We start from the raw sequence: 484,037 nt of genomic DNA on the forward strand, positions 1-484,037 counted from the left end.
TACTCCCTAGGAAAATATTGGGTTTTCTGTGAACTTCCAGCTTAAAACAAAAAAAAGGAGGCTCATAGTTCTCTTTCCCCCAATTAGCTATAGCAAGAAAAAAAATCCCTTACTCCATTCCAAACATGTGACAGCAAGGCCAAAGCCTCCTAAATCCTGACAGAGAAAGTCTCCAGTTTTATATATATACTCCTCTCAGCTTATATATTGATAATTGAGGCTGGGTCCTACCTGGAAAACGAAAATAAAAATGCTGAGTCCATCCTGACCTGTGGTGGCACGGTGGATAACATGTCAACCTAGAACACTGAGGTCACCAGTTCAAAACCCTGGGCTTGCCTGGTCAAGGCACATACGGGAGTTGATGCTTCCTGCTCCCCCTCCTTCTCTATCTCTCCCCTCAAACAAACAAACAAATAAATAAATGCTGAATCCTTTAGGTACTATACAAATTGGGAGCCGCTGAACCCAACCATCCAAAAGGGGGCGCAGATATTTAGGCTGCAAAAGAAAACCAGCTCAAAAACGCAAACCTTCCCTCAGGCCAAGCTGTCCTACAGTTGCAGGGTCAGTGCAAAGTGTTGTAAAATACTAAGAGGCTGGCTATTCCTGGGCGAGTTTGTACTCAGGCTGCTAAGAATTTCCACTAACTATTACATTATGTTATTCATCACTGAGCAAAGTAAGGCCATCTACCCTCAGGTCTCTCCCACACTTCTTCTCCGGTGTCTCTGCAAATAAAAGAGAGACTTTAACCACCACCACGTGAGCTAAAGACAGGCTTCCACAGTCTAACCATGAGAAGTTGTTTCCAAGTTACTCTGCATTTTCTCATGTGGCTCCAGCTGCATATTTTCGATGCTGAGGTGGGTTCTTATAAACCTGTAAGGTTCTTGTAAACTTTCTTATCGTGGCACACAAAATAGTTTCATAACCTGAATTCTTGCAGCTCCTAATGTTTTCCTTTAGGCATGTACACATCTATCTAGGTTGAAAAATCAGTTCAGATTCTTCTGTGCTCAGGTTGTCATTAAAATAAAAAGGCAGATAACCCCTCCCCCATCCCTAGGCTCTTTACCTCCTGCCTTTCAGTTTTATTTTGGTATTAAGAAAACCAGACAAGCCTGACCAGGTGGTGGCGCAGTGGATAGAGCATTGGACTGGGATGCCGAGGACCCAGGTTCGAGACCCCGAGGTCGCCAGCTTGAGCGCGGGCTCATCTGGTTTGAGCAAAAGCTCACCAGCTTGGACCCAAGATCGTTGGCTCGAGCAAGGGGTTACTTGGTCAGCTGAAGGCCCGTGGTCAAGGCACATATGAGAAAGCAATCAATGAACAACTAAGGTGTCGCAATGTGCAAAGAAAAACTAATGATTGATGCTTCTCATCTCTCCGTTCCTGTCTGTCTGTCCCTGTCTATCCTTCTCTCTGACTCTCTCTGTCTCTGAAAATAAATAAATAAATAAAAGAAAACCAGACAATTCCAGTTCAGAATTCAAGGTGCTACTGCTTGGTAAACTATTAACTACATAGTGAGCCCAATGCAGCTACAGACCCTACCTAGTCTGTAGAAGGCCAAAAAGACTTTTTTCCCTGAAGAAGTGCCATTAGCTGTCTTTTCCATGTTCTCCACCGAGGTTGAACAGGAAAAGAAAGAAAACACTGCATGTTTGCATCACCAGAACAAGAATCAGGTGGGTTTCCCCTGGGAATCCAGTGATCAGGCCCCCAAAAAACCAGTGCCTAGAGCTATGCAACAAGCAGAGTTCACAGTTGAGTGAACATCAATGCATAATGAGTGGAGGCATTTCAATGCAAATAAAAGCTGAATATGAAGGATTAAAGAAAGGGGAAATTAATCTTTTTCATAACATAGTGCACTTTTTTTTTCTCCCTTTCGCTCTCTTTTTCAAGTCATGCACACAACTGCTGGAGGGAATCCAACTTCCCCAGTGTGGTGGTGCTGCTTTATAAAAAGCAGAACATACACATTTAAGACTATGAATTTCCTGAGGATGCCAGCAACTGAGATTCTGACAGCTCTTCTGAACAGCCTCAGAAGAAAGAGCTTCACTAAGTGGGACCAGACTGACTAGTAAAAATCTCATTTCAAACCAAACTCCTATTTTTCCAAAGCGCATAGCTTCCTGGGGTGTGGATGGTTTAAAGGGTTTGGTTTCAGCATCTGGGGGTATTTGGATGCAATTACTGAAGGGATTTTATTTTTCAGTTTGTTTCTAATTGCCCCATCCAAGTGATGCTTTTGCAATAGCAACAAAATAAATAGGGCAGTTTCATGTTGCTTTAACAGGTGGCTTCATCTCCTCCCAGTCTGGTCCTCTTATGCCTAATGTCTCAAACCAAAGAACGAAGTGGCAGCACCTCTTCAGGTCATCTCTTCAAAACAAAATAAGAAAAAATCTGCCAATGAAGGTTACTCAGCTTTTGAAGACTATTCACTTTAAGAGATGTTGGACTGGCCCTGGCCAGGTAGTTCAGTTGGTTAGAGGATCATCCCAATATGCCAAAGTTGCAGGTTCTATCCCCAGTCAGGGCACATACAAGAATCAACCAATGAATACATAAATAGGTGAAACAATAAGTCAATGTTTCTCTCTCTAAAAGCATTAAATAAAAATAAAGAAAAAAGATGTTGAAATGGAGCAGAAAACATGCTAAAAAGCTCTTTGTTCCATCACAGGTTTATATCAAACATGGGATTCCTCAGACATCTAAATTCTCTATCAGGCTATCATTTAAAAAAAAAACCCACTTTAAAATTCAAGTGGTCCTCCCAAAACTTGTTGGCCTAGGTTAAGAATTTTCCTAACTACAAACCCAAGCCTCAGAGAGGAAATTAATTTCTAACTTGTTTCTTGCTCTTCTAATACCATTCTGAGAAAAATGTCAAAGACCGAGAATTTTTAAAATAAGTTTTTATAAATAATTATTCAAAGATTTTGACCCAGTACATAAAGTAAGAATCCCACTCTTTAAGAAAAATATACAAGTTTTGGTAAGAGTTTAAATCCTCAGAGAGTCAAGCCTGATGCCAAGCCTTGAGATTTCTACTGCTTCAGTTCCAAAGGACCAGAGGATAAAATTTTAGTACACAAAACTCCACTATGCTGTATAGTTCCTTTTCTCCTGGGTCAGACAGCTTTATTCTGCTTCATTAACCCCTTCTTTGCGCCTTGATGGATCTTGGAATCCAGTTTCCCTGTAAGGGAGAAAAAGAAGCCTCATTATTTATTTTTTATATTTGCAATGCAAATCTTTTGTGGCCTCCCAGGTCTTCTGGTTACTGTGTTCCTGTCACATTCAATTATCTTGCTTCAGGACTCAGACTTTCAAACTTTTGAGTTTCATTCTGTAAGAATGAGGAAGCAGTGGGAACACCATATAGAAACACAAAAGCATACACACAAACACAATGAGTATTCACCTAAAGAATCTAAGTTAATATTTCTAATTTTGTAGCTACTAGAAAAGAAACACCATCTTTTCTAGGGTATCTAAAGCTAAGGCAAGTTTTTAAAGACTATAAACATATATAATAAAAGGCAGTGTGAAAACCATTCCTCTGACCTGTTAACTGGCTAAGCATAATGCATGAACCTCTCTCACAATGAGAAAAGCAGTTCAACTCACCCCTTTCCTGCCTCAGATTTAATAGGGGGAGTGACCTGAAACAATGGAGTAGAATCCACATGAATGCTGTACCTACAAAGGGCCCCTATCACCAGCAAAGAAGGGCAAAGGTCATAGGCCGTTTGACTCTTCCAAGTGTTCAAGTTGGAAAACAAGCAACCTTCCTGTCCCAGGTTACCCTAATGAGAGGTTCTTCACTGCTGTGGTCTCTGACCTCTGACTCTTCAGATCTACCAGGATAGAGTTTGGTTCAGTGGTAGCAGCCTTAGAGCTATCCATCTCAAGAAGAGAATCTTAATAGAGTGCCTTCCTATCTATCTGGCCTGAGAACAGAGCTTGCAGGTTGCTTTCTCCCCTCAAAAACGTCTCATTTAAGTCCATAGCAATTCTGCTGTTTCTGTAAACAGAAACAATTAACTGGACCATCAGCCTCAGCATTTAAAAAAACAAATAAAATAAAACAAGGAGCATCCTGGCCTGACCTGTGGTGGCGCAATGGATAAAGCAGAATGCTGGGGTCCTCGGTTCAAAACCCTGGGCTTGCTTCGTCAAGGCACATATGGGAGCTGATACTTTCTGCTTCCCCCCTCCTTTTCTTCCCTCCCCCCTCCCCTAAAATGAATAAAGTCTTTCTTTTTTAAATTTATTCATTTTAGAGAGGAGAGAGAAAGAGAAAAGGGGTGGGGGAAGAAGCAGAAAGCATCAACTCCTATATTGACCAGGACGCCCAGGGTTTCAAACCAGCGACCTCAGCGTTCCAGGTTGATGTTTTTACCCACTGCACTACCACAGGTCAGGCATGAATAAAGTCTTTAAAAAAATTTTAAAAAAGGAAAGAAAAGGAGCTTCCCTGTTTCTACAGGCCCATACCCCCAACCAGTGTCCCTCATATGCTGTCATTTTAATTTGTTGCAGCAATCAGATGCAAGAGAGAACTAAACTAGGACTCAGGAGAATCAGGATCTAGTCCACCCTTGTCAGATACTAACTGTATGACCTGGGGCAAGTCATTGTCTCTCTGGACTTCTATATCCTCATTTGTCAAATTAAGAATATATGACTACTACACAGAGAGATTGTGAGAAAAATAACCTCAAACTAACAAGTTTCCCTGTTTCCTAAATATCTTTTTTTCTTCCTCCTCATCTCTCTAGAGCTACACCTGCCTCTGGAATAATATTATTTTCTTTCCTAGGTTTCCTCAGAAATCATCACTAAATGATAAACTAAATGAAAAAAAAAAAAAAAAAAAAGATACCCTAAATGCCATTCACAATAGTCACAATGCTGTTGATTTTAATTTGGGCTTTAGAGCACAGAGTATTCCCAAGGATTTAGAAGTTCTTTCATCTCCCAGGCTGCCTGGTTGGAAATCCAAACATGTGCCAGCAATCTGGCAAAGAGCCCTGTTACAAGGCAAATTTGCCTTTGTGTCCCTAACACTACCATAGTGACTGCCAAATGGTAGGTACTCAATAGATATTGTCACCAAATGAATTAAACAAAGTAGACACTATCAATTTCAAAAGCTTTACATTATAGGGACTACTAAGTAACCAAAAATGGGTATCAGATAAACATAAGAGTAAAGGTGGTGGTACCCAGAGGTACAAAGAAGTATTATGTCTCATTCAGCTTTTTAAAACAGGCCAGGACAGAATTTAGAATTCTATCAAGGACTCCAGACTTCTAGTTCTCTTTATTGAATAAATTAGAAGGACCAGGTTCCAGTTTTAGTCCTGAGACTATCTAGCTGTATAACCTGGAGAAAGTCACTTGGTCACTCTTGTCCTCAACTTTTCAATGCTAAGAAACTGGACTACATAGTACTGAAGGCCCTTTCCAGCTCTATGGTATTGTGTCCTAAAAATGAAATATAAATTGGAATGATCTGTTTCTCAGGCAATATGAAAAAAAAAGCAGGAAACCTAGAAAAGAATAGAAAACCTAGAAGCAGAAAGATCGTAAGCAAAATTGTCTGACTAGTGATGGTGCCAACCCACAATGCTGAAGTCCTATTTCAAAAACCTAAGGTCACCAGCTTGAACATGGGCATGCCAGCTTGAGCACAGGGTCACTGGCTTGAGACCGAGATCACTGATGTGATACCAAGGTCACTGGCTTGAGGCCCCCCCCCCATCAAGGCACGTATGAGAAGCAATCAATGAACAACTAAAAGTGCCACAACTACAAGTTGATGCTTCTCATCTTTATCCCTTCCTGTCTGTGTCTCTCTCAAAAAATAAAAAGAAAAAGAAAAAAAAAAAGGCCAGCTCAGTAAAAAAAAAAATAGAGGACTGGATGAAGAAGATGGGGCACATATATACCATGGTATACTATTCAGCTAGGAGAAATGATGACATCGGATCACTTATAGCGGAATGGTGGAGTCTTGGTAGCATTGTGCGGGGTGAAATAAGCAAATCAGAAAAAAACAGGAACTGCAGGATTCCATACATTGGTGGGACATAAAAGTGAGACTAAGAGGCATGGACAGGAGTATGGTGGTTACGGGGGGTGGGGGGAGGGAAGGAGGGAGAGGGGGAGGGGGAGGGGTACAGAGAGAACTGGATGGAGGGTGGTGGAGGACGATCTCTCTTCGGGTGATGAGTATGCAACAGAACTAAATGACAAGATAATCTGGAAATGTTTTCTTTGAATGTATGTACCCTGATTTATTGATGTCACCCCATTAAAATAAAAATTTATTTATAAAAAAAACAAACAAAAAAACAAAAAACAAAAAAGACCAGCTCAGATATATCAACCCATCTGCACTCAGTGGTAGGCAGACTAATCTCTGGCTTCAATGATGATGTCACAAAATGGAAAGATAATAGGAGGAAGAAGATATAAAAGAATAAGGATTTCCAGGTCATTCCCAGAGATTCAGAAATTCTTTCATCCCCTAGGCTGCCTTGAAAAAAGAAAAAAACATACATGTGCCAGCAATCTGTGAGCTCCTTACAAATAAGGACTTCTTTGCATTTCCTAATATCCACCACAGTAACATCCAATAGTGGCAATTCTTGGGTCAGCTCTGGGTAATGAGGGCAAAGAAGTGGGGCTTCTTCTTCTTCTTTTTTTTTTTTTTTTTTTTTTTGTATTTTTCTGAAGCTGGAAACAGGGAGGCAGTCAGACAGACTCCCACATGCGCCCAACTGGGATCCACCAGGCACGCCCACCAGGGGGCGATGCTCTGCCCATCCGGGGCGTCGCTCTGTTGCAACCATAGCCACTCTAGCGCCTGAGGCAGAGGCCATGGAGCCACCCCCAGCGCCCGGGCCATCTTTGCTCCAATGAAGCCTTGGCTGCGGGAGGGGAAGAGAGAAACAGAGAGAAGGAGAGGGGGGGGGGTGGAGAAGCAGATGGGCGCTTCTCCTGTGTGCCCCGGCCGGGAATCGAACCCGGGACTTCCTCATGCAAGGCCAACGCTCTACCACTGAGCAAACCGGCAGGGCCAAGAAGTGGGGCTTCTTGCATAAAGAAGCGCCCTTATGGCTGCCTTTGGATTATATAAACTAGGGGTCGGGAACCTACGGCTTGCGAGCCAGATGTGGCTCTTTTGATGGCTGCATCTGGCTCGCAGACAAAATCCATAATAAAAAAAATAATAACGTTAAAAATATAAAACATTCTCATGTATTACAATCCATTCATTTCCTAGCCTGACCTGTGGTGGCGCAGTGGATAAGGCGTCAGCCTGGAATGCTGAGGTTGCCGGTTCAAAACCCTGGGCTTGCCTGGTCAAGGCACGTATGGGAGTTGATGCTTCCTGCTCCTCCCCCCTTCTCTCTAAAATGAATAAATAAAATCCTTTTAAAAAAAAACAAAAAACCCTTAACTACAATCCATTCATTTCCTATCGCTCATGTTCATGGTTGCGGGTGGCTGGAGCCAATCACAGCTGTCCTCCGGGACAACACCAAATTTTTACTGGATAATGCATAAGGTACATGGGTTGTCGTATGGCTCTCACAAAATTACATTTTAAAATATGTGGCATTCATGGCTCTCTCAGCCAAAAAGCTTCCCTATCCTTGGTATAAACTCTGAACTCTGAGTTCTAGTTCAACCTAGTCTTTCAAGACTTGGGATCTGGACAGTAAACTATAGTAACACAGAGTATATATACTCTCTTAAAAGGAAAGTGATAATGCTTAATTTCTGTATTTCCCCAGTACTTTTACATTTAGTACCTGCCACATTTCAGCGTTAAACCACATCTTCAATCATGATACCTAAAAGAAAATCAAATGCATGTGCAGCAGATGGGCAAGAAGTTTGAAGGGGAAATGTATTTGTCATCAATTGATATAACTCTTGTAGGGATTTTCACATGCTTTGCATAAGATTCGAAACAGTATTTGCATGAGTTTATAGAACATGTAGTCCATTTAAAGCAGTGGTTCTCAACCTGTGGGTCGATGGCTTTAGGCGACCCCTGTGTTTTGGTCGTTCGACCCCTGCCGGGGTCGCAACCCACAGGTTGAGAACCGCTGATTTAAAGTAAAAAGATTCCTTTATCTCTTTGAACATTCAACCTATATATTTTACTATACTTAACTTTTTTGCATTTCCTAATTGGAGCATACAGACAGCCAAATGATATGTTGTACATTGCTCTTTTCTGAATTATTTCAATTTCAAGAAACATAATTATTCCCAGGTCAAGCAAGCTCAAGTTTACATGCACAAAACAAAATATATACCTTTACTTGAAGGCATATATACATATATATACATGCTACAACCAGTAAATAAGTTGTATTCTTTTTTTTTAAAGATTTTATTTATTCATTATAGAGGGGGGGAGAGAGAGAGAGAGAGAGAGAGAGAGAGAGAGAGAGAGAAGGAGGTTGGAGCAGGAAGCATCAACTCCCATATGTGCCTTGACCAGGCAAGCCCAGGGTTTTGAACCGGCAACCTCAGCGTTTCCAGGTTGACGCTTTATCCACTGCGCCACCACAGGTCAGGCTGTAAATGGGTTGTATTCTAAAAGTCCATTTGCAAGTCAGAAGTTTAGAACTTGGAATATATTTCTTATAGAACTAATCTATAAAAGGTGGCTAGTTTCCTAGAGTAGTAATATTATTAATACTATGGAACTTAACCACTTCAATAACAACATATCTAGAATAAACTATGAAACATTCCAAAGTAAGAGCCAACTATGTATTTTTCCCCTATGGCAGTGGAATTAAAGACTTTGCCAGCTGTAAACTACTGGAGGTGGTCCCTATATCCTAAGGCAAAGAAGTTATGGCAGAGGGTAAGGTTTTTAGAGATGGTAAGATTGAAGGCAGGATAAAAGAATGGGGAATTACAGAGAAAAAAACTTTAGACCAGACTAAATCCTCACACTGGCTCCCACCCAATAGAATTCTTTTCCTGGGACACACAGGGATTGGTGAGCCTATCCTTTCCTTTATTTTTGTAAGTAAAGTTTCTCTACCTATTGTTTCTGACCAATGTTTTTTCACCTTGTCTGGTCTACCATGGAAGAAGCTGTTGGCTCATAATTTCTATATAGCCCTGTTGTCCCTGAACAAGCATACAGCCCAATTTGGCTTTTTAACACTTAGCCAACAGAAACAATGGTGAAAGACAGGAGATTATTAAAGCTTGCTCCCTAAGATTATGACTCCCCCACCCTTACAAACCTTATGGAAAAAAGCTAAGGCCATATATGTGCTGTGATGACTCTCTACTGAGATAGAGAAAGTACTGAGGTAAAACATTTCAGAGAAGTATCTAAATTCAGTTTACACAGAACATTTTCTCACAGGAGCTTAAACATCAGATAAAGGCCAACAATCAGGTGGGCCTGACAGAGGAGACCTTGCACATTTTCCTCTTACCACCAGTGTTGTTATCAGTGCCTGGGTAGGGTGAGAATGGAATAAAAAAGGCGAAGGGGATATGCTACCACCAAAACGGAGAGGAAAAGAGAAATTTAAATCCTATGGAGAAAAAGAAAAAGAATTTCCAGGGCCCCTTGACTACCAGCTGGGATATAGTCTGAAATAAACAATTTGTCCAAGTTAAAGGCAAATTATGCTCAGATTTTCTGATTTGTAGGAAACTCAGGAACATATATCATTTAAATCATGGGAGTTCCCTGAATTTTGTAGTGAATATTCATTCATCTAAACTCATACTCAAAACATTTCATTTTATGATTGAAAGCAGTATTACTCAAAGTATACTCAGTTGACCAATGGCATCAGTATCACTTGGGAGAAGACCTAGGAACCTGGTTTGTTTGTTTTTTCTAGGAACCTGTTTTAACAGCTCTATAGGTAATTTTTATTTACATTATAGTTTGAGAAGTACTTCTCTTATAAAATGGCTAGTCTCCAAGGTACCAGGTGAGGCAGAGTTATACAGAGGAAGACATGCATGCCCCAAATCATCCAGTTAACACAATAGGAAAGCAATATCACAAAGGCACAAAACAGTAACTGATATGAGCAAATGGGAGTTGTTGATACTGTTTTGAAAAATAAGTTAGGCAGGGAGGACATTACTATATGTTTCTTGAGATTGCTTTAAAATAGAAGAGGCTGCTATAGGACCAGACAGAGGAAGAGAAGGTGGAAATTGAAGTTGAAAGAGTAGTCAACAAACATTTCCTAAGAAGTGAATATATAAAGGGTACTATAATCACAAATACAAAAAAAAGTTATAGAAAAATAAATCAAGAGATTTTAAAAAGAGATAAAAATAGGGCTAGGGCAAAGATCAAGGGAATAGTGGAAGTAATGCCTCCAAAACAGACACTCATGAACATACACTTAAAAAATTATCTTTCCCTTGCATGACCACGTAGTGGCTCAGTGGATAGAGCATCAGACTGGAATGCAGAGGAGCCAGGTTCAAAACCCCAAGGTCACCGGCTTGAGTGTGGGCTCACCAGCTTGAGTGCAGGGTTGCTGGCTTGAGTGTGGGAATCATAGACATGACCCCATGGTCACTGGTTAGGGCCCAAAGGTCGCTTGCTTGAAGCTCAAGGTCACTGGCTTGAGCAAGGGGTCACTTGCTCTGCTATAGCCCCCAGGGCAAGGCACATATGAGAAAGTAAACAATGAACAACTAAGGTGCCACAACGAAGAATTAATGCTTCTCATCTTTCTCCCTTCCTGTCTGTCCTTATCTATCCCTCTCTCTGTCTCTGTCACTGACTAGGTTGCTCAGTGGGTAGAGTGTTGTCCCAGTGTGCTGAGGTCGTGGGTTCAGTCCCTGGTCAGGGCACATATGAGAAGTAACTAATGAGTGTACAACTAAGTGGAACAACAAGTTGATGCTTCTCTTTCTCTCTCACTCTCTCTTTTGCTCTTTCTCTCTTTTTTTTTTTTTAATTTTATTTATTCATTTTTAGAGAGGAGAGAGAGGGAGAGAGAGAAACAGAGAGAGAGAAGGGGGGAGGAGCTGGAAGCATCAACTCCCACATGTGCCTTGACCAGGCAAGCCCAGGGTTTCGAACCGGCAACCTTAGCATTTCCAGGTCTACGCTTTATCCACTGCGCCACCACAGGTCAGGCTGCTCTTTCTCTCTTTACTTCTCCCTGCCCTCAAATCAATGGGGGGAAAATTTTGTCTTTTTTTTTTTTTTTTTTTTTTTATTGATTGATTTTACAGAGAGAGGAGAGGAAAGAACAAGAAGTATCAAGTCATAGTTGCTTCACTTTAGTTGTTCATTGATTGCTTGTCGTATGTGCCTTGACTGGGCAAGCCTAGGGTTTCGAACCAGCAACCTCAGCATTCCAAGTCAACGCCCTATCCACCGCGCCACCACAGGTCAGGCTTGTCTTATTCTTGAATTGAAAACTGAGGAACAATGGATAAATGACAATGTTGCCATTGGCATTGGCTTACTACTTCCTTTCATGAGCAGTACAGGAAAACAAAGAACACCCTATCGGCTGACAAACAGCACTTAAATGTATTGGGTTCCTAAATTGAAGTTTAGAGTGATTCACTAGCAAGCCAATAACTGTGGATCAAGGTACACTTTGGAAAGGCTATACTGTAGTTAACCTAGCATTACAGTTATCAATAAATATAATTTAATCCTCCAACACTTTAGATGCTATAGAACAGGGTAGAAAGAGAAAATTGTTTAAAAAAAGTTAAACATGTAAGATACAAGATAAAAAAAGAAAATCAGACCATCAAAGCTTGTGACTTACAGATTTTTGGATTTCCTTTAATAGGAAACTTCACAATCATTTCCTGGGGATTTGTGCAGATGAAAACAAATGGAGAGTCAGATTCTTGACTCATGTCTGGATACTGCAAAATATAAAAATAAAACGTTCAGTTTAGTCAGGAAAAATTTAGAATTTCAAGAAGATCAAAGGATGTCCCAAATTTCACCTCAACGCACTTCATTTCACACTTAGGCAAAGAGGATTATACTTAACAAACAAGAACAAATTACCTTTCCTAGGCCTTATCACAGTATTCTTTTTTATTGATTTTAGAGAGAAGAAGAGAGAGAGAGAGAGAAATATTGATTTCTTGTTCTACTTGTATTCATTGGTTGAGTCTTGTATGTGCCTTGACCAGGAATCAAACCTACAATCTTGGTGTACTGGGATGGCACTCCAACCAACTGAGCTACCTGACCAGTGTGGCACAGTACTCTTAGTCTATTGCCTACTATTTCTGACTTCCTATAATAGGAATAATTTCTTTAAAAATAATGGATGCCTGATGTCCTGGCCAGATAGCTTGGTTGGCTAGAGCTTCTTCCTGAAGTGCAGATGTTGCTGGTTCGATCCTCAGTCAGGGCATGTACAGGAAAAGATCAATGTTCCTGTCTCTCTGTCTCTCCCTCTCCTTTCCTCTCTTTCCAAAATCTATAAAAATTAAAATTAAAAAAAAAAAAGATGCCTGATTCCCAGAATAAGAACTAGCTGTTCCTTTAACATAAGTGACTGTGAGTTGGGAGATTCAGAGGTCTCCTTCAGGAACACTGGGAAGCCCCTAGGTTCAACTCAAGTGAAACACTGGAAGATTTAAGAAAACTCAAGTATTTGTAAAAATTCTGCTAGAAACAGTAAACAGAACCCTTCTCTCAGTAAAAGGAAGGAAGATGATTCATTCTGAAAGGTATGACCATGAAAAAGCTATTTTGCTGGATGTATTCCAGACTTACTTAGGGCGTAAAGGTAACCGGTAGAGTAATTCTGATACATAATATAAAACAAATCTCTTTGGAGATTTGGATCTCTTAATATAAAACAAATCTGTGTGAATACTTTGGACTTTTATTCCTTCTGCAAAGCAGACATACCACCTAAAGTAGATTATGCTGACTACGTAATCACAATTTAAGGAACAACTGGAAATCGGCAGACAGTGCTCTCCAGCAATGTCCAATTGACCTGGTGTTTCATTATTTCCCATCTTGGGATGTCTTGTGTTTAGCATGTTCGACAAATATGACTCATAAGTTAGCTGCAACTATGGGTCAGACTTCATTACTAGAGGAGTCTTTCTCCCAGTAATTACCATGAAAAGTACGAAATTATTTTCTACTCTTATTCACCTGCTAAGATGTGTACTCTAAAGATCTAAGACTCTAAAGCAGAAATGGAAGACTTGGTAAGAAAATTCAAATTTATCTGTAACAAGTGGAAGCATGAACAGTTAAACTTTTTTAATTTTTTTTTTTTTAATTTTTATTTTATTTATTCATTTTAGAGAGGAGAGAGAGAGGGAGAGAGAGAGAGAGAGAGAGAGGAGAGAGACAGGGGGGAGGAGCTGGAAGCATCAACTCCCATATGTGCCTTGACCAGGCAAGCCCAGGGTTTCGAACCGGCGACCTCAGCATTTCCAGGTCGACGCTTTATCCACTGCGCCACCACAGGTCAGGCCCAGTTAAACTTTTTTATTGGCCACTCTGTGCAAGGTGTTAAATAATGCTGTGGAGAAAGCAAAGGATTTTTTTTTTTTAATTTTTTTATTTATTCATTTTTAGAGAGGAGAGAGAGAGAGAAGGGGGGAGGAGCTGGAACCATCAACTCCCATATGTGCCTTGACCAGGCAAGCCCAGGATTTCGAACCAGCGACCTCAGCATTTCCAGGTCAATGCTTTATCCACTGCGCCACCACAGGTCAGGCGAAAGCAAAGGATTTTAAGCAGGTTTTGGTACTGCCCACATACCACGGCTTTCAGTGGGGACAGTTGTAACATGTATGTTGATAAAACATAGCTTATTAACAAGTATCAGCCACAATTACATTCACAGCCAAGGTCAAAATGTTCATGGTAGAAAAGAAAGTCTAAAGATGACAGGGTAAGCCCTCTTCTTTCTTCCCCCCCAGATCTTTAGAACTCAAAGAAAAGTAGGGCCCAGCTGTTACCGCTGAGGTGTTTCAGCACAAATAAAACCAGAGGCTGCTAGCAAGATGTTAAAACCTAATTCTATTCAGAGGCCAAAGCAATAGTAGTCACAATTAACATCTCTGCACTTTTCCTGCTCTCTCTTCTCTGTGTCTTACAGAGTGTCAAGGCAGAGGACAGGACTTCACTGCTCTGCTTTTCCAAAACTAAAACAACAACAAAAAACACCCTGCAAGCCATTTCAGCCACTGACTCCTTTTTCATCCACATCCATAAATGTTCTCCCGCTACTCGATTACTCTCATTAACAAACATACTTTCTGCCTGACCTGTGGTGGCGCAGTGGATAAAGCATCGACCTGAAAATGCTGAGGTTGCCTGTTCAAGGCCCTGGGCTTACCGGGTCAAGGCACATATGGGAGTTGATGCTTCCTGCTCTTTCCCCCTTGTGTCTCCCTTCTCTCTCTCTCTCCTCTCTCAAATGAATAAATAAAATCTTAAAAAAAAAAATAAAAATAAAAAACCAAACACACTTTCTATAATGCCTGTCATAAAACAAAAACTCTCCAGATCCCACATTCTCTTCCAGCTATTGCCCCATTTCTCAGATTCCCTTCAATAAAATTCATTAAAGATTATCTATACTCCCTGCTCAAATCCCTCCATTTTTTCCTGAATTCACTATAAATATGCTTTCACTCCCATTCCTTCACCAAAATAATTCTTATAGTCATGGTTCATTTCCAAGTTGCTAAGTTAAATGGTCAATTTTCAGTTCTCATTTTAATTTTCTTTTTTAATTTTAGAGAGGAAGGAAGGGAGCAAGGGAGACAGACAGATAGAGAAACATCGAGATGTTGTTTAAACCATTTATGCATTCATTGGTGGACTCTTATGTATGCCCTGACCAGGGATTGAACCCCAGCCTTATCAGGACAACATTCCAATCAACAGAGCTAACTAGCCAGGGCCTCATTTTTTGTTTGTTTGTTTTTTCTTTTTTTATATATATTTTTTATTGATTGATTTTCAGATAGAAAGAGGAGAAAGAAAGAGAGGAGGGAGAGAGAGAGAGAGAGAGAGAGAGAGAAGGGGGAGGAGCAGAAGCATCAACTCCCATATGTGCCTTGACCAGGCAAGCCCAAGGTTTTGAACCGGCAACCTCAGTGTTCCAGGTCGACGCTTTATCCCTCTGTGCCACCACAGGTCAGGCTCAGGCCCTCATTTTAATGCTCTATTTATACACCTGACAAAATTATTCTCTCCCAAATTCTTCTTCCTTCTTTTTAGTGATAGAGAGAGGGAGACAGGAAGGGAGAGAGATAAGAAGCATCAACTTGTAATTGCAGCAATTTAGTTGTTCATTGATTGCTTCTCTTATGTGCCAAGACTGGAGACTCAAGTTGAACCAGTGACCCCTTGCCCAAGCCAACGACCTTGGGCTTCAAGCCAGCAACCTTTGGGCTCAAGCCAGATACCATGGGATCATGTTAATGATCCCATGCTTAAGGTGGCAACCCTGACTCAAGTTGGTGAGCCTGCGTTCAAGCCGAATGAGCCCATGCTTAAGCTGGCAACCTTGGTGTTTCAAACCTGGGACCTCAGCATCCCAGGTCAATGCTCTATCCACTGTACTACCACCAGTCAGGCCTCTCCCTCCTTGAGAACATTCCTCTCTTGGCTTCCAGAACACCATTATCTTCCTGGTTTTGCTGCTTTACTGACTGCTCCTTATCTCACCATCTTTTAAATGTTGGCGTGCTTAAGGGGTCAGGACTCATACCTCTTCTATCCTGGATTTGTAACTATGAGAAGTGATGGATGTTAATGAAACTTACGGTAGTAATAATTTTTCAATTTATACTTATATCAAATCATTATGTTATACATCTTAAAATAATACAATGTTATATGTCAATTATATCTCAATAAAACTGGAAAAAAATAGGGTCCTGAAAATGTATATTGAAATGAGATATCACTTCACACTCAATAGGATGGCTATTATAAAACAAAACAAAAAACATGGGCAATAACAAGTGTTAGAATAAAAATTAGAAGCCTCATGCATTGTTGACATGAATGTAAAATGGTGCAATGTTTCTTCAAAAAGTTAAACACAGGCCCTGGCCGATTTGCTCAGTGGTAGAGCGTCGGCCTGGCGTGCAGGGGTCCCAGGTTTGATTCCTGGACAGGGCACACAGGAGAAGCGCTCATCTGCTTCTCCACCCCTCCCCCTCTCCTTCCTCTCTGTTTCTCTCTTCCCCTCCCGCAGCCAAGGCTCCACTGGAGCAAAGTTTGCCTGGGCGCTGGGGATGGCTCTGTGGCCTCTGCCTCAGGCGCTAGAATGGCAGAGCGACGCCCCAAGATGGGCAGAGCATCGCCCCCTGGTGGGCATGCCGGGTGGATCCCGGTCGGGCGCATGCGGGAATCTGTCTGACTGCCTCCCCGTTTCCAGCTTCGGAAAAATACAAAAAAAAAAGTTAAACACAGAATTACCATATGATCCAGCAATTCCATTTCCAGGTATATTCCCAAAAGAACTGAAAGGGACTCAAACAGATAGATGTTCATAGCAGCATTATTCACAACAGCCACCAGTTTCCACAATCAAAATGTCCATCAGCCTGACCTGTGGTGGCGATAAAGTGTTGACCTCGAATGTTGAGGTTGCCAGTTCAAAACCCCAGGCTTGCCTGGTCAAGGCACATACGAGAAACAACTATGAGTTAGTGCTTTCCACTCCCTCCATCTTTATCTCTCTCTCCTTTCTCTAAAAATCAATAAATAAAATCTTTAAAAAAAATGTTCACCAGCAGATAAATGAATAAACAAAATGTAGTATACAGGTAGAATTAATATTATTTAGCCTTATAAGGAAATGGGATTCTGATACATGCTACAAAATGGATGTCTTCTTTCTTTCTTTCTTTCTTTATCAGAGACAGACAGACAGAAAGGGGGAGAGATGAGAAGCATCAACTTGCAGTTGAGTCACTTTGATTGTTCATCGATTCCTTTTCATACGTGCCTTGCCCGAGGTGCTCCCGCCAAGCCAGTGATTCCTTGCTCAAGTCAGTGACTTTTGAGCTTCAGCCAGTGACCATGGGGTCATATCTATGAACCCATGCTCAAATTGGCAACCTTGGGGTTTTGAACCTGGGTCCTCAGCATCCCAGGTTGAAGCTCTATCCACTGTGCCACCACTGGTCAGGCAAGATGGATGAATCTTGAAAAATTATGCTAAGTAAAATAAACCAGACACAAAAGGGCAAATATTGTATGATTCTACTTATATGTGGTACTTAGAATAAGCAAATTCATAAAAACAGAAAGTAGAATAGAGGTTACCAGGGGCTGGGTGGGGTAGAGAAAGAAGGAATTATTATTTAATGGGTACAGAGTTTCTGTTTGGAATGATAAAAAAAAGTCCTGGAGATGGGTAGTGGTGATAATTGCACAACATGTGGATCAACTTAACACCACTGAATTGTACTCTTTAAATGGTTAAAATGGTATATTTTATGTTATATATACTTTACTGCAATAAAAAAAACATTAAGGTCTTTGATTACCTTCCAAACCTGCTCCTTTGTTACTCATACTCCTTCACAGTAAATAAACAACTATTCCATACATCCAGTTGTTCAGGCCAAAAACTTCACAACTGACCCACTGGGAAATCCTGTCAACTCTACCTTTAAATGATACCACACTAACCTTCTAATTGGTCTCTCTGTTTCAACCCTTAATCCCCTTTTATTATTACTTTTTTTTTTTAATTTAGCCTCCCCTTACTAGAATGAAAGCTCCACGAAGGCAGAGATTTTTGTCAAAATTTACTTCTCATCACCTAGAATCATACCTTGCACATAGTAGGTAAAGCAATAAATACTTGTTGAATGAAAGAATATGAAATTTACCAATTTGTACATTAAGGTTAATTTAATAATGCTGAATACACACATGCTGGAAACTGGACACTCCTCAGACTGTAACTCTAGGTAAAAGCAGATGCTACTCTGTAATCTGTTATCCTTCACGTCAAATTAAAACATTTGTGTCTTGGCAGGTGTCCAATAAGCCCTGGCCGGTTGGCTCAGTGGTAGAGCGTCAGCCTGGCATGCAGGAGTTCCGGGTTCGATTTCCGGCCAGGGCACACAGGAGAAGCACCCATCTGCTTCTCCACCCCTCCCCCTCTCCTTCCTCCTGTCTATCTCTTCCCCTCCTGCAGCCAAGGCTCCATTGGAGCAAAGTTGGCCCGGGCACTGAGGATGGCTCCATGGCCTCTGCCTCAGGTGCTAGAATTGCCCTGGTTGCAACAGAGCAACGCCCCAGATGGGCAGAGCATCACCCCCTAGTGGGCATGCCGGGTGGATCCCGTTCGGGCACATACGGGAGTCTGTCTGACTGCCTCCCCGTTTCCAACTTCAGAAAAATACAAAAAAAAAAAATCCTTATGTTTAATAAAAACTACCCTGACATATATTAACACAGTAAGCAAATGTCAAATAAAGGGGAAAAGTATAGATAAATGAAATTATAGAACCGAGGTTCCTTGGACCCACTCATGCCTCACAATAAAGATAAACCCTAAAATCAACTTTCCCTTGTGAACCAATGTTACCCCAATAAATTCAATTAAAAAAAAGAAAACTTTCACAACTAAATCCAGATTTCATGTGAATATCCCATTTCTCAAGCTTTATCACGAACTTCAGGAGGCTTGTAAGAAACAGAGCCGAAGAACAAAGCAGCCTACAAGGAATAAAGAAAAGTAAGGCTTATGCATTAGGAAGAGAGGTTATTCTTCATGGCAAAATGCATTACAGCAATGTCAGTTTGGCAGAACCTCTGTACCTCCATAAAAGCAAAATCTCTACAACTGCAGCCTGGGCCCTACGAACCTCAACACAGTAACAAGTCAGAGGCAAAAGAGGGATTTTTGGTCTGAGAGTCAAGACTAAAGTGCAGCTGACTCAAAGAGTAAATTAAGAAAGGATTCATATTTGTGAAGAATGTGGATAAACTCTGATATCATATACAGTTTAGAGAGAATGCTACATTAAGGATCATGGACACAGCACACTAGACAATATGGATTATAAGATCAAGCAAACAACTCAAAGCCACAATTCAGATTCAGTAAAAGATTCCTCAGGCCTGAGCAGGCAGTGGCACAGTGAATAGAGCATCGGACTGGGATGTGGAAGACTTAAGTTCAAAACCCCGAGGTCGCAGGCTTGAGTGTGGGCTCATCCAACTTGAGCGGGAGCTCACCAGCTTGAGCATGAGGTCACCAGCTTGAGCATGAGGTTGCCAGCTTGAGCATGGGATCACAAACATGAGCCTATGGTCGCTGGCTTGAGCCCAAGGTTGCTGGCTTGAAGCCCAGGTCACTGGCTTGAGCCCAAGGTCGCTAGCTTGAGCAAGGAGTCATTCACTTTGCTGTAGCCCCCCTGCCCCCAGGACAAGGCACATATGAGAAAGCAATCAATGAACAACTAAGGAGACTAAGGAGCCACAACGAAGAATTGATGCTTCTCATCTCTCTCCCTTCCTGCCTGTCTGTCCCCATCTGTCCCTCTCTCTGTCTCTCTCTGTCTTTGGTCACACACACACACACAAAAAGACTCCTCAGGAAGTTGCTACTGTTCTTACCTAAGACAACATGACTCCCATCACCTGGTTTCTAGCCCAACCACCAGGGGAGCTGGGGGGACTCCTCTTCCATGCCTCATAAGTTTCACAGCTAACATAACAGGTAATTAACTACTAAACAGACATTTTCTTCTCTCCTCCAGAGGAAAATTGTTCTCCAGCCATGTAGAAAATATTTCTTATGCCATTTTCGTAAAAGGAAAAAAAAAGTTTAGTAGTTTTGGGCAACAACTATTAATCAGAACCAAGTGGGCATTTTCACCAACTCTGTAAGTGTGCCTCCATTTAGTTGTACTGAAATGATCAGTAATTCCTCAATGATGTCACTCTCCACAAATCCCCAGATGACCTATAAATCTTATAAATGTCTCCAGAGAACAAAATCAAAAGCTAAAGCAGTCAAGAAAAAAGTCATGGACAAGGAACATATATTTGCTGTAGGTGTTCTTGGTTTAAACTTTGAGGAACTACTAGATAGGACACAAAATCAGGCCCTGAAATCTAGTTAGCTGAAAACCAACTCCAAGTAGATTGTGGTGATAATACTCAGAAAGAGAGAAGGAAATGAGTCAGATAAAAAGGCCACAAGCACAATAGATCCAAAGAAGCAGATCCTGAAAGCAACCGTGTTCTCTGATAAATAGTTCTTGTTTACATTTTCCTTCAAAGCAATTCAAGGTGTTCAAAGGATAACTAGCACCCTGGGCCCCACTCTATTGGAGGACAAAAGTTTTCTCACATCAGAGTAACACTGATCATGATACTCTGACTACTGTATATTTGATTGAGGTTGGATAAAGATCATGCCAGCTGGCCCAAAGTGGGATAGCTGAACTCCCATGTATCAGTAATCAATTCAAATCATGTATCAAAAACAAGTGGTTCCAACTCAATGATACAAAGACAATTCAAATTTGCTTCAGGTAAAAAGAATAAGGGATAAGTGGTATGTAGTTTATGGGTCTTATAGTCACTTGAGGAAGATGATCTGGTTGAAGCCACACAGCATCGATCTCCTGGTCCCATCCTACTCAATGTAAAATTTCCACTGTGGTTTTCTGTGTCTTTTGAAATCCTATGCTGGAACCTCCACATGGAATAGAACCCAATCAAGTATGTTTCTCTAAAATTAACCTCATAGTTTTTCTGTCCTGACTTTTTAAGGCCTAAATGAGAATCACCCATTCATGACAATTATTTTTGGTCTTTTCTTTTTTCTCTCATTTTCTTTTTTAATTTAGTGAGAGGAGGGGAGGCAGAGACAGACTACTACATGCGCCCCAACTGAGATCCACCCGTCAAGCCCACTAGGGGGTGATGCTCTACCCATTTGGGGCATTGCTCCATTGCTCAGCAACGAAGCTTTTCTTAGCACCTGAGGCAGGAGGCCATGGAGCCATCCTCAGTGCCCAGGGCCTACTTACTCCAACTGAGTTATGGCTTTAGGAGGGAAAGAGACAGAAAGAGAGAGAGAGAGAGAGAGAGAGAGAGAGAAGCGAGAGGAGGAGGTAGGAGAAGCAGATGAGTGTTTCTCCTGTGTGCCCTGACCGGGAATCAAACCCGGGATATCCACATGCCAGGCCAATGCTCTACCCCTGAGCCAACCAGCCAGGGTCTTAATTTTCCTATAACAGGTTTTCACTCCAACTTAAACTAGTGAGAACCGAAAGGAAATTGCTCTTAATTAAAGATACTATATTATAAGGTTCTTAACCACTGAAGTCTACCCTGGGGCTAATACTTCAGAATGCTAAGACTTCCCCTGAGTTAGGGACTCTGCCAATTTTAGATTTTATCTCTCAAAGTTTGGTTTGACTCACCTGAAAACTATTCTGAAGCAGAGCTCAAAGAATCCTTTGACCTTAGTTGACACATCAAGGTAAAATCATTATCAAGTAATCTGGAATTATTAACATTAACGATACCCCTTTATCACATATTTGTCTTTTAGAACAACACAGATTAAAAGACTTTAAACTATGCAAATAAAATATTACAGAAAAATTGAATTTAGTATGATCACACACTAGAGTATACCTCTCCTTCACTGCTACAATACAGTAAATATAGGTTTCCTTTGCCAGAGCTCATTTATTATTAGTAGCAGTATTTTAGAAAGAGAGAGAGAGAAAGACAGGAAGGGAGAGAGATGAGAAGCATCAACATAATTAGATATTCATTGACTGCTTCTCATGTGCCTTGACCAGGAGGCTCAAGCTGAGCCAGTGATCCCTTGCTCAAGCCAGCAACCTTGGGTTCAAGCCAATGACCTTGGGTTTAAGCCAGCGACCATGGGCTCAAGCCAGTGACCATGGGATCATTTTGATGATCCCATGCTTAAGCCAGTGACCCCATGCTCAAGCTGGCTACCTTGGGGTTTCAAACCTGGGACTTCAGCATCCCAGGTCAATGCTCTATCTGCTGTACCACCACCAGTCAAGCCATAGCTCATTTATTTTAAAAAGTAATTTACCTTAAAAGAAAATTCTCTTCTTTTGTACACCCCATTTGGACTAATGGTACTACCATTCACCCACCTACCACAGCCAGAAATCCAAGTTTGTCCTAGACTTCTTTCTTTCTCTCATTCTTCATAGTCAATGAAATCACCAAATCCTATAGACTTTACTTCCTAAACATTTCAGTCATTTGTTCTTCTGCCCAACTCCACTGCCAGAGGATTGTTGCAGGCCTTCGTCATGCCTCACCTCAACAATCACATTCTTGTTTTCAGGCTTGCCCTCTCCAGTCCATCCTTCCTATTGCTGCCAGTACACATCTCATTATATCACTTACATCGTTGCCTTTAGAATACAATTCAAATTCCTTCACAAAGCATTGAAGGCTTTTCATATACTGACCATTGCCTGCCTCTCAATATAGTTACCACCTTCACTGAGCACCTTCTATGTGTCAGGCTACATACTAGGACATTGGAGATAAAAAGGTGAATAAGACATATATATAGATGGTGACCACCTAAAGAAATTACATGTGAACAATTTTTTGTAATTACCAAAAAAAAAAAAGTTAAAAAATGCAAAAATATATCAATACAGTGGCCTAGAAGAAGGAAGCAATTTACTGCTAAGCAGGAAATGGGCTGAGGTCAAGAAAGACTGACATCTGAGCAGTTTTAAAGAACGAACAGCGCCTGACCGGGAGGTGGCGCAGTGGATATAGCGTCGGACCGGGATGCCGAGGACCCAGGTTCGAGACCTCGAGGTCACCAGCTTGAGCACAGGCTCATCTGGTTTGAGCAAAAGTTCACCACCTTGGACCCAAGGTCGCTGACTCGAGCAAGAGGTTACTCAGTCTGCTGAAGGCCCGTGGTCAAGGCACATCCGAGAGGGCAATCAATGAACAACTAAGGTGTCGCAATGCGCAACAAAAAACTAATAATTGATGCTTCTCATCTCTCCGTTCCTATCTGTTTGTCTGTGTCTGTCTATCCCTCTCTCTGACTCTCTGTCTCTGTAAAAAACAAAACAAAACAAAAAAAAAAAAACAGCAGGAGCCGAGGATGGCTTGGTTGGTCTGAGCACTGGCCTCAGTCACTGAAGATGGCTAGGTTGATATGAGCATTGGTCCCAGACAGGGATTGCCAGTTGGATCCTGCTTGGGGTGCATGTGTGAGTCTGTTTCACTTTCTCCCCTCCTCTCACTAAAAATAAATAAATAAAAATAAAGAATGAACAGGAGCCAGACTGGTGGCAGTGCAGTGGATAAGGTATCAACCTAGAATGCTGGGGTTGCTAGTTGGAAACCCCAAGGTCGCCAGCTCTGAGCTTGGGCTTCTCAGTGCAGGGTTACTGGCTTGAGTGGCAGGATCCTCCACACGATCCCAAAGCTTGCCAGCTTGAGCCCAAAAGTTGCTGGCATGGAAAGCCCAAGGTCACTAGCTTAAACAAGGGGACACTAGGTTGGCCCTGATAAAGGCACGTATGAGAAGCAATCAATGTGCACATAAAGTGAAAGCAATGAGTTGATGGTCCTCACTCTCTCCATTCCTTTGTCTCTCACTCTCTCAAAAGTAAAAAAAGTAGAAATAAATAAAAAAGAAAGAAGAAAAAAGAATGAGTAGGAACACTCTTGGTGGACAAGAATGTAGCTTGGTATATTGAGAAAGACATTTTTATTTTTTTATTCTTTTTTTTTTTTTTAGAGAGGAGAGAGAAAGGGAGAGAGAGGAGAGAGAGACAGAGAGAAAGAAGGGGAGAGGAGCTGGAAGCATCAACTCCCATATGTGCCTTGACTGGCAAGCCCAGGGTTTCGAACCGGTGATCTCAGCATTTCCAGGTCGATGCTTTATCCACTGCGCCACCACAGGTCAGGCCAGGACTCACCTTTTCTAGAAACTTCCTTAACCCCCCACCCTACCTCCAGCTGAATTAGAAGTTAGATCCCCTCTATTGCGCATTACTTTGTTCATATGATAATTATTATGGTTGGGTTTTCTTGTCTCAGTCTCTTCTAGTAGACTTAAAGAACTAGAGGGAATGAAATGCCTTGTTAAAACTCTGGATCCTGCCTGACCAAACAGTGGAGCAGTGGATAGGGCGTTGGACTGGGACGTGGAGGACCCAGGTTCAAGACCCCGAGATCGCCAGCTTGAGCATGAGCTCATCTGGTTTGAGCAAGGCTCACCAGCTTGAGCCCAAGGTCGCTGGCTTGAGCAAGGGGTTACTCGGTCTGCTGAAGGCCCACGGTCAAGGCACATATGAGAAAGCAATCAATGAACAACTAAGGTGTCCAATGAAAAAATTGATGATTGATGCTTCTCATCTCTCTCTGTTCCTGTCTGTCTGTCCCTATCTGTACCTCTCTCTGACTCTCTCTGTCATCTGCCACAAAAAAACCCACAAAACACAAAAACTCTGGATCCTTATTCTTTAGCATAGTGCCTAGTACATGACACATGGTCAACACTTCATGAATGTATGATTATATAATAGTCTGAGCAATAAAACCTTAACTTAGGAGATGATTAGCCACATGGTTTCATACAGTAGAGTGTATGCCAAATCAAGAAGTCTTGGAGAGATTGTAGTAAGATAGCAAGACTACAGCGGATTCCTTCTATATCCAGCAGACCACTTTCTCTCTAGCCTGGGTTTATTTACAGGTAAAATGAAGGTGTCACATTAAGTGATTCAGTCTCCCTCGTCTAAGTCCACTGGCATTATCCTAGAACAAATATTTTAAAATATCTGGGCCCTGGCCGGTGGTTCAGCGAATAGAGCATTAACCTGGCATATGGAAGTCCCGGGTTCAATTCCCAGTCAGGGCACTTCAAAGAAGCAACCATCTGTTTCTCTCCCCGGCCCCCTGCTCTCCTCTTCCCCTCCCACAGCCAGTGGCTCAACTGGTTCGAGCATTAGCCCCAGGTGGGGGTTGCCAGGTGGATCCTGGTCAGGGCCCATGCAGAAGTCTGTCTCACTATCTCTTCTCCTCTCACTAAAAACAAACAAATAAGCAAAAAACTCTACTTTAGATGATAACACTAGTCTTTCTACCTTCATTTTTTTCACTACAATCCATCTTCCACATTGCTGCCAGATTCTCCTCAAACAAGGCTCTGATCAGTTCAAAACACCTACCCCATCCCATAACTGACTACAGAAAAAAGTCTTTCATTCAAGGGTATCTACCTCTGACCAAAACATACAGTAACTTTCCATTTTTGTATGCTGCTTGTTCCTCTTCACTCATATTTTTCCCTTAACAAACTGGTTTGCTATTACTTTCCATACAAGCCCATAATTTTCTATCTCCCTTACTCCTTCTCCTTGGAATATGCTTTTCTACTATCTATACAAGTAGGAAAACTTAAACAGCAATCCCAATTATACTACTGACTAACAGTACACAAGTTATTTTAACTCTTAAAGTTATTTCATTTCTAAAAAAGTGGCAATAATAGCTTGCTTGGAGTTGTTGTGAGGATTATAAAATAATATACATAATGTCTGGCACATAATAACTGATCAAAAAGTGATAGATTTTATTATCACTATCCTTCAAGGTTAATTCAAAAGCCATCTTTTCCATAAAGTCTATTGTGATCCCTGCTAGCTGGAAGCAACCTTTCCTCCCTTTAAATTCCTCAGAGGCAGTCTTTACTTCTTTTGAAACAGTTGTCTTTACTTTTTATTTTGTATTTGGTTATTTACATACATATCTTATTTACCTAGTGGTCTTTCATTCTGAAGACAGAACCCATGGCTAATTCAACTTTCTTTTTCCTTTAGTGTCTAAAAAAAGTATATGATTTGTGGCAGACATTCAAGTATTTATTGATGAATAAATACTTAAGAGCTTGACCTGTGGTGGCACAGTGGATAAAGCGTTGACCTGGAAATGCTGAGGTCGCTGGTTCGAAACCCTGGGCTTGCCTGGTCAAGGCACATATGGGAGTTGATGCTTCCAGCTCCTCTCCCCCCTCTCTCTGTCTCTTCTCTCTCTTTCTGTTTCTCCCTCTCCTCTCTCTAAAAAAAAAAAAAAAAAGAATAAATTTTAAAAAATTAAAAAAAATACTTAAGAAAATCTTAATAATTATATGTTCATTTTCAGATGAAAAGCTGAACATTTAAAAATGTACATAACTAAATATAAACGTGTTACCATTCTCCTCCTCACTTCAGAATAAACACAAACAGAAAGTATTGCTGCCTAGATTATTCTTTTTTAAAAATGTGCATAGCTGTCCTTAACTCATTAAGTGAATACTTGATATCCAGGTTGTTGCAAAAAACTCAAGACAGTCTATTCTGATTGTTAGAAACTATAGTAGATGTTCCAGTTGTCATCAGAACTATGAAAATGCATTCCCTGTCTCACTCAAGTGAGCTGTGTTTTTATTTTTATTATATCTTTTAAAAATTTTATTGATTAATTTTAGAGAAAGAGTAAGGGATGGAGACAGAAAGAGAGAAGCATCAATTTGTTGTTCCACTTATTTATTCACTCATTGGTTGATTTTTGTATGTGCCTTGCCCAGTGATGGAACCCACAACCGTGGCATGTTGGGGTGACACTCTAACCAGCTGTGCTACCCAGCCAGGGCATGAGCTGTGATTTCAAAGGACTGCTTAGGTTAGGTTAATTGTGGCAGATGTTCAATTCCCCTTTGTTGGTTCTCAGATACAGACCTCAAGATCCCTTAGATACATACATTTTAGATCTATAAATTGGCAGGTTTTCTCAATACAATGGAGAAGACCTTTTCACCTATTTTAAAAGAGAATCTGGGGTCTCTGCATTATTTAAGGCCAATATTGCCTGGTTTAAACACTATTAATTACTGCCTTCATTTTCTAATTTCTCACCTCTCGGACTAGACAATCCATTAGTGATAGAAGCTGATGATTTCCACATAGGAAGTGGTATCTGCAATCTCCCTGGAGTTCTTTATCGCTTGGATAATCTTATAGAAGTCTTCCCCATTGGAAGAATGTAATTCTATTGCTAATGTCAATTATATAGGCACCCAGCAGTAGACCTGCTTCAACATAATTCCTTGAAGATAGGCTCTTGGTTATTAGAAAAACAGTAAGATCAAATGAACTAAAAGGTCAGTAAACTGGCAAGAGAAAACTGGATCCAGACAGAAGAAACTGAATAATCATTGACCTTGGAGATTTCAGACAAATCAGATTTTCTATTGAAGGCAGAGCTATAAATAGCACAACATAACACTGACTGGAACAAAAGCCACCAACTCAACTTTTTGTTTGAAAACTTGTTAGGTCTAAAGAACTGTTTAAACCACAGCTGTTAATGATTATGGATTTGGCAATCAAAATGTCTTTGTTTAAAAAAAAAAAAAAGTTTTAACTGCCTTACTATTGAGGTTACAAACCACAGCCTTGATGCATAGTTGCAGTCAACATCCTCCCTGCTGTTTTTGAGAGCTTACATCTGCTCCTGGCCGATAAAGCGCTGGCAACTGGCAAGGGCTCCTTCCAGGGGAATACGGAAGTTTTAACTAGATGGCTCTCATCTACTTCTCTCCTGAGTTGAGCCTACAGCGCTTTCTTTAGCTCTCCTACCTTGTCTAGGTTAATCTCCTGCTATTACTCAGGAGGGTTGAAGGTCTAGTGGGATTTTTCTTCTGGCACATATCAGCCGTGCCAGCCATACTATTCTTAGAAGATAAAAGGAAGACAAAGTCTTAGCTCAAGGGAAAGCACTTTAAGCACACATTTTAAAGCCACTTATAGTAGTGCACTTGATTTTAAACAACCACTAATAAAACCTTTTCAGTTATTTTTAAAAAAAAAACTAAATGATCACACTATGCTGAAAATAGTGAAGGCTTAGTGCATTTTAACTTATCAAAGAAAGGCCAAGAATGGAAGGTTAGAAATTAAGTTACTGAGTTTTTTCGGGGAAGAAAAAAGTTAGAAACAAGATGGAGAAGTAAAATATGGTCCAAATCACATAGGAGATTAGTTTCAGTTGAAAATTTCTATATCCATACGGGTTTTCAACGAAAATGCAATTCAGCTTGGTGATGAGACAGACATGCATATGGGAATGCAGAAAGAAAACACAGGTCAGGAAAGTGTCTCCTGAATGATTCTCCCTCAGTGAGCTGACCTATGAGGATAAAAGAAAACCAAACATACCCAGAGTAGCACTGCCTAAGCTACACATGACACAAATATGAGTTCTGCAGTGTGCAAGTAGGTAGTGTTGGTGTGTGTAGGGGGAGACTGTGGTCAAAAAGTTTTGTGGAAAAAAAAAAAAAAGTTTTGTGAGCCCTGGCTAGTTGGCTCAGTGGTAGAGCGTCGGCCTGGCGTGTGGGAGTCCCGGGTTTGATTCCCGGCCAGGGCACACAGGAGAGGCGCCCATCTGCTTCTTCACCCCTCCCCATCTCCTTCCTCTCTGTCTCTCTCTTCCCCTCCCGCAGCCGAGGCTCCATTGGAGCAAAAGATGGCCCGGGCACTGGGGATGGCTCCATGGCCTCTGCCCCAGGCGCTAGAGTGGCTCTGGTCGCAACAGAGCGACACCCTGGAGGGGCAGAGCATCGCCCCCTGGTGGGCAGAGCATTGCAAAAAAAAAAAAAAAAGTTTTGTGAACAGTGCAAATTATGTCCACCACATATATCAGAGTTGTATCAGAATCATAATACACACTAGCATATTGAAGGCTCTGAGAAGTTCTTCAGTAAATATATTTATTTAATACAAATACATTTTCCAAATGTATGTATTCACAAAAATCTCACAATACCCTCCCTTGTTTTGGGGGATTTTTTTTTTTTCAGAGAACACCTATGTCATGGAATAGTTTGCGAAATGCTAGTCTAGGGTTATTATTTCTAAATTTTCAACTCATTCTTGCAGAAATGAGAATAAGTTTGCTAAAACAGACTAGGCAATCACATTTTGTACATCATAGTACCTTAGCTCAAAGAGAGACAGGTAGTTTACAAAGAGTGCTTGAGACATTTTTCAAACGCAGCCAAATACCAAAGCTACAATTTTAAGTAAGATCCTTACCTGATTAACAATCACCAAATAAGGCTAATATAAATTCTGAATACATTCAAACACAGAATAGAGACAATGAGGAAAAGCCACAGAAAAACTGACCATAGAGAAAATAAGCATAGGATTCTTTTTTTTTTTTAATTTTTTTTTTTTTTAGATTTTATTCATTTTTATTAGAGAGATAGATAGATAGAGATAGAGATAGAGAGAGAGAGAGAGAGAGAGAGAGAGAAGGGAGGGAGGAGCTGGAAGCATCAACTCCCATATGTGCCTTGACCAGGCAAGCCCAGGGTTTTGAACCGGCGACCTCAGCATTCCAGGTCGATGCTTTATCCACTGCGCCACCACAGGTCAGGCAGGATTCTTATATTTAATGAAGCTTAGAGGCTTCTGGCATTTTGGGATATTTTAATGTCCTATATCAGGGAAATTCATAAGGAGAGTTGCTATGACCACCATTTGGAAACATATGAGAAGATTCATACACTGCTATGTGCCCTCAACATCCTCAGGATAAAAGACCATAAACTCAAGGAGTAGTATCAAACTACCCTGAAAGACAGGTAACCTTGGAGAAACCAAAAAGATCTATTTTGTTAATAAGATTTCTAGTTTCTGTAAGATTTGTGGTACTCCACAGACTAGGATTACAGCTTCCCAACTTTCTCTACATAAATTATGGCAAAAGAAGACTGGACATTTAGCAATAAAAATAGTTTGATCTTGTATCAGGTGGTGGTTTGCTTGACAAATGAGAAAGTAAAAGAAGGTCCCTTGTTCAAAACCCAAAAACCACCACCCATACTACCAGATGACCCTGGGTTCTCTTTTATTTTTATTTTTAATTTTTAAAATTTATTTGAGAGAGAGAGAAAGAAACATCAATTTGTTGTTTCATTTATGCATTCATTGGTTGATACTCATATGTGCCCTGACCGGGGACTGAACCACAACTCTGGCATATTAGGATGATGCTCTAACCAATTAAGCTACTGGCCAGGGCCTCCTGGGTTCTCTTTTGAAATGCAAATATCTTAAGAAGAAAACATAGTAAGTTACATTATGTCCATTATGTCATTAATAACTGTGAGAGTCTCTAAAACTGTAAAGCCTAAACCATGCAAGGAATTCTTATATTACTTCTAGACTAAAAAAAAGGAAAAAAGAGTAGAAGAAAAAGATACAAAACAAAAAAATGGGCAAAAGGGCCATAAGAAAGATAGAACAGGCACAAGGGTGTGGAAAATAAAGAGCTTCCATATGTCTATGGTTTTGCCTAGGTCTGGATCAGATGCTAAGAGCAGAAGAAAGGCTAGGAATAAAATTTCATGCCAAATTGCATTCAATGGACTCATAAAGTAATCAAAGAAGGGCTGAGAAGGTGAGTCACAAGAAAATTAAAGACAAAAACTGACCAGGCAGTGGATAAAGCATTGGCCTGGGACACAAAGAACCCAGGTTTGAAACCCAGAGGTTGCCACCTTGAGCATGGGATCATAGACATGACTGCATGGTTGCTGGCTTGAAGCCCAAGGTCACTGGCTTGAGCCTAAGGTCTCTAGCTTGAGCAAGGGGTCACTTGCTCAGCTAAAGCATGCCCAGTCAAGGCATGCTTGAGAATGCAATTAATAAACAATTAGGGTGCCACAATTATGAGTTGATGGTTCTCACCTCTCTCCCTTCCTGTCTGTCTGTATCTGTCCCTCACTCTGTCTCTCTCACTAAAAAAAAAAAAAAGATAAGAAAAGAAAATCAGACTCCCACATGTGCCAGGACCAGGATCTACCCAGCAACCCCATCTGGGGCCAATGCTCAAGGTACTAAGCTATTATTAGTGCTAGAGGCTAATATGCTGGGACCAACCCAGCCATCCTCAGCACCCGGGGCCAATGCTCAAACCAATCGAGCCACTGGCTGTGGGAGGAGAAGAGGGAGAAGGGAAGAAGCAGATCATAATTTCTCCTGTGTGCCCTGACTGGGAATCAAATCCAGAATGTCCATATGCTGGGCTGATGCTCTATCCACTGACCCACCAGCCAGGGCCTAATTTCATTTTAAAAAGCATACAGTAATAACACTAATGAAAGGCAAATGAGTCTGAAAAATAAAAGAATTTACTAAGAAAAATTAAGCTGAAAAACATTTTTTTTTATTTTAAGATTTTTATTTACTCACTTTAGGGGGATAAAGAAAGGGGGGAGGAGCAGGAAGCTTCAACTTCTATATGTGCCTTGACCAGGCAAGCCCAGGGTTTTGAACCTGCGACCTCAGCATTCCAGGTCAACAGTTTATCCACTGTGTCACCACGGTCAGCGTGAAGAACATTTTTTTAAGCACAGTGGTGGAAAACCTGCTGCTTAAAGTAATTATTCAAAGAACAGGAAAACCATAATGTTATGTAAAACTTTTCATGCTTCCAGGATGGACCTTCTCATTTTGGATTTCTCTAGTCTGAATCTTAAAGACTCTAAATTTCAAGTTTTCCAATTAAGCTAAAGTCCTTCAGCTCCCTCTGCTGTTCAAAAATGTACTTTAGTTATGTCAGTTCAATCTTTAATGATCAAAATACAAATATGTTAAATGCACACATATGTACAAACACCACACCCCAAAATTTGGCACAGTCCCAGCAATCAGAGTTCAAACATTTGCTTATCATGACTCCTCTGGCCTAGACCAAATATTCCAGAATAAGTAATAACAAATTCTACCAATCCCACCCGTAATTGAAATAATTCAGTGGATAATGGAGGGTTTCTTCACCAAAAGCAGCAAACATAAGAAACATCAATTCTTCGTTGCGGTTCCTTAGTTGTTCATTGATTGCTTTCTCATATGTGCCTTGACCATGGGGCTACAGCAAAGCAGCGACCTTGAGCTTAAGCTGGTGAGCCTTGCTCAAACCAGATGAGCCTGCGCTCAAGCTGGCGACCTCGGGGTCTCGAACCTGGGTCCTCCACATCCCAGTCCAACGCTCTATCCATTGCGCAACGACCTGCTCAGGCAGCAGCAAACTTTTAAGGGATGAAGATCCTATATGTATTAGCTGACTTGTGGCAAACGCTTTTTATGCAGAAATGTGTATGTATGCCTGACCAGGTGGTGGCACAGTGGATAGAGCATCGGACTGGGATGCGGAAGGACCCAGGTTCGAGACCCCGAGGTCGCCAGCTTGAGCGCGGGCTCATCTGGCTTGAGCAAAGAGCTCACCAGCTTGGACCCAAGGTCGCTGGCTCCAGCAGGGGGTTACTCGGTCTGCTGAAGGCCCACAGTCAAGGCACATGTGAGAAAGCAATCAATGAACAACTAAGAAGTCGCAACACGCAACAAGAAACTGATGATTGATGCTTCTCATCTCTCTCTCTGTTCCTGTCTGTCTGTCCCTGTCTATCTCTGCCTCTGTAAAAAAAAAAAAAAAAAAAAAAAAAGAAATGTGTATGTATTCATCTTCCAAATACCAGAACCCAAACAATCACTATATTTTTTCTGTTTCTACCCTGGTCTTTTCTATCCCCAATGTTCCCTAATTAAGAGATTCTTTTCACAGCCTGACTTGTGGTGGTGCAGTAAACAGTGTCAACCTGGAACATTGAGGTTGCCAGTATGAACCACAGGCACATATAAGAAATAATCACTGAGCAACTAAAGTGATGCTCCTCTCTCTCTCTCTGCCCTAAAAAAAATTAAAAAATCAGTAAATAAAAAGGTACTTTCACATCTAAATTCAGTTGCTAGCACCTGACCAGGAGGTGGCGCAGTGGATAGAGCGTCAGATTGGGATGCGGAGGACCCAGGTTCGAGACCCCAAGGTCGCCAGCTTGAGCGCAGGCTCATCTGGTTTGAGCAAATCTCACCAGCTTGGACCCAAGGTCGCTGGCTCGAGCAAGGGGTCACTCAGTCTGCTGTAGCCCCATGGTCAAGGCACATATTAGAAAGCAATCAATGAACAACTAAGGTGTTGCAACGAAAATCTAATGATTGATGCTTCTCATCTCTCTCCATTCCTGTCTGTCCCTATCTATCCCTCTCTCTGACTCTCTCTCTGTCACTGTAAAAAATAAAATAAATTCAGTTGCTAGCACCTTACTATCTTCAGGATATTCTGTTTTGAAGGATCTATATGTCAGCTATGATGGTGAACCAAGCATTTGTCCAAGAGAAGTACTCCTACTCACCTGATCCTTAAATTGATTCTGGGACAAGCAGTCAATTAGGTCCACACAGCCCAGTAGACAACCTGATGGATATTCGTTGGGAAATTCCACATCTGAAACAAGAATAACAGAAAAATTAAATTACCTTCTTTGTGACCCTGGAACTTATGAATCTGTTTCAATTCTGAACAAATCACTTTCTCTATTATCTATTTGTAGACATAATGAAAACAGTAAGGTTTTTATTTGGCTCAAATGTTGATATTTTATCAAAAGAATTTTGAGCACTGGCTTAGTCCGCTCACACCATCGAGGTTCAAGGACCTCACAACTTCACTCCAAAAGTACCAATTCCACTACACTCAACTGTATTAGACTGAAGTTTGGTGGTGATAGGTTTTGGAAACAAGCTATGGGTGGCAAGAGAAAACAAACAAAAAAAGTAATGAAAAGAAACATTAAAAGTGTCAGAACACAAACTTAAAGTCAGTTGTATCAGTCAAAACAGAAATACATTTTTATAGAAACACATACTTTTTTGTGTGTGGCAGAGACAGAGAGAGTCAGAGAGAGAGACAGACAGACAGGAAGGGAGAGAGATGAGAAACATCAATTCTTCATTGCAGCTCCTTAGTTGTTCATTGATTGACTTCTCATATGTGCCTTGACCAGGGGGCTACAGCAAACCGAGTGACCCCTTGCTCAAGCCAGCGACCTTGGGCTCAAGCTGGTGAGCCTTGCTCAAATCCAATGAACCTGCGCTCAAGCTGGCGACCTCGGGGTCTCGAACATGGGTCCTCCACATCTCAGTCCGACGCTCTATCCACTGCACCACCGCCTGATCAGGCTAGAAACACATACTTTTGATTCTTAAAGTTTGGCTTAAAAACTTTTATAGGTTTTCTGTAATTATCCTCTCATTCTACCTTAAAATGAACTGTGTGATCTGAGTAAAAGGAAGGAAAATAAGACACTCAAAGGTCACAAGTGATTTTAGGATCCAAATTTAGGGTGCTTGGCTGAGTCCCAAAATACATTCCTTAAGTCAACCAACGTTGGTCTGTCCAAATCTAGTAGAAGACGTCTATTTGGGTTATTCCCAATAAAAATTCTTTTTTTTTAAGATTTATTCATTTTAGAGAGAGAGAGAGAAAGAGAGAAAGACAAGGGGAAAAGCAGGCAGCATCAACTCCCATGTGTGCCTTGACAAGACAAGACAAGGGTTTCAAACCAGCATCCTCAAATAAAAATTCTTATTTGTGCCCTGATGAGGTGGTGGCGCAGTGGATAGAGCGTTGGATTGGGACGCAGAAGACCTAGTTTCGAAACCCCGAGGTCGTCGGCTTGAGCATGGGCTCACCAGCTTGAGCAAAGGGTCACTGGCTTGAGCGCAGGGTTGCTGGCTTGAGCGTGGGATTACAGATATGACACCATGGTCATTGGCTTGAACCCAAAAGTTGCTGGCTTGAAGCCCAAGGTCACTTGCCTGAGTACAGGGTTACTACTTGAGCAAGGGGTCACTCTGCTGTAGTCCCCCTCATCAAGACATATATGATAAAGCAGTCAATGAACAACTAAGGTGCTGCAACGAAGAATTGATGTTTCTCATCTCTCTCCCTTCCTGTCTGTCTGTCCTTATCTCTGATTCTCTTTGTCTCTGTCAAATAAAAAAAATTTCTTATTTCTGGTGTTCTTCCCAATAAAGAATTTAGGATTTATAGTAGTCATAGTAAAGAAAAAGAAAAAAAAAAAAAAAAAAAGGAGAAAATTTTCTCAGATAAAACTAAGACTAGGCCCTGGCCGGTTGGCTCAGTGGTACAGCGTAGGCCTGGCGTGCGAGAGTCCTGGGTTCAATTTCCGGCCAGGGTACACAGAAGAAGTGCCCATCTGCTTCTCCACCCCTCCCCCTCTTCTTCCTCTCTGTCTCTCTCTTCCCCTCCCGCAGCCAAGGCTCCATTGGAGCAGGGTTGGCCTGGGCGCTGAGGATGGCTCCATGGCCTCTGCCTCAGGCGCTAGAATGGCTCTGGTTGCAGCAGAGTGATGCCCCGGATGGGCAGAGCATTGCCCCCTGGTGGGCATGCCGGGTGGATCCTGTCGGGTGCATGCGGGAGTCTGACTGCCTCCCCATTTCCAGCTTCAGAAAAATACAAAAAACAAAACAAAACAAAAAGAAAACTAAGACTAACTGGTTTATTTCTGGTGTTGGGACTCTGATATTCGTATTCGCACTATTTGGCAAATTAATGGTTTTGACAGCTGTCTATGATCTGCCACTAAACAAACAAACACACACACATACAAAATTTAAAGTCACTTTCAGCTACACACACAAAGACATAGGAAGAAAGAAATGAAAAAATCTGAATGTTAATAACTTCTCTCCACAAAGTAACACTAAAAGGAGAATGCACGGTGGTTACCTTTCCCACGAAGAAAACGATATGTAGTCTGGAGTTCTGAGACTTCTTGAGGGGAGGGTCTTTTGGCTGTAGCTGCAATCCAAAGGCGTCCTCTGTGAGGGGTGTACCAGCTTCTGCCTTCCACCCTTAAACAAGTATAAAGTTAGTGAGAAGAATTTAAATTCTAGCGTCTTGGATGACCTTACAGCAAATTATCCAGTTGAACAGAGATCTATAGATCAGTGACTTTCAACCACCAGTCTGCCAGAAATTTCGTGCCGGTCTGCAAAAGAGTTAACCACCCAGCCTGATCAGGTGATAGTGTAGTGAATAGAACATCAACCTGGGATGCTAAGGACTCAGGTTTTGAAAGCCCAAAGTCGCTAGCTTGAGCATGAGTTCACCTGGCTTGAGTGCGGGCTCACTAGTTTGAGTGTGAGATCACTGGCTTGAGCAAGGGCTCACCGGCTTGGCTAGAGCCCCCTGGTCAAGTCACATATGAGAGAGCTATCAATGAACAACTAAGGTGCCACAACTATGAGTTGATGCTTCTCATTTCTCTCCCTTCCTGTCTGTCTGTCCCTCTCTCTCTTGCAAAAAAAAAAAAAAGTTAACCACCCTAACATTGTATGGCGATTATAGACCTAAAATTTCTGGCAGATCAGCGGCTGTAAAACATTGTTGTAGATGATAACTCAGCAAGAGGGGTATTTTTTGTGACAATTTTTCCACAAAACCCTTCACTTGAGTATGAACCGCATTTCTCTACTTTTTTTCTATCATCAGAACAAAGACCATTTATCTCACTCAACTCTTTTTTTTTTTAAATCAGATCTCTGTAACTCATATTGGGAGCTTTCACTAGTGCTGGGACTTTTACAATATAAATCTTCTATTTTCAAGGCATCCAAGTGATCCTGCAAAAACGAAAATCCTTGCATTCTTTGAATCAAAGGCGAACCTTTTCCTGAAAGATTTGTTAATTGTTCTTCAACCTAACAGAAAAGTTCTCACCCATACATATTTCAAGAAAGTTACTTTTATAATTATTATTTGAGTCTAAGTAAATAAAAAAGCTTATCATCTTTACTGTTTAAATTGAAACCACATTCATTTATATTGTCTAAGTATTTTATAAAGGGTTGTGTTCTTTGTAGAAAATTAAACAATCTATTGACTAGTTTGAATTCAATCTTCAAATGAAATAGCAGAATGCATTCAAAATAATTCAATTACTCCAAGAATTACAATAATATGTTTCTCATCAATAAACTAAAGTACCTTTGATAATATACCCTTATGATACTATTCTTTTTTTTTTTTTAATTTTATTTTATTTATTCATTTTAGAAAGGGGAGAGAGAGAGAGAGAGAGAGAGAGAGAGAAGAGAGAGAGACAGAGAGAGAGAAGGGGGGAGAAGCTGGAAGCATCAACTCCCATATGTGCCTTGACCAGGTAAGCCCAGGGTTTCGAACCAGCGACCTCAGCATTCCAGGTTGACGCTTTATCCACTGCGCCACCACAGGTCAGGCTATGATACTATTCTTATACTGGAAATAGGGAATGTGTCATATCCTTAGTTTTCCAATACAGTGAATCAGAAGAGTGCTAGGCACATAGTAGGTACTCAGTAAACGAGGAATAAATCCATATATTTCTTCCCCCTACACCAAATAACCTGAAAGGTTACTGGGAAAATAATCTCACAAGTGTGGCAGAACCACCCACTTTATTTCAGTGTATTTAGTGATTGTGGGTTAGATGCTGTTCATCCTGTTCTCTTCAGTGAGAAAATCTGAACTGTACAGATCCAAAGTAGGATGAGAGAGATGTAAACATTCTGATTCCCACAGCAGAGAACAAGTTATGTAGTTTTCTACTTTAAAAAGGGAAGACACTTAAATTGCAGAGAACTGAATGAGAAAACAGACATCTGAGGACCTAGTTGCCCTGGAGTAGAAGCAGATTCAAGTGCACTTGCTCTAACAGCACTACACACATGGACTATGATACAATTAGAAGCTAAAGCAAGAAAGCTTGACCTTCAAGAGGGTGAAAAACAGTAATGCACCTTAATGAAGAAAGGAAATCACAACTAATCATGAAAACCTCAAAGCACAAATGATTGTTCCTAAATAATGATAATAAATTTTCTTTCAGGAAACTAGAGAAATGACTGAAGCTTATAATGAGAATGGAACACACACTTTGAAACCTGAACTCTAGTTCTATCTCTGCCACTAACTAACTCTGTAATTCATAGCAAGCTACTTTACCTTTGCCTGCCTAAGTACCCTCTTTGTCCAAGATTGTAATGTTACTGGCATGATCTATTTCATAGAGCTACTGCTTTGAAATCTGTAAAATTCTATTTAAATATAAGGTATTATTACTGTTATGAGTTAGGACACTGCCAGACATTTAAAATTCTAGCTGATAAAATAAGAAAGAAGAAAGTAATATCTGTACTCCCATATTTGTTGCAGCATTATTCACAATAGCCAAAACAACCTAAGTGTCCACTGACAAATAAATGAATAAAGAAAATTTGATATAAATAGTGAAATATTATTCACAGTCATAAAAACAAAGGAGTCCCACCTGACCAGGCAGAGGCGCAGTGGATAGAGCGTCAAAGTTAGACGTAGAGGACCCAGGTTTGAAACCCTGAGGTCACCAGCTTGAGCGTGGGCTCATCTGGTTTGATCACACAGCTCACCAGCTTGAACTCAAGGTTGCTGGCTTGAGCAAGGGTTCACTTGCTTTGCTGTAGCACCCCAGTCAAGGCATATAGGAGAAAGCAATCAATGAACAACTAAGGTGTCACACAAAGAATAGATACTCATCTCTCTCCCTTCCCATCTGTCCTTCTCTGTCTCTCTCTCAAAAAAAATAAAAAATAAATAAATGAAGGAGTCCTCTATTTGCAACAATATGGGTAGGGCATTTTGCTAAGTGAAGTAAGTCAGACACCTAGAGAAAGGCAAATTATTGTATGATCTCACTTTTATGTAGAATGTGAAAAAACCAAACTCACAAATACAGAAGTAGAAATACAGAAATGGAGGAAGTAGTCAAAAGTTACAAACTTCCATTATAAATAAGTCCTGTGGATGTATAGCATGGTGAATACAGCTAACAATACGTTTTGTATATATTTGAAAGCCGCTAAGAAAGCTGATCTTAAAAGTTGTCATCACAGCCTGACCAGGCGGTGGCGCAGTGGATAGAGCGTCGGACTGGGATGCGGAAGGACCCAGGTTCGAGACCCCGAGGTCGCCAGCTTGAGTGCGGGCTCATCTGGCTTGAGCAAAGAGCTCACCAGCTTAGACCCAAGGTCCCTGACTCCAGCAGGGGGTTACTCGGTCTGCTGAAGGCCCGCGGTCAAGGCACATGTGAGAAAGCAATCAATGAACAACTAAGAAGTCGCAATGCGCAACGAGAAACTGATGATTGATGCTTCTCATCTCTCTCCATTCCTGTCTGTCTGTCCCTGTCTATCTCTGCCTCTGTAAAAAAAAAAAAAAAAAAAAAAAAAAAAGTTGTCATCACAAAACCAAAAAATGTATTAACTATGTATGGTGATAGATGTTAACTAAACTCATTGCAATAATCATTTTGTAATACATACTTATGTTAAATCATTATGCTGTATACCTAACGCAAATACAAAGTTATATGTCAATTTTCTTTTTTTTCCTTTTTTAGTGAGAGAGACAGAGAGGAACAGACAGGCGGGAAGGGAGGGAGATGAGAAGTATCAATTCTTTGTTGCGGCACCTTAGTTGTTCACTGACTGCTTTCTCATATGTGCCTTGATGGGGGTTTGGGGGAAGGCTGCAGCAGAGTGAGTGACCCCTTGCTCAAGCCAGTGACCTTGGGCTTCAAGCCAGTGACTTTGGGACTCAAGCCAGTGACCATGGGGTCATGTCTATGATCCCACACTGAAGCCAGTGACCTTGTGCTCAAGCCAGCAAGCCCACACTCAAGCTGGATAAGCCGGCGCTCAAGTCAGCAACCTTGGGGTTTCGAACCTGGGTCCTTTGCGATTCAGGCTGATGTTCTATTCACTGCACCACCACCTGGTCAGGCTATGTCAATTTTATAGTAATAAAACTGTATAAAAAGGAAAAATAAATGTAATGATAAGTGAAAGAAGAAAACACAAACATAGTATTTATTATGACCTCACTATATAGTCTGCAGCCCTGGCCAGGTAGAAAGTTCGTTAGACTGTCATCTCATCATGTCAAGGTTGCAGGCTCAATCCCCAGTCAGGACACATTCAAGAATCAACCAGCCTGACCAGGCAGTGGCGCAGTAGATAGAGCGTCAGACTGGGACACAGAGGACCCAGATTTGAAACTCCGACATTGCTGGCTTAAGCATGGGCTCATCTGGTTTGAGAAAGGCTCACCAGCTTGAGCCCAAGGTCACTGGCTGAAGCAAGAGGTCACTCGGTCTGCTGTAGCCCCCTGGTCAGGGCACATATGAGAAAGCAATCAATGAGAGTAAACTTAGGTGCTGCAACAAAGAATTGATGCTTCTTGTCTCTTTCCCTTCCGGTCTGTCCCTATCTGTCCTTCTCACTGTCTCTGACATACAAAAGAATCAACCAATAAATGCATAAGTGGGACAACAGCCTGATGGGTGGTGGTGCATCAACTTGGGAAGCTCAGGTCCTAGGTTTGAGACCCTGACGTCACCAGCTTGAATATGGGTTTATCTGGCTTGAGCACAGGCTCACCAGCTTGAGCATGGAATCACTGGCTTGAGCGTAGGATCAACATAATCCTATGGTCACTGGCTTGAGCCCAAGGCCATTCATTGGCTTGAGCAAGAGGTCACTGGTTTGGCTTGAGACACTAGTCAAGGTATGTGTGAGAAGCAATCAATGAACAACTACAGTGACACTACTGTGAGCTGATGCTTCTCATCTCTCTCCCTTCCTTTCTCTCTTTCTCACTCAAAAAATAAGTGGAACAACAAATCAATGTTTCTCTCTCACACCGTTCCTCTTTCTAACATCAATAAATAAAACAAAAACAATTTGCAATTGGCAAAAGAATATAAACAGTCCAAAATGCTAAAAGTAGCTGTTTCTAGGGGATGGGATTATAGGTCATCTTTCTTTTTCTAGCTACTTTTCTGTATTTTCCAATTTTCTCTTTACATTTATAAAAGCAAAGAGAAAATAAAGAAATTGAATTGTAAAGAAACATATGAAACCATAGAATTGTAACTATTACTACCATTATCACTACTTCCCCGACAGACAGACAGACAGACAGGTCGATCGATCGATAGATAGATAGATGAGAGAGAGAAAGAAAGAAGAAAGGAAGGGAGGGAGGAAAAAAAGAAAGAAAGAGAAACAAGCCTGACCTGTGGTGGCGCAGTGGATAAAGCGTCGACCTGGAAATACTGAGGTCACCGGTTCGAAACCCTGGGCTTGCCTGGTCAAGGCACATATGGGAGTTGATGTTTCCAGCTCCTCCCCACCTTCTCTCTCTGTCTCTCTCTCTGTCTCTCTCTCCTCTCTCCCTCCCTCTCTGTCTATCTCTCTCCCTTTCTCTCTCCTCTCTAAAATGAATAAATAAAATTAAAAAAAAAAGAAAAACAAAACCACAGTTAGGCTAGTGTCTTTTTTTTTAAAGATTTTATTTATTGATTTTAGAGTGAGGGTAGACAGAAAGGTTGGGGAGGGGAACAGGAAGCATCAACTTCCCATAGTAGTTAGTTCTCATATGTGCCTTGACCAGGCAAGCCCAGAAATTTTTTTTTAGATTTTATTTATTCATTTTTAGAGAGAGAGAGGGGATATATATATATAGAGAGAGAGAGAGAGAAAGAAAGAAAGGGGGGAGGAGCAGAAAGGATCAACTCCCATATGTGCCTTGACTAGGCAAGCCAGGGTTTTGAACTGGCGACCTCAGCATTCCAGGTCGACACTTTATCTACTGCACCACCACAGGTCAGGCTAGGCTAGTGTCTTAAAATTAATATATAAATAGGCATTAAAAACTTTGAACTTCAACTAAGATCAAACCATTAAAGTTGTTGAGTGCTATATCACAAAGGCAATGACAAGAGAAGTTTTATCGATAGATTTACCTCCAAAGATTAAAAATTGGTATTGTATTCTTTGTTAGGACTTTGTAATAAAGGTAAATTAGCTTGCTCTGAATCACAAAGTTAGTGGCAGAGATGGAGCTAGAGTTCAGGTTTCAAAATCCTTAGCCATTTTAACCTCCATTTTTAAAGCTATTTAGTAAAAAAACAAAAAACTATAACCAAATCAGTAACATGAATATATTGCTTAAAATTCTATGTACTAATGAGTATTACAAATCATCATTAGCTTGGGGAAAATAAATTCCAACCCATATTCTAAAGCAACTTTATGTCACTGTAAAATCTTTCACTGCCAAGATTCATACCTATTCTTACCTTTTAATCCCTCTGACAAGCAGAGAAGCCCAGGGCTGATGCATAGAGAGGCACCAGCCACCATCAAAGCCTTCTTGAAATTCATTATCCTGGATTCGCAACTGGTGCCGATTTAAGTTGAACTCTAGATCTGATTTTCCTGAATGGAAAGCCTTCTTCTGTGAGGCTGTCACTGTCTGGTCTATCCACTACACAGGAAAGAAATCAAACATAACAGTTCTGAAAATGGGAAAATCTGGAGTAGATATAAAAAATGAGATGAATACTAATAAAGAAATCATAGTGGTAACATACTCTTAGAAAATTTTATCCCATCATTGTCTGAAAAAGGGCCAAAAAAGCTGGAGAAGATATAAATTCAGCCTGAACAGGCGGTGGCACAATGGATAGAGCAGGGGTCCCCAAACTACGGCCCGCGGGCCGCATGCGGCCCCCTGAGGCCATTCATCCGGCCTCCGCTGCACTTCCGGAAGGGGCACCTCTTTCATTGGTGGTCAGTGAGAGGAGCATATTGACCATCTCATTAGCCAAAAGCAGGCCCATAGTTCCCATTGAAATACTGGTCAGTTTGTTGATTTAAATTTACTTGTTCTTTATTTTAAATATTGTATTTGTTACCGTTTTGTATTTTTACTTTAAAATAAGATATGTGCAGTGTGCATAGGGATTTTTTTATAGTTTTTTTTATAGTCCGGCCCTCCAACGGTCTGAGGGACAGTGAACTGGCCCCCTGTGTAAAAAGTTTGGGGACCCCTGGGATAGAGCGTCGAACTGGGATGTGGAGGACCCAGGTTCAAGACCCTGAGGTCGCCAGCTTGAGTGCAGGCTCATCTGGTTTGAGCAAAGTTCACCAGCTTGGACCCAAGGTCACTGGCTTGAGCAAGGGGTTACTTGGTCTGCTGAAGGCCCATGGTCAAGGCACATATGAAAAAGCAATCAATGAACAACTAAGGTGTCGCAACGAAAAACTAATAATTAATGCTCCTCATCTCTCTTAGTACCTGTCTGTCTGTCCTTATCTATCCCTCTCTCTGATTCTCTCTCTGTCTCTGTAAAAAAACAACAACAAAAACTTATATATAAACTCCGTGGGAGTCCCATTTATGGTAACAAGGTCCCATCTCTTTTTTTTTTAATTTTATTTTTTTTGTATTTTTCTGAAGCTGGAAACGTGGAGGCAGTCAGATTCCCGCATGCACCTGACCGGGATCCACCCGGCATGCCCACCAGGGGGCGATGCTCTGCCCATCTGGGGCGTCGCTCTGTTGGGAACAGAGCCATTCTAGCGCCTGAGGCAGAGGCCACGGAGCCATCCTCAGCATCCGGGCCATCTTTGCTCCAGTGGAGCCTTGGCTGCGGGAGAGGAAGAGGGAGACAGAGAGGAAGTAAAGGGGGAGGGGTGGAGAAGCAGATGGGCGCTTCTCCTGTGTGCCCTGGCCGGGAATCAAACCTGGGACTCCTGCACGCCAGGCCGACGCTCTACCACTGAGCCAACCGGCCAGGGCCCAAGGTCCCATCTTAAAGGATAATTAGACTTAAAATCTCCATAGAAAGCTTCCTGATTCCAGCATCAGCATAACTATCAGATCAAATAATTGGTCTGCAATTATTTCCACTCTATGCCTATTAATAATCCATACTGGATTCTGGACAATTTCCCAACATAAATCTATCAGCCAAATGAAGGGTCAACATTTTGGTCTGTACATTCTTCATGTGTTTAGGGGCAGGATGACATCCTGGTACCATAATAAAGCCACACAGATGTTGTTAGGGCCTACAGTTCTGACTATTGGATGCATGAAGCATTTTCTTACCCTGAATTAAACAACTCGTCCCCTAAAAAGAGGATGGAGCACTACAGAAACGAGGCTTCCATCATGTAAAGAGAAGAGAAAATTACAGGTACAGGTAATTAATTACAGGAAACTAAAGAGTCCCAACAGTAGTTCAGTAGAGAATGACAAGGGTTAATGTTTCTTCCACCCAGAGCAAGAAGACTGAACGCTCTGAAATTTAAGGGGAAAAAAGGAGACTTTATTAGAATGAAGTTAGGGTTAGTTGTCTTAATTTTTCTCACTTTTTTTTTTTTTTTGTATTTTTTCTGAAGTTGGAAATGGGGAGGCAGTCAGACAGACTCCCGTATGCGCCCGACAGGGATCCACCCGCATGCCCACCAGGGAGTGTCGCTCTGCCTCAATCAGAGCCATTCTAGCGCCTGAGGCAGAGGCCACAGAGCCATCCCCAGCGCCCGGGCCATCTTTGCTCCAATGGAGCCTCGGCTGCGGGAGGGGAAGAGAGAGACAGAGAGGAAGGAGAGGGGGAGGGGTGGAGAAGCAGATGGGCGCTTCTCCTGTGTGCCCTGGCCGGGAATCGAACCCGGGACTTCTGCATGCCAGGCCGACACTCTACCACTGAACCAACCGGCCAGGGCCGGTCAAATATTATTTCTTTTGTGACTCCTTTAGTGGGCCTCTGAACTCTCTCCTAAATTCATATTATACTTATGACATGTATCTATCAGAGCAATTACCTTAATGAATTGTAATATTTGTATTCAAACACATCTTCCCACTAAACTTGAAGTCCTTAAGGACAGGAACTGGGCCTTTATCTTTTAATTTCCCAGAACCTAGCAATGAAACTAGCTGATGAACAAATATTTCCAGTTAAACTGTCTATAGCACTGCTCTGATTGCAACTCTCTGTTTAAGAACTGTCCATAGCTCACATTTATTAACACAATAAAAATGTAAAAACTTCCACCTGACCTGTGGTGGCGCAGTGGATAAGGCACCAACCTGGAACGCTGAAGTTGCTGGTTTGAAACTTCAGCAAGGCACATATGACAAGCAACCAATAAACAGCTAGAGTGAAACAACTACTTCTTATTCTCCCACCCCTATGTAAAATCAATAAATAAAATATTTTTTAAAAAATGTGAAACTGCCTGTCCAGGCAGTGGCACAGTGGATAGAGTGTCAGCCTGGGATGCAGAGGACCCAGGTTCAAAACCTCCAGGTCACTGGCTTGAGCACAGGGCTGCTGGCTGGAGCATGGGATCATAGTCATGACCCCATGCTGGCTTGAGCAAGGGGTCACTGGCTTAGCTGGAGGCCCCTCTGTCAAGGTACGTATGAGAAAGCAATCAATGAACAACTAAGGTGCTACAATGAAGAATTGATGCTTCTCATCTCTCCCTATCTGTCCCCATCTGTCCCCCACGTATACCCCCACCCGCTAAAAAAAAACAAACAACTTCCTAGATAAACATTAAACTCTGGTATCTACCTACCTAACTCTATTTCTCATGATAATCCCTTTTATGAGTACTATCTGGATTGCCTAAATTCACTGTTCCATACACATATCTCCTGTGTTTTTGTGTAGCCATGCCTTATTCCTACAGTTCATTTAGCCTGGAATTTTTTTTCCCCATCATCCCCAAACATCTTTTATCTTGGACATTTACTTTTAATGCAGAGGTCTCAAACTTGCGGCCCGCCGAACAATTTTTTGTGGCCCGCAGACTAATCCACGAACTACAGTTTCTGGTCGTTTTGTGACACTGAAAAGTGTTGCGTAACAGTTGCCTTTTGTAGACCTAGTGCGGCCCGCCAAACGGCTGTGATCTTGCTCTGCGGCCCACATGCTGAGTTGAGTTTGAGACCCCTGTTTTAATGAATGCAAGCTTCCCTTATAAAAGCCTCTTTTACTCTCCTTAACTGAAAGTAGTCTTTCCCTCCTCCAGGTTTCTACCATACTTTATTTATATTTCCTTTAAGCTTGGAGTTACTTATCTAATCTTTTCCCCTACTAGTCTATGATTTCTTTGAAGATAGAAGTAATGTCTGGTTGATCCCTTTCTACTATGCTTATACATAGTAGATACTCAATGTACCTGAGTGGAAAATAAATGACAACAATGAATATCTGTATTAACGTATTAATTTAAGACATCGCTCTGCGGGACTACCCATATTCTATAAAATATACAGAAAAAAACATTAACAAAAGGACCATGGAGCCCTGGCTGGTTACCTCAGTCAGTTAAGAGCACACACAAGAAGGAACCAAAAAATACACAACTGAGTGGAATAACAAATGAATGCTCCTTCCCCCTCCTCTCTCTTCCTGTCTCTCTAAAAAAAAAAAAAAAAAAAAAAAAAAAAAAAAAAAAAAAATCAATAAAAATTAAGCTCTGGCTAGATAGCTCAGTTGGTTGGCATGCTGTTCCGGAGCACAAAGGTTGCTGGTTTGATTCTCAGAGCAGGGCACATACAGGAACAGTTCAATGTTCCTGACTCTCTTTCAAAAAAGGACCATGGAATTATTGTCTAAATCTCTACAGTACTAAACAAAACCTTCTTTTTGGAAATACTCAGATAATAATATAGGTCAATTTGTCAGAAGTGCTGCAAAAAATCTGGAATAAACTGAGCCAGAAAATAAGATCGGTGGGCGCGTTGAGAAAGCATAGCAGATTGGTATTTAAAGCGCATTAAAGAGGCACACTTAAAAGGAGAAATGCCTAGGACCAAACTTCTTTCATTATCAATTAAAGCAAAGATCCACTAACCTGGGGAGGGGGCTGGTACAGGTTGGGATTCACAAGAATTCCGAAAGGCTCTTCAGAAGATCTATCCAATTGGGTCAGTGGTTGGTTCAAGGTTCCACTGGCAATGGCCTGTATTGTCTCATCTAGTCTGTGATAACAAACCAAAGGATGCAATAATTGGTAATGTTCTATGCTCGAAATATCCTTACTTACCACCAATAAAAAACAAGCTTCTATAGTAATAAAGAGTAAAATTCAAAGAGAGGCTCATAGATGACCTCCTCCTTGTCCCTCCCCAACTTCCTGCTCTTCACTCCAAGACCCTAAGGAATATGAATTAGTAAAAGTTCCAGAATGCTAAGAAAGTAGGTAGGGCACACTACAATCATTTAACCTGATTATTTAAACTGCCAGGATTTGAAAAGTTGCCTAGAAATAGTCTGACCCACAGAAAAGTATTCTACGGCAGCCCATTTACTCAACATACTCGATTATTCCTTTGCCCACTCAGGAGTCCCTCTCTCCACTCCTCCATGCTGATCTGAATTCTAGCCTTGCTTCAAGGCCCAGAAGTTCTAACAATGCTCTCTACTGGCCCTACACAAAAGTGCTTCCTCCTTTCTCTGAAGTCCTATAGCACCTACTATTTAGTAATTGGATACATCGTATGGTTCTGTTTGCTATGACTATTTGGCTCTAATCCTATGTGATAATTTTCATTAGTGGAACTAATTCTACTGGATAGTAAGAGATCATAGGTCCTGCGGGAACCACATCTTATTCTACTCTATAGCACTACATTTCTTGCTGCTTTACTCCATGCCACTGCTGAATGCTTGACAAATGTAGATGATTAATTCTGAGGCACAATGTAATGAAAAGCTTCTTCCAGTAGCAAAAGCTGAACCTGATCTTGAATGCAATTAAAGAGATACTTATTAGGAACTTCTGATATGTAAGGCAACTCAAAAGTTTTAGAGCGTGTTTTTCTAAAGATTAAAATTTTTTTTTCAAGGAATTTGTCCACTTCACCTAGGTTGTCTAATTTTTGGCATACAGTTCTTCATAGTATTTTCTTACAATCCTTTGTATTTCTGCTGTGTCCATTGTTACTTCTCCATCCTCATTTCTAATTTTATTTGAGTCCTTTCTCTTTTTAACTTGGTGAGTCTGGCTAAGGGTTCATGGATCTTGTTTATTTTTTCAAAGAATCAGCTCTTGGTTTCACTGATCCTCTATTGCTTTTTTAGCCCCTATGTCATTTATTTCTGCTCTTATCTTTATTATTTCCTTCCTTCTACTTCCTCTAGGCCAGGGGTCCCCAAACTACGGTCCACGGGCCGCATGCGGCCCCCTGAGGCCATTTATCCAGCCCTGCTGCACTTCCAGAAGGGGTACCTCTTTCATTGGTGATCAGTGAGAGGAGTATAGTTCCCACTTGAAATACTGGTCAGTTTGTTGATTTAAATTTACTTGTTCTTTATTTTAAATATTGTATTTGTTCCTGTTTTGTTTTTTTACTTTAAAATAAGATATGTTCATAGTGATAGGGATTTGTTCATAGTTTTTTTATAGTCCGGCCCTCCAATGGTCTGAGGGACAGTGAACTGGCCCCCTGTGTAAAAAGTTTGGGGACCCCTGTTTTAGGCTTTACTTGCTGTTCTTTTTGTTGCAGGATTAAGGTTTTTTTTGAGCTTTTTCTAGCTTCTTAAGGTATGCCTGTAATGCTATGAACTTTCCTCTCAGAACTGCTTTTGCTGTGTCCTACAGATTTTGAGTTGTTTTATGCTCATTTTCATTTGTTTCAAGAAAATTTTTTATTTCTTCCTTGATCTCATTGTTGACCCAGTCGTCGTTTAATAACATGCTGTTTAGTTTCCAAGTGTTTGAGTGTTTTTCAGTTTTCCTATTGTAGTTGATTTCTAGTTTCATGCCAATGTGGTCAGAGAAGATGCTTGATATAGTTTCAATCTTAAATTTGTTGAGACTCATTTTATGCTCTAATATGTGGTCTATCCTAGAGAATGTACCATGAGCACTTGAAAAGAATGTATATTCTGCTGCTTTAGGGTGGAAGGTTCTAAAGATATCTATTAAATCCAGTTGATCTAGTGTATCCCTTAATTCTGTTGTTTCTTTGTTAATTTTCTTTCTTGAGGATCTATCCACTGATGTTAGTGGGGTATTGAAATCCCCTACTATTATAGTATTGCTGTTGATCTCTCCTTTTATGTCCATCAAAATCTGCTTTATATATTTAGGTGCTCCTATATTAGGTGCATATATATATTTATAATGGTTATCTCTTCCTGTTGGATTGCTACCTTTATCATTACGTAGTGACCTTCTTTATCCCTTACTATAGTCTTTGTTTTAAAGTCTATTTTGTCAGATAAGTATTGTTACCCCAACTTTTTTTCATTTCCACTTGCATGAAATATTTTTTTCCATCCTTTTACTTTCAGTCTATGTGTATCTTTCGTTTTGAGGTGCGTCTCCTGTAGACAGTATATGTACAGGTCCTGTTTTCTTATCCATTCAGCTACCCTATGTCTTTTGATTGGAGCACTTAATCCATTTACATTTAAGGTTATTACTGACAAGTAGTTGTTTATGGTCATTTTGTTCTTTAAAGTTATATTCTTCCTTTACTATATTCTTTTCCCCCTTTGTTCTGTTTACAACAGGCTCCTTAACATTTCTTACAGCATTGGTTTTGCTGTAATGAATTCCTTGAGTTTTTTTTATCTGAGCTTTTTATTTCTCCTTCGATTTTAAACGATAACCTTGCTGGATAAAGAAGTCTTGGTTGTAGGCCGGTAATGGCGAACCGTTTTATAAAAACCACCCACTTTTGCAGTGCTGGTCAACCTGGTCCTTCTCGCCCACTAGTGGGCGTTCCAGCTTTCCTGGTGGACCAATCGTGGCACCGTTTGGTTGCTCCGCTACTGGCCCACCATGAAAGCTGGAATGCCCACTAGTGGGCGAGAGGGACCAGGTTGACCAGCACTGCAAAAGTGGGTAGTTTTTATAAAAAGGTTTGCCATCACGGTTGTAGGCTCTTGTTCTGCATTACTTTGAATATGTCTTGCCATTCCCTTCTGACCTCAAGTGTTTCTGTTGAGAAGTCGGATGTCATCCTTATGGGGGCTCCTTTGTAGGTGATAGCCTTTTTTTCTCTAGCAGCTTTTAATATTTTCTCTTTTTCTCTCTGCTTTGGTATTTTAATGATGATGTGTCTTGGTGTAGATTTTTTTTGGGTTTCTCTTTAATGGAATTCTCTGTGCTTCTTGAACTTGTGTGACTTTTTTCCTGCATCAATTTAGGGAAGTTTTCAGCTATGATTTCATTGAATAAGGTCTCTAACCCTTGTTCTTTCTCTTCTTCTTCAGGAACCCCTATGATGCAGATGTTGTTTCTCTTTAGATTGTCACAGAGCTCTCTTAGAGTTTCCTCAGGTTTTTTTTAGTCTCTTTTCTTTATGCTGCTCTGCTTTCGTGCTTTCACTTATCTTGTCCTCTAAGTTGCTGATTTGATCCTCTACTTCATCCAGCCTGCTTTTAATTCCTTCCAGTATAGTCTTCATTTCTGATATTGTGTTTGTCATTTCTGTCTGGTTCTTCTTTATGATTTCCATGCCTTTTTTATCCTTTTAATTTCTTTATTGAAGTGTTCATTAAGTCCATCCATTGTAGCTTTGAGATCTTAAAGCATCCTAAAAATGACTATTTTATACTCTGCATCTGGTTATTTAATTACTTTCAATTTGTCCAAGACTTTATCAGAGGATTTATCTTGTTGAAGCATATGACTTATGCTTCTCTGCCTACCCATTATTCTCTATGACTTGTATGCTTCTTCCAGCTGTGATCTTCTTACCTAGTAGAGCCTCTTTGAAGTCTTTTTTTTTTTTTTTGGTGGGAGAGACAGAGAGAGTCAGAGAGAGGGACAGACAGGAAGGGAGAGAGATGAGAAACCTCAATTCTTCATTGCGGTTCCTTAATTGTTCATTGATTGATTTCTCATATGTGCCTTGACCAGGGGGCTACAGCAGAGTGAGTGACCCCTTGCTCGAGCCAGTGACTTTGGGCTCAAGCTGGTGAGCCTTGCTCAAACCAGATGAGCTCACGCTCAAGCTGGGTACCTCAGGGTTTCAAACCTGGGTCCTCCACATCCCAGTCCAATGCTCTATCCACTGCACCATTGCCTGGTCAAGTTGAAGTCTTGATTTGTTTGTTTTCTTCTCAGTTTTCTGAACTCAGTGGTAATCTTGTTTACTGATCTCAGCAGGGGGCTTATTTGGAGCTGTATTCAAAAATACAGTGGGTATAACCTGAAACTCTGAAGGCCTGATCTGCACCAGTTTCTCTCTGGGGCAGGGTGCTTTCTCAGTTTCAGTAGGGGGAGGTTATCTCAGATCTCCATGGAGACCTGAGTTATTGCCTGTTTTCAGCTGTCTTGTTGCTCTGATTGGAGCTGGAGAGTTTTCTGGAGGTGGGTCACCCGGAACCAGTTTAGGCTTGTGCTTTGTTGATGGTTCAACCCCTCCCCCACCTATGGCTGCCTCCAGACTGAATGAGTCACCTTCTCAGGTCATTCCATGCATTCCTCTGCCCATCACTGTCTGTCTCTCTTTCCCCAGTTTCCTTTTGGAAGACAAGCCAGCCTTCTCAGCTTACCTTGTTCCCAGGTCCCCAGGCAAGTGGCTGTGAGCAATATTCTCTGCTCTACTCCTTGTAATGAGAGACCTTCTGTACTCTCAGTCTCACCCCACCTTTGCTCCTGGAAGCAGGGGAAACCCTCCGCACCTCAGCGCTCCCTACTAGGCTCAGTGTGGCTTCTTCTTTGCTCCTTAGTTTTTTAGACCTGTTCTTTTAATCCAAAGTTGGTTTTTCACACTGATTGTTCCTAAATTAATTTGTAATCCAGTTTGGTGGTGTGAGCTGGGAGTCTGTGCGTCTGCCTACTCTGCTGTCATCTTGGTTCTCCCTAGAGCAGTGTTTTTCAATCACTGGTCCATGGACTGGCCCACCAGAAATTTTGTGCTGGTCCGCAAAAGAGTTAAGTACCCTGATGTTGTTTGAAGATTACAGACCCAATGGTGTTGATCGAATTCACTTATGCTCAAGGTGATTTCTGCCTTAATGGTTTCCAAAATAATTCTCTTATTTTCACCAATCCTCAAGTGTCAAAAGGTTAAAAAAAAACCCACTGGTTTAGAGGACATGATTCCTGCCTTCAAGAAGCTTTGATTCTAAGTGGTAGGTTTAAGACAGCTAAAAAGATGATGAACATGACAGGATATATATTTTTTTTTTTCATTTTTCTGAAGCTGGAAACAGGGAGAGACAGTCAGACAGACTCCCGCATGCGCCCGACCGGGATCCACCCGGCACGCCCACCAGGGGGTGACGCTCTGCCCACCAGGGGGCGATGCTCTGCCCATCCTGGGCGTCGCCATGTTGCGACCCTCCTGGGTGTCGCCATATTGCGACCAGAGCCACTCTAGCGCCTGGGGCAGAGGCCACAGAGCCATCTCCAGCGCCCGGGCCATCTTTTGCTCCAATGGAGCCTTGGCTGCGGGAGGGGAAGAGAGAGACAGAGAGGAAGGCGCGGCGGAGGGGTAGAGATGCAAATGGGCGCTTCTCCTATGTGCCCTGGCCGGAAATCGAACCCGGGTCCTCCGCACGCTAGGCCGACGCTCTACCGCTGAGCCAACCGGCCAGGGCCAACAGGATATTATTAATACTATTAGGCACCACCTATCTGGCAGTTTTCATTCTATCATCACATTTGCTGTACTAAGTAGGTTCAAGAGAGAGGCAGATATTTGAGAGGCATAGATTGAGGAAGGGATTTCCAAATCAAAGGAAAAGCAAACACAAGGGCATGAAGCTTTAAAAAAAAAAAAAAAAGAAAGAGTATGAGAATTTGAAGGAAGAGAAAGTCTTTTTTTTTTTTTTTTTTGCATTTTTCTGAAGCTGGAAACAGGGAGAGACAGTCAGACAGACTCCCGCATGCGCCCGACCGGGATCCACCCGGCACGCCCACCATGGGGCGATGCTCTGCTCATCCTGGGCGTCGCCATGTTGCGACCAGAGCCACTCTAGCGCCTGAGGCAGAGGCCACAGAGCCATCCCCAGCGCCCGGGCCATCTTTGCTCCAATGGAGCCTTGGGTGCGGGAGGGGAAGAGAGAGACAGAGAGGAAAGCGCGGCGGAGGGGTGGAGAAGCAAATGGGCGCTTCTCCTGTGTGCCCTGGCCGGGAATCGAACCCGGGTCCTCCGCACGCTAGGCCGACGCTCTACCGCTGAGCCAACCGGCCAGGGCGAGGAAGAGAAAGTCTAAAATGGTGGTGGGGAAGGAAAATCTGAAGGAAGGAAATAGATGTAAGACATAGTACAGTGGTAGGTATGTCCAAAAGTCCATAATGTATAAAAGAAATAATACAAAAAGCTAACCAATACATTTTCAGAATGTTCAGATTTACTAGTATACAACCAAAGCATAGAAACATAAATAAAAATTATGATAAAATATCATTTTCCATGTGTTACAATGGGAAATATTTTTTAAAACTATTGAGAAGGAAATAAAGAAACTAGCATTTGAAAACTGGTGTATAGCTGATAAGCTAAAAAGTATGCACAATTTAAATTTTGAGATACTGCCCAATTTCAGTCCTAAAAAAAGGCTGCACCCTTTTGTTTTTTTTTATTCGCTCTATAGTGATTGTTCTTGTAAAAGCAATCCATTTTTATTATGCATAAACTGGAAAATACAAATTAATCAAAACAAAATTAAAAATTCCTAAACCCATCATCCAAAAATAATTTTATTTTTTATTTATATCTTTATTTTTTATTATATCTTTTATATATATACAGAAGAGGTGAGAACAAATTAATTACATTGAAGCTAGTGGTAGAATTTCTTGTAGGAAGAGAATGACCTTTGTTTAGGAAAATTCTATGATGGATTTTCCAGGTACGAAAGAGAAAAGCCAAAAATTAAGCCTTGTAGAAAACACTACTCTGTTCACTAATATCCAGTTGTGTGTGTGTGTGTGTGTGTGTGAGAGAGAGAGAGAGCGAGAGAGAGCGAGCGAGAGAGAGAGATACGTATCATTTTCAAAACAGAAAACAGAGCAAGATTTCTGTGTTTTCTTTTCAGTACTGTGCTGGAGCCAATATGCATATCTATTCTCAACTCTAAGTTACCATAATGGCAATTTTATTCAACAGACTATTTTTTAGAGCAGTTTTAAGTTCACGGTACAACTGAATGTAAAGTTGAGATTTCTCATATACTCCTGTTCCCTCACATGCAGAGCTTCCCCCATTATCAAACATTCCTTATTAGAGCGGTACATTTGTAACAACTAATTAACTTATAGTGACACATCATTATGACACAAAATCCATAGTATACATTAGAGTTCACTCTTGGTGTTAAGGCTGTACCATTTTTTAAATTTATTTGTTTTACTGCAGGGGGGCTCCCTATGTGATTTTAAACACACATCCATATATACTTAGTGCAGAATTGGGGACAGGCCCTCTGCTGTGTAGTTCACACTAATCATTGTTTATGTTCACATGAACACATGGGACAGAACTCATAGTCTAGTCTTGCTTGTGCTTGTTTACCTCCTAAAAAGGCATCCAACTGTAGGATATATGATTATCACCAAGCTATATACCTTAAAGAAGCTGTACCATTTTAACACTCCCATCCACAGTAAAAGAGCATACTCATTTTTCTACACTCACAGATTATGCAATATTATATATATATATTTTATTGCAGCCAATTTAATGATAGACTGTTTAAAAGTCTGCACTTCTTTGATAACTAGTTGAGCATTTTTCAAATGTTTAATAATTACTTGTATTTCCTCATCTGTAAATTGTCTATTTTTAGCCTTTGTCCATTTTTCTACTGAATTTCTTTTGTCTTTTTCTTTTAATTTGCAGAAAGTGTTTATGTTTTTATATAGAATGAATATTACTCTTTAACTGTTAAAAATGTTAAAATTATTTCCTCTCAATATAGTAATTTTTTACTTTATTGTATGTCTTTTTGACTTCTGTGATTTATATCCTGCTTAGAAAGAGATTTATCACACCAAGACTATTCTCCTATATTTCTATATTTCTTTCACTTCTTTTAAACGGAACTCTTTAATCAAGTTTATTATCATAGCTTGATTTAAGGTAGAGAGCTACTGCAGTTTTTTTAAGCTATTGGTCAATTGTCTCATCATATATTTAATCTTTTTCTTACTGTTTAGAAATACTACCTCATCAACTACAAAATTTACACACATATAGACACATACTCATGCACACATACATAAACAATGCAGACACACAGAGGTCTCTTTCTGGATTCTGTTATATTTCATTGATCTATTTCTATGCCCAAACTGTACCTCATTGTGTTAAAAAGTTTTTTATAAAACTACACTAATTACCCAGTAGGACCAGTTCCCCTCCCTGTTGATTTTAAAAATATTCTTCACTACTCTTATGTTTCTATTCCAAATGAATATATATATTTTTTTAATCAACAAAAATAACAGATCTATTAGAGGGGGCAAATCTTTATATTCAAATCACCCTCTTCTTTCGGACCCTTTCTGCTGCTACCCACTTACTTGCTATGATACTCAGCTAGTGGATTTTCATCTTCCACAATCTTCCTTCCTGCAAAGTCAATGGTGATCTTCTTAGAGAGCCGAGAAGCATGTCGAAATTCTCTCAGTTCCTCCTCTCGCTTCTGCAGAGTTTCCCGCTCAATTTTGGACAACCACTGGTTAGAATCACTGGCAAAGTAATCTGATTCATCATCAATTACCTGGGTCCTTCGAATGCTAAGAAAAGAAAAAAAGAACGTGTAATGAGATCATCTATTGACAAATAGGGTCTTAATTACTGGGAAATTTTTTTTAAAAATTGATTTGAAAGAGAAAGAGAGAAAGAGAAAGACAGAAAGAGCGATCTGTTACTGTATGGGCTGTGAATGGAGATCGAACCAGCAACCTTTGCATGTCAGCATGATGCTTTTATCAACCAAGCTATCTAGCCAAGACTCCTGGGAAATTTTCAAGGCAACTCACTATTAAGCTGACCTAAAGGTTATTATTATCTCAGGTATGGATGCCCAAGAATGTTATAAAACCAGGTCAAGCTCTGCCTAGTTCCCATCTTCTACATATATCTTATCCCCACTGCAGGCTTGGCTCAGCTTCTAAAACAAATCTCATCCTCAGGCAGGAAAAGACAGCACCATAACCCACTGTCCTTCTAGCTTTACTCCTGCGCTATTCTTAATCTTCTGAAAACTGGGCTTATGCCTGCTTTGCTGCATCTGAGTTCATATCTTGGCAGCTTACTTAATATTGTAGTCTCTCAAAAATTGGGACCCAGTCTATTCTTATTAGGCCCAATTGCTATCCTTTCCCTTAGAAACTAATGTTCTAATCTGGACTCTCAGTCCTATGGCTTACTATCAGGACACTCCACTACTCTACTACTGTATGTCAGCCACTTTCCCCCAAATCTCCAGTCCCTCACTAATACACTGGCCAAATTCCGTGATATGATAATCAGGCCTATTTCTAAGATTATACCAATGAAGAAAATGTGAACTAGAAGAAATCTTGATCCACCCTCTCATTCTACAGATAATAAACCCAGGGCTCACAGAAGTTAAGTGGCTACTCTAAAGTCACAAATCAACAAGATTTGTGCATAACTACAAATGTGTAATATACATGGGCATATGGAAACACTAAAATCATACTCATATATTGATTTCAATTATTCAGGACTCAGCTTTAAAGTAGAGAGAGTGGGATGTTTAAGAGGACTCAGAAGAAAACTAGTCATATATGTGAACCTAAATAATAAAAGTGGTGGCCCTGGCCAGGTAGTTCAGTCGATAGCACACAGTCCCAGAGCGCCATGGTTGCAGGATTGATCCTCAGTCAGGGCACATACGAGAAGCAACTAGTGAGGGCACAACTAAGTAGAATAACAAGTTGATGCTTCTCTCACTCCCTCTCTTTTCCCCTCAAATCAATGAAAAAAAAATTTTTTTTAAATAATGAAAAAGTAGTGCCTTTGAACACAACAGCAAAAGGGCAACATTAATAGGGACACTTTTCCAGTTTTTATTTATTAAGAAATGTATTCCATGTCTAATTCTAGTTCTAATGTTAAGTTTTACTGAGTAGGGCTACAGATGATATTTAAAGTATTTTTTATTTATTTATTCATTTTAGAGAGGAGAGGGAGAGACACAGAGAGAGAGAGACAGAGAGACAGAGGGAGAGAGAAGGGGGGGAGGAGCTGGAAGCATCAACTCCCATATGTGCCTTGACCAGGCAAGCCCAGGGTTTTGAACCGGCAACCTCAGCATTTCCAGGTCGACGCTTTATCCACTGTGCCACCACAGGTCAGGCCGATATTTAAAGTATTAAAAGTAAATAAGGCCTGGCCAGTGGTGGTTCAGTGGATGAAGTGTCAATGAGGAACACTGAGGTTGCAGGTTTGAAACTCTGGGTTTGCCTGGATAAGGCGCATATGACAACCAATCAATGAAAAACTAATGTAAAGCAGCTATGAGTTAATACTTCTCTCTCTATCACCCCCTACCCTCATATCCTCTTTCTGTAAAAGCAATAAATAAAATCTTAAAAGAGTAAATATGGAGTTATAAATCTTCTGATGGGCTTACTTAAAAAAGTTTTCAAAATTTTATCTCATATATTCATAGCAAACAGTTTGGTAGTAGTAGGTATGTCTAACCAAAGGATGTGAGGGATATACTACCAGATCAGTTGCAGTAAGTAAAAGATTTAGGATCTCTCTAAGAACCCTCATATTCTCTTTTTTTTTTAATTTGGTGGGTATTTTGTGTTTTTTGGGGTTTTTTTTTTTTTTTTGTATTTTTCCAAAGCTGGAAATGGGGAGAGACAGTCAGACTCCCGCATGCGCCTGACCGGGATCCACCCGGCACGCCCACCAGGGGGCGACGCTCTGCCCGCCAGGGGGCGATGCTCTGCCCCTCGAGGGCGTCGCTATGTTGCGACCAGAGCCACTCTAGCGCCTGGAGCAGAGGCCGAGGAGCCATCCCCAGCACCCGGGCCATCTTAGCTCCAATGGAGCCTCGCTGCGGGAGGGGAAGACAGAGACAGAGAGGAAGGAGAGGGGGAGGGGTGGAGAAGCAGATGGGCACTTCTCCTGTATGCCCTGGCTGGGAATCGAACCCGGGACCCCTTGCACGCCAGGCCGACGCTCTACCACTGAGCCAACCGGCCAGGGCCAGAACCCTCACATTCACACGCCATTAGAGAAGTGAGAATTTAAGTTCTATTTAAATAATTGTTTGTTTGTTTGTTTACCATTAACTGGTTTTCAATATATGAATTTGGTCCAAAAGAAGAAAAAAATGAGAGAAATAAAAAATAGAACAAATTCTGTCTTCCAAAGAAAAGATAGTAAAGGAGTGTAAAAGCCAAATTAGGTACATTTTAATATACTGATCATTGACTCAGAAAACATTGTCAAAGGGAAGGAGAAGGGTAAATCATGCCTTCCCATGATATGACATTATCTACACACTCAAAGAGGCAACTTCTCATAGATTCTCCAGAGTGCAGCACAACAATTTGCCATGGTAATAAGCACTCTAATGCGCCAAAAATCAACAAATGTTTCAGTATAGGAGCCTCTTGGTGGGAGCCTATCTCATTCAAACATAGATTCAAAAACAAGATGTAGGCCTCCTATGTTATTTTCCTATAAACTTTTCCATATTCCACCACTAAGAATGTTTTAATGGGGAGAATCTGGGGACTAATTTACTTCTTAGCATTTGGTATTTTAGCCACATCATACCTAGTTCTGTCAAATTCTAACAGTTTGTCTTTATGCTTGATAGCCTTTTCTAGACCAGACTTAAATCGCAATTCTTGATGAGGAAGAAGGTCCTTGGTAGAGATGTCCACCTTTCCAGAATTTTCTGTCCCTGAAATTCAATAAGGAAATCAAACGGTGTCAGCCTATAATTCAAATTAGTTGTATCACTGTGCAGCAAAAAATGAAATATAAGAGAATCTGGTTCTGCCCAATAATTAACAATCTTCATTTCAACAGAAAGCTAACAATTGCCAAGACAGTGCTTGATGCTATAATCAGTTCTAAATAAACATTAAGCTCTATTTCCTCCCTTATGGAAATTTAGATCACCAAGAGTATCAAACTGCTTAACAACACAATGTAAAATGCCTTATAAATTAAAAACTTTATCGAGTAGGACTGAATATCACCTGTAAACACACTTTGCATAACAAAACTACAAACTAAATAATGGGGAAAAAGAAATTGCAAAAAGGAGATAGAAATAATGAAAACTTATTATATGCTAAGGCACTCAATATATATATTATATACTGCTTCAAAAAGTTCATATGAAGCAATAAAATATCCCCTAATTTTTCTGAGCAGTATATTATTTAATCCTCACAATAATCTTGTTAGAAAGGTGGTATTATTTTTGTTTTACAATAAGAAACTAAAGTTCAAAAACGATCAACTGAGTACACTCAGAAATCAGAAAGTAGAAGCAAGCCTGACCAGGTGGTGGCACAGTGGATAGAGCGTTGGCCTGGGATGCAGAGGACTCAAGTTCGAAACCCCAAGGTTGCCGACTTGAGTGCGGGCTCATCTGGTTTGAGCACAGTCTCACTAGCTTGAGTGCAAGGTCACTGGCTTGAGCCAGTGGGATCACAGACATGACCTCCTGGTCTCTGGCTTGAGCCCCCTGGTGGCTGGCTTGAACAAGGGGTCAAAGGCTCAGCTGGAGCCCTGCCTCCTGTCAAGGCACAAATATTAGAAAGCAATGAATAACAAAGATGCTGCAATGAAAAGCTGATGCTTCTTATCTCTCCCTTCCTGTTTGTCTTTCCCTGTCTGTCCCACCCCCCCCACTAAAAAAAAAAATACATTTTTTAAAAAGGTAGGAACAGGCTCTGGCCGGTTGGCTCAGCGGTAGAGCGACGGCCTGGCGTGTGGGGGACCCAGGTTCGATTCCCGGCTAGGGCACATAGGAGAAGCGCCCATTTGCTTCTCTACCCCCCCCCTCCTTCCTCTCTGTCTCTCTCTTCCCCTCCCGCAGCCGAGGCTCCATTGGAGCAAAGATGGCCCGGGTGCTGGGGATGGCTCCTTGGCCTCTGCCCCAGGCGCTAGAGTGGCTCTGGTCGCGGCAGAGCATCGCCCCCTGGTGGACAGAGCGTAGCCCCTGGTGGGCGTGCCGGGTGGATCCCGGTCGGGCGCATGCGGGAGTCTGTCTGACTGTCTCTCCCCATTTCCAGCTTCAGAAAAATACAAAAAAAGAAAAAGAAAAATTTGAAGAAAAAAAAAAAAAAGGTAGGAACAAAATGTAAATTTAAGTCTAAGTCTACAGCCCATATTCATTCCTCAGCCTGTGTGTTATCTCCTTCGTGACAGCATACTATAAATCCATGTGTCCCGGAAAAGAGCCATCATAACCCAACCAACCAATATCTACATTAAAAAAACAAAGTATTTTCGTAAGTGGAAAGTAATGAATACATTTTTTCCTTTTAAAGATGTCCTTAACTCTTTTTATCATTAGTTTTTCAACTATTGAAGACTTAGGAAAGAATTGCAAAAAAAGCAGAGTTTCTGAATAATTTTCATTCAGCTTCTCTTAATGTTAGTATCTTATCTTATATAACCCTAGTACAATTATCAAAAGAAATTAACATTAGTACGCCACCATTAACTAAATTATAGACTTTATTTGGATTTCAACAGTTTTTGCAATTCAGGATCCTACTAAGAATTCAGGATTGTTAGTTTCATGTCTTAGTCCTCTCCAATCTGTGACAATTTATGTCTTTCCTTGTCTTTCATGACCTTGCAAATCTATTCTTAAATGTTCATCCAACAATTTTAGCATACATTGGTGGGTCTTAACTGTAGCAATTACTACTGGTATCATAATGGTAATTTACTATTGCCCTTATTCCTTCACTTTAATTTTTTAAATCATTTTTTTTTTATTTTTCAATGACAGTTGACATACATTATTATAATAGTTTCAGGTATACACCCCAGTGATTACACATTACATAACTAAGTGATTATCCTAAGTTATTAGAATATTATTGATTATATCGACTGTTGTACTTTACATCCCCATTTCTATACTGTTTAATTCCCAATTTGAACTGCTTAATCCCTTCACCTTTTCTACCCAATTCTCCCAAACCCTCCTTCCCATCCAGCAACTGTCAAAATGTTCTCTGTATCCATGAGTGTTTCTGTTCTGTTTGTTTATATTCAATTGTTGATAGATAGATATATTATTGTCACTTTATTGTCCATCTATTTTATCGTTTTTTCCCTACTTCTTAAAGGAGATCCTTTACCATTTCATATAATAATGGTTTGGTGGTAATGAACCCTTTTATCTTTTTCTTGTCTGGGAGTTCTTTATCTGTCCTTTGATTCTAAATATACTGTTCAAAACATTTAGGGGATATTTTATTGCTTCATATCCCTTAATCCTTTTGAGCAGTATAAAATCTTTGCTGGGTAGAGTAATCTTGGTTGTGTCCTTGCTTTTCATCACATTGATTATTTCTTGCCAATCCTTCTGGCCTCCAAAGTTTTTGTTGAGAAACCAGCAGTCTTATGAGAGCTCCCTTGTAGGTAATTAATGGCTTTTCTCTTTCTGCTTTTAAAGTTCTCTTAAAAAAAAGAAAGTTTTTATTTATTGATTTTAGAGAGAGAAGAAACAAAGGAAGGGGAGAAGAGAAAGGGGAAGGGGAGGAGGGAGGGGAGATGGGAAGGGGGAAGGGAACAAGAAAGGGGGGAAGGGGAGAGGGGAAGGGAAAAAGGGATAGAGGAAGGGGGAAGAGAAGAGAGGAAGAGGGAAGGGGAGAGAGGAGGGGGGAGGGGAGAGAGAAAGGTGAAAGGAGAAAGGAAGTGAGGGAAAGGACAGGGGGAGGGGAGAGGGAGAGAGAATGGGTAAAAGGGGAGAGAAAGGAAAGAGAGAGGGGAAAGGGAGGGAAGAAGGTGGGAAGAGGGGAAGATTGGGAGGGGGGTGGGAGAGGGGAGGATGGGGAGAGCAAGACCGTGAAGAGGGGGCAGGGGGCATGGGGTGGGGAAGAAGGTAAGAGGGAGGGGTGGGGGAGAGAGGGGGAGGGAAAGAGGGAGAAGGGGATTGGGAAAGACAAAGAGGGGAAGAAAAAGAGGGAAGAGGTGGGGGAAGGGAGAAGGGAAGACGGGGGGGAGGGAGAAGGGGAAAGGGAAAGGAGGAGTGGAGGGGGAAGGGGAGGGGGGAAAGGGGAGAGGGCATGAAGGAGAAGTGGAGAGGGAGAGAGGGGGAAGGAGACTCACTTCCACCCATTCATTCATTCATTGGTTGACTCCTGCATGTGCCCTGACTAAGAATCCAACCTGCAACCCTGGCACATTGGGACAATGCTCCATCCAACTGAGCTACCTGGCCACCGCAAGATTCTCTGTCTTTAACCTTTGGTATTTTAATTGTGATGTGTCTTGGGGTGAGCCTCTTTGGGTTCATCTTCTTTGGAATTCTCTGTGCTTCCTGGACTTATATGTCTATTTCCTTGACCCAGTGTGAGAAATTTTCTGTCACTATGTTTTCAAATAGGTTTTCTATTTCCTGCTCTGTCTTCTCCTTTTGGCACCCCCATGATGCGAATGTTGGTCCACTTGAAGCTGTACCAGAGGCAACTATCCTCAATTTTGTGGTTTCTTTATCCTTTTTGCTGTTCTGATTAGGTATTTTTTGCTTCCTTATATTCCAAATCATTCATTTAATTCTTTTTTATTATTATTATTTTAGAGAGGAGAGAGAGAGAGAGAGACAGAGAAGGGAGACAGAAGGAGGGAGGAGCAGGAAGCATCAACTCCCATATATGCTTTGACCAGACAAGCCTAGGGTTTCAAACCAGCAACCTCAGCGTTCCAGGTCAATGCTTTATCCATTGCACCACCACAGGTCGCTCATTTGATTCTTTTTTTTTTTTAATTTATTTATTGATTTTTAGAGAGAGAGGAGTGAGAGAGAGAGAGAGAGAGAGAAGGGGGAGGAGCTGGAAGCATCAACTCCCATATGTGCCTTGACCAGGAAAGCCTAAGGTTTCGAACCGGCAACCTCAGTGTTCCAGGTCGACGCTTTATCCCACTGTGCCACCACAGGTCAGGCGCTCATTTGATTCTTGGCTTCATTTATTCTACTGTTGGGTCCCTGTAAATTCTTCTTCATTTAAATTAGTGTAAACTTCATTTCTGATTGGTCCTTTTTTGTGCTATTGAAGTTCACTAAGTTCATTGAGCATTCTTTTGTGTGTGTGTGTGTGTGTGTGTGTGTGTGTGTGTGTGTGTGTGTCAGAAACAGAGAGAGAGAGACAGAGAGAAGGACAGATAGGGACAGACAGAAAGGAAGGGAGAGAGATGAGAAGCATCAATTCTTCATTGCAGCACCTTAGTTGTTCATTGATTGCTTTTCCATATGTGCCTTGACCGTGGGGCTACAGCAGACTGAGTGACCCCTTGCTCAAGCCAGAGACCTTGGGCTCAAGCTGGTGACCTTGGAGTTTTAAACCTGGGTCCTCCACATCCCAGTCTGACACTCTATCCACTGCATCACCACCTGGTCAGGCTCATTGAGCAAACTCTGCATCTAAGAGTTTGCTAGTCTCCATTTTGTTTAGTTGTTTTTTTCTAGAGTTTTGTTCTGTTCTTTCATTTAAGACATGTTTCTTTGTCTCCTCCTTTTGGCAGCCTCCCTATGTTTGTTTTTATGTTATTAGATGGAGCTGCTATGTGTCTCAGGCTTGATAGAGTGGCCTAATATAGTAGGGTCCAGTGGCACAAACTCTCCAATCATTCAATCTAGACACTCAAGGCTCTGGTGGACAGCAGGGCTCCAGTGCCTGCTGAGTCCTCCCCTTGAGTGTGTCACTTGAGGTGTTCAGGTGGTGGTGCTTTGACATGGTCTGAAGCTGTCCACTAGGTGTATTAATTTTGGGGCCTCTCAGGAGGTGCAAGCCAAGATCAGCTGCTGCCTGCATTCTGCTTGGGGCCATGTGGCATTAGCTACAAAGTGCTCTGGAGATGGCTGCTGCTAGTGCTGGGCTTGGGGCCACTTAACAAAAGAGGTAGAAGCATGCCTAAGCCCAGGTGCTCCTTGTTTGAGAGATTTCAGGAAAATCTGAAGGATGAGCCAAAACAGACCATTTGTCTGGAGAAGCTACTGGAAACTCTTTGGTGGGTCCAAAAGTTGTATGAGAAAGGACCTCAGGGAATCACATGAGCAGGGAAAACAGTGTGAGCCAGGCTGATGGAGTCTCAAATATGGCACCTGCCTGCCAGCTCTTTGAGGGAGGGATCATCAAAGGAACAATGGCCTCTGGCAGCACTTCTGTCTAGCAGAAAACTGCCCTCCCAGTTCTCATCCTGATACTGGATAATTCAGTTCCTCTATGTTTGACTCTGGTGCATTTCTTTTTTCTGAAGCTGGAATCAGGGAGAGACAGTCAGACAGACTCCCGCATGCGCCCGACCGGGATCCACCCGGCACTCCCACCATGGGGCGACGCTCTGCCCACCAGGGGGCAATGCTCTGCCCATCCTGGGCATCGCCATGTTGCGACCAGAGCCACTCTAGCGCCTGAGGCAGAGGCCACAGAGCCATCCCCAGCGTCCGGGCCATCTTTGCTCCAATGCAGCCTTGGCTGCGGGAGGGGAAGAGAGAGACAGAGAGGAAGGCGCGGCGGAGGGGTGGAGAAGCAAATGGGCGCTTCTCCTGTGTGCCCTGGCCGGGAATCGAACCCGGGTCCTCCGCACGCTAGGCCCACGCTCTACCGCTGAGCCAACTGGCCAGGGCGACTCTGGTGCATTTCAACCTGCTGTCCCAGTGCTGGAGCTCAGAGGAAATGAGTCCGAGAAGTTCTGTGCATGGGCACTTGAAGTAGAACTGCCTGGAACTCCAGCAACCCTCCATTTTCCTCAGCCTCAATCTCCCCCAGAAGTTATAGGGACTTTTCTGCCCAGCACTAGAATCCTGGGCTGGGGTTGGGTCTGGTATGGGGCTGGAATTCCTCACTGCTCAAGGGGACCTCTGCAGCCAAGATATCCCTCCTAATTTTTATCCACCACATGTGGGTGTGGGACCAGTCCATTCCATGTCTCTATTCCTGCTACCAGTATTGATAGGGCTTCCTCTTTAATTCCCTAATTGTAGAACTTCCATTCATCCAGATTTCAGGCAATTCTAAATGATGGTTGTTCTGTAGTCTCTAGTTGTAATTTCGATGGGGTGGTGGTACGAGGTGAGTACCATGTTTACCTAAACCAGTGGTAGTCAACCTGGTCCCTACCGCCCACTAGTGGGCGTTCCAGCTTTCATGGTGGGTGGTAGTGGAGCAACCAAAGTATAAATAAAAAGATAGATTTAACTATAGTAAATTGTTTTATAAAGATTTATTCTGCCAAACAGCGAAAATACGACATAAAGTACTTGGTAAGTAATTAATATTATTATTATGTGCTTTAACTTGCTGTAATTCTGCTTTATAAATTTTATAAAGTAAAGTTACTTCCCTACTTTATAAATCACCATTACTGTGGAACCAGTGGGCAGTTAGAAAATTTTACTACTAATAGAGATACAAAAGTGGGCGGTAGGTATAAAAAGGTTGACTACCCCTGACCTAAACTGTCATTTTGACTTGGAGACTCATTTCATTTTATAAATTAGAATCCTCTATAAGAAAGAGCTGTCCTTTCCCCCTCATTTAGTTAATTCAGGATACTAATTTTACTAAATGGGTTATAATATATTACTATTATTTGGTTTTATTTTTTGTTCAATGTTATGTGGTTTTCATAACAATTTAAAAAAAATAATAATAAATGCTTAGCCCTGGCTGGATGGCTCGGTTGGTTAGAGCATCATTCCAAAGCCCAGAGGCTGCCCATTCAATCTCCAGTCAGGGCACATACAGGAACAGATCGATGTTCCTGTCTTACATTCTCTCCCCATTCCTTTCTCTCTAAAGTCAATAAAAATAAATTTTTAAAAAATAATTATAGAGCCTGACCTGTGGTGGCGCAGTGGATAAAGTGTCGACCTGGAAATGCTGAGGTCGCCAGTTCGAAACCCTGGGCTTGTCTGGTCAAGGCACATATGGGAGTTGATGCTTCCAGCTCCTCCCCCCCCCTTCTCTCTCTCTGTCTCTCTTCTCTCTCTCTCCCTCTGTCTCTCCCTCTCCTCTCCAAAAATGAATAAAAAAAAAAAAAAACTTAAAAAAAAAAAATAATTATAGAATTAATGAGTGAATAAACTGCATGGTGCAAACCAGGATATGAGAAAGAGAAACTGACATAAATACAACAAAATGCATCCACCACCACAGTAATCCAATCAGAAGATTGCTGCCTACCTGACATTAGCTTCTTGAGCAATTTCTGGCTCTTGTTTGAGTCACGCTGTAAAATATCCTGTTCTTCACGAGTACATACCTATAAGGTAATAAAAGTCACATGATCTAAGTTATGTAAATTGTTTGCTTGATATACCTACAAGGTAACATTAAATTATACATAAGCTATGTCAAAAAAAATTGAGACTGTTGCTGATTTTTATCCAGACAAGCATACCAAAAAATATACATTCAAATGAGTTTTACCCTATTCTTTCCATTTCTCCCTTCTTACAAAAACTCACTTCACTGAAAGTGACCCTGAAAGAATGATTGTTGGGGGAGGAAAAAAAACAACCTGACCCTGGTCAGGTTGCTCAGTGGATAAAGCGTTGACCCAGCATGCTGGAGCTTGTGGGTTTAACCCCGGGTCAGGGCCATACAAGAAGCAGTTAATGAGTATACAACTAAATGGAACTAAGTGAAAAAATGAGTTGATACTTCTCTCTTTCTCCCCCTTCCCTCTTCTCTCTATCCCTCTCTTTCTCTTTCTCTGTTTCAAATCAATGGAAAAATGAATTTTAAAAAAGTCGCCTGACCAGGCAGTGGCGCAGTGGATAGAGTGACGGACTGGGATGCGGAAGGACCCAGGTTCGAGACCCCAGGGTTGCCAGCTTGAGTGCAGGCTCATCTGGCTTGAGCAAAAAGCTCACTAGCATGGACCCAAGGTCACTGGCTCAAGCAGGGGGTTGCTCAGTCTGCTGAAGGCCCGCGGTCATGGCACATATGAGAAAGCAATCAATGAACAACTACGGTGTCGCAACGAAAAACTGATGATTGATGCTTCTCATCTCTCTCCGTTCCTGTCTGTCTGTCCCTATCTATCCCTCTATCTGACTCTCTCTCTGTCCCTGTAAAAAAAATTTCTTAAAAAAAAAGTCAAGCCTATTTTCAAAGGACAAAGATTTTGCATCATTGAGAATATTAGAAAATAAATTCAATACTTTCTTTTAAAGCCTTCTAGTTCTAATCATGAAATTCAAATATTACAGAAGTTATAGATATTATTAAAAAGTAGAAAAATAAATTACAGAACCACCAATAAAATCTAGTCTAACTTTCATACTATATATATTTTTCTTTGCCTTTGAACATTATAAGACAATAAATATATTAAGAAAAAAAAGTTCTGTTTATTATAAAATCACTGCAATTATAAGAAGGCAGGCAAAGCAAGGGTTACTTAAAAACAGATTCACATTAAGCTTATAAAATCGAAAGGCTTCAAGGCCATGCTGATTTACATTACTGTTTCTTGAACCATTAGAGCTCCAAGGGATCTAATAGAAAACTCTGTACTGCCTCACAGTTGCCTTGGTGGCACACAGAGTTCCTGCCAGCAGCAGTAGGCTATTTCTCTAGAGAAAACCCCAGATGGGGAAACCATTTACTGCCGTTTTCTGAACATTTCTGATGGTAGACATTATAGGGTATTTTTCAGGTCATCCATATTCTATCAGCTTGTTCTCTGAGAATACTGAAAAATTAAGGGCTCTACACAAAGCAATTAAAGAGAAGGTAAAATAAAACAATATAAAATAGATGCCTTCACAAACACCAAATACCACTGCTTCAGCCAGCCAGTTCAAATGGCACAGTAAGATTTCTAGAAACTCACAAGGGTGTCTGTAAGAGAGTCATTACTGCTACACTCTTGAGGTCATTCTCTCAGACAACACAGAGGTATACAGAGGAGGTGTCCTTGAAACAAAAGCTTTAATGACCAGAGGATTATGTCAGTGGTTCTGTTCCCTTGGGGATATGAACCACATCAGAAGACTGACAAAACATGTTGATATTTTAGGGCCTAAAGTTTTCTTGAATTGAACTTAATCTGACAGAAGACTAGGGTCTGTCAACGATGTATATTCTCAATACCCTCCTCACTTAACAGGCCTTGTTATTAGGATACAATATTGAGGTTTTAACTAAAAAATTCCTGCTACTGCAGTTTACTGGACATCGTAGGGAAGAAATTTACTATGAAAAAGAGAGCATACTAGAAATGTGACTGCCCCTATTTCTTCGACCAAAGCATCGTAAAATAAAATTAAAATGAAACAATTACCAGAGTACCACAGAATAAGCAAGGGCCAGAACCCTCCTGTTCACAGACTATACGCCCACAGACCAGACAGTTATTGATCAGCTTGTGCTTCTGGCCCAGGCAATCACAAGGGTGGCGACCTGGGATCAGGACTGCAAGCTTGTCTTGTCCCTCTTTTGTGTATAAACTGACAAACTTCGTCTTCTTTTTTAAGGAGTTGCTGTTCTCTTGTGCCTAATTGTACAAAAATAACATTAAATAATTAATTACACTGAAAATAGTTAAGGAGAAAAAAACCTCAGTTTTGTTCAATAACAACTAAACACTACCCAGGAGCAAGGAAAAAAGGGAGTAAGAGAAATACAAATTAGTCATAATCAGGAGTCTAAGGAAAGATTATGCTCTAAAAAAACTAGCTAATATACCCTGCCTTTTCAGCCCTCTATTAAAGCTGATGGGAAGTAGATGTAGCAGTAAAAACTGATTATATGACATAGTTAAGCATAGCTAAAGTGAAGATCATAACAAAAATGTGCCTAAAAGCAGATGTTATTCACAGATTTGTTAATATGAATAAAATAAGAAAAATCAGTAAAAATAGACTTAGTAAGAAGATGCCAGATAACACAATAGAATACTGGGCAAAACACCTAAATAGGAATATCATACAAGAAGATATCCAAATGGCCAACAGTCACATGAAAAGGTGCTTAACTTCATTAGTCATCAAGATAATGCAAAATAAAACCATTGTGCATACAACTACATACCAACCAAAATGGTTAAATTGAAAAAGTCAGAAAATACAGAGTTGGCAAGAGCCAAATACAGAGCAATTAGAGCTCTCATACACTGATGGAATATAAATTAGTATCTACTAAAGCTGAACATATGCATTATCCTGTCACCCAGCAATTCAACTCTTGAATATATACTCAACAGAAATGTGTAAATATGTCACTAAAGATATGCAAAAAATGTTCATTGTAGGATTGGAATTGGAAATTACCCAAATGTTGAACAGTAGATTGGTATATTCACTTAGCAGAATCCTGTGTAGCAAGAAAATTAAAAAGTATAAGCTATACAAAACAATATGGATGATTCCCATAAAGCACATAATTTGAAAGGAGCCAAAACCAAAAAAGTAAATATTAATTAGCTCCATTTATATAAAGTTCATAAGCAGGCAAAACTAATCCATGCTGTTGGAAGTCAAGAAGGTATTTCCCTTGGGACTGTCATTTTGGGGCACACTGGGGGTCTTCTAGAGGAATGGGAATGTTTTGTTTCTGACTATACAGATATGGTCAGTTTGTGAAAATTCATCTATTTAATTCTGTGTGATAAAAATAAATTTAAAGAGAAAACTATATTCATAAGCCTCTGTCTTTTTTGGGGGGGGGTATTTTTCTGAAGTGAGAAGTGGGGAGGCAGAGAGACAGACTACAGCATATGCCCCACCAGGATCATCCTGACATGCCCACTAGGGGTCGATGCTCTGCCCATCTAGGGCGTTGCTCTGTTGCAACTGGAGCATTCTAGCACCTGTGGCGAAGGCCACAGAAGCCATCCTCAGCCCCTGGGCCAACTTTGCTCCAAAGGAGCCTTGGCTGCAAGAGAGGAAGAGAGAGACAGAGAGAAAAGGGAGGGGGAAGGGTGGAGAACCAGATGGGCGCTTCTCCTGTGTGCCCTGGCCAGAATCAGACACAGGACTTCCACATGCTGGGCCGACACTCTACCACTGAGCCAACTGGCCAGGGCCCATAGCCTCTGTCTTAATCCATTCAGGCTGTTATAACAAAATACCCTAGACTGGGTAGCTTATAAACAATAGAAATTTATTTCTTACAGGGATGGAAGCTGGAACCCTAAGATCAGGGTGTCTGCATGGTTGGATGAGGATCTTCTTACAGGTTACAGAAATGACATCAAGGTCATTGTGTCCTTGTGTGGTGAAAGAGAACTCTGTAGGGTCCCTTTTATAAGAGCCTTAATTCCATTCAAGAGAGTTCCAACCTCATGGTCTAAGAACTACCCAAAGGCCCTACCTCCTAATATTATCACATTGGGCATTAGCTTCAATATATGAATTTTTCAGGGAGGGGTGATACAAACATGTAAACCATGGCAGTCTCTGACACATAGTGTATAGATACCTCTCCTATGTTGGGGTCTTACTTCCCTTTAAATTGAAAGTTTCTGGTCCTGGCTGGGTTGCTCAGTTGGTTAGAGCATTGGTTAGACATGCCAAAGTTGCAGGTTCAATCCTGATTAGGGCACATACAAGAATCAACCAATGATGGCATGAATAAGTGGAACAACAAATTGATGTTTCTTTCTCTTTCTGTCTCTCTCCTTTTCTCTCTCTCTAAAACTCAATAAATTAAAATAAATAAATAGAGTTTTTCAATCATTTCTAGAGACTGAAGTTTCACAGTGGAAAAATCTCAGCAGCTGGGAAAAAACTATAAGGAAGAGAACAATTCTTTGGTAAGTATAGAGAGATGTGACATGTCCTAATGTCCAAAGTCAAAATTTAAGATATAGAGACAATATTAAATAAGTCAACATAGATAAAACTTAAAATATAAGAGTTTTGTAAAAATTTTATCTAATTTAGTAGGTTGCACTTTTTCAAACAAGTCAATTATAGCTTTGGCTCAAAGGGGTGGTGGTGGAGGTTAGTGCAGCGGATACAGCATCAACCTGGGATGCTGAGGACCCAGGTTAAAAACCAGGGTTGCCAGCTTGAGTGAGGGGTTGCTGGCTGAGCATGGGGATCACAGACATGACCCTAAGGTCGCTGGCTTGAGCAAGGGGTCACTGGCTCGGCGGGAGCCCCCCAGTCAAGGCACGTATGAGAAAGCAATCAATGAACAACTAAGGAGCCACAATGAAGACTTGATGCTTCTCATCTCTCTCCCTTCCTGTCTGTCTGTCCTTATCTATCCCTCTCTCTGTCTCTGTCAAAAAAAAAAATTCTTATCATCCCACTGCTTAAAATAATCACTGGCTTCCTACTGTGTGTAGAATAAAATCTAGGTTATTTTCTAATTACCTAAAAGCCTTACATATGACTTCTAGGGACTCTCCAACTTCAGCTACACATCACTTTTCCGGCTCACTATGCTCCTGGCACACAGGACTTCCAATACTTCCCAGAACACTTCTCTCCATCTCCCCTTTGCTCTTGTTACTCCTCTGACTGCATCGTTCCTAGCCCACCTCCTTAAATACTGGTCCCTTTTCATATTCAGGTCTTTGCTATAATTTCAGTCCTTCAGAGAGGCTTTACCTGAATACCCTACCTAAACTGACATCTGTCTTATCAATTACTGCCTATCATGCTGTTCTTTTTCTTTCATGGAAGTGTTTCACAATCTATTAATTACTTGAAAATTCTTTTCTTTGACTGTCTTTTCCACTTTTCCTCTGAATCACTAAAATGTAAACTCTACCCTGACCAGGCGGTGGCGCAGTGGATAGAGCTTCGGACTGGGATGCAGAAGACCCAGGTCTGAGACCCCGAGGTCACCAGCTTGAGCCCAAGGTCAATGGCTCGAGCAAGGAGTTACTCGGTCTGCTGAAGGCCCGCGGTCAAGGCACGTATGAGAAAGCAATCAATGAACAACTAAGGTGTCGCAATGCGCAACAAGAAAACTACTGATTGATGCTTCTCATCTCTCCGTTCCTGTCTGTCTGTCCCTGTCTATCCCTCTCTCTGTCTCTGTAAAAAAAAAAAAAGTAAACTCTAGGAAAGCAAGAAAACCTAGTATGTCTTATTTATTGCTATATTTCTAATGCCTAAATCAGCTGACATACAGCACACATGCCATAAAAATTTCTGAGTAACTACCTGACCAGGCAGAGCACAGTGGATAGAGGGTCAATCTGGGACTGAGACTCAGGTTTGAAACCCTGAGGTTGACGGCTTGAGCATGGACTCAACTAGCTTAAGTGCAGGGTTGTTGGCTTGAGAAGGAAATCATAGACATGACCCCATGGTTGCTGGCTTGAGCCCAAGGATGCTGGCTTGAGCCCAAGGATGCTGGCTTGAGCAAGCACCCCCCCCACATCAAAGCATGTATAAGTAATCAATGAACAATTAAAGCACTGCAACAAGTTGATGCTTTTCATCTCTCTTCCTTCCTATCTGTCTGTCCCTGTCTCCCTCTCTTAAAAAAATTTTTTTTTGAATAACCAAATGAATTGCTGTGGAAGCTGAAGATAGATTTACCTATAGGTCCATTTATAGGTACAGTTTGATAATCATTACTCATGCCTCCAGATCTGTGATTGCCTGCTAGCCAAAATATATTTATAACCCCCAAATCAGTACTCCAGGGGCTTTCACAATCATTCGTGGACACACACAGAGTAGCAATAAGTTTGAGTCACCAAATCACATATTTCCAGCTAAGGTCAAGGAAGGAAATGACTTGCTTTCTTGTTTCAGCTCTTGTACAGTAAACAAGTATCTTTTTTAGTCTATTTAGTACCACTTTTTTGCATTTTTCTGCTTTTTGTTGGTGATCTCACCATTTAAAATGGCCCCCATCATAGTGCTGAAGTGCTGTTTAGTGTTCCCAAGCATAAGAAGGCTGTACCTTACATACCAAACAGGTGTCTTATAAGTAACCTTTTTTTTTCAAATTATAAGAGAAAGTTTATTTATTTTTATTGATTTTGAGAGAGAGAAAGGGAGGGAGAGAGAGGAAGGGAAGGAAAGAGAAAGAGAGAGAGGACAGTGAGAAGCATCACTTGTCGTTGCATCACTTTAGTTGTTCACTGATTGCTTCTTTTATGTGCCTTGATGTGGTGGTGGGGGGTAAAGGCTCAAGCCAAGCCAGTGATTCCTTGCTCAAGCTAGCATCCTTGAGCTCAAGCCACTGACCTTGGACTTCAAGCCAGCAACCTTCAGTTCATGTCGATGATCCCAGGCTCAAGCTGGTGAGCCCATGCTCAAGCCAGCAATCTCAGGGTTTTGAACCTGGGACCTCAGCCTTCCAAGTTGATACTCTATCCACTATGCCACCACTGATCAGGTGAAAAAGTTTATTTAGAAAGTTACAGAGGTAGAAGAAATGGCTCAGGAAACAAGTCCCAGCAAAAGAAGGGCCCTTGGGGCTTAGGGGAGAAAGGGGAAGAGAGGAGGGGCAAAGAGGAAAAGAGGGGAAAAGAGGTTTGGGGGTAGAGATAAGCTTTCTTCAGGCATGAGTTATAATGCTGTTGGCTATGAGTCAACATTAATTAATCAACAACATATATTAAATAAAGTGTCTTTAAACCGGAACACACATAAAATAAGGTTATGTATTGACTGGATGATGAAACTGTTGTGACCAGAGGCTCCCAGGAATCTAAGCCTATATTTCCCCTAGGAAGTTCAGTATTCACTAATCTGGTATACACTACAGCTTTAATGAGAAATTACTGCATAGGGGATAAACTATTTTTTCAAACTTATTTTTCAAGTTTGCTTAATGAGTACAAAACACTTAAGGACAAAGCACAGACTCAGAAACAGGTTGTTGAAAGACAAACTGCTCTGAAAACATTAAGAAATATAAAATTAAGTATTAAATCATCATTTATTTGAAGATTTTCCCTACCTAAGTCTAGAAACTTGAGAGTGATGCCCCAGCTCTGCCCAGATAGCTCAGTTCATTAGAGCATCTTCCCAATACATCAAGGTCTCAGGTTTGATCCCGTCAAGGCACATAAAAGAATCAACTAATGAACGCATAAATAAGCAGAACAACAAATCAATGTTTCTCTTTCTCCTTTCCTCGCTAAAATCAATAAATAAATTTTAAAAATAAGAGAGAGAGAATGACCCTCCCCCCAGTTTACTTTATGAAACCTACTTAATAGCAAGCAAGCATCAAGGCATCTTGATCCATTATAGGCCATTAATATAAATAGGTAAATTCCTTATCAAACTATGATTGGCGCCTGACCAGGTGGTGGCGCAGTGGATAGAGCGTCGGACTGGGATGCGGAAGGACCCAGGTTCGAGACCCCGTGGTCGCCAGCTTGAGCGCAGGCTCATCTGGCTTGAGCAAAAAAGCTCACCAGCTTGGACCCAAGGTCTCTGGCTCCAGCAAGGGGTTACTTGGTCTGCTGACGGCCCGCGGTCAAGGCACATATGAGAAAGCAATCAATGAACAACTAAGAAGTAAACCAATGATTGATGCTTCTCATCTCTCTTTCCGTTCCTGTCTGTCTGTCCCTATCTATCTCTGCCTATGTAAAAAAAGACAAAACAAACAAACAAAAAAACTATGATTGGCATTCATCTTGATCCATTATAGGCCATTAATATAAATAGGTAAATTCTTTATCAAACTATGATTGGCATTAACTGCACTAAAAATGTACTTTATAGGCCCCCCGGTTGGCTCAGAGGTAGAGCGTCGGCCTGGCGTGTAGGAGTCCTGGGTTTGATTCCCGGCCTGGGCACACAGGAGAAGCACCCATCTGCTTCTCCACCCCTCCCCCTCTCCCTCCTCTCTGTCTCTCTCTTCCCCTCCTCTTCCCCTCCTGCAGCCGAGGCTCCATTAGAGCAAAGATGGCCTGGGCACTGAGGATGGCTCTGTGGCTTCTGCCTCAGGCGCTAGAATGGCTCTGGTTGCAACAGAGCGACGCCCCAGAGGGGCAGAGCATCGCCCCCTGGTGGGCATGCTGGGTGGATCCCAGTGGGGCGCATGCGGGAGTCTATCTGACTGCCTCCCTGTTTCCAGCTTCAGAAAAATGAAAAAAAAAAAAAAAAGTACTTTATAGCACCAGGAATACCACACAACTAGTGCAGGCTTCCTTAATGTGGATTGGTAAATGAATGATTTACCAAACAAATTAGAGCAACATAGGATCAAATAAATTAAAATATTAAAGAATTAAAAAATAAAAAATTTTTCCAGGTAAGAGAAGGAGAGATAGAGAGGCAGACTCCCGTGTACACTGTAACCAGGATCCACCCAGCAACCCCATCTGGGGCTGATGCTTGAGCTATTTTTAGCACCTGAGGCTGATGTGCTCCAACTGGAGCCATCCTCAGCACCTGGAGCCACACTTGAACCAATTGGGCCACTGGCTGTGGGAGAGAAAGAGAAAGAGGTGGGGATGAGGAAGGGGAGAAGCAGATGGTTGCTTCTCCTGTGTGTCCTGACCAAGAATCAAATCCAAGACGTCCACTTGCCAGGCCAATGCTCTATCCACTGAACCATCGGCCAGGCCCTAGTCACAACCATATATAAAATACATCTGCCTGACCTGTAGTGGCGCAGTGGATAAAGCGTCAACTTGGAATGCTGAGGTCGCCGGTTCAAAACCCACACAAGTAGCAACTACTATGAGTTGATGCTTCCCGCTCCTCCCTCCCTTTCTCTCTCTCTTCTCACTAAATCTTTAAAAAAATACATCTTCTACTTTAAAAACAAGTATTTTATTGGTAAGAGCATATAAAAATTACTCAAAATAATGTTCAGATGGATTACAAACCTAAATGTGATGAACATTTTCCCAAATTCTATATTTTCAAGAATTATGTTTTTAATTGCTTGATTTTAGAGAGATGGAGAGAGAAGGAGAAGGGGAGAGGGGAAGAGAGAGAGAATAAGGTGGGAGGAGAGAGAAAGAGAGATTGTTGCTCCACTTAATCATGCATTCATTGGTCACTTCCTGTATGTAACCTGACCAGCGATTAAAACCACAACCTTGGTGTTTTGGGATGATACTATAACCAACTGAGCTAATCAACCAAAGCCTGGAGATTTTTTTTTTTTTTTTTTTTTCCCTGAAGCTGGAAATGGGGAGAGATAGACAGGCTCCCGCATGTGCCCGACCCGGATCCACCCAGCAAGCCCACCAGGGGGCAATGCTCTGCCCCTCCGGGCGTCGCTCTGTTGCGACCAGAGCCACTCCAGCGCCTGGGGCAGAGGTCAAGGAGCCATCCCCAGCTCCCCGGCCATCTTTGCTCCAATGGAGCCTCGCTGCAGGAGGGGAAGAGAGAGACAGAGAGGAAGGAGAGGGGGAGGGGTGGAGAAGCAGATGGGTGCTTCTCCTGTGTGCCCTGGCCGGGAATCGAACCCGGGACTTCTGCACGCCAGGCCGACGCTCTACCACTGAGCCAACCGGCCAGGGCCGGAGAATAATTTTTATTAGCTGCATGGTATTATATCAAATGAAGGAACTGTAATTTAATCTTTCCCTTACGGCTAAACAAGCAGGTCATTTCAAATTTTAATATTATAAATAACATTGTACAGAACACAAGTTTTTCATGTATTTCTAATTACTTTCTTAAGCTACATTAATAAGTCAAAAGTATATGAACAATTTCCTTTTTTTTTCTTAGAGAGAGACAGAAAGTGGAGGGTGGGGAGGAGCGGGAAGCATCAACTCAAAGTAGTTGCTTCTCGTATATGCCTTGACTGGGTAAACCTGGGGTTTCAAACCAGCAACCTCAGCATTCCAGGTCAATGATTTATCCACTGTGCCACCACAGGTCAGGCTTCCACGATTCTTTTTTTTTTTTTTTTTTTAGTGAGGGGGGGGGAGAGATGGGAAGCATCAACTCATAGCTGTGGCATCTTAGTTGTTCATTGATTGCTTTCTCATATGTGCCTTGACCAGGGGCTCCAGCCAAGCCAGTTACCCCTTTCTCAAGCCAGCGAGCCCATCCTCAAGCTGGTGAGCCTGTGCTCAAGCCAGATGAGCCCGCGCTCAAGCCAGCAACATCAGGGTTTTGAATTTGGGTCTTCAGCATTCCAAGTCGACGCTCTATCCACTACACCACCACATGGTCAGGATCCACTGTTCTTGGTATATGCTGCCAAATTGTCCCCAAAGCTTAAGCCAATATACATTGCCATTTGCAATGTCTAGAGGTTCTTGATTTAATACTTCATCATCACTAAGTATTCTACTTTTAAAATCTTTGAAAATTTGATAGACAGTATCTCAGGGATTAACATGTATTTATTTGATTACAGTAGAGTAACCAGCCATCTTGGTTTGTCTTAGACTCAGGAGAATCCCACAACACAAGACTTTCAATGCTAAAACTGGGAAAGTACCAGGAAATTAGTGTGAAAAATTGGTCACCTTAATTACTAGTAAGGTTAGAGATCTTTTTATATTTACTAGTCATTTGTTTTTTCTTTTGCTTGTGGTCTTAGCTAATTTTATTCTGACCAACAAAATGCTTAAATATCTATTATTTTCCTTTAACTTAACATCAGTTTGTAAACATTTTGCCCTTTTTTTGCATAATCATCACACTCAGAATTTTCTTACCACTACTCTTCCATTTTAGCATAATTAACTTTTCCCTTCTGTTTGGAAATTTAGTTGGTCATTCTTTCCTGATTATAAATATTTCTGCTTACCTCACAGGGACATTTTGATTGTCAAGAGAGACTACAAAAAAGCTCCAAATGCGAAATGATGATGAGGGTGTTGGTGGTGGTGGTATTGGTGGTGGTGGTAGAGAAGGAGGAGGAGGTGAAGGAGGTGGAGGAGGAGGAGGATGGTCCAAAAGAGGAACACTGTTGCGTGGCCGGTGGTAGCACAGCGGATAGAGCACTGACCTGGGACACTGAGCTCCCAGGTTCAAAAACCCACGGTCACTGGCTTGAGCACAGGTTCACTGGCTTGAGCGCAGGCTCACCAGCTAGAGCACAGGATCATAAACATGACCCCATGGTCACTGGCTTGAGCAAGGGGTCATTGGCTCAGCTGGACCCCCCTGGTCAAGGCACGTATGAGAAAGCAATCAATGAATAACTAAAGTGGTGCAACTATGAGTCGATGCTTCTCATCTCTTTACCTTCCTATTTCTATCTCTGTTCCCCCACCCGTCTCCCATTAAAAAAAAGAAAGGAGAGAAACACTGTTAGGACAGCTAGAATTGTTCATTCTTTTAGTATAAACCGACACACATACAAAAAGTTGAAATTCAAGCCCTGGTTCACTTCATTAAATATTTTACATCATATATATATAATCTCAATTTCATCTCTAAGTGAAGATGTTCTTACAATAATTACTTAATCAGACTGCCTAAAAAAACTACCATATAGAAAATAATTATCACTTTCTCTTCATACAAGTCATGCATTTACTGAAATATTACAATTCTACACCAATTTGTACACTCTTCCTATCAGTCATTTTCTCTTCCCCATATAGCCAGAAAAAAATTCATTCTGCATGCGCTTACCTTGGCCAAATCAAAAGGGGTTTTGACCTCTACGGTTGTATCAGGTTCAGCAAATGCAGGAACTTCCTGTCTGTTTCTCCCTTTCCGCCTGCTCCTCTTTAGCTGGTCTCCTGATCGCTGCCCATCTAAAATTTCTTTACAGAAAAAAAAAGTATATACACAGTTTAATAATAGTTGAATTATTGTTAAACTCATTGCTAATAAAGAGAAAGTGATGTTAAATATTTAAAGTCAAGATAGGAAATAGGCAGGATTTTAAGTTATCTTTTCCTTTCAAACAAGAATTAAACCATCATTTTCAAGACTGTAGTCAATATAAAGACTACTGGCTAGGATTAAGAAGTTAAATTAAAATCTGCTATTTTAGGTTGTATAAAAATAATAACTTATTTAGTTTAGTGTTCATATTTTGTACTGTTCAACTAAATAGTTACTTCTAAATATTTTTTATACTGCTTGACCTGCAGTGGCACAGTGGGTGGCGTCAACCTGGAATACTGAGGTTGCTGGTTCGAAACCTCAGGCTTGCCTGGTCAGAGCACATATGGGAGTTGGGAGTTGATGCTTTCTGTTCCTCCCCCCCTTCTCCTTCTGTGTCTCTCTCTCTCTGTCCCTTCTCTCTAAAATGAATAAAATCTAAAATCAAATAAATAATTAAGTAAAATAAAATTTTAAAAAACTAAATACTTTTTATACTAAAATTGCTCAACATTTACATTCATCCAGGTATGCACATAACTGAAAAGTATTTATGTCTTTCTTATTATTTTTTTTTAATTTATTCATTTTAGAGAGGAGAGAGAGAGGGAGAGAGAGAGACAGGCAGACAGAGAGAGAGAGAAGAGAAAGAGACAGAGGGGAGGAGCTGGAAGCATCAACTCCCATATGTGCCTTGACCAGGCAAGCCCAGGGTTTCGAACCGGCGACCTCAGCATTTCCAGATCGACGCTTTATCCACTGCGCCACCACAGGTCTATGTCTTTCTTATTTTTAAACTGAATTTTATTGGGGTGCAATTGGTTAACATAATTATACTGCTTTCAGGTGCTCAATTCTACAACACATCTCTGTAAACTGTAGTGTGTGTTTACTCTCTCTAAATCAAGTCTTTGTTCATCATCATTTATCCCTTATACCCTCCTCCACCTCCCCACCCCTCCCTCAGTCATCAACATACTGTTGTCCACCTCTGGTTTTCTCTTTTATCTTTTTCTCTATCTGAAAACTGTTTCTTTTCTTTTTTTTTTTTTTTGGAAACTGTTTCTTAATCCATGTATAAATTCTTCAAATTATTCTGAAGCTAAATTTATATCCGCAAATAGCATTTCTGTGATATTATCTTTTTTTTTTTCAGGTACAGAGAGTCAGAGAGAGGAATAGATAGGGATAGACAGACAGGAACAGAGAGTGATGAGAAGCATCAATCATCAGTTTTTTGTTGCGACACCTTAGTTGTTCATTGATTGCTTTCTCATATGTGCCTTGACCGTGGGCCTTCAGCAGACCAAGTAACCCCTTGCTTGAGCCAGAGACCTTGGGTCCAAGCTGATCTTTTTTTTTTTTTTTTGCTCAAGCCAGATGAGCCCATGCTCAAGCCGGCGACCTCAGGGTCTCAAACCTGGGTCCTTAGCATCCTAGTCCGATGCTCTATCCACTGCGCCACCGCCCGGTCAGGCGATATTTTCTAAGTTGAAAAAGTCTGAACTACAACAATATTAACAATATTCATCAAAAGTTGAGAAGAACTGAATTAAAAATATGTATACAGCCTGACCAGGTGGTGGCGCAGTGGATAGAGCAGGGGTCGGGAACCTATGGCTCATGAGCCAGATGTGGCTCTTTTGATGGCTGCATCTGGCTCGCAGACAAATCTTTAATAAAAAATAATAATGTTAAAAATATAAAACATTCTCATGTGTTACAATCCATTCATTTCCTACCGCTCATGTTCATGGTTGCGGGTGGCTGGAGCCAATCATAGCTGTCCTCCCGGACAACACCAAATTTTTATTGAATAATGCGTAACTTACACAGGTCGTTGTGAGGTCAGGAAGTAAACTTCCCTCCTTTTAATCAAGTAGTCAGCTAGCTAATTGAAGAAACCCTTTTGACAAATAAGATGGCTAGAAGAAAAAAAGATGAGGAGTATCGTACTTTTCAGCAGACAGAGGAATTCACCTTTGTGGAGAGAGCGGGTTCTGCAGTGTGTCTAATATGCAGTGATAAAATTGCATTGATGAAATGGTCAAATACAAAGCTGTACTTTGACACACGCCATACTACATTTGCATCGAAATATCCAACGGGGGACAACAGGAAGAAAGCATGTCAAGAGCTACTGTGCAGAGTGCAAGCTAGTCAGCAGCAACTCCATGTTTGGACCCAACAAGGTGACTGGAATTCGGCTAACTTTGCTGGTGTTTAAGCAATTGTGAGAAATGGAAAGCCATTCACAGATGGGGAGTATGCCAAAACATTCACGCTTGATGTTGCCAATGAACTTTTTGACGACTTTTCGGATAAAGACAAGATAATCAAACGAATAAAAGACATGCCTCCGTCGGCAAGAACTGTTCACGATAGTATCATCGTGATGGCAAATCAAATTGAGGCAACACAAGTGAAGGACATAAATGCAGCACCATTCTTTTCTCTCGCTTTGGATGAGTCAACAGATGTAAGCCATTTATCCCAGTTCAGCGTGATTGCAAGGAATGCTGTCGGTGACACACTACGTGAGGAAAGTCTTGCTGTTTTGCCTATGAATGAGACAGCAAGAGGGGAGGCTTTATTCAAGTCTTTCACTGAGTTCGCTAAAGAAAAAAATCTACCTATGAATAAACTTATTTTGGTGTGTACTGATGTTGCTCCGTGCATGATGGGGAAAAACAAGAGTATTCGTAGAGCTTCTTCATGAACATGAAAAGAGACCCATCCTAAGTTTCACTGCATCCTACATCAGGAGGCGCTTTGTGCTCAGATGTGTGGTGAGCAGCTTGATGAGGTGATGTCGCTGGTCATTCGGGTGGTCAACTTCATTGTTGCCCAAGCTTTAAATGATCGCCAGTTTAAAACACTGCTGGATGAAGCTGGGAATAATTATCCTGGTCGGCTTCTGCACAGCAATGTGCGTTGGTTGTCAAGAGGGAAGGTGCTCAGCCATTTCGTGGCTTGTCTGAGCGAAATCCGGACTTTTCTTGAAATGAAAAACGTTGAGCACCTTGAGTTAGCTAACACTGAGTGGCTCCTGAAGTTCTATCTCGTGGACATGACTGAATATCTGAACCAGCTCAATGTGAAAATGCAAGGTGTTGGAAATACAGTCTTATCCCTTCAACAAGCAGTGTTTGCATTTGAAAACAAGCTGGAACTATTCATTGCCGACATTGAAACAGGTCGTTTACTACACTTTGAAAAACTGGGAGAGTTTAAAGATGCATGCACAGCAAGTGACCCTGCTCAACATCTTGATCTCCAGCAGCTAGCGGGCTTCACATCTAATCTCCTGCAGTCACTCAAAGTGCGCCTTGGAGAATTTCGTGAGCACACTTGTCTTTTTAAGTTCATCACCCATCCACACGAGTGTGCAGTGGACAGCGCCGACCTGAGTTACATCCCCGGTGACTCTGTCAGAGATTTTGAGCTACAAGCTGCTGACCTGAAGGCCTCAGACATGTGGGTGACTAAGTTCAAGTCACTGAATGAAGATTTGGAAAGACTTGCACGACACTAAGCGGAGTTGGTGAGCAAACACAAGTGGGAAGAAATGAAAAAACTTCAACCCGCGGACCAGCTGATTGTCAAAACTTGGAATGCGCTTCCTGTCACATACCACACACTGCAGCGTGTGAGTATTGCTGTACTGACAATGTTTGGCTCTACGGATGCATGTGAGCAGTCTTTTTCACATCTAAAGAACGTTAAGACCAACCTACTATCACATTTAACGGGTGGAAGTCTCAACGCCTGCACGAAGCTTAACCTCACCACGTATCAACCAGACTACAAAGCCATCAGCAAAACCATGCAGCACGAGAAGTTGCATTAATGGTAAGAAGTACTTTATTCATCATTGGTTAGCAACAGCATAACAATGTTATTAAAAAGAATTCAGAGACTTATTGTACTTTAAAAGTGTTGGTCTTACATAAAATGCACATTTACTTGTATTTAGTGTTAAACATACTGTATGGCTCTCACGGAATTACATTTTAAAATATGTGGCGTTCATGGCTCTCTCAACCCAAAAGGTTCCTGACCCCTGGGATAGAGCATCAAACTAGGACCCAGAGGACCAGGTTCGAAACCTCAAGGTCACCGGCTTGAGCATGGGCTCATCCAGCTTGAACACAGGCTCACCAGCTTAAGCACAGGGTTGCTGGCTTAAGCGTGGAATCATAGACATGACCGCAAAGTTGCTGGCTTGAGCCCAAGGGTTGCTAGCTTGAAGCCCAAGGTCACTAGCTTGAGCAAGGGGTCACTTACTCTGCTGTAGCCCTCTGGTCAAGGCACATATGAGAAAGTAATCAATGAACAAGTCAGGAGTTGCAACAAAGAACTGATGCTTCTCATCTCTCTTCCTTCCTGTCTGTCCCTCTCATTAACTCTGTCTCTGTCCAAAAAAAAAAAAAAAATAATGTATACATATGATTCTGCTGAAGTTACAGTAGCTATGAGGAAATAGAAAGTGAAAGAAAATACCAAAAGTCCTATAAACCAGTCTCTTTGCTTAATTACATTAAATTAACTCACCATCTTTTTTGAAGGACTGCTGCAGAGCACCAGAAATCAACTCCTGATCATTCTTTTGCCATTTGTTTATAAGCTCTTCTATGAATTGACCTTTTTTGCCCTCACTTCCCTGAAGGAGATCAGTAACGTATTCTCGTATCTCTTCAGCACTCTCAATTGACAAAACATACCTTGGGAAGTAAAGATATAAGTTGTTGAAACAAACCTAGGTTACACTATATTATTTCAATGATCATAACAGAGATCAAGGTAGTAAAAAACATTAATTAATCCATTCGAGTGTTTACTTTGAGATAAGTTCTACCCTAGATGCTAGGGATATAAATTTGATTAGGACAAAGACCCTGATCTCAAGCAGTTCATAATCTAATCTCTCTACCACCTTCTTGTATTTCTAAAATCAAATCAGTGTTTTGAAGATAGGCTTGTGAGGCTACACTTAACACAGGAATACTCTTTATTTTTATTAAAGTACTATTGGCAGAATACTTTCTATAACTACATATCTACAGTCATTATATTTTCCTAGGAATACAAATCACTTCATCTCTATTGGAAAATCTAAAATTTCTCTTCATTTTTGCTAAAAATATGAATATATACTAAAATCTAACCGGTTATTGATTTAACATTCTTAAAAATTATTAATCAAGATTAGCATCACATCGCCTGACCAGACGGTGGCGCAGTGGATAGAGCATTGGACTGGGATGTGGAGGACCCAGGTTCAAGACCCTGAGGTCGCCAGGTTGAGCGTGGGCTCATCTGGTTAGAGCAAAGCTCACCAGCTTTGACCCAAGGTCGCTGGCTTGAGCAAGGGATTACTCGGTCTGCTGAAGGCCCGCGGTCAAGGCACAGGTGAGAAAGCAATCAATGAACAACTAAGGTGTTGCAACATGCAACAAAAAATTAATGATTGATGCTTCTCATCTCTCCATTCCTGTCTGTCTATCCCTCTCTCTGACTCTTTCTCTCTCTGTAAAAAAAAAAAAAAAAAAGATTAGCATCACATAAAAATAAGCAGATCTACAGGCATACATCATTTTATTGTGCTTCTCAGGTGTTGGGTGTTTAAAAACTGAAGGTAAGACCCTTCACAAGTAAAACGATTATGACTTCCTTTACTGCAATAGTTGCTTTATTATAGTGGTCTGTAACCAAACCTGCAATATCCCAAAGGTATGTCTGTATTTAGGGAAATGTTATAAAGGGATCCTAAAAGTGAAATGGGGTGGGAGTAAAAGTCAATACAACTTTTCTAGAAATCAACTGGTCAATATATTTGAAGTAACTTAAAATAATCCAATAATTCCCCTTTTAGGACTCTATATGAAAGAGACACAGAAATTTTATGCAAAAACATTAAGTACATCACTGTTTAAGTTAGTGAAAAACTGGACCCTGGCCAGTTGGCTCAGTGGTAGAAAGTCGGCCAGGTGTGTGGATGTTCTGGGTTTGATTCCAGGTCAGGGCACACAGGAGAAGCGTCTATCTGTTTCTCCGCCCCTTCCCTCTTTCCTCTCCCCCTCCTGCAGCCACAGCTTGATTGGAGTGAGTTGGCCATGGATGCTGAGGATGGCTCCATGGCCTCCACCTCAAGTGCAAAGAAGAACTCAGCTGCTGCCTGACCTGTGGTGGTGCAGTGGATAAAGCATTGACCTGGAACGCTGAGGTCACCGGTTTGAAACCCTGGGCTTGCCTGGTCAAGGCACATATGGGAGTTGATGCTTCCTGCTCCTCCCTCCTTCTCTCTCCCTCCCTTTCTCTTTCTCCTCTCTAAAATGAATAAAGTCTTAAAAAAAAAAAGAAGAACTCAGCTGCTGAGCAATGCCCCAGATGGACAAAGCATCACCCCGTAGTGGGCTTGCCTGGTAGATCCTGGTTGAGGTGAATGCAGGAGTCTGTCTCTCTGCCTTCCCTCCTCTCACTGAATAAAAAAAATAAATTAGCCCTGGCTGGTTGGCTCAGCGGTAGAGCGTCGGCCTAGCGTGCGGAGGACCCGGGTTCGATTCCCGGCCAGGGCACACAGGAGAAGCGCACATTTGCTTCTCCACCCCTCCGCCGCGCTTTCCTCTCTGTCTCTCTCTTCCCCTCCCGCAGCCAAGGCTCCATTGGAGCAAAGATGGCCCGGGCGCTGGGGATGGCCCAGGCGCTAGAGTGGCTCTGGTCGCAACATGGCGACGCCCAGGATGGGCAGAGCATCGCCCCCTGGTGGGCAGAGCGTCGCCCCTGGTGGGCGTGCCGGGTGGATCCCGGTCGGGCGCATGCGGGAGTCTGTCTGACTGTCTCTCCCTGTTTCCAGCTTCAGAAAAATGAAAAAAAAAAATAAATAAAATAAATAAATAAATAAATTAAAAATTTAAAAATGAACAACTGGAAGCTACTGAAAATGGAGTAGGGACAAATGAATTCAAATTTTTGGACTTTACATAACGTAATATGCTACCACTAAAAGTGAAAGTTTTGAATAATTATTATTGACCTAAGAAAATGCTCTCATATAATGGTAAGTGAAATAGTACGACAGATTGTCTAGCATATGATCCAAATTGCTATAAAAAGAAATCTGTATTTCCATACACTTATGTGTAGAAGAAAGGCTACAAAGTTGACACCAAAATGACTATAACCCAGTGGTACAATTAAAAAGAGTTTTGGGCCCTGGCCGGTTCGCTCAGTGGTAGAGCGTCAGCCTGGCGTGCGGAAGTCCCAGGTTCGATTCCCAGCCAAGGCACACAGGAGAAGCGCCCATCTGCTTCTCCACCCCTCCCCCTCTCCTTCTTCTCTGTCTCTCTCTTCCCCTCCTGCAGCCAAGGCTCCATTGGAGCAAAGATGGCCCGGGCGCTGGGGATGGCTCCATGGCCTCTGCCTCAGGCGCTAGAGTAGCTCTGGTTGCAACAGAGCGACGCCCCGATGGGCAGAGCATCGCCCCCTGGTGGGCGTGCCGGGTGGATCCCGGTCGGGAGCATGTAGGAGTCTGTCTGACTGCCTCCGCGTTTCCAGCTTCAGAAAAAAAAAAAAAAAAAGTTTTGGCTTATTTTTGTTTTCTTTTTTCCCCTACAATGAGTATTTTTTGAAAATGTATTACAATGTGCATAGAAAACAAACCCTAAAAGAGAAATGATGGTTATCTCCAGGTTATAGCATTATGGTAATTTTAGTTTCCTTCTTTAAAATATTTTTTAATTTTCTAAAGTAAATATGCACAATAAAGAAGTGGGAAAAATACTTATAAATTAAGATAATGGACCATGAAAATATAACATTTGGAGAAATTGTAATTCAGATACCTGTATGGTATACAAAAAAATAATGCTATATCCTTTAAATTTAAAACATCATGTAATTGTCCTATTGGTAGATAATCATTTCCAGGACTTTTATAGTTTAACCAACTTGAGCCCCAAATTTAACAACTTCCATCAAAAAAATATCAATTGCGCCTGACCTGTGGTGGCGCAGTGGATAAAGCGTCGACCTGGAAATGCTGAGGTCTCTGGTTCGAAACCCTGGGCTTGCCTGGTCAAGGCACATATGGGAGTTGATGCTTCCAGCTCCTCCCCCTTCTCTCTGTCTCTCTCTCCTCTCTCTCCTCCCTCCCCCCTCTCTAAAAATGAATAAATAAAAAAAATTAAAAAGGAAAAAAATATTTAAAAAAGAATTTAAAAAAATATATCAATTGCTAGCTAGGACTCATAGAGCTGCAAGGGACCTCAAGGGACCATTTAACTCACCACTAGGGAAGCATTTAAAGAGCTCCAGAAACATTTGAATAAGTGTCATTTTAACTAAGTATAATAAAGAACAATGTATGCCCAAATATGTAATATTCTCAATTTTGTCAAAATAGAGTCAATCAAAACATGAATTAATGTGGTGTGGAACAATATTTACTTTGCTAAATCTGTGTACAAAACAAATTTTTTTTAAGAAAGGGAGGAAGGGATAGAGATAGTGAGACAGAAGCATTGCTTTATTCTTGTATGTGCCCTGACCTGGGATCGAACCTGCAACCTTTGCATATAGGGACAACGCTCTAACCAACCAAGCTATCTATCCAGCAAGGTCTACAGACCCTTTTTTTTTATTTATTTTTTTTATTTATTTATTTCTCTGAAGCTGGAAACGGGGAGAGACAGTCAGACAGACTCCCGCATGCGCCCGACTGGGATCCACCCGGCACGCCCACCAGGGGCGATGCCCTGCCCACCAGGGGACGATGCTCTGCCCCTCTGGGGCGTCGCTCTGCCGCGACCAGAGCCACTCTAGCGCCTGGGGCAGAGGCCAAGGAGCCATCCCCAGCGCCAGGGCCATCCCTGCTCCAATGGAGCCTTGGCTGCGGGAGGGGAAGAGAGAGACAGAGAGGAAGGGGGGGGTGGAGAAGCAAATGGGTGCTTCTCCTATGTGCCCTGGCCGGGAATCGAACCTGGGTGCCCCGCACGCCAGGCCGACGATCTACCGCTGAGCCAACCAGCCAGGGCCCAGGGCCGAGATCTTAACGTCTCATAAAGGTGTCACTGATTAGGAAGGTAAGAGCTCTGCGCTGTCTTCTTAAAATATTCAGGCCACTCAAGTCAAATTATTCAAGTTACCAGGCTATTATAGTACACTTGGATAATTCTTAAACTCTAAGCAAGACACAGCAAATTTATGCGGCAAATGCTTTCATCATGGCATCACAGTCTGTCTGCAGTATCTAATAAAAACCTAATAAGTGGTCCAAATAGCATTATATTGTAGGCAGCTTTAGTGCTTAAATTTTAAATAATTCTTTTCTAACTTATATTTAAGAATGTTTAAAAATGCAAGGAGGGCCCTGGCCGGTTTGCTTAGTGGATAGGCATCTGCCTGGTGTTAGGATTTCCCGGATTCCATCCCAGGTCAGGGCACACATGAGAAGTGACCATCCCTCTCTTCCCCTCCCTCTCCCCCTTCTCTTCCTCTTCCCCTTTTCAGCAGATTGGTTCAAGCATCGGCCTGGGCATGCGGGAGTCTCTCTATCTCCCCTCCTCTCACTTAAAAAAAAAAAAGAAAATGCAAGCAGGTGTTCAACCATATTTAATGCTTCAACCTTAAAACAAATTTCTCATCATTCCTCTTTTAAGGGTGTATACGAGTAACAAAGGAAAATCTAAGGCTGCAAAATACACTCTTAAACCACAATCTATGAGATTGGAATTTTCCAGAAATTGTGTAAACTGAAAACATACAATTGGATTTGGAGACTGATAAAACTGCACCAATCCACACTCCATTGTTGATTCATCAAGAATAGCCTCAATTTTTAAAAATTGAATTTTTTTTAGTTCGGTATATAGCAAAAAAAAAAAAAATCTCATTTTATTTAACAGCATTCTACTGCTTTAAAATATATATATTTGAAAAGCTACTTAACCTGGTCTTGTCTTCAAATAAGGGTAAAACCAAGCCATACAACTTGGCTGGGAGTTTTTGATAAGTCTATTCCAGTGTTAAAAAAAAAAAATCCTTTAACACAGGCTCACAGGCTCTCTCCTTTTCAACAAGTCTATTTTCTCTCAAACCCTGAAACTCACCTTCTTACAAAAGTCCTAGAATTGCTATTCTGGTTTCAGAATCAATAAACAAGGAATCAAATCAAGAAACATGGGATCCTTGACCAAAGGCAATTTTTGAGTGTTTTCCCTCCCACGTGAATACTGCACCTCCACCTAGCCATTCCTTAGTTCTCAGGTGAAAGTCATCCCTCGCAGTAAACCTTACCATTCTCAAATCATAAAGAGAGTCCTTTACTCCGTGCTCCCACAATAGCCTGCACCTACCCTACCTCAGGAATCACCAACCAAGCAGAACCCAACTGTATCTATTGTTCTTGTTGCTCCAGCACCTGGCTGGTAGCAGCGCAACAAATGTTTGTTAAACAAACCAACTGAGCCTGACCTGTGGTGGCGCAGAGAGTCGACCCGGCATGCTGTGGTCCCCAGGTCAAGATCCTGGGCTTGCCTGGTCAAGGCACATATGCGAGTTAATGCTTCCTACTCCCTCCCCCTTTTCTTTCTTTCTTTTCTTTCTTTTCTTTCTTTCTTTCTTTCTTTTCTTTCTTTCTTTCTTTCTTTCTTTCTTTTTCTCTCTCTTTCTTTTCTTTCTCTCTCTCTTTCTCTCTCTCTCTCTCTCTCCCCCCTCTAAAGTAAATAAATAAAATCTTAAAAACCTGTATAAAAAAACCAAGTGAAAGATATTAAATCATGTCACCATCTCCACTTTAAAAGAATCAAAGTATCAATAAGGTAAGCTCCATTAGTTAGTCAATTTATAGGTAAGTAAGCTAAGGTACCAGAAAGGAAAATTAAGCTGCCCAAGGTTCTGAAACTAGTAAATGGCAATAGAAAATAGAACCTGAGACTTCTGAGACAGGAGCTATCTGCACCATACCACGACGCCCCATTTAAATTTTAGGTCCTATTTGACTCAACCTATATCGGGCAAACTAAAATGTTAAGAGTAAGAAATTTCTGGAACGACAATTTGATTCTCCCCTTTTCTCCAGAATCTATAAGGAAACTGGCGTCCGGGACAGTCTTAAAAGTTCTAATTACAGAGATTTCGCGTTTTCCTAGGGAAAAAACGCCCCATTGGCCAATTGTGGAGCTGGACACCCTATTCAAGAAACCAAACTATAAAGCCAAAGGTAAAAAATTCGAAGTCCAAAGACCAACAGCAGCCCTTATATCACATTATTTTATTCTCATCAACTTTTTAGTCCTCCCTGCTTCCCCGTTCGCTCAGGCAGTTCGCATCTCAGAGCTCCTTCCCGCCCTGGCCCCGAATCGGTCTTACTGCATGATTTCCTCACTGACATCCAGGCCAAAAGTTTTCCGCAACTGCTGGGTGCACCACCCCACCAGCTGCTCCCGAGACGCCGCCCCAGCCACCGCCATTTTCCTCAGCCGGAACCAGCTGGGCTGAGAAAGCCTCGAGTCCTGCGCCGGACTAGTCCCTTCGCAACACCGACTTCGCTTGCGCGGGTTCCGCCAGGCTGCACCGCCTCGCGCAGTCGCGACGTCCCCAGCTCAGATCCCTCCCACTTGTGCCGGCTCCTTCTACTTACCCTCCGTGATGTACATATTTGCCCTTGTATCAGAGCGTCTGCACCTGATTCTTCCGCATCGTCAGATATAGGACTCGAAAATTAGGAATTTTGTTGAGAAGACAGTATAAATACCTATAAAAACTACAGTTTAGGAAAAGCAAAACTATAATCTGTAACCTGAGAGGCCAATTTTAAATTATCTGGTTTTATGTAAAGCATTTAAAATAATAATTGGAAGCTAGAGTAAAGCACTATAAGGATTTGGTCTAGTAGGGGTTTTGTTAACACCGCCCTCCTTTTCATTCTCGCCCTCACCGTGGGCTAATACTAGATTAACGATGCTAAACCTCTAATTTTTTTGAGGCAGATCTTTTTTTAGGAGGGCCAAGACAAATCAGCTAGCTCGAAGTGGAGAAAACCTTTTAGTAAAACAGATGTTGGACCTGATCAAGCGGTGGTGCAGTGGATAGAGTCTCGGACTGGGATGTGTAGGACCCAGGTTCGAGACCCCTAGGTCACCAGGTTGAGCGCGAGCTCATCTGGTTTGAGCAAGGCTCACCAGCTTGAGTACAAGGTCACTGGCCCGAGCAAGGGGGCACTCCGTCTGCTGTAGCCCCCCGGGTCAAGGCACATATGAGAAATCAATCAATGAACAACTAAGGAGCGGCAATGAAGAATTGATGCTTCTCATCTCTTTCCCTTCCTGTCTGTCTGTCCCTATCTGACTCTGTCTCTGCCACAATAAATAAATAAGTAAATATTTAGATCAATCAATAAATAAAAACAGGTGTTGGGATTCGGCTTTGAAGATCCTCCACGTGAATTCTCTGTAGTGATTTTTAAGAAATGAAAGGTATGTATTTCAACCCAAGATGACCAGATTTAAAGGTATTTTGCTACTGTGGACTGGGGAAATTTTAGCCAGACTTTGAAAAGCATACTGTCTTTTAATATATATATATTATATACTATATATTATATATATTATATATTATATATATAATATATATATTTAATCAAGAAATTTAATTGGGCCTGACCAGGCGGTGGCGCAGTGGATAGAGCGTGGGACTGGGACGCGGACCCAGGTTTGTAAACCCGGAGGTCGCCAGCTAGAGAGCAGGTTCATCTGGTTTGAGCAAGGCTCAATCAGCTTGAGCCCTAGGTCGCTGGCTTGAGCAAGGGGTTACTCGGTCTGCTGAAGGCCCATGGTCAAGGCACATATGAGAAAACAATCAGTGAACAACTAAAAAGTGCTGCAATTAAAAATTGATGCTTCTCATCTCTCTCCCTTCCTGTTTGTTCCTATCTATCCCTCTCTCTGACTCTGTTTCTGTCAAAAATAATAATTGGCTGGCTTTGTTTTACTTTTACATTAATGGGTTCTTCATTCTCATTAGGCTATTTAGAAAAAGTTATAACATTAATTGGATGCTGCTTCATCTTTTTTTTTGTATTTTTCTGAAGCTGGAAATGGAGAGAGACAGTCGGACAGACTCCCGCATGCGCCCGACGGGATCCACCCAGCACGCCCACCAGGGGGCGACGCTCTGCCCACCAGGGACGATGCTCTGCCCCTCCGGGCCGTCGCTCTGTTGCGACCAGAGCCACTCTAGCGCCTGGGGCAGAGGCCAAGGAGCCATCCCCAGCTCCCGGGCCATCCTTGCTCCAATGGAGCCTCAGCTGTGGGAGGGGAAGAGAGAGACAGAGAGGAAGGAGAGGGGGAGGGGTGGAGAAGCAGATGGGCGCTTCTCCTGTGTGCCCTGGCCAGGAATCGAACCGGGACTTCCGCACGCCAGGCCGACGCTCTACCACTGAGCCAACCGGCCAGGGCCTGCTTCATCTTTTTATACCTGTTTTTATTGACACAAATTATCAAAATCATAAGTGCATTGTTATTAATTTTGAAAACATGATTTTCTTTTTTCATTGTTTTCGCTGATTTATTTTATTTTATTTTTTTGTGATAGAGAGGGACAGATAGGAACAGACAGACAGGAAGGGAGAGAGATGAGAAGCATCAATTCTTCGTTGTGGCACCTTACTTGTTCATTAATTGCTTCCTCATATGTACCATAACCAGGGGGCTACAGCAGACTGAGTGACTCCTTGCTCAAGTCATCGACCTTGGGCTCAAGCTGGTGAGCCTTGCTCAAACCAGATGAGCCTGCTGCTCAAGCTGGAGACCTTGGGGTTTCGAACTGGGGTCCTCTGCATCCCAGTCCGACGCTTTATCTACTGCGTCACCGCCTGGTCAGGCTGAAAACATTTTCTAGCTTAATAAATAGTCTGTGAATATTTATTAATAGTGAGCAAAAGTTACATTTCTTCGTAAAAATTCTCTACATTTCATACAAATTATAAATATCCAAATAGTTTACCTGTTTATCTGTTCAGTCCCTATAACTAAAATGTAACTTCTTTAAGACAGAGACTATGACTTCAGTTTGTTTGTTTTACTGATTTTAGAGAGAGTGCTGGGAGAGAGAGGAAGGCTGTGGGGGAGGAGAGGATAGGTGACTTGACCCGGCAAGCCTTGGGTTTCAAACTCGACTTCAAACACTGTGTCATGATAGGTCAGGTTCAGTTGTCTTTTTTTTTTTTTTTTTTTACAATAAGACTTAATACATCATACATATTGTGATGAAATGACTAGATCCTCGAGAATAAAAGTGTTCTTTTTTCATAAGGCATCTTAAGGATTGTAAGCTCTGGTTTCTAATAACTGAAATAATGTAATGCCATTTACAATCATTATGATTATTAAAATACATTTCTACCTGAGCAAAGCAAGCACACTTATTTAACGTGACTCAAAGATATTCTTTCATATAATCTGAGGCAGAAATTTTATTCATACATACTATGATTTTTCTTAATGCCCTAGCCTTTGAAAATTTCAGATTCACACCACAGAACTCTGTTTTATTTAACTGACAGGGAGAAGCACCTCCTCAAAGCAAACATTTAAATTAAAGAATTTTTGCTAGGCATCACTGTGTTTTTCCTATTTTTTTTACTCTACCATGCATTTTCCCTATCAAAATGGTATTAAAAAGACAAACTTACAAACAAACATAGTTATAATAATATGTAGACTGTCCTTGTCTACAAAGGTATATTTGCAATTCTTTCTAGCAATTTACTTGGCATGTGGATTAGGAGAAAAAAACACCCCAGAATATTCTCCATGCAGTTCTAATTTCTGCAGGGATCTGCAATTAAGTAATTTAGGTCTTTGCAGAAGCCACTTTAACTAAAAAGAAAATAATGTGTATTGAAGAACCACTGTGTATTGAGAGGAGCATGATGACAAATAACAAAGGAATATACCCTGGGGATTGTTGATTTTTCTAATAGGAATTTGGCTGTAATCTTAGACTCCAAGGTTTATACAAAGCTACTAGCTATAATACATTTCCTGCTATTATAACGCTATTTTAAGCTGTTGTCTTTCATTTTAAAGCACAAAGTAGTTGTTGATTCTGTTAAAATACTAAAAAAGTTTCGAAAGCTAAAACATAATTTATTGTAGAAAATCAATGCCGCGCTTACACTTTCAGGGTTACTTTTCAAATGAGCATTTAACAAAATCCCAAGGCAAGCTCTTCTGATGTTTTATGCATGGTATTCAGAGTGAAAATCCCTCCCCGGGGGTTTTGTGAGTAATTAGAAGATAGGCATAGGGATAGAGAATAGTTATGAGTTCCTATTTTAGAGCTATCCTTACTGTCTGCCAGAGATGTGCCCTTAGTACATTTGACATATTTTTAAAACAATTTTGAGACTATATATGTCTTGAGAAGACGTTTTATTAACTTGTTTATTTTATGGTATGTGATTTTGTATATACAATTCACCTGGTTTTTTAACCTTAGTTTCACACCATTCTAAAAACGTTAAAAAAAAAAAAAAGCCCCATTAATTAAAAGTATTCGCTTCCTTTTCTCCCTTTCCTTAGAATTGTTTTAGTTAGGGACGCCAAGGATAGAGTTCCGGCGGTATTAAAGGAAAGTTCTTTTTATTTTGATTTGCATGAAAAAGTCCGCTTAATTTCGCTTCTAAGAGTCAATCACTATAGATTTAACCCTGAGGTAACTTTTGAACAAATGGTAGAATTCTCTCTTTTCTGAGCAGGCCCATTTCCCTAGTTCCCACACACCAGGCACCCCAGGAAACCACGCCGGCACCGCCCATCTGGGGAGGGTACGAATCCCAATCTTCTGCGAATTGATGGACTGATCAGTACTGCACCAAGGCCCGCTGCTGTCATCACTGAACATTGGCAATTGGTTGTGGGGGACGGCGCGGAACCAATGGGGAAAGGGCGCGGAGCCAATGGGGAGAGTTCGTGGAGCGCGCGGGAAAGAAACCAGTATAAACTGGCGGGAGATTCGTTTTCGGGGACCTGTCTAGGGAAACACCCTTCGCTGGGAAATCCGTTGGTTACTCTCCTTTCCTGGCGTTCAACATGGTGCGGACTAAAGCAGACAGTGTTCCAGGCACTTACAGAAAAGGTGAGGCAGTTGAGTATGGTAGTGGAAGGCTGGGGGTGCTCCGAACAGCCCCCGCTGCGGGCGGAAGAGGCCGCGGGTGGAGGGGAGCCCACAGCTCTGTGAGCAAACTGGTCCAGCCCGTCCGGAAGCAGCGGCCCAACCCCTTAAACTGGAAGAATAAGCGGAGAGGGCAGGGAAGGGTTATCCTGCTGTTCTGGATCGTGGGGCTCTCCAAGAGCTTGGGTGGGGAGCTGTGGTGAGAACGTGGCTCCGAGACGTGGTGTCCAAACCTTACTGTCCCCTTCTGAACTCCCTCCTTTGCCTCTCTCCGCAGTGGTGGCTTCTCGAGCCCCCAGGAAGGTGCTTGGTTCCTCTGCCTCTGCCACTAATTCCATGTCGCCTTCGTCGAGGAAAGGTAAAAAAAAAAAAGTCCCTGCAAGCTCGTGGAGGAACCCTCTCAAAAGAGGGTCGGGCCTGGCTCCACAATTCTCCCCTTGGCACATTTCTCCTGACCTGCAAGCCCCTGTGACCCGTCGTGTAATTTATTTTCCTGAGATCCTCATGCCCAAATTTCTTCCTTGCATTATAATGAGGGGACCTTGGCCTCTCGGCAAGCAGGTGTATAAGCAGGGTCACATGTGAAAAGAATGTTGAGCCTCAGTGTTAGAGGAAAACACAATTTATCTTCAAACCTATTTGTTCTGGCTTAACGTTTCTATTTTTATTTTTTTAAATTGTGTTTATTAATTTTAGCCAGTGAGGAAGAGAGAGAGAAAGCAAGACAGGAACATCTATCCATTCCTGTATGTGCCCTGACTGGGATTGAACCCACAACCTTTGTACTTTAGGCTGATGCTAACCAACTGAGCTATCCAGCCAGGGATAGCGGTTTTGTTTTGTTTTGTTTTGCTTTTACAGAGTCAGAGAGAGGGACAGATAGGGACAGACAGGAAGGGAGAGAGATGAGAAGCATCAATTCTTCGTTGCGGCTCCTTAGTTGTTCATTGATTACTTTCTCATGTGCCTTGACTGGGGGGCTACAGCAGAGTGAGTGACCCCTTGCTCAAGCCAGCGACCTTGGTCTCAAGCCAGCAACTTTGGGCTCAAGCCAGTGACCATGGGGTCATGTCTATGATATCACACGCAAGCCAGCAACCCCAAGCTCAAGCCAGCAACCTTGGGGTTTCGAACCTGGGTCCTCTGCATTCCAGTCCAACGCTGTATCCACTGTGCCACCAGTTTTTATTTTTAATGTTGACAAGTAGATTTTTCTTTTTTTTTTTTTTTTTTTTTTTGCATTTTTCTGAAGCTGGAAACAGGGAGAGACAGTCAGACAGACTCCCGCATGCGCCCCACCGGGATCCACCCGGCACGCCCACCAGGGGCGACGCTCTGCCCACCAGGGGGCGATGCTCTGCCCATCCTGGGCGTCGCCATGTTGCGACCAGAGCCACTCTAGCGCCTGGGGCAGAGGCCACAGAGCCATCCCCAGCGCCCGGGCCATCTTTGCTCCAATGGAGCCTTGGCTGCGGGAGGGGAAGAGAGAGACAGAGAGGAAGGCGCGGCGGAGGGGTGGAGAAGCAAATGGGCGCTTCTCCTATGTGCCCTGGCCGGGAATCGAACCCAGGTCCTCCGCACGCTAGGCCGACGCTCTACCGCTGAGCCAACCGGCCAGGGCCAAGTAGATTTTTCTTGCAAGAGATTATGTGAGCATCCCTTTACTAGATTAAGAATTAGGGTAGTTGACTTTTTTTGGGGGGGAGGGGAGAGAGAGAGGGAGAGAGAGAAAGACAGGAACATCCAGATGCTCCTGTATGTGCCTTGATCAGGGAATCAAACGGGCAATCTCTATGCTCCAGGATGACACTAACCAACTGAGCTATTTGGCCAGGACTTAATTTTGATTGATTTAGAGAGGGAGAGAGAGGAGAAGGGAAAGGGAAGCATTTGTTGTTCCACTCAGTCGTACATTTTTTTATTGCTTCCTGTGTGTGCTCTGACCAGGGATCAAATCCACAACCTTGATTTTTTGCGATGACGCTCTTAACCAACTGAACTAACATGCCAGGTCCTCATTGTCTTGTTAGTGTAAAAGTTTTGTTTTAATTTTTGCATGTTTTTTTCCCTTTAAAAATTTTGAGTGGGGCCTGACCACGTGGTAGTGCAGTTGGACTGGGACACAGAGGACCCAGGTTCAAGACCCCGAAGTCACCAGCTTGAACGCAGGCTCATCTGGCTTGAGCATGGGCTCACCAGCTTGATTGCAGAGTCGCTGGCTTGAGCAAGGGATCACTCACTCTGGTGTAGCCCCCAGATCAAGGCACATATGAGAAAGCAATCAATGAACAACGAAGGTGCTACAAAGAATTGATGCTTCTCATCTCTCTCCCTTCCTGCCTGCCTGTCCCTACTTGTCCCTCTCTCTGTCTCTGTCATACAGAAAAAAGTTTTTGAGTGGCGTTCTGTGTGTTTTCCAACTTTGCAACTCCTGATATACTGCTTTTGGGTCATAGTAATGAAAACCTGGCCAGGAAAATAGCTTCACACTGCTCCTTTGTGAAGATAAGTTGAGAAAATACAATGCCATCTGGTGTCTCATTCCTTTCAGTAGGAAAATTGAGCAGTAAGAAAGATTAATTCACAAGGTCTAGTTAAGAACATACAAGGAAGCACTATTAAGTACTTCATGTGTTTTTCATGTTAACTCAAAACTTCCTCCTTTTTTTTTTTTTTTTTTTTTTCCATTTTTCTGAAGCTGGAAACAGGGAGAGACAGTCAGACAGACTCCCGCATGCGCCCGACCGGGATCCACCTGGCACGCCCACCAGGGGGCGATGCTCTGCCCATCCTGGGTGTCGCCATGTTGCGACCAGAGCTACTCTAGCGCCTGGGGCAGAGGCCACAGAGCCGTCCTCATTGCCCGGGCCATCTTTGCTCCAATGGAGCCTCGGCTGCGGGAGGGGAAGAGAGAGACAGAGAGGAAGGAGAGGGGTAGGGGTGGAGAAGCAGAAAAGTCAAATGCGCCCTGGCCGGTTGGCTCAGTGGTAGAGCATCGGCCTGGCGTGCAGGAGTCCCGGGTTCGATTCCAGCCAGGGCACACAGGAGAAGCACCCATTTGCTTCTCCACCCCTCCCCCTCTCCTTCCTCTCTGTCTCTCTCTTCCCCTCCCGCAGCCGAGGCTCCATTGGATCAAAGATGGCCCGGGCACTTAGGACGGCTCTGTGGCCTCTGCCCCAGGCGCTAGAGTGGCTCTGGTGGCGGCAGAGCATCGCCCCCTGGTGGGCGTGCCGGGTGGATCCCGGTGGGGCACATGCGGGAGTCTGTCTGACTGTCTCTCCTGGTTTCTAGCTTCAGAAAAAAATAAAAGAGAGAGAACAAAAGTCAAATGCTTTTTTTTATTGCTTCATATTCATTTTGAAATATCCTCTAATTTTTTTTGTGTGTATTTTTCTTAAGTTGGAAACGGGGAGGCAGACAGACTCACGCATGCGCCCGACCGGGATCCACCCGGCATGCCCACCAGGGGGCGATGCTCTGCCCATCTGGGGCATTGCTCTGTTGCAACCAGAGCCATTCTAGCGCCGGAGGCAGAGGCCATAGAGCCACCCCCAGCGGCCGGGTCAACTTTGCTCCAATGGAGCCCTGGCTGCGGGAGAGGAAGAGAGAGACAGAAAGGAAGGAGAGGGGGAGGGGTGGAAAAGCAGATGGGCGCTTCTCCTGTATGTCCTGGCCGGGAATTGAACCCGGGACTCCTGCACGCCAGGCTGACGCTCTATCACTGAGCCAACCGGCCGGGGCCTCCTCTAATTTTTGTAAGCAATATATATAGATAAAAAGAAATAGGTCAAAAGTTTTGAAAATATATGAATTTATTGAGAATATCTTATATCCTGTATCACTAGATGAAATTCTAGTTTAGGAGCACATTGCCTGCCCCACTGTTGAAACAAAATTGAATAGGCTCTTAATGAACTTGTATTGGAGAAATGCACCTATTTAGGCATTTTACAGATCTCTTTCTCACCAATAATCAACTATATGAAATTGGTAATATTCTTATTTTACTTTATTTTTTAAAACTTATTTATTGATTTTAGAGAGACAAACATCTATTGGTTGATTCCCATACATGCCCAGACTAGGATCAAACAACAACCTTGGTTTGTATAAGGACAACGCTCTAAACAATGGAGCTATCCCGCCAGGGCAATATCCTTATGTCTAAGATGAGGAAATTTGGACCTGGCCGGTTGGTTCAGTGGATAGGGTGTCAGCCCAGCATGTGGACATCCTTGGTTCAATCACCATTCAGGGCACACATGAGAAGGAACCATCTACTTCCCTTCCCTCTCCCCTTCTTTCTTTTCCTCCCTTGCAGCCAGTGGCTCAATTGGTTTGAGCATCAGCCCTGGGCACTGAGGAGAGCTTGGCTGATTCGAGCATTAGCCCCTGACAGGGTTGCCATGTGGATTGCTGTCGGGGCATACAGGAGTCTATCTCCCCTCCTCTTTAAGAAAAAATGACAGCTTATCCTGTGGTGATGCAGTGGATGGGGCATTGACCTGGAGGACTGGGGTCACTGGTTTGAGCCCCCAGGCTTGCCTGGTAGGGGCACAGGTGAGAGGCAACTACTGCAGGTTGATGTTTCCACTCCTATGCCCCTTTTTCTCTCTTTCTCTCCCCTCTAAAATCAATAATAAAAATTTTTTTTTTAATGATAAGCACTTGTCATCCTGTAAGTAACTCTTTGAGCACACTTTTAAATTTTGGATATAGTATTACCCTTCCTTTGTGAAACTGTAAGTACAAAATATGTATGATCCTCACAACCTTAGTGTATCTGGAGGACACTATAACCAACTGAGCTACCTGGTCAGGGCAGGATCACTATTTGGTAAAGGCCATTTGTACTTTTTATAAAGTACCAGCCATATTGCCCTGGCTGGATGGCATGGTTGGCTAGAGCATTGTCCCAAAGCACAGAGGTTGCCGGTTTGATCCCTGGTCAGGGCACACACAGAAACAGATGTTCCTGTCTCTTTCCTGCTCTCTCCTTTCCCCTCTCTAAAATCAATAAAATACACATTTTTAAAAATAAAATAAATAAAAAGTACAAGCAGTATAACTTCACACAGTATATATTGAAGTACTTTTATCAGTCTTTTTAACAGCTAGTTTTTGTGACAAATATGTTTAAAGCAAAAGATATATATGGTAACTTAATCCTGTTGGTATTCTAATCACTACTTTATAAAAAGGTCAGGAATTTCCCTCAAAATTTCCTTTAAATTACTGTTTTAAAATAATCAGGAATTGGATTTACTGTTTGAACTGAAAAGGAGCCAAATGTTTTGAAAAATGGAACCTATTTATGTGGAAATGTTATCTGCTGTACACTACTTTTTTAGCCTTCTATATGTGCTTTAACTAAATAACCTTATTAAGTAAAAAGTTGGCAGTTTATACTACATGGTGCTACTTTATATTAGAAAAAAGTGTGTCAAACTTTATTTTGACGATATATAAGGCTATTCGAATAACAGTTTGTAGACAAAATAAAAATATTTTCAGTTGTAAAAATTCTGTTATACTGTTTTTCTAGGCTAAAGGATAACTATAATAAAGTATTATACTGTAATACTGTATAATGTACTATTGACTGAATGCAGCTTTATTTTGTCACATTTTCAGTTCTTTAAAATGGATGTAAGACTATTGAATGCCCTTTAGATTTTATGTTAAAATACTAAGTTTCCCTTTAAGGAATGGCTATTGTATGCTTGTTCTTATTTAGTTCCATATATTTATATTTTATAGCTGAAAATAAGTATGCAAGAGGGAATCCAGTTTGTGTGCGCCCAACTCCCAAATGGCAAAAAGGAATTGGAGAATTCTTCAGACAGTCCTCTAAAGATTCTGAAAAAGAGAATTGGATTCCTGAAGAGGCAGGAAGCAGTGGCTTAGGAAAAGGAAAGAGAAAGTAAGTTTTTATATTCTAGAATATAAGAAAATATTTATATTGTTGAATATAAGAAAATCTTTATACTGTTGGAAATAAAAGACAACAGGATATTCAGGAACTTTAAAGTTTCTCCTTGAAAAGATAAAATACAACCCAAAAGGTTTTCAAAACTTGTGTTAATCTCTCATTAAAAGTCACTTGCAGCCCTGGCCAGTTGGCTCAGCGGTAGAGCGTCGGCCTGGCGTGCGGGGGACCTGGGTTCGATTCCCGGCCAGGGCACATAGGAGAAGCACCCATTTGCTTCTCCACCCCCCACCCCCTCCTTCCTCTCTGTCTCTCTCTTCCCCTCCTGCAGCCAAGGCTCCATTGGAGCAGAGATGGCCCGGGCGCTGGGGATGGCTCCTTGGCCTCTGCCCCAGGCGCTGGAGTGGCTCTGGTCGCAGCAGAGCAACGCCACAGAGGGGCAGAGCGTCGCCCCCTGGTGGGCGGAGCGTTGCCCCTGGTGGGTGTGCCGGGTGGATCCCGGTCGGGCGCATGCGGGAGTCTGTCTGACTGTCTCTCCCCGTTTCCAGCTTCAGAAAAAGAAAAAAAACAAAACAAAACAAAACAAAAGTCACTTGCAGCCTGACCTGTGGTGGTGCAGTGGATAAAGCGTCGCTCGGAATGCTGAGGTCGCCAGTTCAAAACCCTGGGCCTGCCTGGTCAAGGCACATATGGGAGTTGATGCTTCCTGCTCCTCCCCCCTTCTCTCTCTCTCTCTCTCTCTTCTCTAAAATGAATAAATTAAAAAATTAAAAAAAAAGTCACTTGCATATTTCAAATATCAATGAAGAGTATTTTTACTCATTCCAATCACTTAAAGAGGTTTATTTCCCATCAAGACAAGTGCTATGTTATTAACCATGACCTAACTTTTTTTAGTCTTTTAATTTTCGCTATTTTCTATAGTCTTTATCAAAAAGCAATTTCCATGTTGATTAATTTAGTTTGAATTCCATAACCCCACCTCTTAAAAAACTATTAGTTTAACCTCCAGAAGAAATATATAACCAATGGAGAAAAGTTGGAAAGTATAGAAAACCTCATCATTTAAAAACAACCAAAATTAACTCCATGGTGTATTTTCTTTACAACTTCTCTACAAGTACAAAAGAGTACTTCAAAAACAAAGTGGGGATAAAACTGCACATCTACAGAATTCAGTGTGCAAACTTCTTAGGAAGATAACTCATGTTTTTTAAGCTTTTAATGTGAGGGAAATGCTCATAAGTGTTTGTTAAGAAAAAAATTCTGGATGCAAAAGCACCAAATACTTTTATACAAATATATTTATACCAAATATTTGTATAAAATATACCAAATAATAATATTAAATGAAAATATACCAAATATCAGTAAAGATCATCTCTGGACAAAACCTCTCCTCATACTTACTAAGGGCTGCCAATTTTCTTTCTTTCTTTTTGTTTCTTTTTAAAATCCCTCAAAGCAGCAATTATTTACCCATTGCATTCCAAAACATTTAATTTAGAAGTCTGGCATTTCAGTAATCATCTTGATTGACATGGACTGACACACATGGTGTTGTCAGGATACACAGAATAGCCAAAGAGTTACAAAAAAAATAAGTACATGTTTCTTAAACAATCACAACCTTCCCAAAGAAAGTTACAGATATCAAAATTTTAGATGCATTTCATTTAAAATAAAAGAATATTTGTGGGAAGCATTTTAGATCTTGTTCCCTGGCATATGTTATCAGTTTGGCTCAGATACTCTAATATATATTTAAAAAAAGAAAAACCTTGCCTAGTAGCTCAGTTGATTGGCGTGTTATCCTGATACACCAAGGTTGCAGGTTCAGTCCCTAGTCAGGGCACATACAAGAAGAAACCAATGAATGCATAAATTCGTGGAACAACAAATCTATGTTTCTGTCTCTCCCCCTTCCCCTCTCTCTAAAAATCAATCAATCAATAAAAAAATAAAAGGTTTGTGCAATCATAATTCAAAGAAGCAAAACAAGGCACTACTGAAACCTCATGTTAACATAAAGCTGATGGAAAGGAGCGCATGTTCTCTGTATCAGCTTCCCTTAACAGTTTTCCATTTGCTAAAGGAAGGTAGGATGAATTCATTTTTGTATGTACAGGATGTACATTGCTTATTAAGAAAACACTATACCAAAAAAAAAAAAAAAGCACCATTTAAATATTGTAGCCTGTTTTGGCTAATTCTCCTTTCTAAACTTCCCCATTGCTTTCGCCTGGTTTCACAACTATCAAGAGGAATAGTAAAATGCCTCATTCAGAATGTATTTGTCTGCACAATTTGAAAAGAAAGCTCCTGTAGATTCAAAGTAACCATCAATCTAGCAATGCCCATTAAGATTTATCTGAAACTACTTCCTGGGGCCAAGGGAGTGGATCTGAGTAGCTGTGCTGCCAGTACAGATAGATTACTACTGTAATAGTTTAGCTCTATTACTACTGACTGTGGCAAGGAAGAATCATGATGATGGGGGTTGTGGGTGATGGAAGGGCCAAGTATCTGAAAGCTCTTCAGTCACCTTCTGCTTCATCGTGCTGGTCGTTTGTCCAGAGGGTGAGGTTGTCTCAAAAGTGCTCCCAGGCCCTGGCCGGTTGGCTCAGTGGTGGAGCGTCGGCCTGGCGTGCAGGAGTCCCATGTTTGATTCCCGGCCAGGGCACACAGGAGAAGCGCCCATCTGCTTCTCCACCCCTCCGCCGCACCTTCCTCTCTGTCTCTCTCTTCCCCTCCCGCAGCCAAGGCTCCACTGGAGCAAAGTTTGCCCAGGCGCTGAGGATGGCTCTGTGGCCTCTGCCTCAGGTGCTAGAATGGCTCTGACTGCGGCAGAGCGATGCCCCAGATGGGCAGAGCATCACCCCCTGGTGGGCATGCTGGGCGGATCCCGGTCGGGCGCATGCGGGAGTCTGTCTGACTGCTTCCCCGTTTCCAGCTTCAGAAAAATACCAAAAAAACAAAAACAAAAAAGTGCTCCCAATTTTTAACAATAAACATAATTTTAAGAATGAAGGGGAGCCTGACCAGGCAGTGCACAGTGGATAGAGCATCTGACTGGGACATAGAGGATCCAGGTTCAAAACTCTGAGTTCGCCAGCTTGAATGTGGGCTCATCCAGTTTGAGCATGGGCTCACCAGCTTGAGTGCGGGTTGCTGGCTTGGACGTGGGATCATTGACATGACCCCATAGTTGTTGGCTTGAGCCCAAAGGTTGCTGGTTTGAAGCCCAAGGTTGCTGGCTTGAGCAAGGGGTCACTTGCTCTGCTCTAGCCCCCCAGTCAAAGCACATAGGAGAAAGCAATCAATGAACAACTAAGGTGTCACAACAAAGAATTGATGCTTCTCATCTCTCTCCCTTCCTGTCTGTCTGTCCCTGTGTGTGTGTCTCTCTCTGACTCTCTGTCAAAAAAAAAAAAAAAAAAAAAAAATGAGGGGCCTGACCAGGCGGTGGCACAGTGGATAGAGCGTCAGACTGGGATGCGGAAAGACCCAGGTTTGAGACCTCGAGGTCGCCAGTTTGAGTGCGGGCTCATCTGGTTAGAGCAAAAGCTCACAAGCGTGGACCCAAGGTCTCTGGCTTGAGCAAGGGGTTACTCGGTCTGCTGAAGGCCCACGGTCAAGGCACATATGAGAAAGCAATCAATGAACAACTAAGGTGTCACAGTGTGCAACGAAAAACTAATGATTGATGCTTCTCATCTCTCTCCGTTCCTGTCTTTCTGTCCCTATCTATCCCTCTCTCTGACTCTCTGTCTCTGTAAAAAAAAAAAAAAAAAAAAAAAAAATGAGGGAAAAAAATAATGCTGTTTGGAAAAAAAGACAATGGAAACCTTTTTTATTTTATTTGTATTCATTTATTCATTTTCGAGAGGAGAGGGAGAGACAGAGAGAGAGAAGGGGGGGAGGAGCTGGAAGCATCAACTCCCATATGTGCCTTGACCAGGCAAACCCAGGGTTTCGAACCGGCGACCTCAGCATTTCTAGGTTAATGCTTTATCCACTGCGCCACCATAGGTCAGGCCCGAAAACCTTCTTCAATATAGATGTATAAGTGGTAGGATCCAGGCTCTCTAAACAACTTTCAAAAATTTTGTTTTGAAAAGAAATTATTTGGTTGGGGAGGTGTAGGCAGTGGTGAATGCAAGTGGGTGGGTCATGCCACATCACTGCCATTATGATGCCTCCTGACTTAAGACCCCTCCCCTGCACCATGCAGAAGCCCAAGATCCTCCAGTGTACCAAGTGGTGGGCTGGATCCAAGGTACAGTGATCAACATGGGCAAGGAGATAGTAGTGGCCAGGCTCAGTCTGGGGCTGCTGCTTCTGGCACTGCTTCTACCCATGCAGGTGTATCCATTTGTTCCTTTGAGCAGCACGCCAGAACCTCTTGAAACCACAACGTCCAAATGTGCTCTGCAGCTATCAGCCAGTCTTCTTGTGATCTTGTTCACCCTTCTACATCTCTACCTTTAAGAGACTAAGGCCAAGGAATACCTACAGTTCACCAAACCATACTCTGCAGCCCAATCCATATGGCATCTTGAAGTTGTGTGGCAAGGAAAAAACAAGGTTTCATCAATTCTAATTACAAATCTATCAATACAGAAAATGTTGAGAATTTCACATTGGATTGGTTTAAAGAACATCTGGGGGGGACATCTGAAGGTTTGACTATGTAACGAATGCCAATATTAAATCTGCTGGAGTTTCATGGGCAAGAACGAAGAGAAAAATTAATGATGTGATTAAAGGAAGCTTAAAAATTTAAGTATGGACACTTAAAACTTTACCTTGAAAATAAGAATAATTTCACCTGAATCTAAAGAAAAAGGATGAGCTGTGGAATAGAGTCGGTTTTTACTCTGCTTCATTAAATCTAGAAGGGAGTAAAATGATTAGATAATAAAAAAGCTTCTGTGATTCCATTTATATGTGCATTGGAAGGAATCACCAGGTGTTACTATAAATCCTCCGTGTATTTCAGCTGTCCTAAGTTTTCACTATTTTCTTAGGAACTTAACTCTTCCCTCTGGGGCTTTGTATTTGAAATTGCATTTGACTTTAGTAATTTACTTGTACTGGGGCAATGATGGATTGGGATTTACTACAAACCCAATGATGAGTAATTCTTGCATATATACTAAAAGTCAAATAACAGGTATTTCCTACCACACATTCCCATCCAGTAGGAGTGTCAGATTCATTTAGCTAACTTGGATCACTTGAGTTGATTCCAAAGATTAGTAGTGCAATGACATCAATCACTCTTAAGATACTGCTTTTTATTTCTGCATATGTTGAATAAGTTTTACAACTTAAAAATTTATCTGTTTTGAAGGCATATTTGACAAAACTTAAAATTAAGAGGAAAATATGTGAAGGAAACAAATAATTTATATTAGGTATTTGGGAAGTGAAAATTGGAAACTTGCTTCCATTAAATTCAAAACTTGATTGTGCTCTTTCTTTAAATATATATTTTTAAAAAACTTTATGAATCAGAATAACTACATTGGAAATAACTTACTCTATCAGTCAATGTTTGTAGATTATTGGTCCGCCCTGTACAGGTAGCTATTCAGTTAGACCATTGTCCTAAACCTAAATGTACTTGATTCTAGAAATTAAAGCTTTTACAACTGCTTTGATATACAAAAGCCTTTATAAAAATAGACACTCCATGAAAGCTCTCGTTCACACGTTTACAAACCAATGCTTAGAGTACAATATCCAGCATGGCCATAGTACTCTTAAGACTTAAACCAATATTTTCCATCTTTTATTCATATTTCTAAATTGAATTTGTTGGGGTAACGTTGGTTTTTAAAATTAAATTGGTTTCAGGTGTACAATTCGATAATGCAACATCTAGATATTGTATTATATGTTCACCACCCCAAGTCAAGTCTCCTTCCATCACCATATATCCCCCATACCCTCTTCTAACTACTCCTCAATATTTGCCATCTTTAAAACCTACACAGAAACAAAATCCAACAGATCTCAAGCTATATGAGATCTATGTATAATATATGAATGAACACTCTCTTTTGCTTCATATCTGAACACTGTACATCTGTTTTGGATTGTATATTGTGTTTGGAACTGGTTTTCAATGAGCACAACCTAAATATAAATAAATGGCTGGAAGAGCATTTAAAACAAAGTATTTGACATATAAAGTGATGTTTATGCATATACAATTTTAAGAATTCAATACTTTTCATAAGGTCATTTAGTAAATGGTTACAGAGTGCTTACTATCTTATGAGAAAATTAAAAGGAATGTCAAACTCTGGAGCAGTAACTAGATTTTAGACTTTGTTGCTATATCACTATTATTATTTTCAGTTTTTAAAAAAATCAACCAAAGGGATATACATTTTTGAATAGAGCCTTTTTGAAAATTTTTTTATTGATTTTTTTTTCAGAGAGAGGAAAGGAGAGAAACAAAAATTTGTTGTTCCCCTTATTTATGCATTTATTAATTGATTCTTGTATGTCCCCTGACCAGAGATCAAACCCACAACCTTGATATATTAGGACAATGGTCTAACTGAATAGCTACCTGTACAGGGGGATCAAGCCTTTTAATAGACTTGCTTTAATGATTTTATACGTCTCTTCTAGTTCCCTCTCATTGTCTAGCACCATTCTTCTTTCCTCTTTCTTATTCTAATATGAACAAGCTAATAGTTAATATTAGCTCTAGAGGCCTTGGCCGGTAGGCTCGGTGGTAGAGCGTCGGCCTGGCGTGCAGAAGTCCCGGGTTCGATTTCCGGCCAGGGCACACAGGAGAAGCGCCCATCTGCTTCTCCACCCCTCCTCCTCTCCTTCCCCTCTGTCTTTATCTTCCCTTCCCGGAGCCGAGGCTCCATTAGAGCAAAGATGGCCCCGGGCGCTAGAGTGGCTCTGGTCGCAACAGAGCGATGGCCTGGTGGGGCAGAGCATCGCCCCCTGGTGGGCAGAGTGTTGTCCCCTGGTGGGCGTGCCGGGTGGATCCCGGTCGGGCGCATGCGGGAGTCTGTCTGACTGTCTCTCCCCGTTTCCAGCTTCAGAAAAAAAAAAAAATACAATATTAGCTCTAGATTATATTACAATCCTTTTGAATTATTTGTGACTTCCATTAACAAGACAAAATATTTGTCAGTATAGCCAAATATGGATATACCATTGATTGTTATAGCAGTGAGACCTATATTCCATCATTTGGAGAAAGATCACACATGTATTCTCATAAAGAAGTTTGATCTAGCCTGACCAGGTGGTGGCACGGTGGATAGAGCATCAGACTGGGACGTGGAGGACCCAGGCTCGAGACCCCGAGGTTGCCAGCTTGAGCACGGGCTCATCTGGTTTGAGCAAAGCTCACCAGCTTGGACCCAAGGTCACTGGATTAAGCAAAGGGTTACTCGATCTGCTGACGGCCCACGGTCAAGGCACATATGAGAAAGCAATCAATGAACAACTAAGATGTCACAATGTGCAACGAAAAACTAATGATTGATGCTTCTCATCTCTCTCCGTTCCTGTCTATCCCTATCTATCCCTCTCTCTGATTCTCACTCTGTCTCTGTTAAAAAAAAAAGTTTGATCTATGGTATAATAAAGTTTATATTAGTCTTGTAGCCCCTTTCTTAGATTGGTCCTTGTTTAGGAGATTTGTAATTACTTCTTTGTTGATACTAAACCAATAGAGTAACTAGTAACTTTTTTTTTTTTAACATTTTTTTTTAAAGATTTTATTTATTTATTTTAGAGAAGGGGGGAGAGAGGGAGGGGAGGAGCAGGAAGCTTCAACTCCCATATGTGCCTTGACTGGGCAAGCCCAGGGTTTCGAATCGGTGACCTCAGCGTTCCAGGTCGACGCTTTATCCACTGCGCCACCACAGGTCAGGCCGTAACTTTTTTTTTAAATGATATGAAAGATTTTTTTTTGAGGGAGAGGGAGAAGACAGACGGGAAAGGAGAGAGATGAGAAGCATCAACTCCTAGTTGCATCACTTTCGTTCATTGATTGCTTCTGAGACTAACTATAATAAACTATCGGTTTATCAGAAGGGCTTCTGCTATTAACTCAGTTCATAATCTGGAATATGACAACTCCTATGGCTTTATTTTCTTTTTTTTTTTTCTTTTTGCATTTTTCTGAAGCTGGAAACAGGGAGAGACAGTCAGACAGACTCCCGCATGCGCCCGACCGGGATCCACCCGGCACGCCCACCAGGGGCGATGCTCTGCCCACCAGGGGGCGATGCTCTGCCCATCCTGGGCGTCGCCATGCTGCGACCAGAGCCACTCCAGCGCCTGAGGCAGAGGCCAAGGAGCCATCCCCAGCGCCCGGGCCATCCCCGCTCCAATGGAGCCTTGGCTGCGGGAGGGGAAGAGAGAGACAGAGAGGAAAGCGCGGCGGAGGGGTGGAGAAGCAAATGGGCGCTTCTCCTGTGTGCCCTGGCCGGGAATTGAACCCGGGTCCTCCGCACGCTAGGCCGACGCTCTACCGCTGAGCCAACCAGCCAGGGCCTTTATTTTCTGAAAAAGGCAGGGTAAACCCCATCAGTTGCATGGGGGAGAGTCACAATGAAGAAAGACTAGCTAGCCTGACCAGCTGGTTGCGCAGTGGTTAGAGCGTCGGATTGGGACATAGAGGACCCAGGTTCAAAACCCCAAGGTTGCCAGTTTGAGCATGGGCTCATCCAGCTTGAGCATGGGCTCATCAGCTTGAGTGTGAGGTTGCTGGCTTGAGCATGGGATCATTGACATGACCCCATGGTTGCTGGCTTGAGCCTAAAGGTTGCTGGCTTGAAGTCCAAGGTTGCTGGCTTGAGCAAGGGGTCACTCGGTCTGCTGTAGCCCCTCGGCCAAGGCACATATAAGAAAGCTATCAATGAACAACTAAAGTGCTGTAACGAAGAATTGATGCTTCTCATCTCTCTCTCTTCCTGTCTCTCTGTCCCTATCTGTCCTTCTCTCTGTCTCTGTTCAAAAAAAATAAAGAAAGACTAGTTATTTGAAACCTTAACTGAACCATGACACCTGCAGTAAATCAAGTCCTTGTAAAAAGGAACTTTTGTTCATGATAGTGTTCATTTGGTTTAATTTCTTTTTTATTTATTTCAGAGAGAGAGGGAGGAAGAAAGAGAGAAACATTAATTTGTTGTTCTACTTATTTATGTATTTATCTATTGATGCTTGTATGTGCTCTGACCACAGATCAACCCACAACCTCGGCATGTCATGTAATTCTTTAACCAACTAAGAAACCTGGTCAAGGCTGTTCATTTGTTAACTGGATTTAATTTCCAGGAAAATAAAGTGAATTCCTCTCGGTAATTTAGTAGGCAAGTGCCTGACCAGGTGGTGGCGCAGTGGAAGGAGTGCCGACCTGGGACACTGAGGACCCAGGTTCAAGGCCCCAAGGTCGTTGCCAGCTTGGGTGCAGGCTCATCCAGCTTGAGCAGGGGCTCACCAGCTTGAATACAGGGTCATAAATGTGACCCCATTGTCACTGGCTTGAGCAAGGGATTACTGGTTGAGCTGAGCCCCTGGTTCAGGGTACATGTGGGAAGGCAGTTGATGAATAGCTAAAGTGCCTCAAGTGTGAGTTGCTGCTTCTCCTCTCCCTTTATGTCTCTGTGTCTCTCTCATGCTGAAAAGAAAAAAAAAAGGTGAGTCAATGGTAATCTCATACCAGATCAAAATGCCTTTGTTTTAGCTTCCTTCTTTCACTAACTATTAGCTCTATGACCATTTAGCTTATGGATCCAATTTGAAAACTGATTATTTTAGGATAGAGCTTACAAATTTGCATCACCTATAAAATTCTGAAATTTTTTTTTTTTTTGTATTTTTCTGGAGCTGGAAACGGGGAGAGACAGTCAGACAGACTCCCGCATGCGCCCGACCAGAATCCACCCGGCACGCCCACCAGGGGCGAAGCTCTGCCCACCAGGGGGCGATGCTCTGCCCCTCCGGGCTTCGCTCTGTTGCGACTAGAGCCACTCTAGCGCCTGGGGCAGAGGCCAAGGAGCCATCCCCAGCACCCGGGCCATCTTTGCTCCAATGGAGCCTCACTGCGGGAGGGGAGGAGAGAGACAGAAAAGAAGGAGAGGGGCAGGGGTGGAGAGGCAAATGGGCGCCTCTCCTGTGTGCCCTGCCCGGGAATCGAACCCGGGACTTCTGCACGCCAGGCCGACGCTCTACCACTGAGCCAACTGGCCAGAGCTGTAAAATTCTGATTTATGATTACATTTTTATTTGACTTTTTCTCTACAAAAAGTGTAGAGCATCGCCAATCGTGTGGCTGTCCCGCGTTTGATTCCTGGTCAGGGCACACAGGAGAAGTACTCATCTGTTTCTCTACTCCTCCCCCTCTCTTTTCTATCTCTCTCTTCCCCTCCTGCAGCCAAGGCTCCATTGGAGTAAAGTTGGACTGGGCGCTGAGGATGGCTCCATGGCCTCCACCTCAGGTGCTAGAATGTCTCTGGTTGCAACGGAACAACGCCCTAGATGGACAGAGCATCGCCCCCTAGTGGGCATGCAAGGTGGGCCCTGGTTGGGCGCATGCGCGAGTCTATCTGACTGTCTCTCCACTTCTCACTTCAGAAAAATACAATAAAAAAAATATAATGAATACAAATGGCTTTACGATAGTGTCAATTATTTTTATTTATTTACTTTTAGATTTTATTTTTTCATTTTAGAGAGAGGAGACAGAGAGACAGAGAGAGAAGGGAGGGAGGAGCAGAAAGCATCAACTCCCATATGTGCCTTGACCAGGAAAGCTCGGGGTTTTGAACCGGTGACCTCAGTGTTCCAGGTCAATGCTTTTACCCACTGCGCCACCGCAGGTCAGGCAGTGTAAATTATTTTTTAAAAGTTACAGTTAACCATTTGCCTGTTTAAATAATTGTGGTTTGTTTGTTTGTTTGTTTGTTTTGGTAATACATTCATATGGTTCAAAAGGGTGTACAGTCAAATAAGACAATTGGCCATTTTCTCTGCTCAAGCGGATTGTTAATTTTTTTGCTTTTTATCACAGAGTTCTTCTGAGGAATTATATTCTACTTTTATTATCCACTTAACATGTTGAAAGAAGATGCTATAGAAATATTTCCATTTTGATAAAATTGGCAACGTATTCTAAAATAGAAACACTGATTCTATAGATTAACAGACAAATTTAATAATGAAAAGATTTGTTGCTCTAGCACTTGGAATTTGTAGGTGTTTGTCTATTTACAGTTTTTTTTTCATTTCAAGTCACTTAAAACATATTTTTAATTTATTGACTTGAGAGAGAAAGGAATGGGGAGAGAGAGAGAGAGAGGAACGTCGATTTGTTCTACTTTTTTATGCATTTATTGGTTGATTCTTGTATGAGCCCTGGCTAGGGATTGAACCAGAAACCTTGGCATATTGGGATGACAAATGAACTGCCCTGCCAGTCCTCATTTCCAGTCACTTGATCAGACCCACTGCACCATTAATTAATACTCCTGATTTATATGCTTTGTAACTATTTTTTGTTTTTTTTAAACAGTTGATACTATTGAAGTTCTCTGTTCTTTCCACAGAGTATGTCCTTTGCCACCTGATCACACAGATGACGAAAAAGAATAGAACTTTCTTATTCACCCTTGACTAATGTTTCCTGTTTACTCTGGTATTCTAGGATGTAAATTTGCATAAATGTATTTGTTCCATTTAGTTTTGCTGAATAGGCATTTAATTTAAAAAATGAGGGTTAAATATGGTTTTTCAAAAACAAGTAGTTATAATATTGGGAGATTTATGAGATAATTATGGTTACTTACCTTAGTATTCAGTATAATGCAGTAAGTTGTTCTTAACATAAATCATTGCATGTTGTATACAACAAACCTGCTGTAGTTGAGATTTGCTTAGATCTTTGTACTGTTGCCATTTTTATTGGCATTAGACTTTTGGAATGGTGCCATATTTTTGTTCCTTTTATTTGATTTAAAATGCAGAGTTAGATTTTCACGGTTTAAAAATAATTCAGTATTAATTAAACTGCACCTATATTTTTTTAAGAATTGGGGCCAAAGATGCAATGTTAAAAAATTTGATCATTATCTGTCTTCTTAGAAAAATGTAAAGGCAAATGGTCCTGAGAGTTTCAAGCAAGAAGATTTCATAGACTACATTAAGAGAGAAGAATTTCCTTAGAATATGCATTTGATTTGGTATCATAAAACACTACCCTCTGGAAATCAATAAAACATGAAAGACAAACTATGCCATAAACCAGAGTGTGTCTAAAGTTCTTAGAGCTATCATTATATTTTTCAAGATAACTGGGGTATAATTGAAGAGGTGGGTATAATACATATTACTGTAATTCTTGCTTCCTCATCACACTTTTTTGCTCATTGACATCTGTTGTCAAAATTAACCATGTTTTAACATACATGTTTTTCTGAAGTTCGTTTTTAATTAATACTTATTTTCACAATTGTCTATATTCATTTGTGTGCTGCCTAAGATTATATTCTACTAGATATTTCTATTTTATTCCTTTGAAATATAACTCAGTGAATTGATCTCATTTTATCAACTTCCAAACTGAGTCCTGATGACTGTAGATTACATTTTTGCTTTTTCTTTTAGAGGTCAGTATTAAACAAAATGTTACTGAATTGCTAATAAAGTTTTAATCTTAAGTACTTTCTTGATAATTAGGCTTCTTATTAAGTAATAGCTCAAATCAACTATTAAAGTCAAGTTTTGATGGGTCTAAAACCTGTTTTGTTATTTTTTCCAGTGATGGAAAGAGAAACTTTTTGGTGGTGTGCTTCAAGAGGTCTAATTTTGATATGTAATTATATCTAAAAAAATTTGATCTAAAGAAACTACAGTATTTCCAAATATACAACATTTGATGATATTTCACTTTTATTAGATAGAGGTCCCTTGTAATCTGTTTTCTTGTCAAAGTTTTCTTAAAATATAGGTTGGCAACTTAGCCTCTTCTAAGCATAAGAGAAGTACAGACTTCTTGTTTCCATTGAAACTGAATCAAAAAATAAAACATACATTAAAAAGATAATTAAACTAAGTTTGTAATTTTGTGTTCTTCTTTAAACGCTAATCTGGTTTTCCTTTTTGATTAGATTGTTTAAATTGTTAATACTTAAATACCTGCCCAAACTTTTCTGAAATTTTATTTTATTTTTAGCAAGAGAGAGAAAAACAGAGTGACAAGAGAGATAGGAAGGGAGAGAGATGAGAAGCATCAACTTCTCAACTAGTTGCGGTATTTAGTTATTAGTTGATTGCTTCTCATAAGTGTCTTGACAGGGGCGGAGGGGGGGGTCCACCCAAGCCAGTGACCTTTGGGCTCAATGTAGAGACCATGGGGTCATGTCGATGATCCCACGCTCAAATCAGCAACCTCAGGGTTTTGAACCTGGGTCATCAGTGTTTCAGGTTGGTGCGCTATCCACTGTGTCACCACTGATCAAGCATTTTCTGGAATTTTTTAATGTGAGGATCATATATATATTTTGTGTTTACATAGTTTCACAAAGGAAGGGCAACACTATATCCAAAATTTAAGTGTGCTCAGAGTTATTTATAAGATGACAAGTGCTTATCATGAATTTTTAAAAAATTATTGATTTTAGATAGAGGGGAGAGAGAAAGGGGCATAGGAGTGGAAGCATCAACCCACAGTAGTTGCCTCTCACCTGTGCCCCTACCAGGCAAACCTGGGGTCTCAAACTGGTGACCCCAGCACCCCAGGTCAGTGCCTCATTCACTGCATCACCACAGGCCAGGCTATCATTTATTTTTAAAGTGAGAGGAGGGGAGATAGAGAGACAGACATCCTCATACACCCCTACAGGGATTCACCTCTCAACCCCTGTGTGGGTCTGATGCTGGAATTAACTGACCTATCCTCGGTGCCTGGGGATAACGCTTGGACCAGTCGAGCCATTGGCTGTGAGAGGGGGAGAGGGAAGGAAAGAGAGGCAGATGGTCACTTCTCATGTGTGCCCTGACCTGCAATTGAACCTAGGTATGTCCACACGCCGGGCTGATGCTCTAACCACCGAGCAACTGGCCCTGGCAATTTCTTCTTCTTTTTTTAGATTTTATTCATTTTAGAGAGGAGAGAGAGAGAAGGGGGGCAGGAGCAGGAAGTATCAACTCCCAAATGTGCCTTGACCAGGCGAGCCCATAGTTTTCAAATCGGCAACCTCAGTGTTCCAGATCAATGCTTTACCCACTGTGTCACCACAGGTCAGGCCAAGGGTCATTTATTAAAAATCAGAAAATAAAGTGTAAACTAACTGAACCTTTCCTATATGTATATGTACACTGCTTACAAATCCGTTTTTAGAATCCTTCAAGCTAACTTACTTTTGAAAAAATAGAAGATTCAGCTAGGCCAGGGGTCGGGAACCTTTTTGGCTGAGAAAGCCATGAATGCCACATATTTTAAAATGTAATTCTGTGAGAGCCATACAATGACCTGTGTACTTGATGCATTATCCAATAAAAATTTGGTGTTGTCCCGGAGGACAGCTGTGATTGGCTCCAGCCACCCGCAACCATGAACATGAGCAGCAGGAAATGAATGGATTGTAATACATGAGAATGTTTTATATTTTTAACATTTTTTTGTGTGTATTTTTCTGAAGCTGGATATGGGGAGACAGTCAGACAGACTCCTGCATGTGCCCAACCAGGATCCACCCGGCATACCCACCAGGGGGCGATGCTCTGCCCATCCTGGGCGGCGCTCTGTTGCCACCAGAGCCGCTCTAGCGCCTGAGGCAGAGGCCATAGAGCCATCCCCAGCGCCTGGGCCATCTTTGCTCCAATGGAGCCTCAGCTGTGGGAGGGGAAGAGAGAGACAGAGAGGAAGGAGAGGGGGAGGGGTGGAGAAGCAGATGGGCGCTTCTCCTGTGTGCCCTGGCCGGGAATCGAACCCAGGACTTCTGCACGCCAGGCTGACGCTCTACCACTGAGCCAACCAGCCAGGGCCAACATTTTTTTATTAAAAATTTGTCTGCGAGCCAGATGCAGCTATCAAAAGAGCCACATCTGGCTTGCAAGCCATAGGTTCCCGATCCCTGAGCTAGGCCTTGGTCCAAACAACATTGTTACAATGGTTCTTTTTACCTTTGAGGATAGCATATGGAGGTGGCCATAATTTTTGCTGACTCAAAACTGGGAGGAATATTAGAAGTCATGTTCAACCCCAGTTACAGCTGTTCAGTAGGGGGACTGTTTTATGGTTGGCGACTCTCAACTGAAAAACGAGTTAAAAGTTTGAATTTTTCTAACTTTCCTCTTCCTATGCTTGGTTCTATCCTTGACATAACACAAAACAAGTTATTCCTTCCATGTGACAACCTTCAAGTATTTAAGGACAGCTGTTACATCTTTAGGTTTCTCTTCCTAAGGCTAAACATTCCATTGTATATGTCACATGTATCCTGAGTTAGTTTCTCTAAGTTCCTGGTATAGGGAACAATGTCTTTTGCATATTGCTTAGGCAAATAATAAATTTGGCTACATTTCTTGTAACTGATCTCAAGTAGTCATTAATGGTTAGACTTTAGTTTTAGCATCTTTTATATTTAGAGATGCCAATTTGAATATTTGAATTTTCATTATCATGTAACAGTTGTTTTTCCCAAAAATAAACATTAGATGCCCTAATTATTTCCTGAATGATTACAAGGAGCAATAAAAAATGCAAAGTTCTTAAGAACTGAGTAAAAAGGCTACAGGTCAATTGATCTTCAGGATGAAGGCTATATTGAGATCTAACCTAGATCTGAGAGCACTGTCTTAGTTATAGTGCATATTAAGAATATGGATTCATGTCTGACCCGTGATGGTGCAGTGGATAAAGCACTGACTTGGAATGCTGAGGTAGCCAGTTCAAAATCCTAGACTTTCCTGGTCAAGGCAGATATGGGAGTTGATGCTTCCTGCTCCTCCCCTCCCCATTCTCTTTCTCTCTCTCCTCCCTAAAATGAATAAATAAAATCTTTTTAAAAAAAGAATATGGATTCCTCTAGTACAGGTGACAAAATCCTGTGTGTATGTGTAGTTAAAACCCACATAGCTAGTTTTAGATGTGGATTGTGCTCTACATTTTGAGAGGTCTCCAAATATGACTATGTTAAAAATGATAGAATAATAGAAGTCATGTGATCATTAAGGAGTCAAGCTAGTTATTCATATATAAAAATCACTACTACTACTACTACTACTACTAATAATAATAAAACTGATCCTGGCCAGGTATTCGGTTGGAGCATCGTCCAGACATGTCAAGGTTATAGGTTTGATCCACAGTCAGGACACATAGGGTAGTCAACCAACAAATGCATAAATGGGTGGAACAACAAACTGATGTCTCTCTCTCTTTCTCCCCCCTCTTCCTTTCTCTCTAGAATCAATAAAATAAATTAATAAAAATAAACTGTAGGAAGAGAGGATCTAAATGAATACTATTCAAGTCATATTTCTTCAGGCAATGGGAAAAATGGATGGTGATAAGAATTTGCATTTCTATATTTGCCTAAACTACCACATTTAATCCTTTTTTAAAAAGATTTTATTTATTGCCTGACAGGCGGTAGCGCAGTGGATAGAGCGTCGGACTGGGATGCGGAGGACCCAGGTTCGAGACCCTGAGGTTGCCAGCTTGAGTACGGGCTCATCTGGTTTGAGAAAAAAAAAAAAAACAACTCACCAGCTTGGACCCAAGGTCGCTGGCTTGAGAAAGGAGTTACTCGGTTTGCTGAAGGCCCACGGTCAAGGCACATATGGGAAAGCAATCAATGAACAACTAAGGTGTCACAATGCACAACGAAAAACTAATGATTGATGCTTCTCATCTCTCCGTCCCTATCTATCCCTCTCTCTGTCTCTGTAAAAAAAAAAAAGAAAAAAGAAAAAAAGATTTTATTTATTGCCTGACCTGTGGTGGTGCAGTGGTAAAGTGTTGACCTGGAAGGCTGAGGTCATCAGTTTGAAACCCTGGGCTTGCCTGGTCAAGGCACATATAGGAGTTGATGCTTACTGCTCCTCCCTCCTCTCTCTCTCTCTAAAAAGAAATGAATAAAAAATATTTATTGATTTTTAGAAAGAGAGAGAGAAAGATTGGGGGGGGGTACAGGAGGAACAGGAAGCATCAACTAGTACTTGATCCTTGTATGTGCCTTGACTGGGCAAGCCCAGGAATTCAAACTAGCGATCTCAGCATTCCAGGTTGATGCTTTATCAACTGTGCCACCACAGGTCAGGCCACATTTAATCTTAACTGTTAATTTTACCCAAGAAAACCTTTCTATAGAATAAATTTGCCATAATCATGTTTAGAAATTTTTTAGAGACCTCCAAGTCCACAATATTTTTAGATAAGTCATTGTTCATTAGGCTCATAGTTTTACTTTTCTAATTTAAACTTTTCTTTTTATTAAGTGGGAGGTAGGGAGGTAGAGAGACAGACTCCTGTATGTGCCCGGGACCAGGATCCACCCAGCAAGCCCTCTGTGGAGCAATGCTCTGCCCATCTGGACATTGCTCTGTTGCTATGCAACTGAGCTACTTAAGCACCTGAGGCAAGGCCCTGGAGCCATCCTCAGCACCAGTGGTGGGGCAACTTGCTAGAACCATTTGAGCCTTGTCTGTGGGAAAGGAAAAAAGGGGGGATAGAGAAGATAAACAAACAGTCGCTTCTCCTGTGTGCCCTGACTGGATATTGAACCCGAGACATCTACACACTGGGCCAACACTTGGCCACTGAGCAAACTGGCCAGGGCCTAATTTAAACTTTTTTGATAAACCTGTTTACAATTAAAATACCAAGCTCTATTTTGTCATGGTAATGTTTATTGCTTGCCATAGCCAGGTTTTTAAAAGAAACATTAATTACTGAATGTGCTCAGATTCCTTTTTAATTGTGCATGTGTATGTACTTCCACATATACACAGGTCCATGAGAGGGGTTGTAACATGTGTTAGCCTTATTAAACAACCCACTACTGACATTTTTATCTGAAGTGATTTCCTAAAGGTTTTGCTTAACTGTCTAGGGTAAGTCAATCTAATGCTGTTCCATGTGTACAGGAAACCAACAGACTTGCTGTTTCTTTTAAGTTACAAAAGTTCATTTCCTCTGTACCAGCTAGGCAGAGAACAGTCTATTATTGGTGACTAAGAATTTATCATGCCCAGTAAAATTAGAGCTGCAGTTGCAAGTACATTCACTGCCATGGAATAGAGAACAAATTCAGGAGCTACTCTTAAGCTTTACTGCTTTTAAGCAGACCTACTTAAGATAGGAAAGTAAAGCCAAGATTTTTACTCGTTTTTCTCTGAATGCCTAACTATATATTAATATATATCTGAATAGTTAACTGCCACAATGATATGCGTTATTTTTCTAAAGAGTATTAATTCTATTGCTGTCTTTCACCCCAACCAGTAGTTTTCCCCAAATCTTCAAAGCCCAGATCACCCCGACATAAGAATAAATGAAATCTCTTAGCAACACTTTTCTTGTCCACAGTGTAGGTATGAAAAATTTTTTCTGAGTGGAGGATTAAATTTCTTCCTCCTTCCCAAGCTTGATAAGTGCTGCTTCTGGCCTTTTCTTATTGTTTTTCTTTTAAGGATTAAAATCACTCTACTTGATTTACAGCGAATCTTTGTTTTTCCCTTTCATTTAACTAGGTTACTTCTAGATCATACATACACAAACATGTACAAACCCTACAAAAGATAGCAAAGACAAAACTTTCCTTACCATTCCCTCTCAAGGGTTGTAAAAGGAGAACAGAGTTCATGAGAAAGCTTTCATAACATTGAAGATTTAAAAAAACCAATTGAAACACAACTGAAAATCCACAAGAGGGAGATGCTTGCTAAACTCAGAAAGATAACTCCCACGAGGGACTAGAGGGAGAGAGCCCTAAGAGGAGCCAATGGGTCGGCCTGGGACTCAGGGCGGGAGGAAGCAGTTGTATACTGTATAGTGGCCAAGGACTGGGGGGAGGACGGGGAGAGGAGTACAGCTGAAGGGAAAAGCAGGATGGGCTTTGTGACTCTGGCTGTGAAACGTGTGCTACGTCCAAGACCAGAAGCAGAAGGCAGAAAGTTATTATTACCAAAGAAGAGCACACGCTTCGAGCTACCTCCTGATAGTCCCAGAAGAATTGGGGGTGTTGTCTTTGAGGCACTTCCGCTTAGCAACCCCACGCGGTTGCTAAGGAGGGGCTGTAGAGGGATGACCCGGAAGTGGTGGTGTCCGTTTCTCGCGGCCTGCTTTAAGCTTGTCCTATCCAGAGCTCCCCGGTGCTGTGCGACAAGCCGAGGGTGGGGCCAGTGCTAGTAGTTCCGGTTCGGCTCCTGCCTCCCCCCCTCCGCTCCTCGCCTTCCCCCTCCCCTCCCACACCTCTCCTCCCTCAGGTTCCTGGTAAAGAGAGCAGCCACCACTGCGGGTGGGTAAGAGAAGCGCTCGGAGCTTCTGAAAGAGGACCGCGCCCGCCCCTTCTCAGCCACCGAGCACCGCCAGATTAGGTACTCGTTCCGGCTTCGACGGGATCCAGGAGGTTGGAGCTTGAGGGTGTGTGTGTGTGTGTGTGTGTGTGTCTGTGGGGTCCTGTAAGGGGGCCCTTCTCCGGGTCGGGGAAGGGGTCGCGGAGATCCTGGGTGGGGCGCAGGACGGCGAGTGTTTCTGGGGAGGTTTGCGGGGGTGGAGAGAGGGGACCCGTGGACTCCGCCGGCACAGAGTTTCGGGTGTCGAAGGGAAGGTTGCAGACGAGGCGCCCCCTTGGATGCAAAAGACTTCAGCGGGTGTGGATGGGGAGTTTTCCACCTGGAGGGCTCGCTGTGAAATGGGAGCATCCTCCGGGGCCAATAGGAGAGCACGGACCTCGGCAGAGTGGTTGGAGGCAAAGCTTCCATTGCCTGCTTACCTTGTCGCTTCTGCTGGGACATAGCCGGGTTTCGAGGTTTGTGGGGGTTGTGAGTCTGCTGGGCACTGTGGGGAGCCGCCCTTGGCAGAGCTAGGGCAGAAGAGTGGGCAAGGAAACCTCCCTTCACCCAACTTCCGTGCGCTTCCCCCACTTCTTCCTTTACTGGTCTTGCCCAGCGTGGTACGCGAGAGGTACCCCCCAAGTGGGCATGCATCACAGCGTGAGAGGATGATGGAACCGGGTTTGTTGCCTCTGAAGGATACTTCAGATGTTTGGAAAGTGGAAGAGTAGCATGTTCAACAACACCTCCCAGTTTTATATTAAATCATATTATCTTAGGAAATGCAGTTCTGAAAAGCAACAAACTATAGGCTAGTTTGGCATAGCCTTGTCTGGTAGATTTGCGTGTTTATTAAAAAAGTAGCCTAGGAGAACTGTATAGATATAGTGGTCTAGGGGAGACATGTCGAGGCAAGCCTTTTCCAACCTCTTTTTTACCTGCCAGTAAGCCTGCCCTAATTTAAATGAAACAGAAAGATGCTCTCCATTTTTATTTCAATCAGTGACTGAATTGTAAGTACTGTGGGGTGATGTCTTAGAATAGATATTTTCAGAGAGACAGGATTATCTGCTTTTCAGCCTGTCTCTTAATCTTTTAAGGAGATAATTGTGGCCAGGGGAAGTTTTGGCTTTGAGGTAGGTAAATCGGGGATTGAACCCAGACTGCCACTGACTAGTTGGTGACCTTGAGCAAGTCATGGAACTTACCAAAGATTAATTTTCTTCATAAGTAAAATGAGTTAAAATTCTCACCAGTATTGAAAAGTGGGTAATATGTTTAAATAACAGCCCACTTGAGATGGAATCACCTTCTAATTGAAAGATGAATTACCATTAATCTTACACAGCCAAGATAGCCCAGTTTTGTGGAATGAGGTTTGCATTAGGAAGGTAATTGGATAATATTCCAAAACATGTGTACTACAGGACTTTCAGTGATTTATAGAAATTGATCATAAGTGGTTTGAAATTAAGTTATCACTAGTTTCTTAAAACTCTTAAAATTAAAGCAGAATATGTGCATTTATTCAAAAGACTAATGTTTCAAATGTTTTCTCAGATTTGTGATCTGTATAGTAGGATCGATAAGAAAACATTTAAAAAGTAATTTATGTAAATTTTAATTAATGTCCCATGTCTCTGAAGAGAATTGAAATTGGGGCATAAAATAGAAAGTAGTTATAATTTAAGATTAAAATCAACATCAGTGGCATGATTTATCTTAATTAGATTTAAACTATTAGTAAAACTTACAGAATTTTTATGTACAATCTGTAAAATAAATGACTATGGAATGAATTTCTCCTTTTAAATCATTCATGATGGGAGAATAGAATAAATCTCAGGAACATAAAGTCTTTATAATTTGGTTTTTTTTTATAGTTTAAAAATGATAGTTATGTGTAACATTATGTCAGATTTTCAACTAATATAGTTTGCTTTCTGATGAAACTTGTAGTTGGTACTTTTTAATTTTTAAATGTGCTTTATATTCAAAGGATAAGAACCAAACATCTTGCTTTAATAATAGTTTCTTGTGTATAAAAAGTAGGAACTAAATTTGTAACAAAAATATCAGTTTTTAGAGAGGTTTATAGATCTGAACTCATTTAGAGAAACAATTTCAAATATATTTTTCTCCGTGTCTCTACAGGATAGAAATTTTAAAAATATTAAAATTCTGGCCCTAGCTGGATATCTCAGTTGTATAGATTGTCCAGAAGCACAGCAGTTACTGGTTGGATCCTCAGTCAGGGCACATACAGGAACAGATCAATGTTCCTGTCTCTCGCTCACTCTCTCCCTTCCTCTTTCTCTAAAATCAATCAATAATAAAAACCCCATAAAACCTCTGATAAAAGTCTCTAACTGTAGCATGCTTCTTGAGATAGAAATAATATTTTAAGTTTTATCCGTCATTGTAGCTATATACTAAATAATATTGGTCAAATTGATACATGGATGGATATACAGGTATTTAAAATGATTAATGAAGTATCTGTACTTTTTTAAGTTGAAATTATGCTTTGGAAGTTGTAGCTTTTTGTAGGGTTATTCACCTTTCTAAATGGCTTTTTAAAAAGGTGTGAAGTCTTTAGTGTATCTTTAAGCTTTTTTTTTTTTTTTTTTTTTTTTTACAGAGACAGAGTAAGAGAGACCGATAGATAGGGACAGACAGGAACGGAGAGAGATGAGAAGCATCAATCATCAGTTTTTCGTTGCAACACCTTAGTTGTTAATTGATTGCTTTCTCATATGTGCCTTGACTGTGGGCCCTCAGCAGACCGAGTAACCCCTTGCTCGAGCCAGCGACCTTGGATCCAAGCTGGTGAGCTTTTGCTCAAACCAGATGTGCCCGCGCTTAAGCTGGCAACCTCGGGGTCTTGAACCTGGGTCTTCCGCATCCCATTCCGACGCTCTATCCACTGCGCCACCGCCTGGTCAGGCTAAGCTTTTTTTTTTTATTTTTAAATGAATGTAAGAGTCTTTTATTAATTAATTAATTTATTTATTTATTTACAGAGACAGAGAGTGAGTCAGAGAGAGGGGTAGACAGGGACAGACAGACAGAAATGGAGAGAGATGAGAAGCATCAGTCATTAGTTTTTAATTGCCCGTTGCAACACCTTAGTTGTTCATTGATTGCTTTCTCATATGTGCCTTGACCGCGGGTCTTCAGCAGACCGAGTAACCCCTTACTTGAGCCAGCGACCTTGGGTTCAAGCTGGTGGGCTCTTGCTCAAACCAGATGAGCCTGTGCTCAAGCTCATCGCGACCTCGGGGTCTCTAACCTGGGTCCTCTGCCTCCCAGTCCGACACTGTATCCACTGCGCCACCGCCTGGTCAGGCATTTTTTTTTTTAAGAGAGAGAGAAAGAGGGACAGACAGGAAGGAAGGGTGAGAGATGAGAAGCATCAATTCATAGTTGTAGCACCTTAGTTGTTCATTGATTGTTTTCTCATATATGCCTTGACCCAGGGGGCTCCATCTGAGCCAGTGACCCCTTGTTCAAGCCAGTGACCTTGGGGCTCAAGTTGGCAACCATGGGGTCATATCTATTATCCCAGGCTCAAATCAGCACCCCTGCGTTAAAGCTGGTGAGCCTGTGCTCAAGCCAGATGAGCCCACACTCAAGCGAACAACCTTGGGGTTTCACACCTGGGTCCTCTGCCTCCCAGACTGACACTCTATCCACTGCGCCACTGCCTGGTCAGGCTCTTTAAGCTTTTAGCTGTGTTTTCATGGATCATTTTTTTCAACACCTTCAAATCTAAAATTTGAGGGCGTATTATCTTGCTTTGGTGGTAAAGCTATCAGAAACTCCCATTTTTCCACTGTCTTCTCATAAAACTTTAATAAACCATGTGTTTTGGTATAGGATACTAGCTGTTAGAGTAACAATAGAGATTGTTAGAGATGACACTTTTCTTAGTGACCTTTTCCACTCAGTGTATGTGACTGTTCTAAAGATCTTTGCAGTTGGCAGTTATGGAATTTGCTTGTCAGGAAATCTAAAAATGACTAAACCTTCCTTTAATATCCATCTCTTGGATGAACTCAGAAAGTTTAAGGAGAGATTGGGAAGGTTTATATACCATTTACTAGAATCAAATAAGGAACAAAGAACAGTTAATTTTACTGGTGCTCCTAAATCAGGAGTGAAAGTTACTGTGGAAATGTTTTTAAAATGCCTGGCAGTGCTTTACTTTACTCCAACCAAATAAGTATTCTTCCAAAGCTTATTTCTTTTTTAATTTTTTTTAATTTTTATTTTTTTATTTTACAGAGATAGAGGAATAGATAGGGACAGACAGGAACGGAGAGAGATGAGAAGCATCAATCATCAGTTTTTTGTTGCGACACCTTAGTTGTTCATCAATTGCCCTCTCATATGTGCCTTGACTGTGGGGCTACAGCAGACCGAGTAACCCCCTTGCTCGAGCCAGCGACTTTAGATCAAAGCTGGTGAGCTTTTGCTCAAACCAGATGAGTCTGCGCTCAAGTTGGCGACCTCGGGGTCTCGAACCTGGGTCTTCTGCATCCCAATCCGACGCTCTGTCCACTGCGCCACCGCCCGGTTAGGCCCAAAGCTTATTTCAATTTAAAGCAATTTTAAAAAAGTAATTTTCTGTAATATGGGGAAATAATCATTGTATACAGAAAAAAAGGCTTATATCATAGATATTTAAAAATTTTTTTATTTATTTACTTTTTTTTTTCTTTTGCATTTTTCTGAAGCTGGAAACGGGGAGGCCGCCAGACAGACTCCCGCATGCGCCTGACCAGGATACACCCGGCATGCCCACCAGGGGGCGATGCTCTGCCCCTCTGAGGCGTTGCTCTGTTGTATCCAGAGCCATCCTAGTGCCTGAGGCAGAGGCCACAGAGCCATCCTCATCGCCTGGGCCAACTTTGCTCCAGTGGAGCCTCGGCTGTGGGAGGGGAAGAGAGAGACAGAGAGGAAGGAGAGGGGGAGGGGTGGAGAAGCAGATGGGCGCTTCTCCTGTGTGCCCTGGCCGGGAATCGAACCCTAGACTCCTACATGCCAGGCCAACACTCTACCACTGAGCCAACTGGCCAGAGCCTTATTTAATTTTAAGGAGAGAGGAAGGGAGATAGAGATAGAAACACATTGATTTGTTGTTCCATGTATTTATGCATTCTTGGTTGACTTTTGAATGTGCCCTGACTGAGGATCGAATCCGCAACCTTGGTGTGTCAAGACGATTCTTTAACCAATTGAACTACCCAGTCAGAGCCATGGACAGATTTAAATATCACCAATCTTGACAGAAAGTCTTTCAATGACTTTAGGTAAGTGGAAGTAGAGTGTCATGAAAGAATTTTACAATTTGTGGAACAATATTTTTTTTAAATTTTTTTTATTTTATTTTATTTATTCATTTTTAGAGAGGACAGAGAGAGGGAGAGAGACAGAGAGAGAGAGAAGGGGGGAGGAGCTGGAAGCATCAACTCCCATATGTGCCTTGACCAGGCAAGCCCAGGGTTTCGAACCGGTGACCTCAGCATTTCCAGGTCGACGCTTTATCCACTGTACCACTACAGGTCAGGCGAACAATATTTTTTTAAACATCTAATTTCTCTCTCTGCTCATTTCTGTCACATATAAAAACTTTGAGAAGTTGAGGGAAAAAAATAAGGAATTTATTTCAGAATCACCATTTTCAATTTGGGAGATTACTTATTTGGAGAGCTAAATTGGATTTTGACATTATTAGGATTGTATTCAGGTTGGATGTGGGGAAAAATATTAGGCACCATCTGTTTCAGATTTCTTAGTCTCTCACCCCTTCATGTTTTGTGGCTTTGAATTTATCAGATTATTTTTCAAAAATAAAAATCCTCAGATTTAGGTTATATAATTTCAGCTATGTCAGTAAACGTAACTAAAAATACTTGTATTTTTAGACTGAGTTACACAGAAACATCACACACATTGGTTAAAAGCAATTGTTTTCTCAGATATAAACCATTAGGTAGCTTAATGTACCTTTGTCCTTCGTCATCATTCACTTAGTAAACCATTCTTTTTTTTAATGAAATTTTTTAAAAGACTTTATTCATTAGAGAGAGAGAGAAAAAAAAAAGGGCAGAAGAGCAGGAAGCATCAACTTTCATATGTACCTTGACTGAGCAAACCCAGGGTTTGGAACCAGCAACCTCAGCATTCCAGGTCAACGCTTTATCCACTGTGCCACCACAGGTTAGGCCTTTTTTTTTAATAGAAATTTTGAGTTTATGTAGCGAAACTGAAGACATAATGTCAGGGAGCAAGATTTCAAATGCTCCTTAATAAACCATTATTTTTTCTTCTTTAATTTTATTTAGAATATTAAATTTAACAGGGTGATATTGATCAATAAGAGTACAGCCTGACCAAGTGGTGGTGCAGTGGATAGAGCGTTGAAATGGGAAACGGAGGATCCAGGTTCAAACCCCAAGGTCACCGGCTTGAATGTAATAGGTTCATCTGGCTTGAGCACGGGCTCATTACCTTAAGAGAGTGTCCCCGCTTGAACCCAAAGGTCACTGATTTGAAGCCCAAAATCTCTGGCTTGAGCTCAAGGTTGCTGGCTTAAGCAAGGGGTCACTTCCTCTGCTGTAGCCCCCCTAGTCAAGGCACATGAGAAAGCAATCAATGAACAACTAAGGAGCCACAATGAAGAATTGATGCTTCTCATCTCTCTCCCTTCCTGCCTGTCTGTCCCTATCTGTTCCTCTCTCTGATTCTCTGTATTTTTCTGTCAGGAAAAAAAAAAGAGTACATAGGTTTTTTTTTTTTTTTTTAATATTTATTTATTTATTTCAGAGAAAGCGGGAGAATCAGAGAGAGGAATAGATAGGGACAGACAGACAGATAGGAACGGAGAGAGATGAGAAGCATCAATCATCAGTTTTTCATTGCAACACCTTAGTTGTTCATTAATTGCTTTCTCATATGTGCCTTGACCACGGGCCCTCAGCAGACTAAGTAACCCCTTGCTGGAGTCAGCGACCTTGGATCCAAGCTGGTGAGCTTTTTGCCCACACCAGATGAGCCCGCGCTCAAGCCGGCGACCTCGGGGTCTCGAACCTGGGTCCTTCCGCATCCCAGTCCAACACTCTATCCACTGCGCCACCGCCTGGTCAGGCAAGAGTACATAGGTTTTAGGTAAACATTTTTTATAGCATTTGAACTGTTGATTATGTTGTGTACCCATCACCCAGAGTCAAATCATTTTCCATCATCATATATTTGTCCTTCTTTACTCCCTCCCACCAATAAATCATTCTTATCATTACTGTTTCACTATAGTTCACTCCTGGTGGAAGTTGTTAAGAAAATAGATTGTGGAGATGTAGAATCAAATTTTTTTCCCCTTTGATGTCACAACCAGAAGAGAAGCTGCTGGAGATTTTTTGTTTAGTGATAAGTTCACCTAAATTTAGTGTTTCGGTAGTGAGTTTTACTTGACCTCATGCCAGTTAATGTAGTTTTCAGCTAAATTGTACTACTGTACGGTTCATAGGGCACATACTTGTCACTTTTCAGTTTGTATCTTAATAAATCCTGATGCCAGGCTTTTGGGTTTACTGAGCTGGAAAATACCATAACTTGTTCAGGTTACAGTAGTTGACATGTGACATGGACCAGAAAGACCCAGGCATCTTTGAGAAACTGTAAGTAGAACTGGTGTGATATCCCAGAAATGGAATGAAGAGAGAGCCATCTGGATAGAAGGGAGCCATACTTTGTTTTCAGCAGGAGAGTTCTGGTGATGTAGGTAAACAGATGGACTGCCCCTACACTACTGTAGTCTGTTAGTTACCAGCAGTGCTGAGTGTGTAGTGTAGTTATGATAGGGCCTGGGGTATCAGGGATGGGAATTGTTCTTCATTAACAGCTTACGCATCACAATGGAGGCATTAATATACCAGGGAAAGGGGTATTCTCTTGTTTTTTCCTTTACCAGAGAAACTGAGTGAACAGGTAGCCATTTCCCTGGCCATTAAAAAAAACTTGGTGCTACACCTTTGAGTGCTGGATAAGCCTGTCACAGTGCTACAGTTTGATGTGTCCATCAAAATGCCACATAATTTCTAGGGATCACCAGCATTGGGCCCACTTTGCTTTCTGTAGCTTATGCATTCTGACTCTTCAAACTACAAAAAGAGGTGTAGAGTACTTGAGCCTGTATAAGAAAATATACATTACAGCCCCCTTGAATTTATAAATACACTTATTTATTGGCATTAATGAATGATGTGAAAATGTTTTAAATTTTTGGGGGTGTGTGCACACATATGCTTAAGTGTCCATGATAATTACCAGATCTCATTTTAGTTCTTCAGGCTAAATTGCTAACCATAATGGATCCAGCAGCCTCCCAGATGGATATCTCTCCCATTTCCTAGCTGTCACTCTCTGATCTACCGTATTTCCCCGTGTATAAGACGCTTCCATGTATAAGATGCACCTTACATTTTGGGGCTTGAAATTTGAAAAAAGAAATATTACATAAAGTTATTGAACTCAAGTTTTATTTATCATACAACCCCTCATCATTGTCAGAACTCCCATCCATTAGTGTATCCTCATCTGTGTCTGATGACGAATCACTGTCTTCAATAGTGAGCACAAAAACAAGCATGCAAAAACGGGAAATGCAAGTAAAAAAATCTGCAACCACTGTATTAGATGCACCCAGTTTTTAGACCGCAAATTTTCCCCCCAAAATGTGCGTTTTATACATGGGGAAATACTGTAGGTGCTAGAGAGCCGGGGTGTGAGCAGTGTGACCAATGCCAGGAAAAAGGCAAGGAGAGCCTGACCAGGCGGTGGCACAGTGGATAGAGTGTCGGACTGGATGCAGAAGACCCAGGTTTGAGACCCCGAGGTCGCCAGCTTGAGCATGGGCTCATCTGGTTTGAGCAAAAGCTTACCAGCTTGAGCCCAAGGTTGCTGGCTCAAGGAAGGGGTTACTTGGTCTGCTGAAGGCCTGCGGTCAAGACACACATGAGAAAGCAATCAATGAACAACTAAGGTGTTGCAACGCGCAACGAAAAACTAATGATTGATGCTTCTCATCTCTCTCTGTTCCTGTCTGTCCTTGTCTATCCCTCTCTGACTCTCTGTCTCTGTAAAAAAGAAACAAGAAAAAAAGGAGATTAAAGTTAAATTTTTATTTAAATTTAACTTTGATTTTATTTAATTTCTTAATAGAATTTCTGTAAAGTAGCAATAGTGCATCTACTTTTAAGAATTGTGAATTCCCAATTTTTAAAAGATTGACTTATTTTGAACAGTTTTAGATTTACAGAATAATTGAGCAGCTAGAATTTCATGTCTCTCATATTCACATAATCCCCCAAACTCATTTCCCCATTAGTAAAAACTTATATTAGTGTAGTATATTACAATTAATAAACCAATATTGCCTATATTGTATGTCATTAACTATGATCCATAGTTTTCATTAAGGTTCACTCTGTGTTGTATAGTTCTGTGGGGTTTTTTTTTGTTTTGTTTTGTTTGTTTTTTTGTATTTTTCTGAAGTTGGAAGTGGGGAGGCAGTCAGACTCCCGCATGTGCCTGACCGGGATCCACCCAGCATGCCCACCAGGGGGCGATGCTCTGCCCATCTGGGGCATTGCTCTGTTGCAACCAGAGCCATTCTAGCGCCTGAGGCAGAGGCCATAGAGCCATCCTCAGCGCCTGGGCCAACTTTGCTCCAATGAAGCCTTGGCTGCGGGAGGGTAAGAGAGAGACGGAGAGGGGGAGAGGTGGAGAAGCAGATGGGCGCTTCTCCTATGTGCCCTGGCCGGGAATCAAACCCGGGACTCCTGCACGCCAGGCCGACACTCCACCACTGAGCCAACCGGCCGGGGCCTAGTTCTGTGGGTTTTAACAAATGCATAATTACAATTATCATTACAGTTTCATACAGAATAGATTTACCACCCTAAAAATTTTGTTTTAACTATTCAGTCCTCTTCTTTCTCCCCCAGAACCTCTGGAAACCTTTTTACTGTCTCTGTATAGTTTTGTCTTTTCCAAAATTTCATGTAGTTGGAGTCACATAGTATGTAGCCTTTTTATTTTTTTTATTTTATTTTATTTTTTTTGTATTTCTGAAGCTGGAAACAGGGAGAGACAGTCAGACAGACTCCCGCATGCGCCCGACTGGGATCCACCCGGCACGCCCACCATGGGGCGACGCTCTGCCCACCAGGGGGCGATGCTCTGCCCATCCTGGGCATCGCCATGTTGCAACCAGAGCCACTCTAGCGCCTGGGGCGGAGGCCACAGAGCCATCCCCAGCGCCCGGGCCATCTTTGCTCCAATGGAGCCTTGGCTGCGGGAGGGGAAGAGAGAGACAGAGAGGAAGGCGCGGCGGAGGGGTGGAGAAGCAAATGGGCGCTTCTCCTGTGTGCCCGGGTCCTCCGCACGCTAGGCCGACGCTCTATCGCTGAGCCAACCGGCCAGGGCCTTAGTATATAGCCTTTTTAGACTGGTTTCTTTCACTTGGCAATATGCATTTAAGTTTTCTCTATGTGTTTTTTGTGGCTTGATAGCTCTTTTCCTTTTATTGCTCAGTAATTTTCCATTATATGGATATGCCACCATTGTTTATCCCTTTACCTATTGAAGGACATCTTGGCTACTTCCATTTTTTGGAAATTATGAATAAAGCTGCTATAAACGGGCATTTGCAAGGTTATGTGTAGATATAGGCTTTTAACATTTTTGGTAAATATCTAGGAACATGATTGCAGGATGTTATAATAAGACATTAATTTTAGAAACTGCCAAACTGTCTTCCAAAGTTTGGCAGTTTATACCATTTTGCATTCCCATCAGCAATGAATAAGCATTTGTGTTGCTCCACAGCATGGCCAGTATTTGGTATTACCAGTTTTTTTTTGTATTTTAGCCATTCTGATAGGTGGTTTAATTTGCAATACCATAATTACTTAACAGTGTTGAGCACCTTTTCATATTCTTTTTTTTTTTCCCCCTGAAGTTGGGAACGGGGAGGCAGCCAGACAGACTCCCGCATGCGCCCGACTGGGATCCACCCGGCATGCCCACCAGGGGGCGATGCTCTGCCAGGACCAGAGCCACTTTATCGCCTGAGGCAGAGGCCACAGAGCCATCCTCAGCGCCCGGGCAAACTTTGCTCCATTGGAGCCTTGGCTGCGCGAGGGGAAGAGAGAGACAGAGAGGAAGGAGAGGGGGAGGGGTGGAGAAGCAGATGGGCACTTCTCCTGTGTGCCTTGGCTGTGAAACAAACCCGGGACTCCTGCACGCCAGGCTGATGCTCTACCACTGAGCCAACCAGCCAGGGCCTCATATTCTTATTTACCAATCTATATATCTTCTTTGATGAGGTTCGTTCAGATCTTTCGCTCGTTATTAGATTGGGTTGTTTCTTATTGTTGAGTTTTAAATGGTTTTTTTTGGTATGTTTTGGATACAAATCCTTTATCAGATATGTGTTTTGCAAATATTTTTTTTTCCAGTTTGTGGCTTATGTCTTTATTCTCTTAACAGTGTCTTCTATACTGTAGTATAGAAGTGTCTTCTAATCTATAGTACAATGTTTCTAAGTTTACCAAAGTCCAGCTTAGCAAGTATAAAATTTGTGTTATTTGATTTTGCTCACTTTTATTGTTAAAAATGGCTGTGTTGCCTTACCTGTGGTGGCGCAGTGGATAAAGCATCGACCTGGAAATGCTGAGGTCGCCGGTTCGAAACCCTGCACTTGTCTGGTCAAGGCACATATGGGAGTTGATGCTTCCAGCTCCTCCCCACCTTCTCTCTCTGTCTCTCTCTCCTCTCTCTCTCCCTCTCTGTCTCTCTCTCCTCTCTAAAATGAATAAATAAAAAAAAAAATATTAAAAAAAAAAAAAAATGGCTGTGTTATAATGGGTGAATCTGCATTGATGCATAATCACCCAGAGTTCATAATCTAACTTAGGTTTCTGTCTTTGTGTTATTATACATTCTGTGGGTTTGAAAAACATGTGTAATAACATTTATCCATTAATATATGTCATATAGAGTATTTTCACTCTTTTAAAAATCCTCTGGGCTCTGCCAGTTAATCCCTTCCTCTCACTTCAACCCAGGCATGATTTGTTTTGTTTATTTAAAAAAATTTTTAAACATTTTATTGACCTGCGGTGGCACAGTGGGTAAAACATGAACCTGGAACACTTAGGTCGCCAGTTCAAAACCCTGGGCTTGCCTGGTCAAGGCACATATGGGAGTTGATGCTTCCTGCTCCTTCCCTCTTTCTCTCTCTCACTCTCAAAAAAAAAAAAAAAAAAAAAAAAAAAATCTAAAAAACAGTGTATTGTTACAGCTTTCCAAATTTATCAAATAAAAAATATATAAAAAATATATTTTATTTATTGGTTTTACAGGGAGGAGGAGTGAGAGGTATCAACTCATAGTTGCCTCACTTTTGTTGTATGTGCCTTGACTGGGTAAGCCCAGGATTGTGAACTGGTGACCTCAGTGTTCCAGGTCCATGCTCTTTCCACAGCATGACTTTTTTTTTTTTTTTTAAAGATTTTAATTTATTCATTTCTAGAGGAGAGAGAGGGAGGGAGGAAGAGAGGGAGAGGTGGGTTAGAGGAGTAGGAAGCATCAACTCATAGTTGCTTCCTGTATGTATGTGCCCTGACCAGGCAAGCCCAGGGCCTTGAACCGGGGTCCTCAGCATTCCAGGTCGACGTTCTATCCACTGCGCCACCACAGGTCAGGCCACAGCATGACTTTTTAAAGGAAACTGAAATGAATAAAATAATTTGTGGAGGTAGTTTAGAAAAGAGATTTCCCTAACATCTTCAGATATAATTAGAAGCATTATTCAGAGTCTTGAGTTTCCCTTTCAAAAAGATTGATATTTTAAAAAGAATATTGATATTAAGTCACTAGGTGTTAACTGACAGGTGCGTAGTTCTTTGAGATTAGGAAATGTGAACTAAATGTGGTACTGGCCATACAGTTACAAGTGGTAAAAGAGATCTAAATTCAGAATTTTTGAACCATCACTAGAGTTAAGGTTCTTTGCTATTTGTATTTTATTACTGCTCAGGGTTTCTTGATTTCAGTACAGATTTCTTGGCCAGAGCTGCAGTGTTTGTTTCTTATTATGCTTGTTGAAGACTGTCCAGAAGTTTGAGCTGGCAAAGATTGAGTAGAAAGAGTACATGGGTACTGCTGTAGTTGCCTGATGATTTCCAATTCTGACTCAGAGTGGAATTATGTATTCTAAAAGCAATAAAGTGCTATCCTGATACACTGTTTCTTACATAGCCTAAGTAGTAATTGGTAGCTAGAATCCTCTTTCAGTTGGCTTTATAGCTGTCCTGTTCTGGACTCTAGGACACCCTTTGTTATTCCAGACTATCTTAACCTTAGGTGGTATTGTGACACCAGATTTTCTAGTCATCTAGGGTATGATGTAAAAATTGTTTAGTAACTCTATGTTTAGTGGATTATGTTTGCTTTTTCACCTAGTTAAAATAACAGACACAAGGAACAATCTGTTTGTGTGAAAGCCCTTGGGTTTTTCCAAAGATAGATGTTCTCCAAATCAATCAATACATAAGCTCACTTTGTCTTTAATGGGATCCATCTGGTTAATGCCTATGTTTAAGTTTCGTGGTTTATGGAATTATAAAGCTAAAAGAAAATATGGAGATGGTCTAGTTAGAGTCTTTCATTTGATAGCTGAGACTACTTAAATTTAGAGGCTGACTTGATTAAGATTGTACGACTAATGAGTCAAATTGAAACCCACGTCTCCTGAATCCCAGTTCAGCCCTATTTTTAATTAATTAATTAATTAATTAATTAAGACAATTAAATTTAACAGGGTGACATTGGTCAATTAGAGTACATAAATTTAGAGAAAACATCTCCACATCATTTAGACATTGGTTATGCTGTATACATACATATCACCCAAAGTCAAGTAATCTTCTGTCACCCTATATTTTGTTTCTCTTTAAGCCCCTCCCCTTCCCCATATTTCTTATATAATACACTAATTGGTTAATTTTAGTTAATGAAGAAATTATAATTTTATAAGAAGTAAATTTTCCAGGAAATTTAAGTGTGTTAAACTACCAGTCTTAGAATTCAAATATTTGGTTGAATTTTCTAATTGATTTCTAAAGTGTCGAGTGAGTTGTGTTTTTCTTTAAGTACCAGGTGTCAGTGGATCTTTTGTTAAGAGCATATTTTTATTTTATTTATTTATTTATTTATTTATTTATATGTGAGAGAGAGAGAGAGAGAAACATTGACTTCTTGTTCCACTTATTTATGCATTCATTGGTCGATTCTTGTATGTGCCCTAACAAGGGATAGAACCTGCAACCTTGGAATATTGGGATGACACTCTAACCGACTGAGCTATCCTACCTGGCCAGGACTAGTTAAAAGCAGATTTATTTTTCATATTCTAGATAGAAATCCACCAATTTAAAAATAATGAAGATATTCCAGCCTATATTTAGCAAGTACACATGTGGCTGCATTAAAATGAATCATGCCTGACCTGTGGTGGCGCAGTGGGATAAAGCCTCGACTTGGAACACTGAGGTTGCCGGTTCGAAACCTTGGGCTTGCCTGGTCAAGGCACATATGGGAGTTGATGCTTCCTGCTCCTTCCCCTTCTCTCTCTCTCTCTCTCTCTCTCTCTCTCTCACTCCTCTCTCTCTAAAAAAAAATCAATAAATAAAATGTTTAAAAAAAAAAAAATGAATCATAATGGGGGTTTTTTGCACAGTGGAGATAATCTGTTAATATTTAATATCATAAAGCAACAATGGATTCTGCTTCTTGGGGTGGTGTATTTATAAAACTAGAATGGAGTGTTATGTATAAACTAAAGTGCAGATTAATGTGCATCTGGTGAATTCAGGGCTTGAAGGATGCACATCTGTTGAGAAAACAAATCATAAAACTATTCAGATCTTCAGCATCTTTAAATATGTGCGCTTTGATTCTCTTTAACTGTTTTTGAAACAGTCTTAATAGATTTAGAAAAGGTCATTTGCTCTATCTAAGGAAGCAACTGTGAAGCCATTTATGATGCTATTAATAATTTTATTATTATTCACAGCATTTTGATACATTTGTATCTTTCTTTCCAATTTATTTATTGGGGCAGAAAGGAGTTAAATGACCCACCATAAAAAAATTAGTTTGTTGCAAAATTGTATTTTAAAAGAGGAGTATAGTTTCCTGAATTGGATAGATTAGAAATATTTTAAAAATTAATTTACTAATTTTAATGAGAGAATAAGGGAGAGAGAAAACATAGATTTGTTGTTTCACATATTTATGCATTTATTGGTTGATTCTTGTATGTGCCCTGTCTGAGGATCAAACCCACAACACTTGGTGTATCAGAATAATGTTCCAACCAACTAAACTACCCAGTCAGGACCTTAGATTAGAAATATTTTAAAGCTCTGAATTCTGTTTTTTGTTTGTTTGTTTGTTTTACAGGGACAGACAGAGAGAGAGAGAGAGAGTCAGAGAGAGGGATAGATAGGGACAGAGACAGGAATGGAGAGAGATGAGAAGCATCAGTCATCAGTTTTTCGTTGCGACACCTTAGTTGTTCATTGATTGCTTTCTCATATGTGCCTTGACCGCGGGCCTTCAGCAGACTAAGTAACCCCTTGCTTGAGCCAGTGACCTTGGGTCCAAGCTGGTTGCTCAAGCCAGATGAGCCCACGCTCAAGCTGGCAACCTTGGGGTCTCGAACCTGGGTCCTCTGCATCCCAGTCCGACGCTCTATCCACTGCGCCACCGCCTGGTCAGGCTGAATTCTGTTTTGAATTCACAATCAATGAAAATATAACCACAGAGCTCCTATTATATATTCATCACCATACTCGTGCTCTAGGAATATAAAAATTGAAGATATGACCACATACCAAATTGGAGAAACAAGACTTAAAATGAAAGGTACAGAGAATATAGTTTGTTATGTAACTAAGTGCAAACTTGGTGATATAAGCTGGGAACACTATAGGAGTTTAGAGGGGAGAAAATTCAGTGAGTGTTCATAATTCTTCTGGGAAGGAGATTGAAGGTAAAGTGATTGATCTCAATTCTGGCTGCTTATCAAAATCAAATGGGGAAACTTTTCCCAGGATCAGTTGAATTAGAATCTGATGGGTGGTGCATTTATAGTTTGTACAGGCAGTGTTGAGAACAACAGCCTTAAAATGATGGATATAGCCCTGGCCTGGTAGCTCTGTTGGTTAGAGCATTCTCCCAATGTGCTGAGGTTGTGGGTTTGATCCCGGGTCAGAGCACATACAATAGTGAATGCATGAATAAGTAGAACAACAAATTGATGTTTCTCTCTCTCTCTTCTTCTCTCCCTCCTTCCCTTTTCCTTTCTCCCTCCTCCCCCTTCCTCTCTCCCTACCTCCCCCTTCCTCCCTCTCTCCATGCCCCCCTTCCGCTCTGCCTCCTTCCCCCTTCCTTTCTCCCTAAAATCAGTTTTTAATGAAAGAATGGGTATGATTTGGGTAGACGAGAAAGTGTTTAGGGGCAACATGGTTAAACAGGGAGAGAATTGAGCACAGCTTGTGAAAAGACTAATACATCAAAGCAGTGTGTGCTGGTTAGTGAAGTGGGAGAATAGGGTCATTTTGGAGCAATACTTCTCCAAGTGTGGTTCCTCAACCGGCATCACCTGGAAACATATTCTTTTTTAATTTTTAATAATTATTTTTATTTATTTAGAAAATTAAATTTAACAGGGTTACGTTGATCAACTAGAGTATATAGATTTTGGGTAAACCTCTCCACATCATTTGAACAGTTGATTATGTTTTATACCCATCACCCAAAGTCAAATCATCCTCCATCACCTTATATTTCTCCCTCTTTATACCCTTCCCTCAACCCCCTTCCCCTCTCCTATATGCCTCTCCCCCTCTCCCCTCTCCTACATACCCCTCCCCGTTGTAACCACTGCACAAAAATATGGATCGCTTCACGAATTTGCATGTCATCCTTGTGCAGGGGCCATGTTCTCTGTATCGTTTCAATTTTAGTGTATGTGCTGCCAAAGCGAACACAGAAATGTATTATTAATGTAGATTTTGAGGCTGTGCTTCAGACTTAGGGAATTGGAAACTCTAGAGGTGGGATACAACAATCTTTTAACAGGCATTCCAGGTGATTCCAATGTACACTAAAGTCTTTTTGTTTGTTTGTTTTTTCTTTTTACAGAGACAGAGTCAGAAAGAGGGATAGATAGGGACAGACAGACAGGAACGGAGAGAGATGAGAAGCATCAATCATTAGTTTTTCATTGTGGCACTTAGTTGTTCATTGATTGCTTTCTCATATGTGCCTTGACCATGGGCCTTCAGCAGACCAAGTAACCCCTTGCTCAAGCCAGTGACCTTGGGTCCAAGCTGGTGAGCTTTGCTCAAACCAGATGAGCCCGCGCTCAAGCTGGCAACCTCGGGGTCTCGAACCTGGGTCCTCCGCATCCTAGTCCGACGCTCCATCCACTGTGCCACCGCCTGGTCAGGCCACTAAAGTTTGAGAATAGCTCTTACTAGAGGATATTGAAAGTCCAGCAAAGGAAATTAGATTTGATGTTACAGTAAGTAAGTAGGGACCCATTGAAGGTTTTTAAGCTGGGGAGTAACAGAAGTATTTGTAATATGTGAAAGGTAAATCTGATTGCGATGTGCAGAATCCTTTGGACCACTAAAAGATAGAAATGAAGGAAACCAGTTGAAGAGGTACAGACATGACCTAGTAGCAGTAAGGGCCTATTCTAAGGAATTATGGCAGTGTATTGAGTATTTATGTAATGGGCAGTAGGCTCAATTCTTTATTTCATTCTCTTAGCAAGCCACTGAGGTGGGGCTATTATTCCCATTTTACAGATCAGATAATGATGTAGAAAAAGGAAGATTACCTCCAAAGTTCATATGCCTCTTTAAGTGGTAGGCATAGGATGTCAAGTCAAGTAGCTTCAACTCGAAAACTTCTTTGAAGAAACAGCTAATGATATCTGGAGACCAACAGATAAAGGAGAAGACTGACTCAGATAACTTTTTTATGTTTTTGTATTTTGTATTTTTCCGAAATTAGAAATGGGGAGGCAAACAGACTCCCGCATGCTCCCGACTGGGATCCACCTAGCATGCCCACCAAGAGGCATTGCTCTGCCCATCTGGGTCATTGCTCCTTTGGGCTAGAGCCATTCTAGTGCCGGAGGCGAAGGCCATGGAGCCATTCTCAGTGCCTGGGCCAACCTTGCTCCAATGGAGCCTTGGCTGTGGGAGGGGAAGAGAGAGACAGAGAGGAAGGAGCAGGGGAGGGGTGGAGAAGCAGATGGGCGCTTCCCCTGTGTGCCCTGACCGGGAGTTGAACCCAGGACTTCCACACGCCGGGCCAACACTCTACCGCTGAGCCAGCCAGCCAAGGCTCAGAGAACTTTTAATTCTAGGTGACATAGGTAGAGGAAGTCACTGTTAGAAAGGAAATAGTGCTTACAGTGAGTAACTGGGCAATTCACTTAGTCCATTTGAAACTTTCTTATAAAATGATTGTGTGAAATAGCCAAAGGAAATTTTTGTATTGTGTTTTTTAAATGTAAAGCCCTGTGATACCATGTTTAAGAAGTGATTTGTGATAGTTGTTTCTGTATTTTTTTCTTTCGATCACAGTGACTAAATTAGAAGAATCACCTCATCCAGCTTTTAAAAAATTATCTTTTAGATTTTAGAATAAATAAGTCCATGAATAAATTGTGCCTGAGAAGCTTTCCATAATATCAGTCTTTGCTGGTATTATAGGAAATGTCTTAATTTTTTTTTAAAAAGTTTTTTAAAATTTATTATTTTTTTTACAGAGACAGAGAGAGAACTAGAGAGAGGGATAGATAGGGACAGACAAGAACGGAGAGAGATGAGAAGCATCAATCATCAGTTTTTTGTTGTGACACCTTAGTTGTTCATTGATTGCTTTCTCATATGTTCTTTGACTGGGAGACCCCAGCCAAGCCAGTGATTCCTTGCTCTAGCCAGCGACCTTGGGCTTCAGGCCAGTGACCTTTGGGCTCAAGCCAGTGACCATGGGGTTATGTCCATGATCCCATGTTCACACCAGTAACCTCATACTCAAGCTGGTGAGTCCTTGCTCAAGCTGGATAAACCGGCACTCAGGCTGGTGACCTTGGGATTTCTAACCTGGTTGGTTCCTCAGCGTCCGTGGTTGACGCTCTGTCTACTGTACCACTGCGTGGTCAGGCAGCATAATTTTTTTCTAAGTCCGTTTATATAACATGTATCAGTACTTTATTTTTATGGCTGAATAACATTCTGTTGTACGGCTGTACCTACCACGTTTGTTGATTTATTCATTAGTTGATGGATGTTTAGGGTTAGTTCCACCTTATGGTTATTGTGAATAGTGCTTCTGTGAATGCTGATGTACAAATTTTTGTTTGAATGCCTGTTTTCAAGCCTTTTGGGGTATGTACCTAGGAGTGGAATTGCTTGGTCATATGGTAGTTCTGTTTGAGGAACTGCCAACTCTTTTCTACAGAGGCTGCAACATTTTACATTTTACATTCTCAGCAGCAGTGTTCAGTGGTTCTAATTTATGTCCTCACTAATATTTGTTATTTTGTGCTTTTAATTTTTTTTTAATTATAGTCATCCTAGTGGGTGTATTTGGTATCTTCTGATTTTTTTTTCTTTTTAAAAATACTATACTAAGAAGTATAGTATTTTCTTTTTTCTTTTTAAGATTTTTTATTTATTCATTATAGGGAGGGGGGAGAGAGAGAGAGAGAGAGAGAGAGAGAAGGGGGAGGAGCTGGAAGCATCAACTCCCATATGTGCCTTGACCAGGCAAGCCCAGGGTTTTGAACCGGCAACCTCAGCATTTCCAGGTTGACGCTTTATCCACTGCGCCACCACAGGTCAGACAGTGTCTTCTGATTTTGTCTTGCATTTCCATAATGAGTAAATGTTGTGGAGCCTCTTGGGCTTTTTGGTCAGTTGATATATATATATATTTTTTTCATTTCTCTGAAGCTGGAAACAGGGAGAGACAGTCAGACAGACTCCCGCATGCGCCCGACCGGGATCCACCCGGCACACCCACCAGGGGCGATGCTCCGCCCACCAGGGGGCGATGCTCTGCCCATCCTGGGCGTCGCCATGCTGCGACCAGAGCCACTCTAGCGCCTGAGGCAGAGGCCACAGAGCCATCCCCAGCGCCTGGGCCATCCTAGCTCCAATGGAGCCCTGGCTGTGGGAGGGGAAGAGAGAGACAGAGAGGAAAGCTCAGCGGAGGGGTGGAGAAGCAAATGGGCGCTTCTCCTATGTGCCCTGGCCGGGAATCGAACCCGGGTCCTCTGCACGCTAGGCCGACGCTCTACCGCTGAGCCAACCGGCCAGGGAGTTGTTATCTTTTTTGATGAAATGTTTATTCAAGTCATTTGCCAATTTTTAGGTAGACGTTTTTCACTTTATATGTTTATAATTAGTCCAACTACACATTTTAAGTAGATATTCATTAAATGTAGCTCTCTACCTCAAGCTGCTACATTTCCTAAGTGATTACTGCACACATTCACACAATGGTTCTTTCTCTTTCTATACAATTGTGGCAAAATATAAATAACATAAAATTCACCCTTTTAATATTCTAAGTGTATATTTCTGTGACATTATGTACATTCACATTGTGCAACTGTCACAACTATCTCCAGACTTTTTCATTTTTTCCTGCTGAAATGCTATTGAATATTGATATACAAACATCTATCCTTGCTTTTGATTGTTTTGGCTGTACATATACCCAGAAGTAGAATTGCTGGATTATATGGTAATTCTATGTTTAACTCTTTCGATGAATCAACCATACTGTTTTCTATCTGCTACATCAGGGGTTGGGAACTTTTTTGGCTGAGAGAGCCATGAACACCACATATTTTAAAATGTAATTCTGTGACAGCCATACAACGACCCTTGTACATTAGGCATTATCCAATAAAAATTTGGTGTTGTCCCGGAAGACAGCTGTGATTGGCTTCAGCCACCTGCAACTCTGAACATGAGCTGTAGGAAATGAATTGATTGTAATACATGAGAATGTTTTATATTTTTAACATTATTATTTTTTTATTAATTATTTGTCTGCGAGCCAGATGCAGCCATCAGAAGAGCCACATCTGGCTCACAAGCCATAGGTTCCCGACCCCTGTGCTATATCATTTAGCATCCCCATCAGCAGTGCACAAGGATTCCAGATTTCTCCACAACCTCACCAACACTTGTTTTTTATTTTCTGATTATATTCATGCTAGTAGATGTAAAATGATATCTCATTGTTTTGATTTGCATTTCCTGAGTCACTAGTGGTATTGAGAATCTGTGTGTTTATTTGCCATGTGTATATCTTCTAAGAGTTTTATAATTTTAGCATTTATATTTAGGTCTTTGATCCATTTTGAATTATAGTATAAAGTTAATGTCCAAACTCATTTTTTTGCAAGTGGGTATCCAGTTGTGCCATTACCATTGTTGAAGAGATTATTCTTTCCCCATTGAAAGGTCTTGGCGTTCTTGTTGAAAATCAGTTGGTCGTAGATGTATGGGTTTATTTCTGGACTCTTAGTTTTGTTCCATTTACATATATGCTTATCTTTATGCCAATATCACACTGTTTTGATTACTATAGATTTATGGTAATTTTGAAATCATGAAGTGTCTCCACCAATTTTGTTTTCAAGATTTTCAAGATTGTATTTTGGCTATCTTTTCCCTTGCAATTGCATATGAATTTTTAAAAAATATTTATTGGCTGCCTTATGTCTTGCATTACGCATTTACAATTAATCTAATTCCACTACCAAATAACACTATACTGCTTCACGGTTTTTGCAGGTACCTTATTATAGAATTTCCAAGTCCTTTCTCCTGTTTTTTATAACATTTTTGTGATTCATGTCACTTATCCATAAGCCATAAGCACCTAAAACCCTGCTTGGCAAACTGCGGCTCGCAAGGCACATGCAGCTCTTTGGCCGCTTGAGTGTGGCTCTTCCACAAAATACCACGTTCAGGCGCTACCTCGATAAGGAATGTACCTATCTATATAGTTTAAGTTTAAAAAATTTGGCTCTCAAAAGAAATTTCGTTGTATTGTTGATATTTGGCTCTGTTGTCTAATGAGTTTGCTGACAGACAGGAAGGGAGAGAGATGAGAAGCATCAACTCCCTGCTGGAGCTCCTTAGTTGTTCATTGACTGCTTTCTCATATGTGCCATGATTGACAGGGGTTGGGGGAGGTTATAGCAGAGTGAGTGACCCCTTGCTCAAGCCAGCAAACCTGGGCTCAAGTCAGCGACCTTGGGCTTCAAGCCGGCAACCTTTGGGCTCATGACAGCGACCATAGGGTCTTGTCTATGATCCCACGCTCAAGCCAGTGACCCTGCGCTCAAGCCGATGACCCCATGCTCAAGCTGGCGACCTTGGGGTTTGTTTTGTGTGTGTGTGTGTGTGTCAGAGACAGAGTCAGAGAGAGGAACAGATAGGGACAGACAGACAGGAAGGGAGAGAGATGAGAAACATCAATTCTTTGTTGCAGTTCCTTAGTTGTTCATTGATTGCTTTCTCATATGTTCCTTGACTGGGGGGCTACAGCAGACCGAGTGACCCCTTGCTTGAGCCAGCGACCTAGGGCTCAAGCTGTTGAGCCTTGCTCAAACCAGATGAGCCTGCGCTCAAGCTGGCGATCTCAGGGTCTCAAACCTGGGTCCTCTATATCCCAGTCCGACGCTCTATCCACTGTGCCACTGCCTGGTCAGGAGACCTTGGGGTTTTGATTCTGGGTTCTCTGTTTCCCAATCCGATGCTTTATCTACTGTGCAACTGCCTGGTCAGGTAGAATTGTTTTCTTAACTTTGTTTTCAGATTGTTCATTGCTAATGTATAGGAATACAACTGATTTTGGTGCTGAATTTTTTTTTTTTTTTTTTTTTTTTTTGGTGGGCCATCATCTTTAATCCTAGCTTGCACCCGGCGGGCAAGTAAAAACACACACACTGGGCTCCAAAACCCACTCACATTCAGTGCTCCCAAAGCTACTGACTTATCTGAGTTTCCTAGAATCAAAGGTTTCTAGCTCACCAGACTTATTCACCTCTGTTCCCCATCTCCTTCCTTCTCCTTGTACAAACTCTGCACAAACTGGCTTCTCACTCAACACTCCACCATCTTGGCTGCTTCTCCTGGCCTCCTTCATGTGGCCTTTCTCTGCTCTCCTCTCTAATGCTAATCTCAGGAACCAAGAGAGCTTGGTGCTGAATTTATTAGTTCTAATAATTTTTGTATATTCTTTTGGTTTTCCATATATAGGATCATGTCATCTGTGAATAGGTAATTTTACTCTCTCCAATTTGGATGGCTTTTATTTTTTATTTTTACCTAATTTCTCTGGCTAAAACTTCTAGTACAGTATTGAATTGAAGTGGCATATGAAAACACCTATTTTGTTTGATCTCAGCAGGGGGAAAGTGTTTAGTCTTTCACTATTGAGTATTTGAACTATGAGTTTTTCATAAAATCCCTTTTCATGTTGAAGAAGTTTTATACTATTCCTAGTTTGAATGTTTTTATCATGATAGTGTTAGATTTTGTCAAATGCTTTCTTTGTGTTAAAAATGATCATACTATTTTTCTCTTCATTCTGTGTATTTTCTTTCTTTTTTAAAATTTTTTTATTTTTTCACTTATTATTTACATAGATTCTAGTGTCTCCCTGAATGCATCCCCCCTCCCCCGTATTACCCTCAACATCTCCCTTATCCCCCTCCCATCAGCTCCCTCCCCCCTTCCCTTCAGGTTTATCCCATCCTATCATCCCCTTTCCCTCAGTTCTCTTTTCCTCTGGTCCCTTTGATCTCTCCTCTGTCTCAATTCCGTTCCTCAGTTCACACTGTTCATTGGATTCCTCAAATGAGTGAGGTCATATGATATTTTTCTTTCTCTGCCTGGATTATTTCACTTAACATAATAGTTTCCAGGTCCATTCATGTTGTTGCAAAAGGTATGATTTTCTTCTTTTTCATGGCCCCATAGTATTCCATTGTATATATGTACCACAGCTTTTTAATCCACTTGTCCACTGACGGACACTTGGGCTGTTTTCAGATCTTTGCTATTGTGAACAATGCTGCCATAAACATAGGGGTGCATTTTTTTTTTGAGTCAGTGATATGGTGTTCTTGGGATATATTCCTAAAAGTGGGATGGCTGGGTCAAAAGGCAGTTCCATTTTTAGTTTTTTGAGGAATCTTCATACTGTTTTCCACAGTGGCTGCACCAGTCTGCATTCCCAGCAGCAGTGCAGGAGGGTTCCCCTTTCTCCACGTCCTCGCCAGCACCATTCATGTGTTGTTTTGTTAATGAGAGCCATTCTGACTGGTGTGAGGTGATATCTCATTGTGTTTTTGTTTTTTTTTCATTTTTCCGAAGCTGGAAACGGGGAGGCAGTCAGACAGACGCCCGCATGCGCCCGACCGGGATCCACCCGGCGTGCCCACCAGGGGGTGATGCTCTGCCCATCTGGGGCATCGCTCTGCCGCAGTCAGAGCCATTCTAGCACCTGAGGCAGAGGCCACAGAGCCATCCTCAGTGCCCAGGCCATCTTTGCTCCAATGGAGCCTCGGCTGTGGGAGGAGAAGAGAGAGACAGAGAGGAAGGAGAGGGGGGAGGGGTGGAGAAGCAGATGGGCGCTTCTCCTGTGTGCCCTGGCCGGGAATCGAACCCGGGAATCCTGCACACCAGGCTGACGCTCTACCACTGAGCCAAGCAGCCAGGGCCTCATTGTGGTTTTAATTTGCATTTCTCTAATGATTAGTGATGTTGAACATTTTTTGAAATGTCTTCTTTGGAGAAGTGTCTACTTCCTGGTATTCAGTTTTACAAGTTCTTTATAAATTTTGGTTATTAACCCCTTATTAGACGTACTGTCGATTATGTTCTCCCATTATGTGGTTTGTCTTTTTATTTTGTTCATATTGTCTTTAGGTGTAAAAAAGCTTTTTAGTTTGATATAGTCCCATTTTTTATCCTGTCTTTTATTTCACTTGCCTGTGGAAATATATCAGCAAATATATTACTGTGAGAGATGTTGGAGAGCTTACTGCCCATGTTTTCTTCTAAGATGCATATGGTTTCACAACTTATATTTAAGTCTTCTATTCATTTTGAGTTTATTTTTGTGAATGGTGTAAGTTGGTGTTCTAGTTTCATTTTTTTACAGGTAGCTGTCCAAGTTTCCCAACACCATTTGTTAGAGACTGTCTTTACTCCATTGTATGCTCTTTCCTCCTTGTAAAATATCAGTTGTTGATAAAAGCGTGGGTTTATTTCTGGGTTCTCAGTTCTGTTCCATTGATCTATATGCCTGTTCTTATGCCAGTACCATGCTGTTTTGAGTACAATGACCTTATAATATAACTTGATATCCGGAAGTGTGATACCTCCCGCTTTATTCTTTCTTTTCTTTTTTTTTTTTAAAATTATTTTTATTTATTTATTCATTTTAGAGGAGAGAGAGAGAGAGAGAGAGAAAGAGAGAGAGAAAGGGGAGGAGCCGGAAGCTTCAACTCCCATATGTGCCTTGACTGGGCAAGTCCAGGGTTTTGAACCGGCAACCTCAGCATTCCAGGTCGACGCTTTATCCACTGCGCCACCCCAGGTCAGGCTATTCTTTCTTTTCAAGATTGCTGAGGCTATTCGTGTTCTCTTTTGGTTCCATATAAATTTTTGAAATATGTGTTCTATATCTTTGAAGTAAGTCATTGGTATTTTAATCGATATTGCATTGAATTTAGAAATTGCTTTGGGTAATATAGACATTTTAATGATGTTTATTCTTCCTAACCATGAGCATGGTATATGCCTCCACTTGTTCGTTTCTTCCCTGATTTCTTTTATCAATGTTTTATATTTTTCCGAGTACAAGTCTTTAATCTCCCTGGTTAAATTTATTCCTAGATACTTTATTTTTTGGTTGCAATGGTAAAGGGGATTGATTCCTTGATTTCTCTTTCTGACAGTTCATTGTTAGTGTATAAAAATGCCTTTGATTTCTGAGTATTAATTTTATATCCTGTCACCTTGCCGAATTCATTTATCAGGTCCAGTAGTTTTTTGTTTTTTTTTAATGTTTCCTTTATTTATTTACAGAGACAGACAGAGAGTCAGAGAGGGATAGACAGGGACAGACAGACAGGAATGGAGAGATGAGAAACATCAATCAATTTTTTCATTGCGACACCTTAGTTCATCGATTGCTTTCTCATATGTGCCTTTACTGCGGGCCTTCAGCAGACTGAGTAACCCCTTGCTTGAGCCAGCGACCTTGGGTCCAAGTTGGTGAGCTTTTTGCTCAAACCAGTGAGCCTGTGCTCAAGCTGGTGACCTCGGGGTCTCGAGCCTGGGTCCTTGGCATCCCAGTCCGATGCTCTATCCACTGAGCCAGTGCCTGGTCAGGCGGTCCAGTAGTTTTTTGACTGAGACTTTAGGCTTTTCTATATACAATATTATATCATCTGCAAATAATGATAGTTTTACTTCTTCTTTTCCTATTTGGATGCCTTTTATTTCTTTTTCTTGTCTGAGTGCTGTGGCTAGGACTTCCAGAACTATGTTGAATAAGAGTGGTGAAAGGGGCACCCCTGCCTTATTCCTGATCTTAAGGGTATTGCTTTTAATTTTTGCCCATTGAGTATTATATTGGCTGTGGGTTTGTCATAGATGGCTTTTATCATGTTGAGGTATGTTCTCTGTATTCCCACTTTGCTGAGAGTTTTGATCATGAATGGGTGCTGGATTTTATCAAATGCTTTTTCTGCATCTATTGAAATTATCATGTGGTTTTTCTCCTTCCTTTTGTTTATGTGATGAATCACATTGATTAATTTGCAAATATTGTACCAGCCTTGCCTCCCCAGAATAAATCCCACTTGATCATGATGTATGATTTTTTTCATGTATTGCTAGATCCAGTTTGCTAATATTTTGTTGAGGATTTTAGCATCTAAATTCATCAGGGATATTGGCCTATAATTTTCTTTCTTTGTGTTGTCTTTGCCTGTCTTTGTAATCAGAATTATGTGCGCCTCATAAAAGGAGCTTGGCAGTCTCCCTTCCTCTTGAATATTTTGGAATAGCTTGAGAAGTATAGGAGTTAGTTCTTTGAATATTTGGTAGAATTCACTTGTGACTCCATCTGGCCCAGGGCTTTTGTTTGTTGGGAATTTTTTGATAACTGTTTCGATCTCATTTGGTGTAATTGGTCTGTTTAGGTTTTCTGATTCTTCCTGATAGATTTTTGGAAGTTTATGTTTCAAGGAATTTGTCCATTTCACCTAGGATTAATTTTTTGGCATACAGTTCTTTGTGGTATTTTCTTACAATATTTTGTATTTCTGTTGTGTCAGTTGTTATTTCTCCACTCTCGTTTCTAATTTTATTTATTTGAGTCCTCTCTCTTTTTTTCTTGGTGAGTCTGGTTAAAGATTCATCGATCTTGTTTACATTTTCAAAGAACCATCTCCTGGTTTCATTGATCCTCTGTATTGTTTCTTTAGCCTCTATGTCATTTATTTCCGCTCTGATCTTTATTATTTCCTTCCTTCTGCTACCTCTGGGCTTTACTTGCTGTTCTTTTTCTAGCTCTTTTAGATGCAGGGTTAGGTTGTTTATTTGAGCTTCTTCTAGCTTCTTAAGGTATGCCTGTGTGCTATGAACTACCCTCTCTGTACTGCTTTTGCTGTGTCCATAAATTTTGAGTTATTGTATGCTCATTATCATTCGTTTCTAGGAATTTTTTTATTCCTTCTTTGATCTCATTGTTAACCCATTTATTATTTAATAACATGCTATTTAGTTTCCATGTGTTTGTGTATTTTTCAGTTTTTCTGTTGTAGTTAATTTCCAGTTTCATGCCATTGTGATCAGAGAAGATGCTTGATATGATTTCAATCTTCTTAAATTTGTTGAGACCACATTTGTGCCCTAACATGTGATCTATCCTAGAGAATATATACCATGAGCACTTGAAACGAATGTATAACTGCTACTTTACAGTGAAAGGTTCTAAAGATATCTATTAAATCGAGTTGATCTAGTGTGTCCTTTAAGTCTACTGTTTCTTTGTTAATTTCCTTTCCTGAGGATCTATCTAGTGATGCTAGTGGGGTATTTAAATTCTCTACTATTATAGTATTGCTGTTGATCTCACCCTTTATATGCATCAAAGTCTGCTTTATGTATTTAGGTGCTCCTATATTAGGTGCGTAGATATTTATAATGGTTATATTTTCCTGTTGGATTGCTCCCTTAATCATTATGTAGTGACCTTCTTTATCTCTTACTAAAGCCTTTGTTTTAAAGTCCATTTTGTCTGATATAACTATTGCTACCTCAGCTTTTTATTCATTTGCATTTGCATGAAATATTTTTTCCATCCTTTTACCTTCAGTCTATGTATCTTTTGTTTTGAGGTGTGTGTCTTGTAGACAGCATATGTATACGTTCTGTTTTTTTATCCACACAGCTACCCTATGTCTTTTGATTGGATCATTTAATCCATTAACATTTAAGGTTATTGTTGATATGTAGTTGTTTATTGCCATTTTATTCATTAAAGCTATCTTCCTCTTTTAATATATTCTTTTCCTCCTTTGTTCTGTTTACAACAGGCCCCTTAACATTTCTTGCAGCACTGGTTTGGTTGTAATTAATTCCTTGAGGGTTTTTTTTTTTTATCTGAGAAGCTTTTTATTTCTCCTTCCATTTTTTTTTTAAATATTTATTTATTTATTTACAGAGACAGAGAGTAAGTCAGAAAGAAGGATAGACAGGGACAGACAGACAGGAACAGAGAGAGATGAGAAGCATCAATTATCAGTTTTTCATTGCTCATTGCAACACCTTAGTTGTTCATTGATTGCTCTCCCACATGTGCCTTGACCGCGGCCCTTCAGCAGACCGAGCAACCCCTTGGAGGAGCCAGCGACCTTGGGTTCAAGCTGGTGGGGCCCCCCTCAAAGGAGATGAGCCCGCACTCAAGCTGGCGACCTTTGGGTCTCAAACCTGGGTCCTCTGCATCCCAGTCCAACGCTCCATCCATTGTGCCACCGCCTGGTCAGGCTCTCCTTCAATTTTAAACTGTAGCCTTGCTGGATAAAGTAGTCTTGATTGTAATCTCTTGTTCTGCATTACTTTGAATATTTCTTGCCATTGCCATCTGGCCTCAGGTGTTTTTGTGGAGAAGTTGGATGTCATACTTATGGGGGCTCCTTTGTAGGTGATAGCCTTTTTTTCTCTAGCAGCTTTTAATGTTTTCTCTTTTATCTCTTAGCTTTGGTATTTTAATTATGATGATTCTTGGTGTGGATTTCTTTGGGTTTCTCTTTAATTGAATTCTCTGTGCCTTTTTTTTTTTTTTTTTAATTCTCTGTGCTTTTTGAATTTGTGTCTCACGCATCAGTTTAGGGAAGTTTTCAGCTATGATTTGATTGAACAAGGTCTCTATCCTTGTTCTTTCTCTTCTTTAGGGACCCCTATAATGTGGATGTTATTTCTCTTTAGGTTGTCACAGGGCTATCTTAATTTTTTCAGTTTCTTTTCTTTTTGCTGCTCTGCTTCCGTGTTTTCGTTTATCTTGTCTTCTAAATCACTGATTCGATCCTCTGCTTCATCCAGCCTGCTTGTAATTGCTTCTAATGTAGTCTTCATTTCTAATATTATAATTGTCATTTTTGACTGGTTCTTCTTTATTATTGCAATGTCCTTTTTGATGCTTGTTATCTCTTTATGTTCTCACTGTGTCGATCCACTGTTGTTCTAAGATCTTTCAGCATTCTAATCATTATTTTAAACTCTGCATTTGGTAATTTGCTTATTTCCATCTCACTTAGTTCATTTTCTGGGGGTTTCTCTTGTTAATTCATTTGGATTGCACTTCTCTGTCTTCCCATTTTGTCTGTGTTGCCCTGGACTTTCCTGGCCATGGCCTGGCTCAGATCATTGGGGGTCACTGCCTATGACTGGTTCTTATCCACCTTTTGGGTGCTACAGGTTATCCAGATCTTTTGGCTTTCTGTGCTGGGTCCAGGTGCCGTTGTAAATATCAGCTACACTCCTAGGCTTGCTTTTATCTACTCTTGGCCTAGGAGAAGTTCCTTTAAAAGTTTAAGTTCCCCTAAAATCTGCTTTCTGTTGCCTCTTATTGCTGGCTACTTGTTGGGCTTAGTACTGTAATTTAGTGATTAGGCATGGTAGCACTCAGTAGGGTGTAATCTCAAGGGTTCAGTGGGTGTGGCCCCAGTGCTCCCTTGTGTGGTATGTCTACCAGGCCACCGCCACTGTTGCTGCCTGGGACTTTTAGGCGCAGGTGTTGCTGGCGTCTGCCCACTTCCGCGACTGTTGCTGCCCTGGTTCGACTTGCGCTGCCCTTTTGGACTGCTTCCATGGCCACTTCAGCCTCTGCTGCCCCCGAGAGCCAGTGTGCGCTGTGGGCTTGAGCGTCTGCTTCTGGCCTCATCCCCACGGTTAGGGCCGCAGCCTGCTTGGACCACTTCCTGGGCTGCCTCCTCCCCGGAGGTCTGTCAGTGGGCTCAGACTTTAGTAGCCACAGTGGAGGGGCTGCTTGGATTACCAGAGAGGGCGCACCCCACCCCAGGCAGGTTTGCGCGCAGGCCTGGATCCCAACTGGGACAGGCCCACTGGCAGGCTTGCGGGTACACCCACACGTACCCCTTCCTGCTATGCTCGGGCCTCTGTCCCAACCGAGGGCGTGCCTACTCAGTGAGCCAGACTGTGTTTGAGCCTGGACTTCTGGCGGCAGCGGCGGGCGGCTGCGGTGGGGGTTTTGCGCTGCCTTTGGCCTGCCTGCCCTGGGGGAGCATTCAGCATTGCGATTGGTGGTGTACCTTAGACTTCTGCACTATTTGTGTCCCTAACATGGCACCTGACTCTAAGCGCCTTTGTTCTAGCTAGGGTAGGGGAGCCCCTGGTGGATGAGGCACTTTCTTTTCTTTGCTGTTGATGCTGTTCCCAGGAAAAATGTTCATTTTAAATTTGTGGAGTGACTCAGCCCAGTGTTTAGGGTGTCCTCCTGGAGCTCAGGGAAAGTGGCTGTGAGTGAGGCTCTCGGTGCAGTTCCTATATTATGGAGCCTGGATCTGAGACTCCTACCTCCTTCTCTCAAACCATGTCTAGGCTTTTTTCTCAGCCAAATATAGTCTGTAAGCCCCTTCCAGGCTCCAGGGCTTTTGGCTGGGATTCTGGTTTTGGGGATAAGGACCTACAACTCGCTGGATAGCCCTCCCTGTTCCAAAAGTCCCTCCTGGGCACCATTCATTTGCGGCGCAGCCTTTTCTGCATCTCCACCTTTCCTACCAGACTCAGTGTGGGTTCTTTGGTGGTCCTTGGCTGTAGAATCCTCTTAGTTTAGTCCAAAGTTTGTCGTTCATAATGAGTGTTCTCAGATTTAAGTTGTAATCCACCTTGGTTCTGGGAAGTGGGAGTTGGAGCATCTGCTTACTCTGTCCATCTTGAATTCCTCCCATTCTGTGTATTGTGTTGACTGATTTATATGAAATAAATCTCAATTTGTCATAATGTGAAATCCTTTTACTATGCTGTTGGATAAGGTCTGCTAGTACTGTATTTTATTGTATTAAAGGTTATTCATCTGTATTTGTAGGGGATGTTGGTCTGTAATTTTCTTTTTTTAAGATTTTATTTTATTGATTTAGAGTTGAGGGGGAGAGAGATTATAGTTGCTTCACTTGATTTATTGATTGATTGCTTCTTATATGTGTCTTTTTTTTTTTTACAGAGACAGAGAGTGAGTCAGAGAGAGGGATAGACAGGGACAGACAGACAGGAACGGAGAGAGATGAGAAGCATCAATCATTAGTTTTTCATTGCACATTGCAACACCTTAGTGATTCATTGATTGCTTTCTCATAAGTGCCTTGACTTGGGCCTTCAGCGGACTGAGCGACCTTGGGTTCAAGCTGGTGGGATTTTTGCTCAAACCAGATGAGCCCGTGTTCAAGCTGGCGACCTTGGGGTCTCGAACCTGGGTCCTCTGCATCCCTGTCCGACGCTCTATCCACTGCGCCACCGCCTGGTCAGGCCTTATATGTGTCTTGACTGGACAAGCCCAGTGTTTTGAACTGGCAACTTCAGCATTCCAAGTTGATGCTCTATCCATTGTCTCACCACAAGTCAGGCTATGATTTTTTTTTTTTTTTGACAGAGTCAGAGAGAGGGACAAATAGGGACAGACAGACAGGAAGGGAGAGAGATGAGCATCAGTTCTTCGTTGCAGCTCCTTAGTTGTCATTGATTTCTTTCTCATATGTGCCTTGACCGGGGAGGGGGGCTGTAGCAGAGCGAGTGACCTTTTGCTCAAACCAGTGACGTTGGGCTCAAGCCAGTAACCGTGGGATCATGATCCCATGCTCAAGCCAGTGACACTTCGTGCTCAAGCTAAATGAGCCCGCGCTTAAGCCGGTGACCTTGGTGTTTCAAACCTAGGGCCTCTGCGTCCCAGTCTAACTGTATCCACTGCGCCACTGTGCCACTACCTGGTGAGGTTATGATTTTTTTTCTTGTTTTATTTTTGTTTCTTATTTGTTTGTTTTACCTAGTTTTGATATCAAGGTAATTCTGGTTTCATAGAAAGAGTTAGAATGTATTCTGTTCTTTTCTGCATGTTGAGAGAGTTTGAGAAGGATTGTTTTTGTTTTTTTTGTTTTTTGTTTTTTTAAATTTATTTATTTTTTACAGAGACAGAGAGAGTCAGAGAGAGGGATAGACAGGGACAGACAGACGGGAACAGAGAGAGATGAGAAGCATCAATCATTAGTTTTTCATTGTGCCTTGCAGCACCTTAATTGTTCATTGATTGCTTTCTCATATGTGCCTTGACCACGGGCCTTCAGCAGACCGAGTAACCCCTTGCTGGAGCCAGCGACCTTGGGTTCAAACTGGTGGGCTTTTGCTCAAACCAGATGAGCCTGCACTCAAGCTGGCGACCTCGGGGTCTTGAACCTGGGTTCTCTGCATCCCAGTCCGACGCTCTATCCACTGCGCCACCATCTGGTCAGGCGAGAAGGATTGTTAATTATTCTTTGTTTGGTAGAATTTACCAGTAAAGCCATATGGTCCTGAACTTTTCTTTTGGGAGAACCTCTTTTTGTTTTAGCATCAACAGTGCACTTTATTATACAGCTTAGATTTAACTTTTCATATATGCTTTTAAAGCTTCAATCAGTAATTCAATACAAAATAGAAATACACATATGCAGCAGTGGTTCTCAGGCACAGAACTGAGGAGGAGGCTGGAGCTTTTCCCCAGCCCTAGAATATGGTGAGCAGCATGAACCATGACCATAAGATGTCTCCTGCTGACCTAGCTGCCTTTCCGATTGATTCCTTTTACAGTAGACAGCTTCAGTAAGTATATTGACAACTGGAAACGACGAGATTTAAAATATTTTGCTAAAGTCTTTAAGACCTAATGAGTCCTTTTCTCTAACAGCGCTAAGTCATTCAATGAAAATAATCTTGTCCGTATTTGGAGCATTGGCCTAAGAACCACTGCATGTGACTACTCAACATCTTCTGGTCTCACCGAGTGGGATAGTGGTATGATGGACTTCTCAGTGTCCCTGGAAAGGGCTTTTCTCATATCATAGGTGTCATCGTCTGGCTCCCCGTTGCTGGCCAAGTAGTACTCTATGTCTATCCTGTACACACTGTAGTCCAGCTTCTTGTACATGTTGACTGCAACATGGTTAGACACTCTTACAAAGATATAGACAAAAAAACCAACCTTTTCTTTCTGAAATCCCCTCTAATAACCATTAGTTTAGCAGCCAAATGAAGGCGTTAAAATTCTGGAGCAACAGACAGAGCTGTGACCTGCCCATACCATTCTTCCCTAATGACTGAGCGTTCTGCTTTACCCCTAATGTAACCCATTAACTCTCCACCAGACAACTCTGCAATGATGAAATCTTTAATGAAGTGAGCATAAAATATCTGCTCAACAAAGTGAAATATTGATTTGTTGCTTTACTTATTTATGCATTCATTGGTTGATTCTTTTATGTGCCCTGATCCAGGACGTAACCTGCAACCTTGCCGTATGGAAATGACTCTGTAACCCACCAAGCTACCTGGCCAGGCTTACTTAAATCCTCTAGTTGTAAGACTTAACATTCAGACAGATATCAGATGGTTGTTTTGTAGTTTAGTTGTAATTCTGATGTGGTTATGTGAGTATAGCATTGACCTATGCCACCATCTTGACTGGAAGTTTTATAATATATATTTCTTTATTGATATGCTCTACTTGGTGTGATACTGTTTTCTTTAGTTCTTTGTGGTTTCCTTTGCCTGAGCTACAGGCACAGTTTCTATACTAATGTCTCTCCTGTAAATGGGCCCTAGGTTCTTATTTTTTTGCATGCCTCATACTTTTATGTTGAAAATGGGACATTTTGAATATTACTATGTGTCATTGCTAGACATCAGATTTCTCCCTCCACAGGGTTTTTTGTTATTGTTTGTTGTTTGTTTAGTGTCTTTTCTAAACTATTTTTGTGAAGTATGTTTTGTCATGTGTAGTTATTGAAGTCTTTATACTATTAGCTTAGTGATCAACTAGTGTTTGACCAACTTTCTTGTATCCCTCAAACCCAGAAAAGGAAAATGAAGAAAAACAAAAGAAAATACTCTCCTAATTTTGGCTGGAGGTTCTCTGTTCTGATACTCTTTTAACACTAAACCAGGCCATTTAAAATGCTGCTTTGGTTTTCACTTCCTGTTTGTGTGGATCCTGAAGGTCAAACAGAGGTGAAAGCTTAGGGTTTTCTAAGGCCTTTTCTGTGTGTCAGCCCTGGACATATGTGTGTCCTTCTAGATTCCTTGTTACGTATGAGAATTTAGCAATCTCATTTCACCCCACATATCTTATTTTCTCTCATCCTCTCATCTCAGGCTTTTATTTCTGTCTTTTGTCCTATCCTGTTCCTTTTTCTTTAACCTCAGGCTGCTTGTCCTGGGAATAGTCCAAGTCAAGCAGAACAAAGACAAAGTCCTTGTGCCAGTATTTGAGGAAGCTGTCAGGCCATAATTTTTAACCACAGGTCTTTTATTATTATTATTTTAATTTTATTTTAGTAAGAGGAAGGGAGGCAGAGGGAGACTCTTGTATGCACCTGGACTGGGGTCCACCCGGCAAGCCCACTAGTGAGCGAGGCTTTGCCCATCTGGAGCCCTTGCTCCATTGCAACCAGAGCCATTTTTTAGCGCCTGAGACGGAGGCCATGGAGCTGTCCTCAGCACCTGGGGCTGACTTGAACCTTGGCTGCTGGAAGGCAAGAGAAAAAAAGAGAGGGAGAGCCTGACCTGTGGTGGCGCAGTGGATAAAGCGTCGACCTGGAATGCTGAGGTCGCCGGTTCAAAACCCTGGGCTTGCCTGGTCAAGGCACATATGGGAGTTGATGCTTCCTGCTCCTCCCCCTGTTCTCTCTCTATCTCTCCCTCTCTCTCTCTCCCCTCTCTCTCTAATAAAAATGAATAAATAAAATCTAAAAAAGTAAATAAATAAATAAATTAAAAAAAAAGAGAGGGAGAGAGAGAGAAATGAGAGGAGGAGGGGTGGAGGAGCAGGTGGATGCTTCTCCTGTGTGCCGACCGGGAATTTAACCCGGGACATCCACACGCCAGGCTGGCACTCTACCATTGAGCCAACCGACCAGGGCTCAACCGCAATACTTTGAGAAAGATTTGCATTGCTTCCTTGGCACTATCAGCCTGCACCAGGATTAAAGCTGCCATTTTTACTGCCTCTGGTGAACTGGGAGCTGGGGACTGGGAGATGGTAGACAGTCAATTTAAACCCCATAGTACTTACTCTTCTATTGAAATGCTTCTTTGCTAAACCTTTCCTTGGTTGCTTTAAGTTTTTGCTTAGATTCCACAGTTCTGCAGAAGTTGACTCTGACCATTGCCAACTAGTGTGTGTGTGTCTGTGTGTCTGTGTGTGTGTAGGAGATGGAGCCCTTTGGTACTCTGATATTTTTGGTGATGTCTTTCCCCTGCACCCTTCCCCTTTTCTTAAGTTTTCCTACTGAATCTTTTGTGAGAGTGTCAATTTAATTTTTATTGTAGTTTTTCAAGAACTACAGTATATGTATAGTCATATATAGTTTAAAGAATAAAGGTAAATACTGTATACCTATCACTCAAGAAATAGAACATTCTATGTGCACTTTTGTTTTTCTGACCTCATAGAAGGAAACACTGTCTTGAATTTTGTGTGAACTAGATATGCAAATAAGTAGGAAAATGTCATTTATAACTGGAAGAAATCATTCAATAGAAATAGAGCTAAGAACTTTCAATGTGCACTTTTGTTTTTCTGACCTTATAGAAGGAAACACTGTCCTGAATTTTGTGTGAACTAGATATACAAATAAGTAGAAAAATGTCATTTATTTTATTTTTTAAAATTATTTTTATTTATTCATTTTAGAGAAGAAAGACAGAGAGAGATAGAGAGAAAAAGAAGAGAGGGAGGAGTAGAAAGCATCAACTCCCATATGTGCCTTGATTGGGCAAGCCCAGAATTTTGGTTTTGTTTTTTTTTTGTATTTTTCTGAAGCTGGAAACGGGGAGAGACGGTCAGACAGACTCCCACATGCGCCCGGCTGAGATCCACCCGGCACGCCCACCAGGGGGCGAGGCTCTGCCCCTCTGGGGCGTCGCTCTGTTGCGACCAGAGCCACTCCAGCGCCTGGGGCGGAGGCCAAGGAGCCATCCCCAGCGCCCGGGCCATCTTTGCTCCAATGAAGCCTTGCTGCTGAAGGGGAAGAGAGAGACAGAGAGGAAGGAGAGGGGGAGGGTTGGAGAAGCAGATGGGCGCTTGTCCTGTGTGCCCTGGCCGGGAATCGAACCCGGGACTTCTGCACACCAGGCTGACGCTCTACCACTGAGCCAACCTGCCAGGGCCAAGCTCAGAGTTTTGAACCGGCGACCTCAGCATTCCAGGGCGACGCTTGATCCACTGCGCCACCACAGGTCAGGTGGAAAATGTCATTTATAACTGGAAGAAAAATCATTCAATAGAAATAGAGCTAAAAATGCTGAGATGATAGAATTAGTACACAAGGACTTTAAAAACAATTATTAAAAAAAGATTGAAGACTTAACGGTAAATATGAAAATAGTGGAGAAATAAATTTGAGATATAAAAAGAAATACAGCCTGACCAGGTGGTGGCGCAGTGGATGGAGTGTCGCACTGGGACGTGGAGGACCCAGGTTCGAGACCCCGAGGTCGCCAGCTTGAACGCGGTCTCATCTTGTTTGAGCAAAGTTCACCAGTTTGGGCCCAAGGTCGCTGGCTTGAGCAAGGGGTTACTCAGTCTGCTGTAGCCCCACGGTCAAGGCACATATGAGAAAGCAATCCATGAACAACTAAGGTGTCGCAACAAAAAACTGATGATTGATGCTTCTCATCTCTATTCATTCCTGTCCGTTTCTAACTATCCTCTCTCTTACTCTCTCTCTGTCTCTGTAAAAAACAACAACAACAAAAAGAAATACAATTTTTCAAGTTGAAAAACACCTGAATCGTTGCTTTTAATTCTGCATTTTCAGATTTTAGTGGGCAGGTAGTTTTTTTTTTTTGTTTTTTTTTTTTCATTTTTCTGAAGCTGGAAACAGGGAGAGACAGTCAGACAGACTCCCGCATGCGCCCGACCGGGATCCACCCGGCACGCCCACCAGGGGCGACGCTCTGCCCACTAGGGAGCGATGCTCTGCCCATCCTGGGCATCGCCATGTTGCGACCAGAGCCACTCTAGCACCTGGGGCAGAGGCCACAGAGCCATCCCCAGCGCCCGGGCCATCTTTGCTCCAATGGAGCCTTGGCTGCGGGAGGGGAAGAGAGAGACAGAGAGGAAAGCGCGGCGGAGGGGTGGAGAAGCAAATGGGCGCTTCTCCTGTGTGCCCTGGCCGGGAATCGAACCCGGGTCCTCCGCACTGTGGGCAGGTAGTTTAAGTAATCTTCTGTATTTGCAAAAATTGAAGCATAGTTCCTTTCTATCTTCTGCAAACCTTTTTTTCCCCATTATAATTTCCAAATCTTGCTGTTTACTGGTTTCATCATTTTTCTTATTTATTTAACCTAATATTATAAGTTTTAAAATTTTAAAACAGCCTTATCAGGTGGTGGTACAGTGGATAGAGCTTCGACCTGAGATGCTGAGGACCTAGGTTCAAAACTCCAAGGTTGCTGGCTTCAGTGTGTGCTCTTTTGGCCTGAGCGCAGGCTCACCAGTTTGAGCACGGGGTTGCCAGCCTGAGTGTGGGATTGTAGACATGACCCCATGGTTGGTTGCTGGCTTGAGCAAGGGGTAACTGGCTCGGCTGGAACTCTCCCCACCCCCGTCAAGGCATGTATGAGAAATAATCAATGAAGAACTAAAACACCGCAAGTACAGGTTGATGCTTCTTATCCCTCTCTTTGTCTGTCTGGCCTCTGTCTCTCTTTGTCTCCCTTGCTCTCACTTAAAACTTTATTTGAAACACAAATTATGTTTAGTTTTAGCTTACCAAATGAATAATGTCAGTAACATTGCTTTTTTTGATAATAAAAGATAAAAATGCTAAGATCCAAAAAACAGGCGTGTGATCAAGATGACTGTTGAATGAATGATGTAAGGACTAATATGGTTCAAGTAGAAGCTAAGTATTTACTGTAGATATTTTTGAGAATGATTAAACACATTTCATGAAGTATGTTTACATATTTCATGACATTCACATTTTTACTGTATATATTTAATATAAGTTAAATATATTTTTATTTAATACATTTTAATTAACATATGGTAATAGTAAATTACTTATATTTTATTTATTAACTTTTTTAGAAAGAGGGGAGAAAGAGAAAGGGGTTGAGGAGTGGGAAGCATCAACTTGTAGTAGTTGCTTGTCATATATGTGCCTTGACCGGGCAAGCCTGGGGTTTTGAACCAGCAACCCCAGCGTTCCACATCCACGCTTTATCCACTGCATCATAACAGGCCAGGCAAATTACTTACATTTTATATTTTATAGTTAATCATTATCTTTTTTTTCTTGAACTGCACACTTTTAATCATTTTGTAGGCAAGAATGTGCTATATCCTTGTAATTGAACAGTACTGACAAAATAAAGCTCTGTATGTGCTCAGCTATGATTAAATTAAGGTTTACATCCTTGGCATTAAAATGCCACCTTCTACTTACTAAACCTACTTTAAATCTTTCTGAATTTCCACAACTGTATTGTTATCAGGACCTTTGGGATTTTTCTTTATGTGGGGTAAAGGTGGGGACAATTATTTTTCTTTGGTCAAAAAATCTGTTTTCTTCTTTTTGAAACATTCATTTTATGACTTATGTTTGAATAAGTTAAATTTATAGTTGAAAAAGTTGAGTAAGTGTTAATTTGTTCAATGGCTTGTCTGTGATAAGAATTCAGAATTTTTAGCTCTTGGTTCACTTCTTACAATCAATTTCTCTAAATGAGACATTCTTCCTTCTTTTTTTTTTTTTTTTTTATTTATTTTTAATTTTATTTATTAATTTTAGAGGAGAGAGAGAGAGAGAGAGAGAGAGAAGGAGGGAGGAGCAGGAAGCTTCAACTCCCATATGTGCCTTGACCAAGCAAGCCCAGGGTTTTGAACCGGCAACCTCAGCATTCCAGGTCGAGGTTTTATCCACTGCGCCACCACAGGTCAGGCCGACATTCTTCCTTCTTCACAAGATTATGTGCCTTTGGTTTTCTTTAGGTACTAAAGTATATTAAGATGTTGAGTTGGTTATTTGGAATCACCAAATGTGTTTTTTTTTTATATGTAGGGGACTAAATATTGTGTTCACTTAATTTTTTTCCACTTAGTTTTTATATTAAAATTATATTGATTCTTAATGCTGTTATAAAATCTTGAATCTAGGATGATGAATTACAGGGTTGGGAATTTTTAATTTTGTCTTTGATTAGAGCGACTGGAGAGTTCAGACCTCTGACTTGAGAATGAGTAGTCTCTGTGTGCCAAGAAAGAAGTAATGTATGCTATGCACAAAAGTTTAGGTGTTTATATTTTATTATTATTTTAAAAAGATTTTATTTGGCCCTGGCCGGTTGGCTCAGCGGTGGAGCGTCGGCCTGGCGTGCAGGGGACTCGGGTTCGATTCCCGGCCAGGGCACATAGGAGAGGTGCCCATTTGCTTCTCCACCCCGCCCCTCCTTCCTCTCTGTCTCTCTCTTCCCCTCCCGTAGCCGGGACTCCATTGGAGCAAGGATGGCCCGGGCGCTGGGGATGGCTCCTTGGCCGCTGCCCTCGGTGGAGGGGCTCTGGTCGCGGCGGAGCGACGCCCCGGAGAGGCAGAGCATCGCCCCCTGGTGGGCGGAGCCTCGCCCCTGGTGGGCGTGCCGGGTGGATCCCGGTCGGAGGCATGTGGGAGTCTGTCTGACTGTCCCCATTTCCAACTTCAGAAAAATACAAACACACACACACACACAAAACAAAAAAAAAGATTTTATTTATTCATTTTAGTAAGAGAGAGAGAGAAAGGGTTGAGGAGCAGGAGCATCAGTTCATGGTTGCTTCCTGTATGTGCCTTAACCAGACAAGCCAGGATTTTGAATCAGTGACCTCAGTACTCCACAACGCTTTATCTACTTTACCACCACAGGTCAGGCAAAAGTTTGGGTTTTTTCTTTTTTCTTTAATTATTTATTTATTTATTTATTTTTTTACAAAGACAGAGAGTGGGATAGACAGGGACAGACAGACAGGAATGGAGAGAGATGAGAAGCATCAATCATTAGTTTTTCATTTCGCTTGCAACACCTTAGTTGTTCATTGATTGCTTTCTCATACGTGCCTTGACCTCGGGCCTCCATCAAACTGAGTAACCCCTTGCTGGAGCTAGCGACCTTGGGTTCAAGCCGGAGGGCTTTTTGCTCAAACCAGATGAGCCCATGCTCAAGCTGGCAACCTTGGGGTTTCGAACCTGGTTCCTCTGCATCCCAGTCCGACGCTCTATCCACTGCGCCATCGCCTGGTCAGGCAAAACTTTGGGTTTTTAAATAATCAAATACTTCTTGGAAGTAGGTCACTGTGTTACTTGATCTATAAGTAAGTATGTTTAAGATCAGCAATATACATAACTTTATCATATCTATGGTTTTTAGTTTTATAACATCCTGATTTAATGTAATTTAATTTCAAAATAATAAAATATTGTTTAACTTTAACCAATAACTTCTTGTTTTTGTGGCTTCAGTTTCATTAAACTCTGGGATTGTTTCTTTGCAAATGTCATTTTTAATTTAAATACTATTAGTAAGACTTTCTACAGTAAGTTGTTCACACAGTTAAAACATTTCATTAGTAAAAGTTATAGCGTTTTGCAAATTTTTAAAAGTGTAAGTGCTTGTAAATTATTTTCATTTAGAAATTTGGCAGTTTTGTGTGTATTTATTTAAATTCTATTTCTTATATGTGCTAATGTGTAGATATTTTCAGTGCTCTTGTAAAATACACTATGTACTATTTATTTTCTTATTTTTTATATATATATATTTTTGTATTTTTCTGAAGCTGGAAACGAGGAGAGACAGTCAGACAGACTCCCGCATGCGCCCGACCAGGATCCACCCGGCACGCCCACCATGGGCGAAGCTCTGCCCACCAGGGTGCGATGCTCTGCCCCTCTCGGGCGTAGCTCTGCCGCGACCAGAGCCACTCTAGCGCCTGGGGCAGAGGCCAAGGAGCCATCCCCAGCGCCCGGGCCATCTTTGCTCCAATGGAGCCTTGGCTGCGGGAGGGGAAGAGAGAGACAGAGAGGAAGGAGGGGGGGGATGGAGAAGCAAATGGGCGCTTCTCCTATGTGCCCTGGCCGGGAATCGAACCCGGGTCCCCGCACGCCAGGCCGACGCTCTACCTCTGAGCCAACCGGCCAGGGCCTATTATTTTCTTATTTTAAAAACTTGTTTTCTTAGCAGTATCTCAGTATTTTGTTACCATTTTGAGGATATGGACAAAGTGTTTACTTTTTCAAATTTATATGATTATTTCATACTAGAAAGCCTGGCGGTCATACGAAATAACCGCTGTTCTAGATATTATAAATTGTAATTAAAATGATTTGTGCAAAGGTGTCTGCTAATTCAAACTGAATTACCCAGGGCAGGTGGCGAGGACACCCCTTTGCTTAGTGCTCCATGGGGTTTCCCCCTTCTACTTGCTTAATTGCTTAAAGTAGAGTGCAATGAAGGAAACCACTGGCGGTACATTTCTTAAGAGCCACCGCTAGCTCAGTAAGTAAAGGTGATTTAAATAATAAAATGTTAATTCACATGTCAAAGATCTCTTTGAACACATTACTTGTGTAGATCTTTCCATCATTTTTAAGCTGGCCTTGCAGAGGACCATCAATTATTTTTAATTTTACATCTGTTGTTTCACGAACTTTTGAACAGGCAACATAAAGTTGACCATGTCCAAATGCAGGCTCAGGTAAAAAAATGCCAACACGCTTAAGCGTTTGGCCCTGAGACTTATTGATGGTCATAGCAAACGCAAGTTTTACAAGAAATCATCTACGTCTCAATTGAAACGGCAACCCTGTTTGAGATGGAGCCAAATCAATTCTTGGAATGACATGTATTTCACCTTTAGAGGAGCCAGTCAAAGACTTAGCAATTATGACATTATTTTTCAATTGGAGAACCTTCTAGTCTTGTACCATTGCAAAGACCCCTTCTGGTGTTAAGATTTCTTAACAGCTTAATAATTGCTCCAATCTTTAACCTCAGTTTGTGAGGTGGCATGCCAGAAGGTGACAGACTATTTAAAAATTCCGTTGGAAAGTTGTTGGCACTCACTTTATTATCAGCTACAACAGAATCAACACTTAAATATGTTGTGTCGTTCCCTTCTATGATATTTAAGACATCATCATTTAGTTTGTCTACATCAGAATTTTTAGGACACAATATTGCCCTTTCACTAATTTCACTGATGTTTCCAGGCTAGATTTTATTACCAAAAACCCAATCCACTAAACTATCTTTGCATATCATTGACAAAGGAATCTCGACAACAATGTCTTCACTCAATCCATTATCATTAGAAAGAGCTCCATTTCCAAGTTTTAAAAGCCGCTCACTATATTCCTGGTCATTTGACCTCATGTTCATTGTCAGTGGGAGTTTCTTAAATAAATCCCATGATTTTGCAAATTTTATGCTATTTTGTATTATTGTGGCTTGTGGAGCATGAGGCAATACTTATAGACATTGTCTAAAGTCACCTCCAAATGGATAAAACTTTTCCTCCAAATGGATAATCATTTTTCATGATTTCTTTTAACAACCTGTCAGTTGTATTCAAAGCATGGTTTGAAGCCATGGTACATTCGTCAATTAGTGGAACTACAATGTTTCCGTACTTGCAACATTGAGAAAATCCTTTCTTGCCACGGTCAAATCGATTAGTTTCTAACTTGAAGTTTAAGGACTGACAGTGTTCACATTTAATAGTCATGTCACCAGAGGAATGCTCAAAAATTAAAGTTTCTCCGTTTGAAACTGTTTTAATCCTTTTTGCGTTTCGGTCAGCATTACTCTGTCGTTTTTTTGCATTTCTCTCCTGCCTTTGTTCAAGGGACTCATTTTGTTGAGACAGGCTTTTTTTTCTTGCATCTGAGGCAAGCCTTGTTTCTCTATGCTCATCAGTCTCATTTTGCCGAGAAAGACGCATTTGCTCTGCAACTGAAGCAAGCCTTGTCTTTCTCTGCTCAGTGGTTTCTTTTTGTCGAGAAAGCCGTTTTTGTGCAGCTTTAGCTCCTTTTCTCTCTTCAGTGCTGTATTTTCTAGGAGGCATTCTTTTTTTTTTTTTTTTTTTTTTTTTTTTTTTTGTATTTTTCTGAAGCTGGAAACAGGGAGAGATAGACAGCCTCCCGCATGCGCCCGACTGGGATCCACCCGGCACGCCCACCAGGGGGCGACGCTCTGCCTACCAGGGGGCGATGTTCTGCCCCTCCAGGGTGTCGCTCTGTTGCGACCAGAGCCACTCTAGCACCTGGGGCAGAGGCCAAGGAGCCATCCCCAGCGCCCGGGCCACCTTTGCTCCAATGGAGCCTTGGCTGCAGGAGGGGAAGAGAGAGACAGAGAGGAAGGAGAGGGGGAGGGGTGGAGAAGCAGATGGGCACTTCTCCTGTGTGCTCTACCACTGAGCCAAACAGCCTAGGCCCTAGGAGGCATTCTTTAAAGAAATTACGTTAAGACGTAGTTTTTATGTAAAACAGATGATTGCCAATGCAAACAAATGTTCACCTTCCCCTTGACCCGCTCAATTTGCGTTCAGCCGTGTCAACTTCACCCCATTGGTTAGTACAGTTACGCAAGCAACCAATAAGCTATCGGCAACAAACAGACACTTAAGCCGCATATAATAAAGATGTGAGCGTGGTAGAAAAATTTGAACAGAGGAAAGTTACAAAGCACAAAATAAAACCACGTATAACACTTCCTAGAGAGCAATCTTTTTTTTTTTTTTTTTTTACAGAGACAGCAAGAGTCCGAGAGGGATAGATAGAGACAGACAGACTGGAATGGAAGAGAGATGAGAAGCATCAATCATCAGTTTTTTGTTGTGACATCTTAGTTGTTCATTGATTGCTTTCTTATATATGTCTTGACCGTGGGCCTTCAGCAGACCGAGTAACCCCTTGCTCAAGCCAGCGACCTTGGGTCCAACCTGGTGAGCTTTGCTCAAACCAGATGAGCCGCGTTCAATCTGGCGACCTTGGGGTCTCGAACCTGGGTCCTCCACATTCCAGTCTGACGCTCTATCCACTGTGCCACCGCCTGGTCAGGCGAGAGCAATCGTTATTTATTAATTTTTTTATTCTATTATTATATGAGATATATTTTTAAAATATTTTAAATCTAAATAATGAAATTTAGTATCTTTTTTGGGGAAAATACTTCATATCATCAGATAGTTATTTAATGGCCATATAAGAAATTATTTAACTACACCTTTATTGTTGGTTTTTCAGTTATTTCAGATATTTGCTGGTATATGTCCTAAAATAAACATTTTGACTACTTCTTTAGGAAACTATTTCCTTAGGTCATAATAGATGAACATTATTATATATTCCTTAAGGCTCAATTACTGGACATTTTGTTAGAGAGTATTCCGGAGTGTGTTTCTCTAGAATTAGCCAACATTGGGTATCCATTATTTTCTTAATCTTTATCAGTTTTATAGATGAGGACGTTATTTTTATATCATTTTTAACCCTTTGAGTAGTGAGGTTTTTTTTCAAAAAGTGAAATTAGTTTCAGTTACAGTTTTCCTAACTTAAAATCATGTTTGTTTGATAACCAATTTATGGAAACAAGAAGAACATTTGTCTTTTTTTAATGTTGCTTTACACATTTTTAAAAAATTTGATCATACTCTGGATGGTCAGGAGGCACGAGGATGTATGTGAACATTCATACTACTCAAAGGGTTAATGTGTATTTCATGTGTATAATACAACACAGTGCTGTGTGGTCTTTGGATATCATAGATTTGACAACTAACTAAAAAGTAAAATTAAATAAAATTTATGTAAAAATCAATTAGTACAGTTTGAGCCACATCAAATTGTATTAATTCCTGACATATTAGATGATAATGAAAATTGCAAAAGAACTGCTTTTCCTAGTTTACATTATCATATGTTTAAGACTTTGTAGAGCCTGACCAGGCAGTTGCACAGTGGATAGAGTATTGGACTGGAATTCAGAGGACCCACGTTTGAAACCCGGAGGTTACTGACTTGAGTACTCATTGGGCTTGAGCATGGGCTCACCAGCTTTAGTGCAGGGTCACCTGCTTGAGCGGGGGATCATAAAGGACCCCATGGTTGCTAGCGTGAGCCCAAAGGTCACTGACTTGAAGCCCAAAGTCACTGGCTTTAGCTCAAGATCGCTGGCTTGAGCAAGATGTCACTCACTCTACTGTAGCCCCCTCCCCGGGTCATGGCACATATGAGAAAGCAATCAGTAAACAAGTAAGGAGCTGCAATGAAGAATCGATGCTTTTCTTCTCTCTCTCTTCCCGTCTTTCTGACACACACACACACACACCTTAGTAGAGTCTGCCAATGAGTCCACCATGACTTTTGATGAAGTGTAACTATTATGTGGCCCTGAAGGTTGTTAGGTTATAGCTACTAAGAATCATTTCCATCATCTCCACCCTTTGCAGGAAAAGACCTATAGAAAAGATGGTTTGCTAAGAAAATTATTGGTGAAATTAGAATAATAGAGGCAATGGCTAACCTAAAAGAGAACAAATTGCCTTAGAGGCATTTATTTACATTTGAAATTTTAATAATAGACTCTTCCTATTTATTTGTATTAAGGATGTCAGTAGACCCCAAATTAGAAATTATTTTTATTAACTTGCTTTATTTTTTGTATTTGCACACATAACATAGCATTTCTTTCTTTAATATTTTTAATTTATTACAATTTATAAGTTAGGAAAGACATTATTGGGCTGATGTTGAAACTAATTTGCCCTTTCTAAAATACTATAAGGCTATCTCTTACGAATTAAAGCTTTGTTTTCTTTGCCCTAATTAGTAAGTGAAGTGACCTTTCTTTATCCAGTAATAGTTTACATCCATATGCACTGTTGTAGTTTTATTTTTCTAGAACCTTTACATGTATACACACACACACACACACACACAGCTGGAAACTCAAGTGTAGGCTAGAAAGTTTGTATTCTAAAAGTCTGAGTCCTAAAACTCATGTACTTCATTCAGGGTATACTTCTGAAGCTTCCAGGAGAATAGTCACCTGACTTTACTATAGTCACCTAACCTTACTAAAAGGTTTGATTATAGCTCACAGCAAGGTAAAGAAGACAGATTACAAACCACGGAAGGGATATACTGCTAGAACTGAACACACCAGCTCTAAGAAGTAAATCTGATACATAAGAAAAAAATATAGTCTTAAAACTATAAAAATATCATAACTTGGGGCCATATAGTATACTCATTAGGGCTAAATGACACAATTTTTCAAAGGAATATACACTGGTTGTTCTTGGTCATCAAAAAGGTTAAATTCACATAATGTCATGTGTCTGGCTGCCTAAGCATCCATGTGTGAGAATATGCCCTAAAATTATTATCTCTTCAATATTTAAATCTCATTTCTTTTTCTTACTGAATTGGCTAAGACCATTGGTATTTTTACAGTGGCTTCTATTTAAGAATAAAAGTTGATATATCTTAAATTAGTTTTAGGATTTAGAAGTTTAAACTTAAATTTAGTAAATTCATCTGTTTAATAAATAATATCCTAATGATTATACTAATAAAAGAGTATAAAGACATTTATGTCTTATATTCACAGGTACAGTTTGACATACTAACTCACATATACATTTTTTAGAAGTATTTGGTTGGACAATATTGTGGTTGGTAGATTGGAAGGTGGGACAAGATAAAGGCTAATTATGGAAAACAGTGCCAAGGTTAGATAGGTATGAGTGATAGTTGGGGAATAGAAAATGATTAATCTGAAGATTAATATACTAATAGTGTTTCAGAGTGAAAAGTATGGAACTGATTTAAATGATTTATGATTATTAACAAGTGGTATAAAAGGAAAAAGGACACATGAAACCCAGTTAGTTATCTTTTGTTTCTTTTCTCTTTTTTTAAGAGAGAGGAGGAGAGATAGTGAGACCAGACTCTTGCTATGCGCCCTGACTGGGATCCATCTGGCAACCTCGTCTGTGGCCGATGCTCAAATCAACCAAGCTATTTTTAGCACTTGAGGCTGATATGCTCGGACCAACCAAGCCATCCTCAGTACCTGGGGCAAACACTCAAACCAATTGAGCCACTGGCTGTGGGAGGGTAAGAGGTAGAGAAAAGGAAAAGGAGGAGGGGAGAAGCAGATGGTTGCCTCTCCTTTGTGCCCTGACTGTGAATTGAACCCTGGAGGTCCATATTCTGGGCAGACACTCTTATCTCCTGAGCCACTGGCCAAGGCTCCATTACCTTTTGAGTAATAGAATTTTTCTGTCTACAATTATGAAGCATTGTTTTAGACACAGACTTTTATGCAGCCACATGTACAAAATTGTGTGTTTCACTACACTGTCTTGATAATTGAATTTGGCTCTGGCTCATGGGAATCCTGTGAGCATGGGTATGTTTGATCTCTGAGCAAGGTACTAGAGAATGATTGGATTTAATTGACGCTTCACAAAGCAGTGCTAAAATATGGACTTTTGGATTTTTTGTTGTTGTTTGCTGCTTTGTAGTGGACATACTACTGTTTTTTTTCACCTTGTTGTACCTTTCTTGGCTTTAAAGAAGAAACACCCTTCTTACTCATTCCCTTTAATATTTCAAAGTGAAACCAATATGTATAACTCTTAGTGTAATGGTATTGACTACAGGGTTAGTGGTGCTTTTCTCATTTGAGGTGATTGATGATGGGAGTCTGTTTCCTCTTTTACTTCTCTCTATCATTTTTTTGTATCTTCCCTGAGTTTTCCATTGAGGGGTTATTTGCCAGTCAGAGACTACTACTATGCAGATAGATCCAGATACTTAATGGATTTTTGTGAATTCAGTATGGAGTCAGGAATGAAAGAAGAAATTTCTGGGTCTATCTGCCATTATAATAAATATAAACTGTCAAACAAGCTAGAACAAATTCAAGTTCTTCTCAGGGATTCTGTTTGGTGTGGAGGTGCAAGAACAGGAGAAACTTCTTGGCCCTCTGTGTGGATATGAGGAAAGCGCCCTCTGCAGGTTATGGTTGTCTTGTACCTGTTCGTTTTTTTTACCTACATACTTCCTCCTATTGCTTTGAAGCTGTTTATGGGAAGAACAGGGAAGAAGGGAAAGAACACTCTTGGTGGTCTGCCCACATCTCTGATCAATTTTGTTGTTTTTCCTTGGTGGTCATAATTATTTTACCAATAAAGAAATTGAGGCATAATCAAAGGTTACCATTTCCCTGGACTATGTTCATTGCTTTACCCTTGAACCCTTTCCGAGTCCACATGTTTTTAAGAGAATGAGGGAGAGAGTGAGAGAAGCATCAGCTCATTGTTTTATTTATTTATTTATATTTTCTGAAGCTGAAAATGGGGAGACCGTCAGACAGACTCCCACATGCGCCCAACTGGAATCCACACAATACGCCCACCAGGGGGCGACACTCTGCCCACCAGGGGGCGATGCTCTGCCCATCCAGGGCGTCACTCTGTTGCGACCAGAGCCACTCTAGCGCCTGAGGCAGAGGCCATAGAGCCATCCCCAGTGCCCGGGCCATCTTTGCTCCAATGGAGCTTCAGCTGTGGGAGGGGAAGAGAGAGACAGAGAGGAAGGAGAGGGGGAGGGGTGGAGAAGCAGATGGGCGCTTCTCCTGTGTGCCCTGGCCGGGAATTGAACCCGGGACTTCTGCACGCCAGGCCGACACTCTACCACTGAGCCAACCGGCCAGGGCTCATTGTTTTATTTAGTTGTGCACTCACTGATTGCTCCTCATATGAACCCTGACTGAGGCAGAAACCTGCGGCCATGGGATTGAGTGACACTGCATTGGTTTTTATTATAAAATAAACCTGTGGCTGATTTCTGACAGCCACAAAGAGTGAGATGTCTTCGTATAATTTCTAGTTAAAAAATGCAACATGGTAGACTTTACAGTGACTATTTTTTAAATTTAGCAACCCATAGACATTTGCCAGCATTCTGAAACAGCTACATGAGAGAATGGTGAATAGGGTTAAGAAACATGATCGCATGAAGAATTTTTCAGCCTAGGGTGGAAAAGGGAAGCTAGCCAGTTTAAAATGGTGGTGGAATTCATTTTGTTGCAAACTAATGCAATGAAATAATTAAAAGTGAAAATAAAATGAGAATTTCATTATGCTAACAAATTGTAGTTTCCATTCTTATATTTATGTTGTCTATAAATATGTTTAGTTGTTACTTTGGTAATATTATAAATATTTATGTTCTATAAAGCCATATTAAAATTTGGGATATTGGGGAAATTTTAAAGGTTTTAGAAATGGGTGGCAAAGACTGAAGAGTAGTACAGTTGATTCTTGACCAGCATGAGAGTTAGGGGCACTGACAGACACCCCCACCTCCTCAGTTGAAGACCCACATAAGAATTTTGATTCCCCAAGTGTAACTGTGTAATTGCGTTTGTTGACCGGAAGCCTTATTAATAACATAAACAGTTGATTAACTTGGTATGTATGTTATACGTATTATATACGGTATTATTACAATAAAGTAAGCCACAAAAAAGAACACGTTATTAAGGACATTTAAGGAGAAATATGTTTACAATATTTATTGAAAAAAATTTACAAATAAGTGGACCCATGTAGTTCAAACCTGTGTTGTTCAAAGGATCAGCTGTACTTCCTTATAGTTATTTGATTAAGGACACTCCTTAGAAAGGACCTGTTAAGGGGTGAAAGAGAAGAATAAGGAAATGAAATGTTCAAGGATATAATTTCAGAACCTTTGATGTAACATAATCTTACATTTATTACCAGTTAAAAATAGGTGTGTACCATTACTTCATTTCCAGTGATACAGAAACGTTATCTTTAAAAGAAAAAAAAATTTTCCCACTATTAAATACCTAAAAATAATGGATTTTTTATTTTTTAAAAAGGTTAAAATATCACCCTGAGCTGGCAAAAAAGGAAAAGGAAAAAAAGTCAAATTCAGAACGGTTTGCAAGCACCTAATGACTGCTGCCCTAAGGGCGTCTGCTCATTATGGATGACTTGTATTTTCAGTTTTTAAGAGGTTCATGTGGGACTTGGGAGATAAAAATTGGAAGCATGCATTATAGGGAGTCAGGCCAGAGATCTACCATCCCGGAATCAGAAATCACAAAAGGATATATACCCACTGGAAAAGAAAGAAACAACAACAAAAACCACCCTAGAAAAGAGACAAAGTTTGAAAACTTATCCTTCTGAACTGTGGCCATGAATAGAGGGAGAAAGAAGTTTTTCCTGAATATTTATAATTATAAACATGCTGCATAGAGGTCTGGGACCCTACTATCTTTGAGTTTCAAAAAACTCTTTAAGCTGAGACTTGTTTTGAGTAATTATAGCTTGGTATTGTACTCAGGCAAAGAGAGAAGTGAACCCAAATCTTTTCTGGAGGAAGATCCTCTCAAAGACCTTAAAGAATTACCAAAGATGGTCTTACAGAAAGCTTGAGCTCCTTGTAGGAACCATAAAGCTCATGAGGAAATAGGTCACCAGGGGCAAAACAAACATAAAAATCAGACCCACAGAGACACAAGTATTGTCATTACTGGATATAAATATAAAAATAAATGTGCTATTGAATATAAACTGTAACTGAAAAATAAAATTAAAAAGGTAGACAGATGTGCTTAATATATCTGAAGAAACAAATGGGAGAATTGAAAGTATAACTCATTAATAAGGGATTGTCTAAAATAACAGAATCCAAAACCAAAAAAATACGGTTATTAAAATCATAAATTTAAGGGCAAGTTTAACAGCATATTAGAGGCTTAGTGAAGTAGTAGATAGATCTGAAGAAAAAAGTAGGAATGCTGTAATATGAGATCAAGGATATCCTAATTAATCCCTAGAACCTGTAAATGTTACCTTCGATAGCAAAGGGACTTAGCAAATGTGATTAAATGATTTTGAGGTTGGGAGAGTATTATGGATTATCCAGTGAGCCCCATGTGATCACAAGGGTCCTTATAAGGGTAGGAGAAGCAGAGAGAAAGACAGGAAGATGCTACATTTCTGGCTCTGAAAATGGAAAAAGGAGCCATGAGCTGAGGAATATAGGAAGTCTTCAGAAGCTGCAAAAGACAATGGATTCTCCTTATGAACCTCCACAAGGAATGCAGTCCTGTCAACACCTTGGGTTTAGTTTAGTGAGACCCAGTTTGGACTTCTGGCCTCTGGAACTGTAAGATAACAAACTTGTGTTGTTTTGACTATTAAGTTTGTGGTAATTTGTTACAGTAGCGAACTAATATATCTAATCAGAATTCTACAGGGAGACAGGCTAGTGATGGGTAAGAGATATACTAATTTTAGATTTTATTTATTCATTTTTAGAGAGATAGGAGAGAGAGAGTAAGAGAGAGAAAAAGGGAGGAGCAGGAAGCATCAACTCCCTTCCATATGTGCTTTGACCAGGCAAGCCCAGGGTTTCGAACCGGCAACCTCAACATTCCAGGTTGATGCTTTATCCACTGCGCCACCACAGGTCAGAAGAGACATACTAATTTTAAACTTTAAATGTGTTTTTAAAAATTTCTGGAGTAGCCCCTGAAAGAAGAAGACAAGTATAGGACAAATGGAATAAGAGAGAGGAACTTCAAATAGAGAAGAGAAGAGAAACAAAAAGATGGGACAAATATATGGTAGAAATAAGCCAAATATATCAGTAATTGTAACAACTATAAATGGATTAAATGCTTACTTAAAAGACAAAGATTGCCTGACCTGTAGTGGCGCAGTGGATGAAACGTCAACCTGGAAACACTGAGGTTGCCAGTTCAAAACCCTGGCTTGCCTGGTCAAGGCACATATGGGAGTTGATGCTTCCAGCTCCTCCCCCTTCTCTCTCTCTCTCTCCCCCCTCTCTAAAATGAATAAATAAATTAATTAACTAAAAAAATAAAAATAAAAACATAAGGATTTGTCTTCAGTAGCAAATATGTATTCCTCAAAAAAAAACCAACCCCCCCCCAAAAAAAAGACAAAGATTGTCAGACTTATGTAAAATCGTAAGCCAACTGTGGGGTTTTTTTGTTTATTATTGTGGTATTTTTGTTTGTTTGTTTTCTTTTAGCCAGAGACAGAGGGACAGGCAGGAACAGAAAGATAGGAAGGGAGACTGATGAAAAGAATCAACTTGTTGGTGGCACTTTTAGTTGTTTATTGATTGCTTTTTCATATGTGCCTTAATGTGTAGGGAGGCTTCAGCTGAGCCAGTAACTCCTTGCTCAAGCCAGTGACCATGGAGTCATGTCTGCAATTCCCCGCTCAAGCTGGTGACTCCATGCTCAAGCCAGATTAGCCCGCGCTCAAGCTGGTGACCTTGGGGTTTCAAACCTGGGTCCTCAGTGTCCCAAGTTGACACTTTATTCACTGCACCACCGCCTGATCAGGCAAGTGGGTGGTTTTTTTTTAAGAGATTAAAATATTGAGATACAGGCATGTCGAAGGTAAAAGGATGGAAAATGTTATACCTGGCAAAATATTAACCAAAAGAAATTTATTATTTTAATATACTAAAATAGACTTTGCCCTGGCTAGATAGCTTGGTTGGTTAGAGTGTCATTCTGATGCACAGAGGTTGCTGATTCTATCCCTGGTCAGGGGACATAAGAAACAGATTGATGTTTCTGTTTCTCTCTCTCTCAAATCAATAAATTAAAAAAAAAATTAAATAGACTTCAAAGCAAACTACCACACTACGTAGTGTCAGTGTTTCAGATGAGAATTGCTTTTTGCTGCTAGGTAGAGATTAAAATAATAGTGACTTAAAGAAGACACATTTATTTTTTCCTGCATAATGGAGTCTAAAGATTAACATACTAGGGCTGATTATAGAGGTTTCATTTTATCATCAAATGAAATGAGAAACTACTCAGGATATCTCTGAGTAGTTTCTGTACCACCATCTTTTAGCATGTGGCTTACCTTATGGTCCAAGATGGCTTTGGAGCACCAATTCTCATAAATTGCATATAGGAGAAAGGATGAGGGTTGGCTATGGAGTTCTTGTAAGCTATTAGGCCATTACTCAAAGAGGTTCATAGAAGTTTCACCTACCAACTTCACTGGCTCTTAACTGCAAGGCAGTTATGAAATGTATTTTAGAGGACCACATTACTGCCCAGAATAAAATTGTACTTTTTCTTAGAGCCCAAGTGTCCATCAGTGGACGAGTGGATAAAAAAAGTTGTGGTACATATACATGATGGAATACTACGCTGCTGTTAAAAAGAAGGAAATCTTACCTTTTGCAATGGCATAGATGGACCTAGAGATTATTATGCTAAGTGAAATAAGCCAGGCAGAGAAAAATATCATATGATCTCACTTACATGTGGAATCTAATGAATATAGTGAACTGAGGAATGGAATAGAGGCAGAGGTGCAGTCACAGAGCAGAGGGACAGCTGTCAGAGGGAAAGAAGATGAGGGGATGGGATCAGAGAGGATAAAGAGATTAATGAAATTATATATACATGGATACAGATAGATAACAGGGCAGCAAATCCCAGTAGGAAGAGGGGTAGGGAGTCAGGGGGAGGGGGGCAAAGGGGGTATTATGAGGGCATGTTGTTGGGGGTTGAAGGTGTTATATTGAATGGGACACTTGAATTTATGTTAACACAGTATTTTAAAATTTTAATTAAAAAATGTGTTGTCGGAGCACACCTGCTCCACTAGGGATGATTTAGGGGTGAGACCCCCAACCTGAAGAAAAGCATGAGGAGCCAAAGGCAGGGTGGTACATTTTCTAATGTTTTATTGCGGCTTCATCTCCTCTGCTTCTGATGCTCCTGTTGCTGCTGCTGTTATTTCTGCCTTGTATTCCCCCTGGTCTCTTCAGTGTTCAAGTCTCAAGTCTCCTGAATTCTGATGTCTCTCATCTCCCCTAGCAGTGCCGGCACAGGTAGATACAGGCCTTGGGCTTGGGGACAATAGCAGCATGTGGCCAATATCACATCAACCAATTCATCAGTGTGATGATGTCAACTTGCTGTGTTAGCTAGACCATGCCCTACACTGCAATCTTCCAGGAGCCTAGGAACCAAGGCTAAACAAGCCCAAATATGCAGGAGAGCTAGCACCCACACAGGCTGTCCAGGACAGGGCAGCTAGTGCTGCTTGCAGTTTCTCATGAGAACCAGAGCTCAAATCCTGGTCTTCACTATTAGGGTCCCCACATATGTGGTAGAATTAAAAATAAATAAAATTGGAGTTTCTTTACTGAGGAAAGAGAAAAGCATCTATATGGGGCAGGCCACCAGCTGCCTTTGCTATATCATATAATAATAAAAGGTTCTTTTTATCAGGAAGCTACTAGAATTCTAACATTATTTATACCAAATAATACAGGTTCAGCATGCATAAACCAAAATAACAACTACAAGGAGAAATTTACAAATTCACCATCATAATAGTTCTTAACACAGAAACCAAAAATTCAGTAAGGACATGGAAGACTTGAATGACACAGTGAACACACGTGGGCTCCTGGATAATAGAAAACATTCAAGTTTTAAAGCAGCGGTCGGGAACCTATGGCTCGTGAGCCAGATGTGACTCTTTTGATGGCTGCATCTGCTCGCAGACAAATCTTTAATAAAAAAAATAATGTTAAAAATAGAAAACATTCTCATGTATTACAATCCATTCATTTCCTACCACTCATGTTCATGGTTGTGGGTGGCTGGAGCCAATCACAGCTGTCCTGCAGGACAACACCAAATTTTTATAGGATAATGCATAACATACATGGGTCGTTGTATGGCTCTCATGGAATTACATTTTAAAATATGTGGCGTTCATGGCTCTCTCAGCCAAAAAGTTTCCCGACCCTTGTTTTAAAGAGTCAGTACTATCGAGTTACTACTATATTCATTTATAGTACTTTGTGGAATCCAAAATTTCTGATAATGCAACAAAATATTATTCAACATTAAATTGTGCTCCTGCAAAATCTCAACAAATTGCAAAGATTATGTGCCATATAGACTACCTTCTCTGATGACAGTGCAAGCTAAATTTTTAAAAAGGTAACTTTAAAAAAGAAAATTGAAAATATACTTCTAAATAACTAAGGTTGCAGAAGAAATTATGATAGAGGATTAAAAATACTTAAAAACTCAATGAAAATATAACATCAGAATTTGTGGCTGAAGCTTGGCAATTCTTGGGCATAGCACATAATCAAGTTTCATTAATATTCTGTGAGAACTTGAATGTATTTTCTAGTTGTTGAGGGCAGTGTTAATTGAGAGAGGAAATGAGCCTCAAAAGTTGAGAACTGTTTGTTCTAGGACTTAATATTAGCATAAAACCTTGTGTAGTTTGGCCTCTGACAGTTGTCAGCAGGCCCTATTGCCTCCTTATGCTCTCTCTCTCTTTTAGGAGAGAGGAGGGGAGATAGTGAGCCAGACTCCCACGTGTGCCCTGACCGGGATCTACCTGGCAACCTTGTCTAGGGCCAATGCTAGAGTATCAAGTTATTTTTTAGCATCTGAGGCTGTTGCACTCCAACAGGGCTGTCCTCAGAACCCAGGGCCATGCTTGAACTGAACTACTGGCTGCAGGAGGGGGAAAGGTAGAGGTAAGGGAGAAAAAGTAGATGATTGCTTCTTCTTTGTGCCCTGACCAAGGATTGATCCCAGGACATCCATCTGCTGGTCCAACACTCTGTCCACTGAGCTACCAGCCAAGGCCTCCTCATGCTCTCTTTTAATGACACAATTACAGTTCCCTGGTCTTACTAGATCAGTAGTTATACAACTTGGATATATATCAGAATCATCTAGAGGGTTTGTTTTATATCACATATTGCTGGGCCTCAAAAGTTTCTAATTCAGTGGATTTGGACTTGGGTCCCAAGTGATGTTAATGCTTCTGACCTAGGGACCATGTTTGGAAAACTACTGTACCAGAGGCCTCTTGAAAGTATTTTCAACCACCAAATTGTTAGATGTTTCTTGTTTATGGCTTTTTTATACTTGCAGATAACTCCTTTACATCTGTAAGAACCATAAGCATATTCTTTTTTTTTAAGATTTATTGATTTTTAGAGTGAGAAGAGAGAGAAGGAGGTTTGGAGGGAGAAGTTTCAACTCATTGCTTCACTTTAATTATTCATTGATTCCTTCTTGCACATGCTCCAACAGTTCAAGCCCGGGGTTTCGAACTGGTGACCCCAGCATTCCAGGTTGATGCTCTGTCCTCCACTGTGCCACCACAGGTCAGGCAATCATATTTTGTGTGTGTGTGTGTGTGTGTGTATTTTTCTGAAGTGAGAAGCAGGGAGGCACAGACACAGACTCCTGAAAGCATGTGTGTGTGTATTTTTCTGAAGTGAGAAGAGGGGAGGCAGAGTGATAGACTCCCAAAGGCATGCCCACTATGGGGCGATGCTCTGCTCATCTGAGTCGTTGCGGTGTTGCAACTGGAGCCATTCTAGTGCCTAAGGTGGAGGCCACAGAGCCATCCTCAGTGCCCAGGCCAATTTTGCTTCAATGGAGCCTTGACTGTGGGAGGAGAAGAAAGAGAGAGAAAGGAGAGGGGGGAGGGATGGAGAAGCAAATGAGTGCTTCTCTTGTGTGCCCTCGCTGGGAATTAAACCGAGGACTTCCACATGCCAGGCCAATGCTCTACCACTGAGCCAGCTGGCCAGGAGCAGGCAATCATATTCTTTGAAAACCATTAAAAGCTATGTGTTATGTTTGTATTTCTAGGATCTCTTAGTGCTTAGTACGTAGAAACCAGTCAGTAATAACTTGTTAATAAATAAATGTGCTCTTTCTGTCCATGTTTTGATTGTGTTGTGTAGGAAGAAATATTTATGGAAATTTATACAAGACTTTTAAAGCACTGTATTAAAAAATTCTACATTGTACATTCAGAATTATATGGTTAAAATACTCTTTCAGAAGGTCTCTTGGTTTGGAAAAGTTTCTTGTGTTTTCCTGCCATTTCCTATTGGCTGGAGCATAGGAGTAAAGGAATAAAGATGGGGAAGTGAGAAATGGACTACTACAATGGATTAAATAAGGATAAAATAAGAGGTAAGCCAGTAATTTTTCTGTAACTTATTGTATCAGAGTTCAATCAAAAAGCAGCATCAACAGGATATATGTATTATTATGAAGGCCTTTGGCTAGCATTTGTGAGAGCTGGTTAAACAGACTGTAAGACTTTGTTTTTATTTTTTTATTTTTTATTCATTTTAGAAAGGAGAGAGAGAGAGGAGAGAGAGAGAAAGAGAGAAGGGGGAGGAGCAGGAAGCATCAACTCCCATATGTGCCTTGACCAGGCAAGCCCAGGGTTTCAAACCGGCGACCTCAGCATTTCCAGATCGACACTTTATCCACTGCGCCACCACAGGTCAGGCCGACTGTAAGACATTGAATCTATTGCCTTGATCTTAAACTTCACAGGGAGGTAATTGATAAGATAAAAACTGGAATACATGAGCACACACTAGAATCATCAAAGACAGACTGGAATATTTATTAGTTGCCACTACCTTCAAGCTTGCTTGTAAGTGTCTTGCAGGAGAAGCTGGGCCTTCTTACTGAAGGAGCCCAGGAGGAGAAACTGAAGGTAGATCCAAGGGAAGGTGAAATTATTTGTTGCAGGCCTGTATACTTCTACACACTGAGAAAGTAAAGTAACAGCTAAAACGTGTGTAAGTTTTGAAAGCACCTACCCCAGCCCTCTGAGTGTTAAAATTTAAACTGCTGGCCCTGGCCATTTGGCTGAGTGGTAGAGCATCAGCCTGGTGTGTGGATGTCCTGGGTTTGATTCTTAGAGCACATAGGAGAAGCACCCATCTGCTTCTCTATCACTCCTCCATCACTGCCCCCCCCCCCCCCCCCCCCCCCCCCCCCGCTTTTCTCTCTCTCTTTCTTTTTTCTCTCGTCCTGCTCTCTCCTTTTTCTCCCGTCCTGCAGCCATGGCTCGATTTGAGTGAGTTGGCCCCGGGTACAGAAGATGGCTCCTTGGCCTTTTCCTCAGGTGCTAAAAAATGGCTCCAGTTGCAATGGAGCAAGTGCCCCAGATGGGCAGAGTGTCGCCCCCTAGTGGGCTTGCCCTGTGGATTTTGATCAGGGCGTATGCAGGAGTCTGTCTCTGCCTCTCCTCCTCTCACAAAGAAAAGAAAAGAAAGAAAAGAAAAGAAAAGTATATATAATTTTACAAAAAATTGAATATGACAAATTTTATGAGGTAGCAAGAAGTCAAAACAAAGACTAATGGATGAGAATTTGAATAACCCTAAATTTTTATCCAGCTGCACAGTAAATTTTAACATTTGTTCAAATTAAATCGTTCTCCAGGAAGGAAGATATTGTAAGTACAGGTTTATTATACCTAAATAATAATAAATTTTTAGGTATAAAAATTTATACCTAAATTTTTATTAGGTATAAATTTAGGTATTTATATTATACCTAATATAATACCTATATTAGGTATAATGAATTAATATTAAAGGGAATGAGTAAGAAGGGTGTTTCTTCTTTAAAGCCAAGAAAGGTACAACAAGGTGAAAAAAAACAGTAGTATGTCCACTACAAAGCAGCAAACAACAACAAAAAATCCAAAAGTCCATATTTTAGCACTGCTTTGTGAAGCGTCAATTAAATCCAATCATTCTCTAGTACCTTGCTCAGAGATCAAACATACCCATGCTCACAGGATTCCCATGAGCCAGAGCCAAATTCAATTATCAAGACAGTGTAGTGAAACACACAATTTTGTACATGTGGCTGCATAAAAGTCTGTGTCTAAAACAATGCTTCATAATTGTAGACAGAAAAATTCTATTACTCAAAAGGTAATGGAGCCTTGGCCAGTGGCTCAGGAGATAAGAGTGTCTGCCCAGAATATGGACCTCCAGGGTTCAATTCACAGTCAGGGCACAAAGGAGAGGCAACCATCTGCTTCTCCCCTCCTCCTTTTCCTTTTCTCTACCTCTTACCCTCCCACAGCCAGTGGCTCAATTGGTTTGAGTGTTTGCCCCAGGTACTGAGGATGGCTTGGTTGGTCCGAGCATATCAGCCTCAAGTGCTAAAAATAGCTTGGTTGATTTGAGCATCGGCCACAGACGAGGTTGCCAGATGGATCCCAGTCAGGGCGCATAGCAAGAGTCTGGTCTCACTATCTCTCCTCCTCTCTCTTAAAAAAAGAGAAAAGAAACAAAAGATAACTAACTGGGTTTCATGTGTCCTTTTTCCTTTTATACCACTTGTTAATAATCATAAATCATTTAAATCAGTTCCATACTTTTCACTCTGAAACACTATTAGTATATTAATGACAACAAAAAAAATAACACTAAAGCAAAAATAATGTAGAAAACTTCCACCACAATGATAAAAACAGCCTGACCAGGTGGTGGCACAGTGGATAGAACGTTGGACTGGGATGCGGAAGGACCCAGGTTCGAGACCCCGAGGTCATCAGCTTGAGTGCTGGCTCATCTGGCTTGAGCAAAAAGCTCACCAGCTTGGGCACAAAATCACTGGCTCCAGCGGGGGGTTGCTCGGTCTGCTGAAGGCCTGCAGTCAAGGCACATATGGGAAAGCAATCAATGAACAACTAAGTAGTCACAACGCGCAACGAAAAACTAATGATAGATGCTTCTCATCTCTCTCCATTCCTGTCTGTCTGTCCCTGTCTATCTCTGCCTCTGTAAAAAAAAAAAAAAAGATAAAAACAGATAACACTAATTCAATGACATATATTTCAAGGAATGTCTTCCAGGAGTAGTATACTTTGGACCAGAAAGAAAATAGATACACGGTTCAGTTGTGTCTTGAGGGTACAATAGCCGAGTCCTGAGAAAACTACATATGATTTATTTTATATATAAAAATGTTTATATAAATATATTTTTTCTCTTCTTTCTTCAGTGTACATTGTTGTAAATTCTTTGTTGGGGATCTAAGATCCACAGGAACTATCTTTTTTTTTTTTTTGTATTTTCTGAAGCTGGAAACGGGGAGAGACAGTCAGACAGACTCCCGCATGCGCCCAACCGGGATCCACTCGGCACGCCCACCAGGGGGCGACGCTCTGCCCACCAGGGGGCGATGCTCTGCCCCTCTGGGGCATCGCTCTGTTACGACCAGAGCCACTCTAGCGCCTGGGGCAGAGGCCAAGGAGCCATCCCCAGCGCCCGGGCCATCTTTGCTCCAATGGAGCCTCGCTGTGGGAGGGGAAGAGAGAGACAGGGAGGAGAGGGGGGAGGGGTGGAGAAGCAGATGGGCGCTTCTCCTGTGTGCCCTGGCCGGGAATCGAACCCGGGACTCCCGCATGCCAGGCTGACGCTCTACCACTGAGCCAACTGGCCAGGGCCACACAGGAACTATCTTAACAGTATTAAGTGCCACTGCTACTTGAGGAAAAGCTTTCTATGACAATGTGGAACTAGCCTATTCCTGTCTTTGGTTTAATGATGTTAAAGCATGGATAAGTTTTATTTCTTCCATCAATTTAATGCTAGAGAGACCCCTTTGTTCTAGATCAGGGGTCCCCAAACTACGGCCCACGGGCTGCATGCAGCCCCCTGAGGCCATTTATCCGGCCCCTGCTGCACTTCTGGAAGGGGCACCTCTTTCATTGGTGGTCAGTGAAAGGAGCATAGATAGTTCCCATTGAAATATACTGGTCAGTTTGTTGATTTAAATTTACTTGTTCTTTATTTTAAATACTGTATTTGTTCCCATTTTGTTTTTTTACTTTAAAATAAGATATGTGCAGCATGCATAGGAATTTGTTCATAGTTCTTTTTATAGTTCGACCCTCTAACGGTCTGAGGGACAGTGAACTGGCCCCTTGTGTAAAAAGTTTGGGGACCCCTGTTCTAGATCAATGAAACCAAAAACAGATTTGAAAGTCAAAGTATTGAGTTCTTGGTTCTATACTTTCTCCATTTTAAACACCCACTTTTAAAATTTTTATTATATATTATAAATTTTTTTCATTGGTTTGAGAAGGGGGGTAGAAAGAAGAGGGGAAAGAGAAAGAAGCATCAACTCACTGTTTCACCTAGTTGTTCCATTTAGTTGTGCACTCATTGGTATCCTCTCATACGTGCCCTGACCATAGTAGATTTACTTCAATGCAGTATATGTGTTTCTTAAAAGTACATCTGACTATACAAGATATTAACCTCATATATTAACTTTAGAATCAAACCATGGACCCTGGCTGGTGGTTCAGTGGATAAAGCGTTGTCCCAGCCTATGTATGTCTTTAGAATCAAACCCTGGGCCCTGGCTGGTGGTTCAGTGGATAGAGCGTTGGCTCAGCATATGTTTGTCCCTGGTTCAATTCATGTTCAGGGTACATAGGCGAGGCGACCATCTACTTCCTCCCTGCTCCCTCTTTGTCTTTCCTTCCTGCAGCTAGTGGCTCGATTGGTCTGAGCATAGCCCTGGGCACTGAGGATAGCTCAGTTGGTCCAAGCGTTGGCCTCAGGTGCTAAAAATAGCTCAGTACTTGAGCATTGGCCACAGACTGGTTGCCATGTGGATCCTGGTTGGGGCACATATGGGAGTCTGCCTCACTATCTCCCCTCCTCTTACCTAAAAACAAAAAAAAGGAAGAAGAATCAAACCTTGAGTCCCTACTACTTTGATAAGGACATCAACAGAGTGTTATTATTTTTTTGTTACAAGACACAGAGAGGGACAGAGATAGACAGGAGGGGAGAGAGATGAGAAGCATCAATTTTTCGTTGCAACACCTTTGTTGTTCATTGATTGCTCTCTCATATGTGCCCTGACCAGAGGCCACAGCAGAGCGAGTGGCCCCTTGCTCAAGCCAGCGACCTTTGGGCTCAAGCCAGTGACCTTGCGCTCAAGCTGGTGAGTCCATGCTCAAGCCAGTGACTTTGGGGCCTCGAGTCTGGGTCCTCTGTGTCCCAGTCCAATACTCTCTCCACTGCGCCACTGTCTGGTCAGGCCTGCATGTTATTTTTAATAGTAAGAAACTAGAGTCAACTTACATATCTATGCCTATGAAAATGATTAAATTATAACATATATATACCAGTGGTAGTATATAGCTATTGAAAAGATAAACAAGTAGATCTACATGCACTGGTTTTAGAAAGAGAGCCAAATATATTATTAGGCTGAAAATATGCTTGTGCAACCTGACCATTGGTGGCACAGTGGATGGAGTGTCGACCAGGAACACTGAGATCTCTTGTTCGAAACCCCAAGGTTGCTGGCTTGAGTGCAGGTGTTCATGTGCTCCAGCACCATTTGTCAAAAAGACATCTTCCACTGAATTGTTTTTGCTTCCTTGTCAAAGATAATAGTTTGACTACATTTGTGTGGGTCCATTTCTCCATGTGTTGGCTTTCTGTTCTGTTTCATTAATCCACTTGTGTATTCTTTTGCCAGGACCACACTCTATCTTTTTTTTTTTTTACAGAGACAGAGAGAGAGTCAGAGAGAGGGATAGATAGGGACAGACGGGAACAGAGAGAGATGAGAAGCATCAATCATCAGTTTTTCGTTGCGACACCTTAGTTGTTTATTGATTGCTTTCTCGAACCTAGGTCCTTTTGCATCCCAGTCCAACGCTCTATGCATTATGCCACCAACTGGTCAGGCACACTCTATCTTGATTACTATAATTTATGTTTTCTTTTTAAGGAGAGGAAGGGAGAGAGATGAGAAGCATCAGCTTGTAGTTGTTATACTTTAGTTGTTCATTGATTGCTTCTTATATGTGCTTTGACCAGGTTTTTCAGCTGAGCCAGTGACCCCATGCTTAAGCCAGTGACCTTGGGCTTCAAGCCAGTGACAATGGGTTCATGTCTGTAATCCTACACTTGAACTGCCAACCGCATGCTTAAGCTGATGAGCCTGTGCTCAAGCCAGTGATCTCAGGATTTTGAACCTGGAACCTCAGTGTCCCAGATTGATGCTCTATCCACTGCACCACGACTGATCAGGCTACTATAGTTTCATAGTAAGTCTTGAAGTTGAATAGTGTCAGTCGTTCAACTAGGGTTTTTTCTCTTTCAGTTGTAGGTTGGCTATTCTGGGTCTTTGGCCTTTCCATGTAAACTTTAGAATCAATTTGTCAATGTTTATAGAATAACTTGCTGAGAGTATTGTTTTTTAAATGGTACTAAACTTTTGCTATAAGTGGGAGATGTGAAAGAATGTGAAATGCTAAAGGAATAAAAATTGTCGGATGGGTTTAGTTTGGTTCCAGTTGAAGATGGTAACATAGGAAGCTCTTGAACTCACCTCCTTCCTTAGATTCACCAAAGCTACAGCTACACATAAAAGAGTTTCCTCTGAAAGGAATCTGAACAACTTTCAAACATTGGGCAAACAAGAAAAAAAAAAACCCACATCAAAATGAATAGGAAAGGCTGAGACACACTTTTCACAAACCTCATCATGGCACAACCACATATAGTCAGGAGGGAACTCACAGTTTCCAGCTTCTTCCTCAGGAATGAAGGGTTTGGACACAGCATCTAGTACCTCAGCATTTGAGACTTCCTCCTGAGGGACAATCCCCAGTACAACTCCCAATTCTGAAAGCCAGTAGGACTTGCGTCTACAGAACCCTGGTGACTAACAAAGAAACAGTTAACAGGCTCTCAGTGACTTGCTATGGCTATTTCTGCCCCCTGTCCCAGGTCTCAGTGCAGAAGCAGAAGACAGAATTGCCCATGTCCCCATCTTTCCCTGAAAGGACTATTTGCATATTTTAAAAACTGCTGCCTGCAGGTCAAGTTTCTACATCCATGTACAGTCTACAGTCTTCCCCAGAAACCCAGGAGGCCGGCAAGTGCCATCTCCACATTCTCCCTCTTGCCCACTGCATACCTATGTCTCCCTGGAATGAGCTTATACACTCATCTGGTGACCCTGCTTTTGTGGGTACCTCCCAGACAGTACACTTTTTGATTGCCTGGCAATGGTGGCTAGCAGGGTTGTGTTAGTGGGTCCCACAGGACTGTAACAAAGAAACTTCTTAACTGATGAACCCAGTCCTGTATCCTTTGCCCCCCAGGGCTCAGCACAGAGGGGGCCAACTATAAAGCCCAGCTCTCAATCTCTGTCTGAATGAGATCTACTTGCATACTTTAAAAGCTGCTACTTGAGGGCCCCACCGTGGTTAGCCTGGATATAGGTGCTGGCCTGAGGTTCTCCTCTTTGGAACATTGACTGGACTTGGAGCACCCTCATCTATTGAGAGCCACTAAGAACAAAGAAGGAAGCTTGAACAATAACAAAGATTTGAGTGACAATTAAGAGCTAGGGTCTGGCTGAATCCTAAGTTTCATCTACAGACTACTTTATCAAGACTGGAAGAGGTGGCTGTTTTATCCAGTGCACAGAAACCAACCCAGAGAGTGAAAGAAAATGAAGAAAGGAATATTTTCCAAATAAAATAACAATATATAACTTCAGAAATAGACCTTATCTAAACAGAGATTAGTGTTTTACCTGATAAAGATATCTAATGGCCATAAAAATCCTCACCAAAGTTAAATATCCTTTATGTTTGAAGAAGAGATAAAGAATTTTTTAGACATGCAAAGACTTAAGGAGTTCACTACCACTAAACCAGCCTTACACGAAATTCTACAAGGACTTCTTCAACCTAAAACAAAAACATACTATTTAGTAAGAGGAAAACGTATGAATGTATACATCTATTGAGATGTATGTATTATGTATATCATATATGATATTTTAATATTGTGGTTGCAATAAGGTAAAATGCATACTAAAGCTCTATATTTTTACTTGCTCCCTGCACATTTTATATTTTTGATACAATTTCTATCATTTTTTAAAATTTTTCCTTTTTTAGATTTTATTTAATGATAATTATATAGTTAAATTCAGAATGCTCTAGTGCAGTGGTAGTCAACCTGGTCCCTACCACCCACTAGTGGGCGTTCAGCTTTCATGGTGGGTGGTAGCGGAGCAACCAAAGTATAAATAAAAAGATAGATTTAACTATAGTGAGTTATTTTATAAAGATTTATTCTGCCAAACTTAGTGAAAATCCGACATAAAGTACTTGGTAAATAATTATTATTATATGCTTTAACTTGCGGTAACTCTACTTTATAAATTTTATAAAGTAAAGTTACTTCCCTAGTTTATTAATCACCATTACTGTGGAACCGGTGGGCGGTTAGAAAATTTTACTACTAACAGATATATAAGAGGGCGGTAGGTATAAAAAGGTTGACTAACCCTACTCTAGTGTAATGATAGTGGCTAAATTATTTATAAATCTTGTACAAAGTATAAAAGAGAAAATAGTAAAAATAAGTTAACTATAGGTATGCACAAGGTAAAAAGATAGAAATTGTGCCTGACCTGTAGTGGTGCAGTGGATAAAGCGTTGACCTGGAACGCTGAGGTCACCGGTTCAAAACCCTGGGTTTGCCTGGTCAAGGCACATATGGGAGTTGATACTTCCTGCTCCTTTCCCCTTTCTCTCTCTCTCTCTCTCTCTCTTACTCTCTCTCCTGTCTCTCTAAAAAAAAAAATGAATAAATAAAATCTAAAAAAGAAAATTTTTTAAAAAATGATAGAAATTGTATCAAAAATATAAAATGTGGAGGGAGCAAGTAAAAATATAGAGCTTTAGTATGCATTTTACCTTACTGCAACCACAAAATTAAAATATCATATATGATTGATACACAAAAACCAAAGAGAAAGGAATGTAAGCATACATTAAAGAAAATCATTAAGTCACAAAGGAAGGGACAAAGAGAACAAGAACGGGACAAAGGAATTACAAAACAGCCAGCAAATTGTAACAGTAAGTTTATATCTATCAATAATTTAAATATAAATAGATTAAAATTTCCAATCAAAAGACATAGAGTAGCTTAATGAATGAAAAGACAAGACTCAGCTCTGTGCTGCCTACGAGAGACACTTCTGCTTACGAACACATACTGGAAGTGAAGAAATGGAAACCAGAAAGAATGGTAGCTATACTTAAATCAGACTAATAAACTGTAAGGCAAAAAGACTATACTACGAAACAAGGTTATTATATAATGGTGATATTGTCAGTCGAACAAGAGGATATAGCTTTTGTGAGTGTTTTTATGCACCCTACATGGGAACACCTAAATATACTGTTTACAAAAATTAAGGGATATTTTATCACTTCATATTTGTTTTGAAATATTCCCTAATTTTTGTGAGCAATATATATAAATATCAATAGACTTATAGAGAGAAATAGTAACACAGTACAATAGCAGGGGACTTCTGTACCTCACTTTCAATAATGGATAGAACACCCAGACAAAAAAATCACTAAAAAACGTTGGAGTTAAAGTACATGTTAGCCCAGATGGACTTAATAGACATTTACACAACATTTTTTCCAACATCAGCAGAAAACATGTTTTTCTTTACCACACACAGAACATTCTCCATGATAACTCATATGTTGGGCCATGAAACACATTTTAATAAATTTGTGAAGATTGTAATCATATCAAGCATCTTTTCCAACCACAGTGGTATGAAACTAGAAATCAACTACAAGAAGAAAGTTGGAAAATTCAGAAATGTGTGCATATTAAACAACACACTACTTTCAAAGAAGAAATTAAAAGAGAAATCAACATAGTTTTGGAAAGTCCAGCCAGAGAAATTGGGTAACTAACGCATCAAAATTGGAAAGGACAAAGTAAAAATGTCATTGTTTTTGGCCCTGGCTAGTTGGCTCAGCAGTAGAGCATCGGCCTGGTGTGTGGAAGTCCCAGGTTCGATTCCCAGTCAGGGCACACGGGAGAAATTACCATCTGCTTCTCTACGGCTCCCCCTCTCCTTTCTTTCTCTTCTCTTTTTTCTTCTCTTCTTTCCTTTCTTCTCTCTCTCTCTCTCTCTCTCTCTCTCTCTCTCCTCCCACATCCATGGCTTGAATGGTTTGAACAAGTTGGCTCTGCCTCTCAATAAAAAAGAAAGAAAGAAAATGGGGGGGGAAATGTCACTGTTCACAGATGATATATTATATATAGGAAACCCTAAAGACTCCACCAAAAAACTAAACAAATTCAGTAAAGTTGCAGGTTAAAAAATCAATATACAAAAATCTGTTGCATTTCTACACCCTAATAACTATCAGGAAGAAGAATTAGCTGACCTGTGGTGGTGCAGTGGATAAAGCGTTTACCTTGAACACTGAGGTTACCTGTTCAAAACCACTGGCTTGCCTGGTCAAGGCACATATGGGAATTGATGCTTCCTGCTCCTCCCCTCCTTTCTTTCTCTCTCTCTGTCTCTCTCTCTCCCTCTCCCTCTCCCTCTTTCTCTGTCTTCCCCCTCTCTAAATAAACAAATTTAGAAAAAGAAGAATTAAGAAAACTGTTTCATTTACAGTTGCATCAAAAAGAATTAAATATTTCGCCCTGGCCAGATACCTCAGTTGATTAAGCATCATCCTGAAGCACAGAGGTTGCCAGTTTGATCCCCGGTCAGGGTATATACAGGAACAGATTAATGTTCCTGTCTCTCACTCTCCTCCATTTCTGTTTCATTAAGTCAATTTAAAAAAATAAAAGAAAAAAGAATAATATGTCTGGGAATAAATTTAATCAAATAAGTGAAAGGTCTATACACTAAAAACTATAAGATGATAAAAGAAATTGAAGAAGGCCCTGGCCGGTTGGCTCAGTGGTAGAGCGTCGTCCTGGCGTGCGGGGGACCCGGGTTCGATTCCTGGCCAGGGCACATAGGAGAGGCACCCATTTGCTTCTCCACCGTCCCCCTCCTTCCTCTCTGTCTCTCTCTTCCCCTCCCGCAGCCAAGGCTCCATTGGAGCAGGGATGGCCCGGGCGCTGGGGATGGCTCCTTGGCCGTTGCCCCAGGTGCTGGAGTGGCTCTGGTTGCCGCAGAGCGACGCCCCGGAGGGGCAGAGCGTCGCCCCTGGTGGGCATGCCGGGTGGATCCCGGTCGGGCGCATGCGGGAGTCTGTCTGACTGTCTCTCCCTGGCCAAATAGATCGATTGATTAGAGAATCTTTCTGAAGTACAGAGGTTGCGAGTTTGGTCCTGGTCAGGGAACGGCTTGATGTTTCTGTCTGTCTCCCTCCCTTCCTCTCTGGCTAAAATCAATCAATAAAAAAATTAAAAAAATTCTACTTCTGGGTATTTATCCAATAGAAAGAAAATCACTATTCAAAGAGATAGCTGCAGCCTCATAGTTTTGCAGCATTATTTACTATAGCCAAGATTTGGAAACAGTTCAAGTGCCCAACAATGGATAAATGAATACATAAGGCATGGTGCCTGAGGAGGTGGTGGAGCAGCAGATAGTGTCAGCCTGGGACACAGAGGACCCATTTCAAAACCCTGAGGTCACAGGCTTGAGGGCAGGCTCATCCAGCTTGAGCATGGGGGTCATCAACATGATGTCATGGTTTGAGCCTTAAGGTCTCTGGCTTGAGCAAGGGGTCACTGACTCAGCAGGAGTCCCTCAGTCAAGGCATGTATGAGAAGCAATCAATGAACAACTAAAAAGTGCTGCAACTATGAGTTGATGGTTCTTGTCTCTCCCTTCCTGTCTATCTTTTTTTTTCTCTCTCTCTAAAAAATAAAAAGAAAAGAATTAGACATTAATAATCAAAATTTTTGTAAAACAGAAACAGTAATAGTATTTGAATCTATAAATATCATTCGCCTTAATAATAGCACTCCCATAATGTATCTTGGCTACAATCCATCAATATTTGTCAATAGTGAGGTTTTCCTATTGTGTCCCTTTTTATTATTATTTTTTTATTTTTTTTACAGAGACAGAGAGAGAGTCAGAGAGAGGGATAGTCAAGGACAGAGAGACAGGAATGAAGAGAGATGAGAAGCATCAATCATTAGTTTTTCGTTGCGACACCTTAGTTGTTCATTGATTGCTTTCTCATATGTGCCTTGACCGTGGGTGTTCAGCAGACCGAGTAACCCCTTGCTCAAGCCAGCGACCTTGGGTTCAAGCTGGTGAGCTTCTTGCTTAAACCAGATGAGCCCGCGCTCAAGCTAGCGACCTTGGGGTCTCGAAGCTGGGTCCTCCGCATCCCAGACCGACGCTCTAACCACTGCGCCACTGCCTGGTCAGGCGTGTCCCTTTTAAAAAAGCTAAAACGCATTATGTGCCTTCTTTTTGTACTTAAGTTGTCTTATAATTTTTTTTTTTTGTATTTTTCTGAAGCTGGAAACGGGGAGAGACAGTCAGATAGACCCCCGCATGCATCCGACCGGGATCCACCTGGCACGCCCACCAGAGGGCGATGCTCTGCCCCTCCAGGGTGTCACTCTGTTACGACCAGAGCCACTCTAGCGCCTGGGGCAGAGGCCAAGGAGCCATCCCCAGCGCCCGGGCCATCTTTGCTCCAGTGGAGCCTCGGCTGCAGGAGGGGAAGAGAGAGACAGAGAGGAAGGAGAGGGGGAGGGGTGGAGAAGCAGATGGGCGCTTCTCCTGTGTGCCCTGGCCGGGAATCGAACCTGGGACTTCTGCACGCCAGGCCGATGCTCTACCACTGAGCCAACCGTCCAGGGCCTAAGTTGTCTTATAATTTTTTATTGTCCTATGATTTTTGATAGTTTTTGGTGCACATACATCACATGCATACCTGCAGATGTCATTTTTCTAAATATTCACTGACTACGTTCTTTGGGTGTTATATACTGCTCTTAAAGTTTATCCTGTGTTCAGGCCCTGGCTGGTTGGCTCAACAGTAGAGCGTCAGCCTTGCGTGTGGACGTCTGTCTGTCCCTATCTGTCCCTGTCTATGTCTCTGTCAGAAAAAAAAAAGTTTATTCTGTGTTCTAAACGTCAAGTTGGTCTCTGATCCCATTCTTTGAGAAGCCTACAGTGGAAATTTTATATATTGTTGCAGGCACTGTTTGTTGACAACTCAGCATAAGGAGAATTTTCTTGGGAGCTCTGGGGAGAACTTTTATTCTTACCGAAAAATAGATGCTTTTTTGCTATTGCCTTTCATTTCTGTTTTGTACACTGGTGTAGGAAATGATACCTGAAGCTGAAGCTTGTGACTAAAAGACTGCAAGCATTATAATCAAAGTGAACCTGTGGTAGATGAAGAAATAGAAGAAATAAAGGGTGATCACTTTGGAGGTTCTTTAAAGTTAAACATATGCCCTGGCCGGATGATTCAGTTGGTTGGAGGATTGTTGCAAAGCACAGAGGTTGCCAGTTCGATCCCGGGTCAAGGCACATAGAAGAATGGATTGATCTTCCTGTCTGTCCTTCTCCCTTCCTGTTTCTCTAAAATCAGTAAAATAAACATTAAAAAAATAGAAAAAAAATAAAGTTAAACATACACTTATCATATGATCCAGCATTCCTATACCAATAAACAATTTCATTATCTTTATTATATGTGGCTTAAGTGTCTGTTTGTCGCCGGTAGCTTATTGGTTGCTTGCGTAACTGTACTAGCCAATGGGGTGAAGTTGCCACGGCTGAACACAAATTGAGCGGGTTGGGGGAAGGTGAACATTTGTTTGCATTGGCAATCATCTGCTTTTGAAACAATTTAAGGCTGAACGCAAATTGAGCGTGTCAGGGGGAAAGTGAACATTTGTTTGCATTGGCAATCATCTGTTTTACATAAAAACTATGTCTTAACGTAATTTCTTTTAAGAATGCCTCCTAGAAAATACAGCACTGAAGAGAAGAGAAAAGGAGCTAAAGCTGCACAAAAACGACTTTCTCGACAAAAAGAAACCACTGAGCAGAGAAAGACAAGGCTTGCTTCAGTTGCAGAGCAAATGCGTCTTTCTTGGCAAAATGAGACTGATGAGCATAGAGAAACAAGGCTTGCCTCAGATGCAAGACAAAAAAGCCTGTCTCGACAAAATGAGTCCCTTGAACAAAGGCAGGAGAGAAATGCAAAAAAACGACAGAGTAATGCTGACTGAAACGCAAAAAGGATTAAAAGTTTCAAACGGAGAAACTTTAATTTTTGAACATTCCTCTGGTGACATGAATATTAAATGTGAACACTGTCAGTCTTTAAACTTCAAGTTAGAAACTAATCGATTTGACTGTGGCAAGAAAGGATTTTCTCAATGTTGCAACTATGATCATCAATAAGTCTCAGGGCCAAACGCTTAAGAGTGTTGGCATTTTTTTTACCTGAGCCTGCATTTGGACACTGTCAACTTTATGTTGCCTGTTCAAGAGTTTGTGACAGAACGGACGTAAAATGAAAAATAATTGATGGTCCTCTGCAAGGCGAGCTTAAAAATGATGGAAAGATCTACACAAGAAATGTTGTGTACAAAGAAATCTTTGACATGTGAATTAACATTTTATTATTTAAATCACCTTTATTTATTGAGTTAGCGGTGGCTCTTAAGAAATGTACCATCAGTGGTTTCCTTCATTGCACTCTAAGCAATTAAGCAAGTAGAAGGGGGAAACCCTGTGGGGCACTAAGCAAAGGGGTGTCCTCGCCACCTGCCCTGGGTAATTCAGTTTGAATTAGCAGACACCTTTGCACAAATCATTTTAATTACAATTTATAATATCTAGAACAGCGGTCATTTCGTGTGACCGCCGGGCTTTCTAGTAAGTTACATCAGAAAAGAAAGATTTAGCCTGACCAGGTAGTGGCGCAGTGGATAGAGTGTGGGCCTGAGATGCTGAGCACAGGCTGGCCAGCCTGAGCATGGGATTATAGACATAATCCCGTTGTCGCTGGCTTGCCTCCAAAGGTCTGTGGCTCTAGCAAAGGGTCACTGGCTCTGCTTGAGCTTCCCCCACAACCCCCTACTGGTCAAGAAATGTGTGAGAAGCAATCAGTGAACAACTAAAGTGGCACAACTAAAAGTTGATGTTTCTCATCTCTCTCCCTTCCTGTCTCTCTCCAGAAAAAAACAAAAAAGAGGTATATTTTTCTGGTGAATAAACTGTTTACAGTTACTTGTTACTTATTTATTGAATGTGTTAATGTTATGATGAATACATATTTGAAATTTAGAATCAGACCAGTAAGTTTCTTAAAGCTAATTCTAGTATTTCTGTCAATTTAGGAAAGCCTAACTTAAAGGAAAAAATATATATATTTTTTTAAATGTTGGTTAGCACAGTCAGCCCTGTGATATTCTTCAATAAGAGCTGCTCTCTCCAACCCTTTTTTCTAGGAGGATTGTATCAGCAGAGTCTTGCTTCATCAGACTCAGCCTTCTTAGTCCTCCAGAGGAAAAAATATTTTTAAACTATGAAACTTGCCTGACCTGTGGTGGCACAGTGGATAAAGCGTCGACCTGGAATGCTGAGGTCACCAGTTCAAAACCCTAGGCTTGCCCAATCAAGGCAAATATGGGAAGCAACTACTACGAGTTGATGCTTCCTGCCCTACAACTCCTTTCTCTCTCTCAAATCAATAAAGTTAAAAAGCCTGACCAGGCAGTGGCGCAGTGGATAGAGCGTCGGACTGGGATGCGGAGGACGGTTTGAGACCCTGAGGTCGCCAGCTTGAGCGTGGGCTAATCTGGTTTGAGCAAAGCTCACCAGCTTGGATCCAAGGTCGCTGGCTTGAGCAAGGGGTTACTCAGTCTGCTGAAGGCCCTCAGTCAAGGCACATATGAGAAAGCAGTCAATGAACAACTAAAGTGTCGCAACGAAAAACTAATAATTGATGCTTCTCATCTCTCTTCGTTCCTGTCTGTCTGTCCCTATTTATCCCTCTCTCTGACTCGCTCTCTGTCTCAGTAAAAAATAAAAATAAATAAATAAAATGAGCCATATATATATAAATATATGTATTTCCTTATTTCCCCAGGTATAAGATGCTTCCATGTATAAGATGCACCTTAATTTTGAAAAAAAAAAGTTAAATAAAATGTATGAGACCTTACATATTTTTTATAATCAAGTTGTAATTTATTTCAGAAACTTATTTTTACCCTTCCCAGAAAGTATCACTCCATCAATAAATCCCACATAATTACTGAATAAAAACAGATTTGGACACATGGCTTTCTTCACTGGGAAATGATAAGAGCTCTCTAGCAGATTAGATAATTGCAATCTATAGTAAAATCAACAAATCCAAATTTGTCGGTTTACATTAGAGGTGAGAAATATGGCTACCTTCAGAATTGGTTGGTGAAAAGTTACTTCACGGATTGCTCTATAAGATATGCTATAACACTGCATCAAACTGAAATGGGAGAAATTTATGCTTCTAGTAACTACCACCCTGAGCCAACATATTAGATATAGGTCAAAACCAAGAGTAACTTTGGCACAAAGTCATTCTCTATAAGGCAGCAAATAGATGCTTTGTGGGAGTTGTTTCATGGTCTTTTATCCTGAATGAAATAACTAAAGTAAATGTAATACTTTGTGCCATAGTATTTTGAGAAGTTGCATGAAGTTTAAAAACGTAAGTCATTATAAAAGCAACAAAGAAAATATTAAAGAATTATAGCTCTAAAATTTTTTTGTGTGTGTATTTTTCTGAAGTTAGAAGCGTGGAGGCAGTCAGACTCCCACATGCGCCTGACCAGGATCCACCCAGCATACCAACCAGGGGATGATACTCTGCCCATCTGGGGCATTGCGCCGTTGTGGCCGGAGCCATTCTAGCACCTGAGGTGGAGGCCATAGAGGCATCCTCAGTGCTCAGGCCAAGTTTGCTCCAATGGAGCCTTGGCTGCAGGAGGGGAAGAGACAGAGAGAGAAAGAAGAGGGAAAAGGGTGGGGAAACAGGTAGGTGCTTCTCCTGTGTGCCCTGACTGGGAATCAAACCTGGGACTTCCACACACCGGGCCGATGCTCTACCACTGATAGCTATGAATCTCTTAAAAATAAATCACTGATTTACAGATTATTTCAAATTCTCATATACTGGTGTTGTCAAAAATGAGACACATAAATATTTAAATTTTAAAGCCTACATTCTCTTTGCCTTTTTTTGATAGACAAGACAAGGCTGCCAGGCTTCTAAATCTTTTTTTTTTTTTTAAGAGGGGGAGTAGGGGGAGGAGAGAAAGGGACAGATGGACAGAAAGGGAGAGAGATGGGAAGCATCAGTTCTTTGTTGTGGCTCCTTAGTTGTTCATTGACTGCTTTCCTATACTGGAGGCTCCAGTGACCCCTTGCTCAAGCCAGTTACCTTGAGCTTTAAGCCAGAGACCTTTGGGCTCAAACCAGTAACCATGGGGTCATGTCTATGATCCTGCACTCAAGCTGGTGACCTCAAGGTTTTGAACCTGGGTCCTCAGTGTCCCAGCTTAATGCTCTATCTACCGCACTACCACTGGTCAGGCATAAACATCAATTTATTGACATAATTTCTCTCCTTTACTCCCCTTATTTTATTATTAGAAGCATACAGTTTGTCTTTTACTGATGTCCTTGAATGCCATTTTTTAAAAATAAGGTTAAGATATGACTTACCTTAGATATTCTATTTGACCTGGTTCTTGAGTTGTTTTTGATATATGTTACTGCTTGTAACTGTAAATAAACTATTTAATATTCTTGTAAAATAGAAATCCTAACTAGCCTGTCTTCACACTATTGAATTTAAGTGAAATAATACTAGCTTTTTGTTGGAGGAATTGTAGGAGTTCTTAAAGTAAATTGGGGTTCTCTTTACTTTTATTATCTGGTATAAAATACTGTATTTGGTTATGTCACTGGGAACCTTTTCTGTTAAGCAAGAATATCATAATTATTACTCAGTATTTGATCCCAATTATATGTAGGAAAGTTAAGAGATATGATAAGATCTTTAACTTCAAAGGCTTAAATTAAATCAACACTTAGAGTATATATCAATAAGATGTGGTACATGGTTGGTGGCAGATGAGGTATAGAAAGTGGTGCTACAAGTATGAAGTGGTTAGTAAAGGTTTCACAAAGGGAGTGAGTCAAGCCTTAAAATAGAAGAGTTAGTACGTTTGAGGTGTAAGGGCTAAGAATGGATGTTTCTTGTGTTTATTTACTAGCTTTTTAAGACAAATTTAAATGAGGAGTTGACACTGAAGGGATTTAAATGACAAGCTGAAAAGTTTGTAACTGGAAAGTACAAAGTAGTTTTGAGCAATTTGTGGTGATCAAGAAATGTTCAATTTGCCTTCTTAAATGAAAGGCACCACATAAAGTGATATTGACTAAAATTCATCTTTTATTAATGGATTAGAGCAGGGGTAGTCAACCTTTTCATACCTACTGCTCACTTTTGAATCTCCGTTGGTAGTAAAATTTTCTAACCACCCACTGGTTCCACAGTAATGGTGATTTATAAAGTAGGGAAGTAACTTTACTTTATAAAATTTATAAAGCAGAGTTACAGCAAGTTAAAGCATATAATAATAATTACTTACCAAGTACTTTATGTCAGATTTTCGCTGTTTGGCAGAATAAATCTTTATAAAACAACTTACTATAGTTAAATTTATCTTTTTATTTATACTTTGGTTGCTTTTTATTTATACATGAAAGCTGGAATGTCCACTAGTGAGCGGTAGGGACCAGGTTGACTGCCACTGGATTAGACTGTGCTAATGTCCCATGCATAGATTAGAAAATTGATATCTTTTTTTTTTTTTTTTTGACAGAGTCAGGGAGAGGGACAGATAGGGACAGACAGAAAAGGAGAAAGATGAGAAGCATCAATTCTTCGTTGTGGCACCATAGTTATTCACTGATTGCTTTCTCCTATGTGCCTTGATCTGGGGGGTGGGGGGGAGTTACAGCAGAGCGAGTGACCCCTTGCTCAAGCTAGCGATTTTGCGTTCAAGCTGGTGACCTCGGGGTTTTGAACCTGGGTCCTCTGTGTCCCAGTTCAGTGCTCTATCCACTGTGGCACTGCCTGGTCAGGCAGAAAATTGATATCTTAAATGAGAGTTTATGTCATTTGTGAGAAGGAAAGTTACTGTTCTGGTCTACAAGCAGGTGTTAAAATCATCCTTTTCTCTGCTGAAGGCAATTTTTAACTATGCAGTTTTCTCATCTTGCAAGTACTGTTTTTCTATTGCATGCATGCAAGTATACATGGGAAAGTAGAGTTGTGTGTGATTACTCCATCTTAATATTACATGAGTCTCAGTGCATGGAGAATGACAAGCATTTTTAAAATAATCTCCATCTGTTAGAAAAACAGAATGAACACAAAAATATGAAGAGCAACAACAGATAAGGTAGTACAGTTTTCTAAATCTTATAAATGAGACTACTATATGAGTGATAATTTATGAAAATTTGGAAGTTAGTTGAATACTCAAAATTGTTTAGATAGGCTAAGATACATACTTTTTCTGTCTTCAAAAATTCTTGTAATGTGAGGGAAGAAAGTAAAGCGTGCCAGTTTCTCATACAGAACACATTTCCACCAGTTAAGATGGGACTCTCTAAATAAAACATCTTAAATTATATTCCCATTTTCTTCCTAATATTGTTTGAGGAACTTTAGGTAAACAAAGATTATTGGAGCATATTAGCCACAATTGGAAATATAAAAAAAGAATAAGGAGCCTGACCAGGCGGTGGCGCAATGGATAGAGTGTCGGACTGGGATGCAGAGGACCCAGGTTCGAGACCCCAAGGTCGCCAGCTTAAGCGCGGGCTCATCTGGTTTGAGCAAAAATCCCACTAGCTTGAACCCAAGGTCATTGGCTCCAGGAAGGGGTTACTCAGTCTGCTGAAGGCCCGCGGTCAAGGCACATATGAGAAAGCAATCAATGAACAACTAAGGTGTTGTAATGCACAATGAAAAACTAATGATTGATGCTTCTCATCTCTCTCCGTTCCTGTCTGTCTGTCTGTCCCTGTCTATCCCTCTCTCTGACTCACTCTCTGTCTCTATAAAAAAAAAAAAAAGGAAAATATGCATAATGTTGTTAATGTAGGAAGTGCAGTAATTGCTGACCTTGTCTTAATCACCTTTACTTTTTTCCTTAATAGAATATACATTATGAATGTAGATGGCCTGACCTGTGGTGGCGCAGTGGATAAAGCGTCGACCTGGAAATGCTGAGGTTGCCGGTTCAAAACCCTGGGCTTGCCTGGTCAAGGCACATATGGGAGTTGATGCTTCTAGCTCCTCCTTACCTTCTCTCTCTGTCTCTCTCTCCTCTTTCTCTCCCTCTCTGTCTCTCTTTCTCCCTTTCTCTGTCCTCTCTAAAATAAATAAATAAAATAAAATAAAAAATTAAAAAAAAAAAAAAGCAGGACATTATGAATGTAGATGTATTTTTTGAATTCGGAAATGTGTATTTTGTTAATGATTAGCTGTGTGAAAGTCTAAAGTCATTGTGCAGTTTTATCAATGCAAAGAAAACAGGCAGAAAATATGAAAATAAACAATTTTAGCTACTGTAGTAAAGCAAATGGGTTATATTCTTGGATCATTTACCCATTTGTATGGTCAGCTCACAGGTGTCCATAGGAAGCCTACAGTCTAGACATTTTTGCTTTATTGTATACATATAGTAATAACCAAGCAGTTCAAATTCTCTTTTTTCTTAAAGTTTTAAGGAAAATAATTACTAAAAGTGGAAACAGCCCTAGCCAGGTGACTCAGTTGGTTGGAGTGTTGTCCTGATACTCCAAGGTTGGAGGATCAGTCCCTGGTCCAGGCACATACAAAAATCAACCAGTGGATGGGTGGAACAGCGAATCAATGTTTCTCTCTTCCTTTCTTCTTCCCCCTTTCTCTCTAAAGTCAATAAATAAAAAATTTTAAAATGAAACATAAGTATGTGTTTAGTGATAAGAATTTTTGTTGTTAAGGATACTCACCTGGGTTATCAAAAATAGCCTTGAAATTTATCTCATTGTAAACTTGTCTTGGGCTAGTCCTGACCTGAACACTGGAGAATTTTCACTCGGATGAGGATTGTTTCAGCTTTTTTGTTTCTGAGCTTTATTTTCTGTTTGGATTTGTGCACAGAATCAGCTTCAGGCACTCTGTATACTCAGTCCACAGTGAAGACGAGGCCAAAAGTTCAGCTTTTCAAAGCTTTAGTCTAGGATGGCTTACTACCACTAGAGTTTTGGAAAGACCTTTGTAAAGTAGTCTTGGTCATTCAGGGACTTGTCTTGGATTTTGTGATTGCTGTCAGTGCTTGATAAATGATAGGATTGGAGGAGAAAGAGAGTGAGTAATATCATTTCTGATAGGTCCTATCTAAATTAAAAGGAAGAACATTTCATTGTTCTCATAATTAATGAGGTTGAGCCCTACTGTATCCTTCTGTTGGCCTGTGATAAAAAAGTCTACCAATAACTTTCTTCTGGGTCACAGGTACAGTACTGAAAGAGAGAATTTTATTTTAAAGATTTGTGTGTTCCCTTAGCTGCCATGGTCTAACAGCCTAATGAGGTTATGTTACCTGATGAATAACTAGTCCAGATGGCTAAATGGTTGGAGGATATAAAACCAAAACCCATTTCAGGAAACTATCTACTTTGCTAATTTTTGAATAGAAGCCATTCTACTTAGTGATAACTTTATCAATTTGTTTTAAAATTTAATTTTTAACTCTGTGTTTTTTTTTTTATTTTTACCTAGGTTACAAAATACCCTCCTATGCTTGAAACCTACAGACTACATGTCCTACAAGAACGACCCAATGGTTTTTTATCCCCTGGAGATACATTAGAAACATAACTATGGTGCCAAAAGAACTGCTTACCTTTCTCTGACTACGGTTTATTTGGACATACTTTTGAATTGAAGAAAGGTATACAGCCTGAGGCTACTCATTGTGGAGAGACTCTGTCGTGTAGGATCATGGACCATCCTAGTAGGGAGAAGGATGAAAGACAACGGACCACTAAACCCATGGCACAAAGGAGTGCACACTGTTCCCGACCGTCTGGCTCTTCAACATCCTCTGGGGTTCTTATGGTGGGACCCAACTTCAGGGTTGGCAAGAAGATAGGGTGTGGGAACTTCGGAGAACTCAGATTAGGTAAGAACTTAGTTATTACCAGTGGCTTCCCTAACAACAGCAGCAGCAATAGTATGTTGTGGTGTGTTTCAAGATAAGAGGTTTCTAATTTTATGGCAAATTCTCTTAAGGAAGACCTATTGTTATAAGAACTGAACAATTTGTGAATGGGATAGTCATTATCAGTTATAATTGTTATTCAGGGTTCACCTCTGGGTCTATAGGCTTTTAAATTTTCCATAGGGAGATCTGTAAATATCAATAAAATGAAGATTCTGATTTAGTTGGTCCGAGCTCTAAATTCTCTCTTTTTAATAGACTCTCAGGTACTCTAAATGCTGTTGGCCCTTGAACCCTACACTTCAAGAAGGGAGTATGGTCTTGTTTTCATTCAAACCATGCCCCTAATGAGGCAATCATACCCTAATTTAATCTGCAAGCATATACAGTGGTCACTTGTCTATCATGGGGGTTAGGTTCCACAACCCCTTGCAATAGGGGAAAATCCATGAAGTAATGACCTTATATTTATTTTATTATTTATATACATTTTAACGCTTTATAAACTTTCCCCACACTCTTATAAATCTTTCCTACACTGTTATTAACCTTTGTCAGATTCTTATAAACACTTCCTATGCTCTTAAACACTTTCTACACTCTTAAACCTACATAATTTTAGGAAATAAAATTCTATATGGGTACTCACCAGTGAATATACTACAACTTGAATGATGAAGATGATGGTGAGTTAGCTGTGCAGTACCGATAATGATGAAGGTGGTGATGATGAGATGAATGTACTGCATAGCCAAGAAGAGCATTACAGCTCATCTGCTGTACACTACGTATTTTATTTTGATTTAATATTCTTTTAATATATTTTAATATTTTATATTGTTTTCAATTTTTTAGGCTAGAAAATGCTTATTTTACCACAAAAGTAATTAAAACAATAAATATATAAAAATACTTATACACTGCAAAATCCTGCAATTTAGTGAAAAATCCACAACACCAAATTAGATATATACAATTTAAAAATCTACGATACAGTGAGACCACAAAAAGTGAGCTGTGATGTGGTAAGAGAGGCATTTCAGCTGATACTATGTTTACATTTCTTCCTGGAAGTCCCATCATTAGGACTTCTGGGAGAGATTAGGCAATTTTATTTCCCAGCCAAAGAAATGGATTTTTAAAATTTCAAGCACAAATTTATGAGTGAGAGGATGAGTAATGACAAAATTGGCCAGTTTGAAGATGTGAAATTGGAAAAGAGGTACACTGGGTATTTATTTATATATTGGGTATTTATAAACTTTTTTTTATAACCCTCCTAGACATCAGCTTGGATAATATGAGGTCTCCTTTTAAGTTAAAGTGTTTGCTTTGCTTTGCTTTACTTTCCCTCCCTCCTTCCTTCCCTCCCTCTCTTCCTCCTTCCTTCCCACCCTCCCTTCACTCCTTCCTTCCTTCCTTCCCTCCCTCCCTTCCTCTCCTTCCTCTCCTTCCTTCCTTCCTTCCCTCCCTCTCTTCACTCCTTCCTTCCTTCCCACCCTCCCTCCCTCCCTTCCTTTTCTTTCTTTCTGAGAGAGAGAGACAGGAAGGGAGAGAGATTGAAAAGCATCAACTCATCATTGCAGCACTTTAGTTGTTCATTGATTGCTTTCTTAATATGTGCCTTGACTGAGGAGCTCCAGCAGAGCCATGACCCCTGCTCAAGCCAGCGACCTCAGGGTTCTGAACCTGGGACTTCAGCATCCCAGGTTCACGCCCTATATACTGTGCCACCACCTGTCAGGTTAAATGTTTTCTTTTTCTTCATAAACATTGAGGCTGTGGATTGTTATAAGACCCTTTGTTAGGACACTTGGGCCTTTGGGGGAATGGGAGTGTAGAAGCATAAGATAATTTTGCTTGTTACTTCTCTACCTCTGATGATTCTGCAAAAGAAGATGGAAAAAGTTTTTTGTACCTTCATAGAGATTCAGGGAAACATCAGTATATTAGCCAGGGATCACTGGATGCGGTTTTGAATTTAGGAGTGCTGAGAATGAATTTATTTTTACTGGTAGGAAGCTGTCAGCCTAGAATTTTAAGACCTGGCTAGGATAATGCAAGGCTTTTCACATTTAGTGATATGTTCATGTTGAGATTAGGAAAGCCAGCAGATGCTACTGAGCATAGGAGTAAGATGGGTAATTTCACAATGCTTGAGTTCCTAGCAACTACTAAGTTGTTTTAGCAGCTAGTTTCATGAACATTCATTTATGTAATGTATTGACTTTGCTCTAATATAATGGTAGTACTTGAATTAAATAGATTCTGACATAAACATCCACAAAATTACTGCTGAGCGGCAGTTTATAATGTGAAACCCTGGGCTTGCCTGGTCAAGGCACATATGGGAGTTGATGCTTCCAGCTCCTCCCCCCCTTCTCTCTCTCTGTCTCTCCTCTCTCTCTCTCTCTCTCTCCCCCTCTCCTCTCTAAAATGAATAAATAAAAAAAACTATAATGCATATAAATTCACGTATTCTCAAAATATTATAAAATAGTTTAATTTCTATAAAGTTGACAAAAAACCTTGATCAGTGAAAACTGAAACTGTTTTATTCACTTAAATCTAGATTTGTATTACATGATCTTTACATTTACATGGGAATGGAAAACTCCATTCAGTTTAAAAGGATAAATGTGTAGCCCATGTATATTTTCAGAGTAATAAGGTGTTGTGTTTTATTTCCTCTCATGAAATAGGATAATTTTGTTAGTTCTCATTTTGAACTGCCTTGTAGTCAGTAGAAAGCATTTGTCTGTCTTTTCAAGTGGTTTTATTCTTGTGTGTTTATCAGGTTTTCATGAGCCCTGGGACCATATTATTACAGCATTACAGCATTGTATCTAGGAATACTTTTTATTAACAGAAACCAGAAAAGGTACTTTCAGATCATTTGACATCTTTCTAACAAGAATGTTTTGCTGAATACCCCATTCCAGCATTCTTTTGTTCTGATATTTGTAAATAGAAGATTGTGCAGACAACAGAAAGATGTAAACTAGGAAATTCCAAACACAAGGCAGGTACAGATAGTCCTTCACCTGGGTTTCTGTTTACAGTGTCGTGATTCTTCTTCAAACTTATTTCTTGAAATTTCTAGTGACACTGTCTCTTTTGTCCTTCAAATAGCCAAGTTCATTTGCATTTCTACTTTAAAACTTTTATACTTAACAGTTCCTTCTGCCTGCAGAATTTCCCCCCCAAATTGTGCTTATCTGGTTACGTCTCATTCTTCAGTTCTCAGCTTTATTTATTCATTCATTCATTTGAGAGAGAGAGGGAGAGAAACATCAATTTGTTATTTTACTTATTTATGCATTCATTGGCTGATTCTTGTATGTGCCCTGACAAGGAATAGAACCTGCAACTTTGGTGTATTGGACAATGCTCTACTGAGCTACCCGGTTTGGCCAGTCCTCGCTTTTATGTTACTGTCTCAGGGAAACTTTCTTGACTTCTCCCCTACCTCCATTGAAATTAGCACGTTTCTCCTCTAGCCACATTCTGTCCCATGAAACTGCTTTATTTTATGCATTACATTTTCACTATCTGAATTGAATTTCTGTGTTTGTTTACCTATTAATTGCCTTTTCTTACTTGAATATAAGCCCCATGGAAGGTAGCAGTTCCACCTGTATTATTTACTGTAGTTATTTGTGGGATGAATGGATAGATATCCAGATGAATAGGAAGAAGGGGAAAAAATTATGGGTTCCTTTAGGCTACTGGTATATGGGGATGTGGTAGATAATGGCCTTAATGTGTTTAGGCAGACTCCTGGATTCCAGGCAGAACCAAAAAAGTAATGTATGTTAATGATTAATACATTTTGGTTCTCTGCCAATCTGTTTATATCTCATCATTCACTTAACAAACAGTTCTTAAATATTTACTATCTTGGCCTTGACCTATGGTCATGCAGTGGATAGAGCATCCACCTAGAATGCTGAGGTTGCTGGTTCAAATCCCTGGGGCTTGCCCAGTTAAGTCACATACAGGAAACAACTACTACAAGTTGGTGCTTCCTGCTTCTCTCTCCTTTCTCACTCTTTCTTTTTCTTTCTCCCTCTCCCCCCACTCTCTAAAAATCAATAAAAAATTTTTAAAAAATCTTTAAATATTTACTATCTTGCTAGACTTTGGGAAAGATACAAAGAATAACAAGATAAACTTTATGTCCCTGGCCAGATAGCTTGGTTGGTTAGAGCATCATCTGAAGCTCAGAGGTTGCTGGTTCGATCCCCAGTCAGGGCACAACAGGAACAAATTGTTGTTCCTCTTTCTCTCTCTCTTTCCCCCTTCTCCCTTCCTCTTCCCTCCCTTGCCCTCTCTAAAATCAATAAAACAGTTTTAAAAAAAAGCTCTGTCTGTTGATAGAGAAAACAAATTATAAAGTGATAAGCATAATATTAGATTGTGTAAAAACTGCATTGGCAAAGAAGATTGATGAGGGTTTCAGAGACTGAGAGTAGGGCAGGCCTCAGCGGGGATTGGGGTTAGGGGACTGGGTGAAAAAGATGAAGGGATTAAGTAAAGAAAATAAATTTATAGACCCAGACAATAATGTGGTGATTGCAGGAGGGACAGATGGGTAGTGGGAGGTGGAAGAAGGTAGGGGGGGGATAGATGGTGATATAGGGGGACTTGACGTGGAGTGGTAAACGCACAATGTAATATACAGATGATGTGTTGTAGAACTGTGCACCTGAAACCTGTATAATTTTATTAACCATTGTCAGCCCCAAGAAATTCAATAAAAAATTTAGAGTGAGAGGAGGACAGGACTTCCACTGGTCAGTACAAGAAAGAAGGGCATTCAAGCAGCAGGATGCACATATACTAAGTGTTAGGAAGTTGGTTAGCATACTACTAGAGCAGCAACTATATACTTATATGTGGCTGGGGAAGGGGTGTGAAGTGAAAGAAAAGTAATAGATGAGGCTATAGGTTGGGACCAGATTGTCAAGTGTTTGTATTGTATTAAAGCATTTGGACTTTATAGGCAGCGTAGAGTAGAATCATCAGGATTATACAACAGATAAGTGACATGATCTGGTTGTATTGTAGAAACATAATTCAGATAGTTATAAGATTATATCAGTTAAGAAAGAGATTGACAGATTATGGATTTTGCTGTAATTGCAGTACTTGTCACATTGTGTTATTTTCTTTCGTCTAGCTACAGATATGTTTGATGATAGTACTTTGCTTTGTTAAATTTCGTAGTTGCAACTTCTTTTACTGTGTATGGCATATAATGGTTATTTAAGAATGTTTGTTTGGCTTTATAGTCCAGGTAAGAAATGGCCAGGCCTGCCTTAGCTCTGAAAATGACAGTGAGGTGGAGAAGATGGGTTGAATTAGGAGGAATTTCAAAAGTAGATTATAGGCATGATTTGAGGGAAAGGGGTTAAGGATGACTGAGTTTGTCAGTTTGGGGAGACCAAGTGACTGGGGAAACCTTTATTTTTATTTTTTAAATTTTTTGCTGCTGTAATGTTTTTTTAAATTTATTGCTTTGAGATATATATAGGGGAGGGGGAGAGAAAGAAACATCAATTTGTTGTTCTATTTATTTATACATTCATTGATTGATTCTTTGTGTGCCTTGACCAAGGATCAAACCTGCAGCCTTGGTGTATTGAGATGATACACTAACCAACTGAGTTACCTGGCCAGGGCTGAGGAACCTTTAATGGAGAAAAGAAATATAGGATTAGAGTAGTGGCGGAGAAGATAAGTAGAGTTTGAATATATTGACTTTTAGTAGTGTGCAGCACGTAATACAGAAATGTGAATCTGCAGTTTAGAGAAGTTTAGGATTGAGACTAGGGATTAAGAATTTATCACCATGTAGGTGTTAATAAACATGCAATCCTGGATGGTGAGATGATGCTTTGTGGAATTTGAATGAGTGGGAGAAAGAAAGTGCATTTAAGGGATACTGAAGAGAAAGAGCCTGAAGAGAAATTGAAGATTAAAAAGAGAAGAGTTTCTAGAGGTAGGGGGTGTTAAGCAAACCTTTGTGCCCTAAGGTTAAGCAGGAGAGAACTAATTAATTATTGCTTCTGGTCTTTCACTTCTGTTTATTTCTGAGATTTTCCCCCTCCTTTTGTTCTTTTTTAAATGAGTACACATATTTTGTAATCATAAAAAAGCAAAATAATATCCTTTATAGGAAGCATTTTTTAGATTTAATGGGGTGACATTGATCAATAAGAGTACATAGGTTTCAGGTAAACATTTCTATAGCATTTGAACTATTGATTGTGTTGTGTGCCTATCACCCAAAGTCAAATCATTTTCTGTCACCTTGTATTTGTCCATATTTACTCCCGTCCCCCCAGCACCTCTCTCTGGTACCACTTCACTTTTTTTTTTTTTAAAGATTTTATTTATTGATCTTTAGAGAGAGACCAGGGCCCCAGGGGAAAGGAGTGGGAAACATCAACTCATAGTAGCTTCTCTTATGTGCCTTGACCAGGCAAGCCTAGAGTGTTGAATCAGCAACCTCAGCATTCCAGGTCAATGCTTTATTTATTTATTTATTTATATTTTATTTATTGATTTTTAGAGAGAGAGGGGAGAGAGAGAGAAAGAGAGAGAGAGAGAAGGGGGAGGAGCAGGAAGCATCAACTCCCATATGTATGTGCCTTGACCAGGCAAGCCCAAGGTTTCGAACCGGCAACCTCAGTGTTCCAGGTCGACGCTTTATCCCACTGCGCCACCACAGGTCAGGCCTATTTATTTATTTTTATTTACAGAGACAGATTCAGAGAGAGGGATAGATAGGGACAGACAGATAGGAATGGAGAGAGATGAGAAGCATCAGTCATTAGTTTTTCATTGCGACACCTTAGTTGTTCATTGATTGCTTTCTCATATGTGCCTTGACTGTGGGGCTACAGCAGACCAAGTAACCCCTTGCTCAAGCCAGCGACCTTGGGTCCAAGCTGGTGAGCTTTGCTCAAACCAGATGAGCTCGTGCTCAAGCTGGCAACCTCGGGGTCTCGAACCTGGTTCCTCTGCATCCCAGTCCGACGCTCTATCCACTGCACCACCGCCTGGTTAGGCTGGGTTAATGCTCTATCCACTGCACCACCACAAGTCAGACAATACTTAACTTTTATCTGTGTCCATGAGTCTCAGTTGTATATTCCACCTGTGTGCAAAATCATATAGTTCTTAACTTTTTCTGATTACTTATTTCATTTAGTATAATGTTCTCAAGGTCCATTCATGTTGTTGTACATGGCAATATGTCATCATTTCTTTTGGCTGGATAGTATGTCACTGTATATATAATATATATGTACTACATCTTCTGTATCTAATTATCTATTGAGGGACAGTTTGGATTTCCCATGACTTGGCCACTATGAATAATGCTCCAGTGAGCAATGGAGTGCATGTGTCTTTGCATACCAATGTTTTTTAGTTTTTTGGGGTAGATACCCAGTAGAGGAATTACTGAGTATATGGTAATTCTATTCTTAATTTTTTGAGGAACCATCATACTGTCTTCCATAATGGCTATACCAGTTTACATCCCCACCAGCAGTGAATTAGGGTTCCTTTTTCTCCACAACCTTTCCAACACTTGTTATTACCTGTCTTGTTAATAACAGCCAGTCTAACAGGTGTGAGGTGGTATCTCATTGTAGTTTGTTTGTGTGGGTTTTTTTAAATGTCCTCTTCTTTTTTTTTTTTTTACAGAGACAGAGAGAGTCAGAGAGAGGGATAGACAGGCAGGAACGGAGAGATGAGAAGCATCAATCATTAGTTTTTCCTTGAGCGTTGCGACACCTTAGTTGTTCATTGACTGCTCTCCCACATGTGCCTTGACCGCGGGCCTTCAGCAGAGAGTAACCGCTTGCTAGAGCCAGCGACCTTGGGTCCAAGCTGGTGAGCTTTGCTCAAACCAGATGAGCCTGCGCTCAAGCTGGCGACCTCGGGGTCTCGAACCTGGGTCCTTCCACATCCCAGTCCGATGCTCTATCCACTGCACCACCGCCTGGTCCGGCTCATTGTAGTTTTGATTTGCATTTCTCTAATACTAGTAAAGATGAGCATCTTTCCATATGTCTATTTGTTGTTTATATGTCTTCATGGAAGAAGTGTTTGTTCAGCTCCTCTCCCCATTTTTTTAAGTGAGAGGAGGGGTGATAGACTCTCCCATGTACCCCAATCAGGATTCATCTGGCAACCCCTGTCTGGGGTTGACGCTCGGACCAACCAAGCTATCCTTATCTCCCAGGGTCAACACTCAAACCAGTCGAGCCACTCACTGGCTGTGAGAGAGGAGGAGAGAGAGAAGTGGAAGAGGGAGGGGAAGAGAAGCAGATGGTCACTTCTCATGTGTGCCTGACCAGGAATTGAACCCAGGATGTCTGCACGACGGGCCGACACTCTATCCATTGAGCCAACTGGCCAGAGATCCTCTCCCATTTTTTAATTAGAATGTTTGCTTTTTTGTTGTTGAGCTTTTTGAGTTCTTTCTATATTTTGATATTAACCTTTATCAGAGTTGTTTGTGAATATCATCTCTCATTTGGCTCCCATTTTGTTTTGTCAGTATCTTTTGCTGTGCAGAAGCTGTTTAGTTTAATATAGTCCCATTCATTTATTTTTGCCTTTACTTCCCTTGCCTTTGAGGTCAAATTCATAAAATGTTTTCTATGTCCAAGGTCCATAAGTTTAGTACTTACGTTTTCTTCTATGTAATTTATTTTTTCCAATCTTATATTTAGGTCTTTGATCCATTTTGAATTAATTTCTGTGCATGGGGACATTGTAGTCATGTTTCACTCTTTTGAATGTGGCTTTCCAGTTTTCCCAGCATCATTCATTAAAGAAGCCTTCTTTTCTCCATTGTGTGTGTTTTACTTCTTTGTCAAAGACTATTTGTTCGTATATATAAGGTCTTATTTCTGGGCTCTCAGTTCTGTTCCATTGGTCTGTGTGTCTGTTTTTCTGCCAATGCTATGCTGTTTTGATTATCATGCCTCCATGGTATAATTTGAAGTCAGATATGTTATATCTCTGGCTTCATTCTTTTTTTCTCAGGATTGCTTTGGCTATTCGGTATTTTTAGTGGTTCCATACAAATGTAGTGATTTTTTTGTTCCATTTTTTTAATGACATTGGGATTTTAATGAGGATTGCATTAAATTGGTATATTGCTTTGAGTAATTTGGCCATTTTAACTATGTTGATTCTTACATGGAATATTTTTCTTTTTTTTATTTTTATTTTATATTATTATTATTATTATTATTATTTTTGTATTTTTCTGAAGCTAGAAACGGGGAGAGACAGTCAGACAGACTCCCGCATGCGCCCGACTGGGATCCACCCGGCACGCCCACCAGGGGGCGACGTTCTGCCCACCAGGGGGCAATGCTCTGCCTCTCCTGGGCTTCGCTCTGCGGCAACCAGAGCCACTTTAGTGCCTGGGGTAGAGGACAAGGAGCCATCCCCAGCGCCCGGTCCATCTTTGCTCCAATGGAGCCTCGGCTGCGGGAGGGGAAGAGAGAGACAGACAGGAAGGAGATGGGGAGGGGTGGAGAAGCAGATGGGCGCTTCTCCTGTGTGCCCTGGCTGGGAATCGAACCCGGGACTTCTGCACGCCAGGCCAACGCTCTACCACTGAGCCAACCGGCCAGGGCGAATTTTTTTATTTTTTACAATTTATTTTTTTCATTTTTTAAAATAACAGTTTTATTGAGATAGAATTAAAATATGATAAAATTTACTCATTTAAAGTATACAATTCATTGGTGTTTATATGTTCACAAAGTTGCGCAACCATCACTAGAATCACTTTTAGAACATTTCATCTCTCTGTAAAGAAACCCGATACTCATTAGCAGTTACTCCCCATTTTCCCTTGACTCCTTCCCCCGACTGTCAGGCCAGGCAGCCACAGCCTACATTCTGTCTACCGATTTGCCTGTTTCATATATATGGAATCGTATAATATGTTATAACTGGTTTTTTTCACTTAGCATGTTTTCAAGGTTCATCCATGTTGTAGTCTTTATCATTGTACTTTATTTTTTTAATCTTATTTTTATTAATTTTAATGCAGTGACATTGATAAATCAAGGTACATATGTTCCGAGAAAACATCTCCAGATTATTTTGACCTTTGATTATGCTGCATACCCTTCACTCAAAGTCAAATCGTCCTCTGTCACCTTCTATCTGGTTTTCTTTGTGCCCCTACCCTCCCCCCACTCCCTCCCTCTCCTTCCTCGCCCCTTCCCCACCCCTCCACCCCACTCCCTGTTACTATTACATTCTTGTCCGTGTCTCTGAGTCTCATTTTTATGTCCCATCTATGCATTGGTTCATATAGTTCTTAGTTTTTTTCTGATTTACTCATTTCACTCCGTATAATGTTATCAACGTCCATCCATGTTAATTGTAAATGATCCGATGTCATCATTTCTTATGGCTGATTAGTATTCCATAGTATATATGTACCAAAGCTTTTTTTTTTTTTTTTTTTGCATTTTTTTTTGCATTTTTTTTCTGAAGCTGGAAACAGGGAGAGACAGTCAGACAGACTCCCGCATGTACCCTACCGGGATCCACCCGGCACGCCCACCAGGGGTGATGCTCTGCCCACCAGGGGGCGATGCTCTGCCCATCCTGGGCGTCGCCATGTTGCAACCAGAGCCACTCTAGCGCCTGAGGCAGAGGCCACAGAGCCATCCCCAGCGCCCGGGCCATCTTTGCTCCAATGGAGCCTTGGCTGCGGGAGGGGAAGAGAGAGACAGAGAGGAAGGCGCGGCGGAGGGGTTGAGAAGCAAATGGGTGCTTCTCCCGTGTGCCCTGGCCAGGAATCGAACCCGAGTCCTCCGCACGCTAGGCCGACCCTCTACCGCTGAGCCAACCGGCCAGGGCTGTACCAAAGCTTTTTAATCCACTCGTCCTCTGATGGACACTTGGGCTGTTTCCAGATCTTCGCTATTGTGAACAATGCTGCTATAAACATGGGGGTGCATTTCTCCTTCTGGAACTGTTCTATGGTGTCCTTGGGGTATATTCCTAAAAGTGGGATGGCTGGGTCAAAAGGCAGTTTGATTTTCAATTTTTTGAGGAATCTCCATACTGTTTTCCACAGAGGCTGCACCAGTCTACAATTTATTTTTTACATTTTTTTATTTATTCATTTTTTTTAGAGAGAGGAGACACAGAGAGAGGAAAGAGATAGAAAGAACAGAGGGAGGAGCAGGAAGCATCAACTCCCTTATGTGCCTTGACCAGGCAAGCCTGGGGTTTCGAACCGGCAACCTCAGCGTTCCAGATTGACACTTTTATACCCACACTGCGCCACCACAGGTCAGGCGAACATGGAATATTTTTCCATTTCATAGTGCCTTTTCAATTTCTAAGTTCATTTTCTGAAGTTTTATTGTTGGCATATAGATAAGCAGTAGACCTTTGTATATTGATTTTGTATCCTGCAACTTTACTTGTTTTTTTTATTGTTTCTAATAATTTTTCAGGGTTTTCTATATACAGGATCATGTCATCTGTAAAAAGTAATACCTTTACTACTACTTTCCCAATATGGATGTCTTTTCTTTTTGACAGAGACATAGAGAGTCAGATTTATTTATTTATTTCACAGGCCATAATGGATTATGTTCTGCAGTTTAGAAAACATTTTAGCATTGTTGAAAACAGACATATTTTAGCATGTTAATAGTAAATGTTCTATACCATTACAGTGGTTTTAAGCAAGATTTAATAATATTTTAAACAATAATCTGCTTACTAATATTGGTAAGTAACCAAAACATTTGGCACAAGAAGAAATTATTCTTGCTTTTAAGTACTAACCATTGGGAAATGTTTTTGCATAGTATACTAATATGCTAGTAGAATTAAGCCAGTAAAAATGAGAAAGATCTCTTTTTTCTTTAAAGTTGTAGTGCCCTAATCATTCTGCCCACTTAGAGAGATGCTCTCTGGGTAGTGGAGGCAATAGGCTAGCTTGTCATTTGCCCTAGAATGGGCTAGAAGCCAATATGAGTTAACATATGAGTGGTTTCTTGTTTAACTGCTAATTGCCTCAAGATCTTTAGCTGAATTTTGCTTATTTTCTACAGGTAACTTAGAAATGCACTACTTTCACTTCAGGGGAAAAAATGTGACAGCTGGAGATCTACCTAAAACTGAGAACCCAAGATTCTGTTCCTTTTTCAGTGTGACTGAGAGCTGAGACCTGTTGGTTCTTGGAAATAATGTTGTGTTTGATAAAGCTTATGGCAAATGTTGTTTCTGTAGGTGACTTACTGAAACAGGAAGTCTCCATATAGTAGGTTTTATGAGCAGCATCACATCCAGGACTGCTGCTTCTGGAATGGGCTTTTACATATAAAGCTTCTAAAACTACTATGCAATGCAGTCCCCCCCCCCCCCCCATTAACAATAAAAGAATCCATAGCCAGGAAGTGAACTTGGGAAGCATTGTAGATTTTGTACAAAAGATACTAAAAGTTTTGAGTGCTTAAGATTGGCCATCTCATCAGTGATATTTTTCTACCCATTAAACTGCTTGCCTTTCTCACAGTTATTGATATATTACATATATCAATATATATTCATATATATCAATATTTAGCTGAAGCAGTCATTAGTTTTAAGTGGGCAGGATTTTAACTGTATGTAATTGAATTTTTTTAGAGCCAAATTTCTGAGTACTGTCTATCAGTGAGAATAGTGGTTGAGTGAGTGTCTAGCTTTCCTCATGGCAGCATTTTGTATTGGCCTGTTCAGTCTTAATGATGCCGCCTGGCAAAGGAATTTATTTGAATGATGCATAGCTCAAGAGAAGTATCCAGCACCTCCAGTGTCTCTTAGGTGTAAGGATAATTAATTGCTTTGTAAGAGGGTGAGTGTTCGGTTCTTTTGCTGTAACACAGCAGGCTAGCATGTTGTGTTGTTACACAGGCTTGTGATTTGGTGTTACACAGGCTGTCTCATTTATTATACTTCTGTGATTATATTCTTTTATACAGATATTAAAATTGAGGGTGAAGGACATTTCATATTTTATCTATTACTTTTAGGTTTAGTGAGAACTAGATGAAGGCATCACAGTGGAGTGGAATGATCATTGCCTATTCTCATGGTTCTCTTTCTGTTCTCTGCTAATGGAGCATCATATTTGACCCTTCTCTTTCCCTTATCCCTCATGTTTACATGTAAAAAGTGGCTAGATTTTTCTTCAAAATGCCCTAATTATAAATCCTATTTTTAAGTCATTCTCTTCTAGAAATTACTGCTTCATACCAGAAATAATAATAGAAGTAATAAAGTTAGATTTATCTAGAACCTTGCAGTTTACAAAGTACTCTAATATAGTCTTAACTCATCTAATCTTCATAATCACACATGTTCTGCTATAAAACTTCCTATTTATCTTACTTCTAGGTATCCTCTCTTTTATCTTACACATTGGGACCAGATTGGTATTTTAAAAATACAACTTTCACTATTAAAGATTTTTGGTGGTTTCACAGCAGCTGATTAATGAAGTCGAAACTCCTATATTTGCATTTAGGATTATCCATAATCTGATTCTGTGCTAGCTTTCTTTTTTTATTGCCCCTAGAACTTTCTCAGAAAAACTGTCTCCGAGTATCAAGTCAATTTGGTTCACTTCAGTAAACATCTGTTACCTATTGTATATCAGATACTCTGTTTGTTGCTAGGTATAACTCGATGAGTTGAATATTCTTCTTTTCCTCAGGAAATTTATGCCTAATGGAGGTAAGAAGATTTATGTTAGCTAGTTTTAATAGATATGGAAGTTTATGAACTGGGTGTTGCCTCAGTTTTATAAAGTATATTTAGAAAAGGTTTTTTTTAAAGGAACCAAATAAGTGGGAGAGCCTTGGCCGGTGGTGGTGTAGTGGATAGAGCATCGACCTAAGACCCTGAGGTCCCAGATTTGAAACCCCAAGGTTGCCAGCTTGAGCGCATGCTCACCAGCTTGAGGCTACCACAGGGTCGCCAGCTTGAGCGTGGGATCATCAACAGGTTCCCAGGTTGCTGGCTTGAGCCCTTCTGGCCAGGCACATATGAGAAGCTATCAATAAATAGCGAAAATGCCACAATAAAAAAAAACGGGAAAGAAGATAAAAACAGATAAGAAATGTTAACAGATTTTGGAAGCTAGAAAGCAGATAGTTAAGTGGTAACTGACTTAGCAGTCCATAGAAAGCTGAATCATTGAAATGGTAGGCCAGAACTCTTTTTTTAGGGAATGTGTACTGAATACATAAATACCACAGCAACAGCTTCTGTTGGTTTTATTCAACAATAGTGGGTCATACTTAATATATAAAAGGAAGAGGGCAGAATCAAAAATTTTACTAAGAGACTCAGAGACATGGACAAGAGTGTGGGGGTTATGGGGTGGGGGGAAGGAGAGGGAGGGGGTTGGGGGAGGGGAGGGGCACAAAGAAAACCAGTTAGAAAGTGACAGAAGACAATTGGACTTTGGGTGATGGGAATGCAGCATAATCAAATGTCAAAATAACCTAGAGATGTTTTCTCTGAACATATGTACCCTGATTTATCAATGTCACCCCATTAAAAATAATTAAAAATTTTTTTTTGTTTGTATTTTTCTGAAGCTGGAAACGGGGAGAGACAGTCAGACAGATCCCGCATGTGCTGACTGGGATCCACCTGGCACGCCCACCAGGCAGTGACGCTCTGCCCACCAGGGGGCGATGCTCAACCCCTCCGGGGCGACGCTCTGTTGTGACCAGAGCCACTCTAGCACCTGGGGCAGAGGCCAAGGAGCCATCCCCAGCGCCCGGGCCATCTTTGCTCCAATGGAGCCTCAGCTGCGGGAGGGGAAGAGAGAGACAGACAGGAAGGAGATGGGGAGGGGTGGAGAAGCAGATGGGCGCTTCTCCTGTGTGCCCTGGCCGGGAATCGAACCTGGGACTTCTGCACGCAGGCCGACGCTCTACCGCTGAGCCAAATGGCCAGGGCCTTAAAATTTTTTTTTATTAAAATAGTCTACACTTTAAGAAATGGGGAAGTGTTATTTTGTATAGCAACTCATTAATGTTTTAGTATTTGTGGTGTATTACTTTAGAATACTGAAATATTTTTATTGTTAATAAAATTACTTTTCTATGGAAAAAAAAAGAAAGTTGGGGTTCTCAAGGATCCAAGAACAGGAAACCTAGCTTCAAATCTATATGTGAAGCAGTTGGATCACTAAACCCTTTCCTCCCCGGTATCATCTCACCTGGCATTTAGCCCCTGCCACTCTCATGGGTGATGGACATGAACTACACAGAAAATTGGACTTCCCAGCTGAATGTGGGGAAAATGAAAAAAAAGGTTACCTACTGATTAATGAGACCCTTCTTACTCCCAAGTTCTTAGCTCTAGATGTTTAGGAGAATATTGACTTTATTTATACAAGTAGAGAACTTGAGAGGAAAAATTGATATTACTTCAAGGAGAACTATGAGATAGTTAAGTTTTGTCCAAGTAGAGCACTTTTTCCTGCACATAGAGAAAAACAGCTAGAGTTTCTGGTGAGTCAAAACAGATTTGAGAACCGTCTTCTTATATACAGTAGGTAAGTTTTCCAAAAGATGAGTAGGACAATAATGGGTTTTATTTCACACCGTCCTTTATACCAACTAAAGACACTAAATACTGTGACAAAAAATATAAAATCCCCATTTGTCAGTGAGTTAGAAAAATGAGGATTTGTGCTTCTTATGCCAAGAGTTAAAATCTCTGTATCTTTTAAATTCTGGCATTTTTTTCTTGGTTTGCCTCATGACTTAATGGTTGTATAATATTAAATAGCAAAACGTGTATATGTGAGAGAGAAAAAGAGATTTGTCTTCCTTTTAAAAAAATATCTCATGTCTAACTTAAATTCTCAAGCTGTTTTATTTCTTGTCTTGCTGGGTCTTAGGCTGGGTCTCATCATCTCTATTTAGCTTTTCACTTAAAAATTATGTTTCATATATGTGAATAGCATTGGGAATGTGACCTTTCTCATGACCCTGTAAGCTAATAATTTGCTTTGAATTTCCCAGAATAAATGTCACTAAAACATACACATTTTGCTTCTCCCCCAGGTAAAAATCTCTACACCAATGAATATGTAGCTATCAAACTGGTGAGTAAAATCTCTATTAGTGTTAAGTATATTTTGGTGCTTTCATTCCTCACATATCTTTTTACAGGAAATTGTTGTGAGCATTTACAAAAATACTAATTTTTTTTCTCTTGTATATCATCCCACATATTTTCCTTCAACTATATATAGTGTTCCAGCCATAAATCACTGTATACTATATAATATTAGATGATGCTAAATAATAGTGTTATCCATGATCAATAAAAAATAGTTAAGGAAAAAAAAATCACTGGAAAACTAGTAAATAGCACTTTCACAGTGCTTTTTTTAAAGGTAAAATCAACCCTGGTTGGATATAGCTCAGTTGGTTAGATTAGAGCATCATCCCAAGGCACAGAGGTTGCTGGTTGGATCCCTGCTCAGGGCACATCTAAGAATAGCTTGATGTTTCTGTCTGTCTGCCCCCCACCCCTCTTTCCCTCTCTTTCTATCTTGATGAAATCAATAAATAAAAAAAAATTTTTAAGGTAAAATCATTTGAAAATGTTATAATTTTCTTGAATATGACTTGATTCATTTTAAATGTATTTATTAACATACTTAGTACAATACAGAAATTTGATCATCTAATCATTGTCTTAAAAAACTGCCAAACAGCCTGACCAGGCGGTGGCGCAGTGGATAGAGCATCAGACTGGGATGCAGAGGACCCAGGTTCGGGACCCTGAGGTCGCCAGCTTGAGCGCGGGCTCATCTGGTTTGAGCAAAAAGCCCACCAGCTTGAACCCGAGGTTGCTGGCTCCAGCAAGGGGTTACTCGGTCTGCTGAAGGACCGCGGTCAAGGCACATATGAGAAAGCAATCAGTGAACAACTAAGATGTTGCAATGCGCAATGAAAAACTAATGATTGATGCTTCTCATCTCTCTGTTCCCATCTGTCTGTCCCTGTCTATCCCTCTCTCTGACTCTCTGTCTCTGTAAAAAATAAATAAATAAAATTATTTAAAAAACAAAAAAACAAACAAACTGCCAAACATGAAACTCACATCATATAGTTAAATTTGAAGTAAAGAGTTTAGTTTGTCAAATCTAATCTTACAAATAGCTAGTCATTGAAAATAGCATCCTATTAAAAAAGAATAATTACATTATTTTGAAGGATTAAGTATTTTAATTTTTTTATTGATTTAAATTTATTAGTGTAAGGTATTTTTCCCCGCCTAGGATTAACAGTTTTAGAAGAAACAGTTCTTTATCTTACATTTATGGTTGATACAAAATTATTTCTAATTATATAAAATGTTTCATATGACTAGTTTCTATGAAAGTTGTAGGCCCTGGCCAGGCGGCTCAGTGGATGAAGCATCGACCCAGTGCACCAGAGGTCATGAATCAATTCCCAGTCAGGGCATGTACAGGAAGCAATCAATGAATACACAGATGGATGGAACCACTAAGTGAAACAGTGTGTTGATGCTTTTCTCTCTTTCTCTCTCTCAAAAAAAAAAAAAAAAAAAAAATCAGTAAATTTAAAAAAATGAGAGAGAAGATTTCTTTTGAGGCTTTCTGTTAGGGGTAGTTCTTTATATTTCTCCTTCCAGATTTGTACCAGCCAACCTATTTAGATAAACTTGCATAACATATTGTTGACATAACTAATGATTGCATTTCACTTTTCAATTTTATTAAATTTTTATTCTCTTTTGTATGGCCAAGAGTTAAAGCTAAAGATAGACTATGTTATCTAGTATCTTAGGAGGTCTTAGTACTTCATTTCTCTTCCAAATAAATCTTAATGGCTTTATAGAGGACAACAATCTTATCTATGAGCCCCTTCTGTATCCTTGTGGAAGATATAAGGGTAGTAATGGAGCTTTTCTCATTGTAACAGCAAAATTGGCCTTAGGCGTTAAGTCCTACAAGGTAAGCCGTCTGCTGTTGGTTTAGGATTTCTGACAGGCATGTGTATTCCAGAATAACTGTGATTCTGCCATATAGCCTGCCCTCTATGGAAATGTAATCAGCATCTGGCGCTGAAATACAAGGAAGCTCTCCTGTTATTATTTCAGTTCTACTTTTTTTGAATTTTCATTGTGGGCTCTTGTTTCTTGGATATCTAGGAACCTTTTAAAAAATCATATACACTTTAAATGAAATAATGGAATAATAAGTCCTTCCTTAACCCACATTGAGATTTCGAGGGTATTTTTTCCTTTTCTTCTTTTTTTCTTTTTTTGTGACAGAGACAGAGAGAGGAACAGACAGGAAGGGAGAGAGATGAGAAGTATCAGTTCTTCATTGTTGTTCATTGATTGCTTTTTTATATGTGCCTTGACTGGGGGGATACAGCAGAGTGATTGACCACTTGCTCAAGCCAGCGACCTTGGGCTTCAAGCCAGCCACCTTTGGGCTTAAGCCAGTGACCAAGGAGTCATGGGATCATAGGATCCCACGCTCAAGCCAGTGTCCCCGTGCTCAAGCTGGCGACCTTGGGGTTTTGAACCTGGGTCCTCTGCATGTCAGTCTGACACTGTATCCACTGTGCCATCGCCTGGTCAGGTTCTAGGGCAGGGGTCAGGAACGTTTTTGGCTGAGAGAGCCATGAACACCACATATTTTAAAATGTAACTCTGTGAGAGCCATACAATATGTTTAACACTAAATACAAGTAAATGCGTGCATTTTATGTAAGACCAACACTTTTACAGTACAGTAAGTCTCTGAATTCTTTTTAATAACGTTGTTATGCTGTTGCTAACCAATGATGAATAAAGTACTTCTTACCATTAATGCAACTTCTGGTGCTGCATGGTTTTGCTGATGGTTTTGTAGTCTGGTTGATATGTGGTGAGGTTAAATTTTGTGCAGGTTGGTCTTAACGTTCTTTAGATGTGAGAAAGACTGCTCACATGCATACTTAGAGCCAAACATTGTCAGTACAGCAATGCTCACACGTTGCAGTGTGTGGTATGTGACGGGAAGTGCATACCACAAGTTTTGACAATCAGGTGGTCTGCGGGTTGAAGTTTTTTCATTTCCCCCCACTTGTGTTTGCTTGCCAACTCTGCTTGCTGTCATGCAAGTCTTTCCAAATCTTCATTCAGTGACTTGAACTTAGTCACCCACATGTCTGAGGCCTTCAGGTCAGCAGCTTGTAGCTCAAAATCTCTGATGGAGACACCGGGGATGTAACTCAGGTCAGCGCTGTCCACTGCACACTCGTTTGGATGGGTGATGAACTTAAAAAGACAAGTGCGCTCACAAAATTCTCCAAAGCGCACTTTGAATGACTGTTTGAAGCCCGCTAGCTGCTGGAGATCAAGATGTTGAGCATGGTCACTTGCTGTGCATGCATCTTTAAACTCTCCCAGTTTTTCAAAGTGTAATAAAAATGACATGTTTCAATGTCGGCGATGAAGAGTTCCACCTTGTTTTCAAATGCAAACACTGCTTGTTGAAGTTGGATAAGACTGTATTTCCAACACCTTGCATTTTCACATTGAGCTGGTTCAGATGTTCAGTCATGTTTATGACATAGTAGAACTTCAGGAGCCACTCAGTGTTAGCTAACTCAGGATGCTCGACGTTTTTCATTTCAAGAAAAGTCCGGATTTCGCTGAGACAAGCCACGAAATGACTGAGCACCTTCCCTCTTGACAACCAACGCACATTGCTGTGCAGAAGCAGACCAGGATAATTATTCCCAACTTCATCCAGCAGTGTTTTAAACTGGCGATCATTTAAAGCTCGGGCAACAATAAAGTTGACCACCCGAATGACCAGCGGCATCACGTCACCAAGCTGCTCGCCACACATCTGAGCACAAAGCGCCTCCTGATGTAGGATGCAGTGAAAATTTAGGATGGGTCTCTTTTCATGTTCACGAAGAAACTCTACGAATCCTCTGTTTTTCCCCATCAAGCATGGAGCACCATCAGTACACCCCAAAATAAGTTGATCCATCGGTAGATTTTTTTCTTTAGCGAACTCAGAGAAAGACTTGAATACAATCCTCCCCTCTTGTTGTCTCTTTTGTAGGCAAAACAGCAAGACTTTCCTCACGTAGTGTGTCACCGACAGCATACCTTGCAATCACACTGAACTGGGATAAATGGCTTATGTCTGTTGACTCATCCAAAGCGAGAGAAAAGAATGGTGCTGCATTTATGTCCTTCACTTGTGTTGCCTCAATTTGATTTGCCATCATGATGGTATGATCATGAACAGTTCTTGCCGTCAGAGGCATGTCTTTTATTCGTTTGATATCTTGTCTTTATCTGAAAAGTCGTCAAAAAGTTCATTGGCAACATCAAGCATGAATGTTTTGGCATACTCCCCATCTGTGAATGGCTTTCCGTTTCTCACAGTTGCTAAAGTACCAGCAAAGCTAGCCGAATTCCAGTCACCTTGTTGGGTCCAAACATGGAGCTGCTGCTGACTAGCTTGCACTCTGCACAGTAGCTCTTGACATGCTTTCTTCCTGCCGTCCCCCGCTGGATATTTCGATGCAATGTAGTATGGCGTGTTTCGAAGTGCCGCTTTATATTTGACCATTTCATCGATGCAATTTTATCATTGCATATTAGACACACTGCAGAACCTGCCCTCTCCACAAAGGCGAATTCCTCTGTCCATTCCTGTTGAAAAGTACGATACTCCTCATCCTTTTTTCTTTTAGCCATCTTCTTCGTCAGAAGGGTTTCTGCAATTAGCTAGCTGACTACTTGATTAAAAGGAGGGAAGTTTACTTCCTGACCTCACAACGACCCATGTATATTACACATTATCCAATAAAAATTTGGTGTTGTCCCAGAGGACAGCTGTGATTGGCTCCAGCCACCCGCAACCATGAACATAAGCGGTAGGATATTAATGAATAGTAATACATGAGAATGTTTTATATTTTTAACGTTATTAATTTTTTATTAAAGATTTATCTGCGAACCAGATGCAGCCATCAAAAGAGCTACATCTGGCTCACAAGCCATAGGTTCCCGACCCCTGTACTAGGGTGCTTTTTAACAGAGGTGTTATAACAACTGTTTAAAAAAAAAAAATCTCTCTCTCTCTCTCTCTCTCTCTCTCTCTCTCTCTCTCTCTTCACCCTACTAATCTTACTGCCTTCCACAAGCTGTAGACAGGTTGTTTCCTTTACGCATAGTGCTTCCAGAAGAGCACCTTGAAGCTCCAATTGACTGAGCAGGCTACACCTATACGCTGAAGGGATTGGGTAAAGGATGTAAGTCCTTCCATTTGACATAAGGACCCCTCAGTTTTGAACATATGTGATGAGTACTCCCACTTTCAGCCATATAACTCTAAAGAGTTTTTGTTTTCTTTATCTGCTTAGTTATCCAAGATCAGATTGAATACTTCTTATAAATATTTCCAGTATAAAGTTTTGAGACCATTATGTTTAAAGAAGGATCTGTTGCTCTTTGTGGTTTGTCATAACCTAAGATTGTTTCTTCAGAAAGAACAATCCTCTTTTTGATGTTTAGATCGACCTTTGTCAGGTTTCATATTAATATGTCATATTGTTTCTGTTTGATTACTTGTAATTTTGCTGATGAGACAAATTCTATAATTACCTGATTTGATAGTGATGGAGTGGGAGATCTAAAACCAAATGGAAGCCCTGGTTGGTTTCCTCAATGGGTAGAGCATTGGCCCGGTATATGGACATCCTGGTTTGATCCCTGGTCAGGGCACACATGAGAAGCAAACATCTGCATCCCCTCTCCCCCTATCCCCTGCACTTCATCTCCTCTCACAGCCAGTGGCTCGGTTGGTCTGAGCATTGGCCTCAGGCGCTGAGGATGGCTTGATTGATTTGCACATTGGCCCCAGACAGGCATTGCCAGATAGATCTTGATCAAGGCACATGCGGGAGTCTGTGTCTTTATCTCCCTTCCTCTCACTTAAAAAAGAAAAAAAAAAAACCCAAATGGAAACTCAACAGTGATTACTCTCTATCTGAAGGGCTAAACAAATGAAGAAGTGACTCTACAGTATAATTAATAAAATGTATTTTTCTTTTCACCACAAGAATCTTGAGAAGCTTGAAGTCTAATGATTGCTGATTTTACAGAGAAGGGTATGAGTTCTTTAAAGTTTTGACTTATTTATTTATTTATTTATTATTAGAGAGAGAAGGAAGGAAGGAGCAGGAAGCATCAACTTCCATGTGTGCCTTGACCAGGCAAGCCTGGGGTTTCAAACTGGTGACCTTAGCATTCCAGGTTGATGCTTTATCCACTGTGCCACCACAGGTCAGGCCAAGAGTTCTTTAGGGATGTAATACTACAGGTCCTTTAATAATGATTTATTCAATATCATTTCATTACAATCTTGATCGCTTGCCCTAGGAATTTACCTCTTGTTTATATCAGTTTTACCAGTTAGCCTATGGTATAATTGGTTTCATTGTACATTGTTTTGCCACAGTTACAAGAACCTATACTGAGATTAAATGAGGATTTAACGTCTTCTAGTCTGCATAAATTGATTTGAGATAAAACCTTCCAAGAAGCAAAAAGATAGACTGGATAAGTTCAAGGGAACTTATGAATTCTGTAATTTATGGATTCTGTATCTTAACAAGAAAGCAGAAAACTTCAAGTGGGTTCAGAAAGAGCTTTCAAAGGTGACCAAAGAGCTTAAAAAAATAGGACCAGTGAGGAGAGGTTAAAGGAATTGAAATTACTTTGCCTGAATAAAAGGATGTTTAAGAAATGATTGGTTTTATTATTTTAAGACAGCTATTATAGTATTTACAGGTTATTGTGGAACTTTTTATCTGTTACTGAGGACAGAGGAGCTTAAGTTTTTGTAGTGGGGATTTAAATTATTATCTTTTTTATTTTAATAATTTTATTTTTTTAATGGGGTGACATCAATAAATCAGGATAAATATATTCAAAGATAACATGTCCAGGTTATCTTGTTGTTCAATTATGTTGAATACCCATCACCCAAAGTCAGATTGTCCTCTGTCACCTTCTATCTAGTTTTCTTTGTGCCCCTCCCCCTCCCCCTTTTCCTCTCCCCCTCCCTCCTCCCCCCCATAACCACCACACTCTTATCAATGTCTCTTAGTCTCTCTTTTATGTCCCACCTACGTATGGAATAATGCAGTTCCTGTTTTTTTCTGATTTACTTATTTCACTTTGTATAATGTTATCAAGATCCCACCATTTTGCTGTAAATGATTCGATGTTGTCATTTCTTATGGCTGAGTAGTATTCCATAGTGTATATGTGCCACATCTTCTTTATCCAGTCATCTACTGATGGGCTTTTTGGTTGTTTCCATGTCCTGGCCGCTGTGAACAATGCTGCAATGAACATGGGGCTGCGTGTATCTTTACGTATCAATGTTTCTGAGTTTTTGGGGTATATACCCAGTAGAGGGATTGCTGGGTCATAAGGTAGTTCTATTTTCAGTTTTTTGAGGAACCACCATACTTTCTTCCATAATGGTTGTACTACTTTACATTCCCACCAACAGTGAATAAGGGTTCCTTTTTCTCCACAGCCTTTCCAACATTTGCTATTACCTGTCTTGTTAATAATAGCTAATCTAACAGGTGTGAGGTGGTATCTCATTGCAGTTTTGATTTGCATTTCTCTAATAACTAAAGAAGATGAGCATCTTTTCATATATCTGTTGGCCATTTGTATTTCTTCCTGGGAGAAGTGTCTGTTCATGTCCTCTTCCCATTTTTTTATTGGATTGTTTGTTTGTTTGTTGTTGAGTTTTGAGTTCTTTGTATATTTTGGATATTAGGCCCTTATCTGAGCTGTTGTTTGAAAATATCATTTCCCATTTAGTTGGCTGTCTGTTTATTTTGTTATCAGTTTCTCTTGCTGAGCAAAAACTTCTTAGTCTGATGTAGTCCCATTCATTAATTTTTGCCTTCACTTCTCTTGCCTTTGGAGTCAAATTCATAAAATGCCCTTTAAAACCCAGGTCCATGAGTTTAGTACCTATGTCTTCTTCTATGTACTTAATTGTTTCAGGTCTTATGTTTAGATCTTTGATCCATTTTGAGTTCATTTAAGTACAGGGGGACAAACTGTAGTCCAGTTTCATTCTTTTGCATGTGGCTTTCCAGTTTTCCCAGCACCATTTATTGAAGAGGCTTTCTTTTCTCCATTGTGTGTTGTTGGCCCCTTTATCAAAAATTATTTGACTATATATATGTGGTTTTATTTCTGGGTTTTCTATTCTGTTTCATTGGTCTGAGTGTCTATTTTTCTGCCAATACCATGCTGTTTTGATTGTCGTGGCCCTATAATAGAGTTTGAAGTCAGGTATTGTAATGCCCCCAGCTTCATTCTTTTTCTTTAGGATTGCTTTGGCTATTCGGGGTTTTTTATAGTTCCATATAAATCTGATGATTTTTTGCTCCATTTCTTTAAAAAATGTCATTGGAATTTTGATGGGAATTGCATTAAATTTGTATATTGCTTTGGGTAATATGGCCATCTTGATTATATTTATTCTTCCTAACCAAGAACAAAGAATATTCTTCTATCTTATTATATCTTTTTCGATTTCCCTTAAGAATGGTTTATAGTTTTCATTATATAAGTCCTTTACATTCTTTGTTATGTTTATTCGTAGGTATTTTTTTGTTGTTGTTGCAATTGTGAAGGGGATTATTCTTTTGAGTTTGTTCTCAAAGGTTTCAATGTTGGCATATAGAAAGGCTATTGACTTCTGTATGTTAATTTTGTATCCTGCGACCTTACTGTATTGGCTTATTGTTCCTAGTAGTCTTTTTGTGGATTCTTTGGGGTTTTCGATGTATAGAATCATATCATCTGCAAAAAGTGATACCTTTACTTCTTCTTTTCTGATATGGATGCCTTTTATTTCTTTGTCTTGTCTGATTGCTCTAGCTAGAACCTCTAGTACCACATTAAATAAGAGTGGAGAGAGTGGACAACCCTGTCTTCTTCCTGATTTAAGGGGGAAAGCCTTCAGTTTTGTGCCATTTAATAAGATGTTAGCTGATGGTTTATCATATATAGCCTTTATCATGTTGAGATATTTTCCTTCTGTACCCATTTTGTTGAGAGTCTTAAACATAAAATTGTGTTGTATTTTAGCGAAAGCCTTTTCTGCGTCTATTGATAAGATCATGTGGTTTTTGTTCTTTGTTTTGTTGATATGGTATATTACGTTAATCGTTTTACGTATGTTGAACCATCCTTGAGATTCTGGGATGAATCCCACTTGATCATGATGTATTATTTTTTTAATATGTTGTTGTATTCGATTTGCTAGTATTTTGTTTAGTATTTTAGCATCTGTATTCATTAGAGATATTGGTCTGTAGTTTTCTTTTTTTGTGCCATCCTTGCCTGGTTTTGGTATGAGGGTTATGTTGGCCTCATAAAATGTGTTTGGAAAAGTATTGCTTCTTCAATTTTTTGGAAGACTTTCAGTAGAATAGGAACCAAGTCTTCTTTGAATGTCTGATAAAATTTGCTGGTATAGCCGTCTGGGCCTGGATTTTTATTTTTGGGGAGGTTTTTAATGGTTTTTTCTATTTCTTCTCTACTAATAGGCCTGTTTAGGCTTTCTGCTTCTTCTTGACTCAGTCTAGGAAGGTTGTATTGTTCTAGGAATTTACCCATTTCTTCTAGGTTGTTGAATTTAGTGGCATAAAGTTTTTCATAGTATTCTACGATAATTCTTTGTATATCTACAGTGTTCATGGTGATTTCTCCTATTTCATTTTGGATTTTGTTTATATGAGTTCTTTCTCTTTTTTCCTTGGTAAGTCTTGCCAAGGGTTTGTCAATTTTGTTAATCTTTTCAAAGAACTAGCTCCTTGTTCTATTAATTTTTTCTATAGTTTTTCTGTTCTCTATTTCATTTATTTCTGCTTATTTTTATTATCTCCTTTCTTCGGCTGGTTTTGGGTTGTCTTTGTTCTTCTTTTTCTAGTTCCTTAAGATGTGAAGTTAAGTGGTTCACTTGGGCTCTCTCTTGTTTGTTCATATATTCCTGAAGTGATATGAACTTCCCTCTTATCACTGCTTTTGCTGCATCCCATAGATTCTGATATGTCGTATTGTCATTTTCATTTGTCTGTATATATCTTTTGATCTCTGCACTTATTTCTTCTTTGACCCATTCATTTTTTAAAGTATGTTGTTTAGTTTCCACATTTTTGTGGGATTTTTTTCCTCTTTTTTGCAGTTGAATTCTAGTTTCAAGGCTTTATGATCAGAAAATATGCTTGGTACAACTTCGATTTTTCTGAATTTGCTAATGTTGTTTTTATGGACCAACATATGGTCAGTTCTTGAGAATGATCCATGTACACTGGAGAAAAATGTATACTCAGTCACTTTGGGATGAAATGTCCTGTAGATGTCTATCATATCCAGGTGCTCTAGTGTTTTGTTTAAGGCCACTATATCTTTGTTGATTCTCTGTTTGGATGACCAATCTAGAGCCGTCAGCGGTGTATTGAGGTCTCCAAGTATGATTGTATTTTTGTCAGTTTTTGTTTTAAGGTCAATAAGTAGCTGTCTTATATATTTTGATGCTCCTTGGTTTGGTGCATATATATTAAGAATTGTTATGTCTTCTTGATTCAGTGTCCCCTTAGCCATTATGAAATGGCCATTTTTGTCTCTGAGTACTTTTGCTGTCTTGTAATCAGCATTATCAGATATGAGTATTGCTACGCCTGCTTTTTTTGGATGTTATTTGCTTGGAGTATTGTTTTCCAGCCTTTCACTTTGAATTTGTTTTTATCCTTCTTACTTAGATGAGTTTCTTGTAGGCAGCATACAGTTGGATTTTCTTTTTTAATCCATTCTGCTACTCTGTGCCTTTTTATTGGTGAGTTTAATCCGTTTACATTTAGTGTAATTATTGACACTTGTGAGTTCCCTATTGCCAGTTTATAGATTGTTTTCTGTTAGTTTTGTGTCTTGTTTAATCCTTCTCTTTCATTTTTCTATCTTTTGTTTTTATTTGGTTGTATTCCATACATCTTTCCTCTGTTGCTATCTTTTTTAAATCATGTGCTTCTGTGGTGGTTTTTTCAATGGTGGTTACCTTTAAGTAATGAAAAAGGTTCCTACCCTGTTCATTGTAGTGCACTATTTTGTGAATACTTTTTGCACTCCATCATCCTTTGCTACTGTTAATCTCCATCCTCTCCTTTCCCTTTCTTTTTTTTTTCCAGTTTTTTAAAATTTATTTATTAAATTTAATACAGTGACATTGATAAATCAGAGTACATATGTTGAGAGAATACATCTCTAGATCATTTTGACATTCGATTGTGCTGTATACCCCTCCCCGAAAGTCAAATTGTCTTCTGTCACCATCTATCTGGTTTCCCGAAAGTCAAATTGTCTTCTGTCACCATCTATCTGGTTTTCTTTGTGCCCCTCCCCTCCCCCAACCCCTTTCTCCTTCTTTGCCCCATCCCCCCTCCCCACCCACCCCCACCTCTGTTGCCATCACATTCTTGTTCATGTCTCTGAGTCTCATTTTTATGTCCCTTCTATGTATGGATTCATATAGTTCTTAGTTTTTTTCTGATTTACTTATTTCACTCCGTATAATGTTATCAAGGTCCATCCATGTTATTGTAAATGATCCGATGTCATCATTTCTTATGGCTGAGTAGTATTTCATAGTATATATGTACCAAAGCTTTTTAATCCACTCGTCCTCTGACGGACACTTGGGCTGTTTCCAGATCTTCGCTATTGTGAACAATGTTGCCACAAACATGGGGGTGCATTTCCCCTTTTGGAGTCGTTCTATGGTGTTCTCTGGATATATTCCTAAAAGTGGGATAGCTGGGTCAAAAGGCAGTTCGATTTTCAGTTTTTTGAGGAATCTCCATACTGTTTTCCACAGTGGCTGCACCAGTCTGCATTCCCACCAGCAGTGCAGGAGGGTTCCCTTTTCTCCACATCCTCACCAGCATTTATTCTATGTTGTTTTGTTGATGAGCGCCATTCTGGCTGGTGTGAGGTGATATCTCATTGTGGTTTTAATTGGCATTTCTCTAATGATTAGTGATGTTGAGCATTTTTTCATATGCCTATTGGCCATCAGTATGTCCTCTTTGGAGAAGTGTCTATTCATCTCTTTTGCCCATTTTTGGATTGGATTGTTTGTCTTCCTGGTGTTGAGATTTACAAGTTCTTTATAAATTTTGGTTATTAACCCCTTATCAGACGTATTGTCAAATATGTTCTCCCATTGTGTAGTTTGTCTTTTTATTCTGTTCTTGTTGTCTTTAGCTGTGCAAAAGCTTTTAGTTTGATATAGTCCCATTTGTTTATCCTGTCTTTTATTTCCCTTGCCCGTGGAGATAAATCAGCAAATATATTGCTCCGAGAGATGTCGGAGAGCTTACTGCCTATGTTTTCTTCTAAGATGTTTATGGTTTCACGGCCTACATTTAAGTCTTTTATCCATTTTGATTTTTTTTTTTGAGTGGTGTAAGCTGGTGATCTAGTTTCATTTTTTTGGAGGTAGCTGTCCAATTTTCCCAACACCATTTGTTAAAGAGGCTGTTTTTACTCCATTGTATTTTCTTACCTCCTTTGTCAGATATTAGTTGTCCATAGAACTGTGGGTTTATTTCTGGGTTCTCTGTTCTGTTCCATTGATCTATATGCCTGTTCTTATGCCAGTACGAGGCTGTTTTGAGTACAATGGCCTTGTAGTATAACTTGATATCAGGAAGTATGATACCTCCCACTTTATTCTTCTTTTTTAAGATTGCTGAGGCTATTCATGTTCTTATTTGGTTCCATATAAATTTTTGGAATATGTGGTCTAGATCTTTGAAGTATGTCATTGGTATTTTAATTGGTATTGCATTGAATTTATAGATTGCTTTGGGTAAAATAGACATTTTAATGATGTTTATTCTTCCTAACCATGAGCACGGTATATGCTGCCACTTGTTTGTATCTTCCTTGATTTCTTTTATCAATGCTTTATAATTTTCCGAGTACAAGTCTTTAGTCTCCTTGGTTAAGTTTACTCCTAGATACTTAATTGTTTTGGTTGTAATTGTGAAAGGGATTGTTTCCTTAATTTCTCTTTCTGACTGTTCATTGTTGGCGTATAAAAATACCTCTGATTTTGAGTATTGATTTTATATCCTGCCACTTTGCTGAATTCATTTATCAGGTCCAGTAGTTTTTTCAAGCTGCCCGCGGCCCCTCCCCCAACGCTTGATTGTTAGCTTGAATGGCTGGGTGAGGTGCCCCGCCCACGGAGAGAAGCTCCGGAGTAGGGAAGATAGCTTTGGCGCCCTTCCCGCTTGCCTTTCCGCTGGCGGCTGGGGTGCACTGGGCGTGCAGGAAAATGGGGCACTCTGGGTGTGCGGGCGAGTGGGGTGCTCTGGGCGCATGGGCGAGTGGGACGTTCAGGGCACTCGAGCGAATGGGGTGCTCTGGGCATGCCGGTGACTGGGGACGCTCGCTCGCAGTGTGTGGGCTACTGGGGACGCTTGCGGCGCAAGGGAGCTCGCTCTGCGACTGGACCACGGCACTGGATGCACGCGTGTGCGGGCGGTTTCTTACGGCACTGGGGTGGCTGCTCGCAGCGCTCAGGCTGTTCCTCCCCGAGTGTGGGTGGGCAGTTGCACGCGTGGGTTGACTCACCACGGGCTCACTCCCTCCTCGGCTTGAATGAAGTCCGTGTTGTAGTTAGCTTCCTCCACACCCTCAGCTCCGTCCGTCTCTCAGATTCAAGTGATAACAGCCCTTTCGCCTTCATTGTGTGTGGAACTCCGGAATGCTCCGAGGATAAATTTGTCTGTTTCTAGTTGATAAATTTGTTGAGATTTTGGGGAGATCTGTCGTACGCGCTGCTCACGGTGCCATTTCCATCAGATCCAGTAGTTTTTTGACTGAGACTTTAGGGTTTTCTATATACAATATCATATCATCTGCAAATAATGATAGTTTTACTACTTCTTTTCCAACTTGAATGCCTCCCCCTTTCTTTTTGTTGTTGTCACAGTTTAAATTTGGTTTTATTGTGTTCTTCTTGGAGATTTTACTTGTGGCTTTGTTTTTTTTTTGTTCTTTTTATCTGATTGGAGAACCCCCTTTAGTAATTCCTGGAGTGGGGGTTTTCTGATGATAAATTCCCTCATCTTTTCTGTATCTGTGAATGTTTTTATTTCTCCTTCATATTTGAAGGATAGCTTTGATTGGTATAGTATTTGTGGCTGAAAGTTCCTCTCTTTCAGGACTTTAAATATTGGGGTCCACTCTCTTATAGCTTGTAGAGTTTCTGTTGAGAAATCTGATGATAATCTAATGGGCCTTCCTTTATATATTGTATTCTTCTTTTCCCTGGCTGCCTTAAGAATTTTTTTTTGCCCTTGGTTTGTGCCAATTTCATTATGATGTGCCTTGGAGTAGGTTTGTTGGGGTTAAGAAAACTCGTAGTTCTGTTTGTTTCTTGAATTTGAGGCTTTAGCTCTTTCCACAGGCTTGGGAAGTTCTCATCTATTATTTGTTCGAGTATGTTCTCCATTCCATTTTCTCTCTCTTCTCCCTCTGATATACCTATTATTCTTATGTTGTTCTTTTTGATGGAGTCAGATAATTCCTGTAGGGCTATCTCATTTTTTTAAATTTTTGAGTCTCTTTCTTCTTCTCTCTGTTGTGCCTCAAGTTGCTTGTCTTCTATTTCGATTTTCTCTTCCTTAATGGCATCTGAGGGTGGTTTTGTTGATAATATTAATGAGATTTAATAAAGAATCAAAAGTTAAAAAAATAAAAATAAAAAATAAAAAAGTTTTTTTTTTTAATTAATAATTAAATAAAGAAAAATAAAATTAGCCTGACCTGTGGTGGCGCAGTGGATAAAGTGTCAACCTGGAAACGCTGAGGTTGCTGGTTCAAAACCCTGGGCTTGCCTGGTCAAGGCACATATGGGAGTTGATGCTTTCTGCTCCTCCCCCCTTCTCTCTCTCTCTCTCTCTCCCCTCTCTATAATGAATAAATAAAATCTTTTAAAAAAATTAAAATTAAAAAAAAGAAATTATTCCCCCCCTTCTTTTTTCCTCTCCTCCCCTCTCCCCTCTTTCTTGAGAATATCTTGTGGTGAACTGTGAATTATATTGTACTAAATAGAACAAACAATGCCTGTAATGGAGTGCCTGAATTGGGGAGAAGTAATAAAGGGGCAAAAAAAAATAAGGAAAAAAGGGGTATGGGCCCACAAAAAGCTAATAAGGAAAAAATTTGGGTCAAGAATAAAATGATTTGCTTTTACGTGTTGGTTGACTAAGAGTTATGATGGGAGGAATAAGAGGGAAACAGGAAAATGGGGGGACAAATTAAAAAGTTACTATTGTATTTAGTGGAACAAGAACTAAATAAAATGGATAGCCAGGGATGGGAGCACTGCTAGTGAGTTAAAAAGATGCAGTAAAAAGCCCCCAAAATGCCACAAACATAAGTTTGAGCCCCAGATAAGATAATTTGTTTGTTATTGAGGTTTGAATGAGAGGAGACGTAAAGGAGAAAGGAAGAAACTAATATAGAGGGAGAAAACAAAGAGAGAGAGAGAAAAAAAAGAGGGAACCACTAAAAGAAGAAAGAAGAAAAAAGAAAAAAGAGGAGAGAGAGAGAGAGAGTTAAGGGTTTTGGAGTGCAACCCTTATAGAGAGAAAGGAAGAGGAAAGAAAAGATAATGGGAGCTGTAACACTTATGGGTAGTGTAGTTCAAGGAGAGGAGAGAGTAAGACCGGCAGAGAGTTAAACGACCAAATTGGAGGAGGAAAAAAAAAGAAATCAAGAATGAAGATAAGAGAAACAAACAAACAAATATAATAAAATGGGATAGGTTATAAAGTCTGCGGATTATTCTTGATTTGGAGAGGTTATCTTCTTGCTTTTTCTTTTCTCTCCCTCTTCCTGGTCGGTGACTCTGTACCCCGGGTTCTGCCCCTTTGGCACGCTCAGGTAGAGGTTTGCAGTTGATAAGTCTCTATGGCGATGTCATGTATTGTGCTTCAGTCTCGTTGGCAGTTGAGGCTCATAAGCATTTATAGGCTCCGACAGCGAGAGAGTCCATGTTCCTGGAGCCTCTCTCCTAGTCTTTCCTTCCTCAGTTAGTAGCCTGATAAACCAGCTCTGGGGTTGCTGCTGCCTCTGCCTGGATAGTAAGAGGCTCAAAGAGCTGGCAACTCCCCACTCTATTCCCACTCAGTACAGGGCTCTGGGTAAGGCTCAGTCAGTCAGAGCTGCTAGCATAATCAGGCGGGGCTTCCGCCCACTCAAAGACCTCGGGCTCTGCCACTCTGTCTAGTAATTCGGGCGGGCGCCCACTCCTGAGGTGCTCGGAGGAATCTCTCGCCTACTCTCTGTGCGCAATGACCAGGATATCAGGCCAGCCGCCTCACCCTGTGAGTGAAAGTCCCGCCCGCTCGGAAAAGTTGCAGCGTTGGAATTGGCTCTCACTCCCTCCCCGTGCGCAGCTTTTTCAGGGCGCAGGGGCAGCCCGGAGATTCCGCTTTCGGCCCACACATAGGCCCCTGACTCTGCCTATCTGTGGGGTAACACAAGCGCCCACTGCTGAGGCACTCAGAGGAATCTCTCGCCCACTATCTGCGCACTCTGACCAGGAGATCGGGGAAAATGGCTGCCCCACTTGTCTTTCTTTGTCTGGGTTTGTTGCGAGTTTTAGCTTGTATTGACTGGGTTGCCAGAGGCACAATTTTTCCTCAGCTTGGATCTCCATGCCACAGCCTGGTTCGGCCGTTTGTGCCACAGCCTGTATCTATTCACCCCCTTTGCCCACCTCAGTTTCTATATTTTCAGTTCCCAGTGAAAGCAGCCCCGTTTAGGTTAGTGAGGAAAGCGGAGCATTTCTTACTCCCTATTTCCATCGGGGTTTGATTATATATTTAGCCAATTTTTCGCTCGCCCATACCTTCGGGTGTATTGCAAAACATCTGGAGGCTCCAAGGATAGGTTTTTCTGTTTCTGGTTGAAGATCTTGTTGAGTTTTGGGGGAGATTTATCGGTATCGCTTCCTACCGCGCCATTACTCTGATGTCATCCCTACATATCTTTTTATATATATTCCCTACCATGAAGCCAGCATTAATTATCAAGGGAAGCTGTGGAATCTCCTTCCTTTCAGCCTTCCTTTCTTTTTTAAAAGATTTTATTTGTTGATTTTAAAGAGAGGAGAGGCCCTGGCCGGTTGGCTCAGCGGTAGAGCGTTGGCCTGGCGTGCAGGAGTCCTGGGTTCAATTCCCATCCAGGGCACACAGGAGAGGTGCCCATTTGCTTCTCCACCCCTTCCCCTCTCCTTCTTCTCTGTCTCTCTCTTCCCCTCCCGCAGCGAGGCTCCATTGGATCAAAGATGGCTTGGGTGCTGGGGATGGCTCTGTGGCCTCTGCCTCAGGCGCTAGAATGGCTCTGGACGCAACAGCGATGCCCCAGAGGGGCAAAGCATCGCCCCCTGGTGGGCGTGCCGGGTGGATCCCAGTCGTGCGCATGCAGGAGTCTGTCTGACTGCCTCCCTGTTTCCAGCTTCGGAAAAATGAAAAAAAAAAAAAAGGAGAAAGCGATAGAGAAAAGGAGGGGAAGAGTGGGAAGCATAGTACTTGCTTCTTATATGTGCCTTGACTGGGCAAGCCCAATTTTCCAACCAGCAACCTCAGTGTACCAAGTCCACTGTGCTACCACAGGTCAGGCCCTTTGATACTATCTTAAAAATAGGTTAAGTGCCTGACCAGTGGTGGCGCAGTGAATAGAGCATCGACTTGGGACGCTGAGGACCCAGGATTGAAACCCCAGGTCGTTGGCTTGAGCACAGACCTACCAGCTTGAGCATGGGGTCGCCAGCTTGAGCATAGGATCAGAGACATGATACCAAGGTCACTGGCTTGAGCAAGGGGTCACTGGCCCAACTGGAGCCCACCCAGTCAAGGCACATATGGGATGCAATCAATGAACAACGAAAAGTGACACAACTACGAGTTGATGCTTCTCATCTCTCTCTTCAGGTCTGTCTCTCTCTAAAAAGTAAATAAAAAGGTTAAGTAACCATTTAACGGGGAAAGGACAGTTTTTCAAAAATTATGTGGGAAAACTGGATATCCACATGTAGTGAAGTTGGATCCTTACCTTCCTTACCCTTAGACCATCTACAAAAATTAGCTCAAATTGAATGAAAGACCTAAACATAAGAGCTAAAACTACATTTAAACCTCCTAAAAGAAAACTTCAGGGAAAAACTTCATGACATTGGATTTGGGAATGATTTCTTGGTTATCACACAGAAAGGACAACAAGACAAGATATACAGATAAGTTGGACTTGATAAAATTAATATTTTTTTGTACCTCAGGTCTCTGAACAGAGTGAAAAGGCAACCTGTAAAGTGGGAGAAAATAGTTGAAAATCTTATAAACGATAAGGAATTAGTATCTAGATTTACCTTTTTAACCATTTTTAAGGGTACAGTTCAGTGGTATTAAATACATTCACATTGTTAGCACCCATCTCTAGAACTTTTTTATCTTCCTCAGCTAAAATCCTGTACCCATTAAACACTAACTCCCCATTTCCTCTGCCACCAGTTCCTGGAAGCCACCTCAACTTTCTGTCTCTATGAATTTGACTACTCCATAAGTGTGACTAACTTATTTCATTTTGTATGATGTCCTTAAGGTTCGTCCAAGTTATAGCATGTGTCAGAATGTCCTTGTTACAACTAAATCGTATTTCATCTTTCACTTGAAACCAAATATACACACCTTTTAAAATTTTTATTTATTGATTTTAGGGAGAGAGAGAAAAGCATCAATTTATTGTTCCACTTAGTTGTACATTTGTTGGTTGTTTCTTGTATGTGCCTTAACAGGGATCGAACCTGCAATTTTCATTATGTTGTTTCAACCAACTGAGCTACCTGGCCAGGGCTACTTGCATTTTGTTTATCCATTCATTCGCTGATAGATACTTGGGTTGCTTCTACCTTTTGACTATTATAAATAATGCTGCTATGAATTTGGGTGTAGAAATATCAATTTGAGTCCTGATTTTTTTGGTAAATATATAGAACTGAGATTGTGGATCATATGGTAATTCCATGTTTAATTTTTTTGAGAAGTTGCCACACTGTTTTCCACAGTAGCTGCACCATATTATATTCACACCAGCAATGCACAAGGATTCCGGTTTCTCCATATTATTACCAATACTTGTTATTTTCTGTGGTTTTGATAATAGCCATTCTAATGGGTATGCAGATATATCCTTTAGGGTAATGTTTGATTTCTTTTTACCTAGTTGCCTGGTATACTTCAATTCAGAATAATTAACCAGGTAATTCTTGAAGTTTGGTATAGAGCAAAATGTGGTAGTTTGTCTACTTTATCTTCTCTTCAGGATCTTTAGAAAACTCAATCTTTGAAAACTTGAACACCGTATTGATTATGTATTTTAATTACATTTATAATCTAATTCTCTTAAATGTAAAATGAAATAAACAATTTTTTTTCTTCAGCATTATGTATAATATTGAAACTGAAAGCAATCTAAGTGTCCAAAAGTTATTGTTTGTGTGTGTGTATGTGTACATACAGACAGACAGAGGAGTATTGTAGCCATTAAAAATAATATATTCCCTGACCAGTTGGCTCAATGGTAGAGCATTAACTCAGCATGTGGAAGACCCAGGTTCGATTCCCAGTCAGGGCACACAGGAGAAGTGCCCATCTACTTCTCCACCCTTCTCCTTCTCCTTTCTCTCTCTCTTCTCTTCCTGTAGCCAAGGCTCCATTGGCCCGGGCACTGAGAATGGCTCCATGGCTTCCACCTCAAGTGCTAGAATAGCTCTGGTTGCAATGGAGCAATGCCCCAAATGGGCAGAGCATCGCCCCCTAGTGGGTTTGTCAGGTGGATCTTGGTCGGGCACATGTGGGAGTCTGTCTCTCTGCCTCCTCACTTCTCCCTACAGAAAAAAACCCAAGTAATTAAAAAAAAAAAAAAAAAAAGAATACACAGCCTGACTGGTGTTGGTGTAGTGGATATAGCATCAACCTGTCAACCTAGGGTTGTAGATTTGAAGACCTGAGCTCACTGGCTTGAGCACGGGCTCATGGAGCATGAGGTCAGGCTCACCAGTTTGAGCATGGGTTCCTAGCTAAAGCGTGGGGTCATTAACATGATCCCAAGGTCACTAGCTTGAGCCCAAAGATCACTGGCTTGAGCAAGGGGTCACTGGCTTGGCTGGAGCCCCCAGTCAAGGTACATATGAGAAGCAATCAGTGAACAACTAAAGTGCCACACTATGAGTTGATATTTTTTATCTCTCCCTTTCTGTCTCTCTCAAATAAATAAATAAATAATGTACAGCTTTACTTACTGCATGGAAAGATGTCATTCTCACATTGCTGAATTTAAGGGCACATTACAAAATAACACACATAGCATGATTTTATTTATTTAAAAAGTGTTTTAGTCTATTTATATATTAAGTATATATAAATAAATATTTGGAAAGACATTCACCAAAATCTTAATAGTGCTTCTCTATAAAGTGTTAGATGCTCATTTTTAGCCTCTTCCTAATTTTTCTGTACTTGGAATATTTTTTCTGAACAAATATAATTTTTTAAAAAAATAATAAAACTATTTATTACCCCAAATTTATAATAAAACAATCAGGAAATACATGCTGGCAGTTAATTAAAAGGTTTGACGTCGATGTTCCAGGAGAATACATATCAGAGAACACTTTATGATGAGGGAGAGCTATCTTTGAAAGATAGCACATACAGAGTATATTTATTTATTTTAATTTATTTACTGATTTTAGAGAGAAGAAGGGGGAGAGAGAGACAAAAATATTGATCTGTTCTTGTATGTGCTCTAACCAGGGATTGAACCTGCAACCTTGATATATCAGGACTATGCTCTAACCAACCAAGTTACAGTATTTGGCCAGAGCTAAGAGTAGTTTTATTTAAATATCTATGGAAAGAATTATATGTAAATCAGTTTCATCTCCCTCCTACTATGATTTCAGAGAGAAATTGTGGAAAGAAAATGATATCTTATATGGATATCATCTCTAAAATATTAAGTAGTCTTCTAAGTGAAAAAGGTGAAGGATTAAGAAGTACAAATTGGTAGTTACAAAATAGTCACTGGGATGTCAAGTACAGCATAGGGAATATAGTCAGTAATACAGTAATAACTATATGGTGTCAGGTGGGTACAAGATTTAGCAGGATAATCATTTAGTTATATAATGTCTAATCACTGGGTTGTACACCTGAAACTAACATAACGTATGTCAGCTGTAATGGAAAAATAAAAAATTACTTAGAGTCAAAAAAATAAAAATAAATATTAAGTGGTCTTAGCTCTGGTTTATGCTTAAAACCTAGAAGTAGAAAAATTCTACTTGTCCACATCTAATCACAATATCTCTTTTTGGCTTTCAGGAACCAATAAAATCACGAGCTCCACAGCTTCATTTAGAGTACAGATTTTATAAACAGCTTGGCAGTGCAGGTAAGTCAAATCTATTTTCTTTATTTTCTAACATACAGCTTAATAGAAGCCCTAAAAATACACACGTTTTCTTGATTACTTTACTCATACCAGACCATATATCTCCTCTTCTTGCTAGGCAGATAAGTAAACATAGTCAACTAAAAAGCTACTTGCTTTTTGGCTCCTGGAGGAGTAGTTGTGTTAATTGGGGACATGTGGTATTATTACTGTGCCTGTAAACCAACTTTTGAATGCTTTCACCTGCCTGAAATACACATGGTATGGAGTTTTGTTTTTTGGTAGTTTACTCATTCTCTTTCTATTTCTTTATGTATACCAAATGAAAGGAGTAGTGGTTGGTGATTTGCAAGCTATATTTTGCCATATTAAGACTAGTATATTTAAGTTTTAAAGATATATTATAAATACACATTCTAAAATACTGTAATGCTGTCATTTAATTCATTGTTCTCATTAATTTGTAAGAGTTATCTGTATAATTGTGATAATTTATGGCCTTTGAGGATTTTTTTTTTTAAGTGAGAGGAGGAGAGATAGTGAGACACACTCCCACATGTGCGCTGACAGGGATCTACCTGGCAGCCCCCATCTGGGGCTGATGCTCAAATCCACCAAGCTCTCTTCAGCACCCAGTATCTCTTCTGACAATCATCTAAGAGTCATAAAACCTTTTAGGTCTTATGTGAAGGTCAGTGGTGATTTCTGACATCTTTTCTGCTTTGTGAGGTGGTCCACTAAGACTTTTAATATTCTTGCTGCAGCTAACGTGGTAGCCACAAGATTTTCCAACCTAGGAAGAGCTTAAGATCTCCGTTCTTCCCAGTGTTAGAGTTGCTTAACAATTGATCATACATCTCTGCTTAACTACTTCTACCTATAGAGTTTATTGTTCTTTAAGGTCATTCATTGTTGGAAATCCCAAGGCATCAGAAGTTCTTCAGATTTGGGCCAAAATTTGCCTTTTTAAAATTTTCATGGAGCACTGTTGAACCCTGTGTTACCAACTGAGAGGCATTTGTCAAAATTATTATATACTCTCTCCTCTACCACTCACCTCCAGGTCTTGTTTTAAGCCACGTGCCTTCACTTCTTCAGTCTTTTTGCAAAATGTGATTTATAAATACGTGCTATCGTTGCTCCTCTAGCAAGCATGAATATGTGTGTGCGCGTGTGAAAGCAAACGCACTGTATACACAATCACTTCTAGTTTCGTTATGTCCTCCTTAAATGAGCTTCATAAAACAGCACCAGTAACTCTGAATATGGAGACAATGGGATTATCATCCTTGATCTGGACACAATATTTCTTTTAATTTAGAGTAGTTGTTTTAACAGCCATTCCACATAATTGACTTTTATGATTATATAGAGTTTTACTTAGCTGAAACCTTTACATATTTTTTATATAAGCTTCCATCAACCAAGGCTTTCTGCATTTTATGGTTAAAAATTGATTTTGAGCACCTAAACCTCTTGTTAGATGCCATGTTATTTTATCCCATTATTACTAATACTGGGATATTTTTCAATCCTGATTCTGTTACTAATTATTATGTATTGACTAGTTTTATTTATTTATTTAATTTTTTTTTTAAGCAAGAGAGAGACAGAGGGACAAATAGAGACAGATAGGCAGGAAGAGAGATGAGAAGCATTAATTCTTTGTTGTAGCACCTTAGTTGTTCACTGATTGCTTTCTCATATGTGCCTTGACGGGGAAGCTACAGCTGAGCCAGTGACCTCTTGTTCAAGCCAGTGACCTTGCACTTCAATCCAGAGACTGTGGGGTCACGTCTGTGATCCACTCTCAAGCCAGTGACCCTGCGCTCAAGCTGGTGAGCCCATGCTCAAGCCAGATGAACCTGCTCTCAAGCCAGATGAGCCTGCACTCAAGCCGGTGACCTCTGCGTCCCAGGCAAATGCTTTATTCACTGCGCTGCTGCCTGGTCAGGCTGACTGGTTTTTAATTGTAATTGCATACTCTCTCACCCATAAGACTATAAGCTCCTTAAGAACAGGGCTTGTACCTTCTTCACCCTTGTGTCTCAGTTGTCAAGGTCCAACATTGTTCTTTCACATAGTAGGCAGTTTGAAATTATTTTGGTGACAGAAGTTAGGATGATTTGTAAGCATACCTTTTTCGATTTTTGCCAAGTTATTAATAAAAATAGTTTCTAGAAAAAAGGAAATTTATTTTCAAAGTAGTTAAGTTGACAAGAAAGTAGACAAGATTTCAGCATGTCTCATAAATGTGATCACAAACACTAGAACTTCTTTTTTTTTTGTATTTTTCCGAAGCTGGAAACGGGGAGGCAGTCAGACAGACTCCCGCATGCGCCTGACTGGGATCCACACAATACGCCCACCAGGGGGCAATGCTCTGCCCATCCGAGGCGTTGCTCTGTTGCGACCAGAGCCACTCTAGCGCCTGGGGCAGAGGCCATGGAGCCATCCTCAGTGCCTGGGCTGTCTTTTGCTCCAATGGAGCCTCGGCTGCATGAGGGGAAGAGAGAGACAGAGAGGAAGGAGAGGGGGAGGGGTGGAGAAGCAGATGGGCACCTCTCCTGTGTGCCCTGGCCGGGAATCGAACCCGGGACTTCCGCACGCCAGGCCAATGCTCTACCACTGAGCAAACCGGCCAAGACCTAACACTAGAACTTCTAACATAAAATCACAAGGATTTCTCTCCCCATTTTTCTAGAGTGAGTTCTCAGCTGCGAATGTGACTTATCTCATCAGTAGTTAATGCTTGAGCAGCCAGAACACATACCATATTTTCTCATGTATAAGACATACTGATTTCAAAAAATTGGGGATCTAAAAACTGGGTGTGTCTTATACAGTGGTTGTAGATTTTTTACTTGCATTTCCCACTTTTTCACGCTTGTTTTGCGCTCATTGTTGTAGATGAACAAAACTTGAGTTCAGTAACTTTATGTAATACTTTCCCCCACCAAATTTTGGGCCCCAAAATTAAGGTGCCTCCTATACATGGGAATATCTTATACTTGGGAAAATAGAACCAAGGTGATATTGTGGCATTGTAAATAAATGGCACACAGTTAATCAAAATAATATGATTGTTGTTTTTACTCATTAGTGCTTTGTCATTATTCAGTACAGCCCAGTGATTCGCAAAATATTGGGTATTATAACATGGAATATTTAAAGGAAAAAGCTTATTGTGACTTAGGTTCATTGAAGAAATTAATCATTTTTCCTTCAACAATAAATGGATGGAAATTTTGGAGAAATGAATGAGGAAATTTTGGAAAAATGAGTGATTATGAATTTGAAGAATCCTGCTGTTGCTATTGTGACCTGAGTTTGAGACTTGACATTCCTGTGTTTGCTTGGAAAGATGACCATTTCTTCCTGAAGTACTTAGATCTTAACTATTATGTTGGTGTTTTGACCCCTTAATTCCCTAACCAAGTGATCTGGAAATTCATATCAGTTTTCTACTCATGTGGAGCTAGAACAAAAGTGGTAGCACTGGATGTTTATGAACATGGTTTAAGTTGGAGATCTTGCTGATTGCCTCTTTTCCTTGTTTGATCTCTAACTCCTTCCATTCTATTCCCTTCTATCCCCTTCCATCCCATCCCATCCCATTCCATTCTATCCACACTATTCTATAGTGGGCAGTGATACTTGAAGCTTTGTTTGCTGATTATAGCTTTGCCATCAAGAGTTTTATGGCCAGTGGCTCAGTGGATAGAGTATCAGCCCGGCATATGGATATCCTGGGTTCAATTCCTGGTCAGGGAACACAGAAGTAGTGACCATATGCTCCTCCCCTCCTTCTCTTCTTGCAGCCAGTGGCTCAGTAGGATTGAGTGTAGTCCCGGTTGCTGACAATAGCTCTAATCCATTGGTGCTAAAAATAGCTCTGTACTCAAGCATCAGCCTCAGATGGGGTTGCTGGGTGGATCCAAGATGGGGTGCTTGTGGGACTCTGCCTCACTCACTATGTCCCCTCTTCTTGCCTGAAAAAAAAAGAAGAGTTTTAAGACCTGATTATTTACTATGAAGGTTATATCTCAAGATAATCAAGAAAGTAAAGGGGGACTTGAGGGCCTTGAAACTGAGAATGAAGATCTTGATCTTCTTAATAGCTATCATTTTTTTCTTTTCTTGATTTATTGTAGAAACAAATTATAAAATATTAAAGATATTTTGAAAGGAAATGATCCATGCCTCTTACCATCCTAATGCAGCTACACTTTATTTGACTATTTCTCTCCTTTTCATATGCAGATATAGTTAATCTCACTCAGTTCACATGCAGCAGCATGTTATTTTTTCACTTAGCATTGTAACATTTGTTATGATGCAGGAGAATCTCCATGTTTCTAATCATTGTATAATATCCCATTAGCTTCAAAGATCTTAATTTAGGCACCCATTTTCTGTTGTTAAATATTTAGATTACTTTTATTTGAGGTCATTCTTTTTCCTTTTTGATTTCTGATACTTGAATATTATGACTCAAAACTTTTCATTCATGTGTTCTCTCATTTATTCCCACTTATATTATATAGTGGTGATCTTTCAGATGTTCAGAGAACTATTAAATGATAGAGTCAGTTTATTCCATATGATTCTAGAGCAAAAATTATTGAAATAAATCACAAAAGATAAATTTTGGCTTTGTATAACAATTAGAACAGTGTGAAACTAATCTAGATATCATCACTGTGGATCTGGATAAATAAATGATAATATATTTATACCATGGAATTAACTGTTAAAAAGAAGGTAGAATGCTATATACTTACGGAAAGATACCTCAACACATTTTTAAGTGAAAAAGTTTACAAAACAGTATAGCATGATTGTAATCGTATAGCATAAGAAATATATATATAATATATAATACAGATGTGCCTGCATGAGCATAGAAAATATCTGAGTGGATATACCTAAAATTTAGTAATGATTACCTCGGAAGAGTGTGAGTAGAAATGGGAAGCAGTGTCACTCTTACATTTGACTTTAATTCTTTAGTATTTTGCCTTTTTTTTTTGCCCTGACCATTATTATTATAACTAATTTTATTTATTTATTTATTTATGTATTTTTCTGAAGCTGGAAACAGGGAGAGACAGTCAGACAGACTCCCGCATGCGCCCGACCGGGATCCACCCGGCACGCCCACCAGGGGCGATGCTCTGCCCCCGGGGTGTCGCTCTGACGCGACCAGAGCCACTCTAGCACCTGGGGCAGAGGCCAAGGAGCCATCCTCAGCGCCCGGGCCATCTTTGCTCCAATGGAGCCTTGGCTGCGGGAGGGGAAGAGAGAGACAGAGAGGAAGGAGGGGCGGGGGTGGAGAAGCAAATGGGCACTTCTCCTATGTGCCCTGGCTGGGAATCGAACCCGGGTCCCCCGCACGCCAGGGCGACGCTCTACTGCTGAGCCAACCGGCCAGGGCCTAACTAATTTTATTTTTTAAAAATACAGATTACTTGTTTTGTTTTTAATTCATTGTTGTGCAATATCTACTTATTTTTTTTAAAAGACTGCAGCAGTGACTATGGTTTTCTCTTACCTGTTCCATCACCAAGCAACCTGTTTCTGTCCCCATTTCTCTTGAGCTGTGTGTTAAGTTTCAGGGGTAAATTCAACAAGTGGTAATAAAGTGATACAAAACCTTGTTTCCTGTCTTTCCAAATACCTTCTTATAGGTTTTAAAAAACAAATTGTGAACTGTAATAAGTTGTCTTATGCAATAGGATTTCCTGTCCTTTAAAGGGAGGGCAGTTTTTAGGCAAAAGCTGAACAGTGATGCATTTTGGGTGTCGTAAGGGCACTTATGCACTGGGTAAAAAGTCAGATTACATGAATGTTTAAGACCTGTTGGAACTCTGAGATTATATTAAAAATAAAAACTTGTAAAGACTACATTACTATAAAAGAAACATCCTGATACACGTATTATACTTGGTATCTTCCTTAGTTTTAGAAAACATAAACTTATTTTTTAATAATTTAATTTTATAAATATAACCCTGGCAAAATGAACCATGAATCAAAATGGTAACATTATCTAGTGTTTCATATAATTGGATAGCTAGGGGAGGGGTAGGTGTTTATTTGCAAATTATGGTTGAAACCTGAGGTTGCTGAAGTATTTCTAAATTTATTACAAAGAAAAACTTTTTAAACATGAAACTCGTAACTATATGTAATGACTATGAAAAATTATTTTATTATTCCTTCCTTAGTGTTGAAGAGTCAAAGTTTTAGATTTTCTCTGTGACTAAATCAAATATATTCTTGTTTTGTCATATTTTTGCTTCATTCCAACCTATGTGATCATGTTTTCATTTTACAAGGCACAAAGAGCTTTGGTATTGAGCACAGTTACACTTTTCATCTGTAGTTTCTATAGGTTATTCTGTGTACACAGATTAGGAGTCAGGGACTTAAAGATTGTCTGAAGATTCCCTGGAATTTGCTTGCCCTTCTGGTAGCTTCAGTATTGGTTTGGTACAATGATCCAGCTTCACAGGAAAAAAACCAGTAGGTTTTTTTTTTGTTTTGTATTTTTCTGAAGCTGGAAACGGGGAGAGACAGTCAGACAGACTCCCGCATGCGCCCAACCGGGATCCACCCAGCACGCCCACCAGGGGCGATGCTCTGCCCCTCCGGGGCGTCGCTCTGTTGCGACCAGAGCCACTCTAGCGCCTGGGGCAGAGGCCAAGGAGCCATCCCCAGTGCCCGGGCCATCTTTGCTCCAATGGAGCCTCGCTGCGGGAGGGGAAGAGAGAGACAGAGAGGAAGGAGAGGGGGAGGGGTGGAGAAGCAGATGGGCGCTTCTCCTGTGTGCCCTGGCCGGGAATCGAACCCGGGACTTCTGCACACCAGGCCGACGCTCTACCACTGAGCCAACCGGCCAGGGCAAACCAGCAGTTTTTAATCATGGTAATGAAAAGCTGTAAGCCTTGGAATCAGCAGATGAAAGCACCCTTTTAGTTTTAACCATTTTTCTTATTTTATTATATTTTTAAACTTTTTCAGTGATTTGAAATAGAGAGGAAGGGAAAAAGAGAGCGACAGGGGAAGGAAGACAGGTAGAAGCATCTGCTCGTTCCATTTAGTTCCATTTAGTTATGCCCTCATTGGTTGCTTCTCCGTGTGCCATGACCAGGGATCGAACACGCGACCTCGGTGTACCAGAACAACACTGTATTCCCAGCAACCCAGCCAGGACCTCTTATTTTCTTATCATTTTCTTCAGTCATCAGTGATGTGTTAATTGTATGATAGTCACCATAGGTAAGCCCCAAACTTATTTTCATGTTATAGGAATGTTTTTAGGTTTCCCTGTGTTCTCAGAGTTCTTCTACTTAGGAGAGTACATACATTGTCGATTTAAAAATTTCCCAGCCCACAACCCTTTTATCCCATATACCTCCCACTTTTGCTTATATCCAAACACACAAGAATGGGACTTGACGGATGATAGGTTTGGGACAGAGATAGGCAAAACCAGTGGCCTAAACACATAGGAAGTCTAAACGTGGAAGAGAGACAGTATGAGCATGAAGATTCATAGCTAGATATGGGCTGGCCATATGATAAGGGCATAGTATAATATATGTTTGGTAATTAAATGAAAGATGAACAAACCAGATCCAAGCATGCAGCAGAAATGGCAGAAAAAGGGAGAGAGAGAGAGGGAATGAGTCAGAAAGGGCAGAAACAAATAAAAGAAAATGGAGATAGAGGCAAATGGTAAGAAAACAGAACTCTAGATACAGTAATGAGCATGCACGTATATAACATATGGCGGAGCCTGACCAGGCATTGGCGCAGTGGATAGAGCGTAGGACTGGGACACAGAGGACCCAGGTTCGAAACCCCGAGGTCGCTGGCTTGAGCACAGGCTTACCAGCTTGAGCGTAGGATCATAGACATGACCCCATGGTTGCTGGCTTGAACACAAAGGTTGATGGCTTGAGCAATGGGTCACTGGCTCTGATGGAGACCCCCCAGTCAAGGTACATATGAGAAAGCAATCAGTGAACAACTAAGGAGCCACAACAAAGAACTGATGCTTCTCATCTCCCTTTCTGTTCTTCTGTCTCTCTCTTTCTCTGTCTGTCTCTCTCACTAATAACGAAAAAGAAAAAACACTCTGGATCATTTCTAACCTATAAGATATTATAATTGAAGTTTTGCTGTCTGTCCCACTTCTTTGTATTTTGCATCTAGTGTAATATGTACTTATAGTTTGAGAGCAACTACACACCTCTCTGGTTTTCATAATCTGATCATGAGATGAGTTCCCATTTACTATGGCCCATCTGCTTTCTATTAGATACCCTAAGTGTTGTTATTAATCTGATTCCCACTGGTTGTAGCTGTAACCTTAAGGTTTAATCAGGGCCAAAGCTGTAAAAATAAATGATTACTGTCTAAAAATTCCGGCGACTAGCCTGACCTGTGGTGGGGCAGTGGTTAAGGTGTCGACCTGGAGCGCTGAGGTCGCCGGTTTGAAACACCAGGCTTGCCTGGTCAAGGCACATATGGGAGTTGATGCTTCCTGCTCCTCCCCCACTTCTCTCTCTCATTTTCTCTCGCTCTCTCTCAAAAAAAAAAAAAAAAAAAAAAAAGATAAATAAAATTAATTTAAAAATTCAAAGACCAAGAGGACAGTAAGAGTTTCCTAAGTACCTTTCCTGTGCCTCAGCAGTAGTTACAGAGGGCCATGTTTTTATAGCCACTTCACCTTCCATCTGAATTAGTATAGTTAATAGTCTTTGTTGGGTCAGGTGGTAAAGTACATTCCCTTAATCTGGTTCTAGCATTTTACGTAGGTAAAATTCCTTTCTCAATATTCCTTTTCTACTAACCTTCTACAACTTGCTTATTCTTTTTAATTTGTCTCTTTTTACTCATTCCAACATAACCAACTTATTAGGACAAACTTCTTTCTATTAACTTCTCTTGAAAACATACACATCCCTTTCTTTCTTTTTGCAATAGCATTTTTTCTAAATTTCAAAATGAAACCATAAAGGGAAAATTACTGAAAATACAAAAGTTATCTTATACTAGTGTAATTTAGCAATTACAGTATTTACAGTTGGGCTATATATGCAAAGTTTAAGAAAAGCTCAAAGAACAAGTTTAACTATTATTAATATTAGCAGACAGGTAAAGACGAATTAATGAACTTCAACATAATTGTAGGTATATACGCCTTGTTGATGTGTTGGGATAGCAATCACTGATGTCACCAGCTTCTTATCCTTGAGAAGTCTTTGATCTCTGCTGTAGGTGGAGGCTAGTGTCAGACCGGCAGATGTCCATTCATGGTTAGGCATCTGATAAGGTACCTTCCAACAGTGTTGGAGAGTCTTTAATTAATGTCTTTACCGGTGGTGTAAAAAAATCTCCTGGTTATAAGTCATGGTCTTTGAAGTCTTTGTCTCCCAGGAGTATGCTGTGAAATGAATGTTACTAATTTATCAGTTCCTGTAAGCTGGTTAATGAGCCCTTAATAATAATGCAGAATGTCTCCTTTTTGTAAAGTTGACTCATGTGCCCCTTTATCTAGATTCATAGGGTGGCTGGTGACTATTTCATAAGGAGGAAGGCTATGTTTACCAAAAGAAGTAGATTTCAAATTGAGAAGCATTACAGAGAGAGCTTTTGGCCAAGGGAGATTAAAATTTCTGAAAATTTACCTAAATTGAGTTTTAAAGACTTTATTTATTTATTCATTTTAGAGAGGAGAGAGAGAGAGAGAGAAGGGAGGAGCAGGAAGCATCAACTCCCATATGTGCCTTGACCAGTTAAGCCCAGGGTTTTGAACCAGTGACCTCAGCATTCCAGGTTGACGTTTTATCCACTGTGCCACCACAGGTCAGGCCCTAAATTGAGTTTTAATTGTGCCATCAATCCAGAGAACTGGGGTTAATAGGCACAGTGAAAATACTATAGAATAGGCCAAATATTACAAATGGATTGCATTATTTGCCCAGTAAAATGAATCCCTCAACCACTTACTTAAAGGGAATTTCCCAATTGGGAATTGATTTTCTTCCCCAATAATTATTTACCTACCATTAAGGCTGTTGCTCTTTTGCAAGGCAATGCCTCAGCACAGTCCAAAAAGAAAACACCAAAACATCAAATTATACCTAACATGTGTTTGTGTCCCTGCAATGGTGGCATTTGGATAAAATCAAATTGCCATACTTCAAATGGATCTAAAGGGAGTGGGAATTGTTCTTAGGATCTATGGAATACTTTTTAGGGTTATATTTTGGACAGATAGGATATCTTCTGTACACTTTTTCAGCTACAGTAGCAAAAATATTGTTTACTTCATGAAGTCATCTTTTTAGGACCCAAATGTGTTAGCTTATATACATATAAAGCATAGGTCATTAAGCCTCTATAGATAAGATTGGATTCTATTGAGTCCAAGTCATATCTGTCTGCCTAGTACCCCTTTTTGTTGCCATATCCTCTTTTCTTCTGTAGCTGTTTGTTAGAACTATAAAAGAGAGCCTTTTATTAGTTTAATAGGAAGCAAGAAGCATTCTCAGATTTGGATAATTTGGCTAGTTAATGCTGCCTGTCTTAGCTGCAGCATCAGCTAAATAATTTCCTTTTGCCTCCATGGTGGCAGCTTTAGAATGTTTTGGAATTTTGGTAATTGCCAGTTGTCTCAATTTTTTTTTAATATTATATTTAATAATTCTGCAACCTATTTTCCATTCTTTATGGGCTGCCCTGAGAAAGTTAAGAAGCCTCACTGCTTCCACAACATTATATTATAGTTGTGAGCTACATCAAGGGCATAGCTACCATCTGTGTAAATATTGGCTATTTGATTTTTGGCCAGTTGACAAGCTTCAGTTAGAACAGTTAATTCAGCTTGTTGGGCAGTTCTTATTGAAGTAAATAAAAACCTTCAATAATGTGCACCATGAAAGTTATTGCATATTTAGCTCAGCAACATCTCTGTTCATCTTTCAAAGATTCATCTTAAAACATGTAGGTCCAGATTTTCAAGCGAAGCTCACCCAAGTTCACCTGATGCAAAATGAGGAGGAGCCTGTGTGGCACTATGGGCCCCTGCTAGTGCCAAGCATAGGTCCAGGCCTGCATGGAGGTCCCTGGTGGGCTTCTTTGGAATCCTGTCAGACTACATCAAGTAAATGTCAACATAAGAAACGTCCAGACCTATAAGAATTGTTAGGAGTTTATTTGAGCCAAACTGATGACAGTTGCTGGGAAACAAAATCTTAACGGATTGAAAAAAAAAAAAGCTCCCTCTGCTTTGGCTCTCTTTGAGATGCTAATCCTCAATTAAAAAAAAGACAGCAAGGGCCCTGGCCGGTTGGCTCAGTGGTAGAGTGTTGGCCCAGCGTGTGGAAGTTCTGGGTTTGATTCCCTGCCAAGGCACACAGGAGAAGTGCCCATCTGCTTTTCCACCCTTCCCTCTCTCCTTCCTCTCTTTCTCTCTCTTCCCCTCCTGCAGCCAAGGCTCTATTGGAGCAAAGTTGGCCCAAGCGCTGGAGGACGGCTCCATGGCCTCCGCCTCAGGAGCTAGAATGGCTCTGAAAAAAAAAAAAAAGACAGCTAGATACTTACTGAAATTTCACAATGTAACAAAACCCAGGCAAAATCCCATTAGGCAGAGAATGTGTGTGAAATTAAATACCCAGTAGTTACATGTTATGTCATTTTTTCCATTTTTGAGCACAGGGATGTTTAGTAACTTACTTAGGGTCACACAGTAGACAAAACTGAGCTAGGAATGTTTTCGCCTATGTTTTTTTTTTTTTACAATAGATTCAATACAATTCCTATCAAAATATCAATGGCTTATTTCACAGAACTAGAACAAATATTACAGATTTTTGTCTTGTGTGTATATACATATATACATATACTTTTCAGATTCCTGGGGTCTTTAACCCATTACTCCTTACCTAATTATAAGAGATTTCTGGAAGATAGCCATAAAAATATTTAATTGAAACAAACGCTCAGAACTTTCCCCCAGTGAAAGAATAACATATTCTGTTTCACAGGGTGCTTCCAAATTTTATGCCTTTAGAAAACTGCTGTTGTTACCTCCAAAACCTTTCATGGCCTTTGGTGGTTTAGGTTCTGAAACGTTTCTTTTCAAAACAAATATGTCATTTATATTGAATACGTGTGCCTGTATACAACTGAGAAGCTCAGAGCTACCCTGTGCAAGCTGTTTTCACCCACTAAAACCTTTATGCTGTAAATAAAGAAAGTGTTCGTAGAGCTGATCAGGTTTTGCAATTTTGAAGTTTCTAGGACGGAATAGTTTTATATATCATCAAAAAAGATAGGAGGTTTTTGTGCCAGCTGGTACTGGAAGAAGAGCTTCAAATCTGGGCAACTGTTAAATTGAAAAGAACATGGTGCTCACTTCAGCAACACATATATTGAAATTGGACCGATACAGAGATTAGCATGGCCCCTGCATAAGGATGATGCACATATTTGTGAAGTGTTTTATATTTTTTAAAAATTAAAAAGAACATGGTTCTGCTTCAACAGAAGAATAAAGCATAAATCTGAAGAAAATCATAAGAATGTGTGAGATTGACAAAACCCTTTGATAATGTTGTGAACTTCCTAAAGAGTGCATTGTAAACAAGTTGGACAAACATAGGAAGCACTACACAGGAAATAAAAATAAGAATATCTGAAGAGATACTGAAGAGATGGGAATTTTGCTTAAAATAGAAGTGAATCATGTAACAAGCAACATGCCTCAACTTAGATGTTCAGTAGTTAGGAATATTTAAAGAATTTAGAAAAAACATTTTGTATACAGTTGGGCAGAAATTTTTTATAATGAGAAGAAAGGATGAAATGGTAATTTTTATTTATTATTTTATTTTATTTTATTTTTTAATTTTATTTATTCATTTTAGAGGGAGGGGAGAGAAGGGGAGGGGGAGGAGCAGAAAGCATCAACTCCCATATGTGCCTTGACCAGGCAAGCCCAGGGTTTCGAACCGGCAACCTCAGGGTTCCAGGTTGACGTTTTATCCACTGCGCCATCGCAGGTCAGGCTATACATGTGGGTTTTTTTTTTAAATTTTTTTTTTAAATTCATTTTAGAGAGGAGAGGGGGAGAGAGAGAATGAGAGAGAGAAGGGGGAGGAGCAGGAAGCATCAACTCCCATATGTGCTTTGACCAGGCAAGCCAGGGTTTTGAACCGGCAACCTCAGTGTTTCCAGGTTGACGCTTTATCCACTGCGCCACCACAGGTCAGGCTATTATTTTATTTTTTTAGAAAAAGACAGGAAGGGAGAGAGATGAGAAATATCAATTCATAATTGTGACACTTTAGTTGTTCATTGATTGTTTCTCCTACGTGCCTTGACTGAGGAGCTTCAGCCAAGCCAGGGACTCCTTACTTAAGCCAATGACCTTTGGGCTCAAGCTAGCAACTATGGGATCATGATGATGATCCCACACGCAAGGTGGTGAGCCTGTGCTCAAGCCAGATGAGCCCAGGCTTAAACCAGCAACCTTGGGGTTTCAAACCTGGAACAGGGTCCCAGGTCGATGCTCTATCCACTATGCCACCACCAGTGAGGCTGAAACAGTGATCTTGGTAAAAGAAAGTGAAATCTGGATCCTTTCTTGCCATGTATAAGTTTTCCGAAATCTCTCTACCCAGGATTATTATAGAGGAAGGCATAAGGTATTTTTCCCCACCAAGGAAGAAGGAAGGGGCATAGTCATGAAGTGTGGAATAATAAAAGCTTTATTGAGTACAGAGCGCATCCCGCCTGATGAGGTTCCCTGGTCCCCGGGACAGAGGCCAGGGAAGTCGCATAGGGTGAGCCACGTTGAGCTAATATGATGTGATGAAATCTCACTGGCTGGCATACAGTCACTTTTTTCCAAAGGGCCCTGGGAAGTTTCTTTTGGCACACATGGTTGTGGGTGGCTCTAGCCAAAGTTCCCAGGTCCAGGTTCCTCACGTGACCTTCCCCCATTGCTGACCACCTTACATTTCGATCTTTTGTGTTAATGAGGGGCGCTGCTTATTTGTCTGGCTACTTCCTGCTGATTGGGGGCATCGTGGGAAGGGGAGATTGGAAGGTAGTGGCTTTGAGGGGAGTCAGGAGGAACATCTGTTAGACCGTGACTGGAGAAACTTCGTGGATGCGGTCCTGTAAGGATTTTTTTTAAAAAGAGGAGTAATAGGGGTTTTGCAGGGTCCAGCCTCTTGGTGAGCTGGAGATGGGTCGGAGCCAGCAAACTTGAGGCAAAACTGTATGCCAGGAGTGGCATACAAAGGGGGAAAACTGCATATGTCAGGAGTGGCATACGAAGAGGAAAAGAAGGGGTCCCATCCACTCCCATAACCGAGGCCCATGAGGGAACTAGAGGTCCAGAGTGTGATGGCAAAACAGAGAAGGCAGCTCCTGTGTCCACAAGAAATGAGATGGACTTACCCGTTCCTGCAGCATTACCCTGGGTTTAGCGTGGGTGAGGATGATGGGGGTCTCCTAGTCCAGGCTGTGTCAGTCGTCCATGATGTCTAGGAGTTCGAGCAGTGGTCCCACCTGGCTGGCCTGGCGTCCCATTTGGGTGGCCTCTCCTCCACGTAAAGGCGCTGAGGAAAAGCCTGTAGCCCAAAGGGGGCAATCACTCTGCCAGTGACTGGGCTGCTTGCAGTTAGGGCAGGGCTCAGTGGGCAGCTGCAGGCAGGGGCCCTGCCGGGACCAGTGATGGGGTTCCTCTTTGTGGCCTGGTTTTGGGTTGGGCACCTCCTGTGCCTTGCCCCTGTTGCTCTGGTGGCCTCAGGGCTGCCATAAGAGTCTGGGTTTGGAGAGTTACCTTCTGCTGCATGCGGGCCTGGCCAACAGCCTCGGCCGTTTCCTACTAGCTGTGACCATTAAAAACTTGAAATGCCATCTTCACAGGTCTCAGATAGGGATTTGGGGGTTGAGAATAAGAGGAGGTGGGTTCCTGGGGAGCCCGGCACCCAGATCCAGCCAGAAAGGCTGGAGCCAGAGGCAGGACAGGGCTAGAACCTCCTGCAAGAAAATTGGGGTTGGGCGTCCTGCAAACTGGTATAAGGGCCAATGGCAGGCTGAGAATGGCCTGATGGAGGAGGGGCTTAAGAACACAGTGAAGAAGGGAGGGACCCCTGGCCAGCAGGGGAGGAGAAAGAGAGACTGGTATTTGCAGGTGAATGAGAAACAGGATTTTGCAAAGGGAGGGGAGGAGGTTCTTGGAGGGGAGAGACTGGAGTGAAAGAGGTCCGCAGGGGGACAAGGGTCTTGAGAGAGGGGCGCCCCTGGGGGTCAGGCAGGAGGGGGAGAGAGCTGGGGGTTGGGTGAAGGAGGAAGGATTAGGAGTGGAGAGTTTAGGTGAGGTTTCTCTGGCCAAAAAAGGACCTGCGTGTAGAACAGGCGGCACAGAGATTAGGATGGGAGCACGAATAACTAGAAGCCCTGAATGTAAGGGATCTCCAACCAGTTCCCAGTTTTTTTGGTGATAAATTGGTGAAGGTGTTAAAACCAAAAGTCCCTTCAGGAGGCTACCTGGTTTGATTATCCAGTGATTCTGTGGCCTGGCCACAGTGGAGAAGAAGAACAGTTTCTTCTTCTTTAGGGAGGGAGAGATTTCAGATAAAGCAATTTTGGATTAGGTTTAGATTCCTGTGCCCCCACAGCTGCCCTCAGTCCTTGTAGTGGTCAGAGATGAGAATTGGCGTCCCACAATTCATGCTCTGCCACCAGACAGATAAGTAAAGTGGATGTGCTTGGGACGTCTCCATGGGCACACGAGCACTCAGAACGGAACGGAAATGAGGTCCCTGACGCAGCTGCGTTTTTGGACAGGGAGTCTCAGCAGAAAGAACTGAGGGGAGGTTGGAGGCAGGGGACTTACTGCACTTGTGTGCCGAAGTGGGTGGAAGGTTGGAAGTCCTGGTTCTTTCTCGGAGGGGAAGGGGAGAGGAGCGGTCTTTGCAGACTTCTGACTCCTCCTGGGTTTCAGCACCAAATGTAAGGTATTTTTTCCTGCTGAGGAAGAAGGAAGGGCATAGCCACGAAGTGTGGAATAGTAAAAGCTTTATTTAGTAGAGCGCTTCCCAATGATGTTCTCTGGTCCCGGGGACAGAGGGCAGGGAAGTTGCATAGGATGAACTGCGTGAAGGATATTTAAAGAGTCTCTAGGGTGGTCAAGCTAATATAACATGGTGAAATCTCACTGGCTGGCAGACAGTCGCTCTTTTCCCAAGGACTCCTGGGAAGTTTCTTTTGGCGCACATGGTTGTGGGCAGCTCTAGCCAAAGTTCCCGGGTCTGGGTTCCTCACGTGACCTTCCCTCATTGCTGACCACCTTACAGAGGGGACATATCCCACTTAATTCAGGGGGAAATTATCTTAATTAGTATAAAAGGGAAACCTTGAAATTAAATTTTGAGTACTGTGGAGATTTAGACATTTGCCATCTCTAATTACAGGCATTGTGAATAAGGGGAGACAGCCAATTATTGAACCTAGGAGAAAAGTTCAGCCCAATTTTTCCAGCTGTTTCTCTGTGACTCAGTGTTAACCATGTACCCAGGCTGTGCCTCAGTTTTGTATTTATAAAACAGGAAAACCTGTTTCTTATTGAGTTTGCAGACCTGGTGGGGTTGAATGAGGTAATGTCTGTAAAAGCCTTGAATTCTTAAGGTAAAAGTGCTATAAAAACACAAGGCAGTGTTGTTTAACATTTAAACTGAAAATCGAACTTTCCTGTAGAAATGGAAATATCCTATTTACATTTTGCATAGCTTTAAAAAATATTGGAATGAAGAGATAACAGTCTCATTTGTTGAAATTTTCTGATGGATTCTTAGGCAATAGTCACTTGATACTTCCCAGTCTTTTTTCTGACTCAACAGGGCAGAATTCCGGCTACTGTGAACCCATCACATCTATGATTTTGAGGGAGGTGTTTGTTTCTTTCTGAGGAGCTGAGTATGGTCAGGTTGAAATAGTTCTTCTCATTTGAGCCCCTTGGTGAGAAGAAAGACTTCTGTTTCCACAGCTCCACAGCCTTTCATGTCAGTTTGGAGGAAACACTCGGCCACAGCCCTCTTGTAATACCCGGGAAAAGTATCCCAGAAAAAAAGGTCAAATTGCCATACCTACTTTTTTGTTCTGTAAAATCGAGTTGAAACCATTGCGTAAGGACCAGGCCAACTGGTTCAGTTAATGTTTGGTCCTTACCATAATTGAATTCATTTATAAATCCTCAAAGGAAGCGGTGTTAATGCTAAACTACTAAAACATCACAAGTAAGGTTTATTGTTCAGTGGGAATATGTTCCTGAACAGTTGTTCAGTGTTCTATGGTGATGCTAGTGACTGTCAGTGCCCTCAAAAACGAAGGATACAGCCTGACCAGGCGGTGGCGCAGTGGATAGAGCGTTGGACTGGGATGTTGAAGGACCCAGGTTCGAGACCCCGAGGTCGCCAGCTTGAGCATGGGCTCATCTGGCTTGAGCAAAAACTCACCAGCTTGGACCCAGTGTTGCTGGCTCCAGCAAGGGGTTACTCAGTCTGCTGAAGGCCCGCAGTCAAGGCACATATGAGAAAGCAATCAATGAACAACTAAGAAGTCGCAACACGCAACGAAAAACTAATAATTGATGCTTCTCATCTGTCTCCATTCCTGTCTGTCTGTCCCTGTCTATCCCTCTGACTCTCTCTCTGTCTCTGTAAAAAAATAAAAATTAAAAAAAAAAAAAATTAAAAAAAAAAACACACAAAAAAAACGAAGGATACATATACTGCACAACCCCTACCTCTGGTGTGGAAAATGAGATTTCTTATGAAGCCAGATACCGTGAAGGAACAGGTAATAAATAGTTTAGGCTGTGAGGACCAGACCATCTGTCTCTGTTGTAACTATTCAGCTCTGTCCTTGTAGCACAAAACTAGCCGTGAACAATATGTAGACAAATGAACTATACCCTAAGAAAACTTTATTCATGGCCACTGAAATTTGAATTTTATGTAATTTTTATGTACTATGAAATTCTCTAATATTTGTTCAAATATTTTAAAATGTAGAAACCATTCTTAGTTTTCTAATTATACCAAATTAGGTGGGTCAGATTTGACCTATGGGCTGAACTTTGCTTACCCCTGCTCTAGCATGGCAGTGACCAAAACTCTTACTCCTTTTTGTTTGTTTGCGACAGAAACAGAGAGATGGATAGGGACAGGCAAGCAGAAAGGGAGAAAGATGAGAAGCATCAATTGTTTGTTGTGGCACCTTAGTTGTCCATTGATTGCTTTCTCATATGTGCCTTGACCAGGAGGCTACAGCAGAGCAAATGACCCCTTGCTCAAGCCAGCAACCTCAGGCTTCAAGCCAGTGACCATGGGGTCATGTCTATGATCCCACACTCAGGCTGGTGAGCCTGCACTTAAGCCAGATGAGCCTGCGCTCAACCCATTGACCTCAGGGTTTCGAACCTGGGTCCTATGCGTACCAGTCCAATGTTCTATGAACCACTGCACCACCGCCTGGTCACGCTCTTACTCCTTTTTATCACGCCATTTAATTTGCAGAGTACAGAAATTACCTCAAAGAAATATATTCCATGCAGGCACTATAATGAGAATACTCACAGAGAGCCATATCACTCTTACTTCGTAGACTTTAAGCTTTTTATGGGCAAGAAGCATATTTTATTTATTATAGTATAAGCTTGCATCTCACTTGATCCAAAGAAGAGACTCAACAAATGTCTGTTAAATTGATGAAATCTCAGCATGTAAACTCTTCAAGTAGAATTTTGCTGGCACATTAAGCTGCAGCTTCTTTCTTTTGTGCATATCCTCTTTTCTCCAAACTCTCATCCACTTCTTTATTTGCTTATGCCACAATCCTTGATTACCTGTGTTAAGCAGAATAGAGATATGAATGAATAATTTGAGATATTAGGATAAAGTCCTCTAAATTATTTCTATAAGACTTTGGTATATAGTTACAGACATGTATATTTACTAGAACCTACGAACTTGGAGCATCCCAAAATTCCATGGTGAAAGTTCTAGAATTTAAGCCCTTGAAGGTCAGAATTATGTGTGGTTCTTATCAATATAGCGGCCATGGCATTGCAGATCTTCAGTCATGAATAGCCCATTAGTAGCTAGAGAATTATTTGGACACAGCCAAATCAAACTGAGGGTCACAGCTTGTCAATGTTTTGCTTGGCTCCACTCTTAACAGTTATAGTTCAGAAAAGATAACACTCTAAATTTCATACTCTGCTCTGTAAAAAATAGAAAATTTCATAGAAGGAATTTGTAATTATCTATGTGCAGCTTGCCCAAAGGAAAAAAAAAAGCTTTTTCAATTTAAAAATTTAGTAAGTTCTGGAGAAAACTAATATCATTCAAGATTTGAATAAATATATAAAAGAAAGATTTAATTTATCCACTTAGTTACTATTACCATATGTATTTCCTTAGTCTTCTTTATTTCTATATTTTTTATTAAAAATTCTCTGATTTAAAAATTAAACTGGGCATCTGTTTATCAAATAGGAAGGTATAAATTGCAAACAGTCATGAGGTTCTTTTAGCTTTATTATCCAATATGGAGTTGAGAGATGAGATACTAAAGGAATAAGATGAGTTAATTGTCAAGCTGAATATTAAAATTGAAATATAATTGAAATAGTGAAAATATTCTAGGAAGATAAGAGAATGTTAGAGAATCAGTTGCTGGGGCCTGTGTGATGGTTTGTCATATTGAGGCACTGACACTTGAGTGACTTGGCAATTTAGTTTGACTTTAGAGGCTTTGTTCAGAATCCTAACATGCCTCTCAGAACACCATATACCTCTCAGAATACCGTACTTCAGTTAATTTGGCTGCTGGGATAACCTAATAATCAGGCAAATAACTAGACCACTATCAGCTGTCAGAGATCACACCTATGTACTAGTTTAAAGGTATCATTTAGAATGCTAGGATTTTAAGTATGTCAGTTTTCTAAGGACTGTGACATATGAGATCAGGAGCCAAAGTTAGCACACAGGTGAAAATCATGCATAAACAGAATTAGCCTTGAAAAATCCCTTAAATTGCCCGTAGAGTATGGAGTATAGCAGGGGTCACCAAACTTTTTAAACAGGGGGCCAGTTCACTGTCCCTCAGACCATTGGAGGGCTGGACTATAAAAAAAACTATGAACAAATCCCTATGCACACTGTACATATCTTATTTTAAAGTAAAAAAACAAAACAAGAACAAATACAATATTTAAAATAAAGAACAAGTAAATTTAAATCAACAAACTGACCAGTATTTCAATGAGAACTATGGGCCTGCTTTTGGCTACTGAGATGGTCAATGTGCTCCTCTCACTGACCACCAATGAAAGAGGTGCCTCTTCCGGAAGCGTGATGGGGGCCGAATAAATGGCCTCAGGGGGCCGCATGTGGCCCGCGGGCCGTAGTTTGGGGACCCCTGGAGTATAGTCTAATTGGATTTGTGTATTATGATCAGATTCAGCAAATAAGTACTGCATAGCATGGATGTACAATGTATACACTGATACAGAGTTGATGTCATAAGGCATACATCTACAAAACATTTTATGGTAGTTTTTTATTTTCTTAAACTTTTTAGTTAAGCATATAGTGTGAAATTTGAGTAAGTAAATTTGGTTCTTATGCCATTTCATACCACATTCTTCCTTCATTTTACTAATTTTTTTTTTTTTTTCATTTTTCTGAAGCTGGAAACAGGGAGAGACAGTCAGACAGACTCCCGCATGCGCCCGACCGGGATCCACCCGGCACGCCCACCATGGGGCGACGCTCTGCCCACCAGGGGGCGATGCTCTGCTCATCCTGGACGTCGCCATATTGCGACCAGAGCCACTCCAGCGCCTGAGGCAGAGGCCACAGAGCCATCCCCAGCGCCCGGGCCATCTTTGCTCCAATGGAGCCTTGGCTGCGGGAGGGGAAGAGAGAGACAGAGAGGAAAGCGCGGCGGAGGGGTGGAGAAGCAAATGGGTGCTTCTCCTGTGTGCCCTGGCCGGGAATCGAACCCGGGTCCTCCGCTCGCTAGGCCGACGCTCTACCGCTGAGCAAACCGGCCAGGGCCCATTTTACTAATTTTAATGAAAGACTTAACCTAATACCAGGTTAGCTGTTCACCTTTCTGTTTTCTTCCTGTAGGCACTCTGAGACAGAATCTATATCTTATTTATCTTTTGTTGTTTTTCCCCCCTAAAGTATCTAGAATAGTGTTTTGCACATAATCTTTGTTTAGGAAATGATGGTTCAAGTAGAGGAAGATGAGCAGTTATATTTGTATGTTATTCAACACTATTTTAATGACAAATAACCATCTATTCCAATAAGCTTAGACCCGAAAGGAGGATTTACTGGAAGATCACAGGCGTGTATCGTGCAAACAAGAAAGGGAATATGCAGGTCTCACTGGAGATTAGAACAAAGCACTTAAAAAGCCTGTAGGAACCAGGACAACTATCCTTTGTCCCTGACTTCCTGTTGAACTGTTCTGGACTCTGACACTTTATTCGACTCTTCTTTGCCTTGGGTCATAAAATCTCTTGCCTCAGCTTCTCTTAGCCCTGTTCTTTTTTTCCACATCACCAGCCTTCTCTGCTTTTCCTTACATTTGATAGTAAATGGCCTTTCGTGTAGCCCCTCTCAATTTAAGCACCAGCAGAGATTGACTTGAGCCCTGTGTCCAAATTGCCAGTTCCTAAAAAAGACTGGCTGTTTCAGCTTGGAATAACTTTTCAGTCCTGATCCAGGTCCTTTATTCAGGAGGTGCAGAATCACATAGATTCCACCATTCAGCAGAGAGCAGGTTTTCTAAGAATGTGGCATTAAGAACTGGGAGAAAACAGTCAATAGTGTGAAAAGAGAATGGTAGCTTCCAAATGTTACTTTTCTTTCTCTTCATGTAATACTTGCTAAAAAGCAAAACATTTTTCCTTAAGTGAATTCAACATCTTGAGATTCTCAAAGTGGGGAGTAGAGCCTGAAAACAACTCTGTGGTGTCCTGGCATAGGGCAGTGAGTAATCCCAAAAATAAAACTGCCCCTTTAACAACTAATTGTGCCTATGTTTATTGTACTTAACCATTAAAAATCTTAGGAAACTGGTTGGATCAGTGGTAGAGTCTCGACTCAGCGTGTGGAAGTTCCGGGTTTGATTTCTGGCCAGGGCACACAGGAGAAGCACCCGTCTGCTTCTCCACCCTTTCGCCTCTCCTTCCCCTCTGTCTCTCTCTTCCCCTCCCACAGCCAAGGCTCCATTGGAGCAAAGTTGGCCCGGGCGCTGAGGATGCTCTATGGCCTCTGCCTCAGGCACTAGAATGGCTCTGGTTGCAACGGAGCAATGCCCCAGAGGGGGCTGAGCATCGCCACCTAGTCGGCTTGCCAGGTGGATCCCACTTGGGCACATGTGGGAGTCTGTCTCTCTGCCTCCCTGCTTTTTACTTCAGAAAAAAATACAAAAAAAAATATTTAAATTTTAGGAGATGCCTGACCAGGCAGTGGCGCAGTAGATAAGGTTCCCAGGGGTCGGGAACCTTATTGGCTGAGAGAGCCATGAACGCTACGTATTTTAAAATATAATTCTGTGAGAGCCGTACAGCTACCCGTGTACCTTATTCATTATTCAATAAAAATTTGATGTCCTGGAGGACAGCTGTGATTGGCTCCAGCCACCCACAACCATGAACATGAGTGGTAAGAAATGAATGGATTGTAATACATGAGAATGTTTTATATATTTTTTTGAGAATGTTTTATATTTTTAATGTTATTATTATTTTTATTAAAGATTTATCGTGAGCCAGATGCAGCCATCAAAAAAGCCACATCTGGCTCACGAGCCATAGGTTCCCAACCCCTGGGATAGAGTGTTGGACTGGGATGCAGAGGACCCAGGTTTGAAACCCTGAGGTCGCTGGCCTGAGCACAGGCTTACCGACTTGAGCGTGGGATCGTAGGCATGACCCCATGGTGGCTGGTTTGCTAGCTTGAGCAAGGGGTTGCTCACTCTGCTGTAGACCCCCAAATCAAGGCACATATGAGAAAGCAATCGGTGAACAACTGAGTTGCTACAACAAAGAACTGGTGCTTCTCATCTTTCTCCCTTCCTGTCTATTCCTATCTGTCCTTCTCTCTGACTCTCTCTCTCTCTCTCTCTCTCTCTCTCTCTCTCTCTCTCTCACACACACACACACACACACACACACACACACACAGTCTTAGAAAGAAAAGAAAAGAATAATCTTAAAATAAAAACCTGCTTTGGGGCCTGTATTAAGAGAGACAGATCTTCTCATACTTTGAGGGTTTCTGGAATGATGAATTAAGATTTAAAGCTTACATCTGGCAAATTTCACCCTGGGAACGACCTGCTCTCAGTGTGAGTGGCCTATTTGAAATTAGTAAACATTAAAGGAACAGCAGAAACCTCATACTCAAAAGAGGTAAAGTTCTGTCTTCTGGGTAAAGGGGGAGCAGGATGTTTGAAAATATCTCAGCCTTTGTGTGCATTCTTTGCAGAAAGAGTGGCATCAGTGTCACTGTTGTTCCTCTTAGGGAGCAGAACCTAAATATAAAAGTGCTTGAGTAAGAACCTGAGAATATATGAATAGCATCTCTGCCTGACAGTATATGAAACAAACGTCAGACAATGAAAAGTATGGTGTGCTCACCATCTTTTCCTTTTAAAGAGTGTGTGCAAGTGTTTGTTTCCAAATCCACATACATTGTCCAGAAAACATTTTAATAGAACATTTAAATGCTTCCTTTGACATTACAATATAAATCTAATTTGCAACTAATGCTTAATTTTGCAAGGAAAAAGTAGAAATATTTGTTTCATTTTGTGGGCTTGGAAAGGTGTGATTCAACCACTCAGTATTGCTAGTCATTAATGGAGCTAATTTAGCGATGATGGTACCATGAATTTCTGTTTATTCTTCTAAGGATGAACCATGACCTTAGCCTTTATTAAATAGCTACACTAGTTACCCCAAAACGGAACTAATATTTCTGAATTGGAAAACTTCTGGACTAGGATAAATTCTATGGTTGTGTGTCCTTTATATGTATTTTCCATAATTTAGAGCAGTGAGACATTTCTCATATTATACCTAATAAGCTACTCTGTGGTACAGTGAAATATAGGTAAAAAAGTTGATCTCTAGGAGACTTGCTTACCTTTTAGAGCCAAACCCCTGTGGCCCTTCTCTGCCCCTTTAAGCTTTCAAATAGTTATAAGTCACAAGAGGCATATAGAGTAATCACCTGTAATCACATACATAATATTTATCCCTTTCCCTTCTGATGGGGGAGGGGAAATCTATTTTAAAGATTTTGCTGGTGAAGAGTTTTGGGGCCAGTAATACTTCTTTAATTGCAAGTAGAGTGTTGAGTTTATTATAGAAATTGGCCTATATACACCTCACAGTAACACAAAGTACTAACACCTTTTCAGTGTATTGTTTTGCAAAGTGCAAAACTGCTAGAGAAATTTGCTCAGTGTGAAAGCAGAATATGTTACTTGGATTTTGTCGTCTTTTAAGGAACTTCATGAGCAATGGAAGATAAGATTCCAAAATTAGGCCCAAGTAACTTAACTTATATGTAAGTGGGCTGGGCTGGAGAGTTGTACTTGTGTTAGGCAGATAAAATGTATTATGCTCACTTTGTTAAAGAGTCCGTTGCCCAGGTGATATTAATGTGTGTTGAGAATCGTTGTAGCCTGAGGCTTGGTTTTGGGATTAAGCCTTTCCCACCCTTTTTGATGTGGGGCGGTTCAATCCAATCATGCCTCAGAGAAGTGACTTTGTATTAGAGACTTCCCTATTATGTATATTGGATTAGAGGTTGTGAAGCTACAATATAAAATGGGGGCAAAACGGAGTTTGCCCTCTCTTGGTTCCTGAGGTTAGCATGAGAGAGCAGAGAGAATAGAGCCAGCAGCGGGAGAAGGCCACATGGAGAAGGCCAGGAAAAGCAGCCAAGATGGAGGAGTCCTGAGTGAGATGCCAGTTTGTATAGAGTTTGTATCTGGGATAAGGAAGGAGATGGGGAACTGAGGAGAATAAGGCTGGTGAGCTAGAAACCTTTGATTCTAGGAAACTCGGATAAGTCAGTGGCTTTGTGAGCACTGAATGTGAGTGGGTTTCGGAGCCCAGTGTGTATTTTTACTTGCCCGCCGGGTGCAAGCTAGGATTAAAGACTATAGCCCACCAGTTTGTGGCTCCATTGTTTCTTTACCGACTGTCCGAATCCAATGCGAACCTGCATGGGCCAGGCTGCTCTGATGGTGGCCCTGGCCGTGGCTCCTGGCTTTACAACTTGGTTACAGAAAACTGCTACTGGTGCTATTCTTTAGACACTAAGAATGACTTTGTGCCCTGGCTAGTTCACTCAGTGGTAGAGTGTTGGCCCGACGTGTGGAAGTCCCGGGTTCAATTCAATTCCCGCCCAGGGCACACAGGAGAAGCGCCCATCTGCTTCTCCACCCCTCCCCCTCGCCTTTCTCCCTCCCCCCTCCCCTCCCACAGCCAAGGCTCCATTAGAGCAAAGTTGGCCCAGGCGCTAAGGATGGCTCCATGGCCTCCACCTCAGGCACTAGAATGGCTCAGTTGCAGCACCCCAGATGGGCAGAGCATCACCCCCTAGTGGTGGGTTTGCCAGGTGGATCCCGGTCAGGCGCATGTGGAGTCTGTCTCTCTGCCTCCCTGCTTCTCACTTCAGAAAAATACAAAAAGAAAAAAGAAAAAAAAGACTTTGTTACTACTCTTAGAGAATGCTTATTTAAGGAGATCGAAGACCCAAGTTTTAGTCTAAACAAAGGACTAGAGAGTAAGCTCAGTGACTGCTCTAAGGCTGACCATCCCCCTCAATCATTATGTTCCTAACTGACAGTTTATTGAGGATAAAAATTAAGAAGAAAAGTAGCCTGACCAGGCGGTGGCACAGTGGATAGAGCGTCGGACTGGGACGCAGAGGACCCAGGCTCGAGACCCCGAGGTCGCCAGCTTGAGCGTGGGCTAATCTGGCTTGAGAAAAAAGCTCACCAGCTTGGACCCAAGGTCGCTGGCTCTAGCAAGGGGTTACTCTGTCTGCTGAAGGCCCATGGTCAAGGCACATATGAGAAAGCAATCAATGAACAACTAAGGTGTCGCAACGAAAAACTGAAGATTGATGCTTCTCATCTCTCTCTGTTCCTGTCTGTCCCTATCTGTCCCTCTCTCTGACTCTCTCTGTCCCTGTAAAAAAAATAAAAATTAAATTAAAAAAAAAGAAAGGTAATATTTATTTAGCTTCCCCAAAGCTTTGGAGTATTGTGAAATAAAAAAGATGTCATTGAAGTGAATTATTCCTATGGGTTATGAGAAGGTGGAAGCATGTATCCACTGTCTTCTATTTAAACTTAAATACTGTATCTTTCTGAAGTCTCTCACTGTCATTGACGAGAGGGTATATTTTCTTCAAGTTCCAGTAACAACTACATTAAGATAAATAACTCCATGCACCTACTATTAAAATAGTAATCTAGTTGCAGGCTAAGCCCTTCTTTTTTGTAGCATATAACTTATCTATAAACGTGTAAGACAGAGACCAACAAAAAGGTGAATTTTTAACATTTACAACAAGCTATATTATCATCATCTTTCCACAGCTCCTAAGCAAGTAATTTATATTCCACCCACTTAAAAGAAGAGTTCGTCATCTCTGTACACCTCTGCAGTCTTTTATGCTTTCAACAGAGTACATTTTCTTCTTTATATTTCATATTGCTTTAATTCACCATTTCTTACTAATAATAATTCCTATAGTCATAATGCTAGGAGATGGAGTTTTCACTAACAGAAACATGGTGAGCATCATCTGTGTTCATAGCACTGTGCTGATTAATAAGATAGTCTCTGCCCCTCAGGAGACCAAAGCCTTATGAGAAGGAGAATTTAATGTTTACTGATTGTAAGATATTGTTTTACTACTCTCAAGGAGCTCACTGGTGCATCTAAGTAACTATAATGCAAACTAAAACAGTAGAATGGTATTTTTTAAGGTAAATATAAAATGATTTGAAGCTTTGAAGGGAAAAGGGTTTATAATTATTCAGAATAGGGAATGAGGCTGAACTTTCAAAAAGGGATATGGTTTGCCTGACTAGGTGGTGGTGCAGTGGATAGAGCATCGGACTGGGACACATAGGACCCAGGTTTGAAACCCCAAGGTCGCCAGCTTGAGTGTGGGTTTACTAGCTTGAACACAGGCTTGCCGGCTTGAGTGCGGCTCACTGGTTTGAGCCCAAAGGTCACTGTCTTGAGCCTAGAGGTCACTAGCTTGAGCCCAAGGTTGCTGGCTTGAGCAAGGGGTCACTCGCTCTGCTGTAGCTCCCCCAGTCAAAACATATGAGAGAACAATCAATGAACAACTAAGGAGCCGCAATGAAAAATTGATGCTTACCTCTCTCCCTTCATGTTTGTCTGTCCTTATCTGTTCCTCTCTCTTACTCTCTCCCTGTCTCTATCAAAAAAAAAAAGGGAGGGGGGGATATGGTTTGCTTGCACATTTTTAAATAGAAGAGTAAGAAAGCCTTCCAAGTACAAAATAAGGTAAGGTCCAGAGACAAGTATGTGTCTGTTATGCCCTTATTAAAGAGGTAGCCTGACCAGGCGGTGGCGCAGTGGATAGAGCGTTGGACTGGGATGCAGAGGACCCAGGTTCGAGACCCCGAGGTCGCCAGCTTGAGCGCGGGCTCATCTGGCTTGAGCAGAAAGCTCACCAGCTTGAACCCAAGGTTGCTGGCTCCAGCAAGGGGTTACTCGGTCTGCTAAAGGCCCCCGGTCAAGGCACATATGAGAAAGCAATCAATGAACAACTAAGGTGTCACAACGAAAAACTGATGATTGATGCTTCTCATCTCTCTCCATTCCTGTCTGTCTGTCCCTATCTATCACTCTCTCTGACTCTCTCTCTCTGTCCCTGTTAAAAAATAATAATAATAATTAAAAAAAAAAAGAGGTATTTACTGAGCATCCCAATTGGGTTAAGTACTTTTTCTTTTTTTTTTTTGAGGGCAGGAAGGACAGACAGGGACAGACAGAGAAGAAGGAAGAGAGATGAGAAGCTTCAACTCATAGTTGGGTCATCTTTGTTGTTCATTGATTGTTTTCTCATATGTGCCTTGATGGGGGCGGGGAATGGCTCCAGCCAAGCCAGTGACCCCTTGCTCAAGCCAGCAACCTTGGGCTTCAAGCCTGCAGCCTTTGGGCTCAAACCAGAGACCATGGGGTAATGTTTGTGAACCTGCGTGCAAGCTGGAAACCTCAGGGTTTCAAACCTAGGTCCTCAGCATCCCAGACTGTCACCCTATCCACTGCGCCACCACCTGGTCAGGCATGTGTAGTTCTATTTTAAGCGAAGCCCTGAGATATACTGGTAAACAAGAATAGACACTAGTGCAAATTTATATTCTGAAAGGGAGACAAGCTGTGCTCCAGATGAGCAGAATTAGCAGTCTGGATAGTTTAGAGGAAGGAGAGAATTGTGGGCTGGAGAAGGATTCTTGGTCATGGTCATACAGATTACCAAGTACAGAGGCTCTTTCTACTACAGTTTTGTGCTCAGACAACCTCACATATCTTTCATAACCCCTTACAGAGTTGAGCTACAGCCACATATACCTATTGAGCACCTGAAATGTGGCTGATCTTAATGTGTTTTAAGTATAAAATACAAATTGAATTTCAAAGATTTAGTACCTTTCATAAAGGATATAAAATATCACAATAATTTTTAAATTCATTACATGTTGAGATAGTGATTTTTTTAGATATGAGTTAAATAAAATATATTATTAAACTTAACTTCACCTGGATTTTTTGTTGTTGTTTGTTTGCTTTTACTTTTAAAAAGTGGTTTCTTGAAAATTTAAAATTACATTTATGGTTTTCATTTGTGGCTTGCTTTGTATTTCTGCTAGATAGTGCTGCCTGCTTTAATGCAATAGTGTGTTCCTAGTGTGTGCTTAGAAGAAAATACTTCCTGTGAAACTATTATTGAAGATGTACTAAGGCAATGTGGGTATATAATACTCGGACAAATCTTTATTTTTCCTCTTTATTCTTTTGATCTTTTTATTTACTCAGATATCTTTGCCTTTTCAACTTTATTAATGACTGACACATTTTTGAGAGACATTTGCTTAACCAACCGGTGGTTCAGAATTGAAAGAAGCTCCAGGTGAGAGCAAAATAGTCTTAGTTTTTCCAATTTTAGAGAGCTGTTACCCTGCTTTTGCCTCTGTGCATTTAGCTTTCTATATACTTGCTGCTCCCTCAGCCTGCAAGATCTCCACCCCACCCCCACTCCAGCCTAATCAGCTCTTAATCATCCTTCAAGAGTCAGCCATGGTCCCTGTTCTGGGAAGCTTTCTGCAGCTCCTTTAGTCAAAGTTAGATTCCCCTCTTTACTGTTACCATAGCATCCTATTCTCACTTGTGATGTTTGATGAATGGAGAAACTGACCACCAGACACTTTGAACTTAATTGAATTTGAAACTGAGAAGCAGAGACATTGCAGCACTTATTTCTCAAATTAACTGAAAATCAGGAAGATAAATGAATTCATTTTGCTTCCTTGCAAGTCTTCATGCCTCCTCAAGTGATCAGAATTACTTAAGGTCATCTTGAATGTTTTATCAGGTCACATCTATTCTGACTGGAGAGACATTTGGGTGAAAACTCAAATGAAAAAAACACACAATAGGACAGGCTATCTAGCAACTGCTCCATTGACTGGAGGTTGTTCTGTGGCAAGTCACTTAACCTCTACTTTTCCTATTCAGAAAATGAGGGGGACACTTGGTACTTTATTCTCCAAGGGCTATTTTCATGATTAAGGAAGGACATTACAATATTAAGATAGTTTGATAATAGGGGACATTCTGCTTCTGTGCTATGATTAAACTGTGCCTTAGTGGGTTTGATTTTGTTTTTCTCAGGACACTTCTGGGAACAATTTGTTAAATGGACCCAAAGTTAATGAAAACATGCTTATCTGCTTTTTATACTTTATTAATTTAAGCATATGCCAAGTTGCCTTCTGAATTCCTAAATGATTAATTTATTAGGCATCATTTGACACAATTGACTTCTTGGGAGTTGTATGAGAAAAATAGCACTAATGCACTCCTGATGTACTCTTACCTGTGCTTTCATAAGGGAAATATAATATCACTCTTTATTTTTTGAATTCATAATTTGTCAACATTATCAATATGTTGGATGGTCTGTTAGGTTCATGTTATAGACCATGTTTTATGGGATCTTTACAAAATCACTTAATCTTATCCAAGTAATGTGGCTCAGTAGTGCTTGCTGTCACTCTAGATGTCCTTGAATATAGGATACAGATAGATAGGTACATGTGATATAGAAAAAAAAAGCCTGAGACTTAGATGCAAAAGTTGGGGTTTTAGATCTTAGCTGTACCACTCACTGTATAATATGAGCCAGTCACTTCAGATCAATACCTATAGGTACTTGTTAGTCTTAAATGGGAGAATCTATATAAAAAGTGTGGAACAGTTTATGGCCAAAAACTTTTGTGATAGAGTATTCTTTGAGTGAAATTTTCTAATTGTAGCATTGAACAAATAATGGGATAGGAAGGGTTCTCCTGACTTTGAAATATCAATGATAATTTGGATAAAAAGCTAGGAGATAACTTTGTGCTGGGGCTTTGGAAATAATGGGTTATGGCAGGTTTTGAGTGTTTTAAAATACTCTGTGGGCCTGGATACTTTAGAAATAGGACTATCGGCCCTGACCAGGTAGCTCAGTTGGTTATAGCATTGACCTGTTACACCAAGTTTGTGGGTTTGATCCCCAGGTAGGGCACATACAAGATTCAACCAATGAATGTGTAAATAAGTGGAACGACAAATCGATGTTCTCCCCCCCCCCAACTCCAAAGTCAATAAATAAATTTTTTGAAAACGAAATAAGACTATAGTACTAACTGTTGGAAATAGGTCTAGGGCCCTGGTCGAACAGCTCGGGTGGTTAGAACATCATCCTGAAGTGTGGAGGTTGCCAGGTCGATCCCCGGTCAGAACACATACAGAAACAGACGTTCCTGAAGAAGAATGCAGGCCTGCTCTCTTCTTTCCTCCTCTAAAATCAATAACATAATCATTAAGATAAATAGAAGGAGTTCTTTAAAAAAAAGAGAGAGAGAAAGAAATAGATCTAGGACTTGAGACAGACCAAGGACCAAAGAGGATTTAGAACTGTGACAATTTAGCAATATATACTAAAAAGTTAAATATGCATGCCCCTTGCCTGACCTGTGGTGGTGCAGTGGATAAAGTGTCAACCTGGAACGCTGAGGTCGCTGGTACAAAACCCTAGGTTTGCCTGGTCAGATACATTTGCACATTTGTCCAGAAATGTGGGCACAGGATTCTTTGCAGTATTATATGTACATTTGTCTAAACACTATCATTTTCAAGTGATAGTTCAAGCTCACTTAAGAGAGAGCGGGTGGGTGGGTGAAGAATTTCTTGGCTCATAGGACTGAGAAGTCCAGCAATAGTCTCAACTCAGGCCAGCCAGATTCAGGACCAACACTCTCCTTGGTCCTCAGGTGAGGTGGTGTATTTTTCGGTCTCTCTGTTGCTCACAGATTTCCTTTCTCAAAGTGTTATTTTCATTCTCAGATTGGTAGCCCACCTATTTTCACATAGTAGTCTCTGGCAGCTCCTTCCAGTTTAGCAGTCACAGAGGTGCTGGGAGGAGATCGCTGCTCCTCTCTAGTTCCACAGAAGTCCTAGAGTTTACTGTCATTGTACTGACATAGCTCAAGCATCGATTCTTGACCCAGTTTCCTAGGGTAGGGGAATAGAGTACTCTGATTAACCTGGCTTGAATTATATCCTTGGGGTGACAGCATTGAGGAAATGGTGCTTTTCCACTGGAAGAGTAAGGTAGTGTTATCAGAAGAAGAAAGAAAAAATGCAGGCCAAGCAGAAGCAATAGTTTTTCACTATAATGTCTATTTCTAATAACTGATGTTTAGAAACAACCTGACTGTCTATCAGTACAGGAAAACAAACATATGATTCATTATAGGGTGGGATATTATGTAGCTATTAAAATGAGTGAGGTAGCCTGACCTGTTGTAACAACAAATTGATGTTACTCTCTCCTTTCCCCTCTCTCTAAAAAAAAATAAAATTACAGAAAACTGTTCTTAATTGTGCATGTGTGTATTATCTGTTACAGATGTGAATACTTTTCTTATATTTCTATACTGCTTTTGGTTTGCTGTTATGTTTATTTGAAATGCATATATATCACTTTCATACTTTAAAAAAGTAATATTTCAGGTGGGCCTTGTTCTGGACCAGGGTCTGGAATTGACAGAGCTCAAGAACTATATAGAGAGATGGACATATTATAGGAAAGCTGAAAAGATAGTATTGGTGGAGCTGACATATAAATAATGGGAACCAAGGAGTGGATAGGACAGATTCAGCTGCCTGTGTAGCATGGGCAGGGGATTTATATTCTGGAAGAGTGACAAAGAGAATTGCTCGAAAAAGTAAATGTTAACCAAAAAGGCACATGTTTTGGAAGAGGTGGGGAAGGGAGCATGAAAGGGAACAACAGTCAGAAGATGTAGACAGCTCAGAGTAACGAAGAGAGCAGTGAATCTGAAGTTGAGAGTCTGATTATATTTCCTTGAGTAACCCTTTTACCCAGGAAAGGTGACACAGCATCTCTCACAGGCCCTATCTCCTGTGTGAAACGGATTTAGTATTTTCCTGGTTTTCTTCACCAGATGACTGTGAGATTTAAGTGAGAAAAGGGCTATTTATGTAAAGGAAAAAACACACATAATTCTAAGTTAGTCAGGACCAAAATAAAGAATTTGTCTCTGAATGAAGTGGAAGATGAAAAGGGTATGGAATGCCATCAGACTTCCTTTGCGCATTAGACAGGGACTAATTTTGTTGGTCATTTAATCTATTCAGATGAGCAGGTAGTTTTTTGCTGAGGGAACAAATATTTGTTTGTGTGTAGCTTTTGCTGTTGTTAATTAAAATGAATTATTCTACGTATTTCACCTACATGTGGGAACAGCAAGATAAAACTGCACTTGTCATATACAACCATCATTGAAGGAGATACACAGAAGAAAGTCAGTGTAGAACTACAACTCTGAATTAATCATCCCAAGGAATTCAAACAAGAACTACTTGGAAATATCAATTGTGTTAGCAATTCCACGCATATTAAAAATCTAATTAATTTGTTTTGTCCTGTATATATGTGTATTTTACCATTTTGAGGCAAGCATTGTGCAGTCCAAATAGAAAACTCAAGTGGTGTTTCATTGACCTGTATTTATTTATTTATTTATTTATTTATTTACTTACTTAGTACTTTTTCTACCCTTATCTATCATATGCTTGATCAGTGCTAGGCTGGTCCACTGACATACAAGCATAATTAACACTTAGTAGTCACTGCCTTCAAACAACCTTCTGGTAGTAGGGAAGATAGCCACATGGACAAAGAATGTGTAATGAGAGTGGAGTAGGATAGTCAGTAAGGGGTGCATAGTACTTTGGAGTAACTTCTTTCTTTTTCTTCTGATTCCTTTTAAATGCTTGCTAGAACTTTCCTGACTTTTGGTCAACTTATTGTTCAGATGTGTGTTAAGAATTCGGCATCTTGCCCTAGCCAGTTGGCTCAGTGGTAGAGCATTGGCCTGGTGTGGAAGTCCCAGGTTCGATTCCCGGCCAGGGCACACAGGAGAAGCACCCATCTGCTTCTCGACCCCTCCCCCTCTCTTTTCTCTCTGTCTCTCTCTTCCCCTCCTGCAGCCATGGCTCCATTGGAACAAAAAAGTTAACTCAGGCACTGAGGATGGCTCCATGGCCTCCGCCTCAGGTACTAAAATGGCTTCAGTTGCAACGGAGCAGCGCCCCAGATGGGCAGAGCATCACCCCCTGGTGGGCTTGCCGGGTGGATCCTGGTCAGGCGCATGCGGCAGTCTGTCTTTCTGCCTCCCCAGTTCTCACTTCAGAAAAATACCAAAAAAAAAAGAATTTGGCATCTCATTTGACCAGGCGGTGGCACAGTGCATAGAGAGTCAGACTAGGATGCAGAGGACCCAGGTTTGAAACCCCAAGGTCACCAACTTGAGTGAGGGCTCATCTGGTTTGAGTACAGCTCCCCAGCTTGAACCCAAGGTCGCTGGCTTGAGCAAGAAAGAGGTCATTCAGTCTGTTGTTGAGCTCCCTCCCCAAGGACATATGAGAAAGCAGTCAATGAACAACTAAGGTGCCACAACGAAGAATTGATGCTTCTCATCTCTCTCTCTCTTCCTGTCTCTCTGGCGCGCGCGCTCTCTCTCTCTCTCTCTCTCTCTCTCTCTCTCACACACACACACACACACACACACACAAAGAAGAAGAATTAGCTATCTCTTCTTAGCTTTTAAAATTCTGTCTTCATACCTTAAGTCACAGGAACTGCAATGCTAAGGAAAGTGTAAAGTTTTCAGAGACTGGGTTTTTAACTCTTAAATTTACCAGTTCTGAGCTGAATTGGTCTTTTTGGAAAGAGAAAGAATTTCCAACCCCAAAACACAAAATAATTTTTAAATGGTTTTTTATCTTAGATGCTGTCTACCACAGAAGGAATCCATCTGCCTATAGTGGGCTTTCTTTCCTGACTCCTGGATAAAGAAAACTTTGAACCTGCTTTGAGGTTCAAGGCCCTTGTAATTGTGTGTGTGTGACAGAGAAATGGTAAAAGCTCTATTTCTGTGGCCACTGCTCTTGCCTTTCCTCACCTTTTCCCCTCCCCCCATACACATTTGAGCTCATGTTAGCAGCATATGTCTAGCGATATTCTAGCTTCCAAGAGGGCTATGAACAAAACGATTGAAAAACATTTTTTATTATAGGACACAAAAAGTAATCCCGATCCCTTAATTCTAGATCTAGCTGTTCTTTTTATTAAGCCAGCATTCTTAGTAGATTCATATGTTGAACTGCTTCATATTGTAAAGAGGCATTTTTCAGAGTCAGAAAAATGAGAAGGATTCTGTTCTTAAAAGAGAACACATGTATTGTCTCAGATCTTTGTAATAATGCATTGTTTTTATAGAGTTACTTCCTGAGTTTTAAAGGCTATGCTTTCATTTTCCCCTTTCACTTCTTCCTGTGTTTATCTGCTTGTTTTTTCTGCTTTCTTGTGAAGTGGGTTTGTTTAATATTATTGATGATAATTCTCCATGTATTAGTAATTCCTTGACTCTCTCAAACACTAAAGAACATTTAGTAGTTGTACTATTTAGAAGCCACTACCACTGATGGGATCAAGGATAGTTTAATTTTGGAGAAAAAAATACCCTTTTTCCTTTTTTTTTTTTTAATTTTTTAAATTTATCCATTTTGGGGGGGGGGAGCAGGAAGCATCAACTCCCATATGTGCCTTGACTAGGCTAACCCAGGGTTTCGAACCGGCGACCTCAGCATTCCAGGTAGACATTTTTTTATCCACTGCACTACCACAGGTCAGGCCTATCCTATTTTCTTTAAAAATTAAAAAATAGTGCCTGACCTGTGCTGTCACAGTGGGTAAAGCATTGACCTGGAACGCTGAGATTGCCGGTTCAAAACCCTGGACCTGCCTGGTCAAGGCACATATGGGAGTTAATGCTTCCTGCTCCCCCCTCCATAAATGAATAAATAAATTAATTAATTAAAAATAAACTATAAACAAAACAAAGGAAAGGAATTGCTAAGATCATTATGCCCTTAAAGGTTTTCTCCAGCGCTGACTTTAGAAGACAGTTATCTTCAACATATATTTATTATTTTTTCATAGAATATTAATATAGAAGTTATTTTTTTTATATCCAGATATTAATGTAGGTATGGGACTTTGAAATTGCTTCATAGCTAGATAATTTAGTTTTTCAAAAAGATGAAAGGCTAATTGTTAGGCAGTAATGTGATCAAATTATCAAAAGCTTCAAGGTAGTTCTGTTTCAATTCTCAGCCTGATGTGCATTTAAAAATGTCTCTACTTAGAGTAGTTACTGTTCATAATGCATTATGGGATCTTTTTAGTTAACAGCTTGAATGATAAGCCATTATCCTTGATTTGGTATGTTTAACCCAATTTAAATTTATGACAGACTGAAAATTAGCTGTAGTGTTGTATACCTCATTTCCTGTTTTATATGTGTGAGCCATATGTCCACACATATTATAAGGATATGTTACTGATGGATGGAAAAACTGTTTACTAGTACCGTGTGAAAATATACAAGATAACATGGGCATTGTATATATATAACCTTGCAGTTTGGGTTTGTAAGAAATTTAATCTCTTGTTAAAGGAAGTACAGCAAAATCTATTGTAAATCCTTTAGAAGAGGAAATTCAGAATTTGCTTTTTTAATTTAGAAGCTGGACTTTATTAGTGTTTTATTTCTAGAACAGATGAAAGATTATAAAAGTAATTTGGCCTGACCGGGCAGCGGCACAGTGGATCAAGCGTTGGACTAGGATGCAGAGGACCCAGGTTCGAGGTTCTGAGGTCGCCAGCTTGAGCGTGGGCTTATCTGGTTTGAGCAAAGCTCACCAGCTTGGATCCAAGGTCGCTGGCTTGAGCAAGGGATTATTTGGTCTGCTGAAGGCCCGTGGTCAAGACACATATGAGAAAGCAGTCAATGAACAACTAAGGTGTCACAACGAAAAACTGATGATTGATGCTTCTCATCTCTCCCTGTTTCTGTCTGTCTGTCCCTATCTATCCCTCTCTCTGACTCTCTGTCTTTGTAAAAATAATAATAATAATAATAATAATAATAATAATATAATTTGGTTTCTGAAATAACATGGGTTGAAGAATTTAATGCATATCTACCTTGTCTACCTCTTTCCCTTCAGTTTTATTACCTCATAATTATTTGCAGGAAGAACCTTGTTTACCACATGTATACTGTAATTTGTGTTGCATTTAAGGCTTTGCCTTCATACCCAATCATTTTTTTTTACTTTAATGGGGTGACATTGATAAATCAGGGTACATATGTTCAGAAAAAACATCTCCAGGTTATTTTGACATTTGATTATGTTGCATACCCCTCACCCAAAGTCAAATTGTCTTCCGTCACCTTCTATCTGGTTTTCTTTGGGTCTCTCTCCTCCCCCTATCCCCTCCCTGTTCTCCCCCACCCCCAACCCCCGTAACCACTTCACTCTTGTCCATGTCTCAGAGTCTCATTTTTATGTCCTGTGTATGGAATCATATAGTTCTTAGTTTTTCTGATTTACTTATTTTACTCAGTATAGTATATCAGGGTCCATCCGTGTTGTTGTAAATGATCCGATGTCATCATTTCTTATGGCTGATTAGTATTCCATAGTATATATCAGTGGTCCCCAACCCTGGGCCACGGACCGGTACCAGTTTATGGGCCATTTGGTACCGGTCCACAGAGAAAGAATAAATAACTTACATTATTTTCATTTTATTTATATTTAAGTTTGAACGGTGTTTTATTTTTTAAAAATAACCAGATTCTCTCTGTTACATCCGTCGAAGGCTCACTCATGATGCTTGTCTTGTAAGTTCAATAATTATATTTAAAAATACCACAGTTTTTACACTGGTCGCATAATTTTATTTTGTGCATGTATCCGTCCCACTTAAAGGCCAGTCCGTGAAAATATTTTCTGACATTAAGCCGGTCCATGGCCCAAAAAAGGTTGGGGACCACTGGTATATATGTATCAAAGTTTTTTAATCCACTCGTCCACTGACGGACACTTGGGCTGTTTCCAGATCTTCGCTATTGTGAACAATGCTGCCATAAACATGGGGGTGCATTTTTTCTTTTGGAACAGTGCTAATGGCGTTCTTAGGGTATATTGCTAAAAGTGGGATAGCTGGATCAAAAAGCAGTTCGATTTTTAATTTTTTGAGGAATCTCCATACTGTTTTCCACAGTGGTTGCACCAGTCTACATTCCCACCAGCAGTGCAGGAGGGTTTGCTTTTCTCCACATCCTCGCCAGCACTTATTCTGTGTTGTTTTGTTGATGAGCGCCATTCTGGCTGGTGTGAGGTGATACCTCATTGTGGTTTTAATTGGCATTTCTCTAATGATTAGTGATGTTGAGCATTTTTTCATATGCCTATTGGCCATCTGTATGTCCTCTTTGGAGAAGTGTCTATTCATTTCTTTTGCCCATTTTTTGATTGGATTGTTTGTCTTTCTGGTGTTCAGTTTTACAAGTTCTTTATAAATTTTGGTTATTAACCCCTTATCAGACGTATTGTCGAATATGTTCTCCCATTGTGTAGTTTGTCTTTTTATTCTGTTTTTATTGTCTTTAGCTGTGCAAAAGCTTTTTAGTTTGATATAATCCCATTTGTTTATCCTGTCTTTTATTTCCCTTGCCCATGGAGATACATCAGCAAATATCGCTGTGAGAGATGTCAGAGAGCTTACTGCCTATGTTTTCTTCTAAGATGCTTATGGTTTCATAGCTTACATTTAAGATTTTTATCTATTTTGCGTTTATTTTTGTGAATGGTGTAAGTTGGTGGTCTAGTTTCATTTTTTTGCAGGTAGATGTCCAATTTTCCCAACACCATTTGTTAAAGAGGCTGTCTTTACTCCATTGTATGCTCTTACCTCCTTTGTCAAATATCAGTTGCCCATTAAGTTGTGGGTTTATTTCTGGGTTCTCTGTTCTGTTCCATTGATCTATATGCCTGTTCTTATGCCAATACAGGCTGTTTTGAGTGCAGTGGCGATGTAGTATAGCTTGATATCAGGAAGTGTAATACCTCCCGCTTTATTCTTCCTTTTCAAGATTTCTGAATCTATTTGTGTTCTTTTTTGGTTCCATATAAATTTTTTGAATATGTGTTCTATATCTTTGAAGTATGTCATTGGTATTTTAATTGGTATTGCATTGAATTTATAAATAGCTTTGGGTAATATAGACATTTTAGTGATGTTTATTCTTCCTAACCAGAGCATGGTATATGCTTCCACTTGTTTGTATCTTCCTTGATTTCTTTTATCAATGTTTTATAATTTCCAAGTACAAGTCTTTAATCTCCTTGGTTAAATGTACTCCTAGGCACTTTATTTTTTTGGTTGCAATAGTGAAGGGAATTGTTTCCTTAATTTCTCTTTCTGACAGTTCATTGTTGGTGTATAAAAATGCCTCTGATTTCTGAGTATTAATTTTATATCCTGCCACCTTGCTGAATTCATTTATCAGGTCCAGTAGTTTTTTGACTGAGACTTTAGGATTTTCTATATACAATATCATATCATCTGCAAATAATGATAGTTTTACTTCTTCTTTTCCAATTTGGATGCCTTTTATTTCTTCTTCTTGTATCTGATTGCTATGGCTAGGACTTCCAGAACTATGTTGAATAAGAGTGGTGAAAGGGGACACCCCTGCCTTGTTCCTGATCTTAAGGGGATTGCTTTTAATTTTTGCCCATTGAGTATGATGTTGGCTGTGGGCTTGTCATAGATGGCCTTTATCATGTTGAGGTATGTTCCCTGTATTCCCACTTTGCTGAGAGTTTTGATCATGAATGGTTGCTGGATTTTATCAAATGCTTTTTCTGCATCTATTGAAATTATCATGTGATTTTTGTCCTTCCTTTTGTTTATGTGATGAATCACATTGATTGATTTGTGAATATTTTACCAGCTTTGCCTCCCCAGAATAAATTCCATTTGATCATGGTGTATGATTTTTACATATATTACTGGATCCGGTGTTCTAATATTTTGTTGAGGATTTTAGCATCTATATTCATCAAGGACATTGGCCTATAATTTTCTTTCTTTGTGTTGTCTCTGCCTGGTTTTGGACCATACCCAATCTTATTAAAGGACTTTGCAACATAATGTTAATTAATTAAAATTTTTGTAAACAATAGATTAGCGATGGCTCTGCAAAAGAAGAATAAAGTATAAAATATAAGATTTCTCATTTAAATGCAGCCCAGGTAATAAGTATGTGGTAATAACTATGTGGTAATCTCTGACCAAAGAGACAGACTTCCTTAGTGGGCCTGTACCTGTGTTTCACCACCAGCACTGGCCACTTTATGGACAGCCATGCAAGGAACTAGGCACAGACTGGAACTTGCGTGGGCGTCTTTCTGTACAAGTAGTTCTAATAAATTATAGCTACATCTCCCAAAGAGACTTTTATACTCAGCAGCACATTTTCTGTAATATCTAAGAAACTCTAAAGGAGTTTTAAATAGTCTTAAAGTGATTCCCTTCAAAAGGTATTGAGTCTAATTGTTTTGATGGGAAAAAACCTCTGAAAGAGACTGATCTGTCAGTGCTGAGTCCTCATAATACACTGCTCACAAAAATTAGGGGATATTTTATTGCCTCATATTCATTTTCAAATATCCCCTAATATTTGTGGGCAGTATATATTAGTTAGAAAACAGAACAATGCCCTTTACTCTTACCCTCTAATGCAGAGTTTGCCAGCTGAAGTTATACTTCAAGAATCACTTGTGGAGCTGTGCTTCCATCCACTACTAAAAATTCTGTTTTAGCCTGAGCAGGCAGTGGTGCAGTGGATAGAGCTTCAGATTGGGTTGCAGAGGACCCAGGTTCGAAACTCTGAGGTTGCCAGCTTGAGTGCGGGCTCATCGGCTTGAGTGTAGGGGTTGAGTACGGGGTTGCTGGCTTGAGCATGGGATCATAGGCATGAATGACCTCATCGTCACTGGCTTGATGCCCAAGGTTGCTGGCCTGAGCAAGGGGTTACTCACTCTGCTGCAGCCCCCAAGTTAAGGCACTTATGAGAAAGCAATCAATGAACAACTAAGGTGCCGCAATGAAGAATTGATGCTTTTTATCTTCCTTCCTGTCTTCCGTGTCTGTTCCTCTCTGTGTCTCTCTGTCTCTGTCACACAAAAAAAAGAAAGAAAAATTCTGTTTTAGTAGGCTAGAAATGAAGTCACTACATCTGTTTTTAAAGTTTTTAGAGATGTTTCTAATAGACACACTTCTAGTTGAGTACTACTACCGGTTTATAGTTGAATTTCTACCACACATATTTTATATCACATGGAAGCAGCTTTCATTCATATGGCTTTATGCTTGACAAAGAGGAACTTAAAGGGCACTTCTAGTTATAGTCAGAATTTTGGGCTTAAAAGGGAATCATTTAAGCCCCTTCTCTTTACACAGTTTGCAGCAGAACCAAATATGAGATCCAAGACTCTGACTTGAGCTCTTTCTACACTGGCATCTTGGACCTAATTCATCTTTGTGAAAAGCTTTAAAGTCACTCAGTAATCTAGAAGTTGTTTTGAACAGCCCAGAGCTTTCCAGGGTATTGTGAAGTCTCAGGATTTTTAATAAAAGGAACAATAATGAAGCCATCAGGAACTTCTCACATCTTTGAAGTTACTAAGCAGGAGTCATGAGTGATAGAATTCCTAGTTAGAAATTATAGCCAGCACAAGGATGGTTTTGTGACTTCTTTGTAAACATGGAAATTTCTGATTAGGAGATGCCTAGATTTGGTACTAAAGATTGTCGGGAACAAGATGATCATTTTCATTTAAACTGATCCTTATGCATTGGCAGCAAGTCTGGGAAATTATGCCAGTGTTACATTTCTAACAGGCCTGACTTTTAGCTTGTCCTTCAGAAGGATATTGTACCTACATAATGCAGTTTAACCAACTATAAGAATAACATGTTGATTAATTATGAATAAATTTGGCTTTAAAACATTCAGTCAACAGTAGTTCGGTCAAGGTGTAGAGATTGATTTTTCTTTAGGATAAACAAAGTCCAGCCCTGGAGGGATATAGCTCAATTGGTGAGCATTGTTCTGAGGCTCAAAGGTTGCAGGTATAATCCCCAGTCAGGCCACAAACAGAAACTGCTTAGTGTTTCTCTCTCCTCCCCCAAAACCTATCAATAAATTTTAAAAATGGTAAGTCCAGAGGGAGCCCTGCTGGGTTGCTCAGTTAGAACTAGAGCATCATCCAATATGCCAAGGATGCAGGTTCAGTCCCCAGTCAGGGCACACACAAGAATCAACTAATGAATGTATAAATAAGTGAAACAACAAATTGATATTTCTCTCTCTCTCTTGTCAATGAATAAATTAAAAAAACTAAAAAAGTATAAATAATGAGCTTGTAGGAGGAAGCTAACAAACCAGCCTGCCATAGAGTGGGTAGGGACTCAGAAAATTTTATTTTTTCTCTTGATCCCTTTTCCCATGAGTTTACTACCAGTCTCCCATGGAGTCTATATTATGCAACTTGCAGATAAACCTGTCATGTACAAAGAAAAATATCAAAAGGGATAGGCTAGTGAACCCTGGAGCAGAGCTACGGGCTGTGCAGGTGAGTGGGAAAGCACAGGCTTTGGAAGTAGGCTGGGTTTTGAATCCAGAAGGTCTAGGGAAAATTACTTAACATCCCCGAGTCGTTTTTCTCATCTCTACAATGAGAAAAACATTCTTGCTATTTATGGTTGTTGTGAGTGTTAATTGAAGTACTGTATATAAGTATATATATAAGGAATGTATAAGGAAGCTGACCCAAGAGGTCTTCAATGTCTTACTTCTGTTTTCAAAAGTAATTAATACCTCAATGCAATGTATGAATGATGTTTTATAGAATTGCACAACTGAAACCTGTATAATTTTTTTAACCAGTGTCACCCCAATAAATTTAATTTAAAATGTTTTTTTGGGTTTTGTTTTGTTTTTTTTTTTGTATTTTTCTGAAGCTGGAAACGAGGAGAGACAGTCAGACAGACTCCCGCATGCGCCCGACCGGGATCCACCCCGGCACGCCCACCACGGGCGGGCGAAGCTCTGCCCACCAGGGGGCGATGCTCTGCCCCTCCGGGGCGTCGCTCTGCCGTGACCAGAGCCACTCTAGCGCCTGGGGCAGAGGCCAAGGAGCCATCCTCAGCACCCGGACCATCTTTGCTCCAATGGAGCCTTGGCTGTGGGAGGGGAAGAGAGAGACAGAGAGGAGGGGGGGGGAGGGGTGGAGAAGCAAATGGGCGCTTCTCCTGTGTGCCCTGGCCAGGAATCGAACCCGGGTCCCCCGCTCGCCAGGCCAACGCTCTACCGCTAAGCCAACCGGCCAGGGCCTAATTAAAAATGTTTTAAGTAAAAAAAATCCAGAGGGAAGGGAAGTCTAGCATTGGTATGGTTACTTCACAGCCACCAGGGACTCGGATTCTTCTCTTTTTTTGCTCCATTCATTCTTGGCACTAACTTATATCATCAGTGTCTGATAGCTCTAGATGGCTTCTGGAGCTTCAGCCATCATCAACGAGGCATAACCTCAACTTGAGTCATCTCCCTTGAAAGAGCTTTTCTAGAACCACCTTATTTAACAGTTTCTGCTTCCACCTCACTGGTTGTTTCTGTTATCAAGGAAGGCTGGAAAGTTATAACTGGGAAGGTTGCTATTATTGAAGTTCTGTTATTAAGAAAAAAGAAGAGAGTGGATATTGGGCAGGCAACCAACAGATGTGCTACAACCTGTTTTGAAGAATATAATAATACTTACATTAGGAAAACCAAATTTTAGTGACATCATAAACTATTATTTAAAATATAAGTTTAAAAGATCCCAAACAACCATCTACCATGTGTCTGATTAATAAAAGCAATAAATCTCTATGATAGTGTTCTGCTTTGGATTTCTCAGCAGAACTCATTGTGAACAGCTGTTAGGCTTTATATATTTTAAATAAACTGAAGATTGAGTTCTTCAAAACAACAAGAGTAAAAGACATTTCAGATTAAATTCTGTTTCCTTTTGAAGATAAAAACAACCACAAGGACAATTCAGTGGATATTTATGGAATTAGCAGGGGCAGAGTATTCTATATAAGATGACTTGAGCTACAAATGAGCTTATTAAAATACTCAAATTATTTAGTATTTAGATGGAACAAGATAAACTGATGCAGCACATGAAATAGTAAGACATACCATAGCGATAAATCAAACTAACTCCAGATGTACAAGACCTATCCTGGAGAGAATGATGAGCGCAATAGACTAAAGTTTTAAGTAGTAGATATTGTCTTCGTCCATTTGGGCTGTTATATCAAAATACCACACATGCTGGATGGCCTATAAACACAGAAATTTATTTCTCACAGTTCCAGCACTGGAACTCCGGGATCAGGATGCCAGCATGGTTAGTTAGGCCCTGGTGAAGACCCTCTTCTGGTTTGCAGACTGCTGACTGCCTGTGGTGTCCTTACCCTGTGAAAGCTCTGGGCAGGGTCTCTTTCTTAAAGGCACTAATCTCATTCGTGAGGGCTTTGTCCTCGTGATCTAATCACTTAATCATTAGGTTTCAACATTAATTGTGAGGTGTGGGACACAACATTCAGATCATAGCAGATATAATCACTTCTGCCTGAAAAAAATAAAATACAACAGGAAGAAGGAGAGAATTTTGTTGTCTAAAAAACTTGTAGGCAAAAACAAGCAGTAGCTTAACCAAGCAGTGGCGCAGTGGATAGCGCGTTGGACTGGGATGCGGAGGACCCATGTTTGAGAGCCCGAGGTGGCCAGCTTGAGCACGGGCTCTTCGGGTTTGAGCAAGGCTCACCATCTTGAGCCCAAGGTCGCTGGCTCAAGCAAGGGGTCATTTAGTCTGCTGTAGCTCCGTTGGTCAAGGCATATATGAGAAATCAATCAATGAACAACTAAGGAACTGCAACAAAGAATTGATATTTCTCATCTCTCTCCCTTCCTATTGTTTGTCCCTATCTGTCCCTCTCTGTGCCTCTGTCTCTGCCACAAAAAAAGAAAACAAGCAGTAATATGGAGCATATACAACTATAGACCACGGTATACATAACTGTGTAACACGGAAGTATTTCTGTTCTATGAGACCAGATTTTTAAAATGTTCTGAACCGTCATTCATAATCACTGTGCACATGGTGTTAACACATAATTTACTTAATACTTTATATTAACAATACACTTTAAGGAGAAAATTTATTCACAAGTTGCCATTTAAGTAAGAAAGTCTAGATTTTGGCTTTTTCTTTTGTGGCAGAGAGAGAGAGAGTCAGAGAGAGGGACAGATAGGGACAGACAGACAGGAAGGGAGAGAGATGAGAAACATCAATTCTTCGTTGAGGTTCCTTAGTTGTCCATTGATTGATTTCTCATATGTGCCTTGACCGGGGGTGGGGGGGGCTACAGCAAACCGAGTGACCCCTTGCTCGAGCCAGCGACCTTGGTCTCAAGCTGGTGAGCCTTGCTCAAACTCGATGAGCCTGTGCTCAAGCTGGCGACCTCGGGGTCTCAAACCCAGGTCCTCCGCATCATAGTCTGATGCTCTATCCACTGCGCCACTGCCTGGTCAGACTAGACTTTTGGCTTCTTATAGCTATAAATTTCAAATCTGGGGAAAGCCCAGTCTTGTATTTTTTTTTCTTTTCCTTTCATAATTACTTATCAGTAACTAGTCTGGCCTGTCGGTTGACTTTGCTCCAGTTAATAGAAAACAGGAAACTACAGAGCCTCCCTGTGAGAAAAGGGCCAGACTGAACCCTCTGTGACCTCATTCCTTCAGTTTGATTTGTCCTTGGGGCAACATTTGCAAATAGCTCCATATGTGGCTTTGGCAGTAAGCATAGGAAATGCAAATGAACAGCTAATGCAACAGGGTCTGTTAGCCTGGCCTTTGAACTCAGCAAGCCATCTTTTGAACCTATTATGATAGTGTATTTTTGGGCATCCTTGGGGAATTTTTTTTTTTTTTAGTATTTTATTTTATTTAGACAATTAATTTTAACGGGATGACATTGGTCAACTAGAGTACATAGATTTAGAGAAAACATGTCCACATCATTTTTACATTCAATTATGTTGTATACCCTGTCACCCAAAGTCAAATCATTCTCCGTCACCTTTTATTTGTTTCTCTTTATGCCCCTCCCCTTCCCCCACCCCCTTCCGTCTCCTCCCTTCTCCTCCCTCTGGTAACCACTGCACTCTTATCTATGTCCAGGAGTCTCAATTTTGTGTCCCACCTATGTATGGAATCATACAGTTTTTTGTTTTTGCTAATTTACTTATTTCACTCAGTATAATGTTATCAAGGTCCATCCATGTTGTCATAAATGATACTATGTCATCATTTCTTATGGCTGAGTAGTATTCTATAGTATATATGTACCACATCTTCTTTATCCAATCATCTATTGAAGGGCATTTTGGTTTTTTCCATCTCTTGGCCACCATAAGCAATGCTACAATGAACATGGGGCTGCACGTGTCTTTATGTACCAATGTTTTTATTAAACCATCAGCTAACGGAAGAATATTTTTAATTCTGATCAAGTAATGGGTCCAGGGACCCTTCTTGGTCTTATATAGCAATGGAAATACCTTTGGCACTCTGGTATTAAAAACTGCTTATTTGAATGTATTGTACAATGATAGCCTTTCCCATCCTTTATTAGTTCCCTTTGACACTATTGTACCAGTTTAGTTCTCCAGTAGGGATTGTGAAAGAAATAGAAATCTCACAAGTTGTGCTTTCTTTATATCTACCAGTACTGATGCAGCTATCTCATATTTTTATTTTTGTGTCCCCCATTCTGTACCTCATTTCCCCTCTGCTTTCAGGTGAAGGTCTCCCACAGGTGTATTACTTTGGACCATGTGGGAAATACAATGCCATGGTGCTGGAGCTCCTCGGCCCTAGCTTGGAGGACTTGTTTGACCTTTGTGACCGAACTTTTACTTTGAAGACTGTGTTAATGATAGCCATCCAGTTGGTAAGTTGGCATTGCTGTTCTGCAAAAGGATAGTCACATTGTTCCCTCCCCCTACACACACACACACACACACACACACACAAACACACACACACACCCTTTTGTCCCTTCTGGCGATTTACCAGGTGTAGTGACACCTAGTGAATGCACACTCATAGGCTTGATCATTCTAGGAAGCTGGCTGGGGCTAAAAGGGCTAACCCAAAGAAGTTGCGTTCCATTGGCCCTTTGCTCTATTTTAAGAATTTGTATCTCAAAACAATACCCTATCCTTATCTGAAATGGAAACATATAATTATGTTAGGGAGAAAGACAAAGATTAGGTGAAATACAAGTGCAAATAATTTCTTAAATGTTTTATTTTTAGGTTTTAAGCACATGACTTTAAGGTTTTATCATATCCTGTGTCTTCCCTTAGTGTTACATCCAAGAAGAGATTGGATATGTAACCTACTGCCCTAATAATCAGATTCTGAAATTATATGACCATGAACCTGCCATAGTTCTCTGACCTTCAGTTTTCACAGATATGGACACAGCTGAAGAGGCGTCTCTCTTGGCTCCTACCAAGTTACATACCACTACCAGTTTAAGGAATAGTTAAGATGGTTCCTTTGAGAAGTTTGGGCCCTTGGCCAGTGGCTTAGTGCATAGAGTATCAGCCTGGAGTATGGACATCCCAAGTTCAATTCCCAGTTAGGCCACACAGGAGAAGCAACCATCTGCTTCTTCTCCGCCTTCTCTGCCTCTTCCCCTCCTGCAGCCAGTGGCTTGATTGGTTCGATCATGGCCTTGGGCACTGAGGATAGCTCTGTTGGAGCCCATTAGTTTCAGGCACTAATAATAGCTTGGTACTTGAGCATCAGCCCCTGATGAGGTTGTTGGGTGGATCTCGGTCAGAGCACATGCAGGAGTCTGCCTCACTGTTTCCCCTCCTCTCTCCTAAAAAAATAAAAATAAAGAAGTTTGTCAGCCCCTCAGGGGAACATGCAAATTCATCTTTATTGATTGAGATGGTGATGGTCTCCTCCACTTTACAGCAAAAATTTGGAAATGTTGGAAAATTGACTTTGAGTCCAAAATTCAAATGTCTAAGCTTCCCTTTCTATACTAAGTAGAAGAGCTTTGTAGATAGAAATGAACTTAATGAAATTTCAAATAATTTTATTATTGTTTTGGGCTATTTTTATTTTTACATATAAACTGCACCTTTACCTTTCTACTAATTAGCTCTGTGATTCCAGTCCAGTAGTAACTTCTCTGGGCCTCACTTCCTTTATTTCTGCAACTAAGAGAGCTAGGTTGGGAGTCCTGTTCAACTGATAGGAAGGTCTGTGCAGGAGGTGAATGTGGCAGTGGCACTGTCTTCAGTGGCTGCCAATATATTTTGATATTCTGGGAAAACATACTTTTTTTTTAAGATTTTATTTATTGATTTTACAGAGAGAGGAGGGGAGAGAGCAAGAAGTATCAAGTCATAAGTTGCTTCACTTTAGTTGTACATTGATTGCTTGTTGTATGTGCCTTGACCGGGCAAGCCCAGGGTTTTGAACCGGAGACCTCAGCATTCTAAGTCAATGCTTAATCCACCATGCCACCACAGGTCATGCTGGAAAAAAATACTTCTTGCCTCTCAAATGCTTGCTTTCTGAAACAGCATAAAAACACCTAACTCTACTCATCATTTGCTAATTTTAACATTATGAGGTTTAGCTGAACTGTATTATCCCACTAATTTATCTTGTTACTTGTTATGTGTATATCATACTGATCACAAAAATTAGGGGATATTTCAAAATGAATATGAAGCAAAAAGTATCCCCTAATTTTTGTGAGCAGTATAGTATCAGAAAACATTTTCTAGTGTGCAAGAGTAAAGTGACTCTGGGTAGTGAAGAAGAAATGTTTTATTTTCATTTCAGCAATTAAAACCTTGGTCTGATTAAGAAAAAAATATTGGTGTATTTTTTCAGTAACTTTCTTTAGAGTATTTCCATCATTGTGTTTTCTCTTTTAGCTTTCTCGAATGGAACATGTACACTCAAAGAATCTCATTTACCGAGATGTCAAGCCAGAGAACTTCCTGATTGGCCGACAGGGCAATAAGAAAGAGCATGTTATACACATTATAGACTTTGGACTGGCCAAGGAATACATTGACCCTGAAACCAAAAAACATATACCTTATAGGGAACACAAAAGTTTAACTGGAACTGCAAGATATATGTCTATCAACACGCATCTTGGCAAAGGTGTGTTTATTTTCTACTCCATGAGAAGGGCAGGTTTTTAAAACGTTTTATTCCAATAACACTTTGTCACCATTGTGCATTTTAACTTGTGATTTTTTTTTATTGCTTTACAAGGTAAGTGATTTTTATACTTGAGAACTTAAGATGGTACATTAGTGACTTTCCTGAGTTCCTGTTGACAACTTAAGGATTTTAATTCTTTATATAATCGCCCCTAAAGAACATGGGTTTAACTTCACAGATCCACTTATATCAGTTTTTTTCTTTTTCTTTTTCTTTTTTTTGACAGAGGCAGAGAAAGAGAGAGAAAGGGACAAATAGGGACAGACAGACAGAAAGGGAGAGAGATGAGAAGCATCAATTCTTTGTTGCAGCATCTTAGTTGTTCATTGATTGCTTTCTCATATGTGCCTAGACCAGTGGGGGGGGGGGGCTACAGCAGAGCGAGTGACCCCTGCTCAAGCCAGTGATCTTGGGCTTCAAGCCAGCAAACCTTTGGGCTCAATCAAGCCAGCAGCCCCATGCTCAAGCTGAATGAGCCTAAACTCAAACCAGCAACCTCAGGGTTTTGAACCTGGGTCCATCACTATCCACTACGCCACTGCCTGTTCAGGCTTGGTTTTTCTTTTTTTAGGATGAATACTACAGTGTGTCCGTAAAGTCATGGTGCACTTTTGACCGGTCACAGGAAAGCAATAAAAGACGACAAAAATGTAAAATCTGCACCAAATAAAAGGAAAACCCTCCCAGTTTCTGTAGGATGATGTGGCAGCATGTGCGCATGCGCAGATGATGATGTAACACCGTGTATACAGCGGAGCAGCCCACGGCCATGCCAGTCGAGATGTGGACAGTACAGAGGAAAGTTCAGTGTGTTCTATGACTTGCTAAATTCAAATCCGTGACCAAAGTGCAACGTGAATATTGGCGCGTTTATAAGGAAGCGCCACCACATAGGAATAACATTACTCAGTGGGATAAGTAGTTGAAGGAAACCGGCAGTTTGGTGATGAAACCCCGTTCTGGTAGACCATCAGTCAGTGACAAATCTGTAGAGGCTATACGGGATAGCTACCTAAGGAGCCCTAAAAAATCTGTGTGAGCCCACATCGAACTGCACTGAATAGGTATGAAACTGGGAGAGTTTTCCTTTTATTTGGTGCAGATTTCACATTTCTATCTTTTGTTGCTTTCCTGTGACTGGTCAAAAGTGCACCATGACTTTACGAACACACTGTATAAATGTGTTTTCTTGATGATTTTCTTTTCTGTAGCTTACTTTATTAAGAATACAGTATATAATACATATAACATAAATACTTGTTAATCAACTATTTATGTTATCAGTAACGCTTCCAGTCAACAGTAGACTAGTAGTTAAATTTTTAGGACTGAAAAGTTCTGTAGATTTTTTACTGCAGGCAGTCAGCGCCCCTAAGCCCCATCTTGTTCTAGAATCAACTGTATTGTTTCCAAATGCTTAGTTTCTTAGCAATATGAATAATTGAATTAGTGTATTAGGGTGATAGCATTTGAGTAGGTGTAATGATGAGTTTGATCCAGATGATCTTATATATGACATCAGGCTGGTATCTGCTTTGGGGTAAAGTGCTTCATTAAACATGAACTAGGCTTTTGTTCACTGTGCATAATTCCATGAATAATTCTTTATGGAAGAGCCTATGTCTTATTCAGTGAAAATATATTTGCTTTTCCATGAGCCTGGCATTTTATTCAGGATAGACAGTTTTCAGAAATATTGCAAAAAGCTTCAATCAAGGTAAAAGACCTTTATTGTGAGAGGAACTAGTCCATGGGAAAGTATATGTGAGAGAAGCCTAAAGAACAGTAAAAGGCCAAATAGAGCCCAAGGCCTCTCTTAGGCTTCTCCTAAAAGCTTCCATTTTTATCTGTTTTATTTATTGATCTTTCATGGAAGATTCTATTTGAAGAAAAAGTTTCAAGGTGATTGAAAAAATATGTTTGAAAATAACTGCCATAGACTATAGGCATATAAATGGAATATTATCAAGTTTCATAATCTTAGACATAGCTAATTAATCAGGTATTTAAATAGTAATGAACTCTTGTACACTAATAAGTATTTTAAAGACTAAGATAAATAACTACAAAGTTGCCTCATTGAGTAAACTGCAAGATACTCAGATGGATGAATTAGTATTAGTGAAGAGTAAACATGACATTACAAAGTAGTGTGATACAATTTGAGTTGAAGTCATGAATGCTGTCAGAATTTTTCAGTAGCCTCATGGAAATCCTTACTTAACTAAATGTATTACTTTAAAATTGAAGTAGAAGGTTCTCTGCTATTTTTTTTTTTTTTTTGTATTTTTCTGAAGCTGGAAACGGGGAGAGACAGTCAGACAGACTCCCGCATGTGCCCGACCGGGATCCACCCAGCACGCCCACCAGGGGCCACGCTATGCCCACCAGGGGGCGATGCTCTGCCCCTCCGGGGCGTCGCTCTGCCACGACCAGAGCCACTCTAGCGCCTGGGGCAGAGGCCAAGGAGCCATCCCCAGCACCCAGGCCATCTTTGCTCCAATGGAGCCTTGGCTGCGGGAGGGGAAGAGAGAGACAGAGAGGAAGGAGGGGCAGGTGGAGAAGCAAATGGGCGCTTCTCCTATGTGCCCTGGCCGGGAATCAAACCCGGGCCCCCCCCGCACGCCAGGCCGACGCTCTACCGCTGAGCCAACCGGCCAGGGCCTCTGCTACTTATTGGTGTCACTTTGAATAAGTTACTTAGTCTCCCTGAAATTTATCTGTAAAGTAATAATATTTCACAAGAATGTTTTGAAGATTGAACAGGTAATACATATAACACAGGTCTCTCACATAGTACTCAATATTCTCTTCTTCCTTCTTTTTACAAGGAGGCAAGACTGTGTTGTAAATAGTAAAGTCATAACTGCTTGGTTTAACTGACAGATTATAGAAATTGTTGTTCTAGTGCCTGCTTCAGCAATTTGAGTTCAGACTCTTTTTCTTCTTGTCAGAAAAGGCAAGAACAGACAAGGGGCTGGAGTGGCCATGTGTTATGTTTGTATATAAGGTACTGTATAATGGTTAAGAAAAAGAGATAAAATCTTGGCTCTTTCATTTAAATCTATGTAATTTTAGTCCAATCTTTCTTCCTTAGCCTGTTATCTGATCTTTGAAGTGGGTATGATAATAGTGCTTTGTATCATAGGGTTCTGTGAAATAATGCATATAAAGTGTTTAGCATAGTGCCTGATATAATGGTTCTTGTCACTTAACAAAATATTTTAAATATCTACTTTTGTCCGACTGGGTTTCTTCATCTCTTGGTGTAGCCATTTCCACTGGAACTTTTAGTTTATCACCTAACTTGAACTTCCTAGTTCCATAGTTTTTCAGGTCAGATCTAACCTGCCATCAAATTTTGTCCAGGTAGTTGAGAGATACACTTTAAACTCTGGCCAGGGTCTCAAACCAAAGAGGTTTCCATAGGAACTCTCTCGTCCTATTAATTTTTAAGTATGTATCATCTTTTATATTGTAATGAGGAAAAAGGAAACTGTATCTTCAAATGACTTAAGAGAGAATTGCCTATTAATTTTGTGAGGGAAGAGAATAAGAGAAGATGCTTCCTAAACCTGACATTATCGCACAAGATTAGCCACCTTCCCCACTAAGCCCTGTTTAAAGTAGCCATTAAGTATTCTTTAACGGTTGATGTTAAAGTAAGAACACTGGATCACTCAGCTCCTTTTGCTACAACAAGATGTATTTGACCTAAAATCGGGCTCTGGCGCATGTAAACCAGCACATCTTTCTGATTGGTTGAAAGCAAACCTTTATGGTATGGAAGAACTGTGTGTCCTACTGGTCTCATTGGTATTGAAACCTTTCTTCTTTAAAAATGAAAATATCTTGCATGAATAAACAAAGGAGTGTGCAAATACTGACTTGAATGAATATACAATGTATAATGTTCAAAGAAATACAGAAATAAAGCATGGCTCTGGTTTTCACTATATTTTTCATGAAAGGTCCTAATGGCTTAAATTATAGATTATTTTAGAGCTGGAAAAGGATTTTTCAGAATATATAAATCAGCCACTTACTTTTCAGATGAGGAAATTTTGGCCCAAAGTAGATGATGAATGTGGTCATGCTGAATTTCACATGGATTAAGTTGATGGAAAGAATGGGTCAAGATCTATTATGACTTGATTCTAGAACCATTGTTTTTCCTTTATCCCATGTTCCACAGCTATTTTTCATGGTTCTGAGTTTAAGAAAGTTATATTATTATTCCAGTGGGCTTAAATGTTTGGTTTGTTTGTTTTTAACCTCGTTTTATAATAAATAGGCTTTGCTGTGAGGAGAAAGAAGTTGGCCTTTTTTTCTTGTAAAGCTGAATAATATTGAAAATGTGGAGAGTTTCGTCCTCTAGTGCTCAACTAACTAAAGTGCAACCATTTGTCTAGTGAATTTTTTTATTAGCAAAGGGCCTCTTGTTACAGGAAGTGGATATTAAAATGGAGAGCTGCTGAGTAGGTGTGAGGTAGTGTGAGAAACTGCAGTGTGGTTTCTTTATCTGCTCTGATTTATGGGAGGCCTCAATTCACTCTGCTCTTCTTTTTAAATTTGTTTATCTTTAGATTCTGTTAACAAGCTCTGTTTTTTTGTCTAATAGCTTTTGTTTTCAATTATATATAAAATGTATTGCAAACGTAAGGCAAGCCAAGTAGATAAATGCTCCTAGTCTTGCTGTTTTATTTTATTCTTTTTAAGATCATTTCAATTGACGTGCATCAACTCAAATTTATTATCATATCAGGGTGCCTTTAGACGACCTTTGCAAAAACTTTCATACAGCAAATTAGAAAATTGCCTCTTTTTCTGTTTTTCTATCCTGTAGAGTCCTATTCACTCTTTTTCATGTAAATTGCCCATAATTGGTGGCAGCAGTTAGACACCTTGTGCTTTGGTATTTTGAGTTAGCTAACTAGCTTTCCCTGCCTCCCTGACTCTGTTGGGTTTTACTTCCTGCACAATGAAAACAGTCAAATTTAAGGTAACCCCTTAGTCTTGCTTCTGTAATTTGTTTTGATAAAGCCCTAAACTTGATTCTGAAAAATAAACACATAAAATGTCTGAGATAAATCATAATTGGCAATTATTGGAATCATAATTGGCAAATTGGCATGTACTAAATTAAGTCTGACAACCAGAGGTGGTATAGTATGTTTTCTGAGATGAAGTTACAATTTTTTATGAACTATTCTTCAGTTCTTTGCCATTTTAATCATTTCAGTTAAGAGAAAGAAAAATCTAAGAACTTGTTTTATAAGTTTCCAGAATGTAGCAATCCTGTTTTACATAAAGCGTACCTTAAAATTTTTAGGAAAAATAAATTTTTAAGGTGGTTATGAAGCATGGTACAAATGGAATGAAGCTCAGAGATTATCGCTGATGTTCAATTATATCAAATTAAAATTTGATGTTAATTTTTTATTTTTATGATGAATAAAAAGCAGTAGGCATGTATGTCAGGCATTCTGCAGCTTGTGTCTTTGCAGGCCTTGCCAGAGTGGACAGTTTTAACAGCTTCAGCTGCTAATCTGCTGCTCAATTCTCTGATGGTAACCAAGGATATTTGTAGCCCATATACTGAAAATAACATTTCATTTTAATTATCTTATTTTCAGGAAGGTGACAGCATTGAGTGAGGGGTGGTTACTTACTGTTGAGTGATTTGAACTTTGTTTTAATTTAGGATTAGCTCTTTTCACTTGAAATTTACTTGCCAGTGACAGATCTAGGCAAAGGGAGGCACACATTGGTTGTTTTTTGTTGTTTTATTTTTTTGGTTTTTGTCTTGATAAAACACTATCCCTGGTTTAGAGATACAAAGAATTAGTAAGCAGAACTTATCCAGAGCAGAAGAATTTCCGAATGGACTGCTTGGTTTTGAGCCCCTTTCTGCTTTAATAACTGCAAATGTCATGTGTGATTTGTCTTCCCTTTTAGAGCAAAGCCGGCGGGATGATTTGGAAGCCCTAGGCCATATGTTCATGTATTTCCTTCGAGGCAGCCTGCCCTGGCAAGGACTCAAGGTATCCTTGAAAGTGCTCAGTGGAGGGCTTTGTTTCAGTACTCAGCTGTTAACGAAGGGGTTGCCGACTTGATGTTTGCAAGAACAAAGGGGAAGATTGGCACAGAGGAGAAGCGAGGACCAGTTATATTAGTCTACATTGTAAATGGTCACCTGGGCTTCAGAAGCTCTGTCTTGCTCACATTTGTCTCCTTCCCCTTCTGAATCCTTCTTCCTTGTTTTTGGATTTTCCATAATCTCTTCGCTCCTTCCCTCCCAGCCTTGGCATTGCTGCTTTTCTCTCTGTCAGTACGCCTCCTCCACTACCATTATGTAGCAAGATGAATGTTCCTCGTGTTATTGGGGACTTTCTGGAACAAATTGATGATAGCAGCTGCTATACTTTTACCAGCAAGGCCAGCAGGGCTGGTGTGTCCCTAAGGGGAACTGGGAAATATTTGTTCATCCTATATAGGCTGAGTGCTCACCTGAACAAAAATAAAAGTCCAGGTTTAACATTGTTGTTTGAGTGTCTTATTGAATTAATGCCTATGCAGACAATATCCTTTCCTTGTGAAACACATACTTTAGATAGTCTTCATTTGGTAGGTGTCAGTACAGTACATTTGTTAATAATTACAGAGTCAGTACAGAGTTAATTGTTAATTATGAGTATAACCGTTGTAATTATGTTGTGCCTCTGGCTACAGACTAGAAAATAGCAAGCTTCTAACCCATGCTAAGTCCCATTTGATGGTTAAATGCTATATATATTTTTGAGTAGTAATTAATATCAGCATGTTAGTATGGAAAGAAGCAATCAGTACCGTTGGGTAAACCTACACTCTCTACTCCCTCCAAAAGGGCAGAAGATTGATTTTGCTATGCTCTCTAGAACATTGTCACTTTGGGAAGATTTTCTTTCCCCTAAACTTCCTCTCTCAACATTTCCCCTATGGTCTTCTCCTAGTCATACATATCTTCTGATTGATATTGACAGTTGTCAAGTGGAGTTTCTATTTGCTCATTATATAGCCAAACAATACATTCATATATATATATTATTAATTGCTTGAAATTTTCTCATGGTCCATGAAATACTTTAGTGATGATTGTGGATCTAAAATTTCTCCATCTTACTTTGGAACATTACTGCTTAAAGTTGGGTACAACAGGCTAACTAGAGCCTCAGGAGACTCCCTTGATACCACATTGTTGATCCAAGCTCCAGGAGCCCTCTGTCCATAGTTCTGAGCAAACCAGACTTGGCTGCTTTGAGCCACTGACATATATCAAACCAATCTATTAGTCATACCTGTATCATAGATAACATTTTCTGCTCTGGAACCACATTGTGGAAGGCATTTTTTCTACTTCTGTTCTTTCTAGTCAAAATCACAATAAATATTATAAAAAGCCATTTTTCTATCTGCCCCTAATTGGATTAGCAATATTTTTAAGCTTATCATAGAGCTAAGAAAGGGAAAGGCTGAATCACTTTTGAACACCAGTGGCCATGGGAAATTACCTAAGTTGCTATAATTTTGAAAATATTGTGACATAATATTTTTATATTTTTATCCTACCCACTTGTCTCATTACATTTGATGGTGTTTATCTGAGACTACTAAATAATATTTTCAAGTAAATGTTCTAGAATAGAGCAGATGTTTTGTGCATATCTAAATACATAATTTCTACTACATTTCTTATTTGTTAGTGTTATAAAAAAAATTGAGACTATAACAAATTCTGCCAGTTTGAGCACCTCTTTTCAAATAACTTTCTTTACTTTCTACAGGCTGATACATTAAAAGAAAGATATCAAAAAATTGGTGACACCAAAAGGAATACTCCCATTGAAGCTCTCTGTGAAAATTTTCCAGGTAAGATGCTAAAAGGACACTCCAGCAAATGTGACTAAAGGTTTTAAGGTAGGTGAAGATTATGACTTGGGATCTCTAAATAAAGGTGCTTTCCAGAAAACGTACGTTTTCTTCTATTGTTATTTAGACCAAGATAGGTTGTGTCACTTTTATTTATTCCATAAAGAATGCACCAGTGTCAAATAGCCTGTATAGGTAGGTATCCTTGCCTGAACCAGAGCTTCTCCCCCATGAGAGGCATTCAGTTAATGAACATGGCCTTTCACCTCTTTCCTGACAGAGGAGATGGCAACCTACCTGCGATATGTCAGGAGATTAGACTTCTTTGAAAAACCTGACTATGAGTATTTACGGACCCTCTTCACAGACCTCTTTGAAAGGAAAGGCTACACCTTTGACTACACCTACGATTGGGTTGGGAGGCCTATTGTGAGTATCTTCTTTTTACTTATAACCTCTGACCAGCATTACCTCACCCCAGACTTTCTGCTCAAATCTGTAAGGGAAAAAGTTTCCTTTGACTGTAGAATTTACATTTACCAAACCTTTTCAGGCTGATGCCATAGATTGATCTTACTAGAGTTAAGAAGTAGGAGTAACTTCATTTATATGGGTTTTTTGTTTGTTTTAAAGATTTTATTTATTTTAGAGAGGGGAGAGAGAGAGACAAGGGGGAAGGAGGTGGAAGTATCAACTCCCATATGTGCCTCGATCAGGCAAGCCCAGGGTTTTGAACAGGCAACCTCAGTGTTTCCAGGTTGACACTTATCCATTGCACCACCACTAGTCAGGCCGTTTATATGTTTTTAAGATTATGACCAATATGTTCAAAGATACCGGAATTTATTTATTTATGTATGTATGTATGTATGTATTTTGCAAGAAACAGACAAACCAAGATAGGAAAGGAGAGAGATGAAAAGAATCAACTCAGAGTTGTAGCACTTTAGTTGTTCATTGATTACTTCTCATATGTGCCTTGACCAGGGGGGCTCCAGCCAAGCCAGTGACCCTGTGCTCAAGCCGGCAAACTCAAGGTTTCAAACCTGGGCCCTCAGTGCCCTGGGTTAATGCTGTACCATCCACTGCCATCCACTGTATCACCACCTGGTCAAGCAGATACCAGAAAATTTAAGCCAGGTTTTTTTTGTTTTTTTTTTTACAGGGACAGAGAGAGAGAGAGAGTCAGAGAGAGGGATAGATAGGGACAGACAGACAGGAATGGAGAGAGATGAGAAGCATCAATTATCAGTTTTTTGTTGCAACGCCTTAGTTGTTCATTGACTGCTTTCTCATATGTGCTTTGACCGGGGGCCTTCAGCAGACCGAGTAACTCCTTGCTGGAGCCAGGGACCTTGGGTCCAAGCTGGTGAGCTTTTTGCTCAAGCCAGATGAGCCCGCGCTCAAGCTGGCAACCTCAGGGTCTCAAACCTGGGTCCTTCCGCATCCCATTCCGACGCTCTATCCACTGCACCACCGCCTGGTCAGGCTAAGCCAGTTTTTAAAAAGAATTTTCATTTGAATGATCCAGAAGCTGTTGCTATATAAGCTGTTAAGGTGTTGACTTCTATAGGACTGTAACCCAGCACCATAGGACATTTTTAAATTTGCTCTTTTGACCAGGGGTCACAGAGCCTGAGAGTATGCTAACAGACATCATTACAGGATGTTATTTTTATTTTCAAAGGTAAGCTACTCTTTAATGAATTGTTGAGTACGAAACTGCATCCTTTTTGCAGATAAGCAAACTAAGAAGACTTGAAACTGCCCTTGGTGGCTTAAAATAATACTACAGTTGTATGAATTTAAATGATGCTGTACTTTGCAGAGGCATTAAGTTGGACCTGTCCTCCCCATTTGACTTTTTGTTATATTTTTTCAGCCTACTCCAGTAGGGTCAGTTCACGTAGATTCTGGTGCATCTGCAATTACTCGAGAAAGCCACACACATAGGGATCGGCCATCACAACAGCAGCCTCTACGAAATCAGGTATGTGCAGGGACCTCCATTGTTTCAGACATTACCTTTATTTGTGGCTAATGTTAACACTCAAGTTCTTCAGCTTCTCAGTTTAAATTTATATATTGAAATTAAACACAAACACCTTGCCAGTTTTAACTGGTTTAGTGTGGCATTCTGGCATCCATAGGGTTTGGTAATGGCACTGAGATGTAGCCAGCCTACATGAAGCAGGTGCCTTACATGAAGCATCCACTCTTAAGACTCTGGGCTTGTTGTAATCTATTGACTGAAAAGACCTGCTGGACGTACAGGATGTATAGGCTAGCCCACTTTGGGTCCCATGGGAACTCCAGTATGCAGCTCTTGCCAGTCCTGGTTTTTCCTTGCTGATTAGAAAGGATGGGCAGTTTGGACTTCCAGCTGACCTGGGAATGAACTAGCACTACCACTCCACCGGTTAACTCCAGAGTTATGAATGAAAACTCAGCTTTGCTTTAGGCCATTCCAGAGAAAGTCATGTGTGATGATTATCTTTATGCCATAATATAGGGGTCAGAACCTATGGCTCACGAGCCAGAGGTGACTCTTTTGATGGCTGCATCTGGCTCACAGACAAATCTTTAATAAAAATAATAATGTTAAAAATATAAAACATTCTCAAAATATATATATAAAACATTCTCATGTATTACAATCCATTCATTTCCTACCGCTCATGTTCATGGTTGCGGGTGGCTGGAGCCAATCACAGCTGTCCTCCGGGACAACACCAAATTTTTATTGGATAATGTGTAACGTACACGGGTCATTGTATGGCTCTCATGGAATTACATTTTAAAATATGTGGCGTTCATGGTTCTCTCAGCCAGAAAGGTTCCCGACCCCTGCCATAATATATTGCTAAAAGAGAAATGAGGATCCCAGCAGATAAATCAGCAAATAATAATAATAAAGATACACTCGTGCTTGCACATGCACACACACATAATCATCATCACCTATCAAATGAGCTTGTTTCCCCTCACTCCTGATCTCACTCTTTTATATTCACAGACATTTTTACAGTAAAATGCCACAACATTTATCATCTCACAGATGTACATGTGAAATTGCATAGGTTAAAAATACTATATAGAAATACATACACAGCCCTGACTGGGTAGCTCAGTTGGTTAGAGCAGTGGTCCCCAACCTTTTTTGGACCACAGACCGGTTTAATGTCAGAAAATATTTTCTCGGACTAGCCTTTAGGGTGGGACGGATAAATGTATCACATGACCGAGACAAGCATCAAGAGTAAGTCTTAGACAGATGTAACAGAGAGAATCTGGTCATTTTTAAAAAATAAAACATCATTCAGACTTAAATATTAATAAAACGGAAATAATGTAAGTTATTTATTCTTTCTCTGCGGACCAGTACCAAATGGCCCACGGACCAGTACCAGTCCGCAGCCCAGGGGTTGGGGACCACTGGGCTAGAGCGTCATCCTGATATGCCAAGGTGTTGTGGGTTCATTCCCCAGTCAGGTCACATATAAGAAATCAACCAATGAATGGATAAAAAGGTAGAACAATAGATCAATATTTTTCTCTCTCTCTCTTTCTTTCTCTTTCTCTTCCTCTTCTTCCCTCTCTTTAAATAAATAAATATGCCTGCCTTGTGGGGTGGTGGCACAGTGGATAAACCATTGACCTAGAATGCTGAGGTTACCAATTCAAAACCACAGGCGTGCCCAGTCAAGGCACATAGGAGAAGCAACTATGAGTTTGATGCTTCCAGCTTCCCCCACACACATACACACACCCACAACTTTCTCCCTCTCCTCTCTCTAAAATAAATAAAATCTTTTTTAAAAAAAAAAAAGATTTTATTTATTCATTATAGAGCGAGGAGAGAGAGAGAGAGAGAGAGAGAGAGAGAGAAGGGGGGGAGGAGCAGGAAGCATCAACTCCCGTATGTGCCTTGACCAGGCAAGCCCAGGGTTTTGAACCAGCAACCTCAGCATTTCCAGGTTGATGCTTTATCCACTGCGCCACCACAGGACAGGCTAAATAAAATCTTTTTTAAAAATTAAGTTAAAATACATTTACATGTATGCACAAAATATAGACTCACCAATAAGTACATACTCTTAGCAAAATGTGTGGCTGGGTGGTTAAGAAAAAAATGTGTAAAGAAATTAGACAGTAAATAAAAGAGAAAATAGGCAGAAAGATGGGGTTTAATAAACTATCCTAATTGGGTCCATAGTTACATGCTTTCATCAAATAGTTGGCAAAGAATTATAATTTGACTTCTGATTGGACAACAGAATACTGTTGTTCTCTTTCCTACCCCCTTTTTTAAAAGCATAGATGAGTACACATTTAAACTGACACTCATACATTGCTCTTGACTTTGCAAATTGTTACAAGTGCTCTCAAAAGTAATTTGATATAAGTTACTGTCCTCTCTAATAGAATAATCTTACTTCTTTGAATCAATCATAGTAAAACAACCCAAGATACAGATTAAGGTTTGTGTATTAGACTGTCACAGGGTCATTTGTAGCAAAGCTTTAGACATGACCCACCTGTTCAGTTACAAGGGAATGATTATGGATCCAGCTCACAATCTTTTATCAAATAAACGGGGTTTACAATAAAGTGACTTGTAAATATTATATAGCCACTTAAAAGAATATTTGGAAAACTTGTAGCAATGTGAAAATATTTATGGTTTATAGTAACAAAATCAGAATACAAAATTACAGGTGCCTCAAAATTTCCTTTCAGGGGAAGGGAAGATAAGAGAATCAGTGCAAAGAGATAATGCCATAGTATTAACAGAATTTGCATTGGAAGAGGTAGTGTTGTGGGTAATATTTTCTCAACTGTTATGTAATGAAGTTATATTAACTTGTAATGAAAATGTATTTATTGAAACCTGGCTTAAAAAAGAAAAAGAAAATACATTTGCATAGAAAAGAGAAGAAGCCTGACCTGTGGTGGTGCAGTGGATAAAACGTCGACCTGGAAATGCTGAGGTCACCGGTTCGAAACCCTGGGCTTGCCTGGTCAAGGCACATATGGGAGTTGATGCTTCCAGCTCCTCCCCCCTTCTCTCTCTCTGTCTCTCCTCTCTCTCTCTGTCTCTTCCTCTCCTCTCTAAAAAAATGAATAAATAAAAAAAATTTAAAAAAAAAAAAGAGAGAGAAGAAAAAATAAACAATTTAAGTAGTCAGTGAGCTCTAATTATGTGTCTGCCTGCTCATGTTTTTGGGAATATGTGAAAACTAAAACATATGTTTCCTATGGTTCCCTGTTCTTTTCTGCTTCAGTGAGTTCATAACCAGTGCTGCTGTTTTGATTGGATTTTAAAAGTATAGAAACAAGCGATGGTTGAAAACTTAAATTGCTAGAGTAGAAAATGAGGTCATACCTAGTAACTGAGAAAGTACAGTGATTTTCAGTGTACTTTTAGATGAAAAGTCATTAAACCAGTGTATGCAGTTAGGAAATCTCACCTGAAAGGGGATAAGCTTTGTTTTGAAGAATTGAATTGGGTCATCTCTGGGTTTTGTTTTTGTTTTTCTCATTCTTCTTTCTTTCAGGATTTTTAGTATCTCATGGCTGCTGAGGGATTGAAATCCTCCATATTAATGCAAATTTTATACCTTCCTCCCAGCAGGATTCTGAATCCTTGTTGGGTCGAATTCATTCTGCCCTGTGCACTGTGGGTAAATGGATTTGTAGTGTCTGTTAAGCCTTTATACTGTGTTTAGTCTGTGGTCTCATTTTTTATATTCCATCTTTAGGGTTGTTTCTTAGGTTTTTATTCATTTTAGAAAGGAGAGAGAGAGGGAGAGAGAGAGAAGGGGGGAGGAGCAGGAAGCATCAACTCTCATATGTGCCTTGACCAGGCAAGCCCAGGGTTTCGAACCGTGTGTCTTAGGTTTAAAAAAAAAATTACAGCTAAATATGTCCCTTTTATGACTCTAGGGATTGAAAGCAGTATGATTTTTAAAACTAATTCAAGCAAATCAGCAAAAGAAGAGAATAAACTATCTCTTTGAGAGATTGCAAGATATTAACTTTAGTGACAATGACTATTTCTTCAGCAACTTTTGACTCAGTAAATCTAGCTGAGGACCTACTATGTGAAAGTATGTCCTGAGGAAACCAAGATAGTGGAGAGTCCTTGTTCTCAAAAATCTGACAAGCAGATAAGTAAGTAGCCAGATACCTATAACACAAGGCAGAGCAGATAAGCTTCCCAAGTCTCAAATTATTATCATTAGAGATTACAAGGAGATATTTCATATAGTCTGAACATGACAAGGAGTTTCATGAAGAAAGCTGCATTTGAAATGCTCTTAGAAGAATTAAGTAGAAATGAGTCATTTCAAGCAAAAAGGAAATATGAGCAACAGCAAATTATTAATTCCATTTGCTAAAATATATGATGTGAATAAAGGAAACAGGTTAGAAAATAGGTTGGAGCCATTTAATGAAGCTTCTGGAATGCTGGGCCAGAGAATCAATACTTAATTTCAGTAGGGATTAAGTACTAAAGGTTTTGAAACAGAGGAATGATCAAAACTTTGCTTTGGCCTGACCTGTGGTGGCTCAGTGGATAAAGCGTTGACCTAGAAATGTTGAGGTCGCCGGTTCGAAACCCTGGGCTTGCCTGGTCAAGGCACATATGGGAGTTGATGCTTCCAGCTCCTTCCCCCTGTCTCTCTCTCCTCTTTCTCTCTTTCTCTCTTTCTCTCTCTCCCCCTCTCTCTCCTCTCTAAAATGAATAAATTAAAAAAAACAAAAACAAACAAACAAACAAAAAAAAACTTTGCTTTGGAAATCTTTTGGCCTCGAAGGTGGTAATAGCTTGGCAGCCAGCATGCTGACCGATACGACAGTTTGTTCCCTTAAGAGCAAAAGCAGGCCTTCATGGGCTTTAGTAGTGAAAATTAAATAGAATTTAAAAATAACACAGAGATATAATCTACCAGAATTAGCAGCCCATATATATATATGTTAGGATTGAGGGAGATGGATGAGTCAAGCTGTTGCTGAGGGGTTTTTTGTTGTTTTTAAGTTATTTTTGTTTGTTGTTGTTTTAATATTTATTTGTCAAAATTTTAGCCAGAGAGGAAGGGAGAGACAGGAACATTGATCCGTTTCTGTATATACCCTGACTGGGGATCGAACCAGCAACGTCAGCACTTCAGGCCAATGCTCTAACCAACTGAACTATCCATGTCATGTTGCTGAGGGTTTTTTTTTGTTTTGTTTTTTTGTTGTTGCTGAGGTTTTAAGCCTGGATAAATTAGGAGGCTGGTGGTACTATTGTTACTAGAAATGGGAAAGTTAACCCTGGTCATATATATAGCTCACAAAAACTAGGGGGTATTTTATAGCTTCATAACCATTTTGAAATATCCCCTGATTTTTGTGAGCAGTATGATTCAGTTGGTTAGCACGTCATTGCGATATGACAAGAATGCAGGTTTGATTCCTGGTCAGAGCACATACAAGAATCAACCAGTGAATGCATAAATAAGTGGAACAACAAATCGATTTCTCGAAAAACAAAAACAAATCAATCTCTCTATCCCTCTCCATCTCCCCCCACTAAAATCAATAAATTTAAAAAAAATTAGGAAAGTTGGGGAAGAAACCTATTTGGAGTTTCAATTTAGGCAACTTGAATTTGAAATACTAGCAGTGTATTTCAGCTAAATATAATTGGTTAGTACACAGAGGATGGCTCTCAAAGAAAATTTGAGCCTGACCAGGCGGTGGTGCAGTGGATAGAACGTCGGACTGGAACACAGAGGACCCACATTCAAAACCCTGACTAAGGTCGCCAGCTTGAGCGCGGAGTCGCTGGCTAGAGCATGAGGTCATAAATATGACCGCATGGTTGCTGGCTTGAAGCCCAGGGTTGCTGAATGGAGCAGAGAGTCAGTCACTGTGCTGTAGCCCCCCTGTCAAGGCACATATGAGAAAGCAATCATTGAACAACTAAGGTGCCACAACAAAGAATTGATGCTTCTCATCTCTCTCCTTTCCTATCTGTCTGTACCTATCTATCCCTCTCTCTGTCTCTGTCACACACAAAAAAAGAAAGAAAGAAAAGAAAACTTGAGAGCTATTTGGAGATCAATACATGGACATGACATTGATGATAATGCCTAAGAGCCTCCTGTTTCTGGGTGAATCTGCCCATCAGTTGTGTGGTAGAGGAGTGAGTGTGGAGATTAACAGGCTCTGTTTAGTCCTGAGGAGAAAAGAGAAAGAGCTCAGAATTTGATTTTAGCTTATCCCAAGACTTTGGCCAAAGAACACGTAACTTTTGAGGGGCCTTTCCCAAGTAAAAGTTTTGTGTTTTGTTCACTGCTATATCTCTAACACCTAAAACAATGTCTGGAATAGTAGGCACTTGATAAATACCATGTTTTTCACTCCATAAGATGCACCTGACCATAAGACACACCTAGGGTTTTAAGGAGGAAAATAAGAAAAAAAACATTCTGAACCAAATGGTGTGTTAAAATATTTTTAAAAATACGATAATTGAGTGAATAAATGAATCTGTCACAAGAGGAGCATGAATGAAATAGATATTTGTTTAAAATATAACCTCCCATGAAAAATAAATTTGAAACTTTTCTTCCTACTTCTTTTCTCTTTCTGCAAACGGCCATTCTGCCTCACTTGGCAGCCAGAATAGGGCTGAATTGTCTGCTCAAGGAAAAGAGTATAAAAAACCCACAGCAGGCTCTTGCTGCGAAGTAAGTTCAGGCAATTGTATTAGTTCTCCATCACAATGAGAATTTTAAGGGAAAAGTTGCTTGCTGGTATAGGTTGTAGGTATTTTGAATTGAGTACTGTTTGGTTCCTAAGTGCAGTAATAGATCCCAATAGAACTGCATTTAAACTCACCTATGTTGGATCTTTTAAAACTATTTTAATATCAGATGCTTAAGAACAATTTTTTGAACATTAATTTTACTCAGCTAGAAAACTATAATTTGGTCATGAGGCTAGATAGAATAAATATTCTTTTTTTGAGAGAGAGAGAGGGAGAGAAAGGGGGGGGTGTAGGAAAGAAGCATCAACTTATAGTAGTTGCTTCTCATATGGGCATTGACCAGGCAAGCCCAGGGTTTGAAACTGGTAACCTCAGCATTCCAGGTCCACGTTTTATCTACTGTGCCACCACAAATAAATATTCTTAAAAGCTAGATCCATTCAGAAAGATCCCAGTGGGTTAGTCTTTTCTGTAATTTTACCCTTGCTATTTATGGTTTTTTTCCAGTTCCAAATGGTTGTCTTTTTTTTTCTTTTTTCTTTTCTTTCTTTCTTTTTTTTTTTTTTCTTAAGTGAGAAGTAGGGAGGTAGAGAGACTCCCGCATGCACCCAACTGGGATCCACCCAGCAAGCCCACTAGGGAGCAATGCTCTCCCCATCTGGGGCCGTTGCTCTGTTGCAACCAGAGCCATTTTTGCACATGGGGTGAGACCTTGGTGCCATACTCAGCACCCAGGCCAACTTGCTCCAGTGGAGCCTTGGCTGCAGGAGAGGAAGAGAGAGATAGAAGGGAGAGCAGGAAGGGTGGAGAAGCAGATGGTCACTTCTCCTGTGTGCCCTGACCAGGAATCAAACCCAGACATCCACATGCCAGGCCAGCGTTCTACCACTGGGCCCACTGGCCAGGGCCTAAATGGTTAAGTCTGAACTTTGTTCTCTCTCTAAAGAACTCTGTATCCCTCAGGAAAGGGGTGAAGACATTAATACTTATGCCTGTTTGTACCTGGCAGAGCTTCCCTTGCATTTTCTGATCAACTTCAATCAAGAAGTAAGACCTGGCCTTGGCCAGTTGGCTCAGCATGTGTCATCCAGCATGCAGACATCCTGAGTTCGATCCCTGGTCAGGGCACACATGAGAGGCAACCGTCTGCTTCTCTTCCCCTCCCTCTCCCCCTTCTCTCCCTCTTCTCCTCCCACAGCCAGTGGCTCAATTGGTTCTAGTGTCAGCCCCAGGCACCGAGGATAGCTTTATTGATTCAAGCATCGGCTATAGACTGGGGTTGCCGGGTGGATCTCAGTCAGGGTACATTGGGAGTCTGTCTCACTATCTCCCTTCTCTCACTTACAAAAAAAGGAAGAAGTAAGACCTGCCAGTATCCAGAGATCTAACATTATAGTATAGTATATTGTACTGTTGAAGGTCTTACTCACTGTGGTTGTTCAACAAGCTAAATGTAGACGATTGAAATAACTACTAGGATGTGCATGCCTCTTGTTCTTGCAGAACTTTAAGTCTAAGCTTGTAAAAATCCTTACTCAAATAAGTGCTACACAGACATACACTACCATGCTTCAGCAATTTTGATCATTTAATTTTTTTCTCCCGGTGACTCCTTTTATTTGGTAGGTTTTCTGTAGGCACATGAAGAAAGGGTACTTGCCCTAGAACATTAGGGAGAACAAATCTGTTTTGAGGGTAGAAAGAGTTCTGTTGGCCATCGAGAATGATTAAACATGGTATCCTACCCATGCTAATACTGGATCCCAAAATATTTATTTATTTACTTACTTATTTAGAGAGATGGAGGGACAGACAAAAAGGGAGACAGATGAGCCAACTACCTTGGGGTTTCGAACCTGGGTCCTCTGTGCCCCAGTCTGATGCTCTATCCACTGCACCACCACCTGGTCAGGTGAGGTCTCTGGCTTGAGCATGGGATCAAAGACGTGACCCCATGATTGCTGGCTTGAGCCCAAAGGTCACTGGCTCAGCTGGAGCCCCTCATGTTCCATCCCCCTCCTTCTGTCAAGGCACATATGAGAAAGCAATTGATGAACAACTAAGGTGCCACAATGAAGAATTTATGTTTTCATCTCTCTTCCTTTCTCTCTTTCTCCCCCATGCTAAAATATATATATATTTTTTTTTGGGGGGGGGGAGTAATAAAGTGAAATGGATAAACTTCTTTGTGAATGTAATCAAAATTAATTTTTCAGAATAACTACAGTTGTCTCTTGCCATATTGCTGTCCGCTTTTCACGGTCTCACTGTATTGAGGATTTTAAAATTGTATATATCTAATTTTATATCGCGAATCTTTCACTATATTGTGGGATTTTGCAGTATATAGGTATTTTTATATATTTATTATTTTCATTATTTTTGAGGTGAAATAAGCATGGGAAATGTTTATCAGAGTGTGGGAAAGGTTTATAAGTGTGTAGGGAGGGTTTATAAAGCCTTAAAAAACATATAAATAATAAAATAAATATAAGGTTGCTAGTTCGCGGATTTTTGCCTATCACGGGGGTTTCTGGAACCTAACCCCCACGATAGATGAGGGACCACTTGTATATAAAAATAGTATTGGGTGATTTGTTAGCTACACAGGAGAAAGATGTTCTGCCGGCCTTTTGCTTCAGAACAGTATCTTTGTCTCCAGTAAAAATTTGAAATAATTTTTAAGCCATAGATGAGGTTGATATCTGAGCTGTTTTCATACTGTGTTTTTTCTGCTCTTTTGTTAGTGTCTTCTCATTGTTTGTCCATTAATTTCTACCAAGTGACTTACTTCTAGGAGAGGTTTGTTTTCTTTGCCCTAGGCACAAGTAGCGGTTTTGACTTTTACATCAGGCTTCTCTGTTTTCCCTGAACTATTTTTTGTTTTGCCTTTGCTTGATGCTGTGCTGGATTGCTGCTCTCATTTCCACACTCACCTGCCGGTTAGTACCAGTCAGTTCTACACAGGCAATACAGCCACAACTGAAGGTTTTAAAAGATTCCTCCAAGGAATTCCCATTGCCTGAGATCCATGCTCCTGCCTTTAGGGATTCACACTTCATGTGGACCTTTGTATTTCCAATAATGTGAAGACATGGATTTTGCTGAATGACTTCTTCTATCCATAGAGCTCCTGATTGCCTTTAGACACATGTACCTGAATGACCTTTAAGAGGGAAAGTTTTTGGCCCTGGCCGGTTGGCTCAGCGGTAGAGCGTCGGCCTGGCGTGCGGGGGACCCGGGTTCGATTCCCGGCCAGGGCGCATAGGAGAAGCGCCCATTTGCTTCTCCACCCCCACCCCCTCCTTCCTCTCTGTCTCTCTCTTCCCCTCCCGCAGCCAAGGCTCCATTGGAGCAAAGATGGCCCGGGTGCTGGGGTTGGCTCCCTGGCCTCTGCCCCAGGCGCTAGAGTGGCTCTGGTCGCAGCAGAGCGACGCCCCAGAGGGGCAGAGCACCACCCCCTGGTGGGCAGAGCGTCGCCCCTGGTGGGCGTGCCGGGTGCATCCCGGTCAGGCGCGTGCGGGAGTCTGTCTGACTGTCTCTCCCCGTTTCCAGCTTCAGAAAAATACAAAAAAAATAAAAATAAAAAAAATAATTAAAAAATAAAAAAAAGAGGGAAGGTTTTAGGCCCTGGCCGGTTGGCTCAGCGGTAGAGCATCGGCCTGGCGTGCGGGGAACCCGGGTTCGATTCCCGGCCAGGGCACATAGGAGAAGCGCCCATTTACTTCTCCACCCCACCCCCTCCCCTTCCCCTCTGTCTCTCTCTTCCCCTCCCACAGCTGAGGCTCCATGGGAGCAAAGATGGCCCGGGCGCTGGGGATGGCTCCTTGGCCTCTGCCCCAGGCGCTAGAGTGACTCTAGTCCCAACAGAGCGATGCCCCCGGAGGGGCAGAGCATCGCCCCCTGGTGGGCAGAGCTTTGCCCCTGGTGGGTGTGTCAGGTGGATCCCGGTCGGGCGCATGCGGGAGTCTGTCTGACTGTCTCTCCCCGTTTCCGGCTTCAGAAAAATACAAAAAAAAAAGAAAGAGAAGAGGGAAGGTTTTACATGCCAATTTTCTCTTTTGATTTTCTTAGCATATTTGGTTCCTGTGCTGATTATGCCTAATCATAACTCCTATATATACAGCATTGCCTAGAATTCCTTTCTGTAGTTGTTGACATTCCTAGTTGTTTCCTCTAACTCTGAGGCACTCAGTTGCTTTCTCAAACTGGCAAATGACCCTTTCTACTACATCAACTTTTAGATACCACTGCAGGCCCTTAAACTCCAGAAAAGAATACCCATAGAGTTTAACATTATGATGAAAGATAATTTCCAAAGTAACTAACCCAACAACCCTAGGTTCATGTCTTTCATGGTTTTGTTGCTTTGGGAGGATATAGAAGGCATTGGAAAGCAATAAATAGCATGGTGCAGTGTGTTCTCCCTTCATCACAGTGGAAACATTTATGAAGCAATTGGGAACGCTAACATTGTCCTCTCTTTAAAAGATAAGTAGCACATTGCTTTTAGGATGAAAATGGAGTGTGATTTTTAGCCCTTTGAAAAATGTCTTGCTATTTTCATCCAGACAAAAAATCTTAATTCTTCCAATATCTTACTTATTTAGCTAAAGTTAATATAAAGGAGTACATAGCCCTATGAACCAGGCAGTAATATCAAACCATGCTTCTGATGTATTTCAGTAAAAATTTAAATAATAGTTGATCAGGAATTTCTTTCAGTATGCTTGATTCACATGAAACAGAATATCATTCTTACTGCTTTTGAGCACACACATTTTATTTTTATAGAATGAAAGATCTCCCACTTTATCAGACATGACTTGAAAGGACTCTTGGCTGTTAGACACATAAAACAAAGCCCATTGCAGAAAAAAAAACATATGGGTGTTTAAAGTACATTTCTTGGCATTTTTTATTTTATCTGCTTTAAATAAAGGCAAAACAGAAAGAATTCATGGAAGAAGTAATTACATTGAATACATATCACAGAACTCAAAACAATACCCAGTGGCTTATAAATGTCTGGACATTTCTTACGCATTCAAATACTTTGAAAACTGATAGTTCTGTATAGTAGTTTAGGAGCTTAAATATTCTACTTCACTATTACAAAAAATAAAAAAGCCCTGGAGAGCACTAAAGAGGCTATCACTAATAGATATTTGTTATAGATATATTATTTATGATATTAGAAGATCAGATTCGCAAATCTCTAGGAGTAAGAATAAATGAGATTAAGTGTTTGGAGGATATGGATGCTGCCAATAAGTTATATAAAATAGTTATGATTATGTTATAAACCAGTCTTATTTTGGAAAATGAAACAGCTGAACCTCTATTGACAGAAATAATTGGAGGGGGGTATATTTTGGGTAGCTTTGATTCTCTCAAATGCGACAGTATAAAACCAACCTCCCCTTTTGTAAGCATATAAAGCAAGCAAATTAATAGAGCTGCCTTCTTACAGAATATGCTCATTCCCTGAGGAACATCAGAAAACATGGCCAAGATCCTTTATAGTGCTGTTACCCATATGACTTCATATTCCATTATCCAAGAAGATGAGTAAGTTGTGGCTGTCATATGAGGCTTTTAAAAAACAAACAAACAAGTGAAGAAAGCCCTTTTGGTGTTTTATAAGTGAGTTTTAAACAGCTCTTGTGAACAGAAACGGAAGAGTGAACATGGAGCCTTACACCAACCATTGCATCATCACTCTTCTTTTGCCTTTTTTATAGAACATAACATTTATAACTGAACATTTCTGAGATTTACAGAATTCTTACTGGTTTCATGCAGAGTAGTAGTAATATATCTCAACTCCTGCTGCTGTTTATATCAGCAGCAATTAAAATTTGATTTTCTAATACCTCATTGCTGCTTCTCCAGCTCCTCGTTTTTCATTTTTGTTGAGGTTGTAGAGCCTTACTGTTAGGAGCATCATGGTGTTAACAACCTCCTCGGCCATCTGGCACTGGGGCAGAAGCACCTAAACAGATTCTTCGGAATAAAAATCACACACGAGCAGTATCAGAATAATGTGAGATCTCAAAATCAGGTAAAGAGAGCCTGCATGATAGCAAAGGTGAATGCAGAACCAAAAAGGGTTTCAATTGGAAGCCTTCCTTTTGTTGGGAAAAGTTCTGCCTTTTGCTTTCTAGAAGAAAATAATTCATAGTGGTCATATCTAAACTGATTAGAGACTGTTAGCTAAAGGAATCAGGAAAAGACTGGAGCTTTATTATTTTCCTCCATCTTTTTATATTCTTGACCTGAGAATCTGCTTTTGAAGAGATGCTTTATTCATTCTTTTAGCTAAGAAAGGATATTCCAGCCACTACCACTGCTCATTTTGTCTGGAATGAAGTCTCATGGAAGCTTATGTTGACAGTAGTGGCTCCCTATTTAAGGAAAAGGCATATTATCTTGATTCCTAATACTAGAAATGTTCTGTATAGACTGCTGTCTATTTAGATTGACCTTTAGTCAATGAAATGATTTGTAAGTGTGATTGTTCCTTTTTTAAACAGTCTTATTCTGAATTTGGTCTACTTAAATTCTACTAATACGGAAGCTAAAGGGTGGTGATTCCAGCTTTTGGTGTCTTTTTTTTCTGTGTCTGGGTGAGAATGGTGTACTGTAGAACATTAAATTAGGCTGAAAGGAATATAGCCAAGCTACCTTTTCTCCAGTGCTTTGCAGCAGTTGTTAATTTAAAATCCGAAACAACAATCGCTTTTCGGCCTTTTGGCTAAGATCAAGTGTAAAATCCAAAACAAAAACAAAACCCTCCCCTGTACTTGATTTTGTTACTGCTTGCTGTTGCTTCACCTTTACTTCCGTATCTTGCTCTCATGCTTCCTAATGCCTGAGCAGACTGCATCGTCAGAGCGCCGAGGAGAGTGGGAAATCCAGCCCAGCCGGCAGACCAATACCTCGTACCTGACGTCTCACTTGGCTGCAGACCGCCATGGGGGATCAGTACAGGTACTTACTTGCCTTTATTGCCTTTTCCTGGCCTTCCCAGCTTGGCTGGTAGGGTAGAATGTTCACTTGCTTCTGAATCTCAGGTTCCTTTAAAATGGAAATTTATAGCAAGGTTGAGGTGCTTCTATATGTAACTGAATGTCAGTGTGCTGATTTCTGCCTAAGTGGACTTGTAAGAGTCACTTGTTGAGATGATTGCTGGTAATTGTTGACTAAGAAACGTCTATATGATTTCTGATACTGATTTCTGCTTAAACTAGTTCTACAGTCATGATCTACTCATGATAAACCATAAAAATAACTTGAAGGTAGAATTGTAGTGTCAAGTCTGTGAATTAATTGTAAAGACCTGAAATGTATAAACGGAAGTAATTTTTGGATAGAAGACTGTATATGTAGCTCATTTCATGATGATATGTGCCTTAGTGCAGTGGTCCCCAACCTTTTTTGGACCACGGACTGGTTTAATGTCAGAAAATATTTTCATGGACCAGTGTTTAGGGTGGGATGGATAAATGTATCACGTGACCGAGACAGCGTCAAGAGTGAGTCTTAGACGAATGTAACAGAGGGAATCTGGTCATTTTTTTAAAATAAAACGTTGCCTGACCAGGCAGTGGCGCAGTGGATAGAGCATCGGACTGGGATGCGGAAGGACCCAGGTTCGAGACCCCTAGGTTGCCAACTTGAGCACAGGCTCATCTGGCTTGAACAAAAAAAAAAAAGCTCACCAGCTTGGACCCAAGGTCGCTGGCTCGAGCAAGGGGTTACTCAGTCTATTGAAGGCCCGTGGTCAAGGCACATATGAGAAAGCAATCAATGAACAACTAAGGTGTTGCGATGAAAAACTGATGATTGCCCTGGCCGGTTGGCTCAGCGGTAGAGCGTTGGCCTGGCGTGCGGAGGACCCGGGTTCGATTCCTGACCAGGGCACGCAGGAGAAGCGCCCATTTGCTTCTCCACCCCACCCCCCTCCTTCCTCTCTGTCTCTCTCTTCCGCTCCCACAGCCAAGGCTCCATTGGAGCAAAGATGGCCTGGGCGCTGGGGATGGCTCCTTGGCCTCTGCCCCAGGCGCTAGAGTGGCTCTGGTCGCGGCAGAGCGACCCCCCGGAGGGGCAGAGCATCGCCCCCCTGGCAGCCCCTGGTGGCGTGCCGGGTGGATCCCGGTCGGGCGCATGCGGGAGTCTGTCTGACTGTCTCTCCCCGATTCCAGCTTCAGAAAAATATAAAAAAAAAACCCAAAAAACTGATGATTGATGCTTCTCATCTCTCTCTGTTCCTGTCTGTCCCTATCTATCCCTCTCTCTGACTCTCTCTCTGTCCCTGTATAAATAAATAAATAAATAAATAAATAAATAAATAAATAATAAAAAAAAATAAAACCTTGTTCAGACTTAAATTTAAATAAAACGGAAATAATGTAAGTTATTTATTCTTTCTCTGCGGGCCGGTACCAAATGGCCCACGGACCGCGGCCCGGGGGTTGGGGACCACTGCCTTAGTGCTTAAGGTGAGACTGTTAGTTAGCCCAAGTCAACTGTTTCTGAGTAGGTACCCAAGTAATTGGGCTATTTCTTTTTTCTTCTGGATAAATGTGGTCTTGGAGAATTATTTCTGATTTTATTTGGACTGATTTGAATCTATTTTTTCTCTAGTACTTGAGAAATACTTGTATCTCTTTACTTTTCTTATGTCACTCTCTTAATAGTCAACCAAAACGCTTTTTTCATATTAAATTACACCACCAATTGAGCCATGCAAGTGAACCCAGAGCTACCAAATAGATACTCTTTTAAAGGGGTAGACAAACCTTTTGCACATATAAGTGCATCTTTTTTTTTTTTTATTAAATATAATGCAGTGACATTGATAAATCAGGGTACATATGTTGAAAGAAAACATCTCTAGATTATTTTGACATTTGATTGTGCTGTGAACCCCTCCCCCAAAGTTAAATTGTCTTCTGTCACCTTCTATCTGGTTTTCTTGTGCCCCTCCCCTCCCCCATCCCCTCTCTCCTTATTCGCCCCATCCCCCTTTCCCCCAAACCCCACACTTGTTGCCATTCTTGTTCATGTCTCTGAGTCTCATTTTTATGTCCCTTCTATGTATGGATTCATATAGTTCTTAGTTTTTTTCTGATTTACTTATTTCACTCCGTATAATGTTATCAAGGTCCATCCATGTTATTGTAAATGACGTGATGTCATCATTTCTTTTTTTTTTTTTCATTTTTCTGAAGCTGGAAACAGGGAGAGACAGTCAGACAGACTCCTGCATGCGCCCGACCGGGATCCACCCGGCACGCCCACCATGGGCGACGCTCTGCCCACCAGGGGGCGACGCTCTGCCCACCAGGGGGCGATGCTCTGCCCATCCTGGGCGTCGCCATGTTGCGACCCTCCTGGGTGTCGCCATATTGCGACCAGAGCCACTCTAGCGCCTGGGGCAGAGGCCACAGAGCCATCCCCAGCGCCCGGGCCATCTTTTGCTCCAATGGAGCCTTGGCTGCGGGAGGGGAAGAGAGAGACAGAGAGGAAGGCGCGGCGGAGGGGTGGAGAAGCAAATGGGCGCTTCTCCTATGTGCCCTGGCCAGGAATCGAACCCGGGTCCTCCGCACGCTAGGCCGACGCTCTACCGCTGAGCCAACCGGCCAGGGCTCATCATTTCTTATGGTTGAGTAGTATTCCATAGTATATATGTACCAAAGCTTTTTAATCCACTCATCCTCTGATGGACAGACACTTGGGCTGTTTCCAGATCTTTGCTTTTGTGAACAATGCTGCCACAAACATGGGGGTGCATTTCTCCTTTTGGAGCCGTTCTATGGTGTCCTTGGGGTATATTCCTAACAGTGGGATAGCTGGGTCAAAAGGCAGTTCGATTTTCAGTTTTTTGAGGAATCTCCATACTGTTTTCCACAGTGGCTGCACCAGTCTGCATTCCCACCAGCAGTGCAGGAGGGTTCCCTTTTCTCCACATCCTCACCAGCATTTATTCTGTGTTGTTTTGTTGATGAGCGCCATTCTGGCTGGTGTGAGGTGATATCTCATTGTGGTTTTAATTGGCATTTCTCTAATGATTAGTGATGTTGAGCATTTTTTCATATGCCTATTGGCCATCAGTATGTCCTCTTTGGAGAAGTGTCTATTCATCTCTTTTGCCCATTTTTGGATTGGATTGTTTGTCTTCCTGGTGTTGAGATTTACAAGTTCTTTATAAATTTTGGTTATTAACCCCTTATCAGACGTATTGTCAATTATGTTCTCCCATTGTGTAGTTTGTCTTTTTATTCTGTTCTTGTTGTCTTTAGCTGTGCAAAAGCTTTTAGTTTGATATAGTCCCATTTGTTTATCCTGTCTTTTATTTCCCTTGCCCGTGGAGATAAATCAGCAAATATACTGCTCTGAGAGATGTTGGAGAGTTTACTGCCTATGTTTTCTTCTAAGATGCTTATGGTTTCACGGCCTACATTTAAGTCTTTTATTCATTTTGAGTTTATTTTTGTGAGTGGTGTAAGCTGGTGATCTAGTTTCATTTTTTTGGAGGTAGCTGTCCAATTTTCCCAACACCATTTGTTAAAGAGGCTGTCTTTACTCCATTGTATTTCCTTACCTCCTTTGTCAAATATCAGTTGTCCGTAGAGCTGTGGGTTTATTTCTGGGTTCTCTGTTCTGTTCCATTGATCAATATGCCTGTTCTTATGCCAGTACCAGGCTGTTTTGAGTACAATGGCCTTGTAGTATAACTTGATATCAGGAAGTGTGATACCTCCCACTTCATTCTTCTTTTTTAAGATTGCTGAGGCTATTCGTGTCCTCTTTTGGTTCCATATAAATTTTTGGAATATGTGGTCTAGATCTTTGAAGTATGTCATTGGTATTTTAATTGGTATTGCATTGAATATATAGATTGCTTTGGGTAAAATATACATTTTAATGATGTTTATTCTTCCTAACCATGAGCGCGGTATATGCTTCCACTTGTTTGTATCTTCCTTGATTTCTTTTATCAATGCTTTGTAATTTTCCGAGTACAAGTCTTTAGTCTCCTTGGTTAAGTTTACTCCTAGGTATTTTATTTTTTTGGTTGTAGTAGTGAAGGGGATTGTTTCCTTAATTTCTCTTTCTGACTGTTCATTGTTGGTGTATAAAAATGCCTCTGATTTCTGAGGATTGATTTTATATCCTGCCACTTTGCTGAATTCATTTATCAGGTTCAGTAGCTTTTTCACTGAGACTTTAGGGTTTTCTATATACAATATCATATCATCTGCAAATAATGATAGTTTTACTTCTTCTTTTCCAACTTGGATGCATTTTATTTCTTCTTCTTGTCTGATTTCTGTGGCTAGGACTTCCAGGACTATGTTAAATAAGAGTGGTGACAGGCCCTGGCTGGTTGGCTCAGTGGTAGAGCGTCGGCCTGGCATGCAGAAGTCCCGGGTTCGATTCCCGGCCAGGGCACACAGGAGAAGCGCCCATCTGCTTCTCCACCCCTCCCCCTCTCCTTCCTCTCTGTCTCTCTCTTCCCCTCCCGCAGCCAAGGCTCCATTGGAGCAAAGATGGTCCGGGCGCTGGGGATGGCTCCTTGGCCTCTGCCCCAGGCGCTAGAGTGGCTCTGGTTGCACTAGAGTGGCTCTGGTCACAACAGAGTGACGCCCCGGAGGGGCAGAGCATCGCCCCCTGGTGGGCAGAGCTTTGCCCCTGGTGGGTGTGCCGGGTGGATCCCGGTCGGGTGGATCCTGGTCGGGCGCATGTGGGAGTCCGTCTGACTGTCTCTCCCCGTTTCCAGCTTCAGAAAAATACAAAAAACAAACAAACAAACGAATATGAAAAAAATAAATAAATAAGAGTGGTGAAAGGGGGCACCCCTGCCTTGTTCCTGATCTTAAGGGTATTGCTTTTAATTTTTGCCCATTGAGTATGATGTTGGCTGTGGGTTTCTCATAGATGGCTTTTATCATGTTGAGGTATGTTCCCTGTATTCCCACTTTGCTGAGAGTTTTGATCATGAATGGGTACTGGATTTTATTAAATGCTTTTTCTGCATCTATTGAAATTATCATATAGTTTTTCTCCTTTTTGTTTATGTGATGAATCACATTGATTGATTTACGAATATTGTACCATCCTTGCCTCCCCAGAATAAATTTCATTTGATCATGGTTTATGATTTTTTCCATATATTGTTAGATCCGGTTTGCTAATATTTTGTTGAGGATTTTAGCATCTATATTCATCACAGATATTGGCCTATAATTTTCTTTCTTTGTGTTGTCTTTGCCTGGTTTTAGAATCAGAATTATTCTAACCTCATAAAAGGAGCTTGGAAGTCTTCCTTCCTCTTGAATTTTTTGAAATAGTTTGAGAAGGATAGGAGTTAGTTCTTCTTTGAATATTTGGTAGAATTCCGTTGTGAAGCCATCGGGCCCCGGACTTTTCTTTGTTGGGGTTTTTTTTGTTTGTTTGTTTGTTTGTTTGTTTTGTATTTTTCTGAAGCTGGAAATGGGGAGAGACAGTCAGACAGACTCCCGCATGCGCCCGACCGGGATCCACCTGGCACGCCCACCAGGGGCGACACTCTGCCCACCAGGGGGCGATGCTCTGCCCCTCCGGGGCGTTGCTCTGCCGCAACCAGAGCCACTCTAGCACCTGGGGCAGAGGCCAAGGAGCCATCCCCAGCGCCCAGGCCATCTTTGCTCCAATGGAGCCTTGGCTGCGGGAGGGGAAGAGAGAGACAGAGAGGAAGGAGGGGGGGGTGGAGAAGCAAATGGGCGCTTCTCCTATGTGCCCTGGCCGGGAATCGAACCCGGGTCCCCCGCACGCCAGGCTGACGCTCCACCGCTGAGCCAACCGGCCAGGGCCTGTTGGGAGTTTTTTGATAACTGTTTCAATCTCATTTGTTGTAATCGGTCTGTTTAGGTTTTCTGATTCTTCCAGATTGATTTTTGGAAGATTGTATGTTTCAAGGAATTTGTCCATTTCATCTAGGTTGTCTAGTTTTTTGGCATACAGTTCTTCGTAGTATTTTCTTACAATATTTTGTATTTCTGTTGTGTCAGTTATTATTTCTCCTCTCTCATTTCTAATTTTATTTATTTGAGTCCTCTCTCTCTTTTTCTTGGTGAGTCTAGTTAAAGATTCATCAATTTTGTTTACCTTTTCAAAGAACCAGCTCCTAGTTTCATTGATCCTCTGTATTGTTTCTTTAGCCTCTATGTCATTTATTTCTGCTCTGACCTTTATTATTTCCTTCCTTCTACTACATTTGGGCTTTACTTGCTGTTCTTTTTCTAATTCTTTTAGATGCAGGGTTAAGTTGTTTATTTGAGCTTTTTCTAGCTTCTGAAAGTGTGCCTGTAGTGCTATGAACTTCCATTTCAGTACTGCTTTTGCTGTGTCCCATAAATTTTGAGTTGTTATATGCTCATTGTCATTCGTTTCTAGGAATTTTTTTATTTCTCCTTTGATCTCATTCTTAATCCATTCATTATTTAACAACCTGCTATTTAGTTTCCATGTGTTTGAGAATTTTTGAGCTTTCCTGTTGTGGTTCATTTCTAGTTTCATGCCATTGTGATCGGAGAAAGTGCTTGATATGATTTTAGTCTTCTTAAATTTGTTGAGAGCACTTTTGTGCCCTAACATGTGGTCTGTCCTAGAGAATGTACCATGAGCACTTGAAAAGAATGTATATTCTTCTGCTTTAGGGTGAAAGGTTCTGAAGATATCTATTAAATCGAGTTGATCTAGTGTTTCCAATAAGTCTGCTGTTTCTTTGTTAATTTTCTTTCTTGAGGATCTATCTAGTGATGTTAGTGGGGTATTGAAATCCCCTACTATTATAGTATTGCTGTTGATCTCGCCCTTTAAATCCATCAAAGTCTGCTTTATATATTTGGGTGCTCCTATATTAGGTGCATAGATATTTATAATAGTTATATCTTCCTGTTGTATTACTCCCTTTATCATTATGTAGTGGCCTTCTTTATCTCTTACTATATCCTTTGTTTTAAAGTCCAATTTGTCTGATATAAGTATTGCTACCCCAGCTTTTTTTTCATTTCCATTTGCATGAAATGTTTTTTCCATCCTTTTACCTTCAGTTTATGTGTATCTTTTGTTCTAAGGTGTGTCTCTTGTAGACAGCATATGTATGGGTCCTGTTTTCTTATCCACGCAGCTACCCTATGTCTTTTGATTGGATCATTTAATCCATTTACATTTAAGGTTATTATTGATATGTAGTTGTTTATTGCCATTTTGTTCTTTAAAGGTGTATTCCTTTTTTGTTATATTCTTTTCCCACTTTGATCTGTTTACAACAGGCCCCTTAACATTTCCTGCAGCATTGGTTTGGTTGTAATGAATTCCTTGAGTTGTTTTTTGTCTGAGAAGCTTTTTATTTCTCCTTCGATTTTAAACGATAGCCTTGCTGGATAAAGTAGTCTTGGTTGTAGGTTCTTGTTCTGCATTACTTTGAATATTTCTTGCCATTCCCTTCTGGCCTCAAGTGTTTCTGTTGAGAAGTCGGATGTCATCCTTATGGGGGCTCCTTTGTAGGTGATAACTTTTTTTTCTCTTGCAGCTTTTAATATTTTCTCTTTATCGCTTAGCTTTGATATTTTAATTATGATGTGTCTTGGTGTAGGTTTCTTTGGGTTTCTCTTTAATGGAGTCCTCTGTGCTTCTTGGACTTGTGAGAGTTTCTCTTGCATTAATTTAGGGAAGTTTTCAGCTATGATATGATTGAACAAAGTCTATCCCTTGTTCTTTTTCTTCTTCTTCAGGAACCTCTATGATGCGGATGTTATTTCTCTTCATGTTGTCACAGAGCTCTCTAAGGGTTTCCTCTGACTTTTTGAGTCTCTTTTCTCTTCTCTGCTTTCATGCCTTCATTCCGGTTGTCCTCCAACTCGCTGATTCAATCCTTAGCTCTATCTATCCTGTTTTTAATTCCTTCCATTGTGGTCTTTATTTCTGATATTGTATTTGTCATCTCCGACTGATTCTTTTTTATACTTGCTATTTCTTTATTTAGGTGTTCATAATGACCATCCATTGTTGTTCTAAGATCCCTAAGCATCCTTACAATCATTATTTTGAACTCTGCATCTGGAAGTTTGATTATTTCCATATCACTCAGTTCATCTCCTGAAGGTGTCTCTTGTGGTTTCATTTGGATTGTGCTTCTTTGTCTTCTCATTGTCTGTTTTGGGGTTTTTTATTTGTAGAGTTGGTTGAGTCTAGGCTTGGTGTTGTCTGCCTCCAGTTTTCAGTTATTTCTAGGTCTTCTTGGGTTGGTAACAGCTGTTATCTGTAATCCACTTTCGGATTTGGGCAGCTTTGAAGTCTTGATTTGTTTGTTTTCTTAACAGGTGATAGTCTTGTTTACTGATCTCAGCAGGGGGCTTCCTTGAAACTGTATCCAGGAATGTGGTGGGTGTAACCTGAGACTCTGAAGGCCTCTTTAGCCAATTAATCTCTCTGGGGGCAGGGTGTTTTCTCAGCTTCAGTAGGGGGAGGTGTATCTCAGATCTCCATGGAGACCTGAGTTACTGCCCCTCCTCCCCACTTCTTGTTTTCAGCTGTGTCTTGTTGCGCTGATTGGAGCTGGATAGATGTCTGGAGATCTCTGATCCGGAAGCAATTCAGCTCTGTTTTGTGAAAGGTTCAATCGCTCCCCCAGCTATGTCCGCCTCCAGCACAGATGAGTCAGCTTTTTTAGGTCGTCTCCTTCATTCCTTAGCCCCTCACAGTCTGTCCCTCTCTCTTTCCTTTCCACTTGGGAGATAAGCTGGTCTTTTCAACACACCTCGCTTTCTGGTCGCCAGGCAAGTGACTGTGAGCAGTAGTTTCTGCCCTTTTCCCTTGTGTGAGATCCCCTCTGGGCTCTCAGCCTCACCCCCCCATTCCTGTAAGCAGGGGAGATTCAGGCGCTCCCTACCAGGTTTGTTGTGGCTTCTTCTTTGCTCCTTGGTTTTTGAGAACTGTTCTTGTAGTTCAGAGTTGGTTTTTCATGCTGATTTTTCCTAAATTGATTTGTATTCCAGTTTGGTGGTGAGAGCTGGGCGTCTGTGCATCTGCCTACTCCGCTGCCATCTCTTCAGTCCTATAAGTGCATCTTGATAGGTTATTATCTAGGGTGTACTTCTATATGGAGTGATTCACTGAAGATCATGTTAGTCACAGGAAGTTAAACAGCTTTGGCCCTAACCCCATAGGAACATCTAGGTAAAAATTATGAATTATACACACAGATCTACTCTCACTCTCTCCTGAAACAATACTAAAAAATGATAAAGGGATTTTTAAAGGCATAAATCCACATACCAATGGAGAAAACAGAAGAGGAGGCAACAGCAACAAAATGTTAGAAGCTAGAAAGCAGATGGGCAGTTATTAAATGACAGGGTTCTCAATAAAACTGAATTCTGTGCCAGAAGAGGGGACAGCTGAGAGTCTGTTTACGCTGGAGAATCCTCAGAAGACTCAAGTTGGCCTTCTATAAGGGGGAGGTGTTTGGGGAAGGGCACGTGCTAAAATAATAAAGATTGGTTACAGGCCTGTTTAAGGAGCCAAATATCCCACCCTAGCTGGATAGCTCAGTTGGTTAGAGCATCGTCCCTAAGCGCAGAGGTTGATGGTTTGTTTGGTCCTTGTTCAGGGCACATATGGGAACAGGTCAATGTTCCTGTCTCTCTCTCCCTTCCTCTCTCTCTAATCAATAAAGTAAACCTTAAAAAAGAAGTCAGAGATCCCTAGGTGCTCTTCTACCTCCTCAGCAAAAGCCAAAGATGTATTCCTTTTTTTTCCCCATTGATTTGAAAGAGAGAAGCATCAGCTTATTGTTTCTACGTATTTGTTCCATTTAGCTGTATAGTAATTGTTTCTTGTATGTGCAAGGAAGGGTCAAACTGCGACCTTTGGTACACCAGGATGACACTTCATTCACTGAGCCACTCAGCAAAGGCCCAAAGATTTACTCTTTAAAAAGGCATAATAGAGGGTCTCTTGATTAGGGGAGATGAGGCACATTTAGGGGCAGAGTACTAGCCTGATAAAAAATGGAGATTAAATGAATGCTTGCTTTCCCCATATAGTCCTTCAGAATGCTGATAGCCAGGCAGAATATTGAGTTGACTCTGGGGAATCTGATCCGCTCTCCCACCCCCCAAAAATCTGAGCATACTGACAAAGGCTTTCCCTAATGAAATAGTGTAGCCAGATCATTCTGCTATGAGATCTGTACTTTAAAAGTTCCACCCCTCCCTGACCTGTGGTGGTGCAGTGAATAAAGCATCAACCTGGAATGCCAAGGTCACCAGTTTGAACCCCTGGGCTTGCCTGGCCAAGTCACATATGAGAAGCAACTACTACAGGTTGATGCTTCCTGCCCCCCCCACACCTCCAAGATAGACAGTTGCCTCAAAGATGGCAATTAACTTTGTCACCTCCTACTCATCTACTTTTGCATATGAGAAGACAATCAAGAATTATCAGCCTGACCTGTGGTGGCGCAGTGGATAAAGCGTCGATCTGGAAATGTTGAGGTTGCCGGTTCGAAACCCTGGGCTTGCCTGGTCAAGGCACATATGGAAGTTGATGCTTCCAGCTCCTCCCCCCCCCTTCTTTCTCCTCTCTCTCTCTCTGTCTCTCCCTCTCCTCTCTAAAAATGAATAAATTAAAAAAATATTTTTTTAAATGTGGCTTTAAAAAATAAAAAAATAATAAAAAAAGAATTATCAGACTTCTGAGGAAAGGCCTTTATTCTGACAGAGACCAAAGCAAACAACAACAGCAGCAAAAAAATAATCTTAATATCCTCAGAAACTGAAAATACTGCAACAGCGAAGCAAGGACAGGATGCTCTTTTTAGAAGGTACAGTCTCAGAACAAACAAAAAAAGAGCTCTTGGAAAGTAGAAACTTAGTAAACAAAAAAATTTAAACTGAATAGTTTGGAAGACAAAGTTGTGAGGAAGACTCCCAGAAAGTAGAGCAAAGAGACAGGGAGATGAAAATAGTAGAAAACAATACAAGATTTGCCCTGGCCAGATAGCTTGGCTGCTTAGAGCATTGTCCCAAAGCCCAGAGGTTGCCGGTTTGATCCCCAGTCAGAGCACATACAGGAATGGATCATGTTTCTGTCTCTCAGTCTCTCCCCTTCCTCTCTCTCAAAAAATCAATTTTTTTTAAAAAAAAAAGAAAGAAAGAAAATTGGCCCTGGCCGGTTGGCTCAGTGATAGAGCGTCGGCCTGGCGTGCAGAAGTCCCAGGTTCGATTCCTGGCCAGGGCACACAGGAGAAGCGCCTATCTGCTTCTCCACCCCTCCCCCTCTCCTTCCTCTCTGTCTCTCTCTTCCCCTCCCGCAGCCGAGGCTCCACTGGAGCAAAGATGGCCCGGGCGCTGGGGATGGCTCCTTGACCTCTGCCCCAGGTGCTAGAGTGGCTCTGGTCGCAACATAGTGACGCCCCCGAGGGGCAGAGCATCGCCCCCTGGTGGGCAGAGCGTCGCCCCCTGGTGGGCGTGCCGGGTGGATCCGGCCGGTAGGGCGCATGCGGGAGTCTGTCTGACTGTCTCTCCCTGTTTCCGCCTTCAGAAAAATACAGAAAGAAAAAAAAAAAAAAGAAAATCTATGCCAGTAAAATTACACACACACACACACACACACACACACACACACACACACACGAATGATTTAAGGAGAGTCCAGGAGGTCCAACTTCTAAATAATGAGAGTTCCAGAGTGAGAACAGAGAAAGTGCAAGGGAGGAAATCATTAACAAAATAATTTCAGAATTCATAAAAGACTTGTTTCCAGATCAGAGGGGCCCACTGAGTGCCCACCATAATAGATGATAGAGCCATACGAGGCACATCATTGTGAAATATCAGAACATCGAGGGAAAGAGAAAATGCTTCAAGCTTCCAGAAAGAGAAGCCAGTCATATGCAAAGGAAGGACCAGGATTTAGTATAGCTTCAAATTTCTGAATGGCAATACTAGAAGCTAGAAACCAATGAACAATATCTTCAAAATTCCAATGGAAAAATTATTTTCAACATAGAATTCTATACTCATACAAATTGTTAATGTGATTGGAATGTAGAATAAAGATGTTTTCAGAAATCTTTGGTCTCAAAAATTTTACTTTTCATGCACCCTTGTTTATGAAACTACAAAAGGATGTACGCTATGAAAATGAGTGAAAAAAGCAAGAAGGGAATAAATATATGGGATCTAGGAAACAAGATTCAACACAGAAGAGAAGTAAAGGGATTCCCTAGTACAGCGGTTGGGAACCTATGGCTCACGAGCCAGATGTGGCTCTTTTGATGGCTGCATCTGGCTCGCAGACACATCTTTAATAAAAAAAAATAATATCGTTAAAAATATAAAATATTCTCATGTATTATAATCCATTCATTTCCTACTGCTCATGTTCATGGTTGCGGGTGGCTGGAGCCAATCACAGCTGCCCTCCAGGACAACACCAAACTTTTATTGGATAATGCATAATATACACGGGTCAGTGTATGGCTCTCATGGAATTACATTTTAAAATATGTGGCGTTCATGGCTCTCTCAACCAAAAAGTTTCCCGACCCCTGCCCTAGTAAAATGGTAAAGTCAGGAGATCCCGGAATGACAGATGTATGCCAGCAGATCTGTGAGTATAGCCTGTCTCAGAGAGAGGTGGTCACAGTGACTAGGATACCAATATGTCAGAATTTTTTTTAACAAATAAGTATTTTTTGATATATTTATTTCATTTTAGACTAGAGAGAGAGAGAAGGAGCAGGGGGAGCAGGAAGCATCAACTCAAATTTGATTCCTCTGTGCCTTGACCAGGCAAGCCCAGGGTTTCGAACCAGGGACCTCAGCGTTCCAGGTTGGTGCTTTCTCCACTGCTCTACCACAGGTCAGACTGTCAGAATATCTTGAAACTGTTTAGATAAATGACAGAGTTTGGCTAGAATTAGTAATTAGCAACTAATGTATAAAAAGCTAAGTAAAAATAAAATTTAAAAGATAACTCCAAGGAAAGCTGTAAATAGCTTTTAATAGTCATAATGCAAACACTAACAATGATGGATATAGTCAAAATTATAGGATAGGCCCTGGCTTGTTGGTTAGAGCATCATCCCAGTGTGCCAAGGTTGCTTTGTTGTGTTGTTTTTTGTTTGTTTGTTTGTTTGCTTGCTTTCTTTGACAGAGACAGTGTCAGAGAGAGGGACAGCCAGACAGGAAGGGAGAGAGATGAGAAGCAACAATTCTTCGTTGCAGCACCTTAGTTGTTCATTGATTGCTTTCTCATATGTGCCTTGACGGGTGGGGGGGGGCTATAGCAGAGCAAATGACCTCTTGCTCAAGCCAGCAACCTTTGGACTCAAGCCAGTGATCATGAGGTCATGTCTATGATCCCACGCTCAAGCCAGCAACCCTGTGCTCAAGCTGGATGATCCAGCGCCCGCGACCTCAGACCTTGAGGTTTGAAACGTGGGTCCTCCACGTCGCAGTCCGAAGCTCTCTATTTCTTGTGCCACTGCCTGGTCAGGTCAGGTCAGGTTGCGGTTTTGATCCCTGGTCAGGGCACATACAAGATGGAACCAGTGAATGCATAAATTAGTGGGACAACAAATCAGTGTTATCAATGTCTCCCCCTTCTAAAATCAATCAATAAAAAATTTTAAATTACAGGATAAATTATAACGGGAAAATAGATGAATGGAAAAGGTGACTATAATGTCAAAAATGTTGAATTAAGATGCATGTTATTCATAGAAAAAAAAGATGCATGTTATTCAGAGATACGTAGATAGAAAACAAGAGTCAGCTTTCATGGAAGGAAATAGAGGAATGGGGGAAAGAGACCGTTGTGTTTTCTAATCCTTGTAGAAATAATTTGATTCTTCAGACAGTGTATATATATAACTGATAAAAATAAAACCTAACAATTAAATATATACACATATGTATACATTAGTTTTTGTCCATCACATTTGCAGAAATGTGTGAGTTTAATACCAGCCTCTCCTTCTGTTGAAATGTGAATTATAACTATTTGGGAGGATAAATTGGCAATATCTATTAAAATCTTAAACATGTACACTGTGATCCAGTTAGTCCAGTTTAAGATAAATAGCCTTCAGAAATGCACAGTTATGCCTGACCAGGCGGTGGTGCAGTGGATAGAGCATCGGACTGGGATGCGGAAAGACCCAGGTTCCAACCCCGAGGTCGCCAGTTTGAGCGTGGGCTCATCTGGTTTGAGCAAAAGCTCACCAGCTTGGACCCAAGGTCGCTGGCTCCAGCAAGGGGTTACTCAGTCTGCTGAAGGCTCGTGGTCAAGGCACATATGAGAAAGCAATCAATGAACAACTAAGGTGTCGCAACGAAAAACTGATGGTTGATGCTTCTCATCTCTCTCCGTTCCTGTCTGTCTGTCCTATCTATCCCTCTCTCTAACTTTATCTGTCTCTGTAAAAAAAAAAGAAAAAGAAATGCACAATTACCAAAGATACATGTTCTAGAACATGGCTGTTAAAAGAAATATGAGTTATATTTGTAATTTAAAACTTTCTAGTAGTCACATTAAAAAAAGAAACAGGTGAAACTAACTTTGATAATATATTTAACCCAGGATATCTAAAATAGTTCAACATGTAGTCAATATTTAAAATATTAGAAATATTTTACCTTTTTTAAACTTTATTTGAAATCTAGCCTGTGCTTTACTTATAGAACAAATGTCTCCATACGGACTAGCCACATTTTAAGTCCTCAGTAGCCACATGTGGCTAGTAGCTACTGTATTAATGCAGTTCTAAAATATTTATTGCTGGCTTGTTTATAATACCAGAAAATCAGAGGCAACTTACTGTTCATCAGTTCAGCATTAACTAAATAAATAGAATACTGGCATATAGTGGAGTGAGAGAGATTTCTGGGTGTTGTGGAAATGTCTAAGATGTGGGAAAAGCAAATTGTAAAATTTGGCACTTTTATTTACTTTTACATATCTATAAAAATATGTGTAAAAGAGAATACACACAAACAAATGTATATTAGTGTATGCAGAATAAAAAAAAAAATAACATAGAGTAGAGGTGAAAACACAACCAAATGGGCCAAATCCCACTCTGTGCCTGTTTTTTGTTTTGTTTTGGGGTTTTTTGTTTGGTTTTTGTTGTTGTTTATTTTTTACAGGGACAGAGAGAGAGTTAGAGAGAGGGATAGATTGGGGAGACAGACAGGAATGGAGAGAAATGAGAAGCATCAATCAGCAGTTTTTCGTTGTGACACCTTAGTTGTTCATTGATTGCTTTCTCATATGTGCCTTGACCACGAGCCTTCAGCAGACCGAGTAACCCCTTGCTAGAGCCAGCGACCTTGGGTCCAAGCTGGTGAACTTTTTTGTTTGTTTGTTTTTGCTCAAGCCAGATGAGCCTGCATTTAAGCTGGCAACCTCGAGGTCTCGAACCTGAGTCCTCGGCATCCCAGTCCGACACTCTATCCATTGCACCACCGCCTGGTCAGGCTGTACCTGTTTTTATACATAAAGTTTTATTAGAATACAACCACACTCATTTATTTACATATTGTCTGTGGCTGCTTTCATGATACTATGGCAAAGTTGAGTAGATTTGATACAGACTCTGTAGCCCACAAAGCATTTACTACTTGTCCTTTTTTTTATTATTTCTTAATGTTTACTTTATTGATTTTAGAGAGAGGAGAAGGGAAAGAGAGACAGAGACAGACAGGAACATTATTCCGTTCCCGTATGTGCCCTGACCCGGGATTGAACTGGCAACCTCTGTGCTTCGGTACAATGCTCTAACCCAGTGGTCCCCAACCTTTTTTGGGCCACAGACCGGTTTAATGTCAGAAAATATTTTCACGGACCGGCCTTTAGAGTGGGATGGATAAATGTATCATGTGACCGAGACAAGCATCAAGAGTGTCTTAGACGGATGTAACAGAGGGAATCTGGTCATTTTAAAAAAATAAAACATCGTTCAGACTAAAATATAAATAAAACGGAAATAATGTAAATTATTTATTCTTTCTCTGCAGACTGGTACCAAATGGCCCACGGACCAGTACCAGTCCGCGGCCCAGGGGTTGGGCCCCACGGCTCTAGCCAACTGAGCTATTTGCTCAGGGCTACTACTTGTCTCTTTAAGTAAATACTTTGCAAACCCTTGTTCTTGAGGAACGTATACCAAATTTTTCACTAGTCACTTCCATGTGATGTCACTGGAAACTTGCACTTTTTATGTTGGTCTTTTTTAATATTCTAGTTGTTTGGGGGGTTCTTTTTTTCATGATGCACAGGCTTACTTTGAAACAAAGCTAAATAATAATTTTATTATTCATAGTCAGGCATATGTGGACAATTTAGTTTACTAGATTTGTATTTTTAAATCACGAGGATGCTTATTTGGATAGTGTTTTCTACTGTCCACTCTGAGGGTTTGTCTTTAGATTAGAATTGCAGTTAGTTATAGTATCCAGTGGCACTTTTGACAAATGCAGCCTCTTCCAACTCCCTGTAAACTAAGTTCTACCAGCTTCTTTGATATTTGGATAGGTGACAGGTAGTTGTGCTATTTTCCTAATATTAATTCTGCTGCTCGTCACTGTACCTATCTCTGATTTTAACCCCAACTTTTTTATTTATTGATTGATTTTTAGAGAGAGAGGAGTGAGAGAGAGAGAGAGAGAGAGAGAGAGAGAGAGAGAGAGAAGGGAAAGGAGCAGGAAGCATCAACTCCCATATGTGCCTTGACCAGGCAAGCCCAAGGTTTTGAACCGGCAACCTCAGTGTTCCAGGTCGACGCTTTATCCCACTGCGCCACCACAGGTCAGGCTTAGCCCCAACTTTTACAAGCTCATAAAGCTTGTGCTTTTTGCAAACCAAATCAGTAGTACCTTTTCTAACACAAAGAAGCCCACGTATTTCTGAGTTGTCTCACTTCCCAAAGCTAATATGGTCAAATCATGCTTGGCGGCCCTGGCCGGTTGGCTCAGAGGTAGAGCATCGGCCCGGCGTGCAGGAGTCCCGGGTTCAATTCCCGGCCAGGGCACACAGGAGAGGCGTCCATTTGCTTCTCCTCCCCTCCCCCTCTCCTTCCTCTCTGTTTCTCTCTTTCCCTCCTGCAGCAAGGCTCCATTGGAGCAAAGATGGCCCAGGCGCTGGAGATGGCTCTGTGGCCTCTGCCTCAGGCGCTAAAATGGCTCTGGATGCAACAGAGCGATGCCCCAGAGGGGCAAAACATCGCCCCCTGGTGGGCATGCTGGGTGGATCCCGGTCGGGCGCATGCGGGAGTCTGTCTGACTGCCTCCCCGTTTCCAGCTTCGGAAAACTGGAAAAAAAAAAATCATGCTTGGCCTAACCTTGCTGACTGCAGATACTGTGACCTGGTGTGGGGAATGCAGAACTTCACCTAGCCTCTTTACTGGATAATCACATAAGATATTAATTTCTATGTTCTTATGTGATATAGGCAGAATGTAGGATTAATTTTCTAATAGTGATTACAGCAAAATAAATTTCAGATATACAAATAAAATTTTTAAAAAATGAAATTATACTTTAAAAAGTCATTAGAAAAAAATTATAAAAATGATATTGTTTAAAATACTAATAGTTCATAATATTCATAAGGTTCTTTCAAATGTTTCAAATGGCTTTCCTAGACATCATTGTACTTAGTAATTTTGAGGTTGGTAGGACCAAGGTTATTGGCATAATTTAACAGAACTAGAAACCAGGGCTCACAGGGGATGTTGTGATAGAGCTAGGCTTGGAGTGCAGCTTTTTAGCTACCTTCACTAGTGTTTTTTCCACTGCACATGTAAGTAGTTCAGTGGTTTGATAAAATGGACCTCCAGCCTGAAATTATTAAGTGGATGTTCTGAAGGCCCAGATTGATTCCCAAAGTGCAGTTAAGGTTAAACAATTTGTGTTAAGGTTCCCATTTGTGCCAGAGTTCATTTGAGACCAGATTCTCATTGATAATAGATAAGATGTCTAGTCTCTAAAGTGAGGATAACCTCTTCCTTCAATTGCCCAACAGCATTGCTGTGGGCCTTTATAGCAAGGAATATGAGATTTGCCATGAGCAAGCACCATGACCCAAAGTCACCAGGCAACTCACAGTGTTGGTACTTACTCCTACTTCGTTTGTGTCAGTAGAGGCCAAAACATTTTATTTAACATCTTATCTAGTGGCTGAATTGTTCATTAAAAAACTTACTATGGCCCTGTCCCTTTGGCTCAGTGGTAGAGCGTCGGCCTGGCGTGTGGGGGACCCAGGTTCGATTCCCGGCCAGGGCACACAGGAGAAGCGCCCATTTGCTTCTCCACCCCCCCCCCTCCTTCCTCTCTGTCTCTCTCTTCCCCTCCCGCAGCCAAGGCTCCATTGGAGCAAAGATGGCCCGGGCGCTGGGGATGGCTCCTTGGCCTCTGCCCCAGGTGCTAGAGTGGCTCTGGTTGCGGCAGAGCGACGCCCTGGAGGGGCAGAGCATCGCCCCCTGGTGGGCAGAGCGTCGCCCCTGGTGGGCGTGCCAGGTGGATCCCGGTTGGCGCATGTGGGAGTCTGTCTGACTGTCTCTCCCCATTTCCAGCTTCAGAAAAATGCAAAAAAAAAAAAAAAAAAAAACTTACTATGATTTCTCCTTTAACCCTTGTTCTCATAGAATGAACTTACAGCACCATCACTAGTGTGCAGCCAGCATGTGCCCACAAGAAGCAAATGTAGGGTGAGAAAATTAACCAGACAACATAGGTGTGAGGAGCTGTGGTTCTCCAGTCTGTAAAAACCTCTCTCCTCAACCTTTTGTTTTTGCAGGTTTTTCCTCAACTTTTTATTTTGAAATTTTCAAATCCACAGAAAAGCTGTGGAGATACAATAAATTTATATATATATCTTTAACCTAGATTAACAAATTACTAAGATTTTGCCGGCCCTGGTCTGTTGGCTCAGCGGTAGAGCGTCAGCCCAGCGTTTGGAGGTCCCAGGTTCGATTCCCAGCCAGGGCATGTAGGAGAGGCACCCATCTGCTTCTCCACCCTTCCCCCTCTCCTTTTTCTATCTTTCTCATCCCCTCCACAGCCAAGGCTCCACTGGATCAAAGTTGGCCAGGGCGCTGAGGATGCCTCTGTGGCCTCCACCTCAGGCACTAGAATGGCTCTGATCGTAGTGGACCAACGCCCCAGAGGGGCCAAGCATTGCCACCTGGTGGACATGCCGGGTGGATCCCGGTCGGGCACATGCGGGAGTCTGTCTGTCTGCCTCACCCCCACTCTTCACCCTTCGGAAAAATACAAAAAAAATAAAAAAAGATGTTACCATATTTGCTTTAACTCTGCATGTGAGGGGTTGAGGTGCAGGGGGAGTGTTCACTAAACTATTTGAACATAAGTTGTAGTCATCATTACATTTTATCTCAAAATACTTCAGCCTGCATCTCCTAAGAACAGAAACATTCTCTCATGTAATCAGCATCATTTTCATAGCCAGGAAATTAATAATTCCATAATATCTAATATACAGTCCATATCACATTTCCCCTAGTTGTCTCCAAAATTAATTTTCTGGTGTACCAGATTTAGTCAAGGTTCATACATTGCATTTGGTTATGCCTCTTCAGTGTCCTTCAGTCTCTTAGTCTCTGAATTCTTAATATTTTAATCTATAATAGTCACCCTTCTCTTAAAAGAAAAAAAAAGATTTTTAAGACATATCTTTTTGAAGAGTCCAGGTTGTTGTATTGTAGAATGTCCCACATTTTAGATTTTTCCATTTGTCTCCATCGTACTAGACTTAAATAAAGCATTTTTGGCCTGGCCTGTGGTGGTGCAGTGGATATGGCATCCACCTGGAACGCTGAGGTCGTTGGTTCAAAACCCTGGGCTTGCCTGGTCAAGGCACATATGGGAGTTGATGCTGCCTGCTCCTCCCCTCTTCTCCATCTCCCCCCTCCCCTCTCTAAAATGAATAAATTTTTAAAAATTAAAAAAAAATTTTTTGGCAAGAATACTATATAGATGCCTGACCAGGCAGTGGCGCAGTGGATAGAGTGTCAGACTGGGACGTGGAGGACTCAGGTTTGAAACCCCGAGGTTGCTGGCTTGAGCGCAAGCTCATCCAACTTGAGCACGGGGTCAGTCGCTGGCTTGAGCGTGGGATCATAGACATGACCCCATGGTCACTGGTTTGAGCCCAAAGGTCGCTGGCTTGAGCAGGGGGTCACTTGTTCTGCTGTAGCACCCCAGTCAAGGCACTTATGAGAAAGCAATAAATAACAACTAAGGTGCTGCAATGAAGAATTGATGCTTCTCATATCTGTCCCTTCTTGTCTGTCCCCTGTTTCTGTCAAAAAAAAAAAAAGAATACAATATAGATAAGTTATATAGTATTTATTATATCATGTCAGGACATAAATAAAATCAGATGGCTCCATTAATCAGAGCTGCTAAATTGGATCACTAGCGAAATTTGGGTCTTCTTTGGGTAAGTCCAAATTTAATGTTGTATTTTTCTTTAGCTGTACAGCTTTGGTTTCATTTTTTTAAAGCATGCATTATTAATACAGACAACAAATAGTTCTGGTTTAGTAATAATGTTGGGTACAGACTGCTAATAAGTAGTATTCACCTTCTCTGCCCTTTCTTCTTTGAATAAATACTCTAAAGACTCTTCATACTGCCTGACCTGTGGTGGTGCAGTGGATAAAGCCTCGACCTGAATGCTGAGGTCGCCAGTTTGAAACCCTGGGCTTGCCTGGTCAAGGCACATATGGGAGTTGATGCTTCCAGCTCCTATCCCCCTTCTCTCTCTCTGTCTCTCCCTCTCCTCTCTAAAAAAATGAATAAAATAAAAAAAAAAGACTCTTCATAGTAATCATATCCTCCCACCTTCCTCTTTATAACTATGCAGGAAATGTTTATGAATTAACTACTAGTAAGAACCCCAGATCTAGAGGGAGATAAGAATAAACATTTTATAGAGGAATAATAACAGTAATATGGGTATTTATTGAGCCCTTGCTATGTTCCATGACGCTGGACTAAGCACTTTCTGTGGATTGTCTGCACAATAACCCAGTTAGGTAAGCAGCATTGTATCCCCATTTTACAGATTAGGAAGTTCAGGCACAGAAAGATTGAGGATCTTGCCCAGGGACCCACAGCAAGTAAGTGGGGGAGCTAGGGTTCAAACACTTGGCTAAGTCTAGAGCCCATTTCTTATTTACTGTGCTGTGCTGCCTCCGGTATTGTGCACCAGGTATTGTACAGACACTGCCTTATACATTTTCTCTTATAATTCTCACATCAATCTGTTAGAAACAGTCTCAAATAAATGAAGTTACTTACCCACGGCATATGATATCCGAACTATTTATTCTATTTTGTGGTTCTCTCCCATGTTTCAGCCAAGATCTTTAACAGCAAAGAGGTTTGTGCAGCGGGGTCCCTTTTCCCACTCCCCAGCACCCACATAAACAGGAGTCATGTGCTGGAAATGAAACCAGGTGGCAGAAGCAGCTGCACACGCAAGGAAGCCTGATCGGGTCCACATTAACCAGATGACAGGAGTGAGAGCCTTCAGTTACAATTCGGGGACCATCAGTGAGACATGGGGTGACACTGAACCTGAAATAAAGGTTGTTGAAATGAGACTGGTCTTCCAAGGGAAAGCATTTCCTTACCATCTGCCTCTCACCAGAGAGGACGTGGCAGTCTTGTTATTTGAGTACCTTCAAACCGATGGTCAAAGCCATGAAGACATTTCTGAAGGAAAGTGTGATTGCTTATAGTTTCTAATTCCCACTATTGATTTCCTTTGTAGAATTATTTTAAACATCATCACTGAGTCTATATATAATTACAGCATAATAAATTAAGAGGAGTAGAATTAAAGAGGATAGTATGACCTATTGCATAGGATTTTTGTGAGGATTAAATTTACACATACACAGTATACACAATGTAGTGCCGTGCCTGACAGAGAGTAGGCATTCAGGTTCGGTGTGGATGTTATTATATGATTACGATTGGATTTTGTGTTCTCGCACATAATATCTGGAAACTTTTCCTAAATTAGGACAGTTGGCCCCTCAATCCAGGAAAACACACATTCCAGACACTACCTGAGTAGGACCTACTAAGCTAGAGACCAGATCTCCCATAGTGACCCTCTCTGGCACTGGCAGGAGGCTCCTATTGTCATAATGTCTGTCACATTCTGTCTTTCTGTTTCAGGTGGTTAGCTCAACCAATGGAGAGCTGAATGTTGATGATCCCACGGGAGCCCACTCCAATGCACCAATCACAGCTCATGCTGAAGTGGAGGTAGTGGAGGAAGCTAAGTACGTTCTTCTTTCAAGGGGGCTCTTGAGTCATAGGTTAAAAAATATTTTATCTGTTTCTCTCAGTGTGCCGCTCATCTCAGACTGAATTCCTCATGCTTGTGTCCACAGCTTTCTTCTTTTGACCATTTTGCTTTTGCATGGTATTATAAGGCTGCTGCTGCCCTTCTTTACTTGTGTTTTCTGGAAGACAGTCACATTTTTCTAGTCCACATGAGCAAAAGACATAGTGAACTAAAGGAACTGTGATAATAGACTTACAATAGATAGTCGTCAGGAGCTTCTTGGTGCCCTGAAGCTTCTTGCTCCCTATGGAACACAGAAAAACCTGTTTATCTCAACCATGTGCTATGCTGAACAAAATGGCATTTCTGGTTTTTAGCTATCTATTCTGCACACATATAGTTCCTGCAGAAAGGTTTTCAGGGCTATTTTGTTCTCACTTAAATGATTCTGGATTCAGAGAGACTCTCGTAAGTCAGACAAGAAAAACAGTCTCTGTCCCTATGAGTGAGAGGGTCTTGGGAAGGCAAGGAAATCACACTAATCCCAGGAAAGTGAGGAGGTCACCCCACTCCCTTGTCTGCTGCTCTTGCATGTGAATGTCTTGCCCTGTCCATACCACCAGCCCCTGGTGCTCTCTGCATGGTATGTGTTTGAACTCTTAGAATATGGGGTGGAAGGTGAAATAACTGCTAATTCTACAACAAAAGCAGCATTTCTATCACTTCTTTCCCTTTTTACCCCATCCCAAATTTAGATCCAGGTTTAACCTCCAAGAAGACACGAGATAGGAAGAAAGAAGGCCTTTACAAATCAGTAACTGCTGCCAAGCCTGATATGATCGATTTTTCTTATAAACCCTTTGAGAACATGCAGGCTATCCCAATACCCTGTTCTCAAAAGCAGACAACAATTTTATAGTGAATTGTGTCCTAAGTGGTCTCTTGAATCCCCAAATACAAGCCAGAACATGCTTATACTTGTAAATATCAGGTAGTGGGAGGGCGATCAGGATCTGCATTCTTCTTCCTTCCAGATGCACTTTGCATGGTTGTCCCTCCTGCTCATTTCTCTGCTGCCCAGCTGGATGTTGGGCTCACTTTGCTCTCAAGAGGTCTTTTTCTTAGAAAGCCAGGGCTTGAGGATTCCTACCCAGTACATAATAAGCAAGTGAGGACAAACTGAGCTGTTCCCTGTCGAGTCCCTGCTGACCGTAGGCTGCTTTAGCTGCTCCACTCCTGGTTTATAGGAGGCCCTGATTCATAAGGAGGGCCAGGGGAGTTTTTAATGCCACAAAGATAATATTTTTAATAAGGAAACATGCTTGCTTTTCTCAGGAACTTTGGGGATTTCAATGGTATTCACAATTTTTCAGTTTTCAAGACAAAACTTTATTCCCCCAAGTATAAACAGTGTGGTACTCCTTCCCTATGGGTTTTCAGCCTTGGCTGCACTTTGGAGTCACCTGGAGCTTGTTAGAAAATACAAGTATCTGAGTCCTGGCCTCAAAGATTCTGATTTAATTCTTCTAAAATATGGTCGCAGCATCAGGGATTTGTGAAGTTGAGGTGATTCGAATGTATAGCTAGGGTTGGGAACCACTGCAGTAGGCGTGGTCTGATCCAAACATTGTCTGGGCTTGAAAGATGGCTGTACCCATTCCCACCCCACATTACTTCCAGTTCACCATCGTGGCTATTACTTTGAAGGCTAGAAGTTTAGCTCTGGTTTTAATAATATACTTTGAATACCAAGATTGAATGGGCTTTAATCTTACACTGTGCCCTATACAGACTTATTTTTCTAATCCATACAGACTTATCTTTTTAATCCATCCGTTTCATTTCATTTCAGTAAATGTGTACTCTAATTGTGTATGTAAGTGTGGTATTTGTGTCCTGTGTGTAAGATAATGGGTCATTGACACAAAGAGATTCCAATCTGGTATATTCTGTTCTGGTATAAACTAAACTCTGGGATGTAAAGAGAGTTTAATATCTCCCCATTTAGCAAAAAGGGACCACTGTGCCTCTTTGCCACCAGTCTCAGGTTTGGGCCTTTTCAAGACATGGAAACTAGAGGGCATCAATTATATTTGACCAAATATCCTTTAAAAGCTTATAGCTTAGGGCACTTTGTGTACTGATTCCCTTAGTGATCATGAGCTACCAATCTATCTTGGCCAGGGAACTTGCACGGCACAGCCATGTTTTTCTTCTTGGCCTTTATGTGCATGGGCGGGGGTGGGTGGGTACTAAGGCAGAGCCATGTGTTCACCTGCTTGATCATTTTCATGGCTAGAGAAGCACAAGGTATCCCAAATAACCCCTCATTACACGCAATTGTGATGCCATTTTCCCCTCAGCCTGCCTCTGAAAAAGAGGGGGCTGTTGCCCTATTCTAGGATATTGGGGTAACTACGTGAAACCTTCACTACCAAGCTTTTAATTTAGGGTTCCTCACCTGGCTTGCTTTGTGTAAAGGAGGAGAGAAATCACAGGACCTCAGTTTTTGTTCCATATACAACGTGAACATCAAACTTCCCTTTTTCTCTAGTTGCGGAATGCATGTCCTTGTTTCGTATGATTAGAAAGGTATTGAGGCAAGGCAGCTTTTTAGTCGACTTTTGTTAAGAACTCGGGAATTTTTGGTTATCCACTGACTTTTGCTATAAATTGGCAAATACAGTGCTCATTCCCCCTGAAAATGAACAAGAATGGAATTAGGCCTTTCTCTGGCAGTTATACCTTAACCCAGAGCAGTGACCCTCCTCAGTCTGAGTCCTCTCCTAATAAGAGAAAGTGTCTCTTAAGCCTTTTTCCCCTTTAGAACAGCTAACTGCTGACTGCATGTGTGATGTATGGAAGGCTTAGGGACTTCTCTTTTTCTCAGAACAGTTGGGAGGTTAGCTTAACGAATTGCACACTAAGACTTCATATAGGAACCAAAACGGCTTGGCTTTGGTGCTTGATTGAATTCTTACAGGCCAGATGATTTGCTCTTTCTGTTACCTTCCTGGAATGTGCCTAGGAAAGCCTACACAGGGGCACCCATCAACTCACTTTCTGGTTTGCCTTACCCCTTACTGAGATCCAGCTCCTATCATGATGCTTCTATCGGGCACCTGCCCCTCCACAATAGTGTGGGGACCAAGTGGCCTGGGCCTACTCACCCTGCCTTGACAGAGGAAGAAACTAAACACAGACACAACATACTGCATGTTTGCATGGCTCACAGGGAGTCGCTTCCATCTCACGTCTGTGGACTAATATCTCTTTCTCTCTCTCTTCCTTTCTGTCTTTTTCTCTTTACACACTCTGTAGCTGCCTGAAAATGCTCAACCTGTGGTGAGTCCCTCTCTCCAGTTCACATGCTAGGGGAGTGGACCAGACTAGGCTGGGATTGGCAAAGCCAAACAAAATGCCTTAGAACACTGAACAGCTTCTTGCCACCTTTGCCGTAACCACCCAGATTGGGGAACTAGATCCACAAGGTGGGACGGGCAGGCCTGTGCGTAGGAATTAATCTGTTCCTTCTTTCCTTTCAAACCTACCTCATTGCTGCCTCCTCCTGTCAAATCAGTACCTGTCCCACAGTATTCAGAATTATCTTTATTTTTAGTGAGTGAATTTTTTTCTCATATTACTACAACCAGATGTTACCAGAGGGAGAGGGACAGAGGTCGGAGGACAGAATTACTATATCAGTTGTTAAGATTATTCCTCACAATCTCAAGGACAACTGTTGCTACGTTATGTCATATTCTGCAGCTTGGTCTCTACCTGGAAATCAGCTGCTTTGGAAAAATCTGTGACTTTTCTTTTTGATTCAGCTGGGTCTTCCATCTGTAGACTATGAGTCTCTCTCAAAAAAAGGTCCTTCTTGGGGGAGAGATGGATATTTTGTTGTCGTTGTTGTTGTTGTTGTTTTCAGTTTTTTGTTTGTTTTCCGTTTCTTGTCTTTTTATTTCCTTCTTGTAAGAGAATGTAGTGGGCCAAGGGCTAACTTTGCCAATGAAATACTGGAGCCTCTCTTTTCCAGGTTCCTCGAATGCATTCTTAGGAACAATATGAGGTATATCAAAGGGGAACCCTAAAGAATCCATGTTTGGTGAGGTAATACTCGCTATAAAGCAGAGCTGCCTTCCCAGCTCTCTTCCCGAACACTGCCTGGACCTTCCAGGTGCTCCTTAACTACATAGTTGGTCTGTCACAGTCTGGAATTATAACTCCCACATTGTCTGCATGCATGGGGTCATATTCTGTGTGGTGGACTCTATGACTACCTTGTTTCTATTTGTCTCAGTGACTACTTTGGGCACTGGTTTCCAAACCCTAAGCCAAGTTGCCTATGGGGTTTCCCAGGGACAAGGATGTATTGAAGGTAACAGTTGGGTTTTATGGAGATAGAATTTGTAGTCTTACAGTATTGAGGAGTGCATTGGACCTGTTTATTAAGCAAACATGAGCCTGTATAATCTGACAGTGTTATGGTTGTTGTTTTTTCCTGTGAGATGTCAGTTGTATAATTCTGACTGCAAATACAGAGCCTACTCTGTGCTCACTCAACTCAGTGCTTGGAACTCTAGGAGGTCCCAGGGCCTTCCCCCAAATAGCTTAGGTACCATCTTACTAGAGAAACAAAACATACATACTTGAGGACAAGTGGTCCTCCAGGGTACTTACGTCATTGTCCCTTGATAGGTCATTGTGGACAAGATGGTCAAGGAAGACTTCATGGAGACCATGAGACTTGAGCCAGGTACCAGGGCAAAGGAAGAATATACAAGTACAGCAAAGAAGTGAAGTTAGCAAAGGAAAAGCTGAGGGGGGAGAGCCAGGACATAGGGAAAGGACATATCTTTTGCACTAACCATGCCACAGCCCTCATCACTGTCTTCTGGACTAGTCACTGCCCAAGCAAGAGGTGCGTCCTGTTCCACAGGTGGGAGTGAGGAGGGGATGCTCAGGCTCAGGGATGTGCCAGAGCTATGGCTGTTGCCCAGGAGGCAGCACTTGGAGGGCTCATGACTGGTTGAGGCCTGGGGGAAGAGCACTTAGTGGCTTGTGAATAAAGACAATGCGTAGATCAGTGTTCACTCCAGCATGTAAGAGCTTCTGGTTATCCAGTTAAAGAATCAACTCGACCTGGCCTGTGGTGGCACAGTGAATAGATAGTAGAACTGGAACACTGAGGTCACCAGTTCTAAACCTCGGGCTTGCCTGGTCAAGGCACACACAATAAGCAGCCAATGAACAACTAAAGTGGAGCAACTATATATGAGTTGATACTTCTTTCCCCCCACCCCACCTCTCTCTGTAAAATCAACAAACATTTATTTTTTTTTAAATCAGGTTAGAAAACCTAAGACCCTAAAGGGTTCATCACTTGCCTTCATTCTCTTCTGACAGTAAGGTATTTGTATGGAGTAAGTCTGGGTTTGATCTGGATTTGACCGAGTTTAATGGATCTTGTTGCTGGTAACCACCACAGAAATCAGAGTTGAAGAGCAAATTGTGGGGTCTGTTTCCTTGTGGGTAGAATTATTTAAAAAGCTCCTGCTACTACCAAAGCTTTAACTATAGTAACCAACACAAATTATTCTGAGGCTCTAAACCACAGCTCACACTCTCCTCCGATTGGGTGAACTCAGCATTGCATTTCAGGTTATGATATGCTTGTAAGAAGATATTAATTTTTATGACTTGCCTCGGAAGAGTTAAAAGAGAAGTTGTGTCATTTGAAATGGATTAGAACAGTATTTCAAACTTTTTTTTTATTGCTGTTATAAAAACACAAAATCATCATCTTAGCAACCTCTAAAAAGAATAAGAACAGAAATTGGCTTAAATGTTAGTGATCCATTAGAAAGTCATGGTTAATAGGGAACTGGTAACTACTGAAATATAGGTGCTCCCGTGAGATTTAATTTACCTTGTTTAATATTAATTTCAAGACATTCAACTTGGAAAATATCTGTTTTCTACAGCTACAGAAAAATATTTTTTTTTAATTGAATACTTCCCCAAGGAATCCTTTGAGGACTGTTTTAAACAATCAAAAGTGTTGCTCATTTTTATTTAAAAGAATGTATCCAGTCTCCAAATATATATGATACTTTGTTTAATAACTGTATTCATGCCCATTAGTAGTATTTACAAATGTCATTAATATTGTTATAAAATTTTAAGACCTTCTTAAGAAGCTCCTATTTCCAAAACCTATATTTGATTCATATAGATATGGTTAAAGCCCATTATTGTCTTCAAAATTTTAATAACTAGTCTAATGGGTATAGGAAATACCAAGGGGTCTGACCAAAAAAGGAGGGAATGTTAGCTACAGTGGAGAATTTGGGGGTACAGGAAGTAAGCTGAATAGTTCCTTATTTCCATGTGAATATTGCTGGCATTAAACCTGGAAGGATTAGACAAGCAACTCAAAGACAGTTTTCACAGAAAAGCTTTTCTTTCAGGGGTTCAGCAAATCTCAGTTAGACTTCCAACTTTCCTCCCCTCCATCATCAGGCATCTTGGACTCATTCACCACCTCTGCCCCTCACATTCCATTTCCCATGTGTCATTGGCCTGGAAAGGACATAGCTTTTGCACCAGCCATGCTACAGCATCATCACCCCCTTGTAGACTAGTCACTGCCTGAGCAAGAGGTGCGTCCTGTTGCAAAGGCGGGAGTGAGGAGGGATACTCAGGCTCAGGGATGTGCCAGAGCTATGGCTGTTGCCCAGGAGACAGCACTTGGAGGGCTCATGAAAGGAACGGGCCCAAACCACCGCTCTACCAGGGTCAGTCCTAGAGCCCAGTCTGGCACAGCCGCAGCAGTGTCTGGAAGCCAAGTTGAGGCAAACCGTGCCACCAGATGCCTCCTCAGCTCCAGGGCTGTGGCATTGATCCTCTCCAAATGAAGAGTGGACTCTGCTAATTTCAGTCAGGATATCTGAGCTCGCAGTTCTGTTAAGAGTTAGGGCTTCTCCTGCCTACTCCAAGTAAGTGGTGGGGGACAGGGGCGGGGATAGAGAGAATCCTTATTCCTTCATTGGTAGCATTGTGAGATCCTCCTAGAGTTCCAAACATTGTATTTTTCATGGGGTTTGTTTGCCTTAGCTTAGCCTCATACCTGCTGACTACTGTAGTTTTATTAAATAATTTTGCCCTGTATTTCAAGGAGCAGACAATGCAGGCTGTTCTCTTGCAGCCCTGAGGACCCCAGCCTTGGTTCTACATAAAGATGAGGGATCTGGATTGGGTGTTAGATTAGAAAATAAGCCTTCATCCTCCCTCCAAAAATGCTTGTTTCAGCCCTATCTAGCCTGCAGCATTTTGATAATTAGGTTTGGTAGCTACAGATTGAAATGAAGCAGCTATTTCCCTTGGCTTTCCTGGCAGACACTGCCTGTTGCTTCCTGGATGTGCACTGTAGAAGGTGGGCGGCCCTGGGGGGGGGGGGTCCACCCCCTGCAGCAAGGAGAAGCAGGCAGGCAGAAATCTCTTGGAAGCTGTGCACCTCTCACACTGACATGTAATGTTCCTTGTGCTCCAGGTGCTGCTGTTTCTTTAAGAGGAAAAGGAAGAAGACTGTTCAGCGCCACAAGTGACCAGTGCCTCCCAGGAGTCCTCAGTCCCTGGGGACTCTGACTCGATTGCACCTGCATCTCCTGCCATTTCTCATTGGAAAGGACTCCTCTGTGGGGGAGGGTAGAGATCCAAACCAAAAAGAAGAAAACAGATGCCCCAGAAGGAGCCAGTGTGGGCAGCCAGGGCCCAGCGGGTCATTGGCTGTTCCCACCTGCCTAAGGCTCTGAGCAGGTCCCAGAGCTGCTGCCCCTCCACTGCTTGCCCTTGGGGCCACCTGGTTGACTCTCCTTCCTATTGTTTACAGTGAAGGTGTCATTCACAAAAACTCAAGGACTACTATTCTCTTTCCTCCCCTTAGTTTACTCCTGGTTTCTGCCCTGCCCTTAGCCCTCTCCAGCACTAAAGCTAGGGAGTTGAAGGCTGTCTGCTGAAGAAGCTCAAGAGGCTGAGGGTGCGGCCAAGAAGGTAGGAGATGGCAGGCCTGAGTTGGAGAGGAACCTTCTCCACCTACCAGGTGTATGTACCTGGCAGTGCGGCTCCCTTCCTCTGTGCCTGCGCAGCCTGCATCCCCAGCTGGCCGGGGGGTGCAGGTCCCTCCCTCCCTCCCTCCCTCCCGTGAAGTTACACTGTAGGACACAAGCTGTGAGAAATCTGCAGTCTACTGTCCCCACCTGTTGGCGTTCTTAGCTTTCTTGACAAGCGAACTCGATTCTGCAGTCAGTAGTGGAACAATGCAAATTGTTCTGAGCAAAGGAAAAAAAAACTGACTTTATTGCACTTTTAGTTTTTTGTTTTTGTTTTTTTAACAAAAAACATGGCAGATGCATATTGTGTCTGGTTATATTGGGAGTTTTACTTTTTTTTTTCTGTTTTGAGGGGGATGGGGCCAGCCAAGCCATTCAGAGAGAACATGGGTCCAGAGGACATTCTCAATGGAAAGTTGGGTCGGCAGCACCCAGAAGAGAAGAAGCCAAACTCTATGTCATTCTGAGTAAACACTCAGGTTGGCAAGGAAACATACTTGAATTTTCATTCATCTTCTCAGCTACTGAAGAATGTCGCTACCAGAGCCTCTTGACCTCATCAGGCGGCAGTTTGGACCCCCTAGCTCTCCAGCACATGGGGTGAGCCAGCCAAGCCAGACTGTGACCAGGAGACAGTTTACCCCAGAGAACGAAATAACTTTTTTTAAAAAATCTGAAACATCTGTTTCCTCCACTGCCAGGGACTTCCAACTATATAGATAGCCATGTGACTTCCTTAGTGACTTGGGGGACAAAATTAGTGATGAAACAACCACCATCATATTGTCACCAAAGGACAAAAAGAGGAGGAAAGTGGATCTCTGCCTTCCAGCTGCCAAAGGAAACTCAGGACTTGACATCATAGGGCCAGGAAATAAAATTGGTATGTACTGTCTGCCCCAGTAGCTGAATTACAGCATTTGGGCTGGCCTGCCTTATCAGAAACCAAGCACCTGCAGCTTTTCTCCTAGCAGGTCAGGTCCACAGAAGCAGGCTGTAGTGAACAGGAGGGGAAGATTAGTTGGTGCTGGAAAATTCCAGGGGAAAGGAGACTGAAATGAAAGCTCTGAAATTATCTTCTCAGTTGGACATGGACTCCATCCAAATAAGATGGCCATGCACATAGAGCACGTTCTCCCCAGTATACTCTCTGTCTCCCACCATGGTGTGGTCACATGACATACTACCAGGAAAGGTCTTGGTTCCTCATTCACTGCTTAAAAAATTAATGTATGGAGTTAATCTTCTCATGCTCGATTTTCATTTGAATTCAGTAGCTTATCCGTAGAGGGACCTCTCATTCCAAATGTGATAGAGGAGAAATGATTATTTACACCAGGGAACAAGGTCTTGTATCTGGGAGTAGAGCGATGTAAGCATGCAGGACAGTGGTTGGTGACTTACTTTGATGGTTTTGGGAACACAGAAATCATTGCCCCTGACTTGAGGTGTAGGGCTATCTTTTGGACTAGAGGTTGTGGGGATACTTTCTGGTAGTTGGCATTTCCTGACAAGTCCTTTGATGTATGGAGCAGAAATAGTAGTAGCATAAAACAGTTAGTGGGCTACCCCTGTTCCATCACACCTTGGCCAGGAAGTATTTCCCTGGCTTCAAACAGGCCTAGCTTATATAAAAATTGTCATCTTCCATTTCTTTAAAAGAGATTTTTCTCTATACAAAACTGAGTGGCTGGGAGACATGTCACACCCCTTCCCCACAAGAATTTTGAATATTGGGATTTGTTTCCTTGATATTGTCTAGTGGTTAAGGCATAATCACTGCAACTCACACAGTTTCTCAGTTGGTATTTGGGTAACTCTAACTTCCTGTATAGAAACTTTCTCATACCTTTATAGAAAAAGCCTTGCCTCTCAAGGGAGGGCAAGGGGAAATGGTGGCAGAGCCTGGAGCCTCTTGCACTCCGTACCCCACTAAGTGCCTCCCTACCCCCCACTTCCACAGAAAAAGCTAAGGCATTGACCAGCGTGGCTGCAGGGCAAGCCCCCTTGCAGCTGGGTTTATGATTTTTTTCTCTTGAATTGTTTTTAAAAGCTAGCTCTTGAAGGGTTGAACCTGAGCAGTTTTGAGGGAAAGGCCCTTCCTAATCCACTGTTTTCACTCTGCCCCCCTTAAATCTCTTATATATTTGGTTTTCTAGTGAAGGTGAAGAGCCCCAGGTCCCTCTGGCATGCAGGACAGTGGTGATCCTTCCAGAGCTATTGGCACCTGAAGGTGCTCCCAAATGCCTAAAAAATCCTATTGTGATTTTTATAATTAAAAAAAAAAAATGAGTACCTAAGTAATTTAGCCATCAGTTCCATCCCCACCAGCACATTAGGGCTCCTTCCTCTGCTGTTGCTACAATTGCTTTAGCTGTATGCCTCAGCCAGGTCCTTGGGGTTGGGTACTCTCTCCACCCAAACCTACTTGCTCTGTAGTCTTTGAACTTTCTTCATTTCACAACCATGATGCCCAGGGATCTTTTTCTTTAGGATTGATGCATTTGTTTCTGAGTTAGCATCAGGCACTAATAGCATCTGTTCAAAATCCATAATATACCACTGGGAGTTCTCCAGACTCCTGCTGTTCTTCAGGCACTGCATCCCGAGCAGACTGTAACAGCAAGCCAGGAACCCGCCAAGGCATAAAGGGTTCTTCTCCTGTCAGCAGACCATGACTTGTGCCTGTGAAGTCCAGCATGTAAGGGTTGGTCACTTGCTGTGCACACCTTGGTGTTTTGCAGTGATCTCACTCCAGACTGCTCTGCAAAGGTGGGCAGAGTGTGCCAGCAGGCATTGTGCTTTCATGACTGCCTTAACTAACACTCTCCTGCTGGTTTGGGTCTGTCTAGGAGTAAACAGGGTCTAGAAAGGTACAAGTTAGGTGACAAGGTTGGCCTTCAGTTAAAGCTCCATTTCACTTTGGAATTCAGGGGCAACAGGAGACAGCAGGATCCTGGGGTTTACTGGGGAAGTGTTGAGCCTGTCAATTCTTAGTGAACTCTAGATACATATAAATAGCCCCTGCCATTAGCCAGAAAGGTGTCCATTGCCTCTAAAGTAACTTCCAACTTCAGTTCACTGGAAATGTATACTGGTGGTACATACTCAGTGTTGATTCTCAGTGTTAGTAACCACTTTTAATGTTAGAAATATGCAGTAATAGTAAAGTTATGTCAGAGTGGTTACTAAAGATCATAGCCTTAACTTTTTATGCAAAAGATTTAACTTCCCCCTCCCAGTGAGCACGCATGGCCTGCATTTTTTCAAAAATAAGCACTTCCATGGCAGCCTAGAAAGCATCTTCTCAAAAGAACTTGATCATTCTGATGCATCTCTTCCTAGTCCATGTGCCTCCTGTGTCCCAGTTACCTCCTCAGTGTCCATATTTAAACCCATTTTGCATTCCCAGTGAATTGCCCTAACATTATCTCTAGTGTCAGAGCCACTGTGTTAGGGCTAGAGCTTCTCAGACTGGGAGCTTGCAGCACCATATAGCCAGCATTGCCTTCACCAGTTCACTGCCGCCATCCCCACCACTGCTCCACGGTGGGCAGATGAATTCCAGAAACCCTTAGGGAGCCAGGATAACTAGGCACACCATCTGAATTTGCGTGTAAGTAGCAGGCACTTATCTCTGAGGTGCTTGCTTTTGCTGACTCCAGGGCTCAAGGCAAGTCCCATCTAGAGGCTGGTGGACAGTGACTCAGTCTTTCCCATAACAGGTTGATAGAAATCAAAATGGGATTCCTATGGGGTTTTTTTGTAGGGGAGGGCATGATTTTGTATCTGAATAGGAAAGGAAACCTTGGCCCTTCCAAGGGCTTGCAGACTGAGCAGTTTTTTAGTCACAGATAAGTTCTGGAAGTCTGATCAATCAAGCAGTCTTAAAAACATGGTTTCCCTAACTCCTCTGCAGGTGACTTGAGTGCAGAAGAATAGGTTTCTTCATTGTATTCAACATAGTAAATAGGTTCCCTAGATATAGACAGTAGTAATTGACATATTCCCTCAAAAAGCAACCAGGAATTCCCCTCCAGTATTCGTAGATCAGCTTACAAAGGAAAAAGTGAACGTGTACTTCATATAGTTCTAGTTTGATTACCAAACTTGATGTTATTGAGAAACCTGTTTGGTGGGCAATTTCTTTTATTAGTTTTCTTTACTCCTCACAATCATCTTTCCGGTGCCATCACCACCTTCAAGTCTCAGCGCAGAGGGTTATCCATAGTAATAAAGAGGGGTTCAGTGCAGTCATCCCAGTAACACACAAGAGGACGGTTGCCCTGACTGCCCCTTCCCTGCAAATCCCCTCTTTCAGGGCAGGTGAGACATTTTCAGTGTTCCTCTTCATGAGCTCCAGACCAAATCCCAGGCCAGTCCTTGCACCGAAAGCTTTCTTAAGAGGCTTATCAGTCTGTTAGGAATGTCTCAGGAAAGATGAGCCATTTCTTTGGGGGGATATATTTACAGATGGTTGTGTGTAGTTGTATTTGTATGCTTGTGTGTGCTCATTTGTGTGCGTTTCACTTCCATAAAAACTAAGTGTCACAGCAAGCTGGCTCTGGGAATGAGCCCCATTTATGAAGCAGAAGAGTAAAGAGCAGAAAAGATAGAGATGAAACCAAAAATATTATAAACCCCCAATGGAAAATAATGTTGACTCATCAATTCCCATTGGATATATTACATGCTCTAATTTATTATATTATTATTTTGTTTGTTTCTTTAATCTTTGCCCATTGTACTTTTAAAAAGATGGGATGTTGATTGCAATTTTCTAAGACTAGATAATGTATAAATCAGCTGTGGAAATCAGTTTTCATTGATGTGTCAGATCATTGTTAAATGCCTTTTTATATATATATGTGTGTATGTACATACATATATATATACACCTTTTGTTTTAGATGTGTAACATTGTTTCATAAACCCTGGCACTGGTCACAAAGCTCAGCTGTGAAAATGAAACTTGTAGTATTTTAAACATGAATGTCAATTTCAAGTGTATATGAAATGATTCCTCCAGGAGAGAGATTTGTAACATCAGGAAAAACTCCTGCAGAGGAACTGGCCTTCTTTGGAGAAAATGGAAAATGGGTCTTGATATGTTATTTCAGAGTAGCCCATTTCCTAGGGCACCATGGAAAACACAAATGTGATCTTTAAGTATATATACCTCTTCCCAATTTGGGGAGGAAAAAACTCAGTTTGCACCCTTTTTGTATGTAAAATAAAATGTCTTACCTTTCTTGGCTAATTTTGCTTGTTTGATTGATTTGTCTGGTTTTTATCTCCCCTGGCTCATTTGTAACTAAGAATCCAGCTTGCACTAACTGATAGGATTCAAGCCTCCAGTAACTGAAAATAATATCTGATACTTTTGACATTCTTCATTCCTTTAGGTAGAACATTTCTCTCTCTTGTGGGTCACCTTAAAAATAAATATGGATAAAATGCTCTCAAACGTGAAGTTTTGTAATTCATCACTGACATACTAGTTCCAGGATCCCTGTGGTTCTTAAGTGGTAGAACACCAGGAAATTACAGTCTGCTCTGTGGAACAACTTTGAAATAATAGTTTTATAATTCAGCTCTACTAATGAACATCTGTACAAACAAAAGGTGCAGTATAAATTCACAAAGGCATGTATTGGCCACAAAAACAACACTCAGCTGGGCATGAATGGCTGGTTGCAGTCAAGTTTTCTGTCACTATGCAATTAATACCTAATGATTTATTTTTCACTGGTAGGCAAGTAAGAGCAGAAAAGAATGTTTCAAGATCTTTTTCTGTGTGTAACAAGAGAGAGGGGCAGGCAGGAAGGGAGAGAGATGAGAAGCATCAATTCTTCATTGTGGCTCCTTAGTCTCCTTAGTTGTTCATTGATTGCTTTCTCATATGTACCTTGATGGGGGGGGGGGACTACAACAAAGCTAGTGACCCCCTGCTCAAGCCAGTGACCATGAGTCATGTCTATGATCCCATGCTCAAGCCAGCGACCCCGCACTCAAGCTAGTGAGCCTGCACTCAAGCCGGCAACCTCAGGGTTTCAAACCTGGGTCCTCTGCATCCCAGTCCACTGCACCACTGCCTGGTCAGGCTGTTTTAAGATATTTATGAGAGAAAACTTCACCTATTAAAAAATAATAATAATGTTGATTTTAGTGAGAGAGGAAGGGAGAGAGAGAGGAACATTGATCTGTTCCTGTATGTGCCCCGACCAGGGATCAAACCAGCAACGTCGGCGCTTTGGCAGGATGCTCTAATGAACTGAGCCATCCAGTCAGGGAAAAAACTTCACATTTGAGAGCATTTTATCCATCAAACTTTTCTTTTTTCTTTCAGAATGGCTATTTTAATGCCATTTTAGCATTTGCTTCTCAGTGTGAGGTTACTTTGAAAACATGGTTTGGTAAACATTTTTTCTTCGGTAGTGTAAGACCTGTTAGTGGGGGGGAAAAGCTCGACAGATCCAAAAATTAAGAAGAGTGGAGCTGTTTGGAAGATGACCTTTGTCAGCACAACGATTTTATCTAGAAGTTCCTCCACCTGATTGAGGTGGTCTGGATTAAGCTATTAAGATTAGAAATAGCAGCCTGACCTGTGGTGGCACAGTGGATAAAGCGTTCACCTGGAAATGCTGAGATCGCCGGTTCGAAACCCTAGGCTTGCCTGGTCAAGGCACAGATGGGAGTTGATGCTTCCAGCTCCTCCCCCCTTCTCTCTCCCTGTCTCTCTCTCCTCTGTCTCCATCTCTCTCTCTCCTCTCTAAAATGAATAAATTAAAAAAAAAAATTTTTTTTAAAAAGAAAGATTAGAAATAGCAAATGTCATTTGTGTTCATGTGAAAACTGTTGAAGCTCTGTAGCTAGTGTGCAGTGACTTCAGTTTAAGGACAAGTTAATGCCAGTAGCTATTACATAACCTGAAACTTAAGTCAGTAGTACTTCATATAGAGACCAAACTGCAGTTTAGCTATAGAAACAGCCATGCGTACCTACTAGCTGGGCTATGAAGACCAAGAATTCCTGTTACTCTCTGAAAGATAGTTTTAAAGGTGTTTAATGACATCATAGGTCCACGTTTTGGAAAGCTGTCTTTTGGGGTATAAAATTTCCAATACCGAAGTATGTATGTGTTGTAGACTAGAATATCAAGTGTGTCTAAAGACGTCAAATAGTGCTGTGATGGCATCTAATAACTATTCCTGACTTAAACCTCAGGCTGTTGTTTATTTCCCACCTCGGTGATCATGTGACATTATTGCAATCATTATTGAGCACTTAGCCCCGCAAGTGTTGGGGGAGCTATGTACAAAATAAGTGCAACTCTTTCCACTGCTCACAAAGAAATGCAGTCCCCTCTCTAAAGAAAGAAATATATTTGAGAAAATAGATATTTTTTAAAAAAGTTGAGTTGCAAAAAAAAAAGCTGAGTTGCCTGACCAGGCGGTGGCGCAGTACATAGATAGTAGGACTGGGACGAGGAGGACCCAGGTTTGAACCCCGAAGTCTCAAACTTGAGCGCGGGATCGCTGGCTTGAGCGTGGGATCATAGACATGACCCGGTCCTCGCTGGATAGAGCCCAAAGGTCGTTGGCTTCAGTAAGGGGTCACTCGCTCTGCTGTAGCCCCTCCCCACCCCACCACCCCCATCAAAAGCAATCAATGAGAAAGCAATCAATGAACTAAGGTGCCCAACGAACTGATGCTTATCTCTTTCCCTTCCTATTTGTCCCTATCCGTCCCTCTGTCCCTCCGTCTCTGTCACACACAAAAAGATAGTTGAAAACCAAAGTATACATGACTGTGCATTGACTCATACAGCGGTAAATACAGTAAGATTATTGAAAGAAGAGAAAAGTGAGTAGTAAAGTAAGAGGAACCAAGTCAGAAAGTGGATTTTGAAGCAAGTTATACAAGATAAGTACAAGGAGCTATATAAGGTCATACTCTGGGTAAGCATAAACGTACCCTGAGTTCTTGGAAACTACCACAGTTAAGTCCAATTTGGTGGTTGACTGACCCAATACGACAATCGTGAGTACCTCGGGCCACAGAGGCCACCCATATACTTCAGAACAAAAAGCGTCCGCACCACCTTCCAAAGGACTCCCACTTCCTCAAAGACAGCGTGAGACATGTGACGTGCCGCTCTGCATGCCTGGTTTTGTAGTTTCTTCAGAAACCCAATCCTGTACTCTTCGAGGAGGCACCACATTCCGCTAATCCTTTTCCTGTGGGTGGGGATTAGAGAGCTGGAGAGCCAATGAGGCCGTAGTAACGTGGCAGCCACCCACGAGCCCGCGTCTTTGCCCGCCCCATTAGGAGCCAGGCTCCGCCCCCAGGGGGACCTACTATCAGCGCCGATCCAGAGGGGGGAAATGAGGCCCGCCCTCTTCTAGGAGGCCTGCAGGAGGACCGATCCCCCCCGTAACCGAACTCGGTTGGCGGCGCCGGTGTCCACGCCGCCGTACCCCCACCTTCTTCCGGCCCTGGGCTACCGGGGCCGCGTTCGCTTTTCCCGGTGGATGCTGCGCCTCTCTCAGCGGAACATGAAGGTTCTCTTCGCCGCCGCCCTGATCGCGGGCTCCGTCTTCTTCCTGCTGTTGCCGGGACCCTCCACGGCCGATGAGAAGAAGAAGGGGCCCAAAGTCACCGTCAAGGTCCGGCCTCCCTTCTCCAGACCTGCTTGGCGAGGCCTGCCCTCCGCTGCCTGGGTTGGCCTGGGTGCCGCTGGTTACTGGTGACCGAGGCATTTGGGGTCCCTGAGCTTGGGCCTGAGCGTCCTCAGCTTTGGCTCAGCCTCTTCCTAGTTTCCCGGCTGTGGCCTCGTGGTTCCTGGACGGCCCTCCCCGGTTCAGAGTAGAGAATGACCTGGACCCTCCTCGAAGTCCCTGCCCTGACCCAGGAGTTGGCCCCTGGGATGCCCAGGTGGGGCAGGCACCGTCAGCTGCAGAGAAGTCTGTTTGCAAATATCCCGCAGTGTGGCGAAATGGTGACAGAGCACATCTGCCAAATTGTAAATCCTTTCTCTATCTACTTGGGTCAAATTTTAGCCACTTCCAGTTACAAAGCACAGCAAAGTAATACTGCTCTTAAAAATCAGACTGTTTCTCTGCCATCCGCAGGGAGGCTTCTTGGGCCCTCCTTTCCCTAGCAAAGCCCCTTTAAAGTGACTAAGTTTATCTGTTTTTATGGGGTTTTGTGTGTGTGTATTTTTAAATTGATTTTAGAGAGAAAGACAAACATCAGTCTGTTCCTGTGTGTGCCCTGACCAGGGATTGAACCTGCAACCTTTGTGTATCAGGACGATGCTCTAACCAACTTTACTACCTGGCCAGAGCAAAGAGGCCAGGTTTAAAATGCCCTTTTTCCTCAGGTATACTTCGACCTGCGAATTGGAGATGAAGATATAGGCCGGGTGGTCATAGGTCTCTTTGGAAAGACTGTTCCAAAAACAGTGGATAATTTTGTGGCCTTAGCTACAGGAGAGGTAAGTGGCCAGAGCAAAGGTGGTCATGTTCATACCAAGTGAAGTTGGCAAGTATAGCTGGCAGCAAACTGAACGTAGAGCAGGGCCCATCTGTAGCGGTAGCCCTCAGTACCAGCTAACTGTTGCCCTGTTGGCCAGAGGAACCAGTTATCATCTTGAATTTTTAAAACTGATTCCAGAAACCTGGGTTTTTCTTCTTGAGAATACTTAAGACTGCAATAACCAAAGAAAGCATGTCTGAGGAAACAAGTTTGTGGCTTCTGCACTAGTGCATTCTCTCAAGAGCAAGGAGTCCAGAGTTTCCCAGGTTTAAAGAAAACAAGAGTTTTCTTTAAGAAAGTTTATATTCCAACTTTATTTGGGGTCAGCAGGTAACCTTTTTTTTGGTCAGTTTTCTTGCATGTGTTCTTACAGTTAGGAAAAATGAGAAGGGAAAAGCAGAGGCATTGTGTGAAATAGAATTATATAAAATTTGGGGACTGTATAAATGCAGAAGAATGCAATCTAGTCTTTCCTGGATCTGCACGGCAAGCCTGGCCAGTGGTCACTGCTTACTCAGAGCACATTGAACAGTGATGACTCTGGCCAGCAGTGATGTCTCTTCTGTGAGCAGGAGTTGTGGGCTGGGTTCCTGCAGGGCCTGTTTAATGCCTGCCTGGTGCCTCATGCCACCTCCTCACCTTCCCCATCCCTTTTTCTAGAAAGGATTTGGCTACAAAGACAGCAAATTCCATCGTGTGATCAAGGACTTCATGATTCAGGGTGGAGACTTCACTCGGGGAGATGGCACTGGAGGTAACTCAGGTCCTCTCTGGGAAGAGGGTTTATCAGTACAGCCTCCCAGGCTGGGCCATGTTGAGTAAACAAGGCCTCTTCCTTCCATAGTTGCAGAGGCAGGCCTGTCACCTGCATTGAGACCAGCTGCACCCTTCTTAGGGAACCCAGTACAAAGAAGAGGGAGTAATGGGGGGTCTGGTGGACATAAGAGGATCTCACCCAGTTGGCAGACTTGCTAGTCCAGGCCTGCAGCCTTGGTGAAGTGCATGGGTTGCCTGACCAGGCGGTGGCATAGTGGATAGAGCACAGGACTGAGACATGGAGGACTCAGGTTCAAAACCCCAAGGTCCCCAGCTTGAGTGTGGGCTCACCAGTTTGAGCCTGGGGTCACTGACCTGAGCATACGATCATAGACATGACCCCATGGTCGCTGGCTTGAGCCCAAGGTTGCTGGCTTGAGGCCACTCACTCTGCTGTAGCCCCCAGGTCAAAGCATATGTTGAGAAAGCAATCAATGAACAACTAAGGAGCCGCAACGAAGAGTTGATGCTTCTCATCTCTCTCCATTCCTGCCTGTCTCAATCTGTCCCTCTCTCTGACTCTCTGGCTCTGTCACAAAAAAAAGAAAGAAAAGAAAGAAAGAAATGCATGGGTTATTCTAGGTCAGGCATACACAGCCTGTGTGGACAGCCTCGGAAGCTTCAGCAGGGTTGGGAGAAGTTGCTTTGCTTGGAAGTGTCCCACCAGAGCCCACTTGGCAAGAGCAGACTGAGTCTCCCTTCTACGACACTTGTGAACATAGGACAGACAGACAGATACCCTACTAACCTACAGGTCTCACCATACTCGGGTGCATAGCCTGCTGTTCCTTCAGACATCTTCAGCTCACCCCATGAGTGAGAATTTACTGGGCCAGGCTCAGCTGGGTGCTAAGGATGCAAAAATCAGTGGGGCAGTAACTCCCTTTCTGTTCCGGTTCCTGAAAACTAATAAATTAGCCGTAGTTTAGCTCTTAGGACTCAGGCTCTGTCCTCAGGTTATCATCTAGGTGGGAAGAAATAGGAGAAAATACTAGGCACGCTACCTAACAATACAAGATACAAGCAGTAGCTAGCAGCAGGCCGCAGTGGAGAAGGACAAAGCAGACGTCATCCAAAATGCTCATTTCATGGAGTCAGACACAGTTGGGTGTGACCAGGTGTCTGTCACCTTATTTTGTGCCTTACAAGTGAGTCCTCTGAGCGTCAGTTTCTTCTTGTGTAAAGAGTGGTAAGAGTTCTCTGGGTGAGATCTTGAATGTACGTTCCCAAGACATGGTAAGTAGAGTCAGCTGTTGCCAAAGCGCTGACAAGCAAAGGTGATCAAAAATGCCCTTGAGTGTGAGGAGAGATTTGAGCAGGGTCCTGGCTGGGGAGGAAATGAATGGGCAAAGAAGAGGCACGATGAAGCTGTGAGCCCAGCTGTGTTCTGGGGCAGGAACTTGGCCACAGATGGAGCCGGGAATGGAAGCATACTGCTTTGTCCTACATAGAGTGAGGATCTGCTGAAGACCTGAATGTGGGGAAGACCCAGTCATAAAGGAGTTTGAAGGAAAATCATATGGCAGCAGGATTTGGATGTGGAACCGGGGGCAGACTGGTGAGAGGATTGGTGTAGCTCTCCCTGAGATGGAGCAGTGTGGGCTGGAGCCCCGGGAAGGGATGGCCTAGTGGGTAAGAGCAGGGATTTGAGAGCCAGACCCTCTTGGTTTGAATTGCAGCTCTGCTACTTTCTAGCTGGGGTACCTTTAACCTCTCTGAACATCCATTTCTTCATCTTTGAAATAGGGTTATTAGATCCTGCCTCATCAGGTGGGGCTTTTTTTTCTATGTAAAATGCTTACAACAGTTCTCCGGCATGCACTGTTACCACAGTAGGCAGTTGCCATTATTGCCATGGAGACAGCAGCAGGAAAGGCCAGAAAGGAATAGATGACAGGGATGGGGACAACAGTGTACGGAGGAAAAGTTGGCAAAGAAATAGCAGATGTCCAGAGGGAGAGATTACGAAGTATGTTGAGTTTAACATGAAGAACTATCCCTTTAATTTTGGAACTTGTATCTTGGGAAAGGGATTGGATCAAAGGATGTGGATTTGGGGATTGTCTGGAAAGCAGCAGGACTTGAAATCCTGCAGCTGGTTGAGATTTATAAAGAGGATTCTCACATGGGGAGGCTTTTAGCTGACCCCATCCAGGAGTCAGTGCACAGCCGTGGAGAGACCAGTTTCTTCCCAGTGTGGGACTGAGCAGCAGGGCACAGCCCCCACCAGTCAGTCTAGAAATTTTGGGGTTTTAGTCTTTTTTTTTTGAGAGAAACATCAGTTTGTTGTTCCACTTATTTATGCATTCATTGGTTGATTCTTTTATTTTTTGCATTTTTCTGAAGCTGGAAACGGAGAGGCAGTCAGACAGACTCCCGCATGCACCTGACCGGGATCCACCCGGCATGCCCACCAGGGGGCGATGCTCTGCCCCTCTGGGGAATTGCTCTGTTGCGAACAGAGCCATTCTAGCGCCTGAGGCAGAGGCCACAGAACCATCCTCAGCGCCTGGGCCATCTTTGCTCCAATGGAGCCTCAGCTGCGGGAGGGGAAGAGAGAGACAGAGAGGAAGGAGAGGGGGAGGGGTGGAGAAGCAGATGGGCACTTCTTCTGTGTGCCCTGGCCGGGAATCGAACCTGGGACTCCTGCACGCCAGGCCCTGACGCTCTACCACTGAGCAAACCAGCCAGGGCTCATTGGTTGATTCTTATATGTACTCTTACCAGGGATTGAACCTGCAACTTTGGCATGTCTGACTGACACGCTAACCAACTGACCAACCTGGTCAGGGCCTAGAAATTCTTGGTTTTGTCTTTTCCCATTTGCTACATAGCCAGAAATATCTCCCTGATTAATGTCAGCCTAGGAAATTTCCCAACCTGGTTCCATTCTGGAACCACAGGGTGAAAACAGGTGTATTAAAGAGGAAAAAGGAGCTTTGAAAGCTGTTGGATAAAACAAAATGAAATTGCCCTAGCTAGCTGCTTTAGTGGTAGAGCGTTGGCCAGGCATGTGGATGTCCCTGGTTCCATGTCCCGGGTTCAGCTCCCCACCAGGGCACACAGGAGAAGTGCCCATCTGCTTCTCCACCCTTCCCCTTCTCCTTCCTCTCTCTTCCCCTCCCACAGCCAAGGCTCCACTGAAGCAAAGTTGTCCCAGGCAACTGAAGATGGCTCCATGGCCTCAGCCTCAGGCACTAGAATGGCTCCAGTTACAATGGAGCATCGCCCCCTAGTGGGCTTGCTGGGTGGATCCCGGTTGGTGCATGCAGGAATCTGTCCCTCTGCTGCCCCACTTCTCACTTCAGAAAAATACAAAAAGAAAAAAAATTACTGTATCACTGAGTCACAGTGAATCTTTAGAAGACAAAAAAGGCAGAATTTCTCCTGTTATCTTGGGATCTCTGAAACTCTGCTCTAGGCCCCCTTTGTCATGTCCCCTGGCCCCAGGCTCCTTATGAAGAGACATTTACACACTCATTGCCACCTTTTATTTTTTTGTTCATCCATTGATAAGAGGCTTTTGACTTTCCAGAACCCAATGGCAGCTACCTCAGTGTCTCTCATGTTCTTAGGAAGACAGGCTAGTTGGCTACAACATTCCTCCTCTTCAGAGGGTTCTCACCTCCTCCCCTGCCCTGCATCCTGTACAGCCATTCTCCACCAAAATCCTCCATTGTAGGCCTCTCGGGCCAGAGCCTGGGTTAATTGTTAATGCGTGCTTTATGTAAAAGCCATACACTGCATTTTCAGAGATCCATCATGCGAGTTGTTCCCTGATCACCCTGGCCTCGTGACTCACTAGATCTGTCCGCGTGGTTTCGCTTCAAAGGCCAGAGGACAGGAAGGAGACAGCTCTCAGACTCCTGTACTCCACTTCAGCCTGACTGCATAGGACAGGTTAACACCCTGGGATCCTCACTCCAAAGATCTGCTTGGTTTGTGCCAGGCTAGCTCCCCTGATCTCTTTCTTTCCAGGTAAGAGCATCTATGGTGAACGCTTCCCCGATGAGAACTTCAAGCTGAAGCACTATGGGCCCGGCTGGGTGAGCATGGCTAATGCTGGCAAAGACACCAACGGCTCCCAGTTCTTTATCACGACAGTCAAGACATCCTGGTTGGATGGCAAACATGTAGTGTTTGGCAAAGTCCTAGAGGGCATGGTAAGTTTCAGAAGAGGGCTAACCCTGGGTCACCCTTACCAGGGATGTGACAGACCTTGGGGTCAGGGCTTCATATATTTTATCCCTTTCCCTAAAGGGAACCCACAGATTCAGACCAGTGTTCATGTCTGCAAACATAGGGGCATTTAGTAATAATAAGTAGCCTACCTCTGTATGCCCCCATGTCCTGAATCCTTCAGGCGGCTAGGCCTTGTTGAAGTTGTACCACTGCAGGGACCTCGCTCCATCACTGTGTGTGCTGGCTAAGTAGCACCAACTCCCAAGCCACCCTCTTCCCCCTCCCTACCCTTTGCCCAAACTGGGTGATACTTTAGAGGCGCAAACTGCCACATCCTCTTATCAGAGCTGAGAGTTCTCCCTGCCCTGGGCTGGCAGCTGGCCGGGATTCCATTGGGATGTTGGTGCCTTCAGGCTGGTGGGCTGGTCATCACATGGGAGTCTCAGTTCTCTCCAGCTATACACTAGGACCTGCCTCCCTTGAGTGGCGAACCTCCTGATCCACCTGCCTTCTTGCTCCGCCTCTCCCTCCCAGGAGGTAGTACAGAAGGTGGAAAGCACCAAGACAGACGGTCGGGACAAGCCCCTGAAGGATGTGGTCATCGCAGACTGTGGCAAGATTGAGGTGGAAAAGCCCTTTGCCATTGCCAAGGAGTAGGGTCGCAGGGACCTTTTCCTTTTGAGTGACTGTTTGGCCCTGTTGCCCTCTGGCAGGGGTGAAGACAGCACACCCTGGGGCTCCGTGCCACACTGGCGCTAGTGCTGACATCTGACAGAGTGGACCCCTCCCCTCACATTCCGCCTGCCCAGTTTTGTAACAACCTCCTACCAATGCTAACCAATTAAAAAAAAATGGTGGGTTTTTTATAACCTGTGTGTAGGCTGGGTTCTTGAGTCTATAGCACCTCTGCCCATCTGTGTCCCAGCCTGTCTGGGAGTCCTGAGGCAGTGGGGGCTCACCCCTTCCTTGGGCTCAGGCCTAAACCCTTTCCCCACAAACTGTTGAGTTTTTGCTCCTTGTTTCTAAACTTTGCCAGCTATTGTGCCTCAACCTTTGCTTGCCCCCTCCTAAACTGACCTCTCCCTTTATCCTTATCGTCTGTTGTCCCTGCCTGGGCCCCAGGGCTATAGGGTGCACAAGTTCTGGCACACCCAGTCACTAGTGCAGTTGAGTTTTGAGCCTGCTGTGGTAAGTCCTGGGCCCAAGCCAAGAGGGAGCTAGCCCATGTCTCTTCTGTGGGGCTCACAGGAGGCACATGACTGTCCTGGCAGGTGGTCCAAAGGCCTGTAGGCTGGTCAGGGCATCAGTGGCAAAGGTGCAGGGTGATAGGGAGCCTCTGGCTGGGTGTCAGCTGTGCTGGTGCGAAAGCCGTAGAAGCCCTGGAGCACGCCGTTGACCACCACATTGGGCAGAGGCTCTGGGACAAGGGAAACAGGAGGAAGGGGAAGAGGAGGTGTGGGACAGTCCTAGCCTCGGGCCTGCAGCTCCCTGAGCCCCTGCCGATAGCTAGTGGCTGATCTCCTGAAATGAGGCCTCGGCATTCCCAGTTCACATTCCATTTACATTAGCTTGGTAAAGCCAGGCAGGGGAGGAATGCGGACCACGGGAGCCAAGCTCATTTCACCATGTCTGCTCCCCAGAGAAGACAAAGCAGGCAGGTGACAAGTAGAGGAGCAGCAGTGGTCCCAGAAGGCAGCAGAAGGGAGATGCTGCCAGGGGTCCTGGGAGCTGAGAAATGGCAAGTTCACCTCCACTCCCACCCTGCTTCCTGGGCCCTAAATAGGGGCTATAGGTGAGAGGCATCCCTCACCTGGGGATGAGATGCAAACATAGGGATCCTTGTAGAAGGTGATGACAGGCCTGTGGTGCAGCTGTGAGCTAAGAGGAAAAAGGATTAATGAGCAGTGGAGGGTGAGGTGGGGCAGTTTCCTATTGGATACAGACTAGGAATTGAGATCACCAACGACCCACAGGGAAGAGGTAAGAGGGCAGAAGTCTCAGGAGGCACCAACAGGAAAACCTGGACCAACAGGATGGGCAGGACCAGCCTCCTGGCTTATGGCCACCAGGGGGCAGCGGGTGCAGGAAAGGGCTTCAACTTGCCAGCTGTGGCTAGGCAGGAACTCCCCGAGGGCTCTGAAAAGAAGAGAGCGAACTGCCTGCAGATGCTCAGGGGAGCATGAGGAAGGGGTGGAGAAACAAGACCAGAACTTGACCTCCCAGGGGGCCACTGCTTCTATTTGTAACCAGCTCAGTTCCGGAGGCCGCTGGGGTAACCAAGGCTATGCAGAAAACAGCCCCAACCAGGGGGGTCAGGAAAGCTGACAAGAGTGCTCCTGTCTCAAGGTGAAAGAACCAGGCTTGGGCCTGGCAGATGTGAGGAGGAATGGGATTTGGCCTCTAAAACCTTCACCTGCTTGCTGCAGAGAGCCCCTCTTCCCCCGACACCGGGGCCCCTCACATGCTAAGCCATGGCCCCTAGATGTGCTCACCCCCAGCTATTAGCCTTGGCATCTGTAGGGAAGTGCTGAAGACTCAGGAATTCCAGTAGCTCCTTGGGCACATCCCAGTTCAGGTGCAAGATGCCCTGGAGAGGAGGACAGAGGAAACCTGTGACCCAGCTGTGTGATAGCCCAGTGCCAAGTAAAACACGGGTCCTGCCAGGATGGTTACAAAGTTCAAGACAGCCAGAATTAAACCAAGCTAGGCCCCTTCTGAGCATCAGGCCTGGGTGATTACACAGGTATGCCCAGGAAGCTACCTAGCCTGTAATTGGCATCCCTGTGTGGGGAGGAAGGAAGGTGTCACTGACCAACATTCTCTTCATGAGGGCAGTGCAGGGTCTGCATGAGGGGAAAAGAACTAGCTTTCATTTAACTTCCTGAAGCAGGTGGTCCCAGTTCAATGAAAATTCAGATTTAACTGAATTCAATTAATTCTGAAATTACTGTTAAGGAAATTGAGGCTCAGGGTAGGAAAAAATACAAAATGCCTGTCTCAACCATGCCTCCACACCCTCTGGGTCACACCTGTCGTCCAGCAGGCTGGGAGGATAACAGACCCCTGCCCACCTGGATATAGGCCTCCAAGCCCTGCCGCCGCTGCTCCAATCCTCTGGTCCTCCAGTTGGGCAGGCGTTTCGAGGGAAATTCCGGCACTTTGTACAGTTTCTTGATCTGCCAGGAGGTTACCGCGGTGCGATCAGTGTCCCTACTGAGCTCTTCAGCTCCCTTCATCCTATCAAGATCCTCCCAAGTCTCCCCACCCCGAAAATTTAAGGCTCTACCCTAGGACAGACTCGGGTAAGTGTGGTTGGGACATGGGCAAGAGAGGCCCCAACACCCACAGACTCCTGAGGGTGGGCCGGCTGCGCAGGGGCATGGGCAGTACCGGCTGAGACCTGCCTCTCTGTGTCCACCTCGCGGCCCGCAGGGAGGTCAGTGCCCAGGATCTGACCCTCCAGGGGCTTAGGCAGTAATGGGGGTGGAGGAGCAGGGGCCGCAACTCGTCTGCCCGCCCCCCGGGGCTGGACAGAAGCCGGGCTGGGGTCGGTCGGTTGCTCGGCGGCGCCGCCTCACCCTCTTGTGCAGCGCGTGGAACTCGCTGTAGCGCCTCGGCACCGTGTGTCTGCGCCCGCGGTACCGCACCTCCACTCGGAACACCTGCCGGGCGGGCGCGAGCAGGCGGGTGCGCGTGAGGCCCCGCGCAGGGTGACCACCCACCCTCCAGTGCTTAAAGGCACAAAGCAGCCTTGGAGAGCCGCGGCTTCCCGGGAACCCTCCCACGCTCCCCACACTCTCCGGAAAAGGGGCAAGCGGACCCGCCTTCCGCTCGCTACAGTCCGTCGTGAGCCCACTCCGCGGTCCGCCGGGATGGCACATCCAAACGCCCCGTGACCCTCGGCAGACTGTCCGCAGAGAGCGTGGACCGCCTCACTCGGACGCCCCAGCCCGGGGCGCGGGATCGCCATTGCGCTCGGCACGAAGAAGTCCGACGGGTCTCTGCGCCCCTTTCCCATCCATTGCCCCCGCTCACCATGTGGCCTTTCTCTGGGCTCTGCCTGGGCGCCTCGGCCTCCGGCCCCACGGACGGGATGTGAACTTCCAGCATCTGCGCCTGGGCCCCTGCCCCTCCTGGCGTGAAGCTGGAAGCAGGAGCTCTCCCAGCGCAGCTCCGAGACCTTGGTGGGGCGGGGGGCCGACCCCGCCCCCAGATGGGCCCGCCCCGGGCGTGCCTTTGCGCCGCCGGGTCTGGCGAAGGCCAGATTAGTCCGCGAGCCGGGTGGCGGGAGCGGAGAACCTCCATCTGAGCATGATGGGGCTGCAGAGCGGGTGAGGACACTTTGACGGAGATGCATCCGTTTGTCAACATTCACTGAGCGCCCACTGTCAGAAACGTGAACGAGTGAAAATTTCACCTGCTCTTTGTTGAGCACCTACTAACGACCAGAGCCTGTGGGCGAGAGGCATGGAGGGAGCGGGGCGCCTACCTCAGGAGCCAACAAGGGATGTTTCTTTGGTTCTTCACACCTATCCCCGGCCACCCCAATCCTTGTCTCTTCTCCTTCAGCCTGGACCCTGTGAGAGCAGCCACCATGGGTAAGGCTTGGACCCTATCTAGTTTTGATGTCTCCTTCCCTCAGCATCCACAAACCCCTTCATTCATCCGGTTGGTTGGTTGGTTTGTTTATACATTCATGTGCCCTGCAAGAGGCAGTTGCGCACTAGTCCTAGGCTCTGCTTTACGGGTCAGACAGCTTGGATTTTCCAAATTGTGTAGACTTGTGCTCAGTGGTGGGATTCAAAAAATTTAACAATCAGTTCTCTGCCCTAACGACTGTTTTACGTATTAAACATATACCAAAGGTAGTTTATTATTTCATGTATTTAATAATTAAATAAGAGTAAAACAGGTACACAAGACTAGATTATAAGAGTTTTCAAATGTTAATGAAAAATATTAATACCTAAAAAAAAAAACCAGTAATCTTTTTTAAGATTCTTCCATTTTGCTTCTTGATGTCCTTACTTGCAATTAGTTTTCACCTGTGGATGGGATGAACATTACTACGAGCGAGTGCTTAGAATACACTGTTGCGCAGATGAATGTTAAAAAAAATAAGGAATATAAATTTGTGATTTCTACACTGGGCGGCTGCCCAGGGGCCCACCTTAGAACCCTGATTACAAGTGCCATTTTAACAACCGGTTTGCCAAACTTAACAAAAATCAGGTATTGGTTCTACCGAACTAGAGTGAACTGGATGAATCCCACTACTGCCTGTACTCATCTGCAGAATTGGGATAATATGCCTCTTCCAGGACAGTGTGAAAATTGAGTGAGGTGATTCCTGTTAATCCCTGTTGGGCAGATAAAATATATTATGCTCACTTTGTTAAAGATGGTGCTGCCCACGTGGAAGCCGTCTCCCAGGTGATATTAATGTGTGTTGGGGGCGGGCTGTGGGCAGGCAAGATCCTTTTAGCCTGGGGCTTGGTTTTAGGACTTAGCCTTTCCCCCCCTTTGTGGGGTGGTACAATCTAATCATGCCTCAGAAAGTGACTGTATTAGAGACTTCCCTATTTTGTATATTGGATTAAAGGTTTGGATTTCTACACTATAAAATAGGGGCAGAACGAAAGCTTGCTCTCTCTTGGTTCCTGGGATGATTAGCATGAGAGAGCAGAGAGATCACAGCAGAGAGCAGAGAAAGACCACGTGAAGGAGGCCAGAAGAAGCAGCCAAGATGGCAGAGTGTTGAGTGAGAAGCCAGTTAGTGCAGAGTTTGTGCAGGGAGAAGGAAGGAGATGGGGAACAGAGGTGAATAAAGTCTGGTGAGCTAGAAACCTTTGATTCTAGGAAACTCGGATAAGTCAGTAGCTTTGTGAGCACTGAATGTGAGTGGATTTTGGAGCCCAGTGTGTGTTTTTGCTTGCCCGCCATGTACAAGCTAGAATTAAAAACTATGGCCCACCAGTTTTTGGCTCCGTTGTTTCTTTACCGACTGTCCGAATCCAATGCGAACCTGCATGGGCCAGGGCTGCTGTGATAGTAGCCATGACTACTGGCTTTACAATCCCTCAGCAGAGTGGGTGTGTTAAGAAAATGGCAGCTTACAGGCTTGTCCTGGAGGCAGAGATGGGTGGCGTTGGTGTTCAAGGCAACAGATGGAGAAAAGGGACTGTAGAAGGTGGCACTAGGCTGCTCTTGCCCACCCCTCTGGCAGGGTCTTCCTGGGTATGTGACAGAATTTAATCTATAACTCTCACCTCCTGTGCGAGAAAGGGTCTCTGCTCCTACCTCTTGGCTCCTACCCCTCAGCCAAAAGGGAGCTGTTCTATTCAGCAGAGTCTACTCCACTGACTCCCCTACAAAGACTGGGGTGGGTGATGGGGAGAGGAAAGGCCCTGCCTGCAAGAACGCACACCTAGTGGGAGGCCTCATGGTGGGAAGCAGGAAGCAGAGTACCTGGTTTGGGGGGTGAGGTTGCAGACCACTGACTCACTCCATGCCCTGCTAGTGCAGAGGTACTTCTGAGCTGGAGCAGAAACCCTCTGTTTTCAGCTCTGCCCCCAACAGAAGCTGAGAAGACCTCAAAAGGGAAAAAGCAAGTCTCACCCATACTATGTCTCACACTTTCTTCCCCCAAATTCTATCCTCACAGGGGCCCTAGAATCAGGAAGGTGAAACTGTCTGGAAGGGAAATGACCCACCTTGAGGAGAAGTGCTAGAGTTTCATTTCCTTCCTTACACTAGGGCCCCCATCATTCAGGGACCCTTCTCGGCTTTTCCTACTGCCCAGGAGGATTCTCCTTGGACCCCAGAACTCTAAACTTCTTAGTCATCTATCCTAATGACTGTTTGCCCCTCTGCCTCTATTTCTACCACCTAGAAAACGGCTGTCTCCAAATGGATATCCCTGTTTTCTGTGCCTCCCCCAAAGTCCATTTACCTAGAGGCACAAATTGTCCTCAAGGCATCTGCTTAAAACATTCCAAAGGCTTCCCACTGCACGTAGAACAAACCCAGTCTCCTCCCACCACAATCTCCAGAGCTATAAAAGACCTAATCCAGCCTGTTCTCTCCTCTGCTCCTGTCTTCCTTGCACCAGGCTCCAGATAGTGACCTTCCAATTGTTCAAACCTAATGAGCTCTTTCCTGCCTCAGGGCCTTTGTACCTGCTGATTCCTCTCCCTGGAACACTTTTCTTTAACTCTTTACCTGATGGGTTTTCTTAAAACTTCCTCAAAGAGGCCGTCCTTCCTGATCACTTTATCATATCACCTTGTCTATGCAGTCATTCCAAAATGTGGCTACTGTTTATTTTGTGTCTTCCTGATTTCCTAGACTCTGCCCCAGACTCTGAGTGTAATCAGGCCAGGGACCTAGTCTGTCTTGTCAGTGTTTGCCAGCATGATGCCAAGCATGTAGTAGACACTCAAAAAACATTTGTTAACAGAAAGACTATATGAATGGGGGAGAGGGGTGTTGGGGAAGGGCAGGGGCAGGGAGAGGCCTGAGATAGAGGTAGGAAGGAAGAAGGGCTTGCCAAAGGGTTCAGAGGAAGGTGAGCATGGGGTAACAACAGGAATGCTCTTTACACCTTCAGACTTAGACTTCTCTCTTTCTCTCTATCCCACTCTCTCTCTCTTCCTCCCACTCTCTCTCTTTCTCTTCACATTGTTGTCCACCTTGATATTTGCTTAGTTTCCCAGTATTTCTGAGAAGCCTCAACTCAATGGATATTCATCACTAGTTACACAGGGAGTTTCTTCTTTTCTTTTCTAAGTGAGAGGAGGGGAGATAGATTCCCATATGCGCCCTGACCAGGATTCACCTTGCAACTCCTGTCTTGGGCTGATGCTCTGCCTATCTTGGGCCATGCTCACAACTGAACTATTTTTAGTGCCTGAGGCAGAGGCTTCATGAAGCCATCCTAAGCACCTGGGACGATGTGCTTGAACTAATCGAGCTGTGACTGTAAGAGAGGAAGAGAGAGAGAAAAAGGGGGTGGGAGGGAAAAGCAGATGGTTACTTCTTCTGTGTGCCCTGACCAGGAATCAAATCCGGGATGTAGCCTGACCAGGCGGTGGCACAGTGGATAGAGCATCAGACTGGGATGCGGAAGACCCAGGTTCGAGACCCCGAGGTCGCCAGCTTGAGCGGGGGCTCATCTGGTTTGAGCAAAAATTCACCAGCTTGGACCCAAGGTTGCTGGCTCAAGCAAGGCTTACTCGGTCTGCTGAAGGCCCATGGTCAAGGCACATATGAGAAAGCAATCAATGAACAACTAAGGTGTTGCAATGCGCAACGAAAAACTAATGATTGATGCTTCTCATCTCTCCATTCCTGTCTGTCCCTGTCTATCCCTCACTCTGACTCTTTCTCTGTCTCTGTAAAAAAAAAAAAACCCAAAAAACAAAACAACAACAAAAAATCTGGGATGTACACTGGGCGAATGTTCCACCACTAAGCAAACCAGCCAGGGCTTACACAGAGAGATTTGATATGACTGATTTGTAAAATTCCATAGCATTCCATGGCGCTCCAGTAAAGATGAATGAGGAAAAACCAGATCCATTTAAGGTGTGTCTGGGAGAGAAGACAAGTTATAGGAAATACTTTCCTGAAAGGAGATGATATAAACCCCAAAGTAAATATTACAATCAAAGGAAAAGTTTGTTTTCTGTATACATCAAGCATTGGCCAGCTCAGTATATGAACACTGAGCTGAGTTCCAGACTCTGTATGATGGGTGGGGACCCTTTAAAGTGACTTCCATTTTTAGAAAGAGTTGTTATACTGAACAATCCTTGTCTTTTCACTATCATTTTTTTCCTGCCAGGGACAGAGAGTTGGAGAGAGGGATAGATAGGGACAGACAGACAGGAACGGAGAGAGATGAGAAGCATCAATCATCAGTTTTTCGTTGTGACACCTTAGTTCATTGATTGCTTTCTCATACGTGCCTTGACTGTGGGCCTTCAGCAGACTGAGTAACCCTTGCTCGAGCCAGCAACCTTGGGTCCAAGCTGGTGAGCTTCTGCTCAAACCAGATGAGCCCGCGCTCAAGCTGGCGACCTTGGGGTCTCAAACCTGGGTCATTCCGCATCCCAGTTCGACGCTCTATCCACTGCGCCACTGCCTGGTCAGGCTCTATTTTTTTTTTTTTTTTTTTTACAGAGGCAAAGAGAGAGTCAGAGAGAGGGATAGACAGGGACAGACAGACAGGAAATGGAGAGATGAGAAGCATCAATCATTAGTTTTTCTTTGCACGTTGCAACACCTTAATTTTTCATTGATTGCTTTCTCATACATGCCTTGACCGTGGGCCTTCAGCAGACTGAGTGGCCCCTTGCTCGAGCCAGCGACCTTGGGTCCAAGCTGGTGAGCTTTGCTCAAACCAGATGAACCCTCGCTCAAGCTGGCAACCTCGGGGTCTCGAACCTCGGTCTTCCGCATCCCAGTCCGATGCTCTATCCACTGCGCCACCGCTCGGTCAGGCGCTGTCATTTTTTAACACATGAATTTAATATCCAAGTTTCTGGGTGAAAGTTGGTTAAAAGTACTGGTTGGTTACATCTTCTTGGCCAGAGTATTTCCAGATCAGATAATAGAGCAGTGGTTCTCCGACTTCAACAAGCATCATCATCAACACTGTGGTCTGTCAGATGTCAGAGGGCCCTGACCTGTTTTCTGAATGAGTAGGCCTGGCATGGAACCTCACAAGTGCCCTGGCGATGCTGTCTGTTCTGGTTGGGGACCACATTGTAGACACTGGCCTCAACTCCCACAGCAGCCCTGTCAAGGAGCGGGGCCACTCTTGCCCCACTATGCAGACTATGCAGACTTGGAGCCTGGAGATGAGGATCAAGGCCAAGCAGAGAGCAGGAGGAAGAGTGTTGCCCTCAACAGGCCCCTAAGTGTGTGTGGGGGGGGCAGGTTGGGTCAAAGGTGGGATAGATCTCTGTTCCTGGACCCAGCTGGGGCTCTCGCCCTCCTATCGCATCACACAGAGTCCCTTTCACTGGCACTACTTTTGCTGGGCTGCGACTCTGGTAGGGAAGTTTGGCTAATTCTGTTAAGAAAACAAACAGCTCCTGGGCCTTGGGCTGCAGGCGCTGCTGGGCACAGAGGCTGGATTCTTTTCTCTAGGCAGGTGGCCAGAGGCACATGGCCAGAGGCAGACTGGCCCAGAGGGGACCCAGCACCCAGGGGCTGCTTAAATAAGGCTGGGCCTGGACTGCTCCACCCAGGCCGGCTATGGTCACCTGAGCAAGCTTGGACAACTCCCTATGCGTCAGGGTCCTTATCTGTATAGGCAGAGCTGTGTGGATTCACTGACATCATGCTTTTCAAGTGTTAAGCGTGGGGCTTGGCAAACAGTAAATGCATGTTATTATTTGACTGAATTATATGAATTTGCTGTTTTATAGGCCAGAACTGTGAGATATTGACAATTATATGATTCATCCTATATACTGTCACTGATTCAACTTGAAACAATAAAAAAAAAACTACTATTCCTCTTTCAGTATCCTGAAATTGCAAGGCTACTTAAAAAAAAAATCTAATTATTTTAACTACTAAGTCCGTGATCAGGATTTTCCTGATTTTCTCAATATTATGCAACCAAAATAAGGTAAAAGAATAAATTGGAAGCAGAGATTGGTGTAAATTAGCAACTATCCTGTTCATTCTAACAGCCTCAGAATATTTACTGCTTGCCTTTTAAATATAGTACACTTTTAAGTTTGATATAATAATAAAAGAGCCTGACCAGGCAGTGGCGCAGTGGATAGAGCATTGGACTGGGATGTGGAAGGACCCAGGTTCGAGACCCCGAGGTCACCAGCTTGAGCGCGGGCTCATCTGGTTTGAGCAAAAGCTCACCAGCTTGGACTCAGGGTTGCTGGCTTGAGCAAGGGGTTACTTGGTCTGCTGAAGGCCCACGGTCAAGGCACATATGAGAAAGCAATCAATGAACAACTAAGGTATCGCAACGCGCAATGAAAAGTTGATGATTGATGCTTCTCATCTCATCTCCGTTCCTGTCTGTCTGTCCCTGTCTATCCCTCTCTCTGACTCTCTGTCTCTGTAAAAAAAATAAATAAAATTAAAAAAAAAAAAAGAGCCTGATCAGGCAGTGGCGCACTGGATAGAGTGTCGGACTGGGACACAGAAGACCCAGGTTCGAAACCCCGATGTCGCCGGCTTGAGCACAGGCTCATCGGCTTAAGCGGGGGCTCACCAGCTTGAGTGTGGGGTCTCTGGCTAGAGCCCAAAGCTCGCTGGCTTGACTCAAGGTTGCTGGCTTGAGCAAGGGGTCACTTGCTCTACTGTAGCCCCCCCCAGATCAAGGCACATATGAGAAAGCAATCAATGAACAACTAAGGTCCTGCAACGAAGAATTGATGCTTCTCATCTCTCTCCTTTCATGTGTTTCCCTCTCTCTGACTCTGTCTCTGTAAAAGAAATATAATACAGTAAAGAATGTTTTTGTTTTTAATACTGTAATTTAGTGTAGATGTCTAAAAAATAGTTCTGCTCCCTGGCCAGTTGGCTCAGCGATAGTGCGTCGGCCTGGCATGCAGGAGTCCCGGGTTCGATTCCCGGCCAGGGCACACAGGAGAAGCGCCCATCTGCTTCTCCACCCCTCCCCCTCTCCTTCCTCTCTGTCTCTCTCTTCCCCTCCCGCAGCCGAGGCTCCATTGGAGCAAAGTTGGCCCGGGCGCTGAGGATGTCTCCTTGGCCTCTGCCCCAGGCGCTAGAGTGCCTCTGGTTGCAACAGAGCATCGCCCCCTGGTGGGCAGAGCGTCGCCCCTGGTGGGCGTGCCAGGTGGATCCCGGTCGGGCGCATGCGGGAGTCTGTCTGACTGCCTCCCCGTTTCCAACTTCAGAAAAATACAAAAAAAAAAAAATGTTCTGCTGCTGAAACATATTAAATTATTGAGCTAGTCTAAATTCTTTATTTTATAAATGAGGAAACTGAAGTGTGAGGTGAAGTGGGCCCTGGAGAGGCACCTCTGACAGACATGTCCTGCCTGAGCCCAACCATGAAAGCGAAGTTGGGCTCAGGGTAGGCTGGTGGCCTTCCTCTCAGGGCCAGGTAGGCTCCAGCCCCTGGGCTTCAGCCAGCAGGGTTCCTCCCAGGAGTCACATGCCCCTTCCCAGGCTACAGAGGCAGCTCAGCTGCTTCAGACGACATGAGCTAGGACTGGAGCAGGGGAGCTGGCAGTGACCCCGGCCACCTGACATCCAAAGCAGTACAGCTTCTGGGGCAGGGGGTGGGGTTCTGGGGTTACAAAAACTCTGAGCACCCCTTGGAATATGTCAGTGGACCAACCGATCAGCCCCTCCTAGGGTTCAAGGAGCAATGCACTGGGGTTCAAGGAAAAAAGATGCATGTCACCCTCAAGTCAGGAGGGTTTACTGTGAAGAGATTTGTGGGACTGAAGACCTGAGGGTGACAGGAAAGCCAGGCCAGTGGCCAGGAGGAGCTCCAGCCCTTAGCCTCAAAGTCCAGAATGGAAGTGCCCTAGTCTCCCACCCTAGCCCTAGGTGCTCTGAGATTTCTTGGCAAGAGGAGTGTTTTTCCTCTGCTGTTAATGATCCCAGCTACTCACCCACTGCTGCTCTGTCTTCCAGCGTCTGCTCCTGGGCCACACACTGGATGTCTAGGAGGGAGTATCTCACAGGTGTCAGAAGAGCTCAGATGCCTGCAAGGTCAGGTGGGTAACACCCTTAACAGTCCTAACCTACGGATTTTTATTTATTTATTTATTATTATTTTTTAATAAGCTGGAAACAGGGAGAGACAGACTCCCGCATGCGCCCGACCAGGATCCACCCGGCTCGCCCACCAGGAGCGACGCTCTGCCCACCAGGGGGCGATGCTGTGCTCCTCCGGGGCGTCGCTCTGCCGCGACCAGAGCCACTCTAGCCTGGGGCAGAGGCCAAGGAGCCATCCCCAGCACCCGGGCCATCTTTGCTCCAATGGAGCCTTGGCTCCGGGAGGGGAAGAGAGAGACAGAGGGGAAGGAGGGGTGGGGGGTGGAGAAGCAAATGGGCGCTTCTCCTGTGTGCCCTGGCCAGGAATCGAACCCGGGTCCCCCACACGCCAGGCCGACGCTCTACCGCTAAGCCAACCGGCCAGGGCTAACCTACGGATTTATTAAGGTCTATAAGAAAACAATTTAGAGGGTTGATGGCCGGGTTCCTCTTGTCCCTTCCTATGGACCCTGTGGGATATGGTATAGAAGACAAGCTGCCAAGCAGATTGGGTGCAGATCAGCCTGGGGCGTGACCTCGGGCAAGCTTCTTCAGGTCTCGGGGCCTCAGTCTTTGAATGGAGATGATGACGCCCACCTGGCAGAGCACATAGGTACCGAGTAGATGTTTGACACAGGGCAGCTTTTACTACTAGGCTCCGGGTGGGAAGGGAACATCGGGGCATTCTGCATACCACCCTGCACACCTTCCTGGCTGCCAGGCCTCATAATGTTCTGCTGCTGATGTTCTCATGAAGTGAACTGCTGGTTGGGCCCCTTGGTCATTACTGCTGTCACTCAGAACGGAAGAGGAAGCTGAGAGCTCTGAAGCTAGGAGGAGACAGTCATTTGGAAACAATTGTCACATCCCTTTAGAGAAAGGGCCTATCTTAGATTGAAGAGGGTTTTTGTGGACCCAGACAAAGTACACCCTCTGCATGTGAGCAGTGGCTTCCTCTGAACAGTCTTGTGGGGGAGGGGCTTTCTGCCCCAAAGGTCTGGTCATCACAACCAGAGGGGCATTCATTTCCCTGAGGGGGGGGAGCGGCACGCCCAAAAAGAAGCAAGCCCTGGGGCAGGTGGCTGTCACCTCCCAGACTTCAGGCCCCACCTAGGGCACCTGAGCACGGATCCTGCCAACCATAGCAAGGCCTACTGAAACCCAAATCAGGCCTGATTTCTGAATCTCTTAAAAAAAAACCCAAGATTAAGGCCCCTAGGCTCATAAAACAACTACCAGAGCCTAAGGTAGCCATTGCCTTCAAAGGCTGCCTTTGGCGGTGGGGTGAAGGCACCCACAAGGGTAAGAACTACCAGGTAGTCCCTGATATAAGGAGTTCAGCACCCAGGAGGTTCATCGAGGACATCACATTGCACAAGTGTGGGGAAGAGCAAAGGTTGAAGTGGAAGACAGACACAGCTCCTCGCCAAGAGCTATAAGGAGGTTGGCCCCATTCCAGCCTTGGGGTAGGATGAAAAGTGAATCAAAGAAAGCTTCCCTGAGAATAAACTTAGATGAAATAAGTAAATCAGAAAAAAAAACAGGAACTGCATTATTCCATATGTAGGTGGGACATAAAAGTGAGACTAAGAGACATTGATAAGAGTGTGGTGGTTACGGGGGGGAGGGGGGAAGAGGGAGAGAGAAAGGGGGAGGGGGAGGGGCACAAAGAAAACTAGATAGAAGGTGACAGAGGACAATCTGACTTTGGGTGATGGGTATGCAACATAATTGAATGACAAGATAACCTGGACATGTTATCTTTGAATATATGTATCCTGATTTATTGATGTCGCCCCATTAAAAAAATAAAATTATTAAAAAAAAAGAAACTTAGAAAGGAGGCCTCAAAAGATGCACTGCATTATTTTCCCATAATAAAAATAGCTTTATTTAATTTTTATGATTATAAAATAGAGAAATTACAAGCAACATAAAATGGTATAAAAATGTTAAATCATGCAAAATTCTATCCTTAGAAGCAAGCATAATTAACAATTCAATCAACATCTTTCATATATATATATATATAATTTTATATAAATTTGGACAGTATCATACATGCAATTTATTTTATTTTATTTTTTGTGTCAGACAGAAGGATAGGGACAGCCAGCCAGGAAGGGAGAGAGATGAGAATCATCAATTCTTTTTTGCGGCACCTTAGTTGTTCATTGATTGCTTTCTCATATGTGCCTTGATGGGGGAAGGGCTACAGCAGACCGAGTGACCCCTTGCTTGAGTTAGCAATCTTGGGCTCAAGCTGGTGAGCTTTTGCTCAAACCAGATGAGCCTGTGCTCAAGCTGGTGACTTTGGGGTCTCGAATCTGGGTCCTCTGCATCTCAGTCCGACACTCTATCCACTGTGCCACCGCTTGGTCAGGCTATATGCAATTCTATAAGCTACTTTTTTCACTCAAAAGTATCTTTCATTGTCAATGACTATAGTTGTAAATCATTTCCAATGACTATAATATCCAGTTGTATTATGTACCATAATTCATTTACTCCCTCCGTGCCATACATTTAGACTTGTTCCAATTTTTACAACTGTAAACAATGCTATGGGCATCTTTGCATAGTCATATTTATTCTGTCACTGTGGAGAGTAGTCCTGAATGTTGGGGTTCTTCCAGCTCTGAGTCCTCATCTTCAGGACTCAGCGCCCAGAGATTCTTCGGGGAAGCAGAAGTGTAGCTTCATCTCCATACCTCTTCTCTAAACCACATAACTCAAAATAGGTACACAAGGGTCCTGAGGACGATTAAGAGCAGGAGAGCATTCCTCTCCGCCCCTCATCTCTTTCCTGTTCCCTACTCTGTGCATTTGTTCCCACTCATGGCGTTGATGGCTATTCCCTTCTCTCCTCTGAATTTTATTAACATGTCAAGTCTGACCCACCTTTAAATAAAAAATAAAGCCTTCTTTCACTCTGTATCTCCCACCTCTCAGCATTTGGCCTCCTGTGTTACCTGTGTCTTGAAGGGCTTCAGTCTACCCTGAAATCCAAGCCAGAAACCTGCCCCTGTGGGTCATGCTAGTTTGCACTTTCTCCTCCCTTAGGAGACCAGATCCCAGTGGTTCCATCTCTACTTCCTGAACCTCTCCCCTGAGCACCAGCCAGCCCTATTACCACTGCGCTCTCCACCTCCCAGCTGGCTGGGATGAGTCTCACTGCTCTCCTCGTCCGTCTTAGACCTTCTGATATGTCTAAATCATACATGACCACGTTACTTCCTGCTTAAGTCACTTCAGTAGCTCCCCACACTTCCAGGGTAATGTTCAAAAGTCACACCAGGCAGTGTGTGTGTGACCTGGCTCCTGCTTACCCCTCTCGGTGGGCCACGCAGTGACCTGACTGGCCACCCTGCGCCACTTCTATTTCCCTAGATGTGCTACCTCCTGCTGCCAGGACCAGGAAGGCAAAGTGGTCCCAGTAGAAGAAACAAACACCTCTTCACCTTTTTTTTTCTTTTTTGACAGAGACAGAGAGAGGGACAGATAGGGACAGATAGACAAGAAGGAAGAGAGATGAGAAGCATCAATTCGTTGCGGCTCCTTAATTGTTGATTGCTTTTTCATATGTGCCTTGACCAAGGGGCTACAGCAGAGCAAGTGACCCCTTGCTTAAGCCAGCGACCTTTGGGCTCAAGCCAGCGACCATGGGGTCATGTCTGTGATCTCACACTCAAGCCAGTGACCCTGCACTCAAGCTGGCGACCTTGGGGTTTTGAACCTGGGTCCTCTGCATCCCAGTCCAACACTCCAACTACGGCTCCACCGCCTGGCCAGGCCACCTCTTCACCTTTAAGGCACAGTTCAAGCATCCCCTTCTCTACAAATCTCTTCTTCCTAAGTCCCCAGTGAGATAACTCCTTCTTTTGTACCACTATTCAGTGTACAGGTCTCTGACTCATACTCATACCCCAACTGGCTTCCTTGATTTCCATGTCTACAGCTGCACAGAAGTGCACAGCTCTGCAGACATCTGGCTGTCAGCCTCAGGACGCAGGGGGCTGAGGAGGAAGTTCTGAAACCAGAGGACAGCCCCACCCAAGGAAATAAAAACAGACTTATATTAAGACAATCAATGGATGGAACATAAATCATAACAGAGCAAAGAAAGAGTTTTAAAATTAAGTGTCGGCCCTGGCCGGTTGGCTCAGTGGTAGAGCGTCGGCCTGGCGTGCAGAGGTCCCAGGTTCGATTTCCGGCCAGGGCACACAGGAGAAGCACCCATCTGCTTCTCCACCCTCCCCCTCCTCTCTGTCTCTCTCTTCCCCTCCCGCAGCGAGGCTCCATTGGAGCAAAGAAGGCTCCGGGCGCTGGGGGGGCGCTGGGGCTGGCTCCTTGGCCTCTGCCCCAGGCGCTAGAGTGGCTCTGGTCGCAGCAAAGCGACCCCCCAGAGGGGCAGAGCATCGCCCCCTGGTGGGCGTGCTGGGTGGATCCCGGTCGGGCACATGCGGGAGTCTGTCTGTCTCTCCCCGTTTCCAGCTTCAGAAAAATACAAAAAAATAAAATAAATAAAATAAAATTAAGTGTCTTTGGAGAAGAGAGTTACAAATGTGGAAAAGGGAGAAAACTAGAATAAGCCCTATGGCCTAGACTAGAATCATCAGTCTGAATTCATAATTTTTAATATCTAACTCTTCTTTTTTCTTTTTCTTTTTTTTTTTACAGAGACAGAGAGAGAGTCAGAGAGGGATAGACAGGGACAGACAGACAGGAACGGAGAGATGAGAAGCCTCAATCATTAGTTTTTCATTGCGCGTTGCAACACCTTAGTTGTTCATTGATTGCTTTCTCATATGTTGTCTTGACCGCGGGCCTTCAGCAGACCGAGTAACTCCTTGCTCAAGCCAGTGACCTTGGGTTCAAGCTGGTGAGCTTTTTGCTCAAACCAGATGAGCCCACACTCAAGTTGGCGACCTCGGGGTCTCGAACCTGGGTCTTCTGCATCCCAGTCCAACGCTCTATCCACTAAGCCACCGCCTGGTCAGGCAATATCTAATTCTTTAGGTTATCTCTTTCGATATTTTTTTTATTGATTCTAGAGAAACAGAGAAAGGAAGAAAGAGAGAGCATTCATTTATTGTTCCACTTAGCTGTGCATTCATTGGCAGCTTCTTGTATGTGCCCTGATCAGAGATGAACCCATGACCCTGGCATTTTGGGATGATGCTCTAATCAACTGAGCTAAGGGGCCAGGGCCTCTCTCAACATTTCCATATAGATTTATATTTACTTCCTCTCTCTCTCAGCCACACCTAGAAGCAATGACACTCCAGTAGCAATCAGCGCACTCAGCACCCATATTTTGGTTTCTTTATTTTTTTTTCATCTATTTTAGTGGGGTGGGGGGAGAGAATGAGAAGCATCAACTTGTAGTTGCGTCACTTTAGTTGTTCATTGATTGCTTCTCATACATGCCTTGACTGGGGGGCTCCAGCTGAGCCAGTGACCCCTTGCTCAAGCCAGCAACCTGGGGCTCTAGCCAGTGACCTTGGGCTTCAAGCCAGCAACCTTTGGGCTCAAGCCAATAAACTTGGGATTGTGTCAACGATCCCGCACTCAAGCTGGTGACTTTAGGGTTTTAAACTGGGAATCTCAGCATTCCGGGTCGATGCTCTATCCACTGCACCACCATCAGTCAGACTAGATCTTGGTTTCTAAATAAAATTACCCATTAAAAGAACGGAAGCCTTGGCTGGGTACCTCCACTGGTTACAGCATCATCCTGATATGCCAAGGAAGTGGGTTCTATCACCGGTCAGGGCACATAGAATTAACCACTGAATACATAAATAATAGAACAACAAATAAATGTTTCTCTCAAATTACTTTTTCAAAAAATTAAATAAGGACTCAAGATTCCCTAGTGAAATGGCTGATTCCAGAGCTGGGGCAGAGAAGATACAAGATAAGTTTGAAACATCTTGTTAAGCCAGAAAAGAAAGTGTTAAAAAAAAAAAATTGGCCCTGGCTGGGTAGCTTGGCTGGTTGGAGCATGCAAGCTCGCAGGTTTGACCCCCAGTCGGGGACATTCAAGAAACAACCAATGACAGCATGAATGAGTGGAATAGCAGGTTAATGTTTCTTTGTCTCTCTCCCTTCTTCTTTCTCTAAAACTCAATGAATAAAAAATTTTTTAAAAAAAGTTAGGAAGCCCTGGCTAGTTCACTCAGCGGTAGAGCATCGGCCCAGTGTGTGGCTGTCCCAGATTTGATTCCCAGTCAGGACACACAGGAGAAACATCCATCTGCTTATCCACCCTTCACCCTCCCTCTTCTCTCTCTCCTGCTCTCTCCCCCTCCTGCGTCTATGGCTCATTTGGTTTGAGCACATTGGCCCAGGCACTGGGGATGGCTGCATGGAGCCTCTGTACCTCAGGTACTAAAAATAGCTTGGTTGAGAGCATGGCCCCAGATGGCAGAGCATGGACCCCACACAGGGATCGCTGGGTGGATCCTTGTCAGGGTGCACGTGACTGTCTCTCTATCTCCCCTCCTCTCACTTGGAAAAAGAATTTTCAAGAAATGAAGGGAACATGTTAAAAAGATACAGGAGCCTGCTAGAAATCTGGGATGGATTAAAAATAAAAACAGCCTGACCAGTGGTGGTGCAATGGATAGTGTTGACCTGGAACACTGAGGTCACCAGTTCAAAATCCTGGGTTTGCCTGATCAAGGCACATACAGGAGTTGATGCTTCCTATTCCTCTCCCCCTTCTCTCTCTCTTTCTCCTCTCTCTAAAATGAATAAAATCTAAAAAAACCCCAAAACAATGACTTGCAGCTTTGAGTAAAATAGAATCCATTCATACATATTGATAAACATGCACGTTAATAAAAAGGGAAAATGGCCTGACCAGGCGGTGGCGCAGTGGATAGAGTGTCAGACCCAGGTTGGAATGCGGAGGACCCAGGTTCGAGACCCCCAGGTCGCCAGCTTGAGCACTGGCTCATCTGGTTTGAGCAAAGCTCACCAGCTTGGATCCAAGGTCACTGGCTCAAGCAAGGGGTTACTTGGTCTGCTGTAGCCCCACGGTCAAGACACATATGAGAAAGCAATCAATGAACAACTAAGGTTTAGCAATGAAAAAAACTAATGATTGATGCTTCTCATCTCTCTCTGTTCCTGTCTATCCCTACCTATCCCTCTCTCTGACTCTCTTTGTCACTGTAAAAAAAATAAATAAATAAAATAGAGAAAATAGGTATTTCTTTTTTTTAAGCAAGCGAAAGAGAGAGGGAGGGACAGACAGGAAGGGAGAGAGATAAGCAGCATCAACTCATAGTTGTGGCACTTTAGTTGTTCATTGGTTTCTTCTCATATGTGCCTTGACTGGGGGCTCCATTTGAGCCACTGACCCCTTGCTTAAGCCAGCGACCTTGGGCTTCAAGCCAGTGACCATGGGGTCATGTTTATAATCCCACGCTCAAGCCGGCAACCTCACACTCAAGTTGGTGAGCCTGCACTCAAGTTGGATGAGCCCACTTCAAGCCAATGACCTTGGGTTTTTGAACCTGGGTCCTCAGTGTCCCAAGTCGATGCTTTTTATTTTTAATTTTTTTATTTTTCTGAAGTTGGAAATGGAGAGGCAGTCAGACAGACTCCTGCATGCGCCTGACCGGGCCTTTTTTTTTTTTTTTGGTGGGCTTTTTGCTCAAACCAGATGAGCCCGTGCCCAAGTCAATGCTTTATCTGCTGTGCTAGCACCTGGTCAGGTAGTAAAGATACTTTTCTTTAGAAGTAGAATGCCAACCAATAAATGTAGAAGAAATTACAGAATTAGACAATCACATTGGATGAGGAGTAAAATAATGTACATGATCTCAAAGTATCTCCCCACAGATTATTTGTTAATTACCAAGTGGAAAATAGTAAATTTAAAATGGAGAAACCTAGGCCCTGGCCTGTTGGCTCAGTGGTAGAGTGTCGGCCTGGTGTGCGGGAGTCCTGGGTTCGACTCCCAGCCAGGGCACACAGGAGAAGCGCCCATCTGCTTCTCCACCCCTCCCTTTCTCCTTCCTCTCTGTCTTTCTCTTTCCCTCCCACAGCCAAGGCTCCATTGGCGCAGGGATGGCCCAGGCGCTGAGGATGGCTCCGTGGCCTCTGCCTCACGCGCTTGAATGGCTCTGGTTGCAACAGAGTGACACCCCAGATGGGCAGAGCATCGCCCCCTGGTGGGCATGCTGGGTGGATCCCGGTCAGGCACGTGCGGGAGTCTGTCTGACTGCCTCCCCGTTTCCAAATTCATAAATAAAGAGTTAAAATGGAAAAACCTGGCAAACATCAACAACTAAAGGATCAGACTTGACTTTAGCATTAATGAGACCAACTGACATCATTTCTGTGATGTTCCTGCCCAATGTGCAGAACTCTAATCTAGTCATGTGGAACCATTCAGCCTTTAATCCGAATTGAAAAACATCCTACAAAATACTTGGCCTGTATTCTTCAAAAATGCCAAGGCAATGAAAGGCCAAGGAACTCTTCTAGAGTAAAAAAGACGCATGTAATTATCTGTTACAACTAAATATATATAACATACGGTCCTGCACCAAGAAAAAGGGAGTTGCTATAAAGGACATTACTAGGACAAATGACAAAATTTAAAAATGGACCATGGGTGAGATAACAGTATTTATTATATCAGTGTTAAATGTCCTGATTTTGACAACTGTACTATGGTTATGAGAGACCGTCCTTGTTCTTAAGGAAATGCACACTGAAATTTTCGAGGAAAGGGATACAACATGTGCAACTTACTCTCAAATGACTCCGAAAATACACGTAAAAATAGATATAGCAGCCCTGGCCAGTTGGCTCAGTGGTAGAGCGTCGGCCTAGCGTGCGGAGGACCCGGGTTCGATTCCCGGCCAGGGCACACAGGAGAAGTGCCCATTTGCTTCTCCACCCCTCTGCCGCGCTTTCCTCCCTGTCTCTCTCTTCCCCTCCCGCAGCCAAGGCTCCATTGGAGCAAAGATGGCCCGGGCGCTGGGGATGGCTCTGTGGCCTCTGCCTCAGGCGCTAGAGTGGCTCTGGTCGCAACATGGCGATGTCCCGGAGGGGGAGGGGCAGAGCGTCGCCCCTGGTGGGCGTGCCGGGTGGATCCTGGTCGGGCGCATGCGGGAGTCTGTCTGACTGTCTCTTCCTGTTTCCAGCTTCAGAAAAATGAAAAAAAAAACAAACAAAAACAAGCAAACAAAAAAAAAATAGATATAGCAAATTGTTACGTCATAAAGCATCTGGTAAAGTGTAAATACTTGGGAAATCTGGGTAAAGAATATATTCAAGTTCTTTGGGATAGTCTTGTAACTTTTCTATAAGTTTGAAATTATATTAAAATGTAAAAATTTACCAAACAAACCAAGAATCCAACAACAAGGGATGAGTCAGAATTATGATACAGTCACTCTGACTTACAATGACATAACTTTACAGATAAAGTTTGTGGAGATACATAACAACATAGAAGAAAACCCTAATACTATATACAGTGTTGAATGATAAAGGCAGGAAGGAAGGATAAAAAATATTTTATATTATTACAGCTGTGCCAAAGCAAGCATGTAAGAAAGACTGAAAGGATCAAATCAAAGGTGCTAAGCATATTGGGGGTAAGGGGTAGAAAGAGACTGAGTGACTTAAAAACAACCAACGTGTTGACAAAAATTACTGACACTCCCCCTAACCCCTAGGCAGTGCACTGGAAATCAGGGCCAGGTACTGGATTCTCTTGCCTCAGGCTGCCCCTCCCCAAACTTGAACCACCCACAAAAATAAATGACAGCAGGTCTGGAGCGCCTCAGGCAGAGGCATCTTTGGTGGTGGGGGGAGGCAGGAGTGGCGAGGTTCACAGGGCAGGCAGTGAGCCAGCCCCGCAGAGCAGCTCAGTGGTCCCTCTGATCAGCGAGCTCAAGCAGAGGTGGACATAGCTGAGGGCAAGTCCAGCAGCAGCACATCTGAGCCGCAGCCCCTCTGGCCCGGCCAGTACAGAGGCCTCTTTGAAGGCCTTCAGCTTGTGCTGACAACACTGGACCTGTTGATGGCACGCCCCATTCTGGACACAGACAGTAAAGCTTCTTGGAACCTGAAATGGTTTAGGAACTCTTGGACGAACTTATCTAGAAGCAGAGTGCGTAGCTCTTGTCTACGGGGATAGAGAACTAACTACTTATCACTCCTCTACACTTTTCAGGATGAGTTCTGAAGTGTGGCAAAAAGCAGTTCAGAACCCAAGACTCTGCTCTCAGAAGGCAAGACTCAGCACCCTGGGCAGCTCAGGGAACAGGGTAGGTATGAAAGAGAAAGTCGGCCTCCTTTGCAGGAGAACTGGTTTTGCCCTCTTACTGTAAGAGACATCTTTAAAACTCCTTCTCTAAAGAAGTGGGAATCAGAATTAAACAGATTAAAGACCCGCAGACATGCAGCTGCTGCAGACAGAGGAAAAGACACCCCGGTGCCACAGAGCAGCAGCAGCAATGGTCATGAACCCTGTGGACAGAGACCCACTCTGCCTGGCAGCATCAGACCTGCTTCCCAACGCACCCCAGTCTAAAGGAAAAAGCACCACCATTCTGAGTCATGTGGCCTGATTTTAAAATATTTTATTACATAATCTTTTCATGGCACCATCAGGAGTAACAGAAAACGTTATCCCCAGTTCCTAACCACATCCTGAAAAATATACATTTGTATTTATATATTTATATCAATACTCCACCCCTATCCCATAATTCCACCACCTATTATAGGTCTTTTGCTTAAAGCAAGAAACTATTCTCTCAGGTAAGAAAATATATATAGAAGCTAAATGAAGTAACGATTAGAATGACTGGGGACAGCTTGGTTGTGGGTAGGGAGGGAGGGTGAAGTCCAGGTTAGGCAGGATGCATCACTGGGCTCAGCAGAGGTGGAAGAGGGCAGTGTATAAAAAGGCAGCGTCAGGCAGGTGGGCTCTGGTGTCCTTGGTCCATTAGGAGATGGCCTTTGCCTCAGGAAGGAAGGCTTCCCAGTACTTTGCCAGCTGCAAGGAAGCGGGGACAGTAAGCAAGTGCCCCATCTAGTGGCAGAGCCTGAGCTTGGGAGGGGAGCAAGCACAGTGCCACCCAAGTGGAGGCCCAAGGTGAGGCCAAGCTGAGGATGTGGCTAGGCTAAGAACGGACCATGGGACAGACTGGCTAGTCAGCCACACAGCCCCTGTCTCTCTCGACTTAGAAGAATCTCTGAAGACAGTCCTGATTCTGCCCCGGAGGAAATACCCGTGGGGGCCGCAGCTTTGTCTAGCTCAGTTCACTCCCCACAATGGGGGCCTATAACTCATTTTAGGGCTAGGGCAACCCTGATTAGCAAAATTTCCTAATGGACGCTCCATGTTAGAGCAACGGTGCTTACATTTATTACTGATTATAACAGGGCACAGCAGCCTCCAGCACGGGGCCAGCCCAGCCTGTCCAAAGCCACATGCAGACAGCTCACCTTCCGAGCATGCAGTAGAGGATTGAAGTCACACGTAACTCACATACCTGCTGCTGTGAGTACAGGAGTGTCTCCAGGTACTTGATCACATGGTTTTTGAAGTCCTTGGATTTCTCTTTCTATAGGAGACAGGATTCTACACTGACCACCCAGACAGCTGCTTCTTCCCCTCTTGACAGGATGGTGATTACTGATGACCAAGGCCAAACACAGCCTCAGGAAGCAGAGGCAGCAGCTGAAATAGCTATTAATTTCCAGTCAAACAGCCTCTGCCACATGGTCCTGTGAGGCTTTCTAGCATGGCGGGGTGTGGGGAAGGGGAGAAGACAGGGCAGGGGACCGAAGGGTATATGACAGCTGTAAGCTTTGTGTTTTACTGTTCTAGTTCAGCATCGAGTATGGGACACCCACTTTGCCTTAGGAACAGACACACAAACATGAACACAACGACACACACACACAACCACACCTCTTCACAACAACTGCCAGGTCACTGGCAGCTCCATCTGTCTCTCTATTTAATAGACTTGGACAAAACCACCACTACTAAAGCAGGCACTGCACTCTCGTGAGAAGTAAGATCTTCTCTCTCACCTCAAATCGTATAACTTCTTTTCGGACCACAGCTGAAATCCTTTCAAAGTCCCTTTCATACTGAGTCACTCGAGACTCCCACTGGAGAGAAAAAGGAAAAAAAGGATCACTTAATGTTATAATATCATTATTAGTCTTTGCCTTTGGACAGCAATTCTATATATGAGACCTCAGTTGGTCATGTCTGTCTGTCCCTCTGGGTAAGATCAGACACCACATGGGGATTCAGCATGTAAGTCAGCGGCCAGCAGAAGGCCACCTCTGGGGCTGGCTGGAAGAGATGCCTGGCCCCTGGCCAATCCTGGTGCTCAGGACAGCTCTGCGATGCCAGGGCCTCTGGATTTGGCACTCACCAGCAAGGATGGGAGCCCCAAGAGCTGAATTTAGTTGTCATCAGGGGTGCATATCTGAATTACCTTGGATTTCAAAGATCCAGCCAGGACCTCCCAGCAGAGATTCTGATTTGGCAAGTGTGGGTGAAACAGGAAGAGGACGGGCAGGCCTCAAGGCAAGCCGGGACTCCAGGACTCATTCTCAGAGGCTTCCCCAGCGCTGCTGTCCTTGACACCCGGCCAACTCTCTAGCCTGCTGTGGAGTTCCAAGCCTCTGGGTGGGACAGCACCCAGGCTCAGGCAGGAGCCTGTAGAACACCCCTGCAGGGCTGCCTTGGGGCCTCACCTCTACGATCTCATCCTTGGCCTGCTGCAGCTTGTCGGGCTTGTTGGCCCACAGCAGCCGGGCCTCGGCCTCCCGCTTCTTCTGCAGTGTGGCCTGAGCATCCTGCCAGCGCTGCCATGTCTTCATGCGCTGGTCGAAGGCAGCCTATGGGGGAGGTGTTGGGAAAGAGCACAACCAGCCCTGCAGGAGCTCCAAGGCTCGGCCTGGGGCTCTCCCAGCAAGTGGGCTAGGGAAGGATGAGCAAGGGCAGATTTTGCAGGCGAGAGTTAGTGCCCAGGTGCAGTTTAACGTCAAAAAGCACAAGCCTGGGTAAGAATCCTGTCCAAGCCTCCAGTGGGCCAGCGCCATGCTGCTTCATTCCACGCCTGAGGCTGGACAGATGGCTGGGAACACAGTAGGTGGCCCGATGCTGTGCCTGGTACTACAGCTTCCAAATGGCCTCCCTCAGATCCGTCAGTCCATAAACCTACACACTTTCCTTGACTGCCTGCCACACCAGAAACTACAGTGGGAATGAAACACATGGGTCTGCTCTCATAGAGCTTATAATCTAATAGAAAAGACCGACATTCCATTAATAATTATCAACAGTAATTACAAATATGCCGAGTACAGACAAAAACAAGCAGGATACGATAATAAAGCTGCGGACGTAGCCTAGCCTGGGAGACAATCGGAGAAGGCCAATGTATGAAAGCAGCCTTTAACTGACACCCAGAGAGCCTACAGGGTTAACCTGACAGGCCTTGACACACTTAAAGCCACCGCAGGGACACGCTTTTATTCCATCCACACACTCAATTGCTCTAGGCTATACCAAGGCCCCCAAGCTCCCTAAAATCCTCTTGCTGGTTTTCTTGGTTCCAGTCCCCTGAACACAATCAACATTTCCAGAGGACAAATGTCGGACCAACCAAACTATCCCACATGCCCACTGGCTCTGCAGCTTCAAGAGACAGGCTGGGCAAAAGATCTACGCTCCCTGGATGTTTTCTAGGCATTCTTGGTACAGAGCTTTGCCAAAACTTGAACCTGAGGGAGTGAAATGCCACCAAATTCACTTTCTCCGGCAGTGTCACTGGGGCTCACTTGAAATTTTTTAACAGTTCAAAGTCAAAAGATTAAGTAAAGGGTGACGTCATTTCCAGGTAAGACTCAAAAGAAACCCCTGGGCTCACAGTGGTGCAGCTCCAGGTTCAGGCAAAGACACATCTGCCCATCTCTCTTATCTCCCCACCAGCTCCTGACTGTGAGGAGGGCAGGTAAAAAGTCTCAGAGAAAAGTCCAGCTTCCAGATGCTGCCCCAGCACCTGGAGCTCTAGGCCAGGCCCCCCTTACTCGTCCTCAGGGGCACCCGGCCTACGCGTCATATCCAAGCACTACGTTCTCCAGAGATCCCAAACACTGCTCCTCTCTGAAAGTCCCCCAGACAGCACTCTTCCCTGGGATGGCTCTCCAGTCTAAGTAGTCTGACCAGTTCTAAGAATTCCAAAGCAGGGTATTTTTCCAGCTTCTTAGCACTCTGCAGTTTGCAAACCAAATAGAAACGGGAGAGGACAATGAACAACCCCACAGGCTCTATTAAGCCACTCTCCCACTGAGGGAAGGAGAGCCCAGGAGCAGCTCGGCTCTGACTACACAGGAGCTCCCGTCGGGGAGATGGATGGCGGATGGAGGTGGCTCTGTTCCAACTCAGAGGCTCATACATCCTGGTCCAGGGAGGCCATGTGAGAGCGAACACCGCTGGCTTCCTGGGTTGCTCTGAAAGGTCATGGGAAACCAGACTGTCCAGGTCCCAGGAGAAAAGGTGAGGTGTTGACCTGAGGGGCAGGCTGAAGTGTTGTTACCAGGGGGTCAGCACAGCACACAGCAGGCTCTGTGAGAAGCTCTCTCCTCCGTGCATGCCGAGCTGATCTGTGCAGTTACCTGACTGCTCACACTGAAGGACAAGTGGAAGCCAGCAAGAGCTCCTACCCGGGCAAAGCCACCGCTTACTGTGAAGGAGGCAAAGACCAAGGGCTGAGGGAACCACCGCTCCGGGCCAGGGCGGCAGGTCTGTGAGAACCTGGCTTGAAGAGGGAACGTGGAGGGTGCTGCCTGCTGTCAGCAATAACAAGGGGGCCTACTTGGAAATTCAAGAGTGGGCTTTTCTCCTAATGCATTTAAAAAACTCACTGTAGGCCTCAAAATGACGGAGTGATAACTAGCTAACAGTTAAATGGACTTCTTGGTTCACAGGATACCTTCTCTCTTGAGAATATAAAAAAGTAACACCTATTTTGAGGTATAATGAAATTTTTTTGGGAAGGGCAAGAGTAAAGGTAAGACAAGTTAAATGAAGGAAAGGAGGAGGAGGAAAGGAAACAGAAGCTTACTCGGACTATGGCCAGGAGGCGAATGTAGTCGCTCAGGAGCTCGGCAAGGAGGAAGAAGTCATTGTTGGCCTGTTCCTGGTGGAGCTGCTCAATTTTTTCTTCCACCTCAGCCAGCTGAGAGAGTGCCCGTGACAAAGCCGTGTTGTCCTCTGAACTCCCGAGCATAGCTAGACTCTTTGCAAACTGGGCTGTGTTCAGTGCTAGCTCTGGAAGGAGGAAGACAGCAGACACCTCATCTCACAAGGAAAAGGGACAAGTCAGCTGGCACTGAATGGCATGTCTCAGCTGTGCTGCCCCTGCATACCGGGCACCTGTGGGCTTTGTAACCCAGTCACTTACAGCACAGTCGACTGTATTCAGAGAGTGAGGGTCACACAAGCGTGGTCACACAAGCAGGGAGAGGCACCTGCTTTGCAGGCCACATATGGTGTTACATGCTCTCTTTTTTTTTTTTAACTCATCCCTTTAAAAATGTAAAAACTGTTCCTAGCTGGCCCTGGTTGGTTAGCTCAGTCGGTAAGTGTTGTCCCAAAACAAGGTTGTGGATTTGATCTCCACTCAGGGCACACTTGGGAAGCGATCAGTGAATGTACAACTAAGTGGAACAACAAATGAATGCTTCCCTTCCTCTCTCTCTCTAAAATCAATCAGTAAAAACAAAACAAAAAACTGGTCTAGCTCACAGCAAAAAGCACTGGGCCATATTTTGCCAACCCTTACACTGGTCTCATTCTAATGTGTTTTTTGCCCGTTTAGATTTCCAATGATTAGCATGCTTAAGACAGAGAAGGAACCCATTCAAACTTGGAAAAATTCACTAGCTCTTAAGCAAATCCCACAAAGTAAAGTGAGGAAGGGTTAGGAGACATATCTGGTTTCCCTTACATTTACAAGTTGTTCATGTGGCCATGTAGCTAAAGTGTGTGACATCTTTTTGTGGATAATAAGCCCCTAACTCAAATCATACCCACAGTAGCCTGTGTCCCAGGCCCAGCTATACCTGGATGGCCTCCCGCACCTCCCGGGTAGAAAGTACAACCCCCATAGTGGCTGAATCATGGTTCTTGCCCAGAGATGCAGAGCATATCTTTTCAATCAGAACATCAAGGACCGAGTGGGCTGAGAATTTCAAGCTGAGTGGCTGAGAGGCTTGGAAGCAGCATGCCTTCCCATCTCCAGCTCCCTGGAAACATCGACCTCCCCAGCTCCAAGTGCACTGCAGAGGCAGAGGTCATTACCTTTCCTATGGTTGACTAGAGTTTCCACAACAGCATGCAGTTTCCGTAAGCGCTGCTCCTCACACTCTACCTCCTGGAGCTTCTCCTCAAACCACTGAAACACACAAGCCCAGAGCTTTAATGGAGGCTACTCACATAGGTACAGACCACAGTCTTTAGCAGTTTTTTTTTTAAAAAGGACTGAGTTATCTTAAAAAGAAATTTAATTTCAGAAATGTCAGGATTCCTTAGGGCTTCTGACCCATAAGCCTGAGGGAGCAGGGAAGCTGAGAGGTACAGGGCTACTCACTATGTCTGATTCATTCATCTTGATGGTCATTTTGCTGACTGCATCTGTGGCTTTGTTGAACATCTTGAGGAGACCAGCGCCACTCAATGTCTGGGTACTCACAGCGCGTGGCAGCTACAAGACCAAGAAGGCAGGGTTGGCAAGTTATCTGCTGTCCCTATTTTAGGTTCAGAAGAATTAGTATCCATCAGATGGTATGCCCAAACAAATTATTTGAACTGTAGATTGTTGTTTTCAAAAGTAGACAAATCTCTCACCAGCATGTACAGAAAGAAAATCAAAGAATCATGCTAAACAGAATCAGCAGAATTTTCTGCTTTTGATATTGTATGCAGAAAGTACAGTGTAAATGTTATGTGGCAGGTGACCTAATATTGAGATAGTCTCAACATGAAGTACATAAATACCAAGTATGCCTTTGTTAAAAGTTAGAAGTTCTTTTGGATTAGCATACTCTGCACACAGCTGGACTTCAGGTTTTCAAAGACTTTGAAGCTGTGCTGTGATTTCATTTGGATTTCCCCCAGTGATTAAAGATCCAAGGATAGGAGCATTATTTATTCAGATCAAGGCTGCATTTAGTGATGATGTAATTAAGCCAAGCATGCCAACTATTTATACATTTTGATTGTTTCAGTCTTTTACTACTTTCCTAAGGCATGGGAGGGATGCTGACGAATCTATATATATGTATATAGCACATGCTGAAAAATTAAACTTAGTGTTTAGGACACTAGGGCAGTAGGTCTCAACTTGGTGCATTTTGCCCCGAGGGGACATCTGGCTATGCTGGAGATAATTTTTGTTGTTAAAACTGAGAGGGGGGTTGCCTGACTAGGTGGTGACTCAGTGGATAGAGCATTGAACTGGGACGCAGAGGACCCAGGTTCAAGGCCCCGAGGTCGCCAGCATGAGCGCAGGCTCACCAGCTTGAGCGCAGGGTCCCTTACTTGAGCGTGGGATCATAGACATGACCCCACGGTTGCTGGCTTGAGCCCAACGGTCACTGGCTTGAGCAAGGGGTCACTAGCTCTGCTGGAGTCCCCCAGTCAAGGCACATATGAGAAAGCAATCAATGAACAACTAAGGTGCCGCAATGAAGAGTTGATGCTTCTCATCTCTGTCTTTTCCTGTCTTCTCTGTCCCTATCTGTCCCTCTCTCTGTCTCTCTCTCTGTCTTTGTCACAAAAACAAAACAAAAAAACCAGGAGGAGGTAGCTACTAGCATCCAGTGGACAGAGCCAGGGATGCTGCTAAACTTACAATGCACAGGACAGCTCCTATAACAAAGAAGGATCCAAACTAAAGTGTCAATAGTGCCACTGTACACAGCCCTGTTCTAGGGGAGACAAAGTGGGAATAAGTGGGTAAAATGGAAGAATGGATTTAGGAAGCCCAGAGGAGGAAGAAAAAGATTTAAAGCATTAGACAGAATTTTTAATTAAAAGTTCCATTTAGGGGGGAAAACACCCACATACTTAGTAGCATTTTCTTCACTAGATTACTATATATACAAATAAAGAAAAATTTAACAAAAACAAAATGAAAAATACAAAATGATAGTCCTACCCTTTCATTTATTTCCTTCTAGTTTTCTTTCCTATGATACTGTTTTATTCTAGCATTTCTTTTCATTCTTATTGACTAACATCTTTCTACAGCTATATTTTCATGCTATTACATGTTTTACTTTTATAATTCTTTTAATATATGCTTCCTGCAAGTATATATAAACATTCTTGTATACTTTCTGTTATGATGAGAATCAAGTATTTGTTGTATTAATGTTTTACCTAATCCTTCAATTGACAGCAGTTGGGCTGTCTCCATTTCTCACAGTCATGAATAGCTTACACATAGCCTGCGAGAAAAGACTATCCACTTGAATCAACACTTTTGCTACATGGCAGTTCTGTGGTTTGTGGTAACTGATTTTGAACCAATGCCCCTCAGCTCCTGGCACAAAAAAACGTATCCAGTTTGAGCCAAGTAGTAACCTATGAAAGATATGCCAAGGACTTGCCAAGTAGATCGCTGAGCTGATCCAATAAGAAAAATAGCCCTGGCCGGTTGGCTCAGTGGTAGAGCGTCGGCCTGGCGTATGGAAGTCCCGGGTTTGATTCCCGGCCAGGGCACACAGGAGAAGCGCCCATCTGCTTCTCCACCCCTCCCCCTCTCCTTCCTCTCTGTCTCTCTCTTCCCCTCCTGCAGCCAAGGCTCCACTGGAGCAAAGATGACCCGGGCGCTGGGGATGGCTCTGTGGCCTCTGCCTCAGGCACTAGCGTAGCTCTGGTCACAACAGAGCAACGCCCCGGATGGGCAGAGCATCGCCCCGTGGTGGGCGTGCCGGGTGGATCCCGGTCGGGCGCATGCGGGAGTCTGTCTAACTGCCTCCTCGTTTCCAGCTTCAGAAAAATACAAAAAAAAAAAAATAAAAAAAAAAAGAAAAATAAGTTGTGGGAGTAAAAAGGGACAAATATACAGGGTCAGAAAATGATTGACTTTGGGTGACAGGCACACAACACAACCAACAGTTCAAATGCTATAGAGATGTTCACCTGAAACCCATGTACTCCTATTGATCAACATCACCCCATTAAATTTAATTTCAAAATTAAAAAAAATAAAAAAACTAGGTTGCACTGTGACCTCTACAACCAGTTATTTTTGATTATAGGCAGAGAGATTCTTTTCTTTCAAGAGCTGAAAAATACTTTTCCCTCTTAGGGGTTTACAAACTAGAATATAGGCTGTTATTAGCCTATATGCATGCTAAGTGTTCAAATATTTGTTGAATGAACTAGTTTCATTTCACCAGGGACAGCTATAAATCATGAAATCTGGTCTGTACAATACTAACCTCTTCTTTTTCCAAGAACTCCCTGACATCAGGGTCCTGCAGCATGGTAGGATGGCTCACAACCCTCTGCAGGTACCTGTGGGGTAGGCAGTTATCTGGTTAGTCAAGTCGGCCTCCCCGCTTTGGGGGGTCGTACAGTGCTGGTGGGTTACAGTGTGTCCCACTACTTCAATATGTCCTCAGATAAGGCGCTTAAGTACGACTTTACTTGTAAACACATTCAAGTTTATGTTCTTCACAGTTTATGTTCTTTCTAAACAGGAAAGAAAAATAACTGATCAGAAAGAGACCTCAGTTACTCATATTTGACTGTCCAAGAAGGAGAGGATGGCTGTCTACCAGGATGGGGACATGAAGGAAGACAGGATATTCACAAGATGAGAATGTAAGAGACTGAGGGGAAGTTACACAATGAAGGTGTGAATCTGTAATTCATCCAAGTTTCCAACTTCTAACTACAGTGAACATCTCACAATCGAGTCTAAGGTTTCAGCTTCCTCTAGTTCTTATGTTCCTCAGGAAGAAGGTTGTATGGCACTTACCTTTCCAAAGCGGCCCTCCGTTTTTCAAGAAATTCTGCAGAAGAGGAATCTTCCTTCCCAACTTTTACTTTTGTCATTCCTGAAATGGAATTTAAAAAATAAAAATAACCAATAGTCATCATGAAAAGAATAAACCTGTAAATAAATAAATAAATAAAGCAAGCAAGCCCACAGGAGGAAAGGCAATATAAAATAGAATCAAAGGCCACTTCAATGTCATGAGCAACATTGACAAGAGGTTCTTTACAGGAGAGACATTTGTTAAATGAATTTTGAAGTGCCGAAGGTTCTAAACTCTGGGACTTGCAGAGTCTATGTTTTCTAAAAGGGGGGCCATGGGACTCTGAGTACAGATCAAACATCATCTGAGGATAATGGGAGAGTTATTGGCTCCCACCCCCACCCAAACCCTATCCAATTTACATTTCAACTCGGAACAGCAATCATTGAAGTCTCCTGGATACCAATGCAAATATACACACACCCCTACCTGTGGAAGCTAACACCAGAAGTTTCTATTATCCCCCCCAAGAGAACATATCAAAACTTGCTATTTCTCTAGACCTCACAGAGACTTATAGGAAAACACTGGAAATGTTTCTTTCCTAACCACTAGACTCTACATTTTCACATGAAATAGTTTCATATACTAAGTAGAAAGTATATTGTAAAAGAATGCAAAAAACCCCCACTCAGGCAGAATTAGAGACCACAGGCTTACCTATTAGGCTCTTCTCAGGTGGAGGGGGGACAATGAAGCCATTCTGAGAGTGTTTCTCTGAAAGCTTCTCATAAAGGCCCAGAAAGTCACTAAATCTTCTTTTCACCGCAAACTGTTTACTTCTGAACATTGGTAAGCTCGTCTTGGGGACAGAAAAAACAGAACGCAATTTCATTCCAAATAAGGGATAGAGTATCCTGAAAGGCATCCAGCTGACATCAAAGGAATTTACTGCCCAGATCGCTGTCTTAGCCACCTGGTAAATAGCTTTCTTTAACGTTGAGATTCTTAAACTATTTTGAGCTATAGTACCCTCTGGCTCTCTGGAGTCTACACAGCCCTTCTCAGAATAATGATTTTTAAATGAATAAAATATATAGGATTATAAAAGGCAACTAATTAAATTCAAACATACAGTTTCATTGCCAAATTAAGAACCCTTGCTCTAACAAATGTGATTAAAGTCAAGAACCCTTGCTCTAACAAACATGATTAAGTCTAGTATAAAGCTAGAATTCTATGGGCACCTATATCCCATTCATCCTGCACTGACTGACTTAAGGATATTAGCTGCTAGAATTAAAGCAGCCAAACTAAAGACAAGACAGACTATGCTTCTAGCGGAGGATCAGATGAAATGTCTACATTGTAGACACTTTAACCCCTAAGGTGTCACAGGATCTACAACTCACAGGAAGCAGAGACACAAGTGGTAGAGAGATAACATAAAGGAGATGTCTAGTTTAAAAAAACTAGGCCAGCACCATAATGAGAGATCATTTAATACTCACCAGATAGGCATAATTTAAGGAGGATGGCCTTGCCAATGATTGACTGGCAGGAAAGTGTATCAATGGGAACTTTAACACACTGCCAATGGGAGTAAAAGTTGGTGCAAAGACTTTTTAAAGGTTTGGATTCCCTTTCGTCAATATTTGCATGACCCAGGGGAACTACTTCTGGTTATATACCCTAGAAACTCTGGCATGTGTACAATACAAGATACATGCAAGAGTGTTCACAGTTCATGATTATAAAATGAAATATGCCAAATATTTACAACATGAAAACATAAATATATTATGCTACAATCACACAATAGACTCACAGCTACATATAACAAGGCTGGGTCTGAGAAACAAAGCTAATGAAGAGAGCACTATTTTCAGCATATTTTTAGAGATACACAAATGAAGACTTTTTTTTATAAAGGCGAGACAACTTAGAAAAACAGTCACCTCTAAGGTGTGAGGCAGGGGACATGACAGAAACACGCAGTGGATTCAATGGCACTCAAGAATGATGGCAGGTTTGGAGCTTCATTTTTTATGCTTCATAATTTGCATACAATATTGTATAAGTTTTGTATGCATTACTATTATATAAAAAAGGAAGACCAGACGTGAGGGCCAAAAGGTTTGGGAGAGTAACAGGAAACCTCAGAAGAACTGACAATTTTTTTAAATTTAATTTTTTTAGAGACAGGAAGGAGGAAAGAGAGGGAGGAGAGAGATGAGAAGCATCAACTCGTAGTTGCTTCATTTTAGTTGTTCACTGATTGCTTCTCATATGTGCCTTGACTGGGGGACTCAAACCAAGCCAGTGACCCCTTGCTCAAGCCAGTGACATTGGGCTTTAAGCCAGAGACCTTTGGGCTCAAGCCAGCAATCTTGGGATCATTTCAATGATCCTGTGCTCAAGCTGGTGACCTCGTGCTCAAGCTGGCAAGCTCATGCTCAAGCCGGCAAGCCCACACTCAAGCCTCCGAGCCCCTTGCTCCAGCAGGTGACCTTGCGGTTTTGAACCGACACCTTCAGCATCCCAGGCCGATGCTCAATCCACTGCGCCACCATGGGTCAAGAGGATGAACTGACAACTTTAAAACAGGTGATACATAGTTTGGGGCAATCCACCAAACTAGCTCTAAGCCACATAGTTCCTCGGAGGGACAAGACTAGATTAGATAGACTGCATGTTATAATAAAACTTACAAAGTTTCACACTGAAGTGTTAGCTCTCTGGAAGAAAAGTGGAAAGGTTCAGATGAAATTACCAAGGGGATGCAGGCTTGCTCCATCTTGAGTAAACTTGAAGGAAGATGTTGGCAAAGAAACTAAAGAAATACCCAGAAATAATCTGAATGATGACCTTGGTACAAGCACCCAAGTCTATTAAGGTAGTCATCAGCAGGATCACTCGGACTCACCTGTGTTGTAACTTTGTAGGCTACATAGGCATTCATTCCATCCCCTGTGGGAGAACAAGAAAGCAGGATTATTCTGTAAACCAAAGCAGTATTAATCTCGTTAACATGTCACCAGGAATCATAAACCACAGGAGCCCTGTATAAGGGATATTTGTTTCATCTGTGAGCTTTATACACTATCCTAAATTCAGTTCCTACTTTGCCTCAGGGTCTCCATGCTATTATGCCCCATGGATGCTGGCTGGGCCCCAGTTTGAGTTAGACAAGAGTCAGCCCCCTGTTCAAAGCCAGGCTCCATTTATGCCCTCCACAAAGCAGCAATGGATACTGACAATCCATCAGTTGTTACCATGCCAATATTTGGCCTAGTTGCACACATCTGTCTAAAACGAAACAATTCTCTTGCTGTATAAAGCAGGAGGAGGAGAAGGAAGCAACTGATGTGAAAGGAAACAAGTAGTTCTACCCTAAGCTAGCTCTCGGCTTGGTTTGCTCTTTCAGAAATACTGTCACGGCCCCCTCCATTGGTGCTGGGGGATGTTGACCTCTCTCACTAGCGTGTTCACCCAGAGCAAAGGGCTTGGCCGGAAGAGACTTCAGCTGCCTCATGTCCCACAAATCTCTCTTTCCTGGAGGAATTGTTTTTCTGAAACAGCCTTTGACTTAAATAATTGGAATTCAAGCAATTGTTTTTCTCTGTATTAGTGTCCTGACATAGGCCACTTAGGAACATAAAAGCACCATTGACTCCCCAGGCACTGAAAAGACATACATTGGATTGTAGACAGATACAGCTCCAGTGCTAGACTCTGGTGTTTGGGGCTGATTTTGTTCCCTTCTCCCCACACTGAACAGAAAACCTGGTCAACAATTACTGCTTGCTTAAGCGTCTGAACTGCTCATGGGGTAAGGGCCCGGGGGAAGAAGATGCAGTGCTGGATATCAGCAGGGTCACATACTGCAACTTGGTTTCATTGAGGTGGCTGGGAAAGCACACAAAAAGCTGGAGATTGTCCAGGAGCAGCGGGCTTGCCTTCTCTACCTCTCCAGCCCTACCATGAAGGCATATAAAATGGAAATCTCAAACTGAACTTTAGAAATTACTTTACACTGATTATTGCTATTAGTTCTCTTCTAAATCACTCATTCTGCATTGCCTAATGCCACTAAGGATGCTTACTACTGATAAATAGAAAAAGACACCTAGATTTTTTATTTAAAAAAGTATCCAAAATTTCTTTATAGTCATCATCAACTATCAAAAAGATCAACCCCATAATCCTGTGCCTTCAATTAAGGAAAGTCTAAATTCATATACATACATAAAACACAGTAGCAAAGCAGGATCTTGAGACTGCATATTAGCTGCTCTCACTGAGGAAATGTGTAAGAGAAAAATACTTGCACATACACAGAGAGTCACAAGACATAGAAATGAGCTAGCAGTATAGTAGTCTTAAATTTACATTAACTTCCTAAATAATTTCAGAAAATTAAAGATGGTATATGCAAATTAGTAAGACTGTAGGATTCTCATTTGTTTAAATGTGTGTGGGAATGAGAATCACACGTTGCCCTGGCTAGGTAGTTAAGCTAAGCTAGTAAGAATGTTGTCCCCATATACCGAGGTTGTGGGTTCGATCTCAGGTCAGGGCACATACAAGAATCAACCAGCGAATGCATAAATAAGTGGAACAACAAACTGATGTATCTCTCTCTCTCCCTTCTTCTCTAAAACAATAAAATTTTTAAAAATAAAAAAATTTTAAAAAAAGAAACTCATGTTGAACAAACAGCCCACACAAACGTAAGGTGTCACACTTCTTATAAGATGAGGCTTGGAATATGAAAATGCTTTAAGCAGCTGGTTTCACAGCAACATGACTAAGAGTCTAGACCAGGGATCCCCAAAATATGGCCCGCGGGCCACATGAGGCCCCCGAGGCCATTTATCCGGTCCCCGCCACACTTCCGGAAGGGGCATCTCTTTCATTGGTGGTCAGTGAGAGGAGCATAGTTCCCACTGAAATACTGGTCAGTTTGTTGGTTTAAATTTACTTGTTCTTTATTTTAAATATTGTATTTGTTCCCGTTTTTTTTTTCTTTTGTATTTTTCTGAAGTTGGAAACGGGGAGGCAGTCAGACAGACTCCTGCATGCGCCCAACCGGGATCCACCTGGCACACCCACCAGGGGGCGATGCTTTGCCCATCTGGGGCGTCGCTCTGTAGCAACCAGAGCTATTCTAGCGCCTGAGGCAGAGGCCACAGAGCCATCCTCAGCACCCGGGCCAACTTTGCTCCAATGGAGCCCTGGCTGCGGGAGGGGAAGAGAGTGACAGAGAGGAAGGAGAGGGGGAGGGGTGGAGAAGCAGATGGGCACTTCTCCTATGTGCCCTGGCCGGGAATCGAACCCGGGACTCCTGCTCGCCAGGCCGACGCTCTACCACTGAGCCAACCAGCCAGGGCCTGTTTTTTTACTTTAAAATAAGATATGTGCAGTGTGCATAGGGATTTGTTCATAGTTTTTTTTTATAGTCTGGCCCTCCAACGGTCTGAGGGACAGTGAACTGGCCCCCTGTGTAAAAAGTTTGGGGACCCCTGATCTAGACTGTAGTGTAAGGGGATGAAGACTTATTACCTAGTGATTTGTATTTTAATAAATCTGATCCATGTGATGTTTAAATTATGAGTTGAATTGTGTCCTTCTAAAAAAAAGATATTTTAAAAGCCCTAAACCCTTATATCTCAGAATGTGACCTTATTTGGAAACAGGTCTTTCTAGAAGTAATCAAGTGAAAATGAGGTCAGTAAGTTGGGCCCTAATTCAATATGACTGGTGTCCTTATAAAAAAGAGAAATTTGGACACAGACAAGACAGACATAAAGGGAAAAAGACATAAACACACCCAGAAAGAATATCATGTGACCATGAAGGCAGAGATTAGAGGAATGCATTTATTAGCCAAGGAATGTGGGAGGCAACCAGCAGTGAGGGAGGCACAGAACAGCCCTTCCCTAGAGCCTACAAAGGGAGAACGGCCCTTCCCTAGAGCCTACAAAGGAAGGACGGCCCTTCCCTAGAGCCTACAAAGGGAGAACGGCCCTTCCCTAGAGCCTACAAAGGGAGGACGGCCCTTCCCTAGAGCCTACAAAGGGAGGACGGCCGCACCAACACCATGGTTTCAGACCTCTGGCTTTCAGAACTAAGAGAATATATCTGTTGTTTTAAGCCACCCCACTTATAGTATTTTATTACAGAGCTCAAAAAACTGATACACTCCCTCCCTCTCCTGGCTCAAATATCATGGCTTTTTATTTTCTTTATTGTTTTAGAGAGAGACAGACAGTCAGAAACATCAATCTGTTCCTGTATGTGCCCCCCTCAGGGATTAAATCCACAATGATGTTCTACCAACTAAACTATCCGGCCAGGGCTCAAACATCATGACTTTTAAATATTAAAAAAAAAAGTACTATTTACTTATAATTTCTTTATCTTATTCTACCAATGATTTAAAGCAGCTAATAACTATGTAGTTTAAAACCAATGTGCTTATAGAATATTCATAAAACATTAGAGCGGCAAGATATAATCTAAAGTTGTGCCAAGCATTTGAGATTTTTTTTTTTTTTACAGAGACAGAGAGAGGGATAGATAGGGACAGAGAGACGGGACCAGAGAGATGAGAAGCACAAATCATCAGTTTTTCATTGTGACACCTTAGTTGTTCATTGATTGCTTTTTCATATGTGCCTTGACCGCGGGCCATCAGCAGACAGAGTAACCCCTTGCTTGAGCCAGTGACCTTGGGTTCAAGCTGGTGAGCTTTTTGCTCAAACCATGTGAGCCCGCACTCAAGCTGGAGACCTCGGGGTCTCGAACCTGGGTCTTTCGCATGCCAGTCCGATGCTCTATCCACTGCGCCACCACCTGGTCAGGCAGCATTTGAAATCTTGCTTTCTGGCAATGCCGTCAGTTTATCTCAAATAAACACTTACTAAACAAAACAACAACAACAACAAAAATGAACCCACCGAGTTCCAGTCCAGGCTCCACCATGGACCACACTGTAACCCTACAGGAAAGCTACATTTCACTACTGGTCCTCCATTTCCTCTGTTGTTGGATAGGGAATTGTATAATCTGCTCATAAATATCTTACCAGTGCAATAGTATAGGAAAAGTAAAGCTCAGCATTTTAATGACAAGCTATTTTGGCATCAAGTCTTAATTAGACTTTATAAATTCCTGTTCCTAGTTCAGAATAGAGAAAAGGTTGAAATTACAGTTTTTTCCTCTTAACCATATAAAAGCTACCCCCATTTAGGACAAGGCCCTGTATAGTGTCTTCTGTCAGGGATACACCAAGAACAAGGAAAACTGAGGCCTGTGTTCTCTGCTCACTAACAGCTTCACAAGTTTGGGACATGGAAAGGTTATTCTAAAAATGCAAGTTCTGGCCAAAGTTAAGTATTGTGCTTTTTGAAAATTTAATTTCAACCTGACCAAGATTCAACCTGGGTCTTTCAATCTTTACCTAAGAAAGAGAGATGCAGACCTCCCCATTTCACTAGGACATCAAGAGTGTGTGATAAATGATACGTACCAAGAATTTCAAACTTTTTGAGCGAAAAGTAAATTCAGTATTCCCAAATTTAGAACATGTGTTTTTGGGTGTCTAAATAGAATTTATAATCTCAAGAGAAAATAAAATGGTCTCATCAACTCTGGGAGAAAGTAATGTCTGCATTTTTAAAAAGGGATTCTAATAGTATTTGATGTCTCTGATTTTTCTGCCTAAAGCCAAGAAAAGCCTAAATGAAGAACTAGAACTGCCGTTTCTGGCCTTAGAAGCACAGTAAACTGTACAATTCTACAGGAAAGACAATGGTGAGTACTTTACAAGGGCTCGTTCAGTTCTGGAGGTCCTAGTCTGGAAACTGGCTAACCATGCTCTCTGCAGCCACATCCTAACATCACAAGGAGTCCCAGGCACACTTACCTATCTTCTCAGGATTAGTTATACCAACTGTCAAATCAAATTGGTCTTCTTGTTCTTCTTCCTCTAGCTTTTAAGAAGTAACAATCATGAGAGTTGATAAAAAAAAAAAGATCATTAGTTTTACCTTGTATTATCTTCTATCAATATAACTTCAAGATACATCCTTGCTCGTATCAGCATTCAGCTGTCCATTCCCAACAATCCTAATGAGCCAACCTCTAAAATTTTAAGGTGGAGTCTGCTCAGGAGTCTTTGTTACATCTATTATCTTAAAACCATAAGATAATAATGAATTTGATCGTAATGAGTAATTACTAGATTTTGGAAAACTTGCCTCTGTCAGGCTAAGGAGGGAATGAAGAGATTATACTCTTGAATATAGGAGCTTCATACACTGAATATCATTAGTGACCATTAAAAGCCTCTGTGTTATCTTATGGGTTATAGATACTTTGCCCAGGAAAGAGTCCTTTATGATTCTGGCTGTCCATTAACCATAAATGTCTTCCTCAAAAGTCATATATATTTACTGAAGGTTCATACTCAACTCAACTTCAGGCTGGCAGCAACACAGTCCTAAAAAAATCCAAAAACAAAATATACACACAAACAAGACCAATAGCATAGATTCTCACCTCCTCGTAGCTTGGCTGGGGCTTAGAAGAATTTGTGCCTTCTTTTGAAGGAAGAGATACGAGCGTTTTGGCTGGCATCTTCTTCTGATTATTCCGTGTGCTGTCCAGTGATAGCTCCACTGTGGCATCTAAAAATAGTTAATATTTTATAAAAAGGTCAATGGGTCTTTCACGGCTTCATTTAGTTCTATAAGCTATGACCAGAACAGCAACCACTCTCAATACTCAGAGGTTCTCAGACTAAGAAAATAAGAATCAAAAAAATTTTACATGGACAAAAGGGGAGGATGGTAAGGGAAGTATTCTTCTAGCACAAGCTTAGTAGAGCAACATCTCTCACTTCTAAATACAACTACTTGGCTACCCTCTCCTACGTAGAATTTAGGCAAGACCCAACTATCAAGCAAAAAGACTACATAGCCAAAGTAAGTGTGCCAATTTATTTTGCTCTTAGAAGTATTCCTTTAAAACCTTATATAAATAATAATAATAAGACCCTTTATGAATCCTATTTACTCTTGTTATAATTGTCACAAAAGAAGAATAAGTTTGGTTATCTGCTTTATAAGCTAGTATGATAGAAATGGCAGGAATACTCACAGTAAAAAGTGACATCAAAGGAAAAGTAAGGAAAATTGTAAACTAGAAAAAATGGAACCAAGATACACAGTAACTCTTGGGAAAAGATACTGTTTGCCACATCTGAGGATGGCACTGTTGTTTTTAGAAATTTTAATTCTTTTTTAATTTTTTTTTTATTTTTTAATTTATTTTATTTTTTTTGTATTTTTCTGAAGCTGGAAACGGGGAGGCAGTCAGACAGACTGCCACATGCGCCCGACCGGGATCCACCTGGCATGCCCACCAGGGGGCGATGCTCTGCTGCAACCAAACCATTCTAGCGCCTGAGGCAGAGGCCACAGAGCCATCCTCAGTGCCCGGGCCAACGTTGCTCCAATGGAGCCTTGGCTGCGGGAGGGGAAGAGAGAGACAGAGAGGAAGGGGGGGGGGTGGAGAAGCAAATGGGCGCCTCTCCTGTGTGCCCTGGCTGGGAATTGAACCCGGGACTCCTGCACGCCAGGCTGACGCTTTACCACTGAGCCAACTGGCCAGGGCTGTTTTTAGCACATTTTATGAGCTCTTCACAATTATAGTTTTAAGTCATCTTGCAAAGATTAAGTTATGTTTAATATATGTGGTCCAAGGAATTTAAAAAGACATGTACGATTATCTAAAAAATCTTTCTAATCAAAATAGTTTCAGATATAGTGCTTAAGAGCTGCCTTTGTCTAGCTGGGAAAATTTCAGTTTAGCCGAACAGAATAAGTCATCTAGAGAGGATACTCTTTTTTTTTTTTTTTTTTGCATTTTTCTGAAGCTGGAAACAGGGAGAGACAGTCAGACAGACTCCCGCATGCGCCTGACCGGGATCCACCCGGCACGCCCACCATGGGGCGAGGCTCTGCCCACCAGGGGGCGATGCTCTGCCCATCCTGGGTGTTGCCATGTTGCGACCAGAGCCACTCTAGCGCCTGAGGCAGAGGCCACAGAGCCATCCCCAGCACCCGGGCCATCTTTGCTCCAATGGAGCCTTGGCTGCGGGAGGGGAAGAGAGAGACAGAGAGGAAGGCACGGCGGAGGGGTGGAGAAGCAAATGGGCGCTTCTCCTGTGTGCCCTGGCCGGGAATCGAACCCGGGTCCTCCGCACGCTAGGCCGACGCTCTACCGCTGAGCCAACCGGCCAGGGCCTGAGAGGATACTCTTAAAAGAGCATTATGTACCATTTTTAAGCATCAAAATGTTTTTGGCAAATTAAAAAAATGCACTTTCAACTCAGAGCAATAGAGCTAGAATTTCAAAACTTAAATAACAGAATTTTTAAAAAAATAAAAACATAAATATCCATTTGGGTTTGGCTTGATCAGTAGGTATTCAATTTTAGCCCTTAGAAAATTCAAAGAAAGTAGTTTCTTTTTCTTTTCTAGACTTTCATTTGTAGCTAAAATGAAACCAGAGACAGGGGTCTATAAGGCGTAACCAAATCCTAAATCGGTGTTCTAATCATTAAATATGAATCATGTCTACAAACAAGGTTGTCACACTGTTGGAACCTGGTCCCTACCAGGAAAAAAGAGAGGTGGTAACATAATCTGACGCTGGTGTGGGAGTACAAAACAAAAAAAGTATATATCACAAGTCTCTAGGGAGGCAGCCAGATTCTTTGAAACTAGCAAACAGATGAAATTTGTCTAAGACATTCACCTCATGCAGTCCCCACATAAATACAGTTACAAATGTGTTTGGAAATGAAACAGGAGGTGCTTATTTAAAACCTCTGGCTTACTGGAATGCTACTAAGAGCCTTTTGAAGAGCTGTGGATTTTCTACTGAAATTCATGTGAGAAAGATGTCAAAACTTCCACTAAAAATGTTTTTTCCTATGTATTCTTGACAAGATGATGGAAAAGCCTTTGTACGCCATCATAGAGAGTCTTGATCATCACTAAATGAATCATGTCGAAAATACAATCAGAACATTGTAATTTCCAGTCAATAGTTAAAAACATCTGAGAAGTTACTCAAGCACTAAACTAAATGTCTCACTGTAAGCATTCTTTTCTATAGGTATTTTATGATCCTTTCTTAATGGTGAGGCAGGTAGTAAGGGAATGAAGCAAATCAGATTCCTCATGAGTAAAAGGTATGTCCCTAATAGGGATCTTCTGTATGTTCATGTACATAAAATACAATCATGGAGGTAACTCAGTTACACTAACATTTCAGGTCTTTGAATAAGGAAAGATCATATGTTCAGGTCCCAAAGACAGAAAAACCTCTCTTCAACCTGCCATATATCTAAAGACAATTCATTATTTTGTACTTTTCCTCCAGAAACTTTATCAAAAAATAGTATCAGAATGAATAGCATGCACTTTAAGTTACAAGAGACAAAGGGGCCTGACCAGGCGGTGGCGCAGTGGATAGAGTGTTGGACTGGGACATGGAGGACCCAGGTTTGAGACTCCAAAGTGGCCAGTCTGAGCGCGGGCTCATCTGGTTTGAGCAAAGCTCACCAGCTTGAGCCCAAGGTCGCTGGCTCGAGCAAGAGGTCACTCGGTCTGCTGTAGCCCCCCCCCCCCATCACGGCATACATGAAAAATCAATGAATAACTAAGGAACTGCAACAAAGAATTGATGTTTCTCATCTCTCTTCCTTTCTGTTGTCTGTCCCTATCTGTCCCTCTCTCTGACTCTGTCTCTGCCACACAAAAAAAAGACAAAAGGAACACGATAATCTTCTAAATCTTTATTGACTTTCTCACCTCCTTTTCCCTTTTATGTCTTTTAAATTTTCTAGCTGAATTCTAATGTGAGTCTTCCTAAAATCTTACCCTCCACCCTCTCATCTCACCCCTTCCTCACCCTTCTCTTCTTGAAGGATCCCACTGCCACGGCAGCTTCAACCCCTGCGAAGATCCCCTTTCTCCAGTACCTCCCTCTTGCTACAGGTAGAGTGCCACAGTTCAAATCACCTCCTGGGTGTTTCCCTTTGCATTTCAGATTTAAAATATCTAAAACCCAAACTCAATTTCCCCTCAAAGCCAGTTTCTTCTCTACAATGTAGTTCTCAAACAGTATCATTTTCTTCTCAATCCTTGGACTTGAAATCTTTAACTCTGTCTTCAATCCTGATTTTTGGACACCCATTATATCCAATCCCTAACACAAGAATTTGTTGATTTCTTTTTTGAAACGTTTCACAAAACCCTGGGCTTGCCTGGTCAAGGCATATATGGGAGTTGATGCTTCCAGCTCCCTCCCCCCCCCTTCTCTCTCTCTGTCTCTCCCTCTCCTCTCTAAAATGAATAAATAAAAAAGAAACGTTTCACCTTTCCCTTCCTACTTCCATCACTTATTTTCGCTTTGTCATTTGTCATTGCACTCCTGAACTAATTTGTGTATGCCTTCTGAAGTCTCTAGCCTTTGGCCATGGCATTCCATTTTATATAATTCCACTAGATCAGTCTTCCTAAAACATTATGTTGCCATGCCAGTATCACGTTCCTTATTCAAAACTGCCAATGGTTCTTAATTGTCACTAGGACGAAAATTTAACTGAATTATTAGTCCTTCCAAACTAGAAGGAGACTTGACTTGGGGTGGTGAGCACACAATACAGTATACAGATGATGTATTATAGAATTGTACACCTGAAACCTATATAATTTTATTAACCAACAGCACTCCAATAAATTCAATAAAAAATTTAAATTTAAGAAAAGGCCCTGGGAAGGGGGAAGAGGAGGGGAGTAAAGAGGAACAAATATATGGTGATGGAAAATGATTTGACTTTGGGTGATGGACACATAACACAATCAACAGTTCAAATGCTATAGAGACGTTTACCTGAAACCTATGTCCTTTTATTCATCAATGTCACTCCATTATATTTAATTTTCTAAAAAAAAAGGCCCTAGTCAGGCAGCTCAGTTGGTTAGAGCATCAGTCCAACACAGCAAGTCTGCTGGTTCGATCCCCAGTCAGGGCACACACAAGAAACAACCAATGAATGCAAAAACAAGAGGAACAACAAATCAATGTTTCTCTCTCTTCCTCTCTTTTTAAAAACAAATAAATAAATAATAAAAAATTTGGAAAATGTTAAACCAAAATAAGTAAATGAATGAATGAAACCCTCCTGAACTCCATTTCCAGTCCTATCGCCCACAGCTTCTCCAAGGACCCTCCTCTGGCCCACCAGGTTTACTGACTGTCCCTCAAACATACTTTTTACTTCCTCCCAACCACTGCACCCATTCTTCTTTTTTTTTTTTTTTTTTTGTATTTTTCCGAAGCTGGAAACGGGGAGGCAGTCAGACAGACTCACGCATGCGCCCGACCGGGATCTACCCGGCACACCCACCAGGAGGCGATGCTCTGCCCCTCCGGGGGGTCGCTCTGCCGTGACCAGAGCCACTCTAGCGCCTGGGGCAGAGGCCAAGGAGCCATCCCCAGCACCCGGGCCATCTTTGCTCCGATGGAGCCTTGGCTGCGGGAGGGGAAGAGAGAGACAGAGAGGAAGGAGGGGATGGGGGTGGAGAAGCAAATGGGCGCTTCTCCTATGTGCCCTGGCTGGGAATCGAACCCGGGTCCCCCGCACGCCAGGCCGACGCTCTACCGCTGAGCCAACAGGCCAGGGCCCTATACTAGTGTTTTTCTAACTGCAGATTGTGGCTCACTTGGTGAATTTTGAATCAATTTAATGGGTTGCAAATGGCATTAAAGAAAAGAATAAAGGATTTCAGACTGTATTGAAAGTAGTAAGAGCAACATATTTAATAAAACTTGTTTCAGTTTTATACAAGTATGTATATATTTTGGATCATGACACAAAATGTATTTCTTACTATGAACCTTGGTCATAAAAGCCCCTGCTTAAGTCTGATCTCAGACCCCTCTGAGCTCCCATGACTTAGAATTTCTAACATTCTTCTGGCCACATTTATATTACTGTTTAATAGTTTATCTAACTCACATTCTTAAGTAAGATATTTATGTCTTATTTCCTAAACCTGCAAGAATCTTGATGGCAAGAACTGCATTTTATATGTTTGGAATCCACCACAATCCTAGAGTTATGCTTCCAAACATAGATATGTATTTTCAGGGGGAGGGGGGGAATTTAACTCAGTAATTTAGAAGATTCCTAGGACAACTGTTGAGTCCATACTTACCTGCAAAGAGATCCTGTGGCTCTTGGTCTTGTTCCTCATGGATCCCATTTTCTTTAGAGCCACTGCTGATGGGAAAGGAAGTAATTCTCTTTGGAGACTGGGGCTTACTCTAAAAACAAAGAGATACTATGAATAAGACAGTACCATTAAAAACAAACTGAGGGCCCTGGCTGGTTGGCTCAGTGGTAGAGCGTCGGCCTGGCGTGCAGGAGTCCCGGGTTCGATTCCTGGCCAGGGCACACAGTAGAAGCGCCCATCTGCTTCTCCACCCCTCCCCCTCTCCTTCCTCTCTGTCTCTCTTTTCCCTTCCCGCAGCCAAGGCTCTATTGGAGCAAAGTTTGACCTGGCACTGAGGATGGCTCCGTGGCCTCTGCCTCAGGCACTAGAGTGGCTCTGGATGCAACAGAGCGACGCCCCAGATGGGCAGAGCATCGCCCCCTGGTGGGCGTGCCAGTTGGATCCCGCTCGGGCGCATGTGGGAGTCTGTCTGACTGCCTCCCCGTTTCCAACTTCGGAAAAATACAAAACAAACAAACAAAAAACTGAGGCTTGACCTGTGGTGGCGCAGTAGATCAAGTGTCAACCTAGAACACTGAGACCTCTGGTTTGAAACCCTGGGCTTGCCTGGTCAAGGCACATGTGGGAGTTAATGCTTCCTACTCCTCCCCCACTTCTTTCTCTCTTTCTCTCTTTCTCTTTCTCTCTCTCTCTCTCTCTCTCTCTCTCTCTCTCTCTCTCTCTCTCTCCCTCCCTCCCCCTCCCTCTCCTATCTAAAATAAATAAATAAAATCTAAAAGCAAAAACCAAAAAGACCCTGAGAAAGTGACTTTTTTTAAGCAAAATATTCTGAGTCTTAACTTAAAGCTATATGCATCTTGATGACATTATTGGTTTCCACTGATTAGAACCTTCTTGTGGCATCCCTTGATGATAGGTTAAAATCCAAAATCTTTTTTTTTTAATTTATTGATTTCAGAGAGGTGGAAGTGGAAGAGAAAGACAGAAACATCAATCTGTTTCTGTATGTGCACTGACCAGGGATTGAACTGACAACCTTTATATAATGGGATGAGCTCTAACCAACCAAGCTATGTAGCCAGGGCCTAAAACCCAAATTCTTACTGTGCCTTCAAGTCTGTGGATCATTGGTTCTTGATTTTCAAATTAAATTTATTGGGGTGACAATGGTCAATAAGATTATGTAGGTTTCAAGTGTACAACTCTATCAAAGTGACTTTCAGTGCATCCCCTGGTCACTCCTACAGGTGTTTAGAAGAAGACAGGAGCACTAGTCATCCAGTTCAATAAGCAGCAAATTAGTATTAGTGATGTAAGTGCTGCCCTAGGAATCACAGAGCTAAAATAAACTCATACATTTTAGAGTTAGTTTCTAACACCACCATATCCTTGTTGAAATGTTGTACCACAAAGCACATGATACTGATGTATGTGTACACACAGATAATTTTCAAAAGAACCTATCCAAACACATTTTTCTTTTTCAGTTGATGGCCTTTATTCTTTCAAATGCTGATGGGGCACATTTTAGTGACCAGGCCGCCAGACTGGAGTCCAGAATTTAAAGCTCTGATGCTGGTTTACTTTGTGGCCTTAGCTAAACTGTTCACTGAAGCCCAGCTGTGGATATTACTAAACCCTTTGAGGGGCAAGGGGTTTAACACTTTACATCTAATGCTGTTTGTAAACATAACTTATCTTTTCATCCTTAACTTACACAGAAATAATTTTCAACCATACCCATGTCAGACTAGCAGAAGAAAAATCAGTCATGCTTAGCCTAGTGGACACATAGTGAAAATACTGTCATCAGCTACAAAGAAGGGTGGGGAGAGACCCAGACCAGTTACCAGAATGAACAAAGCTGGATTGTGAAAGACATGAACAGACAGCTGGGAATTTGGCTTCAAAAGCCATGGTGTGGTATTACAGGGCTTTGAAGTCAGACCCCAAGGCCAAATCAGTTACAGACCCGGCTGAGGGAATTTTTTATGAAACATTTCCTTAACAAATCTTAGGGATTTTGTTCCTCAGAAATAGGCCTTTTCTGACCTAACAGAAGAAAGGGGAATGACCGCTCTATTGAGTACCCTGAATGTACCATGCAAACAGCTCCATTCCCGTATTTGGACCACCCTCAGGGAAAGAAACTGTTACCAATATTTAGTTTTATATTAGCAAACAATGCTTCTACTGGAATTTTCCTATGCTAATAAAATTTAATGAACACTTAGTAGTTGCATATGCTTAAATGTTACACCAATTGTTAGAGACTTCTAACTGCTTCTACAATCTTAAAAAGCAGAGACAGACAACAAAAATAGGGAACAAACAAAACCCTTCCCTTTTGCCTCATACATTCCCAGCCGCCTTCCTACATGTATACTTTCTTCCTTAAGTATTCTTGTGCTCTTGCACAGTATAGGAATCTCATAAAAAGCCATCCGATTTCTTTTTAATTCGGTTCCCACTGATACCAGTTATCTGAAGATGGAAACCGAGGAGAGATTAAAACCCAAGATACGTAAAGGATATATGTTACAACCTAATTTACTAGTACCTCACCAAGAGACTGAAGCAACAGGTAAGGCAATTTACTCATTTTAAAAAGCACCTAGAGTTCCTGGCCAATTGGAACTTGCTCTCTCTCTCTCTCCCCTCCTGCAGCCATGGCTCAATTGGAGTGAATTGGCCCTGGGCGCTGAGGATGGCTCAGTGGCCTCTGCCTCAGGTGCTAAACAATGGCTGGGTTGTAACAGCCCCAGATGGGCAGAGCATCACCACCTGCTGGGCTTGCCAGGTGAATCCAGTTGGGGTGCATGCAGGAATCTGTCTCTCTGCCTCCCCTCCTCTCACTAAAAAATAAAAAAGTAATAATAATAAAAAAAGTACCTAGAAGAACCCATTCTTGTGATATGGAGATGAATAAAGCCAGCTCCCTATTCCTGATTTACCATCTAAACTTGGCAGTTTAAAGACAAAGAACATTTTCTGAAGCAATGCTATAATAGCAGTGTGTCTATCTCTGTACTAGTCAGAAGACCCAGATAGATGGAATATGCAGTGACAACTAGAGCATAATTACCTGTCTTTCTCCCTCCACCAGACCATCTTTAAGCCCAAACCATAGTTGCTTGGCTAGAACTGTGATGAAAACAAAGACCTCTGCTCCCTTGGCAACTAGGTAAACAACTACCTGTGAGAACAGAAAACTGCTCCTCAGATATCCTCTGGGACTCCATCCCAAAAACCATTCAGGGCTGAGTTCTAAGAAAGCTGAAGATTAGATCGATTGCTATATTTACTACCCTAATCTTTTTTTTTTTTTTTTTTTTTTTTTTTTTTTTTTTTTTTTTTTTTTTTTACAGAGGCAGAGATAGACAGGGACAGACAGACAGGAACGGAGAGAGATGAGAAGCTTCAATCATCAGTTTCTCGTTGCGCTTGCGACTTCTTAGTTGTTCATTGATTGCTTTCTCACATGTGCCTTGACCACGGGCCTTCAGCAGACCGAATAACCCCCTGCTGGAGCCAGCGACCTTGGGTCTAAGCTGGTGAGCTCTTTTGCTCAAGCCAGATGAGCCCGCGCTCAAGCTGGCGACCTCGGGGTCTCGAACCTGGGTCCTTCCGCATCCCAGTCCGACGCTCTATCCACTGTGCCACCACCTGGTCAGGCTACTACCCTAATCTTTCCTCTGTTTTTCTTCTATGTACATAAAAATCTTTATTTAAGATTTTATTGATTGAATTTAGAGAGACATATAGAGAAAGGCAGGGGGAGGAGCAGGAAGCATCAACTTGTAGTAGTTACTTCTCATACGTGCCTTGACTGGGCAAGCCCAGGGTTTCAAACCAGTGATCTCAGCATTCCAGGTCAGGCAATGTGCATAAAAGTTTGTATTCTGTCTTTGCCCCTACAATCTGAACGTTTTTCATGTCATTAAGAGTTGCACAAAAATTCCCACTCTTAGTGACTTAACTGTCTATTGTACTGGTATACCACACATTCATTTCCCTAACAATAAACATTTAGACAATTTCCAGGTATCTGTTTATTTTTCCCCCAAGGGAGAAAGAGAGACAGACAGGAAGGGAGAGAGATGAGAAGCAACAACTCATAGTTGCAGCATCTTAGTTGTTCATTGATTGTTTTTTCATATGTGCCTTGACCGGGGGGCTCAAACCAAGCCAGTGATTCCTTGCTCAAGCCAGCAACCTGGGCTCAAGCCAGTGACCATGGGGTCATGTCTATGATCCCACACTCAAGCCAGATGAGCCCACACTCAAGCCAGAGACCTCAGGGTTTTGAACACGGGTCCTCAGTGTCCCAGGCCACTCTATCCACTACGGCATCGCCTGGTCAGACAATTTCTAGGTTTTATTTATTTATTTTATATATATAAATATTTTATATATATAGGATATATATAAAATATATATTTTAGTGAGAGAAAGAGAGAGAGAAAGAGAAAGGGAGAGAGATTAGAAGCATCAACTCATAGTTGCAACTCTGGTTGTACACTGATTGCTTTCTCAGACGTGCCTTGATCAGTCGGCTCCAGCTGAGCTAGTGACCCCTTGCTCAAGCCAACAACCATGGGGTCATTTCTATAATCCCACACTCAGTCAGCAATCCTGCACTCAAGCTGGTGAGCCCATGCTCAAGCAAGTGACCTTGGGGTTCTGAACCTGGGTCCTCAGCTGCACCACTGCACCACTGCCTGGTCAGGAAACAGTTTCCAGGTTTCTTAGTCATTACAAATAATGATGTGATATCCATCCATGTGTGTGTGTGTGTGTGTGTCACACACATCTGATTATTTCCTTGGGAGAGACCTGTAGGCAGGATTACTAAACATTAAAAATTTTCAGGCACATGCAGGAGTCTGTCTGACTGCCTCCCCGTTTCCAACTTCAGAAAAATACAAAATTAAAATTTTTTGAAAAAAAAATTTTTTTAGAGGTTCTGCTGCCTGGCTGGTGGTGGCACAGTGGATAAAGCATTGAACTGGAGTGCCACCATTCAAAACCCAAGGTTGCTGGTTTGATCCCATGGTCACAGGCTCGAGCCCGGGATCCTGTTGTTGCCAGCTGAATCCCTAGTCAAGGCACCTATGAGAAGCAATCAATGGATGCATAACTAAAGTAGAGCAAAGGATCGATACTTCTTTTTCTCCCTCTCCCCCCTCCGTCCCTCAAAAAAAAAAATAAAGAAAGAAAGAAAGCCCACGACCATCTTACATCCCCCTCTTTTCACCAGCAATGTATCAACGTACTGCATCCATCGCAACATTAAGCATTCTGCCATTTAAAAAATCTTTGCCAGGTTTCCGTGTTTACTGGCCATGTGACTTGATGTACTTTACCCATTTTTCTAAGCAAAGTTAACTTTTACTAGTTAGTTGTACACCTACCTATCTTACAAAAATATGTTTACCTCTCTCTCTGGCATATTGTTCAGTATTCCTCCCAAACTTTATCTCTGTTCACATTTGTTTTATTTTTTACCCTGTTGACGTAAAAAATGTCCAAACCTAGAGAATTTTTGTGAAGTTTATCTGAGCCAAAACTGATGACATATGGGGAAGCAAGATCTCAAATACTCCTGAGAATAATAGGTTGCAGTTTCTTTTTATAAATTTGGAATGAAGGAAGGCAAAAAAGATCACATGCAGGTAGGAGAAAGCAAGGTAGGAATTGGATTAGAGATTAGTTAAGATTGTAAGGTGCCTGACCAGGCAGTGGCGCAGTGGATAGAGCGTCGGACTGGGATGCAGAGGACCCAGGTTTGAGACTCCGAGGTCGCCAGCTTGAGCAAGGGCTCATCTGGTTTGAGCAAAAGCTCACCAGCTTGAGCCCAAGGTCACTGGCTTGAGTAAGGGGTTACTCGGTCTGCTGAAGGCCCACAGTCAAGGCACGTATGAGAAAGCAATCAATGAACAATTAAGGTGTTGCAATGCACAACGAAACACTAATGATTGGTGCTTCTCATCTCTCTGTTCCTGTCTGTCTGACCCTGTCTATCCCTCTCTCTGACTCTCTCTGTCTCTGTAAAAAAAAAAAAAAAAAAAAAGAAAAAAGATTGTAAGGTGTGGGCAATGGAGAAAGGTCACGTGAGAAACCAGACCCGGGAACTTTGGCTAGAATCGCCCACACCCATGTGCACCAAAAGAAACTTCCCAGAGTCCTTGGGAAAAGAGTGACTGTCCGCCAGCCAGTGAGATTTCGTCACATCATATTAACTCAACCACCCTAGACGGTTAATACCCCCCCCACGGTTTTATCCGTGTGACTTCCCTGGCCTCTGTCCCCAGGACCAGGGAACGTCGTCGTTGGGAAGCACTGTACTAAACAAAGCTTTTATTATTCCACTTTGTGGCTACGCCCTTCCTTCTTCTTCGGCAGGGAAAAATACCTTACATTTGGTGCCGAAACCCGGGGGGAGTTGAAGTCCGCAAGAGACTGCTCCTTTCCCCTTCCCTTCCGAGGAAGAACCAGGATCTCTGACCTTCAGCACACGGTGCAGTAAGTCCCCTGCCTCCAGCCTCCCCTCAGTTCTTTCCGCTGAGAATCCTTGTCCAAAATCGCAGCTGTGTCAGTGACTTCTTTTCTGTTCCGAGTGCGTGTGTGCCCATGGAGACGTCCCAAGCACATCCATTTTACTTATCTGTTCGGTGGCAGAGCTTGAGTCGTGGGATGCCAATTCTCATCTCTGACCACTACAAGGACTGAGGGCAGCTGTGAGGGCACAGGAATCTAAACCTAATCCAAAAACACTCCTGGAGTGCCTTATCTGAAATCTCTCCCTCCCTAAAGAAGAAACTGTCCTTCTCCGCTGTGGCCAGGATACAGAACCCACTGCATAATCAAACCAGGTAGTCTCATGAAGGGACTTTCGATTTTAACACCTTCACCAATTTAACTATCGCCAAAGAACTGGGAACTGGTTGGAGATCCCTTACATTCAGGGCTTCTAGTTATTTGCGCTCCCGTCCTAATCCCTGTGCCGCCTGCTACATGGTGCAGGCCCATTTTGGCCAGAGAAACCTCACCTAAACCCTCCACTCCTGATCTATCCTCCTTCGCCCGACCCCCAACTCTCTCCCCCTCTTGCCTGAACCTCGGGGGCACCCCTCTCCAGACCCCTCTCTGGTCCCTCTGCAGACCTCTTCACTCGGGTCTCTTCCCTCCAAGAGCTCCCTCTCCACCCTTCGCTGGATCCTGTTTCTCATTCACCTGCAAATACCAGTCTCTCTTTCTCCTCCCCTGCTGGCCAGGGGCCCCTCCCTTCTCCACTGTGTTCTTAAACTCGTCCTCCGTCAGGCCATTCTCAGCCTGCCATTGGCCCTTACACCAGTTTGCAGGACTCCTTGACCCCATGGCCCAACCCCAGTCTTCTTGCAGGAAGGCCTGGTCTTGTCCTGCCTCTGGCTCCAGCGTTTCTGGTTGGATCTGGGTTCCGGGCTCCCCAGAATAAGTTCCTCCTCTTATTCTCAACCCCAAACCCCTATCCGAGACCTGTGAACATGGCATTTAAAGTTTTTAATGGTTGCGGCTAGTAGAAAAAGGCCAAGGCTGTTCGCCAGGCCCACATGCAGCAGAAGGTAACTCTCCAAAGCCAGGCTATTGTGGCAGCCCTGAGGCCGGCAGAGCAACAGGGGCAAGGCACAGGAGGTGCCAGACCCAAGTCCAGGCCGCAAGGAGGAATCCCACCAGGAGCTTGCTTTAAATGTGGCAAGGAGGGTCACTGGTCCCGACAGTGCCCCTGCCCCAACTGCAAGCAGTCCGGTCACTGGTGGAGCAATTGCCTCTTTGGGCAACAGGATTCTCCTCAGCGCCTCTATGTGGAGGACAAGCCACCCAAATGGGAGGCCAAGCCAGCCAGGCAGGCCCACCGCTCAAACTCCTCAGCCTCATGGACAACTGACGTGACCTGGACTTAAAGACTCCTATCACCCTCGCCAAGCCCAGGGTAATGCTGCAAATAGCGGGTAAGTCCATCTCTCATTTCTTGTGGACATGGGAGCTGCCTTCTCTGTTTTTCCATCACACTCTGGACCTCTAGTTCCCTCCCGGGTCTCAGTATGGGAGTGAATGGGACCCCTTTTTTTCCCCTTCACATACCACCTCTGACATGCAGTTTGGACAGAATCCCATTTTCGCACTCCTTCTTAGTTATGCCATCATACCCTGTACCCCTCCTACGTTGAAACACTCTACAAAGTCTCGAAACCACTAAACAGCTGCCAACATCTTCCTCACTACCAAGGGTTCCCCCATAATCAATACTACCTTCATTTCTAACCACGTCTCTCGCCTCAAGCTTGCCCCCATGCAGGACTGCTGGCAGTTGGAACAGATGTTCCTCGCGACTCCCCTCAAAGCCACCACCTTCCAATCTCCCCCTCCCCATGACACCCCTAATCAGCAGGAAATAGCCAGACGAATAGCAGTGCCCCTATTTAACACAAAAGGTCAGAATGTAAGGTGTGAGCAATGGGAGAAGGTCACGTGAGAAACCAGACCCAGGAACTTTGGCTAGAACTGCCCACACTCATGCGCACCAAAAGAAACTTCCCAGAAGTCCTTGGGAAAAGAGTGTCCGCCACCAAGTGGGATTTCGTCAGGTCATATTAACTCGACCACCCTAGATGACCCTTAAATACCCCCCACGTGGTTTTATCCATGTGACTTCCCTGGCCTCTGTCCCGGGACCAGGGAACATCATCTGGAAAGTGCTGTACTAAATAAAGCTTTTATTATTCCACACTTCGTGGCTATGCCCTTCCTTTTTCCTCAGCAAGGGGTGGGGGGGATACCTTACAAAGATTATATACACTCTTGAGGGGGTTAAAGACCTTGAGGAGTGCCCTGGCCTACTAGCTCAATTAGAGTATCATCAGGGCACATAAAAAAATCGACCAATTAATGCATAAATAGATGGAACAACAAATCAAATCAAATCAATGAGTCTCTCTCTTCCCCTTTCTCTCTCTTAAAAAAAAATCAATATAGCCTGACTGGGCAGTGGCGCAGTGGATAGAGTGTCGGATTGGAATGCGGAAGACCCAGGTTCGAGACCCCGAGGTTGCCAGCTTGAGCGCAGGCTCATTTGGTTTGAGCAAAAGCTCACCAGCTTGAGCCCAAGGTCGCTAGGTCGCTGGCTCCAGCAAGGGGTTACTCGGTCTGCTGAAGGCCCGTGGTCAAGGCACATATAAGAAAGCAATCAATGAACAACTAAGGTGTTGCAACTCGCAATGAAAAGCTAATGATTGATGCTTCTCATCTCTGTTCCTGTCTGTCTGTCCTTGTCTATCCCTCTCTCTGACTCTCTCTGTCTCTGCAAAAAAACAAACAAAAAAGGTGAAGGGATTATTGTAATATTATAAGCAAAATTGTTAGAAAATATTCACGGGGATGTCAAGTACAGCTAGGGAATATACTCAATAATACTGTAGTAACTATTTACAGTTGTAGGTACTCTTAAGTATTGAGGAAATGACTCTGTAAAGTATATGATTGTCTAGCCATTATGCTGCACACCAGAAACGAATACAAAATAATACTAAATGTAAACTGTAATTTAAAAAATTAAATTAATAAAAACACAAAGGTCACATTTTGCCTGACCTGCAGTGGCAAGTAGATAAAGTGTCAACCCTGAAATGCTGAGGTCGCCAGTTCGAAACCCTAGGTTTCCTGGTCAAGACACATATGACAAGCAATCAGTGAACAACTAAAGTGAAGCACCTATGAGTTGATATTTATTGTTCCCTTCCCCTCTGCTTTCTCTGTAAAATTCAATAAATAAAATCTTAAGGCCCTGGCAGGTTGGCTCAGTGGTAGAGCGTCAGCCTGGCATATGGGAGTCCCGGGTTCAATTCCCGGCCAGGGCACACAGGAGAAGTGCCTATCTGCTTCTCCACCCCTCCCCCTCTCCTTCCTCTCTGTCTCTTTCTTCCCCTCCTGCAGCCAAGGCTCCAGTGGAGCAAAAGATGGCCCGGTGCTGAGGATGGCTCCATGGCCTCTGCCTCAGGCGCTAGAATGGCTCTGGTTGCAACACAGCAACACCCCAGATGGGCAGAGCATCGCCCCCTGGTGGGCATGCCGGGTGGATCCTGGTCGGGCACATGCAGGAGTCTGTCTGACTGCCTCTCCGGTTCCATCTTCAGAAAAATACAAAAAATAATAATAATAAAAATAAAAATCTTAAAAAATAAACAATTGTTTATTTCTGGGAGAGGTCAAATTTGAAATTAAGTCTTGATTTGCTGTTTTGGGGAAAGATGACTCCCTTTTAGGCCTGTTATTTCTTCTCTTTTTTGTGTGTGTATGTGTGACAGAGACAGATAGGGATGGACAGACAGGAAGGGAGAGATAAGCATCAATTCTTTGTTTTGGCTCCTTAGTTGTTCATTGATTGCTCTCTCATATGTGCCTTGATGGGGGGGTGGGGGGGCTACAGCAGAGCAAGTGACCCTGCACTCAAGCCAAGACCTCAGGGTTTCAAACCTGGATTCTCTGCATCCCAGTCCGATGCTCTATCCATTGTGCCACCACCTGGTCAGGCTAGGCCTGTTATTTCTTTTTTAACATACTGAAGAGTATCAAGCACACAGTTGGCCTTCGAGGCATAATATTCTCAAGTTTTATGTAAAATAGGATTCAAAAGCTGAGCAGAAATATTTTCAAGGGTAAAAATAAATGGACTGCTCTTAAGTGGTATTCCATATTTGCACAGAGCTATTAATAGAAAACAAGTCCTCCATGACACTAAGAATCTATAATATTGGCTTGTGTGAACAGAAAAGGGGTTCTAGGTCTTTTCCTCCTGGAAGCAGGCCACAGTCTGCCCCCTCCCCTTACTTTCTCCTAAGCTCCTAAGCTCCAAGGACCCTACTTTTGCCTCTGTAACTTGTTTCCTGAGCCCATTTCTTTTACTTCTGTGACTTTCTAAATACTGTATTTCCCCATGTATAAGATGCACCCTTTTTCGAAAAATTTGGGGTCTAAAAACTGGGTGTATCTTATACAGTGGTTATAGATTTTTTACTTGCATTTCCTGCTTTTTTGTGCTTGTCTTTGAACTCATTGTTGAAGATAGTGATTCATCATTAGATACAGATGAGGACAAACTAATGGATGGGAGTTTTGACAGTGATGAGGAGTTGTATAAATTTTATGATGAATAAATAACTTTACATAATACATTTTTATGTATTAAGTTCAATAACTGTACATAATACTTTTTTTTTTTTTCAAATTTTGGGCCCCCAAATTAAGGTGTGTCTTATACATGGGGAAATATGGTAACTTTCTGTCAAAAAGAAAAAAAAAGGCAGTCTCCCTCACGGGAGCAGGCCTGCACCTTCCTCCTCCCACCCTTCTTCCTAGGTGTGTGTTTCCCTTGCTCCTCTCTTTCTCCTACATTCTAAGGGACCCCCTGAGACTTGCAACAAGGGAGCCATGGGCAGCAGCAGCTCAGCCTGGGTTAACCCTCTAAACCAGTGGTAGTCAACCTGGTCCCTACCGCCCACTAGTGGGCGTTCCAGCTTTCATGGTGGGCGGTAGCAGAGCAACCAAAGTATAAATAAAAAGATAGATTTAACTATAGTAAATTGCTTTATAAAGATTTATTCTGCCAAACTTAGTGGAAATCCAACATAAAGTACTTGGTAAGTAATTATTATTATATGCTTTAACTTGCTGTAACTCGGCCCTGGCCGGTTGCTCAGCGGTAGAGCGACGGCCTGGTGTGCAGGAGTCCCCAGTTCGATTCCCGGCCAGGGCACACAAGAGAGGCGCCATTTGCTTCTCCACCCCTCCCCCTCTCCTTCCTCTCTGTCTCTCTCTTCCCCTCCCGCAGCAAGGCTCCATTGGAGCAAAGATGGCCCGGGCGCTGGGGATGGCTCTGTGGCCTCTGCCTCAGGCGCTAGAATGGCTCTGGACGCAACAGAGCGACGCCCCAGAGGGGCAAAGCATCGCCCCCTGGTGGGCATGCCAGGTGAATCCCGGTCGGGCGCATGTGGGAGTCTGTCTGCCTCCCCGTTTCCAACTTTGGAAAAATGAAAAAAATAAATAAATAAATAACTTGCTGTAACTTTGCTTTATAAATTTTATAAAGTTACTTCCCTACTTTATAAATCACCATTACTGTGGAACCAGTGGGCAGTTAGAAAATTTTACTACTAACAGAGATACAAAAGTGGGCGGTAGGTATAAAAAGGTTGACTACCCCTGCTCTAAACCTATTTCCAAGGCTCCTTTGCCCACTCAGTCCCTTCTGAGTTTATTCCTGAAAGGTCAGTAAATCCTTGTTTTACATGCCCTATCCATTTTTCTAGTGCATCTAGGTTAACACAGGTTTGTTTGAGGTTTTTGCATTTTTCTGAAGTTGGAAACGGGGAGACAGTCAGACAGACTCCCGCATGCGCCCAACCGGGATCCACCCGGCACATTCACCAGGGGGCAATGCTCTGCCCATCTGGGGCGTTGCTCTGTTGCAACCAGAGCCATTCTAGCACCCGAGGCAGAGGCCACAGAGCCATCCTCAGCGCCCGGGCCAACTTTGCTCCAATGGAGCCTTGGCTGCGGGAGGGGAAGAGAGAGACAGAGAGGAAGGAGAGGGGGAGGGGTGGAGAAGCAGATAGGCACTTCTCCTGTGTGCTCTGGCCGGGAATCGAACCCGGGACTCCTGCATGCCAGGCCAACACTCCACCACTGAGCCAACCGGCCAGGGCTATACAGTTTTAAAATAAGTGTGAATACCCTCAAGAGAGCACATAATCTTGTGTACTATCCTGTAATCCAATCCCCGTCTTGCTTTCTCCCACCTTCAGGTAATCTTCCTTTACTTCCTCCTTAATTTCCAATGTATAATAGCTGGAAAATTTATTATCTGGAGCATCTAAGATCTTGTTCTGGGCAACTGATTGGCTCACATAAATTCTTTAAAAAAATTCTCTACAGCAGGGGTCCCCAAACTTTTTACACAGGGGGCCAGTTCACTGTCCCTCAGAGCACTGGAGGGCTAGACTATTAAAAAAAACTATGGCCTGACCAGGCGGTGGCGCAGTGGATAGAGTGTTGGACTGGGATGCAGAAGGACCAGGTTCGAGACCCCGAGGTCACCAGCTTGAGCGCGGGCTCATCTGGCTTGAGCAAAGCTCACCAGCTTGGACCCAAGGTCGCTGGCTCCAGCAAGGGGTTACTCTGTCTGCTGAAGGCCCACAGTTAAGGCACATATGAGAAAGCAATCAATGAACAACTAAGGTGCCGCAACGAAAAACTGATAATTGATGCTTCTCATCTCTCTCCGTTCCTGTCTGTCTGTCCCTATCTGTCCCTCTCTCTGACTCTCTGTCCCTGTAAATAAATAAATAAAATTAAATAAAAAAAAACTATGAACAAATCCCTATGCACACTGCGCATATCTTTTTTTTTTTTTTGTATTCTTCTGAAGCTGGAAACGGGGAGAGACAGTCAGACAGACTCCCGCATGCACCCGACCGGGATCCACCCGACACGCCCACCAGGGGCGATGCTCTGCCCACCAGGGGGCGATGCTCTGCCCCTACCGGGCGTCGCTCTGCCACGACCAGAGCCACTCTAGCGCCTGGGGCAGAGGCCAAGGAGCCATCCCCAGCGCCTGGGCCATCTTTGCTCCAATGGAGCCTTGGCTGCGGGAGGGGAAGAGAGAGACAGAGAGGAAGGGGGGGGTGGAGAAGCAAATGGGCGCTTCTCCTATGTGCCCTGGCTGGGAATCGAATCCAGGTCCCCCACATGCCAGGCCGACGCTCTACCGCTGAGCCAACCGGCCAGGGCCACATATCTTATTTTAAAGTAAAAAAACAAAACGGGAACAAATACAATATTTAAAATAAAGAACAAGCGCCTGACCAGGCGGTGGTGCAGTGGATAGAGCGTCGGACTGGGATGCAGAGGACCCAGGTTCGAGACCCCAAGGTCGCCAGCTTGAGCGCGGGCTCATCTGGTTTGAGCAAAAGCCCACCAGCTTGAACCCAATGTCGCTGGCTCCAGCAAGGGGTTACTCGGTCTGCTGAAGGCCTGCGGTCAAGGCACATATGAGAAAGCAATCAATGAACAACTAAGGTGTTGCAGTGCGCAATGAAAAACTAATGATTGATGCTTCTCATCTCTCTCCATTCCTGTCTGTCTGTCCTTGTCTATCTCTCTCTCTCTCACTCTCTGTCTCTGTAAAAAAAATAAAAAATTAAAAAAAAAAAAAGAAAATAAAGAACAAGCAAATTTAAATCAACAAACTGACCAGTATTTCAATGGGACCTATGCTCCTCTCACTAACCACCAATGAAAGAGGTGCCCCTTCCGGAAGTGCAGCAGGGGTCCGGATAAATGGCCTTGGGGCTGCATGCGGCCCGCGGGCTGTAGTTGGGGGACCCCTGCTCTACAGGTTCAGATGATTCCTTTTTTTTAAAGTTTTTTTTATTACTGATGTTAGAGAGAGGAGAGAGAGATAGAGAAAGGCAGGGGGGAGGAGTGGGAAGGATCAGCTCGTAGTTGCTTCCCGCATGTGCCTTGACAGAGCAAGCCCAGGGTTTTGAACAGGCGACCTCAGCATCCCAGGTCGACGCTTTATCCACCGTGCCACCACAGGTCAGGCTGGATGATTCTTATGTTGACATTTGACATCAAAACAAATACCCACTTAGGCATTATAATACATTTCATATGCTATGCCTAAGATTAAAACGCTAATTTATAATCAGTATTAAGGTATCATGTATATTAAAAAGCTAACTTTGAATTATTAAAAACTTTTTTGATTGATTTTAGAGACAGAGAGAGGAAGGGAAGGAAGGAGAAAGGGAGAGAGATGCATTCATTGGTTGCTCTCCTGTAGATGCCCTGACCACGCCTGAACCCTCAACCTTGGCATTTCAGGATGGTGTTCAAACTGACTGAGCTATCCACCAGCACTTATCTGAATAAATTTTAGGAAGGACTCATTTGGGGGGAAAGGAGGAGGCATACTGATTACACTGAGTGACGAAACCAATATTAAAAACCAGCCTTACTTTGCAATCCATATTTTAAAAACCTCTTAGTAGTCAATTAGTCATAAAACTATATGTGTATTTGAAAGGGGCTAAATTTCAAGGAACAGATAAAATTGTGAAGAAAATGGTACGTTTGTGATGTACTTAACAAAACCAAAGCCTGCCTACTTCTCTCTGCCCTACCTACATTTTCTTTCTTTTTTCTTTTTTTTTTAATAAAGGAAGCATTATTTCCTTTAGTGATAGGATCCTAGGTTACGATATCCAACACTTGCTGACTCCCTTTGACTGTTAATTCTAGCAGGTGGTTCCACTGATAAGCTATTTAAAAGTTCAAGTGCTTCTGTTTATAAGAGCACACAGACAGCCTAGTCTTCTCAGAAAGGTGCTAGAAAGATCTGCCAGCAAGAGAACAGTTGTATTAAAAGCAAACAGGTATTCCTATCACCAGCCTCAAACCCTGAGAACCAGGCTATTAATGCAGTTTTCTTAGCTCAGGGAAGGACAGACCCGGACTTGCTGTCTCTCAAAGCTGACACAACCATTCAGTACTCAAGTCCTGCAATTCTGGGTAATTTCCATTTAGGTTAACAAGTTGTGACTCTTCTTCCTGTTGCTCAGCTGCTCTTTGCTCCTTATAGAACCCTTCCTTGCCTTAAGTTCAAGGGACCTCCAAAGGGCCATAATGTTAAAACTCAACTGCATATATACATCAAATCCAAATTAAAAGCTAAGGTAACACTGCTTCTGGAGAACTAGAGTACTTACTTTCTGACAGAAAATTAGATTTAGTAAGGCAAGATGGAGCTATGGTATTGTGTGACCATACTAATGCAACAAGGCAAGAACAGTTAGTAATAAGCAACACCAGAAGCTATATCCAGATGATAACAGAGCAGTCAGGAAGTCTTTTAAAAATTACCCTGGAAGACCTTGGCTTGAAATACTGCTCCTTTTGCCATCTTTACTTCTAAGAAGAAGCAAGTGCAGTGGGACAGTGTATTAGGTTTCTAGTGCTGCTGCAACAAATTATCACACATTTACAGCTTTAAAAGTGCAAATATTTTCTAACAGTTCTGCGGAAGTCAGTACAGGTCTCACAAGGCTAAAATCAAGGTGTCATCAGGACTGTGTTTCTTTCTGGAGGTTCTATGAGAGACTCCATTTCCTTGTTGCTTCTAATTTCAAGAAGCTGCCCACATTCCTTGGTTCATGGCTTGCTCTCTTCAAACAACAAAGGTGTATCTCTCTCTACCTTCCCTCCCCGACCAAAGATAACTGACAAAGAAGTCAGTCATCTTCTGTAGTCATTCTCTGACTTCTATTTTTAAAGGATTCTTGTGATTACACTGGATCCATAGAATCCAAATTAATTTCCCTACCTTAAAGACAGCTGATTGCCCGACCAGGTGGTGGCGCAATGGATTGAATGTCAGACTGGGACCCAGGGGACCCAGGTTTGAAACCCTGGAGTCACCAGCTTGAGCCCAAGATCGCTGGCTTGAGCAAGGGGTCACTCAGTCTGCTGAAGATCCCCAGTCAAGGCACACATGAGAAAGCAATCAATGAACAACTAAGATGCTGCAACGAAGAAATGATGCTTCTCATCTCTCTCCCTTCCTGTCTGTCTGTCCCTCTATCTGTCAAAAAAAAAAAAAAAAGCTGATTCACAACCTTAATTCTGTCTTCAATCTTAATCCCCCTTTGCTTTATAAACTTTAATTCACAGATTCCAGAATTAGGACATAAATATTTTGGGGAGAGGGCAACTACTTTGCCTATTACAAAGTAACTCTTCTCCCACACCAGGTGTCAAAACAGCACACATGCACTGCATTAAAAGCTTCTGTGCTTGGGACACTGAATGTCCACTGGATTTGGGCACAGGTACATCTTACTCAACAGATTGGGTAAATCTCTGATTAATCCAAATGATTTCACAACATTACCCCTCTTACTGTATTTATTAAAGTAGGTGTTCTTATCCTGGAGTCTGTGAAGCAAAGAATTCAGGAGGGTTCTATAAACTTAGATGGTGATAAAACTACAACTTCATTTTCAATAACCTCTAACTGAAATTCAGCATTTTCTTTCATTACAAAAAAAAGGCAAAAGCTTGACCTGTGATGTACAGTGGATAGAGCATTGACTTGGAATGCTGGGGTCACCAGTTCGAAACCCTGGGCTTGAATGGTGAAGGCACATAAGAGAAGCAATAACTACGAGTTAATACTTGACAATCCTCCCCCTCCTCTTTCTAAAAATCAATAAATAAAATCTTTATAAAAAATTGGTAATAAATGATAATACTAACAGCAGGACCTGAAAATTTAATAGAAATTAGATATTTTATATATTACAGTTGTTATAAACTTTAAAATATCAGTTATGCTCATCTCTACTTAAAAATTATGGTTATTAGAGCTATCCTTAGATCTTATTATTTAAAGTATTAAAAAGCACACATTACTAACATAAAATCTTTTTAATACTTTGATAACTGCATTTTAGTGTAATTGGTTTCCTTTCTGAGAATAGGTTGTCAGGCTTCACTGGACTGCTAATGGGTCCATGACACAAAAAAAATAATCTCTGAGGTAAAGAAACAAGTAAAAATTATAAAGGGGGAGCAAGAAGGGTGAAGAAAATGACCTCAAAACTGACCACAGAGCTAGTTAGGAAAAACCATGAGCATGCCCATTAGAGACCTCAGAGTGAAAGGGCATACATACCATGATCTACCAAAATTTAGCTACTGACATTCTACTGAATTCTCTGGTGGAATTTTCCTACTGAACTTTTGGGGTTTCAAGCTACTATAACTCTGAAGGGCCCAGAAAATTGCAGAAGGACCACAGCACTAATGGCTATATCAACTTCTAAACTGAAAAGGCAAACCCAGTTCAAATCTGCTTTGAAAGCAGAACAAAGCCCCAGCTGTCCATCTGACTAAGCAAAAGAATGAGAGAAAAAGTTGAGCAACAGGCTTTTCCTGGAGATGAGCTATGTTACCGCTACTTGCTCTAGTAACTATCCACTACTCGTGATTTATTTCTGCCAACAATTACTCAAGAGTGCTGAGAAGCTTTGAGGACTAAGGAAGAGAAATTAAGTGTTCTTTTTTTTTTTATTCTTTTTTTTAAATTTTATTTATTTATTTTAGAGAGGAGAGGCAGAGAGGAGAGAGAGACAGAGAGAGAGAAGGGGGGAGGAGCTGGAAGCATCAACTCCCATATGTGCCTTGACCAGGCAAGCCCAGGGTTTTGAACCGGCGACCTCAGCATTTCCAGGTCGACGCTTTATCCACTGCGCCACCACAGGTCAGGCTATGTGTTCTTTTTCCTCTCCCTTCCCAACCAAAGAAATCATAATCAAGTCATCATAAATACCTTACAGCTTCTCAGTCTTCTGGCTAAGAACAAGTGAAAAGATACCTTAACAGGACTCTGTTTCTCATATGCTCCAAACTTGAATTTAAACAGTTTTTAGCATGAGGTTATCTGAAGTATGGTCAAATTCATAGAAACAGAAGGTAAAATGGTGGTTAGCAGGGGCTGGAGGGAGAGGGGAAAGGGGAAGTTGTTTAATGTGTATAATTTCAGAAATGCAAGATGAAAAAGTTCTGGAGATTGTGTTTCACAAAAATGTGAATATATATATTTTTTTTTTTTTTTTTTTTTTGCAATTCTTTTTTTTTTTTTAATTTTATTTATTCATTTTTTAGAGATGAGAGAGAGAGACAGAGAGAGAGAGAGAGAGAGAGAGAAGGGGGGAGGAGCTGGAAGCATCAACTCCCATATGTGCCTTGACCAAGCAAGCCCAGGGTTTTGAACCGGCGACCTCAGCATTTCCAGGTCGACACTTTATCCACTGCGCCACCACAGGTCAGGCCAAATGTGAATATATTTAACAATAAATAATTAAATAATTAAACTAAATAATTAAAATTATTATGAAGGTAAATTTTGTGTTTTTCACCACAATTTGTTGCCTCTCAGGATACTTGTATTGATCACAGATATAGGGGTGGATTCCTTGCTTGTCTAAATGTTAAACACCAGTGAGAATATGTAAATAATTCTTGATTAATCAAAAACGATTCAATATATGACCTTTCATGTCCCCTTCTATTACCTTTTTAAAGTTGATTTTAGATGGCCCTGGCCGGTTGGCTCAGTGGTAGAGCGTCGACCTGGCGTGCAGGAGTCCCGGGTTCGATTCCCGGCCAGGGCACACAGGAGAAGCGCCCATCTGCTTCTCCACCCCTCCCCCTCTCCTTCCTCTCTGTCTCCCTCTTCCCCTCCCGCAGCCGAGGCTCCATTGGAGCAAAGATGGCCCGGGCACTGGGGATGGCTCCTTGGCCTCTGCCCCAGGCGCTAGAGTGGCTCTGGTCGCAACAGAGCGACGCCCCGGAGGGGCAGAGTGTCGCCCCCTGGTGGGCGTGCCGGGTGGATCCCAGTCGGGCGCATGCGGGAGTCAGTCTGACTGTCTCTCCTGGTTTCCAGCTTCAGAAAAATACCAAAAAAAAAAAAAAAGCTTTAAAATTGATTTTAGAGAGAGAGGAAAGGAGAGAAACATCAATTTGCTGTTCCACCCATTTATGCATTCATTGGTTTATTCTTGTATGTGCCCTGATGGGGGATCTATCCTAAACCTTAGCATAACCTTGGCGTATAGGGGTTGCTCTTAGTTGGTTGCTCTAACCAACTAAGCAACCCAGCCAGGGTTACTTCTCTATCTTATTTCTCTTTTCTGGCCATTTCTCCAATTACTAGGGTTTCAATTCAAGAATAAAAGTGGCAGGGAAAAAGTCCAATTATTCTACATATCATCAAAAGAAGAAGTTACCAGATTTGTCCAAAATCTAAAGGATATCATGTTCTGTTTTCTTCCCTTCTCTCAGCATGAGAATGGCCAATTCTCCCCTTTATTTAGAGGGCAAATCTAATTGTGGTGCTGGTATATTGCTAAAAAGAGATGGGTATATAAGAACTCCTGGGAAGGCAAAAGAACTTGCTTCCATTCTATCCTTTAGGTTTAGAAGTACGCAAATAAAACCAGTAATGTCAAATGAGGTGTAAAAACATGTATGTCACTTTATAGTTTTTTTTTAACCTAGTAATTTTTTTTTTCAGTGAGAGGAGGGGAGATAGAGCAACAGACTGCCACATGTACCCAGACCAGGATCCGCTCAGCAACCCCCATCTCGGTCCCATGCTCAATCAACCGAGCTATTCTCAGAGCCTGGGCCAATGCTTGGACCAACTGAGCTATCCTCAGTGCCCAGGGTCAACACTCAAACCAGTCGAGCCACTGGCTGCAAGGGGGAAAGAAAGAGAAGAGAGAGAGGGGGGGGGAAGAGAAGCAGATGGTCATTTTTCATGTGTGCCCTGACGGGGATCGATCCCAGTCATCTGTACCTGGGGCCAATGCTCTATTCACTGAGCCAACCAGCCAGGGCTGAATATAATAATTTTAAGAATGAGGAAAGCCAAAAGAATGGCTCCAATTTAGCCTCCTGTTTTACTAAGGAAAATTTTAATCCCATCCCAGAACTAAGAAAGTTTTAACTAAAAAGATACATATCTGGATTCACATAAAAAATTCAGATAATGTATAGGACCACAAGATAAAAGGCAGAAAGAAGGTAAGGTCTTAAATATTCTTAAGAATCAGACCTTTCACAAGCTGGTTTTCAGTTTTAAAGTAATGACTTCAGATTTATTTTAATAATTATTTTAACTCCAGTCTCTCCTTGTAGAGTCTGAAATGCATTATTATCACAAGCTGCCGTTTTGATTGTAAATCAAATTATACTTTTATTACTGCATTAACAAAGCATCTTGGGCTGTAAAAGAATGCAGATGGGATGATTAATAGCAGCAGCTGTTACTTACATCAATGTTCAGGAAATTACACACATAACACACGAGTTTTAAATTTTACATGCCTCAGGTTCCCAGTTCTCTAATGCTCCTCTCTTGGCCTCCAACTCGCAAGAAAACACCATATGAAGATAAACTTAAATCAGTAAGATGTCTACTTTGATGACTCCTAGCTAACCAAATCAATTTTACTAGTTTGATTTTGACAAACTATATTATCAATTCTGGAGTAAATTTAACTTTGTAATTCATTATTAGACTTTGTGGGGGTTTTGATTCTTGGAGTAATTTCATTTTACAAATGCTCAACTGTTTTAAGTGTTTTACAGGTACATATTCTAATTCAATCTTCTTAAGAAACAGTGGAGGTAAATACTATTATTATTCACATTTCCAAGTGAGGAAAACTGTACAGAGTAATTAAGTACCTTGCCCAGGGTTAAGTTAGCAACTGAGCCTGGATGTAAATCAGACTTAAAAGCCCATGTCTTCAATGTTGTTAATTAAGATACAGAAGTAATGCACTCCTTTATCTATTCATATTGGCTCACAACTAAAGCGCATATTGAAATAGAATTTGCATTTAATGGCTATTTTAACAAGAAATTCACAGATGGGGGTCTTCGCTTTCTGAAGATGAGCAGCAGGGCAGGCAGCTCCAAAAATGGCTTACAAGTGGCATTTTAGTTTCCTTGGCAACTCATTTTTCCTGAATCAAAATCTAAAAAATAGTTATGTTTTATGTGCTACAGCAAGGTCACGCTAACCCTCCCTCCCCCCCTTAGCTGGAAATTAGACAGTGTTTTTACAGTCTTACAAGAGAGAAGTATTGATGCACCTGTAAAGTAATCTGGTTAGAGCAATCAAATCACAGCCTCTGGAACTTTTTAAGGTAACTCTAGAAAAGAACTCCTCACCCTCCAGGGTCCTTTTTTTGGAAATAAATCATCATTTGTCTATGTGACCAATCATTGTCAGTGCCAGAGTTTCTATTTTGAGATACTCAGTCTGAATATCTATACTATCCAGCAGTTACCAACAGGAGCTGTTCTCCATGGCAATGGGAGAATTACTAAAGGAATAGACTAAAGATTTTTTTAAGTGGGATACAGAAAGACCGAATTAGCAGCAAGTTATTGCTCAGAATACCAGAGACTTCACTAAACAGTGAATAGGCAGGGAAAATTCTAATGATTGCCATAAAAAATATTTCCAAGAAACAACCCTTTTCTGATGTGGGGGGAGGAACAAACTGTCCCTACCCTTAAGGTTCTCTTTTTTCTTTTAATTTTTTTAACTGATTTTAGAGAGAGGAAGGGGGAAAGAAAGAGAGTGAGAGGAGCCAGGAACATTGATCTGTTCGTTTATGTGCCCTGACTGGGGATGGAACCAGCAACCTCTGCGCTTTGGGACAATGCTCTAACCACCAAGCAATCTGGCCAGGGCCTCAAGGTTCTTTTGGCTGGTCAAATATACATGAGACATATTAGCAAGAGAAATGATATGTATGGGAACCCTGCATCCATGAGAATCCGAGACCCCATATGCAGATAAGGTTCAGAGAAAAGGAACATGAGTATATAAGTCATCCTCAGCTAGGGATGAGGTAAAGTGCCTTGGAGGCTTCAAAGCGTTATTGCAGGATGTCAAGAGCTGATGCTTAGTAAACAGAAGTTTGTCCTGTCCTATACATAGGTCAAAAGAAGTTCTCTCTGATAATATGTATGTTATTATGGGCAAGCCTCCTAATTCAGGCTCTTCTAGGTAGGGGCAGAAGTTTCTCTTGAGCCCAAGCTACAGTTGCCTTTAACTCAAAACAATTTGCATGACACAGAGACACAACTTGGGAAGACTCCTCTGAACCTCCCCTACTGACAAATGAGACAAGCCCGTTTCACACACATACTGCATAAGAATTTAAAGCTGTTTTATTATTTAGTTACTCATATACTGAGTAGCTACTATGAGAAGCATTATCCAACACAGAACGATGAATACACAGACCTAATGCTGAAGTAGTTTTCAACCTGGAAAGAACTGTACCTAGTGGTATGAGTCAGTATTCTTACAAAACACCCTAAAATATCTTCACTAGTTGTAGAATAACAGATTCCCACATTCCACATACAAAGATTTGTTTTTCCCAATACAGAACTCATTCACATTAGAAACCTAGATATTACTATGGGAAACACCATTTCCTCTTCACATTCACAGATTTGCTCCCACAAAGATACTTAGGCACTTTAACACATCCCTTTAAAAGGGACAAAGCCTGTGGTCTATATAGAGATTTATCTGGCAGGGCCTTTTTCAACTGGTCTCTGACAGGATTTTCCTGGAGATCAGAGGAGTCCCCCTAACTTTTATAAAATAAACTAACATCCAGAAAGGTCCTTTGGTAATTACAGGTTAAGTGTTGAGCTAACGAAATGCCTTGTGGGCGGGTCGCTATCCTGGGCCACTCCAGATAACATTATTCATCTTCGGAGCAGTGAAGAGAGAGAAAGTCTGCACCCCACGCGCATATCTTGAACTATTAAATCAGCCCTGCAGGAAACGACCAGGAAAACAGCTCCGTGAGACCGTGGGGTCACTACAAGGCGGGGCGGAATGCCGGCCTCGGCGGTCTTCGCAGTCAGGGACCTGGGCAGAGAAGCCAACACACCCCTTACTCCCCACCATCTGCCCAGGGGCCGGGAAGCCAGGCCCTACGTGTCGCCGTTCATCTAGCGCCTCCAAGCCACCACTACGCTCACCAATGCAAGTTCTCGCCGGGCCCAGTTTGTCCAGCCACCCTAACCATCGCTTAGCCTCTCTTCCATTTTGGGGTGCCCACCCGCCCCCTGGCCGCCCCAAAGGGTGCGAACTCACGGCCGCTGGGGCGCCGGTGAAAATATCCTCCCCCTCAGTGTCGCTGTCCCCAGCCTCAGGTTCTGAACCCCCGGCCGCCCCCTCAGACTCCGGCTCCAGGCCGGGGAAAGGCGGAGGCAGTCTTTGCGATGCACTACAGCCACCACCACCCGACGCCATCTTCCTCCACCCGCGGCGGAAGCCGCAACAACAACTTTATAAAGAGAAAGCTCCGCGAGCAAATCGTTCCAGCGGAGCGAGGAGTGGGATGGCCGCGACCAACCCCAGGGAACGCGCCGGGGCGGGGCCTAAGTGCTGGGGGCGGGGCTTCGGCGGTGGGGGTGGGCACCCGCTGGCTCCCAGCTCTTGCCTCACAAATCTGAGCCCTGGATCGCGACGCTGGGATCTTAACGGAGTGGGTAAAAGGGTCAGAAAAGGAGGAACCAGAAACTGCTCAGGTTGTCAAGGCCCTTTGTGCTTGCATAGCTTTATCTAACAGGTTTCTTAATGAGATGTCGTTTGAGTAAGGAGTCTGAAACCTCCACAGTCCACCTACCATGCCAAGCACAATGCCCTTACAGAGGTTCAATAAATATTTTTGATTCAGGTCTCTGAACAGATTGCAGTAAAGTCTCGCCATTTAGTCTTTGGACAACACTTAGTTAATTCATTCAAGAAATTATACACACACACACACACACACACACACACACAGCATCTATTGTGTGCCTGGCACCCTGCTATGCATAGGAGATACAGAAATAAAGAAGCTCCTGGCCCACTAGGCACTTGAGGGAGACAGGCATTTAAATTAACAACTCAACACTTACAATGCTATAATTTGCTGTGCCAGCACAATAAAATATCATCAAGACCCTGGCCAGTTGGCTCAATGGTAGAGTGTCAGCCTGGCATGCAGGAGTCCCAGGTTCGATTCCCAGCCAGGGAACACAGAAGAAGCACCTATCTGCTTCTCCACCCCTCCCCCTCTCCTTCCTCTCTGTCTCTCTCTTCCCCTCCTGCAGCCAAGGCTCCATTGGAGCAAAGTTGGCCTGGGCGCTGAGGATGGCTCTATGGCCTCTGCCTCAGGCGCTAGAATGGCTCTGGATGCAACAGAGCAGCGCCCCAGATGGGCAGAGCATCGCCCCCTGGTGGTCATGCCGGGTGGATCCCGGTCGGGCGCATGTGGGAGTCTGTCTGACTGCCTCCCCGTTTCCAACTTCAGAAAAATACAAAAAAAAAAAAAAAAAAAAGAGATCATCAATTCTATTTGTTGAAGTGGGGGTGGGCTCACAGAAGAAGTGAAATCTCAGTGCCCTAAATTTGATTGCAAGGACGTTAGGATTATCCTCTCAACTGCTGTGGAGTAAGTGAAATGGAACAGATGGCAGGGAAATTATTAAACTCTGAATAAAATTTCCCTGGAACCTAAACTACTCACTGGTTATCTGTGAGCCTAAAGTCTAAATCAGATAGATAAGATAAATGGGGTAGTTTATCCTGGGATAATTTTGCAAGATAATCCTGATTTACTTCTCAGTAGAAAAGAGATAGATAAAGACAGACAGGAAGGGAAAGAGAGGCATCAACTCATAGTTGTGGCACTTTAGTTGTTCATTGTGAAGGAAATGTTTAACTCTGGTTCTTTTCTTCAACTAAGTTCCCAACCCCTTTCATTCTGATTCCTCTGACCAGGGACTAGAATGAGAAATAACTAACTTGTTTACCAATCTCTCAGCCCCCTTCGTCTGGTCATCCGACCATTCCTCAACCCCCTTACCTAGTGTTGGTCAAATAAGTTTGTAAATATGATATATATGTTTGCTCGCTTGTGACTTATATTGGGTGTGGGGGACAGGCTATAAGCAGGCCAGGTCATTGTAGCCTAAGGTTTGGTTTTGGGACTAAGCTTTTCCCCACACCCTTGACTGATTGTATGATCTGGGTGGTGCACTCTCATGAGGAATCCAATTATGCCTTGGATAAGTGACTTTGTATCAGAGACTTCCTTGTTTGTATATTGGATTAAGGGATTTTGGTTTTCTACACTATAAAGTGGGACAGACCAGGAGCTTGGACACACAGTTCCTGCTATCACAATTGCAGGGGCTTCCCTGATCCCTTGCCCTTCATGGGAAGAGCTGGTTTTCTGCTTTTCCCTTGTCTTCTTTTGTGGTTTGCCTGTCTTGGTGAGACACCAATAAATAGGATGGCCCCCCCCATCCTCTGACTCCGCCATTTCTTTTTTTTTTTAAATTATTTATTTATTTATTCATTTTAGAGAGAGAGCGAGAGAGAGAGAGAGAGAGAGAAGGGGAGGAGCAGCAGGAAGCATCAACTCCCATATGTGCCTTGACCAGGCAAGCCCAGGGTTTCGAACCAGCGACCTCAGCGTTTCAGGTCGAGGCTTTATCCACTGCGCCACCGCAGGTCAGGCTGACTCCGCCATTTCTTTATCGTCTGCCCGAATCCAATGGGAACCTGCATGTGAGTGGCCACGATGGCGGCTCCTGGCCTTACACCTAGTTAATGATACCCTCATCTCTCCCTTCCACCTTGGTGCGGCCATTTAAACTAGCCAATCGGGAAAAAATAAGATTGTATGGTCAACACTCCAGCCAATGGAGCAAGATTCAGCATCCTAGGACTTGCGTTATGCATAAAAACAGAATTTGTCTTCTGCCCATGCACTTGCTGGCTGACTTTCAATAGTGGCAGCAGGCCCTTCTGCAGAAGTTATTAAAGTTGCGTTGCCGGCCCTGGCCGGTTGGCTCAGCGGTAGAGCGTCGGCCTGGTGTGCGGGGGACCCGGGTTTGATTCCCAGCCAGGGCACATAGGAGAAGCGCCCATTTGCTTCTCCACCCCCCCCTTCCTCTCTGTCTCTCTCTTCCCCTCCCGCAGCCAAGGCTCCACTGGAGCAAAGATGGCCCGGGCGCTGGGGATGGCTCCTTGGCCTCTGCCCCAGGCGCTAGAGTGGCTCTGGTCGCAGCAGAGCGACGCCCTGGAGGGGCAGAGCATCGCCCCCTGGTGGGCAGAGCGTCGCCCCTGGTGGGCGTGTCGGGTGGATCCCGGTCGGGCGCATGCGGGAGTCTGACTGTCTCTCCCCGTTTCTAGCTTCAGAAGAGTACAAAAAAATAAAATAAAATAAAATAAAAAATAAAGTTGTGTTGCCGAGGTATTTTGTCTTCACGAGTCTTGCTTAATTTCATCTCTAACAATTGATTGCTTTCCCATTGGTGCCTTGACAGAGGGTGGGGTGGGGGGACCACTCCAGCTGAGCCAAGGACCCCTTGCTCAAGACAGCAACCTTGGGTTCATGCTGGCAACCTTGGGGTTTTGAACCTGGGTCCCTGGTCAGGCGAAAGGTTTAATTTGTTTCTAACTGTAAATTCAACTACAGGAGTTGGCACCCTCACAGATCTATAAGGTTCTTGAAGACAAGGGCCCTGACCTATCCTTGACGTCTAAAGACCAAGTCTGGCAAATTAAATGCCAAAAAAATGTTTGTGATTTCACTGCAGGGATGGATGGATGAAACTAGTATCATCAACCTTGTGACTGGCAGCCACTACAGCCACGAACACTATAGCATGTATGGCATTCTTTCTAGCATGCTGATCGCCAATGTCACTGTTGGATGCAATGGACTCAGGGAAAGCTCTCTATGTTGCCTTTGAAGGCGACTGGCAGGAATATTCACCTTGTAGTGGGGAGTTGTGCAGGCCTAAGCCCTATTAAAGAAGAGAACCAAAGAGCCTTCCCGGGTCACCCCACCACGCCTAACCATTTGGGCTCCCAAAACATCTCGTTCACAGCAGCGGAAACTCACTTCCGGTCTAAGGAAGTAAAAACTTTGCATGTAAGCGGTTCTCTCCGGGAAATAACAGGAGTCTCCGTGCACACGCTCCTCCAGGACGAGAAATCAAGATCTCCTTTACCCTATCTCTTTAGGATTCATCTTTAGTTTATAGAGGGCGACGAGTGAGTCAATCAATGGTGGGTAATAGATAGTTACAGCTCACCCTTCCCTTTCCCGGCGGAGACTACAAGTCCCAGAATACAGCTATCTTCCGAAGAGAACGTCCCATGCGTCCCAGCATGCAATGCGCCTCACGTGCCGCGAGGAATCCCCCCCCCCCCCCCCCAGCCTCGACGAAACCCAGCAGGGCATGCTGGGGTTTGTGGTCCTTGCGGCACCCTATCCTAGGTCCTCCGCGCTACTCTGTCTGGACCCGCCTATTCTCTGCTCCCCTGGACCTTTAGGCTTGTCTTGGCCCGTTGGAAGACCAGGAAGTTGATAAATCGCAAGGCCAGCTGCTGAAAGACGGTGGCTCGGGTGGGACAGTCGCCAGGGATGGCGGAGCGTGAGGATGGAGCGGGTGTCGGGGCTGCTCTCCTGGACGCTGAGCAGAGTCCTGTGGCTCTCGGGCCTGTTTGAGCGGGGAGCTGCCCGGCAGCCCCGGATCATGGAAGAGAAAGCGCTAGAGGTTTATGGTAATTAATTTTACCTAGGGCCGTGTTTGGCTTTCTGCGTGGAGCCCGGGGGTAACGAGGGCCTCACTTGAGGGCTGGGAATGGCGACTCGGTTTTTTGCCGGATCTGGTCGGGAGCGTGGGAAGCGTTTTCTTCGGGATCTTAAGTCATGCGGCAATGTGAGTCTTTCTCGGAGCCGGACTCTTCCTAAACCTGGGGCAAGCGAAGTCTGGAAGTCTTAAACACTTTATTTCCCTTGTCTGACCCACGTCCTAGTGGCAGAGCTGGCGTCTAGTGTGCTTGGTTAGGAAGCCAAGCTGGCCTGGTTGCGGTGTTTCACCTTCTTTCCTCTCCCTGGACACGCGCTCCTCCTGCACCGTTGAGGGCATTGCTGTGTGACTGACAAATCGGGGACTGGCCCAAGGTCACAGCCCCTTTCTTCTACTGGAAAGGCAGTAGGCAGAGGTCCCCTAGAGAAGAGATCGAGATAGACTCCTTGTAGCTGGCCATTGAATTTACAGTTCCTTAATACAGCCAAACCTGGAGTGCAAAAGAACACACACACATACATACACAACTCTTTTTAACTCCTGGGACCATCTTCATTGTACACATGAAAAAACAAAGGTTTAGAATGGATACACAACTCCCTGGAGGTCACACTGCTAGTAAGGAAAAAAGAAAGTTCATGCCTCTGATTCCAAACTTAGTGCACTTTCCACCACTTCACAATTGCCTTATGATTCTCTATTTAGTATTGTTTTTGAAACTAAAAAGCAGTGATTTAACTAATGATCAGATTCCTGCTGACTGAGGGTAAAAGATGACCATAAGAAGACAAATACAGGTTAGGATTGTAGGCCAGGAAAAGGAAAACAGGGATGGAAAAGACCTTTAGAGCTAATGTATACTGCTCACAAAAATTAGGGGATATTTCAAAAACGAATATGAAGCTATAAAATGTCCTTTAATTTTTGTGAGCAGTATAGTTTACCTCTCTTGCAGGAGGTAGACCTAATCAACCGCAGCCAGATAATGGACGCCTTCTTGTCCTTTCAGGCCTCTATCTACAGCTTTTAGTGACAGCAGGGCACTGGGAATAACTTTGGAGGAGAGATAGATGATTCTCATCTTCAAACTTATATTGAGAGGGACAAATATTTACAAATATATGTTTGTTTATTGTAAGCAGTAGAAAGTCACAGGGCGCCTGAAAAGTACAGAAATTCAGAGGAGGGAAATTCTAATTCTGATTGGGGAATCACTTGAGTTGGGCCTTGAAGAATAGTAGGGTCTAGACATATAGAGGTAGGAGGTACACTAAGCAGAGAAAACGAGCAAGAGTATGAAGGTGAGAAAATAGAATGTTTAGGAAGTGGCAGATAGGTGGATAGATAGGATAGGGTTTGTGGTTAAAAATGGTATGGTCAAGGCCCTGGCCGGTTGGCTCAGTGGTAGAGCGTCGGCCTGGCGTGCAGGAGTCCCAGGTTCGATTCCCAGCCAGGGCACACAGGAGAAGCGCCCATTTGCTTCTCCATCCCTCCCCCTCTTCTTCCTCTCTATCTTCCCCTCCCACAGCAGCCAGGGCTGCATTGGAACAAAGTTGGCCTGGGCGCTGAGGATGGCTCTGTGGCCTCTGCCTCAGGTGCTAGAATGGCTCTGGTTGCAACAGAGCGATGCCCCAGATGGCAGAGCATCGCCCCCTGGTGGGCATGCCAGGTGGATCCCGGTCGGGCACATGCAGGAGTCTGTCTGACTGCCTCCCGGTTTCCAACTTCAGAAAATACAAAAAAAAAAAAAAAAAAAAGGTATGGTCAAAAATTGTTTTAGATAGGTTGGAATTGGATACTGAAAGTAAATATAAATGAAAATTTAAATATAAATGCAGAATCATAGAAGAATTTTATTCATGACAGTAATGTGATTTTGTTTGTTTTTTGGGATTTTTGTGACAGGGACAGATAGAGACAGACGGATAGGAAGGGAGAGAGATTAGAAGCATCAGTTCTTTTTTTTATTTTAATTTAATTTTATTTTATTTTATTTATTGATTTTACAGAGAGAGGAGGGGAGAGAACAAGAAGTATCAAGTCATAGTTGCTTCACTTTAGTTATTCATTGATTGCTTGTTGTATGTGCCTTGACCAGGCAAGCCCAAGGTTTTGAACCTGCAACCTCAGCATTCTAAGTCAATGCTTTATCCACCACGCCACCACAGGTCAGGCAGAAGCATCAGTTCTTCGTTGTGGCACCTTAGTTGTTCATTGATTGGTTTCTCATATGTGCCTTGACAAGGGGGCTACAGCAGAGTGATTGACCCCTTGCTCAAGCTAGCAACCATGGGGTCATATCTATGATCCCACGCTCAAGCCAGTAACCCTGTGCTCAAGCTGGTGAGCCCATACTGAAGCTGGTGAGCCAGCGCTCAAGCCAGCAACCTTGGGGTTTCGAACCAGGGTCCTCTGTGTCCCAGTCTGACGTTCTATTCGCTGCGCCACCGCCTGGTCGCGCCAGGGCAGTAATGTGAAGAGAACAATGTTGCTTTCTTTGTCTTCTTTTTTTTTCTTAATGTTTATTTATTGATTTTTAGCAAGAGAGGAAGGAGGAGGGAGAGAGAGAGAATGAGATAGGAACACTAATCTATTCCTGTATGTGCCCTGACCAGGGTTCAAACCGGCAACCTGTGTGCTAAGGGGATGATGCTCTGACCAGCTGAGCTATCTGCCGGGGAAACATTACTTTCTAAAAGAAGTAAATCCAAATCTCTCAAATCACTAGAAAAGTGGAGATGTTTCAAAAGGGGTGAGCTTTAATTTCAGGGTTAAGTAGCATGTAAAGAATATAATGCAACCTGTATAAATAAGCCTTACAGGAAAAAGGCCTAGGATGAAGGGCAGCAAATTCCCTTTCAAAAACCCCTATTTCCCTGAGCTCCATGATGACACAGCCTTGTGAAGGAGAAACTGTCCTCTTTTCCAGCCTCTATTATCAAATTCTGTTTCTAATCAAGTGATGAGCCCAGGAGCTGCTGTGGAGAAGGTAAATTTGATTGATATGTTTTTCCCAGCTGCATTTCTGATTGCAGGGGTGCTATAAATAATAGAACAAAATCTCAGGCTTGGGAACATCAAGCTAATTCTCTGCGAACTCCCTCTGCTTCTGTCCTTTCTGCTTCACCATTTCTCTTTATCATTCTCCTTTTGCATCTTTTTCAACAGCCTCAGTGTGAGGAGGAAATACGTCTTCTCCAAGGCCAGGTTTCCACATTCTTGGTCTCGCTCCCTTCTGCTTATTTTATCAGTTTCCCCATCTCCAACCCTTAAATTTTCAGTCCCTTTTCCTCTGTTTGACCCTTCCCTTTGGGTTATAAAACATACTCAGATTTCCCTTACCCTTGTCTTTGTTCTAGGTTTTTCTAAACCTGGGGCCTGTTCTCTGCCCTTCCGTTTCCTGCCAAAGCTCGAGGACTGCATTTTCAGTTCCCCCTTACTTCCCTTTCTGCAAGCTGGCTTCTGCCTTCGCCTCTACTGAAACTGCTTTCTTACAGGTGACATCCTGGGTGACAAATCAAAGACTTATTTTAGCTCATCAGCCTGAATTTTTCTGCAGCATTTGATGTTGTTAACCACCCCTGTCTTCCCTTCTCTGCTTCTTGTTTTTTTTCTTCCTTTCGATGCCTAAATTAGGTGCTTTCCATAGATACATCCTTGGGTCTCTTATATTAGTGATTCTCAAACTCGGCTACACATAATAATAACCTGAGGAATTTCTTAAAGTCGGTGTCCAGGCCATACTACAAATCAGTTAAGTCAATATCTGGGAGTAGGGCTCAGACATAAGTTTCTGTTTTTGTAAAAGATTTCTGGTGCCTGACCTGTGGTGGCACAGTGGGATAAGGCACCGACCTGGAACACTGAGGTTCCCGGTTCGAAACCTTGGGCTTGCCTGGTCAAGGCACATATGGGAGTTGATGCTTCCTGCTCCTCCCCCTTCTCTCTCTCTAAAAATCAATAAATAAAATATTAAAAAAAAAAAAAAAGATTTCTGGTAATTCCATTCTTCAGCCGAGGTTGAAATCTATTGTTCTAGTCACTCTTCCCTGTGAATCTCAACAACCACTCTAGCTAGCCTTGGTGCTCTCTTAAACCTTATGTCACGGTTCAGTGTTTGCTGGAATGTACCATTGATTTGCCCCTTAAGCAAAGTCATTATGTATTAAATTAAACTGTTTTCCCCAGCCCCCACCCAAATTTATTCCTGTGTTCTTTTTTTTTCAGTGTTCTCCCAGACACTTAACATTCTTTCTCCCTTTCCTTCTCTTCTACATCTAAACAGTTGTCAAATTCTGTTGATTCTGCCTCAGAAATTACTTCTTCCTCTGTCTTCTTCTCTCTGTCACCATTGTTATGTGCCTGATTTAGGCCCAGCTTTTTCAGCTGGTATCCCTGGCTCTGCTCTGGTTGAGTTACAAACTGGCCATGTCACTCTTATTCAGAACCTCTTGAGGACATCCTATTACCAGTAGCTGACCCCCAAACATCCTTGGTGGTTTGGCCCAAACTCTTACACTCTTTCATCCTCTTCATTTATTCTTTTTTTTTTTTTTTTTTTTTACAGGGACAGAGAAAGAGTCAGAGAGAGGGATAGATAGGGACAGACAGGAATGGAGAGAGATGAGAAGCATCAATCATCAGTTTATCGTTGCAACACCGTAGTTGTTCATTGATTGCTTTCTCATATGTGCCTTGACCGCGGGCCTTCAGCAGACCGAGAAACCCCTTGCTCAAGCCAGCGACCTTGGGGCCAAGCTGGTGAACTTTTTGCTCAAGCCAGATGAGCCTGCGCTCAAGCTGGTGACCTCGAGGTCTCAAACCTGGTCCTCCACATCCCAGTCCAATGCTCTATCCACTGCGCCACCGCCTGGTCAGGCCTCTTCGTTTATTCTGGGGAAGAAGTCACAGAGGTAGAAGAAGTGAGCCATGGAAGAAGTGAGCCAGCCGAGCTGCGTGGTTTCCGGGAACAAGTTAACAAGAGGAGAAAGCAGGGCTCTTAGAACTTAGGGGAAAGAGGCAAACGTGCCTGGGGGAAGGGGTTGGCATAGGCTTGGGCATGCTCCATAGAGAGAAGCGCTGAATTGTTATCCATTTTTAAAGGCCTTATTCAGGTCCATGTCCATAAATCCCAACACTACATGTTCCTAAGCCCCTGGTCGGCAAACTGCGGCTTGCGAGCCACATGTGGCTCTTTGGCCCCTTGAGTGTGGCTTTTCCACAAAATACCATGTGCCGGTGCTACCTCGATAAGGAATGTACCTACCTATATAGTTTAAGTTTAAAAAAATTGGCTCTCGGCCCTGGCCGGTTGGCTCAGCGGTAGAGCGTCGGCCTGGCGTGCGGGGAACCCGGGTTCGATTCCCAGCCAGGGCACATAGGAGAAGCGCTCATTTGCTTCTCCACCCCCCCTCCTTCCTCTCTGTCTCTCTCTTCCCCTCCCGCAGCCGAGGCTCCATTGGATCAAAGATGGCCCGGGCGCTGGGGATGGCTCCTTGGCCTCTGCCCCAGGCGCTAGAGTGGCTCTGGTCACGGCAGAGCGACCCCCTGGAGGGGCAGAGCATCGCCTCCTGGTGGGCAGAGCATCGCCCCTGGTGGGCGTGCCGGGTGGATCCCGGTTGGGCTCATGCGGGAGTCTGTCTGACTGTCTCTCCCCGTTTCCAGCTTCAGAAAAAAAAAAATACAAAAAAAATTGGCTCTCAAAAGAAATTTCAATCATTGTCCTGTTGATATTTGGCTTTGTTGACTAATGAGTTTGCCGACCACTGTCCTAAGTTAATTGATTTCTTCCTCTTGAGCCTCTATGACACTTTCCCCATTTTTTTTTAAGGAAGCAAGAGAGACAGACAGGAAGAGAGATGAGAAGTATCAACTCATAGTTGCAGCACTTTAGTTACTCACTGATTTCTTATATGTGCCTTGATCAGGGGTGGGGGCGACTACAGCCAAGCCAGTTACTCCTTGCTCAAGCCAGCAACCTTGGGCTTCAGGCCAGTGACCTTTGGGTTCAAGCCAGTGACCCTACGCTCAAGCCAAATGAGCCCACGCACAGGCTAGATGAGCCTAAGCTCAAGCCCATGACCTCTGGGTTTTGAATCTGGGTCCTCAGTGTCCCAGTCTGATGCTCTATCCAGTGCACCACCACCTGGTCAGGCCTTTTCTCATTCTTATATTCTCTGCAATGTTGAATCCGAGACACTGGATATGATCTAATAATAATCTAAGAAAACAGTTTTCTCAAAAGGAAACTTGCTTGGACATTTTTCAGAAGTCTGGGGAGTGGCTCCAGAATTTGCTTAAATACAAAGAAGAATGTGCTTTTACTTAGGACTGGCAAAATCATTCATATTTAGAATATTAGTGTTGTTACATGATACCTTGTCTGTGGTGATTCTTTAGATTTGATTCGAACTATCCGGGACCCAGAGAAGCCCAATACTTTGGAAGAACTTGAAGTGGTAACGGAGAGCTGTGTGGAGGTGCAGGAGATAAATGAAGAGGACTACTTGGTTATTATCAGGTTCACGCCAACAGTACCTCATTGCTCTTTGGCAACTCTTATTGGTAAGGTTTTTTTATACATATATATTTTTAAATTATAAATTAGCCTAGCTGATACTGACCCAAAGTAACAATTAGCATTATGTATCACAACGTTATGGTTTATAGAGTATTTTCATGTACGCTAGGCCCATATTTGTTGTTTTCACATCTGTGGATTCAGCTAACCAGGTGTTGAAAATATGTGGTGGGAAAATTATATTATTCTGATTTGTGCTACGTACATAGTTAGGCATCCATACTTAACACGTTCAGGCATTTTTTCTTGTCATTATTCTCTAAACAATACAGTATAACAATTATTTACATAGCATTTACCTTGTAATAAGTAATATAAGTAATCTAGAAATGTTTAAAGTAAACAGGAGGATGTACGTAGGTTGTTTGTTTTTTTTTACAGAGACAGAGAGTGAGTCAGAGAGAGGGATAGACAGGGACAGACAGACAGGAATGAAGAGAGATGAGAAGCATTAATCATTAGTTTTCATTGCGCGTTGCAACACCTTAGTTCATTGATTGCTTTCTCATATGTGCCTTTACCATGGGCCTTCAGCAAACCGAGTAACCCCTTGCTCGAGCCAGCGACCTTGAGTTCAAGCTGGTGGGCTTTTGCTCAAACCAGATGAGCCCGTGCTCAAGCTGGCGACCTTGGGGTCTCGAACCTGGGTCCTCTGCATCCCAGTCTGATGCTTTATCCACTGCGCCACCGCCTGGTCAGGTGGAAGTACGTAGGTTATATGCCAATACCATACCATTTTATATAAGGGACTTGAGCATTGCAGAGTTTGGTATAATGGGAGGGAGTCTTGGAACCAGTCCCCTGTGGATAATGAGGGACAACTGTATTGTCTTCTGTAGTCCTCACAATTAGCTTATGAGTGAGTTAATATTATCTTTATTTTATAGATGAGGAGCCAGAGGTTCAGAGAGTTTAAGCTCAGAATCATATAGCCAGAAATGGTGAAAATGAGGCTCAAACCTAGGTCTCCTGGCTGCAAATATGTTTCTTTTAGTTACAGTATGCTGCTTCTCTTTGGTGTATATGCCTGCAATTAATGGAGCGTGGGTGTGGACCATCTCCTCTTCTCAGTTTTGGAGATTGGAGTAGGTGCTGTCAGACTGGCACTGTTGCTATCACCATATTTTCCTTTTAGCTTGTTCTATCAGCATCCTTTTAGTAGGGGCAGAAGTTTTGGTGGGAGGGTATTTTTTGAGGTATTTTCTATCAATATTTAAGAGGCTGCATTTCCAATATTTTAGATTAGTTAGCTGTGAGATATACAATAGGTGTCTATTATATACTTTGTTATAAAGAAGATAAAGGAAGTTTATTTCAAACCCAGTGTTCATCAGTAAGGGATTGATTAAGTAATCATGATGGTGCCTGACCTGTGGTGGCGCAGTGGATAAAGCATTGACCTGGAACACTGAGGTCACTGGTTCGAGACCCCAGGCTTACCTGGTCAAGGCACATATGGGAGTTGATGCTTCCTTCTCCTCTCTCACCTTCTCTATCTCTCCTCTCTAAAATGAATAGAAAAAAAAAAATCAGTGATGGTGTATATTAACAATGAAATACTACGTAGCAATAAAAACAGAGAAGCTCTCCATGTACTGATATGGAAAGATCTCTTTAACATACTGCTAGGAAATAAAAGCAAGTATAGTATTGCTACATTTGTGTTAAAAAGGCAAAAATAGGCCCTGGCTGGTTGGCTCAGTGGATAGAGCATTGGCCTGACATGCAGACATTCCAGGCTCGATCTCCAGTCAGGGCACATAGGAGAAGCAACCATCTGCTTCTCTTCCCTTCCCCTTGCCCTTCCCTCTCTCTTCCGCTCCTGCAGCCAGTGGCTCGATTGGTTTAAGTGTTGGCCCCGGGAGCTAAGGACTGTTCCATTGATTCAAGTGTCAGCCCCAGATGGGGACTGCCAAGTAGATCCCAGTTGGGGTGCATGTGGGAGTCTGTTTCACTATCTCCCCTCCTTTCAATTAAAAAACACCAGATGAGCCCATGCTCAAGCCGGTGACTTCAAGGTTTCCAATCTGGGACCTCAGCATCCCAGGTCAACTCTCTCTTCATTACACCACCACCAGTCAGACTATTGTCTTTTTTTTTTTTTAAGGATTTTATTTATTGATTTTACAGAGGTGGGAGGAACAAAGAGTAGTTGCTTCACTCTCGCTGTTTATTGGTTGCTTGTCATATGTGCCTTGACTGGGTAAACCCGGAGTTTGAACCAGCAACCTTAGCATTCTAGGTCGACACTATCCACTGTGTCACCTCAGGCTATGCTATTGTTTATTTTTAATCAAACCATAATATTAAGATATGTTTCTTTTTTTTTTGTATTTTTGTATTTTTCTGAAGCTGGAAACTGGGGAGGCAGTCAGACAGACTCCCGCATGCGCCCGACTGGGATCCACCTGGCACGCCCACCAGGGGGCGATGCTCTGCCCATCCGGGGTGTTGCTCTGTTGCGACCAGAGCCACTCTAGCGCCTGAGGCAGAGGCCACGGAGCCATCCCCAGCGCCCGGGCCATCTTTTGCTCCAACAGAGCCTTGGCTGCTGGAGGGGAAGAGAGAGACAGAGAGGAAGGAGAGGGGGAGGGGTGGAGAAGCAGATGGGCGCTTCTCCTGTGTGCCCTGGCTGGGAATCGAACCCAGGATTCCTGCACGCCAGGTCGACGCTCTACCACTGAGCCAACCGGCCAGGGCTAAGATATGTTTCTTAAAGCATAACAAGCCCTTAAGTATTAGTAGGTAAAGGAATTAAATTGCTCCAAATCAAAGCCTGCAAAGCCAAATCTCATTACTGAAACACTTTCTCCTCATAATAAGAACAGTTTGATTTATCCTCTGAATCTAGGGGTGTGGATTTAGTTTAAAATTCATTCCTTATTTTGAAGCGGGGGAGAAGTGGAACATTGGCACTGAGGGTCTGTTCCAAGCCTAGTTTTCATTTCTCTTAAAAGACTCAACTGGAAAAAACCCCGACGGAAATGTGTCTTGGCATTGGGGTGATAAACTGAACTTCAGAGGAACTCGTTTTAGGAAAAAACTTTGTATCTTGCAGGCATAGAGGATTCCAGCTTTTAGAGGTTTCTGTGCTCCTTTTTAAGTGGCTCTTACTTGGTTTCAAACTTTTATGTGGTCCAGCCTGTTGTGGGCATTTGGTAAATTTTAATGGGTTTGAAGGCAAATTGTATAGTAGAAAGGACTTGGGTTTTGCAGTGGTCTTGGGTTCCAGTCCCACCTCTGCTACTTTACTAGCCGCATGACCTTGGGCAAGTTACGGTGTGACCCTGGTTTCATAATTTGTAGGATGGGGTTGATAATACCTAGCTCACTGGATTATCGTAAGGAGTATGTAACACTATATCTATATTAAAGTTGCTGGCATGGTGTGAGGCTCAAAGGAGACCTACAGTGGATTGAGCCAAAGCTGTTTTCAGCCACTGTATTATATGGAGATGCCTAGATACAGCTGTATACTTTCCCCAAAACCAGTAAGAAGGGATAATTGGGTCTTTTTTTCCTTCACAGGGCTGTGCTTAAGAGTAAAACTTCAGCGGTGTTTACCATTTAAACATAAGGTAAGGAAGATGTTTTTTGTTATTTTATAAGTTTTATTAAGATTTAATTAAAATTATTGTATAATTTAGTTATTTAAAGTGTACAACTTAATAGTTTTTAGTATATTCACTGAATTGTGCAAAATCACTACAGTTAATTTTGGAACATTTTCATTATCTCAATAAGTACTAATAAGTCACTACCTATTTCTCTCCTCTCCCCCCATCCATAGGCAGCCACTAATCTACTTTTTATCTCTGTGGATTTGCCTATTCTGGATGTTTTATTTAAATGGAACCATACAGTTTGTGGTCTTTTAAGACTGGCTTCTTTCTCGTAGAGTAATATTTTCAGAATTTATCCATGTTGTAATATATATCGGTATTTTATTCCTTCACATAGCCTTATAATAATCCACTGAGTGGGTATACCACTTTTTATTTGTCTGTTTATCAGTTGATAGACATTTGGATAGTTTCCACTTTTTGTCTATTATGAATAATGCTGCTATGAACATTTGTCAACAAGTTTTTGTGTGGGCATATGTTTCCATTTGTTTTCCACTTAAGGAGTAGAATTGGATCATATGGTAACCCTAAAATTAACCTTTTTTTTTTTTTAGTGTGAGAGAGAGAGAGATAGGAAGAGAGAGAGATGAGAAGCATCAACTCATAGTTACATCACTTTAGTTGTCCATTGATTGATTCTCATGTGTGCCTTGATTGGGGGCTCCAGCGAGCCAATGACCCCTTGCTCAAGCCAGCGACCTTTGGGCTCAAGCCAGCGACCATGGAATCATGTTGATAATCCCACACTAAAGCTGGCAATGTTATGCTCAAGCTGGTGAGCCTGCGCTGAAGCCGGTGACCTTCGGGTTTCTAACCTGGGACCTCAGTGTCCCAGTTCAGCGCTCTATCCACTGCACCACCACCGCTTAGGCTCTATGTTTAACCTTTTGAGGAGCTGCCAAACTGTTTTTCACAGCTGCTCTACCATTTTACATTTCCACCAGCAGTGTATGAGACTTCTGGTTTCTTCACATCTTTGCTAACACTTATCTTTTTCATTATAGCCATCCTGCTGGGTTGAAGTGATATATCATTGAGGTTAATGATGGCTAATAATGTTGAACATTTTTTCATGTGCAGAAAATTTAAAACCAATTAAGAGACTCTTATAAAGGGCTGCAAAAGCCCTGGCCGGGTAGCTTAGTTGGTTAGGCAGTGGTCGGCAAACTCATTAGTCAACAGAGCCAAATATCAACAGTACAACGATTGAAATTTCTTTTGAGAGCCAAATTTTTTAAACTTAAACTATATAGGTAGGTACATTCCTATAGGTAGGTACACTCCACCTAGTGGAGTGGCATTGGATGCCCATTACCCAGGAGACATAGCTAGCTTCCTGGTTAAATGGCCTGGAGACTCAATGCCAGTTATACCCTCCTGCTCAAGCTAGATCAGCATCCACAGTACAAGTTGGATCCCCCAGTGGTGAGGCTGCTGGGAGTGCGCACACAGACGAGGCCCACCATCATGCAGGCTCTACGGCTTTACATCAGAACAACCAGCTGCAGGGCGGGCAAGAGCGCCAGTACATCAGCTGCAGCCGTTACTTCCACCGGACCTTCAGTTGTGGTTAACTTTGTTTCTCCAAGATTCCCATGAAGCTGGCTGGGTTGCTGCAGCATCCAGACCCTATTGTCATCAACCATGTCATTAGCGTGGACCCTAACAACCAGAAGAAGACAGCTTGTTAGAACACTGATGTGGAGGTGCACAACCCACTCAAGGCCCAGATGAGCAATTTTCTGGCCCCTACTACCAATCAGTAGGAGCGTGCCTACCTTGATGTCAAGATCTGTGAGATCACTGAGTTCCTCAGCTAGCTGAAGATGCAGAGGGATTTCATGCTCAGCTTTAGTGCTGGCCCCCAGGACTTCATCCAGGAGTGGCTCTGTTCCCAGCACTGAGACCTTAAGGTCATCACTGATGTGATTGGGAATCCTGAGAATCGAGCTGCTTTCTACCACCAGCCCTGGGCCCAGGAAGCAGTGGGGAGGCACATCTTTGGCAAGGTGTGGCAGCAAAGGCAGGACCTGGAACCAGTGCTGGCAATTCACTTGGCCTGGTGAACCTTCAGGGAACCTTCCTTTTTTCCAGCCCTGGCACCGTTCCCTTCTCAGTCTGGAAGGGACTGTTACCTGAGGCTGAAGACACACAGGACAAGGAGGGAGCTGAGGGGTATGTCCTGTCACCTTCTGCTTCACAGCTTTAGTTTCATAATTGTACTGATAGAATTCCTTGTTGCTTGATCCCAAAGCCTATTACTTACTTTACGTGTTGGCCTTAATTAGGTTCACAATGAATGCCTCTGCCCTTGGCAGTCAGGCCCAAGTAGGACTACTGGAGGCCTTGCTTTGGATTGTAACTGAGACATTTCAAAACCCAAGGCTTTGCTTGTTTATGGACTCCCCCTTGGGGCAAGTGCCCTAGCTGGCAGCTGTGCGAGGAAGAGGGGCGTAGCTTACACTCTTCCTAGCATTCTCAACTGATGTTCTTTGTCATTCCTACCAACCCAGTCTTGCTGCTGGCTTTTTCTTTTCCTTTGGGTATTTACACTATTTGGGGAGCAGGTTCTTCTATGCAGGAGCCACTTTTTTTCTTTTTTAGTGAGAGAGAGAGAAGGACAGATAGGGACATACAGGCAGGAAGGAGAGAGATGAGAAGCATCAAGTCTTCATTGCAGCACCTTAGTTATTCATTGATGGCTTTCTCATATGTGCCTTGACCAGGGGGTCTACAGCAGAGCAAATGACCCCTTGCTCAAGCCAGCTACCTTGGGGTTTCAAACCTGGGTCCTCTGTATCCTGGGCCAATGCTCAATCCACTGCACTACTGCCTGGTCAGGCTAAGGAGCCACTTTTTTGTAGAAGGGATTAGTTGGTGTTTTTCAAGGAGCCCTATTTGGTGCCTCCTCCCTTATTTTTTCCCCTCAATCTGTGCAAGTGGCTCTGGCCACCATCATCTGCTGGGATGCCAGAGGGCCACCCCAGCCCTTGAGTCCAGAACTATAAAGCCTCCTAGAGGAAGGAGGCGCTCAAGTTCTCTGGTATGGCCTGAGGTATGTGTGTATGAGATTGGCAGTGGGCAGGGGGAGGTGGAGAGGACTTGTTGCCATTTGGAGCTTGGTAAGGAGGGTGAGCCTAGGGCTTAGAAAGTGCCACTTTAGGCAGGCTTGGAAATTTCCAAATAAATCCTTGTTTATTGGTGGTAGCTCCTTACCTCACTGTCGAAAGCAAAAAAAAAAAAAAAGACTGGGCTAGACGATCTCTAAGGTCTTTTTTAGCCATAAAATGCTGTGATGCTTTTCACTCATGAAAAACATTGATCTCAGTAGCAAATAAGTATATAAGAATTAGTTCATATGCTCTGTGGTTTATATCTGGAAAATGAACAAGTCTTTATCATATAGCATGATTTATTTACCACAGGATTTGCAGTAATTTCAAGTGTTTGACTCAAAAGCTCTGATTCATAGAGGATAGCTCATCTGAGGGAGGGAGTGCAGCAGGATGGGGGGCGGATAGCTTAACCAGAATTATACTTGAGAATAAATTGATCAAGATAAAAGTGGAGCCTGACCAGATGATGGCGCAGTGGACAGAGCGTCGGCCTGTCCTAGGCTGCTAAGGACCTAGGTTCAAAACCTCAAGGTCACTGGTTTGAATGCAGGCTCATCCTGCTTGAGTGTGGGCTCACCAGCTTGAGTGTGGGATCATAGGCATGACCCCATGGTTGCTGGCTTGAACCCTATGGTCACTGGCTTGAGCAAGGGGTCACGGGCTTGGCTGGAGCCCCCATACCCCCATCAAGGCATCTATGAGAAAGCAATCATTGAACAACTAAGGTGCTGCAACTACGTGTTGATGCTTCTCATCTCTCTCCTTCCCTGTATGTCTGTTCGTCTCTCCCTCTGCTAAAAATAAGAAAAGAAAAAGAAAAAAAGATAAAAGTGGATGAGAAAAAGAGGATACTGAAAACTGTATACTGTGATCTCATTTTTGTCATATAAGAAATAAAAAGGAATGTCTAACCTTGGAGTGTGTGTGTGTGAAATCTGTGTTAGATTATAGGGGTACAGAGAAAAATATGGAAGAAACTACACTAGATTATTAACCCTTTGAGTAGTACGTGATGTTGAGTAGTACGAGGATGTTCATGAACGTCCTCACTCAAAGGGTTAACAAAAAACTCACTCAAAGGGTTAATGCAGCTTTGGGGGTTGGAGCAGGAAGCAAGTTTAGATACCAAGTTGGGAAGAAGAGTTAGAGTGCAGGGGAGGGATATCCATGAGTAAAACATATGAGATCTTATTTGTGTAAAATTATATTGCTTTGTATTAAAAAGAAGTGGAATGACCCCTGCAGACCTTTCCCAGGTGACCAAAATTAAAAATCCTTGTTTCAGCCTTGTTTTAGAGAAGAATCTGAGGGATTTGTTACTAAGTCTTTGATGGTAGAAACAGGATTTGGGCTTTCATCCCTAGACTCTTGAGTCCAGTTTACATTCCACTTCACTCATCATCATAGAATGCTCTAAATGTTTTGCTTATAATATTTTTTTCTTCCTAGTTGGAAATCTACATTTCTGAAGGAACCCACTCAACAGAGGAAGACAGTAAGTGAATCTTGAATCATTAAAAACAACTTAACAATACAGTATACAGAGATGTGTTATAAAATTGAGCGGCTGAAACCTGTATAATTTTGTTAACTAGTGTTACCCCAATAAATTCAATTTAAAAATAAGTAAATAAAAGTAAAAACTACTTCAGGTAGTACTTAATCTTTGATATCAGGTTATTTTGCTAACCAAGTGTCTATTGGGTCATTTATTAAAAAGTATAAAATTAGTTATTTTTCCTTGAGGTGTGAAAACAGGCATTTTTTTTGCTTTTATGGATTTTTTTTATAAATTTTTATTAATTTTAATGGGGTGACATCTATAAATCAGGGTACATATATTCAAAGAAAACATGTCCAGGTTATCTTGTCATTCAATTATGTTGCATACCCATCACCCAAAGTCAGATTGTCCTCTGTCACCTTCTATCTAGTTTTCTTTGTGCCCCTCCCCCTCTCCCTTCTTCCCTCCCCCCCCCCCCACCCAACCACCACACTCTTGTCCATGTCTCTTAGTCTCGTTTTTATGTCCCACCAATGTATGGAATCATGCAGTTCTTGGTTTTTTCTGATTTACTTATTTCACGCCGTATAATGTTATCAAGATCCCACCGTTTTGTTGTAAATGATCCGATGTCATCATTTCTTATGGCTGAGTAGTATACCATAGTGTATATGTGCCATATCTTCTTTATCCAGTCTTCTATTTTATTTTTTTTTACAGTGATTAAAGCCTTTAAGCAAACTCTTGGCCAATACAGCAAGAATCCATAAAAGAGTAGTGTCTTTAACATGTTCACCAAGTCCATGTTGGCCCCAACACCATTCCAAATCCCTGCAAATGCAAGCCAACCCCAGTTCAGTCTGTTAGGAGCTGTCACAAGGAGCAGGAGTCCAGGAAAAGTCCACATCCAGGGAAAACAGGCATTTTATGGAAGTAATTTTTTCAGTAGGACTCTGGGTAAATTAGAGTTAGGCCCTGTGGATATTGACTGGTTTAGGCCAGTGGTTGCACCACTATAAAGAACATCCAGCTCTAGGAAGCTTGATTTATAAGCTCCAAAGAGGACTTGATTCTTTTCCTTGGTGGCCCGATAGAGAGCTGTGTACTTGAAACTGAAGGTATAGTGAGTAAAGATTTAGTGAATCTTGAGGCAAATGTTTTCTCTCTGGGTTAATATATTAAAATGGAAGTAGAGAACCTTTTAAATTTTATTTATTTATTATTTTTATTTTTCTTACATGAGAAGCAGGGAGACAGAGAGGCAGACTCCTACATGCACACCAACTGGGGTCCACTTGGCAAGCCCCCTATGGGGTAATGATCTGCCCTTCTGGGGCTGTTGCTCCATTGCTCAGCAACTGAGCTATTTTAGCGCCTGAGGTGGTGACCATGGAGCCATTCTCAGTGCTCAGGGCCAGCTTGCTCCAACTGAGCCATGGATGCGAGAAGTAAAGAGAGAGAAAGAAGGGGAAGGGGGAGGGGCAGGGATGGAGAAGCAGATGGTCATTTCTCATGTGTGCTCTGACTGGGAATCAAACCCGGGACATTGCCTGACCAGGCGGTGGCGCAGTGGATAGAGCGTTGGTCTGGGATGCAGAGGACCCAGGTTCGAGACCCCGAGGTTGTCAGCTTGAGCACGGGCTCATCTGGTTTGAGCAAAAGCTCACCAGCTTGGACCCAAGGTCACTGGCTCGAGCAAGGGGTTACTCGGTCTGCTGAAGGCCCACAGTCAAGGCACATATGAGAAAGCAATCAATGAACAACTAAGGTGTCGCAACGAAAAACTGATTATTGATGCTTCTCATCTCTCTTCATTCCTGTCTGTCTGTCCCTATCTATCCCTCTTTCTGACTTTCTCTCTGTCTCACTAAAAAAAACACACAAAAAAACCCCGGGACATCCACATGCTGGGCCAACACTCTACTGCTGAGCCAACCTGCCAGGACCAGGAACCTTTTTTATATAGAGGACTTCTGACCTACAGAGAGAGATCAATCAGTAGCTACTTAAAAATAACAGAGTTAGGGTTTGGGAAAAGCAAAAGACAAAATATTCCGCATACCCTATGTGTTACATTAAAAACAGAGAACAGAATTTTATCTGCAGGTGTTAAGAGTACAAATAATGAGAAATACATTAAAAAACATGCTGTGCTTAGTAAGCTTTCATCATTAGGTAAATTGAGAAGTTGAAAACAGCAGAGGGGAAGAAAGTGACAATAATAAAGTAAGAGCAACAGTAAGACAGACATACAGAGGGTGACAGTGACTCAAAAGCACTAAAAGGAAGAGATGAAAAGAAATGAACATAGAAGAGATACAGAAATTATATACCTGAAACCGTATAATTTTATTAACTAATGTCACCCCATTAAATTTAATAAAAGAAGAAAAAGAAGAGACACAGACAGGGAAGCCCGCTGCTTTGAGAGCAACAGCCCGTTCAGGAGACTTTAGGTACTGTTGTGAAAACTGCTAAAGTCATATCCTGTTTTCACAGTTGCAGACAAGTAGACTATTCTACTCCTCATGTATTGAATTTATTCAAATTCCATAAACTGATGGCTTCTCTTAATTAAAAAAATAAAAGTTTAAGTACTCTAAATCCAGTGTGTGTGTGTGTGTGTGTGTGTGAGAGAGAGAGAGAGAGAGACAGAGACAGAGACAGAGAAAGGGACAGATAGGGACAGACTGACAGGAAGGGAGAGAGATAAGTATCAATTCTTTGTTGCAGTGCCTTAGTTGTTCATTGATTGATTTCTCGTATCTGCCTTGACTAGGGGGCTCAAACCAAGCCAGTGATCCTTTGCTTAAGCCAGCAACCTGAGCTCAAGCCAGCGACCTTGGGCTTCAAGCCAATGACCTTTGGGCCAAAGCCAGGGATCATGATGTCATGTTTATGATCCCATGATCAAGTTAGTGACCCTGTGCTCAAGCTGGTGAGCCCGTGATCAAGCTGGCGACCTCGGGGTTTCAAACTTGGGTCCTCTGTGTCTAGTCTGATGCTCTGTCCACTGCACCACTGTCTGGTCAAGCACCCTAAATCCACTCTTACGTTTTTGAAATGCTTCTTAATTATGGGATTTTATAATAACATAGTATTAAGCTTTTTTTTTTAAGGGTTTTTCATTTATTAAAAATGGAATGTTTTCTATGTGTAGGGACAATTTGACCTTTGAGTTACATTCTTGCCTTGTGGAGCCTACATTGTAGTAGGAAGAAACAGAAAGAATTGCAGTTGTTTATATAGGAATATATATGTTTGGTAAGTGTAACATTTTAGCAGGATCCTGGAAGTTAGCCCATATTAAGAATATGGCCATCTGACCCTGGCCAGGTGGCTCAGCAGTAGAGCATCAGCCCAGGGTGTGGAAATCCGGGTTCAATTCCCAGTCACGGCATACAGGAGAAGCGCCCATCTGCTTTTCCACCTGCTTCTCTCTCTGTCTTTCTCTCCTCCCTCCCCTCCTGCAGCCATGGCTCAATTGAAGCCAGTTGGTCTTAGGTGCTGAGGACGGCTCCCTGGTCTCTACTAAAAATGGCTCCAGTTTCAGTGGAGCAAGGGCCCCAGATGGGCTGAGCATTGCCCCCTAGTGAGCTTGCCGAGTGGATCCTAATCTTTTCTTTTTATTTATTTTTTATTTACAGAGACAGGGAGCCAGAGAGAGGGATAGATAGGGACAGGCAGACAGGAATGGAGAGAGATGAGAAGCATCAATCATCAGTTTCTCATTGTGACACCTTAGTTCATTGATTGCTTTCTCACATGTGCCTTGACCATGGGGCTACAGCAGACCGAGTGACCCCTTGCTCAAGCCAGCGACCTTGGGTCCAAGCTAGTGGAGCTCTGCTCAAACCAGATGAGCCTGCGCTCAAGCTGGCGACCTTGGGGTCTCGAACCTGGGTCCTTCCACATCCCAGTCCAATGCTCTATCCACTGTGCCACCGCCTGGTCAGGCGATCCTAATCTAAATAAATAAAGAATATGGGCATCTCTTTTGAACCCTTTCATCAGGATTTTTTTGTGTGTGTGAATGAGTGAGAGAGGGAAGAGAGAGATGAGAACCATCAACCTGTAGTTGCTTCACTTCAGTTTTTTATTTTTTTAGATTTTATTTATTGATTTTTGGAGGGGGGAGAGAGAGAAAGAAAGGAAAGAAGGAGAGAGTGGGACAGGAGGGAGAAGAGGTAAGCATTTACTTGTAGTAGTTGCTTCCTGTATGTGCCTTGACTGGGCAAGCCCAGGGATTCAAACCAGCGACTTCAGCATCCAGGTTGATGCCACAGATCTGGCTCACTTTAGTTTTCATTGATTGCTTCTCATATGTGCCTTGACTGGAGGGCTCCAGCTGAGCTAGTGACCCCTTGCTCAAGCCAGCGACCTTAGGCTTCAAGTCAGTGACCTTTAGGCCCAAACCAGCAACCATATAAGAACATGTTAGTGACTCCACACTCAAATTGGATGAGCCCATGCTCAAGCCAGCAACCTCAGGGTTTTGAACATGGGACCTCAGTGTCCCAGGTCAATGCTCTTACCCACTGAGGCACCAGCGGTCAGGCTCATCAGGATTTTTTTTAGCAAATTATAGATGACCGATAAGGTCCAGTACCTTTATTATGTGAAGATCCATGCAAACTGGTTAAAAAAAATTAACAGATTATTAGAAGGAGGCAAACAAAATTCACACAAGAAGAGCTAATAAATAAGGGAAAATATTATCTCACTATTAGTCAAGAAATTGCAAATTATAAAAATAATCAGAACCATTTTTTACCTCATATTTTATGTATTATGTGTGTGTGTATATTATTTTTTATAATAATAATACTGGGTATTTTTGGCAGACTGATAGCGCATGTATTGCTGTTGAGTATATACTGTATTTTTCGCTCCATAAGATGTACTCCCCCCCCCCCAAAAGTGGAGGGGAAAATGCCACGCGTCTTATGGAGTGAAAAATACGGTGTTTTATTTCTTTTTTTCACACACCATTTGATTCAGAACATTTTTTTTTCTTATTTTTCTCCTTAAAACCCTAGGTCTGTCTTATGGTCAAGTGTGTCTTATTGAGGGAAAAATACGATAAATTGGTAAAAAATATTGGAAAGTGATTCAGTTATATCACTTAAACCATAAAAATACTCATATCCTCGAATCTAATGATCCCACTTTGAAAAATCTTTCCAAAAGGAAGGCTGTGTGTTAAAAGGTGTCCACTGTAGCATAGTCTTCATAATTTATTTATTTTTTCTTTATAATTTACTTGGACATTTATAATTTTTGCTGTGTTTAAGAACCCTGTAGTTTAAAAAATAGGCTTAAGGGGCAAAAAAGAACAATTTTAAAAAATTGTATTTACCCTGAATAACACGAAAATATGTATGTGGACAAAGACTGGAAAGAAAATAATTAAAATAGTTGTGATAGAATAGGATTATAGGGGATATTTTTCTCTTTAAGTCTCACTTCCAGAACTTATGAATAATTACCCACAATCAGCTTTTAAGTTCTCAAGGTGTTAAATTCTGTTTTAACAGCTTATGAAAAACGGTGTGCTGCCACATATTGACCGAGTTCTGCTAACCTTGTCTGTGTGTTTTGCAGTCAACAAGCAGATAAATGACAAAGAGCGAGTGGCGGCCGCAATGGAGAACCCCAACTTACGGGAAATCGTGGAACAGTGTGTTCTTGAACCTGACTAACAGCTGTTTTAAGAGCAACTGAACGTTGTTTGATATGTCTGTTTAAACTCTTTGTAAAATATAAAAGACTCATGTTTAATACATAGGTGATTTATACCTCAAAGCATTTTTTTAAAGGATGATTTCCAAGCAAGATTTAATTATAAAGTAGTACCTAGTTTGTTCAGTGTATAACATTCTCAGGATTTATAACAATTAAATGATAAGACAGAAGAATATTTTCTAGTTATTATGTGTAAGATGAGTTGCTATTTTTCTGATGCCCATTCTGATACAACTGCTTTTCATGTCAAATATTTACTCAGTTTAAATCATTACTCTGTAAAATAAATAAAACAGAGATGACTTCTTGTAATGACACACCTTAGAATATTCTTATTGAATTGTAAATTCAGTGTAAATGTTGACTGTTGGATATTTACAAAGATTTATTTTCCTATTATTATGTAGAATCAGATACCTGATTCAGGCCAAAGCCCTGCCTCCCTTCAAGGAGAGTCCTGGACCCATTTACGTATGGGAACAAATACATAGAGGGGTAGATGACATACATAATTTTGAAGGTTAAGAATTCCCCAAAGCTGTTTTGATTAAAACAATCTAACTTTATGGTCTGCCATTTACTTAACTTTATTCAGTTCGCTTTAGGGGATAATGGTCATTTTAAGTGTAAGGATGTGGTAGGTGGCCTCCAAGATGATCCCGGTAACCCTTGATTCCTGGTATTCATGCCCCTGAATGGTTTCCTTCTATATTGAATCAGAGCTGGTCGATGTGACTAAAAAAGAATCAAGAGGTGACAGTATGTGACTTCTGAGGCTAGATCATAAAAGGTATAACTACTTTCACCTTAATCTCTTGGGTTGCTCAGTCTGCGGGAATCCAGCCACCATGTCATGAGAACACTGGAGCAGCCCTGTGGGGAATCCTGCTAGAGAGGAACCAAGGCCTTTCACTAGCAGCCAGCACCAACTTGCAGACCATGTGAGTGAACCACAGTGGAAGCGATCTTCCAGCCCTCATCAGGCTGACATCTTGACTGGAACCTCACAGACCCTGAGCCAGCACTGCTTTGTTAAGCCAATCCTGAATTTCTGACCCAGAGAAGCTGTGAGCAATAATAAATGTTTATTGTTTACACCACTAAGTTTTGGGGTGATTTGTTATGCAGCAATAACTAACTACATACAGGTTGTTAGAGTGGAACTCTTTTGCCTCTAGTTTAATTGAGGATACGAAGGGAAAAACAGAAGAACTTTTTGTTTTGTGGCTCTTGAGCCCCCTTATCTATTTCAAGAATACAAGTTTTAGCCTGACCAGACGGTGGCGCAGTGGATAGAGCGTCGGACTGCGATGCAGAGGACCCAGGTTCGAGACCCCAAGGTCGCCAGCTTGAGTGTGGGCTCATCTGGTTTGAGGAAAAGCCCAGCAGCTTGAACCCAGGGTTGCTGGCTCCAGCAAGGGGTTGCTCGGTCTGTTGAAGGCCTGCGGTCAAGGCACATATAAGAAAGCAATCAATGAACAACTAGGGTGTTGCAACGCGCAATGAAAAACTAATGATTGATGCTTCTCATCTCTCTCCGTTCCTGTCTGTCTCTGACTCACTCTCTGTCTCTGTAAAAATAAATAAATAAATAAAAATTTAAAAACCATACATAAAAAAAAAAAAAAAAAAAGAATACAAGTTTTAGCCCTGCCTGTTGTAGCTTAGTTGATTAGAGCGTCATCCTGATATGCCAAGGTTGAGGGTTTGATCCCTGGTCAGGACACATACAAGAATCAATCAACAAATGCATAAATACAGTAAGTGGAACAACGAACTGATGTTTCTCTTTCTCAATAAAAGAACACAAGAGAGCTTGACCTGTGGTGGCACAGTGGATAAAGCGTTGACCTGGAATGCTGAGGTTGCTGGTTCAAAATCCTGGGCTTGCCCGGTCAAGGCACATATAGAAAGCAATCAATGAACAACCATGTGAAGTAACTAGTAGTTGATACTTCTTGCCCCCCTCCTGTAAAATCAATAAATAAAATCTAACAATAGAAATAAGAAGATAGAATATAAGAAGAGAACAGGATTTGGTAAGAAGATTGATGGATTTCTTTGGCTAAAGCTGTCACTGTGCTGAGTTCAGCCCCCATTTTGGCAGACAGGTAGGACAGTGACACCTATCACTGTAAGCTGAGTGGGATTTCAAGGCAATAACTCAACAGTTTGGAAATGTATTCTCTGCAGTTAGGACACCCAGAAAACTGGTGCCCGATTCAGGACTAAGAAAGAAAGCAAAAATGGGCTGAAGGCTGATATGACCCCTGCCTAGAAAATCTAGGGGTCGAGGGAAAGGCAAGTGAACCACTTTGATGACCGATTCTTTGTCATGGCCAGGGATACATGAATTTTTTCCTATGGACCATATTGTGGGGGGTCATATTTGACATTGTCCAACAGGCCATCGGCAGAGCCAAGCATACCTCAGCAGAAAGGGTTTTGCATGTACTGCCTCGTGCCCATGGCCAGGGGAGAGGACAGCAAGTGAACAGCTAGGGTGGAGATGCATCTTCTAGGATCAAGGGGCGCAGCAGGAACCTCTGGTAAGCTTATGAAAGTGTCAACCCAAGACAAAGCCAACTCTCGTCACCAGGCAGCCCCCAACCAGGCAAGTGAGAACTGCTTTATCTCTAGTGTTTCTCCCTCAGCTTCAGAGGCAGTGGTAGAACAGCTAGAGTGGGCTGCTGTTGAAGAAGAGGACAGACGAAAGAGCAAAGGACTCCATCCCATTGCTCTGCTAGAAGTTTCAGGCTTGAAGCAAGCTCAAATTAGTAAGAGTTAAGCCAAGTTTGTAGTTTTGACTATTAGATGTGACTAGATACTTGAATGCAATGAGATGATATGATTCAATGTGACAGGAAGACTGAGACAGAAATGTGTTTGCCTAAATCTTTACCCCTTGCTTGGCAGAGGGAGATCATGTCTTCTCAACAAAGTTCCATATGGTAGCGGGAGACAAAAATAGAACTAATTCTTATACCACATACTCGCTATAGATGTTCTGTTAAGCCATCTTGGCTTCTGTTAAAGCTCTGCACTATGGGAATGTCTTAGCACAGCTTTCTCTCCATATTCTCCCTCTCTTCTGAGACTATTTGAAATGCTGCTGTATTGGTTAATTCAAACAACAGCCCCAGACAGGGTTGCCAGGTGGATAAGGTAGGGTCACTTGCAGAAGTTTCTATCTCCCCTCCTCTCAATTAAAAAAAAATGTGGCCCTGGCCAGTTGGCTCAGTGGTAGAGCATTGGCCTGGTGTGTGGAAATCTCAGGTTTGATTCCCCGCCAGGGCACGCAAGAGAAGCACCCATATGCTTCTCCACCCTTCCCCTTTTTTTTTTTTTCTACCTTGCTCTTCCCCTCCCACAGCCAAGGTTCCATTGGATCAAAGTTGGCCCGGGTGCTGAGAATGGCTCCATGGTCTCTGCCTCAGGCACTAGAATGGCTCCAGTTGCAATGGAGCAATGGCCCCAGATAGGCAGAGCATTGCCCCCTGGTGGGCATGTGAGGTGGATCCCAGTCGGGCGCATGTGGAAGTCTGTCTCTCTGCTTCCCTGCTTCTCACTTCAGAAAAATAAAAGATAAAAAAATAAATAAAATAATAAAAAATAAAATAAAAATGCTGCTGTCAGAGAAACTAAAGACATTATGGTTTTGCGCACTAGCTTTGTGGAAATGTCACTATCGATACCTGATCTTTGCTATGAAAATTCTCATTGGCTTCTCTTGTCCAGAGCTTTAAATATCTGTCACCCACCACACATAAATCCAGAAGTAATGAGATATTGCTTATTTTTAGTCATCACTGTAATTGCTTCTTTCTAAATTATAAACTCACCAGGAGAGATTCTTAACACCAATACCAAGTTTCTTGTTTCATGGCAGTCTGCGATCCAAGGCCAGGGCAAGAGCCTGGTAGACTCAGTGTGCACACTGTTCTCTATTTTCCCACCCAGTGCACACACGTGTAGACACATGCTTTTTGACCAGCTGCCTTCTTTTTTTTATTTTTTATTTTTATTTTTATTTTTTACAGAGACAGAGAGAGAGTCAGAGAGAGAGAGGGATAGACAGGGACAGACAGACAGGAATGGAGAGATGAGAAGCATCAATCATTAGTTTTTCGTTGTGCATTGCAACACCTTAATTGTTCATTGATTGCTTTCTCATACGTGCTTTGACCGTGGGCCTTCAGCAGACTGAGTAACCCCTTGCTCAAGCCAGTGACCTTGGGCTCGAGCTGGTGAGCTTTTGCTCAAACCAGAGGAGCCCTCGCTCAAGCTGGCGATCTTGGGGTCTTGAACCTGGGTCTTCTGCATCCCAGTCCGATGCTCTATCCACTGCACCACCACCTGGTCAGGCTGACCAGCTGCCTTCTAAGATATTAAAGCATTATCGGGGGGGCTCAGGCTGGCAAATAGCCCAGGGTCATATTCACATTGGTCCCCAAGTTCTGAGCATTTCTCATCACCAGAGCCGTAATGGTTTGGGAAATCCCGGAAGAGAACAGCTACCTTTACATCCCCTTCTCATGAGACTCTGATACGTGAAACTCCCATTGCTACTTCCAGGTAACTGGGGTTGAAGTCAGAGATCTCTAGTGTACACTCTCCCCAACTCATACACTTACTCACTGGTACTTGTACCAACAGGTGCTCAGTGAGCACTTTTCTCCCATCCAAGTACTAACCAGGTCCAACCCTGCTTAGCTTCCAAGATCAGCCAAGATTGGGTGGTATGGCGTATACCAGCGAGCCCTTTTCAAGTACCAGGCACTCTCCTAGGTGCTGAGGATACAAAGATCAGCCACTATCTGTTGGCTGACAGACTCTGCTGTCAGCGCCCCCTGCTGCAGGCAGTGAGTGATGCGGGAGCAGTCTCATCTAGTGCCTGTGCTTGTCCTGGCCACGTAGACATGGCAGCTAGACAATCAGAACCAAAGACAAAACTGTGGGAGACAGCAAGCTGACAAAAGTCCTTGCAGTTTAAGACTTAAGCCAAAGGTGCTAAGCTCTTCCCCACAACCTCTAATTGTTTAAGTTGGTAAAGGCAATTTACATGCCCTTCCCCACACCTCCATGTTTGCTGTGATGCTGATGGTTTCTATTCGTCCCATCTCCCATGTCCCTCTCTCATCCCCCATGCCCCTCGAAGAGATTGGAGGCAGTTTTCTTTTTACCCTTTGTTTTGTGAAGTTAAGATGTTATGCATGGTGGAGGGTTTTTTGCGCTCTGGGGAGAATTCTTGGTTTGCCTCAGGAATGTGACTTTGTATCAGAGATCTCTTTGATTTGCTAATGGTTTTGCTCTCTGCCCTATAAATAAAGCATTTTTGAGGTGGAGACCCACTCTTGCAAGCCATCAGCTTGGCAATGGGTCCTCCCAATCCCATCCTTTTTCTTTCTGTGTTTATTTTCTAATCCTCCACTGTTCCCATCTGAGACCTGCAAAATTATGAGTCATGCTGGTTCGCGACAAAAACTGTACCTTAGGGACTGTCTGGTGAGACCACTGATGTGCTACCAGAACTAGGCCACTGTTGCAGGTGCCCCCATCCTCTGGCCTTGCTGCTCCTGGAAGTCCGATGTAACTGTTGTAGTCTTCACTACTGCCAGAATGCTCTCTCCTCTATCCCAGCTATTTTGTGTAACTCACTCCAGCTTCAAAGCCCTAAATAAGGTCTCCAATGGGCTCATTCCAAGTCACATCTCCATGTCCTGGCTGTGAGGGAGGTGAGAGAAAGAAGACTCTGGTCTTCTGTATGGGAGGCCAACTTTCCAAGCAGGATTCACATGGTGGGAAATCCCCATATACAGTAAGAGGGTTCCAATGATTAATATTCACTACTTTAATAATATATTCAATGAATTTGTACTTTATCAGTCATAATAGCATGTACTTACAAGTGAAAAATAATATGCAAGGTGTATAATCTAGTTCCACTCAGTCTGCCAGCTTTTTTAGAAAAGGACCAGATGGTAAATATCTTAGGCTTTGTAACTCTATTGCAACTCTATAAAGGCTCTTGCAGTGCAAACACAAGCATGATAATATATAAATGAATGAGAGTGCCTGTATTCTAATAAATGTTTATGCATAAATTATTTAAAAAAATTTTTTTTTGTATTTTTCTGAAGCTGGAAACGGGTAGGCAGTCAGACAGACTCCCGCATGCGCCCGACCGGGATCCACCCAGCATGCCCACCAGGGGGCGATGCTTTGCCCATCCTGGGGCATCGCTCTGCCGCAATCAGAGCCATCCCAGCGTCTGAGGCAGAGGCCACAGAGCCATCCTCAGCGCCCGGGCAAACCCTGCTCCAGTGGAGCCTTGGCTGCGGAAGGGGAAGAGAGAGACAGAGAGGAAGGAGAGGGGGAGGGGTGGAGAAGCAGATGGGCGCTTCTCCTGTGTGCCCCGGCTGGGAATCGAACCCGGGATTCCTGCACGCCAGGCCGATGCTCTACCACTGAGCCAACCGGCCAGGGCTGGCATAAATTTTAATTCTATATAATTTTCACATCATGAAGTATTCTTTTGATTTTTTTTAACCATTTAAAAATATAAAATTTTTGCCTGACTGGTGGTGGTGCAGTGGATAGAGCATAGGTCCCAGGTTCGAAACCCCAAGGTCACTGGCTTGAGTGCAAGCTTATTGGGCTTGAGCGTGGGCTCACCAGCTTGAGCACAGGGTTGCCAGTTTGAGCATGGGATCATCGAGTTGATCCCATGGTCGCTGGCATGAGCCCAAGGTTGCTGGCTTGAGCAAGGGGTCAGTCACTGGCTTTCCTTGAGCCCCCGGTCAAAGCACATATGAGAAGCAATCAATGAACAACTAAAGTGCCACAACTACGAGTTGATGCTTCTCATCTCTCTCTCTTCCTGGCTCTGTCTCTCTGTCTCTGTCTCTCTCTCACTAAAAGTTACATATATATATATATATATATATATATATATATATATATATATAAATTTTATTCTTAAATAGTGGGTTGTACAAAAGCAAACATTGTTCTGTATTTGGCCTGTGGGCCATTCACCAACCCCTCTTCTATAGGAATAATCTTAACTTTTTTGGAAGGTCTCTGACATCTTTGAGACTCTGACAAAACAGATGGACTGGACGTTCTCCCTAGGATAAAGGCACTCCCATAAAACTTGGCATGTAACTCCAGAATTTGCTAAGGAGTCAGAGGACCCCAGGTTAACAACTCTGGGGTACAAATTATGTTAACTAAGCACTTGGCCTTCCCATTCCTTCAATAACTAGCTCCTCAGAGTCCAGGGGCCCACAGCCTTGGTTCAGAGCCACTGCTTTCTTAGATCGTAACAAATACTCAAGAAGTTCTCTCAGCTGCGCTATGAAGCAGCTGCCTTCTTACCCAACCTGCAGATGTCTCCAGCAGGATACAATTAACTATAATTAGGGGAGGACTGTTTATTAGGAAGGATAAGAATTGCTTTAAAAGTCATGTTGCTTTCATAGTGTCCCAGAAATTCATCACTGATGCACCATTATTGGAAACATTCTATTTTTTAAGCTGCTAGTGGGCACTGAATTTCTATATCTTTGTGTATATAGTATGAAATATTTTACAAATAAAAAAATTTTTTTAATCCACTGGATCTACGCTGGGCCAATATTTGTCCCTGACTCAGGTAAGGTTGCCTCAAGGGCAGAGGTGTGAACTCAGTCCCTGTGTAAACTTATTTGGGGCAGCTGTGCTAGAGAAAGGGGGGTAGCAGTTGCTGCGTGGGCTGTGTACCATCCAGACGTTTGTCACGAAGGAGGTGGTTCAGAGCACAGACTCTGGCACCAATCTGCCATTTGTTCTAATCGGGGACTTACCCATTTAGTTGTGTGTGACCTTGTGCAAGTTACCTAACTTCTCTTTACCTTAGTTTCTTTTTTTTTTTGTATTTTTCTGAAGCTGGAAACGGGAAGAGACAGTCAGACAGACTCCCGCATGCCTCTGACTGGGATCCACCCGGCACGCCCACCAGGGGGCGACGCTCTGCCCACCAGGGGATGATGCTCTGCCCCTCCGGGGTGTCACTCTGTTGCGACCAGAGCCACTCTAGTGCCTGGGACAGAGGCCAAAGAGCCATCCCCAGCGCCCGGGCCATCTTTGCTCCAATGGAGCCTCCCTGCGGGAGGGGAAGAGAGAGACAGAGAGGAAGGAGAGGGGGAGGGGTGGAGAAGCAGATGGGTGCTTCTCCTGTGTGCCCTGGCTGGGAATTGAACCCAGGACTTCTGCACGCCGGGCCGATGCTCTACCACTGAGCCAACCGGCCAGGGCCTTTACCTAAGTTTCTTATTTGTAAAATGAGGATGATAAAACTACCTATTTCATCTTATGAGGATTAAGAGGGAATGTTAGTAAATGCTGAGCACAATGTCTGAGACATACTAAATGTTTTATTAGTGTTTGTTAAATAAAAACAGAGGAGCCCTGGCCAGTTGGCTCAGTGGTAGAGCGTCGGCCTGGTATGTGGAAGTCCTGGGTTTGATTCCCCGGGCAGGGCACACAGAAGCAACCATCTGCTTCTCCACCTTTCCCACTCTATCTTCTCTCTATCTCTCTCTCTCTCTCTCTTCCCCTCCCTTAGGCCCTGGGAGCTGAGGATGGCACTATGGCTTCTGCCTCAGGCGTTAGGGTGGCTCCTGTTGCAACGGAGCAACACCTCAGGTGGGCAGAGCATCGCCCCCTAGTGGGCATACCGGGTGGATCGCGGTCGGGCGCATGCTAGAGTCTATCTGTTTCCCCACTTCTCACTTAAGAAAAAATACAAAAAAAAAAAAAAAAAAAAAAAGAGGAGAGGTCCCTCAGTGCTAAGTTACTCAGTGAAGGAGACAGTTTTCCTCCCCACTGGGTGCAATTACCTGAAGAGCACTAGGTGGCAGTAAAGCGTGATTCTTTCGCTCCGCTTCCTGGTTTACAGTAGGTCATCCACAAACAGGAAAGAGCCCTGACTGCTTGGAGTCAGCTAGTGTTCCCAGCACCTGCTGAGAGACCTGCCAAGGGAAGCCCTACGACCACCACCCAGGTCACATTCACCACCTCTGCTAAGGCAGGTTCGAGGCTGCACTAAATGGTGTCACACCACATTGGGCGCATTGCAGGCGGTGCCTTTGTTCTGATTGGGGTGATTATCACACAAGACTTTTTTAGTTGTAGAATTACTTTGCCGAAGGTTATGAGTAATTTTGAGGCTTTTGATACATATTACTGAATTGCCCTCTGAAGAAATTGTGCCCATTTTTATCCCACCAAGAATGCCAGTTTGTGCTTTTACCCCATACTACTATTGGATATTATTATTTTAAAAAATCTTTGCCTAATGTGGAGGATTAAAAAAAAAATGTTAACTTAATCTGCATTTGTTTGCTAAGATTAAACATAAAACAATATTTTATTGAGATTTAAAAAAAATCTTTTTATATCCTTTGCTCATTTTTCTGTTTACTGTTTTGAAAGCTATTTTTGCAATATGTATATTAGCATTTTCTTGCTTTCCAGTTTTTTTTGGTGGGGGTTACACAGACATGTTAACAGTTATTTGTCCAGGATTGAATGAGTAATACCTTCAAGTAATTAAAACACCAAAAAGCATAGAAAGGTGTACAGTGAAAACATTCCTTCCCAACCCTGTCCACCCAGTTCCCACCCTCTCAATAGGAGTCCTAGTTAATCGTTTCTTACTATTGCTCCAGAGAGTTTTTATGCCTATAAAATCCAATACAAATATACATACCCTTTTTGTACAAATTTTAGCATCTGTTGTGGCAGACCTAGCTGTTCTGTGCCTTGCTTTATTAATTTTTAAAGGTTTTTTTATTTTTATTTATTTTATTTTTTCCAGAGACAGATTGAGAGTCAGAGAGGGATAGATAGGGACAGACAGGAATGAAGAGAGATGAGAAGCATCAATCATCAGTTTTTCGTTGTGACACTTTAGTTGTTCATTGATTGCTTTCTCATATGTGCCTTGACCGGGAGGCTACAGCAGACTGAGTAACCCCTTGCTCAAGCCAGCGACTTTGGGTGAGCTTTGCTCAAACCAGATGAGCCCGTGCTCAAACTGGCGACCTTGGGGTCTCAAACCTGAGTCCTCCGCATCCCAGTTTGATGCTCTATCCACTGCGCCACTGCCTGGTCAGGCTGCTTTATTAATTTTTACTTAACAATATATTTTTGAGATATTCCCATATCAGTCCACAGAGGTTTCTCATTTTTTTTTACAGTTAGAGTGTTCCATTCTATGTATCATATTTAATAAGCCTCCTATTGACAGACATTTAGGTTTTCACCATTCTTTTCCTATTACAAACTAACTACATTGAGCAACCTTATATATATCTCACATTATGTATCTACAAGTGGATCTCTAGGGTAAATTTCTGAAAATGGATTGTTGGATAAAGGATCTATGCATTGATAATAGATACTGAACAATTGTCCTTTACAGAGATTGTTAAAAAAAATTTTTTTTTTGCAACAGAGACAGAGACAGGGACAGATAGGGACAGACAGACAAGAAGGGAGAGAGATAAGAAACATCATTTCTTCGTTGCGGCACCTTAGTTGTTCATTGATTGTTTTCTCATATGTGCCTTGACTGGGGGGCTACAGCAGGCTGAGTGACCCCTTGCTCAAGCCAGTGACCTTGGGCTTTAAGCCAGCAACCCAAGCTCAAGCCAGTGTCCATGGGGGTCATGTCTACAATCCCATGCTCAAGCCAGTGACCCCACACTCAAGCTGGTGAATCCATGCTCAAGCAGGATGAGCCTGTACTCAAGCCAGCGACCTTGAAGTTTGGAACCTGGGTCCTCTATGTCCCAGTTCGGTGATCTATTCACTGCACCGCCACCTGGTCAGGCTAAAAGATTTTATTTATTTATTTTAGAGAGGAGAGAGAGAAGGGGGGGAGGAGTAGGAAGCATCAATTCCCCTATGTGCCTTGACCGGGCAAGCCCAGGTTTCAAACTGGCAACCTCAGTATTCCAGGTCGACACTTTATCCACTGTGCCACCAAGGGTCATATTAAACTTTTAGATTTTTCTCAAACTGGTAGATGAAAATTTTTATCTCAGTATTATTTTAGTTAGAATTTTTCTCATTATGAGGGAGGCTGAACATTTTTTTTTTTTCTTTTTTTCCCCTGTATTTTCTGAAGCCGGAAACGGGGAGAGACAGTCAGATAGACTCCCGCATTCGCCCGACCGGGATCCATCCGGCACGCCCACCAGGGGGCGATGCTCTGCCCCTCCGGAGGGGGGGGTCGCTCTGCTGCGACCAGAGCCACTCTAGCGCCTGGGGCAGAGGCCGAGCCCCAGTGCCCGGGCCATCCTTGCTCCAGTGGAACCTCTGCTGCAGGAGGGGAAGAGAGAGACAGAGAGGAAGGAGAAGGGGAGGGGTGGAGAAGCAGATGGGTGCCTCTCCTGTGTGCCCTGGCCGGGGATCCAACCCAGGACCTCTGCATGCCAGGCTGACGCTCTACCACTGAGCCAACCGGCCAGGGCCTGAACATATTTTTTATGTTAGAGACATTGTATTTTCTTGTCTGTAAACATATCATTTATTTGTATTTCTTGTTAGGCTCTTAATGATTTGTAGGAGATATTTACATATTAGAGAAAGAGTAATCCTTTGTGATGTGTGTTGCAAGTTTCTTTTTCCAATTTGTTTTTTTAATTTTACTTATTTATTTATTTATTCATTTTAGAGAGGAGAGAGAGAGGGAGAGAGAGAGACAGAGAGGGAAAGAGAGGAGAGAGAAACAGGGAGAGAGAAAGGGGGAGGAGCTGGAAGCATCAACTCCCATATGTGCCTTGACCAGGCAAGCCCAGGGTTTTGAACCGGCAACCTCAGCATTTCCAGGTCAACGCTTTATCCACTGCGCCACCACAGGTCAGGCACTTTTTCCAATTTGTCACTTGTTTGTGACTTTTATTGCTGTGAAGATTTTATTTTTATATGACTGAATTTATCAACTCTTAATATTATGTATCCTGAATTTTTGGTCATAATTAGAAAGGTCTTCTCTCCAAGATTATAAAGCATGTTTCTGATATTTCTTACCTTAAACTTTTATGATTTTATATTTTAAAATTTCAGTCTTTGAGCCATTTGGAATATATACTGGTATAAAATGAGCAATGGAGCCAACTCAGTTTTTATACAGATGGCTAATTATTGTCTTGACAGCAGTTGTTGAATAGTTCACTTTATTTGTAACCACTATTTTCAAGTCCTACTTTAGGAACCACATGATCACAGCATCTTTTTTTTTTTAAATTATTTTACAGAGACAGAGAGAGAGTCAGAGAGAGAGGGATAGACAGAGACAGACAGATAGGAACGGAGAGATGAGAAGCATCAATCATTAGTTTTTCATTGCACATTGCAACCCCTTAGTTGTTCATTAATTGCTTTCTCATATGTGCCTTGACCGCGGGCCTTCAGCAGACCGAATAACCCCTTGCTCGGGCCAGTGATCTTGGGTCCAAGCTGGTGAGCTTTTTGCTCAAACCAGATGAGCCCGCGCTCAAGCTGGCAATCTCGGGGTCTCGAACCTGGGTCCTCGGCATCCCAGTCCGATGCTCTATCCACTGCGCCACCGCCTGGTCAGACACAGCATAATTTTTTATAATAAAAAATGTACAACTTATCATTCAATAATTGGTAAAGTGTTAAATAATTTATACTACATTCATTTAATGGAGTCTTAATGTTTTTAAAGACTCTAATTACATGGTTCTCAAGATAAAATTAAGAGAGAAAAGCAAAATATAAAATAATATATGCCAAGTGATTCCAATTAAAAACAAGAATATATCATATTTACATATAAAATGGATAGAAGCAAATTACAACAATTTGGGTAGTTATTTCTTCTTAAATAGAAGTTTATTTGCAATGAATGTTTTCTTTTAATGTCTTTATAACCCCTAATTAGTGTTACTGAAAACACCAAAGCCCAGGTAGCTCAGTTGGTTAGAGTGTCGTCTTGATATATGCAAAGGTTGCAGGTTGGATCCCTGTCAGGGCACATACGAGAAGAAACCAATGAATGCATAGCTAAAGTGGAACATCAAATTGATGTTTCTCTCTCTCTAAAATCAATCAATAAATACAAAATTAAAAAACACCCCTGGGCCCTGGCTGGTTGGCTCAGTGGTAGAGCATTGGCCAACCAATGTGAATGTCCCAGGTTTGATTCCTGGTCAGGACACACAGAAGAAGTGACCATCTGCTTCTCCACCCCTCCCCTCCCCTTCTTTCTCTTTTTCTCTCTCTTCCCCTCCCACAGCCATGGCTTGGTTGGAGCGAGTTGGCCCTGGACACTGAGAATGACTCCATGGCTTCACTTCAGGCGCTAAAGTAGCTCAGTTACTGAGCAACAGAGCAACAGTCCCAGATGGGCAGAGCATTGCAGGTAGGGGACTTTCTCAGTAGATCCCTGTCAGGATACATGCTGGAGTCTGTCTCTCTGCCTCCCTGCTTCTTACTTAAGAAAGGGGAAACACACACACACACACACACACACACACACACACACATCCCCTCCAAAAATCTTACAGTATATGTTGTCTTTTGTAAAACCATTTAAAAATATATTTTGGACAGGAATATTTTGAGAACACAGCCACCACCACCATGAGCCTCCTCAATTAGCCCAAGATTGAGATGACCCCAGGGGAGCCACAGAAGCAGGAGGAGGAGGAGTTTAACACAGCCCGCTCTCCATGCCCACATCGTCCGTCAAACAACACCCAGGTGCTCATCAACTGTCACAACAAACTCCTGGACTGTTGTCCAGGCTTTTGACAGGCACTGCAGCATGGGACTGGAGAATGTGAAGGACATGTGGACCAAGGTCCCCAAGAGGTGCAAGGGCAAGACGAAGTCCAAGGCAGTCAACAGGGATGCAAATTCTCCAAGAGGTTCCTGTGCGGATTTGGTCATTGTGGTCCTGAGGAACCCGCTCATAGCTGGCAAGTAGGGGCTTCCTCTCTGCGGTCAGAACTCCCTTGTCCTGCAGAAGCTTGCCTTTTGACATAAGAACAATGAAATGCTTTGTTTTTACTAACTAATAATATATAAAGATATATATTACAGGTCCTGGCTGGTTGGCTCAGTGGTAGAGCGTCGGCCTGGCGTGAAGGAGTCCCGGGTTCGATTCCTGGCCAGGGCACACCGGAGAAGCGCCCATCTGCTTCTCCACCCCTCCCCCCTTCTTCCTCTCTGTCTCTCTCTTCCCCTCCCGCAGCCGAGGCTCCATTGGACCAAAGATGGTCAGGGCGCTGAGGATGGCTCTGTGGCCTCTGCCTCAGGCACTAGGATGGCTCTGGATGCAACAGAGCAACGCCCCAGAGGGGCAGAGCATTGCCCCCTGGTGGGCATGCCGGGTGGATCCCGGTCGGGCGCATGCGGGAGTCTGTCTGACTGCCTCCCCGTTTCCAGCTTTGGAAAAATGCAAAAAAAAAAGATATATATTACATATATTATTTATGTATTATATATATATGTTATATATATGTGTGTGTATACATATATGAAATCCCTGCTGCTAGATTTCTGAGGCTGTCATATCAGTGATCCTTGGCTACATTAAGATGAAGTCTGTTCAGATGAGTCAGAATATAGTAGTCCTCCCTTAACTGTGGGGGAATACATTCCAAGACCCCCAGTGGATGCCTGAAACTGTGGATGATACCAAACCCTATATATACTATGTTTATTTTCTACACATACATACCTATGATAAATTTTAATTTATAAATTAGGCACTATAAGAGACTAACAACAACAATAATAAAATGGAACAATTGTAACAACATACCGTAATAAAAATTATGTGACTAGTCCCTCTCAAAATGTCTATTGTACCGTACTCACCCTTCTTGTGATGATGTGACATGATAAAATGCCTATGTGATGAGATGAAGTGGGATCAGTGACTTGGGCATTGTGATGCAGGGTTAGGCTACTACAAACCTGATGATTTGTCAGAAAGAGGCTCATCTACTTCCGGCTGATCCTGGATCATTGAGCCATGACATGTCAATGGCTGGATGTCAGGAACAAATGATGTCAATGGTTGGGGAAACTGTTTGAAGTCACTGAAACTATGGAAAGTGAAACTGTGGATAAGGGAGGCTACTGTATAAAACAAGTGTATATGCAAAGATCAAGGTTGTTTTGCAGGGTGAAACTTCCCAAGTTGCAGAGCTTTGCTGGATTTTCATTTCTTCAACTGCAATACTTGGCTACGATCAGCAATTCTGGGGATTGATTTTATGTTAATCTAAAACTATTACCTCATTTCATAGGTAAGAAAATGGAGGCCAGAATATGGTAAGTAACCTGTCTGTATTCACACTATTAGGTTATAATCAGTGGTCCCCAAACCCTGGGCCGTGGACTGGTACTGGTCTGTGGGCCATTTGGTACCGGTCACAGAGAAAGAATAAATAACTTACATTATTTCCATTGTATTTATATTTAAGTCTGAACAATGTTTTATTTTTAAAAAATGACCAGATTCCCTCTGTTATATCCGTCTAAGACTCACTCTTGACGCTTGTCTCAGTCATGTGATACATTTATCCGTCCCACCCTAAAGGCCGGTCCGTGAAAATATGATATTTTCTGACATTAAACCGGTCTGTGGCTCAAAAAAGGTTGGGGACCACTGGGTTATATGGAAAAAGGCCTGGTTTCCGATTAAGTATTTGTCAATAATAAGCAGCATGGTTTGGGCAAGTCATTTCCTCTCACTGATTGAAGTGAATTCAAAGATAGAATAAAATGTGAAACTTTATAGGTTCCTTAATTATTCTGTAGACTAAAATAGGGGCTAGGTAGGTTGACAGAAACTTCCTGGCAAAAAGTATAGGGCATAATGGGACATAAAAATTAAAATATAATTCTACTCATTTTATTTTCATCAATTTTTGAAGGACATTTTCATCTTCGTATGTCTTCATATTAGTGATATTTAATGTTCTTAGCAATATTTTTTCTTTTAGGGATATTTAGAAAAAGAATGCAATGTCTTTTAATAAAATGCTATTGTTGGCCCTGGCCTGTTGGCTCAGCGGTAGAGCGTCGGCCTGGCGTGCGGTGGACCCGGGTTCGATTCTCGGCCAGGGCACATAAGAGAAGCGCCCATTTGCTTCTCCACCCCCCCTCCTTCCTCTCTGTCTCTCTCTTCCCCTCCCGCAGCCAAGGCTCCATTGGGGCAAAGATGGCCTGGGCGCTGAGGATGGCTCCTTGGCCTCTGCCCCAGGCACTAGAGTGGCTCTGGTCTCGGCAGAGCGATGCCCCGGAGGGGCAGAGCATCGCCCCCTGGTGGGCAGAGCGTAGCCCCTGGTGGGAGTGCCGGGTGGATCCCGGTTGGGTGCATGCGGGAGTCTGTCTCACTGTCTCTCCCCGTTTTCAGCTTCAGAAAAATACAAAAAAAAATGCTATTGTTGAGGAGAAAGGAGACTGAGCGAGCTTGGCTGAGCTCTAAGAACCTCACAGTCATTAACAGGGCTAAAGACTCGATGAGCATTAATGGGCACGAAACATGATATTTATTAATCCTTTTCTGAAAAGAAGAGGCCTCAATGGATGCAAGTTTACCATCTTCAGACCAACCTCTGTTGTACATATTTTGTTTTATTAATTAACATAGTTTTAAAAATCATAGAAATAATATAGAAATGCGGCAAAATCCAAAAATTTTCAGAAACTGAAAAATGAAAACTGGCAGTCTCTTTTTCTACTCACTTCAGTGTTACTCCCAAAGATAACCACTTTCGCCTGACCTGTGGTGGCGCAGTGGGTAAGGCGTCAACCTGGAAACACTGAGGTTGCCGGTTCAAAACCCTGGGCTTGCCTGGTCAAGGCACATATGGGAGTTGATGCTTCCTGCTCCTCCCCCCTTCTTTCACTCTCTCTCTCTCCCCCCTCTCTATAATGAATAAATAAAAAAATCTTTTAAAAAAAAAAAAAAAAAAACAAAGATAACCACTTTCAGCAATCTTTATTTTTATTTTTTATGTTAATTACCATAATAGATGTTATGTATTCCTTTCCCCAACTTTTGATTTTGAAAAATTTCAAAGTTACAGAGAAGTTGCAAGAAGAATTCACTTAGATTTATCAACTGCAACAGCCTGCCATATTTAGTTTTCTCTTATTATATAATATTCATATCCCCTTTTTGCTGAACCATTTGAGGAATAATTATAGATATAATGCTATCATTCCCCAAAATACCTCAACATGCATGTCCCAAAGAATAAGGACATTCCTTTTCTTTTTTTAAGTGAGAGGAGGGGAGATAGTGAGACAGATTCCTGCATAATCCCTGACCAAGATTCACCTGGCAAACCTATCTAGGGCTGATGGTAGAGTACCAAGCTAGCTTTAGCACCTGAAGCTGACACACTTGGACCAACTGAGCTATCCTCAGTACCTGGGGCCATGCTCGAACCAATCAAGCCTCTGGTTGTGGGAGGGGAAGAGGGAGAGAAAGGGGAGGGAAGGGGAGAAGCAGATGTTTGCTTCTCCTGTGTGCCCTGACTGGGAATCAAAGCCAGGACATCCATACTCTAGGCTGATGCTCTATCCACTGAGCCACTGGCCAGGGTCAGGACATTCTTTATCACCACAATAAAATTCTCCCACTCAAAAATAATGTAGCATTGATAGGATTATGTTCTTGACACGTTAGTTACTATTTATTTTTGAGCACTTTCTTACTTTCTAGCACAAGAAGTTCTAGAATCACCTTGTACTTTCTTGCCCCAGCCCTGGTATCAGTCATTTTTCTTGAGAGACTTCCACTATAATTTAAAATCATATAAACTAGAGCAAATTCATTTCCTTCTACCTTTTCTCCCCTTTTTACTTCTTAAATTTGATAGCACTATATTTTTTGTGTTGTCATGATTTATAACATTACATTTTGTTCTGTACCTATAGTTAAATTAGTTTCATTCCCTACTTAGAGGTTGTTCCTAAAAATTAAAAAGTAATGTGAGATGTATTTTATGATTGTATATATGATAATTCCCTTTAGGAACAGATATACATTTGGTCTCACATTTTAGTGTAGATATGAATCTCTGAAGAAAATTGTGAAAGATTTACATTTCTCAGCCCCAGAAGTTCTGAGTCAATAAATTTAAGGGGGCCCTGGCCAGTTGGCTCAGTGATAGAGTGTCAGCCCGGCATGTGAATTTCCTATGTTTGATTCCCAGTCAGGGTACACAGGAGAAACACCCATCTGCTTCTCCACCCCTCCATCTCTCTCTCTCTCTTCTCTCTCTCTCCCTCCCTCCCTCCCTCCCTCCCTCCCTCCCTCCCTCCCCCTCCTGCAGCTATGGCTCAGTTGAAGTAAGTTGGTGGCCAGAACACTGAGGATGGCTCCATGGCCTCCACCTCAGGCACTAAGAAGGGCTCAGTTGCTGAGCAATGGAGCAATGCCCCAGATGGGCAGAGCATTATCCCTTGGTTGGTTTGCTAGGTGGATCCCAGTCGGGGTGCATGCGGGAGTCTGTCTTTGCCTCCCCACCTTTAACTGAATTAAAAAAATTTTAAGGGGTCTGGTGATTCTAGGACATTTTGTAGAAGTATTGTGCATAAAGTAAATATAATACCATGTCATTGAAATTAGGCAGCTTGATTGAGAATTCTTTAAGTGTCATCCCCTAAGAATTCTTTTATTTTTTCCCAGCTGCATTCCGTTTTTGGGGGGAAGAGTCATACTCAGCTCAAGCTATTTCTTATATTGCATATTAGTTTCTTTTGGGGATCTTTAAAACATTTTTACACTTTCTAGAGTAATTTTTCACATCAAATGTGTGTGGTAAGAGGCCCTGGCCGGTTGGCTCAGCGGTAGAGCATCGGCCTGGCGTGCGGGGGACCCGAGTTCGATTCCCGGCCAGGGCACATAGGAGAAGCGCCCATTTGCTTCTCCACCCCACCCCCCTTCCTCTCTGTCTCTCTCTTCCCCTCCTGCAGCCAAGGCTCCATTGGAGCAAAGATGGCCAGGCGCTGGGGATGGCTCCTTGGCCTCTGCCCCAGGCGCTCGAGTGGCTCTGGTTGTGGCAGAGCGACGCCCCGGAGGGGCAGAGCATCGCCCCCTGGTGGGCAGAGCGTCCCTGGTGGGCGTGCCGGGTGGATCCTGGTCGGGCGCATGCGGGAGTCTGTCTGACTGTCTCTCCCCGTTTCCAGCTTCAGAAAAATACAAAAAAAAAAAAAATGTGTGTGGTAAGATTTCTAGCCCTGGCCGGTTGGCTCAATGGTAGAGCGTCAGCCTGGCGTGCGGAAATCCCGGGTTCGATTCCAGGCCAGGGCACACAGGAGAAGCGCCCATCTGCTTCTCCACCCCTCCCCCTCTCCTTCCTCTCTGTCTCTCTCTTCCTCCCGCAGCTGAGGCTCCATTGGAGCAAAGATGGCCCGGGCACTGGGGATGGCTCCATGGCCTCTGCCCCAGGCACTAGAATGGCTCTGGTCGCAACAGAGCGACACCCTGGATGGATCCCGGTCAGGTGCATGCAGGAGTCTGACTGCCTCCCCATTTCCAGCTTCAGAAAAATACATTTTGCTCACATATTTAGTGTACAGTTGGTTTGATCAGTGAGAAGTTCATTGTTGGTCAGATTTATATTTTTCTTGAGGCAAGATACTTGTCCCTCTCTAAATTTTTTTAGTATTTTTTTTCTGTATTCTTCAATTTTATCATGATGTATGTTGGTGTAGATATTTTTCTTATTAACCCAGCCTGGATGTTAGTAGATTTCTTTAATCTAGAAATTTTTATCCTTTAAAAAAATTAATTAAAAAATTTAATTTATTGCTTTGAGAGACAGAGGAAGGTAGAGAGAGAGAGAGAGAGAGAGAGAGAGAGAAACATTAATTTGTTGTTCCACTTATTTATGCATATGTTGGTTGAGTCTTTATGTGCCCTGCTCGGGGATTGAACCTGCAACCTTGGTATATCCGGGCAATGCTCTAACCAACTGCACTACCTGGCCAGGGCCCCTTGTTTTTTTCAAAGATAATTTTCTTTTGGTATATCTTTTACTATTCTTTCCTTTCAATTTGCTCTCTTCTCTTCAACATGTTGGACTTCCCAGATCTGTTCTTTATGTTTCTGAACATTTTTCCATACTGTATTTGCCATCTTTTTGTCTTTTTGTTCTATTTTGGGAGATTTCTATGTTTTCCAGTTTACAAACTGTGTAAGTGGATTGGGTGTGTTGTTAGTTTAGCTTTCCTGTTGGGGACTGGGTGGGGAGCCTGCAGATTGGGGACAAACTGATAAAAATGTGGAGTTTTTCTGTGAGCATAGTGCATCATGGTGCATTTCACTTCTAGATGGAGCTGTCTTTCCCTTTCTACCCTCCACCCCTGATCGAGAGCCAGAGCTATACCCACTCTGGTTCTCCCGAGCACGTCCCTCCTGCTACCATGCCACTCACTAGGAGGCTTCACTAGGCAGGTTGTTCTCTTCTCAGGCTTTATAGCAAATCTAAAGCTGTATCCTCTGGCCAGAATTAGGTGGAAGATGAGGAGTAGCCTACTGGCCCTGCCGTGCCTAATGTAGCACGTCATGAATGATCCTGGTCATGCTGCACATCCCTGCCTCCCCAACTTCTGCTCTTCCTCAGGGTCAATGCAGAGCTTGGAGCTTTAGGGTGTAGCATAAATGGTATGCCAGACTCAGACTGCCTGATTGAAAAATGGGAATTATAATAATATAGTAATTGGTATACAGGTAAATTCTCATTTATTATTAGTGACTATGAAACTGATCTCTTCTATGTTGAACTGTGATTTTATCTGCCTTTCTATCTATCGATCTGATCCTATTTTCTTTTTTTTAATTTTAATCAAAATAACATTATATTTAAAAAATTAAATTTAACCGAACGGGCTGACATTGATCAATAAGATAACATAGGTTTCAGGTAAACATTTCTATAGCATTTGAACTGCTGATTATGTAGTAAACCCATCACTCAAAGTCAAATCATTTTCTGTCACCATATATTTGTCCCTGTTTACTCCTTTTCCCCCACCCAATCCCCACATTACTTTCCCCCTGGTAACCTCTTCACTTTTATCTATGTCCATAAGTCTCAGTTTTATATCCCACCTATGTGTGAAATATAACATTGTACTTTATTTATTCTTTTTTTTTTTTTTTTTTTTTTTCACTTTTCTGAAGCTGGAAACAGGGAGAGACAGTCAGACAGACTCCCGCATGCGCCCGACCGGGATCCACCCGGCACGCCCACCAGGGGCGAAGCTCTGCCCACCAGGGGGCAATGCTCTGCCCATCCTGGGCGTCGCCATGTTGCGACCAGAGCCACTCTAGCGCCTGAGGAAGAGGCCACAGAGCCATCCCCAGCACCCGGGCCATCTGCTCCAATGGAGCCTTGGCTGCGGGAGGGGAAGAGAGAGACAGAGAGGAAAGCGCGGCGGAGGGGTGGAGAAGCAAATGGGCGCTTCTCCTGTGTGCCCTGGCCGGGAATCGAACCCGGGTCCTCCGCACGCTAGGCCGACGCTCTACCGCTGAGCCAACCGGCCAGGGCTATTTATTCATTTTTAATCACCAGAAAGGATTTATTCAGAAAAAAGAAAAGGTTGTAGACCAGTGTATGCAGATATAGCAAGCCACATGCACACGCTCTCAAAATGACATTATTTTAAGGAACAAATATTTTATAAGTCTTATAACTAAAAACCATCATCCCCTGCCCCATCCTGCCTCTCACTTGAGCCCCACTGCCTAGAAGTTACCAGTTTTAACCCTTGAAACTATTCTTATGTTATTCAGCACCATATTTTAAAAAATTAATATAGTGCTATTTCATGCCTTTTTAATATTTTATTGACTACCTACTACGAAAGATGGTCTAATGCTTACACTCTTTCCTGTTCCCCACTCTTCTCTTGATTGAGATAAGATAAAAACTTATTTAGACCCTGGTTCAGTTGGTTGGTGTGTCATCCTGATATGCCAAGGTTGTGGGTTCAGTCCCCAGTCAAGGCACATATAAGAATCAACCAATGATGTGGTAATGCAGTGGATCAAGCGTCAATCTGGAATGCTGAGGTCGCTAGTTCAAAACCCTGCGCTTGCCCGGTCAAGGCACATATGGGAGTTGATGCTTTCTTCTCCTCCCTCCTTCTCTCTCTCTCTCTCTCTCTCCCCTCTAAAATGAATAAATAAAAAAAATAATTTAAAAATAAAGAATCAACCAATGATCTGTCCAGGTGGTGGCACAGTGTTTAGAGTGTTGGCCTGGGATACTGAGGACCCAGGTTCAAAACCCTGAGATTGCTAGCTTGAGCGCAGGCTCACCAACTTGAGCATGGGGTCACTGGCTTGAGTGTGAGGTTATAGACATGACCCCATGGTTGCTGGCTTGAGCCCAAAGGTCGCTGGCTTGAACCCAAGGTCACAGGCTTGAGCAAGGGGTCACTGGCTCAGCTAGACCCTCCTTGCCCCATCAGGCACATATGTGAAAGAAATCAATGAACAATAAAAGTGCCACAACTATGAGTTGATGCTCCTCATCCCTCTCCCTTCCTGTCTGTCTGTCAGTCTGTCCCTCTTTCTCTCTCTCCTGTTCTCTCTGTCCTCTCTCTCACAAAAGAATCAATCAACAAATACATAAATTAACGAAACAACAAATTGATTCTCTCTCTCTTACTCTCTATCACCCTTTCTCTCTCTCTCTAAAATCAATCAATAAAAATGTATTTAAAGTTATTCACACCTTGATACGTAAAGACACATGCAGCCCCATGTTCATTGCAGCATTGTTCACAGTGGCCAGGACATGGAAACAACCAAAAAGCCCATCAATAGATGACTGGATAAAGAAGATGTGGCACATATACACTATGGAATACTACTCAGCCATAAAAAATGATGACATAGGATCATTTACAGCAAAATGATGGGATCTTGATAACATTATACGAAGTGAAATAAGTAAATCAGAAAAAACCAGGAACTGCATTATTCCATACGTAGGTGGGACATAAAAGTGAAACTAAGAGACATTGATAAGAGTGTGGTGGTTACGGGGGGAGGAGGGGGGAAAGGGAGAGGGAAAGGGGGAGGGGGAGGGGCACAAAGAAAACTAGATAGAAGGTGACAGAGGAAAATCTGACTTTGGGTGATGGGTATGCAACATAATTGAACGACAAGATGACCTGGACATGTTATCTTTGAATATATGTACCCTGATTTATTGATGTCGCCCCATTAAAAAAATAAAATTATTAAAAAAATAAAGTTATTCACATCATTTTGATGTAAATATTATTCACACTTCAAAGTTGAGCTCTAATGTATTATGATGAACATTTCCTTACTTATACACCTTTTTTTTCCCCTGGGGTTAATTATCACTTTGTCATTCATTCATTTAATTGTTCTATGTACTTATATTAACCCCATCTCTAAACTTTCAGAGTACCATTCAGGAGGTTAAAACACATGGCCAGATGTGTTGGTTTCTTTTTTCTTGGGGCAGCACTCCTGGAGCCCTGGTTTCCCTGCAGGTTCCCCTGCTCTAATCTGGACCGGCTGCTGTTGTACTTGGGCTTCCTGAACTCCACACACCTCTCTCCTGTGTTAGAAGCTCTTTTTTTTTTTTTTTTAATAATTTATATGATTTTTACATATTCATTTAAAAAAAACTTTTTTTAATATTTATTTATTTTCTGAGACAGAGAGAGAGTCAGAGAGAGGAATAGACAGACAGGAACAGTGGGAGATGAGAAGCATCAATCATTAGTTTTTCGTTGTGACACCTTAGTTGTTCATTGATTGCTTTCTCATATGTGCCTTAACTGTGGGCCTTCAGCAGACCTAGTAACCCCTTGCTCGGGCCAGCGACCTTGGGTCCAAACTGATGAGCTTTGCTCAAACCAGATGAGCCCGTGCTCAAGCTGGCAACCTTGGAGTCTTAAACCTGGGTCCTCTGCATCCCAGTCTGACACTCCATCCACTGCGCCACCGCCTGGTCAGGCATTACATATTCATTTTTTAAAAGATTTTATTCATTTTAGAGAGGAGAGAGAGAGAGAGAAGTGAGGGAGGGAGGAGCAAGAAGCATCAACTCCTATATGTGCATTGACCAGGCAAGCCCAGGGTTTCAAACTGGTAACCTCAGCATTCTAATCGACTCTTTATCCACTGTGCCACCACAGGTCAGGCTACAAGCTCTTTAACAAAGTGGAAAACTCTGGGTGTGAAAGAAAATGTTTTGTTTGGTTCTTGGTCCTTCAGCATTGAACACGTTCCTGGCTCTCCTTATATCAGTCAGGTTCTTGCCAACTCAGCACAAAGGGATTTACTGGAAGGCTAGAGGGACTCAGACTTAATGGGAAGGCAGAATAGCAGGAACCAAAGAAGCTTAAACAATCCATCCAGGATGCCTCCACTACTTCTGATGCCCACTGTAGATAGCTTGGCTTTAGCCACTTGGGATTTAATACATGCGCAGAAGCACCTGACTGACCAAGCCAGTGGTCTCACTGATACTGAGGTTGGGAAAAGGAGGATTTTTTCTCTTCAGTTTTTGTTTCTCACATCTACTTAAACATCCTACTATTGCCACCATTGCTGTTTCCTCTCAAATAGGAAGAGCTCATTGGAAACCAGGCAGCCAAAACAAATGTGCATCTCCAGTGCACTCTTTGAGTCCCAGTGTTTCCTTTTATATATTTAAATAATTATTATATAAAGGTATTCAACTTGGGGATTAATGAGATAGTAGGAAAACATTTAGTACACTGTCTGGCTCATGATAGATTCTCTAAAAATGTTGGTCTGATGTGGATAGAAGTATGAAAATATTCTATGTGGACAGAGTGACACAAGCCAAGACTGAGAGGCCAGAAATCCTCCGGAAAGGAATGAGCTGAGGGAGCCTGGAGTCCCTTAGCCTGGATAGCAGGTCTAGATTGGAAGGAGCAGGGCCCAGTCCTGTTTGGGTCAAATCCCTCTGTAGACGGCTGGACTTGGCCTTCTGTGCCTTTGTTTTCCTGGATGTAACTGCTCATAACTGGGTCAGGACCTAGGCTTAGCTGAAATGGAGTCATCCTGCAAACCAGGGGAGGAAGAGCAGTGGCAGGAGGGGGCAGGCCAGCTACACAAAGGTCAGGGACCAGCCAGGGTTGTGGAAGGATCCACTCCCAGGGTGACCAGGTCTGGCCCTGAAGTTTGCTCTTCAGAGGAAGATGGGGAGGAAATGCTGTCCGACCCATCCTTCCCTTATGGGTCCACCAAAAGCCTCTGATAGTCCAACCATATTATCAGCAAAATGTGAAAAGGATGACAGGAGTCACTTAAAGGGCCCATTAACAAACACAGGAAGGTAAAATCAGCGTCAGCTCAGCGGATACAATTGTAACATCTAAGAAGTGTTCTCTGCCCAGAGAATCCTCCCTGCCATGGTTTCCCTCCTACTTCTGGGCTCCTGTGAGGCTCTTCCCAGCTCTGACCTGGCTCCAGAACATGGGATTCTGGGCCTTTGTTCCCATGCTATCTCCTCTGCTTGGCTTTGGGCTCCCAAAGGGCAGGGCTGTTGCCTCGTTTCTCTCAGGGCCTGGCCCTGGATGGGCACCAGGAAATGTCTGAAAAGTGAATGAGGTTGGAATTGAGCTGAGCCTTAGATAAATAAAGGACAAAGGAAGAAAGTGTCTCAGAGACTGGAGGCAAGGATAACATGGCTGGAGAGATAATGGCACATGTACACTGTCTCAAAAGAAGGAAACATCTGTTTTGGAAGAGAAATTGACATTTGTACCAGTATTTTCTCAATATTTTGTCTGGTTCTCATATCAGCCCTGGGAGAGAGGTGTGATTATTCCAGTTTTACTAGTGAGGCAACTGAGGCTTAGGGGAGTAGGGGTGGTGACTTGTCCAGAAAATGGCTGAAATCAGGAATATAAGTAGACCGACCTGACTCCTGAGTCTAAAGAAGTAGGTGGATGGAATTTGTAGCTCTAAAGGTGGGTATAGTTTGGAGGCCTTGGCCAAACACCCAGTGCCTGTGTCACCAACCTTTGCCACAAACAGAAGGTGATGGAATATACCTGAGTATCTGATCCCACGGTGTGACTCCTGTGCTGACTCAGGTGGGAGTCAAGGTGACAAATGGCAGGTGATTTCATACTCCCAGACTTCTGTACACACATTCCCACCTATGCTGGCTCCCTCTCTTCCCCCACTTCTTACTCTCCTGGTCCTCTTCTTTCAAGTTTGAATCAAGCCTCTCCTTCCCCTCGAGCCCCTCATGATGCCTGCTGGAGTGACACTACTGGGCACTGAGCCTGAACCACACTCAGGAGGTACCCTGTTTATAGAGTGAATAAAAGTGCACATGTACCCAGGAATCCCCATGCACCAGGGATTCCAGGGAAAGGCAGAGCCTCCCATGCCTCAGCCTCTTCTGTCTTTCTTCTTTCCCTTCCCCACCCCATCCCTGTGGTAGGTCGAGGCCTTGCTGAGTCCAACAAGGCCAGAGGTTGAAGCAGCCACCTCTGGGGGCAGGAGCCAGGAGACCTCCTGAGGGAAGAAGCAGGAAAGGCTGCCAGATCCACTCCACATCCCTGACCCTGCCTGGCTAGGTGTGGGAGAGCAGAGGGCACAGGACAGAGTGGGCAGGGCTATCAGGTCACTTTTGAAAGGAGGAGGCTTCCTGCCTGCCTTCCACCAGGGGGTAAGCCAGCTGGGAGGGAACCGCCTGTGCCCTCTCCTGGCCTATCCTGACAGCCTAAGAAAGAACCAGTACTGGATCCATTATCAAGAAGCTTGCCTTCCAGACTTTGACGCTTGCTGAGAACTGGCTCTGGGTCAGGCTGAGGGTCAGTAGGGTGCATCCATTTCCTCCTCTAGAATAGCTCACATCAGACATTTAAGAAGAACATAGATATTATTCATTGAACACATGTCATGTGCCAGACCCTGATCAAAGTCCTTCACACATATCCATAACTAATTGAATGTTCACAACAACTGATGAGATAAATGCCATTCTTAACTCCATTTGACCTAAGGGGATAATGACACAGAGAGATCATGGAGCTGGCCCGAGATCACACAGTAATTTGCATGCTGAGATTCACACTTAGGCATCTAACATCAGCATTCCTGCATTTGGCCCTCACACTATGCATCCTCTAGGGCAGTGGTCCCCAACCCCTGGGCCGCAGACCGGTACCGGTCTGTGGGCTATTTAGTACCGATCTGCAGAGAAAGAATAAATAACTTACATTATTTCCATTTTATTTATATTTAAGTCTGAACAATTTTATTTTTTAAAAATGACCAGATTCCTTCTGTTACATCCGTCTAAGACTCACTCTTGATGCTTGTCTCGGTCACGTGATACATGTATCTGTCTTACCCTAAAGGCCGGTCCGTGAAAATATTTCCTGACATTAAACCGGTCCGTGGCCCAAAAACGGTTGGGGACCACTGCTCTAGAGCAGTGGTAATCAACCTGGTCCCTACCGCCCACTAGTGGGCATTCCAGCTTTCATGGTGGGTGGTAGTGGAGCAACCAAAGTATAAATAAAAAGATAGATATAACTATAGTAAGTTGTCTTATAAAGATTTATTCTGCCAAATTTAGTGAAAATCTGACATAAAGTACTTGGTAAGTAATTATTATTATATGCTTTAACATGATGTAACTCTGCTTTATAAGTTTTATAAAGTAAAGTTACTTCCCTACTTTATAAATCACCATTACTGTAGAACCGGTGGGCGGTTAGAAAATTTTACTACTAACAGAGATACAAAAGTGGGCGGTAGGTATAAAAAGGTTGACTACCCCTGTTCTAGAGTCCAGACTGACCCCAGTGTCAGCAGTCCCAGCTGATGCTTGCAGCATCTTCATCATGGCCTTGCCTCCTGGTCAGCAGGTTAGGCTCTGTACACTTGCCAGGCACCAAAGTGTGCTTTAGGATATCATCACTTTCACTGAACTTTACTGTCTGCCACGGTGACATCTTTCCCTAAGGGCTTGTCTTCTCATCCTATGGAAATGTCAAGCTCCTGTAACTCACCTATATCACAGTCCTTGGAATGTCTTGCACAAAGCAGGCACTCAGGTGTGTTTGTAGTTTGGCTAGTTGATGGGATGCTTTCATTTCCCCAGATCTCTGTGACACGAATAAAGTCATTCTCAACCTTTACCTTGGAATCACCTGGGGAGTTTTAACCACTACTGGTGCCCAGACCCTACTCTACAGGTTCTGATGTAATTGGTGTAGGGTGCAGTCTGAGCCTGGGTTTTATTTATTTATTTATTTATTTATTTATTTTTTTTTTTTCTGAAGCTGGAAATGGGGAGAGACAGTCAGACAGACTCCCGCATGTGCCTGACCGGGATCCACCCGGCACGCCCACCAGGGGCGATGCTCTGCCCACCAGGGGGCGATGCTCTGCCCCTCTGGGGCATCACTCTGCTGCGACCAGAGCCACTCCAGCGCCCGGGGCAGAGGCCAAGGAGCCATCCCCAGCGCCCGGGCCATCTTTGCTCCAATGGAGCCTTGGCTGTGGGAGGGGAAGAGAGAGACAGAGAGGAAGGAGGGGGTGGGGGTGGAGAAGCAAATGGGTGCTTCTCCTATGTGCCCTGGCCGGGAATCGAACCCAGGTCCCCCCACACGCCAGGCCGACGCTCTACCGCTGAGCCAACCGGCCAGGGCTCCTGGGGCTTTTTAAACACTACCAGGACAATTCTGATGGGCATCCAAAAATTCCTGTATTAACACTGTTAGAATACTTGGAAGTTTCTGTTGAGGGCAGGTGGGGAGTGGGGGGGGGGGACGAAAGAGCTTGTGCTTTGGAGATGGGCAGACAAGATTCAAATCACAGCTCAGCCACTTACAGGTTGAGTGAGCTTGGGCGAGTCAACTTCTCAAAGCCTCAGCTATATTATCTGTGAAAGGGGATAATAACATCCATCTTTAAGTGAAGCCCCTGGCATGGGGATGGCATATGCTAAATGTAATATGTGGCAACTATTAAAACTGATTATACATTTCTCTATCCAACGTGTGATTACTTGGAGGACAACAGAAAACAAGACAGTTATGGACCTTTACTTTGCGGCATTTCCATCCTAGTAATTTAATTTCACAAGCTTTATTGGGTTTAGGATATTAGGCATTGTGTGGGTACAAAAATGAACAAGACATTGTCCTTGCCCTTGAGGAAAAGAAAGGACACTGGCCTTGGCCAGTTGGCTCAGTGGTAGAGCATCACCCCAGCATGTGGAAGTCCCAGGTTTGATTCCTGGTCAGGACACACAGAAGAAGCGACCAACTGCTTCTCCATCCCCCCATCTCTTTTTCTCTCTTCCCCTCCAGCAGCCATGTCTCTAATGGTTCAAGCAAAGTTGGCCCCAGGGATGGCTTTTCGGCCTCACCTCAGGCGTTAAAATAGCTCTGTTGCTGAGCAAAGGAGCAGCGGCAGAGCACCAACTGGTAGGGGGCTTGCCAGGTGTATCCTGGTCGGGGCACATGCAGAAGTCTGTCTCTACCTCCCCACCTCTCACTTAATAAAAAAAGAAAAGAAAGAAAGAAAAGAGGATACTAATCATAAATAACGTAGAGGAAGGGGAATGTCAGTTAAGTATAAACTAATAAACCAAGAGTGGTAGGCTTCAGGGAGAAAGCCATCTAGAAGGCAGATCAAAGTTTCCATGGAAGATATACCAGAGAAAGTGCTGTAAGGATGGACAGAATTCTGTAGGATAGGATGGAGTGGTGGTGGTGGTAGAATGGCTTAAACAATGGCTTGGGGGCAGATACAACCAATAATCCAACCTGGGGGAAAAAGCTAGATGTGCACACAAGAGAGGGCAGAAGATGTGCGTGCATAGGAGGGAATGTGGGTTGGAGCCTTAACTGCCAGGCTGAGGCAGTTGGATCCATTTGGTCACCAGAGGGAACCACACAGGAACTGGAACAGGTCACAGAGTTCTTAGCTTTTAATACCTGGACCTTCTTCTGACTTCATTCTGGAAGTAGGTGTCTTTGTTGTTACCACGCTTGGGGCCTCCCTTTCTCTACCCACTACTGGCTTGGTCCCATGTTCAGTACTCAGCGTTCTTTTTTCTTTTTAGTGAGAGAGATGAGAAGCATCAACTCATAGTTGTGGCACCTTAGTTGTTCATTGATTGCTTCTCATATGTGCCTTGACTGGGGGACTCCAGCCAACCCAGTGACCCCTTGCTCAAGCCAATGACGTTGGGTTCAAGACAGCGACCTTTGGGCTCAAGTCATATCTATGATCCCATGTCCAAGTCAGCGACCCCGCACCCAAGTTGGTGACCTTGGGGTTTTGAGCCTGGGACCTCAGCGTCCTAGGTGGATGTTTTATCCACTGTGCCACTGCCTGGTCAGGCCAGTGCTCAGTGTTTTGTTACTGCTTCTCTGGATGGTACCTCTCTAGGCAATTGAGTTTAGCAGTTTCAGTGGAAAGAGCACCAAACTGAAAATCTTGAGGAGGCCTGGTTCTAGTCCTGGCGCTGCCTCTTACCAGCTGTGTGACCTTGGGCAAGTTGCTTTTCTTCTCTGAACCTCAGTTTCCACATTTGGAAAATGACTAGGTTAGATGGGATGATTGACAATAACTCTTCCAGTCACCATGTTCTCTAATTTGCCAAGTAATAAATCCAGAAATGTCTGTTTTGCCTCATGCACTGTTGCTGCAAATTAGGTCTTAAGCATGAGGCTCAAGGGTGAATAGAGGCTACATGTAGGTGCTGCATCCCTGCCAGCTGGGCCCTGCCTTGGATTCAGGTACTAGCTATATGCATGAAGAAGCCTCCAGAATATTCCATCTTCCAACCTTTCAAGTCTTCTCAGGTGAAGCTCCAGACACTGCACAACTGCCTGGATTCCTGACCCTCAGAATTTGTGATACTAGCAAGATTGTTGTTTCAGCCAGGAAGGCTGGGGTTTGCTGCACATTAATAGACAACCAGAAATGAGCAGGGTGTTTTGAGGGTGCTTGCAGGATGAAGGGTCTCCCTACGCTGGTGAAACCTCAGTGGACGTCCTCCTCTACCCACCCACTTTGGAAGCAGCCACCTCTGATCTTGGATAATTACTCCAGGGAGCATGGTGCTCTTGGGAGAGGAAGCTCAGAGCCTGCGCTGTCCTGAGATGTAGTAAAGTTTATAAACAAAGAAAGTCTGGGATCTTTCCCTAGGCTGCCCCAGACTCTGCAGCACTAGTCACCTGGAAGGTGGGGCTCATCTGTATTTGTCAGCAGCCTCCTGTGGGAAAAAGTCTACCGGGTGGAGGGGAAGTTGCTCACTCAAGTAAATGTTCTCTATGTGCATCTTACACACTCTATCTCATTTCAGCCCCACAATAGCTCCATTAGATGTGGTAAGAGGGGGTGTTTCCCCTACATTACTGAGGAGGGAAAACTCAGATGCATGCATGTATGCTCAAGGCTATACAGAGGGAATGGCAGAGCTGGGCTTTGAGTTCACACTGTCTTGAGAAACCCAGTGGGTGGCTTAGGGATGGAAACTCTGAGAAGGGGCGTCCATTTCCTTTGGCTAAACAACCACTTGTCTTGAGGTAAGACCAATGAACTTGGCTGACACTCTGTTTCTTCTTCCGTCCTCACCCCCTCATTTGTTTTTACCTCCAGGGATTTTGAAGTGAGGAAGGGAGGAGAAATCCACTCCCAAGTCCTTTACTAGGGAAGGCTTGATGGTGATGTGGGGTTTCACTCACGGGCCATTCCAGGGCTGGGGGCACAGAGGGCCAGGCCGCCTCCAAGCTGGGAGTGGTGGTGAGGAGGTCAGTGCCTCTCCCCATCACAGCCTCCAC

At 42.3% G+C, this 484,037-nt stretch overlaps 7 protein-coding genes, 1 long non-coding RNA gene, 2 other non-coding genes and 3 pseudogenes across 21 annotated transcripts; 8 read left to right on the forward strand and 5 right to left on the reverse strand.

Moving 5' to 3' along the window:
• Positions 1–2,917: 2,917 nt before the first annotated feature.
• Positions 2,918–90,254, reverse strand: TRIP4 (thyroid hormone receptor interactor 4). Of its 3 annotated transcripts, none has more exons than XM_066273990.1 (13): positions 90,115–90,254; positions 83,299–83,468; positions 78,547–78,680; positions 68,343–68,555; positions 66,236–66,314; positions 58,629–58,758; positions 55,382–55,597; positions 46,745–46,871; positions 42,166–42,353; positions 35,736–35,860; positions 33,337–33,428; positions 11,842–11,944; positions 2,918–3,218 (listed from the first exon to the last, which is right to left on the reverse strand). In XM_066273990.1, exons 1-13 carry the CDS (start codon positions 90,213–90,215, stop codon positions 3,151–3,153), a joined length of 1,746 nt encoding a protein of 581 aa, XP_066130087.1. In that variant the 5' UTR covers positions 90,216–90,254; the 3' UTR covers positions 2,918–3,150. The 3 variants fall into 3 exon arrangements, with proteins under 3 accessions (XP_066130087.1, XP_066130088.1, XP_066130089.1); XM_066273991.1 differs by having other exon boundaries at positions 90,135–90,227; XM_066273992.1 differs by lacking the exon at positions 83,299–83,468 and having other exon boundaries at positions 90,115–90,252.
• A 4,481-nt stretch (positions 90,255–94,735) lies between these two features.
• PCLAF (PCNA clamp associated factor) lies at positions 94,736–113,948 on the forward strand. Its single transcript, XM_066274139.1, has 4 exons — positions 94,736–94,884; positions 95,198–95,278; positions 100,681–100,843; positions 112,444–113,948. Exons 1-4 carry the CDS (start codon positions 94,839–94,841, stop codon positions 112,487–112,489), a joined length of 336 nt encoding a protein of 111 aa, XP_066130236.1. The 5' UTR covers positions 94,736–94,838; the 3' UTR covers positions 112,490–113,948.
• A 6,345-nt stretch (positions 113,949–120,293) lies between these two features.
• CSNK1G1 (casein kinase 1 gamma 1) lies at positions 120,294–346,329 on the forward strand. Of its 7 annotated transcripts, XM_066273998.1 has the most exons (14): positions 120,294–120,439; positions 125,809–125,964; positions 199,997–200,399; positions 216,581–216,621; positions 238,073–238,142; positions 284,954–285,105; positions 287,123–287,357; positions 293,379–293,464; positions 295,244–295,328; positions 295,609–295,757; positions 297,211–297,318; positions 310,972–311,082; positions 333,364–333,470; positions 341,031–346,329. In XM_066273998.1, the coding sequence occupies exons 3-14, from the start codon at positions 200,219–200,221 to the stop codon at positions 341,083–341,085; spliced, it is 1,380 nt and encodes a 459-aa protein (XP_066130095.1). In that variant the 5' UTR covers positions 120,294–120,439; positions 125,809–125,964; positions 199,997–200,218; the 3' UTR covers positions 341,086–346,329. The 7 variants fall into 7 exon arrangements, with proteins under 7 accessions (XP_066130095.1, XP_066130093.1, XP_066130094.1 ...); XM_066273996.1 differs by lacking the exon at positions 125,809–125,964 and having other exon boundaries at positions 120,294–120,485; XM_066273997.1 differs by lacking the exon at positions 125,809–125,964 and having other exon boundaries at positions 120,294–120,471.
• On the reverse strand, positions 137,423–137,523 carry LOC136336963 (U6 spliceosomal RNA; annotated as a pseudogene).
• LOC136336661 (small Cajal body-specific RNA 4) lies at positions 193,542–193,670 on the reverse strand. Its single transcript, XR_010731496.1, has one exon. It is a non-coding gene; the product is annotated as a small Cajal body-specific RNA 4 (non-coding RNA).
• Positions 250,568–250,671, forward strand: LOC136336970 (U6 spliceosomal RNA). The gene has a single exon (XR_010731702.1). It is a non-coding gene; the product is annotated as a U6 spliceosomal RNA (small nuclear RNA).
• Positions 346,330–350,060: 3,731 nt separating the features above from the next.
• PPIB (peptidylprolyl isomerase B) lies at positions 350,061–356,996 on the forward strand. Its single transcript, XM_066274022.1, has 5 exons — positions 350,061–350,258; positions 350,975–351,088; positions 351,790–351,883; positions 355,924–356,108; positions 356,662–356,996. The coding sequence occupies exons 1-5, from the start codon at positions 350,124–350,126 to the stop codon at positions 356,782–356,784; spliced, it is 651 nt and encodes a 216-aa protein (XP_066130119.1). The 5' UTR covers positions 350,061–350,123; the 3' UTR covers positions 356,785–356,996.
• SNX22 (sorting nexin 22) lies at positions 356,814–360,711 on the reverse strand. 3 transcript variants are annotated; one of them, XM_066274021.1, is made up of 7 exons: positions 360,163–360,711; positions 359,706–359,789; positions 359,199–359,303; positions 358,620–358,714; positions 358,231–358,263; positions 357,938–358,005; positions 356,814–357,544 (listed from the first exon to the last, which is right to left on the reverse strand). In XM_066274021.1, exons 1-7 carry the CDS (start codon positions 360,496–360,498, stop codon positions 357,423–357,425), a joined length of 843 nt encoding a protein of 280 aa, XP_066130118.1. In that variant the 5' UTR covers positions 360,499–360,711; the 3' UTR covers positions 356,814–357,422. The 3 variants fall into 3 exon arrangements, with proteins under 3 accessions (XP_066130118.1, XP_066130116.1, XP_066130117.1); XM_066274019.1 differs by lacking the exon at positions 358,231–358,263 and having other exon boundaries at positions 360,163–360,702; XM_066274020.1 differs by lacking the exons at positions 358,231–358,263; positions 359,706–359,789 and having other exon boundaries at positions 360,163–360,705.
• LOC136334155 (uncharacterized) lies at positions 360,608–388,907 on the forward strand. 2 transcript variants are annotated; one of them, XR_010731123.1, is made up of 4 exons: positions 360,608–360,725; positions 368,776–368,858; positions 379,103–379,196; positions 388,678–388,907. It is a non-coding gene; the product is annotated as an uncharacterized lncRNA (long non-coding RNA). The 2 variants fall into 2 exon arrangements; XR_010731122.1 differs by lacking the exon at positions 388,678–388,907 and having other exon boundaries at positions 379,103–379,197.
• Positions 379,495–427,273, reverse strand: SNX1 (sorting nexin 1). Its single transcript, XM_066273994.1, has 15 exons — positions 427,075–427,273; positions 403,260–403,368; positions 397,525–397,652; positions 396,890–396,956; positions 391,886–391,929; positions 389,680–389,821; positions 388,959–389,037; positions 388,417–388,492; positions 385,557–385,670; positions 385,268–385,361; positions 384,030–384,235; positions 381,655–381,798; positions 380,977–381,057; positions 380,430–380,501; positions 379,495–379,930 (listed from the first exon to the last, which is right to left on the reverse strand). Exons 1-15 carry the CDS (start codon positions 427,231–427,233, stop codon positions 379,880–379,882), a joined length of 1,566 nt encoding a protein of 521 aa, XP_066130091.1. The 5' UTR covers positions 427,234–427,273; the 3' UTR covers positions 379,495–379,879.
• A 3,957-nt stretch (positions 427,274–431,230) lies between these two features.
• Positions 431,231–453,247, forward strand: CIAO2A (cytosolic iron-sulfur assembly component 2A). The gene is made up of 5 exons (XM_066276133.1): positions 431,231–431,547; positions 437,976–438,140; positions 441,685–441,734; positions 446,348–446,393; positions 452,007–453,247. Exons 1-5 carry the CDS (start codon positions 431,424–431,426, stop codon positions 452,102–452,104), a joined length of 483 nt encoding a protein of 160 aa, XP_066132230.1. The 5' UTR covers positions 431,231–431,423; the 3' UTR covers positions 452,105–453,247.
• Positions 442,224–443,863, forward strand: LOC136333888 (SWI/SNF-related matrix-associated actin-dependent regulator of chromatin subfamily D member 2 pseudogene; annotated as a pseudogene).
• A 12,298-nt stretch (positions 453,248–465,545) lies between the features above and the next one.
• LOC136335223 (small nuclear ribonucleoprotein Sm D2 pseudogene) lies at positions 465,546–466,360 on the forward strand (annotated as a pseudogene).
• The last annotated feature ends 17,677 nt before the right edge of the window (positions 466,361–484,037 follow it).

This window comes from Saccopteryx bilineata, chromosome 4 (genome assembly GCF_036850765.1).
Source record: "Saccopteryx bilineata isolate mSacBil1 chromosome 4, mSacBil1_pri_phased_curated, whole genome shotgun sequence".
Taxonomy (NCBI): Eukaryota; Metazoa; Chordata; class Mammalia; order Chiroptera; family Emballonuridae; genus Saccopteryx; species Saccopteryx bilineata.

Bases quoted from the DNA above. Each gene is read 5' to 3' on its own strand.
- PCLAF (XM_066274139.1), top strand. From the start codon at position 94,839: ATGGTGCGGACTAAAGCAGACAGTGTTCCAGGCACTTACAGAAAAG. The intron at 94,885-95,197 runs GTGAGGCAGTTG...CTCTCTCCGCAG, and splicing joins TCCAGGCACTTACAGAAAAG to TGGTGGCTTCTCGAGCCCCC. The intron at 95,279-100,680 runs GTAAAAAAAAAA...TATATTTTATAG, and splicing joins GTCGCCTTCGTCGAGGAAAG to CTGAAAATAAGTATGCAAGA.
- CSNK1G1 (XM_066273996.1), top strand. From the start codon at position 200,219: ATGGACCATCCTAGTAGGGAGAAGGATGAAAGACAACGGACCACTAAA. The intron at 200,400-216,580 runs GTAAGAACTTAG...CTTCTCCCCCAG, and splicing joins CTTCGGAGAACTCAGATTAG to GTAAAAATCTCTACACCAAT. The intron at 311,083-333,363 runs GTACTTACTTGC...TTTCTGTTTCAG, and splicing joins GCCATGGGGGATCAGTACAG to GTGGTTAGCTCAACCAATGG.
- PPIB (XM_066274022.1), top strand. From the start codon at position 350,124: ATGCTGCGCCTCTCTCAGCGGAACATGAAGGTTCTCTTCGCCGCCGCC. The intron at 351,884-355,923 runs GTAACTCAGGTC...CTTTCTTTCCAG, and splicing joins TCGGGGAGATGGCACTGGAG to GTAAGAGCATCTATGGTGAA. The intron at 356,109-356,661 runs GTAAGTTTCAGA...TCTCCCTCCCAG, and splicing joins GCAAAGTCCTAGAGGGCATG to GAGGTAGTACAGAAGGTGGA.
- TRIP4 (XM_066273990.1), bottom strand. From the start codon at position 90,215: ATGGCGGTGGCTGGGGCGGCGTCTCGGGAGCAGCTGGTGGGGTGGTGC. The intron at 83,469-90,114 runs GTAAGACCGATT...TTACTTCCCAAG, and splicing joins GTCAGTGAGGAAATCATGCA to GTATGTTTTGTCAATTGAGA. The intron at 3,219-11,841 runs GTAAGTCACAAG...TCTCCCTTACAG, and splicing joins TAAAGGAAATCCAAAAATCT to GGAAACTGGATTCCAAGATC.
- CIAO2A (XM_066276133.1), top strand. From the start codon at position 431,424: ATGGAGCGGGTGTCGGGGCTGCTCTCCTGGACGCTGAGCAGAGTCCTG. The intron at 431,548-437,975 runs GTAATTAATTTT...GTGATTCTTTAG, and splicing joins GAAAGCGCTAGAGGTTTATG to ATTTGATTCGAACTATCCGG. The intron at 441,735-446,347 runs GTAAGGAAGATG...TTTTCTTCCTAG, and splicing joins GTTTACCATTTAAACATAAG to TTGGAAATCTACATTTCTGA.
- SNX1 (XM_066273994.1), bottom strand. From the start codon at position 427,233: ATGGCGTCGGGTGGTGGTGGCTGTAGTGCATCGCAAAGACTGCCTCCG. The intron at 403,369-427,074 runs GTGAGTTCGCAC...CTTTGTTTTTAG, and splicing joins TCACCGGCGCCCCAGCGGCC to AGTAAGCCCCAGTCTCCAAA. The intron at 381,058-381,654 runs GTGAGGCCCCAA...TTTTCTCTCCAG, and splicing joins CCAAGGATGAGATCGTAGAG to TGGGAGTCTCGAGTGACTCA.
- SNX22 (XM_066274021.1), bottom strand. From the start codon at position 360,498: ATGTTGACAAACGGATGCATCTCCGTCAAAGTGTCCTCACCCGCTCTG. The intron at 358,715-359,198 runs GTGGGCAGGGGT...CCTCCTCTCCAG, and splicing joins GCTTGGAGGCCTATATCCAG to GGCATCTTGCACCTGAACTG. The intron at 358,006-358,230 runs GCAAGTTGAAGC...TTTTCCTCTTAG, and splicing joins TTCCTGCCTAGCCACAGCTG to CTCACAGCTGCACCACAGGC.